The sequence below is a fragment of the Gambusia affinis genome, linkage group LG11, assembly GCF_019740435.1.
Source record: "Gambusia affinis linkage group LG11, SWU_Gaff_1.0, whole genome shotgun sequence".
Lineage (NCBI taxonomy): Eukaryota > Metazoa > Chordata > Actinopteri > Cyprinodontiformes > Poeciliidae > Gambusia > Gambusia affinis.
In genome coordinates this window covers 28,875,523-29,435,108 of record NC_057878.1, presented here as the reverse complement: position 1 = coordinate 29,435,108, position 559,586 = coordinate 28,875,523, and the positions used below count along the sequence as shown (strand labels likewise).

Here is a 559,586-nt window from a genome sequence, read left to right as displayed (position 1 = left end):
TGGTGGATCAGCTGATTAATAAAGAAGGACGATTAATCAATTACAATGAATTCTGCTGGATATATAATTTTCCAGTTAGTATCCAGGAATTCTCCATGGTGGTTGATGCTGTACCTTTGGGCACCTTAATGTTGTTTAAAAACACTAATTATACTCTGTCTGTTCCACCTTGTATCCCTGTTCTAACCGAATCATCTGTGGGAAAAAGCTGTTTTTCAATGGAATTCAGGAAAAACAATGAGAGAATACGCAGATTGTTCCAAGAACTTACTGTTTCTCGTCCAACCATAACACTTTATTGGAGCCGTTATATCCCAGATATTCACTGGAAAACTGTTTGGATGATCCCCCATAAATATTTAATTATAAACAAGGTGAAGGAAGTGTCATTTAAAATTCTCCATAAAATTTACCCTGCTAAACACTATATGATAAAATATAAAAGCGACATAAACACTAATTGCACTTTCTGTGAGGGCCATCCAGAAACTGTGACATCTTTTTTGGCTCTTCCCTGTTATACAAAGGTTTTGGTCTGAATTTAGCAGGTTTATTATTGACCATATTTTAAAGAATTTTTCTTTATGCTGGGAAAATGTTTTATTTTGTTTCTATAGATTTCATAGAAAGGTTGCTAATCATTTCTTTATAATAAACTTACTAATACTCTTTGCTAAATTTTATATTCATAAATGCAAATTTGCTAATAAAACACCTTGTTTTTATTTTTTCATTAAAGATATGGGTCTATATATCAAATCAATAACAGACTCTACAAATGAAAAGGCTCAAAGGACAATCTCGATATGTACGTCTTTGCTTGAATGTTGTATTGTTCATTATGCTGTTTTGATGTATACTAATTTCATTTAAATAAAGTTCATTGAAAAAAAAAAAAGTACACTTCGCTGCAGCAAACAGGAAGTGGCGGGACGGACCGCTGTCTGTCTCAGACCTGATTTGGAAATGAGACCATTGCACTCCGGAAGTGAAGGGGGCGCTGTTTCCTATATTATATTTTTATTTTCTTTAGAAATCTGTGATACTTTTTCACCTTTAGGTATGAGTTTGACTCTCAGCATGTATTTAAACTTCTCTCTTTTATTTGCTTCAGCTCAGCTCACAGTTTTTAACTAATTCTGTAGATTTCTGTGAACTTCTAAATCTTCTCCTTAGTTGCATCTTTTCAGCCATGCTACTGCCTCTAGTGGCTTGGGGGTGGTATCACAACTAATATAATTACGTCACTAAATCAGAATAACACAAAGTCTATTATTTACTATCAATTTCGGTATTACTGGCACCGTAAATATAAATTATCTTATGAAACACCATCATTTTTCATTTTCTTAAGGAAGTAGAGCTAATTAAATGACCTGAAAATGATTCCAGTTTCTCTCGATGACCAACCTGTTGAAACCGCAGCAAATATTAAATTCTTTGTGTCGTTCCTGGACAGTCAGCTCAACTTTGCTGAAAACACTGGCTATATCTTTAAGAACTGTTCTCTGAGACTCTATCTTTTAGAAGACCCAGAGATCTCAGCGTTACCCAACTAGAGTTCGTGTTCAAGACGATGCTGAGTGTTTAACTGTTCATCTCCTCGGCTGGTTTGCTCACATGAGCTGCAGACTAACAGATAATCTTTGAAGAAACCTTTCAATGGCAGGTATAACAGCTGGTAAATAGTGATGAAACCAAAAACAACTCTACCAACAAAAAGTCTCAATAATAATAATAATAATAATAATAATAATAATAATAATAATAATAATAATAATATACATGGCACTGTAAAAACAAAAATGTGAATTTTTGTTTGTATCTGTTTATCAACCAGATTTGTTTTTCTTCTGTGAATCAAATTCATTTGTTTGTTTTTGACTTTTGCTCAATTAAATTTATTATGGATACATTGCAAATGGTACTTTTATTATAGTTGATCATGTTGTTTTTTATGTTTCCTTATTTCTTTGTTCCTCCTATAATTGATGGAGATATAAATATATTATTTATAATGTATAAAAGTATTGGTAATTAAATTAGCTCTACTTCCTTAAGAAAATGAGAAAATATGTTGTTTAATAAGATAATTAATCTTTTACGGTTCCAGTAATGCTGAAATTAATAGTAAATAATAAAGACTTTGTGTTATTCTGATGTAATTATATTAGTTGTGTTTCCATCTCAATGAAGTGACGCCCAATTTCTTTGTGCAGCTCTACGTTTTACAGCTAGAACAGGTTTAAATTCATCACAGATCTGTAAAATCTCTCCCACGTTTTCTGGGCCATTTTTCTGATCTCTAAAGGGTCCAAATGTCCAAACTCAATTACTGTTTCAAAAATCACAATAAATCTGTTCAAATGTATTTTCTTTCCTGTTTGGCGTGATTTTCAAAGTCTTTTCTTCATCCTGTACACATTTATTTCTGTGAAGGAATGTGTCAGTGGTCAGTGATGCTGGGCAGCCTGCTCTTCATTCACACTGAGCCACTGGAGGTTTAAACACGTCAAAATGCATCAACACAACAACGATCCTGATTGTCCTTTCGACTGAATGCTGGCTGCGTTGTGCCTGAAGGTGTTGTATGTTTTTGTCTAATTTAGGCTCCAAGTTGCCAAATCACAGAGTGTCATTTATACCTAAAGTGTAAAATTAGCAGCCAATCCAGAGGTCAGTATTGGTGTTTTATTTGTGTTGTTTTTGTGTAGTGCACTGTTACTGGATGATTGTGTTAAATGGATTTTGACCCAACATTTATTGCATAAATCATTTGTGTGACCAATTAAAGAAGTGAATGTAATGAATTCAAAATAGAATATCTAGTATCTGGAGCATAAATATTAAATACAGGATCCTCTAGTGACTCTAGTGTATTTATTTATTAGCACAGTTTGATGCAATGGTGAAGAAAAATATTGGTCGAGTCAATTTAAATGGAATTTGACAGTTTTTGGGTCATAATTGCCAGAAAAATGAAAAGAAATTTAAAAACTTTGTTTCTAAACACCTTAAATAAATGGAAACTTATAAAACAAATGTTTAGCACATCATTGATAAAATACCTTATTTTAAGACAAATCACGGTCGCAACCAAATCATATTGATGGAAAACCTCTAAAAAGTCTCATTTTAATGTGAAGTTATGATTTCTGTGTGCACAACATTTCAAACGTTCTATGGATATGAGGACCGAGCAAATTTCTCTTTTATATGGGTGAACAATTTAATAATTGACGCTGTTCAAATTAGTTTGTCAAAATGTAACAAACCAATACTCATGCTTTATGAAACTATTTGATGATTGTTTTTAAAACAAGGTAAATAATTCGGTTTTTGTTATTAAAGATTTTAACGTGACAGCAGCAACAGTTCTCCACGGCAACGGGAAAATAAGCAGTAAAACACTTTAAACCAGGGGTCTCAAACTCCAGGCCTCGAGGGCCGCAGTCCTGCAACTTTTAGATGTGCCTCTGCTGCACCTGAACAGAATAATTAAGGTTCTGGAGAACTGATCTACACCAGGTGGAGGTAATTAAGACATTTCATTCCAGAGTTTTGTACCTGTGGCTCATCTAAAAACTGCAGGACTGTAGTTTGAGATCCCTGCTTTAAACCATTTATATTCCTGCTCTCTGTGTCAGCATGCAGAACGGTTGCCATGACAACCGACACAACATCTCCGTTAACCCGCAGAGAGTAATGTATTACCCAGAATGCCCTGCACTGTAGCTAACTTCCTGCTTGTGGAGCGGTCTCTGGTCCGTTTGCATTCTCACTGCCTGCCAACCGAATCAGACTTTCTAGACAAACAAATTAGAGTCTGATTAACGCGAACTAAAATCCATCCATAGTTCACAGTGATGAGAAAATCCTGACCCGCTTCCCCCTCCGTTCAGTCCAGTTCAGTTTATTAGAGTCATTTTGTCTGGAAAGGTTCATTCATTTTGATCTTAGTTATCAGTCAAGTTCAGTTCATGATTCTAATTAGTCCACAGTTTCAATCTGAGGAAACCCAGCAGAGCGTGGCAGCATCACTCCTCCTGACCAGCAGGGGGCGACAGTGGAGAGAAAAAACATTTAACAGGAAGAAACCTCCAGCAGAACCTGAAATCTGGTACCAATACGTTCTGTCAGTAACATCTCTCTCTGATTATAAACAAGATAATCTGAGATTATAATCTGGATTAGCAGGGAATCGATGAAGAGAAATCCAGTCAGGATCCAGACGGTAAATTGGGAGTTTTCCACCAGAACCAAGTCTAGTTGGTGGAGTACAGAGGTTCTGGAGTCAAACCAGGACATGAATGATGTCCTGTTCTCACCTTGGTGTGGCGTTGTCTCCAGAACCGGTCCAGACAGGAGAGCTTGATGGTTCTGTGACAGTCGACCCGGTTATCTCCATCAGAACCATCAGAACCGGTCTCTGCTCACATTCCTCCATGTTTTAGCAGCGAGGATGAAGGGCTCCATCTCTGGAGACATGAAAGCAGGAAGTTACCTCACAGTTTGAAAAGTTTGACAAAGTTCTGCCTGTCCGCCCCGCTGAGCATTCCGGGCTTTGTAGTCCAGAACAGTTGGTCCATTTGGGCCAAGTCAGTACGTTCCACTCTGGAGGGAACCAGAAGAAGGTCCAAATGTTCAACTTGAAGCCAACGCCTGGGATGAAGGTTTACCTGAGCCTGGCACCCAATCACAGTGGAGCGGTCCGGCGGGCCCGACTCCGGGACCAGAACCTGTCCTTATGGGCGGCCAGCAAAACTGAAAGTAGGAAGCGATGGCTCATTAAGGTAATTATGGAAAGAGGAAGTGGAAGTTTGCCGGAGGATCAACAGACATAAAGAAGGAAATGCTGAGCGGAGGATCTGACAAAGATGCCTGGCAGGCGGAGTGATCGTCTACCTGCATCCGCCGCCCGCTGGACCCTGCCCAATGCTAATTGGTCTCCATGGAAACGGTGATTATTCATCTCCGGAGTCTCTCTATCTGTGGCCAGAACCCCCGGACCATCAGGCAGACTGTTAGAAATGTGGAGGCAGAGAAACGGATATCTGCTCAACTTCAGCCTGAAACTGCTGACGGGTTCAAGGCCTGAAAGTTCTGGTTCTACCGGGCTTCCGCTCTGGTACTGCCGGTTAGACCGACTCAATAAATACGATTCATGATGGAGAACCGTTTCTCAACTCACAGTCACAATCAGGAACGGGATTAGCATGGCATGTGGAGAACTGCAGGATTCTGGTTTAGGTCCAGTTCTGTTTGGCTCATTCTAGAACAATGGATGGATGGATGGATGGATGGATGGATGGATGGATGGATGGATGGATGGACAAGTAAATCTTCAGGACTTGTGAAGGTATTTTTGTTCTGAAACAGATTGCGACTGTGTTGCTCAGACTGGATTACTGAAATCTCTTTACCTTCAGTGTTGCTCTGCTGGATAAAACCCAAAGACTGCTTCGTTCTGACTGATTCTGGATGTTGCTGATAGTTTCTGGATGTTGCTGATGGTTTCTGGGTGTTGCTGATGGTTTCTGGATGTTGTTGATGGTTTCTGGATGTTGTTGATGGTTTCTGGGTGTTGCTGATGGTTTCTGGATGTTGTCGATGGTTTCTGGGTGTTGCTGATGGTTTCTGGATGTTGTCGATGGTTTCTGGGTGTTGCTGATGGTTTCTGGATGTTGTTGATGGTTTCTGGATGTTGTTGATGGTTTCTGGATGTTGTTGATAGTTTCTGGGTGTTGCTGATGGTTTCTGGATGTTGTTGATGGTTTCTGGATGTTGTTGATGGTTTCTGGATGTTGTTGATAGTTTCTGGGTGTTGCTGATGGTTTCTGGATGTTGTTGATGGTTTCTGGATGTTGTTGATGGTTTCTGGATGTTGTTGATGGTTTCTGGGTGTTGCTGATGGTTTCTGGATGTTGCTGATAGTTTCTGGATGTTGTTGATGGTTTCTGGATGTTGCTGATGGTTTCTGGATGTTGTTGATGGTTTCTGGATGTTGCTGATGGTTTCTGGATGTTGTTGATGGTTTCTGGATGTTGCTGATGGTTTCTGGGTGTTGTTGATGGTTTCTGGATGGTGTCTGGATGTTTCTAGCAGCATTTCCTCACCCGAGTGTTTCTCTTTCCAGATTCTGAAGTCATCTACAGGAACAGCAACGGCCATGTCATCAAGTTCAACCTTCTCACCAATGAGACCGAGATCATCCTGCCAAACACAACATTTGTAAGTAATCCCCCTAGATGAAACTCATTTCTCTGTATTTTATGCTGTTATCTCTGGCCCTCTACATCAGGGGGGTGTGAGATCCCCCTGGAGTTCCTCAAAGCTCTGGTTGTTTTTGGTTGATTTGGTTGATGGACTCTCCAACATTGCGTGGACATCAGGGCAGTTCCCCTGGTTCAGAGCGGTGTTGTTGCTCCTATCTATCAATAGTTCAAGCTACGTCACAGTGCTCAGCCTCCCTGGTCTGGTCAGTCCAGCGGTTTTGGAGAGGAGAGACCATCAGATAGTCCATCCTGAGGTGTTTGAGCACTGTGGTTTTTCTCCTGGAAGACTCTGGGAGTTTGTCCAATCAGTGTGCATGCCCATTTTGTAGACCAGGGGAAGATGTTGGGCTGTGTAATTCAGGAAGGTACCGGGCCCTTTGATACAGGGTCCCTGACCGGTACCAATATTTGGTTCAGACTGCCAGCAGTAAGTCAGACTCGTTTTTGGTGAGAGTTGGACTCTGCCAATGCTGACCTTAGTCACTGATTCTGTTCATAACTTAAATATCGGTTTGTAGACCAGCCAAGGTGTGGAGGAGATCTGTTTTGGTTTCGTTAGGATTGCATCTCTGCTTTTTGCGGATGATGTGGTTCTACTGGTTTCATCAGGTCGTGATCGACAGCTTTCACTGGAGCAGTTCGCCACTGAGGCAGCCAGGATGAAGATCAGGGGGGATGTCCTGCCCCAAGGAGAGGAGTTTAAGCGTCTGCAGTGAAGCAGGCGCTGTACCGGTCCGTTGTGGTGAAAAAGAACCAAAAGAACGAGATCGTGGATACAAGCGGCCGAAATGGGTTTTCTCCGAAGGGTGTCTGGGCTCTCCCTTACAGATAGAAGCTCAGTCATCCAGGAGGGACTCAGAGTAGAGCCGCTGCTCCTTCACATTGAGAGGGGCCAGTTGAGGTCTGGTTAGGATGGACACCTCCCTGGTTAGGGGTTCATGTCCCACCATGAGGAGACCCAGAGGAAGACCAGGATCTGTTGGAGAGACGATGTTTCCATCCGGGTACGCCTTGGGATTTTTCCAGAGGATCTGGACTCGGATCAGAAATCTGGTTCCTCCTATAAATGATCTGCTAAAAATGTTTTGTTAAATATACTGTGATAATAAAAACTGTTAAACTGTTCTGCTCTCTGTGGTCTGGAAGGTTATTTGTGTTAAACAACAACACTCTCGCCTCTGCTAATGCCATTGACACTTCCATGCTAAGCTAAGTGCTAGTTTGGGCTATGGAGGGAGACGTGGAGAACCTGAATGAAATGCCCAGAAAACAACAGAAATGTGGAAACATTTGAAACTGAATTGAAAAGATGATAAGTCAGTGCAGCACTGCAGAGCAGAGCTAGCTTTCTACAGCAGCGCATCCTCCTGGGAACCGACCCTGCAGACCTCAAACTGTGTCGCCAACAGGAATTGTTCATTTTATTCACCTCCATCTGTGATGATCTGTAGCTAATGCTACATGCAGCAACTGTTCATAGTAGCTAGCTGGCAGAGTGTTAGCTAACTATGCAGTTCTTCACGCGCATGTGTAAAATGATCATAAAAAGTCAGCAATTAATAATTATTGTGAATTATTGTGTTTCTGCTGTTTCAGGTGAATTTCAATGTGGCAAAGTTTTCGTTGTCTCCAGATATGAAGTACGTTTTGTTCGCCTACGAAGTGAAACAGGTGAGTCCGGTAGAGACAACCACATGTTCTGCAGTCGCCATTTTGGTTTCTTCTCGTCTGCATCTCACCTTGAACAGGGTTAGCACACTTAGCTCATTAAATAGCATGTTAGCACATGCTGAACAGCATGTTGGTCTGGTGCTTTGGCGTTAGTGGAGTTAATTTTTATGGTTAGGGCTAGCTTGTAGTTAGTGCAGCTAGCTTGTAGTTAGTGCAGCTAGCTTGTAGTTAGTGCAGCTAGCTTGTAGTTAGTGCAGCTAGCTTGTAGTTAGTGCAGCTAGCTTGTAGTTAGTGCAGCTAGCTTGTAGTTAGTGCAGCTAGCTTGTAGTTAGTGCAGCTAGCTTGTAGTTAGCTGATTGTTCTGGTCAGAAGAGCCGGTGGTTCTGCAGAGAACGTTCCAGAATGTAGCAGCTGCTGCTTCAATGCTCTGAATGCCTGGCCACACTGTGGCCACTTTATTAGGTACAGCTACAACATTTCCAGAGATTTCCTGTGTTTCCTGGTAGCCAGCGCTCTTCCCTTGGGTTGTGTTTAGGTGTTTGGACTCGTCTGGCGTAAAGACATTTGTACTCCCTTCATCTCCACCCTGCAGACGCTCTCTGCCACGATGTGAAATGACACGTCTCGCCATCAGGTGTCAGGATGAAGATGAGATGTTCCAGCCCGAATCAGAAAGCGGCTGCTCCACCTGAGTATTTCCTGCTGATGTTGTCCTTCTCTGCTCTGTCTGCAGGTTTACAGACACTCCTTCATGGCGTCCTACAGCATCTACAACATCCACACACGGTGAGCAGCTGGACCACAAGCTGCAAGGAAATGTTGAAACGTTCCTGCTAACCTCAGTTCACTGGGTTTAGATGGATCCAGGATGTCTGTGGCAGCATGAGGAGTCTTGGAGTGGCTGAGCTACAGCAACAGTTGGCCTGCTGGCTAACCACAAGAACATTCAGGTCCGGTTCAAATGGCCGGACCAGAAACGGACCTAAAACGTTTCCTGGTCCGACTGGTTCCCCCTGCTGGTCACAGACAAAACTTCATTTCGATTTCTTTAACCAAATTAATGAAAACCCCCAAAATAAATGAATTTGTCACAAAGAAAACTGTATTTTAGCTCCAGAGATGATGGACAGCAGACATCGGCTGCAGTGACACAAACTGAGTTAAAAAAAAAAAACTTTCAAAGAATTCCAGAAAATGTTCCAGAACGCTTGGATCGGATTGTAACTTACTCCAGTCTGCCTGGAGGTTAGCCTCCAGCTGACCTCTGCCTGACCTCTGGCTGACCTCTGGCTATGTGTTTCAGGGAGGTGTGGGAACTGGACCCGCCGGAGGTGGTGAACTCCGTGCTGCAGTACGCTGCGTGGGGGGTTTCTGGACAGCAGCTGGTGAGGTCCAAACCCGGTTCTGTTTTATCCTGAGACATTAAAATAAACCTGAACCAGAATATCGGCTGATAAATGAAGGATTAGTGTTGAAGCTCTGCTGCTGTTTCCTTCCAGCCTTTATCATCAGATGTGATTGTAAATCATGGTTCGATGCTCCACAGATAAAGTGCTGATCTATTCTAGGATCTTATTGTTGCGCCCGTATGCTAAATGTGTGCAGATCTACATATTTGAAAACAACATCTACTACAGATCTCACGTCAAGAGCAACTCTCTGCGGCTCACGTCTTCGGGAAAGGAAGGAGTCATCTTCAACGGAATCGCCGACTGGCTCTATGAAGGTTCGGCCCGTTCCTACTCCGTCTAGAACCAGAACCGGACGTTTTCTTCGTCAGTTCCATGTTCTAGATCAGAAGTCTTCAATACGGGTATCACATTGATAAATTAAGGTGTGATACGGTGGCGAGGTTCAAAGCGGCACTATCCGCTCCATAAAGAAGCAGAAAATACGAAAATAGCTTTCGTTTTATTTTTGGAAACATTCTCTAAGTACATGGACGTGATTCCATGAAGTTTTGTTATTGTTATTTTGTGAACCAGCTTTATGTAGACTATGCTTTGAGAACGAAAATACTGTTCTGCGATGTTAGCTTTGTGGCTAGCATGCTAGTTGTCCCGCTAGCTTATCGGCTAGCTTGTTAGCTAGCCGATAAGCTAGCGGGACAACTAGCAGCTGTTTTTGGCATTACCAGACTGATATTATTCAAACGTGAAATATATAAATAAATATTTATATATAAACGTCGACCTCTATTCTAGGTTACAATGACTTGTGTTAAGTACAGCGAATGATTCAGCTGAAGGAGCTGTTGCTGGAATATTTCAGCATGAAAGAGAGTTATGAAATATTCATTGTTTTAGTGCAGATTTCTTCCCTCTGGCTGAGAGGAATTCATCTATGTGTTTTTACTTTAAACCTAAAAATGAGAGCGGCTGCTGTAACGGTTTCACTCTTAATTATTTTCTGAAGTATAATTAGATACCGATCAGTGATGCTGACTGAACTGCAGCCTTTTTCAATTAGCAGCTGTTTTTTTCAGTTTGTGGCAACACGAGAATATATTTAAATAATAAAAGGACACGGAATATTTCAACAGCATAAATGTTAATCATTTAAAAGTAAAGAAGAGAAAAAGGAAATAAATTAAACCTATAAGATTGGAAATAAAATGGGAAATTAAATAATAGTGACACAGTTAAAATAACACTTTAAAATGATAAACAATAATTCATATCCTACTGAGTAATCAAATAAGGATCCAGTATTTGCCACATTCATTTATTTATTTCTGCAGTTACTGCCAGTTTTGCCAGGATCAGTCTTCCATAGAGGCTGGGCCAAAGATAAATATTGTTAGCAAAAGCGCTGAGCTAAACGTAAACATGCTGTCCTGGTTGTGAATAATAACTGGCAGTTTGTGTGGGAACAGAGGAGATCCTGGAGAGCCATGTGGCCCACTGGTGGTCTCCAGACGGGGAGCGGCTGGCCTTCCTGGTGCTCAACGACTCTCTGGTCCCCAACATGGTTCTGCCGCGCTTCACCGGCGCCACATACCCCAAACAGAAGCAGTACCCCTACCCCAAGGTACCGCTTCCACACACACCGTCTGGGACAAATAAACACACCTGCTTCGGTTCTTTACGTCTCAAAATCTGATTTAAAACAAACAGATCATCACCAGCTTTTAAAATAAGGAACAAGAACTTATCATGTTACGCTGAGTCAGCATTTATTTAACAAAAACTGTCAGTAACGACCTGCTGCTGCCCGTCAACATAGGAAGGGTCAGAGGTCATCTGTAAACCATCTGGGGTTAAAGACACAGATGAAAGGTGGTGAACTTTTGTTCTATATGGTTTTTTATTCCTTTTAATTTTGTTACTTGACATTTAGATAAAAATGTTTTTCATTCATGATTCTTCTTCTGTTTTTTGGAGGTTTGTTGACGTATTGTGTTTGTGTGGGTTGTCCCCGGAGGGACTACACACCGTCTGATTTGAAATAAACAAGAAGGAAATCAGGGATGAAATTCAGTCTGAGTGAATGCTGCTGATCTGGACGTTTTTATGTCGTCAGCTTCCTGAAATGAAGGCATCAATCATTTTACCTGTTTTTATTAACAAAATATGACTTTGGCCAAAAATGATGCCATAAAAAGAGGGCGATGGTTGACTTATGCTCCGCTATTTCATGGAGGTGACGATGTGTTCTCCATCTGGAGCGGTTGGACTTCCTGTGTGTGATCAGCGGTGTTTCTGATTGGCTGTGCAGGCGGGCCAGCCCAACCCGGCCGTCAAGCTGTTCGTGGTCAACATCTACGGGCCGACCCACACGCTGGAGCTGATGCCTCCGGAGGCGCTCAGGCTGCGGTGAGCAGAGCTGCCGGAGCGCTGTTCCTGCCAGCTGTCGTCATGGTAACAGCTGCCAGCATCAACTGAGACAGACTCACCCTGAGGTCACAGAGTCAGCAGACTGAAACATAAACTGGATTAAAGAGAGTTTTAATGGCAGCGTCTCCATCTGGTCCACCGTGGTCCTCAGGGTGATGATGACTTCCTGTTCCTCTGCTGATCAGACCAATAGGGACAAATCATCAGCCGAGCGCAGTGCAAACACAAACTGAAAACACAAACTGCAAAACACACAAACACAAAATCCAACAGAAAAACGCTGTGACCTCTAAACCTCCAGACCACTAGGGGGAGCCAGTGGACCAGACTGGAAAGACTGGAGGTCCAGGAGAAAGAAGAGCTACGTTATGCTCCACGTCTTTTATAATACTATAGAGCAGACTCCATACTGCCCCTGCTGGTGTGGAGGACTTCCTTTTTGTCTTTACCATTAGTTGCATTTTTTCTGTTAATTTCTATTTCTGAGGCTGCAGCATTTTTCTGTTGTGTGCTTTTAGTCTGAGTTCGGTTTATTTACATATCAACAATTCACAACAAAAGCATTTTCAAAAATAATCACTTCATTCCAGTCACTCAGTCATTCGCCTGATGCTACTTAGCACAGTGAGCTAATGTCATTATTCACATCAGATCAAAATGTTTTTTAAGGAAACTCACTGCTCATGACCAGCAGGGGGCGGCAGCAGAAAATCACTGATTGTCCTCTGAGCAGAGACTTTAACTAGGCCGCTGAGCAGCAGCAGATGGTAATGGTGTTGTTCTCCTAGGGAGCATTATGTGAGCATGGTGAAGTGGATCAGTAAGACCCGGACGGCGGTGCGCTGGCTGAACCGGGCCCAGAACGTCTCCATCCTGACGGTGTGTGACACCACCACCGGAGCCTGCGTCATGGTGCGTCCCCTCCTCACGCCACACCACACGCTGTAGACAAACTCCAGAATCCGCTCGTATCTGATCAGAACCAGCGCTGACTGCTGCAGAGCTGATGAGTCTTGGTTTAACAATGTAGCACACCCCAGTACTCTGACACCTTCAAATAAAATGTGCTGAAGCCGTCAGAGGGCCCCTGATCAGAACCAGCGTCCAGATGTTCAGGTTTGTAGTTAGATGCTTTTGGACAAAGTCTTTCTAGTGTCTGAAAAGTTGCTGAATGTGGCAATAAAGTTAGCAACAGAGCTACGTAACTGGGCCAGGCGGTTCTGGTCCTAGAGAATGCCTTTGACTGCACTGATAAAACAAACCAATCGGAAAGGCTTTTATTGTGAAGGGGCTGACCTTGTGCTCTTTGTGTTGCAGAGACATGAGGAAAGCTCGGAGCTGTGGCTGTCCAAGCAGGTAAACCTTCATCATCATCATCATTAAAAAGCTGATTCAGTTTTCTATTATTTCTGAGAATCATTCATATTTACAGTAGAAACTGAAGCTTGAAGTTATAACCTCCTCTGTTAGCCTCTGTGGAGGAAATGACCTGCTGCAGGAACAGTGTCTAAAAACAGAAACCTGCCCCTGGTGGTAGCAATGAAAATTACAACCTACGGCGTCCAATAAGCTCACATTCAGAGAACCAACACTAGGGGGCACCACCAGCTAGAAAGCTAGCTGCGCTAACCCCAAGCACTAATCATAAACATTAGTCAGCTAATGCTGAAATACATGACTAAGAAAAAAATTAATTACATGCATAAAGTCATAATAATTGCAAAAAAAACAAAAACATGTTTGGGTGTGCTGTGGTGGCGTAGGGTACAGCGCAACCCACATTCGGAGTCCTTGACGCGGCCGTCGCGGGTTCGATTCCCAGACCGGCGACATTTGCCGCATGTCTTCCCCCCTCTCCCTCCCCCTTTCCCGTCAGCCTGCTGTCATATAAGGGACACTAGAGCCACAAAAAAACCCTGGAGGGGAAAAAAAAAACAACAACAAAAAAAATAACATGTTTTGTCGTATGACTTTTTGTCATATGACAAAAAAGTAATTTCGGGGGGGCGCTAGTGAGCAATGGAGAAGTAAGCAGCGTTTCCCTAGAGCTCCTGCAAATTTAGAAATATTTTTGGTACTAAATCGACATTTGGACAAATATACTATAGGTTGGGAGAGAGAAAAGTCTAGACTTCATTTAACTGCACCAGGACATGATGAAAGCAAATTTGAGGATGCATGCTTCCAACAAGGACAAGAAAGCGAAAGAACCGTGTTACAGATTAACTGGTGGCTAAATTAACTGGTTGAAACCTCTGTGCACTGCAGATGTTTCTAAATTGTAGGTGGCTGTGTTGATGCCTGTTGAAAAATGCTACTTGTGTGACAAAACTGTTTGCAAAACTTCACTAAAATTCCCATTTGAAGCAAATATGTTTAATGTTGCAGGTGAAAATTATGTTTCAAAACAAGTTTCTACAGAGCAGCGTTGAGTTCGCTTCAAAAACACCACATTGGGTCAGAACCAGAACAATGAGTAACAGGACAATCACATTCAGGTTCACCAGAATAAATTAATTTCATCTCATGAAATGAACATGAACAGCCTCAATGTAAACCTCAGTTTCTGCTTTTTGTAACCAGCTCTGATCAGTAAAACATTGAAATTGACTCTCTAGTTCCTGTAATGTGATTTATTAACCCTTCTAGCCCAGTGTGTGTTTCTGGATCAGATCCTGCAAGGAAACCGAACTGTTTCTGAACTTTCTTCTTTTTTTTTTAGCTACAAACAATGAGGTTGTTGTCATCATATTTAATAAAATTTAAATCACATACCTGATGGTGTTGCTTGTGGTGTTTAATATAAAGAGGAATATCAAGTAATGTCGATAAGTTATACTGCAATAAAATCTCATCTAAATGATATAAAGTTAACAGCCAATGTTGTATTTGGTGGTGATATCTAAATTGACGAGCCAAAATGCTAATAATAAACGTTCCTACATTACTGTCAGTTACCAACAGATTATGATCCATATCTACAGGATTAGTCTGTGTTCTCTACTGGGAACCAGTTTGCAGGCTGGTGACGAGGGGAAATAAACTTAAAAACAAAACGAGCCGCAGTAAGATTAACTAGTGACGGTCTTGTGTGAAATTCTGTCCCCCTGTGTCGGGAGCGCGCATTGCAGCCAGAAAGGCGGATCTGAACATTTTCATGGCGCTTCTGATCGATTTCTCGGTAAAACAATTCATATAATCATGTCAAGGTTGTAACATTCAGTTTAATCGGCAGGTCTTGTTTACAAAATTGTAAAGTAATTAAATAAACGAGGTCTTTTTACGCTGTTTTGTGTTATTTTAAACGCCAAGAGAATCGGTCTTTCTTCAACTTTTGTCACTTCAGCTTGACAGAAATAAAAGTCAGTCACCAAACACAATTTTCCAACACGTTGTGTGTATTTATAATTCTTCATTGCTGATATAAGAGGATGGTAACTGGCTGATAGCAAGACACAAAAATTAAGACTTCCTGAAAAGATGAGAGTTTAGACTTTCTGGTAAATCTTGTTCTAATGTAAAATATGACAGATTACTGGATTGAGGAAATTTCTAGTATACTACATTCTACCACACATAACAATTTTTGAGAATTTGGAAACAGTTGCTCTTTATTCCCCAAAGTTATGGGAGGAGGAGAGGAGAGATTGGATATTTCAGCTGCCTGAAATAATCTGTTCCCCCTCCATAAAATGGGAACAAATTAACTTACCAGAAAATATTTTATTGTGCTTATTCCTCTCATCATCAAAAACAAATCCTATGAATTTGGTAATACTTACTCTATTTGACAAAGTTATGAGGGGGGAACCAAATATTTTAGCCACCTGAAATAATCCGTTAATTTACAAGAAAGTGTTTGACTGTGCTTTGGAAAAATCTACTCTTCATTTCTCAAAGATAAGGGGCCTTTGGATTTAAACTCTTTCCATAGCAGCCTTATATCAAAGTCTTGTAAGTATAAATATCAAACAGTTTTCAAAATGTAATTTATTATTTATTTATGAGCAGGGCCGGATTTAGGAGGATGGGGGCCCCTGGGCTAGAGTCAAAAAATAAAAAATAAAAAAATTTCCCTTCTCACCCACCGCGGGTGGTGATTCTTCTTCCTCTTAGCTCGGGTCCTCTACCAGAGGCCTGGGAGCTTGAGGGTTCTGCGCAGTATCTTGGCTGTGCCTAGGACTGCACATTTCTGGACTGAGATGTCTGATGTTGTTCCTGGGATCTCTTGTAGCCACTGTTCCAGTTTGGGGGTGACTGCCCCGAGGGTCCCGATGACCACAGGCACCACTGTGGTCTTCACCTTCCAGGCCCTCTCCAGTTCCTCCCTTAGGCCCTGGTATTTTTCTAGTTTCTCATGCTCCTTTTTCCTGATGTTGCAGTCACTTGGTATTGCCACATCCACCACAACGGCTTTCCTCTGTTGTTTATCCACCACATATATATATATATATATATATATATATATATATATATATATATATATATATATATATAATTTTTTTTTTTGACTATATATATATATATATATATATATATATATATATATTGTATGTGTTTGTTTTGTTTTAGAGGATGAGCAGAAAATGACCAGACAGTAAGTTTTGACAACTTACAACTTTAATAAGCCAGTTGTCACAAACTACAAACAACTCTGAACTCTTTTCTAGAAAGACTAAACCACATGTTGGGGTTGAAACTAGAATATGATGCTAGCATCACAAAATAAAATCACTGAATAGTTATTGTTGCCTGGACTTCAACACAAACTATAAGACAGATTGAGTGCAAGAAATGCAATGCTCAAATATACTTTTACAAAGCAAAGCGAGTAAAACAATATTTATACAAATATCCCCAGCATTTACAAGTTCATATAAGTACAAGTGGAATATATCAAAACTCAAACTTTTTCTTTGGTTTTAAAGTTCTTGGTAAATAGTGGAGGAAATAAATGTCAAAAAAGTGCTTCTCTGCCAGTCAGACAGAACATGGATATAAACAATATCTTCTGGAAAAAAGAGATCAGGCATACTGTAGTTTTCAGAAAATATCCTGACCCAGGTAAGTCCAAAGTGCTGCCCTCTGAAGGATTTTTTAAAGTTTAGGCATTTGCGTTCAGTTGCGTGCTTCCAGTCACTGAAACCAGTTTCAAAGTTTGACTGAGTATTAGCATTGCTGAAAATGCGGCATGCAAAACAAAATGCAGCTCCGGTGGATGGAGAGTAGAGCAGCCACGGTCTTTCGATGTACTCACCATTTAACATCTTGCGTTTAAAGTGAGATTTGGAGATCCCGCTTCCACCGACTCTGACTCCACAGACGCCAGTCCAGCCACCGACTCAGTCACGGTTAAAGGTTCTGGCGGGATCTTAGTGCCGGTGTTAGCATAGCTAAGGGTTTGAGGAGCGGGGATAATGATGTTTCTGCTCCATCTCCGCTAACAGGTTTAAAAAAGCCTGTCAGTTTAGGCATTTTGATTGTCGCCTCTTTGGCGCGATGCTCTTTTTCTTTTCTCTTCCTTCTTTTCTGCGCTCCGCTGTCATATTTCCTGTTGTCCGCCATTGTAAAATAATATTCCCTTGACGCTCCTCCTCCCCAATGCGTAAGATGCGTCAAAAGTGGACCAATAACAAGCAAGCATTCAAGATGGACGTTTGCCAGAACAAACTGGAACATTTTTCCATCGGTGCTGTCAAAATCATGCAGTCATTGATTAAATTCTGACACTATCTATTCACAAAAATATAAAACATCCTTCGGGGCCCCCGAAATGCCGGGGCCCCGAGCTGCAGCCCCGGTAAGCCCCTGCTAAAATCCGGCCCAGTTTATGAGGGAGATGTGAAAAACAACAGTCAGTCGATATTTTTAAATATTTTATTTTTAATCCTATGGCTCTTCTGTGTAATTTATCTGTTTTTGTGATTTTGCAGATTAATGTAAAAAAAAAAAAAGCAACATAATTTAGCCACCAGTTAATTTAGTCACCATTTAATTTAGTCACCAGTTAATTTAGCCACCAGTTAATCTGTAACACCCGGCCCAGCCGCCCCGGACTCGCCTGAAGGTAGCTACCCGATGGCTAATGCTACCATTCTAGATGCTATAAATTCTCTCTTCACAGAGCTACAAGCCACCAAGTCCGAAATTTGTCAGACAATTGACACTCGCATCGAAGAGGTGTCGCCACTATTAGAGGAGAACTCCTCACCCTCAAGACCGAGACTCAAAATGCTATTCACGTCCTGAAACGACCAACGACCAACATGGCGCATCCATTGGTGAACTGGAACGAGCGGCCACACAGTCAGCAGACGCCATAACCAAGCTGGAGTCTGAGATAAAACGTCTACGCACAGAAACGAATCAGCTAACAGGAAAATATATGGATCTTAAACTTAAAAACAAAACGAGCCGAGATTAACTAGTGACAGTCAAACGGGTCCTCAACATTGCAATGTTAAGAGAAGGGGCAGAATTGAATGGATTCGCCTCACAGCTGCTGAAAGACGTGCTGACTGGATGACTTACCGCTGGTGGACCGCGGTCATAGAGCCCTACGAAAACGCCCAGACGACACGGAACCTCCTCGGGTGTTGGTGGTGAGACTCCATTATTACCGCGACGTTACAATGATCCTCCGGAAGGCCATGACTCAGAGACCTCGCCTACCGCGGACAGAAGATCCACATCTTTCCTGACTTCACCCCCGAGATCGCGAAACGCAGAGCTGCATTTAACGGGGTCAGAGCTCTTCTTCTGGGCCACCCGGGAGTTCGGTATGGACTTTTATATCCCGCAATGCTGAGAGTGACTTTCAGAGGAACAGAAACAATGTTCACAGACGCGAAGGAAGCCCAGAAGTTCGCGGAGCTCCACTTTGGTTCTGGTGGAGGCGATGCAGGCGACCCCGCGGCGGACACTTGATACAGATGTGGAGTGGCTGGATTCTGGTAGTGCTCAATGTTAGACTGTCCTAGGATGTTTATCCAGCTAACTTTATATAATGTTTAGAATCTTCATCTAGGTTACATAATTAGCTGCCTTAAGTTTCGTTAATAATTTGAAGTGGGCTGATATTTATAAATAGGAACCAACCTGAAACATTTCAAACCCTCCAGCTGGGCAGGACTCTCTCTGCTACATGCTAGCTAGCAACTTCTACTTCCTGTTTCTACAGCCATGCGTAGCATCAACGCGAACCTGGTTAGCATCTGACTTTACAAAACAATCAAGAAAATTAGCTCTTTAGAATCCATGTAAGCTAATGCGCTAAACATTTTCAAAGTTAGCTAAAGCGCTAAGCTAGAAGCCGGTTCCATCTCGTCTCTCCAGAACCAGCAGCCCGTGTTCTCCAGGGACGGGTCCCGGTTCTTTCTGACCGTCCCGGTGAAGCAGGGTGGAAGGGGCGAGTTCCACCACATCGCCATGTTCACCACGCAGGTCAGGCTCCGCCCACACATGCACTAACACGCCCACAGCCTCCGGTTGCCATGGTAACCCCAACCGCTGCTGTGTCGCTCCAGTTTAGGGCGGATCAGAACGAGGTCAGACACCTGACCTCTGGGAACTGGGAGGTGACCCAGATCCTGGCCTACGACGAGCCCAACCAGAACCTGTGAGTACCGCAAGGTTGGCTCTGACCTAGAACCTGTTAGAACCTCACTGGTTCTGGAACAGAGTAAACTGATTAAATCAGAACCGGACTGACTGCTTCCTGTCTCTTTACAGTTACTTCCTGAGTACTGAAGGGTCGCCACGGCAACGACAACTCTACAGGTCGGCCTCTCTAAACATTTCCAGAAAGCGGTTCTGTTTGACCCGGTAACCGGTTTGGACCGGCTGATTGTTTTATTGTCCTTACTCTGTTCAGCGTTAAAACAGTGGGTCTGTTTCCACGGCGATGCCTGACCTGTGACCTTCACAGAACCAACTGCCTTTACTTCAGCGCCGACCTCAGCCCATCCAACCAGAATCTGCTGCTGCACTGCCAAGGTAGGCCCACTTCAGGAGTGGTTCTGGTGGAGTGAGGTCCAGTTAGAGCAACAGACTGGGTTCTGATGGGTTGGTTTGGCCCAAACTGATAGAGTTGTGGTTCTGGTTCAGCTTCCAGTACACAAACAGAACAGACAGCTGGTCCTGCAGTAGATCCTCTCTGGGTCACTGTTCGACCCGGTCCATCACGGTTCCTCATCAGAACTGATCCGCTGTGATCTGGACAGACGGTGCCTCTCCGGTCCAAAGTTCTCCCTCATGTTGTTAAGAACTGGACCTGGTTCCGGTTCTGGTCAGACAGGCGGCTGCAGTGTAACTGTAATGTTAACCATGAACAGTATTTTGTTTGTTCTCCTGTCAGCCAATCAGCAGCCAGCGTTTCTCAACCTGCTGCTGTTTTCCTCCTGCAGGTCCTGAAGCTCCGACTGTGATCCTCCACAGCCTCAATAACTCCAGTAAGCTAACGCTCTGCTAGCTGCTGCAGCTCACTGCTGCAGCTCACTGCCTGTTGTTTTTGTCATGTGGTTTTACTTTTCTTCCTTTAACCGTTTAGCTAACATTGGCATGGGATTAATATGCACTGTCCCTTTCAGACAGGAGTAAATGCATGATTATACTTCATTTGGTTTCCGTTCTCCACCAGACAAACTGTTGCTCTGCTCCAGATTACCATCAATTTAATTTGTCTTATTCCTCCTCAGATTACTATATCCTGGAGAACAACTCAGTGCTCAAGGCGGTTTTGAAGTACAAACGGATCCAGAAGAAGGAGTACCAAACCGTCCGGGTCGAGCCTTTCGGTGAGGACAGAGTGCTTTGCTACTGCAGGTTGCTAGCAACAGGAAGCTAACTGCAGGTTGCTAGCTCCAGGTTGCTAACTGCAGGTTGCTAGCAACAGGAAGCTAGCTCCAGGTTGCTAGCTGCAAGTTGCTAGCAACGGGAAGCTAGCTCCAGGTTGCTAGCTGCAGGTTGCTAGCAACAGGAAGCTAGCTGCAGGTTGCTAGCAACAGGAAGCTAGCTCCAGGTTGCTAGCTGCAGGTTGCTAGCAACAGGAAGCTAGCTCCAGGTTGCTAGCTGCAGGTTGCTAGCAACAGGAAGCTAGCTCCAGGTTGCTAGCTGCAGGTTGCTAGCAACAGGAAGCTAGCTCCAGGTTGCTAGCTGCAGGTTGCTAGCAACAGGAAGCATTGCTCAAGGTTGCTAGCTGCAAGTTGCTAGCAACAGGAAGCTAGCTCCAGGTTGCTAGCTGCAGGTAGCTAGCAACAGGAAGCTAGCTCCAGGTTGCTAGCTGCAGGTTGCTAGCAACAGGAAGCTAGCTCCAGGTTGCTAACTGCAGGTTGCTAGCAACAGGAAGCTAGCTGCAGGTTGCTAACAACAGGAAGCTAGCTGCAGGTTGCTAACAACAGGAAGCTAGCTGCAGGTTGCTAGCAACAGGAAGCCAGCTGCAGGTTGCTAGCTGCAGGTTGCTAGCAACAGGAAGCTAGCTGCAGGTTGCTAGCAACAGGAAGCTAGCTCCTGGTTGCTAGCTGCAGGTAGCTAGCAACAGGAAGCTAGCTCCAGGTTGCTAGCTGCAGGTTGCTAGCAACGGGAAGCTAGCTCCAGGTTGCTAGCTGCAGGTTGCTAGCAACGGGAAGCTAGCTCCAGGTTGCTAACTGCAGGTTGCTAGCAACGGGAAGCTAGCTTCAGGTTGCTAACTGCAGGTTGCTAGAAACGGGAAGCTAGCTCCAGGTTGCTAACTGCAGGTTGCTAGCAACGGGAAGCTAGCTCCAGGTTGCTAGCTGCAGGTTGCTAGCAACAGGAAGCTAGCTCCAGGTTGCTAGCTGCAAGGTGCTAGCTGCTGTCCAGTCTGATGCCTCCTTTATGTTCCCAGATTTCCCGCTGCAGATCTGTTTCCCTCCAGACTTCTCTCCGTTGCGTCAGTACGGCCTGCTGCTGGTCATGTGAGTACCGACCAATCAGGACGCAGCACCACTGCTCTTCTCTGATGCTGAGTAATGAATTCGTCTTATAAACAATTGAGGTACTTCACAGTTTAAAGGTTTAATTCTGGAGCTCTTGTTGACCAATCAGATGATTAGTTCGGTTGACCCATGGTTGACCCTGACGTGCTGTGTGGCAGGAAGTTGACGTGCTGTGTGGTGTGTGCAGTGACAGCGCCCCTGGTGGCCAGGCGGTGAGCGAGCGTTTCTCCCTGGGCTGGGACTCGGTGCTGGTCAGCTCGGACGGCGTCATCGTGGCCCGGCTGGACGGCCGGGGCAGCGGCTTCCAGGGCCAGCGGATCCTGCATGAGGTGCACCAGAGGCTGGGCACGGTGGACGTCCAGGACCAGATCGCGGCGCTGGAGTGAGTGCTGCTGCTGCGCCGCTAAAACCCTGCAGGCTTTTATTAACCTTTACTGGTTAAAATCATCAGTTTGTCTTCTTACATGTCAGATTTTAATCATTTCAAATAGTTTTATTGTCTTCTTGAGTTTATTAAAACTGCTGGAAATTGAAACTTAAATGAAAGGAAAAATAAAAGTTCAGTGTCCTGCAGCTTGTAGTGAAAAATAAAGTTTGGACGTTCAGGATGTCGGCCATGTTTTCCTGCAGGTTCATGATGAAGTTCTCCTACATCGATCGCTCGCGCATCGCCGTGTTTGGACAGGTGAGCAGACAGGAAGCAGTAGATGCTGACATCACTTCCTCTCAGCTTGGACTCACCAGTTTGTCGTGTTCAGGGCTACGGCGGCTACTTGGCGCTGATGATGCTGAAGTCGACAGACAGCCTGGTGAAATGCGCCGCCGCCATGTCGCCCGTCACCGACTGGAGGCTCTATGGTGAGTCAGCAGCTCTCAGACGGGAACGTCACTCACAATATTTAAAATTTTTTAGCATGGTATGTTACAAAATATAAAACACAATGAATTGGGTTAAAATTTGGAGCTCAATAAAATCTATGTAATTTATTTTTTCTGTTTGTGTTTTGGAGTTTGCATAATTCTTATGTTAGCTGTGCGTTAGCAGCGTATTAGCTCAGTGTTAGCAGCGTATTAGCTCAGTGTTAGCAGCGTATTAGCTCAGTGTTAGCAGCGTATTAGCTCAGTGTTAGCAGCGTATTAGCTCAGTGTTAGCAGCGTATTAGCTCAGTGTTAGCAGCGTATTAGCTCAGTGTTAGCAGCGTATTAGCTCAGTGTTAGCAGCGTATTAGCTCAGTGTTGGCAGCGTATTAGCTCAGTGTTGGCAGCGTATTAGCTCAGTGTTAGCAGCTGTCGGACACTATAATACACAAAAAGTTGCTCCATATCAGGGGAGAATAATAAACACTGGACCTGAACTCGGACTCTCAGCTCAAGTTTTTCTGAAAACAGAAATGATTTGAAACAAGCTGAAGGTTTCAGCCTCAGATTCCGTTTCCTGTCCAGTTAGCAACCGCTAACCATCTGTGGTTCCTTCCACAGCGTCGGCGTTCTCAGAGCGCTACCTGGGCCTGCCGGTACGGGACGACAGCAGATACCAGGTGAGCTTCCCGACCTTTGACCTCAGCAGAGTTGCAGCGATCCTGATATTCATGGATCCTGTCTGTGCAGATAGGAGTGTTTTACAGGGCTTCTCTGCGTGTGTGTGTGTGTGTGTCTGCCCGTCTCCCTGCAGGTGTCCAGCCTGCTGCAGAGCGTCCAGGCGCTCCGAGAGCAGACGCTGCTGCTGCTGCACGCCACGGCAGACGGTGAGAGTCCTGGGAGGGAAGGGGTTAAAAAATCTGAACCGCTGATGCAGCGGTTCAGATGGATCCGTCCGGGTTCTGAGACCTGCTGACGTCCTTCCCTCCTTCCTTCCTTCCTTCCTTCCTTCCTTCCTTCCTTCCTTCCTTCCTTCCTTCCTTCCCTCCTTCCTTTCTTCCCTTCTTCCTTCCTTCCCTCCTTCCCTCCTTCCTTTCTTCCCTCCTTCCTTCCTTCCCTCCTTCCTTCCTTCCTTCCTTTCTTTCTTTCTTCCTTTCTTCCCTCCTTCCTTCTTTCCTTCCTTCCTTCCTTCCTTCCTTCCCTCCTTCCTTTCTTCCCTCCTTCCTTCCTTCCCTCCTTCCTTCCTTCCTTTCTTTCTTCCTTCCTTTCTTCCCTCCTTCCTTCCTTCCTTCCCTCCTTCCTTCCTTCCTTCCCTCCTTCCTTTCTTCCCTCCTTCCTTCCTTCCTTCCTTCCATCCTTCCTTTCTTCCCTCCTTCCTTCCTTCCTTCCTTCCTTCCATCCTTCCATACTTCCTTTTTTTCTTCCTTCCTTCCTTCCTTCCTTCCTTCCTTCCTTCCTTCCTTCCTTCCCTCCTTCCTTTCTTCCCTTCTTCCTTCCTTCCCTCCTTCCTTTCTTCCCTCCTTCCTTCCTTCCCTCCTTCCTTCCTTCCTTCCTTCCTTTCTTTCTTTCTTCCTTTCTTCCCTCCTTCCTTCTTTCCTTCCTTCCTTCCTTCCTTCCTTCCCTCCTTCCTTTCTTCCCTCCTTCCTTCCTTCCCTCCTTCCTTCCTTTCTTTCTTCCTTCCTTTCTTCCCTCCTTCATTCCTTCCTTCCCTCCTTCCTTCCTTCCTTCCTTCCCTCCTTCCTTTCTTCCCTCCTTCCTTCCTTCCTTCCTTCCCTCCTTCCTTTCTTCCCTCCTTCCTTCCTTCCTTCCTTCCTTCCCTCCTTCCTTACTTCCTTTCTTTCTTCCTTCCTTCCTTCCTTCCTTCCTTCCTTCCTTCCTTCCTTCCTTCCTTCCTTTCAGCAAACATTCACTTCCAGCATTCAGCTGAGCTGGTCAGGAGTCTGGTGAAGGCCGGAGCCAACTACTCTATGCAGGTACCCCCACATGCTAACAAGCTGCTGCTAGCAATGTTGAGCTAACAGGCTAAAGAGGAGCATTCTCCTCGTCTCCTCAGATCTACCCCGATGAAGGTCACTTCCTGTCGGCGGCGAGCCGCCAGCACCTCTTCGCGGCGCTGAGCGGTTTCTACAGGGAGTGTCTGAAGGAGGAGCTGCTGCCGCTGCCCGATGAAGATGAGGAAGAGGAGGAGTGACAGCTGCTGGAGCTGCTCCGGCCTGAACGAGCGCTTTGTTGTGTGAATGTATAAATATGTGGACATGAAGGACAGCGGGACGCCTCGGGGACAGCAGGGGGCGTCCTCGCCTCTAGCATCAACTTCTTCTTCTTCTGGATCGCTCACGGTCCCAGCTAAGCACACGGAGAACTTCCTACGTTTGTTCCAGGTTCTTCAGACTGCAGCCCTCCACACCAAACACGTGCACCACCGCCTCACTGGTCTCCATGGAGACGGCGACACCGCCATCACCGCACAACAAGATGGAGCTCCACCTGAAACCAACACCGTAAACCGATGGGAGCAACGCACTGACGAAGAAACAACGTCCTGTTAGCATCCAGTTAGCATCAGATTTCACATCTTGTTAGCCCCAGCTGTTAGCATTAGCTGTTAGTATCAACTATTAGCATTAGCTGTTAGCATCCAGTTAACCTCCTGCTAGCTTCAGCCCTTAAAGGGACAGTCCTCCTGACAAACTGGTTTCTGAACCAGTCTGAGCTGTGACCTTCTGCTGACCTTGGATGTCTGGGATGAAGAAGTGAAGCTTCATCTGCAGGTTCTGCTGCAGAACCCAAACCAGAACTTTCTCATTCTGGGCCCATCAGTTGATGACATCAGAACTTCAGCTTCGGCCGATCTGACCTTTAACCTTCATTATTCTATAATCATCCCACAGTCCGTTTCCTGCAGTGAATCTGAACTGAGTCAGCAGTTCCAGTCCAGTTCCAGAACCAAAGGTCCAGTTTGTTGTCCAGTTGTCAGAAAACAGTAGACTAAATATTAATAATAAGAAGAATAATAATAATTAGTGGCAGGCTCTGCTAGCTAAAAAGCTAGCTGCGCTAACTCTAACGCACAAATCATAGTCATTGTTTCTGCTAACGCTAAAGTGCTAACTTCAGTTGAAATTATATTATCCCTTAAAACACCAAAAGCTTCCAGTTTAATTTGGCCATAATTGAAATGTTCTGTTATAGATATTGTATTTGTTTATATTTTTGTCCATTTTATTTCGTTCCCGTATGTTTGTTTTTTTTTCTTAAAAAACATGACAGAAAGCGGAACTGACGTCATCTCTTTCAAAATAAGAGCATAAATGTAAATGTCTAAACTTGATAAATTATTATATATAATAATCAAAAATTCAACACAGATGTTGAACTTCTACTGAAATTTTCCTAAACAGCCAGATAAATTTATCTTAAAAAATAATTTATAAAAAGCTCAAAGTGCACAAATGCCAATTAGAACGTTAGCTCGACTGTTAGCCGATTAGCTCCATTTTGTCCTGTCTGAAATCATAACAAGCAATAGATAGTAAAATATAATTATCTACCAATATATTGGAATGAGACAGCAGAGAAAATGATAGAAAAAGAAAACTAAGATTTAGATTTTTTTAAAGTTTTAATGTAAGTTCCACCTTTTTCAGCTTTCTATCACGTTATAAAGACCTGGAGTGTTTCCTCGATCACAGGCTTGCTGCTCTAGAACTGGACCAGTTAAAGTAACGGATGATGTTGAAGGACAGCAGCGAGGTTTAAATTTGGTCTAATTAAACCTCCAGACTGACCCAGTTCCATCACAACCCAGCCAGCCGTCAGCTTCACTGAGCAAGCACACGGCGACAGTGGAGAGGAACAGCTCTGTTTGGACACCTTAGCAGACATGAACCAAGCTGCTGCCGCTGCAAGGTCAAAGGTCACTTCCAAACAAATCTGAAAGGAGCATCAGTATATCACTTCCACCAACAACTCTTTGTATATTTGTAATAAAAAATAAAAGGTCAAGTATGGGGCAACATTTGGACCAAAATTTAGATGACAGCCCACCCAGCTGTAGCTACTTCCTGTAAGCATTGGAGAAGGTAACGATTAGCATGTCTAGGCTAGTCACCTGCTGAGTTAAACATTTTTTTTGTTTCAGAGAAAACCATTAAAAAATGGGATGACATTTTTTAAATTTTGGCCCTGATGGCGCTCCCTATGCTGGAACACAGCAGGTCCAGCTGCTGGGTCAGAACCAGCAGCTGGACCCAAGAGCTGGGTCAGAACCGGCTTAATTTTTAGCTTAGCGCTTTAGCTAACTTTGAAAATGTTTAGCATACTTAGCTTCCACTAAATGTAATTTTTCTGGGTAAATTATAAGGCGCTAATTTACTTGGTGGTTTTTGTAATAAAGTTAAAGGTCCGGCTGCTGGTTCTGACCCGGCTGCTGGTTTTGGTCCAGCTCGCCGCCACAGCCCAGATTAATCGGATTTTCCTTTTAATCTGCACCAACTCAGGCTCTCCAGAGGTGGCGCTGCAGTCCGTGTTATTCCGATATGACTGGCAGGTACGGATGAATCTGGTGTGGAGCCGTTTGGGTTCTGGACGGTCCAGGCCGCCGGTAGAAGCAGGTTGTGGTGTTCTTCAAACTAATCTGGATCACTCCATGGACTTCCGGGAGCAGTTCCGGTGTTTGCATGTCCCTCGCGGGGAGCCGTAGTTTTGTACAGCGGAGTCCAGAGAACAGAAATCTATTTTCAGATTCCCAGAGATTCAGTCCGTGATTCTCCTGGATTCTTGTACATTTCTTATTGTTTCCTTTGGGTGGTTGGTTGATTTTCCTCCTAGGACGGATTTTGTAATTTTGCTTGTTCCGGTTCTTTTTGCTGTACTGGGGCGAGTCGGTTCGGTTCGGGTCGGGATTATTGTGATTGTCCTCTGGTGATGGTTATAAATGATTAAAAAATTAAAAACTTTGGACCTGGCATGTTCTGCTCTACTCCTGGATCAGAACCAGTTTCCACACTGTGATGGGAACACTGACCCAAACTGGGCAGACTGGGAGGATCCTCCGGTCCTAGTGGCCTAGTCAAAGTCCAGACCAAGAGTTAACTGAGATGCTGCGGTGGGTTCAGGCTTTATTCTGGTCTGTGTTTCACATTAAAGCTCCAGGACGTGACAACAGAATCCTGTCTGCCCAGGCGGCCATCTTGGAATCAACTTGAGAAAGTTTGACGGCAGGAAGAACTGGCTGAGATTCTCTAAATTAATCCACCAGTTATTAATGACTGGATGAGATTCATTAGCCCTTACTTATGATCAACATCTCTACCAAAATAATTTCACTTGTTTGTGATGATAGAAATCGGATCCTTTTAAGAAAATTCACTCTGGAAATAATTCAAATTAGTCAAATTTTCTCTACATTCATGACAAACTGACACTTCCTGTCGAAGCAGAAGGCCACAGCCTGGATTTAAAGCCAACTAAGGATTTGGAGTGGCCTAGTCAAAGACTGAATTTAGGATTTTGGGGATGTTGAAGGGATGGAAAAAAATGGATTGAAAATTTTCCTGATTAAATCATCGCCTGAGGTTCAGTTTCCTGTCCAGTGTGAATATTTTATTGATTATTGAACGACTCCCTGGGGTGTGAATACTTTTCCCAACTTGCCCAGAAACACATCCATGGATTTGAACCATCAACTTGCAGAAACCAACTGGGAAATAATTGGAGTCGGACGAAACCAGAAAGGTTTTCCAGTTTATTTCAGATTTTTATGGTTGCAACCTGACAAGAGCAAGTAAAGCCCAGGGTCAAAGGTCAGACAAACACTTCCTGTTCCTGTGTTCTGGTGCGATCAGCCGGAGCCTGATGGTGTCCATGACCGGCAGCCAAAGCAATAATCCAGATTAATTTCTCCGCAGCAGAAAGAACTGTTTGAACTGTTGAACGACACACTGAACTGTTTGAATCTTCGTAAAGTGTTTTAATTACATTAACATATTTATTTTCATACCAAATAAATCTAAAGCTTTGAACATAAATTCATATTCTATCACATCGAAGGTTTATATAATAGTGAATTAAGTCCAAAATAAGGCGGATCTTATTGTGTTTAGAGCGCCACTTTATAAATCCAGATTGAGTGTCAGGTTAAAATCAGGAATATTATTATTATTTCTGTTAGCTCAAATTGTAATCAATATTTAATATTGTTATCGTCCTTAAATGATCAAGACTTGAATCTTTTCCGGGTTTAGGAAGGAGCGTGACGATGTTCCTGAAACCACAAAGTTAAACATTTATTACATTTACTAACAGCTTTGAAAACCCCTGATGGCTCGTTCTTTTTCTTTTGTTCTTTATATTTTGTTCTTTATATTTTGTTCTTTTTCTTTTGTTCTGTTTATTTTGTTGTTTTTGTTCTTTTTGTTTACCTGACTCGGCTTTTTCACATTTGAGTACATCTGATACTGATACCATGTTTGTTGATGTTAATAAATACTTTTAATTTAAAAATGTGTTAAAAATAAATAAAAAATAGAATTTCTGCAGCAGGTCGCAGTTTGATGACATCATCAGAGTCCAGCTGCGCTCTCTGGAGACTTACGCTACCAGAATGTTCTGATGATCCAGCAATAAGAAATAATAAAACTGAATAACAATAATAATGAAAAGTAATAATAACTAATAATATTATTGTTAATTACAGTATTAACGAGCTAAAGTTCTGCTGCAGCTGTTAGGTGGTGGTTATTTTTCTTTTCTGGTGTTTTTTTCTTCTTCCCCTTTTAAATGTGACACAAAGACTGAAGTGACGTGAAAAGGTCGTGACCCTCCGAGGCGTCAGTCGTCCTCTTTAGACGTTTCCATGGCAACAGCCACCTCCTCCTCAAAACAGCGTCTGAAGAAGCTGAGCAGCGAGGCTAGCATGTAGCGCTGACTCTTTACTCCGACGAGATGGTGACCTTCATCTGGGAAGATCTGGACACACACACACACACACACACACGCACACACACACACGCACACACACACACAGATCGGAGGTTTATTAGTATTTGCTCTGCTGGGGGACAGAAACCAGACAAGTGGGTTTCTACCTGCAGGGTGTAGTTAAAGTTTCGGGCTGAAAGCAGCTGGACCAGCTCTGCTGAATGCTGGAAGTGGACAGAGGCTGAAACAGAGAACGTTGTTAATAATAATAATAATAATAATAATAATAATAATAATAATAATAATAATAATAACAACAACAACAAATAGTATTCAGCTCTTATAATAAATTAAGTATTATAAAGACTGAAATCCAGCTAGAAAGTGTAAACTATAGCTAAAGAGAGCGATTAAGTAAAAAGCATGAAAATAATTAGATAAAACAAATCCATCCATCCATTTTCTGTGCACCCTTGTCCCTAGTCGGGAGGGATGCTGGTGCCTCTCCAGCTACGTTCTGGGAGAGAGGCGGGGGATAAAATAAATAATAAAGAAATAAGAAATAAAGCTAAATAAATATGCAAATATGTGGCACTATGAAAGTTAAATGAATTAAAATAGTAGCCCTACATTTTATTTTTAGATCCAAGGTACTCACAGTGAGAAGCTATCATTAAAATCTATTATATTTAAAACGTATCCTGGGTTTCGCCAGCAGAGGGCGCCGAGGGCCACGTGCACCAGAGGATGACTCTCTGGCCGGAAGAAGAAGTTGGAGCAGTTTAGAGCAGGGGTTTTCAAAGTATGAAAGGGTGAGCCCCCCTTCAAGGAGCACAATGCCTGCTGCGCCCCCCCACCCCCCCGTGGAGGGGGGTGAATTTGTAAAAACTCCACCTTCAGCCCCGCTCTGGCCAAAACCAGTGATGGCATAGTTACTTTGAAAAAGTAACTTTAATCGGACTACTAATTACTCCTTGAAAAAGTAACTTAGTTAGATTAAAAGTAACTTTTTAGTTACTTTCACCAGCTGCTAACAACAACGCTCTGCCTCCTGTGAAAATCACATTGAGCTTTGCCAAAACTTAATTGTAAGTTATTTTATAATGGTAACATCAACAATGTGTCTCCACTGATAAGGTTGAACTGAAGAGGAGATTGTACAAAAAATAAAAAACATGAGTAATTTGTGTGGTCCACTGTTGTCTGGAAAACTCTAAGAAGGATTTTAAAGCCCCCCTCCCCCCAGCCTCCAGATTCTGCGTTACGCCCCTGAGTTTGATGTCGCAGCGCACAGAGCTTCTCCTGCAGCTCCACAGCTCAGATGGCTGCGACACTTACCTTAGACTCCCTTAATGACGGACAAATTATGGGATTTATTATGAGTCTCTGCTTATTTCCAAGCCCAAATGAGCAACTTCACGTTCAAAAACGAGCCCAAAAAGGCGCAACCCGCCACTCATTAAATTTGCAAGCGACTTTAAAAAAATGAAGCCCAAAGCCGCTTATAATAATCGGACTTGGCGACAGTAACTGAAAATAGTTCCTTTTTTTCCTACAACTAAATGCGCATCTACCTCCATTGTTTTCATTTCTGTTGAATAGAGATGTCGGTCACTTTCGACAAGGCAGAGAGGAAATACGATTAAATAACAAAAGAAGATAGTAACGCAAAAAATGATTTTGATAAGTAACTGTAGTCTGACTACTGGATTTGAAGCGTTAGATTACTCGTTACAGAAAAAGTGGTCCGCGTCAATGCGTTACTGACATCACTGGTCAAAACATCCTCGGAAACATTTCCACTGATCCCGCTCCACGCACACCCTCTACCAACTTTTTCCTAAATACACAGAGTTGATGTGGTAATGCGTAAGACGTTTCTCTCACATCAGTAGACAGCAAGCAGATAGCTTTTCCGGTTTACTTTTTCCCTCGCACCGCGCCTCCCCTAAAGTGCTCTGGCGCCCCCCTGGGGAGGCGCGCCTCACACTTTGAAAACCGCCGGTTTAGAGCAGACAAAACGAGCAGCTGCTATAATCCGCCGTGTATCTGTCTTACAAGTAAGTTGAGTAAAAAAAATAATATATGGATGTTAACGATAAGTGAGAAGTGCCTTGTGGGATAAAGAAGGGGTTTGTGTGGGACCGAACCGGAGTTAGCAGGAGGCTAAGCTAATGATTCGCGCTCTTGTGCGGCTCGGTTGGTCTGTGTTCTCGCAGCTATTTATGTGTTAAAATAGGATCATATTTTCTGTTCGAGTTCAGCTAATTAGATACATAGGAACATACAGACAGTAATGTCAGTGGTGATAATGAGAACTGTAAACTGTCGGGCTGTTCTGATATTGTCGTATTGGTAAGAAAAAATGGGTCTTTTCTGAGGAAGCGGCTTAGAGCAGGCTAGTGGGTTGAGAAACAGTCAAAAAAAAGACAAGACCAATTCTGATTCAAGAATAGGGGATGTATTAATTTTATTTATTTTTTTTATTGTTTCTCAACCCACTTCACTAATCCTATTAATACACCCCCTATTTTTGAATCAGAATTAGTCTTGTCTTTTGTCTTCGTTTTTTTCTTATGTATAGAGACGTGTTTGTTGTGTGCGTGTATCTTCTTGCCAGAGGGGGCGCTCTCTGTGGGTCTAAGGGAGAAGGAGTTTCTTGGCTCTGCGCATGCGCGGCTCAGAGTAAACGAGCTCTTGCCAGAGTAACATTGTATCAACTCGCTTCCTCTGAGATCCACCAGTTTAGGTTTGTAGTGTTTTGTATAACCTGTACAATCCTCTTTTTACCAGATCACACAGATAAGTTTGTCAAAATGACCAGAGGCACTGTTGTCAATTAGATACAGATTATTGAGTTCACAAATGCCTATGGGTAAAAATAGTTTATTTTATTGTATAAAAATGACCAGACTAAAAGTAGGAGTCTATGCTGGCCCTGGAAACCTTATAGCTGAAAAGCAAAGTTAAAACCCAATTAAATAAAGTTAGACTGAGTGGGGGAGGAATAATAATAAAGAAAACTCAAATATAACTAAATGGGCTAAAGTGTCCCCAACAAAAACACACTCACACAAAAATCCCTGGTGATGCAGCAAAGAAAAGAAGATGTAAATAAAACAGCTTGGGACCCAGAGATACAGAGGTCCTTCTTTAAAACAAGCCAGGGGCCAACCAATAGAAACTCTCCTTCCCTAAACTAAACAAACAGAAAGAAGAACATGCGTTTGATCAATAATAACTATCCAAAAATAAATTCTAACCTGAACCAGCAGCTGGCCAACCGTCTGTAAAGTGAAACATTTACATGATCTCTGGATCTCCTCAATGATCTTCCTGCTGCTCATTTCTCGTCAAACCAGCTGCGCTCTGTCGCAGCGTCTTCCATATATGGGCAAGAGGAAGAGTGCGCAGCACCACACTTCCTGGACAAGATGCCCCGACTACATATACCTGTAATCTGGACAGTTTTATATTAGCATTGATCTGTTGCCTTTCATTGTTGGAGCCTGGGGATGTTGGATTTATTGAAATAGCTGGATCTGTGTTTGTATTTGGGTTTGGGTAAAAAAGCGTTGTAGCATTTTTAACTTCTCATAAAAGTGTAATATTTTGTGGCAGTCTTGATCTCCGTTGTAACACAGTTTGTAACGCCAAACGTTGCTGTTTCCTCTTGTAGATTGAATGTTTTGTTAATTTAGGATTAAATTTTCTTATTTTATTTCTTTGTGGAAACTCTGGATGATAATTGAATTTGAATTTTATTTATTTGTTTTTCTTTAATTGAAAATGTGTGTCAGAATAAAGGAGCTCCTGCCAGAGTAAAACAGTTTCTACCTGATGACAATCATGGCACTAAATTCAAAGACATAAGAACTTCTGCTCTTGACATCAATGTTAAAAATGTAAACTCTGTTTTACTCTGTTCACCTCCAGCCTCTGCAACCATCTTCTGATGTCTGTTTATTTCTCGTTTTGTGTTGTTTGTTTCTTTATCTTTTTATGTTGTGAATGTTTATATAACCTGCATGTTGTAATCTGATGATGACAATGACTAATAAATCTTTTCTTATAACTTGCTTCCTCTGAGATCCTCAGATCTCGGTTGCACAGGTTTCATCTGAGCCAGTACCAGGTGGTTCTGGTTCTGGCTCAGATTCCTCCGGGTCCGGTGCCGTAAGAGAGCAGCTACAGCCTGCTGGCTGTGTGTTTTAGAGTTTATTCTAGATGAAAATGATACGGTGACCCATCACTGTCTGCTGTGCAACATGTACAATCAGAACATAAAACACAATAAATACATATCCAAATAAAGGAAATATAAATAACTAATAAATAATCTCAAAAGAAAATAATAATATTCCATAAAAATATTCCATACTGCTTATTAATAAGTAGTAATTAAAATATTTTAATCAGGTAGATAAAAACATTAATCACTGAATAATTGAGAAAAAATAAAAAGATTTTTAATTTCTGCCTCTGCATGAAATCCATAATAAGAGAAAACATCTGATGAAACGTTATTTCCACCCCATAATAAACAGGTTTCTATGGTTTCCTGCTGTCGTCTCCTAGCAACAGGAGATCCTGGAAACGATTCATGGATCTGATCCTGCAGCGCCAAACTGGGACTAAACCAGTAAACCCAGTTAAAACCATCCAGCTGCTCCAAAACCCAGAGAGCAAAAGTTCTGATGGAATTAGAATACTGAAAAGAACTGTTCATGTTCATGAGTCAGTTCCTGAACTGAACTGTTCAGAGAGGTGAACAGGACTGTGCTCTGCTCACCGTCGGCCGTGCCGTGAACAATCAGGAAGTCCCGGGGACCGGGCCCTGAGGAGTCCCTGACCAGACTGGAGAGCTGGCAGAGAGAAACAGTTAGCATGTTAGCATGTTAGCCTGCAGGAAGCACCGTGTCCCTCTAGCCTGCAGCTGGAGGACAAACAGAAGACGCCGTCTGCTGTTCCTACCTGGTAGCTCAAATCCGCCTTCACAGGAAAACCAAAGAATCGCTCAGAACCAGCAGATCCTGGGACGGTCCAACAGAACCAGATGAGCTCAGTTCATTATTTATTTTTGATTATTTTGGTTCTGTTACAGGGACTGATGGTTTCCTCACCGCAGAGTTTCCAGTTGGTAACTGGAGCCACAGCGACGCCGCATTTAATCACTGAGCTGAAGGTCAGGAGAAGGACGGACGACAGGAAGCCTCCATACGCCTGGAGACACAAAAATATCTCACTGAGATGGATAAACCCTAAAACAGTCAGTAGTTCTGGAGCAGCAGGTTGGTACCTTTCCGTAAACTCCCACTCGGCTGCGGTCGATGTAGGGAAGCTTCGTCAGACGCCTGACGGGTTAGAATGAGATCGGTTAGACAAACAACCCGATTCACACCGACTGCTTTGTTCTCTTGTCTTTCCAGTTTTGATGAGTGGCTGGAAGCAACGTTCCTCTGAGTTACACTGTCTTTATTCCCCAGGGAAACAGGATGTTAAGAGTTCCTAGTCACATTTATTTAATGGATCTTTAATGGAGCCATGAAGTTTCTCTCCTGCTCAGACTCATTTTCAGACTGATGATCTGAAAATGAGCACAAAATGAATTGATTTAAAATCTTTTCACACATTTTTATCCAAGTGTGACAGAAATGTTGCATTGTGTCTCTGAAACATCCAGCATGGTTTTACTTCCTGAATGTTATTTTTTAATTTATGTTTCATCAACCTCTTGTCTGGGCTGGTTTATGGAGAACCACAAATGACTGTTGATGCATATTCTACACAGACCAAGGATCATTCTCAAGCTCTTGGCTGCCATCTGGTGTTCAGACTTAGAACCAAATTTGATCATTTGAATCCTAAATACCAACATTTATGTTTTATTTGAGCTGTATTAAAAGGACCAAGCCTTGTTTGTTCAAATAAACATTTTATTTTCTAAATAATCATAAATTCAGGCAGGAAGGGCTTAAAGATCTTCCATCAATTTTTACAATAAAAACCAGAAAACAAACCAGTCATTTTATCATCAGGCTGAAAAACTCCAGATGCTTTCATCAAACTTTGACTTGTCCTCTATGGATGATAAATAATTAGCATTAGCATGCTATTTGTGTGTAGCAGAGCTCCGGCCCGTTCAGGCGGCAGAACCTACTGCAGCGCCGCGATCTGGTCCTGAATGTCCACCACCCCCAGGTTCTGGTAGATGGCCTGCAGGACGTCCTGACCCCGGCCGGCGCTGCCCCGCCCGTCCACACGGGCCACCACGACCCGATCAGAGCTGACCAGAACCGACTCCCAGCCCAGAGAAAAACGCTCGCTCACCACCCGGCCACCAGGGGCGCTGTCTCTACAGACAAACACATTCAACAGAAAAATTCAACAGCTAAAAACCCTGAACAAACTCTGGGGTCAGTGGTGGAAACCGCTAAAGGGACAGCTAGCTGCGCTAACCTTAAAGCGCTAGCTATTATCATTAGTTCTGCTAACTGCACATATAAGAAATGTTTCCATGAATCTGTTCACCAGGCTGGTTGTTGATGTTGGTGTCGTGTTCCTCCGTCTACCGCCTTCATTCATTCATTCATGTAAACAGAACTGCTGCTTTACCCACTTCAAAATAAAAGCATGAATAGAAATGAATAACTACCTGAAAAATTCCTGACCAAAAGGTCAACAGAGACGTTTAACTTTATTTCAACTGAAAGTTTACAAAGCAAACAAGATTAGAGATTCAGAAATGATCCAGAAACATTGCTTTAGAGAAAGCTAAGTGCGCTAAGCGTTGCAAATTAGCACTAAGCTAAAAATTAGCTCTGCTATTAGCGCATTAGCAGAGGTGAGCCCACCACTGCAGGAGGCAAATTCATAGTTATGTTTTAAACTTTTAAAAAGAGCTTCACTAGTTTTTATATGTAAATGTGTGAATGAAGTGACGGACGTACAGCAGGAGTAACAGCGGATGCTCCGTCGATTCGTCCAGGTCCGACGGAACCAGCAGCTCCAGAACCAATCCTGCACAAGGAGCAGAGAGACGACCTTTGACATTACAGCTAAACAAATTACACCTGAAGATGGTTTGGATGGTCCTGCTGGGTGCTGGACCTTGCAGTGACTTGGTCCGGGTTCTCACCAGAGTTATTTATCTGTATGGTTCGCCGGTCCGTCCTCGGTACCGTTCTGTTTGTCAGAACCCGTCTCAGCTCTGCATTTCTTTCCACAGTCGTAAATCCTGTCGAGGTTCAGAGAGTCGAGATCGATCAGCGGAAAAAACCTCCAGCAGCGCGGCGAGCGGCAGCTCTGATGCTTCCACACAGGAAGTTTGGCAATGAATTGAGAGCAGCGGCAGGAAGTGATGAGAGGTGGCAGGAAGTGATGAGAGCAGCAGCAGGAAGTGATGAGAGGTGGCAGGAAGTGATGAGAGCAGCGGCAGGAAGTGATGAGAGCAGCAGCAGGAAGTGATGAGAGGTGGCAGGAAGTGATGAGAGGTGGCAGGAAGTGATGAGAGGTGGCAGGAAGTGATGAGAGCAGCGGCAGGAAGTGATGAGAGGTGGCAGGAAGTGATGAGAGCAGCGGCAGGAAGTGATGAGAGGTGGCAGGAAGTGATATCAGACTGATTGCAGCTCCGATCTGTCCGCTCTCACAGGAAGCTGAACGCTGCAGATCTAAATTCTTCTCCTGTGAGGCGGGTCTGACCGGGACCAGAGAAACACCTGGTGCAGGTCAGTGACCTGAGGGGACTCACTGCTCAGGTCATCCAGCCGGTGGACGGACGTCTGAGGAATCCCCGGACCTGAAGGTGACACCCACAGGAAAGTTGATTATCTTTCATATCAGTCATCCTTCACATCACTGAGTTATGATCACATTAGTTCACAACTTTCCAGTTCTGAATTGTTGACCTGCAGTCCAGGATTATTAAAACTTTTCACATTAAAACACAAGTTTAAAATTTTAGGAATAATTAAACTCTCAAAATTTAGAGCTTTTTATGAAGCCGCCTTGTGTTTCCCCTCATTACTGTCTAAACAGATTTTCTATGGACAATGCTAATGCGCTAACAGCAGAGCTAGCTTTTTATTTAGCATTTCTGCTTGTTCAAAACGTTTAGCGTAAATAAAGAATAAACCATTTTAAGAGAAATAACCTTGGAAAACCAGAAAACCTTTATACATGAACAGCCCTGATGGCTTACAGTGAAGCAGAAGCAGGTTGCCAGGTTTTCAGGTTGCCAGGTTTTACCTGTGCAGCTGAGCAGAACATGTCGGTGGTCCGGAGCAACGGCGGCCTGGTAGAAGCTGCATTCGGGTCTGAACAGAGAGCAGCTCAGACATTCTTTATGGAAACCATTCAACACAGAGAGCCTGAGGGAGCCAAGCAATCAACCAATCAATCAATCAATCAAACTTTATTAGTATAGCACATTTCAGCATAAAGGCATTTCAAAGTGCTTTACATCAAATCAAACACAAAAACACAACATCAAGTCAGATTCTGTCAATAAATTTATAATTGATTACGTTTCAAATAAAACTCTAAAGAAGTGGGTTTTTAGTTGAGATTTAAAGACAGTCAGTGTTTCAGCTGTTTTACAGTTTTCTGGAAGTTTGTTCCAGATTTTTGGTGCATTGATGCTAAAAGCAAAAGTCAACATTAAGGTTAAACCCTGGCCCAGATCCTGTACCAACCTGTACAGGTGCTGCTGAGTATATCCTTCTTCTGAACTCAGGAAATATCTGAAAAACAGGAGAATTCATGTGGTTGAATAATTAAATAAGATATTTATTTCTGATATTACTAATAAGAGAAAAGCTGCAGCTGCAAATAAATCAGAACAATTCATCTTAAGTCATTTAAATTTGGACACGGCTCTGAAACCAGAACCTCACAATGATCTGGAGTTCTCATCGTAGGACAGGACCTCAGAGACGTCCCAGCTTCCAGAGGTCAGCTGCTGAACTTTGACCTCTTCCCCATCAGACTGAGAGCAGAGAGAGCAGTGTTAGCACACATAGCACAGCTAGCTACCACATGCTATCCCTGCAGAGCGCCTCCAGGCCAGCAGGGGGCTCTGCATCTACCTGGCTGGACATCATAACGATGTGACTGAAGACGCCATGGCCGCCGTCACGCTGGGCGGCGCTGATGAAGAACGTAGAGCAATCTCTGGAGAACAGCGGCTCCTGGTGCTGGGAGGTCAGAGAGACGGTCAGCCGTCAGCCTGGTTCTGGTTCTGGTTCTGGTCATAGTTCTAGTTCTGGTTCTGGTCCTAGTTCTGGTTCTGGTTCTGTTTTGGTTCCAGGTAAACTGTAAATCTCTGTTTTATTTGGTTTATTTCCATTGAATAAAGTCGGCCATTTTTGTTGAGGTTTTGGGATTCTGTGTAGATAGATGTTTGTGTTCATGCTCTTATTTTGAAATCTGTTTTTGCAGCATTTCCACTTCCTCTCCTCTCCTTTCCCCCCAATTAAGTACTTATAGTTAGCGCTCTAAAGCTAGCATAGCTAGCTTTTTGTTAGCGCTGTCCACCATTGAAGCCTGGTTTTACTGGTGTTCAGAAAGTTCTGGTCCTGGTTCAGTTCTGAAACCAGTTTGGTGATCCAGAAAATGTTCAGACGGGATCCTTTCTGAAGGAAGGATCCACATGCAGCTTCTGATTCACCAACATGCAGCATTAAAACCCAGCTAAGATGAGAAGAACCATTCAGAACCCTGACCTGCCGGTCCAGCCACGCCTCTGATGTCATCACGTGTTTCTGGGTAAAGGAGAAGAAGTTGGGTCACTGGAGCTCCAATCAATCAATCAATCAATCAATCAATCAATCAATCAATCAATCAATCAATCAATCAATCAATCAATCAATCAATCAATCAAATATTATTAGTGTAGCACATTTCAGCATCAAGGCATTTCAAAGTGCTTTACATTAAATCAAACACAGAAACACAACATAGAAATATACAATATAATACATAATATTATAATATAATATATATAATATAATATAGAATAATACAACATAGAATCAATAATCAAAACACAACATCAAGTCAGATTCCGTCAATAAATTTGCAACTGATTACGTTTTAAATAAAACTCTAAACAAGTGAGTTTTTAGTTGAGATTTAAAGGAAGTCAGTGTTTCAGCTGTTTTACAGTTTTCTGGAAGTTTGTTCCAGATTTTTGGTGCATAGATGCTGAATGCTGCTTCTCCTCGTTTGGTTCTGGTTCTGGGGATGCAGAGCAGAACCAGAACCAGAACCTGAGAGTTCTGGAAGGTTGATACAACAGCAGCAGATCTTTAATGTATTGTGGTGCTAAACCATTCAGTGATTTATAAACTAACAACAGTATTTTAAAGTCTATTCTTTGAGCTACAGGGAGCCAGTGGAGAGACTTTAAAACTGGTGTTATGTGCTCTATCTTCCTGGTTTTAGTCAGAACTCCAGCAGCAGCATTCTGGATCAGCTGCAGATGTTTGATTGATTTGTTGGACAGACCTGTGAAGACGCTGTTACAATAATCAATACGATAAATAAAGGTATGGATGAGTTTCTCTAGATCTCCATGTTTGTCCTTCCTGGGTGACTGATGAGCGTTAGGCTTCCTACCGTCACGCAGGCGCCTGACGACGCGTCACACAGAGAAAGAATCGACATGTTTTGAGCTCGATTGACCCAACGGACGCTCAGGTTCTGCCGGGTCACCCATTTCACCATGGTGATGTAGAAATCACTGCACAGAGTTGCACACAGAAGCAGACTGGATCCCAGGTTTGTAGACAGAGACACTCGGCTCTGGACACATCAAACTACATGTTAGTAATCTGGACCTTCACTGATCATGATGTAAATCACAAACTATGTTTTTAATATCCAGAATAATCTAGTTCATGTTTGAAGTTTGTCACAGACATGAATATGTAGATGCCTCATTGAGTGCCGAGTCCTGCGTTACGTCGCCGCCATCTTGTGTGTGGCAGCAGAGCGATCAGAGCTCTTAGTCCTGTTTTGTTTCAACCGTTTTACAAAACAAACTGGATTCCTTGGCATTACCTTTCACAGGTAAGGATGAAAGAGCAGAATTACTTCACTTTGCAGCCAGAAACTCGCTTCTAAACAATCGAGAAATATTTCCTATGTAGCTAAATTGGCCCAAAGTAACCACTGATTGTTAGCATAGCTAATATTTCATACAGTTTTCTAATGAGAGAGAGCTGATGATAAACCGCTGTTAGAGGGGAAGTTTATTAAAGACCAGAGGATTTAGAGATGAAAGGTCAGTCAGGATCGGAGCTGCTGTTCTTCTGTCTCACAGTTCAGCTTCACGATGTCGGTATTTAGCTATAAAGATGCTACGAGTCAGAGCCCAACATGATGACAATATAGCTTTAGAAAATGTGAAGGAAAAATAGATTTCTATTACAGTTTTGGATCATATATTAGCCTGAGTACCAGGACGTCTGAGAAGTCACTGGACTTCTCCCAGTTTGACCAGCAGACTGAAGCCCTGCCTGTGGCCAGTGTTCCCAGTATAATAAATAAATGTTTTTATTCTTTCACTTTTTGTGTATTTTAAAATATCTCAATCTGAATTATTAGTGGATTAATACAGCTTATGTAATGAAATAAGAATAATTTACTTTGTTAGAATTAATTTCACTCTTAATGTCAGTAGTAGAGTTGACATATTACACTGTAGTAAATATATTTTTTCCGGAAAAAAGTAAGAAAAATATGTAGTTTAATGTTTGACAATTACTGATTTATAAAGTCAAGTGACAATGACTTCATTTATAAATATATAAAAAAATAAATACAAGAAAAATTCTTTTTTTCTTGTCTTGAACTATTAAATGTACATTAAATTATGGAACCATGTAAATATGTTCTTCAATAAAACACTGTAAACGTGTGTCTGTTCATCAGAATCATTTCTATCAGATAAAAACTTTCTGCTCTTTATTCAGAAATCAAAACAAAACGATTAAATAATCTCATGAAAACTTAGAAACTCTGTCTTTAGTCATTTATGTGATTATCAGACATATTAGTCTGTGTGAGAAAATGTGCCAATTACTGGAAATAACTTAAAATACTTTGTAAAAGCACTTTCTGAAGTTTAGTCCATTTACTCGCATTAGCTTACTGACAGATGGGCCACATTCAACATGGCGGACGCTTTGAAGTATCGCAGCAACGGGCCGACCCGATCCATGAGGCGTCTTCGTATTCATGTCTATGGACGTTTGTAGACTAGAGCTAATAAAAGATGCTAAAGGTTGTGAAACATTCGCTAGAATCTCCCAATTTTCACTTCAGCTCCGTGATGAAGCTCGTTTATGCTTGGTTTCATGTACGATGTACGACGCTACGGATAATATAAAGTCTCAGGTAGCCTAAGAACAACAGCTGTTAGCCTATCTAATGCTGACGCTAGCCTAGCCAAGGCTAATAACAGCCTAGCTAGCGATAAAGCTAGCCAATCTGTGCTAGTAGACAGTAGAGTATGTAGACAACCCAGAAGATGGCCAGTATTGGTATGCTAGGTGTTAGCCTATCCATGCTAACACACTCATCTATCCACTGTTAATGCTATTAAAAGCTAACGCTAGCCTATCCATGCTATGTGATCCAGTGGGTGATCAGCCTCAGAAAGCCAGTCAGTAGCCTCTCCAAAGCCAACGCTAATCCAGCTAGCCCAGTAGCAGTTAGAGTGGTCCTGTGTGTCTGGATCAGGGGTTAAAGGTCAAACCTGTTCTCCAGGCTGTCGGGAGGCCTGATCTGGATGGAGGCAGAGCTGCCGTCTAAAGAGACGACGTGGAGGCTGACGCTGGGATTGATCTGCCCCATCTGCAGGAAACACAAACAGGAGCAGGATTGGCATCAGCAGCAGAGGACTTAATGAGATGATAGTAAAGGTAGGAGCAGGGTTTCCACGGCCGTCTGGGGAAGATGGGAGTTTATTTCTGTCCTAGGGTTCTGAGGAAACGCTTGTTTATCAAAAACATTAGAATCTGCTTTGTAAATATATGTTTTTATTTACCAGTGGAGAGCCGCTCAGCCTGCTAGCTTCTGCTCTTCTGGAGGTAAAGCTGATGCTAACTATGTAAATGAAGCAGTTTTATTGGTAGAAGGCAGAAGGGGCAATTAAACTGATGACTACCTGAGAGCCGCTCTGACCGTTTTCTCTGATCCTCATTCAGACAGGCTGAAATAAACACACTGCTCTGATGAAACGCCTCAGAAATTCAGACCTCAACCAAACTTCCAGACTCCGTCTGCAGACGTTTACAAAACTTTCCCAACTTCTGGAGATCTGCAGATCTTCTTCCTGGACTAGTTTCCACGACGTTAAATGTTGCTGCAGCCTGATGTAAGCTAACACATCAGCCAGGTCTGAGCCCACCTTGGGGTAAGGGTACTCCGTCCCTCGAGGGTAGAGCGAGCCGGTGAAGCGGGGCAGCATCATGCTGGGGACCAGTGAGTCGTTGATGGTGAGGTAGGCCAGCCTGGAGCCGTCAGGGGACCACCAGTGGGCCACTGGGGAGTCCAGCACCTCCTCTGGAGATGCAGGGTAGGGTTAGCATAGCATAGCATGGCCTAGAGTAGCATAACCTAGTGTAGCATAGCATAACCTAGAAAACCTAAATTAAAAACAGATAAATAATTTTATGGAAATTGATGCAAAAAAAGGAATTTGAAAATTAGAGGCCAACATAAATAAGTTGAGACAGACATCTTTGTATAAACTTTGATTTAATGCAATAAAGACAATCTTTCAAACTTTTTCTGAATTGATTTTTAAGTGATCTTTGTTGCATTTTCTGACAGGAACTCATTTAAAAATATTTCTATAGTTTCTTCTAATTTTGTCATCTTCAGCCCTCCGTAGAAGCTCAGGTAGCTGATTTCAGTGAATCTCAGCTTTTTCTGGAGTTACAATAATGACTGGAATCCCTCCTGTAAAAATGTTCATAACTTTAATAACGAACACATTTACCTTAATATGCATTAATAGAAACAGTTCTGGTGCTACTAGCTTCCCTGTTTCTGCTGCTAATGGTTCAGCCAATCAGGTGAGCTGGGTCGGCTGTAGTCTCAGCCAATCAGCTGCCGGTGAGTCCTACCCTCGTACAGCCAGTCTGCGATGCCGTTGAAAACGGCGGCTTCCTGTCCGGACGAGGTCAGCCTCCAGGAGAAACTCCGGCTGTTGGCCTGGTAGTAGATGTTGTTCTCAAAGACGTAGAGCTGGAGAAGCAGAGATGATCACATATCTATCAGCCATATATCTATCAGCCGATCAGACAGGAAGACACCGACTGACCAGCGTCCAACATGGCTTCCAGCGGCTGCAGTGACTATCAGACTCTTTCGTGTTTTAAAGTTTCTGTGGTTTCAGAAACTCGGAGGATTAATGCTGCAGACAGCTTCTGGTAAAGGTCAAAGGTTAAAGGTGATCAGAGAGGTTTCAGCCTCTCGTACCTGTTGCTATGAGACACCATCATTATCATCTTCTGGCAGGCAGATTAAAGTGATAAAAGCTGTTTACACTTCTGCTGAAACGTTTTAAACAGTTTTTAAGGATTTTAAACTAATTATAAATGTTTCATTTTCTGTGTGAGACCAGCAGACGGATTACAGAATCACTCTGACTTTGGAGAAATGATCTTTCCTTTGCTCACGTCTGAATCGTTTTCTGAAGCTCAGACTGTAAATATGAGCCATAAACAGCAGCTGGAACAGATTGATTTATGCTGCTTTCTGCTAATTGTTTTTATTATCTGCTCCTCTGATTGCTCTGCTGCTCACTCCGGAAAATAATGGAAAATACAGATTTTTGAAAACAGACAAAATAAGACAACATAAAAATGATCAAAAAACATTTAAAAATGTCTGAATATTCATCAGAAGTAGCCAAGATGCTTCCATTTGTTAATGGGATTAAATATATTTCCATTCATCATGTATAAAGTCTTTATTTTCATTAATGTCCCTGTTTGATTTTCCACTTTTTATATTATTTATAAGTAGAATTAATATCAGAATAAACTCATTATTGCATCAGATAACGAGGAGTTTCAGATTTGGTTTAAAGGAAAAACATAGACTGGTCATTATGTTTTAATAATCTATAACAGGGATGCCCCTGATCGATAACAACGCACCCTAACAACTGGTGCTGGCGGTTCCGGTTAGCGGCGGAAGTCGCGCCCATAAATCACGCAAAGCATCATGGGGGCTCGGAATAATGTGGATATATTGCAGCAAAAGGTTATATTATCTGACAGAAAAAACATTTTTTATTAAAACATAAAAAGTGTCAGACGGTCCTGAATGTCTCACCAGCTGCTGGCCCTGAACGCCCCACGACGCGAACTGCAGGACGGAGTCTGACACCTCCGGCGGGTTGAGCTCCCACACTTCCCTGGACAGTGAACGTACCGCATGAAGCATCCAGAGCGGCTGCAGTGCCAAACATGAGGGCAGCGGCTCACCTGGTGGACAGGTCGTAGATCAGGAAGGACGCCAGGAAGGAATGCTTGTAGACCTGGAACCCAAACACAACGTCGGCTGTCATCAACCTGTCATCAACCTGTCATCAACCCGCTTCCATCTCAGGTGAAGTGGTGTGTCGCTCTGACCGTCAGCCATCTTGGCAGCTAACTAGCTGAGTTTTTCCTCTGCAGACTATCGGCTGTTAAACAGAATCCATGAGATTTCTGCTTCTACGTTCTGACAAGTGAGAATAACTGAAGAAATGTTCTGTTACATTTTGATGGATAAAAAACATTTTCAAGATATTTGAAATGTCAGATTCAACATTTAGAGTCACACATCTCAAATGTAACTATGATGAGTTAAAATGACATTTTTATAAATATGTGAAATAAGAAATGACCCATAAGGCCCCTTATTGAGCTGTCCAAAATGATGCCTGCAGGATTATTTAGGGTTTCAGAAACAACTGAGCAGTTTGGGAGAAAACAGAACGAGAACTTCCCGAACTTTACAACTGATTGAGAAATATGAAAAGAATTTCCTTTTTGTTTTCTACCAAGACACAAACATTTTAAACAGCTTTAAAAAGAAAAGACGACACGTTAACAGTGGAGCAGTTTCAAAAACCTTTTCATTTTTTTATTGTAAGGGTCCATATGTGAAATCTGCAATGTTTTGACAGAGTAATTATTCCAGATATCAGTGACTGAATAGTCAGAATATTAATTCAAGATATGTGAAATATGAAAACCCTTTAGATTAAAAATGTTCCGGATATCTCTGATTGTTTTGGAGAAATCTTTAAAGGAATAATGAGTTAATTTATCTGAGTCTGCAGACATTTGCTGATTTATTTCTGATCCAAAAACATTTAAAGTATCTTTAATGTGAATTATGAGAATGTAATCATCATAAACAGCTGCAGAGATCTGCAGTCAGTGATGATGGATGTTTCCTGACAGTCAGGTTTTGTTTTAACTGTTAGAGAACTACAACAGGACAGAACATATGCAGAGCAGATATAGAAAACTAAAGCAAAAACAGGAGGCATGTAAATAATTAACAGCACTTTGGAAAAACAATAACCCACTTATACATAAACTTAAAGATATAAATCATTCAGGTTCACATTACTGGCCTTTTCGTTTGGAGACACTGAAAAACACGTTCCCATTTTTTAAAGAGCAAAAACGTTTCTATTCAGACAATTTCTCAACCTCTCTACACTGTTAGACTTTTTATTGTAATTCTACTGTATCTTTACTGTTATGATATTTCACAGTTCATTTTTTACACATAAGATTTTTTTAAATAAAATTGTATTTTATAGTAAAGCTGGTCTACTGTAAACTTGTTTCACAACATAATGTCAGTTTTACTGTAAATTAAAGTTTACATTTTTTAATACAAGAATATTTTACCATAAACCAAAAAATTTCATAAAAGAAATTTTAGTCCAAGTACTGTGAATAAAAACAGGTATTTATTTTCAGCAGATTTGTTGAAATAAAATCCATTTATATATTCACAATGTCATAAAGAACAATGTCACAATACAATATAATGTGCTATAAAACAACAAAACCATAGAACACACTACAGGTCATGTCAATATTTTTTATGGCACATGTATGTAGCAACATGAACATGTGCATCAAGTACCAGCCATAAACTATTAAAAGACTATAGAATATACTTAACTTCATTTGAATATGAACTGTATTTCATTCAATATGGACACTTGAATGCATCTGGATCCAATAACAGTAACAATCTTTACATAACCTTTTCTATTTGTTGCACACTGTACAACAAAAGAACAACTAAAAAAATTGGGCACTACAAATTTTATGTACCACATGAGGTATGCACCAACATGAACACGTATATCATTCAAATGGTGAACAGTCAAAAACCAGCAGAGGCTGCATTGTCAGAAAACAGTAGCTTAAATGTGCTCTGTTACACAATACATCACAAAAACAGTGCAAGTGTGATAATGTACTGTATGGTAGACATTCATATCAATAAATATTGTTATATCAGATGCATTTCCTACATCAGAAGAACTTTTATTCCATTCGTCAAACAAAATAAGTGAGATCCATCTTGTGGAAGCTGAACTGTAAAGAATAAGACAGACGATGTGGGAGGTCATGAGATGGTCAGGAAGTTATCTACATTTTCAAATCAACAGGAAGGCTGACAAATTAAGCTGAAGTGACAATGTCCAAATGCATAAAATCATTGGCATAAAGCAGCATTAAGGTGATAATTTGTTTAAAAAAAAATCTATTGCACTGAAGTGATAATAGAAGCTGCATAAAGAATGAGCAGGACTGGCTTCACTTCAGGTTTTTGGATTGTTTATGGCAAAAGCAGTCAGTCAGTCTTCACTAATTCAAACGATTGCGTACTGTATTGAGACCCTGCAAGTGTCCCCAAGGAGACGATGAAATACAACATGTCATAACAATCTTTTTAGTCATTTTGGTGGTGCTGACGGATTACTGCAAAGGTGTGCCTAATAAACTGAAAACTGCATAATATTAAAAAAAACACCTCAATTAAACGACTACACACTTATACATTTCTGTGATTTAGTAAGAGATGCAGCGACATCCACTTTTTACCACGGACACAGAAAAGATGCAGGCTACTCTAAAGGGCTATTGTGTTGGAATCACATGCCGTTTATAAATAATCATTAAAATCATATTAAAAAGCCTAAAGTAAAGTCAGAACATGCAAGATAGGAGGAAAAGACAATAAAATAATAAACATTTGGTAAAATGCTTACCTAGTTGGAAGTCCTCCATTCAAATTCAGCGAGTCGTTTGAGGAAGGTGTTGATCCGGGAGTTGACACTGACTACTTTCCTCTTGACTTCCCGTCTTGCAGCTTGTACTGACTTTGGCTGTGCATTTGGTATCAACATCTGGATTGATCCTCACAAAGAATCTTTTAACAGAAATAAAATATATTAATTGTATTTTTTTAAATGAAGACATACAATACAGCAATCAGCTATGGTTCTTCATCATCAGTCAAACTGTCATTAAATTTAATTCATAAATGGCTTGGTGTAGAGTACTTACCGTTGTATCATCTCCAGCGTGGTGGATGCTGACTCCTGATACTCCAGATTGAAGTCATAATATGACCCAAAAAAGACAGCAAGGACACTGGCAAAGTCATGTAGTTGCTCAGGTTCGAAAAATACCTTCTCCTCCATACTGACCATCCACCGGGTTGCAGACATCAAGCTATTTCCTAAAATAGACAAACCCTTGTCAGGCTAATGCTAGTGAGTAAAAGTACAGACTACCATAACTATTACATACATTGCTACAAAAAATTATAGTGATAGAAAATATTCCTCTTACCAAGCATGATTACCCTTGGTGTAGTAGGTAAGGTCATTTCCATCTCAACAGACATCTTGGTGGAAGATACCTTTGAAACATAAAAGGAAAACTCTTAAATATGAATTACTGGTAGTAATTTATATTTAAAGGGCCAGTTCACCCAGATTACAACAGGTTTTTGAGAACCTCACCCCGGAGACTAGACTAGACTTTACCCCTACATCCTGCTACCACTCTGAAACAGCGGATGTGAATGACAGTTTGTGAGGCTAAATGCATTTTTGAAAGCATTACATTCCACAAATACAGTATCTGAATGGCTAAGTACAATATGGGTTAATGAAATGAAATGTTTGTGATTTGGGTGAATTGATACCTTTAACAAATTAATTGAACAATTCTGATTTAAGATGTGTGTTTTTTTTTTCCAACATTATCTTTATTGATTTTTTCAACAGTATTTCCAACAATACACAAGGCACAAGTGTGCTCCCACATCAGAGGAAAGTCCAGGGTAGTTAAGTTAATGTCCAACATTCAGCTTCTTTCCTTGCATGCCAAGTTTTTATAGGATATTTTAGAGCAGCACTTATTACATACAAAATATATGAGAAAAAGAAAACAATATCCCTCACCCCAACCACCCTGAGAAGAAACAACAAATACAACAATAACGGTTTCTCTATTTTCCAGGAGTTAGCCCATATTATTTTAGTATTGTACATGGTTCAGAGAACACAAACTCAAATGTACAATTCAAAGTAAAGTAGTCAATTATACAAATAAAGAAGATTATTTTAGGACACTGCAGAAGACCAACCGCTACTATAACTCACCCGCCACCCTCATATCTATGTTTTCTATATATTCCATAAAAGGACCCCAAATATTTTGAAATAGCGATAGTTTCCCTTTTATAATGAAAGTGATCTTTTCCATTGGTAAGGTTGTGGATATTTCAGTAATCCATTTAATGAATTTTGGTTTACTGGTACTCTTCCATGAGAGCGCTATGACTCTTTTTGCAAGTAGTAAACATAAATCCATGGCAGTAATAATTTTTCTGGACATATGATGTTTGTCAGGATATAAACCTAGGATGAACAATTTGGGGTCAAGAACTAGCGTTATACCTAGTATCGTCTCTAGAGCTTGTTTTACCTCCCTCCAGAATTGTAAAACTTTCTTGCATTTCCAGATGCAATGGAAGAATGTTCCCTTCTCTTCTCCACATCTAATACACAAGTCTGGGATGGCACCATTGTATTTATTAAGCTTTTCTGGCGTCACATAAGTTCTCATTAGCCAATGATATTGCAGTACTTTGAGGCGTGTATTGATAGTTTGTGTTTGTGCTTCAGCACACGCCTTCTCCCAGTCTTCCAAAAGCAAGTTCTCCTGTAGATCCTCCCTCCAGGCATTGAGCTTCCATAGAGATGACTCAGAGGATCCCTCCACTAACATGCTATATAGTTTAGAAATAATTCCTTTTCTAAAGCAATCAGTCTTCATTTCAATTTCCAAGGTGGACATCAGAGGGATGGACTCACATTGATTTTGAGATGATCTAATAAAATTTCTCACTTGCAGATATTTAAAATAATGTTTGCTTGGGATATCATACCTGGCCTTTAACTCTTCAAATGACATCAAAACCCCGTCCTCCGATTCCACCAGATCTCCTATTGTCTTTAAACCTTTTTCAGCCCATTTCCTAAAGCCAGGATCTGCCCTACCTGGAGGGAAGGATTGGTTACCCCATATTGGACTGAAGCGTGATAGAGAGGAGGAATCACCTAAATACTTCTTGACCTGATACCAAACCAAGATCATATTTCTGACTACAGGGTTTTTTGTCTTTTTTTTCAGCATTTTGACGTTTGCTGAGAAAATGTACTGGGGTAGTGGGAGAGGAACAGAACAATTTTCAATATTCACCCATGGCAAGAGACATTTATCTGTAAAATAATACATCATAGTCCTCAATTGAGCTGCCCAGTAGTACCAAAGTGGATTGGGGCACCTGAGGCCTCCTCTATCATACGGTAGATACAAAAGTGTTAAACGAAGCCTTGGTCGTCTGTTATTCCACAGAAAGCGTATGAAAATGTTTTTTAGGGCCGAAAATAGATTGGCAGGAGCTGGCAATGGAATGTTCTGAAACAAATACAGAAGTTTGGGCATTATGTTGGATTTAAGGACATTGATTCGTGCTATAAGTGACAAAGGTAGGTGATTCCATCTATCCACAGAGGCAGCAATTGAGTCCATCATTGGGTTATAGTTAACTGCAACAATGTCATTTATATGTGGTACTATCCTAATCCCCAAATATGTAAAACAGTCTACCTTTTTGAATTGGAAAGGATTCCCAACACTGTTTCTTTCTTCTGAATTAAGTAACATTAATGAAGACTTATCTTTATTTACTTTATATCCTGATATTTTTCCAAATGTATTTATTAGATCTAACAAGGCTAGAATAGAGTCTTTCAGTTTTTCTAAAAAAAGAATGACGTCATCAGCAAATAAAGCAATTCTATGTTCCTGTTGGCCTATTGTCAAACCGGTTATGTTTTTATGGGACCGCACCGCAATGGCAAACGGTTCTATTGCTAGAATAAATAATAAAGGGGACAAGGGGCACCCTTGCCGACAACCCCTTTTAATTTTAAATGATTTAGATATAACTCCATTTGTTACTATTTCAGCATAAGGCTCATTGTATAAAAGTTTAACCCATCGACAGAAGTTGTCCCCGCAGCCAAATCTTTTCAGTATCTCGAATAAATAGGGCCATTCGACTCTATCAAAGGCCTTTTCGGCATCCAATGATAGCAAAGCAGTGTCTGTTTTTTCTTCCATATTATAAATGATATCCAACACTCGTCTCACATTGTGAAATCCCTGTCTTCCTACAATAAACCCATTTTGGTCACAACTAATTATTTCGGGCAATATTCTCTCCAGTCTTCGAGCCAGGACTTTACAAAGAATCTTTAAATCGACATTAAGAAGACTTATTGGTCTTAGATTTTCACATTTGTTGCAAGGTTTGCCAGGTTTAGGTAATAAAGTAATCAGGGCTCCTCTTAGTGAGGCAGGAAGAATTCCCTTTTCAAATGAGTCTAAATACATGTCAAAAAGGGGGGCTAGCAGTTTAGCTTTGAATTTCTTATAAAATTCTGTTGGCAGCCCATCTGGGCCTGGGGCTTTACCTGTTCTCAAGTGATCTATTGCTATAGATATTTCCTCTTTAGTTATAGCTGCACTGAGATCTGTACTCATTAATTCTGAAATATGGGTCATTTGGAGAGATCCTAAGAAAACATTTTGCTCTTGTTCCTTATGCGTCATGTCTGAGCTGTATAGTTTTTCAAAAAAGACCTTAAAAACTTCATTGATTTCTAACGGATCGGTAATAATCTCTCCCTGATTATTTTCAACTGAGGTAATATTTTTCTCATTTTGTAATTGTCGGAGTCGCCAGGCTAATAATTTTCCAGGTTTTTCCCCTTGATCATAGAACGACTGCTTAAGACGCAAAAGTTGTGAGGCGGCTTTTGAGGCAGAAAGTTCGTTATACTGTGTTCTTAATATCAGAAGTTTTTTATGGATGTTTGGACATAGTGTTTGATAATAATCTCTCTCAAGCCGCTCAATCTCTGCTGCCAACTCTTTTGTTTTTTGATAAGTTTGTTTTGCCTTATGACTCGTAAAGCTAATTATTTGACCCCTTATATAGGCCTTGAAGGCTTCCCACCTTGAAGAGGGTGGTGTTTCATCTCTATTGATTTCAAAATAGATGCTAATTTGATTATCTACAAAAAATATAAATTCTGGGTCCAAGAGCCATTTTTGTTTAAATCTCCACCTAGGAGGGTCTCTCCTTAGTCTTAAATCCTCATAGAGAAGATGATTTGGTGCATGGTCAGAAATTAAGATGCTATCGTATTGACAGTCTCTTATTTTATGTCTCAAAGAGGCAGAAATTAAAAAGTAATCGATACGTGAATATGACTTATGTGTATTTGAATAACATGAGAATTTTAAACTCTTTGGATTCATGTCTCTCCAAATATCCATCAAATTAAGTTCCTTCATAAAGTGTTGAATTGTTTGTCTACTTTTAGAGTGAGAGTTGTCAGTACCTGAACTTCTGTCCAGTTCTGGGTTCATTGTGCAGTTAAAATCTCCTGCTATAATATAGCTGCCAGACAAAGATGAAATTGTAAGAAAAAGATTTTGAAAAAACTTTGGGTCGTCAACATTTGGGGCATAAATATTTATCAGATTTATTTTTTCTGAGATAAGTGTGCCCTGCAGAACAATGTACCTCCCAGCCTTGTCTCTAATAACCCTTGTCACACGGAATGGTATGGATTTATGAATCAGAATCATAACCCCTCTTGCTTGGGAAGTAAAAGGTGCTGAATATATGCTGCCCTGCCACCTCCTGCCAATCCTTGCCTCCTGTCCAGACAGCAGGTGAGTTTCCTGAAATAACACAATATCAGAGTGCATAGATTTCACCCTAGTCATTATCTGCTTAACTTTTTTTAGTTTCTGTAATCCTCTGCAGTTCCAAGAAGACACTTTAATTCTTAATCCACCAGACATACTGTATAACACTCAATGGGCTTCCTATTATTTTCAAATTGTTCAAAAACAAAGAAACCAAGAACATTTGAATGTTAAAAGCTATACCCAGGGTAATGATGAACACTGAACAGTAAACCCCTTTCGAACTCTGTTGCCCACCCTCCTCCCCCCCTTTTAGTACTCTGGTACCCATCTAACAGCTGAAGGCTGGTCCACACGAAAGTGAGGATCAGCCGACTGTGCCTGAATATTTCCCTCTTACCCCACCCCACTACAATATGAAACTCGTTACTATTGCCTATTGCCAATGAGCCTCTGGGATAGCAAACAGGGAATATAATAAACAAATTTTTAATTCTTACTTATTTTACTTAACTTTAGGTATTGTAATTGTCCATCCCTTTTACTACTTTGCGATGTATTGATGTCATTGTCTCACCCAGGTCCACTTTCTGTTTTCAGAGTCCTTACAAAGTTCTCTGCTTCAGCTGGTTGGTTAAAGATCCGAGACTGACCGTTGTGTGTCACCAGCAGTCGAGCGGGAGGAATCATGCCGTATCGTATCCCCATGGCACGGAGTTGTTGTCTCACACCGTCAAACTCTTTCTGTTTTTTATGCACACCAGCTGCGAGGTCCTCATAAAATCTCACCGGATGGTTCTTGAATAGGATCTGTCCCTTCGTCCTGGCAGCTCTTATCACAGTTGCTTTATCCCTGTAGTTTAAGAACTTCATAATAAGAGTCCTTGGTGCAGCGGTGTTAGATGTGCTTTTCTGGCCAAGCCGGTGCGCTCTTTCCAGTGTCAGAGTGGTGCGTAGCGGTGCCAGGTTCAGAGCCTCCGGTAGCCAGTTTTCCAGAAAGGCGCAGGCGTCCTCTCCCTCCGCGCCCTCAGGAAGGTTAACCAGTCTCAGGTTAGATCGTCGCGATCTGGTCTCCAAGTCCAACACTTTTCCTTCGAGTTCTTTATTTTTATTTTCGAGGACCTGGACCTTAGCTTGTAGACTGGTGACGTTGTCCTCTGCCGCAGATATCCGCACTTCCGCCTCACCAACCCGCTCGGCGCATTCGTTAACATCTTTTTTAACATTCTCTATTGCTGATGGAATACCATCCAGTTTGGAGGAGAAATCTGATTTCAAGTTTGCAATTGCAGCCAGTATTGCCTCTGAACCAGTCTCAACCGTCTTATTTCCCTCATTCAACTCGCAATTTTCCTCCTCCATTGACTCGCACGTGGTGGTGTTAGCCTCGCTATTTTCACAGCTAGCTTCAGAGCTCACCTTAGAAGTGAAGTTAGATAACTTCGATTGAGTCGGTTTGCTGGAGTTTTTACTAGGCTTCCTTTGTGAGAGAGGCATCACAGCTGTTCCAAACGTCGTTCAGTTTCACTTGTAACGAGTATTTTCCAGGATTTTACATATAGGTAGTGGAGCCGAAGCGAACACGTCCTCTCAGCAAGCCGCCATTACCGGAACCCCAAGATGTGTGTTTTAAGTTAAGAGTCGATATAAAATTACATCAACCCAGATGAAGATTGAGTCTTTTTCTTCTAAATGTTTTCTTTTTCTCTGACGGAAGTAGGACATTGCTCTATTCCACAACGAAACTGATAATTAGCTGTGTGTTGATGTTTCTTCACATGAGTACAAAATTCTCTAAATTATGAAGTACAAATGCTGCAGAATTTACACCTGTACATAATTGCACCTGTTAGTACTGACTTAACTTTAAATTTGCAAGAGCATGGTTTAAACAGGTGAACAGTCCTTATATGGAACCAGGGTTGGAAATTAACTTTTTTGTCCACCTGCCACTGTGGCTGAACCAACTCAAAAAATAACAGAAACCACTTGAATGTTTTCCACCTTTGTCCTCATTTACAGACTCTTATACACTATGTTGGAGATGTAATGCTACTTTAGCAGGCTAACTAGCTGTGGCAAGCTCAAAGTTATAGATTAGGTTAACTGCTCCTCTACATTTCCAGACTATTTTGTGGCTTCAAATATGTTTGAAGAGCTGTCTTTTTACCTGTTGTCTTGTCTTTTGAAGAGTTGAAACTATGTTAGCACTCAGCAGGACAGAACTGCACAGCCACTTGGAGGGAAAAAGCTTGGGAGTTAAAAAAAAGTCATCTGACAAAAAGAAAAAAAAGAACAACGTTAGAATTCATCCTTGTTGACCTAGCTAATCTGCACTCTTAACATTTGCAAGGTCATGGTTTAAACAAATGAACAGTTATTAGATGTATTTAAAAAAGGGGGGGGATCAATTATCAGTTAACGTTATATTGTTTGACAAAGGATGTAACAACAATGCTAACAGACACTCAGCACTGAGCTTATCTCAACCCAAAGCTAGTCGTTCGAGGAAGATTTAGCGGCAAAAGCCAAGCTAAAACCTTCGGTAAAATTAGCACCTTAGCTAACGTTAATTCCGAACCAGCTCAAAAAATAACACCATCATATTTTTCTATCTTTCACCTCATGCTAAGTTATAGCATTACAGCATGATGCTATAAGTTACGTTAGCTCCATCTAAAATATACATTTCCAGATTAGGTTTTGGCTTCAAACAGTTTTCTAAGAAGTGTTTTTTTTACCTGTATTGCGAAGAGCTGAAGCAGTGTGAGCCCACAGCACGGCGACAGAGCTGCACTTGCACTTGGACGGAAAAAGCTTCGGAGTTTAAAACAAACGTCATCAGAAAAACGTTGGAAGCGAAGACACCCTTGATGACGTAGCTAGATAAACTGCATATTAATGTTAGCTAGGATGTGAAAAAAACAAAAGTACATGCTCTCTTTCTGCCTTAAAAATATGTTAACCACTAAAGGAGTAAAAATACAGAAACAGGGAACCACGATGAAACATCTATGATGACCGTTGGAAATCAAATAGAAAGCACTACTGCAATGTGTAAACAGTAAAATACTGCAACTTCAAAACATACAGTAAGTTACTGTAATACTATGTCCTTTACCCATAATGCAATGCAAATTACAGTAACTACTTGTAAAGATGTTTTATGTTAGTTTTACTGGGCATTTTGTGGTATTTATCTGTAGAAAATACAGCAAAGGCTAACAGTGTAATACAATAATTTCAGAAATGAAGTTTTTCCAGTTGGATCGAAGGCCGTCACGACCGAAACGTTTCATCCTCCTGACCCTCTGGCCAAAACCTGCAGGAACTGCACAGTGTGGAGTATGCAGGAAACCGGGTATGAGCCTGAGGAGACCCAGAGCTGGGCCGACGCTAGCTGTCAGCCGACGCTAGCTGTCAGCCGACGCTAGCTGTCAGCCGACGCTAGCTGTCAGACGACGCTAGCTGTCAGACGACGCTAGCTGTCAGACGACGCTAGCTGTCAGCCGACGCTAGCTGTCAGACGACGCTAGCTGTCAGCCGACGCTAGCTGTCAGCCGACGCTAGCTGTCAGACGACGCTAGCTGTCAGACGACGCTAGCTGACAGCCGACGCTAGCTGTCAGACGACGCTAGCTGTCAGCCGACGCTAGCTGTCAGACGACGCTAGCTGTCAGCCGACGCTAGCTGTCAGACGACGCTAGCTGTCAGCCGACGCTAGCTGTCAGACGACGCTAGCTGTCAGCCGACGCTAGCTGTCAGACGACGCTAGCTGTCAGACGACGCTAGCTGTCAGACGACACTATGGGTCTGTTGCCATAGCAAGCATATTGCTAGATACTTTAATCTTGCAGGATGGGAACAGCCTGTCGACTGCTGCTTCTCCCTGATCACAGGCCTGTTTATCATTTTTTATGTTAAACATAATATGTTATGTTATGCAGTATGGAGAGCGAAGAGTGCCAAGTCTAAATAAATAACCAATTAGTATGTGTCATTAATTGAATAAAATTTAAATACACAAATAAGAATAATTTGCCAAAATGCCCAGAGGCCCGCTAATGCAGACAAACTCAAACTAGAAATATTCCAAATAACCAGAATAAATCAGCAGCTGCTGTTTTGTTAGATTATTGTGTTTTTAGTAACAGTTTTATTTCTGAACTATAAACTATAATCACAGAATGTTTCCTCTCATTTCTCCTGAAGGAAAGTTAAATCTGCTGAATTCAGACGTTTTCCCTCCGTTGTTTCCGTTCAGTTTCTACCAGTGGAACGTTAATCAGCCGCGTTCTGAGGCTTACAGAACATCGGATCGGTTCTAAAGGAGCAGAACCCGGCCGCCATTTTTACCTCCCTGTGGAGGTTAAATGTTAAAACAAGACATTAATCAGCTGCGTTCAGAGGGCGGAGGATGATTATTGGTTATTGTTCCCAAACGGCTCCATCCAAACTTTCAATCTTGACCTCAGATTCACTGATTACCTGACCTTTGACCTTCCAAAGGGACACTGTTGAGTTCCTGCAAATTAAACACTAAATCATTTTTTTCCTGATTCTAAGAAGCCGATGTAGGATTCAGTCACATGATGTGAGGGAGCCAATCAGGGGCGTGAAGAGCCGTGACATCATCATCTGGGCTTCCTCAGATCATTTTAAATGGTTTAGTGATAAATAGCATCATAATAATTCCCTGATTATTCTATTTAGTTACTGAAACAGAAAATGTTTTACTATCTGATGTTGTCATAACATGTCTGAACTTTAACTGGTTCGGTGTTTGGACCAGAACCCGACCTGAGACTCACCGGCTGAACGTCGTATCCCAGCAGAACAAACTTCTTGTCTGGAGAAATTGCAAACTTAGTAGCCTTAAACGTTGCCTGTACAGAAAAAGAAATTAAATATTTTCTGCTGTGCATAAAAACATCAGCCTGAAATAAAACAGTAAATGAATTGTTTACTGGAAAGAGCTGGTTGGTGGAAGACAGGAAGTTTAACAGCAGGGTTAGAGCCAGCAGCCCTCCACAATAAGAGCTTACTGTTATTATTTTATCTGAATCTGTTAGTTTGACTCACAAACGTTGAGTTTTTCAGCAGCAGCTCGGTCTCGTTGCTGTAGACGTTGAGTTTGAAAACGTCTCCGTTCCAGCTGCGGTAGACGACTTCCCGCGCTGCAGCGACAGAAACACTAAACGTTCATTAAAAACAGTAATTAATATGATTTCCTGTCATGTTGGAGCAGAACCTCAGCGCTGCACCGAGTCCATCAAAATCAACTGCTTAATTGTATTATTGGTAAATGCTTATTTGTTTTTATTCTGCTGTTGGGTTTCTGCTGGTTCTGTTCAAAATTATTATTTCATAAAAATTTCAGTTGAAAAGTCCAGCCTCTGTGTATATCTTTAAGATTTCAGCTTCAAATCCCTCAGAAATGTGAACTGTGGACGCTAACATTAGCATTAGCTACCACTGTGGATGCTAACATTAGCATTAACTGCTACTGTGCATGCTAACATTAGCATTAGCTGCTACTCAGTGGTGGGCTGTCAGGCCCTTCTCTGCTACCCCTATAAAATTGAAAAGAAAAAGTGTAAAATGTTTCAGTCTATCTCTATTTGTATCTATAATTTAATATTTATTCTACAATGGTATGACTGACAGAATAATCAGCCAATCAGAGCTGACATGCAGAGAGCTTCCTGCTTTCCCATCGCTGTAGTGAACTTGGTGTTTACAAAATGGCTCCACTTCCGCTCCGGTTTACTAGTTGCTGATTTATCAAAATCGACTTTTTTTTTTTTATATATATATATTTATTAGGTTTTCAGAATATAACATACATAAATCATACATGAGAGTATAAGTAAATATATATGCACATATACACGCAGACTTACATATCCATGTATACAGTGATCCCTCGCCACTTCGTGGTTCACTTATCGCGGATTCGCTATTTCGCGGATTTTCATAATGCTTTTTTTTTTTTTTTGGTGCATTGTGCTCTGCATTCTGATTCGCTAAAAACTCACTCCCGCTTCTTGTATCAAAACATGCTACGAATTGTGCTATCATTTTGTCGTCTCGTGCAGTTATATGTACGTACATAAAACAGCTTGGCAAATTTACATTAAGTTGGCCAAATTATCTTGTAATTTCGAAGAAGAGAACACTGCAGAGTGCAGTCAGGATGCAGCGGCCCAGTCTGAAGAGCAGTGAAACGGCCTACACGTGAGTCACTGTATTTGTATACATGTAATAGTTGCTAATTGTAAAAAAAAAAAAAAGTTTTCTATTTCGCGGATTTCACTTATCGCGGGTCGTTTTTGGAACGTAACCCCCGCGATAAACGAGGGATTACTGTATACGGTATGTAACAAAATCCTGTATGAGAGCAGTATACTCTTATCAATCCAGTAACAAAAATATGAGAAAAAAAAAACAAAAGAAAAACAAAAAACAAAAAAACAAACAAAAAAAAATAATTATATTATAACAGCAAGTCAGGTTACACTGCATTGAGTACCATCTACAATTAAGGAATGGTATTACCTGTCTATAAGGGCAAAGGTGGCACATTAAGAAGCTGAGCGAGTGTCTGGGTCGACCCTGGATCGGGAAAGATGATCCAAAACTGGATGCCAGATACTACAAAACCTATCAGAGGAACCCACAACATCATATCGTAGCCTCTCCAAATGAAGAATCTCAGTGAAGTCGCTCAACCACATTTTAAACTGAGGAACCTTGTCAGTTTTCCAGAGTCTCAATATTACTTTTTTGGCTATTACCATTCCATACACCACTGTCGTTTGCATAGAAACGCTGCAGGTCCTTAAAGAAGGAGAATGTCCAAACAATGCAATCTGGGGGTCAGGAACCAACGTGCATCCATAAACCTTAGAAAACAAGTTGAAAATCTCACACCAATAATGAAAGAGCTTGGGGCATGTCCAGAACAAATGAGAAAGGGAGCCATCCGCAGACTTACATTTATCACATTTTGAAGATGTCGAAGGAAATATTCTGTGCAGTTTAACTTTAAAAATCGCCTTTTTAAAGACGCTCTTTCACGGATAAAAACTAAAAAACTAAAAAAGGAAAAGCCACACCAAGCCTGGATTCACTAACAGTCCAGTAAGAACTTTGTGACTGAAATATAGACTGTATCTATGAGCGCTACGAGTGGCTAACAGTTAGCACTGAGCACAACAACATTTGGATGTTATTTACAAGTAATGGGTGAGTGTTACCTTTCTGTTACATTCTCATACAAACTTTACTGAACAGTTATTTATTGTAATTGTTCACATGTGCTATGTAGCTGCTGTCAAGGCAACTGCATCTGGTTTGTTGTTTTTTGTTATTTGATTTAAGTAGCAATAATTAATATAAAACATTAAGTTTGAATGTGTAATGGTTTCCGGTGGATTTGTATTTATACTCATTAGGTTCAGTTTAGTGTACATTCCAGTGTGGGGGGACCTTTTATTTTGTTCCGCAGACCATGTGTTGCCCGGGAAAACTTTGGCTGGCGCACTTAGAGCCACATGGACTTAAAGCTGAAGAAGCTGATCGCTTGAGCTAAGTTTATTCCTCTGGAGTCAATGCGGCTAATGAGGTACGGTTTGTTTATTTGTATCTTTTATTTATGTAATTACGCCATTTATTGTGAATTAATTTGGGTTTGTGTTACCTTTGTTTTTAGTTCTGACGGCATTTTTGGGGACTTTGTAAAACGTGTCCACAATAAATGGCTGTTGACACCGAAGAACTGCGTTAAGCTTTTATTAACTCGAGAGGAGTAATATGCTACTTGAGCAGTTTAATTGATGTTGAGCTTCACTGGGGAACATGGAAACGTTTAGCTGGATGTTCAGTTGTGTGGGCTGCTTCCTGTGTATTTTGCTAAACATTGGTACTGTATATTGCTTGATATGCATTGTTGCTTTACTTGGCATATTTTTTTTTATTTGCATATTATTGGATGCCTGTTGCTTTGTGTGCTGCATAGTTTCTGCATTGTGCTGAACAACGTGTGTATTGTTCTGTTATCACTAGGGGTGGAAATTAAAAATGTTCTCCAACAGCCAATTTTTTACAGGTCACTCAGACATTTCACCAGCCACTGTTTTGTTTTCTTCTTTTGATTACGAACCCCACCAGAACAAGCAAATTATATAAAACATATGATTTAGTATTAACTCTAGGAAAACTGATTTCCTGACAAGACGTTTACTGTACCTCTTGTCAGGAAATAATAATATGTACATTCACATTATTTTATATGTACTTATACAGAATAATGTAACATAAAGCATGGACACCTTAACAGAGGCGTAGCGCAGTAATTACTAACAGCCAACTTTAACTACACACTGCTGCAGTCATTTCCTATGTTGAAAGTTTCCACATTTTGGCTACAACTGCCCAAGATAGTATTTGGTTACGATGTGTCTAGTTATTTTTTAAACATCTTAAAATGGTATCAATTGCTGTTTTCTAAGTCTTATATTTATTTTCCCTTACTTATTACGTTTTCTATTGAAATTCACAATTTTTCTTATTACTAAAAACATCTCAGAACGTTAATTATTAATTCCACGCGCCGTCATCATTCCTGTGTCATCCCAGTGTTTTTGTGACTTCCCGCTAGCTTAGTGTTGGCTTCCCCCTTCCGGACTCACACACACACACTCACACCCACACACACACACACACACACACACACACACACCTGCATGAAACGCTCCCTCTTCATGGGGAACATTTCCTCACCTTCTTCCCGGGCAGCAGCAGCTAATCTGAACTCTTCCTCAATCTGTCCTGGTCACGTTTCTCTCATCATCCTCCTCTGACGATAATAAATCCCCTGAATAATAATTAATTCTCCCTCCTTAGTCTGCTCCAGCGGTAAAAGTTTGTGTGGTAATTAACATATCGGTTACTTTGACACGTATTTCTGAATGTTGTAGTTTTTCTGACCCGCCCCGTTTCGAATCCGTTCACTTTTCTCGGACTTCGGTTAGCAGCTAACCATTAGCAGCTAACCATTAGCAGCTAACCATTAACAGCTAACCATTAGCAGCTAACCATTAGCAGCTAACCATTAGCAGCTAACCATTAGCAGCTAACCATTAGCAGCTAACCATTAACAGCTAACCATTAGCAGCTAACCATTAGCAGCTAACCATTAACAGCTAACCATTAGCAGCTAACCATTAGCAGCTAACCATTAGCTGAAATGGTGCAATTTCTAACCTCGAGGGGAGGGGCGGGCCATGGAGAATCGAGGAATTTCATTGGATAATCTCAATGTCCTTCAATAAAATCAACCAATGGGCTTTCGCGGTAGATGAAAAAAAATTATATTTAATATACTTTCTTTGCAAAAAGGGCCGTCCCCCACACAGTATGTAAATCAGTCTGCAGTCCGGACGGTCAGGCCTCCCCTGGACAGAAGCCAAAACTGATCAGTTTTTATTCTTTTCAACTTGTCAACCCGCCACCATTGCGGTGAGTTGCTCCAATTTACACGCTACTTCAGACTTTTACCCGCATTTGGCCAGTGGGGGGTGCTAATTCCCACCCCTGTGTATGACGTCTATTGAAGGCCCTGACTGAAACCCCGCAGCACAGTGTTAGCTGCTAATGTGGAAGCTAACATTAGCATACACTGCTATTCTGGATACTGACATTAACGTTAGCTCCTGCATGTTTATATTAAGATGATAATTAAGGCTAGCATAGCATCACTGATAGGCTAACACTTTTTAGCACAAGTTGAAGATGACCTCAGTGTTGCCCAGCATCCAATCAGATTGTTCAGAAGCATAAATTAACCAAGGGAAGTCGCTTTCATCGCTGCTGTTAGCTGACGTACATGTGCATCAGATTTATGGCCGTACTGGAAACACAATGCAAGGGTTCCAGTTGTGGAGCTCAGGATGTAAAAATAAAAGAGTAAAGCGATTAATTGCATTAAACTTTTAATTTGTTAATAAATAAAAATTTAAAGTTCCAAACTTGATGATAATTTTTGGAAAACATCTTTGCTGTTGTCTGATTTGCTGCTCCCCCCTTCATTGGCTGACTGATCGATTGACTGATTAAAACTTACCGCTGATCCATTTTGCCTCCGGATCATGGATCTGGAAGCTCCTCTGGAAAAGGTCATCCAGAGCCAGCGGCGCACCCAGCGGCTTACCTGACCCATCTGAGAGCAGAAAGGAGAAATGAGCGCTGAGCGGAGGAGAGAAGCGGCTGCTGCCATCGACTCACCTTGAGACAGCAGGACTATGGAGAGGCCGATGCAGGAGAGGACGGCCATGATGACCAGCAGCGAGATGCCGATCCCCTTCCAGTTCCTGTCGGGTCCGATCGGCCCAATGTCCTGATGAACAGGAAGGAAGAACTTCATTAACTACAGGAAAAATGAACAGCAGCAAGTTGGTTATTTAGCCAGTTAGCAGCTCCTGTTAGCAGCTCTTGTTAGCCGCTACTGTTAGCCACTCCTTTTAGCCGCTACTGTTAATCACTCCTGTTACCAGCTCCGTCTCCGGTTGCAATGTGAACAGTCCAGAGGATCAGTGGGAGGAAAAGTTGGGTCCAGGTTTAATGAATTAATCTGACGTTCTTCCCAAAGTGAGTTTCTGCCTCCAGACTCATTTGCAGAGGTGAGCGGTGCAGATTGAGGTCAGTAGATGCTATCGGCCTGCCGCCTCTTCAACCAGCTTTTTAATTAAAAACTGCTTTTCTCTTTCCCTGAAACTGAAAGTTAAATCAGTTTCCAGGACGGATATCATTTGATTAATCTGAAGCATTAATTGAGAAAAAAGATATTGGAAATCTAACAGACGTTCGAAGGAGGATTTCTGCAGAGAAAATTCATTCCAGGACAGAAATGGCTGAAAGGTTGGGACAAACAGCAGCAGATATTATTAGTTGGGATCAATAAAGTAATTCTAAATTTGAATTTTGAATGTGATCCATCTTTTCATCCGTTCATCATTCATTCATTTTGCTGAATATCTTGCATATTAAATCGAATTCATAACTCATCAAATGAATCCAGCTGCATCGTTCCCTCCAGTCCTGTTCAGCCCGCTTCAATCTGACTCCAGTCTGTCTGCCTAGTCAAAGTCCAGTTCACTTGGTGAGGTGTGAACACTAGCTGACCTCTGACCTCTGGTCCTCCAAACCTCCGTCTGGGTTCAGTTTGAGTGTGAACGCCCAGCGGACCAGAGACCGCTCCAAAAGCAGGAAGTGGACTACAGCGCAGGGCATTCTGGGTAAATCCAACCAAAGCTAACATGCTAGCCTAGCGCTAGCAGCAGAAATGTCTCCTGGTCTTCAGCCAAAGACTAAAGAGAAATCCTCCAACACTAAAATCTGACGCCTCCATCTTGTTTCCATCTGGTGAAGAAGGAAGTTGCTCTCAGTGTCTTCAGAGGTTTTTGTGTGGTTTCCTTCAGTGGTTGTTGGTGCAGCGCCCCCACAGGCCAGGAGGGGAACAGGTTGGTTTGACTCAGAACCACAGCAGATGCAGGTGGAGCAGATGATGGAGTTCTGGTTCCAGTAGAACCGGGTCCAACGGACCATCAGGAGGAAAACAGACTGAGTTATTATCACGATATTCTGAGTGGAAAGTTGAAAATGTCTCCATCTAGAGGTCAGTTGTGAACTGTAATTTGTTATGGTTTTTACAAGATGGACAGTATTTGGTTTACTTGCTGTCTGGTTGTTAGAAAGACTCATAATTTAATCATTTTCTGATTCGTTTGACACAAACACTCAGGGATCCGCCGCTCAATTCAGCAATCCAATTAAAGTCATCAGTTTCTATAAAACTTAATGTGGACATAATTATTCCTGCCGGATCCTTTGAGGCCGGCAGCGCTAAGCTAACGCTCAGCTAAGCTTCCAGGAAACATGTTATCTTCATTGTTCTCCTCTTCCTCCATCAGCGTGACTCTACTTCCTGTTTCCTTCATCTGCTCTGCGGTCTGAGGCCTCCGGGGAGCGCTCTGCTCACACGCTCCCACTGACAGAAACACGTTTGACTTGATTCCGTTCAGGATCATCACCGACTGAGGAAACCTGGAGAATTAAAGCTTCAGGCATCTGATGGAGCAGAGGAGACGTTCCTCCGTCCGGTGACCTCCAGCTGCTGAGGTCAGACGGGTCAGCAGGGCGCTGAACCCAGAGCTGCAGTGATAAGGAGGAGGAGATCTGAGCATTAGCGTAGCAGATGATGTAGCTCTGTTAGCATCTCCAAGAAAAATGACTTCACTGAGGTCAGAGTTATGATAATTAAATTATTTTCACAATAAAAGCCTTTATTTGCACGGATTTTAACAGTGGACTCTCACCTATTTATGGATTTGAACCTGAAATATTTTAATAAAAAGCAGATTTCTGTCCAATCTGCTCCGTCTCTTGAAAGTGAATCAGCAGAACCAAAAGCCGACTTTATGGAAACATAAAGATAAAAGTTTTACTGATGTTTTATGGGATGAAGCTGCAGCATAAAATAATATTTCTTCCATTTTGAAAGTTCCACTAAAATTTTTATTTTAAATATAATTCCTGAAGGTTTTAAAATGTACAACAGCTCATCTAAATCTGAGTTTCAGAGACATTCCTCGCTGCAGCGCCCCCATGTGGACAGCAGGAGAACAGTTACAAACTAACAGCCTTTATTTTATTTAGGCTTATGTTAAAAAAAACTAATTGAGATTCATTTTACAGTCATATTTTCACCTTTCATTTTGAAGCGTCTCAGCTCCAAACTAAATATTTAGTTGTGAGCTAAATATTTAGCACAGATACAGTTAGCTTGCACAAGCTAACTAACCCTGAGCTAGCGGGCCTTAGCTCAGAAATAGTAACTAAGTTATTGGCTAACTATAAATTTAGTGCAGCTTTATGCAATAATTAACAATTTCTGAGCTAAAAATCAGAATAATACTTCTTGGACAGATTTAGCTTGTAACTAAATATTTAGAAATAGTTCATAACCTAACTTCACTTTATTCACAGGAAAGATCATTAAAAATTATGTTTTGTTTTGACCACATATTTAGCTCAGAGTTCAACTAAATAGCTAGCATAATTATTTAGTTTAGTTTGAGCTATTCATTTAGCTTGACGCTAAAGCTAACATGCTAATTTAATATTTAATTTGAAGTTGTGACATTTATTTCTCTTCTGACTAAATAACCCAAATTATTGGTAATTTCCTTTCAGGTCTGAAATTCTTCCATCATTTATTATTTAGTCAGATTTTCATATCAATAACACCTTTAGTCTGAATTAATGTTAAGAATAATTCCTTTGCCAGCCGTTCTATTTATTTAAGCTTCTGTTTAAGCTCGGTGAGGCTGAGGTTTGTCTGCTAGCAGAACCCGGTACGGTCCGATTAACCGGACCACCGCAGCTTCTGAAGGCACATCTGAAATGATCCAGTAAATGATCTGGAACAGCAGACCATAAAGACGAGATTTTACCAAATTCTTAGTAAATTCACTTTTATCTATTCACTTTTATATGTGAATAAAAGTCCAAGCTGTGGTTCTGAAGGTTCTGTTGCATCATCATCAAGGCCGCTGATCTGCTGCTGCAACGGGAAGCGGGCTGGTTCCTCCCTGCAGAACCTGCTGCTGGACTGCAGCTCAGACATGAATAATAGATCCTCACATCAAACAGGAGGCCTCTCTCTCCCTGCTGTCGATCGCCCCGGGCAGAACCCGACCAGAATATTTCTGCCTTTCACACTCGGCTCTACTGCTCTTCCTGTCAGGCTGACCAGGAACGCAGCAGGGCAGCCATCTTTAAACCGCTTCTCAAACAAAAACGTGGCCCAGCGGCTCCCACTGTAGCAGCTAACTCTAATGTTAGCATCTACAGTAGCAGCTAACTCTAATGTTAGCATCTACAGTAGCAGCTAACTCTAATGTTAGCATCTACAGTAGCAGCTAACTCTAATGTTAGCATCTACAGTAGCAGCTAACTCTAATGTTAGCATCTACAGTAGCAGCTAACTAATGTTAGCATCTACAGTAGCTAACTCTAATGTTAGCATCTACAGTAGCAGCTAACTCTAATGTTAGCATCTACAGTAGCAGCTAACTCTAATGTTAGCATCTACAGTAGCAGCTAACTCTAATGTTAGCATCTACAGTAGCAGCTAACTCTAATGTTAGCATCTACAGTAGCAGCTAACTCTAATGTTAGCATCTACAGTAGCAGCTAACTGTAATGTTCAGCTGTTTTCAGTCTCACCACGTCTGGACTGTGGCCCGTCCAAAGCAGAACCTGACAGAACCAGAACTAGAACCTGACAGTGATGCTAACGCTCTGAAACGATGCAGCTCTGCTGCAGTTAAACAAGACTGAGCGCCTCATTGTGTTCCAGAATCTCTGGGCTTGGAGACGTCTGTTTCCCAGCTCATCTCCACAATGTCTGGGTTCAGATGCTCAGTTTATGCCCCATATGGTGAAGATATGTTTTATTTTGTCCTGAATGTGAATGAATCAGGGATTATTTTCTATTACACTGTTAGATCGTTTTTATCATTGGCTTTAATAATGTCTCAGAGGCCCAGTGACTGAACTGGTCCCAGTTTGACCAGCCCACTGAACCACTGCCAGTTCTCTGTGTTGCCAGTATAATAGAAATACATTTGTAATGTCCTGCACACTTTTTTTCTTTCACTTTTTGTGTATTTTAAGTGAAATATCTCAATTTGAAGTGTTAGGGTATTATGATGGTTTATGTAAAGAAATTAAAAATAATTTAGTCTGTTAGATTTCATTCACACTGCTGTCTATAGCACAGTTAACATATTACACTGTAATAAATATTTTTTTAAAGCAAAAATATGTAGCTAAAGTTTGACAATTATTATCAAAGTTTGTCTTTACAATAAAACGCCTAAAAATTTAAATGAAGTTTATTCAGATCTTGAAACGGCAAATGCACATTGAATTATGGAGTTGTGTTAATATGTTCATGAATACATCACTGTAAAGGTGTGTGTGTGTGTGTGTGTGTGTGTGTGTGTGTGTGTGTGTGTGTTCATCAATAAAAACGATTTATCAGAATCAGCTGTATCAAATGTAATTATTGCGCCCCAAAACAATTAAATAATCACATCAAATGTTCGAAAAGTTTTTTTACTGTTTAATTTGTATTTTTGATGTTGAAAGTGTTCTTGGGTGTTTTGAAAGGCGTTGTCAAATAAAATACGTTATTATTATTATTACCATTTATTATTAAACGGTTGGTACAGGAAATAGTGTCACTAGCGCCCCCTTCATTTCCGGAATGAAATAGTCCCATTTCCATATAAGGTATGACACTGACAGTGTTCTGTCCCCGCCCCTTTCTGTTTGCTGCAGCGAGGTGTACTTGGTCCAATCAGCAATCTCTCAGGTCTCCAACTGGAACAAATCCTTTCTGTTTGTTTTTGTAATTTGTAATTGTGTTAATGTTGAAGTGGTTTACACCTCTGGGCCACCGTAGAAACCTGATAGGAAGACTGATGAAGCTGCTGCTGTATGTTTCCATCTGATTCAAATTCAGATCTGGATTACCATAACAACATGAACATCTGGTCTAATATGAGCGTTTACAGCTGCTGATTATCCAATAAAACAGCATTATGTCATAAACAGTTCAGATTCTCGGCTGCATTCATCCAGGGTGACGCTTCCCCCTGCTGGTGGCGCCACGTCATTACCGCCTCCACACTGACCTACATCTGGCCAGATGCTGCAGGTCCACTGCATCAAACACTGCAGGGGGGAGAGACGGCAATCAGGACTGGTTCTGCTGGTTCTGCTTTGGTTCTGATGGTTCCACTTTGATTCATCAGCTTTGATAATATTAATTTTTTTTACTGTTTCTAATGTAGGGCTGCACAGTGGTGCAGTTGGTAGAGCTGCTGCCTTGCAGCAAGAAGGTCCTGGGTTCGATTCCCGGCCCGGGGTCTTTCTGCATGGAGTTTGCATGTTCTCCCTGTGCATGGTGGGTTCTCTCCGGGTTCTCCGGCTTCCTCCCACAGTCCAGAAACATGACTGTCAGGTTAATTGGTCTCTAAATTCTCCCTAGGTGTGAGTGTGTGTGTGAATGGTTGTGTGTCTCTGTGTTGCCCTGCGACAGACTGGTGACCTGTCCAGGGTGACCCCGTGACCCCGCCTCTCGCCAGAACGTAGCTGGAGGGGAACCAGCAACCCTCCTGACACCATTAGGGACCAGGGTGAACAGGAAATGGATGAATGTTTTCATTTAATTTTTATAATAAATATTCTTGATTAATTTAATTCCCAGTTGGTTTTTCTTGTTATTTTTGATTGAAGTGTAATTTTTCTGATTGGTTCTAATTAAATATTCAGAAATCTTCTGAATTTTTGTAATAAATTATAATTACAGTATTAATAGATGATAGTGTATATTATTCCATCAGTGTAGAATAATAAGATTGTATTAATAGTCTTGAACTCAGATTTTGCTCCTCTGAGTTTTCGTCCAGATTAGTTTGATTTCTGTTTCCGCTTCTTGGCCCATCAGCGTCTTCGCTTCACCAAAAGCTTTTCTGATGCGTTCCCTCAGGAGTAAACAGGAAGTAAGAGAGAGAAAAGCCTAAAGCTGCTCTTTTCTATCTCGCTTTCTTTCTCATCATTTGTTTTCTGGGATTTTGTTGTCTTCTTTTTTGTCATTTTCGGCGTCGCCATGGCAGCCATCCTGCTGCTTTCTGTTCACCAGCAGAGAAACTCATGAGCTCTGATCATGACTGGCAGAAAAACATCAGCGGCCATGTTGGATCTGCAACAGTTCACACTTCGCCGCCACAGAACATCAGAGACAAATGGCGCCTCAATGATCCCTGGAAATAATTCACAGAACAGAACCAAGGCTAACAGGAACCGACCGGACCCGCAGCTGCAGGCGAGGCGGGTTCAGGATTTTACACTGGAAAACAGCAACAATGGAGACAGATGGAGCGAAGACTCAAATTGACAACCCACCAATTACAGAAGAAACTCCTAGCTCTCAACGCTAACCCATGCTGATGCTGACCCATGAGTCACGCTAATGCTAACCCATGGGTCACACTAATGCTCACCCAGGGGTCATGCTAATGCTAACCCATAGGTCAAGCTAATGCTAACCCAGGGTCACGCTAATGCTAACCCAGGGGGTCATGCTAATGCTAACCCATGTGTCACGCTAATGCTAACCCAGGGGGTCATGCTAATGCTAGCCCATGGGTCACGCTAATGCTAACCCATGGGCCACGCTAATGCTAACTCAGGGGGTCATGCTAATGCTAACCCATGGGTCACGCTAATGCTAACCCAGGGGGTCATGCTAATGCTAACCCATGGGTCACGCTAATGCTAACCCAGGGGGTCATGCTAATGCTAACCCATGGGTCACGCTAATGCTAACCCAGGGGGTCATGCTAATGCTAGCCCATGGGTCACGCTAATGCTAACCCATGGGTCACGCTAATGCTAACTCAGGGGGTCATGCTAATGCTAACCCATGGGTCACGCTAATGCTAACCCAGGGGGTCATGCTAACTCTAATGCTGGGTTAGCTAATGCTAACCCAGGGCTCAGCTCTGGTTTCCTTTCTGCCGTCAAACTGTGTGAAACCTGATTATTGAAGTTTAATTTCTAGTTGGTGCAGGTTCTCCATTCCTGAATCCTCCCAGGTTGGCCCAAGTTCCTAGTTCAGCCCAGAACCCAACCTGGCCCAGTTCTGCTGATCAGAACCAACCAGCAGCTGGTCTGGATCAAAGCCTGTGCTGTGACAATTTCTTCCTTTATGAATATATTTGAGTTTTCTGAAGGTGGTAAAAATAACTGAGGTTTGCTAAATTAAACTTCCTGGAGAGAAACAATCGTTTCTTTGTTGTTTCTGCATTTGATTCAGGAAATAAAGAGTTTCTATTATTAGAGCAGCATGAAGAGCTGAGCTGTATGGAGAACTGCAGGAAGAGAACCATTAATATTATTACTTTTATTATCTCTAAGGTGTCAAATCCTCATCAGTTCTCTCAGGTTTATCCAGAATGTTTCCCAATTTGAGCCTGAAAACCTTCCTCTGATGACCGTCTGACTCTGGTTCCCCTGACCTGTCCTCACTTTATTCTCCTACTGCTCTGCTATTATTTCCTGCTGCTTCTGATCTGGAATCTGATTGGCTGTGATACCGGGCTGCTGGGACTGACCCGGTTCTGGATCTGGTTCAGGTTCAAGGCTTCTCCTGTTAAAGGGGAGGTTTTTCTCTCCACTGTCGCCCCCTGCTGGTCAGGAGGTCTGGTGTTGTGGATCAAGGGTTTCTATGGAAACTTTTAACTAATGTGAATAATAAACTGGAAGTTCTTTGAGACATTATTAAAAATAAACTGAATAAAATTACTGAGGCATTTTAATTAAAACACCCAAAGTTACTGAAAAATCCAACATTTCTCCTGAAGGTTTCATCCAAGTCAGGAATTATTGGTCGTCTCTTCAGTTAAACCGTTTTGGATGAAATCGGAAGAATTAAAATCAAAGATGCATTTAAAGTTGGGGAGCTTCTTAATTAGCTGAATCACTTTAATGAAGCAGCAACTCATAAATAATCGTCCACTAGAACCCTCTGCTGATTATTGATCATCAGCAGATTATTGATGACTTCAGCTGAAGGAACAGCGGCCCGAGGGTGGCTAATGCTGTTAGCCTGTCAATGATCCTTATTGAAATTTAACTCCATTTAAAGCGCTTAAAGTAAAATAACTTGTTCATTAAAGAGCATTTCTACCTTAAATGGTTTCATCTCATTATTTTATTGTAGTTGTTCAATTACAAATAAAATTTGAATACTTTGTTTATGAAGTTTCTATGAAATATTCTCTAAAGAAACTTTTTAACACACAAGTAAAAAGCTGTACTCTGATAAGGAGGATTAATTGATTTAACTGAAACAAAATAAGTTTTATCTGCTTAACAGAAAATCTCCTCTTTCATCATCTGAGTGGCGATTCAACCGCTGCTAAACACAGAAATACCAGACATTGTTATTCTGCCTTCGTTTTGGCGCCCCCTGCAGGTGGCATGAAGTGCATACCGACTTCCTGCTTCAGTAACTGCTGATCAGTGCGTAGTGTCGCTCTGGTTTGGACCTTTTTCTGTAGAACTGATTTGGTTTTTCCTCAGGTTCAGCAGAAAAACTTTACTGATCCAAATTATGTACAGAGAGACACTGAGAGGTCAAAGGTTAAAGATCCACTACTGCATATTGTAATAGAAGATCAGAGTTTATCTGCTTTATTCTGAAATTCACCGCCGCAGCATGGCCGCTGAATCTGACAGTCTAGATCAGAGAGAAATTTCCAGCTGAGGGAACGTCCTGACAGTGGAGATGCCATATGCATCATATATGCATCATATATGATGTAAGGCGGGACCGGCCCTTTAAAGGCTTTTCACTTTGTCTCCTTAAATTCACAAACCTCAGATTTTAACATTCTTCACCCAGAGCGCCAACAGGCCGGGGGCGGATCTGAACGCCGGAGACGGTCCGGAAAGGAACCCGAACAAACCTCAGGAACCGTCAGAATCAGAACCATCATAATCAGGACCATCAGAAACAGAACCTTTAGAACCATCAGAAACAGAACCTTCCGAAAGAGAACCTTTGGAATCATCAGAATCAGAACCTTTAGAACCATCAGAATCAGAACCATCAGAATCAGAACCTTTAGAACAATCAGAACCAGGACCATGAGAAACAGAACCATCAGAATCAAAACCTTTAGAACCATCAGAAACAGAACCATCAGAAACAGAACCTTTAGAACCATCAGAATCAGAACCATCAGAATCAGAACCTTTAGAACCATCAGAATCAGAACCATCAGAAACAGAACCATCAGAAACAGAACCATCAGAATCAGAACCTTTAGAACCATCAGAATCAGAACCATCAGAATCAGAACCATCAGAACCGGTCCAGTGTTTCTGTCTGTAGAAAAACCAGCAGCGACTTTTAGATGTTCGGTTTTAATCCATGAATCCTCAGAATTTCAGTCTCAAATGTTCTTCCACTCTAACGAACTTCCATCGGTTCGGTTCGGTTCCGTTCCGCTTGGTCTGGTCCGGTCCGGGTCAGAGCGGCAGCAGGTCAATATTAAATATTAAATCTAAATATGTGCAGAGCCATGAATTATTGATGCAGTCAGCAGGAGTTCTCCAAGTTCTCCTCTCAGCCCGACCCGGGCCAGCAGAACCCGAACCGAACCCAACGGACACATTCACCGCCTTCAGCCGAAGTTTAAGCAACTTTCTGGGACTTGAGGCAGCGGCCTGTTGCAGCAGCTCTCCTTAGGGTCAGAGGTCAGCTTACCTTCTCGTCCAGGGAGAACCTCCGGGTGTGCTGCGCGGCTCCGGCGCTCTGGTTCATGGTTCCGCCGCTGAGCTGCTCCGGATGCGGCTGCGGGGTTCGGGATGCAGCTCAGAATGGAGCCGCTGCTGGACGCTCCACCTCCGCCCACCTCCGCTCTCACGCAGCCAATGATGCGGAGCGGCGAGGCGGCGGGGCGGCGGGGCGGCGAGGCGGCGAGGCGGCGGGGCGGCGGGGCGGCGGGGCGGCGGGGCGGCGGGGCGGCGAGGCGGCGAGGCGGCGGGGCGGCGGGGCGGCGGGGCGGCGGGGCGGCGGGGCGGCGGGGCGGCCGTTGATCGCGCTGCGCCAGCTGTTCCCTCAGCTGTAGATGAAATCACACGGAAAGTTTTAAGGTCCATGAAGAGGTTTGTGTTTGTTTGTTGGATCAGAACCAGAACAACGAAAATCTGTTAAATCCGCAGAAAGAGATTACATAATCTGAAACAATAAATGACTTCAGCTCTGAAATCACCAGATCATAATAATAATAAGAAGAATGATGATGATGATGATGATGATGATAATAATAATAATAATAATAATAATAATAATAATAATAATAATAATAATAATAATAATAATAATAATAATAATAATAATAATAATAATAATAATAATAATAATAATCTTTCTAGGAAGTGAGGGAGCCAGAAATGAGCAGAAAATCCAATAAAACTGAGCCAATAAAAGGAGAAAAATGTTTTAATCAGGAGTAAAACAAATAGTTCATGTAAAGAACTTTCTATAAACGTTCAGTTCCTGAAGGAGGCTAACTGTTAGCTCACAGGAAAATGAACATTAAATATTGGTTTTATGACACTTTCAATAACAAAACAAATGTTAGGTTTACCGTTAGCTGTCGCTAATATGTTAAAGCAAAGATTTGTTTCCAACTTCATACAAATCATTAAACTTTTTAACGCATTTCTCAACTAAATCATTAAAAAATTTATCGGTTTATTGATTTTGTATTGATTAAATCCGATGTTTTAAACTGGTAATAGTCATATCCAGGAGTATTAAATTAATCTGGTTCTGATGAAGCAGCTATCCGACATTATTTTTATGAATCCCAGATCATGTTTTTTTATTATTCTGATCTTAAAAGTTGACTTTTTACTAACTGAAGGCAGAAATCCTCATGATTCAAAGAAAAAGAAGCTTTAAAATGAATAATCTAATAATATTTTTGTTTAGTTGCGGATCTGCTCTGAGAAACAGGAAGAACCCAGAATCACTTCCTGTTGACACAAATCAAAGGAAACTTCTGACAAATACAAATATAAAATATGATAATTAACAAACAAAGACATGAGAAATGATTGTTAGTGTGAAATAATTTGAGGTCAACTGTCAGGATTCTGTGAACTTTGACCTTTATGATGCCATTAATGGACCTGCGTCCAGATTGCGGCTCCTGCGGCAGAAACAGGCCGGCTAGCAGCTGCAGCTAACCTGGCTAAATGCATAATCCCTGTGGTAATCTGGGAGCAGAGAGCAGCTGCAGTGATGTAACAGATTATTTCTCCCTCTGAGCTCGCCGTCTCCTTTCGGTTTCATCTCTGGCTTCACGCTGCCATGACACAACCTGCTCCCTTCATCTGCCATCGGTTGCTGCGTTGCTGCAGAGTGTTGCCGTGTTGCATTGCTGCGTTGCCCTGACCTCACAATCAGCAGCAGGATCATTAATAAATTATTCTGTGCATCCTTCCCTTCCTGTTGCTGGGCAGATTACACCCTGCCCAGCTCAGCACTTAGCTTCTCTTCTATCTTCTGATTTCTTTATTTAAACAATAAACTTTTTAGATTATTATTTTGAATTTGTTTTGTCAGATGAATATTTCTGTTTGCTGCTAAACTGAAGTTTGTAGATTCTCTGATCTAAACATGAAGAAGTTTTTAAAAATGTTATTCTGTTCATTTTCTACCTGCAGCAGAATATTCATTTTCAGAAATATTTATTTCTTTTAATTGTTGAATTAAAACAAAGTGAACACATTTTAGCTTTATGTGTTTATATTTTTATTTTTCTGAACTCAAAATTGAATCATTTAAATTCAACTTCATGACTAAAAACTCTGATTTGATTTGATTAGTTTGTGGAGAAGTAAATAAAAATCTGCGTCGTGTCGTCAGATGAAACCAACCGGATCAAACCTTTGGATCAGAAACAGAATAAAAACAACATGTTAAAACATTTCTGTTTGTTAAAACAGAAAACATTGAAATATTTGGCTGTTTTTGCTCTTTTCACGAATCGTTTCTTCAACAGCAGGAAATCGATCAGATCTGGAGAACTGGGAGCGGATCAGACCTCAGACTGAAATATTCATCCATCCATCCATTTTCTTTACACCTTTGTCCTTAATTGGGTCAGGAGGGTTGCTGGTTCCTCTCCAGTTCAGGGCGAGAGGCGGGGTCACGGGGTCACCCTGGACAGGTCACCAGCCTGTCGCAGGGCAACACAAAGACATACAAGACAAACAACACACTCACACACACACCTAGGGAGAATTTAGAGACCAATTAACCTGACAGTCATGTTTCTGGACTGTGGGAGGAACCAGAGAACCCGGAGAGAACCCACCATGCACAGGGAGAACATGCAAACTCCATGCAGAAAGACCCCGGGCCGGGAATCGAACCCAGGACCTTCTTGCTGCAAGGCAACAGCTCTACCAACTGCACCACTGTGCAGCCCAGACTGAAATATGAAAACATGAAATATATGAAATGAGGATAAAAATCAAGGAAGTCCAGAAGCAGCAGCAGCTTTTAGAAAACATCGGTGCTCTGATAATAAATCATGATGAACTTATGAACTGAGAGAGCTTTGATGCATCAGCTCTCTGTGAAAACTAATAAAAATGAACCTGAGCTGAGTCAGATTATGGGATTATAGGCGTTAATCTGGCAGATTCCTCCTCAGGTTTGCAGCCTGTTTCACAGAAACAACTGTAAGAACATGTTGTTTGGTTCCAGTTTGTGTCAGATTAACTGAGAATCTTTTCACTCTGTCAGTTTCAACTCTTGATTGAAAAGGTTTATGTTAGAATAAAAACCTTCAGATTCATCAGATTAAATCTGGTTCTGTCGGTTCTGTAACCAGTGGTTTGTCTAATGGTGGCGAGGAAACAACTGAGGCCAGTGAACCAGATGTATAAGAGTTTTGTTCCATCAGTGACCAAATGGGTCGTTTCATTTTCTGCAGCCTTAAACCAGAAACAAAGTTTACAGACTTTAGCAGTAAAAGTGCATATAATTATTGATGGCCAGTTCTCCAAAATCTCCTTTCTGATACGAGGAATCTTCCTGTTCCAAATGTACATAGAGGTCATCTTCTCTAGCTTTTTAAAACATGATTTAGGATTAAATATGGGAATTGTCTGAAACAGGAGTAGCAGTTTAGGCATTACAACCATTTTGACTGAATTTATCCTTCCTGCCAGGAACAGAGGGAGGAACGACCACCGCTCCATATCCTGCTTAAACTGACTGAAGGCATTACTAATTTCTGGTTATGTTCACTCCTAAATATGCTAATTTTTCATAACTCACTGTAAATGAAAGAGAGTTTGGGGACAACTGGTTGGCTTTATCATAACAGAAAAAATAAGACATTTTTCTCTGTCCTACCAAATTCCTCACTGCATTCGAATAGATTTGCATGGGTCAGCCAGAAACAGAAGGAGGTGATCAGCAAACTCTGACAGTGTGGATTTGTCCGGATCGTTCCTGAGTGCAGCAGCAAGAGGATCTAAAGTTTGGTTAAACAGCAGCGGAGATACGGGACGGAAAAACAGGAACGTAATCCGACACGATATTATTGGTCTGAATTGAGATCTTTAAACTATTTCTATCCATGAACAGAAAGACGACCCAAACCCAAACTGGTCAAGAGTCTTCATCAAATAACTGTGTTCAATTCTATCAAATGCCATATGAGCATCTAGTGACCTGATGACCTCTGGCACAATATCTCTGCCCGGCAAATACGTTACTTTAAACAAACAATGAAAATCCACACGGCCTTCATGAACTGTTTGGTCCTGGTGAGTGATCCAGTCTGTCTGCCAGAATCCTACTGAGTATTTTAGAATCACAACAAAGTGGACTTCAGATTCACATTTAAGTGGATCTTCATCTTTTCTGAGCAATACAGATATGGTTGCCTGGTGTCATTGTAGGTGGAAGAGTTTTCACCTGAATGTTTCTGTGCAAAATTTCCAATGTGGACAGCAGCTCCAGCAGCTCCTGCACCTCCAGCAGCTCCTGCAGCTCCAGCAGCTCCTGCACCTCCAGCAGCTCCAGCAGCTCCTGCAGCTCCAGCAGCTCCTGCACCTCCTGCACCTCCAGCAGCTCCTGCACCTCCTTAACAACAGAGAGAAGCTGGAGCTGGAAGGAGGCAGAAACCACCTGGCACCAGTTGAGTCTGACTGCATGATCAGAGAAAAACCACCCAGACCAGCAGGGATGGTTCCACCTGCACTGGGAATGCTGGGTTTCTTATTATTGTACTGGGTTTATCATTTCTGAGTTAAATTATTAAATTTTTATGAGGATAGTCCCTAACAACATGCTGAGAAAAGGTCTAAACTAAAGAACTGTAAACCGATCTGACGATCCTTCATGAGCAGAAAGCAGAGATAAACCAACTAATCTGCATATTTACTGGAGAAAATAAACAACTTAAAATACTTCAACAACTAGAAATAGTTGAAAACTAGAAGCTAATATTTGACTGAGCTGCATGTGTTTTATTTCTCCTTTCTGTTACGTTTTATACACAAATTTAACAGAATTGTGCAACAGAGCAACATAAATTGGTCATGTCAGCCATTAAACAGGAGTCACTGAGTCCAAAGGTTTTCTTCTAGTTTATCAACCTCAGATAAAAAATAGATTTAATTCTGTGATTATGGATGGGAGATCTTTATTTCACATATGATTAATTTAAATAGTTAAACAATGTCTGAAAAAAAAAACAATGACTTGTTTTTGTTCTGAATATTACAGTAAATAGTTCTAACGTTGTAATTCCGGGGTGTTGTTTCCCCCCGTGCCGCCTGGAGGCGCTGTTGCAGCCAGTCACCGTCCAGATAATAACAGCAGGAAGAAGTCCGGCTGGGCAGCATCATGCCCGCTGCTGTGATCATGGAGGAGAACTTTGATCAGCTATTGGATCAGTGTGAAGCGCAGGAGCTGGAGGTGAGCTGGACGGGTTGAATTCCGCGGAAACGGTTCGGGTTTCAGTCGTTCCGGGTTTTACGGCTCGGTTTGAAGGTAGAACCGAACATAGTCCGTTTCTGAATGACTTGGCATCCACACACTGAAGGATGCTTAAACCAATCGAGTTAGCGCTGAAATGAGCTGAAAATTATTATAAATAAACGACCATCGTAGAGGCTCTGATTGAGACCTGACAGCCGAGCGGGTGAAGTTAGCTTCCGACTCGTCGCCTCAGTAAAGAGTTATTTCACAGATTTATGGAGCTGCTTCGAAAAACCTGAAGCTCTCAGCAGTCGGAGCTAAATTTATCTGCACTGTTTAAAACTCTGAAAAATACATAAAATAACTAGAAGCTAATTAGAGCAAACCGGAGCAAGATAACTGTAAAATAGTCCTGCGGTGTCACTTTGGACACCAGCTTCAGAATTTTGTTAGCTTCAGTTATCTTTAGCCGGCTGGTAATAAATGAGTTACATGGTTACTTTGGTTCTGGAGGCTGTTCTGACCTAGAGGTGTGTTCCGGTTAGCTCTAACACTAACAGGGCGGAATTAAGCCGAAAAAAGGACTGTGTGACGCTAACTGGACGGTGTGACGCTAACAGCACTGTGTTATGCTAACTAAACTTTGTAACGCTAACAGCACTGTGTGACGTTAACAGCAATGCGTTATGCTAACTGGACTGTGTGACGCCAACTGGACTATGTGAGCTAACTGGACGGTGTGACGCTAACAGCACTGTGATACGCTAACAGCACTGGGTTACGCTAACTGGACTGTGTGACACTAACTGGACTGTGTGACGCTAACTGGACTGTGTGACGCTAACTGGACTGTGTGACGCTAACTGGACTGTGTGACGCTAACTGGATTGTGTGACGCTAACTGGACTGTGTGACACTAACAGCACTGTGTGAGCTAACTGGACTATGTGACGCTAACTGGACTGTGTGACGCTAACAGCACTGTGTGAGCTAACTGGACTGTGTGACGCTAACTGGACTGTGTGATGCTAACTGGACTGTGTGACACTAACAGCACTGTGTGAGCTAACTGGACTATGTGACGCTAACTGGACTGTGTGACGCTAACAGCACTGTGTGAGCTAACTGGACTGTGTGACGCTAACTGGACTGTGTGACGCTAACTGGACAGTGTGATGCTAACTGGACTGTGTGACGCCAACTGGACTATGTGAGCTAACTGGACGGTGTGACGCTAACAGCACTGTGATACGCTAACAGCACTGGGTTACGCTAACTGGACTGTGTGACGCTAACTGGACTGTGTGACGCTAACTGGACTGTGTGACACTAACTGCACTGTGTGAGCTAACTGGACTATGTGACGCTAACTGGACGGTGTGACGCTAACAGCACTGTGATACGCTAACAGCACTGTGTGACGCTAACTAGACTGTGTGACGCTAACAGCACTGTGTGACGCTAACTAGACTGTGTGACGCTAACAGCACTGTGTTATGCTAACTAAACTTTGTAACACAAACAGCACTGTGTGACGCTAACAGCACTATGTGAGCTAACTGGACTGTGTGACGCTAACTGGACTGTGTGACGCTAACAGCACTGGGTTACGCTAACTGGACTGTGTGACACTAACTGGACTGTGTGACGCTAACTGGACTGTGTGACGCTAACTGGACTGTGTGACGCTAACTGGATTGTGTGACGCTAACTGGACTGTGTGACACTAACAGCACTGTGTGAGCTAACTGGACTATGTGACGCTAACTGGACTGTGTGACGCAAACAGCACTGTGTGAGCTAACTGGACTGTGTGACGCTAACTGGACTGTGTGATGCTAACTGGACTGTGTGACACTAACAGCACTGTGTGAGCTAACTGGACTATGTGACGCTAACTGGACTGTGTGACGCTAACAGCACTGTGTGAGCTAACTGGACTGTGTGACGCTAACTGGACTGTGTGACGCTAACTGGACAGTGTGATGCTAACTGGACTGTGTGACGCCAACTGGACTATGTGAGCTAACTGGACGGTGTGACGCTAACAGCACTGTGATACGCTAACAGCACTGGGTTACGCTAACTGGACTGTGTGACGCTAACTGGACTGTGTGACGCTAACTGGACTGTGTGACACTAACTGCACTGTGTGAGCTAACTGGACTATGTGACGCTAACTGGACGGTGTGACGCTAACAGCACTGTGATACGCTAACAGCACTGTGATACGCTAACAGCACTGTGTGACGCTAACTAGACTGTGTGACGCTAACTAGACTGTGTGACGCTAACAGCACTGTGTGACGCTAACTAGACTGTGTGACGCTAACAGCACTGTGTTATGCTAACTAAACTTTGTAACACAAACAGCACTGTGTGACGCTAACAGCACTATGTGAGCTAACTGGACTGTGTGACGCTAACTGGACTGTGTGACGCTAACTGGACTGTGTGACACTAACAGCACTGTGTTATTCTAATTGAACTGTGTTATGCTATCAGAAGCTAATTATGGGAAACCACAAACCTGTCAGCAGGTACATTATTACGGAGGCCTCTGAGGGTCAAAGTGATGCTTTTATTTCTTCCTTCCATCACAATACGTTTGCAAATCCTCTCTGATCTGATTTTTTACTCTGATAAGAAATGAATAACTAAATAAAAATTGCACATAATTTCTAAAAATCCTCTGTGAAAACGTCTTAATTTATTCTTTCTTAACTATTTCTGAAAACTGATTGAATTTAAGATTGTTAACTGGGTTATTAATGATTGTCTGGGTAAAACCTGTTGGTAGAATAATAACTAGCAGCAGGTCCTTTACTAACCAGTCAAACCATCAACATTAACTACAGCTGCCAGCAGATGGCGCTGCTGCTCCGAGAAAATGGATCAGAATAGTTCAAAATGTTTTTCTTTCAGAAGATTTCAGTCCTGATCTGTTTTTTCTTCACTATTTTTCAAATCTGTTTATATCTTAAAGAAAATGATATACAGCTTCACAAAACTTACTCATGAGATTCTAACATACAGGTGAAAGTCTAATAAAAACCTTATGAGGTGTAAGGTTTTCATTTCTGTTTAAAATAAAACATTCTAAATGAAATTATTTTCCCTTGTTTACGTGGAACCCAAAGTTTGGATCAAAAATGACAGAAAATGTTTTTATTTAATTAGCCAAAAAGTCAAACAGTTAATGATGTAACTTAATGCTATAAAGAACATTTGTCTTTGAACAGAAAGACATGCAGCTTAAATGATTCATTTTCAGATGAATCCTAGCCATAAAGGCAGAGATTTCCTAGTTTCCATGGAAACCTGATGAGCATATGAGCGTCTGATCTCATGTGAAACCACTTAAAGTGTTGATTCAGCTCATTTTATGTTGGGGAGACAATAATTTAATATTATTTGTTTGTCTCAGCTGGTATTCTGGAACCTGTAACGCATGAAAGCTGTTTTTAATGACGGTTCATACGTTGATGTGACCTGGACTCAGGAGTCAGGTTTTACTAGATCTTCCTTCAAGACTTTTTATTCAGGCAGGCACCAAATGCCTAAAACGTGTCACTTCCTGTCTTCTCCACCTTGTTTTAGACCTGTTTTCTTTTATATGTCGTTTTTAGGCCTGTCGTGATAAATGATGAATTAATTAATCTTACAATAAATTAAAACTATCAACATCATTTTAATTATCGTCTCTTCCAGCCTTTTTCTCTTTCTGTTGATGACACTGAATGAAAAAAGGTTCAACTCCGCTGCTCTCCACTGACCCTCCCTTCCTCATTTCCTCAGTGTAATGTCCAGTTCACACTACACCATCTTAGAGCTGTTGGCCGATTGTCGGCCCATTTTCAAAACCTGAGAGATCACACATTAGCCGACAGAAATCCTAGGTAGAACGGTTCCATCGGGTTCCATCGGGTTCCATCGGGTTCCATGTGGTGTGGTGTCCAACAATGGGCACAAAATAATGGCTACAAGTCCAGTGAAGTCATTTTAAAACCAGACATTAATCAATGCTTTACTACAATCTACCTGCAGTGCATGTGTCTCTAGTGTCAGCGTAACGTCCTGACTGAATGAAAACCATTAGAACCTTTTTATGTCACGTTAACAAAGAACAGCTGAAAAGTTACCGGGTTCATCAACTGGTACCAATTTGGCTCCAACTCCTCCCCTCATCATTTCTATATTCTTTACACCAAATGTTTTATAAACATTAATGTTGTTTCCACATATCATCTCCAATGTCCGCTGGACTTCGGGTTGCTCCGTGTCAGCTGTTTGGGATTCCCCTCTGTAATTTCCCCTCAGAAAGCAGGAGGAGAATCCGCTTGATTGGCTACCTGTCACATTCAACAGGCTGCGTTAAGCTCCCAGTGGGGAAAACCCTGATTTAGATCGGAGCGCCAGCGATCTACCGTAACACACCACACACTACAGGATGATCGGTTATGAAACCACAAGAGACAATCTGAGAACATCAACGTTCTCAGATTGTCTTAAGGGGAAAATGTAGGAGTGAACTAACGTGTAGTGTGAACTATTGCATCAGGTAGTCGATGTTCCATCTTCTCTATTTAAATCTAATGATTACTGAAGGACAATATGGTTTACAGACTTTATAATCTGAACTCTTTTGGTTGAATCCAGTATTTATTTACACTTTGGTGTTTTTATTCTAGTACATTTTTGTTAATGGAGACTGAGAATCCATTTTATTTTTGGTTGTTTTGTTTATTTTATCAGTTCCAGTGTTAAATGTTCTTTTGAAAATAAAGTGTATCTATCTTTGGTAGGAAATCATGAATTATTATGTCATTTCCATTAAATCAGTGTAAAAAGGTCTTCAAACAATATTATTGTCTATTGCAAATAGTTTTTGAGACAATTAATCGCTCAGCAAAATTTGTTATGGTGACAGGCTTAGTCATTTTTTGGGGGAACTTTGGTCACTAATATCCTTGATGAGTGAAGATCTACAGAAATAACCACCTGCACTACCTTCACCAGGCTCCAGGAGGCATCGCAACTCCCCAGGTCTACGCTCAGATGCTAGCGCTGTATCTGCTCAACAACGACATGTAAGTAAAGCAAAATGGCCGCTGTGCAAGCATCTCCTTTAGACTGGTGATGTTGGGATTTACCCCCGCTGGCTAATGGGCGTGTAAATCAACCCGTTTCCATGGCGATCAGGTCCAAATCAGAATATTCCTGATAACCAAACCTTTAAGCATCTGGGTTGCAGCGTTGCCCATCAACAAGTGGAGCTTCCTGTGTTTCCTGCTCCACTTCCTGTTGACTGAGTCCTGTTGTCTCTGGCCTCTAGGAACAACGCCCGCTATCTGTGGAAGAGGATTCCTCAAGCCATAAAATCAGTAAGTTTGCTCAGACGTCTGTTGGACCGGGTTCTGGTCAGAGTTCTGGTGGACCTGTCGCAATACTCAGGACACTGGTCCATTTCCAACTCCTGTTATACTAGTGCTAACTCCTGCTAACCAGTGCTACTGCAGCTGCAACAATCTGTCCTAAACAAACAGATTGACACATTAAAAACAATAGTGATAAAGTATGAATTGTTACAAATAAACAGTAAATCCTGAACCTTAAGCAGGAAAAATAAAATATAATTTTCTTGCTTAAAACATGCTTTTGAATATCTGCACAAAATTTAACTTGGTGCATAGATATTGAAATTTGTGGAAACAGCAGAAGGCTCGTGCTGTCCCCGGTGACGTGCCACCCTGGGCAGAGAGCCATATTAGGAAAAGCCACTGAACAGGATTACTGTAAAGGCTAGAAGAGTCGCTCACTATGAAATGGAGGAAATTAAAAACATGAATATTCAGCCCAAATCCTGGAAAGTAAGTTTCAAACTAAGCTAGCAGCTGTGTGGAAACTGCAGGTGTCTCAGCAGTGCTGATGTCTGTCCTCTGAGTCCCGTGAGGCTGAGCAGAGCAGCTGTCAGACACAGCAGTGAAAATCCTAAATACTCCCAGCTGCATGGAGACGTGTCTCTGGTTGCTGAAAGCTTCTGTCTTGTTTTCGGCTGCAGGCTAACCCTGAGCTAGCAGCTATCTGGACCGTCGGCCAACGCATTTGGCAGAGAGACTTCCCGGGGATCTACACGGCCATCGCTGCCCACCAGTGGTCCGAGAATATCCTTCCTGTCATGGAGGCCCTCAGAGGTAACTTCATGCAGGAAAACACTTGAGCGTGTCAGACGCATCACTGAGCAGCTGCTACTCAGCTAGCTGCAGGGCTAGCCTTCTGCCTTGCCGCTGTACTCTCAGGGTTTTCTCCTGCAGACGTCAGCAGTCCTGAGTGATTGTGACGCTGCTGTTGGTTGTGCAACAGTTTAAAATAACTTCTCTGGATGTTGATCTGATGTTTATGTCATAACAAAGTTTCATCAGACGGTTTGGTAACAGCTGGCAGCTCTAATAATACTGTTCAAGTAAACATTTGGATATGTTAATGTTACAGTTTCTGTTTAATTTATTCCACAGTTTGACTCGTTTCAGATGTTTAAGGATTTTACTTGTTGATCATTGTTGTGTTTCTGGGAGGATGAGCTTCCTCTAAACTGAAGCCTCTCAGGTTGTTGAGCAGCAACAGTTGCTCCTCCGAGATCGTTGCCGATGCCTTTCTGCCCTGGCGTTGTGCTAACTCACCTGTAGGCGCCACAGCAGCAGTGGACACGCGTCCGCTGATCTGCTAACAGTGGAGCTAATTTATGTTTAGCATTTTTGCTAACTTTGAAAACGCTTAGCGATCTTAGCTTCCTATCAATACATTTTTCTGGATAAATTCTAAAGCTCTAATTTACCTGGCTGCTTTTAAACTTTCACATGAATAAAGTTCAACATTTGTTTTGAAGTTTTCTTTCTTGACTGTTCAAAATCCTTCAGGACGTTTCTACTCATGCTCTTATTTTGAAGTGGATGAAGTCTGATTACGCAGAAGCTTTGTCTCCTTACATTCTCCAACCATGATGCGGCGCAGCAAATGACGTCTCTTCTGAACCCAGAATGCATTGCTGTAGTTCTGTTGTGAACACTTTAAAATGTCCTGATATTCTGTGTGGTTTCTAACTGTCATCTTGGTCAGTCAGGCTAAATCTGCAACAGTTAGCAAAACTCTACAACTATAACCTGAAATAGTTTATATTCAGAATCACTTCCTGAAAGACAAACCGTGCAGGAAGGAATGTAATGGCATTTGTGGGGGTAGTCGGTTTGTGGTCGGTAGTCGGTTTGTGGTCGGTAGTCGGTTTGTGGTCGGTCGTCGGTTTGTGGTCGGTAGTCGGTTTGTGGGGGTAGTCGGTTTGTGGTCGGTAGTCGGTTTGTGGTCGGTAGTCGGTTTGTGGTCGGTAGTCGGTAGTCGGTTTGTGGGGGTAGTCGGTTTGTGGTTGTCGGTCGGTTTGTGGTTTGTGGTCGTAGTCGGTTTGTGTGGTCGGTAGTCGTTTGTGGTCGGTAGTCGGTTTGTGGTCGGTAGTCGGTTTGTGGTCGGTAGTCGGTTTGTGGTCGGTAGTCGGTTTGTGGTCGGTAGTCGGTTTGTGGTCGGTAGTCGGTTTGTGGTCGGTAGTCGGTTTGTGGTCGGTAGTCGGTTTGTGGGGGTAGTCGGTTTGTGGTCGGTAGTCGGTTTGTGGTCGGTAGTCGGTTTGTGGTCGGTCGTCGGTTTGTGGTCGGTAGTCGGTTTGTGGTCGGTAGTCAGTTTGTGGTGGTCGGTTTGTGATTAAATGGTCGGTTTGTGGTCGGTAGTCGGTTTGTGGTCGGTAGTCGGTTTGTGGTCGGTAGTCGGTTTGTGGTCGGTAGTCGGTTTGTGGTCGGTAGTCGGTTTGTGGTCGGTAGTCGGTTTGTGGTCGGTAGTCGGTTTGTGGTCGGTTGTTGGTTGTTCAGTCTGTGGTTCAGCTTGTTTGTTGCTCAGAGTGAAAACATTTCCTGTAGCTGTTTTGTTTTGGAAAACATCATGTTGTGTTTATTGCTGAGCCTCTCTGGTCACATGCCGGCTGTTTGTCCCGGCCCCCCCCCCGCCCCCAGTTTGTCTCCACGGTGACACAGGGAGGGTTGAGGGGTTGTGAAATTGTCCAGGCAGGAATGCGCTCTGGTGGATCGGGTGTCTGTCTGGAGGCTCATATAAAGGCCGGCCGGCCGGCTGCCGGACCAGAATAGACCCAGAGCGCCGCAGGAGCAGCACAGCGACTCATCTTTCCCAGAATCAGAACAAGAACCAAGGATATGGACCTCCAGAGGACGGGCTCGGTGGTGCGGCCCCCCAGCCCCATGGACAGCCTGGAGAAGCAGCTGAGCTGCCCCATCTGCCTGGACATGTTCACCAAGCCGGTGGTCATCCTACCCTGCCAGCACAACCTGTGTCGCGGCTGCGCCAGCGACCTCTACGACTCCCGCAACCCCTACCGCTTCTCCGGCGGCGTCTTCCGTTGCCCCACCTGCCGCTTCGAGGTGGTGCTTGACCGCCATGGCGTACACGGCCTGCAGCGCAACCTGTTGGTGGAGAACATCATCGACATCTACAAGCAGCAGCAGGAGGGGAAAGGCGAGGGCGAGCCGCTGAAGGCGCAGGAGGCCAAGGAGCCGCGCTGCCCGGAGCACGAGGACGAGCGCATCAACATCTACTGCGTCAGCTGCCAGCGCCCCACCTGCTCCATGTGCAAGGTGTTCGGCCAGCACAAGGACTGCGAGGTGGCGCCGCTGGCCACCGTCTACCAGAGCCAGAAGGCCGAGCTCAGTAACGCCATCGACACGCTGGTGGCCAGCAACAGCCGGCTGCAGGCGCTGCTGAACCAGATGGAGGACGCCGGGCGTGCCGTGCAGGAGAACGCGCAGCGCGCCAAGCAGGGCTTGGCGGAGCGCTTCGACCTGCTGTACGCCGTGCTGGAGGAGCGCAAAGCGGTGCTGCTGGAAAAGCTGGGCCGCGAGCAGGATGACAAGGTGGCGGCGCTGCGGGCGCTGGCGCAGCGCTATGGCGAGCGGCTGCAGGCCAGCTCTGAGCTGACGGACACGGCCGTGCGCGCCCTGGAGCAGAACGGCGCTGCCGAGTTCCTGCTGGCCTCCAAGGGCCTGATCGGCCGGACCCGGGACGCCGCCAAGGCCTCGCTGGGCGAAGAGCGGCCAGAACCCGGCTTCGAGAAGATGGACCACTTCACCCTCAACACAGAGCCGGTGGAGGCCGTGCTGGCCAAGATGGACTTCGGAACCAGGGATGACGAGGAGTACGAGGACGCAGAGGACGCAGAGGAGGAAGAATAGGACGGAGGAGGATGGAGGTGGATGAAGGAGGATGGAGGTGGATGGAGGAGGATGGAGGAGGACGGAGGAGGATGGAGGAGGACGGCGGCGTCCCATCAGGACTGAGACACAAACTCTGATTTCTTTATGTCTTTTTATACTTTTGTATTGAACGTTAGAAATGTTTGTAGCTTCTGGTTGTTGATGCGCTGCTGGAGTCCCAGTCAGTTTGTACTGGAAATAAAGCTGTGTGAAGTTGATCCATGGCCCGGTTCTGGTTCTGGTTCTGTTGGGACCCAAAGCAGGTTATTAAAAGCCTGCAGCAGCGTTGCCTTTGCTGGAGAACAGTCTGAGCTATTTTAGGAAGAGTGTTTGTGATAAGTGTGTGTCTTTCTCTGAGTGTGTGTGTGCGCGCGCATGAGTAGCGTCCAGGAATAGCCGGGCCGGTCCGGTTCCTCTCATGGAGTTCTTCTTGCTCAGCAGCTCTGACCCGACTGACTCTGAGCTAAAATCGTCGTCCAGCTGGTCGCTGAGCTCAGACAGGAAGTGACACACAGAGTGACCTTCTGTTCTGAGCATGCTCAGTGCGGCTCCGGCCAGCTCTTATCGATCGTCCTGGTGGAAAACTTTCCGGCTGCCAGATCTCTGTTGGTACACAGAGAGCCGTTGCTAGGCAACAGAGGCTGAGAGGCCACGGCGGTGACGGCAGAACATGTCGGTGTGTCTGAGGAGCCTCAACGCTCACCTGATAAGGAGCTGAGGCTCCCGGTGACCCCGGTGACCCCGGTGACCCTGCTCCTGAGGTTCAAGTTCCGTTCCAAAATCTGATAAGTGCGGCATATGTTTATCCTTCTTTTCTCTGATAACCCTGAATAAAATCCACTGCTGCCTCCAGAGTCCCAACATGGGGGGCAGGGACCCTCTGGAGGCCCACCTGACTCCAACTGGGGGTCAAAAGATCATTTTCAGAATCATTATGATTAAGCCTGAAATGATTCATCTTTACCTGGAGTAAAGAGACACTGAAGACCATGTGCTGAGAGAACAGAAGTAATGAAGCCAAAACTGAACAATATCAACATCAGCATTTCTATCAGGTCTCCAGTTTTACCTCCAGCTGCTTCACATTCCTGAAATAATGTCTAAAAATGACCTTAAATGAAGAAACTTTGGCCTCGGGAGATTAAATAATGTGATCTGGCCCTTTAACTCTAAAGTTTGGTTAAAAACACAAACCGGTTTAGAAGTGGGAGGAGCTTCTTGGATGCTAACATATTAGCTAAAGCAAAACTGACCTGAGTTCAGTTTAAACTTCCTGTTTTCTTCTGATTCACTTTAGCAACTTTAGCGACAGGAAGCGGCCTGAATCTGTTTAAAGATGTGAAATGAACAATTTGAGCCGTTGTTGCTGCCGCTCGTTTAGCAGACATGATGAAGATGATGGCTGTCCTCCTCACCATGATGTTGTCCACAGAGAGCAGCAGGCAGCGGGCCTACAGCCTGGTGGCGCAGGCCTACACCTCCATCACAGCCGAAGACTTCGCTGCCTTCGTGGGCTACACGGTGGAGGAGGCGGTGAACGGTGAGGCTACTTCCTGTAGAGTCTGTCGGCTTTTCAGTGACTCATCCTGCTTTCCCTCGTCTCTCTCAGGTGTGGTGAGTCAAGGCTGGCAGGCCGACCCAGCAACCAGGATGGTAATGCCCAAGAAGCCAGGTAGGGGGCGTCGTTTCCCATTAAATCACACACACTTCTCTGGCTCCTTTTCACACATTTATATGTTTATTAGGATTCAGTGTCTAAAATAGCCACTAGAGGGCGAACATATCGTGCTGGATTTATCACAACCCTTCCTGCTCTGAGCAGTAACAGGTGGGGGTGGGGCTGCAGATAGAGCTCAGATAGATGGTGGAAATCCCCTGACTTGCTCGCCCCTCTCTCTCTCCAGACCCGCCCCCGGTGTCGCTGGTTCCTAACGAGCAGCAGCTGGCCCGGCTCACTGACTACGTGGCATTCCTAGAGAACTGAAGGCTCCCCTGGTTCCGCCGGAGGAGAGGTCGCTGCTCCTCCTATTGGACCGACACCTGGATTCATCCCATGACCCCGCCCCCGCTCAGACGACGACAATGATGATTGGCTGTTTGCAGCCACCTGATGTGTAAATAGCTCTGAGTATTGCTGTTTCAGGCAAAAATGGAGAGAACCTCGACTACTTTCCACCCGACTTCCTGTTTCCACCCGACTTCCACTTTCCACCCGACTTCCTGTTTCCACCCGACTTCCTGCTTCCACCCGACTTCCTGCTTCCACCCGACTTCCTGTTTCCACCCGACTTCCACTTTCCACCCGACTTCCTGCTTCCACCCGACTTCCTGTTTCCACCCGACTTCCTGTTTCCACCCGACTTCCTGTTTCCACCCGACTTCCTGTTTCCACCCGACTTCCACTTTCCACCCGACTTCCTGTTTCCACCCGACTTCCTGTTTCCACCCGACTTCCTGCTTCCACCCGACTTCCTGTTTCCACCCGACTTCCACTTTCCACCCGACTTCCTGTTTCCACCCGACTTCCTGCTTCCACCCGACTTCCTGTTTCCATCCGACTTCCTGTTTCCACCCGACTTCCTGTTTTGGCTGCTGAATAAACGTGTTTCTATTTCTACTAGTTGGCTGAGTTTGTGTTTCCAGCAGATGAGGGTAATCAGGTTCTGCGGGTTGAACCGGGTCTCCATTCACTCTGATCCATACAAGCTCTTAAATTTACATACAGGCTGTGAAGTGCACAATTCAAAGACTGAGATCTAGACAAAAGTCAAGGAGCAAAATCAATCTTTAGTACGTCTGCAGACGGCTAAAGTAGCCATTAACAGCTCGCGGTGCTGTTAATCTCAACTGGTTGGATCCTCAGTGGTTAGTTACATTCACCCATCCATCCATTTTCTGTTTTGGGAGAGGAGCTGCTGCCTCTCCAGCTAATGTTCCGGGCGACAGGCGGGGTCACCTGGACAGGTCACCAGTCCATCTCAGGGCAACACAGAGACCGACAGGACAACCAACCATGGACACACTGAGTCATGTTTCTGGACTGTGGGAGGAAGTTGGAGAACCGGAGAGAACCCAGCATGTTCAGGGAGAACATGTTGAAAGACTGGGCTGGTAATCGAACCCAGGACCTTTTGCTGCAAGGCAACAGTGCTACCCACTGCCCCACTGTGCAGCCTGTTGTACTTCTTGTATTTTGTATTATATTCATGAAGGTGATATTACCTGCTCCAGGCTCCCCCTAGTGGTCTGGAGGGATTCTCTGTTTGTTTCCTGTTGCTGCAACATATTTTATTCAGAGCGTTTTCCTTTTTTTATCTTAGTGTTTTTCTGTTTTGGCGTTTGCGTCATTTGTGTGTTTGCAGCTCATTTTGCTGTGTGTCCATATTGACTCGTCCAAATCTTCTCCAGAGGACGTTAGTCTCGTCCATGGGGCCACCCACACGTTCCAGTCCAGCCTGACGTGTTAACTTTGGACCGGGTCGGAACCCTCCCAGTTCAATCATGGTGTGTAGGAACCCAGTTGGGTCTCCAACAGAACTGTGATCCAAACACACCCAGCTGAACAGAAACCCAACCCATCAGAGGAGTGCAGACATGGATCAGTGGGTGTATGTATAATTATGACCCTGAGGATCTCCATTCAGATAACATGTGTTTAACAGAACTCGGTTCAGGTCCAGAAGCTCCCGGAGCAGTGGCTGAAGTTCTACTGTTAGTATTATATAAAGCTTCCTTCCCTACAAGGCCCGGTCCATCTTTAGAGGAACCGGTCAGCTGGTACCAGAAGAAAATGTGAATTCATCTGGTTGCCTTCTGCTGCCACTAAGGCATCTTTAATTTTAGCTTCATCCTGTTCTTAATTTAGATTTTATTGCGTTATTTTGTCTTTAAGCTGCAGATGTTTCTGAGACTCGGAGGGAAACCAGAACCAGAACTCTGGGTTTGCTCTCCTTCAGCCTTTGATTCAGAATATTTTCTTTAATATAAAGTACTTTCTTCTAGCAGCGTATTGAGGTAGTTCGGGTTCACGGTACGGAATAGCTGACCGGTCGGTTCGGGAGGAAAACGGGTCAGCTCGGTGCTGAAAACACACTAAATATAAACCTGCTGAGCCGAACAGAAGCCCAGTCAACTTCCAGTTGACCACGGGGAACTGCGCATGCTCACATTTAACTGCACGGCAGGCGCTTGATGTCGTCATCAGGCCGGTTAGCTCAGCTGGTTAGAGCGTGGTGCTAATAACGCCAAGGTCGCGGGTTCGATCCCCGTACGGGCCATTAACGTTTTATCTGGATATTACCCTCCGTCCTACGAGACACCGAACCGGACCGGGTCCTGTCCGAGTGGCCGGTCCCGGTCGGGGTTCTGGAATGTTTCTGTGGATAATTAAACTCCTAATAAAAATGTCCCGGATGATTCAACTCTGGATTTAATCTGATCTGATTCTGGACGAAACCACAAGGAGTGAGTAAATGAAACCGGCAGAGGAGGAATCTCAACCGGACGAACAGTGACCTTGAACCCCGGCCCAAATCTCAAAACGTTTCATGAACCATTTTGAAATGAGCAGCTTTCAAACCGGTTCACTAATAAACCATCTGATGACAGATTTTGATCAATCGCAGCGTTTCCACATTTGGACCGGACCAGAACCGCTGGCCCGAGAGGATTGGAGAAATATTTAATTTATTTTTATTTAATAAATAGTTTTTATTTTATTAATTTTGAGGAAAAATTTAATTATTTGATTTTAGAAAATCGTTTTAAAGTTAGAAATAGTTTCTGGAAACCTAACAGACAATTACCATAACAACCGACTGGCAGAACCAGCAGAATGGTCCAAACTATGGACCTGACCCAGATAAGAGGTCCTGGTTCCGGTTCGAGTTCCGGTCCTGGTTTCTGTTCTGGTGCCTCGCTGCGTTCACCCACCGATCTCTGAGGTTATAATCTGTGCCTGATGGCTGATTACAGCAGAGGGCGCTGTTCCCCTGCGGATGTTGGCATCATGGCCGCCGCTCAGGTCCACGGAGAGCCCGTTTCCATGGAGACGGATGAGTCATGAGGAAGACTCCAGCGGGATGAGGGAGGAAGGCCTTCCAAGATGGACGTCGAGGGAAGACAGACTGGTGTGTAAAACCATCATCATCTTCTTCCTCACCTCCAGATCCACAGGAGTCAAGCCTACAGGAAATTAAAGGCAACGATCCACAAAGTTTATATAACCCTGGTGGAAGACACCCTGTGGACTCTGGCTGTGTTTGTTGTGTGAAGGTGGGATGTGTTCCGTGCAGAAGAGGAATCGGACACAGGGCTCTTCCTTGTGGGGAGACTTTGGCACGTTTATTTCGTCCACCTTACAGGCATTAAACACACTGTCAGCATTCAACACTTTTCTTTTTACAAAGTAATCAAACATCACCAAACAAAATGTAATTTGTAGTTAACTGGCAAACTGAACAAACAGGAATAGATCGCTATATTAATGTAATGTATATTTTACACCGGGCTAGCAGAGCTGTGCTTCCCTTACAGGCAGTAAACACACCGTGAGGAGTACAGCAGCTCACGCGCTAAAATTCCCTCCACTACGGTGTCCCCGGCAGGACAAACATGTCACAATTGTGGTAGTGCCACCAATTACAGAAAACAACAGCACCCTCTTTTGGAACATGTATCCACTGCTTTACATTTACTTTAATTAGGACACAGAATCGCTCAGAAAAGTCTTCACGCCCTGGCAGGTTGTTTTAGTTTTTTTTCTCAGTTACACAACTGAGAAAATATACGAATTGATCAAATGAAAGACAGCAGATAAAAGAAAAAATCTCATAAAATCTTTCATCCCAAAAATATATTCAAACAAAAAACAAAACTAAATAAAAACATCAACTCAAAAAACTATTTGAACGGATTAAAGTTCTGGAGCAGCCTAGTCCAAGTCCTGACTCTGAATCTGTGACCGACTGTCTGCTGACGTCACGTTTTTATGAGGCGCCATTCTAAAATTGGTCACAAATGAACGGTAATAATCTGGATTATTTAACCTGAGGCATAAAAGGGACTTCGTTTCTTAGCCATGTTTTCATGTTATTGGGGCAGGAATTTATTCTTCTTCACCCAATAAGGCGTCTCTTTATTCTTGAGTTCTTCCGTCACCGTTAATGCAGCTCGTACCGCTGCGTGCACCCCTACAAAAGTGGTATCAAAACGTGCGGATTGATCCCGAGAAGGGTGCTATTATTTTTAGTGGGATTCTGAGTTAATATGGTGACAAAGAAAGCAAAAATCAACCCCCAGAACACTCAGGACCTCACCAGCTGCTCCATTGTTGTGTATGTGGCCAAATCCTAAAAATGCACTATTTTTGAAGATTTCCTGTGTCCTCATGAATTTGTGTAGAAAGGCCATTTAAATTTCATTTTGTAGATTCGTCCGTGATCTCTTGTAAAGTGAAGACAGCGCGTCAATACCATTTACGGTTTATCCATATCTTGTCTCTAAGCGACCCAAAGTTTTTGATTTTTGGAAAAATTAGAGTGGAATTGGCACACCTTAGAGCAGACCTGTGGCCCGTTGGGCATGCCTGTCCGGCGTCCCCCAGTCAAAACAAAACACCGTGTGCATGCGACACAGCTGTCTTTTATTTTGAAAGGGCTTGACGCACCGTTTATGAATGCACGTACGTAAATGCTAACGCACAGCAACAGGTGATGCTAGCAGCCGAATACACGATCCCCACAAAATGTCATCTCACGGTAAAAAAAGAAAAGTTGATTCCGAATTCTGCATTTTTAACAAGGCATGGACAGCGAAATATTTCTTTATTGAAGTCAAAGGCAAGGCCGTGTGTTTAGTTTGTGGTGCGCAGGTGGCTGTGTTAAAGGAATATAATATCCACCGTCACTATGTGACCAAACACGAGAAGAGATACAAGAACTTTTCAGAGAAAGAGCGTCACTGAGTCGTCTGTACTAGCCAAGTTGCAAGCTCAACAAACACTTTTACAAAACGCCTGGCATCTAGAGGAGCTGCAGTCAAGGCAAGTTTTGTCATATCCCACAAGATTGCTAGGAAGAGCAAACCTTTCTCTGACGGAGAGTATATTAAGCAGTGCTAATATGTCCTGAGAATAAAGACGCTTTTGAGAACATCTCCCTCTCCCGCCGCAAACGTAACGAGAAGGATTGAGGACATCGCGACGAACCTGGTGCTGCAACTGAAAGACAGCGTGAATGATTTTGAGAACCGGTATTTTTCCCTGGCTTTGGATGAGAGCTGTGACATACGGGACACTGCCCAGCTGCTCATCTTCGCGGATCAATGCAGAATTTAGCATCACGGAGGAGCTGGCAGGCATGCGGTCAATGAAAGGGACAACAACAGGGAGTGAGCTCTTAGTAGAGGTAAATGCGTGTCTGGAAAGCTTGGGTCTGAACTGGGACAAACTGGTGGGCGTGACAACAGATGGGTGTCCAAATCTCACAGGAAAAAAAGTTGGTTTATTAAAGAGAATCCAGGACAAAGATACTTGAAGCTGTCTATTCCTTGTAGTATTTCAGTTTTGGTTCTTACAAGTTTTCAAGTCATTACAGTTTCATTTTGTAATTACATTTTGTAATGAGTTATTTTAATGTTACCTAAAGTGATATTAGTCTTGTGTGTGTACCTCTTTAAGTTTCTGCTGCATTTAAAGTACTTTGTGGTACTTGTTTTCCCATTCATTTGCATCTGATTGGAGGTACTTTTGTGTTAGTCCTTCAAGTTGCAGCACTGCAGGTTCGTCAGGCTTTTTCCAACACTTAAAACCATTTATTGCTCATATATGCAGTTGATCAGTTGATTAATATAACACACACCATTTCAATTGTGGAGAGATTAAAAAGTTAAAAATAAATTCACATGTGATATTTTTTTAAACTATTAATTTGATAGTATTAATTCTCACTTCAGCCAAACCACAAATTAATTTTTATTAATATTTACTGAATATTCTTCTTAACAAAAGAATATGATTTAAATATTTTATTACAACAAGAGGTATGAGAAAATGAATAATGAGTCAAGATTAAATTTGAGTCATTGCTGGATCGGCCCTCCAACATATTTCAGATTTTTCATGCGGCCCCCTGAAGAAATTAATTGCCCACCCCTGCCTTAGAGTGAGGAAAATGAGTGCCATTTTTACCCCAAATCATTTTTTAGCTCGTCCTCACGGCCACAAATATCGCAAGATTGGTATAAAAGCCGGTCATGACATTGATACACATGTCTGCTCCGGTAAAATGTTTTTGAAATTTCTCTAGGGCTTTTCTGTCAATGTGCTTCAGAGTACAGTGATGCAACAGGATTTGCTGACTCTAACTCAAACAGACTGGATGACTCACTCACAGATGCCAGTTGATGGCAGACAATGAATTACCATAGCAATGGAACAAGGAACAGAAAGAGCTGCTTAGTACTACAAATACGCATCACTGTAGTTCTATGGTGAAAAACTCAGTTAAACCAGAGGAGGACTGAGCTGCCATTTACAACTACTTGTGTTTTGAACATTATAGAACTGATTTAACACAATGCCTGTTACACATGGGATTCGTTTGGCCCTTTGAATCGAAGCTTACTGAACATTTGCACTGCAAGGCAGTTCATTAGCATTAGCCTTTTAGCTTAAATAAACTATTAACTAATTTTCTGACTAATTAGCCATGTCTAGCTAGCATACTGACTGGAGTAAGTTAATCATGGACAACATCCTACTGATGCCCCACATGCTACTGACAGCATTCATGCTAACATTAGCATTTTGGTTAATTGTAGCTGATACACTTACTTTATCATACTGAATGGTGCAAGTCCATGTTAGTCAACATTCTTGTGATTCTCCTCAAGCTATTGATTATATTGCAGCTACTTTTAAGCACTGCTAATTTTTAGCATCAGAATGCTGGGTCCAAAACGACAGGAACACTTTGGCAGGCCCCAATTAAATTTCTTAAGGAATTTTCTAGTTCATTTATTAACATCTGAACTTCAAATTAATGTTCAACTGAGACCAAAAATATAAATACTCTCTTGAAGCAAAAATATCAAAAATATTTAGCATTTAGGTTTACTATAAAGTTAAATGTTTAGCTTCAAACTAAACATTTAACTTATTGATCTTACCCTTAGACGGGGTACTGGAGAGTGCTGACAACCCCCCCCCCCAAACCCCCTTATTATAAATCCTTATTAGAGTTTTCCACACAACAGTGGACCACACAAATTACTCACGGTTTTTTTTTCTACAATCTCCTCTTCAGTTCAACCTTATCAGTGGAGACACATTGTTGATGTTACCATTATAAAATAACTGACAATTAAATATTGACAAAGATCAATGTGATTTTCACAGGAGGTGGAGCGTTGTTGTCAGCAGCTGCAGAAAGTAACTAAAAAGTTACTTTTAATGTAACTTAGTTACTTTATAAATCAAGTAGTCAGTAATATAACTAAGTTACTTTTTCAAGGAGTAATCAGTAGTCCGATTAAAGTTACTTTTTCAAAGTAACTATGCCAACACTGCTGGTTGCTGACCAGCAGGTGAACTGGTTCCAGGTGGAGACTCTGGTTTGAAAAGCAGAAGCTGAAACATTCCCAGCAGGATGTGGACTGATCCTCGGTCAGTGATGATAAAAACAGTCAGAGGACATTCCTTCCCTCTGACTCAGAGCCACCAGGAGACCATCTGCACTTTAAAAAGTTTTATCAGCTGATTTATTTGGTGTCAGATCCCAGAGGATGGAAAGTTGGTCTCACATTGTTTATTGCTCTGAAGATGCTTTTAGTGTTTGAGCTCAGCAGCATCAGAACGATTTAATGTCTTCCAGCTGCAGCTTCATAACAGACACATTTACCAGATCAGCAATCAGAGCGATTAATTCACCAGTCACAGAAACGGCAAGAAAAACCCAGAGAAACACTTCTGCTGTGAGCTGCTGCATCTGCAGAACCAGCAGCAGAACCAGCAGCAGGAACATTTTTATTGAACATAAAATAAACAACATTCCAGAGTTCAGCTCTGCAGACAGACCATAATAGAGACATTTCTTGGAGATGAAAAATAAAAAGATGAGCAAGAGAAAAAAAACCTACTGGGATCTTTGACCTCTGACCTCCAGGATAAGAGATGACAGTCTGTTAGCTGTTGTGTCAACGGGTTGAAGCTACGCTCTGCTAGCTGCTGAGCCTGTTTGCTTTTGAAGTCACACCAACATGTTGCCCCCATGTTGCCCCCATGTTGCTCTCATGTTGCCCCCATGTTGCCCTCATGTTGCTCTCATGTTGCTCTCATGTTGCCCCCATGTTGCCTCCATGTTGCCCCCATGTTGCTCTCATGTTGCCCCCATGTTGCCCTCATGTTGCCTCCATGTTGCCCCCATGTTGCTCTCATGTTGCCCCCATGTTGCCCTCATGTTGCCCCCATGTTGCCCTCATGTTGCCTCCATGTTGCCCCCATGTTGCTCTCATGTTGCCCCCATGTTGCCCTCATGTTGCCCCCATGTTGCTCTCATGTTGCCCCATGTTGCTCTCATGTTGCCTCCATGTTGCTCTCATGTTGCCTCCATGTTGCCCCCATGTTGCTCTCATGTTGCCCCCATGTTGCCCTCATGTTGCCTCCATGTTGCTCTCATGTTGCTCTCATGTTGCCCCCATGTTGCCTCCATGTTGCCCCCATGTTGCTCTCATGTTGCCTCAATGTTGCCCTCATGTTGCCTCCATGTTGCCCCCATGTTGCTCTCATGTTGCCCCCATGTTGCCCTCATGTTGCCTCCATGTTGCCCCCATGTTGCTCTCATGTTGCCCCCATGTTGCCTCCATGTTGCCCCCATGTTGCTCTCATGTTGCCCCCATGTTGCCCTCATGTTGCCTCCATGTTGCCCCCATGTTGCCCCCATGTTGCCTCCATGTTGCCCCCATGTTGCTCTCATGTTGCCCCCATGTTGCCCTCATGTTGCCTCCATGTTGCTCTCATGTTGCTCTCATGTTGCCCCCATGTTGCCTCCATGTTGCCCCCATGTTGCTCTCATGTTGCCCCCATGTTGCCCTCATGTTGCCTCCATGTTGCCCCCATGTTGCTCTCATGTTGCCCCCATGTTGCCCTCATGTTGCCTCCATGTTGCCCCCATGTTGCTCTCATGTTGCCCCCATGTTGCCCTCATGTTGCCCCCATGTTGCTCTCATGTTGCCCCCATGTTGCCCTCATGTTGCCTCCATGTTGCCCCCATGTTGCTCTCATGTTGCCCCCATGTTGCCCTCATGTTGCTCTCATGTTGCCTCCATGTTGCTCTCATGTTGCCCCCATGTTGCTCTCATGTTGCCTCCATGTTGGTCTCATGTTGCCCCATGTTGCCTCCATGTTGCCCCCATGTTGCTCTCATGTTGCCCCCATGTTGCCCTCATGTTGCCTCCATGTTGCCCCCATGTTGCTCTCATGTTGCCCCCATGTTGCTCTCATGTTGCCCCCATGTTGCCCTCATGTTGCCTCCATGTTGCTCTCATGTTGCTCTCATGTTGCCCCCATGTTGCTCTCATGTTGCCCCCATGTTGCTCTCATGTTGCCCCCATGTTGCCTCCATGTTGCCCCCATGTTGCCTCCATGTTGCCCCCATGTTGCTCTCATGTTGCCCCCATGTTGCCCTCATGTTGTCCCCCTGTTGCCTCTGTGTTGGAGGGAACGGCGGCTTGCGTTGGCCTCCATGATGATGACATCACAGCGAGCTGCTCTCTGATCTCGGAGCAACAGACTCAACTTTCTGTTCTGGCGGCTGCAGCTGAAAGACTCTCAGCCTCTTGGAGCCTGAAGATCATCCAACGTTACATTAGATGGAGTTTCATAATCTGTGAACCTGGATGGATGAAAGCTCTAAGTGACGGCAGGCTGGTCCAGAAAGGCAGTGGAAGGAAAAACTGGCTGGTTGTGGTTCAGCTTAGCTTAGCCAGCGTTTTGCAGGGAAAACAGTGAACCTCAGCTAATGCTAATGCTAACGTCCTTTAACCCTTGGTTCTTATGGCGTTAGTCATTTAGAGAATCTGATTTTATAAAGTTCAAACTTTATCCAGAGGTGAATTCATTTTACAGATCCAGATTTTGTTTCCTCATGATGAGTAATTTGAATAATTTGAAGTTATTTTATTTTCCCATTTAAATGAATAAACTGAAGGCTTGGCGTCTCCATGGCGACCAGATCTCACACAGAGACGAATAACTTCATGTTCAGTTTCACCACCAACTGCTTTCAGTTTTAATGTTCAGCATAAAGAATTTGCTGCTTTAGATGTGGGAGGCTCTGAATTTGGTCTGTGACTTTAACTAGGCCGTGGCAGCGAAGCCAAACCAACAGGCAGAAAATCAGAGAAATTCTCTAATTATGCTGGAAACTGAAAACTGCTGGATTCACTTTCAGAACCGGGTTTCACTCGTCTCCCTCGCTCCGTCACAGCAGCGTTTGTTCGGTCCAAAGTTCAGCTGCTCGCCGCCAGAACATCAGACCCGCAGGTCGCGACCTCAGATTCCTCCAGACCTCTGTGGAAAACGGCTCCGCTCTGGAACCGGACCTCATGAAACCCACTTTAAATCAGAAGTAATAACTCAGCGCCGGTTTCCTCACAGCTTCTTCCAAACGTTTTCAGGAAGAGTTCAAGGTTTTCCTTTGACTTGTGAATGTTGGACAGTTTAACAGAAAAGTCAGACACTCGTGTTTATTACAAAGTCTACTTCATTTTATTTCCCCAGACAGACTGACGGACAAAACTCATGAAAACCAAAACCAGAGTGACGTTACATTCTGTTTAAGTAGCAGGAAACGGATCTGGAAGTGACTTTAACTGGACATCAGAGCGGCGAGTTTCTGGGGGACAAACATGGCCGTAAAGAGCCGTAAAGAGCCGTAAAGAGCCGCGCGACGCCGCAGTGAAGAGACTCACCGAGGCTCAAGTCCTGCTGGTGGATTCATTACAGATTCATCATAGAAACATCAAAACCTCTTTTACTTCATGGTTCAAGACAAACTGCTGCATTTATTCAACTCAGACGTTTAGCACCAATAGATTAAAGTTTTCACGCAGCGAACTGTCTTCCTTACATCTCGTGGTCAAACAGACTACTTCAGGAAGTCGGGGGTCAAAGTTCATGTGTGTTGAGTCCAGTGCTGCCACCATTGCTTCAGCAAGGCGTCCTTACAGTGCGGCCCTTCGCTTCTGCAGACGAGGTTGAGGCGCCACTCCTATGTTCTCACTGCGGCCAGGAGCCCCGGGTTCCCTGCTGGGAGGAAACCAGTCAGGTTAACTGGAAACGCAGCGCTGTAGGACGCTGCAGGTTGCTGCAGGATGCTGCAGGTTGCTGCAGGATGCTGCAGGTTGCTGCAGGATTCTGCAGGTTGCTGCAGGATTCTGCAGGTTGCTGCAGGATGCTGCAGGTTGCTGCAGGATGCTGCAGGTTGCTGCAGGATGCTGCAGGATACTGCAGGTTGCTGCAGGATGCTGCAGGTTGCTGCAGGATTCTGCAGGTTGCTGCAGGATGCTGCAGGTTGCTGCAGGATGCTGCAGGACACTGCAGGATGCTGCAGGATACTGCAGGTTGCTGCAGGATACTGCAGGACGCTGCAGGATGCTGCAGGATTCTGCAGGTTGCTGCAGGATGCTGCAGGTTGCTGCAGGATGCTGCAGGTTGCTGCAGGATGCTGCAGGATACTGCAGGATGCTGCAGGATACTGCAGGTTGCTGCAGGATGCTGCAGGATACTGCAGGTTGCTGCAGGATACTGCAGGTTGCTGCAGGATGCTGCAGGTTGCTGCAGGTTGCTGCAGGATGCTGCAGGACACTGCAGGATGCTGCAGGATACTGCAGGTTGCTGCAGGATGCTGCAGGTTGCTGCAGGATGCTGCAGGACACTGCAGGATGCTGCAGGATACTGCAGGTTGCTGCAGGATGCTGCAGGTTGCTGCAGGATGCTGCAGGATACTGCAGGATGCTGCAGGTTGCTGTGGGCCACAGCAGGTTGCAGCAGCTTCCTATTTATGTTTGACATTTTGCTAAACAGATCCTTCTGTTGAAGTTGTACCTCCTGACGTTTTAGTTGAAAACAGGTTTTTAAAAACTAATTCATGTTAAACTTTGTCGACATGCAGCAGAAACGGCGCCAGGTGTGTAAATGTTTCTTTGTGTGTTTCTGTATTTTGTTCGACTTTATTAAACATTAAAGGAGTGGATTTGTCAGATGTCGTCTAAGTAAACATGGTAGACACAAATCTGCATGTTTTCAACATGAGAACCAGCAGGGGGCAGTGTAGCGCAGAGCTAAGACCTGTCAGCCAATCAAAGGCAACAGATTCTAAAGTTATTAGAACAATGTTGCTGGTCAGGAATCGTGTCAACGCCACCATGTGGAAATATTGGCTTATTGTTTGTCACAGACATGAACTCATAAATATGGAGTTTTCTCACATCTCCAGTTTGGTTGCAGTTTTCATAAATATTTTTCTGTGATATAGAACAGTTTCTTGTGGATGAACGGTCAAAATAAATAAAAATATGTTTGTTTTCCCAGATATCCGGCTACAGTTTGACTAGGCCTCCATTATTGGCTAATTATTAGTTTGAGCGATATTAATAGAAGTTAACGTTATATTTGCAACACAGATCTTTTTAAAGGGCCACTAGCTGAATCCAGGTTTCTACGCATTACTGACAGAGAATGAATGAGGCTTCGTTCAGAGGATTTGACTACACCGAGCGACACGTACCTGCGGCTCCACACGCCTTCATGCACTGCTCATACGTGTCAAAGCGGTTCTGGTTCCCCTCGCAGCCGCCGTACCAGAACCGGCTGCAGCTCCTGCTGGCAGCATCAAAATGCCACTTCAGAACAAACTTTGCACATTTTCCTTCTTCTTTGGGAAGCTGGCAAATGTCCACAGACGTAATGGCAGCTGGAAGTGAAGAACAAAGGAGTAAAAAGGAAGCAGCTCCACCGCCTGCAGATGAATGGTTCTGATGTCTGATCATAAGAACAGAAACATGTTTGTAATTCAGCGTCGATGCTGAGAAGACGAGGTCTGAAACAAACCACGGTCTCATGTGGACTCTGGTTTTTTTACTCCTTTTGGTTGAATCACTCTAAAAATAATCCCGTTAATAAAAGTTCTCACCAGGCGCCGGGAGAATCTCCAGCTGTTCGGCTCGCTGCTCCTCTGGCTGCGGCGCTGCAGAGGCAGAAACTGGAAAACATCAGCAGGGAAACTCTGAATACAGCACAGGTAGTTTAAACATGTCACACAAAAAATAGTGTTTCTGAACACTGCATCTGTTAAAGGACTCTGAACCGCCAAGAAAATGTGTCTCCCCACCTTATGCACCAAATCCCAAACATTAATACGAGTTTCTTTGTTACTGCAAGTTCAACCCTGTAAGGGACATTTCTTTTATTTGGCTTAAAGTATACCTAAAAAAGTTTATATTAGAAATAACTTGCAGTTACTGGCTACTTTTATTTGTTTTATATTTCGTGAAAACTTAACGTTGCTTTTATATATATATATATATATGTGTGTGTGTGTTTATATCTATAATTGGATATTTCCCCTTATTGATTTGCTCATTGTATGAAAATCTTTCAGATAAACTTGAGACACAAAGTGAATTCACAGAAGGACTCAGAAACGTGGGAACTTCCTCCTGCGGTTCATTTCTGATTAAAATCAGGATCCGCTCCAGTTTCTTCCTGCAGCTTTTCAGGAAACAAATTCACAGCAGAACTTTTCTTTCTGTCAGAGTGAAAACTTTCGGTCTGCTCGCCGATCTGAGCTGATGGACGCTGCAGTGGGCGGAGCTATGAGGAGCCAGAAAAACTGTGTTGTTGTTCCTCATAGTTTGCATAAGAAACTTTTTTTCTTTGTTTTTCTGCAGAATATATTCAGCCTTTAACCTTTTCTGGTTAATTGTCATTAGCGTACCGTTAGCTTGTTCAGGCTACTCCTAGTTTCAAATTGTTTTACTTCTTATGATTTATAGATTTTTTTTCTCATTTGCATTTTCAAATATGTTCAGATATTCTGAAAACGCCCTAAAATCAATAACTCTATGCAAATGTGTTCATATTAATAGCCTCAAGCTAACTGAAGCTAATTTTAACGTTAGCATTTTGATTCACAGCGACAGATAAACATACTGATTGACTGATGTTATTCATCGAGTTTTATAAAGACTGTACAGGTAAATTGTTACAGTACGTAAAAAAATAATTTCACTCTAAAGTTTGGTCGGTTCCTCGAGGTTTGAACCAAAACAGCTGAGTTAGCATTTATCTGACAGACTGCCCGAAAGATGGGAAATATACAGTCTGATTTTATGCAATTCATAGTTTCAGGAACATTTTTGTTTTCTGATAACTTAAATACAATTTTTAAAATCCATAGATCCGTAATCCTATGCTGATATCTAACAAAGTGCTGTTAGCACTTTTAGCTTTCATTTCGAGATTAAAAGATTTTCAGTTAACTCCGTAAACTTCATTAAAATGCTTAATATTAATAGAAGACGAGATCTGAAACGCCACAGTAGCTAAAGTGCTGTTAGCTTGTGAAGTTGGCTATTATAGCAATATTTTATTCATTTATTAAATATTACATATTTCCTTTCAGACAATCTCTCAATAAAAAAAGATTTATAACTAAATGTTAGCTAGCTGCAAACTCAAATTTAAGATCAGAACGTTACTTTTTAATGGATTTAAAACTTTTAGTCTTAAATTTGCTTACAAACACAAAATATTTATAAATCTGAAAAAGACGTCAACATGCTGATATTAACCCTATGCTAGCTATGCTAAAGTTTCTTAGTGCTAACATTAGCTTGCAAGGCAAATTTTTAGATTGGCGTTACATTATTTGATGTGGTTCATTGGTTTTGTTCAGCATTCACACCATTAAAAACATGAGAAATAACTTCTGGAAAAACCTACAGAAGTTTGAACAAGAATTAATATTTAGTTTTCAAATATTGGACAAATGATTAAAGTTAAACTTAAATCGTCATATTTTTCCCCACTTTGTTTTGAACGCATTCCTCCGGCCGTAACTCACCTGACCTCATGCAGTTTTTCAAGCAAAGTTCTTCTGAGTCGAACCTATTCTCATTTCCTCCACAACCTCCAAACCAGAACTTTGCACAGAACCCATTCTGTCTGTCAAAGAACCACTTAGCCTCAAAGTCTTTGCACGGCATTCCCGGGTCAAAGTCAAGTGAGCAGCGGTCTGCCAGGCCACTGGCTACAACATGCAACATGGAGATAACGGAAACAGAAACACACATGTGCAGAAGGACAGACAGGGAGAGAAGGTGTTTGTGTTACGATTAAATTTAAAACATGAAAGATAATGTGTGTTAAAATCAACAGGTCACTTTACTATGCAAGCAGTTTTATAAACATTCAGAGGTTTTTCCTACAAAAACAAGAACCTGTGATCTCCACAGCAGCTCTGTTATCCAAAATGAAGTCAGGAGAATGAAAGTGGATTAATTTGGAGTTTTTACAAGTGAACTGAAAAGTTAGTTATGACTACATCATGTTAGTTTATTTAGTAATTTAGAGGCTTTTTGTGGTCCAGGTTGAGAACCTCAGCAGCTGCACACTGGTTCTTATTGGATGGTTTTCCTGTCGGGCAGAACAGCTTACCAAGCTCCGGTTTGTCCAGCGGTGTAGTTTTTACAGTGCTGCTGCCGAGGCTGGCTGCTTCTGTGAGGAGAAAGAGGCAACGATGAAGCTACAATAAGGGAACAAACTTTATGAAACAACATGTAATTCATATGAAACTTCAGGACAGACTCTTTCACAAACGGTTCTTTAGGTTTGAAGATGAGGAAAGTTTTAGTTTGATGACAGAAATATCATTCACTAAACTGAGCAGAAATATAAGTATAAACAGAGTTCAGTACGTTTTAATCCGAGTCCAGTCTGCCTAGTCAAAGTCCAGTTCACTTGGTGAGGTGTGAACACTAGCTGACCTCTGACCTCTGGTCCTCCAAACCTCGGTCTGGGTTCAGTTTGAATGTGAACATCAAGCGGACCAGAGCAGGGCATTCTGGGTAAATCCAACCAAAGCTAACGTGCTAGCCTAGCGCTAGCAGCAGAAATGTCTCCTGGTCTTCAGCCAAAGACTAAAGAGATAAAATCTGACGCCTCCATCTTGTTTCCATCTGGTGAAGAAGGAAGTTGCTCTCAGTGTCTTCAGAGGTTTTTGTGTGGTTTCCTTCAGTGGTTGTTGGTGCAGCGCCCCCACAGGCCAGGAGGGGAACAGGTTGGTTTGACTCAGAACCACAGCAGCTGCAGGTGGAGCAGATGTTCTGGTTCCAGTAGAACCGGGTCCAACGGACCATCAACTCATAATCTCTTTTTGCAGATGAGTTATAGAAAAATGTTTTTAATCTTTTATTTAGGTCATTCAAATGTTTCTTTGAAACAAAATGATCCCCAGTGGAACAAGAGAAGCAGCTTCATCTTTTGTTTGCGGATGTTGATTATGTGTGAGATTTATAAACATACCAGAAATTTGCTAATACAAAAGTTACACAAAAATAATATGCAAAATAAAAATTTGAATGCATTACATCTCTGTAGCTAACTAATCAAAATGAGTCCTGGCCCCAAAGTTAAAGAAATGTGAAGCAGTGTGTAGGTTGTGTGTTTGTTGAACGTACTGGTTGTGACGATGCCCTTGCGGATGGAGACGGCCCGGCCCTCTGCTGTGTACGCCGTGACCACAGCGTGATACGTCTGAGAGCTCTCCACGTTGAACACCGCCGTCTCAGAGCCTGAAACGTTGGTCTTCACCACCAGGCTGTGGTCCTGCAGTCGGGTCACCACCACCTCAAAGTAGACCAGCAGTTTGGGTTCGGGGTTGCTCCACCGCAACGTGAAGCTGCTGGCGGTGACGTTGGAGACGTGCAACTCGTCGGCGTCTGGAGGGTGGAAACAGAAAACGTCAGATAAAGGAAATCTACCAGCATTGTTTTTGATATCAGGGTACAAATATAAAAAGGTTTAATACGGATACGACCACTACTAGTGCAGCGTTTCACTGTAAAAATCTAGCTGTGGAAACAAGCTTCCACAAATGTTTTCATGTTTTCATCAGCTACTTGAATTTCATGATGGCCGCCTTTTAAACCAGTTATTGTCATAAAATGCCACCAATTTTCAAAACGCAGATGAACTTTAAGTCACATCAGGAGGGTTGAGCCTCACCTGCTCCCTTTGGTCAACATATTCATACAATAAGAAAACGCAGCAGATTCAGAAAGTTGCTCTGAATCTGCTGCTGTTAGCTGGAAGGACATGAGAAACGGACGTCTTAATGTTAGCATTAGCTTCTGCTCATGGTTTCATATGTTTAGCGGCTTAGCAGTAGCAGAGCTAATATTTAGTATATCAGTGTTGAGTGAAGCTAACTTTTTGCTGAGCTTCACTAACTGGCAACACTTACTGCCAATTTCAGTACAAACATAAATCCTCTGTTACAACCATGTCAGCCATTTTGAAAAATGTCCACCAGAAAAAGGAAACACAAAGTCAGGAAAATATGATATTTATGGTTCAAAATATGTTTAAAACACCTTCATCTAATTGGTGATTTTAGTGTAAATACTCATTTTCCATGACAACCACGGCGGCCATCTTGAATAATTAAAAGAAATATCAGTAAATATGAAGTTTGTGCATCTTACTACTGATCTTTCCTTCATGCACTGCTTGGTGGCCGTCATCATGCTTCTGGTGTTTCCTAGGGAGTAAACATTGGTGAGAACAGCGATTAAAGACGGGAAACGGTGGGAACTGATCCACAGGTTTTCAGGCTCACTGCTGCTGCTGTGAAGGGGGCAGAGGGCTCTTCAGCGGCTGGTCGCTCTGCGTCCACTGGCAGCTCTTAGATTGTTCAGGCCGGTTTTCGACTATAAAGCAGAGAAGATGTGATGAATTTCAGGCTGGAGAAGGATTGTGAGACAGGCTGCAGAGGGAAACGGCCTGGACTCACAGCTGATATACTTAGCAAACAGCTGGCCAAACGTCTGGATGTGTTTGTCATAAAAGTGGGAAATGAGGTCGAGGCGCTTGAAGAAGACATCAGAGGGTTCGCTCGCCATGCGTGACAGGACGTGAGCGTCCCTGGGCCCCACCGACTCGCCCACGCCGAAGATCACCAGGAAGTAGCCTCTGCATTTGACCTCGTTGGCGATGCGGACCAGCTGCTCCTCGTCCTCCTCCACGCTGCCGGTCACAAACAGCACGATCACCTTCCTGTCGCGCTGCAGCGGCGCCTTCTCAAACACCTGATCCACGGTGGCCTCGATGGCCGCCGGCAGGGCGCGGCCGCCCTCCAGCTGCTCCGTCTTGTCCAGCAGGAACCGGACGACGGCCTGAGCCGAGGCGTGGTCGGTCAGGCCCATGTCCACGCGGATGGGTGGGCCGGTCCGGTTGTGGATGAACTCGTAGGGAGCCTGCTGGACGACAGACACTCTGGCGTGATGGACGGAGGCGGTGGGATCCGAAGACACGTGAAGAGCCTCTACGATGTGAGCGATGTATCGTTTAATCTCGATGAAGAAGGACGGGAAGGTCGACTCGGAGCTGTCTATGACGAACGCCATGTCGATGTCCACGTCGGACGTCAGAGATCGCCGATCGCGGCTGGACGACGGAGGCAGATAGTCACAAAGCTGGTCTGGAGAGCAGGAATCTAGAAAAGACAAAGTATTATTACCATTACTAATGATGTAGTTACATCAAACTAAACAACTCTGTTGTTTCAGTCTGAATGTGTCAGCGGTTCAACGGGCTGCACAACGAATCTGATCGACATGCAGACGGATCAGGGATCAAACCAGATGAAACTTTAACTAGAAACTGGTTCACACGGCACCAGTCAAACTTCTGTTTCCAAAGCCTGACAGAGCGCTCACACGATAAAACCTCGCAGCTACAACCGGCCTGGTTTTACAGTGTGACATATTCAACGGAGAAAACGTTGATTTATCGTCAGTATTTTGGATCCTCTCCAGGTTTGCTTTCTGACTGGATCACTGCCTCGTGTCGGTCCGTGTGAACCTGGAGAACATTACGGTCAAACGTTTTTATCAGAGCTTTAGCAACACCTAACTGTTCTTTATTTCTACATTTAGCTTTTATTTCTACAATTTTCTGTCACTTTGACATTTTTTCCCAAAATGGTCTGTAAGAAATTAATGGATGAAATAAAAAGTTGATTTTCATGTCATTTCCTGCGACATGTTTTATGTAAATAATCAAATGCTTCAGTTTGTGTAGAAAGTTTGTTTTTCCCACACAAAATGCGGTGAACATGTACTTTGCGTCCCAGTTGAAGTCTTTATGAGCCGGACGCGTCTCACCGTAACAGACGTGGCAACTCAAGATCTTCTGGAAGACCAAGTTGTACTGGGAGCTTCCTGGGGAGGGAAGGACGATGACCTGGGCCAGCGCCGTGTTGTTGACCTGGTTGAAAGGAGAATGAATGAGATGAGCTGCTTCACAGGGCCTGTCCATCGTTTCGCTGGTCGGGTCGTACCTGAACCGCCCGGCTCAGCTCTCTGCTCTCGCTGTTCACCAACAGCAGCGTGGCGATTCCGGCATCGTGAAGGCGAAGGGCGGCGTTGGTGATTCTCTGCGTCTGCCTGACACGATGGCCAACAAAGAAGACGGCGACCTTCCTCATCAGGAAGCCGCTGCGTACTCTCTTGAAGGTGTTCTGGGCCACGAAGCTCATGGCCAAGTCCAGACTGGCCTCCTTACTGGACCGCGGTTTCTGCAGCCCCTCGATGTGATCCACCAGCGACCGCTTCTTCATGGAGTCGGCGAACCGGAACTCGGTGATCACCTCGTTGTTGTACAAGGTGAGAGCGACGCGAGCTCCTCTGGGACAGTTGCTCTCGGCGATGGTGATGTTCCTGACCAGGAGGGCGGCCGTGTCCCGCATGTTGGTGAAGACCTGGCGGTCCACGGCCGTGGACACGTCCAGCGCGAAGGCTAGCTCGGTGGGGTACAGCGGGCATTCCTGCTTACCTAAAAACAAAGACACCCGGTTCTCTGGGGAAACACGGCAACCTGAAACATTTCCTGGAAATCAACAATCGTCTATACTCACCATAACAGCAAGCTGGGAAAGGAAAGGAAACGAGAGGAAAGGAAACGAGATGAGAGGAGAGGAAAGTGTAAGAAACTGATTGTAAAGAACAAAAACACATCCAAAGGTAAAAACAGCTTGAAAACTCACGACAGTTATCTCTGATCTTCTTGACCAGGTCACATTGCTGAAACGAACAATAAATTATTAGAAAACTAAAAATGAACTAAATAGATGTAGAGGAAAGTTTGATTTATTAACTCAGTATAATTTATTTGATAAAATGGAGACGTACCACGACACCTGGTCCTCTGGGTCCTTTGGCTCCCTGTAAAGACAAAAACACGTCCATCAAATCTCAACTTCACTTTACAACAGGATCATCTTCATAAATGTTTTTATCATCTTCATAAATGTTTTTATCATCTTCATAAATGTTTTTATCATCTTCATAAATGTTTTTATCATCTTCATAAATGTTTTTATCATCTTCATAAATGTTTTTATCATCTTCATAAATGTTTTTATCATCTTCATAAATGTTTTTATCATCTTCATAAATGTTTTTATCATCTTCCCTCATTAGAGCAGCAGCTCCTGGTCCATTAACGAAGACTTTGAACTTTAGCTAGAAATGCTAAAAACCATCAACATTTTAATTATAGACAGAGTAAATTTAGGTTTTAGCAGTTTTTAAGTTTTTTTTTCATAGAATAACCACATTGCTTTTCCACAACACTGACACAAAAAGGTAGCAGTAATATATTTAAAGTCTATTTTTTCCCACCATTCACTGAATGTCCATCCTCTGGGAAAAACCCAAAACTATAAATGAAGTAGTGAGAACTTTTCTATGGAAGAAGTTTATAAGAAATTGAAAGGTCGTGTAGTTAAGATGGAGTATTAAAATAATTTTGAAGTTGTAATTTTGTTTGATGTTGTTTTTAATTTTATTTGATACAAATAAAATGAGTTGTTGTCAATATATTTATAATAGTACCATAATAAAGTCAACATAAAACCAGAATAAATTAATAATATCATAAATTATAGTAATTTTATGAGAACTCGTACACCAAAAAGCCTCATGTGTTAAAATGAAGAATGCTGATCATCTTTAAGCTTCACTGTAATAAATCAGCTTCTTATCTGCACGTCACCATGTTAGCCGTAGCTGTCAGGTGTCCCGTTTTCTACCCGTTTTCCCGCCATTCTCCCGTCTGATTGGCCCGTAAAACGTGAAATACGGATGTTTGGTCACCCTAATCACTCGGAATATAAATCAACGATGGGCATCAAGCAGTGTGAACGGGAAACGCCCTAAAGCGTCCAACTGGTCCCATGTGATGCAATGCTGGGAAAGTTGACATTTGGATGATGTGATTTGATTTTTGGGAAGTTTAGGGGTTTAAAATGCTCACATAAGGTCCAGGATATCCAACTTCTCCCTTCTGTCCAGGTGATCCAACATCCCCGGAGACACCCTGGAAAGAGTCGGCATGAAGTCAGGATGCATGCGAGGTGATTTCCTTCCACTGCTGCAAAGATTTATTAGTGCAGAACAGAACAAATGTGAACGTACTCTTTGTCCATGGTTCCCTCTGGGTCCGGGTCCTCCACGGGGTCCAGGGTCTCCGGCTGCACCCTGAAACCATCAAACTCATCAAACATCCTGCAGACGATGCAGAGTGTGACCTGGAAACGTGACCTCGCCTGACCTTGAGTCCAGGGAATCCTGGGAAACCATCATCACCCTTTAAAGAAGAGCAGATGGTATCAAATCATTCAATTCATGTGTAGCCAAACAGTAAACACATAAAATCAATTTATGAAAACGTCGACCTGAACCAGAACCATCAACCATGTTGTGTCCTGAACAATCACTTGCCTTCCGTCCTTTTTCTCCCGTCGAACCGATTCCATCTCTGCCATCTTGACCCTGAATAGAAAATAGGAACAAATGCTGTGACCTTGAAATGCTGTGGCCTTGAAATGCTGTGACCTTGAAATGCTGTGACCTTGAAATGCTGTGGCCTTGAAATGCTGTGACCTTGAAATGCTGTGACCTTGAAATGCTGTGACCTTGAAATGCTGTGGCTTTCTGGTTTCCTCATGAACTCGTTTGCTCAATTTCAACCATCTTCAGCTTTATGTAAATGAATATACCTTATATTTACCAGATATTTATAAAAAAAAGAAATTTCATAATTTAAAATGACAAAGGATGTAATTGAAAATATTTTTATCCTTAAAATGTTTTTCCTGCTTGATGCTTTTCAAACTGTCTCTGTTGACATTTAATAACAGATAACAGTTATTAAATTTAATAACTGTGTTTTTTAAACAGAGTTATGTAAACATACTGATCTGTCAAGAGTTCAATTCCTCTAAATATGATCTCTTAGTCAGTTTTAACATTTATGTAAACATTTCAAGATGAAAACAAATATGCATCATAATCATAGCTGTATGTCAGCCATATGGTTTTGTAACCATTGAGACCCTCATGTGACAAAAACTTTCACACATTCATTTTAATAAATTTCATAGATTTTAATGCATAAAAATTTTTTATGCAATTATTTGCATCTTTTAGTCATTCGTGTGTTTCTGATGCAAACGTTCTCAACGCCGAAGCAGCGTCTCGGTTCACCGGGGGTTAATTTCTGCTTCTAAACTGATCCAGCAGTTAGCCCATCAGCAAAGCTGTGCTAGCCTAAAATAGCATCTCAATGCTAACCATGTAGCAGCTATCGCTAACGCCACGTTTCCAAAGAAGCTCCATGATCCGGAGCTGGAAACGTGAATGACTGCCAGTTTCACGGCTGCGAGTTTTAAGAGGTCATGAAATAAAATGTTCTGAAGTTCTGAAAACATGAAAAGAGAAAATAATTCAAATGTGCTCGTAATGAATATGTTTCAGTGAAAGAAGTGGGACAGAGACGTTAAGAAGATTTTGTCCTCACAGGCTCTCCGTGGGGGCCAACCGGTCCGATCACGCCCTGGGATCCCGGTTCTCCCGGTTCTCCCTACAAAGAAAACATGAGAACCAGACACAGGGAATGAGGACAGGAGTATTTTGTGAGAAAATGCCAAAGTAATGAATCAGGAGGGGAGAGTTTCTGTGGGCTGTACGGTTCGGTTCCACAGATTTAATCAGGCTCAAGTGGCTGGAGCTCCGTCTCTCTGTGTGTCCAAACAGTCTCAAAATGAAACTTGAGACTCGTCACATTCGCTCCGTACCTTGCGACCTAGAGGTCCTCTTCTTCCATTTTCTCCATTTGGACCAGGATTACCTCCAGGACCCTGAACGGTGAAACGTCGGGACATTTTGGGTTAGGTGTCCAACACGACCGTAGACACAGAAGAGCTGAGTTTGGTTGGCTTACTCTGGGTCCTGGGTTGCCGTCTTCCCCTTTGGGTCCTCGTGTACCGACTGGTCCAGCTGTACCCTGGGAAAGGACCGGGCATGTCTTTACATCGTTCATTCATCTTATCAGCCAATGACTAATGAATGAAGTCAGTCACACAAAACTTTGTTTGGATTTGTTGGGATCCAATGAAAACAAGAAAATTCGGAGATATTTTGCATTCATGTGATGGAAGTAAAGCGACTAAACTCACTCTTGAGCCTGCGATACCGCGCTGTCCGGCCTGGCCTCGGTCTCCAGGAAGCCCACGTTCTCCCTTTAGACCAGCAGCACAGTGGTGTGTTACTGTGAGAGTTACTCACATATTGGGACGCAATTTTTCAGAGAGCAACTTACAGGTTGTCCTGGCTGACCTCTTCTGCCATCAAGTCCCTTTAAAAGCAAAGGATTCACTCAAGACTAGGTTCACAAGAAAGCTGAAAACTTCATAGGTGATTTAGTGAGTTATTTACCCGTCTACCGTTATCGCCAGGGGTTCCTTTCAACCCATCTTCACCAGGAACTCCCTGTCATTCGGGAACAGATATTCCTGTCACCATAATTACATCAAAATTAAACCAAAAGAGCAGAAAAAGATCGGGCTGTACCGGGGGTCCGATATCACCGCGCTCTCCTTTAGGTCCTGGACTGTTGTTATCTTGCCCCCTTGTCCCCTAATGAACAGAGACACAATTACTTTAGTTTTATCTCTACTTACTGTTAAGAAAACTAAGTATAGACCATGTTCATAAAGAAAATCAGTGGAATATGATTACTCTCTATTTTTAGTTTTAAAAGAAACCAAGAATAGAACCAGAGACGTTTTCCTTCCATCCTGTCCGGCGTTCAGTGAACATTAACTCCCATCACCAGTTGACACACAGAAGACAAACACCTAAACATCCACCAGCCATGTTCCCATAAAACTGATGGGGTAACTTTACTAATGAGGCGTGTTTCATCTACTGGTTGGGAGTCAATCAGCCAGGCTACACAGAACGCGATTTCATTGGGATGTTGACGTTACCAATGAATGTAATAAACAGGAAGTGGAGGCAGGAACTGCACATCACATGGAGAAATGGTTTTCAGGGATCCCTCGCTGTTGGACATGCAGTTGTTCTGTCATGTCAACTAGTGTTGGCAACGGTACGTGTTGTCTGGACATGTAGAGAAAGAAATGCAATTCTATCGAAGGCCAAAGCTAACATGTTAGCCTAGCGCTAGCAGCAGAAATGTCTCCTGGTCTTCAGCCAAAGACTAAAGAGAAATCCTCCAACACTAAAATCTGACGCCTCCATCTTGTTTCCATCTGGTGAAGAAGGAAGTTGCTCTCAGTGTCTTCAGAGGTTTTTGTGTGGTTTCCTTCAGTGGTTGTTGGTGCAGCGCCCCCACAGGCCAGGAGGGGAACAGGCTGGTTTGACTCAGAACCACAGCAGCTGGTGGAGTTCTGGTTCCAGTAGAACCGGGTCGTCCCGACTGAAGGAGGAAAACTGCCACATTCTGTAAAAGTGCTTTCATTTCTCTTTCAGATTTTTTTTTTTTGGGTTAAGCCAAAAACCACCTGAAACAAACCCAAAAACGTCTTCACAAGACTAATGAAGTTTTTCTGAGTTTTTCCGTCTCCAACCTTTTCTTATGTGAAAAATGTGGATAAAGAAAAGTTGATGGAAACATGGCTGTAGTTGGGGGGGTTAGAAGTGACAAATTGACATCTGTGTGTTTTGGACTGTGGGGGGATGCTAGAGTACCTTGCAGACACGGTGAGGACAAGAGAAGGTTTCAGCACCTTCTAGCTGTGAGGCTACAGGAAGTTATGCAAACAAAGCTCAGAGGATAAATGTTATAATACGCACAGGGTCTCCTCTGATTCCCATTTGTCCTATGTCGCCTGCTTGTCCTTTGGCTCCTTTAGCACCCTAAAAATAAACAAACACAATGTTGTTGTTTTTTCTTCCCTTTTTTAAATGCATCAGAGGAAATAAATAAAAGTGTGTGACGTTTCTTACTCTCCTGCCAGGGTTTCCTCTGTCACCTGGAGGCCCAGCAACTCCACTTTTCCCCTGTAAAGATGTTAAACACACAATTAAATCAAGCATTGGGAGAAAAACCACAGAGAACTGAAAACACAACATGATGCAACTGATTCATTATATCAGAAAAAAACTTACTTCTTCTCCATTGATGCCATCAAGTCCAAGTTCTCCTAATTCACCCTAAAGCAGAATTAGGTGCTTAGACAACTGTAGATATTGTATCACATGTTTTTTATTACTTAGGAATATTACACTCACCTTTTCTCCTGAGAACCCACGAGATCCCTGGAAAGAAAATATGTAGCTTTGAATCACTGTTGCTGTAATTTAATTAAAACTTATTGCTTTATTCAGCTGAAAGGTGAAAAATAATTCAGATTACCTTGACACCTCTCTGTCCAGGACATCCCTGGAAGCCCTGAGTGCCATTAACACCAGGAGGACCTCTTTCTCCCTGGGATCATAAGAAATAGCAGCTGAATACACAAACATTAAAGGTGTGAAAGGTGGCTGATGTAAAAAGACATTTGGACTCACTGGTCCGCCCTCGTCACCAGGATGTCCCTGGCTTCCTGGTAATCCCGGACTACCCTGCAGCAGAGCAATGAAAGTATTAGTTTTCCCTTAGGAAGCTAACCCCGGGTTACAGAAATATGCCGTTGTCCAGTTGAGGTACCTTAATCCCCGGCAGGCCCACGCCCCCTCGGTCTCCTCGGTTCCCAGTACATTTGCATGGAACGCCACAGCACTCCCTCTCTGCGATGTTGTCCTAAGGAGGAAAAGAAAAATATTTTTCAAGAACTTTCTAAGGAAATGTAACCTCCTGAAAAGACCTTGGTTGGGTTTTATCTGTACCCACCAGTTCCTCCATAAGTTCATAGTCCAGGTCCATGACGTTGAGTTTTAAGGGCCTTGTGTACCTAAAGCCGCGGCCAAATTCCAACAGCAGAGCCTCTTCAAAGTCCTCCACCCGCTCCAGCCCGACCAGAATGAAACTGTTGACTCCTGATTGAGGTTGTACAGAAACATCCTGTTAAAAAACAGCTGGACGGTAATCAGGCTTTCTCCTGTGAGATCTCCGTACCCGACCGACGTAGCTCCTCAACTCGTCTCTTCATTTCAGGGTATGGAGCATCGAGACCGTCCGTCAGATGAATGATGACCTTTAGGTTCAAAGTGGAAACAATGATCAGTTTATGATTTTCCAACAGCTCTGCAAGTCGTCTCCAAGTGCTGGAGGAACCAACCTTGATGGTGTCGGCTTGTCTGACTCGGAACCGGTTCATGTAGGCTTGGATGGTCTGAGCATTCAGGATGAAGGGGCCCTGACTCCGCAGGCCTCTGAAGACCTCAAACAGCTCATCAGGGTTGTCCTTGAAGTCGATTTGGACCGGCTTGGAGGCAGAGTCCAAGGCCAGCAGGCCCACCTGGATGGAGGGGTTCTGCCCTCCGGAGCAACTGATGGGGGCCATTTTGGAAATTCTCTGCAGAATGGCGTTCATCTTGCTCTGAAGGTTGGTTTGAGTGCTGAAGATGTTCTGGCCAGACACATCAAAGCCAACTAACACCTCGACATTGCAGGCTGTAAAACACCATTTTTGTATTTTAGATACTTTCTTATCAAAAACATTGAAATTCTAATCTGAAAAGCAAATTTTAGGTTTAGAAGCTCTGGAGTAGTTAGTTATGGAAGCCAAAAGAATTTCCTCTTACGTTTGGCTGCTTGTTGTGAATCAATGCAAGGTTTCCCCTTCACTTCATCGTCCAAAACCTCCAGGATTTGTTCATTGAGCTCTGACAGCTCCTGGGAGGTCAGTGCTCGGGCCACAGTAGACGATTGACTCGCAAGGTTTTCCAGCTCATCCTGAATGTCGCCCACTCCAACAGCAAAGATTCTTACGCCTTTGCTCTTCAGGCTCAGCGCGGCTGTCTTCCCGTCATCCTGTGAGCGACCTCCTGTGACAAGCATGAGGATCTGAGGAGTACCTTCGTCTATCCTACTGCCTCTCTGCTTGCTAAAATGGACGTCTTGCATGTGGCGAATGGCGTCGCCGGTCATGATTCTGCGTCCGCCTTTGTATTCAATCTTGCCGATTGCTTCGATGATGTCGTCCCTGTTACTGTAGGTGTTGAGGAAAAAGGCGTCGCTCACATCTGTGGCATACTGAGCCAGGCCGATCCGTAGGTTGTCTCTCTCGCTGTAGAACAGATCAACAAGGTTCATGATGAAGTCCCTGACGTTGTTGAAGTTGCTCTGGCCCAGGTTGATGGATCCATCCATTAGGAATACTATGTCGGCCTTTTTGGATTGAGGCAGATCTTCCGCTAAGAGGAAATAAACATGCAGCAAAGAGTCAGGATGGACATGAGGAAAAACAGGGAATGTTTCCAAGTCTTGTTTACATTTCTGTCAGTAGATATTCATACTTATGCTTTTGCTACACTTTAATATAAGTTCAGTTTTGTTTTTTAGTTGAATTTCACTTTTGACAACATAAAAACTAGAAATGCCCAGAATAACAAAAGATAAAAAAAACTACTCAGAAATGGTCAAATATTGAAATAATAAACTGTTTTATTAGCAAGACATAATGAAATATATTTTATTGTGCCAAATGTAATCATGTCTGTATTTTAGATGAACAAAGATTATTTAGTCAAAACAACTAAATGATACAGAAATCAGATGAATGCTGCCAGTAAACATCTTGACCAGAAATTAGGGTAATAATTCTGGAAGGAGATTCAAACATGATGGTCACGATGAAAAACGCTTTACCCAGAATGCATCACTGTAAAACATCTGAACGGTTCCTGTGCTGTGGCTACAGAGGTTCACATTTCACCCCTTAAATCTCCAGTGCCTGAAAAGATTTTTCCTTTATTGGATTAATGCTTTCCAGCCTTTTATTCTAATTGTTGGAAACTCAGAGACTTGATCCAGTCGGCTGGATTAATAACTTTTGACCAACTAGCTCTTAAATATCTTGTTTTGTGTTTAGGATCAAATTAAACTACGCCACTAAATTTATTTCTGTCTGATTATATTGGCTTAAATTCTGTGTGATAGGAAAGAATTGTTTGCTTTTTTGAGATGATATTTGTTGTGAATTAGAGCTATGTAAATAATCTGGATTACCTTCGGATCGTCTATAAAGAGACGGTGTAATAAAGAATCTATTTAGAATAATGTTAATTATTTAAAGACCGTCCTGTCAGCATCTGTGCAGAACAAAGTAATCTACATTTTTATGAATAAGTGCATTTGACTCACCTTACTTTTTTGAAGTTGTACTAGCTTCCAAAATACTTTGTACACTTGGCTATTATCTACTTTTGTTGAGGTATTTTTGTTTTTAGGCCATATTTGTGGTTCCATTTTTCCCTCTAATGAATCTACCCCATGGCCAGGTGCACACGTTAAGTTGTCTTACTTACTTGGATAAACATATGTGGGGAAAACAGTCCCTGTGGAGCCTCTCAGTCTGGAAATAACCTTGTCTTTTGCTGTTGGCAAGTTGGGGAACGTAGGCACTGTAACAACATCTTCTGACGAAGTGGCAATTTGACTTAGCTGAGATCTGTCAGCATTGCCAGTCCCAACACCAATGCAGTTCACCCGCTTGTTCTTCAGCAGCGGTCCAGAGATAGAAACCGATTGGGTGGACGGTCCTCCTGTGAGAACCACAAGATGCTGGGAGGCGTCAGACAGACGAACGCCAGCCAAAGGTTTGACCTCGTTCTCTAAGACATGATCGATGGCATTGGCCAGCTGAGAGGAGCGTCCGCCCATCTGACGAAGGCGTTTGACAGCAGACAGCACAGCCTGCTTGTTGTTGTGGGTGTTGAGTGAGAACTCGGTTTTAGCTCTGTCTGCGTACTGGACAACAGCAACACGAACTTTATCAGGCTGCACATCGAGCTGTTGGACAATGGTGACGATAAAGTCTCGAATATGGGCAATCCCATTGGGACCGGTGGTGTCTGAGCCATCAATGAGGAAGATGATGTCCTTTTTCCCAAGATCTAGAGTGGCTGCAAAGGAAATAAAAATGTGACAAAACATGAATTCCAGCAGATTACCACTAACAGTAAAGTAAAAATAACATTTCTTACCTATCTCCACTGTTGGAATATAACTGCGGATATCGTCAGCAGATATTGTTTGGATTGAACTAATGAGTTGTGGATCCACTCTTGGAAGTTGTTGAAAACTGTCAACGGAGTACACAAGCTCTGGCTTTAAGGAAATCTGTCTCAGCTCATTTAGATCTGCGTTTCTTGAACCAATGGCCAGGGGTGCAACCTGATTTCTCTTTAAATGGTCGGCTTGTGTGGACACATCATCTGAAGACCTGCCGCCCGTGACCAGAATGAGGAACTGAGGCACGCCTTCCTCGACGCGGCTTCCTGCAGATCTCTGGTAGATGTTCCTGGAGACCCATTCAAGAGCCCGGCCCGTGTTGAGGCGATTTCCACTGATGCTTCTGAGTTTCCCCACAGCCTGCTGGACTTCGGCTTTGGTGGAGTGTTCGTTGAGGAGGAATTCTGGCTTCGCGTCGTCGCTGTACTGTACCACTGAGACTCTGACCCTGTCCAGTTCTACATCCAGCTGCTCCACAACTCTTCTTATCATGTCACGGATGAATGGGAACTCACTACGTGTTGCAGTAGAGCCATCGATCAGAAAGACGACATCCCTCTTATCTCCTGTTGCTGCTGGTGGTGTGAATACTGTTAAGATACAAGCAAGATAAAACGCTACGATTAACGCTCCCTTACTGGGATGTGGGATTAAAACCATGCGGCATGTAGAAACCCTAATCTATGACAATCATATACAGAAGGAGACCAACAAGACCTTTAAAGTATTTGTCTTTGTGTTGACCAAATGACTGAAACACATTAAACTATTTTGTTTCCATCATTATAGGAACCAAAGTTGTTTCTATGTTTTCAGATTTATGTGCCTTAAAATCAGGATTTCCCCTCCAGGGGGCCACTGTGTTGTTAAACAATGTTAATAGGAAATTCGAACATTTGACTATGTGCTTTTGGAAGACATTATTGATAATACTTAAAAAACAACTTTAGAGAGTCTTAAAAAGGCAAACACAATAAAATAAAATACAATTCAAATATATAGCATCCGTTTTTGCACTTCAGTTTACATCCAGATTGAGTAGATTTTAAAGCAAGATATGTAATCTTAAATTATATCTTAATATATTTAATGCTGGTCAGATATAAGTGCAAAATAAATAAAAAATATTACTTAAAGCAAACAGTGATTATTAAGTATTTGTATGCTCCACTAAATATTCCTAGAGTAAGAAATTGAAGGATTGTATAAAGTTTTCTTGTGTTCTCTTAAATCCACCTGTTCTGCTTAATAATGACTGCAGCTTGGTGCTGCATTTTGATCTCCTGGTTGCGATTGGTTACTTGTCAAAGTGAATGCAGTATTTACTAGAAATACTCAGAATCAATAAAAAAAAACTGTTTGCATTTGACCCTTTCATTTACATACTTTTCTAAAAAGTTTAGTTCAGTTATTCTACTCAGATTCACAATCCTTTGGATCCATTTATTCATTTTAACAATTGCACAGTATTTCATGTTGTAATGTTGCTCTTTCTATGCAGTGTATTATTCTTGTTTTATGTATTTAATATTTTTATCTTTGTGTTACTTTACATGTTTTGATCATCAGTCGTTTTCTGCTGTTGCAATGCTTTAAACGTATCTTTAACTTGGAAGGTGCTCAAGCTACAGATATTTCCAGCACTCAATCTAAAGGGTGGAAAACTCTGTATTCACAAATTGTTATCAGCACTCCCCCTAAAGTAAACACCAAATCATCTGCAGCTGTTCTAGCTGTGGATGTGTTAGATGTTTCCTGGTTAAGAACAGGAAATGCTTTCAAATTACACGGGACCAGGAAGTTCACCTTCAGAAATGGCCTAGCAGTCTGAGGATGTTTCAGCACTTTTAGGAGAACTAAAGCTTGTTGTAATCCTGGTAAGTAAGATTTATCAATAAAGCATTCTTAAGAGCTAAAAAACTAGAGATTTAAAGAGAAAGGAAATAAAGAAAATTTACCTTCATATGTTGGGAATTGAGGTCTCAACTTTCTAATATCCTCGTCTGATAACTCTGTTATTGTGGTGATGAGATCTTCTTGGACTACGTACAAGCCGGGGAGGTCATCAACAGTAAAGGAGAAATTTGGGACATATGACACTACTTTTAGTTCTGTGGGATTGATCTCCCTTGTGCCAATGCTGAATGAGATGACTCCAGATTGCTTGAGGGAAGAGGCTGGACGAGTGATATCATCTGTTGAGGGCCTACTGGACACAACGATAGCAAACTGTGGCACACCTTCTCGTTTCCTGCTACCTCGTTCTGGAATCATAACGTTCTGACTGAGAAACTGCAATGCTTGGCCAAGGTTCCGCTGTCTTCCTCCAAGCTGTGTCATTTCCCTGATGCCGTTTAGGACTCCTTCTTTTGTTGTATAGGTATTGAGATGCATGTCAGCCTTGGCAGAGTCACCATACTGGACCACACCAATTCGGATCTTGTTTTCACCCACGTTGAGACTCTCGACTACTCTCTGGATGAACTGTTGGATGATAGCAAATTCTCGCCCAACACCATCCGATCCATCAATAAGGAAGACAATGTCTTTTCTTGGGCCTTGAGATTCCGCTGTAAGAAAAACAAAATGACAATGCATTAGTCTAAGTTCCAAGTGATCTTAAGCGAGTGATCAAAATAACTTGATTTCAGTGCTGTGGACCTCATTGAGATATCACTCAATAGACCTTTTTGCACTACAGGGCCTGATCTGCTTGAACCTCTGAAAAGATCTGGAAGATGACTTGTCACTGTATAAGGCAACTGAACCAATCAACGGCTGAATCAAACCTTCAAAGACATGAGACGTAATATTGTTATTGGTTGTTATGTTTCTAGATCATAATGAAGTTGGAGTGGTACCCTCAGTGATAAATAAAGTCTGAATCAGTCCTTAGGATGCAGCATAAGGGTGAGGGTGTGTCTGCAAGGGGTACAGAATATGGAAATGGACAGATAGATTTCTCAGCTCTTGGGGAAAAGCTGTTTTTAGCCGCGTGGTTATGGACTTTAGGTATCTGTACAGTTTCCTTGATGACAGTGGTACAAACAGTTTGTGTGCTGGGTGGGTTGGATGAGCAGCAATACAACTGGCCTTCCTTTGAAGTCTGCCAGTGTTAGATCTAGACTCGGTAATTCCTCATCAGAATTCCTCAGCGACCAGGTCAGAGGTGATGTGGATGCCCAGGATTTTGATACTGTCTATGCACCCCCTACCTTCGCTTGTATACTAAAAGGTGGGTGCGCTGTACTTCTGGACCTCCTGAACGCCATTATGACCTCCTTCGTCTTGCGGGTATTGAGCACCAGATTGTTTACTCAACATCACAGGCACAGGTTCTGAATTTCCTCTCTGTACAGGGTCTAATCATTGTTTGTTATCAGACCCACTGCGGTGGTGTCATCTGCAAACTTTAGAACCATGTTAGAGGAGTGGATGACTACACAGTCATGGGAGAACAGTGTAAAAAGAACTGGACTAAGTAAACAACCCTGTGGTGTGCTCAAATTAGGAGAATCACTAATTGGAAGTGCATATTTCAATTTTTGCAATAGGAATATTTTTTGCTTTGTTTTTGAGTAATTGACAGATTTTTTAAGCTTCAAAGATACATTGTATAGTTCATCAGGTGTTAATAAGGTGTTAGTTTTCATTGCTTTTAAAGTATAAATGACCACATTAGGAAAAATGATTCTCCCATGACAAAGGTTAATCTCTTACTGCCAGTGCATCTAATATTTCAATTTCCTTGAAAACCTACCGAGTACAGTTGGTGACTCAGGGGTGATGTCAACAACCACAGCCTCCACAGAGGCCTGAAGCTGCTGTTGGACACTGGGAAGGTCAGTGAATTCGGACACAGATAGAGCGTAACTGGGATCTGTAATTCTCTGCTGTCAGAGCCTCTACTTCCAATTGCAAAGATCAAGACACCCATCTGTTTGAGGGCAGCGGCTGGCGCGTCAACAACGTCGAATGATTTTCCGCCGCTTAGCAACACTAGGACTTGTGGAACTCCTTCCGGCCGCCTGCTTCCGGCAGAGGAAGTGAAAACGTTATCCCTCAAGTACTGGAGCGCTGCTCCCGTATTGAGGGGTCTTCCGCCTTTGTGCCTCAAACCCCTGACGGCATCAAGGATCTGGCCTTTTGTCGTGTACGTGTTCAAATAGAACTGGACAGCTGGATCCCTGCTGTACTGAACCACTGAGACACGGTCTTTGTTGTCATCTACACTGAGTGTCTCTACTACCCTTTGGACAAAGTCTCGCATTGCTGGGAAGCCAGTTCTGGTGCCGTCAGATCCATCCAGCAAGAACACCACATCCCTTCCTGCTGGCTGCTGTCTCACCACTAGGGGACATAAGACAATTTCAGGTTGAAGTAGCAAATTCTGCCTCTAGGTAAGTCAGATAATAAAAACTGACCTCCAAGCATTAAAGTTATTTTGTCAGTGCTAGTGAAACTCTCGGAATTCAGTTTGTGGATTTTTGACTTAGGCTGGGAAATTTGTACACGAACTGACTACAAACAACATCTTTCAAAACCTTGTGATGTTAAATGTATCACTTTCTTACCCGTCACTGTAGGTGGCAAAGGTGTAACCCTTGCCAGTGCTGTGCTCATGACAGAGGAGAGTTGTGCTTGGACACTAGGGAGGTCGGTGAATTCAGAGACTGATAGCGCATAAGTAGGCTCATATGATAACTTCTGCAGCTCTCTACTGTCAGAGTTCCTTGTTCCAATACCAATCACAAAGACGCCCTGCTGTTTGAGAGCAGAGGCTGGGGCGTCAACATTGTCAAAAGACCTTCCCCCAGTTAGCAGGATCAACATTTGTTTGACACCTTGCCGCTGTCTACTCCCCGAGGAGGTTGTTAAGACATTGTCCCTGACGTATTGGAGGGCTGCCCCGGTGTTTAGGGGTCTTCCTCCTCTGTGCCTAAGCCCTCTGATCGCATCCACAATATCCTCTTTGTATTGTACGTGTTTAGATCGAAATGGACTTCAGCCTCTCTGCTGAATTGGACCACAGAAACACGGTCTTTGTTTTCTCCCACATTGAGCTTTTCCACCACTTTTTCGACAAAATCCCGCATGGCCGGAAGCCATTCCTTGTGCCAGAACCATCGAGGAGGAATACAATATCCTTTTTGGCAGTGTCAACTGAGAAGAAAAGGGAAGGCAAAAGAGTCAAAACCTTTGATCAAAGATGCCTCCCGGGATCCCTGTCAACTAGAGGAATGTTTAGAAATGACAACATGTCCTAAGCTTGCTCGCTTCTTACAGATGCTAAACATGCTATAGATCATCACAACAGGCACAGTGGGAACTAAGCATGTATCCAACAATTTCTTATCCTACTTGTGTTTAGAATTAAGACAGGCAACTGCTTAGGTCACTTTCAGAGGAACATGCTTGAAAACCTACCGAGTACAGTTGGTGACTCAGGGGTGAGGTCAACAACCACAGCCTCCACAGAGGCCTGAAGCTGCTGTTGGACACTGGGAAGGTCAGTGAATTCGGACACAGACAGAGCGTAACTGGGATCGTGGGACACTTTCTGTAATTCTCTGCTGTCAGAGCCTCTACTTCCAATTGCAAAGATCAAGACACCCATCTGTTTGAGGGCAGCGGCTGGCGCGTCAACAACGTCGAATGATTTTCCGCCGCTTAGCAACACTAGGACTTGTGGAACTCCTTCCGGCCGCCTGCTTCCGGCAGAGGAAGTGAAAACGTTATCCCTCAAGTACTGGAGCGCTGCTCCCGTATTGAGGGGTCTTCCGCCTTTGTGCCTCAAACCCCTGACGGCATCAAGGATCTGGCCTTTTGTCGTGTACGTGTTCAAATAGAACTGGACAGCTGGATCCCTGCTGTACTGAACCACTGAGACACGGTCTTTGTTGTCATCTACACTGAGTGTCTCTACTACCCTTTGGACAAAGTCTCGCATTGCTGGGAAGCCAGTTCTGGTGCCGTCAGATCCATCCAGCAAGAACACCACATCCCTTCCTGCTGGCTGCTGTCTCACCACTAGGGGACATAAGACAATTTCAGGTTGAAGTAGCAAATTCTGCCTCTAGGTAAGTCAGATAATAAAAACTGACCTCCAAGCATTAAAGTTATTTTGTCAGTGCTAGTGAAACTCTCGGAATTCAGTTTGTGGATTTTGACTTAGGCTGGGAAATTTGTACACGAACTGACTACAAACAACATCTTTCAAAACCTTGTGATGTTAAATGTATCACTTTCTTACCTCTGTCACTGTAGGTGGCAAAGGTGTAACCTTTGCCAGCGCTTGTGCTCATGACAGAGGAGAGTTGTGCTTGGACACTAGGGAGGTCGGTGAATTCAGAGACTGATAGCTTATAAGTAGGCTCATATGATAACTTCTGCAGCTCTCTACTGTCAGAGTTCCTTGTTCCAATACCAATCACAAAGACGCCCTGCTGTTTGAGAGCAGAGGCTGGGGCGTCAACATTGTCAAAAGACCTTCCCCCAGTTAGCAGGATCAACATTTGTTTGACACCTTGCCGCTGTCTACTCCCCGAGGAGGTTGTTAAGACATTGTCCCTGACGTATTGGAGGGCTGCCCCGGTGTTTAGGGGTCTTCCTCCTCTGTGCCTAAGCCCTCTGATCGCATCCACAATATCCTCTTTTGTATTGTACGTGTTTAGATCGAAATGGACTTCAGCCTCTCTGCTGAATTGGACCACAGAAACACGGTCTTTGTTTTCTCCCACATTGAGCTTTTCCACCACTTTTTCGACAAAATCCCGCATGGCCGAAGCCATTCCTTGTGCCGTCAGAACCATCGAGGAGGAATACAATATCCTTTTTGGCAGTGTCAACTGAGAAGAAAAGGGAAGGCAAAAGAGTCAAAACCTTTGATCAAAGATGCCTCCCGGGATCCCTGTCAACTAGAGGAATGTTTAGAAATGACAACATGTCCTAAGCTTGCTCGCTTACAGATGCTAAACATGCTATAGATCATCACAACAGGCACAGTGGGAACTAAGCATGTATCCAACAATTTCTTATCCTACTTGTGTTTAGAATTAAGACAGGCAACTGCTTAGGTCACTTTCAGAGGAACATGCTTGAAAACCTACCGAGTACAGTTGGTGACTCAGGGGTGAGGTCAACAACCACAGCCTCCACAGAGGCCTGAAGCTGCTGTTGGACACTGGGAAGGTCAGTGAATTCGGACACAGACAGAGCGTAACTGGGATCGTGGGACACTTTCTGTAATTCTCTGCTGTCAGAGCCTCTACTTCCAATTGCAAAGATCAAGACACCCATCTGTTTGAGGGCAGCGGCTGGCGCGTCAACAACGTCCGAATGATTTTCCGCCGCTTAGCAACACTAGGACTTGTGGAACTCCTTCCGCCGCCTGCTTCCGGCAGAGGAAGTGAAAACGTTATCCTCAAGTACTGGAGCGCTGTTCTCATTGAGGGTCTTCCGCCTTTGTGCCTCAAACCCTGACGGCATCAAGGATCTGGCCTTTGTCGTGTACGTGTTCAAATAGAACTGGACAGCTGGATCCCTGCTGTACTGAACCACTGAGACACGGTCTTTGTTGTCATCTACACTGAGTGTCTCTACTACCCTTTGGACAAAGTCTCGCATTGCTGGGAAGCCAGTTCTGGTGCCAGATCCATCCAGCAAGAACACCACATCCCTTCCTGCTGGCTGCTGTCTCACCACTAGGGGACATAAGACAATTTCAGGTTGAAGTAGCAAATTCTGCCTCTAGGTAAGTCAGATAATAAAAACTGACCTCCAAGCATTAAAGTTATTTTGTCAGTGCTAGTGAAACTCTCGGAATTCAGTTTGTGGATTTTTGACTTAGGCTGGGAAATTTGTACCAACTGACTACAAACAACATCTTTCAAAACCTTGTGATGTTAAATGTATCACTTTCTTACCCGTCACTGTAGGTGGCAAAGGTGTAACCCTTGCCAGCGCTGTGCTCATGACAGAGGAGAGTTGTGCTTGGACACTAGGGAGGTCGGTGAATTCAGAGACTGATAGCGCATAAGTAGGCTCATATGATAACTTCTGCAGCTCTCTACTGTCAGAGTTCCTTGTTCCAATACCAATCACAAAGACGCCCTGCTGTTTGAGAGCAGAGGCTGGGGCGTCAACATTGTCAAAAGACCTTCCCCCAGTTAGCAGGATCAACATTTGTTTGACACCTTGCCGCTGTCTACTCCCCGAGGAGGTTGTTAAGACATTGTCCCTGACGTATTGGAGGGCTGCCCCGGTGTTTAGGGGTCTTCCTCCTCTGTGCCTAAGCCCTCTGATCGCATCCACAATATCCTCTTTTGTATTGTACGTGTTTAGATCGAAATGGACTTCAGCCTCTCTGCTGAATTGGACCACAGAAACACGGTCTTTGTTTTCTCCCACATTGAGCTTTTCCACCACTTTTTCGACAAAATCCCGCATGGCCGGGAAGCCATTCCTTGTGCCGTCAGAACCATCGAGGAGGAATACAATATCCTTTTTGGCAGTGTCAACTGAGAAGAAAAGGGAAGGCAAAAGAGTCAAAACCTTTGATCAAAGATGCCTCCCGGGATCCCTGTCAACTAGAGGAATGTTTAGAAATGACAACATGTCCTAAGGTTGCTCGCTTCTTACGGATGCTAAACATGCTATAGATCATCACAACAGGCACAGTGGGAACTAAGCATGTATCCAACAATTTCTTATCCTACTTGTGTTTAGAATTAAGACAGGCAACTGCTTAGGTCACTTTCAGAGGAACATGCTTGAAAACCTACCGAGTACAGTTGGTGACTCAGGGGTGAGGTCAACAACCACAGCCTCCACAGAGGCCTGAAGCTGCTGTTGGACACTGGGAAGGTCAGTGAATTCGGACACAGACAGAGCGTAACTGGGATCGTGGGACACTTTCTGTAATTCTCTGCTGTCAGAGCCTCTACTTCCAATTGCAAAGATCAAGACACCCATCTGTTTGAGGGCAACGGCTGGCGCGTCAACAACGTCGAATGATTTTCCGCCGCTTAGCAACACTAGGACTTGTGGAACTCCTTCCGCCGCCTGCTTCCGGCAGAGGAAGTGCGTTATCCTCAAGTACTGAGCGCTGCTCGTATTGAGGGGTCTTCCGCCTTTGTGCCTCAAACCCCTGACGGCATCAAGGATCTGGCCTTTTGTCGTGTAATGCGTTCAAATAGAACTGGACAGCTGGATCCCTGCTGTACTGAACCACTGAGACACGGTCTTTGTTGTCATCTACACTGAGTGTCTCTACTACCCTTTGGACAAAGTCTCGCATTGCTGGGAAGCCAGTTCTGGTGCCGTCAGATCCATCCAGCAAGAACACCACATCCCTTCCTGCTGGCTGCTGTCTCACCACTAGGGGACATAAGACAATTTCAGGTTGAAGTAGCAAATTCTGCCTCTAGGTAAGTCAGATAATAAAACTGACCTCCAAGCATTAAAGTTATTTTGTCAGTGCTAGCGAAACTCTCGAATTCAGTTTGTGGATTTTGACTTAGGCTGGGAAATTTGTACACGAACTGACTACAAACAACATCTTTCAAAACCTTGTGATGTTAAATGTATCACTTTCTTACCCGTCACTGTAGGTGGCAAAGGTGTAACCCTTGCCAGCGCTGTGCTCATGACAGAGGAGAGTTGTGCTTGGACACTAGGGAGGTCGGTGAATTCAGAGACTGATAGCGCATAAGTAGGCTCATATGATAACTTCTGCAGCTCTCTACTGTCAGAGTTCCTTGTTCCAATACCAATCACAAAGACGCCCTGCTGTTTGAGAGCAGAGGCTGGGCGTCAACATTGTCAAAAGACCTTCCCCAGTTAGCAGGATCAACATTTGTTTGACACCTTGCCGCTGTCTACTCCCGAGGAGGTTGTTAAGACATTGTCCCTGACGTATTGGAGGGCTGCCCGGTGTTTAGGGTCTTCCTCCTCTGTGCCTAAGCCCTCTGATCGCATCCACAATATCCTCTTTGTATTGTACGTGTTTAGATCGAAATGGACTTCAGCCTCTCTGCTGAATTGGACCACAGAAACACGGTCTTTGTTTTCTCCCACATTGAGCTTTTCCACCACTTTTTCGACAAAATCCCGCATGGCGGAAGCCATTCCTTGTGCCGTCAGAACCATCGAGGAGGAATACAATATCCTTTTGGCAGTGTCAACTGAGAAGAAAAGGGAAGGCAAAAGAGTCAAAACCTTTGATCAAAGATGCCTCCGGGATCCCTGTCAACTAGAGGAATGTTTAGAAATGACAACATGTCCTAAGCTTGCTCGCTTCTTACAGATGCTAAACATGCTATAGATCATCACAACAGGCACAGTGGGAACTAAGCATGTATCCAACAATTTCTTATCCTACTTGTGTTTAGAATTAAGACAGGCAACTGCTTAGGTCACTTTCAGAGGAACATGCTTGAAAACCTGAGTACAGTTGGTGACTCAGGGGTGAGGTCAACAACCACAGCCTCCACAGAGGCCTGAAGCTGCTGTTGGACACTGGGAAGGTCAGTGAATTCGGACACAGACAGAGCGTAACTGGGATCGTGGGACACTTTCTGTAATTCTCTGCTGTCAGAGCCTCTACTTCCAATTGCAAAGATCAAGACACCCATCTGTTTGAGGGCAGCGGCTGATGGCGTCAACAACGCCGAATGATTTTCCGCCGCTTAGCAACACTAGGACTTGTGGAACTCCTTCCGCCGCCTGCTTCCGGCAGAGGAAGTGAAAACGTTATCCTCAAGTACTGGAGCGCTGCTCCCGTATTGAGGGGTCTTCCGCCTTTGTGCCTCAAACCCCTGACGGCATCAAGGATCTGGCCTTTTGTCGTGTACGTGTTCAAATAGAACTGGACAGCTGGATCCCTGCTGTACTGAACCACTGAGACACGGTCTTTGTTGTCATCTACACTGAGTGTCTCTACTACCCTTTGGACAAAGTCTCGCATTGCTGGGAAGCCAGTTCTGGTGCCGTCAGATCCATCCAGCAAGAACACCACATCCCTTCCTGCTGGCTGCTGTCTCACCACTAGGGGACATAAGACAATTTCAGGTTGAAGTAGCAAATTCTGCCTCTAGGTAAGTCAGATAATAAAACTGACCTCCAAGCATTAAAGTTATTTTGTCAGTGCTAGTGAAACTCTCGGAATTCAGTTTGTGGATTTTTGACTTAGGCTGGGAAATTTGTACACGAACTGACTACAAACAACATCTTTCAAAACCTTGTGATGTTAAATGTATCACTTTCTTACCCGTCACTGTAGGTGGCAAAGGTGTAACCCTTGCCAGTGCTGTGCTCATGACAGAGGAGAGTTGTGCTTGGACACTAGGGAGGTCGGTGAATTCAGAGACTGATAGCGCATAAGTAGGCTCATATGATAACTTCTGCAGCTCTCTATGTCAGAGTTCCTTGTTCCAATACCAATCACAAAGACGCTGCTGTTTGAGAGCAGAGGCTGGGGCGTCAACATTGTCAAAAGACCTTCCCCAGTTAGCAGGATCAACATTTGTTTGACACCTTGCCGCTGTCTACTCCCCGAGGAGGTTGTTAAGACATTGTCCCTGACGTATTGGAGGGCTGCCCCGGTGTTTAGGGGTCTTCCTCCTCTGTGCCTAAGCCCTCTGATCGCATCCACAATATCCTCTTTTGTATTGTACGTGTTTAGATCGAAATGGACTTCAGCCTCTCTGCTGAATTGGACCACAGAAACACGGTCTTTGTTTTCTCCCACATTGAGCTTTTCCACCACTTTTTCGACAAAATCCCGCATGGGAAGCCATTCCTTGTGCCGTCAGAACCATCGAGGAGGAATACAATATCCTTTTGGCAGTGTCAACTGAGAAGAAAAGGGAAGGCAAAAGAGTCAAAACCTTTGATCAAAGATGCCTCCGGGATCCCTGTCAACTAGAGGAATGTTTAGATATGACAACATGTCCTAAGCTTGCTCGCTTCTTACAGATGCTAAACATGCTATAGATCATCACAACAGGCACAGTGGGAACTAAGCATGTATCCAACAATTTCTTATCCTACTTGTGTTTAGAATTAAGACAGGCAACTGCTTAGGTCACTTTCAGAGGAACATGCTTGAAAACCTACAGTACAGTTGGTGACTCAGGGTGGCGTCAACAACCACAGCCTCCACAGAGGCCTGAAGCTGCTGTTGGACACTGGGAAGGTCAGTGAATTCGGACACAGACAGAGCGTAACTGGGATCGTGGGACACTTTCTGTAATTCTCTGCTGTCAGAGCCTCTACTTCCAATTGCAAAGATCAAGACACCCATCTGTTTGAGGGCAGCGGCTGGCGCGCCAACAACGTCGAATGATTTTCCGCCGCTTAGCAACACTAGGACTTGTGGAACTCCTTCCGCCGCCTGCTTCCGGCAGAGGAAGTGAAAACGTTATCCTCAAGTACTGGAGCGCTGCTCCGTATTGAGGGTCTTCCGCCTTTGTGCCTCAAACCCCTGACGGCATCAAGGATCTGGCCTTTTGTCGGTAATGCGTGTTCAAATAGAACTGGACAGCTGGATCCCTGCTGTACTGAACCACTGAGACACGGTCTTTGTTGTCATCTACACTGAGTGTCTCTACTACCCTTTGGACAAAGTCTCGCATTGCTGGGAAGCCAGTTCTGGTGCCGTCAGATCCATCCAGCAAGAACACCACATCCCTTCCTGCTGGCTGCTGTCTCACCACTAGGGGACATAAGACAATTTCAGGTTGAAGTAGCAAATTCTGCCTCTAGGTAAGTCAGATAATAAAACTGACCTCCAAGCATTAAAGTTATTTTGTCAGTGCTAGTGAAACTCTCGGAATTCAGTTTGTGGATTTTTGACTTAGGCTGGGAAATTTGTACACGAACTGACTACAAACAACATCTTTCAAAACCTTGTGATGTTAAATGTATCACTTTCTTACCCGTCACTGTAGGTGGCAAAGGTGTAACCCTTGCCAGCGCTGTGCTCATGACAGAGGAGAGTTGTGCTTGGACACTAGGGAGGTCGGTGAATTCAGAGACTGATAGCGCATAAGTAGGCTCATATGATAACTTCTGCAGCTCTCTACTGTCAGAGTTCCTTGTTCCAATACCAATCACAAAGACGCCCTGCTGTTTGAGAGCAGAGGCTGGGCGTCAACATTGTCAAAAGACCTTCCCCAGTTAGCAGGATCAACATTTGTTTGACACCTTGCCGCTGTCTACTCCCCGAGGAGGTTGTTAAGACATTGTCCCTGACGTATTGGAGGGCTGCCCCGGTGTTTAGGGGTCTTCCTCCTCTGTGCCTAAGCCCTCTGATCGCATCCACAATATCCTCTTTTGTATTGTACGTGTTTAGATCGAAATGGACTTCAGCCTCTCTGCTGAATTGGACCACAGAAACACGGTCTTTGTTTTCTCCCACATTGAGCTTTTCCACCACTTTTTCGACAAAATCCCGCATGGCCGGGAAGCCATTCCTTGTGCCGTCAGAACCATCGAGGAGGAATACAATATCCTTTTTGGCAGTGTCAACTGAGAAGAAAAGGGAAGGCAAAAGAGTCAAAACCTTTGATCAAAGATGCCTCCCGGGATCCCTGTCAACTAGAGGAATGTTTAGAAATGACAACATGTCCTAAGCTTGCTCGCTTCTTACAGATGCTAAACATGCTATAGATCATCACAACAGGCACAGTGGGAACTAAGCATGTATCCAACAATTTCTTATCCTACTTGTGTTTAGAATTAAGACAGGCAACTGCTTAGGTCACTTTCAGAGGAACATGCTTGAAAACCTACCGAGTACAGTTGGTGACTCAGGGGTGAGGTCAACAACCACAGCCTCCACAGAGGCCTGAAGCTGCTGTTGGACACTGGGAAGGTCAGTGAATTCGGACACAGACAGAGCGTAACTGGGATCGTGGGACACTTTCTGTAATTCTCTGCTGTCAGAGCCTCTACTTCCAATTGCAAAGATCAAGACACCCATCTGTTTGAGGGCAGCGGCTGGCGTCAACAACGTCGAATGATTTTCCGCCGCTTAGCAACACTAGGACTTGTGGAACTCCTTCCGCCGCCTGCTTCCGGCAGAGGAAGTGAAACGTTATCCCTCAAGTACTGGAGCGCTGCTCCCGTATTGAGGGTCTTCCGCCTTTGTGCCTCAAACCCCTGACGGCATCAAGGATCTGGCCTTTGTCGTGGTAATGCGTGTTCAAATAGAACTGGACAGCTGGATCCCTGCTGTACTGAACCACTGAGACACGGTCTTTGTTGTCATCTACACTGAGTGTCTCTACTACCCTTTGGACAAAGTCTCGCATTGCTGGGAAGCCAGTTCGTCAGATCCATCCAGCAAGAACACCACATCCCTTCCTGCTGGCTGCTGTCTCACCACTAGGGGACATAAGACAATTTCAGGTTGAAGTAGCAAATTCTGCCTCTAGGTAAGTCAGATAATAAAACTGACCTCCAAGCATTAAAGTTATTTTGTCAGTGCTAGTGAAACTCTCGGAATTCAGTTTGTGGATTTTTGACTTAGGCTGGGAAATTTGTACACGAACTGACTACAAACAACATCTTTCAAAACCTTGTGATGTTAAATGTATCACTTTCTTACCCGTCACTGTAGGTGGCAAAGGTGTAACCCTTGCCAGCGCTGTGCTCATGACAGAGGAGAGTTGTGCTTGGACACTAGGGAGGTCGGTGAATTCAGAGACTGATAGCGCATAAGTAGGCTCATATGATAACTTCTGCAGCTCTCTACTGTCAGAGTTCCTTGTTCCAATACCAATCACAAAGACGCCCTGCTGTTTGAGAGCAGAGGCTGGGGCGTCAACATTGTCAAAAGACCTTCCCCCAGTTAGCAGGATCAACATTTGTTTGACACCTTGCCGCTGTCTACTCCCCGAGGAGGTTGTTAAGACATTGTCCCTGACGTATTGGAGGGCTGCCCCGGTGTTTAGGGGTCTTCCTCCTCTGTGCCTAAGCCCTCTGATCGCATCCACAATATCCTCTTTTGTATTGTACGTGTTTAGATCGAAATGGACTTCAGCCTCTCTGCTGAATTGGACCACAGAAACACGGTCTTTGTTTTCTCCCACATTGAGCTTTTCCACCACTTTTTCGACAAAATCCCGCATGGCCGGGAAGCCATTCCTTGTGCCGTCAGAACCATCGAGGAGGAATACAATATCCTTTTTGGCAGTGTCAACTGAGAAGAAAAGGGAAGGCAAAAGAGTCAAAACCTTTGATCAAAGATGCCTCCCGGGATCCCTGTCAACTAGAGGAATGTTTAGAAATGACAACATGTCCTAAGCTTGCTCGCTTCTTACAGATGCTAAACATGCTATAGATCATCACAACAGGCACAGTGGGAACTAAGCATGTATCCAACAATTTCTTATCCTACTTGTGTTTAGAATTAAGACAGGCAACTGCTTAGGTCACTTTCAGAGGAACATGCTTGAAAACCTACAGTACAGTTGGTGACTCAGGGGTGACGTCAACAACCACAGCCTCCACAGAGGCCTGAAGCTGCTGTTGGACACTGGGAAGGTCAGTGAATTCGGACACAGACAGAGCGTAACTGGGATCGTGGGACACTTTCTGTAATTCTCTGCTGTCAGAGCCTCTACTTCCAATTGCAAAGATCAAGACACCCATCTGTTTGAGGGCAGCGGCTGGCGCGTCAACAACGTCGAATGATTTTCCGCCGCTTAGCAACACTAGGACTTGTGGAACTCCTTCCGGCCGCCTGCTTCCGGCAGAGGAAGTGAAAACGTTATCCCTCAAGTACTGGAGCGCTGCTCCCGTATTGAGGGGTCTTCCGCCTTTGTGCCTCAAACCCCTGACGGCATCAAGGATCTGGCCTTTTGTCGTGTACGTGTTCAAATAGAACTGGACAGCTGGATCCCTGCTGTACTGAACCACTGAGACACGGTCTTTGTTGTCATCTACACTGAGTGTCTCTACTACCCTTTGGACAAAGTCTCGCATTGCTGGGAAGCCAGTTCTGGTGCCGTCAGATCCATCCAGCAAGAACACCACATCCCTTCCTGCTGGCTGCTGTCTCACCACTAGGGGACATAAGACAATTTCAGGTTGAAGTAGCAAATTCTGCCTCTAGGTAAGTCAGATAATAAAAACTGACCTCCAAGCATTAAAGTTATTTTGTCAGTGCTAGTGAAACTCTCGGAATTCAGTTTGTGGATTTTTGACTTAGGCTGGGAAATTTGTACACGAACTGACTACAAACAACATCTTTCAAAACCTTGTGATGTTAAATGTATCACTTTCTTACCCGTCACTGTAGGTGGCAAAGGTGTAACCCTTGCCAGCGCTGTGCTCATGACAGAGGAGAGTTGTGCTTGGACACTAGGGAGGTCGGTGAATTCAGAGACTGATAGCGCATAAGTAGGCTCATATGATAACTTCTGCAGCTCTCTACTGTCAGAGTTCCTTGTTCCAATACCAATCACAAAGACGCCCTGCTGTTTGAGAGCAGAGGCTGGGCGTCAACATTGTCAAAAGACCTTCCCCAGTTAGCAGGATCAACATTTGTTTGACACCTTGCCGCTGTCTACTCCCGAGGAGGTTGTTAAGACATTGTCCCTGACGTATTGGAGGGCTGCCCGGTGTTTAGGTGTCTTCCTCCTCTGTGCCTAAGCCCTCTGATCGCATCCACAATATCCTCTTTTGTATTGTACGTGTTTAGATCGAAATGGACTTCAGCCTCTCTGCTGAATTGGACCACAGAAACACGGTCTTTGTTTTCTCCCACATTGAGCTTTTCCACCACTTTTTCGACAAAATCCCGCATGGCGGAAGCCATTCCTTGTGCCGTCAGAACCATCGAGGAGGAATACAATATCCTTTTGGCAGTGTCAACTGAGAAGAAAAGGGAAGGCAAAAGAGTCAAAACCTTTGATCAAAGATGCCTCCGGGATCCCTGTCAACTAGAGGAATGTTTAGAAATGACAACATGTCCTAAGCTTGCTCGCTTCTTACAGATGCTAAACATGCTATAGATCATCACAACAGGCACAGTGGGAACTAAGCATGTATCCAACAATTTCTTATCCTACTTGTGTTTAGAATTAAGACAGGCAACTGCTTAGGTCACTTTCAGAGGAACATGCTTGAAAACCTACCGAGTACAGTTGGTGACTCAGGGGTGACGTCAACAACCACAGCCTCCACAGAGGCCTGAAGCTGCTGTTGGACACTGGGAAGGTCAGTGAATTCGGACACAGACAGAGCGTAACTGGGATCGTGGGACACTTTCTGTAATTCTCTGCTGTCAGAGCCTCTACTTCCAATTGCAAAGATCAAGACACCCATCTGTTTGAGGGCAGCGGCTGGCGCCAACAACGTCGAATGATTTTCCGCCGCTTAGCAACACTAGGACTTGTGGAACTCCTTCCGGCCGCCTGCTTCCGGCAGAGGAAGTGAAAACGTTATCCCTCAAGTACTGGGCGCTGCTCCCGTATTGAGGGTCTTCCGCCTTTGTGCCTCAAACCCCTGACGGCATCAAGGATCTGGCCTTTGTCGCGGTATGCGTGTTCAAATAGAACTGGACAGCTGGATCCCTGCTGTACTGAACCACTGAGACACGGTCTTTGTTGTCATCTACACTGAGTGTCTCTACTACCCTTTGGACAAAGTCTCGCATTGCTGGGAAGCCAGTTCTGGTGCCGTCAGATCCATCCAGCAAGAACACCACATCCCTTCCTGCTGGCTGCTGTCTCACCACTAGGGGACATAAGACAATTTCAGGTTGAAGTAGCAAATTCTGCCTCTAGGTAAGTCAGATAATAAAAACTGACCTCCAAGCATTAAAGTTATTTTGTCAGTGCTAGTGAAACTCTCGGAATTCAGTTTGTGGATTTTTGACTTAGGCTGGGAAATTTGTACACGAACTGACTACAAACAACATCTTTCAAAACCTTGTGATGTTAAATGTATCACTTTCTTACCCGTCACTGTAGGTGGCAAAGGTGTAACCCTTGCCAGCGCTGTGCTCATGACAGAGGAGAGTTGTGCTTGGACACTAGGGAGGTCGGTGAATTCAGAGACTGATAGCGCATAAGTAGGCTCATATGATAACTTCTGCAGCTCTCTACTGTCAGAGTTCCTTGTTCCAATACCAATCACAAAGACGCCCTGCTGTTTGAGAGCAGAGGCTGGGGCGTCAACATTGTCAAAAGACCTTCCCCCAGTTAGCAGGATCAACATTTGTTTGACACCTTGCCGCTGTCTACTCCCCGAGGAGGTTGTTAAGACATTGTCCCTGACGTATTGGAGGGCTGCCCCGGTGTTTAGGGGTCTTCCTCCTCTGTGCCTAAGCCCTCTGATCGCATCCACAATATCCTCTTTTGTATTGTACGTGTTTAGATCGAAATGGACTTCAGCCTCTCTGCTGAATTGGACCACAGAAACACGGTCTTTGTTTTCTCCCACATTGAGCTTTTCCACCACTTTTTCGACAAAATCCCGCATGGCCGGGAAGCCATTCCTTGTGCCGTCAGAACCATCGAGGAGGAATACAATATCCTTTTTGGCAGTGTCAACTGAGAAGAAAAGGGAAGGCAAAAGAGTCAAAACCTTTGATCAAAGATGCCTCCCGGGATCCCTGTCAACTAGAGGAATGTTTAGAAATGACAACATGTCCTAAGCTTGCTCGCTTCTTACAGATGCTAAACATGCTATAGATCATCACAACAGGCACAGTGGGAACTAAGCATGTATCCAACAATTTCTTATCCTACTTGTGTTTAGAATTAAGACAGGCAACTGCTTAGGTCACTTTCAGAGGAACATGCTTGAAAACCTACCGAGTACAGTTGGTGACTCAGGGGTGACGTCAACAACCACAGCCTCCACAGAGGCCTGAAGCTGCTGTTGGACACTGGGAAGGTCAGTGAATTCGGACACAGACAGAGCGTAACTGGGATCGTGGGACACTTTCTGTAATTCTCTGCTGTCAGAGCCTCTACTTCCAATTGCAAAGATCAAGACACCCATCTGTTTGAGGGCAGCGGCTGGCGCGTCAACAACGTCGAATGATTTTCCGCCGCTTAGCAACACTAGGACTTGTGGAACTCCTTCCGGCCGCCTGCTTCCGGCAGAGGAAGTGAAAACGTTATCCCTCAAGTACTGGAGCGCTGCTCCCGTATTGAGGGGTCTTCCGCCTTTGTGCCTCAAACCCCTGACGGCATCAAGGATCTGGCCTTTGTCGGTAATGTGTTCAAATAGAACTGGACAGCTGGATCCCTGCTGTACTGAACCACTGAGACACGGTCTTTGTTGTCATCTACACTGAGTGTCTCTACTACCCTTTGGACAAAGTCTCGCATTGCTGGGAAGCCAGTTCTGGTGCCGTCAGATCCATCCAGCAAGAACACCACATCCCTTCCTGCTGGCTGCTGTCTCACCACTAGGGGACATAAGACAATTTCAGGTTGAAGTAGCAAATTCTGCCTCTAGGTAAGTCAGATAATAAAAACTGACCTCCAAGCATTAAAGTTATTTTGTCAGTGCTAGTGAAACTCTCGGAATTCAGTTTGTGGATTTTTGACTTAGGCTGGGAAATTTGTACACGAACTGACTACAAACAACATCTTTCAAAACCTTGTGATGTTAAATGTATCACTTTCTTACCCGTCACTGTAGGTGGCAAAGGTGTAACCCTTGCCAGCGCTGTGCTCATGACAGAGGAGAGTTGTGCTTGGACACTAGGGAGGTCGGTGAATTCAGAGACTGATAGCGCATAAGTAGGCTCATATGATAACTTCTGCAGCTCTCTACTGTCAGAGTTCCTTGTTCCAATACCAATCACAAAGACGCCCTGCTGTTTGAGAGCAGAGGCTGGGGCGTCAACATTGTCAAAGACCTTCCCCCAGTTAGCAGGATCAACATTTGTTTGACACCTTGCCGCTGTCTACTCCCCGAGGAGGTTGTTAAGACATTGTCCCTGACGTATTGGAGGGCTGCCCCGGTGTTTAGGGGTCTTCCTCCTCTGTGCCTAAGCCCTCTGATCGCATCCACAATATCCTCTTTTGTATTGTACGTGTTTAGATCGAAATGGACTTCAGCCTCTCTGCTGAATTGGACCACAGAAACACGGTCTTTGTTTTCTCCCACATTGAGCTTTTCCACCACTTTTTCGACAAAATCCCGCATGGCCGGGAAGCCATTCCTTGTGCCGTCAGAACCATCGAGGAGGAATACAATATCCTTTTTGGCAGTGTCAACTGAGAAGAAAAGGGAAGGCAAAAGAGTCAAAACCTTTGATCAAAGATGCCTCCCGGGATCCCTGTCAACTAGAGGAATGTTTAGAAATGACAACATGTCCTAAGCTTGCTCGCTTCTTACAGATGCTAAACATGCTATAGATCATCACAACAGGCACAGTGGGAACTAAGCATGTATCCAACAATTTCTTATCCTACTTGTGTTTGGAATTAAGACAGGCAACTGCTTAGGTCACTTTCAGAGGAACATGCTTGAAAACCTACCGAGTACAGTTGGTGACTCAGGGGTGACGTCAACAACCACAGCCTCCACAGAGGCCTGAAGCTGCTGTTGGACACTGGGAAGGTCAGTGAATTCGGACACAGACAGAGCGTAACTGGGATCGTGGGACACTTTCTGTAATTCTCTGCTGTCAGAGCCTCTACTTCCAATTGCAAAGATCAAGACACCCATCTGTTTGAGGGCAGCGGCTGGCGCGTCAACAACGTCGAATGATTTTCCGCCGCTTAGCAACACTAGGACTTGTGGAACTCCTTCCGGCCGCCTGCTTCCGGCAGAGGAAGTGAAAACGTTATCCCTCAAGTACTGGAGCGCTGCTCCCGTATTGAGGGGTCTTCCGCCTTTGTGCCTCAAACCCCTGACGGCATCAAGGATCTGGCCTTTTGTCGTGTACGTGTTCAAATAGAACTGGACAGCTGGATCCCTGCTGTACTGAACCACTGAGACACGGTCTTTGTTGTCATCTACACTGAGTGTCTCTACTACCCTTTGGACAAAGTCTCGCATTGCTGGGAAGCCAGTTCTGGTGCCGTCAGATCCATCCAGCAAGAACACCACATCCCTTCCTGCTGGCTGCTGTCTCACCACTAGGGGACATAAGACAATTTCAGGTTGAAGTAGCAAATTCTGCCTCTAGGTAAGTCAGATAATAAAAACTGACCTCCAAGCATTAAAGTTATTTTGTCAGTGCTAGTGAAACTCTCGGAATTCAGTTTGTGGATTTTTGACTTAGGCTGGGAAATTTGTACACGAACTGACTACAAACAACATCTTTCAAAACCTTGTGATGTTAAATGTATCACTTTCTTACCCGTCACTGTAGGTGGCAAAGGTGTAACCCTTGCCAGCGCTGTGCTCATGACAGAGGAGAGTTGTGCTTGGACACTAGGGAGGTCGGTGAATTCAGAGACTGATAGCGCATAAGTAGGCTCATATGATAACTTCTGCAGCTCTCTACTGTCAGAGTTCCTTGTTCCAATACCAATCACAAAGACGCCCTGCTGTTTGAGAGCAGAGGCTGGGGCGTCAACATTGTCAAAAGACCTTCCCCCAGTTAGCAGGATCAACATTTGTTTGACACCTTGCCGCTGTCTACTCCCCGAGGAGGTTGTTAAGACATTGTCCCTGACGTATTGGAGGGCTGCCCCGGTGTTTAGGGGTCTTCCTCCTCTGTGCCTAAGCCCTCTGATCGCATCCACAATATCCTCTTTTGTATTGTACGTGTTTAGATCGAAATGGACTTCAGCCTCTCTGCTGAATTGGACCACAGAAACACGGTCTTTGTTTTCTCCCACATTGAGCTTTTCCACCACTTTTTCGACAAAATCCCGCATGGCCGGGAAGCCATTCCTTGTGCCGTCAGAACCATCGAGGAGGAATACAATATCCTTTTTGGCAGTGTCAACTGAGAAGAAAAGGGAAGGCAAAAGAGTCAAAACCTTTGATCAAAGATGCCTCCCGGGATCCCTGTCAACTAGAGGAATGTTTAGAAATGACAACATGTCCTAAGCTTGCTCGCTTCTTACAGATGCTAAACATGCTATAGATCATCACAACAGGCACAGTGGGAACTAAGCATGTATCCAACAATTTCTTATCCTACTTGTGTTTAGAATTAAGACAGGCAACTGCTTAGGTCACTTTCAGAGGAACATGCTTGAAAACCTACCGAGTACAGTTGGTGACTCAGGGGTGACGTCAACAACCACAGCCTCCACAGAGGCCTGAAGCTGCTGTTGGACACTGGGAAGGTCAGTGAATTCGGACACAGACAGAGCGTAACTGGGATCGTGGGACACTTTCTGTAATTCTCTGCTGTCAGAGCCTCTACTTCCAATTGCAAAGATCAAGACACCCATCTGTTTGAGGGCAGCGGCTGGCGCGCTCAACAACGCCGAATGATTTTCCGCCGCTTAGCAACACTAGGACTTGTGGAACTCCTTCCGCCGCCTGCTTCCGGCAGAGGAAGTGAAAACGTTATCCCTCAAGTACTGGAGCGCTGCTCCCGTATTGAGGGGTCTTCCGCCTTTGTGCCTCAAACCCCTGACGGCATCAAGGATCTGGCCTTTTGTCGTGTACGTGTTCAAATAGAACTGGACAGCTGGATCCCTGCTGTACTGAACCACTGAGACACGGTCTTTGTTGTCATCTACACTGAGTGTCTCTACTACCCTTTGGACAAAGTCTCGCATTGCTGGGAAGCCAGTTCTGGTGCCGTCAGATCCATCCAGCAAGAACACCACATCCCTTCCTGCTGGCTGCTGTCTCACCACTAGGGGACATAAGACAATTTCAGGTTGAAGTAGCAAATTCTGCCTCTAGGTAAGTCAGATAATAAAAACTGACCTCCAAGCATTAAAGTTATTTTGTCAGTGCTAGCGAAACTCTCGGAATTCAGTTTGTGGATTTTTGACTTAGGCTGGGAAATTTGTACACGAACTGACTACAAACAACATCTTTCAAAACCTTGTGATGTTAAATGTATCACTTTCTTACCCGTCACTGTAGGTGGCAAAGGTGTAACCCTTGCCAGCGCTGTGCTCATGACAGAGGAGAGTTGTGCTTGGACACTAGGGAGGTCGGTGAATTCAGAGACTGATAGCGCATAAGTAGGCTCATATGATAACTTCTGCAGCTCTCTACTGTCAGAGTTCCTTGTTCCAATACCAATCACAAAGACGCCCTGCTGTTTGAGAGCAGAGGCTGGGGCGTCAACATTGTCAAAAGACCTTCCCCCAGTTAGCAGGATCAACATTTGTTTGACACCTTGCCGCTGTCTACTCCCCGAGGAGGTTGTTAAGACATTGTCCCTGACGTATTGGAGGGCTGCCCCGGTGTTTAGGGGTCTTCCTCCTCTGTGCCTAAGCCCTCTGATCGCATCCACAATATCCTCTTTTGTATTGTACGTGTTTAGATCGAAATGGACTTCAGCCTCTCTGCTGAATTGGACCACAGAAACACGGTCTTTGTTTTCTCCCACATTGAGCTTTTCCACCACTTTTTCGACAAAATCCCGCATGGCCGGGAAGCCATTCCTTGTGCCGTCAGAACCATCGAGGAGGAATACAATATCCTTTTTGGCAGTGTCAACTGAGAAGAAAAGGGAAGGCAAAAGAGTCAAAACCTTTGATCAAAGATGCCTCCCGGGATCCCTGTCAACTAGAGGAATGTTTAGAAATGACAACATGTCCTAAGCTTGCTCGCTTCTTACAGATGCTAAACATGCTATAGATCATCACAACAGGCACAGTGGGAACTAAGCATGTATCCAACAATTTCTTATCCTACTTGTGTTTGGAATTAAGACAGGCAACTGCTTAGGTCACTTTCAGAGGAACATGCTTGAAAACCTACCGAGTACAGTTGGTGACTCAGGGGTGACGTCAACAACCACAGCCTCCACAGAGGCCTGAAGCTGCTGACACTGGGAAGGTCAGTGAATTCGGACACAGACAGAGCGTAACTGGGATCGTGGGACACTTTCTGTAATTCTCTGCTGTCAGAGCCTCTACTTCCAATTGCAAAGATCAAGACACCCATCTGTTTGAGGGCAGCGGCTGGCGCGTCAACAACGTCGAATGATTTTCCGCTTAGCAACACTAGGACTTGTGGAACTCCTTCCGGCCGCCTGCTTCCGGCAGAGGAAGTGTGAAAACGTTATCCCTCAAGTACTGGGCGCTGCTCCCGTATTGAGGGTCTTCCGCCTTTGTGCCTCAAACCCCTGACGGCATCAAGGATCTGGCCTTTTATCGTATGCGTGTTCAAATAGAACTGGACAGCTGGATCCCTGCTGTACTGAACCACTGAGACACGGTCTTTGTTGTCATCTACACTGAGTGTCTCTACTACCCTTTGGACAAAGTCTCGCATTGCTGGGAAGCCAGTTCTGGTGCCGTCAGATCCATCCAGCAAGAACACCACATCCCTTCCTGCTGGCTGCTGTCTCACCACTAGGGGACATAAGACAATTTCAGGTTGAAGTAGCAAATTCTGCCTCTAGGTAAGTCAGATAATAAAACTGACCTCCAAGCATTAAAGTTATTTTGTCAGTGCTAGTGAAACTCTCGGAATTCAGTTTGTGGATTTTTGACTTAGGCTGGGAAATTTGTACACGAACTGACTACAAACAACATCTTTCAAAACCTTGTGATGTTAAATGTATCACTTTCTTACCCGTCACTGTAGGTGGCAAAGGTGTAACCCTTGCCAGCGCTGTGCTCATGACAGAGGAGAGTTGTGCTTGGACACTAGGGAGGTCGGTGAATTCAGAGACTGATAGCGCATAAGTAGGCTCATATGATAACTTCTGCAGCTCTCTACTGTCAGAGTTCCTTGTTCCAATACCAATCACAAAGACGCCCTGCTGTTTGAGAGCAGAGGCTGGGCGTCAACATTGTCAAAAGACCTTCCCCAGTTAGCAGGATCAACATTTGTTTGACACCTTGCCGCTGTCTACTCCCCGAGGAGGTTGTTAAGACATTGTCCCTGACGTATTGGAGGGCTGCCCCGGTGTTTAGGGGTCTTCCTCCTCTGTGCCTAAGCCCTCTGATCGCATCCACAATATCCTCTTTTGTATTATGCGTGTTTAGATCGAAATGGACTTCAGCCTCTCTGCTGAATTGGACCACAGAAACACGGTCTTTGTTTTCTCCCACATTGAGCTTTTCCACCACTTTTTCGACAAAATCCCGCATGGCCGGAAGCCATTCCTTGTGCCGTCAGAACCATCGAGGAGGAATACAATATCCTTTTGGCAGTGTCAACTGAGAAGAAAAGGGAAGGCAAAGAGTCAAAACCTTTGATCAAAGATGCCTCCGGGATCCCTGTCAACTAGAGGAATGTTTAGAAATGACAACATGTCCTAAGCTTGCTCGCTTCTTACAGATGCTAAAGATCATCACAACAGGCACAGTGGGAACTAAGCATGTATCCAACAATTTCTTATCCTACTTGTGTTTAGAATTAAGACAGGCAACTGCTTAGGTCACTTTCAGAGGAACATGCTTGAAAACCTACCGAGTACAGTTGGTGACTCAGGGGTGACGTCAACAACCACAGCCTCCACAGAGGCCTGAAGCTGCTGTTGGACACTGGGAAGGTCAGTGAATTCGGACACAGACAGAGCGTAACTGGGATCGTGGGACACTTTCTGTAATTCTCTGCTGTCAGAGCCTCTACTTCCAATTGCAAAGATCAAGACACCCATCTGTTTGAGGGCAGCGGCTGGCGCGTCAACAACGTCGAATGATTTTCCGCCGCTTAGCAACACTAGGACTTGTGGAACTCCTTCCGGCCGCCTGCTTCCGGCAGAGGAAGTGAAAACGTTATCCCTCAAGTACTGGAGCGCTGCTCCCGTATTGAGGGGTCTTCCGCCTTTGTGCCTCAAACCCCTGACGGCATCAAGGATCTGGCCTTTTGTCGTGTACGTGTTCAAATAGAACTGGACAGCTGGATCCCTGCTGTACTGAACCACTGAGACACGGTCTTTGTTGTCATCTACACTGAGTGTCTCTACTACCCTTTGGACAAAGTCTCGCATTGCTGGGAAGCCAGTTCTGGTGCCGTCAGATCCATCCAGCAAGAACACCACATCCCTTCCTGCTGGCTGCTGTCTCACCACTAGGGGACATAAGACAATTTCAGGTTGAAGTAGCAAATTCTGCCTCTAGGTAAGTCAGATAATAAAAACTGACCTCCAAGCATTAAAGTTATTTTGTCAGTGCTAGTGAAACTCTCGGAATTCAGTTTGTGGATTTTTGACTTAGGCTGGGAAATTTGTCCACGAACTGACTACAAACAACATCTTTCAAAACCTTGTGATGTTAAATGTATCACTTTCTTACCCGTCACTGTAGGTGGCAAAGGTGTAACCCTTGCCAGCGCTGTGCTCATGACAGAGGAGAGTTGTGCTTGGACACTAGGGAGGTCGGTGAATTCAGAGACTGATAGCGCATAAGTAGGCTCATATGATAACTTCTGCAGCTCTCTACTGTCAGAGTTCCTTGTTCCAATACCAATCACAAAGACGCCCTGCTGTTTGAGAGCAGAGGCTGGGTCGTCAACATTGTCAAAAGACCTTCCCCCAGTTAGCAGGATCAACATTTGTTTGACACCTTGCCGCTGTCTACTCCCCGAGGAGGTTGTTAAGACATTGTCCCTGACGTATTGGAGGGCTGCCCCGGTGTTTAGGGGTCTTCCTCCTCTGTGCCTAAGCCCTCTGATCGCATCCACAATATCCTCTTTTGTATTGTACGTGTTTAGATCGAAATGGACTTCAGCCTCTCTGCTGAATTGGACCACAGAAACACGGTCTTTGTTTTCTCCCACATTGAGCTTTTCCACCACTGTTTCGACAAAATCCGCATGGCCGGGAAGCCATTCCTTGTGCCGTCAGAACCATCGAGGAGGAATACAATATCCTTTTGGCAGTGTCAACTGAGAAGAAAAGGGAAGGCAAAAGAGTCAAAACCTTTGATCAAAGATGCCTCCGGGATCCCTGTCAACTAGAGGAATGTTTAGAAATGACAACATGTCCTAAGCTTGCTCGCTTCTTACAGATGCTAAACATGCTATAGATCATCACAACAGGCACAGTGGGAACTAAGCATGTATCCAACAATTTCTTATCCTACTTGTGTTTGGAATTAAGACAGGCAACTGCTTAGGTCACTTTCAGAGGAACATGCTTGAAAACCTACCGAGTACAGTTGGTGACTCAGGGGTGACGTCAACAACCACAGCCTCCACAGAGGCCTGAAGCTGCTGTTGGACACTGGGAAGGTCAGTGAATTCGGACACAGACAGAGCGTAACTGGGATCGTGGGACACTTTCTGTAATTCTCTGCTGTCAGAGCCTCTACTTCCAATTGCAAAGATCAAGACACCCATCTGTTTGAGGGCAGCGGCTGGCGCGTCAACAACGTCGAATGATTTTCCGCCGCTTAGCAACACTAGGACTTGTGGAACTCCTTCCGGCCGCCTGCTTCCGGCAGAGGAAGTGGAAAACGTTATCCCTCAAGTACTGGGCGCTGCTCCCGTATTGAGGGTCTTCCGCCTTGTGCCTCAAACCCCTGACGGCATCAAGGATCTGGCCTTTTCGTATGCGTGTTCAAATAGAACTGGACAGCTGGATCCCTGCTGTACTGAACCACTGAGACACGGTCTTTGTTGTCATCTACACTGAGTGTCTCTACTACCCTTTGGACAAAGTCTCGCATTGCTGGGAAGCCAGTTCTGGTGCCGTCAGATCCATCCAGCAAGAACACCACATCCCTTCCTGCTGGCTGCTGTCTCACCACTAGGGGACATAAGACAATTTCAGGTTGAAGTAGCAAATTCTGCCTCTAGGTAAGTCAGATAATAAAAACTGACCTCCAAGCATTAAAGTTATTTTGTCAGTGCTAGCGAAACTCTCGGAATTCAGTTTGTGGATTTTTGACTTAGGCTGGGAAATTTGTACACGAACTGACTACAAACAACATCTTTCAAAACCTTGTGATGTTAAATGTATCACTTTCTTACCCGTCACTGTAGGTGGCAAAGGTGTAACCCTTGCCAGTGCTGTGCTCATGACAGAGGAGAGTTGTGCTTGGACACTAGGGAGGTCGGTGAATTCAGAGACTGATAGCGCATAAGTAGGCTCATATGATAACTTCTGCAGCTCTCTACTGTCAGAGTTCCTTGTTCCAATACCAATCACAAAGACGCCCTGCTGTTTGAGAGCAGAGGCTGGGGCGTCAACATTGTCAAAAGACCTTCCCCAGTTAGCAGGATCCAACATTTGTTTGACACCTTGCCGCTGTCTACTCCCCGAGGAGGTTGTTAAGACATTGTCCCTGACGTATTGGAGGGCTGCCCCGGTGTTTAGGGGTCTTCCTCCTCTGTGCCTAAGCCCTCTGATCGCATCCACAATATCCTCTTTTGTATTGTACGTGTTTAGATCGAAATGGACTTCAGCCTCTCTGCTGAATTGGACCACAGAAACACGGTCTTTGTTTTCTCCACATTGAGCTTTTCCACCACTTTTTCGACAAAATCCGCATGGCGGGAAGCCATTCCTTGTGCCGTCAGAACCATCGAGAGGAATACAATATCCTTTTGGCAGTGTCAACTGAGAAGAAAAGGGAAGGCAAAAGAGTCAAAACCTTTGATCAAAGATGCCTCCGGGATCCCTGTCAACTAGAGGAATGTTTAGAAATGACAACATGTCCTAAGCTTGCTCGCTTCTTACAGATGCTAAACATGCTATAGATCATCACAACAGGCACAGTGGGAACTAAGCATGTATCCAACAATTTCTTATCCTACTTGTGTTTAGAATTAAGACAGGCAACTGCTTAGGTCACTTTCAGAGGAACATGCTTGAAAACCTACAGTACAGTTGGTGACTCAGGGGTGACGTCAACAACCACAGCCTCCACAGAGGCCTGAAGCTGCTGTTGGACACTGGGAAGGTCAGTGAATTCGGACACAGACAGAGCGTAACTGGGATCGTGGGACACTTTCTGTAATTCTCTGCTGTCAGAGCCTCTACTTCCAATTGCAAAGATCAAGACACCCATCTGTTTGAGGGCAGCGGCTGGCGCGTCAACAACGTCGAATGATTTTCCGCTTAGCAACACTAGGACTTGTGGAACTCCTTCCGCCGCCTGCTTCCGGCAGAGGAAGTGAAAACGTTATCCCTCAAGTACTGGAGCGCTGCTCCCGTATTGAGGGTCTTCCGCCTTTGTGCCTCAAACCCTGACGGCATCAAGGATCTGGCCTTTTTGTCGTGTAATGCGTGTTCAAATAGAACTGGACAGCTGGATCCCTGCTGTACTGAACCACTGAGACACGGTCTTTGTTGTCATCTACACTGAGTGTCTCTACTACCCTTTGGACAAAGTCTCGCATTGCTGGGAAGCCAGTTCTGGTGCCGTCAGATCCATCCAGCAAGAACACCACATCCCTTCCTGCTGGCTGCTGTCTCACCACTAGGGGACATAAGACAATTTCAGGTTGAAGTAGCAAATTCTGCCTCTAGGTAAGTCAGATAATAAAACTGACCTCCAAGCATTAAAGTTATTTTGTCAGTGCTAGTGAAACTCTCGAATTCAGTTTGTGGATTTTTGACTTAGGCTGGGAAATTTGTCACAACTGACTACAAACAACATCTTTCAAAACCTTGTGATGTTAAATGTATCACTTTCTTACCCGTCACTGTAGGTGGCAAAGGTGTAACCCTTGCCAGCGCTGTGCTCATGACAGAGGAGAGTTGTGCTTGGACACTAGGGAGGTCGGTGAATTCAGAGACTGATAGCGCAGTAGGCTCATATGATAACTTCTGCAGCTCTCTACTGTCAGAGTTCCTTGTTCCAATACCAATCACAAAGACGCCCTGCTGTTTGAGAGCAGAGGCTGGGCGTCAACATTGTCAAAAGACCTTCCCCAGTTAGCAGGATCAACATTTGTTTGACACCTTGCCGCTGTCTACTCCCGAGGAGGTTGTTAAGACATTGTCCCTGTGACGTATTGGAGGGCTGCCCGGTGTTTAGGGGTCTTCCTCCTCTGTGCCTAAGCCCTCTGATCGCATCCACAATATCCTCTTTTGTATTGTATGCGTGTTTAGATCGAAATGGACTTCAGCCTCTCTGCTGAATTGGACCACAGAAACACGGTCTTTGTTTTCTCCCACATTGAGCTTTTCCACCACTTTTCGACAAAATCCCGCATGGCGGGAAGCCATTCCTTGTGCCGTCAGAACCATCGAGGAGGAATACAATATCCTTTTGGCAGTGTCAACTGAGAAGAAAAGGAAGGCAAAGAGTCAAAACCTTTGATCAAAGATGCCTCCGGGATCCCTGTCAACTAGAGGAATGTTTAGAAATGACAACATGTCCTAAGCTTGCTCGCTTCTTACAGATGCTAAACATGCTATAGATCATCACAACAGGCACAGTGGGAACTAAGCATGTATCCAACAATTTCTTATCCTACTTGTGTTTGGAATTAAGACAGGCAACTGCTTAGGTCACTTTCAGAGGAACATGCTTGAAAACCTACAGTACAGTTGGTGACTCAGGGTGACGTCAACAACCACAGCCTCCACAGAGGCCTGAAGCTGCTGTTGGACACTGGGAAGGTCAGTGAATTCGGACACAGACAGAGCGTAACTGGGATCGTGGGACACTTTCTGTAATTCTCTGCTGTCAGAGCCTCTACTTCCAATTGCAAAGATCAAGACACCCATCTGTTTGAGGGCAGCGGCTGGCGCGTCAACAACGTCGAATGATTTTCGCCGCTTAGCAACACTAGGACTTGTGGAACTCCTTCCGGCCTGCTTCCGGCAGAGGAAGTGAAAACGTTATCCTCAAGTACTGGAGCGCTGCTCCCGTATTGAGGGGTCTTCCGCCTTTGTGCCTCAAACCCCTGACGGCATCAAGGATCTGGCCTTTTGTCGTGTACGTGTTCAAATAGAACTGGACAGCTGGATCCCTGCTGTACTGAACCACTGAGACACGGTCTTTGTTGTCATCTACACTGAGTGTCTCTACTACCCTTTGGACAAAGTCTCGCATTGCTGGGAAGCCAGTTCTGGTGCCGTCAGATCCATCCAGCAAGAACACCACATCCCTTCCTGCTGGCTGCTGTCTCACCACTAGGGGACATAAGACAATTTCAGGTTGAAGTAGCAAATTCTGCCTCTAGGTAAGTCAGATAATAAAAACTGACCTCCAAGCATTAAAGTTATTTTGTCAGTGCTAGTGAAACTCTCGGAATTCAGTTTGTGGATTTTTGACTTAGGCTGGGAAATTTGTACACTGACTACAAACAACATCTTTCAAAACCTTGTGATGTTAAATGTATCACTTTCTTACCCGTCACTGTAGGTGGCAAAGGTGTAACCCTTGCCAGCGCTGTGCTCATGACAGAGGAGAGTTGTGCTTGGACACTAGGGAGGTCGGTGAATTCAGAGACTGATAGCGCATAAGTAGGCTCATATGATAACTTCTGCAGCTCTCTACTGTCAGAGTTCCTTGTTCCAATACCAATCACAAAGACGCCCTGCTGTTTGAGAGCAGAGGCTGGGCGTCAACATTGTCAAAAGACCTTCCCCAGTTAGCAGGATCAACATTTGTTTGACACCTTGCTGTCTACTCCCGAGGAGGTTGTTAAGACATTGTCCCTGACGTATTGGAGGGCTGCCCGGTGTTTAGGGTCTTCCTCCTCTGTGCCTAAGCCCTCTGATCGCATCCACAATATCCTCTTTTGTATTGCGTGTTTAGATCGAAATGGACTTCAGCCTCTCTGCTGAATTGGACCACAGAAACACGGTCTTTGTTTTCTCCCACATTGAGCTTTTCCACCACTTTTTCGACAAAATCCCGCATGGCCGGAAGCCATTCCTTGTGCCGTCAGAACCATCGAGGAGGAATACAATATCCTTTTGGCAGTGTCAACTGAGAAGAAAAGGGAAGGCAATAGAGTCAAAACCTTTGATCAAAGATGCCTCCCGGGATCCCTGTCAACTAGAGGAATGTTTAGAAATGACAACATGTCCTAAGCTTGCTCGCTTCTTACAGATGCTAAACATGCTATAGATCATCACAACAGGCACAGTGGGAACTAAGCATGTATCCAACAATTTCTTATCCTACTTGTGTTTGGAATTAAGACAGGCAACTGCTTAGGTCACTTTCAGAGGAACATGCTTGAAAACCTACCAGTACAGTTGGTGACTCAGGGGTGGCGTCACAACCACAGCCTCCACAGAGGCCTGAAGCTGCTGTTGGACACTGGGAAGGTCAGTGAATTCGGACACAGACAGAGCGTAACTGGGATCGTGGGACACTTTCTGTAATTCTCTGCTGTCAGAGCCTCTACTTCCAATTGCAAAGATCAAGACACCCATCTGTTTGAGGGCAGCGGCTGGCGCGTCAACAACGTCGAATGATTTTCCGCCGCTTAGCAACACTAGGACTTGTGGAACTCCTTCCGGCCGCCTGCTTCCGGCAGAGGAAGTGAAAACGTTATCCCTCAAGTACTGGAGCGCTGCTCCCGTATTGAGGGGTCTTCCGCCTTTGTGCCTCAAACCCCTGGACGGCATCAAGGATCTGGCCTTTTTATGTATGCGTGTTCAAATAGAACTGGACAGCTGGATCCCTGCTGTACTGAACCACTGAGACACGGTCTTTGTTGTCATCTACACTGAGTGTCTCTACTACCCTTTGGACAAAGTCTCGCATTGCTGGGAAGCCAGTTCTGGTGCCGTCAGATCCATCCAGCAAGAACACCACATCCCTTCCTGCTGGCTGCTGTCTCACCACTAGGGGACATAAGACAATTTCAGGTTGAAGTAGCAAATTCTGCCTCTAGGTAAGTCAGATAATAAAAACTGACCTCCAAGCATTAAAGTTATTTTGTCAGTGCTAGTGAAACTCTCGGAATTCAGTTTGTGGATTTTTGACTTAGGCTGGGAAATTTGTACACGACTGACTACAAACAACATCTTTCAAAACCTTGTGATGTTAAATGTATCACTTTCTTACCCGTCACTGTAGGTGGCAAAGGTGTAACCCTTGCCAGCGCTGTGCTCATGACAGAGGAGAGTTGTGCTAGGATACTAGGGAGGTCGGTGAATTCAGAGACTGATAAGTAGGCTCATATGATAACTTCTGCAGCTCTCTACTGTCAGAGTTCCTTGTTCCAATACCAATCACAAAGACGCCCTGCTGTTTGAGAGCAGAGGCTGGGTCGTCAACATTGTCAAAAGACCTTCCCCCAGTTAGCAGGATCAACATTTGTTTGACACCTTGCCGCTGTCTACTCCCCGAGGAGGTTGTTAAGACATTGTCCCTGACGTATTGGAGGGCTGCCCCGGTGTTTAGGGGTCTTCCTCCTCTGTGCCTAAGCCCTCTGATCGCATCCACAATATCCTCTTTGTATTGTACGTGTTTAGATCGAAATGGACTTCAGCCTCTCTGCTGAATTGGACCACAGAAACACGGTCTTTGTTTTCTCCCACATTGAGCTTTTCCACCACTTTTTCGACAAAATCCCGCATGGCCGGAAGCCATTCCTTGTGCCGTCAGAACCATCGAGGAGGAATACAATATCCTTTTGGCAGTGTCAACTGAGAAGAAAAGGGAAGGCAAAAGAGTCAAAACCTTTGATCAAAGATGCCTCCCGGGATCCCTGTCAACTAGAGGAATGTTTAGAAATGACAACATGTCCTAAGCTTGCTCGCTTCTTACAGATGCTAAACATGCTATAGATCATCACAACAGGCACAGTGGGAACTAAGCATGTATCCAACAATTTCTTATCCTACTTGTGTTTTGGAATTAAGACAGGCAACTGCTTAGGTCACTTTCAGAGGAACATGCTTGAAAACCTACAGTACAGTTGGTGACTCAGGGGTGGCGTCAACAACCACAGCCTCCACAGAGGCCTGAAGCTGCTGTTGGACACTGGGAAGGTCAGTGAATTCGGACACAGACAGAGCGTAACTGGGATCGTGGGACACTTTCTGTAATTCTCTGCTGTCAGAGCCTCTACTTCCAATTGCAAAGATCAAGACACCCATCTGTTTGAGGGCAGCGGCTGGTAGCGTCAACAACGTCGAATGATTTTCCGCCGCTTAGCAACACTAGGACTTGTGGAACTCCTTCCGCCGCCTGCTTCCGGCAGAGGAAGTGAAAACGTTATCCTCAAGTACTGGGCGCTGCTCCCGTATTGAGGGGTCTTCCGCCTTTGTGCCTCAAACCCCTGACGGCATCAAGGATCTGGCCTTTTGTCGTGTACGTGTTCAAATAGAACTGGACAGCTGGATCCCTGCTGTACTGAACCACTGAGACACGGTCTTTGTTGTCATCTACACTGAGTGTCTCTACTACCCTTTGGACAAAGTCTCGCATTGCTGGGAAGCCAGTTCTGGTGCCGTCAGATCCATCCAGCAAGAACACCACATCCCTTCCTGCTGGCTGCTGTCTCACCACTAGGGGACATAAGACAATTTCAGGTTGAAGTAGCAAATTCTGCCTCTAGGTAAGTCAGATAATAAAACTGACCTCCAAGCATTAAAGTTATTTTGTCAGTGCTAGTGAAACTCGAATTCAGTTTGTGGATTTTTGACTTAGGCTGGGAAATTTGTCCACGAACTGACTACAAACAACATCTTTCAAAACCTTGTGATGTTAAATGTATCACTTTCTTACCCGTCACTGTAGGTGGCAAAGGTGTAACCCTTGCCAGCGCTGTGCTCATGACAGAGGAGAGTTGTGCTTGGACACTAGGGAGGTCGGTGAATTCAGAGACTGATAGCATAAGTAGGCTCATATGATAACTTCTGCAGCTCTCTACTGTCAGAGTTCCTTGTTCCAATACCAATCACAAAGACGCCCTGCTGTTTGAGAGCAGAGGCTGGGCGTCAACATTGTCAAAAGACCTTCCCCAGTTAGCAGGATCAACATTTGTTTGACACCTTGCCGCTGTCTACTCCCGAGGAGGTTGTTAAGACATTGTCCCTGACGTATTGGAGGGCTGCCCGGTGTTTAGGGTCTTCCTCCTCTGTGCCTAAGCCCTCTGATCGCATCCACAATATCCTCTTTTGTATTGCGTGTTTAGATCGAAATGGACTTCAGCCTCTCTGCTGAATTGGACCACAGAAACACGGTCTTTGTTTTCTCCCACATTGAGCTTTTCCACCACTTTTTTCGACAAAATCCCGCATGGCGGGAAGCCATTCCTTGTGCCGTCAGAACCATCGAGGAGGAATACAATATCCTTTTTGGCAGTGTCAACTGAGAAGAAAAGGGAAGGCAAAAGAGTCAAAACCTTTGATCAAAGATGCCTCCCGGGATCCCTGTCAACTAGAGGAATGTTTAGAAATGACAACATGTCCTAAGCTTGCTCGCTTCTTACAGATGCTAAACATGCTATAGATCATCACAACAGGCACAGTGGGAACTAAGCATGTATCCAACAATTTCTTATCCTACTTGTGTTTAGAATTAAGACAGGCAACTGCTTAGGTCACTTTCAGAGGAACATGCTTGAAAACCTACCGAGTACAGTTGGTGACTCAGGGGTGACGTCAACAACCACAGCCTCCACAGAGGCCTGAAGCTGCTGTTGGACACTGGGAAGGTCAGTGAATTCGGACACAGACAGAGCGTAACTGGGATCGTGGGACACTTTCTGTAATTCTCTGCTGTCAGAGCCTCTACTTCCAATTGCAAAGATCAAGACACCCATCTGTTTGAGGGCAGCGGCTGGCGCGTCAACAACGTCGAATGATTTTCCGCCGCTTAGCAACACTAGGACTTGTGGAACTCCTTCCGGCCGCCTGCTTCCGGCAGAGGAAGTGAAAACGTTATCCCTCAAGTACTGGAGCGCTGCTCCCGTATTGAGGGGTCTTCCGCCTTTGTGCCTCAAACCCCTGACGGCATCAAGGATCTGGCCTTTTGTCGTGTACGTGTTCAAATAGAACTGGACAGCTGGATCCCTGCTGTACTGAACCACTGAGACACGGTCTTTGTTGTCATCTACACTGAGTGTCTCTACTACCCTTTGGACAAAGTCTCGCATTGCTGGGAAGCCAGTTCTGGTGCCGTCAGATCCATCCAGCAAGAACACCACATCCCTTCCTGCTGGCTGCTGTCTCACCACTAGGGACATAAGACAATTTCAGGTTGAAGTAGCAAATTCTGCCTCTAGGTAAGTCAGATAATAAAAACTGACCTCCAAGCATTAAAGTTATTTTGTCAGTGCTAGTGAAACTCTCGGAATTCAGTTTGTGGATTTTTGACTTAGGCTGGGAAATTTGTACACGAACTGACTACAAACAACATCTTTCAAAACCTTGTGATGTTAAATGTATCACTTTCTTACCCGTCACTGTAGGTGGCAAAGGTGTAACCCTTGCCAGCGCTGTGCTCATGACAGAGGAGAGTTGTGCTTGGACACTAGGGAGGTCGGTGAATTCAGAGACTGATAGCGCATAAGTAGGCTCATATGATAACTTCTGCAGCTCTCTACTGTCAGAGTTCCTTGTTCCAATACCAATCACAAAGACGCCCTGCTGTTTGAGAGCAGAGGCTGGGGCGTCAACATTGTCAAAAGACCTTCCCCCAGTTAGCAGGATCAACATTTGTTTGACACCTTGCCGCTGTCTACTCCCCGAGGAGGTTGTTAAGACATTGTCCCTGACGTATTGGAGGGCTGCCCCGGTGTTTAGGGGTCTTCCTCCTCTGTGCCTAAGCCCTCTGATCGCATCCACAATATCCTCTTTTGTATTGTACGTGTTTAGATCGAAATGGACTTCAGCCTCTCTGCTGAATTGGACCACAGAAACACGGTCTTTGTTTTCTCCCACATTGAGCTTTTCCACCACTTTTTCGACAAAATCCCGCATGGCCGGGAAGCCATTCCTTGTGCCGTCAGAACCATCGAGGAGGAATACAATATCCTTTTTGGCAGTGTCAACTGAGAAGAAAAGGGAAGGCAAAAGAGTCAAAACCTTTGATCAAAGATGCCTCCCGGGATCCCTGTCAACTAGAGGAATGTTTAGAAATGACAACATGTCCTAAGCTTGCTTCTTACAGATGCTAAACATGCTATAGATCATCACAACAGGCACAGTGGGAACTAAGCATGTATCCAACAATTTCTTATCCTACTTGTGTTTGGAATTAAGACAGGCAACTGCTTAGGTCACTTTCAGAGGAACATGCTTGAAAACCTACCGAGTACAGTTGGTGACTCAGGGGTGACGTCAACAACCACAGCCTCCACAGAGGCCTGAAGCTGCTGTTGGACACTGGGAAGGTCAGTGAATACGGACACAGCAATAGCGTAACTGGGATCGTGGGACACTTTCTGTAATTCTCTGCTGTCAGAGCCTCTACTTCCAATTGCAAAGATCAAGACACCCATCTGTTTGAGGGCAGCGGCTGGCGCGTCAACAACGTCGAATGATTTTCCGCCGCTTAGCAACACTAGGACTTGTGGAACTCCTTCCGGCCGCCTGCTTCCGGCAGAGGAAGTGAAAACGTTATCCCTCAAGTACTGGAGCGCTGCTCCCGTATTGAGGGGTCTTCCGCCTTTGTGCCTCAAACCCCTGACGGCATCAAGGATCTGGCCTTTTGTCGTGTACGTGTTCAAATAGAACTGGACAGCTGGATCCCTGCTGTACTGAACCACTGAGACACGGTCTTTGTTGTCATCTACACTGAGTGTCTCTACTACCCTTTGGACAAAGTCTCGCATTGCTGGGAAGCCAGTTCTGGTGCCGTCAGATCCATCCAGCAAGAACACCACATCCCTTCCTGCTGGCTGCTGTCTCACCACTAGGGGACATAAGACAATTTCAGGTTGAAGTAGCAAATTCTGCCTCTAGGTAAGTCAGATAATAAAAACTGACCTCCAAGCATTAAAGTTATTTTGTCAGTGCTAGCGAAACTCTCGGAATTCAGTTTGTGGATTTTTGACTTAGGCTGGGAAATTTGTACACGAACTGACTACAAACAACATCTTTCAAAACCTTGTGATGTTAAATGTATCACTTTCTTACCCGTCACTGTAGGTGGCAAAGGTGTAACCCTTGCCAGTGCTGTGCTCATGACAGAGGAGAGTTGTGCTTGGACACTAGGGAGGTCGGTGAATTCAGAGACTGATAGCGCATAAGTAGGCTCATATGATAACTTCTGCAGCTCTCTACTGTCAGAGTTCCTTGTTCCAATACCAATCACAAAGACGCCCTGCTGTTTGAGAGCAGAGGCTGGGCAACATTGTCAAAAGACCTTCCCCAGTTAGCAGGATCAACATTTGTTTGACACCTTGCCGCTGTCTACTCCCCGAGGAGGTTGTTAAGACATTGTCCCTGACGTATTGGAGGGCTGCCCCGGTGTTTAGGGGTCTTCCTCCTCTGTGCCTAAGCCCTCTGATCGCATCCACAATATCCTCTTTTGTATTGCGTGTTTAGATCGAAATGGACTTCAGCCTCTCTGCTGAATTGGACCACAGAAACACGGTCTTTGTTTTCTCCCACATTGAGCTTTTCCACCACTTTTTCGACAAAATCCCGCATGGCCGGGAAGCCATTCCTTGTGCCGTCAGAACCATCGAGGAGGAATACAATATCCTTTTTGGCAGTGTCAACTGAGAAGAAAAGGGAAGGCAAAAGAGTCAAAACCTTTGATCAAAGATGCCTCCCGGGATCCCTGTCAACTAGAGGAATGTTTAGAAATGACAACATGTCCTAAGCTTGCTCGCTTCTTACAGATGCTAAACATGCTATAGATCATCACAACAGGCACAGTGGGAACTAAGCATGTATCCAACAATTTCTTATCCTACTTGTGTTTGGAATTAAGACAGGCAACTGCTTAGGTCACTTTCAGAGGAACATGCTTGAAAACCTACCGAGTACAGTTGGTGACTCAGGGGTGACGTCAACAACCACAGCCTCCACAGAGGCCTGAAGCTGCTGTTGGACACTGGGAAGGTCAGTGAATTCGGACACAGACAGAGCGTAACTGGGATCGTGGGACACTTTCTGTAATTCTCTGCTGTCAGAGCCTCTACTTCCAATTGCAAAGATCAAGACACCCATCTGTTTGAGGGCAGCGGCTGGCGTCAACAACGTCGAATGATTTTCCGCCGCTTAGCAACACTAGGACTTGTGGAACTCCTTCCGGCCGCCTGCTTCCGGCAGAGGAAGTGAAAACGTTATCCCTCAAGTACTGGAGCGCTGCTCCCGTATTGAGGGGTCTTCCGCCTTTGTGCCTCAAACCCCTGACGGCATCAAGGATCTGGCCTTTTGTCGTGTACGTGTTCAAATAGAACTGGACAGCTGGATCCCTGCTGTACTGAACCACTGAGACACGGTCTTTGTTGTCATCTACACTGAGTGTCTCTACTACCCTTTGGACAAAGTCTCGCATTGCTGGGAAGCCAGTTCTGGTGCCGTCAGATCCATCCAGCAAGAACACCACATCCCTTCCTGCTGGCTGCTGTCTCACCACTAGGGGACATAAGACAATTTCAGGTTGAAGTAGCAAATTCTGCCTCTAGGTAAGTCAGATAATAAAAACTGACCTCCAAGCATTAAAGTTATTTTGTCAGTGCTAGCGAAACTCTCGGAATTCAGTTTGTGGATTTTTGACTTAGGCTGGGAAATTTGTACACCTAACTGACTACAAACAACATCTTTCAAAACCTTGTGATGTTAAATGTATCACTTTCTTACCCGTCACTGTAGGTGGCAAAGGTGTAACCCTTGCCAGTGCTGTGCTCATGACAGAGGAGAGTTGTGCTTGGACACTAGGGAGGTCGGTGAATTCAGAGACTGATAGCGCATAAGTAGGCTCATATGATAACTTCTGCAGCTCTCTACTGTCAGAGTTCCTTGTTCCAATACCAATCACAAAGACGCCCTGCTGTTTGAGAGCAGAGGCTGGGCGTCAACATTGTCAAAAGACCTTCCCCAGTTAGCAGGATCAACATTTGTTTGACACCTTGCCGCTGTCTACTCCCGAGGAGGTTGTTAAGACATTGTCCCTGACGTATTGGAGGGCTGCCCGGTGTTTAGGGTCTTCCTCCTCTGTGCCTAAGCCCTCTGATCGCATCCACAATATCCTCTTTTGTATTGTACGTGTTTAGATCGAAATGGACTTCAGCCTCTCTGCTGAATTGGACCACAGAAACACGGTCTTTGTTTTCTCCCACATTGAGCTTTTCCACCACTTTTTCGACAAAATCCGCATGGCCGGAAGCCATTCCTTGTGCCGTCAGAACCATCGAGGAGGAATACAATATCCTTTTGGCAGTGTCAACTGAGAAGAAAAGGGAAGGCAAAAGAGTCAAAACCTTTGATCAAAGATGCCTCCGGGATCCCTGTCAACTAGAGGAATGTTTAGAAATGACAACATGTCCTAAGCTTGCTCGCTTCTTACAGATGCTAAACATGCTATAGATCATCACAACAGGCACAGTGGGAACTAAGCATGTATCCAACAATTTCTTATCCTACTTGTGTTTAGAATTAAGACAGGCAACTGCTTAGGTCACTTTCAGAGGAACATGCTTGAAAACCTACCGAGTACAGTTGGTGACTCAGGGGTGAGGTCAACAACCACAGCCTCCACAGAGGCCTGAAGCTGCTGTTGGACACTGGGAAGGTCAGTGAATTCGGACACAGACAGAGCGTAACTGGGATCGTGGGACACTTTCTGTAATTCTCTGCTGTCAGAGCCTCTACTTCCAATTGCAAAGATCAAGACACCCATCTGTTTGAGGGCAGCGGCTGGCGCGTCAACAACGTCGAATGATTTTCCGCCGCTTAGCAACACTAGGACTTGTGGAACTCCTTCCGGCCGCCTGCTTCCGGCAGAGGAAGTGAAAACGTTATCCCTCAAGTACTGGAGCGCTGCTCCCGTATTGAGGGGTCTTCCGCCTTTGTGCCTCAAACCCCTGACGGCATCAAGGATCTGGCCTTTTGTCGTGTACGTGTTCAAATAGAACTGGACAGCTGGATCCCTGCTGTACTGAACCACTGAGACACGGTCTTTGTTGTCATCTACACTGAGTGTCTCTACTACCCTTTGGACAAAGTCTCGCATTGCTGGGAAGCCAGTTCTGGTGCCGTCAGATCCATCCAGCAAGAACACCACATCCCTTCCTGCTGGCTGCTGTCTCACCACTAGGGGACATAAGACAATTTCAGGTTGAAGTAGCAAATTCTGCCTCTAGGTAAGTCAGATAATAAAAACTGACCTCCAAGCATTAAAGTTATTTTGTCAGTGCTAGCGAAACTCTCGGAATTCAGTTTGTGGATTTTTGACTTAGGCTGGGAATAAAAAGTAAAATCTCACTTTAAGCTCTACCCTCTTTGTAGTATTGTGAAAGTGTTTATCTTTCTCTCCTTTTCATTTTTTTCCCACACATTTCTCTGATATCATTTCAGAACATCGAATCAATTTAAAATACTGGTCATAGAAAACAGAAATAAATACTATAAACATTGTTTAATCTGGGTCTTTTCTTTTTATGTGAGAAAAATTCAGCTTTATAATTTCTTGGTTGAAAAGATTATTGCGATTTAAACCTAATAAATGGAGGTCTGTTGTAGAACAATTAGCTGAGTCTACATGCTTTTCTGCTCATCAGTTGTCTTCATTTTTTTACTCTCCCATGCAGTGCATTTTTTCCCCAGTTTGTTAGTTATGGTTGAAGCATGACCTCTGACCCCATCTGTGGGGATTTCAGTCCTCTTGATTTTGTTGTAGAGTTTTTGTGATATCTTGGGTGAGTAAGTAATATTTTCCAGTCACTGCTTGAACGGTTCATTACTGTTCCCTCCATGTTTGGATCCCGGCTCTCACTGTGGTCTAAAGCTTTCCGGAGCTTTAGAAATGCTTTATTATTCCTTTCTTTCTGTTTTCCAAACTGATAGACATCAATTGCCCTCTCCCTCATTTGTGTCTGTGTTTATTTGGATCTCAACATGATGATCTCAACAGCCTTTGAGGATCTGTTGGTGTTTTTCATTTTGTCAGGCAAAATGCTTTAATGGGGCCATGCAGGTTTAAAAACACTATTTAAAAACTTCATGTCATGATATTTTTTGTCTTTGACTAATATTTAAATTGGTTTGATGTTCTGAAACACTGGATTTTGACAAACGTGCAAAAAATAGGAAATCAGTAACCTGCAAACACTTTTCACAGCACTATGTATATATGTGACTTTTAAACGTTCACCCTTACCTTCTGTCGTCTCCTGACTCTTCATTCCAGTAAGACGCCTCATCAGACGTTGTTGAATACGAGGCAGATTTACAAAGTCAGGGACAGAGTAGGTGTTGTCTGTGTCAGATGAAATGGCCTGCATTTCAGCTGAATTCGACTGCCTTGATCCAACTGCCAACATGACAACGCCGTTACGTTTTAGTGCTGTTGCCGGGCCCCGTGGTGAATCTCTTGACCTTCCCCCGGCCAGTACAACAAGTATCTGCTTGGCCCCTACATTTTTTCGTCCACCAGCGTTTGAGACAAAAACTTTGTCTTTTACAAACTGTAGAGCTGCCCCAATATACTGAGGCCGGCCGCCTTTTGGCTTAAGGCTCGCAATGTGCTGGAGAACGTCATCTTTTGTGGCATAGGAATCGAGACTGAAACCGATTTCAGCATTGTTGCTATATTGCACAACTGCAACTTTGTCCTGTTCATGGTCTAAATCAAAATTTTGAACCAGGTTTGCAATAAATTCACGAATGTTGCTGAACGTGTTCCTGACGTTATCGGATCCATCAATGAGAAATACAATATCTCTTTTCATTGTGGAACTTGAACCTAAGAATGTGAATCATCAGATACGTATTGATAGTGCTGCTGAACAACCAAGTATAGTCACCACCAAAATATAGTTGAATGTTCTGTCTTTTAAGTGAGAAAGTTTTTCACTTACCAATCCCTGGGCTGACAGAGCCTCTGATTGTGGCAGTGGCTGACAACAGCTGTTGTCTCACCAGCGGAAAATCAGACGACTCCCTGAGAAAATACCATGCCCCTGGGGCCAACTGCTCCATCTCAACCCTGTCTGCACCGTCCACTCCGACAGCAAGTAGAACAATTCCAGCGTTTTTTAACATTCCCACTGGCTGTAAGATATCATCCTCAGACTTTCTCCCACTTGCAAGAACCAGTACCTGTGGGACTCCCTGCTGGAGCCGGCTTCCAGATGAAGCAGTGAAGACTGTATTCTTCACAAAATCAATGGCTCTGCCGGTGTTTACTGAGCCACCTCCTCTCAGTTGCACATTACTCAGGTGTTTCAAGATGTCCTCCTTCATTGAGTATTTATTCAAGGTAAAGTCAGCAGTGGGTTCTGTGCTGTACTGGACCAAAGCAACCTGTGCTTTACTTGGCCCAATTTCTAACTTATTGACAAAGTCTGTCACAAACTCCAAAATTAGTCTTTCATTACGTTGCATGTTATCGGATCCGTCAACAAGGAAAACAATATCAGCTTTCTGATGTTCTGTTTCTACATCTGTAGGAGTGTCTGAAATGTATACAAGCACATAGACAAGTTCATAAATTTGAAAAGGACGTTAATTATCAGCCATCATGAGAACTCTTATATTTTGCTTCTTACCAGTTATGAACTCAGTGGTTTCTTGTGAGTCCCTCAGTTTGGTTTCCACAGATGTGTAAATTGTTTGCAGGTTTTCATAGTTTGGAACATAAAAATAATGTCCAGGTGTGTAAGCCACTGTCTGCATTTCCAGTGTATCAGCATTCTTTGTTCCAATACTCAAAGTCTTTATCCCCTTGGCTTTCTGTATCTGTGCTGGTCCTCTAACATCATCTCCAGACCTACCACCACTAAACAAATACAGATGCTGAGAAGCCATATCGGCTCCTCTGCCTCCCACTGAAGCAGCAAAGACATGGTCCATGACAAACTCCAGTGCTTTACCGATGTTCAGAGGCTGTCCCAGCTTATGCCTCATCGTTCTAATGGAACTGAGCACATCGCTCTTAGATGAATAGGAGTTCAAGTAAAAATTAGCTGTGGCGTCACGGCTGTATTGAACAACAGCTACTTGGTCTCCGTTATGACTCACGTTTAAATTTTCAACAATTCTTTGAATAAAGGCTCGAATTTCTTCAAAGCCATTTCTTGAGTCATATGAACCATCAATTAGAAACACTACATCTCTTTTCTTTGAATCTGCAACAAAAACAAGAAGCATAGATTAAAGGCAGTCAGGTTTTCTCGTGACTTTCCAGTCTGATTCTTTTAAACAAAATCAGAATCAGAGCAGATCTTACCAACAGCTACTGAATGCACCACATGTCGGGAAGGTTCTCTCAACAAAGACAACACATCCTGCTTGACAGTGGAAAGTTCTTCATAGTCAGTAACAGAGAGTGCATATCTGGGTTCATGAGATATTATCTGAAGCTCTAAGGTGTCTGCATCACTAGTCCCAATGGCAACTATAGAAACACCCATTTCCTTTAGCAACCTTACTGAGGTTCTAATGTCATCCCCAGATCGTCCTCCGCTCAGCAGGATTAGTATCTGAGGGACGCCCTGCTGGATCCTACTTCCTGACTCTGGGGTAAAGACATAGTCTCTCACATACTGGAGAGCAGCTCCAATGTTTTTAGGATAACCTCCTTTGTGAGTCAGACCATCAACCGCTTTGACAACATCATCCTCAGTCACATAGCGACTCAGGTTAAAATTAATCTCAGCGGTGCTGCTGTACTGGACCACAGCCACATGGTCGCTGTCGGGACCGACGCTCAAGTCTCTCACTATTCTCTGGACAAAATCTGTGATGTCTGGGAATCTTCGCTGAGAATCATCAGAGCCATCAATCAGAAACACAATGTCTCTGCTGCTGGGATCTGTAATCGGATGAACCAGACAAGTTGGCTGATTCAGTGAATGGCCACTGACTAAAACTAAGCATTCATCAAGCTGTGAGCAAAGTGTGAAGTCTAGATGTTAAAATCTTACCATATGACGCTGTTGTGGCAACATACTTCTCACCCGTCTGAATGGATGTGAGGATTTCTTGTTCAGTGTCTGACATGTCACTGGAATCTGCTGCAAGGAAAGCATGACTGGCTTCCTGGGAAATGGACTGCATCTCAAGGATGTCAGCATTCTTTATTCCCACCACAAACATCATCACACCAATTTCTTTTAGTTTTTCCGCAGCGTTCCTGACATCGTCATTTGACCGTCCGCTAGTCAGAAGAACCAGGATCTGAGGGATTCCTTGTTGGCGTCTACTTCCAGAGGAAGGTGTGAAAACATTTTCCTTGACATAATTCAGAGCTGCACCTGTGTTGCGCAACCTGCCTCCTTTGTGTCTGATGGTTTTTAAACTGTCGGCAGCGCTCTGCTGTGATTGGTGTGTGTTCAGGAGAAACTCAACAGAAGGTTCATTGCTGTATTGAACCACAGAGACTTGATCTTTCCTCTCACCCACAGTGAGTTTCTCCACCATGTGCTCAACAAAACCAAGCACTTGTGTGAAGTCACTCAACATTTCATCAGAGGAATCCATTAAAAACACAATGTCTCGTTGCATGAACTCTCTTTGTTGTGTGGAACCTTAACAGAAAACAAAATGTCGGGTTGGTGGATTTTTGTCATGAGCTGCAGCTTCATCCTCAGAGAAAGCTGCTGGTCCCTTGAAATACAAACTGTCTTGTAGATTAAACTTTAAAAACTCTTTAGCTGATTAGTTTGTTCCCCATTTTTAAGTCAATACAAATCTTTTAATAATCAATAATACGATTGAAGGACCTGCTCTTTCATCTCATATCAATCCAAACAGATAATAAATTTCTCTGTTATGAATCCCAAATTATTTGACTTGTGGCCAATTAGAATCAATGCATGTTGCATAACCACTTTACAAAGATGATGACAATAAAAAGTCTAATTTGTGACGACTGCTGTGAACGTCGTGATGAAGACCCTGCTGGGTTTGTGTTCCTCCGTCACGGTGGGAACTCTGACAACAGAAGCTGCTCCTGGATCAGAGCGCCGTTGTTTAGTGTGTCTTCTCCAACCCTGGGAGCAGACGGCTGTTCTCACCAGCAATGTTTCAACTCTCATGCCAACTGTAAGCAAACTTCAGAAATGTCGCAAAAGAGAAGACGGAAACAGTAGGCGTGTCTCCGTCTACTGGTTTATGGCCAATCAGTGAGGCTACGCCGAGCGCGAGTTCATCAGATGTCGACTCTACGCTTGGCTGGAATAAACAGGAAGTAGAGATCGCGCTGACCCGCCAGTGGATGGGAAAGACGCTACACCAGAACTTATTTGGCTAAAGTGTTTTCATCTCCTTTAGCGCAATAACTAAAGGTACTTCAGTACCTCTTACTTACCTTCAGTGTTATCTGTTAGTCACTGTTGTATATACTGTGTAGATCATCTACTCCTGTTTAGCCTGTATTTACATATATTTACAGTTTCAGGATATTTAAAATATCCTTTAATGTCCATATTTAATGTATAGTTTTATTCTTTTGCTAAGAACGTCTGGATGGATGCAAACATTTCATTGCTTTGAACGTGTGACGTGCAAAGACAATAAATTTTGTCTATAATATTCAAGTTTTTATGCTCAAGCGAGCGTAGTTGTGAAGTTGAAGAAATTATTTCTAATTTTGTTGTTTCCACCAAACGTTTCTAATGCAATGCTTCAAAATGGACATAAAAATGGCTTCTGATTCGCGTTCTGCTTCTGCTGGAGATTTGTTCCTGTTAAAGGAAACTTTTTCCTGTCCACTGTCGCCACCTGCTGGTTCAGGAGGACTGAATGCTGCCACTCAGCGACTCGATGCTCTGCTGGACAGAGCTGGACTGAACTTGCTGCTTTGTTTAACAATAGAAATAACATTTCTAATCACCGTTCTGGGAAAATATGTCTTTCTTTCTCCAACGGTAGATGACTGTGGAAGGTCGGAGTGTGAACTCGTAGCTGAGCTGGATTTGGTGGTTCTATCCTGTGATGTGGTGCTTTACTCTTAATAGGTTTATTTCAGACTTCCCCTCACAGTTGGTTATCTTGGCAGCAAACCTTTTCACCCAGAAATGCAAATTGTTTCTAGCTGAACAAAGTGAGATGCTAAACTTGTGTAAAAACTTTTCCACAAGTTATTTGTCTGAATCTACTCAGAAAATGTTTGCTCATCTGGCCAGAGCGCCAGTCAAAGCTGATACCGTTGGCGTTGTCCTGAGCTCTTGATCTCATTCCTTCCTGTCTTTATCTCATTACATTTCTGTTGTCAGACCCAGCAGACGACCTTGCAAGCATTTCCTTTTACATTTTCCAACCTTGGACAACATTTTCTGTACTTTTTGAAAATATATTTTTACTGACTTAAAAACAGACCAAAGTGCATTATTTTACTAAGAAGTGCCAGTTTTTGGAATCAGATTTGGGATGATTTAGTGCTTCATGGGATGGTTGGGTAAGATACTGCCTGCTAAGCTCAGATTCAGAAATGTACATGTTCTTACCTAAAGCGTGAAGTGCTTTTTCTCTGGGTTGTTGCCGTGGCACCCTTTGCACCAAAGACACAAGCTGCTGATGAATGCTTCCAATGTCATCAAATGTAAGAACAGAGAAGGCATAGGACGGGTTGTGAGCAATCGATTGGAGCTCTAAAATGTCAGCAGTTTTTGTTCCGATGCAGAAAGGAACAACTTTTTCCTTTTTCAGATCGGCAGCAGCTCTTGTGACGTCATCTCTGGATCTTCCCCCAGTCAACAGAATCAGTATCTGAGGGACGCCCTCCTTGTACCGACCCCCTGAGGATTCTGCGAAAGCGTTCCTCCTCACCTGCTCCAGGGCTGCAGCAGTATTTCGGGGTTGGCCCCCTCTGTGGTCCAGCTGTCGGACTGCAGTCAGAACAGCCTGTTTGTCTGTGTAGGTGTTCAGACTGAAATGTGTTTGTTGATCTTGGCTGTACTGAACCACAGAAACACGGTCTTTGTTTTCACCAACACTGAGGGTTTCTACTACTTGTTGGACAAACGTTTTCATCGCTGGGAAACCACTCAGCGTGTCATCGGAGCCGTCCAACAGAAACACAATGTCTCTTTCAGGAGACTCTAGCTCAACTAGAAGAGAATGCAAGTTTTCCAATTAGACAGAAAGTACAAAAGCTGTAGATGTGCTGCAAACAGTTTAGCAGAGCAAAACCAGTTGGGAGTGAAAGACTAAGCAGTTTTTGCAGTAAAAAAGTATTCAAAGCTCAAATACTTTGGGCAAATGTTTAGCCAAGAAGAATATTGTGAAACAAAGGGAATATTCCTCTTTCTTAAATTAAAGATGGACAGAAGCAACACATTTTGTATTTTTATAAACAGTACAAGGAAACTGTACTTGCATAGCACTTCAAGTCCAGCGGACCTGAAAGCGCTTCACACTACATCCAGTCATTCACCCATTCATGAATAATAATCAGTCAATGATGTGTTTATCATTGGCTCAAGGAAGAGCTGCAGAGGCAAGAGAAATCCTCTCCCAGGTCCGAGAAGAAAAATATTCAGAGCAAAACAAGAAACAATGCAACCTAGATGTTGCATCTTCCCAAAGGAACAAAAAGCATGAAACTGATCGACTGATGAAGAAGATGATGCAGTTTCATTGGCATTAAAGTCTGCAGAGTCTGTGGTAGCAGGACGCGAGCAGGGAGGCTGTAAATCTGTGATGCTTCTTACCCACGCCAGAAGGAGGCTGAGTTTGTACTTCAGTCTGGATGAATGCAGCCATCTCAGGCTGAATGGACAGAAGTTCACTGAAAACAGGAAAGTTGAAAAGAAACCTGGAGGAGGAGGCAATTTTCTCAAGTTCCTCCTGGTCAGCACTTTTCATTCCAATGACGAAAGAAAAAACTCCAACTTGCTTCAGGTCCAAAGCAGCGCTGGAGACATCGTCACTGGACGTACCACCGGTCAGCAGGACCAGGACCTGAGGGACTCCCTCCAGGCGCCTGCTGCCAGAGGACGCTGAAAAAACATGTTTTCGCACAAACTCCAGCGCAGCGCCGGTGTTATGAGTTCTTCCTCCTTTATGTCGAAGCGCCCTGATGGCATAGATAACTGCCTTTTTGGTTTTGTGGGTTGCCAGGTTAAAGTAAACCGTGGCATCATCACTGTACTGCACAACAGCTAACCGAACGCCATGTTTGCCAACGTCCAGATCTTCTGCCATTCTTCTGACAAACTCTCGGAAAGCTGGAAGTCCGTTTCTGGAGTGGTCTGATCCGTCAAGGAGAAACACTACGTCCCTCTTACTGCTGAACGCGTCAACTGGTTGATACATGGATAGAAAGGGTGGTTGGAAACGGACGACTTCTGGCTTTATGTTAGGAATTATGTTTTTTGTTATATATTAGAACTACATGAAGATTGATGAACAATTAAAAAGAAAGGAAAACAATCATTTGGATGTTTTAGTGGGAATAATCACTACCTGAACAGAAACATCAGAAATATTCCTGGTTTCATCCCAACCTTTGATTGACTTAATAAGGTTTCACTCATCAAAAGCTCTAAAGTAATAAAATATGGTATACATTTGGTGTTCTTACCTACTAAGTCAGAAATCCCATTCTTGGTTTCCTGATTGTCTTGGTGTATGTTCAGTGCAGAGAGAACTTGTGTTTGGATTGAGTTTAAACTGGAAAAGTCAGTGACCTTGAATGCAAAGCCAGGTTTAAATTCAATCATTTCCAATTCTGCAAGGTTGGCGTCTGCCACTCCAACCCCGACTGCCACAATTTCATGTTCTTTCAGGGCAAATGCTGGTCCTTTCACACTGTCTGCAGACGGTTTGCTAGTCAGGAGGATTAAAGTCTGAGGCACTCCTTCCAGCCTCCTGCTGCCTGTGGACGAGGTGAAGACCCTGTGTCTTACAAACTGAAGAGCCGCACCGACATTGAGTCGCCTCCCACCTTTGTGCGCTAAGTTATCAATGGCGTTCATGTTGTCGCTCTTTGTCTTGTGGGAATTTAGATGAAAGCCGACCGAGGGTCTGTCAGCAAACTGAACCACAGACACTCTGTCAAAGCCCTCGTCAACATAGAGGCGCCCCACTATGTTTTTAACAAAACTCTTTATGTCTGTGAATCCGTCTCTGGTGTTATCAGACCCATCCAGCAGGAACACAATATCTCTTTTTACAGCATCATTTTGCACTATGACACAGATAAAGTTCAGTTATTCTGGTCAAGCAGCAAAACATGAGAAAAAAAGCAGCGTTTCATACAGCAGCTTCGTCACACCAGGAAGAAAAGCTTGTCTGTCTTACCTTGCTGCAGGGCGGCGGCCAGCTGGTCCTTCGGCAGGGAAATAAAGGTGTTGATCCTCGGTGGTAAGGGTTCCAGTTCCCTGAATTCCTTCACATTGAAAGCAAACGAAGGGTTGTGCGCTATGGCCTCAATCTGCTTCTTGTCTGCATTCTTGACACCAACACCAAACGGTACAACTCCGTCCGTCTTCAGTTCCCCAGCAGGTTCCTTTACGCTGTCCATGGATCTGTCTGCAGCCAAAACAATCAGAAACTGAGGGACGTTTTGAGCAGCGCGGCTGCCATAGCTGTCAGACAGGATGGTGGTCTTCATGTATCTCAGAGCGGCTCCTGTGTTCAGGCTGCGTCCACCAGCTAGAGCCATCCCCTCAATAGCTCTTATCACCTCCTCTTTGGTTGTAAAAGAGTTGAGGTAGAAGACCGGGGTGGGTCTCTCACTGTGCTGAACCACAGAGACGCGTATTTTGTCCGACCCAATGTCAAGTGGTTCAATCACTTTGAGGATAAAATCCCGGATGTAGGGAAAGTCTCCTCGAACAGCGTCAGTCCCATCGATCAGGAAGGCAACATCTCTTTCACCTCTGGCAATCTCAACCTCTGCTGGAAGGCAAAGAAGCCAGTTAGCCAACAGGTCTTGCATTCATAAATATTCAACTTTTTCAATGTTAAAAGAACATTTGGGGACTAACCTATTTGATCAATTACACCAACCACAGTTATTAGATTCGTCATGATATCATCGGCCAAGGCTGGTAACTCAGAGAAGCTCTGTTTGTGATAGGCCAGTTCGGGACTAAAGGAAATTGTTCTCATTTCTTCTTCGTCAGCTTGCCCAGTACTCACTACATAAGTCAAAATGTCTTTATCGCCCAGGTTATCAGTCTCCTTTACAGTGTCTTCCTGCAGTGGGCTACCAGTGATCAGGACCAGCACTTGCACGGCGCCCTGGGCTTGGCGTGACCCAGCTGATGTCTGGAACATGTTGTTCAAAGCGTAATTCATGGCAGTTCCAGCATTCGCCATGGAGCCTCCAGTCAGCCTGAGTTGAGAGATTTTGTCCACAACGTCTTGATTGTTGTTGTAGGTGTTCAAGTAAAATTCGATCCTTGGCTGCTCCGCGAACTGCATGAGTCCAATCTGGACATCCTCAGGACCTATTTTCAGCTGATTGACGATGTTGATCATAAAGTCTCTCACATATGGCAGGTTGTCTCTCCCCACATAGTTTGATCCGTCCACAAGGAACACGATGTCTCGAAACACTCTCTCCACTGGAGGAAAGCACAAAAACACAAATGTCATTTCTGGGCAACTTAACTAGCTTTGGTATCAGCAACTTTTAAACCATTTATACCACAGATTGACTCATTCCTCATGGCCTTGTCTTTTCTTTAATACATTTGATGCAATGTGAATAAAAGTAGTTGAATTGAAATGCATATAGATTTGTTATTTTAAAGTGTAACTATAAATCCACCACAGTGGGCGGAGCCAAGTCACGTTGAGGGGCCAGCAGTGGGGTGAGAGATGGGGTTAGCACTGTTACCAACTTAGCAACTTTGTAGCTATGCTTGGCAACTATTTTCACAAAAAGAACTAGCGATGAATCTTTTCTGTTACTGGAGACGTTTATGGCAACAACCCGAGAAAGCACCAGAGACTCTGCAGCAGCCAGCGCTGCCCCAACCCCTCCACGGACCTGCAGCGCCGCAGTCGGTCCGTCGGAGCACAGCGGACCCGTTCCACTATATTGCTAATCAATCACACATGAAGCAGAGCAACCAGAGGGCACATCATGAATTATAATATTTTATTCCAGAGCATTTGAACGAGCTAGAATTTTTTTTTTAATGACACAATTTGCACTGAAAGATGAAGAAATAACCCTGAAGGCCCAATATAGTCAGCATATCTGCAAAGAAATGTGGATGTGGGGTTGAGTTTCTCTTTAAACAATTCAAATTAAGAGGGATTTGTTGAAACTGGAAAACAACCATCCAGATTCACCCAAGTGAATTTTGTTCAGTTGTAAATGTTTTAATGTGCCTTTTGTTTCATTTCTATTGGCTGGATGTTACAGTTTTTGCTAATTGACCAATTGTTGGAAGGCGGTTAGTAAAATGAGGAATTACCTGGATCAGTCTCGCCTCCGACCATCGTCCCAGAAAGCGTTGAGAGGGCATCGGTTATCTCTCTGGCGTTGCGAAACAGTTGTCTGAAGTCCTTTGCCATGAACACCATGCTTTCAGGAAAGGCGATCTGTTTCATCTCGTTCTCAGCGGCGGCCCTGGATCCCGCGGCCAGAACCAGAACCCCCAGACTCTGCAGAGCCTGAGCCGGCCCCTCCACGCTGTCGCTGGACCGCTTGCTGACAATCAGCAACAGGAGCTGAGGAACGCCGCGGCTCCTGCGGCTGCCCTTCTCCGGCCTCAGCATGTTCAGCCGCACGAAGTCCAAGGCGGCTCCGATGTTGATGGTCTGTCCCGGTCTGGGTTTGATAGTCCCCAAACCGTTGAGCAGCGATTCTTTGGTCGCATGGGTTTGGAGGTCCATGACCAGCCTGGTGTCAGTGGCGAACTGGGCGATGCCCACTTGGACCGCGTTCGGACCGATTTCCTTGGTGCTGACGAAGCGCCGGATGTATTCCCGCACAGTGTTGATGACCGCCGTTCCCATTGTGCTGTCGATCAGGAAAACGATGTCTCGTTCTCCAACCGTTACGACTGAAAACAGCAAAAAAGAATAAATGTTGACCTGCAGATGTGATGCAGAACTGTTACATCTGAACTTTTCTCATTAACCTCCAAACATGTGCAGTTTACAGGTATTATTGTATTTTACTATCTTTAACCTTCTTAAAATCAGGTTTAAACGCTGAAGCCATTCAAATGATATCTGCCATTAAAACTACAGTCTTTAAAAATGAATGTCATTTTGACAATATAAAGGTTTGATTATGCTTTTATTGTTGTTTATAAATTGTTCCCTTTTTATTCTCTTCCTGCATGTTTAATGTTTAAAATGGTTTTTGGGAGGAAACAGAATTACAGTCTTCAGCCATTTCAAATTAAGAGCATGAATATAAACAACAAGCTACTTGAATTCTTCATTTAATCAAAACTTTAATACTTTTGAACTTTATTCAGTCGAAAGTTTATAAAACAGCCCAGTAAATTAGTGCTTTTTAATTTATGTGTAAAATGATCTAAGGTGTGTTAAACATTTACACCAGCGGAGCCCAAAGTGTCCCTGAGGGATCCTACATGTTTTATTCTCTTCCTGGCTTTAGAAAGCACCTTTTCAGCAGGTTGATGTTCTTCTTCACCTCTAATGATCCATCATTGGATCCAGGTGAGTTAAAACAGAGACTAAAACATGCAGGAGGCCCTCAGGGGCCACTTTGGATTCCACTGCAGCTCTGCCTCTTTGTTGGCATTAATTTATCCCCGTAGATCACGAACTGGTGGCACATTGTGTCTGAATGTTTGTGTTTTAGTCTGTGAGCCCAGGATCTGTGGTGATTCATCCTCCTCTTCCTCACTGGTGAAGGTTGAACTGGTTTGGATTCATGTGTTCATGTTGAAGCTCATCAGTTGAATGCAGGCCTTTCTAAATACGTTGCTGCATCGGCGGTGCACAAAGTTTACATCCCTGCTGTATTTGTGGTTTCATTCATTTTAAATAAAATGTCAGTTTTTCTGTACTGTCGTTTTTCAGATATTGTAAATAATCTGACTTCTGAGTCCGCGAATGCAAATTTTCTACATCTAAATGAAGAGAAGTCATCCTTGTACCTTTAATTTGATTTATTTCTGTCCAGTATTTTTGCGTTTTAATCTTTTTAGTATACATCAATATTATTATTTGTTTTGTTTAAATATATTTTAAAACTTGGCTGAACCTACGTATCTTGATGAATTTTGCCAGTGTTTGACTGATAAAGGATATTTTTATTCTACCTGATCACATGAACAACAGATGCCATTAAACTTCTCAGCTGTCCTGTCTGCAGTTAGAAAACAGGAAGTGACATCATGCTGTCACCAGTTTCTCTGCTCATAGCTGGTGGTTATGTGAACTTAATGTGGAAATAAAAGTAGAGATGTTACCTTGAAATATTCTGCAGTCGTGAACGGATGTTAAAAAGCTTCAGCAGCAGAATTACTGAAATCCTGATAGTATTTATCTTAACCTACCTGAATCTGTCAAAACTTTATAAACCCCAACCCACCAACACCAGAAGAAGTTACATACCTTCAGTGAACTCATTCTGAAATATAATGGAGCGCGTCGCCAAGCCGTTAATGTAGCCATAGAGATAATCATCGGTGGAGGTCAGATCTCTGAAACTGGCAGCTTTCAGCACAAAGCTTTTATCTGTGGCCACCTCTTCCAGCTCTGCAGCAGCATCGGAACCGACCGCCACCCCTAAAGTGACCACACCGGCCCTGATGAGGGCCCGCTGGCCGGCGCCGGTGTCGTCACTGGACGCTCCGGCACTGATGACCACCAAAACCTGGGGCGCGCCCTCCTCTGCCCGGCCTCCGGCCGACTCGCCCAGCAGGCTGTCGGCCACCTCCTCCAGGGCCGCCCCCAGGTTGGACTCATCATCGCCCGAGAAGCTCAGGCCCTTCACCGCCTCCAGGACCGACGACTTCTCATAATAGCTATTCAGATAGAACTTTATTTGTGGGTCGGTGCTGTACTGGACCAAGGCCACCCTAATGCCGTCCCTGCCCACAGACAGGCGCTCAACGATTCTCGTAACCAAATCACGCACATAGGGGAAGTTAGCTGCTCCAACGTTCAGTGATCCATCAATTAAGAATATTAGGTCAGATGAATCTGGTGCTTTAAGGAGAGAAAGAGAAAAAACAGAACAAATGGAAATAGTGAAAGCAAATAATCTAGTGAGACAAAGACATCAACCGAGTTAGAAAATCACTGCATGTGTGACGAAACATTCAGAGTGAATGAATCAACAACAAAACATCATACTGCATGTAGGCTGAACCAAGGAGGATCCTAACGGGTTTCCTAAGGTGTTTGAGATCTGCAAGCCTGCTAATTTCTCAGTTTGTTTAGCCGTTTCCATGGCGATCAACATCCTTGTCCACGGATCAGAACTACATGATATAACATAGAAAGTATTTTAGAGGTTTCCTAACACAACGCTCTGAGGTGCACCTTCTGTGGAAACTCACACCTGAACTGTTCCCAAACACGATGCATCTTAGATAGATTATTGTTCAATAAAATATTATTATAAGATCTGCTGTTGGTGACAACATTAAATACCAGATATTTTTATTAATTTTAGCTTTCAGATGGCAGCTGCTAAAGGCTCTGAATATTCTGATGGTTATAACATCAACCTGTGTGAAACGTTCCCTTTGTCCTGGGTAACCTGTCACCAAGGTTACCTGTCACCGGGTAACCTGTCACCGGGTAACCTGTCACCGGGGTAACCTGTCACCGGGTAACCTGTCACCGGGTAACCTGTCACCGGGTAACCTGTCACTGGGTAACCTGTCACTGGGTAACCTGTCACTGGGGTAACCTGTCACTGTGGTAACCTGTCACCGGGTAACTTGTCACTGGGTAACTTGTCACTGGGTTACCTGTTACCGGGGTAACCTGTCACTGGGGTAACCTGTCACTGGGGTAACCTGTCACCGGGTAACCTGTCACCAGGATAACCTGTCATTAGGGTAACCTGTCACTGGGGTAACACTGTGGTAACTTGTCACCGGGTAACTTGTCACTGGGTAACTTGTCACTGGGTTACCTGTTACCGGGGTAACCTGTCACTGGGGTAACCTGTCACTGGGTTACCTGTCACCGGGTAACCTGTCACCGGGTAACTTGTCACTGGGTAACTTGTCACTGGGGTAACCTGTCACCGGGGTAACCTGTCACTGGGTTACCTGTCACCGGGGTAACCTGTCACTGGGGTAACCTGTCACTGGGTTACCTGTTACCGGGGTAACCTGTCACTAGGGTAACCTGTCACTGGGGTAACACTGTGGTAACTTGTCACCGGGTAACTTGTCACTGGGTAACTTGTCACTGGGGTAACCTGTCACTGGGTTACCTGTCACCGGGGTAACCTGTCACTGGGGTAACCTGTCACTGGGGTAACCTGTCACCGGGTAACCTGTCACCAGGGTAACCTGTCACCAGGATAACCTGTCACTAGGGTAACCTGTCACTGGGGTAACACTGTGGTAACTTGTCACCGGGTAACTTGTCACTGGGTAACTTGTCACTGGGTTACCTGTTACCGGGGTAACCTGTCACTGGGGTAACCTGTCACTGGGTAACCTGTCACCGGGTAACCTGTCACCGGGTAACTTGTCACTGGGTAACTTGTCACTGGGGTAACCTGTCACCGGGGTAACCTGTCACTGGGTTACCTGTCACCGGGGTAACCTGTCACTGGGGTAACCTGTCACTGGGGTAACCTGTCACCGGGTAACCTGTCACCAGGGTAACCTGTCACCAGGATAACCTGTCACTAGGGTAACCTGTCACCAGGATAACTTGTCACTGGGTAACTTGTCACTGGGTAACCTGTCACCAGGATAACTTGTCACTGGGTAACTTGTCACCGGGTAACTTGTCACTGGGGTAACCTGTCACCAGGATAACTTGTCACTGGGTTACCTGTTACCGGGTAACCTGTCACCGGGTAACTTGTCACTGGGTAACTTGTCACTGGGTAACTTGTCACTGGGTAACTTGTCACTGGGTAACTTGTCACTGGGTAACCTGTCACCAGGATAACTTGTCACTGGGTAACTTGTCACCGGGTAACTTGTCACTGGGGTAACCTGTCACCAGGATAACTTGTCACTGGGTTACCTGTTACCGGGGTAACCTGTCACTGGGGTAACCTGTCACTGGGTTACCTGTCACCGGGTAACCTGTCACCAGGATAACTTGTCACTGGGTAACTTGTCACCGGGTAACTTGTCACTGGGGTAACCTGTCACTGGGTTTCCTGTCACCGGGTAACCTGTCACCAGGATAACCTGTCACTAGGGTAACCTGTCACTGGGGTAACACTGTGGTAACTTGTCACCGGGTAACTTGTCACTGGGTTACCTGTTACCGGGGTAACCTGTCACTGGGGTAACCTGTCACTGGGTTACCTGTCACCGGGTAACCTGTCACCGGGTAACTTGTCACTGGGTAACTTGTCACTGGGGTAACCTGTCACCGGGTAACCTGTCACCAGGGTAACCTGTCACCAGGATAACTTGTCACTGGGTAACTTGTCACCGGGTAACTTGTCACTGGGTAACCTGTCACCGGGGTAACCTGTCACTGGGGTAACCTGTCACTGGGTTACCTGTCACCGGGTAACCTGTCACCAGGGTAACCTGTCACCAGGATAACTTGTCACTGGGTAACTTGTCACCGGGTAACTTGTCACTGGGGTAACCTGTCACTGGGTTTCCTGTCACCGGGTAACCTGTCACCAGGATAACCTGTCACTAGGGTAACCTGTCACTGGGGTAACACTGTGGTAACTTGTCACCGGGTAACTTGTCACTGGGTTACCTGTTACCGGGGTAACCTGTCACTGGGGTAACCTGTCACTGGGTTACCTGTCACCGGGTAACCTGTCACCGGGTAACTTGTCACTGGGTAACTTGTCACTGGGGTAACCTGTCACCGGGTAACCTGTCACCAGGGTAACCTGTCACCAGGATAACTTGTCACTGGGTAACTTGTCACCGGGTAACTTGTCACTGGGTAACCTGTCACCGGGGTAACCTGTCACTGGGGTAACCTGTCACTGGGTTACCTGTCACCGGGTAACCTGTCACCGGGGTAACACTGTGGTAACCTGTTGTGAGGTGATCTCCGTTGCGTTCAGCCTCTCATGCAGACTCTTGTTACAGACCTGAGGTGAGCTGACCAGTCATGAACCTGCGGTCGCCCTGCTTCCTGCTGCAGCACCTTACAGCTCATTCAGTCTTATTTCATTCAGACCTCATTGGTTCAGGCGATGATTTGTTCAGAATCCCCTTTCCTTTGAATAACTGTACATTTGAACTCCCCCCTCTACTGGCCAGGTCCAGTACTGCAGCAGGTTGGGGTCGGTTCCTGCCAGGTTCATAGCTGTTTCATTTCCTGAACATGTTTCACAGAGACATCGTGGCTGATAAAGACAGACAAACATGTGCAGGACACATAAGCAGTGGAGCGTGGTTAGCTTTGGTTAGGAGCTCCATGATTTCAGGTTGGGACGTTTTCAAAGTAAAAGCATCCAGGAAATCAGGCTTCCTTCTGCAGGTTGGTCAGATTAAATTGTGTTAATCTGAGGAGTTTAAAAAATCTTTTTGCTGCTTTTGATCTCCAAACTGAAACTTTATCAAAAAGCAGTCGACTTGTTTCTGGCGCACCACAAGGATTGGTCCTCTATAATCTCTAATAATTTCAGGTAAACTTTTTTATCTTTCATCTGATTATTTCTTCTAGATGCCAGTAAAACCCAGCAGATTTTCCTTCAAACTCACTTTTTTGCTAAAAATCCTGACTAGCCTAAAATTTCCTGAAGCTCAATGATGACGAATCAGATTTAATTCAGATTGACTCGACTTTTCCTTCAGTCATTCCTCAACCAAAATGACCAACAATTAGCTAACTAAATATTTCGTTTGTAGCCAAATATGTAGTTAGCTTGCTAATTAAATGTTTATGAATTCAGTTATAAACATTCAGAAACAAATTAAAATGTGACTTTCAAACCAAACTTCTTCCTGTTATGAAAATGTTGCTGTTAATGTTTGATGGTAATTTTGCAAACAGTTTTTTGTTAATAGTCCAGTATAAGTTACAAAGCACCAGCTGGTTCTGTTGGCTAAAGCGGTCCGTCTCGTTTTCACCTGGGAACTTCTCTGTCAGTTCCAGTACCGGAACCGGACTTCGTTCAGAGTCTTTTTGGGTTCTGGTAGCAGGATGACGTTATGGGGATTATTCTGTAAGTTTTGGAAAATGACCAAAACGTCTCATATAAACTCTGTAAAAGTAACTGTTAGTTGCAGAAAATAACCTGTTAGCACCAGGGAAGTATGAGTTGCACTCGGCATCAGGTTAATGTTGCAGGTGGAAAAGTTATGGTGCTAAAATGGAATTAAAAACTGGGTGGTGTTAATAGGAGGGTCCTGATCTCAGCAGCAGCTTCTTCCTGCACATGTGGGCAGGTTAGTGTGGTAGTTGAAGTGGGACCGTTGGTTACCTGTCCCTCGGCCAGCGGAGGGCCCCCCACCCGGCTCACTGCACCACACACACTCACTACCAAATCTTGAATTATATCCCACAACTTGAGGAAAGCGTCTACATTGAACATGTGAGCTCCCAGAGCTCCCAGAGCTCCCAGTCCACCGCGTCTTGAACGCCAACCGCTAACACCTCCACGCGCAGCACCTGGACCACCTCGGCCACGTCGTTCTGCGAGCGCCCGTCGGTCAGCACCGGCACCACCTGGGCCGCCCCGCCGCAGACGTCAGGTGCGTTCGGATCAGGAAGTCCAGGCCCAGGCCGGTCCGGGCGCCGCCGCCGAGGTGCGACGCGGCCTGGACGTCCGGCGCCGTTGGGTGGGTGTTGAGGTGGAACTCGGTTCGGGGCTGCTACTGTACTGCGTGAGGGCGAACTTAAACCTCCCTCCTCCAACCTGGTGCAGCGATTTTATCAGGCTGTACAGAAACGTTGTGATCAGGTCAAAGTTCTCCGGCCCCAGGCGCCACGACGAGTCCAGTAGAAAGTTCCCCTCCGCTGCCGAGCTAGAGCCAGTCTTCAGAGGACAGCAGGCCGAGAAACCACACTGGGTGTGTTTATTATGTGGCATTAAACTGATCTGTTCAGCTGCCCAGAACATTTCACTCTGCTCGTTTTGAGAGGGACACAATTATCCAATCATCTAATCAATCAGCCAATATGGATCATATTGGGAAACTTTACAAACAGCTTTACAAAAAAGTCCATTAAAATGTAAATAACATCAAGATAATTTAGCCAGGAATGTTTCTGAATGTTTGTGGATCTAGTGAGTTTTTGTCGACTTCAGTTTCATTTATTTCACATTCAGTTTCATAAAATCAGCACCTGCAAGTTTTTCTTAAAAGTTCTCATCATCAACTTTTTTGTAAGTTTGGCTGAAGGGAGGAAACGGGTTTGTTTGGAGAAAAGGTGAGCTGGTTCAGCTTACCGTCCTGAGCATGGAGTTCAGGGGGGAGTCCTGCGAACAGCGCCCCCAAGAGGACACACAGGGGCAACAAGCGCTGCCACCCCATCTTCAGGTGAGACCAGCACACACCTGAGAAACAGAAACAGACAAACTGAGCCGAGCATTTCATTCAGCAGATCAGGGCGACTCTGAGCTGCTCAGTGAAACAAACATCAAATTATGAACTTTTATTTTCTGCTTTCAGTTTGGAACTTGAGACGTTTCTGGTCTTTAATTATTTCTGTTTAGATTTACTGATATAATTCAACCCAAAAACCTGAAGCAAAGCATCTTCAATAGTCCAAACAAAAGAGAAAAAAACAAATTTTATGTTCCAGAAATTTTTCAAGCTCCATAAATGAAACTAAGTTCTCCTTTTGTTCCTGAAGGCAACACGCTACTGCCAGGAAGTAGCAGGTTATAGCAGAGCTAGCGCTAAAACTACACTGCAGGTTCTGGAAAGTACGTTATGAAGGGATTACAAGAAGTAATCTTGCACTTTTAGTCTCAGAGAAAGTGATCCGAGTTTCAGGAAAATAGATGTTTAACAAAATCCTCCTGCAGGTTTCAGAAAGTAACATTTTCCGTGTCACATGATAAGAAAACCTGATTGGAACATGTAATGTCTGGTATGAGCTTCTGGACAGGAAGAGCCACGTCTCTCCCGTTTCCCGCCACCAGGATTTTCCTGCCGTTCTTCCTGGCTGCCATGTTTCTCTGAGCAAACTGTTAAACATCGCAAAACATAAAAGAAGGTGAATTGAGTCTGCTGGTCTGGAGCGAATCACGCAGGCGGCAGAGCGGATCGTTACTGATGGCGCCGATAAACAGGAAGTGGAGGCTGGTTAGCATGAGGCTGTAATGGTTCTGTCTGAAAACCCCACAGGATGTTTGGAGACGTACAGAGAACAGGAAACAGCTGCTCAGTCATGTGACGTTAAGATTCGCTACATCAGATTTTATTCTGCAAGGTTTCAGTGAAATGTTTTCCAGAAAAGCCAAAAACAACCTCAAGCAAACATAAAACCGTTGTTGTGTAATTTAGTCAGTTTAGTTTCTCCATCTCCATGAAGCCTTTCTAATGCGATTTCTAAAACGCGCTTAAAGAAACGATGGAAACACGGCGTTGCACCGTCAGACCAACCGATTGGGTCAGAAACTCTAAGCTCCCTGTTGGTCCTCAGAAAGTATCTGGAGTTTATTCCTAGAGAACCTGTCAGTCTGAGGAACGCGCCTGCATGTTTAGAGAAATTTAGATATAATCAGGCATTGAGCCGGGAGTCTGTGGGTTCAGTAGTCAGAGGGCGATGATTGGAAGCAGCTGTTTGAGCTGCCAGATGGAGAAGTTTAGTAATCTGGTCTCCGGGGGAAACGCTGGACTTTCCTCTCACATTATTCTGTTCCCTAAGAGGACAGCAGGCTGCTGCTGCTTGCAGGAGACTCAGTTTTTCCTACAGAGGATGTGAAGTCATGTTCCAGGAAATAAAAGAGGTTCTTTCTGCTTCTTTTTCAGACAAAATTAAACCTTCACACGAGAGCCAAGGCCTGGCATTTCTAACGCGTTTTAAAATAAATTTATTCCTTTTACTTCCTAAATCAAACCAAAGTTCTGTTTGCAATCAGCAGACATGTGATTTTAGCCATTAGGAGGAGTTTTTATGAGGCAGTAAAACCAAATTGTTGGCTGCGGTTTGGGAGTAAAGATGCTTCATAGTAACGGCACAAAGTAAAAGTGATGCTGCGGGACGATCTCTGCTGAGATTTGGATCTTTATTGGTTTCTCAGCAGAGAAGTTTCCATTTGCTGCTCAGAAACAAGTGCTGACACCTAGTGGAGACTGAGGGAAACAGCAGCCTGATGGACGAGGTCGTCTTTATCCTACATACTGTGCAAAAGTTTTAAACCTGCTTTGTTCTTCTGGTTTTACTTTGAGCAGTTTGGCAGCTTTTCCTCATTTTACATCCAATGTTTAAGAAAAGTAGATCTGCTCTGGAAGATTCCTCTGAACGTCTTTAATTTACAGAAACACAGGAGCTGGTCATCAGTCTGGCGGTCTGGTCAGTTTGTCCCTGAAGACCGGTTCTGACCCGGCTGCTGCCAGTCCAAACGCAGGAACCACATCGTCTCAAGGAATCCAGGCTGCTTGTTTCTTCAGAGCTTCGGTTCTGATCCGGTTTTGAGTCAGAGTCTGAGCAAAATATCCACAAATTCATTCATTCACACCAGAACCATCAAAACCACCAGAACCAGAACCACCAGAATCATCAGAATCATCAGAACAATCAGAACCACCAGAACCAGAACCATCAGAACCAGAACCACCAGATTTTGGTCGTTGGTCCAGACCTGGATTGGGTCAGAACTTTCCTGAAACAACATCATCCTGGGAAGCTATAGCTAACGTTAGCATCACAGTACTTAGCGGAAGCTAATTCTAAAGTGCTAACTTCAGTTCAAATTATTTTTGCCCTTGAAAGATTACAAACTACAAAGACTGATCATTTATTTGATATCTTTTATAAAGCTAACGGGCCGAACAGAACCGCTGCATTAACAGTCCTCTCCCCTTCCAAATAAGAAGTTCATTGTTTATGTTTTTGATATTCTAACCCAAAACTTCAACACAGATGTTGAACTTTAAACTGAAACTTTACAAACTTTAGAATTTATAGAGGAAATGCAGTTTAGGGTAAGTTAAACGTTTTCAAGGTTAGCAAACACGCTAAGGTGCTAAGCTAAAAATTAGCTCGTCTTTTAGCGGGTTAGCAGGAGTTCTGGTGGTTGTTTCAGTTGTTGGTTCTAATCTGGTCAGATTAAAACTTTCAACTTCAAAGGTTTTTATTCATGAACAGCAGAAACCTCGACGTTTGTCACTTCAAGAAGATCCGATTCTGTCCTGCAAGGGAAGAGCTGGACGTCTGCTGTGTGTCTGAGTAAACACACACACACACACACACACACACACACACGCACACACACACACACACACACACACACACACACACACACACTCATCCATCAGGCCGGTCGGCTCCAGCAGCCGCTGCAAACACAGAGACTCATCAGAACTGGATGGTTCTGGTTCTGGTTCTGGTTCTGTTTCCAGAACCAAACTCTGGAACAAACTTCCAGAAAACAGAAAAACAGCTGAAACACAGAGCAGCTGGGCGGAGTTTATCTGATTATTGATAATAAATAAAAATTCATTTTGATCTAAATTTGACGAGATGTGAAATTTTTATTGTTTCATAACTGATGCAACGTTTTCATGGCGTAAAGATGTTGACCTACTGAACAGAACCAAACAGAACCTGAACAGAACCTGAACAGAACCAAACAGAACCTGAACAGAACCTGAACAGAACCAAACAGAACCTGAACAGAACCAGAACTCTGGATTGTCGCTGCCAGCAGCCAAACCGTCTTTATTCTTTTGAACGGATCCAGATCTGCTTCTCTCTGGTCCAGCAACAGTTTCAGTTTTTTCTCTAGTAAACGCCTGACCTTTGACCTGTGAGTCACTCATGAATAAAAAGCTCTGTGATTGGATGATTAAATGTGTGTGGGACAGAAACGCTGATAAATCGGAAGAAAGAAACTTTGTGTTCCAGTTTTCAGGAATGTAAAAGTCACAGCTCTGCCCTCTGATCCCATCAAGCACAAACTCAGCGGCTGCAGGGCCACATGTGTGCTGCAGATGCTGCAGGACGAAGGAGGAGGATGAGGAGGAGGCTGACATCTGGAGCGCGTTAGTCTGTCTGACACCTGACAGATGTGATTCAGAGCCAGCAGCCAATCAGAGCCGGGATCATAAATTATCAGCAGAGACACAAAACTATTTTTACTGCTCTGTTTTTAACCTGCAGCTGCATCAAAACATGGAAACCGTGGAAACCGTGGAAACCGCCGTCGCCATGAACACAAAACCTGAAAACCTGACGATTATTCATGACGCTGCAGCTGATTAACGTCTGAAAACAGAAACTGTTCAACTTTCAGCTTCTGTGACCATCAGCTGATTTCAATCAGACCAACCAGAGCCCATGACTCAAACCTGGCCCAGTAAAACCAGTAAAACCATCCCAGCAGTTTGGGAGAGTCTTCCTGCGCTGACTCAGGGTGTGGCTGCTGCTGCTGCTGCTGCTGCTGCTGCTGCTGCTGCTGCTGCTGCTGCTGCTGCTGCTGCTGCTGCTGCTGCTGCTGAAACTTGTTCCTGATCATCCTCAGAGTTTTTCCTGCTGCTCGTTACGGATCAGCGCCACAGCAGAACCATCTGCTGGTTTTACCGTCTGCAGCAGAACGTCCTCCTCTTCCTCCTCTTCCTCCTCTTCCTCCTCTTCCTCTTCACCTCTTGGCCTGACGCTCAACCCAAAGTGCAGCTTTCAGCGCTAAACGCTGCTGCGTCTTTTATGGACTATAAACCAGAAACGTCTCAGAGCTGTAATCATCACAGCCATCCTGAGTTCACACGGACTGAAGCTCTGCAGCAGGACTCACCCTGAGCCGAAGCACAGCCGCTCCACCGGACCGGACCGGACCAGGCCGCTTCGTGAAGAACAGAGACCAGAGCTATGAGAGACGGCAGCAGGCTGGACCTGTGATCATTCTCCTCCTGGTGAAATCCTGCTGGGACGGAGCTGAGCGCAGATGAAGATGCAGACAGACGGAGGCAGCGGCGTCCCGCTCTGCAGCCAGAGGAGGAGTGGGGCAGAGTCCGCGGCTGGGACGGGACAAACTTCAACGGCCTGGAGGTTTGCCATCCTGCTCCTCTCCTCCCACTTTCTCTGCAGAAACAGGAAAAATGTGGAGAGGAGGGAGAGCGGGGTAAATGAAACCAGACACATCTCCCTGTTTGGTGAAGATCTGAGCAGTGCAGGCTGAGGTCAGGGAGCCACAATCTACTCTTCATTCGTCTCAACCTCCAGGATTCTCATTTTAACACCAGGCCCAGTTATTGAAGCAGGAAGTTTGGTAAAGCAGAAGCAGAACCTGAAGAGCCGTTCCTGAGGGAGACGGAACCGAGAGGAAAAGTTACAGAGAAGCAAGCAGTTAAAAAGCTGCTGCAGCCTGAAAGCGTTCCAGAAATCACTTTTCACCCGACTTCAAAGAGTTTGTTTTATTTGAATCAGGATTTGATCAGGGTTGATTTGGAAAAGTCATAAAGAGATTAAAACATCCCAGGTAACAGTAGTGGGCAACGCTAACCAAACAGCTAGCTACGCTGACGCTAATGCTAATGCTAACACTGCAGTCATAAACTCTAGACCTGCTAATGCTAACGCGCTAACTTCAATCCAAACAAAACTTCAACACAGACATTGAACTTTATTCAATTGTTTCAGGGTATCGGAGTAAAGGGGTTGAATACAAATGCAGCATTTAGATTAGTTTGTGTAAAAGATCATTTGGGAATCATGAAACATTTCCTTCCCACAGCTGCACAGTTAGCCTACTGCCCTGCAGACAAAAGGTTGTGGGTTCAAATCCAGAGCAGAGATAAGTTGGTTTTCTTTCCACTTCTTTGCTCTGCAGGACTTTGTGTCAGTTTGTCACATAAAATATTAATAAAAGTGTCAAATTATCAAATATTTAAAGAGTAAAGCTACTTTGTATGTTTACAGTGAAGTAGAGCAGCAGGCGGATCTGAAGCCAATTTCTGACCAAAATGATTAATAACTGTTTACATCTGATTGCAGATGAAGAGGTCAGAGGTCAGAGGTTTCAGCAGCTTTTGGAAAACATGGAGATTTTCCCAGGAAACGTGACTTTGTGTTACAGTTTTCTGAAAAGAAGAAGTGAAGTATGTTTTTATAAATCTCACAAATAAACATTAAAGTCACAGGATAAAAACAGAATAAACCAGCCAGGCTCTTTAAAGACTCAACAGAATCAAGATGGAGGCAAAGAGCAAACTGCTAATGCTGCTAATCTGCTAACAGCAGAGCTAATTTTCTGCTTAGCGTTTATGTTTAAACATTTAGCACTTAGCATCTCTATTTAAACTACAAAGCACTAATTTACTTGGAATTTACTTATGATTTGCCTTTTAGCGTTAGCGCAGCTAGCTTTGCTGTTAGCAGTAGCCACCACTAATCATTGTCCAACCTGCTGCTCCACAAGCTTTGGCCCCTCTGGTCTTAAAGTGGGTTCAGAGCGAATGAAAGCAGCTGGTTCTGTTCAGAGGATCCAGAATCACGACGACCTGCTGACGTTAAATCATCTGGAGGTTTTAGTGAAACCAGCCGCTGATAAATCCCGTTTGGGCTTTTAGCTGAGCTGTGGAGGTTTTGCTCGTTTCATGTGTGAAAGTAAACACGACCATCTGTGTGACGCATTCACTGGACTGCAGCCGGTTCTGACCCAGAGGACGCCTCGCCGGCCCAAACGGACCGGGCGTCTCTCTGTGGCTCCCACAGGTCACCAGGCTGCGAGTTCACCTCCTAGGGAGCCTGAAACCTGAAAACGGGTCGGCCCATCGGGTCACATTAACCGACTGCAGCGCGTTCAGAACAGAGACCCGGTTCATCCGTGTTCTGCTGTCTGAGGCCCATTACTCACTGCGCCGCTTTCCTGCTCTGTTATGGTGTTGCTAGGCAACCAGCTATGAGGGGAAAACATGAACGATGATCAGCAGCTGAACCGACCCGCCAGAACCCTGAAGACAGAACCATGAGGGAAACTCCGAGTCTGATTTAATGATTTAAAGTTTAAAGAGTTAAAATGCTACTTAGAAACAAACAGCAGCAGTGGTGGTAGTACTAGTAATAGTACTATTACTAGTACTATTACTATTACTAGTACTAGTAATAGTAATATTACTGTTACTATTACTAGTACTAGTAATAGTACTAGTAATAGTGATATCACTATTACTAGTAATAGTACTAGTACTATTACTATTACTATTACTATTACTATTACTAGTACTAGTACTATTACCAGTACTAGTAATAGTACTAGTAATAGTGATGTCACTATTACTAGTACTGTTACTAGTACTAGTACTAGTAATAGCACTATTACTATTACTATTACTAGTACTAGTAATAGTGATATTACTATTACTAGTACTAGTAATAGTACTAGTAACAGTGCTATTACTAGTACTAGTACTAGTACTAGTAATAGTGATATCACTATTACTAGTACTATTACTAGTACTGGTAATAGTACTAGTACTAGTAATAGTAATAGCACTATTATTAGTACTAGTACTAGTAATAGTACTATTACTAGTACTAGTAATAGTACTAGTGGCATTAATAGTTTCTAGTTTCCTCTATTTCACTCGTTGCTGTTTTTCTGCAGGTTTTCTTTGTTTTTCTCAGTTTCAGGTTCAGAACTAAAACTGTTTCTGTTAACCCTCTGACCTTTGACCTGTGAATTAAAATGTTCCTAACCTGAAGCAGAAACATTTTTTATATCTTAGTGAAGCAACTTGTTGGAGTTAAACAGTTTTTTCTGTTTTTGTGACGAGCCGAATGTTCCTGATGCTCAAATCAGAACCAAACCAAAAGAGAAAAGCAGCAAAGAGTTTTCCTGAGGTCTCAGAGAGGAGCTGAAGTTCTGGATCGGGTTCTGGATCAGGTTCAGACTCAAACTCATGGAAACAGTTTCTACAATCCAGACCAGATGAGAGGAAGGAGAACCGTCTCAGTTTCTGCTCTGGATCCAACAGATTTCAGAATTGAAATATTTATTAGTTAAAGATAAAACGGTTCCGGATGAACCCAACAGAACCGACGCAGCAGAGTCACCGGCCAGCTTCCTGAGGTTTGGTTTGAACGAGGCGTTTCTGCTGTCTGGTTCTCAGGAGCAGAAATTTAAGTTTCATAATTAAGAAAATGTGACAGAATCAGAGAAGCTGAGATTTTCAGAAGGTTTGAAGGAAAAATGTAGTGAAGATCATCAACATAGAAAAGATAAAACATGTTAAAAATGTTTTATGATTTGTCCTCCAGGGACATTTTCAGAATAAATGCAATGAGTTCTGAGCTGAGGTTCTCTGCTGACATCACCAGGTTTACAGAAACACTTCATGTTACCCCAGAGAGACGGGAGATGACCTCCACCCCCAACCATGATGCTGCCACCGCCTGCTCTCTCTGCAGCTGCAGATCCTCCAACATTTCCCCCAGCAGCTCTGATTTTCAGTTTCAGCCTCAGAGCTCTGACCAAAGATTCAGTTAAACAGAACCGATATTTCAAGGCTGATGTTTGTCTGCAGATGTTAGTGTTGCACTGATAGTAGCTACAATCGATGATGTGATTGTTTTCTTGTCGTCCAACCAGGTAAAACGTTTCCTCAGCCACAGGTGGGGACGGTGGTTTGGGCCGGATGTGGAAAGAAACATCACACAGAGTCAGTGTTTATTCTGCTCCCAAATAAAAGCTTCCACATAACGAGGCGATTCATCCAGGCTGGAGGGACGTTAGCGCTGGAACAAACCGCTCAGCAGCTGCCCAGGAAAATCTGTGTGGTTCCACCGAAACATCAACAAATGAGATGAATGACTGGCCTCATTTGCACCAGATTTGATGAAGAAAGCATAGACAGTAATAAAATCCATATTAGAAGCTAAACTAACAGCTTTTCTTACACTTCTCATTGAAGTGTCAGATCAGTCCCAGCAGGCAGCGCGCCACCAATCATCTTCCTAAGCGAAACGCCGCGCGTTCTGACGACCGGCCATGCAAAACATTCCTAGTTAGTTAAAGGCTAATAGAATAAAAAAAAATTAAAGGCTAACAGAAAAATAAACCAGTTAAAGCTGAAACATCAAAGCAGTTCAATTCATTATTTCTGGATCTAAAACCAAACCAAAATTGTGTTTTGGTGAGTTTGTTTGTTAGAACAGCTGTAAGGAGTTTGTATAAAGTTTATCTATAAAGAATAAACGTACCGCACCATAAAAAATAAGTACACCCTACATACACACACAGCCTGAGCACAAATATCACATCCAGGTGGATCCAACATGCTAGCTCATGTTGGTTGTTAGCCTGATGCTAATGACTAGCATCTCCAAGCTAACAATCTGAGCTTCTTATCTGGACATTTGTATTTTCATGCTAATGATTAGCATAATCTGAGTGAGCATTTTGAAACAGCCTTAGTTTATTTATGTGGTGCACTTTAAAATGTCCCTTCATTATTTTGGTTGTTTTGTGACTTTCAAATATTATTATATACTTTTTATTCTATTTCCTAAGAAAAATGAACGATTTAAATTTTGTTTGCACTGAGGCGTATTAATGTACCTGCATTAATGCTTTTCTGAAGTTAATGAAGGAACAGGAGTGGCGAGGCGGAACCTTTGTTTGGGGAACGTTTATTCCGGGTCGGTTTTGGGCGCACTTCCTGTTTGACTCAGACGCAACATGGATGCTAAAGGCAGCGCTCGGTCGTCGTCGCTCTCCCGTTTCATTATTCCTCGGGTGAGTTCACGATAAAAACACACCAGAGCTTCTCTGTAAGATGTTTTCCTGTTGCCTTATCAGTAGGTGGCGCTGTGACGCGGTTTCTGTTCACATCCTTGCTAATAGCATTCATTTTTATCAGCCGAGTTTCAGCATTAACTCCAGTTTTAAAAGTTTTATTTTGTGTTTGTTTGAGTAATATTCAGTTTATATTATTAAGTGACTCATAAAGTAGCTTAGAGTAAAGTGAGGTAGAGAAACTATTCTTTGTTCATTAAGCGTGGGAATTCAGAGGTTAAAGTTGGAAGAATGTCATTTTAAATTCTATATTTGTCTTGTAATGTGATCATTAAGTCGAAGTCAGTCAGAACAGTAAAGCTTTAAAAACTGTTGATTAATTCTGGTTAACACAATTTACCTGCGTTTTCTTCATCTAAGTGAAGGATGGTAATAAGTTTAAGTTGATTATTACTTCTGAGAAAAGTAAAGAAGATTTATGGAAGAAAGTAGTATAAAGCATTGACATTGTGCACTGTAAAAAGTTGGTTGGTTAAATAAATGAGACGTTGGAGGCAGCGCGCCGGTCTCTCCTGTTTCATTATTCTTCATGTAAATCTGTCGCATGTAGAAACTATTAAAACCTGTTAATGCACAACCATATAATTCATACAGTCATTTTCCTCTGTTTTGGGTTTGTAAAGCTGAGCCAACGTAGAAATCAGCAGCTCTCTGACAGCGGCCATCTTGGCCAAACGGTCGTCATGGTTGCAGTATGTGGTGCAGACTGTCAGGCTCTGACCACTCAACCTTTGGCCTCCATTTTCCTCTTTCAGACACAAATAAGGAGAACTCTCAAATCTCTCTGGTCAACATTTTTATTCATTTTTATTTTTAGAAATATTAAACAGAGTTTATGTGGATTAAAAGCCAAAATGCATAAAAATCCATTTGGTTTCCCAGAAATCCTCTTATGTGTAGCTGAGGCTTCGTCAGCTACACAGACGCCAGGCTAACCACCAGGAATCAGTTGCCATGGCAACAGGACGTCCCGTTTCCTGAAGCCACATGAAAATGATTAAGAGATCAGTGGACTCAAACCGGGCCTCTGGACTTCACTGCCTGTCCTGTAAAAAGATTTACATCTAGAGTAGAAAATTCATCTGAGAATAATTGTCTGTTTTCCACTGAAGTCGGCGTGCGAATTGACCGGGAGGCGTGTGAGCGTCCAGCAGGGATGAATTATGGCGCTTCTGCAGAGAGGTCGGGTCCAGAAGTCCAGACGTCTGCAGAGGATCAAACTGTTTTCCTCTGGTCAACATGACGGCGGCCATGTTCCTCATCAGGATTAGCACTGAAATCCTTCCTGTGGATTTTATTTTCAGATTACGGGTCGGTTCTGCGGCTCCGGCGCCGGACAGGACTTCAGAACCGCTTCAGAGAAAGTTCAGGTTTCAATTCAACATTTCTAACATGGAACCATAGCTTTAAAACTAAATATCTTTATTAGCATTTTTAATTTTTAATGACTAAATAAAAAATAAAAACCAATTAGTATAAGCAGCTTCAAATATGAACAGGTCAAAGGTCAGATATGAGCCAGGAGCCTGTTGATTGGTGCAGAAAGTTTGTATTTGAGGTTCAGTTATAATAATCTAGAGATACAGATTCATTTACTGATTCTCTAATTAACATTTTAATATGAAATCTGACGCCAGTCATCAACTTCTGCACAGTTTTAGTCTTCAGCTAAATGAATGAAATGACTGTTTCAGATTAAAACAGAAACTTCAGTGTAAAATACATCTTAGAAGTGCCAACAGATCTTAGTACCGTATTTTCCAGATTATAAGCGCCTCACTGCAAGCCGCTGGTATCTCTGCCGCTCTGGGTTTTCCTCAAGGGCCCAGCAGAGGGCAGCATCCCAATAAATCTGCTGCTGAGGACGCCGGCCTCCGTCTCCAACACCGAACCATGGATTTGTTCACGCTGAGTTCACTGCAGCGGCTCCATTTCTTTCCTGTCCTGCCAGATCGAAACCTTCAAATTAAAAGCTGCATCATGTGAACGTCTTCCTGTCGTTTCCATGATGAGAGGAACGAGTTTGAAAACATTTCTCCGTCGTTCCTACTGCTAGCATGAGCTCGTTCTAAATTAAATTAGTACTTTTTTCTTTGATTTCCAATTTTGACTTCCAATGATTCACTTCCTGCTGCAGAGCCCCCTGGTGGTTGAAGAAGAATCCACAGAAAAGCTTCTCCAGGTTAAAAGCCGCCTGTGTCAAAACGTGGGGAAAACATAGTCTGGAAAATACGGTAATCTTTATTCTTCTTGTGAAGAAGTCCAGGTTTAAACTTCAAATAAAAAGTTAAAATCTTTAGAGAACAGTTTCTACTAGGGAAAAACAGCAAGCAAACATTTTTCAGTTTTTTTTTTGTCTAAAGTGATACTAATATATAGAAACGGGCAGCATCGTCAGAAAACAATTCATTAAAATGTCTCTTTTAGGTGAAAACTGAGATTTTAACGTCACATTTTCTCCTGATTATTATTTATTGTATGTACTGAGATAAACGGGATGAGATCGGTACATTAAATGTTGGTTGGGACGGAGTCGCTGCCGTTCTCGTTTTCCATCAAATGATTCCTCAGAAACCATTTAATCCTTCAGGAGCGTCTGTCACTAAATGTTTTTATTTTCACTAAAATCCCTGAGTGAATTTTCTTTTCCTCAGGATGAGTTCAGCAGATTTATGTTTCCATTTTTAATAATGTAAACAGGAAGAAGAACAAAGATTCATCATCTAAGATTTACTGATTCTGGATCGAGACGAATCGTCACCTCTGAGGTTTAACTTTCTGCCTAGTCAAAGTTCTGTGAAGCAGCCACAGATCCAGTGAGGAAGAGGAGGATGAAGGCTGCCTCTTCATTTCCTGCGGCGGTGAAACCATCTGGATGTTCAGATGCTGGAAGCTGCAACTGAAGCTCAGGAAACGCTGCCTGAGATTTTCTGTTTATGTTCTGAATAAAACATTTTCTAATATTTCTAATCTTTCTAAACTCGACTCAGATGGAAGGGAAAAGCAGATTGTAGCAAAACGTTTATTTTTTGGTGTTAATCTGGACACAAACCAGGGGAATAATAATAAATATCACACTTTAAATGTCCTCAAAAGGTCATAAATAGCTTCAATTTTCAGTTTAATTTGTCAAATTTCTGAAAAAATAAATGAACTTCCTAGAGAGTTTTTGTTGTCGGGAACCTGAGCGGCGACACGAAGCAGGACGACCAGATAGACGTGTCGTCCTGACCTGCTGCCCGTGTTGAGAATTTGTTTTGGGTTTAACCAGGATTTGTTTAGGACTTATTATTTGGGATATTATAATTTAATATCGGGTAACTATTTTAGTTGCAGTTAGTTCATAAATCTAGTTAGCATTTTATAGTTAGTATCTGGCTCAAAACTGACTATTTGTGGTCGTTTAACAGAATGGACTCAATATCCCATGATGCATTGCACAAGTTCAAGAAGAACTGGAGGTTAGACGAAGAGGTAGAATTGAGGAGGTTTTACCGAGAGAAAGAGCTGTTAGCCGATCATCTACACTCTGTCGTGTGTTGTAATGTATGATTCGTTCATCCCTTTTTTATTATTCACTAAAGTTCAGTTGAATTATCCACCCGACTCCTTTTCGTCTTTGAATCAGTCGAATATACAACAGCCCGGTTATTGGATTGTCAGGACTTCATCCTCCTCTTCCTCCTCCTTAAGGAGGAGGCTAATCACTAGCATTAGCATTGCCTTGGCTAATATTAGCTTTGGACAGGCTAACAGCTGGCATGTCTAGTTTGGCCGGTTGTAACTGACCTCAAAGCAGAATATTTTAACCTAGTTTGTGATTCGTGGAACATGCTAATGTAATTCTGTGTTGAATTTCACTGATCAAATAAAGGTTTCATCAATCACAAGCTAGGCTATAAATATTCTGCTTTCAGTGTAGAATAATAAAGTTCATGTTTGAGGAGTCTGAGGTTGAAGTTTGTAAACTGGAACAAGATAATTAGTTGTGATCATAATCAGAATAAAAGAGTAGAAATTAATTTTTCATAACTTAAGGTTGAGAAACATTATTGTCCCAATCAGACGCCAACTTCAGCTCCGTTTCATACATCATGTTTGTGCTTCGTGTCACGTTGGATTACAGCAAACTGTCATCAAGGCAGCTAATGTATGATGTTACAGATTCTGCATGTCAATGATAAATGTGTTTTGTTTCTAGCATTAGCATAACCAATGCTAGTGCTACCCTATCTGTGCTAATAGGAAATAGGCGATACATTGGTTTACCAACCAACGCATGCTAGCTTAGCCTACCCAAAGCTAATGCTAGCTAGTAGCGCTCTTCTAATTTTCCAGAGCTGGTTGGTCTCTCCAGTCAGATCAGTAGCTAGCTTCAGTGGATGTAACACCCTGGAGAAACGAAGTGGCCGACTGGACAGGAGTCTGAGTTTTGGTGCTGAAACTGTAAAATAACAGGAAATATTGACGTGATCAGAGAAAACCTGAGATTATGTCAGGAGACGGGAGATGAAAATAAAGTACTGAATCAGTGAAGGAGCTAAAGTCTCTGCTCAGGTGTTGCCCCTCCAGAGCAACAGCTGATGGGTTCCTCCGTTAGCGGTCCTGAAGGCGCCGAACCCCCAGATCCTCTCTGGGTTCATTGGGTCAGAACCGGCCAGACGTTTTCACCAGCTGGCTGCTTTCTGGAGGTTTTGGAGGTTGCTATGGGACGTCCCCTGAAACGAGAAGAAACTATTTTTACAGTCCTTTTCCTCTCCAGGGATGAACTCTGGAAGCTGTTTCTGTTTCTCCTTCATCGGCAGCTTGCAGGCAGATTGAGGTCCAAACGCCGATTTGTTTGTTCCTCCCTCGTCGTCCTGATCAAAGCCAGCGGTTCCACTTCTGAGGGTCTCTACAGATAAACACTGAAAATGTGATCATTACATGAGTAGGAGGCAGAGGAACAGACGGCTTTTATGTCGCCTTGGGAGGTTCCAGCAGAACCAGCAGAACCCAAACGGCTCCGGTTCCACCGGGATGATCCGACACATCCATCAGCTCAGCAGGAACCTGGCAGAGAGGGACATGGAGGCTCCGGGGTGTTGGCCAGGCCCAGCGGCATTGAGGGGCGATAGGGGCAATGCAGAGTCAGCCGTGGCCCCTGGACTGGAGGCTGTTTGCTGTTTGTACCTTTAAGTGACCAACTCTGTTCTTCTTCTATCGATCTGATACAGCAGAGGCTTCTGCACCTCCCATGTCTGTCTGTCACTGTTTCAGCAGCTAAAACGGTTTAATCCATTGTTGACACCTTTAAACGCAACAGGAGCACTGAGACGCTGAGTAAAGATTATTCCAAGAGGAAACATGTTGGACGTCTGATCAGCTTCAGCTCAGAGCTCCATCTCAGTCTCTACAGGTCAAAGGTCATGACCCTGAACCAGTATGGCTGAGAGTCCGTTCTGTCTAGAAACAAGATGGCTGCCAGGCTGAGGTTAGAGGTTATTGTGGGGTGTACTTAGTTTTCCTCTTTCTGTGAAAACATTCCAGAAATGAGGAGCAGATGATGGCAGCAGCAGGACGGAGAAACGTTGGCTTCTGAAATCTGTTTGCCAGCTGCGGATCGTCACAGCGATCCTCTGGTTTCCCTCCACAGTCCGGTTCCGACGGGCCGCTCCGTACCTGGACTTCCACCTGGACCCGGTTCCAGCCCGCCGGGCCCAGCGTGACGCTCCAACATCGACACGCTCAGTCATAAAGAGAAGAACCAAAATCTGCAGGAAACCTCAGAAATGCTGTTAAATGAAAACATCGAAGCTCAGAGGTTGTTTGTTCCTCCTGCGGTTCTGTTCGGCCCAACCCAAACTGAGTAATGTCATCAGCTTGTCAGAGACGTCAACCTGCAGATTTAACCCAAAGACAAGAACAAAGATCACAGTATTGAATGATTTGATTGATTATAGATCAGGATCATCGATCTGGACGGCTGCCATCTTTAAAATGGACACATTGTACTTTGAAATCCTTTTTCCCTCTAAATCAGGGGTGTCAAAGTCAAATGGACGGAGGGCCAAATAAAAAATTTAGCTACAAGCTGAGGGCCGGACTGATCAAATGTTCATTGAAATTTTTTTAAATGACGCATATAGTCTAGTGAACCTAATTGAACCTACTGAAAACCTAACAAATATATTCCAATATGATCAGATAAATAAAGCAATATTTTCTTATGGCTCTGTCAGTAATCTTTAATTTTCAACAGACACAACTGAAATATTTTTAAAATATAATTGGATTGAAATACAATAAAATAAAGTGCAAAACTCTATTAATCAAAAACAACACTTTCATCAAGGAGAAGTAACATGCAGTGAAAACAAATATTAAACTTTAACTTTTAAACTTGAACTGAGTAAAACTCTAAATATAAACTCTAAACCTTGTTTGAAACCCCGGTTCTCAGTGTCCACCTTCCTTTTGCCATTTTGATGGGTATCTGAAAGTTAATTTTACAGTTATGCTGACGACTGCTGTGCTAATAACCCTTCTAGACCGGACGTGTCGCCGGCGACACAACTAAATTTGCAGTACCGTAATTCCGCCACACGTAGCGCTAAGTGGAAAATTTCCAACGGTTTCTGAAAGGGGAGACGTTGCACTTTCCAGCAAGTATCGGGTTAATACGGTAATTTCGCAACTGCAGCTGCAGAGAGTATAATTAATCCGGGGGGCACTCGTTTAATAGACGGTATATTTCGGCAATAACTTGGTGGATATTGAAAGTTCCGGTTGTTATGGATACATGGGTAAGTACATCATCTCACAGAACATTTAAAGAACTACTTACAGTTCAAATAAGGAAGATATTTTTTTTCAGACGGGGTGCCGGCTTGCTGCGGTCTGCGGGCCGGTTCTAATAATAAATCAAGATCATCCCAGGGGCCGTAAAAAATCTTCTCGCGGGCCGGATGTGGCCCGCGGGCCTTGACTCTGACATATGTGCTCTAAATCCTCCAGTTGTGGTCTAGCCAAAGCTGACCTTCCATGTTTTGGTTGATCTCAGGCTCCCCTTTGACCTTTGACCTCAGCTGTATCTGAGAGCAACTCGTTTTGGTGCCGTGCCTTTAAATGTAAATGAGACGCTTCAGACTCCGCCCCCTCCAGGTCACAGTGCGTTTCACTTGAATCCCGGTCGGCCATTTTTGTAGTTTGTTAGCAGAGATATGATAATGTAGCGGTGCAGAAAGGTTTTACTGATTAAAACGTCGGTAACGGGAGCATCCGGGCGGACATGTTGGATCCAGAACACGACTCAACACGTCTGGTGAACGAAGCCAGTCAGAAGGCTGCAGCGTTCGTCAGGAAGCCCCACTGATGTCAGAACATTTACACCCAAATCTGGACTTTCACTACAGAAAGTCAATAAAAATGGTGGATTCAGCTGGAGGTCTGTGAGCTTGTTTAGCATTTCTGCAGCAACAACTTTAAGGCAACAGTTCAAAACTAGTATGGATACCTAACCGATTGGAAAGCATGAAAAAACTGAAAACAAAACTAGGTTTTAATTTTCTGCTCTGCCAGAGACTCCAGGTTCACAGACACATGGACTTTAGGGACGAAAATTCATTTTTCTGACTGGTCGCCTGTAAAAAAGTCAAGTTTGAACTTTTTACTCATTCGCAGGCGAACGCAGCAGGAGACGATGCACAGGAGAGCTGCATCCTGGCCGGGTCCAACCAGAACCAGAACAGGTGACAGACAGAGCAGGAGGAGACGCTGCCGGAACCGCGGCTCTGATTAATAAACCGGTGAGAGAACGTGATAAAAGCCCAAACCGTCTTCATTCACACTCGGTTCTGGATCAGGTTCTGAATGGATTCCAGTTGAAACAAGTCAGAGGAAGTTTCTGAGACTCTGGTGGACGTGAGGCGGTTCTGGGCTCGCAGAGGACATGTCCTGCTCAGGACGGACGGTTCTGGTCCAAACCGTCCAGACTGACCCGGAACCAGAGACAGTCTTTATCCAGCGAATCGGGCCTGAAAGGCCGCTCAGCGAAGAAGAAGCCAGTGGGACCGTTTGGACATAATGACCATGCATACATCTGGAAGAGGATTGGACCGTCCTAACTGAAGTGTGGTGGTGGCAGCATGATGCTGTGGGGTTGTTTTGCTGCAGGAGGAACCGGTGCGCTGCAGAATCCAGATGGAATCAGAGGAAAGAAGATTATGTGGAAATACTGAAGCAACATCTGAAGAAATCATGAGGAAGTTAAAACTCCAGAAGGACAATGAGCTTCACATCCAGAGGTTCTACAAACCCGACCCGGTTCTACCGGTTCTGTCCGGAGGAATGGACCAGAACTCCAGCAAACTACAGGGAGAAATGTCAGGCAGAAAACCCAGAACATCTGACCCGAATCAGACAGTTGAAGACAATCCTCCTGGATTCTGACCAAAGGTATGTAAACTTCTGAGCTCAGAGAAACTCAACTGAAAATGTTCTTCCTGATTTTCTGACTTTGAGTGAATAGAAATAATCTGAAGCCAGAGAAGTTTGGTTCTGATTGAACACAGAGAAAATGTGTTTTTCCAGGGTGTATGTAAACTTGTGGTTCCTCCGCTGTTTGTGGGCGGAGGATCGTGGGTCTGAGCCGGGCTCTTCTTAACGAGGCTCTTGGAGGGAATCGGCTCTGAGGCCCGTCACGTGGTGAACACATATTTCCAGAACCGCTCTGGTTTGGAAACCGGTCCGTTCCCTGGCTTGTTTTTTCCCATGGCCGGCCGACGAAGGCTGCTGCTCCTCTTCCTACATGGAAACAAGCGACCACACCTTCGCCTCGCCCACTGCGACTCACAGAAACGCTTCTCTGATTTAACAACAGTAAAGCGCTTTGTGACTGAAATACGGTTTGTTCCGGCGTTGGCCATGACGTCCGTCTGGCTCCTGTTCAGGTTCAGAGACTGGAAGTCTCTCCAGCTCCTGATGCATCACATCTCCCTCTGGTTCTGCCAGCTGCAGCCACAGAGCCCCCCCCCGCCCCCCCAACCTCCGCTCCTCGGCTTACTTTCTGACTCACCAAGGTTCCTGAACAATGGCCGCCTTTGAAGGCTCTTTGACGGACAGCCTGCATCTATTAGCCGGCTGCCATGGCAACGCCACAGGAACTCGGACATGCTGACGGTAGATTGAAGCCAACATGGCGCTGAGATGGAAACGATGGAGCACCGTGGTCCAAACATGAAGAAGAAGAACAGGATCAACACAAAAACAGGAAGTTTCAGAGTAAAACGCCGCTCAACATCAACTCAACGCTACTTGACCTCTGACCTCCAGAATGCCCTGGACTACAGCGCAGGGCATTCTGGGTAAATCCAACCAAAGCTAACGTGCTAGCCTAGCGCTAGCAGCAGAAATGTCTCCTGGTCTTCAGCCAAAGACTAAAGAGAAATCCTCCAACACTAAAATCTGACGCCTCCATCTTGTTTCCATCTGGTGAAGAAGGAAGTTGCTCTCAGTGTCTTCAGAGGTTTTTGTGTGGTTTCCTTCAGTGGTTGTTGGTGCAGCGCCCCCACAGGCCAGGAGGGGAACAGGTTGGTTTGACTCAGAACCACAGCAGATGCAGGTGGAGCAGATGGTGGAGTTCTGGTTCCAGTAGAACCGGGTCCAACGGACCATCAGGAGCAACAGGACTTCAGCTGGATCCTGGTGGGCCCCTAAGCCCCGCGGGGGGCCTCTGATCACAAATGAATCATCCGAAGTACAAAAACAGTTTACTACTGCGGCTTTCACTGTCTGAGTGGCAGCCATATTGGATTTTCAGCTTGTTGATGGTCAGATGTCAGTTCCTAAATCAGATTTCAGGAATCGCTCCAGCTCACTTTTCAAACATGCAAGTTGAAAATTTCACCTTTGAAATGATGAATAAAAGAACCAGACCTTCAAAATAAAACAGGAAGTGAGGCAGGAACAGAAAGTGGAGCTAAATGAAAACCCTGAAACAATAACCCCAAGCGGTGAAACATGAAGCTGTGAGTGCAGCGGTGGATGATTTAGAGGTGGGGAGGTTTGCTCTGCAGCCGCCTGGAAGATGTTTATGAGCTGACTCACCCAGAGCGTTGACTTTTCCATCCCGCTCTCAGAGCTGTGTTTACCTTGAGAACATATAATTTCCATGATTTGGGAGAAATGAGTAAGCGTGTTTCACATCTGCTAGTAATTTCTGCTCATCAGGCGAACAGTCCTGCTGCGTTCGTAGCCAGCGCGGCGTCACGCAGAGGAGGCAGGAAGTCAGATTACAGGACGGGGCGGCGAGCCCCGATCCTGGACATGTCAGCGCCCCGAGTCGCCGCTGATGCTTCATGAGCTGAGGAAGGTGACCTTTAACCTCCACTGGTCTGCAGCAGGGGGAGCCGAGGCGCAGCGGCAAAGGGGGACGTGCTGCCCCCAGAGGCCATGTCTGTCATTACGCTGTGATTAGCTTCAGAAGGAGACGAGTCGGTTTAGACAACAGCTCTGGTTTCTTAAAAAGATATTCCTGTCAAGCATGTCCATCCTTTAAATGCTTCCCTGCCAGTTACTGTTACATGGTTCCATTACGAGAAAATACACATTTATTCTGCATTTCTTTAAACTAGTGGAACTGCAATTAAACACAGATCAACAAAATCAGCAACATGTTCAAGTCAAAAGGCCCTTTGCTGCTAAATTACCGAATAAACAAATATTTGAGCTGAAAAACAAAATATTTCTAGTTTTTAATCTTTCAATCTGTAGTTTCTTAATCGGGATGCAGTGATTTTCTATCAATTCATCTTTCCATATTTTTACAAAACCCTGATTATTCATAGAGCTTCTCTAGAGAAGAGGACGCTAACATTAGCATTAGCAGCCACTGCAGATACTAACCTAAGAGTTAGCTGCTATTGTAGATGCAAATGTTAGCTGCTACTCTTCAGGTTGACGTTAGCATTACTTGCTACTGTAGATGCTGACATTAGCATTTGCTGCTACTGTGGGTGCTGACATTAGCATTAGCTGCTACTGTGGGTGTTGATGTTAGCATTAGCTGCTACTGTGGGTGCTGACATTAGCATTATCTGCTACTGTGGGTGCTGACATTAGCATTATCTGCTACTGTGGGTGCTGACATTAGCATTAGCTGCTACTGTGGGTGCTGACATTAGCATTATCTGCTACTGTGGGTGCTGACATGGATTTGGTGGTTCTGGTTTGGTGGCAGTGAAACCTGCATGTTGGTGGGAGTCTGATGTGTTTATAGAAAGAGTCTCATAATATGAAGAGATAGAATATAAAATGAAACTGAGACGTTTCCAGATGGTTTCTGTTTCACACTAAAACACAAAATCTTTGACAGAATCTATTTTTTCCTGCTCCGTGCAGAACGGCCTTCAGCTTTCCTCTATAAGCTCTTTGTCTTCTGCTCCAAACACATCTTACATTAAAAACTGCATTATGGCCAGATGTGTTTCACAGCCGTTGGGTTCCCAGTAAAACGGGGGATTCCCATTAAAGAGCTGCTGCTGCAGTAAAAACCAGAACCGGAGCAGAACGCCGTCCTGCAGGGGGGAGTCGGATCAGGACAGTAAAGATTTGCTTTGATTGGTGACGAAAAAATACTTTTATAGTCGCTTCCTGAGGATAAAAGCTCCTCGCAGTCAGAGCATTGAACTGCAGCGTGTGTTCATTCTACATGCTCTTTACATTTATGTTTGTTTTTGGAGAAATTCACGCTTGCACTGTAAAAAAAACTGCCTGAAGGTTGCTCAAATGACCTTTTTAATTGATATAAGGAGAATGAGAAAGTCATTAGACTTCCTGTTTCCTCGTTCTGCTTCTCATTTTTACCACTTTGGTTGTGAAGCTAGACGTGTTAGATTGGAGATTGGAGCTAAAGCTGAAACATTTGAAGACTTGAACAATCAAGTAGAAGTTTAATGTTGTGTAAGGTCATATGTTTTCATACGGCTGAGTAATCTGAACAGCAGAACGTTTCATGACTCATGAATCCTACTGTGAGTCGGTAGGAACTGAACGAACTGAACGAAGTCAAAAGTTTTGAAAGAATTAGATTCAGTTGAAGTGGATGTGGAATGTTGTTGGCTGGATTTAGGGTTTTGTTTTTGCAGCATCCCAGTTTGGCTCTGGGACTTTGAAACAATCCTGTTTAATGTAGAGGAGCAGTAAATAGTTCACAGATGAAGTAAACATTTAGTTCCTCTCATTAACATTTTGCATCTGTTCAGGCAGAAAACAGGGATGGGAAACGTTGCCGAGCCAACAGGCTGAGCAGATATTTTCAGGTGGAATAAACAAACCTCAACGCCGTCGTGAAGAAACAAAGTTTATTATAATAACTGACATCGAATCCAGTTTGTTTCTGCAGCGAACAGCAAACATGAGAGAGAAGGAAGATCAGTTCATTATTCAGATGAAAAGCTTTTGATCTCAGTGAACAAAGCAGAGGAAAAATCCAACATGCATCCAACATGCATCCAACATTCATCCAACATCCTCTCTCTGTTGTGGCAATAGATTTAAAGTGAGGAACGCAGCAGTTTATTGCAGGTTTATTACTGCTATTATCTAACTAGTAAAGGTTGTAGCAACATTAATATTCCTATTAACTAGCTTAAAATTATGTATTGGCTTGAATTAACTGATCATCAGTTAGCTAACCTGCAGAAAGATCATTAGCATACAGTTAGCTTTGTATGTGGTTAGCTTGGAGAGCCGTAGGTCTGTGCCTGTTCTCCCTGAGGGTTCTTTCTGGGTACTCCGGGTTCCTCACTCCATAAACATGACGGTTGCGTTAATTGATGTCCAGATTACCTTTGGTATGAGTGAATGTGTCATGGTTGTTCTTCCTGTGTGCCTCTGTAGCTGTGCTGACATCGACGATACAGATGTGTGAACTGGAACCACAAAAATAAATTTACTTAATGGAAAAAAAGTCAAATTGGAAACAAATGTTAGGATGAAGTGGTTTCTTCTGAGTGTATCAAAAATAGCGATTGAACACTTTTTTGTGTCACTCTGATCATCTGATCAACAGGAGAGTGAAGAAGAAGAGAGTGACAGGAAGTGGTCATGATGGCGCCATGTTCGTAATTTAGTCACATAAACAAAGTTATTCACATGTGAATTTAGAAGCTGCTGGGTGACATGTGGCCTGCTGTTTCCATGACGACCACATGAGGTTCCGTCGACATGGCAACGGACAGAAATCATCAGTAACCTGTTAGCTTGTTAGCACTAATTGGATTATTTTAACTTTGTCATGATTTCTGCCACTGTTACGCTTCACAAGCAGCTGTTAGGAGAAACACGGTTACTGCCAGCTGGTTCTGGTGTGGTACCGGGTTCTGATGTTCTGGTCTGGTACCAGCGGCCCGTTTTCAGCTCCCCTTCCTTTGTCAGCCTGATTCCTGGACCGTTTCTGGTTGTGGTTGTGGTTCTGGTTCTGGTCTTCTCATCTCCGGCCGTTTGAACCGGTTCTGTTTCTGTAGCTCTATAGACCCGTGCAGATGGAAGTAAGGCAGTTAAAAGGTTAAGGCCTGAAGTGTGTTTCTGTCCTGGTCACACGGCCGGAGCTCTGGGAAAACATGAAGCGGATTCAGGAGGAACTGGAGAGCTGCAGCTCTCTTCTATCTGGTTGGATGTTTCTGAGCCAGCGGAGAAAGTTTCTTGTTTTGCGTCATCTGGTGGTTTCGTAAGCGCGTCCTCAGCTGCTCTGTCGGCTTCAGACGGGAGTTTTCAGGTTGTAGGATTCAGAAACAGATTTCTGTTCCAATGACTTTCTTATAAAAGTGTAATTTAAAATTTAAAAAAACATTTTATGTGTTTGTGTTTTGTGGACATATTAATTAACAGATGATCAAACTTTTCTCTGCATTTGGGTTTCATAATCTGAACTTTTGTTACTGTCAGAACCAAAGTTCAGTCCTTCAGTGTTTCCATGGCAACAGCATGTCAGTGTGCTAAAGCTGCAGCCTCTAATGGTCTGAGCACGAAAACAAAAACTCATCACTTCATCCACATCTACAGGTCAGGGGTCAAAGGTCACAGTCAGGCAGGTCCACATCAGGACAGAGAGAAAGAAACCTAAAACATCTGCAGGTCAGAAGTGAACATGAGCCAAACATTCAGATCAACGGAGGGCCCGACCTCTGACCCATGACCTAATGGAAGGTCCTGTTCGTGACCTATTGACCCTGTCTGTGACATGATGACATCATCAGTGTTGCTCTCAACCTGGACGGACATCAGAGCTGGTTCTGAAGGTCCAGATGTTGTGGGATCGGATCTTCCCCAGTAAAGGTTTCAGAATCGACTTTTCTGCTCTGCAGTGAGAGGTTGGACTGACGGACCGGCCCACCGGGTCGGACTGACGGACCGGCCCACCGGGTCGGACTGACGGACCGGCCCACCGGGTCGGACTGACGGACCGGCCCACCGGGTCGGTCTGCAGCTAACCGCTAACAGTAGCTGCTCCATTGCTAACAAATCAGCAACTTTCTTGCTACATTTAGAAACATTGCAGACAAAATTATTGGTATCGATCAGAAATCTGCGATCGGTGCAGCTCCAGTTTTTATCCCGAGAATATTTCAAAGGTTCTGATCCAGTTTCCAGCTGAGTTTTGCAGCAAATCGTTTAATTTCCAGCAGAATCAGAACAGAAATCAGATGAAATGAATCCTCAGTTTGAAGTTTCTCTGAGCGGTTCTGATGAAGTGGGCCCCATCTGGGCCCAGTCAGCAGCAGCCAATCAGCAGCCAGCTCTGCCTGCTTGGGTCCAGTCATGTGACCCAGAGTTTAAATCCAGACTGACGGCGCCGAGCCGACAGAAACCTGCAGAGGACGGCTGACCTCACCTGGCAACACTTCCTGTCCTGCGAGAAGCTCCGCCTGACCTCCACTGACCTCCACCTGACCAGAGGAGTTTCTGTCAACGCGATCAGAGCTGCAGGAGGAAACCAGGTGAGTCTGCAATACAATGATCCTCTGTGTCTCCGTGTCTCCGTGTCTCTGTGTCTCCGTGTCTCCGTGTCTCCGTGTCTCCGTGTCTCCGTGTCTCCGTGTCTCCGTGTCTCCGTGTCTCCGTGTCTCTGTGTCTCCGTGTCTCTGTGTCTCCGTGTCTCTGTGTCTCCGTGTCTCCGTGTCTCCTCCGTCTCAGTCGGTTTACTTTAATCCGTCCCAGTCGGTGGAGCAGCAGCAGGTTTTCCATTAGTGAATCATGTGAGTTTCTCTGAGTTTCTCTGAGTTTCTCTGAGTTTCCTGCAGGATTTCAGCTCCACAGAAAGATCCTTTCATCAGTTTGAAACATGAAGTGTCTAATAAACTGTTTGCTCTGCTAACCAATCAGAAGCCAGGATGTTCCCACCTGTAAACACGCAGCAGTTCCACCTGAAATCAGTTGAAGTTTCTGTGCCTAGCAGGAGTATTATGGGATGCCTGCTGCTTTCTGCCTGCTGAGGAGGATGAGGAGGAGGAGAGCCTTCATCCTGTCAGATTAGAAGACCATGTGAGTCTGTTTCCCTCTGAGGCCAAAATAGCCCAGATTTGATTAGTCCTGCAAACTGGACATGGAGACGCCACAGGACAGTAAGAACACCCCGTCCACCAGGCGGCTCCAGTTCTAAATCTCTCAGCGTCTGTGGAACAGATCTGAGGCTACCTGCAGGAGCAGAGTGTGAAAAAGTAAGGACACCCTTAGTGGAGGAGCGCTGGTCCATTCAGGTTCTGCTCAGATTACCAGTCAGGCAGAGGCCTGGACTTTGACTAGGCCATTGCAGCACCTTGAATCTCTTTGTTTCAGTCATTCAGATCTGCTGCTGTTTGGACCCAGATCCCAAACCATCACACCTCCACCGCCGTGCTTCACAGCAGCTCTGCTGCGTGTGGTTTCCTCCATCTTGGTCTCCAGAGGAAATTATCCCAGAAGTCTTTGCTCTGCTGACCTCAGTCTGGCAGCCATCTTGTTCCTAGACAGAACCTTTCCAAGCAGCTGTGCTGGTTCATTGTCTTGACCTTTGACTTTTCAAAAGGTCAAATTTTTCAACTTGTTTAAATTTTCTGTTTTGTTTCTCAGATTTCCTCTCCTGTTCAGTTTTAGAATGAAGCTCTTCATGATTGGCTGGAAACATTTAAAATGTGTATCGAATGATAAATGAAACGAGTACAAACAGACTGACGTTATTGATTGATTGTGTTTAATTCACAGTCTGCTCAGATGCTGCTGTCCTGTGAAATAAAACAAACAAATGGATAATAGATTTATGTTTGAAATGAACTGAAAGACGTTTGCAGGCTTTGTGTACATCTGGCTTTACTCTGCCTTCCTCTGCTGGGTGTTCAGGCTAAAAGATCCCCCAGGGACCTGAGCACCTTTTAAAGGTTCCAGAAGAGACCATTATGGAGGGGATAAAACAATAAAAGTATGCACTTTAGAAGTTTGATGTTAGATCTAGATTTATACAAATGTGATTTTAGAGGGGCTCAGAAATTAACCGTATTTGCTAATATATATTATTTTGATGATATATACAAACGGCGACACCACGACACGTTGGACCGGGGGGGGAGAGACACCACGAAAAAACAGGACATTTCCTCACTTTCTAAAAATATCCCTTTCTAAAAATATTCTAAAAAATACAGACATGTCCCGGGAAATATGGGAAATACAGGCTGTTAGCTCTATGTTAGCCACATGCCGTTAGCTCCATGTTAACCACAGGCTGTTAGCTCTATGTTAGCCACATGCCGTTAGCTCTATGTTAGCCACATGCCGTTAGCTCCATGTTAACCACAGGCTGTTAGCTCTATGTTAGCCACATGCTGTTAGCTCCATGTTAGCCACATGCCGTTAGCTCCATGTTAACCACAGGCTGTTAGCTCTATGTTAGCCACATGCCGTTAGCTCCATGTTAGCCACATGCTGTTAGCTCCATGTTAGCCACATGCCATTAGCTCTATGTTAGCCACATGCCGTTAGCTCTATGTTAGCCACAGGCTGTTAGCTCCATGTTAACCACATGCTGTTAGCTCCACAGGCTGTTAGCTCCATGTTAGCCACATGCCGTTAGCTCCATGTTAACCACATGCTGTTAGCTCCATGTTAACCACAGGCTGTTAGCTCCATGTTAGCCACATGCCATTAGCTCCATGTTAACCGCATGCTGTTAGCTCCATGTTAGCCACATGCCATTAGCTCCACAGGCTGTTAGCTCTATGTTAGCCACATGCCGTTAGCTCCATGTTAACCACAGGCTGTTAGCTCTGTGTTAGCCACATGCCGTTAGCTCCATGTTAACCACAGGCTGTTAGCTCCATGTTAACCACATGCTGTTAGCTCCACAGGCTGTTAGCTCCATGTTAGCCACATGCCATTAGCTCCACGTTAACCACATGCTGTTAGCTCCATGTTAACCACAGGCTGTTAGCTCCATGTTAGCCACATGCCATTAGCTCCATGTTAACCGCATGCTGTTAGCTCTATGTTAGCCACATGCCATTAGCTCCACAGGCTGTTAGCTCCATGTTAGCCACATGCTGTTAGCTCCATGTTAACCACATGCTGTTAGCTCCATGTTAGCCACATGCCATTAGCTCCATGTTAACCACATGCTGTTAGCTCCATGTTAGCCACATGCCATTAGCTCCATGTTAACCACATGCTGTTAGCTCCATGTTAACCAGATTTAGTTGTTGCTGCTGAAACCTACGGCCTGGGAAGTAGGTTGTCTGTTTGTTAAATGTTGGTGAATGGACTCCCAGTGGCTCTGCTCTGTTTCTCTGCCTCAAGTCTGCTACTTAACCAGCTGCTAAGGGCTGTTTGGTGGATAAATTCAGATATTTGAGCCTTTAGGGGTTTAAATTCAGAGTTTTCATTCCTTCCACAGATTGGTAATAATAACTTAATCTTTGTTTACTTCACTGAATCTCAAAGAAACATTTTTGGCCTGCTGTCGTCTTTCAGGTGTTATCCGTCGGCCATCTTTGTTCTCTGCCACCATGCCGACCACCACTGTGGGGAGGAAGCTGGATTTGTCCAAACTGACAGACGAAGAGGCCAGACACGTGTGGGAAGTCGTTCAGAGAGACTTCGACCTGCGGAAGAAGGAGGAGGACCGGCTCGGGTAAATTCACAAATTAATTCTGATTATTAGTGACCAGTGGAGGAAACTACTAGCTAAGAAGCTAGCTGCGCTAATGCCAAAGCACTAATCATAAGCATTAGCTATGCTGACGCTAAACTGTTATGACAACATGGTATTTAGCTGAAGCTCATGCTAAAGCGCTAAATTCTTCCATAATCAAAGACACAACATAAATATAAACTTCTGAATAATTAAAAATTCTTAAGTCAATAATCAAAACTTCAAACAAACTTTATTCAACAAAACAGCCAAGAATATTATTGCTGGAAAACTTTACTTTAGTTGAAGCTAAGTGTGCTAAATGTCTTCAAAGTTACCAAAACTGCTTAATATAAAATGAGTTATGCTGTCAGCGGGTTGGTGGACGTGTTTCCATCATCACTAATTATTTTAGGTTAATTAGTTATTTAGTTTTCAGCAGCTGTTGACAGGAATACAGTCGATTAGCATCACATTATTTAACTGGTTCAACTCTTTGAGGAGAACACGACTTCTCTGACTGCATCGTGTGAAGTGGAAAGTTTGGTGGAGGGAGGATCTTGGGGCTCGGCTGTGGTTCAGGAGTTTAGCCTTTTACCAACCCAAGACGTGTTGAGTTGGTAAAAGGTGACGGCTCACTTCCTGTTCCAACATGTGCGAACATGTTTAGAATGATTTAGAACAGAAATCTGAACCAAGCCTTCCTGTCCAACATCAGTGTCTGACCTCATTAAAATGAAAATAAACAAATCCCCCTAATCAAACTCCTGACTGTCTGGAAGGTTGCTGAAGCTAAGAAATATTAAACCTTAAGAAGGAATAAATAGCCAGACGACTGAGGGCTTCGCTAATGTTATCATCTTCACTTCTGTGACCTCTGACCTCTGGAACCATTCTGGATCCAGGATTCACCTCCCAAAATAGACAGAGGGGCGGGGCCAGCAGAGGACCTCACTGTCAGCCATTTTGTTAGCGGTCCTGGCTAGCGCTCTGCTGCAGTTATTTGCTTCCATCTGAATGTTTGTTCCTGTGAAGCTGCTGCTGTTTCTTCCTCTGCGGTTCTGAACCGGTTCTGATCTTCATGTGGTTTCCACATAAAAGTGTCCAAACCTCAGCAATGAAAACCAAATATGTTGGTTCACAGTTTGAAATATTTTTGTTGTTCTTTGGTGAGAGAAATAAAAAGCAACAGGAGGCAAAACATTTCCTTATTTTTCTGTTTTGAACAGAACCAAACAGGTTCTGCTCGGCCCACAGTGACAGAAAGTACAGTGACAGTCTGATTCTGTCAGACTGAAACATCAGGAGGAATTATTGGAGTTTAATAAGATTCAAAATAACCACAGAAACATTTAACATGAACATTTCCTTCATCATCATCACTTTTATAATATTAATCAGTGATCTGACCCGATTCCTCCAAACGGACCCAGACCAATCAACCCCGGAGCTCTGTCAGCTGAAGGGTGTACTTACTTCTGTCATGACTTCATGCTCACAGAAAACGTTTCTTATTTTAATCACCTGTGGCCTGAAAGGCTCATAAAACATGGATCTTCAGAACCTCGATGATTTCTGGTTTCATAGCCATAATTTCCTCACGGCGTTGAAACTTTATTCATTTACTTTCATAAAACAGGAACTGCTCCGCCATGTTTACGAGGAACGCCATAAAAATGGTGAAGAACTATTTTTTATGGTGTTTGTCATAAAAATATAACAAACCGATTATACTGTAACAGCTTTATTTTTGTATGAAAACCTTCCATGAAATAAAACCCGTTTCAGTTCGTGGGACCAGAATCGGCTCTGATGGTGAAGATTAATCCTGTTTTTCTGGGAGAAACCATCAGTTCTGCCGTGATGCTGATAAGAGGAGAAGCTGCAGCGAAGCCAGCCGTTTCTGAGAGCCTGGGTTTGTTTGGAAGTTGGGATCGTAAAACTGTCAGTCAGGCAGAGTAAAGAAACCGTCTGGCTGCTGGTCCAGATTCCTCAGGTCTGTGAGGCAGAAACTGCAGTTAATCACAAACAGCAGAAACATGGAGGCTGGTCAGGGTTCAAACGTCTGAAAGCAGAAACTAGTTCACATACCATGAAGTTAAATCTTTATTTCACCAAAGAAAATTAGAAATGTAACTTTTTGGTACAATTTATCATCTAAAGAACCCAGTGGCCTCAGTTATCAGCCAGACTGGTTCCAGTTCTGGAGCTTCAAACTGAATTCAGCCGTTTTCACATTTATGAGTCGTATTTCACCAAGTTTTCATTCATTCATTAATGTCACAGTTTCAAACTAACTACTTAGTTTAAAGATAAATATTAAGTTAACCTTTAGCTTCGAGCTAAATGATTAGCCCAGAGCTACATATGTAGCTCAGGGTTAGCGAAGCTAGCTGTGTAGTTAGCGGTGGCTAAACCCATCGTTGCTCTTTTCACTCAGTGAGTTTATTTCATCGGTCAGTTAAACTCTCTAGAACAGATGAAATGAGCATCTAAACGGCGTTTTGTCGCGACCTCCAGAGCGGGAACCAGATCCCATCCTGAGCTCCTCCTGGTGGCTTCGTTGCTTTCTGCTCTGAAACCGTGGGAGGAAATCCTGCGCTCCAGATTTGTGGGATTTGGAGTTTAATAGTACTGAGAATTTTCAGCTAATTTTACTTTTAAATCATTCAGAGTTTAAACCAAAGCAGCTGTGTGTGTGATGGGTTGAGGGATCCTGAACCATGTCCCACTGATCCCAGTGATATGGGCTGTAATTTAACCAGTATGCTCCAAACAAAAGCCTTCAATAAGTAATAAAACTCCCCTGTTCCTTCAGGAATACTTTCTTATTCCCGTTTCTCAGCCGGGACATTTGGGGCTTGTTATCTGAATAGTTTCCTCTCCGCTGCAGCCAGCGTCTCTCTGAGGGAGGCTTTAACTTCTCCACCAATCAGGCGCTTTACTTTCAGCGCTGCAGCAGAAAACATTCGGCTGGAGGCGGTGAAGTCATCCAGCACCAGAACGGCTGCAGGACGGTGCAAAGATAAAGAGGCTTTTTTACACGTTTTCTGCTCTGCAGTTTCTCTGTAAACTTGATTGATTGTTGAAGGAGTGAAAACAACGTAATCCCACTTCTTCCCAGAAAAACTCTTCCTCTGCCTTTCATCAACTCTTATTTGTTAGAAAAATAAGTGAAAGGATAATCTGCAGTCGTCCAGTTTGTTTATTCAGCTGTAAAAGCTGCGATCAGGAAACTCACTCTGCCTTCATGTCTGCAGTTTGGAAGAATTCAACAGTTTGGAGGAAATGTTTGCTTTCCCTGGTTGAGTTGTGCTGGACACTGTTAGCGTAGCTTAGCATCATGCTAGGCTCAGCCCTGTGGAATAAACCCACTGAGATGAAGCTACTTTTCACTCCGGGGTTCCATGGGGCAGTTCTGAGCAGTCAGTATCTGAGATCGACCTCACTGCAGAGAATCATGGATCCAAACTAAACCCTGCACAAAGCAGAGACAATTTAAGAGAGTTTAAGTCAATCAAACCAACTAAAATTCTATTGTTACTTTTTTGGAGTTTAATGTTTTCATTGTTTACATAAAGTATTTCAAAGTTCAGATGAAAACTGAATTATGTAACGTTGATATTTCACTAATGGAAAAGGTTGGGATCATGATTGAGCCACTGCAGTATGGCTGTTGTCCAAACTGTGAGTTAGATACTGACTGCTCATGACTAATCCAATAACCCAACAAAAGCAAACTGAGTTTTGACTGAAAACATGGAGACATCAGGATTTGTTGTTGAAGCTTCTGGTTGTTTTCCAGCGAACTGAAGAGTAAAATAGAGAAAGACGACGCCAAGCGGGAGCTGCTGGGGAGCCGGAGCAGCCTGGCCGAGTCCTACTGCATCCGCTGCCTTCAGCCCTTCAGGTTCCTGCTCAACGTCAAGCGTCAGTGTTTGGACTGCCAGCTTCACGTCTGCCGCTCCTGCAGCCGCTTCAGCAGGAGGGAGCAGGGCTGGCTGTGTGAGTCCTGCCACCTGGCCAGGTAAAACGCTCCAGCTGGAACCTCCTGGTTCTGTTCCCCTCAGCTCAGCATTCAGATGTCATTGTTGAGCTTTCTGACTCTGATTTGTCAAAGTTTCTCAGAAATCACTGAGAACAAACTGAAGTTTCATATCAAGGCAGATTTCTGCAGCTCATTGAACATCCATGATTTACCGTCTCCCGACCCGTCTTTATGGTCCCGGCTGTTCTCTACGGGTCGATGCCTCTCGTCTCTGTTTGCTGCACAGCTGAGACTCTAACTGGGAAATTATCTGGAGCTTCATACCAGAGACGTTTGTTTTAATGTTTTAATGTTTTGACCTGAGGCTGAGCATCATGACGTACAATCAGTCAGTGACACCATGTTACAGCTTCACGTTTCCTGGATGACATCATCAGCTGTTGGCTAGCACTGTTGCCATGGTTACACATCATAATGATTAGCAATTGTCTACAAAGAGATAAACCAGAGCTAATGTAATAGAGCTACTAAAACATGTTTAAGCTAAAAAAAAAACTAATTTTCTAATCTAGGGAATAATTAAAGATTAAAAGTTAGCTTTGTTTGCAGAGTTCAGTTAGCTTAGCTATTTAGCACAACTTATGTAGCTTAGCTTTGATAAAGAGCTTAGCTGTCTTTGAACTTGAATTTATTGAATTTGAGGGTCAGTGAATATTAATAAATCTACAATATTTCTGCAAATACACCAGATTTAGCAAGATGCTAATTTCCATCTGTAGCTGCATTAAACAAACACAAAGTCACATTAACACAATACCATAACAATAACAACAAATAAAATCAACAATTACATCTGATTTAAAATACCAAAGGTTTAATCTTAGCATTTACATGATAGCAGTAATTTAGCTTATGGACTTAAGCTTCATGCTATCAGATTCTAGCTTAGCTTTTTGAGGAAATTTGTTTAGCTGCTAACAGTAGATGACCTGGTTTATGTGGTTAGCATTATGAGCTATTAGCTAGTTGCTATTAGCAATTAGCCTCTTTTCAATTTATTGAGTTTTAGCATACTAATATAATCTAAATTAGCTTTTCAGTTTAGCTAGCTATGAGTTAAACAGCTTAAGCTAGTGGAAGCTAAAGCCAGCTATGTGTTTGAGGTTTATTGTTGTATTAAATATTTTAGAAACACACTGGGATGTTTAAGAATACAAAAATATTCTTTACTATTTCTCTGTTTACAGTTTGTGCAGAATGTTGAAGGATATAACTGCCTAAATGTAACAAATTTGCATACATAGCGTTTTAACGACGTTTCTGTGTCGTTGTCCTGATGTCTGCAGCTGTGAGCAGATCCTGGTTTTTTTCAGGATGAATTAAAAGCACATGACTGACATCCTGGTTCCTCCTTACGTAACGCGTTCGGCTCACTCTGCAGTCATAAAAATGAATACATTTAGTTCCTTCCAGCTCCATCATGCTATTGTTTTCTGAAATGTTGCACCAGCAGTTCACGGCTCCATTTCTCCCCCAGAAACTTCCAGAAATGCTGGTTTTGTGTTTCTAATGCTGGTTTTTCCTCCAGGGTTCTGAAGATCGGTACGTTGGAGTGGTACCATCAGAACGTCCGGGCCCGATTCAAGCGCTTCGGCAGTGCCAAGGTGATGCGATCTCTGTTTAAGAGGCTGAGCGGGGAACACAGCCGCTCCCACGGCGACCCCACAGGTCAGAGCTCCACTAATCTGCTCTACAGGAAACTCAGCCAAAGACCGACTTAAAATCTTTGTTCCAAAATCTGCATGAAGTGAGTAAACATGTGACCACTTGACTCTAAAAACACTTAGCTAAAAGATTAAGCTCCCACTGATTCACTAAACCTGCTCAGAGGTTAAACAGTGTGGCTGCTGAATGGCTGCCAGGTCCAAGATGGCCGCATGAGGAGGGAAATAATCTAAAACCACAAGAGTGTTATAACGGCCTTCAGAGGAAACGTGAACAAATGACCATCTGTTTCACTTCTCCCTCTGGAAGCCCTGAGGAGTTGCTGCTGGTCAAAAGTTCAATCTGCCGCAGCCAGAGAGCTCGGACGTGGAGTCAGGGAAGTCTGTTTGAGCCGAGCAGGAGAAATCCCCAGAAAATGAACGGCTTCGCTGAGAGTCAGCAGCTGCAAACTGTCAGGAAGCTGCCAGGAAAAAATGTGAAGTGAACTCCCACTGAGCCCAGTCAACTGTATTATCAGTGGTGGGAACATTTCTGCTAATCTGCTCATAGCGTAGCTAACTGTTCATGTAGCGCTTTAGTATTATGCAAATGTTGAAAATGTTTTGCACATTTAGCTTCCCCTAAACTCTAAATCACTCATTTATTGGGCTGTTTAATAAACTGTCAGATGAACGAAGTTTGACATCCATGTTGGAGTTTTGGTTCTCAACTGTTCTTAAATGTTTCATTCATGCTCTTATTCTGAAAGGAGTGAAGCTTCATTTCCTCTCCTCACATTCTATTTTTTCTTCTAAGAAACTTTATTGAGCAAAAGGCAACGAACGAACAGCCAGGGCTGATCATTAAATAAGTATGAAAAGTTCAGATGTGTCTTGGTATCAACATGAACACAGCGCGTTAGCATCAGTGTTAGCGCGTTAGCATCAGTGTTAGCATCAGTGTTAGCGCATTAGCATCAGTGCATCAATGATGTTAAAGACTCTGAACCTCTCAGCTGCTGCAGCAACCAGTTATCAGATTTATGGAGAATTATTTCCCCCATTTCACTTGGTTGGGTTGGATAATTTTGTGTTGATGCTTTTTCACACATCTGTATTTCTTTAGCAAGAACAAAAAATAAAATACTTTTTTAGGTTGAATTAAGGTTGTTTTGTTATAAAATATTTGGTTGATGGAAGGATAAATGCATCGTTTCATGCCACCAAACCTCCTTCAGTCAAACTGGGCAAACTGGGAGGAATGATTTTCACACAACAGATTTTATCACTGTAGAAGTGAGTCAGTCTGTAATTAAACTACTTTGCTTTTAGCTTCATCCTTTAATTTGTCACACATCTGTTGGTTAAAACATTCGGTCTTCTAACAGTAACTCAGCAGGAAAAGCCAGATGTGACACAGGGATTTAATCTCCATTTTTCCTGTTTTTCTCATCCGTCTCACCACAGCTGCTCTTCAGCTCTCGGACTCTCAGGCTTTCTGCCCTCAACAACCAACAGGTGGCCTTCGCACTTCCTGTTTGCTCCTAAAAACACCAGAATCACAGATATTACTGTGGAAGAAATCTTCACTTCATGTTCATTTTAAAACTCAAAAGTTTGTATTCTGCTTTTTCTCGCTCTGTGTCAGCATTACTCTACACAGACCTGTTGCCATGGCAACTGACAGACAGCAGCTCAACCAGCAGATAAAGCAGAGATACGTTCAAACCTTTCAGGGGAATCAACACCAAACAACGAACGTTTCCCACACAAAACAGAACATCCAGTCTGTTAGATTAAGCTGTCAGGCTCGATGTTTTTATTGTCATTATTAATATATTTTCACATGTTTTCACCTGAACACAGCGGCGGTTGATTAGCTGATTTAACCTCCTGCTCTACTGATGACTTGCTGTGCAGGTTGTCCTGTTTTAGTGCTGAAGGAACCGAAACACACCGAACTGGGCAGCATGTCCGGTTTATCGGAGCCAATAGCAGCTAGCAACAGTTAGCCTAGCATAACTAACTCACTGATCACTTTTTCAATACATCAAAACTTTTTCCTCACCTGTTAAATATGAAACCTTTGAACCTTGTTGTCTGTGGCGTCGCAGGGTTGGATTAACGGGTCAGAGGAGGTCAGTCCTGGTCCTGGACGGCCGGAGTCCCGCAGCTCTAGAGTCTCCTGGTCCAACACGCCTGTAGACGAACTCTGTTACATCAGCCGCATTTATGCCTTTGTGGTGTTTATTGAGCAACAAATTCTGATAATTAGAGTGGATAAATGGAGTATTGTAAAGGTAATGAATGTTTCAGATCAGATGGGTTTTATTTGTATGGAGGTAATTTAGTTCCAGAACTTTGATAGAAATGGAGCTTCAGTGTCTCTTTATAGTGACAGATTTTCTCATTAAAATAAAATATATAAAATGTCGTAACAGTAGAAATAAAGTCTGAGGGAACTCTTTGTTTTGTTCAGAAGTGTTAATCTCAGAGGAATGATGTTTTTCATGAAGATGATAAACAGATTCAGAGACTCGAGTTTCATGAAGCTGCATTCAGAACATGCTAACCGGTTCTGGTGGGTCTGGGTTTATTACAGCTGAAAGCGTTTTGATCCACAGCAGAGAGAGACTCCTGCTGACGCTGAGTCACCGGCTGGCTCTCTGCGCCGAGCTGCAGCAGCAGGCCTTGTAATCTTCCTCACATGTCTCTGATTTGTGGGCCGGGCTCAGCGGAGCGAAGAGGAGCAGGCAGAAAGTTCTCATGTTCTCTGAGGAATGCAGCCTTATGATGATTATTATGAAACTATCATAAAAGCTAACAGAACCAGAACCGGCTCCGCATCACATGCTACGACTCATGTGACCATCTGGATTAAATTCAACACACACACACACACACACACACACACGCAGACACACACAGGGAGTGTTGCTCTGCGGTCCGCCGGGCCCTCAGAGCTCGGAGGGAGTCCTGCTGTTAGCCCTGCTGTTAGCGTAGCCTGCTAACAGCTTCATGTTGTCATCATGACTTCATGTAGAAATGACTCTTTAACCTGATGATCTGTCAGGATAATAAAACTTGATGTTACTCTTTATTACTGCAGGACTTGTCAGGTTATTAAGAAGTTTCTAATAATTTCTATTTGTGAGTTTAATCACAGCTAATATGGCTGTGACCTCACTTCCTGTTCCTGCCTGTTTCTTCCTGTTTCTGCTTCCAGAGCACCCAGAGTTTGACACCTGCAGCGAACCGGAGCACCACAGTGAGTCCATGTTCTCCTGTGGTTTTATTAAAACTCGTCTTTTCCAACCAGGTAGGAAGGATTTATGGTCATAGAGTTCATGTTTATTTGTTTATGCAGTTTGATTTTCTTTATGACTCAAAATTTATTCAAGTCCATCAAACGTTATGAAGCAACAGCAGAAAGATGGAATAAATATTTTCTGTTATTAAACGTTTGAGCTTCACATTTAATCTCCTGCAGAAACAGAAACAGAGAAAGTTTTATTCTCTAATATTTTCCATCGATAAGATGAGTTTTCCAGGCTGATCCAGTCCAACAGAACCGGGCCAGAGACAGGACATATTTATTTATGATGGAGCCGATCCTGTATCTGATTCTGGATCAGAACCTGGGTCAGAACATTTTTCTGCTCTCTCTGGTTCTGGCTGAGAGGAGCTGAAATAAACCGTCAGGTTTGTTCCGATGCTCAACGCAGAGAGGCTGCAGGACAAGCAGTCATGATCAGTTCTGGGTGAAAAGCTCTCCAGGCAGAGACGAAACATGAGTTTTATACCAAAACCTGGAGATGTTCTGGTTCTGGTTCTGGTTCTGGTTCTGCTGCAGAATCTTCTGCATGTTCTCCAAACAGCTTCTTTTGCTGAGAGTTCACAAGCATTTAATAAAACATAATCAGCAGAGAACCACAGAACCACCACAAAACTTTGTTATGTAACCATGGCAACCAGGTGTTTTTCCAACTTTGAGCTATCTGATTAGCATCTTGAACGCTAAAATAACCCCTGAACTCTGACCCCAGTTGAACAGGAGGCTTCATGGATGCAGAGCAGGATCGGTTCCCAGACTCCAACGTCTCTCTGATCAAACAGTTAAAGAGCAAAAGCAAAGGAGGTGGATTAGCAGAGCTAGCTAACAGCTGATGAGGTCATCCAGGATCTTCCTGTGGAATGTCTTCTCCACTGCCTTAATACTGATGTGTTAGCATGTTAGCATGAGACTGTTAAACAGCAGCAGTCTTCAGTCAGAGGCCTCTTCAGATTTGTTGAACACTGACTGCTACTGGAGAATCTCCTCCATGTTTGGATGAAAAGATGAGGAGTTATTGTTCATTAAGCTGTTAGCAGTTAGCCGCAGCTATCAGTCATTAGTTGTTAGCAGTTAGCTGTGTAGTAAAGTCCAGCTGAACCTTCAGGTCTAAATATTAAAGCGGTTCTGCTGCAGTCCAGCGGGTCGGGAACAGAACGGAATTAGTTAAGATGTCTGTCTGTCTGTCTGTCTCTCTCTCTCTCTCTCTCTCTGTCTGTCTCTCTCTCTCTCTCTCTGTCTCTCTCTGTCTGTCTGTCTGTCTCTCTCTCTGTCTCTCTCTGTCTCTCTCTCTGTCTGTCTGTCTGTCTGTCTGTCTGTCTGTCTGTCTGTCTGTCTGTCAGCAGGTGTCTATGAGGATCTCAGTCTGGATGTTTCTGACTCTCCGGTCCTGCAGGTATCGGCCGTTTCACCTGGTTGTTCTTGGTGCTGCTGATGTTTGATAATAATCACTAATGATGGAAGAACCACATTAATCTGAAACTGGATATTTTTCTGTTTCTCCATCCTGAATGATGATGATGATGATGATGATGAAGAAGGCCAAACGGCGGCTGACTGTTGATCCCGTGGATTTCGTCCTCGGCTTCGATTACTCTGCAGACTCCAGGCCTCGGGACGATCAGGTGGCGGATCAGACACCAGTACTCCCAGTACCAGCACCAGTGATGATGTCGCTGCTGATCCCAGTGACACATCATCACTGTGATCACAAACCTGAAATTTGTGATGATGAGAAAAAGTTTCTGTTCTCCATGTTGAAGGAGGAACGGCGGCCATTTTCCCCAGACTAACGTCTGAGTCTCAATGGTCTGCAGGTCTCCGGGGTTCTGGACGCCGGTGACCCGACGCTGGCTGGGGCCGACATGGAGGACGATTTCCACCAGAACCTCCAGCAGGACAACCGGAGTCTGGACCTGGAGATGCACAGTCAGCATGGTGAGGTCCCAGTTTGGTCCAGTTTAATCCAGTTTGACCCATTTGGACCCAGTTTGGTCCCAGTTTGAGAGCAGAGCTCCACTTCAGACTCTACAGGCTCAGCCAGCAGGTCAAAGGTCATGACAGGACTCCTCTGTGTGTCCAGATGAAATGGTTTTTGCGGAGACCCGGACCGTCCCGTCCCGCTCCGTGTCCCGGCTCAGCTACTCGTCTTGCGGCAGCGGCAGCATCATCCTGCGGGGCGGCAGCAGCTTCCTGCCCAGCCTGGACGACTCCGAGGCCGAGGACGACCTTTGCCCCCGGGTGCCGGCGTACCTGTCCCACCCGGACCCCGGCTGCCACACGTCTCAGGAGAGCCTGAGCTCAGCCGGCGCGGCGCCGCAGGTCCAGTATTCCTCCAGCAGATGGAGCCGATCAGTTTGATCACCAATAAATCCTGTTTGGTTTTACAGGCTGTTGTTCCTCATCATTGTGAGTTTTTCAGAGTTTAGGCTCCGTATATAATCACAGCCCACAGAGCGACGACACGCCTTCAACCTTAAAATCTGTTTCACAACCTTTGAACTCTTCATGTTTGCCACGTTTTTCCCATGAACCTCGACGATCTTATGTGACAAACCAAAAGAAACTGTGAAACTGAAGGGACATCAGACACGTTTATGTTCATTTACTGTTAAAAGTTTAATCCACAAATCTGCTGATAGCAGAGCTAATGTGTCATTTACTGTTTTTCTAACTTTAAAAATGTTTAGCACACTTAGCTTCCCTTAAGTTCATTTCCAGATAAACTCTAAAGTGATAATTTAGTTGGTTGTTTTGTAAACATTTAGTTAAATTAAGTTCAACATTTTTGTTGCGGTTTTAGCTTTTGATTGTTCAGTTTGTCAAATAATTAGATGTTTATATTCATGCTCTTATTTTGAAGATGTTTACGTTGCAGCTCCATTTCCTCTGATCATTTTCAACGTTCTGCTTCCAACACATGTTGGCTGTCAACATAGTTGGATTTAGCACTTTAGCGTTAGCTCCTGCTAAAGACCCGGTTGGGAAAGTGCTTTCCGCTCTAGCTGCGTTAGGGTTTCCAGTTATCTTGTGGAAATCTGATCAGAGGAAACCAGAGCTAAACTTTTATACCACCAAGCTTCATGTCTGGTTGAAGCTTTGACCCGGTTGGGTGATCGAACAGGATCCAGTCCGGTTCTGGAGCAGAAAAATCAGGAAAACATGAAGTTTCTGGAACGTTCTCCCCAAAACCCAACATTCACCTCAGTGACAATCTGTGGGTTTTCCTTATAGCCGCTAAAACAGAAACTGGATCAATTTCTTCATTTCTCAGTTTTGCTTAACCACCAACTGGTAACAGACCGAATACTCATTTAGAGTTCTGGTTCTGGTTTTGGTCGGAGGCGGAGGTGTCGGCTGTTTACTGAGCATCTAAAGGTGTTTGGATTCCTTGAAGACTTGCATCAGCAAACAGATTTCCCACATCGTGTTACAGTTAACAAGCTGGACCTGGATCACAGGCGGCCCGGCGCTCTGATGAAGACGAGGCAGCTGCTGCTGGAGTCGTGACATCAGCGTCTGTTTGTGGCTCACAGCGACCCGACCCGACCCGTCAGCGCTGCTCATGAGAAACAGATCAACGCCTGACATCACGACACCCTCAGGTTCATCCAAACACCCAATAATGCACACAGTGCTGTAACCATGGGAACCGAGCTGCACACGGGTCACAGATGGAGTCAACAGCAGCCTTAAAGGTCACCTGAAGGTCACCGACTCGGCTGATATATTCTGACATCGCGGAGACCCAAACAGGATGCTGGGAAACATCCAGACATGTGGCCGTCAGGCAGCAGCGTTGGGCCGCCGACGCCTCCAGGGTTTCCTCAGACGACCTTCAGGGGCCGCCGGCGGAGACGTTTCTGTTGAAACCTGAGATGTGAAACCAGAAAAACCCAAACAGACGAGGGCAACGCTAAACGAGAGAAACCATGAAAAACCAAACACTAAACACCAGGAGGCCGATTACAGGACGGTTAAATACTGACTCAGCAGGTCTAAACTAGTCAGGAGAACCTGGACCCGGTTGAACCTACAGTTCGACTGTCAGGTCTGAGGTTTCTGGGCCTGGAGGAATCGTTGGCTATTTCCCACCTATTGGTCCGGCAGACCCGGTTCTACTGGATTGACAACATGAAGCTGTTAGCGGTTCTTCCTTCTTCACCAGATGGAAACAAGATGGCGGCGTCAGATTTTAGTGTTGGAGGATTTCTCTTTAGTGTTTGGCTGAAGACCAGGAGACATTTCTGCTGCTAGCGCTAGGCTAACATGTTAGCTTTGGTTGGATTTACCCAGAATGCCCTGCACTGTAGTCACACATTCAAAATGAGCCAGAGTTGAATTCTGCTTCTCCATGTCTGGTTCTGGTTCTGGCTCTGGTTCTGGTTCTGGTTCTGGCTCTGGTTCTGGTTCTGGCTCTGGTTCTGGTTCTGGTTCTGGCTCTGGTTCTGGCTCTGGTTCTGGTTCTGGTTCTGGTTCTGGCTCTGGTTCTGGTTCTGGCTCTGGTTCTGGTTCTGGTTCTGGTTCTGGTTCTGGTTCTGGTTCTGGTCTGTCAGTTTGACCCAGTATTGTGTCGTGGTGCCAAAGCTTCAGTGATTATTTCCCACCAGCAGGATTTAAAGTCTCGTCTCTAAACGCCTGGATGCGTTTCTCTGATCAGAGACACTTTGAAACCGGCTTTATGTGGCTCTGGATGCTCAGGTCAGAGGTCAGAGGTCAGCCTGATGTCTACTTTACAGCTGGAACAGCTGAAGCTGTGTGTTGACTCTAGATCTAAAACTCTAGATCTAAAACTCTAGATCTATAACTCTAGATCTATAACTCTAGATCTAAAACTCTAGATCTATAACTCTAGATCTATAACTCTAGATCGTTCTTCTTTAGGTCCAAAATAATAACTTCGATTAACTTTTAGTTTGATGGGTTCAGGTCAGCCTGAAGGTTCTCCAGGGTTTCCCGGTCCGGTTCTGATGGGTTCTGTAAGCGTGTTTAAGCTGTACAGAAACGTCAGTATTCTCCTCATCCTGCATAACTTTAAGTTTCGTCCTGCTTTCCGCAGATCGGTGACCTGAACAAGCGAATGTCGGCCATTGAGACGCTGCTGAGCTGCTTGGAGCAGAAAGTGACGCCGGCTAACAGGAAGGTAAACGCTTGTTGCCTGGTAACCGGCTTTATATAATCAGTACGCAGCTATAAATGCCAGCACACTGCTGGTTCCTGTTTGGCTGTTAAATGTTAGAGGAGACAGTAATGAAACTTTCTCTAAATGAATGGAAAATGTTTTAAATTGTGATAGAAGTGGCTGCGCTGCCCCCTGGTGGCCGTTCACAGGAGCAGCACTCAGACCTCCGGACTGCTGCAGTTGTCTTGTTCTTGTTGTCCGGCTCTAATCAGGAGACATTTTCTAAAATTGAAGCTCTAACGATCTGAACTCGTCTGGTTTAACTTCAAACAGAACATCTAAAGGTTCTGCTCTGGTTCTCTGCTGCGGTTCTGATCCGATTCACATCCAGAAAACATCTGGATTTAAAACATCTCTGCAGATTAATAATCGTCTAGTTCTCGCCTCGTCTTAATGGAAATTACGAACAGTTAAATTCAGGTGTTTCAGTGTAAAAATAAAAACTTTATGTTTTATGAAATAGTGACTTCAGTTCTGCATCCAGCTGCTTCAACTTCATTTATTTACTTTACGTTATTTTAGTTTACATTATTTCTTTCTTTAAATTCATTTTTTTAATGTTATTTCATGTTTTATTTATTTAATTTACTTTTATTTTCCTTTATTGATTTATTTATTTTATTAATGTATTTAATTTATTTAATCCAAATTTATTTTTAATTTACATAATTCCAGGTTTTAAATTTCATTTTTATATAAATATGATTTAATTAAGTAGTTGTATTTTGTTTTATTTTGTTGCTGTTTGTGCAGATGTTGGCTGAATGTCACCGAAACACATTTTATAAATTATTTTTATGATGATTTATCATCAAATTCTGTATTTTTATTGATATAAAATCAGTTAAACCCAGAGTCTGGGTTCTGGGTTCTGTTCTGGTTCTGCAGGACATCAGAACCGCCCAGAGTCCGTCTCCTCCTCGTCTTCCTCAGTGGGATGAAGAGGAGCTGGAGGAGCAGCAGCTCCGGCTGAAGCTGCAGCAGCTGACCCACAACATCAGCGACCAGAGCCTGAGCTCTGAGGAGGACGAGGCGGGCGGAACCAGGACCAGGACCAGAACCGGGCTGGAGGAGGACCTGAAGGTTTGATCGGCTCCAGACGGAGAACATCCGTCGTCGTGACGTTTGTTTCCTCTCGTTTCTCTGACAGTAAAACAGAAAACAAAGCAGCAGTGAAATGTTCTGCTGGTCCACCAGTAAAACCAGTTCAGCCCAGTATCCAACCAGCTCCTGTCTCACCTTTAGTTTTTAGAAAAAATTACAGATTGAGACACTTAAAAAAGTTTTATGCCCAAAGTCATAAAACTTTGGGCATAAAGTTTTATGCCCAAGTTTATGCTCAGAAAAACTTTATTGATCCAAAAGGGAAATTAAAAAACTTTAAATACAAAATAAAATCCAGTTTATTAATGCTGGAACTGTTTAACTGTTTCCTGATGTGTTTCTGCTGTTTCTCCTGCAGGCCGGCCGTCTCACACTGAGCCCCGACACCAAGCAGCGCCCCCCGCTGGAGCCGCCCAGAACCGCCAGCAGAGGCTCCGCCTCCTTACTGCTGGAGCTGGAGGACAGAGTGGCTCAGGCGGCCGCCGAGGTGCAGAGCGCCCAGAGCCAGGTCCGAACGGGTCAAAACGGGTCAGAATGGGTCAGAACCAGGTCAGAACCAGATAAAAACTGGTCTGAACCAGTCAGAACCGGATCAGAACATGTCAGAATGGGTCAGAACCAGATAAAAACAGGTAAGAACCAGGTCAGAATGGGTCAGAACCAGTCAGGACCGGGTCAGAACGTGTCAGAATGGGTCAGAACCAGTCATAACCGGGTCAGAACGTGTCAGAATGGGTCAGAACCAGTCAAAACCGGGTCAGAACGTGTCAGAATGGGTCAGAATGGGTCAGAACCAGATAAAAACAGGTAAGAACCAGTCAGAACCAGTCAGGACCGGGTCAGAACCAGTTAGGACCGGGTCAGAACCAGTCAGGACCGGGTCAGAACGTGTCAGAATGGGTCAGAATTGGGACAGAACCAGGTCACAGCTCTGCTTAAACCCGGATCCACTAATGAAGCCGTTTCTCCTCAGGTTTCCTACATCGAGGACCGGATCGCTGCACTGAGCACCGCTGGAGGTCCAGTTGACCGCAGGAGGATGGTAAGGTCACTGAAGGTCACAAAGTCTTTGCTGCTAATCAGATTAGAAAAAGCAGAACGTTACTGATGTGTTTGAAATCAGTTGTACCTGTCCAGGTGACCTGTCCTGTGACCTGTCCTGTGACCTGTCCTGTGACCTGTCCATGTGACCTGTCCAAGTGACCTGTCCAGTGACCTGTCCTGTGACCTGTCCAAGTGACCTGTCCTGTGACCTGTCCTGTGACCTGTCCATGTGACCTGTCCATGTGACCTGTCCAAGTGACCTGTCCAGTGACCTGTCCTGTGACCTGTCCTGTGACCTGTCCATGTGACCTGTCCAAGTGACCTGTCCAGTGACCTGTCCTGTGACCTGTCCTGTGACCTGTCCATGTGACCTGTCCATGTGACCTGTCCATGTGACCTGTCCTGTGACCTGTCCATGTGACCTGTCCATGTGACCTGTCCATGTGACCTGTCTTGTGACCTGTCCTGTGACCTGTCCTATGACCTGTCCATGTGACCTGTCCTATGACCTGTCCATGTGACCTGTCCAGTGACCTGTCCTGTGACCTGTCCTGTGACCTGTCCATGTGACCTGTCCTGTGACCTGTCCAGTGACCTGTCCATGTGACCTGTCCATGTGACCTGTCCATGTGACCTGTCCTATGACCTGTCCATGTGACCTGTCCTATGACCTGTCCATGTGACCTGTCCTGTGACCTGTCCTGTGACCTGTCCATGTGACCTGTCCAAGTGACCTGTCCAGTGACCTGTCCTATGACCTGTCCATGTGACCTGTCCTGTGACCTGTCCTGTGACCTGTCCATGTGACCTGTCCTGTGACCTGTCCAAGTGACCTGTCCATGTGACCTGTCCATGTGACCTGTCCAAGTGACCTGTCCATGTGACCTGTCCATGTGACCTGTCCAAGTGACCTGTCTTGTGACCTGTCCTGTGACCTGTCCATGTGACCTGTCCTATGACCTGTCCAGTGACCTGTCCTATGACCTGTCCATGTGACCTGTCCTGTGACCTGTCCATGTGACCTGTCCTATGACCTGTCCATGTGACCTGTCCAAGTGACCTGTCCTGTGACCTGTCCAGTGATCTGTCCTATGACCTGTCAATGTGACCTGTCCAAGTGACCTGTCCATGTGACCTGTCCAAGTGACCTGTCTTGTGACCTGTCCTGTGACCTGTCCATGTGACCTGTCCTATGACCTGTCCATGTGACCTGTCCTATGACCTGTCCATGTGATCTGTCCATGTGACCTGTCCTATGACCTGTCCATGTGACCTGTCCAAGTGACCTGTCCTGTGACCTGTCCAGTGACCTGTCCTGTGACCTGTCCAGTGACCTGTCCTATGACCTGTCCATGTGACCTGTCCAAGTGACCTGTCCTGTGACCTGTCCAGTGACCTGTCCTATGACCTGTCCATGTGACCTGTCCAAGTGACCTGTCTTGTGACCTGTCCATGTGACCTGTCTTGTGACCTGTCCATGTGACCTGTCCTGTGACCTGTCCAAGTGACCTGTCCATGTGACCTGTCCAAGTGACCTGTCTTGTGACCTGTCCTGTGACCTGTCCATGTGACCTGTCCAAGTGACCTGTCTTGTGACCTGTCCAGTGACCTGTCCTATGACCTGTCCATGTGACCTGTCCTGTGACCTGTCCATGTGACCTGTCCAAGTGACCTGTCCTGTGACCTGTCCATGTGACCTGTCCTATGACCTGTCCATGTGACCTGTCCTATGACCTGTCCATGTGACCTGTCCTGTGACCTGTCCAGTGACCTGTCCTATGACCTGTCCATGTGACCTGTCCAAGTGACCTGTCTTGTGACCTGTCCAGTGACCTGTCCTATGACCTGTCCATGTGACCTGTCCAAGTGACCTGTCCAAGTGACCTGTCCATGTGACCTGTCCAAGTGACCTGTCTTGTGACCTGTCCATGTGACCTGTCCAAGTGACCTGTCCATGTGACCTGTCCTGTGACCTGTCCAAGTGACCTGTCCATGTGACCTGTCCAGTGACCTGTCCTATGACCTGTCCAGTGACCTGTCCTATGACCTGTCCATGTGACCTGTCCTGTGACCTGTCCATGTGACCTGTCCTATGACCTGTCCAGTGACCTGTCCTATGACCTGTCCATGTGACCTGTCCTATGACCTGTCCATGTGACCTGTCCTGTGACCTGTCCATGTGACCTGTCCAAGTGACCTGTCCTGTGACCTGTCCAGTGACCTGTCCTATGACCTGTCCAAGTGACCTGTCCATGTGACCTGTCCTGTGACCTGTCCAGTGACCTGTCCATGTGACCTGTCCAAGTGACCTGTCCATGTGACCTGTCCATGTGACCTGTCCAGTGACCTGTCCTATGACCTGTCCAAGTGACCTGTCCAAGTGACCTGTCCATGTGACCTGTCCTATGACCTGTCCATGTGACCTGTCCTGTGACCTGTCCAAGTGACCTGTCCATGTGACCTGTCCAGGTGACCTGTCCATGTGACCTGTCCATGTGACCTGTCCAAGTGACTTGTCCATGTGACCTGTCCTATGACCTGTCCATGTGACCTGTCCTATGACCTGTCCAAGTGACTTGTCCATGTGACCTGTCCTATGACCTGTCCATGTGACCTGTCCTGTGACCTGTCCTGTGACCTGTCCAAGTGACTTGTCCATGTGACCTGTCCTATGACCTGTCCTGTGACCTGTCCTGTGACCTGTCCAAGTGACTTGTCCATGTGACCTGTCCTATGACCTGTCCATGTGACCTGTCCTGTGACCTGTCCATGTGACTTGTCCAGGTGACCTGTCCATGTGACCTGTCCTATGACCTGTCCATGTGACCTGTCCTATGACCTGTCCAAGTGACTTGTCCATGTGACCTGTCCTATGACCTGTCCATGTGACCTGTCCTATGACCTGTCCAGGTGACCTGTCCATGTGACCTGTCCTATGACCTGTCCAGGTGACCTGTCCATGTGACCTGTCCTATGACCTGTCCAGGTGACCTGTCCATGTGACCTGTCCTATGACCTGTCCAGGTGACCTGTCCAGGTGACCTGTCCAAGTGACTTGTCCATGTGACCTGTCCTATGACCTGTCCATGTGACCTGTCCTGTGACCTGTCCTGTGACCTGTCCAAGTGACTTGTCCATGTGACCTGTCCTATGACCTGTCCATGTGACCTGTCCTATGACCTGTCCTGTGACCTGTCCTGTGACCTGTCCATGTGACTTGTCCAGGTGACCTGTCCAGGTGACCTGTCCAGGTGACCTGTCCATGTGACCTGTCCTATGACCTGTCCAGGTGACCTGTCCATGTGACCTGTCCTATGACCTGTCCAGGTGACCTGTCCATGTGACCTGTCCATGTGACCTGTCCTATGACCTGTCCAGGTGACCTGTCCATGTGACCTGTCCTGTGACCTGTCCTGTGACCTGTCCATGTGACTTGTCCATGTGACCTGTCCTATGACCTGTCCATGTGACCTGTCCTATGACCTGTCCAGGTGACCTGTCCAGGTGACCCCCCCTCTCACCCAGCAGCTCCTCCTGACCCCAGTGGGTACAAGGTGTTAGAAAATGGATGGATGGATGGATGGACTTTTCTTCATATAATTTGGAGTTCTTTCTTCCCCTCCAGCTGCAGCTCTGAACCTCGGACCATTCAGCCAGAGGCTCTGGGTGAACTCTGACCTTTGTTCTTTTTTTTGCAGTCGGCGATCCCGGTCCGGACTCGGAGACTCTCCCACAACCTTCCCAGCAGTAAGCGCCGCGACCCGCCGTGTTTGCTTCTAGTTTCCTCGTCTGGTGAACTGTGTTAAAAATAGGAAGTGATGTCATCAGCTCGGTAACAGTGACGTCTCTGCGCGTTGCAGGATCCGGTGCAGACAGCGGGTTGATGAAGAGGAGGCTGAGCATCATGTGACCTTCATCGCTTCGCCTGGAGACGGAGGCGGCAGAGATCAACTGTTCCAACCTGTAACCATGACTTTAAAAAAAAATCTTTGTGTTTATTTAGTTTGAAGGTTTAATCGTAACCAAGCGTGAATGAATTGGTAACCATAGCAACGTGACGTCGCTGCTGGTGGATTTTACAGTTTTTATTATTGTCGTCTTTATTTCCATCAGTAGAACCAGAACCTGCAGCAGGTCGGCGTCACGCTGCCGTTTACAGCGTCGACCAAAACGCCACTCACAAGATGGCGGCTGCGTCTCTGCATCACAGCTCACCGTTTCAATCTGGCCACTATTTTAGATTAGTATATTCTTAGTTTATGATGATGAGAATTTTTTATGATCTTTATTTCACCTCTCTGCCATTTGTTGATTTTTTTCTATGATGGTTTTTAACTGTACAGCAACCTGAAATAAAGTGTTTTATTATATTATTACTATTATCGTTAGTGTTATTGTTATTATTATTATTATTATTATTATTATTATTATTATTATTATTATTATTATTATTATTATTATTATTATTATTTCTGCCTCCTCTGGGTAAGACCCCACAGCACTACTCCTCTTTTATCAGTCGGTTCCACTGGGAGTGGGTTCTGATGGTACCGGTTCTTCTGAGCTCAGCTGAAGTTTCACTTTCCTCTCATTGTGGTGGAAGTAGTTTCCTTCTACTGATCTTCATTGAAAGGTAAAATATTGATCTTTTATTGATTCTACGTTTGTTCTCAGTAAAGTTCAGCTCAGTGGCTCCATCTAGTGGCCCAACAGGCCTGCAGCGCCCCCTGCTGCCGATGCTAATATTGCTTCCAGTGGATGATGAATGCTGACTTTCCTCCTCTGAGTTCTGGACGGAGAGTCTCCCTCCAGAACCGCTCCGACTGGAGAACATCAGAACCAGAACCAAAACCAGACCCTGGACCAGAACCAGAAACTGGACTTGGACCAGAACCAGAACCTGAACCAGAACCAGAACCTGCGCCGAGCTGTGTGTCTTTAAAGAGCGACTGGTTGAAGGTTTTACATTTTGATTTTAAATCAGATCAACCTTCATCTGCAAACTGTTTATAAATATTCAAATTAATTATTTTAATCTAATTTCACTCCAACGTCTTTAATGAGAACTCAACTCTTTCTCTCATGTCTGTGTTCACATGAACACATGAACACATGAACACATGAACACATGGAAGTGTTCATGTGTTCATAAATAAAAGTTAAAAACAATTCAAACTGAACTGATTCCCTTTGAATTGTTTATATTCAACATTTTATTAATTTATATTTCTATTGCTCAGAGAGTCGGTGGGAGGCGAGGATGAAGAGCTGAGGGGCAGTGATGAAGGTCACACTGGAGCAGCTGCTGACCGTCTGCAGAAAGGTTGGATTATTTCTTCCAATGTTAAATCTGGAGATTAAATGATGCATTTAGGAACATAGTATAGATCAAACACTAGATTTATAGAAAAATTTTAATATTAATTTTATTTTTCTAACTTTTCTCTCCATACTGAACATGTTAGAGTTTACTGGGATAAAATATTAACTCTTTAATGTTCTGTTTCACCTCCAACATAATTTAATCATATTCCTCGTTAAATGATTATTTGTTTGAATGTAAGAATTTAAATACAGTAAGAAAAATAAACCTTCAGTTTCCATTTCCCTCCAATGATGAGAACAAACTGTTATTTAGCATAAAATGAAGAACTTTTCACATAATGAACACATTTGTTTTTAATATCTGTTCAAAAATAAAATATTTTTATTTCTGCTGAAAATACATTATTAAAAACAAATCTGTTTATTATGTTAAAAGTTTTTTATTTTATGCTAAATAACAGTTCCTTCTTGTTATCAGTTTGTCACAAAGTGGCTTCATGTTAATATTTATTGTGAAGACATCAAATTAATCTGAAATCTCACGACCCCACTTCAGCACCTGTACGACCCCTGAGGGGGCCGCGCCCCCCGTGTTGAGAACCTCTGCTTCATGTTTCTCTGCTCTGAATCATTCAGCAGCTTTTTGTTGCAGGAAGAAACGTTTTAATTACAGACCAATAAAATCAACTCTCACCAGAATATTCATGTTCATTTTTATCCTGGATTAAATTCCTGTCAAACTTTAATCCGTCGTGAAGCTTTCAAACCTGCTGCTGCCTTCAGGTTTCAGTAGCTTAACGGTAAATTTCTGCTTTTCCCCATAAATCCTGATCCAGAACCTGAACCAGAACCCAGAGGCCTGAAATGATTTCTATTTCCTGTTTCAGCAGGCGACGTGTTCCTGAACCCATCCTTTAAAAATTAGAAATAAAAATGATGTCACTTCCTGCTGCAGGCTGCAGCTCCACCGGACCCAGAGGAACCAGAAGGTTCTGCACAAGGTTCTGCTCTGATTCTCCTCCACATGTTGGGAACCTGTGAGGTCCAGATGATCCGGAACCACCTGCTGCTACGCCGTGTGAACACCAGGGGGCAGCATTCGTCATGTTTAGAAACCCAGTGGAGAACTGGGCCAAAGTGACAATCAGGAAATAACTCCTTAATATTTATTTTACAAACAGTTCAAGTTCCACTGCCGGGTTTTTTCACTTCTAACAAAACGTTTCAAATGTTTAAAGTTAAAAACTCTGCCAGTGGAATCAAGACTTTGTTTTCTAATTACTAATTTTAGGGAACTACTGACTGAAAACAATCTCCTGTTTCTCCCTGAAAAGTTACTTCTAAATTAGTTTTGTCTGATTTCAGGTTTACTCAGATATTTGTACCTGAAACTGAACGAAAAACATTTGGTGAGATTTTGTACAGTTTGTTGCTACAAAACGTTCTCCTGGTTCAGGTCGTCTGTGATTCTCCTTTCTGACCGCTCAGCGAGGCAGACTGCTGCTCATTACTGCTTCTGGTTCTGGTTCTGGTTCTGGTTCTGGTTCTGGTGGCTCTTTTCTGTCCTCTCAGTGAACTGGAAACTTTTAAGTGTAACTAGCCCGCGGTGAAAGCTTAGCCCCTCCCCTGGCGATTTTCACTAAAGAGGGAGGGGCTTATAGCCAGTGAGGGGCGGGGCCTAGAGAGACCGAGGGGCGGGGCTAAACGTGGGAACGATTGGTGCTAAGCAGGGCTATGGTCAGGACCAGAGAAGCACTGCTACTAACTTAGCTTTGTTGCTATATTTAGTTCAGTCTCTGTTCAGAAACTCCAGACTTTTTTCAAAAAATAAACTAGCAATTATTTTTCTAAGGACTAGGAACAAATCAAACAACTTCTTTAAATAAAGCAATTAGAGACAAGTATGGCGACTTTTTTTCATTAAAGCAACTTTAAAAACATTTGTTTGCTTTTTCAAAAAAAAGCCACTAGAGACAAATCTTTAAAAAAAAAATTTAAGCAATTTAGTTCTTTAAGAAGCATCTAGTGGTAAATGTAGATAATTAATGATTAATCAATTATTAATCATTAATCAATTAATTATAATGAGGTTTTATGGATATTCAGAGCCATACGGTGAATTCAGCTCTGAACTGTTAGATGATGAAGTGACCGGTCCACGTGGTTCCGGTTCCGGTTCCGAACCGTGCGGCCGAACCGGCCGTGTTTGTCTTTAAGAATCTGCGTCCTGGTTTAGACCTCAGTGGTCATCATTAAAAATAGCTCAGAGGTCTGAAGGGGGCTGAGCTTTCCCACTGAAAATGAATCCCTGAACGCTTCTGGAGTCCAGCAGTCTATGATGCGTTCAGGTGAGGCTCGGAGAATTCAACACTCAGTTGAGGCGGTTGGTTTTAAATCTTATATTCTGAACACAAACTGGATTATTATGAAGATGAATCTGCTCCAATTGGACCCAGGTTCGGATCACTTGACATGAGTAAATATTAACGCAATGTTGCTTAATTCATTAATACGTACGAAGGTGTTAAAATTCTTCCTGTCATGATCGGACTTTGCATTAATATTTCCTCCTGAGTGTAACAACTTTAGAAAATGTGCTTTATTTTTTTATTATTATAATATTTGAAATTTCACCAAATCCTGATTAACAATGAAGAATCTTATTTCTTTGTCATATTTTAAGAATTTTATTATTTTACTTATTTAGATAAGCACTATTACCTGTACTGTCACTTTAAGAGAGCATCTTATGGCATCAGTACTGTACTACCTTCAGTTGGCGCTAGGCTGCCTGAGAAGAGGTAGGAAGTTTTCTTTGCTTTTGGTTATGCTAGAGTTTTATGAAGTATGTAAAATAATTGTAAATACATGCAGCTGTGATTTGTTTTAATACATACAAAGGAGTATTCTTTTTGACAAGTTAAGAAAATTGTTCTTAAATGTTAGAGAAGATATTGTTATTAGTTAGTCACAGGGTTTCTCCATGTGCTTGTCTGCTAGGGGAATTTGGACTCCTGTGAATGGAAGAGCTGCATGTTAAAGGGCATTTTTATTTCTATTTGTGCAGGTATGTGTATTTGGTTCTGTTCTGTTCTACAATGTTTAAGCTGGTTGTATTTAGGGCACAAAACATATGATTCAGAGTTTTTTATTTTTATTTTACAAGAAATCTACCTTTTTTTATTGTGGATTTATTTACAAGCAAAATAACACTGTGCTACTTGCAGTTGGCGCTAGGCTGCCTGAGAAGAGGGGAATTTGGACTCCTGTGAATGGAAGAGCTGCATGTTAAAGGGCATTTTTATTTCTATTTGTGCAGGCCTCTGCAATAAAGAACAACCAGCAACTCCTATGGCCTGACTCCCTTCTTCATCTGAACACAACGCAGAACACATCAAGGTTAACCGACTGTATAAGACTAGGTTATCGGTGAAGAACACTAGTAGTATACACCGGTTACAATGGTGCCGTGACCTTTCTTTTGGATCATATTTGAGAACGAACATCAGCTCGTTCGCCGAGGGAAGCTGTTTAAGCTTTGTTGTTATTTCCTTTTCACACCGTTGAAGTATTTGTGTAAAACTCGCTTTATTATTGCACAAGCATTGGTTTTGTTGTTGGAAGCCTGTTTTTTTTTTTTTCCCGCCACTTTTTCAGAGTTTATTTTAGATATCCGTTACCATTTGGTGGCAATTACTGTTTTTGGTTGGTTACCATTCTCTTTGCTTTTGTTTAACAATTCAATACTGTGTGTACAGTTTGAGTATCATGGCTGAGTCTAAAACCTATGTTGTTGAGGGTGGGGACTCAGATCTTGTGGCTCGCCCGTACAAATTTGGTGTGGGGAGGGGGTTTCTTAACCAGACATCAGAACCCAGAACACCAGGACGAGGAGATACTACTTTTGATACCCCACAACTTACTTCAACCCGGTTTTTGGGCCGGCCTGAATCCCATCAGGTTGAGCAGAATACAGATCTAGGCTCTCTTATTACTCAGTTGGCTGAGAAACTGGGTGATTCTATTAGAGCTCAGCTCCTTTCTGGTGAGAGCCCATGTAGTGCAGGGGCTTCAAATCTGTCAAGTGAGGAGGTTCCACCCAATGTGAGTTTTGTTATGCACTCTGACGCAAAAGAGCCACCGATGTTTAGAGGTGATGGCTCAGACAAATTCACAGTACATGAATGGGAGAGTCTCATGTCTTTGTACTTAAGAAAGAGAGCTGTACCAGTTCATGAACATTCCCAGGAGATATTAGCAAGGCTAATGGGCAAAGCTGGGGATGTGGTGAGGATCAAACTACGTAATGATAAGACTATTGACCATGTCAAAAACCCTCATTTAGTCTTTGACATCTTGAAACGGCACTTCAGTGAGCTAACTTACTCCAGTATGCACTGGCGGATTTCTACAACACATTGCCGATGCCTAGTGAGGATGCCATGGAGTACTGGATACGGTTGAACAAAATGATGGATGTGGCGGATGAATGCTTAAAGAGACAGGGTCGTGGGATCGATGACCCACAACATGAAGTGAGCATGATGTTTCTTAAGCACTGCCCTGACCTACCTCTTGCCAGTGTCTTCAAATTTAAGTCTGCAGAGAAGTGGTCGTGGCGAGATTCAAGAGAGGCTGGACTAACACATGATGGGGAAGAAATGCAGAATGCTCCACACACTCAGCAGCTCAGTGAGACCGCCACAGTGCACAAGGTACATTCCCAATGTCATGTGCATAAGACTGACAGTCCTGTTTCAGACATTGCTGGTCCAACTAGACAGCCTAGAATCCCTCCACCTGCTATGCCGCTAACTGCCGGCACTGATAGTGACTGTCTAAGAAGCCTAGTGAGCCTGTTGGACAGGTTAGTGCTACAACATGACCAGGTGTCTAGACCCCAGAGTGGCAGAGGTGCTGTGTCTCAGCCTTTACAGAGAGCTTGCAGGGCTTGTGGTTCTCAGGATCATTCTACATTGAGTCACTGTAGACGGGAAAACCGCTGCTTAAAGTGTCTGTCCCCAGGCCACTGGAAGAGAGATTGCCCTCAGCAGACTGCACAGCGAAGACTTCAACCTGAAAGCAGTTCTGCTGAGCCAAACCAACAGTTAAACTAAAATACCCATGCCTAGGGAGGGGCGGTATGGGTTTTGCACATGAATCCCTCTCCAACTCCTGTGACTTGGCTGACCTTTATGAAACTAGTTGTGCTGCTGCACCGAAGGGATCCAAAGTCATCATTCAAGCAGCACATAAGATTCAGGCGTTCAGCGAGCTGTTTTACACCCCTGTCATTGTCAGTCACTCTGTGCAGCTTAATGGCATGCTGGACACTGGCTCAATGGCATGCAGTATTAGTGAGCATGCAGTGGAGAAGCTGAGAGTTGCTGGAGTTTTGCCTGACAAACATCATCCCCAAGAAAGCATAATTCTTGTGGGCTGTGGGGGTATGCGGACTGAGCCTGAAGGATTTTATCACTTGAACATGCAGCTCTATGGGGTTTCCTGTAGTGTACCTACTTTGGTCATACCTGGGCAACAGGATGATCTCATTTTGGGCTCCAATGTTATTAAACACATCATTCATGTTCTGAAAGGGGGTGAGGACTATTGGGACATTGCATGTCGACATGAATTTGCCTCTAACCCAGAGATTGGGCAGTTTTTGTCGGTGTTCACGAATGTTGAAGGGTGGAGGGGTACTGAGGTTCCAGACAAAATTGGGACTGTGAAGTTGACTCAAGCTGTGACCCTCCTTCCCAGACATGAACATCTAGTTTGGGGCAAGCTTCCTGCCAATATCCCCATGTCCGCCGGAAGTACTGTCCTTGTAGAGCCCACCTGTTCGAAAGCTATACCACGGGGTGTTCTAGTGGGCCGACTCATCACACCACTTTGGGGTGATAGATGGGTGCCTATGACAATAGTAAACCCATCTGACAAAGCTTTAACTCTGAAACGGAACTGCAAGTTGGCTGATGTATCACCATGCTTAGCAGTTGAGGACTTCAATGTCTTCCAGGGACTGCACATGGCTGCAGAGAAACAGACAGGAAGCTCAGAGACGTTGCAAGATAATGATCTGGTTGCTACATGCAACAATGATGGCTCTCTTGAAAGCTTATGTGATGTGGGCTTGGAGGCTATTGATCTGGACCCGTGTCAGGTCAGTGACAATTGCAAGTCCCGTCTCGTTAGGCTGTTGATGGAGTATCAAGATATATTTTCCAGAGATTCTCTGGATTGTGGCAGGGTGCATGGATACTCCCATCGATTCGGGCTGATGGATGATCGGCCATTCCGGCTGCCATACCGGAGAGTTCCCCTGCTCATTATCAGAAGTTGAGGCTTGCTCTGACTGACATGGAGGAAAAAGGGATCATTAGGAAGTCTTCAAGTGAATATGCCGCCCCTCTGGTGATGGTATGGAAGAAAGATGGTGGGCTTCGCCTTTGCAATGACTTCAGGTGGCTGAATGCCCGCACAATAAAGGATGCCCACCCTTTACCTCACCAGTCTGACTGTCTGGCTGCGCTTGGAGGAAACTGCTTATTTAGTACGATGGACCTCACCTCAGGGTTTTTTAACATCCCCATGCATGACGATGACAAGAAGTACACGGCTTTTACGACTCCCCTTGGACTGTATGAATATAATCGCATGCCGCAAGGTCTTTGCAACAGTCCAGCATCATTCATGCGGATGATGATTGGAATATTTGGAGATATGAACTTCACTAAGCTCTTGTGCTATCTTGATGACTTGCTTGTATTCGCACCATCAGAGGATGAGGCTTTGTCAAGACTACAGGTGGTTTTCCAGAGGTTAAGAGAGAACAATCTTAAGCTGGCTCCCAAAAAGTGTCATCTGATGCGGAAACAAGTTAGTTTCCTTGGGCATGTCATTGATGGCAACGGTGTGTCTGTGGACCCAGGCAAAGTAGAGGTGATCACCAGGATGTCAACTTCAGACCTCATGGAAGAGGACGGTTGTACACCATCTGTTAAAAGAATCAAGTCTTTTCTTGGCATGGTGTTCTACTATCAACATTTTATCCCGAATTGCTCCTCCATAGCAAAACCTTTGTTTGCGCTTACTGCAGGTCAAAAAAGGAGAGGGCGGGCAGCTAAGGACAGGAGATTCAAAGGCACCTATCGTAAACTTATACCTGGTGACTGGACGGAGGAATGTGGACATGCGTTTCAGAAGTTGAAGACCATGCTATTGGAATGTGTCGTGCTTGCCCATCCAGACTTTGATGAACCATTTATCTTGTCTGTGGATGCGTCTTTGAATGGTCTTGGAGCAGTCCTATCTCAAGTTCCCCAAGGCGAATCCAAAGCACGACCTGTCGCCTTTTGAGCAAGACTCTCAGTGCGTCACAACAAAAATACCCAGCCCACAGGTTGGAGTTCATGGCTCTTAAATGGAGTGTCTGTGAAAAATTTAGTCATTGGCTGAAGGGGCGTAGTTTTACCATCTGGACGGATAATAACCCGCTTACCTACCTGCTGACGAAACCGAAGCTTGATGCTTGCGAGATCCGATGGGTGTCAAAACTTGCTTCATACTCCTTCGACTTAAAACATCTGCCTGGAAGGAGTAATGTGGTTGCTGATGCCTTGAGTCGGGACCCTTTTGCAAAACCAATCAGTCATAGACTGTTGGAGGAGTCATATTTGTCCCTGATACAAGAAGCTGACAAGGTCAGTGAGGGTTCTGTGCTGGACATCTTCAGATTCAGCTGTCAGCCCCAGTCTGATAGATCAGTGGCTCAGCCATCACTGAAGGGTCACTATGACACAGCTGAAGTCAGAGCTCTTTGTCAAGCCCACTCTGACTGGATTGAAGGTGCAGAATCCAGAGCTCTGTGTTTGACGCAACAAACTCAACAACTGCAAGGTGGGCATGATACACTACCTGTGTTTTCCATTCAGGAACTGCAGTGCAGCCAATCGCAGGACCCAATCATCTCTAAGGTGTTACCCTTTGTTGCTGCCAGAAAACGACCTTCTAGGCGAGAAAGACTTGGCGGGGATTTGATGGCCAACAGACTGCTGAAACAATGGGATAAGCTGGAAGTTCGTGATGGTGTGATGTATAGAGTGACAAAGGATCCTGTGAACAAACAGAAGAGGTTCCAGTTTGTACTACCCCACTGTCTACGAGACAAAGCTCTGTCTGGCATTCATGACCTAGCAGGTCATCAAGGACAAGACCGTACTCTGTCTCTTGCGAGGCAGCGTTTCTATTGGCCGGACATGGAGAAAGATGTGCGTTCATATGTCAAATGTTGCCAGAGATGTGTATTTGGGAAGACACCAGAACCAGCAGCTCGTGCACCTTTGGAAAGTATTAAGAGTTCTGCACCAATGGAGTTGGTTTGCCTGGATTTCTGGTCAGCCGAGGATAGCAAGCAACGGTCAGTAGATGTTTTAGTGATCACTGACCATTTCACCAAACTGGCTCATGCTTTCCCTTGTGCTAACCAGACGGCAAAACAGGTGGCCAAAAAGCTCTGGGATCATGTGTTTTGTGTTTATGGCTTCCCAGAACGCATACATTCTGACCAAGGCACCAATTTTGAAAGCAACTTGGTGGCAGAACTTCTTCGGCTGGCAGGCGTGGCAAAATCCCATACAACAGCTTACCATCCTATGGGAAATGGTGTAACTGAGCGATTTAACCGCACATTGGGTTCCATGCTCCGTACACTTCCTCTTAAAGAGAAGCAGCGATGGCCAGAACAAATCCAGACACTTACATTTGCTTACAATGCAACTATTCATGAAACAACTGGTTATGCGCCCTTTTATCTCATGTTTGGGCGGGTCCCAAGACTGCCAGTCGACATAATGTTCAACCATGTCCTGAATGATTCAGCAGTTGTGGATTATGACTCCTATGTCAAGTCTCTCTTTTCTTCTCTGAAAAGTGCTGTGGAAATTGCCCAGAAACATTCCTTGTCTGAACAGCAACGCCAGTCCCATCACTACAACAAGCGAGCCAAAGGCGCTCATCTGTCAGTTGGAGACAGGGTCCTTGTGGCAAATAAAGGAGAACGGGGAAAGAGAAAGCTGGCTGACAAGTGGGAGGATGTTGTGTACACAGTTGTTGAAGCGCATCCAGAGATCCATGTCTATAAAATACAAGATACCGAAGGACATGCAAAAGTTGTGCACAGAAACCTCCTGTTGGATGTGAGTTTCCTGCCAGTTCCTGGGTCAGATGGTGGGGTCATACCAGATGTCTCTATGGATAGTGAAGGATTTGGTGAGGAGACCAGTAACAGTGAGGAGGAAAGCACCTCATTGCCTGATAACTTGACCTTGGAGGCTGATGTGGGGGATTCAATGCACTCTGCAGGTTCTATAGTGCCAGTTGTGCCTGAGCTTGGGGCTCCATTAGAGTCTGGAACACCTGCATTCGATAGTGTAATGTCACGAGAACCTGTGGCTTCAGCTGATGCGGATTCTGATTCTTCAGCCGAAAGAACTAGGCATCATGCTGCCATTTCTGCTCCAAGCGCTTCACAGTCAAATATTGAGAGTGATGGCCAAATTAGAACCCGTGCTGGACGACTAGTTAAATCAGTGAACAGACTGATAGAATCTATGGTCCAGAGGCCTTTTTCAAAGAGTTCTAGCATTCTGCATGTTGGCCCATTCCACACTGTTAAGCAATGATTCCAGTTGTGTGGTGGATGTGTTATCTATGGCTTCTGTTTTTTTTTAGTGCTTCCTATACAGATTTTGATTAGGAAGTGTTTAGTTTCAGGTTGATGAGGATTATTTACATTGTAGGAGTCTTATGGGCCAGATGCTGTGTTACGTAACAGGCGTGACACTGAGCTAGGGAATTGAAGAGACCTGATCAATCTCTTTCTTTCCTGAACCTTCTGTAGAGGGTAACTTTTATGTTGACATGTGGACTAGGTCTCACTCTTCATTTGTGCCAGAATATATCGGTTGTAGACATATCCTCTTTGGTTACCTTTCTTTAGATCATGCTCAGGATTTTGGTGAATTTCACGGGGTGAATGTAACAACTTTAGAAAATGTGCTTTATTTTTTTATTATTATAATATTTGAAATTTCACCAAATCCTGATTAACAATGAAGAATCTTATTTCTTTGTCATATTTTAAGAATTTTATTATTTTACTTATTTAGATAAGCACTATTACCTGTACTGTCACTTTAAGAGAGCATCTTATGGCATCAGTACTGTACTACCTTCAGTTGGCGCTAGGCTGCCTGAGAAGAGGTAGGAAGTTTTCTTTGCTTTTGGTTATGCTAGAGTTTTATGAAGTATGTAAAATAATTGTAAATACATGCAGCTGTGATTTGTTTTAATACATACAAAGGAGTATTCTTTTTGACAAGTTAAGAAAATTGTTCTTAAATGTTAGAGAAGATATTGTTATTAGTTAGTCACAGGGTTTCTCCATGTGCTTGTCTGCTAGGGGAATTTGGACTCCTGTGAATGGAAGAGCTGCATGTTAAAGGGCATTTTTATTTCTATTTGTGCAGGCCTCTGCAATAAAGAACAACCAGCAACTCCTATGGCCTGACTCCCTTCTTCATCTGAACACAACGCAGAACACATCAAGGTTAACCGACTGTATAAGACTAGGTTATCGGTGAAGAACACTAGTAGTATACACCGGTTACATGAGCAACATGAAAAGAACCCGATTTAGGAAAAACCCAGCAGAACCAGAACCAGAACCAATTGGAGTTTTCATCGGTCCAACCAGCTGTGGGTCAGAAAACAGAATATTAAAAAGTGGGTTTAGTTCAACTGCTTTTAATGGGAATGTGAAAGTTTGACGTCTTATTTTTAGATGTCAAGGTAATATTGATATAATAACAAAAATATATTATTATATAAAGCTATATAATAATATAAAATAAAATAATCTCAAACCTCAAATCTCAATATAATATAAAATAATAATGCAGATTAGCATTGTTATTAAAATAACTATAAATTATTTCTAGAAAGTGTTATTATTGTATAGCCAACGAACAGAAGCTATAAATTTTTAAATAACGTTTAATTATTATTAGTAGTAATACACATAGTGACGTCACAGTGACGCATCTCTTGTCTCCAGGCCTCCAGTTGGTGAGTTTTGGCTGTGGTTAATATAATATATGAATATTCCGACGGTCCGTGAAGGCACCGCGCTGTGAAGTTTTAGTGCGGCAGGTTCGAGTCTTCCGCTGCGGCTGCGTCACGTTTCCAGACTGAGGAGATTCAGTTCAGCTCTCTAGAAAAGTTCTGGTTCTGCTTTTATTTCAGCCAGAGACCGAACCGGACCGGCAGGACTGGACCGTGAGGTTGGTGTGAGCGCAGCTTTGTGTCGCAGCGTTTCGGACTGAGCAGAACTTCGCTGCGGTTCGGAAACACAGGAAGGAGCGACTGAAAGAACGGATGTGTGACAATGAGCGGAGCCGCCGCGGATCGTCTCTTCGGTTCCTCTGACTTGACATTTTAGAGACACATGAGAGGCTCCAGCTGCTCCGGCCGACCCGGTTCGGATTAGTTACGACCCGAACCGAACCGAGCTGCTGAAGACAAACACTGAGACGGAGACATGGGGACCCAGGGGACGGGACGGAAACGGTCCACCAACAAGGAGAGGTCCACCGCGGAGGACGATGCCCTCAACCTGATCGCCAGAGAGGTGAGTGGACTTTGACTGGGCCACCAACTGCGCACAGCACCACGTGTTCCAGGTCCAAACCCGCCAGTTACCAGAGGCGGTTCTGACATGGCTGGGGCCCAGGGCCCCTCCTGGTGTTTACAGCAGAAAGTCATGTGACTAGTTAGCTCTGATTATAATTAATATATCTGATTAAAAATTATTTCACTAATCTGTATTGTCGTTATGAAAATCGGTAAAAATTTCAGTTGCAGCTCAAATATGTTTTGAAACGTTTATTGGTGAGTTAGGGCGCCCCCTGTCTGTTCCACGCAGAATTGGGTAAAAGTTAAAAGTTCTGCTTGACGTGTTCTGATGGTTCTGATGATCCAAAATGTCTCCATGTTTTCAACAGTTTCTCCAAAAAGAGAAACATCCCTTTAAATTTAGCACAGAGGCAGACAGTTGCCATGGGAACTAGCTTGTTACACCAATTCTGTGTGTTACCAACGGGGGGCGCCCCAACTAACAGGAACAAACACCCAGCTCAAACTGGAGAGCTGATGGCGCCCTGAGTGCGGAGCCTCAGTTACTCCATAAAGATGTTTTCAGAACCTTTTTAACAGCCTTGGTGGTTCCTAGAACCAGAACTGGACCGATTCTGCGGTTCTGGTTCTGAAGGTTGGTTCTGAGACCAGAAATAAAAAATTTACTCAGATTTTATCTGTTCAGCTTCACATGAGGGTAAAGTTCTGCTTCAGCGCTGCCGGACACGGCCGGTTCTGCTGGAATCGGGTCGGCCCAGACCTGCTGAATGCCTGCTGCCATTTAAAAGCAGCTGCTGTGACTCAGAACCGCTCAGGTTCTGACCCATCTGGGTTGTTGGGTCAGTGCCATGAAGGGAACCGGCAGCCGGGTCCAAGTCGTGTTCAGACAGGTTCTGTCTGTTGGGAAGTTTATGACCCGTTTGATGTCTGATGGTGGTTCTGGTTGTTCTGTTGGACCTTTGTTCTTCAGAACCTTCTGTCCTCAGTGGAGATTGGACCCGTTAAACAGAACCTGGTTTAACAGAACCGTTCAGAACTGACAGTCTGTCTGTAAACGGGTCGAACCTGCAGCTGATTGAGGTCCGGCTCTCTGGGTTCTGTTGGACTCTGGTTCTGCCGGGCGGCGCCGCATTTTGCTGCTTTGTTCTCCTGCAGGGTGGCTTGGTTCTGATCGGTTCTGAACCCGGATGGTACCATCAGGCTGAAGCATTTCCTCAGGTAAAGACCCAGAATGCTTCACTTCAGAACCAGGAAGAACCAGAGTTCTGATGAACGGACCCGTCAGAGATGCTTGAGATTCTTCTGGTTCCCAGAACCTTTCTTCTGTCTGGTTCTGTTGGGTTCTATTGGGTCTGCAGGGTCCTGTTGGTTCTGTTGGGTCTGCAGGGTCCTGTTGGTTCTGTTGGGTTCTCTGCTGAGAGCTTCATGGGTCTAAAGAACAGAACCTGTGGGATTAACCTCTGGAGGAAGAACCGGTTCCCTCTGAGGTTCTGACGGGTCAGAATGTCGGCGCTGATGACTCGGCCCGTTCTGCTGAAGAGCTTTAAAAATAGCCGGGCCCGACGGGTCAGCTGCCGCATTTGGACCTGAGGGGAACAGGTGGGAAACCAGCAGACTTTCAGAATAAAAGCCCAGCCGGCCGTGTCGGTACCGCTCCGACCTGTTCTGTTTGGGTCATGAAGAACTGAGCAGAACTTCTCCTGGGCCTCAGGTCTGAACGGCGAACGCAGAGGAAATGTTCGGCGCCGTATCTAAGAAAACGATTTTAGAGAATCAAAACGATGCTGTGGAGGCGGAGGGGACAGCGCGACCCACATCAAGGCCTCCAAACGTCACGGGTTCGATTCCCGGACCCGACTGACGTTTGCCGCATGTCATCCTCCTCTCTCTCTCCACCTTCCTGTCTGCCTGCTGTCATATAAGAAACACTAGAGCCACAAAAGACCCCCTGGTGGGAAAAACAAAAAGTCACTAAACCTTCAGAGCAGGAAGCATCAAACGGAGGATAATATTATAATATTAATATTTTATTAATATTTTTCAACCAGAGATAAACTCCAAACCACTGGAGTCAAACTGGATAAATTCTCCAGAACCTTGACGACCTGATGGTTCTGTCCAGCTGGACCGGGTCCAGGACCGTTGTTGGACCTCTGTGCTTTGAACTGAACAAGTTCCTCCTCAGACAATAATCCAACTCAAATGAAGGAAATAAAATCGTCTCCAGTGTAAATGATCTATTTGATCTGTTCATGGAATCCATAATGAGGTCGTTTCATTGAGGAGCCGCCATTAAAACTTTTATAATTATTATTATTATTATTATACTGTGCTGCTTCAGACAAGGCCGTTGCCATGGTTACGGCTTCACGTGGCAGCAGACTTTTGGGTATTTATGCTCATTTACATTCATATGTATTTATGACCAGCAGCTGCTCTGATGTCACAGTGACGTGAGCAGGTGAGAGCGAACGAGGCTTCATTCATCTGGTTGTTTTGTGTCACGTTTTCTGAATTTGTCCTAGTCCAAGTTTTAGTTTGAAAACTGCAGAACCTTCAAATTTCCCTTCAGGTTTTCCTGCTAAAACCAAGATGGCGGCCAGTTAGCAAAGCTGCATCTGGATGAAGGAGAATGTGATGATGAGACCTGCAGGTCCGGTCCAGTCCGGTCCGATCCGGTCCAGTCCGGTTAATCTTTAATGCTCAGGGCTGAACAAACAGCCGTTCTGCTAATCTTTAACCGGTCCAGTTCTTCCTGGAACCTCAGCGATTCCCACCAAACCTCCACGAAGCGTTTTGACTCCTGGCTGACAGAACCGCCCGTTACTTCCTGACCCGCTCAGGGTTCTGGCTGCGGCTCGGCTCGGCTCCTTAAAAGGAAGCGGCCTCTGACTGTTTCCTCTGGGTGACATCACCTCGGGCTCGGCCGCGCAGATTGCTATCGCTAACAACTTCCTGTTTGTTGAGCGTGGAGGAGTTTTCTCCTGAAGGAGGGTGGGGGGGACCGGCTTGTTCCTCCCAGCTGCAGCCGGGCCGGTTCTCAGAACCGGACCAGAACTGGTCATGTTGGTCTGTGTGCTCAGATTCCAGCAGAGCAAATATCACTGAAGATGCTAACTGGAGATTTCCTCTTAGAATCTCTGAAATGTAAAAAAATGGCTGACATCATCCGATATCTACGTTGGTTCAGGTTTAATGTCCATTTCTAGCTGGAACCAAATCTTGTTGGACCTGTGGACCCGATCTCACTCAGAACCTGCAGTCGGGTCTCTAACAGAAACCAGGAGACCAGAACCGGGTCGCCTGGCCTCCAGTCGGCTGACCACAAGAATATTTGTGAATCAATTTTTGTTCTTCAATGAAACATTTTAAAACATTTTAAACATTTTAAAACATTTAAAAAATTTTTAAACATTTTAAAACATTTTAAACATTTTATCAAAGGTTATTTTATTCTTTGCGTTTTTTTTCTCCGGGTTAGTTTTTCCTTCGCTGTTCGGACCGAAAGCTTTTCTGTCCGTCTTTGTGATGGCAGCAGAATCGCAGCCGGTTCTGAAATGACTCGTTTCTCTTTGTGTCGGCTGTCGGCGCCGGTCCGTTTTGGTCGGGCAGTGTGGCGGTCAGTCTGGGTCCAGATCCAGAAGAAGCTGCTCTGGAGTTTCTGTTGTTTCAGGACAAAAGCTGAATTTCTCAGAGCTGCTGGTTTCTCTCCGGAGGGCAGCCGTCCTGCTAAAGGAGAGCGGTTCTGATGAACGCGGTCCAATGTAGGTCGGTATAAATAGCGGCAGAACCGGCCCAGATAGCTTCATCTTTGTGATCAGAAACCGGTGAAACTAACTTCCTGGTTCAGGAGGAGAAAAGCTGGACGATCCGGTCCGACCACAGGCTTCCTGGTTCTGGTTTTCGTCCGTCCGTCCTGTTGGACCTCATGTCCTCTGTCTGTCCTGTCTCCTAATGGCTGCTGGAGGAGTTTCTGCAAATCTGGCAGGAGAAACTTTGTCTGGAGCTCTGAGCTGCAGGAAGCTCTTCATCCTCTGACGTCAGAAATCACCAAGAACACGATTCATTTCTGGAATTCAGTCAGAAACGTCAAAACTGAAACTAAACTGGAGGAAAAGTTGGCTGCAATCGGACCGGAACCGCGTTCTGAAGGATGGATGAGAATCGGATCGTTGTTCTGTTAAATCGGTGCGATAGAAACCGAAATATAAAGAAAAACACAAAGCTGCTTCTGTTCCTGCTCGTATCAGAGCATCCGAAGTTTAATGGGAGAAAATGAACATTTAAACCATAAATTCATAATAACTTCTGTGTATTTAGTTCTTCTGCTGGCTGCACCTTAAATTAGCAACAAACTGATTATTTCTGTCAGTTTGTTTGGGAAAGTTTATTTAGTTTTTTTTATTTAATTTAAATATTCTACGTTATCCATCGCTGTAATCTGATCCCTTCTAAACCCTTAAAACTTTCAATTTAAAGTTCCAAGGGAAGCAATGAAATAAAAGAGGTTTCTTCATGATAAAGATGAGTTCCTTTCTCTACAGTCGCCCCCTGGTGGTCAGGAGGACTGAGTGCTGCAAGTCAACGACTCCACGCTCAGCTGGGATTCCGTTCAAAACTTTTCAGACTAATTGAGTGATAAAATGAGCCTGGAAAGATGTGAGATTGAACTGAAAGGAGTTTTTGAGTAAAGTGCCTGGAGTCGACGTGTTACTGGTTCTATAGAAACAAACTGAATTGAAATAAATGTTCAAATGAGAGGAAAACGTTCTACTTCTTTTCTGCTGACGTTCTGCTGTTGCCTAATTTCTTCCACCATCGTTTGTTAAATAAGAGGAAGTCAAACATGAGTCAATAAACCGAATGTGTAAATTTCCTTTCTGAGCTGTGAAAGCTGGTCGTTTTATTCCTTTTTTTATTTTCTCTCTCACAGCTGTAACTGTTTTTAAGCAGCTGGATCCGACAGGTTGCTTCATGTCGGCTGCTTGGAGTTTAAATGAGAATCGTTTCCAGGTCTGATCAGATCAGGTTGATCCGCCTGACTCAGGTTTGAGATGATGAAATGATTTGTTAAAGTTTCCACTGCAGCTTTAATTCTCCCTCTTTGACCCGATGACCTTCATTAAGTTTGGATCTGTTCGGATTTCCAAACAGGCTGAAACACGATGAGCCAGACTTGAATATCATCAGAGTTTCTACAAGTTGCTGCAGGTTTCAGTTTGATCACCTTCATGTTCCCAGCCTGTTTGTTCTTTATATAAAAGAGTTAAAGCTGATGATGATGATGATGATGATGATGGTTGCATGTTTACTGCATTGTTCCTGCTGCCACTTCAGAAAATATTTGCCGAGCGTTTACTCCCCATTCCAGCAGCTGCAGTCGGCCTCAGGTTTCTATTTTTAGTCCAGCGTGTGACTGGAAGGAGGTCGGCCTGAATCGGGCCGCAGTGAAAGCTCTTCAACATGGACGCCATTAAAGGCAGCGCTAATTACCGGCCGCCTCGCGGCGACGAGGCCGGCTCTTCACCGCTGCTTCATTCTGCAGAATAAGACGTTAGCATGTTTTAGCAAACAGAAAACTGTCATAAAATGTTGTTCATTATGTAATACCAACATGTTTTAATGGGAATTTGGCTGTAAACTCAGGGTGAATAACTGGTGTTGGTCATGGCACGACTCCACCTGATTTCTTCTTCTGTGGTTCTTCAGACGTTGAAACTTCAATGATTCATGACTAGTTAACATGTTGGACTAAATATGTTACAGTTTTCTAATTAATCTAAAGGTTGTTGTTTGTGAGACGTAAAAACTAATAATTATATCAAAAACTGTCTTTATTATATTTTTCACATACAGAGGTTGCCATTTTATCACCTGCATGCAATGCATTCTGGGCCAATTTTGTGGACAGGCTACAGTCGACTGAGGCTGTTAGCTAAACGCTGGAAGGTTTAGAGGCTAACGAAGGAAACGAAACGTCTGGATGGAGACAAACTGCTCAAAGTGTTCAAGAGCCGCTAACGATTGCTGAAACAAGCTAGCATGATCGGCTAGTGGTCTGCTGTTCACTGTGTTAGCAGGAGCTAACTCCACTAGCTAGAGCTAAAGACTATTAAGTTCAAATCTGTTTATTTCTATAGCGCCACCAGGTCACATGTTTGTGATGCATTTTATAAAAAAAATGATTTAAATTCAATCATTTATTCTAATTTATACTAATTATCAATCAGAGCATCAAGTTCATTTTTTAAATTGGCATAAATGTTTGTTTTGAGGAAAACCAGCAGAGCATCACTCCTCCTGACCAGCAGGGGGCAACAGTGGAGAGGAAATCTCCCTGGTAACAGGAAGAAACCTCCAGCAGAACCAGAACCAGAACCAGAACCAGGCTCAAAACCAGCGGCTGACTGGAGGTTACAGAAGAACTGAACCAGGAGAAATTTCTGTTAATGAATATAAAAGAAACAGAAACACCAAAGTTAGGATGACTGAACCGGACGAAGTCGGGTTTTTATCTCTGTTCAGCTTCTGAGTGAGAAACGCCTCACTGGGCCGGCGGGGGCAGAACGGCGGGGGCATTAGTGGAGCCATTAGAGCCACCGCCTAGAGCCCAGCGGCTGAAACCACCGACCACACAGAGGAAGGAAATGCTCACACACACACACACACACACACACACTCTCTCTCTCTCTGAGACGTCCTTTTAAGGAAAAAGTCTCTCTGGGTTCTGAGTTCTGCAGAGGAGAAAAACAAAAACAAGTTTAAAACGTGAAGTAGAGCACTGACCTTTGACCCCCAGGCCAAGCCGATCGCTATCAGTCCCAATCGTCCTCAATGGGTCCCAGTTGGTCCCAGTTGGTCCCAGTTGGTCCCAGTTGGTCCCAGTCACCACCAGTTCTCACCAGTCTCTCTCTCTCTCCCCCCCCAGGCGGAGGCCAGGCTGGCGGCGAAGCGAGCCGCCCGGGCCGAAGCGCGGGAGATCCGGATGAAGGAGCTGGAGCGGCAGCAGAAAGAGGTAACCGGGTCGATCAGAACCAACAGAACGGGACAGGCCCCAGAACTTCCTGTTAGTTAAAGGGATGTATCAATAAAATGTTGTTAAAATGGCCGCTCTGTGTGATTAAAGCCACAGGATTCCAGGATTCTGATTGGTTCAGGATTTAATGTGGCAGGAAAACAAAAAGTTGCAACAATCTGAAAAGTGTGGCATGTATTTCTATTTAGCTCAGTCAGGCTGGATGGGAAACATCTGAGAACAGAAGTTTTCATGTCTTCCTACAGATTGTCAGTTACAGTCAGATCTGGACTTTGACTAGGCCATTTTAGCCCATCTAATCCATCCCATAGTATCTCTGGCTGGATGTTCAGGGTGGTTGAACCTCCATCCGCTCTCAGCTCTGATTCTGCCAGCGCCATGTTTCACCTCGATGTCGTCTTCTTCCACGTTCGCTGAGTCTCCAACACGGCAAACATGTCCGTCTGCTCCCACCTGAGCTGAGCAGCTCTGCTGCTCCTCCAGAGAGACCCTAGTCCTGAAATGTGACATCACAAAATCTTGATGAAAACAGGAAATTAAAAATAACTTCCACTAAACAAAACGTTTCTCCACAGCAAGTGTGTGAAAATGGACATAAAGTGACTGGAAAGAATTTTATTGGAAAGTAATCGATAGATATTCAGAACGACGTGGATCATTTCAAAACTTGATGAGGCTAAAATTAATTTTCTGGAGACGATGTTGGAGATCACACTGTAAAAAATGTTGAGGTGGTTTCTGCTTTTTCCTAAAAGTTTTAGATCCACATGTCTCTCTCTCTTCCTGTTTATCTCTCTCTCTCTCCATCCCTCTGGCCGGCGGCGCGCCCAGGTCAGCGCGTTGAGCCGCCGTCTGGTTTGTGTTTGAGATTACGACCAGCTAAGAATAGCTGAGGAAGAGGAGCAGCAGGATGAAGGCCAGCAGTCAGTCGAGTTTCTAACTGATATTTTTTACAGTGACCGTCGTTTCTCTGCTGCTTCATCAATAACTGCTATAATCTGATTAGGGCTGATTGATTAATCAGTTAAATAAAATCACAGAATGACAGAAACATTGAGATTAAAACCTTAATCTGTTGAATCTTCTGGTTCTCATTCAGGGAGATTAATCCTCTTTTCATCACATTTTGCATCAAGTTATCAATCAGCTAATCAATAACTTTCTGATAATGTTGGGGTTATTTAAAAAGCTGCTGTTGCCTTCCAGCCAGGAAAATGTTTTCATCCTTTAAAACAGGAATTTAATGATTTAAATCCGTCTTTTAATGTTTTTATAATATTATACAAAATAAATTTAAAAATTGCGGCAACTTTTAAAACCTGAAGCTAATGGATTACTAATCAGAATAATCGATTACTGATCAGTTTATTGGTCGAAGCGCTGAATCTGTTCTGCTCCATAAACACTTCAGGTCCAATTAGTTCTGTTGGTTAAGCCGGGCCGGGCCGGGTCGTGTGTGACCCGTAAACCTTTTAGCCGAGTTTTAAAGCAGATTAGCGGCGGCGCTTTAGCCCTGATTGTTGTTGCCGTGGCGATGCCTCCAGATCTCCCAGCGGCCTCTGGCTGTCGAGGCGTAGCGGCGAGTCCGGACCTCTCCGTCGTGTCGGGCCGGGGCGCTGACCTCTGACCCCTGCAGGACGGCCGGGCGGCGGCTGACGGGGCGGGGGCTGCAGGCGGCCCTGAGCGGGCGGACCCGGGTCCATCTGTTCTGGAAGGGAACCGCGGTGAGTGGAGCGCAGCAGGACCAGAAGAACCTCACGGCTGGTTCTGGTTCTGCTGAACCGGGTCGCTTTGGTTTACTTTAATCTGATGGAAACGGTGGGAATGGCTCAAGTTTCATCAGGAGGCCGGACCCGGTTCTGTAACCGGACCGGGTCCGACAGACCACAGGCTTTTTACTGGTTTACTAGTCGGTCCAGTCGGGTCCAGTCGGGTCCAGTCGGGTTCTGCAGCAGGTCGGCTCTAAATCTGGATTAAAGTCCTGGATGCTGCGACGGAAATCTTTGGTTCATGTTTCCATTTAAAGCGATTAGATATCTCTTATTTCACTGATCGATTAATTGATTGGCCAGATAAAAATAATGTTTTCTACGACATTACAAATACATTAAGATAAATCAATAATCAATAATTCATTTCTTTTATTGAACAAGAAAACAAACTTGTTGCTGTAACAGGAACATCAAAACAGATCAGAGCTGATTATTGATTATCTGCTGTTTATTCTCCTCTTCACTAAACCAGCTGCCATTTATTTTAATCATTTCAGCCCTTCATAAAAATTAACCTGGGGTCAAAGGTCATCTGACTGACCAGTGTGGCTGAGTAGAAGGAGGAAGTTTTCTCTCTCCAGAAACAAGATGGCCGCCGCTCTGAGGTCCGTTCGTCCAAACTGTACGGGCCGAAATCACTGATTCAAAACTTCTGACGCGTCCAGAAAATAAATGAAATAAAATCCAGAATCTGTTTTCCAGTTTTTCATCACAGATCCAAAACGTAGAAATGATTCATCATGTTTTCTGTTTTCCACCAAACCTGCTGCTGTAAATGAAAGAAACAATAATTTGACCCGATTAGGAACAAAGTTTAACGAACTAATTCGTCCAGTTCGGGGGACAACATCGTCCAGGGGCCACAAGCGGCCCCCGGGTCCAGAGATTTTGGACCAAGATGGAGGAACCCAGACACAGCAGATCAGCTGAAAATGTCCTAGTCAAAGTCCTGACCAAGCTGAGCAGAAACCATATCGAACTGATGCAGCAGATTACAGGATGGAAACTCACCAGGTTCTGGTTCTGTGGAGGTATGAACCCAACAGAACCCAACCGAGTCTCTTGGGCCGCTCCTCGTTGTTTCTTCACATTCCTGAGAAATCCAGGAGTGAATCCAGGATGTTTCCACAGGGGCCCAGAGACCCTCACTGTTCTCACTGATTCTCCCTGTTCCCTCCTCTCTTTTCCTTTCTTCCTGTCCCTGTTCCCTCCTGTCTGTTCCCTCCTCCTTGTTCCCTCCTTCCTGTTCCTGTTCCCTCCTTCCTGTTTCCTCCTCCTGGTTCCCTCCTTCCTGTTCCTGTTCCCTCCTCCTTGTTCCCTCCTTCCTGTTCCCTCCCCTCTTTTCCTTTCTTCCTATCCCTGTTCCCTCCTCTCTGTTCCCTCCTTCCTGTTCCCTCCTCCTTGTTCCCTCCTTCCTGTTTCTGTTCCCTCCTTTCTGTTCCTGTTCCCTCCTTCCTGTTCCTGTTCCCTCCTTTCTGTTCCTGCTCCCTCCTCCTTGTTCTCTCCTTCCTGTTCCTGTTCCCTCCTTTCTGTTCCTGTTCCCTCCTCCTTGTTCCCTCCTTCCTGTTCCTGTTCCCTCCTCCTTGTTCCCGCCTTCCTGTTCCCTCCTCTCTGTTCCCTCCTCCCTGTTTCCTCCTCCTTTCTGTTCCTGTTCCCTCCTTCCTGTCCCTGTTCCCTTCTCTCTGTTCCCTCCTTTTGGTTCCTGTTCCCTCCTCCATGTTCCCTCCCCTCTTTTCATTTCTTCCTATCCTTGTTCCCTCCTTCCTGTTCCCTCCTCTCTGTTCCCTCCTTCCTGTTCCCTCCTCTCTGTTCCCTCCTTCCTGTTTTCTCCTCTATGTTCCCTCCTTCCTGTTTCCTTCTCCCTGTTCCCTCCTTCCTGTTCCCTCCTCTCTGTTCCCTCCTTCCTGTTCCCTTCTCCCTGTTCCCTCCTCTCTGTTCCCTCCTTCCTGTTCCTGTTCCCTCCTTTCTGTTCCTGTTCCCTCCTCCTTGTTCCCTCCTTCCTGTTCCCTCCTCCTTGTTCCCTTCTTCCTGTTTCCTTCTCCCGTTTCCCTCCTTCTTGGTCTCTGTTGCTGTTGCAGATCTTCCAGGTGCAGAAGGTAGGACCCTCCAGATATCTGTGTTGCCGTGGAAACCAGGCTGCTCGTTAACCTTTGCCCTCGTTTCCCATCTTTTAGAAGTATTATGGTCTGAACCCCCGAGAGGAGCGGGCCGACAGTAAATGGGGAGACATTGAGCAGTGGATGGTAGATTCTGGATGATTCTAAAAGTTTGTGCACCCTGCTAACAGCTTGTGTGTGCCGAGTTCCTGATAATCCCCGTTAATCCCTTAAAAGGAAAAATATGGATTATATTGAATCAAAGTCAGAGTGTGGATGTAATCCAGTTATTTGAAGTAGTTGGGTGTCTGGCTGGCTTAGAGCCACCATGACCATCTGCTGCAGAGTGATCAGTTTAGCTAACACTAATGCTAACGTTGCTGCTGCCGGACAGACGGACACTTTTATTGGTCAGATTAGCAGATTTTCATCCTGCAGTTTATCAGCAACATGTCCAAATCAGCTCTTTATTCTGATTAGTTGAAAATAATCTGCATGGAGTCACTGACTTCAAACATTCACTTCTACTGAGCATGCACAGGGCGACAGTGGAGAGGAAAGCTCATCTTTAACAGGAAGTACAGACCTAAGATTGTTTTGTTTTTCCAAAGTGTCTAAAGGTATTTTAGACACTAAAATACCTTTAGCCACTTTAGCTAACTGTTGCTGATTTTACCTAAATTCTGCCTCGTAGCTCTAAAGCAATGCATTCTGGGTACAGAATATCTGATGCACCACATGAGATAACATGAGGACAGTTAAAAAATAGGACATTGGCTAAAAACCATGTTGGTATAGCATTTCAGTGTTAGCAGAGCTAATGTTTGCAGTTAGTACTTTTGTGTTAGCGTAGCTAGCTTTGTAGCCATGTTGTCCCATGTTTACCATATCAGTTCCTCTTTAATGAGAGGAAATGACCAGCAGGAGCAGAGCGGCGAGCAGTGATGATGTCAGAGCAGCATGGAGGTTGGAGCATGTTGGTTCATTTGGTCTGTGAACCTGAACCGGCTGGACAGATTTAAATGCACCAGATATTAACAAACCAAATTAATAATAATGTATTGATAATATGGTTCATTAATATTCACACTGCACTCTTCCTCTCTCCTCTCTCCTCTTTCCTCTCTCCTCTTCCTTGCTCCTCTTCCTCACTCCTCTTCCTCTCTCCTCTTCCTCTCTCCTCTTCCTCCTGCAGGAGGACAGTGAGAGGTTTTCTCGTTCTTCGCGGCTCCACACGGTTTGTTTCCTCTTCCTCTGTTTCCTGAACCGTTTCAAACTGAACCCAGTTCTTCCTGCTGTGTGTGGTTGCTCCGGGTCGGGTCCAGAGGGTTTCTCAGAACCGGCCCGTGGATCTGCCCGACCCGTTTCTGATGGTGTCGTTTTGCTCTCCACAGCTGTCTGATGACGATGAGCGGATGTCGGTGGGAAGCCGCGGCAGCGTCCGGGTCAGTACCGCTCTCTCTCTCTCTGACTTCTCAGCCGGTTCTGGTCCCCAGAACCAAACGGACCTTCTGTCTGATCGACTCGTTTTTCATCAACTTGTTTCTGTCTCTCCAGTCGGATCTGGACTCTGGGGGGGCATATGGTGGAGGGGTGAGACCCCGTTGAACTTTGACCTTCTCTAATTGTTTGTGGCTGACCCAGCATGTTTGACCCGGTTTGACCCGGTGGCTCTGATTCTGCTGTGGGTGTGTCGGTCTGTCAGTCGGGCCGAGCTGCTGATTCTGTCCGGTTGTTTCTAACATGGAAACTAGGGAACGTTGGTTAGGTCGGTTCTGGTTCTGACCGGTCCAGTTCTCATGTTTTCTTTAGAAAAAGTTTCATAATTTCTCGTCTGCACAAAGAAAACATAAAATTTTTCTCAGAGGAGGGACGGGGCAGAGCACCTGATGACATCACCTGGTCAGGTGATGTCATCACCTGGTCAGGTGATGTCATCAGAGTTTTCCAGTCTGGCTGAATGTGGGCCAGCAGGTGGCGCTGCATCTATTAAAAACTATTAAAAACGTTGATCAATTTGGATTTGTTAAAATATTGTTACAGTTTTATTCTCGCATTTATTCAACTTTTATTTTTGTAATATTTCAACATTCTTTATGTTTCATCCATTTTCTCTTCTTTTATGGTTTTATTTGATATTAAAAGAAAAATACTGACTTGATTAAAGTCCAGTTTATTTTTATGAAATGATCAACATCGTTTTGCAGCAGAGAGTGAAACCAGATCAACCTCTGGAGAAACAATTCATTCATTCACCACCAGGGGGCGGAAGCAGCGCCATCAGGTTAATCAGGCAGTAACAGGAGCGTCAGACGACCATCAGTTGGCAGTTTCCATCTGCATGGTGTCACTCTGTGGATGATGAATGAGTGAGTGAATGAATGTTTTCCTGTTTCTGGTTCTGCTGTTGAATAAACTGAGGTGAAGACGGATCCGTTTGGGTTCTGTTCAGTCAGACGGTTCTGTTAGAGAAACACTGACGACTCTGAACCCAGAAACAAGCTGGGGAGGGGCTCTGTCCTCATTTCCTGCTGCTTCCTGCATCCTGGATGTGATTCTTCTTCTTCTTCTTCTTCTTCTTCTTCTTCTTCACTGTTTTCTTCTTCTTCTCTCAGGGTTCCTCTTTGCACAGGAAGTCAAAGAAAAAGAAGAAGCATAAGCACAGAGACGTGAGTGAGGAAACGTCAGAGTGAGACGCAGAGCCATCTGCTCGTCTCATCAGATGTTTGTCGTTCACAGAAAAACGGTTGCCATGACGATTACAGCGCGCTCTCCACCAGGGTCAGAGGCTGTGTGAAAAACTAACGCATGACAGGAAAAAACGTGACGTAAAACACGCTAACCGCATGTAGACAAACCCACATCTGTTTTTGTGGTGGTACTTTAGAAACATGCAAGAAATTCTGACTTTTTTGGTCTTTAAACTTTTTATAAAATCTACATACAGAAGAAAAACCATGAGAACAAGTAACAGAAACATTCGGTACACAAACCTTTTCATTCTTTAAAATCTTAAAATGAGCTCAGTTTTTGTTTTTCTCCACGTCGATCACATCTAAAACAGCCGAGGCAGCGGTGGAGTAGAAACGCTGCCACCTACAGGCTGGAGTTGGAATCACAGACTCAACGTTTTCCACCATTTTTAATAACATTTGAAATAAACTCACAGTGATGCATTAGCATGAACAAATGCAGAGATCTGTTGATTTTTTTGTGAATCACCACAAACTGAAGGAACTGATTTATTAGTGATTGTTTCCAGAATCTGATGAAACCCTGAAGCCACAGAGCCGATAGCAGAGATAAATCACAGAATCATCAGCAGACAGTTTGACATCCTGCACCTTATTGGTGCAGAAATGAATGAAGGTGTAGAAAAGGCAGGAGATATGAACCAGATAGAAAACTGAGCTGCTTCCATGAATCATTTGAACTTTTCAGAAACATTTAAAACAGAATCAGGATTTTTTTCGACTCTTTTCCTTCCTCTCTGCTGTGACCTGTCGCTGCTCCATCCTCCTGTAAAGTCTGTTCATCACATGTATCCTCCAGGTTTAATCAGGTCTAACTGAAGTTAGTCAGATCCTTGGTCTCCATGGTGATTCAGGTGGTTGGGGAGCCCACAGCATCACTCTTTTCTCAGAACCTTCTGTGTTTCCCTGTTTGGCCTCAGAGCTCCAGGCTGAGCGACGACAGCAGGATGTCCCGATCGTCCAGACTGGACCTGCAGCCGGTGCGTGGTTCTGTCCTGGTTCTGTCCTGGTTCTGTCCTGGTGTCGTGTTTTGTCCTCTAACGGTGTCGCGTGGAGCTGATGACTGCAGCTCAAAGCATTTCACCTGAAATCAGTCTAACCAGCTTGCTGCATGCTGAGACGGTAGAGGACATATTATATGGTCTCTTGCATGAGTTCTGGTTCTGGTTCTGCTGTGGTTTGAGTACTGAAGCGCTGCGATATTCCTGACGGATCTCTGGTTACTTCACTTCCTCTCTCCAGTCCTCCTTCACTTCCTCAGACCTGTTGGATCTCAGCGGTCCGTCCAGAAACCCTGGCTTGTCTTTCAATGGCTACCAGGTCAGTAAGCTAATGGTAGCCTGTATGCTAACGGTAGCCACAAGGTCTGTATGCCAACGGTAGCTGCCAGGTAGGTAAGCTAATGGTAGCCTGTATGCTAACGGTAGCCACAAGGTCTGTATGCTAACGGTAGCTACCAGGTAGGTAAGCTAATGGTAGCCTGTATGCTAACGGTAGCCAAAAGGTCTGTATGCTAACGGTAGCTACCAGATAGGTAAGCTAATGGTAGCCTGTATGCTAACGGTAGCCACCAGGTCTGTATGCTAAGGGTAGTCACCAGGTCTGTATGCTAACAGTAGCAACAAGGTCTGTATGCTAACGGTAGCTACCAGGTAGGTAAGCTAATGGTAGCCTGTATGCTAACGGTAGCCACCAGGTCTGTATGCTAAGGGTAGTCACCAGGTATGTATGCTAACAGTAGCAACAAGGTCTGTATGCTAACGTAACCTGTATGCTAACGGTAGCCACCAGCTCTCTATGCTAAGGGTAGCCACCAGTATGCTATGTTAACACTCAGACAGAGTGAAGTTCTGATTGAACCCATCTCTGCAGTTTTAGGTTGGCTATAGCTCTGTTAGCCGTTAGCTAGCCAGCGTTTAGTGACCTTTCTAACACTCAGCACTGATAACATCGTGTGTGTGCGGTTCTGCCTGGCTGAGCTGCTGATCCGTCCCCCTGCAGAGCTCTCTGTATGACGACGGTCTGAGTCTGTGCAGCGGCTCCCGCAGAGTCTCCGCGTCTCACGTAAGCCAGCAGAACGGGTCCAAACGGGTCCAGTCTAACATCTGGGTAATGCAGGCAGACTGACAGAAGCGTATGTGGTGTGTTCTTCCTGCAGCCTGTGGAGTACAGTAGCTACCGCAGCTCCAGAGCTTCCAGCAGGGCCAGTTCGGCCCGGACCAGTCCAGTGGTGAGAGCCACCGGCTTCTCTAACCAACCGGCTCCGTTTGAGTTCATGCATGGGTCGGTCTGCTGCATGCTGGGTAGAAACAGTTTGGGCACTGCTAACTGAAAAGCTAGCTGTGCTAACCCTAAAGCACCAATCGGAAACATTAGTTCTGCTAACGATAAAATGCTAACCAGTATCGTGTTTAGCGAAAGCTAATTTAAAAATGCCAACTGCTACAAACGTAAAGCACCAATTGAACTTTGACATTATAATTTACAGGTTCCAGAAAGCCCTTAAATATTTAATTCAGGTTTATATCTGGTTCTCTGTTTGTCAACTAAATATTTAGTTTGAAGCTAAAAGTGTATTAGCAAGTTAAATGTTTAGCATGATGTTCAATATTTGGCTCACTAACTGGATATTTAGTTTGGAGCTAAATATTTAGCTCAATAATTAGCCTCATGTTTAGTTGGGAGTTAAATTTTTGGTTTCAAGCTAAATTTTTAGCTCCAAACTAATTGCTTAGTTTAAAGCTAAATTTAATTTCTGGCTAAATATTTTTGTCTGAACTAACTAGGGTGGGAGCTACATGAAGATTCGGTTTGAAGCTAAGTGTTTAGCATCGAAGCTGAATACATCGTTGGAAATCTAAATGTTTGGTTTCAAACTGACATTTGAATGAAAATAGGACCCTGCATTTTATTCTCCTACAGGCTAAATAACCCAAATTATTGCGGTTAATTTCTGACTGTTGGCTTCTCACAGAGTTACCACACCTGGCTCAGGTGATAGCAGGAACCTGCAGTTTGAGTACCGGCCCTTTAAGAAACGCCCGCAGGAGGAATGAAGGCTTCATGTCCTTTAGTTTCACTTTTATTTCTTTTAACTGTTTATTAGCATTTTTCACATTTGTTTACATACATAAAGCATATGAACTATTCACATTCAACATTAAATAACAGGAAACTTTCTGTGACTGGTCACAGAGCCAGTCCTCTGTGACCTTTGCCCCCTCCAGTTTGTCCAGTTCTTTCTTTATTTTTGGTCGCTGTCTTTTGTCTTGATTATTGTTCATTTCTTCCATTTTTCCTCCATTTGTTCTTTGTAGTCTCAAACCATGTGTCAGTTTCTCCATAATGTAGATTTATTCAGTGTTTCCGGTCCATTGTTTTTGCCCCATTTCCTCCTAAAAGCTGAGATATTAACATTATACCTATATTTTTCTCTTGATGCTGCTAAAGTCCATGCTACAGCTCCTCCAACGCCACGTGAAAAACCTTCATATCCATCTGATGCGTTTCCAACATATCGAACCAGTCTTCATCTGTAGTCGTCATGCTAAGCTCTGATTGCTGCTTTACTTTTATATTTTTAGTTGAATGTTTCCTCAACATCAGTTCTTGATATTGAGTAGAAATGATTTTCATTTTTGCTGCACTGAATGAATTTACAGACGGATCCCCCTGATTGATCTCTGTAACAGTCTGAGTTGAAGGTATCTGTGAAATTCACGATAATCTAAATCATTCTCGTCCTTTTTGAAAACGCTGCAGTCCGTCTTTCTGAAGGGCCCACCTTCCTGTGACAACTTGGTTATTAATTGAAAACCTTTTATCAAACGTTGATAAAAGTTATTATAAATAACATTATTTAAGTTATTTATTTTAACTTAAATAAGTCACTTTGTGCAACGTAACATCTGGAGTTTGCTTTAATATGTGAGGCTAAATAAACCTCAGCTATAGTTAACCAGTGAAGAAGCAGATGGTTAACAGTTTCCTCTGCTGAGTGGACCAGGTGTGGAACCGCTGCCCCCTGCTGGCAGCTTCCAGTAAATTCTTCAGTGAAAAACAAATACTGTATTTCATTTTTACTTTCAGTTCATATCAGACTGGTCTGTCCTGGTGAACCGGTGTGTGCGCCGTGTGTGTGTGTGTGTGTGTGTGTGTGTGTGTGTGTGTGTGTGTGTGTGTGTGTGTGTGTGTGTGTGTGTGCGCCCTGCATGCAGCACATTCCTGTGTTTTTCCCTCTGAAGATGGAAACAGCCAGTTTGTTAGTAACTCTGTCCGTTGGGTTTTTCGTTGTGTCGCCCCCTGGTGGCCGCTGCAGGAGAACTGCGGCTCTGTCGCCAGTTTTGTTAGGAGTGCGGTGAGCGGCAGCGCCCTCTCCAGGCACCTGGATGACATCACCATCCCTGACTTCCCTGAAGTGAGTGTGTTTGTGTGTGTGTGTGTGTGTGTGTGTGTGTGTGTGTGTGTGTGTGTGTGTGTGGGTGGGTGTGTTCACCACCCTGACCGGATGATGTTCAGGCATGTTGGAGTGTAACGATACCTGGGGTTTATCTGGGATCTGATTGGACGCTTTGAAGGTGGATTCTATAACTGGAACATTTTGAGTTTTTGGTGAATTTGCTGCTTGTCTGGTTGGACCTGAAGCCTCTTCATCGTCCATCTGTCCGTCTGTCCTGATGTCTGTCTGTCTGTCCTGATGTCTGTCCTCTGTCTCTGCAGGTGGAGGACAGAGACTTTGATAAGGTGAGAACCAGACCTGATTGGAAACTTGATCTTCATCTCTAGTTTTTCGTCTTTCCGTCTTTCTGCTCTGGTTTCTGAGGTTCTTCTCTGATCCGGTTGTTTCTGCTTCAGGGACCTCGAGCCACGGTGGGCGGGACTTCCTCCCGGCGAGGCAGCGGGGAGACGGTGCTGACGGTGGACGCCGACAGCTCCGTCCGGGAAATCAAGGTAACGCCTTCTGGGCCGGAGTCGGTTCCCAGACCCGGTTCCCAGACCCGGCTGGAGAACCCAGAAGTTCAAGAAACCGACTGCGGAGCGTTTCACTGCAGGAACCAGGAAGTGACCAGATTCAGTCAGAAATCAGACCGGTACCGATTCACCCAGAACCTTCAGGGATTCTGATCGGTTAAAGGTTTCAGGTTTGGTTTAATCTGAGCCAGAATAACTAAAGTTGTTTGGTTCTGATCCGATCCGAACTCATGAAAGTCTGACCAGATTTTCTTTTTCTCTCCATTTTCAGAGTTATGTGACAGTAAAAGTAAAATGTCGAGATTGAAATATTATCAAAATGTTTCTCTTGATAAATGTTTTTATCAAAGGGAAGAATGAAAAGAGTTTTTCTATGAAGTATTTCTATAAAATATTTCTTTCATTTCTCCAGCAAACAAACCAACAATAAAAATATTTTAAAGATTTTTTCTGATTCATGATGGAGAACAAAGTCATGGCTAAAAATAAATACTTTAATTTATGAGGAAAAAGTCACAATATTACCAGAATGCTGTGATATTAGCAGAAAAGTGGTGATTTTATGATCCTCCAGTAAAACACGTTGAGCAGCTTGTTAAATTTTACTTTGGTTTAATCAGTAAGGAAATATTTCATCTTTTAACACATCAGCATTAAATTCACAAACTTCTTCAAAAATCGCTCAGAAATAAGAAAGTAGATTTACAGAATCATCTGGTTGGACGTTCATGACGTTTGGCGGTTCTGGAGTAACTAGTTCAGGAAACGGAACAAAATCTGATCCGAACTTCAACCCAGAGGAAACGCTCCGTCAGGCTCGGTTCTGTCACGGACAGACGGACCCCGCTGGTTCTGCTCTGACCGTTTCCTCTCCACATCACTTCTGCCGCTGCTGCCGTCACCGTGCTTCACCTTCATCGCTCCTCTTCCTCTCTGCTGCCGCTCTGCCCACCAGGAGATCCATGAGCTGAAAGATCAGATTCAGGACGTGGAAACAAAGTACCAGCAGAACCTGAAGGAAGCGAAGGTACCATCCTGAAGCGTTGCTAACTAACTGAGCTAGCTTTAGCTAAACAGCACAAATTAGAAACTTCCTCTGTTTGTCTAGAAACCGCTGATCTTCCTGCTGAAGCTGCATCTTCATCTCTGCTCTGCGCTCGTCTGCTCAGGTTTTACTGTTTGATGTCACTTCCTGTTCCTTCCTTCTCCACCAGGAGGCGCTGGCGGAGGTGGAGGAGAAGTACCGTAAGGCCATGGTGTCCAACGCCCAGCTGGACAACGAGAAGAACAACCTGATGTACCAGGTGGACACGCTCAAAGACTCTCTGATGGAGCTGGAGGAGCTGCTGTCCGAGTCGCGGCGCCAGTACGACGACAAGCTCAAGGTGATCCGGATGTTTTTGTTCTCACCATGAAGACAAACTGGAACCCGGTGCCGCCGGGATTTCAGTCCAGCTTCAGAACCCGGAGCAAGGCGATGCTAACTCGCAAGTTAGCCAAAACCGCTAACCAGAAACATTACTTCCTGCTGTCACTGAAGTGCTATACCTACACTGTCATTAGCAGAAGCTAATGCTAAAGCTAACTTCAATTCAGATTATATCTGAAGCACCAATTTAATTTTGACATAATTCACATTTTCTACAAGGGTCTTAGATTGTAGGTTTATCGCTTATCTTTTTCTCTCCTGTCTGATTTGTGCGGTTGTTTTAAATAAGGTGGGTTAGCTCCAATGCTAGCTGCGGTTTCCTCACCAGCTCTGCTGCCCCCTGCAGGAGTTTGAGCGGCAGAAACACAACCACAGCGTTCTGCAGTTCCAGTTCGACGAGCTGAAGGAGACCTTGAAGCAAAGCGAAGAGCTGCTGAACGTGAGTGTTCCTTCTCTTCCTCCTCTTCCTCCTCTTCCTCCTCTTCCTCCTCAGGAATCCACACGGACAGAACCGCTTGTAAAGTTACACATAAGATTTAAATGAAAGGCTTTAATCTGGAAATTCCACATCAGATCAGGTTGAAATTTGGTGTCAAATGAGGGAGAGTTATTATTATTATTATTATTATTATTATTATTATTATTATTATTATTCTGAGATAGACTCAGAAAGATGAGATAGACTCTGAGTCAATTATCAACAAAAATATTAGTTATTACATATGTAACAATTTTCTCTTATAAATTAATAAACTGGAAGTCTTAAACTTTGGTTGATCTAATTTATAGAAATCCAACCTGAACCAGGAGCTAAATATTTAGTTGGTCAGAAGAGCCTGGCTTCGGTCATCCAGATGAATCTTCATCAGGATGTGAAGGAAACCTTTCAGATTTCAGCTGGAGATATGAAAATTACTATTATTAGTAGTTTTCAAACTAAATATTTAAAAGCTAATCTGAGGTAGCAGGCTAACTATAACTTAATACCTAAATATTTATTTAGCTTGGAACTATGAAATTTATACAGTAATCCCTCGTTTATCGCGGGGGTTACGTTCCGAAAATGACCCGCGATAAGTGAAATCCGCGAAATAGAAAACTTTTTTTTTTACAATTAGCAACTATTACATGTACTGTATACAAATACAGTGACTCACGTGTCGGCCGTTTCACTGCTCTTCAGACTGCTGCATCCTGACTGCGCTCTGCAGTGTTCTCTTCTTCGAAATTACAAGATAATTTGGCCAACATAATGTAAATTTGCCAAGCTGTTTTATGTACGTACATATAACTGCACGAGACGACAAAATGATAGCACAATTCGTAGCATGTTTTGATACAAGAAGCGGGAGTGAGTTTTTAGCGAATCAGAATGCAGAGCACAATGCACCAAAAAAAAAAAAAAAAGCATTATGAAAATCCGCGAAATAGCGAATCCGCGATAAGTGAACCGCGAAGTGGCGAGGGATCACTGTATATGTATTAATAACAAGGTGGAAGTTTGTCTTTAAACATGGAGTCCATTTTTTATTGTGCAACTTTACGAACAACTTCCTGTAGACAGACTGATGTCTGACAGAAACCAGCCGCTCGGCTCTAAGCAGGCGGCGAGTTCGACCGCGGCGGCGTGTTCGACCAAGGGCGCAGTTCGACGCAAGGCGGCGAAGTTCGACCAAGGGCGGCGAAGTTCGACTGGCGGCGCGTGATCACAAGGGCGCGTGTTCGACTGCATGTTCGACTGCATGTTCGACTGCATGATTGGCTGCTCTCACTTCCTCCTCAGTGCTCACTTTCCTTCTTCCTGTCGACTTCTCCTCCGTCTTCCTGCCGTTTAGGAGATCCGCCAGCTGCGGCTGAAGCAGGACGGTTACGTTAGAGAAATATCCGACCTCCAGGAGACGGTGGAGTGGAAGGATAAAAAGATCGGGGTATGACCTCTGACCCCATTCCTCCTTTTGCATGAAATGTTTCCGCTCTGCGTCTTCTCACTGCTCCTCTGCTTCCCGCTGCCGCTCAGGCGCTGGAGCGGCAGAAAGAATATTCAGACGCCATCCGCTTGGAGCGGGATGAGCTCAGGGAGGAGACGGTGAAGCTGAAGGATATTCTGAAGGTACCGAGCGGAACCCACTGCTGGTTTCCTCTGCGCCGCTCTCTGTTGCTAACATGCTAGCTGTTCTGTGCAGAAACACGGGATAGTGCTGGGACCGGACCTGAACGTCAATGGAGACGCCGGGCCGTCGGAGGTGGACGGGTCAGCTGGAGCGGAGCCGCGGCCGACCCAGGAGTCCCAGCCGACTCCCGCTGAAGGAAACGGCGTCCTCGGTAAAAACTGCTGCTGGGCTCAGACTGAACGCATGCAGCTCCTCCTGCTCCTCATCCCTGACTCATTTCACTGCTTCCACTTCGGTGATCCTCTGAGTTTTTCTAAAATTCTCTTTGTTTGAGATGTGATTTTACTGAACCTTCAAACCCAGAAGGATCTGATTAAAGATCATCAACATTTCTGTCATTGGTGACGAGTCGACCGTAAAAAGAGATTCACAAAAACGACATTTATTAGTAAAATATTATAATTGATTATCGGAAAACAAAGAGAATCGCCAGCGTTAATTCTTAAAGGGATAGTTTGATGTTTCAGGTTCAGTGGAGAGGTTATAAGCAGTCAGTAGCTGTAAATATTTAGTATTGATATCTGTAATATTCTCTGCTGTTTTCTGGATTATTTCCTGAAATAATAATAATAATAAAAATAGTTTCTGGAAAGCTGAAATGTGTCAGAGTTTCCAATCAGGATGAAGAATCTAGGAAAGCTGCTTTCTGAGTGCTTGGAGACTTAACAGCCTGGCACCCTCCCAGAGGTTTAAAAGCTCTGTGTGGTGATGCCCGTCTACCTGTAGCTCACTTGTCGTTTAGGCTCCAATTCTGACCAGCATTGTTCCTCTGATCCCTTGTTTATCAAACCAGTATAGCGTACACTAGGTTAGCAAACCTTGCAGTGACTCTGAGCCTCAGTAGTCTTTCTAAGGGTTTAGGTTCTGTCCTCCATTACTGCCTCTGCAAGAGTCCAAACTGGTAGGACAGTGACTGCTTAAACCTTTCCTCTGACAAACCAAACTGTTCCTTTAAGTAGGACACATGCATCTGACATCTAGCTGTTCCCTCGAAGCTAACGTCTGCTCTGCACACTTCCTCCTCCTCCACTGTGAGTGTTTCCTCCTGCTCTGGCTTTAATGGGGCGTCTCCTGATCTGATGGGAGTTGGGTCATGAGCGCAGAAGTGTTGAGCGGCTGCCTCCTGGTGCGATCCACGCCGTTTTCTCTTGATGATTGTCTCCAGGCTTCCCTCTCGTCCCCAGCTGGTGGGGAATGAAGGTGTTCTTCTTCTCCTCTTTGGCTTCTCCTGCTCTGTCAGACATCTTGGCTCTGAGCTTCACCGAATCGGTTCGTTGTTCCTCCTGTCCCTTACTGCTGCTGGTGCGCCTCCTGATGAACTTTGCAATGCAGAAAGCTGTTTGTTGGCCGTCTATCACCGTCTGCTCTCCATGATCTCCCAGGCAGCACAGAGGACTTGAGGGCTTGCAGAGAGGAAGACGTGGCTCCAGAGCAGAAAGACGAAACACTGGAGGACGTCAAAGAGAATCGCTTGAGCTGTGATGATCAGGCTCCAGAAGCCCAGACCTGCTTTCCCTTTGAGGAAAGTCACCTCGACGGTCAAAAAACCGTAGAGCCGATTGATTGTCCAGATCCTAAAGCGAAAGCCATAATCGTTGTCAGCCAAGATCTTCAGCAGATCCAGACATCTGGAGAAACAGAAACATCTGAGGTTGATTCCATCAGTCATCCAGGTTTAGCCAAAACCCAAAGTACCGGCACTGAAGCAGCTGGCGGCGACCTTTCAGGAGGTCAAGAAAGTAAACAGGAAGTTGTTACGACAGAATCTTTAGCCAAACAAGGTGTCCCAGTTGGACTGAACTCAGAATCTCAACAAGAGCCTGAGGAGGCAGAAAACAACGAGGCTGAGAAAACGGCAAGTAAGTCCCAGGCTCAGGTCTCTACCGCGTCAGGGAAGAAGAAGAAAAAGAAGAAGAAGGTAAAGAAAAAAGACCAACAAAAAGCTGGAACCGAGAAGCAAAACGAGAAGACCAGTAAGGTTTCAGTTGTACAGAATAACGGGCTCACAGCAGAACAGGATACCAGTGAGTCCATAGCTAAACCTCAAGACAACCAAGAACCTGAGAAAGTAAAACATCTGGAACCCTCTGAAAATCATCCTACCAAAGGAAATCTGCAAGAACCCAACACAGAAGGTTCAGAAGGTCACAACCAAGAGAAAACTACAGAAGGAGCTGATGTTCTGGGATCGACCCTGGTGCCTCATCTTGGAGTGGAGATCATTGACGATACGCAGAACCAGGAATGTGAAGATCCAAAAAAGCCAAATGAAGGTTCTGCTGTTGAATCCCTCAAGGAATCTGAAATAACTGGTCCTGATCAAGAAGGTAATCTCGTCACATGTAAGAGCAAAGATGATCCTGATTGGAGTGAAGATGCCCCTGCAAGAGAAAACACCTCAGATCTCCAATCAACCACAGATCACGTTTCTGGGGATGAAGGGAAAACCGGAAACACGGAGATGTTGGAACAAAGTGATACTGTGGGATCTTCTGAAACATCTTGTCACATCGTAACGAGAGCAGAGCTTTCCGAGGATGAACAGAACAAGGAAACATCTCCAACAGCCAAAGAAACCGCAGGACACCCTGAAGGATTCTTCCAAGATGAACCAGGGGAAGAATCTGTTCCAGAGTCCAAGACGGTCGAAGGTAATGCTAGAGAAACAAATCTGCCCTCAAACAAAGGCAATGAAGGTCCAAACAAACACCTTCCATCATGTGACGATACTGCTACCACCCCAGCCTTCCAGGAACCCAACAATGATCATGTTTCAGGAGATCAGGAAGAGGAAACTTTGACATTTGAGATGCTAGATGAAGCTGGTGCTGTGGAATCACTTGAAACTCCAGATGAGCAGCTTGTTGAGGTTCTGCAGAACCAGGAAGAAACTTCAGAACCAGAGAAACATGAATCAGTGCAGCAAACCACAGAAACTTCTCAAGCTGAAACAATGAAGGGGCCCAATGAGTCTGAAACATCTGAAGATGTTAAAGAGATGGAATCTGAAACTGGTTCTGATCGAGAAGCAAACCTTCTGACTTCTGGAAAGAGTGAAGATCCTGAAGAGGCGTTTCCTCCGGACAGTTCTTCACCAGAAGTCCAAAACGTCCGCACCGAGTCAGAATCAGTGGATGGAGACGAGAAGATGATTTACAACTCTGAAAGCATTGTTGAGTTGGCTGGTGAAGAACAGGATGGAGTTCCTGAGTCCAGAACCGGTTCTGAAATTAATGAGGAAACATCTGCATCATCAGCAAACGATGATGCCAGAGATCAACCCGAAACCTCGTCAACCTCAAAGAGCACCAAGCTTTCCATGAGGGAACCAGAGAAGGCAGCTGAGCCAGACGATGTAGAACCATCGGAGACCTCTGAAGAAATCTGCCAAGATGATGAAGAGTTGAATGGAGGAAGAGGAGAACCTGAAGAGCCACCGTTACACATGAAAGATGAGATGGAATTAGTTGATCTAACCAAAGCAGAAACTGGAGATACTGGTTCTCCTCCCAAAGAAGAGCAGAAGGAAGCATCTGCTGAACAACCAGAGCCTGAAGATCGTCCAAACACTGAGGAGGTAAAAACTTCTCAAGGTCCTCTGGCTGAGCAGGTGAAGGAATCCATGGAGGAACCTGAGGGGGATGATTCACCCCCATACGGTCAGCTGGACGAGGACGACGGAGAGGAAGACGAAGGACAGTCTTTTGATTTTGATGACTTGGATGTGGAAGCAGCTGTTGAATCTGCTCTGTCCAACAAACTGGAACAGGAAGACGTTAAGGAAGGAGCTGAAGTCAACAGGAAGAATCCAGAGCTTTGCCAAAGTAACGCGGAGACAAAGGCAGAAGATGGTGAGGTGAAGGTTTCCGAGGATGACAACAGCAAAGTTGATCAGCCTTCAACTCAAAACAACCTGCTGTGTGGAGATGACACACCTGAAAAGGTTGGAAATGTTCCAGAGAACATCGAGCAGAGAACGTCCTCAACAGTTGAGGAAGGGTTAGATGCCACCAAGGTGCCTTCAGACCCACAAAAGACTCCAGAACAAACCGATGGCGTACCGCAGGCAGGGAAAGACCCAAAGAAGAAGAAAGGCAAGACTAAAGAGGACTGTAAGATGTCTTAGTTGGTCTAAGCAGGACGGGTCTAAAATGGGCCACATGCACACCAGTGATGATTCAGTTTGCAAAGAGCTGGAACATCTAGAACCTGATCGGTACTGGCTACTGAAGCAACCAGAGGCGGTGCTAGCAGCACTTCATGGAGTTTGATGGGGTTTGATGTCACAGTGACCCGATGGTGGAACCAGAGAATCCACTCGTTGTTTCATTGGTACCGTGTTTCAGAACCAGGAAAATTCTGTCCGTTCAGGACGCTACGTACATCTCAGAAACACAAGAGCAGAACTTCCACCGCATTGCGGTGTAGCCGCGCCCACTTAGGATTTTGGAGCAGTTGCAAACTCCCAGATCAGATCTCCAAACAAACACCTTTGGAGAAAGAACAAATGTCCTGGAGTGTTTCCATCCCTTCAGGACGGCGGCTGACGGCGAAACACTCTAGGAAAACATGAATGAAACTCCGAAACACAAAAACAATAAAACGATGAAATGAAAAACACTCCAACCAGAGGAAGCAGAAGCAAAAGGAAAATGATGCTAATAGCAAAAACAGCAGGTAGTATAAAATACTGCAACCTGGTTCCACAAACAGAAGTCCTCCAGACCACTAGGGGGCGTCTGGAGCAGGTAATATTACCTACAGAAATATGATGCTGAAGCATAACTAACCTTTTCTGTCTTCCTCCAACTTTCTTCTGGACTTTACGGAGAATCCAGATGATTTGGTGACCGACTCCCCCTGGTGGTCTGGAGGACTAATGTTTCATGGAGCCAGTTTGCAGCATTTTGAACTTGCTGTTGTTTTTACCATTGGTGGTATTTTCCCTTTTGCGTTTATTTCCTGTGGTTGCAGCGTTTTCTGTTTGAGAGTTTGTCAGTCATGTGACAAACTCTCATGTGGGTTTGCACCATCAGACCTCCTGCCAACCCTCAGTCAAACTCCCTGAAGTTCTGCTGAGCTCTGGCTGATCCATCCCAGACCAACCAGCTGCTCAGTTCACGTCTCTGGTCTGCATGTGGCCCAAATCCCAGGAAAACTGTTGCCCAGCGATGTGGCGTAAAGCGCCCTCTGCTGGAGAGTTTATCTCTCTACAAGTTGTCAGAATATTTAAAGTCCTCTCAGCACTTTGACGTTTTCCTGAACGAACTGAATGCAAGAGATGTTGAGTGACCAGAACTGTTCATCTCTGGTTTATTGAACTGATATCATGTTTACCGTCTTCCTGCCTTCATGGTGTAACTGTAAACATTCAGGCCAAAGCAGCTTCTATGTGTTTTTCTCTGTTTTCCTGGAGAGCAGATCAGGCTCTTCGCTTCCCTCTGGAGTTCAGAATGACTTTGATTTTGTTTGCATCTTGTTGCACTAAACCGTTAAACCCTGCTGTTACCGTTGCTCTAAATAAACATCTACTGAAACTTTTTGATGAAGCGGCGGTGTGTGTAATTGACTGTGTGCATGCTAACACCATCACCCCTCCACCCCTGCTGGATGCTGCATGCCTCGGTTCTCCCTCCCATCCATCTCCCTGGCTGCTGCCACCCTGCGGTACGTTCACACACTCCTCTTTAAATAAATCTCTGCTGTACTCATTGATTTGATCTGCAATGCTGCAGGAAAGTCTTGATTCTTCTCCCATCTGTAAATTTTGAAAATAAGACTTTCCTTTTTCACTCAGTGATGTTAATTATTTATTTGTAGATGTTTTACATGATAATATGCAAAAAAGAAAAAAAGCATTTTGGGGAATTCCTGCTACCAGTTGGAGCATCCAGAGGTTCTAGATGGTTCTTCAGCTCCATCACATGATGCTGCGGTATTGGTGCCAAAATTCAGAGTATGGCTCATCTAGCAGTGGCTACATTCATGTCGCAGGAGAATATATTCATAAGCTAGCTACTGATCCGGTACCGCTAACTAAGTCTGCCGCTAAATGAGGAGGAGAGTTAGTTAGCATTAGCTTTGGAGATGATTAGCAGGCCCAGGACTGTCTGGATTGCCTTTGTCCTCTGCTGTCCAGAGGCCTAGCGTTAGCTTTGGATAAGCTAGAGTTAACATTGGACAGGCTAGCATCAGCTCGGGATGGGCGCTGGCGTTAGCCTTGGATAGTCTAACAACCAGTGTGCTGGAGCTGGTCCTCCAAGACTTTCAGTGTCTTTTATTTGCTCTAGTTTGAAACTTTCAATACATAAACACTTAAAACCTGGACTGGATTATTCACACTAAAAGCAGAATGTTTAAAACCATTGTGTGAACGTTGAATAAAAGAATGGCTGGTTTAAACTGGGTGTCAGAAAAACGTCTGCCATATTTAAACAGTATGTTTTCCTACGCTGCCAGTTTCGAAGAGCAGAAAAGAGCATCGTGAATCAAATGTTCTTAAGGAACATTAAAGATGCCAGGAATTGAGGTAGCAATGATTTTCTAATTTAACAAGAACATGAATTATTTATGAAGATCACTTCAACAGATAACAGGAAGCTCTGAAACTGAACTGATAAATTTCACCAAACTGATCATTTATTTCACTCATAAACAATGTTTTGTCTGTTTTCAGAGATTCGTTTGAGGAAACTAGTGGATGAGCGTGAAAAAATGATTGAACAGGTGAGTTTTAAAGGAAATGCAGGTGAGGTGATTTATGAAGCTGGAGGTTTTACATCAGGAGATCCTTTTGCAGATAAAGAAACTAAAATCCCAGCTAGACCAGAAGAACGGCGCAGACAGCGGTTCCAGTCCAGATGAGGAAGTCGCTGAAAACGGAAACGACCCGAACATCATGGAGTTACAGAGTGGGTGGAGCGGGCCGTGGAAAAAACTTCTGGGTTTTTCTTTAACGTCTCAAACAAACGAGCGATTTCCTGTGATTCTTCTCCAGGAGACTCCAGCAGGCAAATAAACGACCTGAAGTTCAAACTGGTGAAGGCGGAACAGGAAGTGACGGCTTTAGAGCAAAACGTGAGCAAGAGATCGTCTGTCTGCTCCACAGGCTGTATTGTAGAAAAGTATTCACACCCCAGCTTTGTTTTTAAAATTGGATCACATTCAAACCTCAAACTTAAATAGTTCTTGCTGGTTGGAACTTCAGAAATGACCTTGTCGCTTAGCTGATAAGCTAACTAGCAGCTAAGCTAGCGGGACAACTAGCATGCCATTTCACTCTCTAAATAGTCTAGATAAGAGTGACAAATGTTATAAGATAAAAACTTAATGGAAATTATTTTCATATGCTTAGTCACGTTAGTCAACCTAAAATTAAACAAAACTTTTTACTCCTAGTGTCATTTTTCCCGTGAGAAATAAAGCAGGAAAACAGTGCATCAAACCGTCACGTGGGGAGCACCGCCACCTTGTGGTGTAACTTGGTACAACACCTCGATTCAGTTTACAGTACTTAGCCGTTTAATTTTGTTAAATTATCAATAGAGCAAAACAATGTGATCGCACCAAATTTGATCAGTTTGTTACATGTTGGATCATGTTAAGGTATATTTGGAGATTGAACTTTTAAAAATTAAAAAAAGTCAAATTCTAGTTCTTTTGTTAAAGTTTGGTTTGAATGTGAAAACCTTGAACAGGTGTGAATGCTTTAGAGCGGTTCTGTGATCTCTTCGGGGTTCTGAGTGGTTTCTGTGGTGTGCAGGTGACCAGACTGGAGGGTCATGTGACGCGCTACAAATCTGCAGCGGAGAACGCAGAGAAGGTGGAGGACGAGCTGAAGGCGGAGAAACGCAAACTGCAGAGAGAGGCACGGTGTTTCTGGAAGCTGGACAGTTCAGGAAGCAGAGTTCAGGCTAACTGTGATTCTCCTTTGGTCCAACAGCTGCGGACGGCGCTGGATAAGATCGAGGAGCTGGAGTCGAGCAACAGCCACCTGAATAAAAGACTGGAGAAGATGAAGTCGAGCCGCGGCATGGCCCAGACGCCGTAACAGAACCCGTCAGGCTCCCTCCAAACTACCCAACTCCCAACGTGCCATTTTCTGTCTGCTCCCCGTGGAAAGGAATTCTGCTCGGCGTCGATCCTGGACCCAAACGGGTCGGTGTGGACGCTCTTCTTCAGCTCCAGCAGTTCAGGCTCTGTGTGACCGTCCGTCTCCACCTACAGACAAACTGTTTCCCAGTTTCTTGAACTCAACACATTTTACAGGATTGATACCTTCCTATCCCTTCTCTCCTTCACTGCTGGTTCTGCACCGCAGCAGTTCGACTGGACGCCGACGCAGCCGCGTCTCCAAGCTGCTTCCTGCTTCCTGTAGTCGGTCACTGGTTGGCTCGTAAAAACGCTGAGACTTGCTGAGGAAACACAGGAGTTACCAGACACACTGGGGAGATGCTGTTCACTGTTTACAAAGCTTTAAATGTTTGTAAGGACACATGAAGAACTGCAATCTGTGCAATAAAATATCTGAGATTCTCTTCATTTTTCCACTTTGTGTTGTTGGACTTACAGGCAGCAGGTGCTGCAGCACCTCATTAAATACTGTGTGGGTACGGGGCAAGATCACTGTCAATAAGAAATGTATACACAGGAGTCTACGTTTGTCAGTATATAAATTTAAGATTTGTATTTGTTTTGCGTTTTTAATTTTTGCAAACAAAACAGTTCACAAATTTATCAACAATGAAGCTGTCAAAATTACTGACATTATGAATGGAAGAACGTGTAAATTTGTGATTTACACAAATTTACACTTTCAATCAACTGCAAATTATTGTAACTTGATTCATAACTTTTAAACTTGTATTCTCAGAGATAAAACCAGAATTCATATGTACGAGTTGAAAAACACGGAACAAAAGATAAATTTAAGCAAATCTTAAATTTATCCACGTTTAGTGATAAATTTAGTTTCCAACACTTACATTTGTTATTGGCAGTAATCTTCTCCCATACATGAATGCTGAATGTGCAGCTGCTCTGCTGAAGGAGAAACTTTCATTTGGTCTGTTAAAATAAATTAAAATATTCAGAAATATGCTGAAGTGGGATTCAAACAAACTGAATGTCAGAAGGTTTATTACTGTAGAAATAAGTTTTAAATGTTGCCGAATCCCTTGGAAAGTTGACATTGATTAGCATACTAGCACTAGCTAACATTTTAGCTCTAGTTTGTGAGATTAGCTGTTATGATTTCTATGTTGGTAGCATTAGACAAAATGCATTTAAAATCTGAAAGAAGTTTCCATCAGAATAATTGGAACTCCATGTGTTTTTATTTAAAGGATCTCGCTTCATTTATATAAAAATTTATATTTTTACATTATATTTATATTCAGAGTTTATATTTACATAAACTCTGAATTATATTTTTATTTTTGTCTCTTTTACAGAAAAAATTGTTTATTTTGAATAAATTAAACGAAGAAGTGAAACTTTACCAACATTTATACAAAGAAATAACTGATATTCTCCGTTTCCGTTGTTTCATAGATCTTTATACACTCATCCAGGTTTGTGGGACAGATTTCTGGGTAATGTAGTTTCTGACTCTGGATTGTGGCAGTAAGTCCGGTTCTGGATGCGTTGGACCATCCGCCGGCCGTAGAAGTCCCGGTACTCCGCCGGAAGCTCATCCAGAGCGTGCAGCGCCCTCTCCAGAGTCTGCAGCGCTCGAGCAGCGGCCACCGGGTCTTTGTTGCCGTACGGGTCCTTCTTGTCGTACGCGTCTGCAGGTAGGTGGCGCCAGAAGACGTTAACGCCGACTCCAAAGTGCAGAGCGAGGGTGTTATGGAACCACAGTGCTGGGGAGGACGGGACGATGGGACGTTAGTTCGGGTTCATCCAGAGTTTCTGGGAGCTTTAAAAGTTGTGAAATCTGGATTTTCCTACCAGGGATGAAAAGCAGATCTCCAGGCTCCAGAACGCAGTCGTATCTCTTGGCTTTTATAAACTCAGGAAACCGTTTCAGATCAGGAGCATCGACGTCCAGAACCTCTGATTTGTCACCTGATGGGTTCAATCAGCAAAGCGACACTTTAACGCCTCACCAACCCGTTTACCTCAGAGTTTAAACATGGACGCATCAGGTTCTGGTTTTCATTGGACCTCACCATTGAGGTAGAGGTGCAATGCATCCTGGGGCCTGTAGAGGGCGACCCTCTTCCGTCCTGTGACCTGAGCCAGCAGGTTGTCCATCACCTGCAACAACAGAGCAATCTGAAAACAGCTGCCCAGACACTAAAGCTGCTGAGACCCGGTCCGACCAGAACTCACGTCATAGTGGGTCCACAGCTGCAGACCGCAGGAGCTGATCCGGAAAACACTGGAGAAGAACTGGTCCAGCTCAAAGAACCGCGGCGTGTGAAAGTCCTCAGCCAGGTCCGGGAATTGTCTGCTCAGGTCAGCGGGTTCCTGCAGAGACAGAACCAACCTGAGGAGAACCGGACCCACAGCCCATCAGAACCCAGAAACTCAACACCTGAAACCCAGAACTGACCCAGCTGAGTGAGACCGGAAGGAGGCGTCTGTTTTCAGAACCTAACAGGAACTACGCTGCCAGAATCAGAGAAATCATCTGGGACCAAGTCAGACTTGTCTGAGGATTTTGTTGCGTTGCGAACTCGGAGCTGGGTTCGATGTCAGACCTGGACCAGCAGAGATCAGGGTTCCAACATGGCGACGCCTGCAGCTGCTCCAAACATCGAATCACTTTTCCTTTCCATCAGCAAACACCAGCTTCAATCTGTTGAGTGTGGAGCTGCAGGCGCTGCATGAAGCATTGATTTTAGACTCATGTCTTATAAGATAAACATGTTTCCACCTCAGCTTCCTGCTGTCGATGTGAGGAGCGGCCATATTGAATCGCTAAATCGGCCTTACAAGTTGGTTCAGTGGGAGTTTCTCCCAGTTTCCCAGTGGGAAGTCCGACTTCGGCCAGCGTTCCATCTGATATTCAAACGCACCGTTTTACTTTGAGTTTCAACATGGCTGCTCCTCGCATCAACAGGAGGAAACATGAGGAAGAGTGCATCTAAAATCAATGCTACATGTAGCGCTTGTAGCGCTAACAGATTAAAACTGATGGAAAGTAAAGCTACAGACGATGTTCGATCAGCCGTCAGCGATAGTGAAGAATCGCTTCAGAAATAGTTCACAGAAACTGCAAAATTATAAATAAATTTATGTTTCATAAAGGACTTTTTTTTAAGTGGCTTTTAAAAAAAATCTTTAACATTCTAACAGGGAGATGGAAAACGGTTTGCAGAATATGTTCTGACGTAGAGAACATTTCTGTGCCTTACCAGAGCCACCAAATTGAGTCTTCCTCTATTGTTTAAGACTTTTGGTCCAAAGTAGTGAGCAGCTTCTACTTCCTGTTTACTGCAGCTGTGCGAAGCGACAACAGCTGATGGAAACAAACCTAATTCACATTTTCTTTTTTTATGACATTTTCCAATCAGGTGTGAAACTCCAACGAAGACAAGCTCGTCCAATCATTCATGCCTCATCATCCTCATCATCCTCATCATCCTCCCAAAGGCAGCCAGACTGGAAACTCCACTCTCAGGTTTTCTTTAGTTTCAGTCTTTTACCTTCCGGACGTCCTCTCCCAGTGAGCGGAGGTAGTAGCTCTCCTCCTGAAACCAAAGCCAGGAGTTTATCCCAGTGAAGGGAAACGATCCGCAGTAAATCCAGCTGATCCGATCTTACCTCAGCCAGGAAGAAGTCAGAGTGTTTGGTCTCAGCTGCTTTTTTGACAAACTCATCAAACGGCAGAGTCCTGGTGATAAAACGTCCAGAAGGTTAAAGGTCGGCTCCTCCATCTCAGCTGAAGCTCTGGATGTTGGAGCTCACCTGTAGATGAAGTTTTTATGAAGAAAATCCATCTGAGGTACGGAGGAGACGTGGATCTTCACCTCCCTCTGACCTCCTTTCATTGCCAGGTATTCAACCGTCCACCTGTCCACACACGGGCCCAGATGCACGCCCCGCAGGACCGCCGGGCTGCGCTGGAGGACAGGGACACGTCACACCAATAAGAGCCAACAAGAACCATCATGTTCATCCATATCCAGCCTTAAACCAACTCTCAAGCATGGTGGTGGAGGAATCATGATCTGGACTTGAATTAATGGCTAGTTTTAGTCAAGCAGCTGAAGATATCATCAAGAAGCATCACTACTCTTATATGAGTAGCTTCTGCTCACCGTGAGAAACTAAACGAAATGATGAACAATCAAAAATGCACCAGGCACGATTTGTTGAAGGAAGCCTTTTGAGCCATTTCTTCCGTTCTAACATGTTTTTACATTACCTACTTCATAAGTTTTATGTAAAAAATATTTTGTAGTTATTTATTATAATTTTGGTCTTTAAAGCATCCAATTTTTCTAATAACTTTATATTTTCTGTCAGCCATGTCTTTATTTCTTTAAATTAAATCAGATCAGTTAGTCAGTACTCCAGTAGCTGTTTCTGCTGTGACTAGTAAAACGCAGGTGTAGCACTGAAAACGGTCCTCGTGTTAGCTGGAGCCGCGAGGAGCGCCTGAACGGAGCCGCTCCTTCTTACCCCGGGATAAACCTCGCTCAGAAACACGTCCCGGTCCACTTCAGTGAAAATCGGAACCGCTACTCTTTCCTGGAGCTCCATTTGAAGTAATTTAGGACTCTATTTATCTATTCACGGAAGTTACGGGATCAAAGTTTCCGCTGGTGTTACTTTGTTATCGTTCCCCACATGGAGAAAGAATCAGATAAAGATATTTTTTTAAAAAAATTAAAAAACCATTAAATGTTATTTTAATAAATTGTAAAAATGTTTATTGTTTAGTGAACGTGAAGCTGGGTCACGGATATTATTTCTGCTGGGATTTTCTGTCTGAACAACTTGTTTCGGACCGGAACCAGCAGTAAAGCGGACGGTAAAGATGGTGTTCCTCCTGTTCAGATGTTATCCTCGGCTGCCTTCATCCTTCACTCTGGCTCGGTTCGTTTTAAACCAGAATCTGGTTAGGAGTCAGCGGTGCTGTCTGGTCCGGATGGGTAACCTCCCGGCCAGACGGACCTACAGCTCGGAGCGTGATCAGCACCACCCGAAGCCGAAGGTGGTGGTGGTCGGCATCCCGAACCCGTTCATCTGGTTCCGGACCCGGATCTACTACTTTCTGATCAGAACCTACTTTGACAAAGAGTTCAGCATTGAGGAGTTCACAGAGGGAGCGAAACAGGTTCGGTACAAACCCGGAGACCAGATCTGGGTTCTGGTCGGTTCACAACATCCATCCATCCATTCATCATTATTATTATTTTCATTTTTATTATTAATGTAACAGAAATAGTTTTTATGATATATTTTTTTTACCTAGCATTTGATATAAAACTCTTAAAATAGGTTGTTTATGTATTAGTTTTGTTTTTAATTTTATGAATGAAATTATATGAATGTTTGTATCTTGTATTTGTTTTACGGCTGGAAATGAGCACTTTGATAAATCTGGTATATTTACAACAATGTTATGCGGTCATTAATATGCACATTAATCTGTCACATCCATCCAACATCCATCCATCCAGCAGCGTCTCTGTCCTCCATCTTGGTTCTGTCCTCCAGTGAGTTGGACTCTGTCCTCTGTCCTCCAGGCGTTTTCCCACGTCTCCAGACTTTTGTCTCGGTGTCAGTTTGAGGCTCTGGAGGGCCTCGTCGCTAAAGATGTGAGTATGAAGAAGATGATGATGATCTGAGTGGGTCAGCAGCAGCATCTTCATCATGTCTTCCTCCTCGGTCCTGCAGCTGATCGGGAAACTGGAGCAGAAGTGCGTCTCTTTGCCGTGCAGCTACCAGAGAGCTCTGTGTGCCGAGCCGGAGGACGTGATGTACACGACGCCGGGAGACGTGGGAATCTTCTACGATGACGACGGTGAGCTCAGAGCCAGCGGCACAAAGAAAACACTGAAAACAGCAAGTCTGTTCCTAACAGGGCTTTTGATTCATTTATTAATTAAAGAGCACAAATGTATTTATTCAAAATAAGATATGCGTTCGTCTTATTTTCATTTATTTATAAAAAGCACAAATGATTTCTTACAAACTGTGAAAACGTACAAACTATTTTTATTTATTTATTTTGAGACGCACAAATTAATTAACAAATCTGTTTGTCTTTTTTAAGTGTTTAGATTATTTATTTTTAAAAATCTAGTTTATTGCGAATGGGATTTGTGTTTGTTCAAACTACTTCTTCCCCCGATGCTACAAAATGAAATACAATAGAGCTGCAAAAAAGGTTTTATAATTATATTGCTAAATTACTTATTTTATTTTTAAAGGGAACAAAATTAAACTAAAATAAATTTATATTTTTATGTTTTAGAACAAAGTAAACCAAATAACTTACAGGCTGAGTCACTTTTCTATAGATATTAAATAAAGAGTGAAAGCCCACATAAAGCACATTATCTGATGCTAAAAAACATAAAATAATTTCAGTTATTATTTTCAAAGCCTTGTATGATTGGTTGTCTTTCTATTATAAATCTGTAGAACTGTCATGCAGATAATAAAACCAGCCTTCCTTAAATAAAACCTCTTTTTGTTTGGTTTTCTTAAAGTGACAGTGCAGGAGAACAAATGCAGCTGGAAATAGAAGCTAACTGAGTGTTAGTCCTCCAGACCACCAGGGGGAGCAGATCACCAGACTATCTGGGACCAGACTGTTGGTAAAGACAGGATGACCAGGAAGAGTTGAAGGAAGAAAGTAAAGTTGCATTATACTTTACTTTTATTATACTTTACTTTAAATACTTTAAATACCCTAAATATCTTTTCCAATATTTAAGAGCTAATATTACCAACTCCAGACGCCCCCTGGTGGCCTGGAGGACTTCTGTTCTGTGGAGCATCGTTTCATTGTTGCTGTTGCAGTCTTTTTAAGTTGCTTTTGTTTTTGTGTTAAAATTTGGACATGAGGTCCACATGTGGCCCGGGAGCCGCAAGTTGGAAACCTCAGGTCTTCACCCGGATCTGTAAAAACAATATCCGATTCTTTGGTTCCTCCGTGAGAAAGAAAAATCCCGCTTTCGTTCTCCAGGCAGTAAGCCAATGACGTCAGAGCGTTCAGTTTATTTAATGATGTCAGAACCGTTTAATCGGACCTCTCTGGTTCTGGTTCTTCTGTGTCGGGCTGCAGGCAGGAAGTTCGTCAGCATCCTGATGCGGTTCTGGTACCTGACCAGCGTCGGTCTCCCTGACGACAGCATGGAGGGAACCCGGATGTTCACGGTGTCCATCGGCGACGGAGAGACGGAGGCCAAGCGGCTGCTCACCGCCATCTACGAGTCGGTACCAGAACCCGAGCAGAACCGTTCCTCACGCTGAGCGATCCGAACCCTAAGGTTCTGTTGTTGTTCTGGTTCAGGTTCCAGAGGGAGTTCACCAAAGGCGTCGCTCCAGACTGGACCATCACCCGGATAGAACACTCCAAGCTGCTGGACTAGACCGGGCCGGGCCGGTACCGAGGACCGATCCAGGCACTGCTCCTCACCAGGAGCCCAGAGGGACAGAACCAGAACCGCTTGGACTGGATGACATCATCACCTGCTGACTGGATTTAACGTGAAACTGAAAGCTGAACATGGAGTTCTGATCCAGACCTGCTGCTGACTGGTTCTGATTCTACGACCCGGTTCTGGTAGAATCAGGACCTCCATGTTGTTTCTACATTAAAATAATATTCCACCATATTTTTATTGTTATTTTGAAGAAACTTTCAGTAACAGAAGATTCAACCAATCAGAGAGCAGGAACCTGTGAGAATAGACCAATAGGAGAGCAGATGCTGAATGACGATTTCTGAGTTTTATTCGATGTATGAAGTAAGAATTTCCTGATTAAAAGTCCTTTAATGGGAGGAAGACGGATGTGTCTCCCAGTTCTCCTGATTCTTCCTAACTGGTTTAATTTGTTTAACTGGTTTAACTGGTCTCTCTGGCAGCGGAGCACCTGGCTGTTGGTCCTTGATGGACCCGCTTCTCAGATGACGGATACATGATTAGATGAGATTCTGATTCTATCTGCTGGACTCAACACGATGAACGTTCAGTTTGAACCATGAACAGCTTTAACCAACCTGTACATCTTTTAATTCCTAGTTAAAGTAAAACTGAGAAGATAAAATATTTAAATTGGTCCAAGGGAACAATTAGTGACAGTTTCTGTTTCATGATAAGAAACTGATTTAGTATTTATCTCAGTGAAACCAGTTCAACAGGGGCACTGGGCCCGGTGGTTCAACTGGTTTTATTCCAGTTCTTCCATCGGTTAGAGCAGAAGGCGTCTATCAATTAAAACCATCTTCCTCTCATTAAATTTATTTAATACCGTAAATAATGTTTTCAGTTGGAAATTATTGAATCAAACTGACCGTTTCACGTGCAGAAACAGTCACTCAGTAGCTGATCTGCCATTGGTCAATCGTCACACGTTCCCTTTCTCTGATTGGTTAAACACCCTGAGTGGGCGCATCCTCCGTAGTCAGCCGGCGGATAACTCGGGTACAAATAACAATGAGGCGGTGTGGGAGGAGTTATCCAAACAGCTGCTCAGAGAAAAGCGATTTTTTCCTTAACAAAATTGCCTTGTTTACGTCATTTAATGCCGAACACTTCCTGGGTTCCACACATCCCGTTATACCGATTTAATTACGTTACTCGTTTTATAAGAGGACAGTTTTATCTCCGAACAGCCCTGCTTATATCAGGTCACGTGGTCATCAGCTGGTCCCAAACCACGCCCACCTTTTGGCCCAGTTCCTCGCCGGCTGACCGTAAAGGAGTGCACTCTGTCAGTCTGAGTTGTGAACTGGTTCGACAGGACTGGCGGTGACACCCTCACCGAGCAGCCCTACAGATGAACCCCGGAACTCGGAGATGAGGCCGCTGTAGGTTCGGAGAGTCCGGTTCGACGGAAGCCATGAGGGCCGCCGCGGTGGCGTTTTACGGGGCGGCTCTGGGGCTGCTGCTGGTCGGCCTGCGGGAGCTGCTGACTGGCTTCGAGGAGAACCGATGCAGCATGACCTACATGTTTGAGTACCCGGAGTACCGGGTGAGTCCTGCCCGGTTCCTCTGAGGTTCTGCTGGGGTCCAGGGAGCTGCTCACGCTTCCTGACAGCTGTACCACGTGACCAGCTGAGGCAGCACTCTGTCAGGTGAAACCCTGACCTCACCTGTGGGGGGTCAGAAAAGCGGGGTTCTGGAAGTAGACATCCTTAAAACTCCTGAGCATGTCGGAGCAGAACAGAACCAGGTCAGAACCAGAACATGGCTGCGTGGAGCTGCTCTGAAACACAACCAGCTCTGGCTGTTCAGCCTGAGCAACATGCAGGTGCTGCCAAGTAGCGACGCACCTATTGCAGTGTTCTGGCCGATCACCGATCTTAAAATTGCCTGACCGGTTGATTACTTCGGTCTGAACTGTTGCTAAAGATGGCAACAAAGAAGATGGCAACAGCAGGGTGACTATTTTTAAACATCTGCTGGTGGGCGGGTCTGTCAGGCCGATTCCATCCAGCTGTCATGAGAAATGTGTAGCAAACTTTTGAAGATAAAAGAACGTGAACTAGGTGTGTTTACATCTATTGGTTTGGAGCAATCAATGATTTCATCAGATGTAGATCGGGCTGATTTATTGGTCATGCCTGGTGATAACCTCAGGTAACCAGGGTCAACAGTAGGATGCACCGATTCCACAACAATTCTGATTTTGACTGATGCCAATTTATTTAGTTTAAAAGTTGCAAATGTAGCAACACTATTGCTCAGTTGGCAACAGTAATGCTGTTAAAGGTGGGTTAGGGTTAATGTAGCTGATGTTCCATGTTTACATTCAGGAAGACGTTAAACGGCTGATCAGTTTCCTGACCTAAACATTCAGTGTGTTTCCATCGGTACTGCAACCTTTTCAGAAAAGCCAAGAACGACTTCATGCGAGCGCAGAAACTATGTTGAATTTTGCCGTTTCTAATTTTCCGCTCTCTGTGGTTTCTGTTGGCAGCGCGTGTCTCTGCCCAGACGCGTGGCCAGACTTTACCCGGCGTACGGCCTCTACCTGTACGGCGAGGGCCTGTATGCTCAGGAGACCCGGGCGCTCAAACTCACCGGCGTGCCCGTTCTCTTCCTGCCCGGAAACGCCGGCAGCTACAAGCAAGGTGAGGGAAACGGGAACCGTCGATTCCCACACAGGTTGAACGGTTTTTCATGGAACCATGTGAAGAGAGTGGATGGCTTCCTGCTCTCTGATTGGCTCTCCTCGTCATGTGACGCAGCTCGCTCTCTGGGTTCGGTGGCCCTGAGGAAGGCGGAGAACATGGAGGGCGGCGTCCATCTCAACGTCTTCACCGTGGACTTCAACGAGGAGCTGGTGGCGCTTTACGGCGGCAGTTTGCTCCGGCAGACCCACTTCCTGCACGAGAGCATCAAGGCCATCCTGCGGCTGTACAAGGTCAGAACCGGCTGGTACCGGTCCGGTCTGACCTCTGACCTCAGCGGGTTTTAGGTGACAAACTAACAGGAAGTACCCATGCTGCAGAGTGTTACACATTTAACTGGTAATGGAAGCATGGGAAAAAAAAAAAAAGAAATAAAGTATTGAAAATAAAACAAATTCACAAAGTAATATTAATAAAATATAAATACAAAATAATAAGAATAATATAAATAAAATAAAGTTCTGCTCAGCTGTTTGTCCCTTGAAGTCGTATTGAATCACCTGAAGGTCCGGTTTTCCCTGCAGCAGCTGAAGACGCCGCCCCAGAGCGTGGCGCTGGTCGGCCACTCCATGGGGGGCGTAGTGGCCCGGGCGCTGTTCACTCTTCCTCGCTTCAACCCTCACCTGGTCAGCCTCATCATCACTCAGGCCTCCCCCCACATGGCCCCGGTTCTGGCCCTGGACCCATACCTGCTGGGTGAGCCGAGCCGGTCGCCGTGATGCCGGTCGCCGTGATGCCGGTCGCCGTGGTAACTCAGTCTTAACCCTCTCCCTAGATTTCTACACGGCGGTGAGGCAGAAGTGGGTGAATCAGGCGGCCAAGCTCAGGAACATCACCGTGCTGTCGGTGGGAGGCGGTTACCGTGACTACCAGGTCCGGTCTGGGCTGACGTCCCTGCCCTGTCCCCCAGGAGACCCCAACAAGCTGTCTCTGGTGGTATGACGCTTTGTAGTGTTCAGTTTGTCCCGTCACGTCGCCGTCCTCTGCTGAGCCTTGTGATCTGTGTCAGGTGACGGCGGTTCCCCGGACCTGGGTCTCCACCGACCATCTCTCCATCGTCTGGTAAGTCGCCTGGAACTCGCCTGGAACTTGCCTGGAACTCGCGTCAGGCGTCTCAAACACCGTGTGCCTCTGTTGCAGGTGCAAAGAGCTGGTCCTCGCCACAGTCAGGGCGTTCTTTGACCTCATCGATGCCCAAACCAGACAGGTCTGAACACCTCAGCTGCTTGTTGTCATGGAGATCTGTCGTCAAGGTGTCCTCACAGCTGATCCGATGTCCCTACAGTTCACAGATGATCCAGAGAGGAGGCGGGGCGTCCTGAACCATCACTTCATCAGACACAATGTCAGGACGCTGAGAGAAGTTCAGGACACGTCCGTCCCCGTCCTGGGTGAGAGAACGGATCTTTAATCTGACGGAGACGCTGTCTAGCAGCAGGCGGCGCCCTCCTGAGGCTGGCGGCGAGTCGATTGGCAAGTTGTGGTTCTGGTTCTGACTGTGTTACTGTTCCGTTGTTGTCCAGATGTTCCTGAAGCCTGGAGTGAAGTGAACTCTCTACGTCTGTCCTACAGAACCCCAAAGGTACCAACAGAACCTCCTCCAGGCAGACAGAAGGTCCGCCAGGTGGTTCTGGAGTGACGCTCTGTTTTGTCTGGCAGGAAGGACAGCTGAAGTACTTCCTGTTTGCTCTGCCGAGTCGGCGGAACGCCTACAGTCATTTCTACTGCCGCAGCAACAACCTGGTGGGTTCTGCTCACAACCAGAACTTCTTCCTATGGTTCGGCCGACCCGCAGCGTCCAGATAGGTGGGCTTGTTCTGACATCGGCAGAGGGAATGGTTCTGGTCCTGGTTCTGCTTCCTCGTCACTTGCGGACCCGATTCGACTGACAGTCTGTCGCTCCACAGTCTACTGGCTGCTGCTCCTCCAGAACCAATCCCAGCTTCTGACCGGGTTTCTGATCTGGTTCTGATGTGATCACAGGCTCACATTTTTGGAGCTAAACTGGGGCCAAAAAGTTTGTCAAAAAACAAATTAAAATTGTAACTTCCTGTGGTGTTTGGGGGCGGAGTCTCAGAAGGTGGGCGGGGCAACTGGACCAGGTGGCTCCGCCTTTCTTCCTGCTTTATGATCCCAGTTTATCTCCAAGTTCGTCTCGATGGTTTTCCTGAACAGAGTTGTTGATCTTCTGCTGCTCTGGATTTTTCATATCTGATTTAAATCGATTCTGTTTTTCTCCCTTTATTTCCTTGATGACAGTTTTTGAAAACTTATTAATCTTTAATTTCAGTTTTCCTGTTTAAGCGAGCCTGAAATCAGAGCTCCGTCCTGCTTTAAAACAAGATGGCAGCCTGATTATTTTATGCTGATTAATGATCCAGTGGATTTCTGGCTCCGCCCACCAGAGCGTTTCCTCTCTCTCCATCATCCTGATGGAAACGCCTCCAGCTGCAGTTTTAATAGAAAATGCTGCTGCAGCTTTTCTGATCTGCTGATCATAAAACTTTTATTTTTACTTTTAAAATCCTGTGAACAACGTTTTCTCTGTGGATCAAGGTGGATTTTGTGTGGTTGTCGTCCAACAGGAGACGAGCAGCTGGGTTTTTGGCTGTCTCCATGGCAACGCCTCCTCCTGGTAAACGCCGCCATCTTGAATTGTTGAGACGTTTGAGTCGCTCTGGTTTCTGGGATGAGCAGCTTGTCTCTCTCTGTCCTCAGCGGACGCACCGTGGACCTGTCCATGGGAACCGAACTGCTGCCAGCTTATAAGGTGACCTGAGCAGAACCGGCGCGGTCTGGCCCGGTTCTGCTCAGGTTGTAATGAGAACCCGTCTCCTCCCTCAGGTTCTGCTTCTGCGTCTGGCCGACTTGTCTTCCTTCACTCATCTGGTCGTTTCTGCCTCCAACCTCAACAGCAAACAGGTCTGCTCGTCCTTCCTCGAACCGGGTCAAAACCGGGTCGCTGGTGGTTCTGACCCGGCCTGAGGTTCTTTTTCACAACAAGAGTTTGTTTCCTCCTTCAGTTCACGGTGGAGTGTGAGTGGCAGAGAGAAGAATCTCTGACCCGGTCCGTCTCTGTGCCTCATGTCTTGTCCTTCGGTGAGTCGGAAACTCAAATTAAAAGCAACAGTTGCTCAAAAACACATTTTAACAAAGTCAGCAGCAGCAATAATATCATCAACTTAAATAATAAAAGTGAGTGCTATTCCTGAAGTGCCTGATGTCGCTAATTAGCATCATAGACAAATTTACAGTAACAGTGGGGGAAATCTTTAAAATAACCTGATTGACAGCAAAACAAAATGTTTTTTGCTGTATAAAAAGAGCTAATAGCTGCTTCATAATAAAGTTCTGGTGGTTCTGGTTCTGCAGGTTTTCAAACCAGTGATGTCACAGTGAACTCCTCTGGACTTCTTCACAACATCCAGCTGTTTCACTTCCACCAGGTAGCCGTCTCCACAGCAGCATTGTTTTCTCCTACGCTGCCTCCAGGCCTCAAACGCACCTTTGTGTCCAGGTGTACCAGGCCTTCCGGATCAGCGTGGTGAGTCAGTGCAGAGGAACCAGAGGTAGGCACTTCCTGTTTGACTGGATCAACTTCCTGTGACGTGGAGCGATGATCCCAATGTGCGTGTGTGTGTGTGTGTGTGTGTGTGTGCGCAGATAGGCTGCCCGGTGTGTACCGGATGCGGGTCCCCTGGTTCCGGGAGGATTCCTTCACCACAGCCAGGTGACTCTTCCTCATTCCAGTTGCTCTCAGTTTCCTGCTGTTGGTTCTGACCCAGTTTGGTCCGTCTGCCAGCGCGCCGTCCGCTGCAGAGATCTCAGGGATGCTTCACACCAGTCGCCCTGACAACGGCTCCAGTGTGCTGCTGCAGCTCCACACCGCCCCCAACTGCCAGTACAAGGTACAGCACCGAGCTTCATTGCTAATCCCAAATTAGCAGCTTGCAGTCCTGACGGTTTTATAAGAGGTCAGAGGAGTCCCACATCAGAGTGTGATCGATCCAAATGCAGAATGCTTCCTCCCCTCCAGGTGTTGGTCAGAACCTCCTTCCCCAAGGTGCTGGGACAGGTAAGTCCAGCTTTTGCTCATCCAGACAGAAGTTGCTGGTTTCTCGTTGCTAGGCAACAGGAGTTGTCCTGCGGTTCCAGGTCTTGCGGTTCTGCGGGCCGCTGGTTCCGGTCTACACGGCCGTAGCACTGCTCCTGGCCTGCGGGGGGCAGCTGTCCTCCATCTTGGCGTCGGGCCGAGCAGCAGACATGAGCGAGGCGGTGGGCGGGGCGCTCCAGCTGCACAAGGTCAACCTTCCTGTTTACCTGCTGCACATCCTCCTCAGGTGAGCCGAGCCCCGCCCTCTAAGCCCCGCCCTCTGAACCATTCTGGGTCACGTCTCGGTTCTGTTGTTCTCCAGCTGCTGTCGGGACCTCCTCCCCCCGGAGGACGTCCTGCCCTCCACTCCGCCTGACGAGGCGCTTCCTGACTGGGTGGAGTCAGGGGAGGAGTGGCGCCACCTGCTGGCGCCGCTGTTGTACGTGTTGGGGGCCGCCGTGGCGTTCTGGGCCTGCGCTCTGCTGCGCCTGCTGGTCCGGCTCGCCTCACTGCTGTTGGCACCGCTGCACAGGTAACACGGGTCGGGTCAGAACCCGTCCCCTCTGAACACACCGCTGACGATGAGCCGTTCCTCCGCAGGCCGTCCGTCTCCAGGGGCGCCGGGACGCTGCGGCTCCGGACCCGCCTCCTCCTGGCCGTCTGCCTGGCGGCGGCCGGATCCACTTCCTGCGGCGCTCTGGCCATCGCCGCCGCCGGCCTGCTGCACCTGAACCGGGTGAAGCACACACACACACACACACACACTGCCTCACACACACACTGCCTCACTCTTTCCACGCCGTCATTAACCGGATTAGAACCTGTTGTTAAACTCGGTACCTCCTGGTCCATTTCGCTGTAGAACCTCCAGCAGCAGCGGTTCTGACCCAAATCATTATCTGTATATATCAGTCCGTGTTGCCTTCAGGTGCTTACTTTCAGTCCGTGTTGCCTTCAGGTGCTTACTTTCAGTCCGTGTTGCCTTCAGGTTCTCCGGCTGCAGATGACTGAGCGATCTCTGAGCCACATGTTGAACCTGGTAAGATCCAACAGAACAGGAAGGACTGGTTCTGTTGGAACCAGTCCTCCCTGAAACCAGAACCCGCTCTCCGTCCCTGCAGGCGCCACGGAAACAGAAACCGGCCGCCAACGGGGCGCCGGAGGCCGCGGCTGGCGAGCGCGGTGGCGCCCCCCTACTGTCAGAGAGCGCCCTGCAGGAAGTGAGGGACGACCTGCAGCTGCATCTCAGCCTGGCGGCGCTGCTGTTGCTGCCCGCTGTGCTCAGCGCGCCGTCGCTGCTCCACTGGAGCCGCAGCCTGAGGTAGCACCGCGCTGCGCCGTGCCGCAAGGAGCAGAGCACCGTCTGGCCCGGGTCTCACGGCCTTCTGGTTCTGAACAGGTTCTGCACCCGGCTGGACCCGGATCCCTGCTGGCTTCACTCCGTGCCTCTGATCTGCGTCTCCCTGCTGCTCATCAACTGCGACACGCTGCAGCTCAGCAACAGGTGAGACAGTCGACAGGATCTGGACCCGGCTGGCCTTCAAAAATTTGCTCCTAAATTATTTTCACACAGTAGCTCAGTAAATGTGACATTTGACCCAAAATTCCCAAGTAGATATGTAATTATTATTAGTGAGGACCGTCTGCTCCAAAACAAGCTGCAAACACATGAATGATGCTGACTCCAAGAAACACCAAAACGAAAAACGGGTGCAACAGAACAACGCTGCAAACTGGCTCCAGTAAACGTTGGTCCTCCAGGCCACCAGGGGGAGCCGAGCAGCAGATCATCTGGGACCGGAGTCGGTAGAGACAGGAAATCCAGAGGAAAAGTTTGAGGAAGGAAGAAAAGACCCATTATACTTTGTCTTTTACATTTTAATAGAACCGCAACATATTTACATAGCTAATATTAGCGAGTCCAGACTCCACCTAGTGGCCTGGAGGACTTCACAGGATTTTATTCTTGTTATTTATATTTCCTGTGGTTGCAGCATTTTTGTGTTGCATTTTTTTAAATGGTTTGTTTATTCAAAGATTAGATAAAATAAATATTCTGTAGATTTATTTTGTCTTCAGCAGATCTAAAACACTTCCTGGTTTTAAACCTCCTCCTTCCTGTCTTGCAGCCGACTGCTGCCTGTCGTCTCCTGCCTCCCGCTCCCATTGGCTGTTGCCATGGCAACCTTCTCTTCACTCCACCTCTACAGAATTGCCTACTTCCTGTCGGCGGTGCTGGTCCCCCTGGGCGTCTGCTGCCTCCTCTAACGGCCCGGGAACCGACCCGCCTGCCGTCCGGACGTCCTGCCGCCTCGTCTGCCTTATCGCTCTGCCTTCAGGGAGTCAGCGGGGGGCGCTGTTCTGATGAGACCGGGTTCTGATGGACCGCCTGCCCGCCGCCCGGAACCGGTCATGTTTACATTCATAGTCCTAGAAGCAGAGCAGCAGGGTGGCGTTGGAGAGGTCCGATTTGTTTCTGTGTTCTGGGTCAGAGGTCAGAGGTTAGGGTTCTGGGTCAGGGGTCAGAGGTTAGGGAGCCAAAAGTTCAAGTAAATTCTTCAGAACCTGATATGAAGCATATTCTCCTCTTCCGGGTCGGTGGCCTCGCAGACGGCCCCACCCCTTATTGGGCTTTAAAGAACCTCCAAAGGGTCAAAGGTCGAAGTCAGCCAGGTTCATCCGGAACCTCCTGGACCGGGTTCCCGCAGCATGAGGCTGCCACCACCATGTCGTCTCCTGACCCAAACAGCTCAGACCAGAGGACAGGGTCAAAGGTCAGGACCTCACCCTGCTGCCAGAACAACCACTGCTTCCTTCAGCCTGATGGTGACCTTTCAGAATAAAAGCCTTTTATTGTTCCGTTCACTCACCAGTTCCTTTTTCATCCCATCTTCATGGTTCTGTTCTGGTTCTGGTTCCTGGTTGTTATATTTCCCTCTTGGTGTTTCTGGTTGCCATGGAGACCATCAGAACCGACCCAACAGGTCAGACTCTGCTGCCTTATTGTGTCTAATGGTAAACCATCAGCATTGCTGATTTATTGACTGGCGATTATTTATTGGTGATTGAAATCAAGTTCAGAACCAGAACCTGGTCCATCAGAACCGCTCGCTCCGGTTCGCCGCTGGCTCGGTTCTGTTGACCCGTTTCTGCTGAAACCGAGCAGAGAGACGGAAATGATTTGTTTTTATGTTTCATTCATGCCTTTATTGTGAAGTACTTCCTGTATTTTAAGCTGAAAACAGGAAGTTGATGCTTTGTGAACTTTTTTTTTTTGTTGCCAAAAGTGATTTTATTTTTTTATATTCAAGCCGATAAAACAGAGAATGAGAATAAAATTCAAATTTAACATTTTCAACATTAAGATGCAAACATTAGAAAATGTTACCAAAAAAAATTCAAATAAAAACAAACGTTTGTATAACATTAATAAGTAAGTAAAGTACTCATTTTGAATTTAGAAAAATTTTGAAGCTTTTAAATTTTAAAATCTAATAGATTTTTAATATTTCAACACGGAAATTTTTAAAATATTGACTTTTTCAAAATGGAAAAATTTACAAATTTTTGAAAATATAGTAATGTGAAAATGCTGAAATTGAGAACCTGAATGTAAAACGTAACGGTTTGAAACGATGTAACGGTTTACCGTGGGGCTCTGTCGGCCATCTTTCCTCGGCTCGGCGCCGCTGTGCCTTCCTGCTTCACTCCTGCCTGTCGGTGGAAACTCCAGCAGCTGGAAGTGGACTTTACTGGTTCCAGTGTTTAAATGTGGCTCCCAGATGGAAGCCTCCTGCTGTTGTAATAAGTGGATGATTTGACTAGGACCAGCGAGCTGCCATGCCCTGTGGGTTAGTGATTGTGAACTGAATGTGTGGAAACTCGTGACTTCGGCTTTTCTTGTGCAGTTTTTGTGCCTCGTCGTAAACGTGCGCCGACCTCGTAGAAGAGATTAGTAAAATCAGAATTATGTTTTAGAGACTCGTGACTTGTACCCGTCTTCACTGTGACTTCGTCCTTCCAGCCGTTCGGATCAACGGAGGCAAATTGGAAAAGAAGTGGAAGATTTCTATTCTCTGGTTTGATGTTTTTGGATATTTTGAGCTTAAATCTACGGAGACGTTTTTACAGTGCGTTTTAAATGTGCCGGGTGTTTTCTAATCATAAAGCAGCCGTTTGTGACTGTAATGACCTGAGTTTAAAGGGACAGTTTGTAATATTTGGTGGTTGAATGTTTGGCAGCATCATGCCTGGACTCCAAATGTAAGTAAAAAGCTGAACTCAGACTGAGGCTCACGTTCTACAAAAGTTTCACCTTTTGGTTCTTTCTCTCCTGCCTCAGATACTGGTTCAGACTCGTCGTTTCCATGGCGACGGGTCTGAATCTGAACTGGTTGAAGCTTCAGCTGAAGGTGGCAGAACCTGCGACACCATGCAGCCTCTCTGTTACAGTTTAGGTTGGGGAATACGCTCTGTGCCCATATTCCTGTTGCCATGGCAACCGCTTCAGACCCGATACCGATCTGCCCTCTCTAAACTGATCAAGCGCTTTCCTTTTATTCCTGACATGAATAAAAGTGGTGGGCACACGTCCACTAATTTCGTAACAGCAGAGCTAATACTTAGCTTAGCATGTTTTGAAAAATGTTTAGTGTACTTAGTCTCCCCTGAATTTAATTTTCCAGTAAACTTCTGATGTAATAATTTAGTTGGCTGTTGTTAAAGCATCAAGAGCTTTGATTCTAGCAATTTAGTTTGCTTCAGCTAACTGTATTAATTGTAGCTAATAGCTATGCATATTCAGCTAATACTTTTAGCTAAATCCATGTTGGTATAGCGCTTTGGCGTCAGTGGAAGTAATGTTAGTGCTAACCTGGCTAAGCACGGCTAACCATTTAGCTCGCAGTGCGCTACTACCTGTAAAAACCTGTTTGCTCCGTGTGACATCGCTCCTCTTTGAGACGGCGTCACCTGCTGGATCTGACGCCTTAGCTTTGGGTGTGAATGTTCAGAAACATTGAGGCGGTTCCGAAGGCGGCCACCCACCATGGTTGCCATGGTAACTGTGGTTTGGACCGGGGTGCTGTCGTGGGCTCTCCAGCCTGATGCTGAAGCAGAAGTCCAGCTTAATTCCTGCTAAATGTGCTGATGTGCCACACAGCTGGCTGAGGAGGTCCAGATGTTCCGGTTGAATGTTCTCTGAAGAGTCTTTAATCCTCAGGTTTGGGTGGAAACTGCTTGATGTTTTTATATTTGTTATATTTTTAGCTGACTTATCTGTAAATGGGACTTTTGGAACAAATGTTTGATTAAAACTGAGAAAATAACTCCTGTTTCAGTTTTTCCTTTATTAAAAATTGTTTGGGTTTAGATTTAATACAGAGCCAGTTCACAACAAACACATCAGATTTGCAATCGTTTCATAGTATTTAAATCACATTAATCTGAACCAGAGTAAAATAATACCAAATATTTAAATGTTTGAATTTTTTAAAGATGCAGTACCGACCGACAGCCTGTTGGGGGCGGTATTTCCCTGAAGTACGTCAGCTGCCTGCTTTCTGATCCTGACTTATTTTAATTAGTTTAACCAACAATTTGTAAATATTTCAAGTTCAAACATCACTTCACCTCAAACCGATTATTTATCAGTCAGTTAGTTCCAGAAAGATCCAACAAACACCATCTTCTGCTTTACAAATACTTTTCTAAATATCCACCTGAATAGAGAGTTTTCTGCAGAACTTCACTAAGTTAATCAGTTGTGATCCAGTTGGGTTAGCAGGTTCTGTGATGGAGCAGAGGCTCAGAACATGTTGAGGTACCGGTTGCTATGGTACCGGTTGCTATGGTGATTGCGGAGTTGGACACATTTCCGCTCATTTGCGCTTGTTTGGCCACTTAGCTTCCTCTTAACTGTAAAACATTGAGAACAAGATATATAATATTTAAGATGTTATAGAAATGTCATTTATGTCAATACAAAATTTACATTATTGCAGTTTACAGTCTTTAAGTAGAATTTGAATTGAAGTTAGCATTTTAGCATTAGCCTCTCTAAATACTGTGTTGGAGAAGCTATTTAGCATTAGCATCTGCTAAATATATTTGTGTTTCTCTTTTGCATAAGCGGAACTGATGTTTATTGTGTTTTGAGATTAGCCTGCCCAGCTAACTCTTTAGCTAGCAGTGTTCACCGCTGAGGAGACATGGCGGTTCAGGAGAACTTCCTGTCCGCATGAACGAGTGAATGAGAGGATAAACTTACAGTTTCTACATTCTGGATGAAGTTTCTAGAAAACCGTCAGACCTGCTCTGACTCTGATTTATGATGTTTCTGCAGCCCGGCAGCTGCAGCTTTCAGACGTAATATTTAAGTTTTAATATGATGGGAGATTTAACCGGAAGGGTCCGTGTGGTTCTACAGGTTGGGTGAATCCCGCCCTCTCCGGGGTTTTTCCCCATCACCATGCGGTGTTCAGCGGGAACGAGCCGGACGCGTGACGCCATCCTCCGGTGAGCCGCATGCTCTGCAGCCGGACTGCAGCTGCGCAGAGAGGGAGAGAGAGCCGCAGAAACAGCAGCCTCCGGTGCACACACACACATACACACACGCACACACACACACACACACTGAGAGAGAGAGAGAGGAAGGTGAGGCTGAGCTTTCCCTGCGCACCTCTGGATCGGACCCGCAGAACCCGCAGGACCCGCAGGAGGGATCCCTCCTCCACCCGCAGCTCTGCGTCAAAGGTAAGCTGCGTGCGGTGATCGCCCCGCAGCGCGGGGACAGAGGTAACCATGATGATGATGATGATGATGATGATGCGTGTCAGTGAAACAGCCGCAGCGGTTCTCCGCACCGATGCGGGATGCCGTCCAGCTTCACGCGTGAAGCTCCGCATGCTACATGGGAGGCGATGACGTAGGGAATTCCCACAGTAACCCCGCACGTCCCGCACAGGCGAGCGGGACGGCGCTGTTATGTAAGGCGGATTCTGCTGACATGGTTCGGTTCGGTTCGGCCTCCAGCTGGGGGCGAGGAGGAGTGTGAAGGGGGCCCTGAGCTGGCCTGTGATTGGTTATCAATCAGCTTCTTATCGATCTGCAGTCAGATCAGTTTGCGGTAAAAGACACTGAGGATGATGATGATGATGATGATGGTGATGATGATGAGGCCTTCATCATGTTTCTTTGTTTTGTTTTAAAATCTTTGATCAAAGTTGAAGAAAACTAAAGATGCAAACGCAGCATTTCAGATCTGCAGCTTCCTCTGGATCAGACCTTCATCCTCATCCTCATCCTCACATCACACGTTCATAAAATGTTTTATTTCCACACAGATGAACAGATGAACATGGCTGGTCCAGAGGAGCTGCAGGCCGTTTCAAAACGGACAAAAGGATTTAAAGACAGAATATTAAATAAAAACTGTTCAGCAGAAATATTTCAAATGTTTAAAACCAGCAAAATGTGAAAATGTGTTGTTCTGGATCCAGATCTTCAGATCAATCAGGCCTTAGAGAAAAAATAGATATTTGATCAATTATCTACTAAATTAAATATTATTATAAAAGAACTAACATTTTTATTTTCTAGTTTATTTCAAACCTGAATAAAAGTTGAGCTGCATCAGATTTAACTGGTTTAAGTTCCTAAAACAGATTAATATAAAACTTACAGTGAAACTTGTAACAATAAAACTTTTATTTTGTAATCACTAATATCCAGATTACAGTTTAAGTTTTAAACATTAATTTAGTGAAAAATATTTTTTTCTTCTGTATGTTTTGATATTTGAGGAAATTTTGTCAAATTTTGAAACTAATAACAAAAATAATATACAAAATATGTTATTGGTTCTTTTTACGGAAAATACTGAACAGTTTAGTTATAAAACTGCAACATTTACAAAATGAGCATAAATAATGTCAGAAAACTATCAAATCAAACTTTGTAAACAGGAAATCTGCAGATTTCTGTTTTTTCTTCATGCAGTGAATGAATGAATGAATGAATGAATGATGTGCAGCCCGGTACGGAGAGACAGCAGAGCAATAATCAGTTTGGAATCTTCATTAAATCACCAAAATATGAGATAAAAACATCCTCTGATGAGGTCAAAGGTCAGCCAGCTGTACAAACGTTTTGATAAAATCCTTCAGTCAAAGGAGAAACAAAATGTATAAATATAGAAATATTGTTTAAAATTGTGTCTTTTTTATTGTATCTGCTCAGTAATAAAGTGAAAATGATTATTTTGTTGAGATAAAGGAAACGGATTTGTTTTGTAGAAAACGGGTCGGAAGAGTCCGGGTTCTGCCGGTTCTGATTCAGCAGGTCAGAGTTTGAGCTGCTCCACAATTCAGATGAAGAACCAAAACTTTATTTTCTGCACCTTGTACTTTTTTTAAAAAGGTTTTATTGGCTCTAGTGGCTTTTATTTGATAGTTAACTGACAGGAAAGTGGGTAATGAGAGAAGGGGAAGACATGCGGCAAAGGTCAGCAGGCCGGGAATCGAACCTGCGACGGCCGCGTCGAGGACCGAGGCCTCCTTATGTGGGTTGTGCTGAACAGCACATCCCTGCACCTTGTACTTTTTGAAGAAGATATTTTTCTGTAAGATAAATTGGTGAATCTGTTCTGGTAGCGGGTCGGATCCGCTCCGCTCCAGAACTCTGGTCGGAGCCAGAAATGGCCCCCGGACCGCGCTTTGGACCCCTCTGCAGCGTGTTTTGGATCCATAAAGCTCAGAACCACAGAAACCGGACCGGTTCCTCTGACGACCCCTCCCTGGGAGGCTGGAGGCGGTTTCCCTGGAAACGGGTCAGTAATCCGGTCAATCCGGACAGGAGGCGGGATTACAGCCCAGAACCTCTGCCGGACTGCTCTCCACCTGCGGGCCGGTCCGGTCCGCTCCCAGCATCTGTGGAGGTGCGGAGCCATTACGTAACCGTGGCAACGTCACAGCGGCTGGTTTCTGGGAGGAGACCCAGAATCAGACCGGGTCGGCCACGTGAGCCGGATTTACGGCACCGAGGTTTATTCTCCCGTAAATCCCTGTCTGAGGTTTCACTGTGTGTGTGTGTGTGTGTGTGTGATCTTGTCGAGTCAGGGATGTCGTGCTTTCCTTCTGATTCATCCCGGTGGAAACTCGGCGCTAAGCCGACCGGGTCGGCGGTTCTGTTCAGCCGCATCGATTCCAGATAAAACCCGCTGCCCCGCTTTTAATTTGAAAGGTTTTATGTGTCACGTGAGAGACAATAAGTGAAATCCTTCAGTTGTTGCCAGACAGCAGTGAGGAGTTTGGCCTCAGATCAACACTGTGGGATTCCGGTTCTGTTGGTGACCCGGTTTGGACCAAGCTCGAGCTGTAGGACTCACATTACAGTTTAGTGTCAAAATAAATGAAACTAATGAAAAGTTCTACATATTTTAGATTTGTTCTGGTTCCAAAGCAGCTCTATCTAGGTTAGCATTATTTAATGGAACTCAGGGTTTCAGCTGTTTTGCAGTTTTCTGGAAGTTTGTTCCAGATTTGAGCATAGAAGCTGAATGCTGCTTCTCCATGTTTGGTTCTATTTAGCTTTAGCTCACTATTTAGCACTGAGCTAAATATTTAGTTTAGCTTGAAACTAAACATTTAGCATCAAACACATATAGTTAGTTATCAAGCTAAATGTTTAGATTCCTACATACAAGTTGGAAACTAAAGATTTAGCTTGCTAGCTAAACATTAGCAGTATTCATATTAGTTGCAAGCTAAATATTTTTCCTTCCAACTAATATTTAGCTAGTTAAATATTAGCTTGAGGTTAAATATTTAGTGTCCAACTAATATTTAATACTGTTAAGCGAGTCGGCCATGTTGGAGACCAGCAGGTCTCGGTCAGCTCACTGGTCATTTAATTCTAACTCTGGTTTCCTCTCTGCTCCCCTGAGGTTCCTGAACCTGACCTGTGACCCTCCTGTGACCTTTGACCTGTGACCATGGCGGTCTGGGAAATTCTTCGGTTTGGGTCAGACTGTCACAGGGATCCAGATCCGGCAGCAGCAGCGCTTTAAGGTTCGGTCCAGACGCTCTTCTTCTTCTTCTCCTGCACGTCTGTTACTGAGCCGCCACCCAGAATGCGTCCGTCCCTCGCCACCGCGGTCCTCCCACCCAGGACCCGCTCCCACAACCCCCCCAACCTGTCGGTGGGAGGCCGCGAACACCTGTCGGCCCCCCGGCGGCGCAGCCCTCACTTGCGCCACACGCTGAGCCCGGAGAACCTGCGGACGCTGGCGGAGCGCGGCGGGGCGGCCGTGGACGCCGCCTCCGTCATCGGCGGCCCGGTCGGGCTCACGAGGGCCAACAGCGACACCGACCTGGTGACCTCGCAGAGCCGCTCCTCGCTCACGGCGTCCACGCTGGAGTACACGCTGAGCCGCGGCCAGAACCTGGTCATCACCTGGGACATCAAGGAGGAGGTGGACGCCACCGACTGGATCGGGCTGTACCACATCGGTGAGTCCAGAGCCGGGACGAGGCCTCTGATTCAGGGGTCCCTCTTCCTGTGGAAAACTTCGCCTCTACCAACGTTTGGGTCAGGGATTGGTGGATTCTGGGAGAGGGGGCGGAGCTTTTCAGCTGATCCAGGTGTTTCATTCCAGGAGCGCTGAGCGGATCCAGGTCCAGAGATCCACAGTGCGGGCTGAAACATTAGCTGCTGAAACATTAGCTGCTGAAACATTAGCTGCTGAAACATTAGCTGTTGAAACATTAGCTGCTGAAACATTAGCTGCTGATGCGTTAGCTCCTGAAACATTAGCTGCTGATGCGTTAGCTCCTGAAACATTAGCTCCTGATGCGTTAGCTGCTGAAGCGTTAGCTCCTGAAGTGTTAGCTCCTGATGCGTTAGCTGCTGAAGCGTTAGCTGCTGAAGTGTTAGCTCCTGATGCGTTAGCTCCTGATGCATTAGCTGCTGAAGTGTTAGCTCCTGATGCATTAGCTGCTGAAGTGTTAGCTCCTGATGCATTAGCTGCTGAAGTGTTAGCTCCTGATGCGTTAGCTCCTGAAACATTAACTGCTGATGCGTTAGCTCCTGAAACATTAGCTGCTGATGCGTTAGCTCCTGAAACATTAGCTGCTGATGCATTAGCTGCTGATGCGTTAGCTGCTGAAGTGTTAGCTCCTGATGCGTTAGCTCCTGATGTGTTAGCTCCTGATGTGTTAGCTCCTGATGTGTTAGCTCCTGATGCGTTAGCTCCTGATGCGCTAGCTGCTGGAGCCGATGCAGAAGGAGGCGATCCGACTCGGCGGTTCTGTCCGTGCTGCTGAAACCCGATCCAGCAATCAGCATCCAGAACCGGAACCAACTGAGCGTTCCCCCCTGAGGAAGAGCTGAGTGCGAATGTCCCCTCCTGGACACTTTATACTCCAAACGTCGGGTTGTCTCTGCAGTCAGCACAAGCATCGCTTTGCTTTACAGCTGCAGACGTATTCACACCCCTAACCCGGTAGAACCAGCAGAACCTGCCTGCTGTGGGTCCAGCCTGCAGACTGAGAGGAATTTAACCACCACTACGATTAGAACAGAGCTTCATAACCAGTCTGCTCATGTTATTATTGGACTACTAATCATTTGGTTTATATTTTAAACACACTTGGTCAGTCAGCAGCAGAACACCTTGAGCTCGACCACAGCAGGTTCTGACCTTCGCTTCATTCTTCATGTTTCTAAACGATTCGGCTTCTCAGTGAACAGTTTACGACCTGAAAGCTACATAGCTAAGAACATAGCTACGGAAGAGGAGCAGGTCGGATTTATCTGGAATGAAATATCAGAATTAGTCCAATCAGACTGCTGTGAAAAAAGTTGGATTAGCTGTAAACGTCCACACCACTGATCCCAGTATACACCCAGTGAGCACACACTGTCTGAACAGGAGCTCATCAGAAGTGACGCCCATTTATTATTTCCTTAGAGTTTGGTGTTTATTTATTTGCTGTTTCTTATTACAGTTTAGATTTATTACTTTGGTTTTATTATTTCCCCTGTTGTGTTTTGGCTCTTCTGGGTTTTAAATTAGTTTTCTTTCTATAACTTCATCAAGTTTCTCTTAGTTTAGTTATTTTTATTTAGTTATTCCCGTTGTGTCTGGATCTTGGTTTTTTGTTCTTCACCTGATAGTTAACAGTTCTTCATATTCTAATTTAATTTGCACCAGAAACAGTTTGATCTGGTTTAAGATGCCGCTCTGCTGTGTTTCTGATTCAAGTAGAAATGAAGCAGGAAGGACGGTCGTCCACTGGAGGCTCATTTTGGACGTTTTCTTTGTTCTGTTAAGTAGAAAATAAACCACAGAAGAAGAGTTTGTGCCAGGCGGGTCGTTAGGTGACTTCATTTTGATCAGGAACTGCCAGGAGTTGATAACCTGCAGCGGAGTCTCATAGCCGCCTCTTTCCTCGACTAAGCAGACATTCAATAACGACCCACACACACACACACACGCACACACACACACACACACACACACACACACACACACACAGCTCCAGGTTTGGCTCCTCATTAATCTGAGTATAAAAGTGCTACGTATAGCGGAATCCCCCATCCGTGTTTTTAACTCCAGGAAGTTCGTCCTTCTGCTCGGCGGTCACAGGAAGTTATTTCTGGAGCGAATTTCACTGATTAAAGGTAAACGTGAGCTTTGGGTTGCCGAGTCTGCAGAGAAAATGCGCTGAAAGCTGCAGCGCTGCAGGCTGCTGCAGCTGGGCGGCAGATGTCTGAGGGGTAAAAATAGCCGCTGTGTTTCCAGATGAGACCAGTCCGTCCAACGTGTGGGACTGCAAGAACCGAGGCGTCAACGGGACCCAGAGGGGCCAGATCGTCTGGAGGCTGGAGCCCGGACCCTACTTCATGGAGCGTGAGTTCGGACCCGGTCGGCGGGAAGCTGGGATGTCTGAACCGATGATGATGATGTTTGTCCTTCCTCACAGCGGAGACCAGGATCTGCTTCAAGTATTACCACGGAGTGAGTGGAGCCCTGAGGGCGACGACGCCCTGCATCACTGTGAAGAACCCGGCGGTTCTGGTGGGTTCCAACCCAGTTCTGATCAGGATGAGCCTCAGGTTTCACTGGTTACCAGTTCATGGAGCCAGCAGCTCTTACTGGAACATGTCTGAATTCACAACCATCCAGGACTGAGATGATGAAACCCATTTCTGTTTCAAATGATGTTACACAAACAACGTTTTATTTTAATCACATCAAAATTATCACTCAGTTAGCAGAGGTCAAAGGTCATCACTGACCCTTCTGAATGACCTTCATCCATCACCCTCCAGAGAGGAAGATTATTCCCAAAACATAGAGATATATGGGAAAAAGAACTTTAAAAAAATTAAAATGTAAATAATTAAAAAGAAAGAAAATGAAAACTAATTACATTTAAAAATAAACAAGTAAAGAAAACATCTAAAAAATAAATACTAAATAATAATAAAATAATAATAAAAACAACATTAAAATGAAATAAGAACATTACGTTTAAAAAATAATGAACTATAAAAGTAAAAATAAATTGAAACAAGAAGCAAAAGGTTATTCAGCAGCTCAGAGAAACCCCAGAGCTCCAGCAGGTCAAAGGTCACGACCCCGAAGCGAAGCTGCGTGTGTTTGCTCTGTCTGCAGGTGGAGGGTTTGGCGGAGCAGGTCGGCGTTGAACATCCACGGAAACTCATCAGCTTCACTCTGACCGGTGAGGAGAGACGGCGCCACAGTTTCAAACTAAATACGTCGGCAGCAAGCTAAACATTTAGCTTAGAGCCAAATATTCACAACCTCAAGCTAGCTAGCTTTAAGCTAACTGTTTAGCATCGAACTAAAGAAGCTACTAAATAGCTCCAGCAGAGTTAGCAACTTAAATGTTTAGCTTGGTAACTTATTCAGTTTGAATCTAAGTATTTTGTTTGGATACTAAACATTTAGTTTGAAACTGTGACATTTATGAGTGAATGAATAATATGGTGAAAATACGACTTAACCCAGATTATGGTTGACTGTAACTTCACAGACGTACATATTGATCTCTTTATCATTCATTTCCAGCAGGTTTCATTCTCCTCCAGCTCCACGCTTCTAGAAACCAGGATGTAGACTCTGGTTTATGATCTGGGGTCGTTTTGTTGCAGATCTTCGCTCCACCGGCTTGAAGAAAGGCATGTTCTTCAATCCGGACCCGTACCTGAAGATGTCCATCCATCCTGGGAAGAGAAACATCTTCCCGGTCTTCAGCCACCATGGACAGGAGCGCCGGTCGGCCATTATCGCCAACACCACCAACCCCGTCTGGCACGGCGAGGTGAGTCTCCTCCTCACGCCGCAGCGCCTCCCTCTGGCGCCTTCTCACACCTCATTCTTCCTCACAGAAATACACGTTTGTGGCGCTGATGACAGACATCCTGTACATCGAGGTGAAAGACAAGTTTGCTAAAAGTCGTCCAATCATCAAGCGTTTCCTGGGTCAGCTGGCCATTCCTGTGCAGCGGCTCATCGAGAAGATTCCAGGGTAGGACACGCAAACATGGCGGCTCCTTCAAACCCGAACTCTGAACACCTCAAATACACGCAGCTCAATATTTAAACAAATGGAGCTGAAGGTCATAGAGAGAGTTTAACTGATTAACTGGTTCCAGTTTGAACCATTACACTCATTTATTGGTCTAGAGGAAGTCACCGAGTTTCTAAACATCTCCAGATTCTAGTATCATCGGTTCAAACACTGACGGAAGCCCAGTGAAGCCAGTTTAAAGAGAAAAATTCACCATTTTCATGTTTTTATTTTTCCATTTTGGTCTCTGCTGCTTGAAAAACATCCAGAAATAAATTTATGTTTTTTGGTGTCTGGAAAACGATCTGCTTCAAAAACCTTTCGGTCATGACAGCAGAATCAGGTGGAACTGCTCCGTTGCCTAGCAACCCCGACAGAGCAGGTTTTAATCGTCAAAGCTTCTGCTTCTGGGTCGCAGACAGACAGTTGTACAGTAACATGGAGATGAGGGGGCGGAGCCAGCAGCAGCTTATTTGCATTAAAGAGACAGACACCAGAAAACAAATCCATCTGAAACCTGAAAACAGGCGAAACTTATGAGGATTAATCTGATGAAGGAGTGAGGAGTATGTATATATCTGAGCCTATGTGGATCGTGCTTCCTACTTCCTACTTCCTATTTCCTGTGCAGGGTCCAGCCGGTCAGCTTCCCGCTGTGCCGCCGCCTGCCCACCGAACACGTCAGCGGCCAGCTGCAGTTCCGGGTGGAGCTGACGTCCACGGGGCCCGATGGTGAGCCAGGCTCCGCCCCCGTGGCCCTATGACCCCACTCACCTGTCTCTGTCCTCACCGGCCTCCGTCCCGCTGCAGGTGCCTCGCCGGACTCCATCATTGGCCTGTCGCCGTTGAACGGCGCCCCGGGAACGCCGTCAGACGATGAAGACCTGCCCCACCCGTTGCCAGGCGTGGTGTCCGCCGGCCTCTCCGCCACCGGCCCTCAGGGGCCCCACGGCCTGTGGGAAGGCGGGGCCGCCGCCCTGCCAGAGAAGGAGCTGCCCGCCGTGCGTCCGGCGCGCTTTGTGGAGGCGGCGGTTTGTGAGCGCTCCATCCTCCAGCGGTCGCTGAGCGAGGGTCTGGATGCCATCGAGGCCCCGAAGGGGCCCGGTGAGAGGCCCCTGGGCGCCGCCTCACCCAGGCTGTGCTCCAGCTTCCCCACGCACACCCGGCTCAGCGACATCCTGCACATCGACTCCGACGAGGACGAGGAGCGCTCTGCCATCAACGAGCTGCTGCCCCTGCCGCCGTCGCCGTTGCTGCTGAACGGAGAGCCTGCTGATGGCGGCGGGCCTGATGATGACGACCTGTTTCTGGTGGAACCGGAGCTCCGGCTGCAGGGGGCAGAGGGAGGGCCTGGGGACGCCCTGGTTGCAGAGCCGGGTCTGGAGCTGGACAACAGTTTGGAGCCAGAGGTTTTCCTAGAGGTGGACGAGGAGCAGACTGTTACCCATGATGCTTTGCCAGAGGCTGTGGCGGCACTGGAACAGGAGGGGGCGCCAGGCGACGACCCTACGTCAGAGATGGATTCCTTCTCCATGGCAACGGCTCCTCAGACCGCCGGCTCCTCATCAGACAGCGGAGCGGTTACCATGGCTACCGCTGTGGTGAGTTTGGTTCTCCAACAGGAACTGGATCTTATGAATCAGTTCCTCTCAAAGAATCATTCAAATGTTGCAGCGACAAGCTGATGATGACATCAAAGGTGTCGTCCAATCAGGAGCCAGCATCCATTCTTAAGCTCCAACTGGTCAGACTGGTCCAACTGGTCCACATGTGAGCTGGTTCTGACCCAGGTGGTTCTGTGTGCAGGAAGCCGATGAAGGAGCAGCGACAGCCATCGATCCGGGGGGAGACGGGGAGCCCGGCCCGCCGCCGACCTCCCGACCTGGGGATGATGATGAGGAGGAGGAAGAGGAGGAGGTAGGAGGAAGAGCGGCGGCCTCCGAGGCCGAAGCTGATCCTCCGGCCGCCAGCAAGCCGCCGCAGGAGGAAGAGGAGGAGGAGGAAGAGGAGGTTGGTGTGAGGAGGCGGAGCCTGCAGGCCGCAGGCGGCGGTCATGACAGACAGGAAGTGGAGGAGACCAAGACATGGGAGGAGAGTGGGTCTGTGGAGCACGTTACCACGGAAACAGACAGAGAGGAAGGTACGGCGCCTCCTGCTGGTCTCAGACGGTCAAATCTCCCAGAAATAATCCAGTAAACCGGTTTTCCTCCAGACGCTCCCGTTAACGGCCATCCGGTCCGATCGCTCCCCTCGGTGCGCCACGACATCCACCGATACCAGAGGGTGGACGAGCCGCTGCCCCCCAGTGAGTGTGTGTGTCTGCATGCCACATCACACAGCATCACGATGCATCATGCAGCATCATGCAGCATCACACTATATGCTAACTGTCTTTGGGAGAAAGTCTTTTGCTTTCCTATCAAACAAACTAAACTCTGCTGTTACTTTAACTGGACCAATCATTATCTGCTGCTGGGTCCATTAACCCTTTCCTTCTCATTCTCTGCTCAGACTGGGAGGCTCGGATCGACAGCCACGGCCGGATCTTCTTCGTGGATCATGTGAACAGGACGACCACGTGGCAGCGGCCCACCGGACCGCCCGCCCCGCAGGGCCTGACCCGCTCCAACTCCATCCAGCAGATGGAGCAGCTCAACCGCAGGTAACCATGGCAACACAAAGCATCGTCCAGGTGGGATCCAGATAAAACTGGAGTCTGAAAGAAATTTCTTTCTTTTTAGTAATGAATATTTTAGAGAGGCAGGATTTGTTGTTTCCCAGCCACATAGAAAAACATAAAACATGATGGAAAGATTAAGAAGTTCATTTCCCATAATCCTTTGTTTCTCCTGCTGACAGATACCAGAGCATCAGAAGAACCATAACCAGCAGCGAGCGGTCAGAGGAATCCTCTGCTGAGCTGCCGGAGCCGGAGGGCGATCGCGTTCAATCGGTCGCCTCCAATCGATCACGTTCAATCGATCGCGTTCAATCGGTCGCGTCCAACCGGTCGCGTCCAACCGGTCGCCTCCAATCGATCGCGTTCTATCGGTCGCGTCTAATCGGTCGCGTCCAATCGGTCGCGTCTAACCGGTCGCCTCCAATCAGTCGCGTTCAATCGGTAACGTCCAATCGGTCGCGTCCAATCGGTCGCGTCCAATCGGTCGCGTCCAATCGGTCGCGTCCAATCGGTCGCGTCCAATCGGTCACCTCCAACCGGTCGCGTTCTATCGGTCGCGTCTAACCGGTCGCCTCCAATCGGTCGCGTTCAATCGGTAACGTCCAATCGGTTGCGTCCAATCGGTCGCGTCCAATCGGTCGCCTCCAACCGGTCGCGTTCTATGGGTCGCATCTAATCGGTTGCGTCCAATCGGTCGCGTCCAATCGGTCGCGTCAATCGCGTCGCCATCGCGTCAATCGATCGCGTCAATCGGTCACCTCCAACGATCGCGTTCTATCGGTCGCGTCTAACGGTCGCGCCTCAATCGATCGCCTCAATGTCGCCTCCAATCGGTCGCGTCAATGATCGCGTTCGCCGGTCGCGTCAACGGTCCCAACTGGTCGTCAACCGGTCGCGTTCCAACCGGTCGCCTCCAACCGGTCGCGTCCAACCGGTCGCGTTCCAACCGGTCGCGACCAACCGGTTGCCTCCAATCGGTCGCGTCCAATCGGTCGCGTCCAACCGGTCGCGTCCAATCGGTCGCGTCTAACCGGTCGCCTCCAATCGGTCGCCTCCAATCGGTTGCGTCCAATCGGTCGCGTTCTATCGGTCGCGTCCAACCGGTCGCGTTCCAACTGGTTGCGTCCAACCGGTCGCGTTCCAACCGGTCGCCTCCAACCGGTCGCGTCCAATCGGTCGCGTCCAACCGGTTGCCTCCAACCGGTTGCCTCCAATCGATCGCGTTCAATCGGTCGCGTCCAATCGGTCTCGTCCAATCGGTCGCGTCCAACCGGTCGCGTCCAACCGGTCGCGTCCAATGGGTCGCCTCCAATCGATCACGTTCAATCGGTCGTGTTCAATCGGTCGCGTCCAATCGGTCGCCTCCAATTGATCACGTTCAATCGGTCGTATTCAATCGGTCGCGTCTAACTGGTCGCGTTCAACGGTCGCGTCCAGCGTTCCAACCGTCGCGAATGGTCATCCAATCGGTCGGCGTTCAATCGTCGCCAACCGGTCGCGTCTAACGATCGCGTTCAATCGATGCGTTCAATGATCGCTCAATCGATCACGTTCAATCGATCGCGTCAATCGCGTCGCGATCGCGTCCAACGGTCGCGTCCAACCGGTCGCGTCCAACCGGTCGCGTCCAACCGGTCGCGTCTAATCGGTCGCCTCCAATCGCTCGCGTTCAATCGGTCGTGTTCAATCGGTCGCGTCCAATGGGTCGCCTCCAATCGATCACGTTCAATCGGTCGTATTCAATCGGTCGCGTCTAACTGGTCGCGTTCAATCGGTCGCGTCCAACCGGTCGCGTCCAATCGATCGCATTCAATCGGTCGCCTCCAATCGATCGCGTCCAATCGGTCGCGTCCAATCGGTCGCGTTCAATCGGTCGCCTCCAATCGATCGCGTTCAATCGGTCGCGTCCAATCGGTCGCGTCCAATCGGTCACCTCCAACCGGTCGCGTTCTATCGGTCGCGTCTAATCGGTCGTGTCCAATCGGTCGCGTCCAATCAGTCGCGTCTAACCGGTCGCCTCCAATCGGTCGCGTCCAATCGGTAACGTCCAATCGGTCGCGTCTAACCGGTCGCGTCTAATCGGTCGCCTCCAATCAGTCGCTCGCGGTCGTCAATCAGTCGCCTCAACGGTCGCCCTCCAATCAATCGCCTCCAATCGATCACGTTCAATCGATCGGGTTCCATCGGTCGCGTCCAACCGGTTGCGTCCAACCGGTCGCCTCCAACCGGTCGCGTTCCAACCGGTCGCCTCCAACCGGTCGGGTTCAACCGGTCGCGTTCAATCGTCAGCGTTCAATCAGTCGCGTCAACGGTCGCCTCAATCGATCGCCTCAATCGCGCCCAATCGTTCAATCGGTAACGTCCAATCGGTCACCTCCAACCGGTCGCGTTCTATCGGTCGCGTCTAATCGGTCGCGTCCAAACGGTCGCGTCCAATCGGTCGCGTCTAACCGGTCGCCTCCAATCAATCGCCTCCAATCGATCACGTTCAATCGATCGGGTTCAATCGGTCGCGTCCAACCGGTCGCCTCCAACGATCAGCGTTCAACGGTTATCGCCTCAACGGTCGGGTTCAGCAGTCGCGTTCAACCGGTCGCGTTCCAATCGGTCGCGTCCAACCGGTCGCCTCCAATCGATCGCGTTCAATCGGTCGCGTCCAATCGGTCGAGTCCCATCGGTCGCGTCCAACCGGTCGTGTTCCAATCGGTCGCGTCCAACCGGTTGCCTCCAATCGATCGCGTCCAACCGGTCGCCTCCAACCGGTCGGGTTCAACCGGTCGCGTTCAATCGGTCGCGTCCAATCGATCGCGTTCAATCGGTCGCGTCCAAACGGTCGCGTTCCATCCGGTTGCCTCCAACGATCGCGTCAAACTGTCGCTTCCAACCGGTCGCGCGTCAACGTCGCGCGTCAACCGGTCGCGTTCCAACCGGTCGCCTCCAACCGGTCGCCTCCAACCGGTCGGGTTCAACCGGTTGCGTCCAACTGGTCGCGTCCAAACGGTCGCGTTCCAACCGGTCGCCTCCAACCGGTCGCGTCCAACCGGTCGCGTCCAATCGGTCGCGTCCAACCGGTCGCCTCCAACCGGTCGCGTTCCAACCGGTCGCCTCCAACCGGTCGCCTTCAGTCGGTTGCGTCCAACCGGTCGCGTTCCAACCGGTCGCGTCCAACCGGTCGCGTTCCAACCGGTCGCGTCCAACCGGTCGCGTTCCAACCGGTCGGGTTCAACCGGTCGCGTCCAAACGGTCGCATTCAGTCGGTCGCGTTCAATCGGTCGCCTCCAACCGGTCGCCAGATGTTTTTCTGACTGTTCCCTGAATCTGTTGCAGAATATCGCAGAGAAAGCGCCGTGGCTCACTCCAGTGGCCGTTCACGCCTCTCCCTGCTGCTGCAGTCGCCCAGCGCCAAGTTCCTGTGCAGCCCAGACTTCTTCACCGTGCTGCATTCAAACCCCGTAAGCTCTGAGCTGCTCCCCCCAGTTCAACCAGTTTAACCGGTTCAACTAGTTCAATAAATTCAACTAGTTAACCAATTCAATTTGGTTTACCAGTGTTAACAGTTTACCTTGTTTAACCAGTTTAACCAGTTCAGCCAGTCCTGTTCCTGTGGGAACTATGGCTCCATGAAGTAAAGTGTGATCTGTTTGTAGCTCTGGTCTGATTGGTTGTTACTGAACCTGAGCTGTTTTCTGTTGATCACCACCCTGATGTGGGCCACCTGAGGTTACCTGAGGTTGCTGCTGTTGCGTTTCGTGCAGAGTGCCTACCGCATGTTTACGAGCAACACCTGCCTGAAGCACATGATCAGCAAGGTGCGGCGGGACGCTCACTACTTTGAGCGCTACCAGCACAACCGCGACCTCGTGACCTTCCTCAACATGTTCGCCAACAAGCAGCTGGAGCTCCCCCGCGGCTGGGAGATGAAGCACGACCACACTGGGAAGGTGGGTCAGCTTCCTGACTTTGACTAGGACGTTGGTAACTCAGCCTCTAAGGGTTTGTGGCTTTGACCCGCAGCCTTTCTTTGTGGATCACAACTGTCGGTCGACGACCTTCATCGACCCCCGGCTGCCGCTGCAGAGCTCACGGTCCACCGGGCTGCTGGCCCACCGCCAGCACCTGAGCCGTCAACGGAGCCACAGTGCCGGGGAGGTAAGAGGCCGCCGCAGGGGTCACAGAGAGGTCAGATCAGTCCTAGAGGGGCTGTTAGGTTAAAGGTCAAACCTTTATCCAGTGTGTTTCCCTGAAGGTCAGTCAACAGGTCCTACAGTCTTTGACCAAACCTTCTGAAGGACGTTTTGTTTTTATTTAGACTCTAGCCGAGTTTCTGACCATTTCCAATTATAAATCAGTTTGTGAACAACCAGGTACATTCTTGCCTGGTTCACACAGCAGGAGTTTAAACATTTTCAAACCCTGAGAGGTTCCACCTGCGGAGCAACAAACCTCACATTCAGACAGGAAATATCACAAAACGTGAGTTCAGAGGAAACAAACATGGCCGACGAGGAAGCAGCACCGGCGGCAGTTAATGGACGACATTTAACGGAGGAATGAACCAGATAGTCGTCGTTTTGTTTTCAGTTCTTAGGATTTCCCTCCATGTTTCCATAAGTTCGCTTTCTGATTGGCTGAACGTCACATTTAACATCGGAGATATCAGATCGGAGCGGACCAGAACCACTGTGGGTCAGAAAACCTTGTCAGAATAAAAACCAGAATAATAATCTAGTCGTCTGAGTTTACCAGCAAACTCTGCCGATCCGATTAGATCCAAACCTGATGGAAAAATCTGAGCACCAGTTAGATCCTGGTAACCAGAACCAGCCAGAACCAAGCAGTAGAACCCTGGTTGTTGGGTCGGGTCCTGAACCGCCGCTCTCCCTCAGGTGGTGGACGACTCCCGGCAGGGCGGCCTGCCCGCCATGCCCCGGCCCTCCAGCACCTTCAGCGGGTCCAGCCGCAGCCCGTACCACGATGCGGTTCCTGTGGGTGAGTCCGCCGGGCCGGGTCCAGTTCTGGACAGAACACACACCTGGACACACACCTGGACTCTCTGTCTCCTCTGCCTCCAGCCTACAACGACAAGATTGTGGCGTTTCTACGGCAACCCAACATCTTTGAGGTCCTGCAGGAGCGGCAGCCCGAGTTAGCCAGGAACCACTCCCTAAAGTAACCTGAACACGACCTTTGACCTTCTGACCCTGCTGGATCCCCGCCTGTTTAACCCCGTGTGTCCCTGCAGGGAGAAGGTCCAGTTCATCCGCAGCGAGGGCGTCAACGGACTCGCCCGTCTGTCCAGCGACGCCGACCTCGTCATGCTGCTCAGGTGAGACCCGATCTGTGAGCCAAACCGGTTCTGGAACCATTTACCGGGTCCAAAACTGAGACCTTACACTCTAGTTTGTGAGTTTTGTCATCACACAACAATTTTATCTTCTTTGTCGTTTATTTCTCGCGAGACAATCAAAGTTTGGGTCTTTCACCGACATCTTCATTTCCTTCTCTGGCTTGAGGCGGATGAAACTACCGCTAACTAGCTGCTAACATGCCCTTGCTAACTAGCTAACTTTTTGTGTCTATAATAGGCGATGGAGTCAACATAAGGGGAGCGATGATCAACAGCGACAGGCGTTGATCTGCTCAGGATGAAATCCAACAATAATTTACATTTCTCAGTTTCTGTCCAGGTTCATTAAAGTCCTGAATTTGATTTGATTTGATTTGTGCCAAAACTTCCTCCAGCTGAACAAAAACAAAACTGAAGTTATTATTTTTGGACCTAAAGAGGAACGATCTAGAGTTGTAGATCTAGAGTCAGTGCACAGCTTCAGTTATTACAACTAAAAACCAGCGATCAGCCTGAAACCTGGGAGTAGTGATGGACTCTGACCTGAACCTTCAGAGCCACGTAAAGACAGTTACAAAGACGGCCTTCTATCACCTGAAGAACATTTCCAGGATTAAAGGACTAATGTCTCAGCCAGATCTAGAGAAACTCATCCATGCGTTTATCTTCAGTCGTATTGATTATTGTAACAGCGTCTTCACAGGTCTGTCCAACAAATCAATCAAACAGCTGCAGCTGATCCAGAATGCTGCTGCTGGAGTTCTGACTAAAACCAGGAAGATAGAGCACATAACACCAGTTTTAAAGTCTCTCCACTGGCTCCCTGTAGCTCAAAGAATAGACTTTAAAATACTGTTGTTAGTTTATAAATCACTGAATGGTTTAGCACCACAATACATTAAAGATCTGCTGCTGTTGTATCAACCTTCTGGTTCTGCTCTGCATCTCCAGAACCAGAACCAAATGAGGAGAAGCAGCATTCAGCATCTATGCACCACAAATCTGGAACAAACTTCCAGAAAACTGTAAAACAGCTGAAACACTGACTTCCTTTAAATCTCAACTAAAAACCCACCTGTTTAGAGTTTTATTAGAAACGTAATCAATTATAAATTTATTGACTGAATCTGACTTAATGTTTTTATTGTTGATTCTGTGTTGCATTGTGTTTTTGTGTTTGATTTGATGTAAAGCTCTTTGAAATGCCTTGCTGCTGAAATGTGCCATACAAATAAAGTTTGATTGATTGATTGATTTGACAGCTGACATGCTGTTTCTGTGTTATTTCAGTTTGTTGAGCTGCCATGTCTTTCCCAGCAGGCTGTTTGCTAACGCTGCTAGCACAGCCCTGATTGAATTGTTCATTGAAATCTAAAATGTCAGGATGTTTCTGCAGTTTCATTCTGATTGAAACTTGTTAGTCCGCCATGTTTTCCTCAGTGTTTGGATTCGATCTGCCGTCAGTCTGCTCCGTTCTGCTGAGTGACTGATTTCTGACCTTTGACCTCTCATGCTCTGTCTGCAGCCTGTTTGAGGAGGAAGTGATGTCATACGTGCCGCCGTTGCTCCACCCAGGTTACAACCTGTCTTCTCCTCAGAGCTCTCCAGGTGAATCTCTCTGTTTGCTCACTTTATTGCATTCTCAGCTTTTATTAAACAACAGCAATAAAAAGTTTAGATTATCTGGATATGAATTGTTGTTTGTTCAGAAAGTAATATGAAGCCAGACGTCCCTTAAATACGCTGGAAACGTCCTGATCCGGACCTCACGTGTTCAGTAAATCTCTTAGTTTTGGTCAAACTGAGCAGAAATACAGAGTTAACAGAACAATGCTTGAATTTACCCAGGATCTGGATTATCTTCTAAAGAGAAATCCAACACCTTCCAGGCAGATTAATTCATTCTCAGATTAAATTGTGTGAAACAAACAGATTGTTTTGGTTTGTTGGGTGTTTGCTGCTGTTGGACTGAAGAGAACCTGATGAGTCTGGAGCTGCAAACCGATCCAGGATTAACCTGCATTCAGTGTTTCTGATTGGTTGTAATCTGATAACGGTCTCCTGCCTCTGCCCCACCTGGACTTTCATCCCGTCCGCTGCAGGAACGCCGCGCGCCAACGCGCGGGCGCCCGCTCCGTACAAGAGAGATTTTGAGGCGAAACTGAGGAACTTCTACCGGAAGCTGGAGACGAAGGGCTACGGTCAGGGCCCGGGGAAGGTCAAGTACGTCCGAAAATACACCATTAACCCTTCATTAAATATCAAGTAACCAGATGGATTTTCATTTCCTAAATAAAATATCAACAAAAGACAAAGAATATTTACATAAAGAATATCATGGAATGCAATTTCAGACCAATGATGAAATCTGGATCTCACATTTCTAGAGCCGATTGTTGCTGAATCTTTCACAATATTTGATCAATAAAGCATCTGAACTGGATATTGAACATCTAGACGTTCAGACAGTAATTAGAACAGGTTTTTCTGCTCATTGACATGAACTTTAACTAGACCACAGTGGTAATTTTACAAATATGATCGACTGATTCTGATAAAATTACAAACTTTATCTCTGCTCTTTTGATATTGAAGGAACTCTGCTGCTGAGATTTATTTTTTTGTGTTTGAAAATGTTAGAAAAGTCCAAACAGAATGTATTTTAGGTAAAAATGACACCAACAGAACTGACTTTATGTTTATCCTTCATTTTATTTTTTCTGTATTTCATTTTACTGATATTTTATTTTTTCTGTTTGTCTCCAGGCTCATCATCCGCAGAGATCACCTGCTGGAAGACGCCTTCAACCAGATCATGTGTTATTCCCGTAAAGACCTGCAGAGGAGTAAACTCTACGTCAGCTTCGTCGGCGAGGACGGGTGAGGAAGACGATGCCTGATGGTCCGAGGTTTGGTTCTCGAGCAGCGCGCCCTGAGGAACTCCAGGTTGCTGTGTGTTTCAGGCTGGACTACAGCGGACCGTCCAGAGAGTTCTTCTTCCTGGTGTCCAGAGAGCTCTTCAACCCGTACTACGGTTTATTCGAGTATTCGGCCAACGACACGTACACGGTCCAGATCAGCCCCATGTCCGCCTTCGTGGACAACCACCACGAATGGTGACTTCCTGTCAGCACTTCCTGTCTGCTGCGACCAGCAGCTTGATGCTTGTCCTGAGAATCGCTGTGAATCCTGGTGTTTGTTCTGGTTCTGTCTGAGTCCAGGTTTCGGTTCAGCGGGCGGATTCTGGGCCTGGCTCTGGTTCATCAGTACCTGCTGGATGCGTTCTTCACTCGCCCGTTCTATAAAGGCCTTCTGCGCATGTGAGTGGTTCCTCTGGCAGCGTCACCGGGTCGGAAAGGTCCAAAGTTTCACCAGAACCGTCCGGCTGATTGACACGTTTAGGGAAAATGATTAGTTCACGTACAGATTAATTCCTCTGTGATGAAGAGGGGCTAAAACGTTTAGGAATGTTTCACAGTGCAGTTTTTATTTTCCTTTAAAGCTGCAGTAGCTTTTATAAGAATACATGTATTTTCCATATTTGTTCAAAATGTTTATTATGAGACGGATAATCTGTGAACACATTGATCTCCCTGAGCTCCTGCTGTCTGAGGAAATGCACCAAATTCAACCAATCAGAGCCAGGAGGCGAGCCTTAGAGCTGTCAATCATCCTCGTGTACTCACTCCTAAATGTGCTAATGGTGGACCAACAGGAAAACCATTTATCCCCCGCTAATGGTGGCCATGCGAACTAGCTTAGCATTCATGGCAGGCTGTGCTAGCTGCAGTGTAGCAGATAGTAGGGGAGGGACAAGAAGCGCCACACAAGATTAATTGACAACGCTAAGACCCGCCTCCCGGCTCTGATTGGTGGCTTCCAGTTGGCGTTGGGAGAAGGAAGAGCAGATTTCCCGTCAGAGACCCGGTACCGTCCATAAACTGGTTCTGGTTCTGGTTGTGTGCCTGCAGCCCGTGTGACCTCAGCGACCTCGAGTTCCTGGATGAGGAGTTCCACCAGAGCCTGCAGTGGATGAAGGACAACGACATCGAGGACATGCTGGACCTCACCTTCACCGTCAACGAGGAAGTCTTCGGACAGGTCCGTCCCCTAAACGCGTCCCCTGAAACGGACCGGTATCCGTCCGAAGTTCCCACCGGCTGTTTGTGTGCAGATCACAGAGAGAGAGCTGAAGCCCGGCGGGGCGGGAATTCCCGTGTCCGAGAAGAACAAGAAGGAATACATCGAGCGGATGGTGAAGTGGCGCATCGAGCGCGGCGTGGCGCAGCAGACCGAGAGTCTGGTCCGAGGCTTTTATGAGGTACCGCGACGCAGCTCCGAGCTAAAGCTGTAGCTCTGAGCTGGCGAAATATTGAAGTAAAATCTGAGCTAGCTAAAAACAACCATGGCTAAACTAAACATTTAAGTTCAGACAAAATACTTGGTTAACGAGCCACATATCTGGCAGCAAACTAAAAGAAATGATCTATAAACTGAACATTTAGCTAACATGCTAATTCACCTGCCGATGAGCGGATGTTCCCTATCAAAATAAAAGCCGGGTCTTATAGAAACAAAAATATATAAGAAGTATAACACAATAATGTGTGTGTGTGTGTGTGTGTGTGCTTCTGTGTGTGTATGTGTATGTGTATGTGTGTGCTTCTGTGTGTGTGTGTGTATGTGTGTGCTTCTGTGTGTGTGTGTGTTGGGCTGCGTGTGTGTGTGTGTGCTTCTGTGTGTGTATGTGTGTGCTTCTGTGTGTGTGTGTGTGTGTGTTGGGCTGCGTGTGTGTGTGTGCCTCTGTGTGCGCGCTGTGGTTCGTCAGGTGGTGGACGTGCGGCTGGTGTCGGTGTTTGACGCCCGGGAGCTGGAGCTGGTCATCGCAGGAACAGCAGAGATCGACCTGACCGACTGGAGGAACAACACCGAGTATAGAGGAGGTATGAGGCAGAGGCCTTCCGCACCTTTCAGATCAACAACACTTACTTCCTCCTGCCTGATCGGATCACTTCCCATGCAGAGAAGAGCTGTGACTGAATGCAGGAGTTCAGAACACAACAAAGAGTTTAATAGCAATAAATATGAATCATCTGCTCCTTTTCAGGCCTTAAATGTGTTAAAATGTCAGATCTTCATCATGATGGTTGAATCTTCACCTCAAACCAGAAGGATGTGAAAGAGTCCAGCTTCCATCCAACTGTCCTGGGAATTCTGATCAAACTTTAAAATGTGGCAGAAATGAGAATATTAATGATGAGTTTCCATCGGCTGCTTTGGAGCGAATGGACCAGGCTGCGCTAAGCGTGATGTCATCACGGTGACGCTACGCATGACAGGAAACAGGAAGTAGCCCTCTACTTCCTGTTTCTAGACATCACAGAAAAATGGAGAGACTGTCAGAGTTTGGTTCCTCTGGTAAGGCAGAGGAAAACAAAAACCACCTCAAGCAAAACGGAAGAAGTTACTTTAAATTCTGCAGTTTTAAATAGATGCTTCAAAATGCGCATCATTTTTTATTTTCTTTAACTTCAATTTCTGATTTTTTTATTTTTAATTCATAATTTTTTTTATTACATTTCTTGCATTTATTTTTTTATTAATTTAAATGAAAACTATTTACTGTTATTGTTCTTATCTGGGATTAATCTTCCGCTGCAGGCTGATGGACTCCAGATGGTTTTTATTTTGTTTTCTGATTTTTTTGTTAAAACGTTTCACAGCAGAGCCACTCAGTCACAGCAGGAGGAGGAGGACGTCTCTCTGACGTCTCTCTCTCTCACCATCGTCTCTCTGCCCTCAGGTTACCATGACAACCACATAGTGATCCGCTGGTTCTGGGCGGCTGTGGAGCGGTTCAACAACGAGCAGAGGCTGCGGCTGCTGCAGGTAGGAGAGGTGCTGCCCCCTGGTGGAGGGACTGGCACACTGTTGTTATTATTGTTAAATATTATTGTTATGGGACTTTGAGAGGAATCTAATCTGGACTTTATCGCAGCTGAGGCTTTTATTAATAACAACAGATCAGCTGCTGCAGCATCAATTCATTTTTACAGTTTCTACCTTAAATTTCCAGCTGGATTAAGATGCAAACTACTAAAAGATATAAATGATAATATTTTAATCCCTGAAGTGGGTCAGTAGTTTCTCTCTACAATAAACCTGCAGAGCGTTTCCTTCCTCTGTAAGGTTTTGTTTCCAGCTGATAATCTGAGACTTGACTGGGGAACAAAACTGTCGTTTCATATTTGACATTCAGTTGATCGTGAAATCTTGATATTGAACTCCAATCATCCCTCCTGATGGTCCATTGGACCCGGTTCTACTGGAACCAGAACTCCATCATCTGCTCCACCTCCAGCTGCTGTGGTTCTGACCCAAACCAACCTGTTCCCCTCCTGGCCTGTGGGGGCGCTGCACCAACAACCACTGAAGGAAACCACACAAAAACCTCTGAAGACACTGAGAGCAACTTCCTTCTTCACCAGATGGAAACAAGATGGAGGCGTCAGATTTTAGTGTTGGAGGATTTCTCTTTAGTCTTTGGCTGAAGACCAGGAGACATTTCTGCTGCTAGCGCTAGGCTAGCATGTTAGCTTTGGTTGGATTTACCCAGAATGCCCTGCGCTGTAGTCCAGTTCCTGCTTTTGGAGCAGTTTCTGGTCCACTTGGTGTTCACATTCAAACTGAACCCAGACCGAGGTTTGGAGCACCAAAGGTCAGAGGTCAGCTAGTGTTCACACCTCACCAACCAGACTGGACTTTGACTAGGCAGTCAGTTTAACGTGGACTGATTGATCTGTGTGAATCCTCCTGTTTGTTCATCGGCTGACGGTTTTCCTGTTTCTGCTGCAGTTCGTGACGGGAACGTCGAGCGTTCCTTACGAAGGTTTCGCCTCGCTGCGAGGAAGCAACGGACCGCGCAGGTTCTGCGTGGAGAAGTGGGGGAAGATCACGTCTTTACCCAGGTGAGGCGAGGAGAGAGACGCTGCACAGGAAGCACTGTGAGCTCAGTTATTGGAGCGGTCTCAGGGAGGAGGACCGATTTGTTAGTTACGACTCAAATAAACGTCAAACATGAAAGTTTAAGAAAGTAGAAGTGGATTTAGACTCTTTAGGAGAATTTTCCTGAATTATTGGGTCACTGTTTAACATTTTCATCTTAAACAGTGGGAGTTATAATCAACCAACCACAGCCTCCCAGTTCAGACTGGTTTCCTGTTTAAGCCCCGCCCACCAGCTCTGATTGGTCCAGGTTTATCTCCTTTGGCTTTCTGTGATGTAAGAAGGTTCTGGAGGTGATTCTGACCAACCGGACCTCTGACCCGGTTCTGCTGCTCCGTCTGCTGGCTCTCACTCCGTCAGAGAAACTGTCTGCAGGTTTCTGGTCCAGCGTCCACTTCGGGTTTCCTTTGACCCTGTTGACCTTTAGCAACGAAACGTTTGCTGGTTCTGATTGGACCCGATGGTTCTGTGAGACTGTTGGTCAGTTTTCACTTTTAAGAGTTTCTGTTTCATTCAGCATCAGGAGAAACTGCCAATAATTAGCATCACCTGATGTTGAAGTTCATCCTCCCGTTTATCTGTTGGCTGATTCAGTTGGTTTCTCCGTCGGATGGTGTTGGATGGTGTTGGATGGTGTTGGATGCCGTCTCTCCGTCTCCCTCAGGGCTCATACCTGCTTCAACCGGCTGGACCTGCCTCCCTACCCGTCCTTCTCCATGCTGTATGAGAAGCTGGTGACGGCCGTGGAGGAGACCAGCACCTTCGGTTTGGAGTGACAGTGGAACCCCAAGTTCTCGTTGAGAATCAGAGAAGAAGAAACGGACGGTGTACCAACCTGCTGCTCCTCCGTCGCTCCGGTTCTCTGAGGAGACGGACGGAGAACCAGAACCGCTGGATGTTGTAAAGTTTCTCTTTTCATGTGAACCCGTTTCTGTCACTGAGCCACATGTGTGCTTTATCTCAGCAGCCGCTCCGGCCGACCTTCACACTGGGGTTACCTGCACTCACTCACCTGTTCGCACAAACCGGACCCGTTCCTGGAGGACGGGCCGGGTTCTGATGGGTTTGGTTCTGGAGAGCCCGGTACTTTCCACACCTTTCTGATGAGCAATACTTTCACTCCCTCCCAGTGGAAACTCCACTTCCTCCTAACAGATGACATCACTTCCCACGCGCTGGCGAATGTACCAAACCTGCGGCTGAATGTACGAGTCCAGAACACCAGAAGGTTCTGGACGGCTGGACGGGTCAGAGTCAGAACATAATGAATGCCATAATAAATATGACCTGGTTCTGTTCAGGCCTTGGAATGAGGTCAAAGGTTTTCAGCTTTGTGACCGGGTTCTGGTTCTGGTTCTGCTCAGTTCTGCTGGGTTTGGATCCAGGTTCTGCTGAAGACCCGGTTCAGACCCAGCTGCAGTGGTGGGTACGCTCCCTGTAATGCACTAAACACAGATCTGGTTTCTCTTTTAGTGCTTTTGCTAACTTTCAATATGTTTAGCACAGTTAGCTTTTGCTAAGCAAATTTTTTCAGATAAACTCCAAAACGATAGTTTACTGTGTTGTTTTAATAAAGTTATCGACTGTTTAGAATTGTTCAAGAAGTTTATTTTCTCATTTTGAGGTAGCAGCAGTTTGTTTCCTTTCTGTTTATGATTAGCACATCGGAATTAGCTTCTGCTAAATCACATGAAGGTATAGTGATTTTGTATTAACATGAACCTCTGTTCCTGTTGTTAGCTTCTGCTAAGCATAACATCATTAAAGCTCTGTAGCATTAGTGGAGTTAGCGTTGCCCACCACTGGACAGCTGCTAATCTAACGTCATTGCTGATGTTTTTGCATTTTGGTGTCGTGCTAACACACCCGGGCGTTCCAGAGCTGCAGCTAGCTGCGCTAACGCACCCGGGCGTTCCAGAGCTGCAGCTAGCTGCGCTAACGCACCCGGGCGTTCCAGAGCTGCAGCTAGCTGCGCTAACGCACTGGCGTTCAGAGCTGCAGCTAGCTGCGCTTAACGCACCGGCGTTCCAGAGCTGCAGCTAGCTGCGCTTAACGCACTGGCGTTCCAGAGCTGCAGCTAGCTGCGCTTAACGCACTGGCGTTCCAGAGCTGCAGCTAGCTGCGCTAACGCACCCGGGCGTTCCAGAGCTGCAGCTAGCTGCGCTAACGCACCCGGGCGTTCCAGAGCTGCAGCTAGCTGCGCTAACGCACCCGGGCGTTCCAGAGCTGCAGCTAGCTGCGCTAACGCACCCGGGCGTTCCAGAGCTGCAGCTAGCTGCGCTAACGCACCCGGGCGTTCCAGAGCTGCAGCTAGCTGCGCTAACGCACCCGGGCGTTCCAGAGCTGCAGCTAGCTGGTGTGTATGACCTGTTGATGAGGTTTGGTCAGATGTTGCCTGATTCTCGGTCCGCTGTCTTCAGCCCGGATGTTTCCGTGAAGCTCAGGTGAGTTTCTTAATGTGAGGTTTGTTTTTGTCCCAGTACCTCTGATGGTTTCCTGTTTCTAACTGGGACACATGGACGTTTCCGGGACATGTCCTCAGTAAATCGCTGCTCTTTGTCCAAAATGTAAGATAAAACATCCGTCTGTCCTCCCGCTGGAGACGCTGCATGTTAGATCTACGGAAGCCTGTTGGAGTCAGACCACAGGAGCCGCGGTGGTTTCACTTTCCTCCCAGTGCTCCCAGTCCAATTCTGCATGCAGGGTCTGTCCGGTGCGGCTCCGTGAGCTGCTCCTGGCAGAGACCACTAGGTGGCGCTGTGTTGTAGCTCCATATTTGCATGCTGAAATAGTGCCGCCTTTCTAGCTCCTGTGCATGAGGATTCCTGCTCTCCATTGACGGATGTGGGTCAGGTTCTGGTGAAGTCGGTTCGGGTCGGCCCGCCGGGCCAGCATGGTTCTGAGCCGTCTATCTTAGTAACTGGACCGGGGTTCGGAGAACCGTGTACAGAACCAGGAGTCTCTATGTGTAAATGTCTGTCTGTCTGTTGTGTGAAAATATCTCCGTTTTGCACCGATTGTACCAAAGGTTCGGGCCTGGCGGAGCGGACCGGGAGGCCAGTTCTGGTCCGGTCCGACTCATCTCACCTCTGGGTTCATGTCTGGGGAACTTTGTGCATGAGGAGCCTCAGGTTCCGGTCGGACCTGGAGGTTCCGGAACATTTCCACTTTTCAGAACTCCACTCTATGCAAGGCGCCTGTGTGTTTGTCTCCATTTCACTTCGATTGTAATAAAAGAAACCAGAGGAGCATTTGATACGACAGGCGGACTCTTCTTCTTCTTCTTATTATTATTATTATTATTATTCTGGTCAGAACCAAGCGACATTCATAACCTCTCACCTTTTCTTTGTCTTTTCTATATATATTTTTGAAGAATTACAATTTTGATCTAAACAAATACTGATTTAAAAAATAGTAAAAGCAACATTTCCAACTAGATATTCCTTAAAGCAAAACAAAAGGTTGACTGAAACCAAATATTAAAAACATAAATTAATACACAGAGGAGCCCAGACTAGACAAAACACAAGAGTAGAAATAATTCATAAATTTACTCAAGTCAGAGTAAAAAAGTATTTGGTAAAAAGTGATAACTGATCAAATTATCAATTGTTTAATATTTAATCATCAGATGGACCAAAATCTAAAGTTAAAATGTTGGTATTTTATGGATCAAAATGATAAAATCAGTCAGAAGAAAATATTTCGTTCAGTAAAGTGAAAGTTAAACAGAAGCTGCAGGTCTGAGTGTTTCTGCTTCAGGAAATCCACAAACTTCCTCGTTTACTTCAGCTGTGAAATCAATGAGGTGAAAGTAAAAATACTCCTAAAAGTATGTTTTTAAAGAAAGATTAAAAAAGTAAAAGTAACTAGTTACTCTGAAGATTTAAATATGTGGCTGGACCTCCAGAGCTGCATGCTCACAATGTTTCATCATGTTTCCAGTTCAACGGTTCAGCTGAATATGTCTGGACTTTGACTAGGCCTTCATTTAGTTTCTTTGAGCCTTTTGGATCTTTAGGATCCATCAGCATCACTCTGCCACCACCGTGCTTCACTGCAGCCTTCATCCTTCCAGAACATTCTCCCAGATGATCAGGATGTTGGATGTTTTCTGGTTCTGTTGGACCTGCCGGATGAGCCGCTGGTTCTGCTGGTTCTGCTCTGCAGATTAAGATCCTTGATTACATCTGGACTTAAATTTGAATAAAATGACTCATTTTATTCCAGCTGGAATAACTTCCAAAGTGACTAAAATAAAACATTTCTGGACAGAAGAGTGGCTCACAGTGACGTTAAAGATTCATTTTTGAATTTCCTCGGGTTGTTTTTTGTCTTATATCAAACATTTGTGATGCTCTGAAACATCTAAATGGGTCAGACAAAGGTTGTGTTTTATAAACCTTTATCAGATTATTAAAAAACTAAAAGCTAAATTCAGCCTTCTCGCTTTAACTGCAGCTGCTGCGAGAAAATCTACCAACTTCCTGCGGGCCAGGTGGAGAAATACAGGAAACAACAAGAACCTGAAAAGGTGCTGAGTTGCCACGGCAACGGCCCACAGCACCACTCCTCAAACAGTCCCAGTGTGTCAAACTGCTGGGTGCAACACCTTTACTCATCAGTCAGGTTACAGGAAGAGCTTTTACGCTTTTCAAAGGCCACCGCCTGCAGGTTGATATGGGCGGTTACCCAGGGCAGCATCAGAACCGGGGGAGGCACATAAGAACGGCTGTTTGGTTAAAACATTTACAGCCCTGTGAAAACCACTCAACCCCTTATAGACTTTAAACAGGCTGTTCATGCAGGAAAACCCTCCAGTGTGTCCAGAACAATTCAGCTGAGCAAAGTGGGTCAAAACTCCTTCACAGTGGCGCACAGACCCACAACCTGCTGCTGCTCAGGGTGTACTTACTTTCCTACATAGGAGTCATAATGAGAGCAGAAGCACTTTTAACAAAGTCAAGACTGAAAGGAACAGAAGTCCTGCTGAGATTTTAAATAAAGAGAGTAAACTGAAATGTTTCTTCATTAAATTTGGACTTTGATGATTTACATTTAAAAATGTTGAATTTTACTGTTTGTGCTGAATTATAAATGTGTTTAAAAGCAAAATAAAAACCATGATGTATGTATATATATTATAATTCAGCCAAGAGGTCAGATAATTCCTATATGACTTGGGAAAAGTTTTTATTTTTGACTTATTTTAAATCAGATGTCATGACCCATTTCTCAAGTAGCCTTTATACCAAATACTGTTACTTGAGTAGTTTCTTGGATGTAAGAATATATTGAAGTCGTACTACTTTTACTTGAGTTTATTTTTTTACTTTACCAACATCTACGTAAAGGTCAGCAGGAATGGAAATATATTTGCCAAATGATTCAGATCCCGGGAAGGAAACGGAATTCCCATGGCTGTTCGAAAGAAAACTTGAAACTTTTATCCAAACACGCCGTGCGCATGCGCCGCAGTGGAGTGACGTGTCTGAACAGTGTCAAACGGGATGTAAAAATGATCGAAAAGGCTCCGGATAAACCAACGAACCAGGTTTACAGGACCCAGAACCAGCCGTCCGGATCGCTTCACAGCCAGGTGGGTTCGGCCAGGAGGAGCCGAGAGGAACCGACCGCTCGAACTCACTTTTGGACCGGATGATTTAGAAGTAGTCGAGCTAACTTGGCGACAGTTGGCTAACCGGAGTTAACCCGTAACATGGTGACCAGTCTTAACTAGCCGTGCGGCTCGGTTCTGCTCTCTCGCAGTGCTGAACTCTCGGAACCGAACCGGAGGACCGGAGATGTCTCGGAGGCGGCTGGACAGCCGCAGCGGGCTGCCCGCCGGGCTGCTGGCGGAGACCCAGACCCCGATCAGCTCCGAGCCGCTGGAGATCGCCTATGAGGTGACCGGAGAGCTGGGCAGGTGAGCGGTTCGGTTCTGATCCGGTTCGGTTCTACTGATTGGCCTGAACCGAACTGGACCCCGACCTCATATTGATGATTTCGGTTCTTCAGTAATTTTAGAGTTTTTAATGAGTCTTTAGCTCCTGATCTGATCTGAAAGAAAAAAAAAAAGTAAAAAATTTAAATTGTTCGGATAGATGAGCGGAAATGATTTATTAAACTTTTATTACAGAAATAAGAATCGTTATAGAACATTTTAATTCATATTACAGCTTAAGTACAGCTGTATTTACCGATTTTAAGTACATTATGATCTGTTTTTAGTTTGTGATTGGTAAAACCTTTATTTGTTTAAACATAAAGATAAAAAATTGATGATATTTCTGGCAGGTTTCCTGTTAAGGTTCCAGTTTTTAGGATAATTTCTGTATTTATGAAGCGATTTGTCGTTTGGGTCTCTGGTTCTGGTCGGTCCGGTTTGAGCAGGTTTATATTGTGGTTTTCAATCTAATCTAAATATCATTAATATTTATATTTTAATGTTTCTATAAATCCAGTGTTTGTTCTTAAGGCTGTGCGGTCCGACCCGGTCCAGGTTGTCCTGGTTTATCCAACTGGACCCATCAGAAGGAATCGGATTCTTTTGGTTTGGTATTTTCAGAGGAATGTTTATTCTGTGATCAGGTTTTGATCAGCAGACAGAAACCAATCTGCCACCTGATTGACTGACTGATTGCTTTATGACCCGTCTGCTGCTCTGGCCGCCATGGACTCTGGACTTTAACCGGGAACCGCGGTAACCATGGTAACCACGGTTGCGGTCATGTGAGGACTGCTAGCGCTGTGCTGGGTGTGATAGGTGTGAGGAAGAACCGGAGCGCAGAAAGGAGAACTGGACTCCATGTTGGTCTGAAACAGGAAGTAGAGAAATCTTCCAGCTGATCTGAGATCAGGCGGTGTTTGCAATGTCCAAGTTGGAGGAACCAACAGGACCGGACTGAAGATTGGACCACTGACTGCCAGGCAGCACCAGCCGATCCCAGACTGGATCTGTTAGCACTGCATTTAGCCAGTTAGCATCAGAGTGAACTTTGACCTCTACCTGGAGGATTTAGTCTGGTTTTATGGGATTCTTGTCCTGAGATGATTCTAGAACCGCCTGGCCCAAACGGTTCTGATTGGTTCTGATTGGTCCAGAGGTGGAGACAGTAGATGTGGTCAGCGTCTGTGTGGAGAACATCTGGGATCTGATCTGAGCTTCAGCGTCTGGGTGGCCTAGATCTACCCGACCGACTGGACCGGACCGGACCGACAGGACCCGACCGACTGGTTCTGGGAGGAAGCTGAGTCCAGTTCTGCTGATCAGAACCTGATCTGGATCTACAGATCTACAAACTGTCTGAAGATCTTTGCTGCCATGGCGACGGCGTTCTCATCAATATTATCATCAATATGATTATTTGTTGTTTTTTTGTTCCACATAAAATTTGTTTTGTTCTGCCCAGAAAATCTATTTTTATTATTTTAATAAATCTAATATTTTCATATATTTCCTTTTCATAAATATATTTTCCTCCTGTTCAGTCGGATCAGAACCAGCAGCAGGTCCGACTGGTTTAAACTTTTTCCCAGAACCGTCTGATCCACTGAACGAGTGGTTCTGGGGAATCGGGTCTGATGTTCAGACCGGTCCGGGTCCTCAGTGGGTTCTCTCTGACCTCTGACCTTTGACCCAGGGGGAAGTTTGCGGTGGTGAAGCGCTGCGTGGAGAAAAGTTCAGGGAAAGAGTTTGCTGCCAAGTTCCTGAGGAAGAGGAGGCGGGGCCGGGACTGCCGGGCCGAGGCCGTCCATGAGATGGCGGTTCTGGAGCTGGCCCGGAACAGCCCGCGGGTCGTCAACCTGTACGCCGCCCACGAGACCGACCACGACCTGGTGCTGCTGCTCGAGTAGTGAGTGGACCTGGAGCCTGCCGGGTTACGGTTCTGACTTGGTTCTGACTCGGTTCTGACCCGGTTCTGTCTGCAGCGCCGCCGGCGGGGAGATCTTTGACCTGTGTGTGTCGGAGGAGCTGCTTCCTGAGGCCCAGGTGACCCGGCTGATCCGACAGACCCTGGAGGGGGTCCAACACCTGCACCAGAACCAGCTGGTCCATCTGGACCTCAAGGTCTCACACACACACAACCAGAACCAGAACATGAAGCGGGTCCAATTAAGCATTCAGAAAATCTCTGGGTTCTTTGGTGCAATTTTAATTTTCTGACTCCATGTTTAAAACATTAAACTAAATTTATTTACTTTATTTTAGTTATTACAGTTTATGAAACATTTATTCTGGTGAGGCAGCAAATGAACCAACAGCTACTGGACCGGTTACCGGACCAGAACCGCTTCACCACCCGACCAATAGAAACGCTCTTCCATCCCCGTGGCGACCAATAGAAACGCTCTTCCATCCCCGTGGCGACCAATAGAAACATTGTTCCATTCTCTGCAGATTTTTCCTCCATCTGATTCAAGGTTCTGCTGATCTGGGTCGGTCCAGTTAAAGCCTGGAGCAGAGGCTGAACCTGACCTGAACTTTGACCTGAACCGGGCTCACTGGGTCGGGTCAGACCAGATCGGACCTCTTTGTTTCTTTGCTGTCAGAATCCAGGTGGTTCTAAAAGCAAATATTAGTCAGAGTGGAGAGTCGGCCGGCTAATGATAAGGAACACTTAGTACAGTGTGTTGCCATGGCGATGGCTGTGTAAACACGCTGACCCGGTCCGGTCAACTCGTCCTCCATTTTCTCCTCCAGCCGCAGAACATCCTGCTGACCAGCCTGGCGCCACCAGGCGACATCAAGATCGTAGACTTCGGCCTCGCCCGCCGCCTGGGGACGGCCGGCGAGCTGCGGGAGATCCTGGGAACGCCCGAGTACGTAGGTAAGACTCGACCCGACCCGGTCCGGTCCGGTCCGGTGTGACCCGGTGATCAGACCTCCGTCTCCATTAGAAACGAACTGAAAGCAGATTCCAGGTTTTCTTTCTGCTGGTTTCAGACCTCAGGTGCACTCCACACTTTTCAGATCCGTATCCATAGAAACGTTTTAAATCTTGAACAGTTTCCTCTGGCTGATCCGGAAACAGGAAGTGATGAAACGCTGTGAATGACCTCAGACTTCCTGTGTGTTTCAGCTCCAGAGGTTCTGAACTACGAGCCGATCACCACGGCGACGGACCTGTGGTGAGTTATCGGGCTGGGGTTACCATGGCAACAGTATCATGACGTCCGGTTAGACTTAATTTACAGAGTTTGTCCACCTGAAACATGGTTCTGGTTCTGGTTCTGACCCGGCAGGAGCGTGGGCGTCATCGCCTACATGCTGGTGACGGGCGAGTCGCCGTTCCTCGGAGACGACAAGCAGGAGACGTACCTGAACGTGTCGCAGGTCAACGTGGACTACAGCCGCGACGCGTTGAGCCGCGTCTCCGAACTCGCCGTCGATTTCATCAGGAAGCTGCTGGTCAAGGCGCCAGAGTGAGTACGAAACCGGGACTGGACTGGACCGGACTGGCCTGGATCAGGACTGGACCGGGACCGGACTGGCCTGGATCAGGACTGGACCGGGACCGGGACCGGACTGGCCTGGATCAGGACTGGACCTACTGGGAAAGCCTGTTATTATTATCGCTGTTATTTTTGCTGACTTGGCGAGTCTCTTGCCAATTTAGCCGTTTTTCAGAACCTCTGGAGACGTTTTTTCTGGATAAACCTTTGAGTTGATGTGGATCTGGATCCACCCAACGTTCTGATGACCCGTTTCCCTCTGACCTCTGACCTGCAGGGACCGGCCCAGTGCCGCAGAGTGCCTCAGTCACCCGTGGTTGTGGCAGCAGCCGCCGTGCCTGAACCCGGAGCCGGTTCTGGTCCGGCCCGTCCGGGAGCGGAGCTGCGGCGCCAAGTGGGCGGTGCCACTGGAGGACAAGGAGAACTTCCTGGACTCGCCCCATTCCCACCCCAAGAGGTTCCGCCTGGAGGAGGACACGGCCGGAGACGGCGACTTCTGAAGACGCCCAAGGCGACGCGGCGCAGACGGCTTCTTCTTCTTCTTCTGTTTTAAATAGTTTTAAGCTTCCAGAAGCTCTAATCTGCTTCACTGATCCTCCAGTCCAACCAAAGATAGCAGCTTCCTGTTTCTGTTCAGCAGCGCTGCTGGACCCTCCTCCATGATGGCTGCACTGCAGCATCTATTTAGGGAAATCTATGCAGTTTGAATCTATGCCTTAAAGTAGGAAAACCCGTTGGGTCACCTGGAAGAGCCGCCTGCTGCCGTCACCAGCAGAACGGTTCCCATCGCCGGCCGGATCTCTGCACCCAAACGTAGCTCAGGGTTTAGTAATAGAGCAGCTGATGTTCGCACGTCGCACCGCACACTGTTTCCTGTCAGGACGTACGGCAGCTAACGGGTGCAGCTATCAACACTTGAACGATGAAACTCCAAAACTAAAAAGCAAAACTCTACGAAGGAAACAGGCAAAATGGAAAACAGCAAAAAACATCCGGTATGAAACGTAAACTCAGTCCTCCGCTCCACTAGGGGGAGCCTGGAGTCGGTAATATTACCTACAAAAACATGCTGCTGTTCTATTTTATAAAAAACTGTATTTGAAAAAGATGTGAAGTATTTCTTCCTTCCTCCAGATGGTTTGGTGGTCGGCGCCCCCTGGTGGCCTGGAGGGTTTCAGTGGAGGAGTTAGCAGAGTTTCTGTTTCCTGTAGTTGGTTGTTTGAGGTTTTCTGATTGTTAGTTTTTGTGTTTCAGTCAGTTAGCATCATGTTTTCATCGTGTTCGCGCCGCTTGGCCGCCGCTTGTCGCTTCCTCTGTAGCACTTACGGAGGAAGTGTGTCTGAAGCCATTCCAGTGATCATCTCAGGGCGCCGCTCCGCCTGCCACTGGCCTGCTATTGTTATTATTAATGTTATTTATGTGCTGGACTGATTCTGGATGTTTTATGAAACGATAAGCTCATGTCTTCATGTTGGCTGATTGTGGAGGGAAGCAGCTGATTGAGGAGGCTTTTATTCTGAAAGGAACTGAGGGAAGTAGAAACGTGTTGCAGGACGAATCTGAAAGATTTGAGTTGTTGGGCAGCTGAAGGAGAAACGAGGGAGCAGAGGAAGTGAGAGAGGCGGCTGACCTCATGACCTCACCGCGGGGCACAAAGGGCTCTGTGAGGTTCGCCCCGTCCCGGGACGCCCCGCGCCACCGCCGCTGTAGGGAGCCAGTCTGACATCAGCTGCTTCACTGGACCTCCATGTTTGTTCTGCTGATTCAGTCACAAGCACAGAGACCAACGGCTGAAAGGATGTAACTTTATTTTTATTTGTTTTTTAATGTTTGAGCGTAATTACATCTTCAACAGAAGAAATAATCTGTAATCTGATAACTGCTGGCTAATCTGTAGGCATCACACAGCAAACTGGAAAAGCTCATTAAAGTTGTAGAAAACAGCATCAGTGTGGTGTGTCTGTCCCAGTGGCGCCCCCTGCTGGCCACCAGCAGCACGACAGCAAGGAATGAATCAGAAGTTACATTCAGCAGAAACATCAGGAAAACGAGCCGCTAGCGTCACACTGCTAACTGAGGAGGAGGAGTAGGTGATGAAGAGGGAGGAGCTTCATCCATCATGGAGGCCAATCAGAGATTTTATTGATTATTGAACCTTTTTAATTTCAGAATGAACAAATTGATCGACATTCAGCTGCTGAAATCAGAACTGGATGGATGGATGTTTGGATGGTTGGATGTTTGGTTGGATGGATGGTTGGATGTTTGGTTGGATGGATGTTTAGATGGTTGGATGGATGTTTGGATGGATGTTTGGATGTTTAGATGGTTGGATGGATGTTTGGATGGATGTTTGGATGTTTGGTTGGATGGATGTTTGGTTGGATGGATGTTTAGATGGTTGGATGGATGGTTGGATGGATGTTTGGTTGGATGTTTGGTTGGATGGATGGATGGATGTTTGGTTGGATGTTGAGATGTTTGACTCCACAGTGGAGATAAACTGGGATGTTTTTGTTTTGGAGGCGGTGGTGGCAGCATCATGCTGTGGGCTGGTTTTCCTCCTCAAACCAGTGACTAACTGGGTCGGGTCGAGTTCTGGAGCTCAACAGCAGAACCAGAACCGCCATGTTTCAGTTCATCAAAGGAAGAAAAATAAACCCTGGATTCAGACTGAAGGAATGAGGCTGTTTACTTCTGGTACGGAGGGCCAGAAGAGACAAAATTACATTTTAGCTCATTAAAAAGATACATGTGCATTTATTTAAGACACTTTATTAAATATGAAAATTAATCATTTAGATGCAAACTTATAACAGCCGATGCACAAAATGAATCGTGTTTATTTATGGTTCCTGTTCCTGTGGTCAAAGTCACCAAACAGGAACCCTTTATTATGTTTATTACATCAAACATTTATTTATTTAACTCAATGAGGTTTAATTTAGTCATTTTTGGCCCTCCGTACTCTGAATGCTACATCAGATATAATTTGGTTAAATATAAAATTAACATGAATTCTTCATGTTTCATCAAATGTAAACATGTTTCCCGTCATGTTCGTAAAGTTCTAAGACCAAAACAAGAAGCAGAACTCAGAATTCCAGGATGACCCGGAAGTGGTTCTGGATGGACGGCGGCTCGTCCTGGAAGTGCAGCTTCCTGCTGGGGCAGGCGCCCAGCTCCTCCAGGGTCTGGATGAACACGCCGTACTCGCGGCCCACCCAGGCCCGCATGGGGTCGCGCACCTCGTAGGGGGTCACGTGCGCGTGCACGGACATGCCGCTGGCCGCCAGCTCCCGCAGCGCCTCGCGGTCCGTCACCCAGGTGCGGCTGCCGCCCGGGTGTCCCCCGTCCAGCCAGAACACGTCCGAGATCCGCCGCACGAAGGCGGCCATGTTGGGGTCGGCGCGCGCCCCGAGCAGCTCGTACACCAGCTGGTTGAGAACCACGCAGCCCTTACTGAAGCCCACCAGGGTCAGGGAGAACCCGGGCGGCAGACCGTCGGCGCCCCCTGCAGACGGCAGCTTGGCCCGCTCCATGGCGTTGGTCAGCAGCGACCTGACAAGAGAAGAAGAGTCTCATTATCATCATCATCACCTGGAGGACCATCAGCTGTGATTCTACTTCCTGAAGAGTTTAGAGGTTCAAACAGACAGAATCATATTTACATCCAAAGACCTGAAATGAAATCATCAGGATTCCTGCAGAACTCAGCAGGTTTTCTGTTCATTTCTGGACTTTATGCTAACGCTAACAACACAGCAACAAAGCTAATGACTGATCATCACAGCTTATTGATCAGCAATAAACTGTGTGATGCATATTGAGTTCTGATACGGTCCAGACAAGATTCAACGGGTCAGAACCAGGTTGGATGGACAGACGGTTGGATGGACAGACGGTTGGATGGACAGTGATTGGGTTTCTTGGTGAAGTGAAGATGATTACTAAAGCAGATCTTCATCATCTGGACAAACGGACAGAAGGAGTCTGGAAATAGGACTTAGTTCCCCAGATGTTCCTGCCTGAAGAACCTCCTGGGTCCAATCGGACCGACCGACGGCTGGCCGATGGAGAAGGGAACCAACCTGAGCTGGTGAAAAGCTCCTCCGTCGGCGTTGTAGGCGGTGTGCTCCGGCGCGCCGAACATGTTGCTCTCCACAAAGTTCTGGTAGCAGCTGAACTTGTTGAGGTACATGTGGGAGGCTTTGACCACCCAGATGTTCCTGTTGGGGAACCGCTGGCCCAGAACCAGGGCCACCTGCTCCAGACTCCAGGACAGCCACTGAGACGCCTCCGGCTGCAGGGCCATCTCCTCCTTGAAGTTCTGCCAATGGAAAAAAACAAGAGCTTTAATTCAACGTCCAGAGTGCAACCTCACAAAACAACCACTAGGTGTCGTACTAGAGTGCCAGACCAATCCTAATCCAAACGGTTCTGGAGGAAACTGCTCTTGACCAGATCTTCAGTTCTGGCTCAGGTCGGTGAGAACCAGCATCTCTGTCTACTGGATCACAGACAGCTTCTCCTGCACCAGCAGGACAGAATCTCTGGTTCTGTTCTGTCCAGACGGAACCAGAACAGGTGAACGACACCCAGAGGTGCCTAAAGTCCTTCACTCATCAGTAACTACTGCCCAAAGGTCTAAGGTTTCTCTGGTGGCCTCAGACATGGAGATGTTGATCTTCATACCAAGAACCCAGTGAAGGTTCCTGCTGGTTCCCATCAAGCAGGAACCTTCACTGGGTTCTTGGTCTCTGATAGAAACTCTAAAGCTTTCAAAGCCTCACACTTTAAATCACACAACAATCCGGCGTATCTGCCGCTGAGCCGCACTGACACTTGGCTAGGCATCCAGCTAGCTCATCAGACCTGCTAGCATCCTGTGGGATTGTGGGAAATGAAGGAATTTGTCACTGGAAATGAAGACAATGTCGGTTCTTTGATGAAATCTCAACGCCCGCGTCCAGTGAGTGAATAATGCTGACGGTTCACCGAAATACAGACGGTACCCCCGAGTATCCCCATGGGATCCTCTGAAGAGTTATTACATACTCAAAATTTCTTACTGGAGAAAGAAATGTGAGTATTTGGTTTTAAATCCATCCATCACTCTAATAACACTGATGTGGTTTTAAAACTACAGCTGAGAGACGAGCAGCTTCGCTGTTCAGCTGCAGGCTGCAGGCTAGTTAATTAACCAGCTAATTAATATTTGAAGCTTAGATATTTAAAAACTACATTTTATGGTTAGTTTACAAAATTACAGAAACATGATTTTAACTCTAACTGTAAACAGCACCAAACAAAAATGAAGTTCTGAGTGCAGTAAAGTTTTCACACCCCGTTGCGTCGCAGTTTGAGTCGGAACATTTCCTTAAAGTCGCTCTGAGGCTGAAAATGGATTTAAACGGCAGAAACACGGAGGTAGCATCATATCAGGCGACCTAAAGATTCAGAAGCCAGAACATAAAGGTTCTGAGTTCAGATCCATTAAAAAAATGTCTCTCATATTTCTCAGAGCCCAGTGACCCGGTGACCTTTGACCCGTTTCATCCCGAGCATCTCCTCAGGGCCGAGTGGGACTGAACACAACGACCTCATTCAGGTTGTTTACATGCTAACGTCACCGTCACAGCATCCCACAGGACAAAGGTCTCTGGGAAAACCGGGACGCCGCGGGAATGCTAACGCGCTAATGAGCGGCTAACAATGGATAAGCGGGTTGGAAGTCAGGAAAACTGAGGGAAAATGGAGCGCTGTGGGGTCACCAGAGGTCAAAGGAAAACGGTTTGATGTCAAAACGAAACGAGTCCAACAGCAATCAGTCGGTGCTGACACATGAAATCTGTTAAATTATAAATACGGGATTTACTGCAGATTAAACCAACTTTAACATATTCATGATCCTACTTCACACATTAAACAGTTTCATATTTTGAACTAAAACCCAAAGTTTTATTTCTTTATGTGAAAACATTCAGTGTCTGTCAGTAAACGATGGAGGGAGACAAGCGTTTAGTTTGTGCTGCTCAGGATGACGAGACGAGAGCCGGCGATCTGTTTATCTGTGCTACCCATAAATCTGTGCTACCTGTAAATCTGTGCTACCCATAAATCTGTGCTACCTGTAAATCCGTCCTACCTGTGGAAGTTTTGTTTCATGCGTTTTATTTCATCACAAATTACGGTAAGCTTTATTTATTTTATACCTGCTTTCATTAAGCTGCTGTTTTACTTTATGTTTATAGTTTACATGACAGGCAGCTTATGTTTAAAAATGTCTTTAGTTTGTCGTCTGTAATGTCGTTACTGTAAACAAGGTATTGTTTGGCGGAAATAGCCCAAAATACGTTGTTTTTTGGGCTATTTTGTCCCTATATTTTAAATTATTTTAGTTTAATTACACTCTTTTTTTATTATTAAACTTTGCTAAATAGATGTGAGATTGAAGCTGTAATAACTGTGTAATATTAGAGTATATGAATCATATCCTATCATTTCAGTGACCTGTGCAGTTTGGTGACACATTGTGGCTCATTTAATAAAGTTGGTCATACAGCAGATTAATGCACAAAAAGAGTTGCGCTGATCTGTATTAGTTTTTAATTTAATTTAAATAAAAACCTGTTTCTCCTGTCTGATACTCTTTTATTCTTACAAACCTCTGAATTTAAAATATTTTAACAGGTAGGATATTCTAGTAAAGGATTAGTGCAACATCTACAGCTTTTCATTTTAAACTGGTAGGATATTCAGATACAGGAAGTGATCTTGTTGTGGTTTCGTCATGGATAGAAATTGTTCCGATGCTAAGCTAACCATAACTGCTAAGCTTCCATTTCAGTCACTCAGATAATGTTATCCAATATATTTAACATTAACAAACGGTTATAGTTTTCTGATTGTAAACATGACGGTAGCAGCTTTGGACGGGTAGCACGGACAGACAGACTTAGCCATCTATCCGAGCTACAGTAGGATAATCTGACGAGGTAGCACAGATAGTCAGACCACAGGAACAAAGAGCTGCTCTGAAAATGTTACAGGAATCTGAATAAATTTAAAATATAGGTGAACGCCCCCTACTGGAAGATGAAGACACTACCAATTGATCACAGAACGGGTTTACTAGCCGATTTCTGATATACAGATCAGTTCCCTTGAATAAAATGACACAAATATAAATGCATTAAACATAACTTTGACATTTTTCTTACTGTGTTTACATGTTTAGGCTTATGTCAACTAATATTAATATTTACTATTAACTTTTTTTACTGTTAACTCTTGTAGTATAAATAATAGTCTTCCAACCTACCGAACCCGTCTAGAAGCAGCATCACATTGTGAGTTCCAACACATGCACTATTCAACACGACAGAGGATCAAAGTTCTTCATTTACTTACATCCAGAAAACAGCTGCAATAATTACTTTCATACTATCCAAATGTTTTTTATTTATTCAGTTTTTCTCATTTTCATTGTAGCAAGATTGTGAGTTGAGTGAAACTCATATTTTTATTAATTTAGATGAACATATGTTTTCCTTCCCTTTGTAGTGTTATTAATATTTGAAATATTAGCTTTTATTTTAAAATAATTTTCGTAACATAGTTTTATTTATTTTCTGGGCCCAGCCCCCTTCAATTGCGCGGCTTAGTAACGCCCCTGGTGGACCTCTAGCAGCGGGAAGGAGTAAAAACCCCTCGGGTAAAATCTGACCTGGATGTCTCCATGGAAGAAGACAACGTGTCTGTTGCTGCCCCTGTCCTTGGTTCCGGAGCAGCTCTCCTCGTCGGATTCGGGCCGCAGCAGCAGCAGGTCGTTGACCCGGTTCGGACCGCAACCGGAGACTCCGACCAGCCGCTGCAGCCGCCTCCCGTTCGGGCTGCCGGAGCCCTGCGGCCCCCGGAGCCCACAGTGAGCGGTTCCCGCCACGGAGCTCATGTGTTCGGCCACGGTGATGAGAGAGATGCCCGCTGCTACGGCTGCTAATGCTCTGGAACACAACATGGACTCCGAGCCAACATGAGTTGACAGTTTTCTGCTCCTCTGCGCAGGCAGTAAACACTGCTGCTAGCAGACAGCACAACAACGACTTCCTGTAACCTCGAACTAAAATAAATACTCTGTCAATTAGCAAAAATGACCCGCCTCACACTGTAGAACATTTTTAAAGAAATGTATTCAAATAGTGACAGTTAGAGACCGTTTGTAACCACAGAGAGGCGCTGTTGATCAAAACTACAACCTGTACTTCCTGTAACAAAGATACAACACAAGATGAGTCACGCCTCCTTCCGGTTACGGTGCTGGTCAACCAGAGAGCTCTTTAGCGACATTTTTCTGCGAACCAAATAAATACAGTAAGTACGGAACTAGAGCCTTTAAGAAATGCAGATGAAATAACTTTGGAAATTAACGGACGTGGGCAGAGTACCGACTTGGCTCAGTTCAGTTCAGTTTAGCGTAGCGAAATTAGATTAGTTTAACTTAGCTAAATTTATCTTAGCTGGTTGGATCAAACTGGATGTAAATGTTCTGTATTTCAAGTATTTTAACTCGTAAACAAACTGATTGGTTTAAATTGAGATCACAGGAACCAAATTCACCCAGCAGAGATACTGGAAACCCAAATAGTAACGGCTAAACAGTGAACTATCTTGATGTTTGAACTTCAGCTGAGCATGTTGTGGTGTTAAAGTTCTGCTCATGGAGCTGAGTTAATCAGGACTCACTGCACTAAATGTTTTTTCCTCTCATACACCGATAAATGAGTCCAGTTTGCTCCAGGCTGGACTTTGGACCTGTTTTCTAACTGCAGGTTCTGTTCACAGGTTTGGAGCAGATACCGTCCAGCTACACGGGATCCAGTTCCTCTGAAAGGTAACTTGCTCATGCGTTGCTCCATGAAGTCAGGATTGGATTTAGACTTTGGCTTTATGGGAGTTTTTCTTTATTTGGATGGATTTTAGTTTTACTGTTGCTTATGTAATTTTGCAACCAGTTTCTTTGAATAAATAAAATATTTAATCTTCATTAAAAAGTTAATTAAAATCATTTATAGGACCAAACATACAAGGTAAAGAATCTTTATGTGCAATAAAAGGAGTTATTGTTCATCAGTCATAGCATTTGGCTCATGGATTTGTTTGACGATGGTTTTGTTGGTTTCCTGATGGTTTTGTTGGTTTCCTGATGGTTTTGTTGGTTTCCTGATGGTTTTGTTGGTTTCCTGATGGTTTTGTTGGTTTCCTGATGGTTTTGTTGGTTTCCTGATGGTTTTGTTGGTTTCCTGATGGTTTTGTTGGTTGTTGCAGGAGCATGGCCTCTGGGACGCTGAGGTCACGTCTGGTTGCTTGTCTTCTGAACGTCTCTGAGGCTCGCAGGACGGACCTGGTGGAGAACGTGGCCAAGGCTGCTTTGTTCGACGCAGAGGGTCAGTTAGTCTCATTTATCAGTAACTTGATTAACACTTAATATGAACATATTTCATGATTCTCTGTATGTAAAGTCTAATAAATAAAAACAAGTATTTCAGTATAAATGAGAATTATGCATCTCTTAGAGTTGCTTTAACAAACTGTTTCTAACTTCAGAAACCTTATTCTCATAAACACAGATTCTCTTATATTGTCTGACATTGTTATTGCTTTTTGATCTTAATATTTCTTTAATTATCAAAGTTTTACTTGGGCCATTTAATTTAAAGCTATCACAAATGTATTAATTTAATTTAAATTAAATGGCTTATGTAAGCTAATTTAAATTAAGTTTATCTTAAATTAGTGTGGTCTAATTTATCTCAAATCAGCTAAATGCAACTTTAATTAAAGCTGAAGTTAAAGGAAATTTAAGATAAGGTTTAATTTGATTTAATGAGATAAATTAGTAAATTATTAGTAAAGTAGATAAATTATTAATTAGATAAATCTAACTTAAAGTTAAACTTATCCTGTTTATCACAAGGTCTTTATTTTTGTGTTTGTACTTGTTTTTTTAACAGGAAGGAGAAATCATCTTATTCAGAGAAATGCTGTCCAGTTATTATGCAGATCAGATTTTTATAAAAACACGTCGGATGTTACTGATGGATTTTAAATCGTTTGACAGAAACATTTCAAATCTTTGAACCAGTTTCTCCTCTGACTGCTAATATACTATCATGAAAAAGAAATTCTTCTAAATCACCAACTTCAAATTATTATTTGACAATTTTCAATGACAAGAGATCATCAGAGTCACAGCCCAAACCTCCTGGTGAAAAAATATCACAGATTTATTATTGTTATTTCCTGAGATGTTTGCAATATTGGATATTTATTAGGGACGAATATCAATTTGTGAACGTTGTCGTCGTTCATCAGGCGTGCAGCGGAAGGAAACCACGGTGCTGAACATCTTCAACGATCAGGACTATAACCGCTCCGTCATCACCATCGTGGCCTCCATCGACTCCATCAGTGAGTACCCCCGGGCCCCCGGCCCCCCGGCCCCGCTGGGATCCAGATAAAGATCTCGGCAGGAACGGCTCTCCAGCCTTAATAAGCTGTTCCTCAGATTCAGCAAACGATGTGATTTTTTCCGGACTGTTTTATCTCCCAGCCTGGCTCTAAACGCGGCGTTTCCTCCAGGAGACGCGGTGCTGTCTGCGTGCCAGGAGGCCTGCGCGCTCATCGACATGCGCGGACACGTGGGCGTGCACCCCTGCATGGGGTCGGTGGACCTGATCCCCATCTACCCGCTGGGGGAGGCGGTGGGGCAGCGGGAGTGCGTCCAGCAGGCCCAGGGTGAGTCTGGGAACCTTTCAAAGTAAAACAGGAAGTGAGACATGGCGGACAGTTTGTTACACTGTAAAAAATTAACAGGAATATTTAGGTTTATTTTGTCTGACATACAGAAAAAATATCGGTGTTTATTTTACAAGTCACCACGTTATTCATACATTTTTAAGTTTCACAGTTTTAAACTCAATATTTTGTTTTCATATTAAGAACTAAATGTTTAAATATTTAGTTTGGAACTGTGATATTTATAAATGTATGAATAACGTGATGAAAATATGACTTTTTTCCTACATTTTTCTCCCTCTCAGGTTAAATCAGTGTTTCTCAATTCCGGTCCTCATGACCCCGCCCTGCATGTTTTAGGTGTTTCCCTTCTGCTACACACCTGGATCGAATCTGTAGGTAATTAACAGGCTTCTGCAGCACAATAGAGGTACATCTAAAACATGCAGAGCAGGGGGGGCCTGAGGACTGGAATTGAGAAGCGCTGGGTTAAATAAAGCTAAACGTTGCTGTTAATTTTTTGCAGTGTAACTTTACATCCTGGCCCGGTGGGTTTGTTCCTCCCATGTGTTGATTAGTCTGTCGCTGCTGACGGAGCTGATAATGAGCCGCTGCAGCAGCAGCAGGTGCTGCAGCCTCTTGGTGTGATCACAGGTTATAATTAGCTTGTCGCGGCTAACTCTGCGGCTAACTCTGCTTCCTGTTTGGGTGGAGCAGCGGTGGCGCGCGGCCTCACGGAGACCGTCCACGGCGCCAGCGTCTTCCTGTTCGGCTGGGCGGACGCGGCGCTGCAGCGCGGCCTGGCCCGCAGGAGGAAGGAGATGGGCTGGTTCCGGAAGAATCCGGACCTGCGGGCGCTCACCGCCGACGTTGGGCCGCCGCCGCGGGAACGATACGGACTCACAGGTGACTGCAGGTCAACCGGGTCAACTCCTCAGAGCCGGTCCAGCTGAGCAGAAACCAGGTGTTGGTTTATATTTCAGTGTAGCTCAGAGGTCAAAGGGCTTCTGCATTTTAGTTTCATTTTCAGTTCATAATTAATGACCAACAGACTCATCACTCTAACATATTAAATTAGTTTGAGAGAAGATAAATGACAGATGAAAATGACTATTTGCAGAAGTGTTCCCACCACATACAGAGACGCTGCTTCTTTGACCTTTGACCTTCCTGCAGGTCAGTAACTGAATCAGCTGATGAGCTGAAACAGAAGCAGCTAAATATAGAAGAAAGTCCGAATTTATTTATTTAATCATCAGAAAATAATTGAGGAGGAAAAAGTTTCACCAAACTGTAACTTTCTGTTTATGGATGTTTTTCTCTTAACTTTTGTTTTTATATAATGGTAGGTTTATGAGCAAACACCAAAAACTCCCATCTGCTCTGTCGTCATGGCAACGAAATGGTCAATGAGGCTTTGTTTGGTTAAAATATATTTCTCTGTTCTTTCAGCTGTTCTCAAATACAGTTTATATGAATAAAGAGAGGAGAAAATAAAACAGATGAAATTCAGACTCATTTTAATAAACAGTTGAAACTGAATCAGGATCTTTATCTGGTGAACTATGAACATGAATCAGTTCATTTAATCAGCCTGAACTGATTCTAGAACAGGTTTTTAAGGATGGTCTGGTTCTGATCCGGTTCTGATCTGGTTCTGATCCCTGCAGGAGTTGGAGCCAGTCCCTACGTCATGAACTGTAACGTCTCCATCGACACGCAGGACGTCGCCGTCGGCCGGCGCATCGCCGCCGCCCTCAGGGAGTCGGCGCCCGGTGGGCTTCCTGGGGTCCAGGTGCTGGCTCTGCCACATGAGGGCGCCGTGGAGATCGCCTGCAACGTGGAGAGCGTGGCGGGAGCCGCGCCCAGCGGCCCGACTGATCCTCTGTGGCCTCGCTTCATTGTCGACGGACGGCCATACTGCCACGCCCCGGCCGCCCTCATCACGGCCCGAGTGGCGGAGCTGGCGGGGCAGCTGGGGGTCGGGGTGAAGGGCACCGCCCTGGTGGGGTTTACCCCCCAGGAGTGCAGGGGCTTAGCTGAGCTGGCTTTGTCTGAGGGGATCGGGGAGTTCTGGAGGGAGCAGCGAAGGATCCGCATGTGAAAACCGACCAGAAGAAAATGGCTGAACTGCAGATTCTCCGCCTTACCTCTGTCACTGTGAGGGGCCGTATCACATTAAATCAACTTCATTACATCATGTCATTCCCTCATCGAAACCAAACCTGGAGTGTTGCTTTGACTCTTTCATGTTTGAGACATCCTTTCATCTCCATGGCAACCATTCAGCTGAGCAAAATGCCTGGGTGGACCTAGCCCCGCCCACGAGACACAGATCCTCCTCTGAGCTGCAGTTTCCGAGCTTCCACCCCCTGGAGGCGGAGCTTCAGAAAGAGCAGGAGCTTTTAACTCTGCCCGTTTGATGGTTTATTAGATTAAAATTAGTTACAAGAACAAAGACGGCAGCCATACCAGAACAAGACAGAGAAACGTTTCATAGTCTTGTGGGGGACAGAAAATGGACTTTATGTGGTTCTGTTTTTAAATATAAACACTTGACAAGCTTCTTAAGTTTCTGTGTGTTTTTGTTTTCAGTATTTTACGGGAAAATGATCGACCCTTTTCATGCAGGAGAAAACAGGTTTTTAAGAAAATGGCCGCCTGTGGGCCGTATCCAATCAGAACGCGAGGTGACGGAAACACAGAGACCAAACAACTGGCAGCAGAAAGTCCGGTTTCTCTGAACTGAGAGATTTTCCTGCCTGACGGCAGCCTGTGAGGAGCAGCCGGTCCTCCCGTGGGAATATTTGTTGGGAAAATGGTTTTTAGAAGGTGAGGAATGCTAACACACACACACACACACACGCACACACACACATGCGCGCGCGTTGCGTCTCTTTAGGTAAGTAACAGTGTAGTGGAACAAAGCTGCTGCTAGCTGACGTCATGACCAGTTCAGGTTCATAACGTAAAAAGCAGCTTTGTTCAGTTTCCTTTAAGCTCCGCCCCTTCCCTCATTGTTGCCTCCGCTGTGTTGACGCTGCCAGAGATTGACCGATCTGATAAGTTTTACCTATCGGCAGATTAATCTGTGGGTGGCGTGTGGAGCGGAGATCAGTGGAAATGTTTCCCACCTTAGAGGATGTTTTGGCCAGTGATCGTTACTGACGTCGGACCACTTTTTTCAGTAACAAGTAATGTAACGCGTTGCTATTTCAAATCCAGTAGTCAGACTACAGTTACTTATCAAAATCATTTTTGTGTTACTGCGTTACTATCTTCTTTTGTTATTTAATCGTATTTCCTCTACGCGTCTTGTCGAGTGACCGACGTCTCTATGCAACAGAAATGTAAACAATGGAGGGAGATGCGCATTTTGTCGGTGGAAAAACTGGAACTATTTTTGAGTTTCTGTCGACAAGTCCGATTATTACAAGCGGCTTTGGGCTTCATTTTTTTAAAGTCGCTTGAAAATTGAATGAGTTGCTAGTTGCGCCTTTTTGGGCTCGTTTTTGAACGTGAAGTTGCTCATTTGGGCTTTGAAATAAGCAGAGACTCATAATAAATCCCAGAATTTGTCCGTCATTAAGGGAGTCTTACTCAGTCTCTCCTTGTTCATCATTTCCAGGATGATCCGTCCCGCTGTGTCTTTGTTAATGTCAACTTAATTTATTACCTCTGAATGACGTCGAGCTTCGCGTTGCGCTCCAGAAAACGGCAAACATCGAGACCAATATGAACAGCGCAATAAACGTGAAAACAACCACGAATGAACGTGTCCGTTGTTGACAATGATTATAATGGCAAGTTAGCACCGTTATAATAATTAATATTACGGTAAGTGTCACAAATCTGTGCAACCATCTGAGCTGTGGAGCTTCAGGAGGAGATCTGTACGCTGCGCTGACACCAAACGCAGGGCCGTAACAGAATCTGGAGGCTGGGGGGAGGGGGGCTTTAAAATCCTACTTAGAGTTTTCCGACAACAGTGGATCACACAAATTACTCACGTTTTTTGTTTTTTTGTACAATCTCCTCTTCAGTTCAACCTTATAAGTGGAGACACATTGTTGATGTTACCATTATAAAATAGCTGATAATTAAGTATTGGCAAAGCTCAGTGTGATTTTCACAGGAGGCGGAGCGTTGTTGTTAGCAGCTGCTGAAAGTAACTAAAAGGTTCCTTTTAATGTAACTTAGTTACTTGCAAGTCAAGTAGTCAGTAATCTAACTAAGTTACTTTTTCAAGAAGTAATCAGTAGTCCGATTAAAGTTACTTTTTCAAAGGGGGGGGGGGGGGGGGCGCGGCAGGCATTGTGCTCCTTGGAGGGGGGCTCACCCTTTCATACTTTGAAAACCCCTGGTGTAGTGGAACAAAGCTGCTGCTAGCTGACGTCATGACCAGTTCAGGTTCATAACGTAAAAAGCAGCTTTGTTCAGTTTCCTTTAAGCTCCGCCCCTTCCCTCATTGTTGCCTCCGCTGTGTTGACGCTGCCAGAGATTGACCGATCTGATAAGTTTTACCTATCGGCAGATTAATGCCAATATATCGTGGAGATCTGTGCAATGTGAAGCAAAGTCCATTTTCCTCAACATGCTACTGACTAGCTAACTTTAGCAATGTTTTTGTACAGAATGGAGTTTGTTACCGGAGGTTAGCATGCTACTGACAGCATGTTAGCTACTGACAGCATGTTAGCTAATGACATGCAACAATCACACAAACTGTTGAGGTTCTTTTAAATTACTTCAGGAATGTTCCAGTTATTTGTATTAAAGTAATTTTACTTGGTGACTTGTGAAAGGCAAACTGAAATTTATTTAATTGTTCTTTCTAACACAGAGAGAATAAACACTTTAAAAATGTTAAAATCAAATAATCTGTAAGTAAACAGAATGATGGTTTCATGGCTGGGTCATGTCTGCTGGAAATCTAAAGATGGCCGCCCTCATGTTTCTGCTCCAGCTATAAAGAATAGTTTTAAACTTTTAATTTAGTACATCTGGTTTTTATTATTTAGGATAAATCTTATCATTGAGTAATTTAGTAAAGAACTAAATAATCTGAATCGTTCACATTAAATTAAATCGTTTCGTGTCTTTTTCTTTTCAAACTGCTGGATGTTTTCCGTCTTCTTTAGCAGCTAAACTTTGAGTTATTTCATCATTTTCATGAGTGGATTTTCCCTCCCGACGCTTCATTTCCTGTTTTGGGACTGATGATGTTTCCTGGTGGGATTTTTTTCCGTCTCCGTGGAAAAGCCGCCATCTGAAAGGCGCCGCTATTTTTACCAGAACTCAGTCAGAACCTCACAGGAACTCCAGCAGAGTCACGAACCAGCTGAGGCGACATCATGAAGGTGGACGGACTTTGACTAGGCCACTCCAGAACCTGGATGGAGGTTCTGCTGGTTTGGGTTTCTTCCAGGCTGATGTGTTTCTGGTAACTCCGTCAGTTTATGGTTCTAAAACCGCAACAAAAATAAGTTAGAAATGAATAAAAATCAGCAAAACTGTTAAAAGTTCAGCATTTTACACAAAATAACAGTTTTATCACAGCATTATTAGCATTCAAACTTCTGTTTAAAATTACTTGGAATAAAGAAGCTGCACATTGTTTTGAACGTAAGACATTTTCACCACATGAATCTTTAAATATTTCGTTTTATGTAATACAATAAAATCGGGATGACCATGGCCACATTTTAGCTAAAACTGAGATTAAAATTAAAATCAGGTTGAGATTCAAATCAAATCAGAATATTAAAATAAAACCTGCAGGATTAATCTGAGGCTGAATGTGTTTATCGTTTGGTCGCGTTTCGGTCCAGATGTTTTCCTCTGGTTATGTAACCTCGTTATGGGATGAATCCAGTTTTCGGAGATTTATTTATTTATTTATTTTTTATTTATTGGAGACATTTTAAACTGCAGCTGCTACTAATCTGCTGATCCGGTCCCGCAATCCGGCGGGATTAACCTGCTCTGTTCCGGGCCGGTTGGACGTTCTGGGTTCTGAGGTGTGTGTGTGTGTGTGTGTGTGTGTTTCCTCCGCTGTTGTCTCTTCCTGCGGGCTGCAGAGCATCAAGGCCTAATCTAGGTCACCGCACGCGTCCCGAGGCTTCCACGCATCAACACGCATCACGATGTTTACATGGGAGTCACGTGACCAACATGTAAAGTAACGTTAGTTTGACTGAAATGTCCCAGTTTCCACGAGGCTCCGCTGTCTGATTCGGCAGAAATGTATGAAATTATTTCATTTCGTTTTGTAAATGGCCTGCATGATATTTCCATCTGATAATGAAATGAAATTAAATTAGGAATCATGTTTTAATCAAACTGCAGCGTTCAGGCTGCCTGTGAATTATTCCCGTAAAAACAGCAGCTTCTATAAATACCCCCCCTCCCTCTCCGGTTTGTCTGTTTTCCTACAATCACTCCCACTTCCTCTGTGCGGCTCTTCTCCCTGCACAGAACCAGAACAAGAACCGGCCCGGTTTGGTTCGGTTCTGCAGAATGAGCGCCGCTCAGTGACAACATGCTGGATTTTTAATAACAAATTTCTGAATTTTCTGAATTATCAGCTGATGCGGTTGAGGCAGTGAAGGATCAGATGTTGGTGTCAGGCTGACCTATCACAGCGCAGCGCGCCGCCGGCCAGCCCTCCCCCACCCGGACACATGCTCAGCCTCCCCGGGCAGGCAGGGCGCAGCGAGGCGCAGCGGACTGGAAGCATGGCGGCGCGGCGGGAGGAGGCTGCGGGAGACGCGTAGAGGCGGAGGGAGAGAGGGAGGGAGAGAGCCGCACATCCTGCCGTCAGACCCGATCAGTTCAGGTTCGGTTCTGATCCCCGAACAGCTGCAGCTGGATGATGCGGGATGTCTCTAAGAACCCCCCAGCCTGCTGACTCCGCTCCAGCCGTCTCCGTGGAAACGCGCAGGTAAGGATGCCCAGATGGGCCTTTTTCTGCCATGTTAGCCTCCTGCAGCGCTGCGTACAGATGCATCTAAATGCAGCAAGCAGCACCTGCAGCATCTTGCACGCAGGGAACCATCGGCAGCAACAAGTAACCGGGCTTTCTCCTCCGAACCCGAAAGTAGGTTAAGATGGCCCGGATGGAGCAGCTGGTGAATAATTAAAGGTTCCTGAAGCGTTTTTGTGAGGAACAGCCGGGATGAGTCCAAAGGTTCGGCCGGGTCGGGTTGGTTCAGATCGGGTCAGTGTTCAGGTTCGTCCTGCTGAACGTTCCTCCAGTGGGTTCATCAAAACCCGTTCGTGTTTGTTTTAGACTGTTTACTTCCTGGGTTTATCATTTCATCGCGATCAGATTCTGATTTATTTATGAACAAAACTCTAAAACCTTCCAAGCATCACCGCTTCTATTAATAACGCTCTATAAAGCAGAGATGCTCTGGAGGAAGGTAGATGTGCAAACCGGGTCAGAACCGGAGCCGGTTTGCACATCTACAAAGGTTCTGAATTTCTAGTATTTCTGAACTTTAGTATCTGCTGACATTGATGTTGTCTGATCCAGAAAATGTTTTCTAAACGTGTTTTTTATCAGCTAAGGTCAGCTCAAGTCTTCAGTTTAGATAAAATTCACAAAATGTAGAATTCCATAAGACGCCACAGAACAATGACAGTTTATGCTACAGAGCTGCTAAAGCACTGAACAGGAACATTGGCTCTGCTAAAGGCATTAGCAACACGCATTTAGCGCAAGCTAATGCTAAAGTGCTTCAGAAAGACTACAACCGTTTTTATTTTGTTCCTGAATGTTGCTTTTTTGACAGGAAGTTCTTGTTGGGGAAAAAAGAGCAAATGTCAGGAAAAGAAGGAACTGCTGTGTGAACAGACTTCAAAATAAGAGCCTGAATATAAACATCTAACTGCTTAATGTATTATTAAGTTAATATCCTAAACGTCAACATTAATATCTTCAAAGTTCACAAAAATGCTAAATAAAAATGTGTCTTTGCTTTGCGTTAGCAGGTTAGCGGAAATCAAAATTAAGATGGCAGAACTATTTAGTGTGGATGGCGGTAAAATAAACTTCCTCTGGTTTTAACCTGACCTCCGTGGATCCAGATGTTTACACAAAACATCATCGTCTGTCCCGCGGTTTCTTCCATCACCACCGGTCCTGTTCAGTCCGCTTTAACCCGACTCCGGTCCGTTTGCCTATGAAGTCCAGTTCGTTTTCTTTGGAGGTGTGAATGCTAATCGACCTCTGACCTCTGGCCCTCCGAACCGTGATCTGGGTTTGGTTTAAATGCGTATGTGAACGCCCCAAACGCAGGATGAGGGATGAGGACTACCGCGCTTCATTCACGTTACGCGCTTCATTTCTGCTGCTAGCGCTAAGCTAGCACGTTAGCTAGCTTAGCGCTAGCAGCAGAAATGGCTCCCAGTCTTCAGCCAAAGACTAAAGAGAAATCCTCCAACATTAAAATCTGTTTTTCAGACCAAAGCATCAAAGATCAGCTTTAAAGAGATCATAAATTTGTGTATATAGTTATATAGATACATATCTATAGATATATATCTACAGATCTATAGATATATAGATAAAGGATCTTTCCTTCTTAATCCCATCAGAAGTAACCAGGGTGTACTTAGTTTAGTTTCAGTTTAAACCTCTTCTGTTTTTCTTCCCTTCACATTTAATTTGAGAAACTATTTAAGAGTTAATTAAATGTTTGCTTCCTGTTTTATGGAGCAGAAGCTCCGCCCACTGCGTGTTAAACTCATAAAGTCGTTTCCTCTTCTGTCACAACAAACTTCAAGATTTTTACTGGGATTTTAAGAGGCAGACCAGCACAAACTGGAGCGTAAATACAGACTCCTGTTTCATGTTCATTCAGCCCCCTTTATACTGATGCCACTAATAAAATACCTACAGCCTTCATATGGTTCACGCTGGAAGAAGTGGGTGAACCGGGTCGACGTAATGCTGATCTCTGATTTTTGTCAGGGATGTTGCTCCGTACATGTTTCATTCCTGTTCTGGTTTATATGCATATTTTATTTATAATCTTCAGTCGGAGCGTTTTGTGTCCGTTTTGTTGCATCGGTCAGTTTATCACAGATCCGTCAGTTGTTACGCTTCAGGTCCAGTCAGAAAAACTGCTGAGTCAGTTAAAGGTTAAAGGTCACGAGGCTGAACCAATAAGGCTGTTTGGACACGTTGAAGAAGAAAAGCCTCCTCTCCCTAGAAACAAGATGGCCGCCAGACTGAGATCAGCATGGCTGCATCTGGATGAAGGACAGCTGAGGCACGGTGGTGGAGGGATGGTGATGAGGGCGTTTTTTAGGGTTTTCTGTCCAGGCTCCAGCTGAGTGTTTTGTGAAAACTGAATTTGTGTTTGTGGAGACGAGTTAGCCTGCATGCAGCTTGAGATGAGCCGAGTTTCACTTCATTCATCTGGAGCAGATCTGCTGCGCTGAATCATCCACTGAAACACAAAGCAGAGTCTGGAATAAATAGCTCTGCATCAAAGCTCTGCGCTGCCTGATTGGTGGGATCGTCACTGCTGGACCCTTTGCAGCATCAACCAGGCATAAAAAGCAGCTTTGAGCCAGAAATATCTCTGCTGAGGGTTATTTATAGGATGAAAGAGGAGATGGATGCATAAAATCTCCATGTTTACACCACAAATTAAAATTCTCCCAGAAAGCACTCTGTCTCAGATTCATCAGACGAGTTTTTAATGTTTGTCCCAGTTCATTTGATTCTTAGTTTAATACTTAATGTCTTAGTTTATAAAATGTACCATCCTTTGATTATGAAAGAAGAGAAAATCTTCCTGCAGTCTGCAGAGGATAATTCAGGTTATTTAGCCAGTTATTAGAAAAACATTTAATTTTGTTAAAAATTCACCTGTTTTCTCCTATAACAACCTCAATAACTGGAACCTTTGCTGCAGTTCTTTGGGTCGTGGTGGTTCTGAACCTGCATTGATTCATCTGAAGGAGCCGTTTTGGGTCAGATCACTGAGACCCGGCTGATTAAAATCTGAACCTGTGCATCAAACCCCACCAGCTGAAGTGAACCAGTTCTGCCAAGCAGAACCACTTTAACCTGACAGTACTGGGTGTATGTATATATCTGAGCCTTCATGTAGAACTTTGGATCTGAATTCTAGTAAATCCACCTTCAACTCAAACATCTGAAGATCATCAGTGACCATTTGGTTCATGGATAAGTGTGTGTGTGTGTGTGTGTGTGTGTGTGTGTGTGTGTGTGTGTGTGTGTGTGTGCTCAGCCTGGACTGCAGCTAGCGGCAGCTAGCTGTTAGCCGCGGCTAACAGCTAGCTGCGCTATCAGCAGGATGCGATCTGAGGCGGAGATATGTTTGGGTTAAACCCCAGAGGAACCGGCCTCTCTGTGGTTCTGCTCTCATGATTCTCCAACATGATTATTGCTAATTACCCTCCGCTCCCTCCCATCCATCCAAAGGAAGACGCTAATGACTCTGTTTACACTGCAGAGTTCCTTTAAGTAAAACGCTGCATGTTTTCCTCGGTGTCCCGCCAGTTTGACTGGAAACGGATGAAATGTGAAACAGCTGGGAGCAAACCGTCAATTCCACCTCGTTTCAGCAACAGGAAGGGGCGGGACGGACCTCTGTCAGTCTCAGACCTTATTTGGAAATGGAACCATTGCACTCCGGAAGTGAAGGGGGCGCTATTTCCTATATTATCTATGTTCTCCCGTTATTGTTTTCTTTTGAAATCTGTGATACATTTTCACTCTCAGCATCTATTTAAACTTCTCTCTCTTATTTACTTCAGCTCAGCTCACAGTTTTTAACTAATTCTGTAGGTTTCTGTGAACTTCTAAATCAGCTCCTTAGTCGCATCTTTCCACATACTGCCTCTAGTGGCATGGAGATGGTAACAAAACTATTATAATTACATTGCTGTATTAGAATAACATAAAGGTTTTATTATTTACTATTACTGGCATTACTGGACCAGTAAACAGGCAGCGTTTTAACTTACACCTTTACCACATTGTTTAAAAAATAACATCATACACACGGGATTATTATTATTATTATTATTATTATTATTATCATCATCTTAGTGTGGTATGGGGGCGGAGCTAAGACAATCAAATTGCTTCAAACCACCACTTCCTGTTTGGTAGTTCTCATGTGATGTCACACTTCCATGAACTTTGTGACCGGCAGCCATCTTGTTGGCAGTTGCTATGACAACAGTAAACAAGCTTACATCTAGCTCTCGCTTGGTTCCTGTGTAACTTATGAACAGTATCAGTTCATTGTAATTACTGCAGTACTTTATCCTCTGTTATTTAAATATATGTGAGATTTACTGTAGCATTTACTAGCTTAGCTAACCCTCCGGCTCATACGGGTCTATCCCGACAGCAGCCATTTTGTCAATACATATTTCTCTTGCACATCGGTGAAGAGTGTTTGTATATTTGTTCCTCTGGCAGCCATGGGTCAGCTGTGCTTTGCTTTGAGACTTATAGGAACTTTATATCAAAGTTAACAACATGTTAAGGTATAAAGTTATTAAAATGAGACGATGTTGATTGGAAATCAAGTCAAAGGAAAAACATTTGTGCATTATTTGTAATCTCTGTTGTCCATAAACAAACAAATAGCTTTCTAAAATCTCCAGTTTGATCTGAGTTTTTAAAAGAATTTCTAGTGACATTAAACAGTTTTTGTGTACTTTGACTAGGCCAGAGAGGAGAGTGTCTGCTGACAGGCTTTGCTCCATGTTGGTCGTTTACATCCAGCTGTTGTTTTAACCGGAAGCTTGAAAGTGAAACTGAATCATCAGATTTGCACTGAAACTCATTTTTTCTGTCTAATCTGTGATTTCATGTCACATGTTCAGGATTCTTTTTCATCTGTTAAATGATTTTATTTTTCTGCATCTTTCTGATCTGTGAAACTAAAAGTGTTTCTGTTCAGTGAAATGAGGATTAATGAATAATTATGCTCTGGTTCTGTTAGTTCAGCGGCTCTATAGAGCTGCAAAAAAGAACCATTCAGTCCAAACATCCCATAATAATCACCTACTGTAGCTGACTGTGTTAATCGAGGCTCTTTGTTTTTGTGAAACATAAACTGCTTTACAATCTTTTCACAATAAAAGCATTTTTAGATCAGCACCGCCCTGCGAGCTTTACAGCCATTTTTATTTTTATTTTTTTACTTTTATTTTTTTATTATTTTTTTTTAAATCTTTATTCATTTCATTCAAAGAAAAAAAAATTCAATACAAAGAAAAAAAAATTTATTTAAAAATGAAATGAAAGGTAGCAGAAAGAAGAAAATAATCTTATGATATCTGTCCCTTTTTCTCAACTATGGATCAAAACAACAAAAAACAAAAAAAAACTAAAAATTTTTTGATTTGTCTTATGTGACAAAAAAAAGAAAACAAAGGAAGAACAAAGAAACAAGGTCAATCATCAATCTCAACTGAACGATACTATACTTTGACTTTATACTATTTGATACTTCTTCAAAAAAACAATCTTTAACATTCTTTTAAACATGTATAATGACTTAACATTTTTAACATCGTTTTGCAGGTCGTTCCACAGTTTGACTCCTTGTATCGAAGTACATCGTTCTTTCAAACAAGTTCTGAATTTAGGTTTCTTAAAAATCTGTGTCCCCTTAAGGTTATAACTACTCTCTCTCTTTTAAATTTTTTTTTGGATGTTTAAGGGTAATGTTTTTAGGTGTGCCTTATACATAACCAACAAAATATTATAATCAACTAAATCATTGAATTTCAAAAACCTCAAATTACAAAATAATGTATTTGTTGGATATTTACCATGTTTTCGAGCAATAACTCTTATTGCCCTTTTTTGCAAAACAAAAACAGATTTTGTACTAATATAACATGCCTTTCCCCATACCTCAACACAATAAACCAAGTGTGGAACAATTAGTGCATTATACAACATAAACAGTGCATGATCATTTCACTTAGAAAATACAATTAAGACATTCAAATAATTGAGAATAATTTTTGTGAAGAATAAAAAAAACTAATGAATCAAAAAAGTGTGAAATATATTTAAAGCACTATATAAGCTGAAGTATTTATTTAAAAAATATTTTGCAATAACTTTCAGATATTTAACACTACTGTAATGTTATCATATTTAATTTTATAAATTAAAGTGAAAAATATGAACACATTATTAATAAATTAAATTTTGACATCCAATTTTAATTTGTTTAAATAAAATACAAATAATCTCATTACAATAAAAATATAAAAAATATTTTTTAAACTTTTGAAAAAAGTGCTTATAAAAATATCAACACGTTTTTATCTATTTATCGTTGAAGAAAAGTGAATTATTTTAATAACTTTGTTATGTTTGTGAGGATCAGGGTCAAAGGATCAAAATGGAACAGAAAGTAGAAAATATTTATTAAATGTATTTTAAAATATAAAGGCACGTAAACATTTTTTACTTTTTATAGTAGTTTACTTAATTTCCACAATTGTCTTTTTCTTCATTATTTGTGCTGAATGTCAAATAATAAAGACTTATTTGACTTTATCTATTTTTATCTACTTTGTCTATTTTTTTATAGATATTTTTTTATCTATAAAAAAATAAAAATAAAGCAACAAGATTTATACTAACAGGTTTGAAAATGAGAAGAGCGCCCTCTGCCGGCAGAAACGCGTTTATGCTGAGGGATTTTTATAATTCACTTTTCTGATTAAATTAACAAAGATAAACACATTGAGAATTATACAATCTTTATTATATCATTTTATATGTATGTAAAAAAATAAGAACATAACTTCACCAGATCTGCTTTGGTTTTTTGTTTTTTACCTTTCAGAGTCAAAATCCTCTGACGTTGTTCAGATATTATAAGGATTTTAAAGGAGGGAAGAAGTTTTAAAAATAAATAATGACGTTTGTTTAAACTAGATTATAGTAAAAATGTACCTTTAAATGAAAAACTGTAAAATGGAAACGCTGAACTGATTCTCCGTGTTGGCAGCCAGCAGCCAGCAGGGGGCGGTACTGATCTACAGGAGAAACGTTGGATTCCGTCTGATGTCTGATTCAAACATATAAAACATTTAATAAAACATCTGCATGTAAGTGTATATATACACCTTGTAGGCCTTCAGGCTGGTTACTGTTCATCAGAAGAAAGCAGCTGATCTTCAGGTTTTCCTTCCTTTGACTCGAAGCGTTGTGTCGACAACCAGATAAAGAACAAGTTTTACATTTACTCTGTCGGCAGCTCGTTACTAAATATGAATCACTGCTAAAGAAAACACGGCTTGACTGAAAATATTATTTTTATCTCCAGCAATTCGATTTTCAAACATTGACTTTTTATGAGCCAGATGGAAGAAATTTAATATTTCACATTGTTATGGTATCTTAGCTTATGCTAGTTTCTTGTTTAACTTGGCTAGTTTTTATTGTTCAGTCTGTATTTAGTCTTTAGTCTATATTATCTCATCCTAGCTTGGCATAGTTTATTTTAGCATGTTTTAGTTTGTTTCACCTTGTTGTGTTTTATCTTATCTCGGCTTGGTGTAGCTAAGTGTTTCTCAATTCCGGTCCTCATGACCCCCCGCCCTGCATGTTTTAGGTGTTTCCCTTCTGCCACACACCTGGATTGAATATGTGGGTGATCAACAGGTTTCTGCAGCACTTGATGGTGATGCAATCATTTGAATCAGCTGCTCTGGAATAGAGGTACATCTAAACCATGCAGAGCAGGGGGCCTGAGGACTGGAATTCAGAAGCACTGGTCACTGTAGCTTATTTGACCTTATTTTATTTTAGCTCAGCTTATTTTAACTTGGTTTGGCTTAGCCTATCCTAGCTTGAACTGAATGTAGCTTAGTTTAGTTTATCTTAGCATAAAGCTGGAAACACTGAATAGAAAACAGACTACTTTTCAAATATCTCTAAATGATTTTATGAAAACCACAGAAATGTTCAGTTAGCTTAAACTTTAGCACACAGCAGGTAATAAAACGGATAATCTGTCTCTTATCCTGTTTAAAGGAGATGTTTTTCATGGAACTTGATACCTTAAATTAATTATGACAGGAAAAACGTTTTGGGCATAAACAATGTGTTACCTTCACGTTATTTTCCCTCCAGATCAGTGAACAGATGTGCAGAATCTTTGAAATCCTTCCTGGGATTTAGTTTTGAAAGATGAACACAAACTGTTGGTTTGTTTGCCCTGCAGCGCCGCCGTCGAGTCGGATCCAGAATAAAACCCCGGCTGGTGAAACGTTGGAGAGCTGAGAAGAGAGGAGCTGACTGAGCGCGCTCAGCAGCAGATGGTGACACTGCAGCAGCACTTCTCCAGGTACTACAGCACAGCATGCTAACAGAATCCTTACACAGGATGATAGTGCACCATGCTAACACAGGACGCTAACACACCATGCTAACACAGGACGCTAACATATCATGCTAACACAGGACACTAACACATCATGCTAACACAGGACACTAACACAGGACGCTAACATATCATGCTAACACAGGACACTAACACATCATGCTAACACAGGACACTAACACAGGATGCTAACACATCATGCTAACACAGAACGCTAACACACCATGCTAAAACAGGACACTAACACACCATGCTAACACAGGATGCTAACATATCATGCTAACACAGGATGCTAACACCGGATGCTAACACAGGATGCTAACACATCATGCTAACACAAGACACTAACACACCATGCTAACACAGGACGCTAACATATCATGCTAACACAGGATGCTAACACATCATGCTAACACAGGACACTAACACAGGATGCTAACACATCATGCTAACACAGAACACTAACACAGGATGCTAACACACTATGCTAAAACAGGACACTAACACACCATGCTAACACAGGATGCTAACATATCATGCTAACACAGGATGCTAACACGGGACACTAACACAGGATGCTAACACATCATGCTAACACAGGACACTAACACATCATGCTAACACAGGATGCTAACAATAAAATCCTAAAATTTACATTAACTGAAGGATTTTTAAAGCATCTGATTATTAAAAGTTAAAAAGCATAAAGTAGCTAAAAAATTTGATCACATGTCAGAAATAAACTTATTTGGTAAATTAAAACCCAGTTATTAATTGAATAGTAATGGGCGCCGGCCTTGTTTTTGTTTCTGCTGCAGTAAGGAAATGGGTCAGAGCGCCACTTCATTCATTCATTCATTCATTCATTCATTCATTCATTCATTTCTGCTCCCAAAGAGTGAATCACACTGAGCAACGTCTGAAGCTAAATGCTAAAAGCTAAATGCAACAATGGAATTAGGCAGGTGGCGCTCTTCTGGTCTCCAAGCTGTCAGTTCTGTTCTACATTAACAATAAATAATTATACACACTGTAACTGACAGCAACATGTGGGGGAGGGGTGGCGTTTCATTACAGTTGACAGGTTTTAGAATCAAAACTAATTTTTAATTTTAATGGTTTTAAAACAAAGACTTTATTATTTAAATATTTCCACTGGAGGATAATTTGGCCTGTGTGGGCTCACTTATGCTAATTTGCTAAAATGCTAATAGCAAAGCTAATTTATATTGAGAGTTTTGCTCATTTGCTAACTGTGAAAACGTTTAGCGCAGTTAGCTTCCCTCTGATAAATTCAAACGTCTGTTTCGTAAACTTTCAGTTGAATAAAGTTTGAATTTCTGGTTGTCAACTGTTAAGAATCCTTCATGTAGTCAGATGTTTATGTTCATGCTCTTATTTTGAAGTCTGTTTTGCAGCAGTTCTGTTTTCTGTCCTGCTCTTTATCTCCCCCAATAAAGAAACAAACAGGAACAAAATGAAACAGACAGTAAAGAACACAATAAACATGAATACAATACCTAAAGGAATGATGGAAGATGTAAATTATGATGTCATAATCCAGTTGGTGCTCGAGGGTTTTAATCTTTCGAGGGCAGATAGAATTTGAATTGATGTTAGCGCTTTAGCATTAGCTGTTGTAGCGTTTTAGTGTTACCGTAGCTAATGTTATGGTACTAACTAGTTAGTTACTGTAGCTAACCGGTGCTTTGGGTCTGAGGTTTAGCCTCGTGTTTCTGCAGTTATGCTCATGTGGGAACTTCTTTACTGTTACATAAATCAACATGGGGACAAACACGTTTCTGGAAGAGTTCATTAAATAGTTCTCATGGTGTTTTCTCTCTGGAGTTTAGACTGTGTTGGTTGGAAACAAAATGCTGTGGCTCTCAGTGGGAATCGAACCTTCAGCTCCTGGCTGTTTGTGACCTTTGAGTGTCTCCTGCAGCGCTGCTGCCTGAACAGAGTTCAGCTTTTCCTTCTCCGCCGTTTGATGAGGTTTGTTTCCGGTCAGCGGTGCGTCTCAGTCTGGTTTAATTGCTGCTCCGCTCGCATCCAAACGTGGAGAAAAGCTGCTTCAAGCCGCAGAGTGAAATGTCAGTGGCCGTGACATTAAGAGGAAACGGTCAGCGCTGCTGATGCGAGCTGGAAACCCGAGGTGAGTCACGCAGCGGCTGGAGGAGAACACTGAGATCACCAGCAGGACTAAAAGCAGCAACGGTTTCTAATCACTCAGGAGTGAAATGAGAATTAAAGCAGTTAATGATTTTCAGATTTACAATAAAGTCCAAAATAAATGCTGCCTCAGTGGATCAGACTGCTTTTATCACCTAATAATTATCATGAGAAGCCGCCGTTTACGCCCAGATTTCCTGTCTGGCTTCTTCTGCTGCAGAATTACGACAGATCGGCCAACGAAAGGTTAAATCTTTCAGATGATTCGGTTCAGAGGCTCAGGTCGGATGTTTTTGGATCAGAATCAGATCACAAAAAGTCTGATTGTCTGGGAGCTTCCTGCTGGTGAGCGTCACGTTTATGTTAGTGCAGGGTGTCCAAACTTTCTGCCCATGGCACCAAAACCAGCAGATTTGAACTGCTGGAAGGGGGAAAATTAATGTTTTTAGATTTAAAAAGAGTTATGAAATCTGTGTATCGTTAAAGATGAGAAACATGGGCGTGCTGTGGAGGCAGAGGGGACAGCGCGACCACGTTCAGAGGCCTTGAGTCCTTGACGTGGCCGTCGCAGGTTCGATTCCCGGACCCGTCAACATTAACCGCGTGTCTTTCCCCTTTCCTGTCAGCCTGCTTTCATATAAGGGACACTAGAGCCACAAAAGACCCCCTGCAGGGGAAAAACATAAAACAGGCTGCTGGGTTATTTATAGGAAAACAGGAAATTTACACATTTTTGGGTCATGATTTTTTTTCTACCATTGTTGACTTGTGGTCAGGGGCCAAACAAAATCATTTCAAGGGCCACAAATGGCCCCCAGACCACAGTTTGGACACCCCTTATCTGTTTGTGTTGGTGTCTCTATGGGTTTCTGGTTCATTAAAAATATGCCTGTATAAACAAATCTCACCGCTGGTTTATTTACAGCTGCGTAGGTGTGAAGATGTTCTGAGGTTAATTTGTTGCCATGGCGATGTTTTGGATGTTATGATGAAGTCATGAGGTGTGAAGATGTTCTGCTAAAGGGGAGCAGCTTCCTGTTCTCTCCGGTCTGCTGTCTCTCTCTCTCTTCTAATTATCAGACAGATTTCTGCGTCTGGTGGCCGAAAACGTCAAACAGTTCTCAACGTCTGACTCAGAACAACGTCACGTTAATAAAGAGTTACATTAATAAACGTCACGTTAGTAAAGAGTTACATTAATAAACGTCACATTGATGGAAATCTTATTCAGTGTAGCTGCTGTATTTTCATCCGAATCGCGGAGCGGCAGACGAGTCGGATCAGGAGTTACTGAACTGTAGTTTCCACTTCCTGTAGATATGGTCAGAAAAAAGGTGGACGGATTCAGGAAGAAATGAATAAATGATGAATAAATAATGATTTCTGACCGTCTTTAGGATCTTTAAGATGTTTAGACACAAAAAACCTAAACTCTAACACTGAAACAGGCTCTGAGTTTACAAAACATTTGAGTTTATATTTGTTTGTCCTCAAGCTACACGGTGGAAAATCCTCACAATCATTAGCTTCATTAGCTTCATTAGCTTCTGTAGCATTTTCATCTAGCTATTCAGCTAATCTATTCACATCTTGTGGTATTTCTTTCTGCGTTTTGGCTAAACAAAACAGAAAAGCACACAAACTGTAACACAAATGCTCAAAACATTTTGTTTGAAAACAAAGAAAAGTTAAACTTTGATAACAAAATTGAGTTTTCACTGCAGAAACATTTGATTCTCTTGAACTATTTTCAGGTCTAATAACTTTAGCTGTAAAAATGTAAATCCAGTGATTAATTTCATCCACTTTAATTCATTAAATTGAATTTCCTGCCAACACAAAGTCAAGTTTTATTTTTTATGTTTACTGGTTTCAAACTGGAGAAGCTCAGATTAGCATTACATTCCTGGTGAACTTCCACTGGTTGGCCAGTAGGAGGCGGTGCACCGAGCACCACAGAGTGACTGTAGAGTCAAAAAGAATTAATAATTCGTCTGATGACGTTTACAATCACTGTGATAAATCCACTGTAGCCCTTGTGTGTGTGTGTGTGTGTGTGTGTGTGTGTGTGTGTGTGTGTGTGTGTGTGTGTGTGTTTCCGCAGCATGGAGCAAACTGTGCAGTCCCTGCTCCAGAACCAGGACTCTCTGGACGGACCCAAAGTGGATCCTCTGGACCTGATGAAGGCCTACAAGGTTCAGCTGTTGAATAACGATTTTATTTTTATTCTGGAACATTTTAATTATAAAGAGCGGAGAGAAAGATGAAAGCTGCTGATGAATCCAACCTGCCAGGCTTTGATGTTGCTCATTAGTAATGTGGGCGGGGCCAAGCTGTGCATATCTTTAAAACCAACAAACCAACAAGCCGCATCGTTAGTGTCTCCATCGTTCCTGTTTTCTGTGATAAACTGCCATTATTGTCAGAATGTCAGTAAGAAAACACAAACATTTCAGCAAAAAAGTCCTTAAAGGGACAGTTCAGCTCTTTACAGAAGGGGTGCTGTGGAGTAGTCATGAGCAGTTAGTGTCTTCCAGGCAGCAGTCAGAGAGGAAACTCTGTGGAGTTTTTATGCATGTAACAAAAGTTACCAGCAAGATATTTACAGTGAAATAAACAAGTTATTTTCTTGCAAACAGTTTGACAACCTAAAACATTAAAGTCTAAATGTTTACGCCAGGCCTGGAGGTGATGTCACACTGTGTGAGAGCTCAAACAGTTACACAGAATCTAACTGTTTCAAAATAAAGACAAACAGTTATTATCCATTAGCATGATTAGCATCGCTAGCTGTTAGCATCAGTCTCTGTGTGTTTCCTGTTGAGCGAGTGGCTCTTTTACGAACCATGAAATCTTCAAGAGGCTTGAAAAGTTTCCTAATCCAGCAGAAAGAATCGACTTCACTGTAAAAACTTTATTCGCTAAACTTTCACTGGATGGAGGAAGTTCCTGACTTAATTGAATGTTTTTAAAGAGTAACTAAGCACTATATGAAAGTTTAGGCTGGTTCCCAGATAGGTAAAAAAAAAAAACACTGATGTGGGCGGAGCCCAGAGACACTGAGGGGCGTGGCCTAGTGGGCAGAAAGGGTGGGGCTTTAGCTGTAGCAACTTTTCAAAACGTCAGCTGACAATTTTGAGAAAATCCGACTAGCGACAAATTAGCAACATTTTTCAAAAATACAACAAATCCTTTGCCTTTTCTCTGCTTCCTGCGCAGGACAAGCTGCTGGAGGAGATGTGGAAGCAGCAGGACAGTCTGGACGGCGGCCCCGCCGCCGAGGCGCCGCCGTCCCCGCAGGCCGCCGCCGCCGCCGACAATCCTCTGCTGGAACGCCTTCGAGTGCTGGAGGTAAGCAGGGTTTGGATGAGCTTTAGTGATGGGCAGCTCATTTCTGATCATGTTCTCTGGGTGTACTTAGTTCGAGGGTGTACTTTCTTTTGTCGTGGCATTAAAACAGGATAAAATGTGAATAATGAAGTAAGTGAGAGATGTAGGTTTGGATCAGACGATCTGCCTGAAGGTTTCCTCAGGATTAGCCGGTTTATTAATCTGAACGTTGGAGTAAAGCGGTTCTTCTTCTTCGTCTGTTTTATTTCCTGCTGCCTGCGGCCGCCTCCAGATTTATGGGGGTAATCATTCCTGGAGAAAAGTCGCCTCCAGACTCTTTGAAACGGTTTCTGCCCCAGTCGGGGAAATTGAATTTCACCTTCTGCCGGATCTTCACGGAGTTTGATCCCTGAAATTTACAGCATCACCAGTTAGGAGAAACATTTCTGCTGAGATGGATCCGGGAAACGCTGCTGCAGGCAAAGCTTGGCTCTCAGACCATCGGCTGATTTAGCTTTTATTTCCTCGCTCAGCGTCATTTTAGACCGGATGACCTGTATTTACTGGCTTAGGTTTTATTCCAGCAGGGAGCGTTGTGTGGACTGGATAATCTGGAGTTTTTTCTGCTAACGGTTCTGATTCCTCTCCGCAGGCGGAGAACTCGGCGCTGTCCGTGGAAAACGACAACCAGAGGAAGCAGTACGAACGCTGCTTGGACGAGGTCAGTGATTTGGTTTGGGGTCAGAGGTCACTATAAGAACCAGGCTGCTTCTGGTTTTTACAGTGTGAGATTATAAACCATGAAAACAGGAACAGTTAAATCCAACTCCAGTCTGCCTAGTCAAAGTCCGGTTCAGTTGGTGAGGTGTGAACGCTAATCGACCTCTGACCTCGGTCTGGGTTCAGTTTGAGTGTGAACGCCAAGCGGACCAGAGACCACTCCAAAAGACAGGAAGTGAACTACAGAGCAGGGCATTCTGGGTAAATCCAACCAAAGCTAGCATGCTAGCCTAGCGCTAACAGCAGAAATGTCTCCTGATCTTCAGCCAAAGACTAAAGAGAAATCCTCCAACACTAAAATCTGACGCCTCCATCTTGTTATCATCTGGTGAAGAAGGAAGTTGCTCTCAGTGTCTTCAGAGGTTTTTGTGTGGTTTCCTTCAGTGGTTGTTGGTGCAGCGCCCCCACAGGCCAGGAGGGGAACAGGCTGGTTTCAGGAAAATGTCCTGTTAGTTTTGTAAACATTTTTCTTACATTTTAAAAATATTCATGGTTGGTTCCAAGACAATAATCTGTTATTTATGAAGGATTCTGTGATTTACAGGAAAACTTCCTCAAGCTTCTGACAATAATAGTTATTAAATCTATCAAACATTTATAAATCATGATGTTAAAATAAGTGTTCATAAAGACCTTTTGGCAATAAGACCAAGAGCTCTGTTTATAATTATGAGAATAAAATCATAATTTACCTCAAGAAAGTCGTAAAATTAAGAGTAAATAGTTATTTCAATGAGATAAAAGCTTGGACAGAGTCAGTTGGAGGTGTCGCCGCCCTGCAGGCTGGTTGCTTTATGAAATGCTGCCTGTGTGAATTTTCCAAACTGAACAGAAATCTGAGATAATTTCTGAAGAATCAGACATGAGAGGAAATCCTGCTGGATCAGACGTTCTCTCTGCTTTCACTGTGGAAATATTAAGAAACTGATTTTAATTAGAGCGAGAGGAAAACATAACGCAGGCTTCAAAGAAAAGGTTTTTTAGACGTCGTGCTGAGGGTGAAGTTTGGAGTCACTGGAGGCAGCCGCTGGTTGTTTACCTCCAGGTCGACGCTGTGATGCAACATCCTGTCACTTTCAGCTCATCGCTCCTCATTATTTCTGTTTTCCAAACTGATCTGCAGCTCAGACCTGTGCTAACCTCCCTGTGCTCCCCAGGTGGCCAACCAGGTGGTGCAGGCGCTGCTCACGCAAAAGGTTGGTTCCTGCCGCACTCAGAAGAAAGAGCCCAAACGCTTTGAGTTCACTGGGCTGAAACTGATGGTAGAGACGCAGAAACCTCCACAAATAGAGCTGAAGCATTCAGCTTGAGGCAACAGAGCTTAGCTTAGCTTAGCATAGCTTAGCATAGCGTAACTTAGCTTAGTTTAGCGTAACACAGCTTAGCATAGCATAGCTTTTTACAGATGAAACATTTTAGAAGCTAGTCTTTGAATTTGTGTTTGTTGTGTCTTCAGGACCTGAAGGAGGAGTGTGTGAAGCTGCGGACCCGAGTGTTTGACCTGGAGCAGCAGAACCGGATCCTGAGTGTTCTGTTTCAGCAGCGGGTCAGAACCTCCACCGCTCCCGTCTCACAAGTAGGAAATTTACTCCCACAGTTCTCCAGGTTATGCTTGTTAAAACACATTTTTCAAATATAAACTAGAAAAATTTGTATTTTCCTGGGAAAATTCGGTGTGAATGAATTTGAATCTTTTTGCTGAAATTTGCTGAATTATTTGAAATGAACTATTCAGTCATACGTTGATGAATCTGAACAGAATCGTTTAGAGCCTGGAGAGCAGCGTTCAGACAATTAGCTAACATCTTTGGAGACATGCTGGTGTTTCTGTTTCATAACATTAAATCCTCCATCTAATGTAGGAGATCAAATCACATAAAAAGCTAACGTCGCCTGAAACTGTCAGTAGCAACGCTAATTTTAGCTAAAATGCTACTGCTAGCCCTCTTGCTATCACAAACATTTTGACTAACATTGATTCATCACTTTTAGGTCAAAATAAACTAAAAAGCTAATGATGCTGATTCAGCAATTCTCAATTTGAACAAGAGAGGAAGAAAGAGGGAGTGATGGAGGGATGGAAGGACGGAGTGAATGAGTGATGGAGGGATGAAGGAGGGAGAGTTTTCTCTCCATCTTTTCTCTCTCGGTCTTCCTGGTCGTTTGGACCCTCCTTCGCTCCGGGTCTGGATCAGCCTCTCCTGCCTCCATGTTGGATCGTCTCGCGTTAGAATGCAGACGATAACTGGGAGGGAATTATGGATGAACCAGTGAAATGGAAAATGTGTTTCTGACTGGAGATACGCTTGTTAGCTTCCCTAATCACTCTGACGGCGCTCCTGTTCCCAAAGGCTGGCCGACTGCGAGTGAGAGCGGAGCGACTCGCCGGGAAGGAAAGAGACTCCAGAGCTGCTCTCTTTGTTCGGCCTGCTTGTTTGCCGTCTTTGGCTTTTTGTTTAAAGAAGTCGAGGGAGACGGAGAGAACAAACACAGCTGCTCCGTCTGAGGAGCGGCTCTGCTCCGCTTCTCCTCCCAGCAGAAAGAGATCCGTAGAAATGTTGTTGTAGAAGCTGCACGCTGAGTTCTCTGCTGTGAAATCCTGGCAGTAAAACCCAGGCTGCTGGTGTCCCTGATGGTTCTGGATCTTTTTCTCAAATAGACCTTTTCCTTCCACTAAACTTTTCATTGGTAAGCTTTAGCTTTAGCACTGACCTTGTGGACTCACTGCTGGACATCCGTCAGGTCAGACCAGGGGTTCCCAAAGTGTGGGTCGGGGACCCGAGGTAGCCCCTCTGGAGTTGTTCTGCTAAATAATGACAACTAGCTGAACCGCTCTGCAGGGAGGGAATATTTATACAATTTGATGTTAGATATCTGTTTCATAGAAATCTGTTTTGCTCCAAGTTGATTAGTAAAAGCCGTCTGAGGGCGTGAATACTTTTTATAAGCATGGATGTTAAGGGGAAGAGCAGCTTTAGGAGCAAAACATCTCCTTCCTCCTTCTCTTAAAGACTCTGTGAAGTTGGTGTGAGCAGGGCCGGATCTAGAAGGATGTGGCCCTGGGCTGGTTTTGGTGCCGTATCCCTGGGTAACGCGACATCAGGTTTAAATGTCTGCTGGCCGATTCCTCCATGTTGACCCAGAAAATGCACCGTTACTTCAAAGTTTTCAAACACTAGAGAACTGTTTATATTTATATAAAACTCTGTGGTTCCCAGACACACAGAGACTTTTTATCACAATCAAGTAACTGTTACCTTTAATTGTTATAAAAATGCTACATATGTCAAATATGAATTAAAATTAACTTCCTGATGAAAAGCTGTAAAATTGGGTCTCTGTGTCTTTAAAAACTCCTGCTGTTTCTGAAGCTCCGCCTCCAGGAAGTCGTCCCAACATGGCTCTTCTATTAACCCTTTAACGGTTTTATCAGCATTGTTCTGAGCAGCAGCTCCTTTAATGAGCTCAGCTGTTTGCTAATTGCTGCTGGCTAGTCTGAAGGATCTGAGTGGGGGAGGAGCTGCGCCTGGAAGGCGGGGCTAGGTCCACACTGTAAAAAGTAATAAGTTCACTTTACTTAAAAAAAGTTAGGAAACCGATTGCCTCAAAATCTTCAAGTAAAGTAGCTAATTCATTTTAAGGTGTTATTGCTAAAAAATAACTATGTTTAGACCACTCAGATAAAGGCAGTAAACCTGAGTGCCGTTAACTCAAAATCATTAATTGGGTTAACTGTAAAATATTCATTCAGACAACTCATGCAATGGCAGTAAACTTGAGTGCCGTTAACTCAAAATCATTAGTAAAGTTTACTATAAAATGTCAATTATGACTACTTCAAATTGTGAGTTATGTCAATTAAGCAGTACTCATAAAAATAAGTTATACTTACACGTTTAAGAGTTCACATTACTTGCAAAATATCAGGAAACCGATTGCCTTGATATGTTCAAGTAAGATGAACCAAAAGTGTTAAGTTATTGGAACAAAGAGCCAACAGACAACAGTTTGAATGGAAAAAAATGTTCAATAATTAAACAAATTTACCTTAAATACAAGGTTCTCAAGTGTGGTTACATACACACTAACCTGGAAACAAAGTTTTCCACAGACTTTTTTAAGGAAAAAAAATGACAACTTTTTTTCTAGGGTAGCCTTCAATCTAATATTGAATCCTTCAAATGGCCCTCAGTCTTTAAAACTTTGAGAATCCCTGCTTAAATGTCTTTGTTGACTGGTGTGAAACAAAAACTCAATTCTCAATACTAGAGCCCAACATTTATCATAACATTGATAAAGTAAATAATGAAGTAGTGAAGTGAAGTAATGTTTCTCCTCATTAACATAAAACCATTTAGTAGTCTGCAAGTGCAATGATGCTCTCTCCAACAAAAAAAGAATCAAACAAGAAATAAAAATCACTTTTCCAATAAGGGTAAAGGTATCAACGTTGATCCATAATGTCACATCACATTCACTCATTGCATCAGAAGATTTTTGAGTGATTGTATTTTTGGTTTTAGGGATTTATGTCCAAGTGACAGAAGCACCCTTTGGATGAAGTCAAAGGTGTACTTCAGTTGTTGAGGGTACTCCAAATTCAGAGTATAAATAAGTCCAAAGAGCACATGGCATGTGGAAGATTCCCAAGATCATTCATGACAAGACTTCCTTCCAAAATGATGGCAGTACTTGAAGACTGGAGGTGCAGTGAGTCAGTGGAGGCCTGCCTGTCCTCAGGAATGATGGTCAGGATCCCAATGGGGGTGTGAGACACGTCTGGGTCTTCGCAGTCCTAACAACAATAGAAGCAACACCACAATTACATATCAACATAACACTTCTTTAGGGTGACCAGACGTCCTCTTTTTCCCGGACATGTCCTACTTTTCAGACCTAAAAAAATGTCCGGGGGGAATTTAAAAATCGTCCGGGATTTTGGTCAACTGCCTCAAAACACATTACATAGCTTACAGTGCATTGTGATTACATTGCCACTCCGTTCCACTACTCCATTCCACGTTTCTTTGTATGGCAAAGAAATCGGTAGCACATGTACACACATGTTCCCCCCCGCCCCCCGTCTCCCCCATCTCCACCCCCCGTTGGCGCCTGTGTGTCCGCCGATTCTACCCCCCCCGCCAACAAAAAAAGAAGTGTCCTCCTTTTCAGAAACCCAAATCTGGTGACCCTACACTTCTTCATCATGGCTGCTTCTCCTACAGTTTACAGCTGTCCCACCTATGGCAGTCTACTCATCATAAGCCTTCTATAACAGTACAGCGGCTTTTTAACCCGTCAACATCTTTATCCTTATCCCTTTTCCTTTTTTTGTTTTGCGCCCCGGACAGCTTTTTTGCACTGCCGCTCCATCTTGTTGCCACTAAATAAACATGATATTTTCGACTAACGTTAGTCCCAGGCATCGCTAAATCATTACACATAAAGTTAACCTCAAAACCTGGACTTACGGATGAATTATACGGCCGAGATAACGAATATAAGTTTGCTAAAAAACAGTGGGACTTACCGTGACAAAACTTAGCTGCAGCAACCGCCGTATTGTTGACAGTTTGGAGCTTCTTTCAAACACGTCGTCACTCGTCAGTGTCCAATGCGCATGTGCGTTCAACGAGAGCTGCCGAATGATGCCGAGTTTTTTGCTGGTTATGCAGATGCGTTTTGCTCACTCATAACTCCAAGTTCGGGTTACTTGCTGCTGATGAGTTTGATTACTTGCCTCAGTAGAAAGTTGTCTTTGCTAAGTTTAAGTTAGTATAGTCAACAGAATAAGCTGGAATGAGTTCAGGTCACTTTTCTTTTTGAGTACACTTTACTTTTACATTTTACAGTGCACCCCGAACTTTAGCATCTGAATGGTTACCATGGAGATTAAAGGATTTCTCAAACCTGAAAGAATCAAAGCAAAAGATTGAAAGTGGATTTAAAATGATGCTGGCCCTTTAATACTACTCAGCTGATGTGAGTTTATATGAAGTAAAATGTTTGCAATATTTTATTGAGTTTAATAAAAATATTTTCTTGTGAATAAATAAAAGAAGCCGAGTCTGCAGCTTATGCCCCAGTAAATATGGACTAAATGACGGCGGCCATTACCCAGCAGCCATCGTGTTTCTGAGTCCCAGGTAAACCATCAGGTGCTTAAATCTGCTCTTAATGCGCCTTAATGCTGCTCATTTACACATTAAGAGAAAAACACTGCGCTTCCTTCCTGGGGAATAGGCCTATTTCAAAAGCTTTTACTGAAAACTGGGAGATGAAGCAAAACCTCAAACGAGATTCGTTAAAAGCAGAATGAAACCCGGCGGTAATAACAGCCTGATGTTCCCTAATAAAAACAGTGACTAATAAAAACAACTGCAGCGGATCGAATGATGAAGATGATTCTCTGCTGCATCAAAAATATCTGAAAACATGAAATTAGCCGGTAAAACGGCTCAGCTGCTCTGACTTTCAGCTCCGACTGAAGGTTTCCTTAAACTGTTTGGCTTTTGTTAAATCTCCGATAGCGTCACCGTGCCGACGGTAATTAGCTCCCAGATTAATCTGCGGCGGCGCGGCATAAAGCCAAGTAGTCAAATAATAGGTGAATATCAGCGAAAGCTCTGAATGGCTGCAGTCCCCAGATCCCCCATGCAATTATTTTCTATTCACATTAATTACTGCTAACAGATGACTGTGATGACTTTGAGAGGAAGCTGACCATGACAGCTTTCCAAACGATCAATGCTGCTTCAAATAGGGTCGCAACACTCGACTTGGAAACGCTGCGTATTTAACAGATCTGTGGACGTGGTGCCAGCAGACACTGCGCTTCCTGCTCTACGCAAAAACACGCCTCAGAAAATCAAACGGTCCATTTAAATCCATAAAAATAACATTTTTCCTAATAATTTTACCTCTGCAGGCATGCAGCTCTGAACATTCACTGAGTCTGGAAACCTGTTGGATTTGAATCTGTTGCTATGGTGACTTAACTCAACCAGTGCTGCGCTCACTTCTGCTTCTCCGCTAACAGTTGAGCTAATTTGTCTTTTAGCAGTTTTGCTAGTTTTGAAAACGTTTAGCGCACTAAATAAATATTTCCAGATAAATTCCAAAGTGTTAATCTACTTAGTTATTTTGCTTTCAGATAAAGTTCAACATTTGTGTTGGCGTTTTGGTTAACACCTTTAAAAATCTTCAAGTAGTTAGATGTTTATTGTCATGCTCTTATTTTGAAGTTGGTAAAACTGTTTTCTCAGCGGTTCCATTTCCTCTCCTCATGTTCTCTCTTTTCTCCCAGTAACTAAAACAAAACCATGAATGAAACACGGACAGCAGAGAAACTGCTGCTGCTGATATAATTTCAATAATAGCGCTTTTGCATTAGCTTCTAATAAATGTATTGGTGTAGCGCTTTAGCGTTAGCAGGATTAATGTTTATAGTTATTGCTTTAGGATTAGTGCCGCTAACCTTTTACTTAGCCGTGCCACAAACATCGAGGGGGAACGGAGACAGACTCAGACAGGGTTGGACTTTTCCAAGTCACCTGAAAACATGGAGGCCGACCATCACACTCTGATGGAGAGAGAACAGCTGGTTGGTTCTGGATCAGTTTGTTGTTTTGGACCGGATCAACAATCTTCATCTCATGCTGTTGTGCAGAAAACCTCAGACTCAGTTCAGTTAGCGGCAGCTTCAATTGGACCAGAGAAATCTTTGCTATGAAATGTAGATTCCAGTGATGCGTCAGTTAATCAGATGTGTGTTTTACTGCGAGCGGTGCGTCACTTCTGTTTTTATTTTGGTTAGTTTGGATGGTCGACGGCAAACCAACCGTCGACTAGGCAACAGAGTCCTCCCTGTGATTCTCAGTGGTTGATAAGGTATAAAATCTTTTCCAGGAGGTCCAAAGAAACGGAAAAGCCAGAAGTATTGCTGCAGGAAGATGGCCCAGCCTGCTGAGCCTGACCTGCCCACGGAGCAGCGGCAGCGGCAGCGAGCTGTCTCTGTCCAGTGCTTGCAGTGAATACTCCAGTGGTTCCCATACCTGGGCAGACGGACGCGGCTTCTCCAAGCAGGTACGTTTCTGGTTTTGCTTTGTGCTGATCTTATTTTCTTTCTTTAACTTGCATTGTAAAGATCAATAAAAAGGTTGCTAATGTCTCCACAGTGTGCCTCCAGCCGGGACAAGCGTATGAGCACTGGCTCAGTATCCAGCAACCATTCAGTGTTCATTGAGCCAACGGACTTGGGATGGAAGGAGGGCCATATCCTGAAAGGCCTGAAGCATCTCCAGATGAACAAGTCCAAAGAGGCAACCTCAGCTGCAGCTGTTCCACACTGCAAAGACTGCATGACCTCAAACGAGGGTATTTACTCCTCTGGTGTCAAGTCGCGCCAACAAGGGACTGCTAAGAAAAGTTCAACGAGAAAACCTTTGACCGCTGAGCCGCAAGCGTCCATCCTGGACTCTGATGATCCAGATGAATCTGGCGAACAATCAACAAAAAAACGTCTTCATTTGGACTCACTGGAGGTTTCTGCAGATGGTGACAAAGTTTCTCATGAAGACTCGATTCTTCCAGCTAGCTCTGGTCTCTTCCCCTCACCAGACTCTGACAACTTCCTGTTTTTAGAGGCCCCCACCGTTAAACCTGGTGTGAGTCCAACAAATAGCCTCACAAAGTCTGAGGGACTCAACAGGAACTTATTAGACGAACACATATCAGGAGTGAAGCTCAGCGACAGGAATAATAACCAAGAACAGGCAACTGACCGTAAATCCAGACTGGACTGCAGCCAAAGGCAGCAAGGCAGACTTCCTATCAAGCAAACAGAAGCAGAGGAAAATGAGGTGAGCTCCTCAGCTCAGCATTCTGCAACCAGAGCTCTGAGCTGCATGGATGAAGCCAGACAGCGAAGTGCTTCAATGGAAGTGCCCCACTGCAGAGACCAGGGAAATCCAGCCGGTCGGGACAGCAGGTACTGGACCAGCTCAGAATCTCCACAGAGGAAACCAAAACCTCAGTTTTGTGACTCAGCAAGGAAAGCTTTCATTCTGAGAAGCAAGAGTGCAGATGGAGGCCAAGATCAGCTTAAACATACCCATTCTCCTCTACATCAGAAGCTCATCAAGGGTCAAAGACCCAAAGGACAGGTGACCTCTCCAGGACACAGTGTGCCCAGCAAACGGGCCAACCCTCATGGTTCTAGCAAGTGTACATTACCTAAAACTGACAAAGATCAAGATGTTTCAATGCCAGTCGGCTCCAAGTGTCTTGAGAGTATGCAACAGCTGTCTCCGCTTGCATCTCCTGTGAAACAGTCAAAGATTCTTAAGTCACCAGGCATCAAGGACAACCTGAAGAGTCCAACTAAACCATCAACTAGAGTCTCAAGCAATGACTGTCCTGAAGAGAGCATCTATGACAACCTGCCCTGTTCACCGAGGAAACAGAGACGCCAAGAAGACCAGGGAGATTTGTTCAGATCGGAGCGAAGGTCTCCGTCGCCACCGCTACCACCAGGCCGAACTACGTCTCTTCTTCTTAAAGCTGGCTCCGACAGCGCAGCCAAAGACAAAAAACTGGCAACTCAGCCTCAAAGCTCAACCACTGGCAAACCTTCAACAGCTACTGACTTCAGTTCTGTTTTAGAGACTCAGCAGTCCAACATCATAAAAGATAATCAACTTGCTGACCTGCAAATGAGAGACGTCTCCATCAAAACCTTCCTTACCGATGGGTCAAAGATTCCTCACCTCCCCGTTAAAGAATCACAATCCTCGGACTCAGTTCAGTCAGACAGAATCACCACATGCCGCAATGAGAATGGATCAACAAACCAGAACATCCTACAGAGATCCCAGCAGAGCATCAGTGAGCCAAAGCTTTCTGAAGTCCTGCCTACAGGTTTCTCTAATGTTTACTACCACGGGGTTCCCAGTAATCCCCGCACATCCTCCTCAAACGCTGTGAAAAGGACACTTCCAGTGAATGCTAAGTCTCACGAAGCAATCTCTGGTCAGAACACCAGTACCTTCTTGATCTTTGGTAGACAGAGTAATGACGACCCAAACAGTCTGCAGACTTTTCAAACATTTACATGTGATCCCCAAGTGATGCATGAATTTGGTTCACGGGAAAAGTCTTGCCGGAAGATTGAGACCCGCTGCAACTCCCTGGACTCTGAGCCTCTCCAGCCTGCAGCATCTGACGCCAGCGGGATGTTGGACTGGGGGTTTGATGAGCAAGGCTGGCTGTTTAAACGCTCTGTGTCTGTGTCAACCAGACCTCTTCTCAAACCAGTGATGGGCATGAATGGAGCTAAAGTGCGCAGTCAGAGCTTCGGTGCACGCTACATGGACAGACCGAGCTTCAACAGATCTGGAAAGGTCCGGACCCAAATCAAAACCCATTCAGGGAGCTCACTGAACTCTCTTGGGGATGTCCTTCCCGGTACCATGAGCTGCTCCAGTAGCTACCACTGTCCAATGAATCGATCCCTACTGAACAACTTTCTGATTGAGGAAGGACTGACAGTCCCGTCACATCTGGGTTCATCCAGTGAAAGACTTCAGAGTCTTAAGCTGCAAAGAGAGCAGGCTAGGCGCCTTCAGATCGAGCAGCAGTTTTCCAGCGCCTTTGGTGAGCCAGTCTCTGAGGAACCCGAGAGACAAAGCACCATAACCACCATCGAAGAGAAGGTGATGCTTGGCATTGAGGAGAACTTACACAAGTCACAGGAACATGAGAAAACAAACGAAGTGAAGCAAAAGTCTGGCTCTAGCATTGCAAGTTGGTTTGGTTTCCGTAAGAGTAAACTTCCGGCTCCAAGCAACAAAAAGACGGATCCACCAAAAGCAAAGGAAGAAAAGCGGGAACAAAAAATTACGTCTCTGCTGGGAGGAAAGAGTACAAAGTCAGACAAGAAGAAAGACAGACGAAAAAGTGATGGGAAAGAATGGTAAGACACACAGCATGTCCTTCCAGCATGTCCAGACGTGTCCCTTAGAGACACATTGTGATAGTTGAGTAAATCCTCAGCTCCCTGAGTCCATACGACAGGAAAAGGTTGATGAATCGTTTTTCTTTCAGCTCTGTGGGAATAAGAGAGCCCCATGATGCAGTTCGGTCCTGCATCTCAATGCCCTGTCCAGGAATGTCCCTCACTGAGATCCAAGGACATGCTAGCATCATAGCGGACGCCCAGGTAAGACTTTGAATGGTCCAACTAGACTCTTAAGGTTTTATTGGCTCTGGTGGCCTTTATTTGACAGTGAATTGACAGAAACGTGGGCAATGAGAGACGGGAGAAACGGACCGAGACCAGCTCAGAAACTGGGTCTGGTCCGGTTAAAGGGAACCAGGTTGGTTCCAATGACTTACGAGGTTGAAGATATCAGTGGAGAAACGACGAAGAACGTCTTGTGACAGATCATTTTGATTTCTCTGCAGATGATGAACCGAAGACCTGACAGTGAAAATGGATCCAGTGTGAGGAGCCAGGATGCAGTCACAGGTCAGCCTCCTCCTGCGCCTGCTGCCGGGCCGAGCATTCAGTCGTAGACAGTACCTAAATGTCCTGATTCCTTTAAAAGCATTGTGACGAGTTGGCTTGTGACCGATGGTGGAACGTCCAGGCATTAAGGTTTTGTCTGTGCTTGCCATTTTACAGTTTGCAGACAGAAGTGAAGACCAAATATGACAGACGTGTGTAAGTCATGAAACATGATGAAAACCCTAAAATCAGTCAAACAAACTGCAAAATGCTGAGTTCTGTCAGTTTGTGCTTCTCCATTCATCCACAGTTCATCTGATCAGTTCCTGCTCTGCATTCAAACCATCTCAGCCTCCAGCGTTCAGATTCTGCTCCAACATTTTCCACCTGGTTTAACCTCCAGCCCTGCAATATGCCGTTCGTAGCATTACATGGGTGTGGCGTTATGCGCCGTTAATGCGTTAAACGTGGCGTTAAACTAATGAACCATGCGTTCGCTAGCGTTCGTAAAGATTACGCTAACGTTACATGGCGTTCCGATCGCTAACGTTTACGCTAGCGTTGGCTACTTGCGATTCGCTAACGTTCACCGCGTTATGCGTTGGCTAACGCATTGCTTAGCGATTCACATGCGCGTTAAACTGCGTTACACTAACGTTCGCTAGCGTTCGCTAACGTTAGCTGACGTTCGCTAGCGTTTGCTAGCGTTCGCTAACGTTTGCTAGCGTTCGCTAACGTTCGCTAGCGTTCGCTAATAAAGGTTCATTACGTTACTCAGCCGGAGAACTACAGCGAGCTTTCAGTCACTTTCTGTTGGTTTAAAACCACCAGTCCGAGGTTTTGTTGAGGTTTATGTTGTTGACAGAATCAGTTGTTTGAAACGGTAAAATTCTAAATAACTTCCTTAAATTGGGTAAAAAAGTTTAACATATTTATCAAAAAGTTCAGATTTATCGATCTGCTGGCGGGTCTGTGCCTTACCAGAGGAACCAAACTCTGAGAAATGAAAAGGTCTGTAATTATTCCCACCTGAAAACCAGATTCTGACAAAATCAGCAACATTTTTAATTCAAAACTCTTTATTCCTAAACTATTGAATAAACAGCCATCAGAGCTGAATATTTCTAGTTTTTAATCTTCATCCATCAGATTGGATCACAGAACTTCAGGAAGCTCTGATCATTTATGGAGCTTCTTTAGAAATGTGGATGCTAACATTAGCATTAGCTACTCCATATTAACACTGAGATGCTATTTCAAGCTAGCATAACTTCAGGCTTCAGGCTAACTGCTTTTGGCATAATTTGCACATACAGCAGTATTTTCCAGCGTCCAATCAAAAATTTACTGAGTAGCAGCTTCATCGCTAATGTTAGCGGGTGTGTGTCAGATCTACGGTTGTACCAGAAACATGTGAATACAAAAGTTCCAGCCTGAACAGTTTTAACGCATTAAAATCTATTATTCAGTTGATCAAGATGAACATGTTAAAGATCCGTCACTCGTTTGAATGCAAATATAATCAACAGCTTTCAGATTTTCATTCATAACAGAGGAAGTTCTGAGTCATTTTCCTTTTTTTCTCCGTCTGTCACATAAAATCGCATCAGATGAAACGAAGTTTGTAGCTGGAACAAAATCAGCTGAATCAATTTCAGAGAAACTGTTTTCCAGCTGCTGGCTGCTCCTTTATGATTGGATGTTATTATGGGATGGTTCTGATAAAGTCTGGTTTTCTTCTAATGAAAGGTTCCTGCTGGCCCGTCGTCCATCATGTTGTGGTTCAGATCCGATTCCTGATCCAACCTGTCCCACTCGCTGCTGATGGCTGGAACAAAGAACCACGGAAAGTTCAGTTGTTGTGGTTTTAGTTTAGTTGTTCTGGTTGTAGTTTAGTTGTTTTAGTTTTAGTTTAGTTGTTCTGGTTTTAGTTTAGTTGCTGTGGTTTTAGTTTAGTTGTTGTGGTTTTAGTTTAGTTGTTGTGGTTTTAGTTTAGTTGTTGTGGTTTTAGTTTAGTTGTTGTGGTTTTAGTTTAGTTGTTTTGGTTTTAGTTTAGTTGTTGTGGTTTTAGTTTAGTTGTTTTAGTTTAGTTGTTTTGGTTTAGTTGTTGTGGTTTTAGTTTAGTTGTTGTGGTTTTAGTTTAGTTGTTGTGGTTTCAGTTTAGTTGTTGTGGTTTTAGTTTAGTTGTTCTGGTTTTAGTTTAGTTTTTGTGGTTTTAGTTTAGTTGTTCTGGTTTTAGTTTAGTTGTTCTGGTTTTAGTTTAGTTGTTCTGGTTTTAGTTTAGTTGTTCTGGTTTTAGTTTAGTTGTTCTGGTTTTAGTTTAGTTGTTGTGGTTTTAGTTTAGTTGTTCTGGTTTTAGTTTAGTTGTTCTGGTTTTAGTTTAGTTGTTCTGGTTTTAGTTTAGTTTTTGTGGTTTTAGTTTAGTTGTTCTGGTTTTAGTTTAGTTGTTGTGGTTTTAGTTTAGTTGTTCTGGTTTTAGTTTAGTTGTTCTGGTTTCAGTTTAGTTGTTGTGGTTTTAGTTTAGTTGTTGTGGTTTTAGTTTAGTTGTTGTAGTTTTAGTTTAGTTGTTCTGGTTTTAGTTTAGTTGTTCTGGTTTTAGTTTAGTTGTTGTGGTTTTAGTTTAGTTGTTCTGGTTTTAGTTTAGTTGTTGTGGTTTTAGTTTAGTTGTTCTGGTTTTAGTTTAGTTTTTGTGGTTTTAGTGTCTCTTTGTGCAGCAGCTTGTTGAAGTTTTGTGACCGGCGGTGCTGGAAGCTGATTGGCTGGTGGAGGAATCATCAGAGACCTCTGGGGTTAATCACCTCATTAAAACTTCAGCTCTGCTCCGTCGGCCGAGAGAATTAGCTTTCAGCTCCGGGATGATTTTAACTCCAGACCAGGAGAAAACATCACCTTCACTTAATTCAGTAAACCGAGAGAAAGTTCAAACTTTCTGTTATCCAATTACCTCCAGCCGCGTTTCTCACATAATAATTGAGGCTTTGACTGATTTATTTATTCAGGTTTCCCTTCAGGAGGGAATAGCAAACGGTTTAGGAACCAGAATTATACATACACCCCACTGGCATCTGGATAAATTTAGCGACTTTCCCTTGAAACCAAATTAAAAGACGTTTTCCTCACTTTGTGAAGTTAAATCTGACTAAACGCCTTTTGATCAGGTGGTAAGAACCAATATATAATTTATTTATGCTTAAAGCCTGTAAAACTTGGTGAAAACAATTCTTAGATATAAATTTTTTCTTTTAATTTCATTTGTTTTTATTTTACACTTTTTATTTTGTAATGTGTTCTATTTAATTTTTTACTTATTTTTAAATGTTTTAAGGAAATTTTCATTATTTTTCATTAATTTAACTTTTTCTAATCATTAAAAAAATATTTTTTATCTTGGGAAGAATCTTCCCCTCTGGATGGTCTTCAGATGGTTTGGGGTGACCTTTGACCTTTGTTTAAATGATGGGATGTGAATCTGATGAGTTTGGATGAAAACAGATAAATTGAGGCGAGGAGGGAAACAGAACCGGGTCAGTTTAGACGTTTTGGTTCCTAACAGAAGAAACGCTCTGGGATTCAGCGCTGCCTGAAGGATTAACACCTGCAGAGGAAAACACAAAGGAAACTCTGCAGGCTAACTGGATGCTAACTTGATGCTAACTTGATGCTAGCTTGTTTCTCTGGATTCCTGCCATGTGTTTATTCGTTTTGTTAGTGAAGTCGGTGTCTGAATGCCTTGAACCTGTAAAATGATCAATAGTTTGTTGAGCTAAAAGTGAAACATTTCGTTCACGCCACGCTGAACCATCGTGTGCATTTCATTTTGCAGTCAGAGCATGGTAACACTCATCCAGCATCGTTCAGCAGAGCGGCGGTTAAAGTGGGCTCATACCTGGATCTTACTCTCATTTTGTGATGAAGCACTAAATATTTTAGACTTTAACTCAAACTGAGGAAAACCAGGAGGCAGAGAGAAAAGTATCTGACCAACAGAAAATGTTTTTTATTCATCATAAAGAACCCAAAGAGTTGTTCTCGTCAATCTGCCTCATTCTCCATTTCTACTTTGAAATCAATCAGATTTAATTTGTAAGGTGATCGTATTGATTTTCCTCTCAGATAAAAATGGAGCAGCTAATTACCTCGTTCATAAACGCGTTTCAAAGCTTCACAGCTCCGCTTCAGCCATGCTTCCCTGCTCCTTCATCCTGCCAACTGTTAGCAGCTAGCTAATAGCTGGTAGCAGCATAAAGGCTAGCTGCTAGCGGCTAACGGCTAGCTCCCTGTGTGCGTCCTGAGCCACTGCAGCTGTCCTCCTTGTGCCGCAGGATCGCGCTGCGCCATGCGGACGCTGGACAGCGGAATCGGGACCATTCCCCTCCCAGAATCCTGCTCCTTCTTCTCCTCCATCCTCAGCTTCCTTCCCAAATCCTCGTCGACCCCTGAGCAGTCGCTCAGCCCTCCCAGTATTCCCGGTTGCTCCAGAGAAGACGTGTCCCCGTCCCCGTTGCCCCGGTGGAGAGTCCCGTCCAGCGGCAGGGACGGCAGCCGCTCAGGCCTCTCCGCCTCCCTGTCCGACTCCTCCATGATCCCGTCGGTGCCTTTCCCCACTGTGGCCTTCCTCCAGCCCTCGTCTCACCCCATTGTGACCCCAGCCAGTGTGTGTGACACCCAGAGCTGGCTGCCCAGACCGCCCAGAGGTAACGCAGCTAACGCAGAGACCTGATGGGCACCAGCTGCCGCTTCTTTTAGGCAGCAGCAGGTCACAATCGGGTTCAACCATGAGTCATAAAGCTACTGGTCACAACTAGCTTAGCGGCCTGGTTGACACTGTAGGATGTTGCTAGCTTAAGCTAAATCCTTTAGCTAAAGGATTGAGCTAATATGTTGTTTTAAGCAATTAAGCTAATATTTTATGAGGCTAAATCATTAACCTAAATATTTTACCTAGTACTAACTTGTGCTAAATGAATAAATTAATTTAGCACACGTATTTGTGCTATAATTACTTGTAGCTAACAAGTAATTGGTATTGGCACAACAATCCCTTTTTGTGGCAACAAGTAACAAGCGTCAAGCTAATGTTACCAGAAGCTAAATTATTAGACTGAATGTTTGAACTTATGTTAGCTTGTAGCTAACTTCAGCTAACATTACAAACCAAAAGTTAAAGAATGCCTTGCTAATGTGACCTGAAGCTAAAATATTTGACTGTTAGCTTAAGCTAAGTCCCTATGCTAAGTAATTAGGTTAATATTTTCAGTGGCTAAATTGTTGAGTTAATTATTTTAGCTAGTATTACCTCAGGCTAAATTAATAGGCTAAAGCTTTTGGTGAAATAGTTACCACATAACAAACGGAAACAGATTATAAAAGCTAAAGGTTCTTTGAAAATAAACCAGATCTTTCACAGCTGTGTTTCCAAACTGTTTAAAAATATCATAATCTATAAATATGAATTAAATCTGAAAAGTTTTGTAGTCGTAGCTCTTTGTTTAAAAGCTGACGTTGATTTATTTTCTGTTTCTCCAGGTGGGACGGAACCAAAGAAGTTGAGTCACATCAAACCCAAACCGCGACCCACAGCCAACCAACCGCAGGAGCAGAACCGACTGCAGCTGGCAAACTGTGAGGAGGCGAGCACAGCGCACTGGTTTCCATTTACTCACTGGTTTATTCTCTGGTTTATTCACTGGTTTATTCTCTGGTGTGATCACTAGATTCACTTATCCTAACCCAGGTTGTTATCAGGTTGTCATCAGAGTGACTTTGACCTGCAGCTCTTCAGTCTTGGGTTGTTGGAGCAGTTTGAGCCCGGAGAGATTTGCTCCAACTTTTATCTGCTGCTGGCGATAATCAAACTGTTTCCTCTCCAGAAACTCAGAGCTGCATGAAAACTGAACTGTGCTTAAAAAAGCCTTTCCATTAAATTTCCATCTTCACAGAGAGGAGAGCTTAATGGCCGCCGGCAGCTGAGCGCTTGACTAACGCTCCCTAACATCTCCCCTCCGACTGCAGCACAGTAGTACGGCAGGCCCATTTAACATAAAATCAGCTTCAGCACGCTTACATCTGAAACTAATTTATGATATCTTATTAAATGAATTTATCTCTAATTATATTCAGACTAATTGATGTCAAATTTATCATTAAGTTGTATTGAAGCTTTAATTCAAAATATCTACAATAAATTACTACCTGAAACATTTATTTCAGATATCAGAAATAAATTGTCTAGTCATAAAGTGAATTTAACATATTTCACTTTTTGTTCTGACCAGTTATAATTAATATCACATATATGTTAAATGTATTTTTAGACAGATATTTATGATTCAACTAGTGCAAAAAGCTAATGATGACTCGGCAAAACTGAGTACTGTAATTTTTATTTATATCTTTTGATTAAGAAATCTCCACATTTAATAAAACAGTTTTCCTATTTTATTATTAACATCCTGAAAGACATTACTGGTATTTTTAATAATTATTTTAAAAAAGATTTTTATTTTCAGCTTGTTAATTTTTTGACAGCAGAACCTTCATCTCTTAAAAATCTGTTTTTAATTGAATTGTTTGTGTCTTTTTAGAGAATAAATGGAAATTCTTTGCAGATTTCTGTAATTCTGACTCATCATAAGAACGTTGTGGAAATCTTTAGTTGTAATTTTGGTCTGTGGCCCTTCAGAAGATGAATTATGTTATTTGGATCTATGAAAAGCAGAAATCTTAACCTTTCAACAGGATGGTTAATGTTTTTGATTTTATTCAAAACTCATTTTTATATATTTGGAATGTAATTCTAGATAGTCGGACTGAGCTGATTTTATGTCAAACGGCTTGCCGTAGCGCGGTTGTAGCTAAATGTGAGTTTCTGAAGCCGTTTTTTTCAGGGCTGCTGTCTCTTTAAGAGGACTCTGCTCTGTTTACGGCGGGCGGCCATCTTTGTGTTTTCATTCTGATTGACTCGCTGCCTTCGACACTCTGGACTATTTTTGTTTGGTTATTTAAGGCTGGGATGAAAATGATGCAACATCTTTTCAATGCAAAGCAAAACATCCTGATGTAACTTCAGGATGATGAAATAAAAAATCACAAACTATCCTGCATCATTTCTGGAGCTGAACTGATCCGAGTCTTTTAGATACTTTTAATATGATCCGGTTCTTTTCCTACTGGATTCATGTTTACACACGTTGACCCGTCGTTTGTCCTCCATGTTTTACTGCAGAGATCCTGAAGCTGGAAGATCCGCTGCAGGAAACCCTCACCTTAAAGATGCAGCGTCGGCCAATCAGGATGCAGGACAACGCAGCGTCGGCCAATCAGGATGCAGGACAACGCAGCGTCGGCCAATCAGGATGCAGGACGACGCAGCGTCGGCCAATCAGGATGCAGGACGCTCTGTTTCCTGTTCTCAGCTCTGCATCTGGCTGTGAAGATGAATCCTAAAGCTCTCCTTCAAAGCGTTCTGGTCTAGTCAAATCCTCTTCATCACGCTGAGGACGAAGTGGCAGCTAGCGGCTTTCTAATGTAGCATTGTGTAAATAAACAGCAGAGGGTTCGTTCATATCATTAACTTCAGAATCAGATTTCAGCTGGTTTCCTTTTTCTTTCCAGCTAAAAACTGTTAATGTCGCAGCAGATGCTGCAGCTTCCTGCTCACCTGCCAGGTAGGAACTCACGTTTACGTCAAACTGAATGTTCTCCAGTTTCCTGTCCTAAAACCAGTAGCATTTCACTGCTTGTTCCCAGTGATCAGGCTAACTAGCATTAGCAATACAAGCGTCTCACTATTTTAGACCTTCAGGAACTGAAGGAGCCGCTTTCTAACGGATGCTACCTGATTTATTGTGATATAAACAATAATCAATTATTACGCTTCAAACTTATTTCTTGTCATCCTGGAATAATAAAACCTCATATTCTGCTGAAGAGAAAAATAAAGAAACAAATAAGTAAAATTCTGTGGGAAAATTAGCATTAGCATGCTAATGTTAGCATCAGCTAACTACTCTTTTCTGTGTTTATATTTTCTGTTTATATTTGATTGCAGATCATTTTTTGCACAATTTGAACTAATTTCATGGTTTCACCATGAAGGCCATGAATCCACTTTATTTTTTTGTTAAATAAAAAAGAAAAAGTTAGCATTGACGATAGCATGCTAACAATGGCACATCTTATTTATTTTGATAAAATGTTGCAACTGATCAATCAATAAAATCTATAAATGATTCATCTGACATGCCAGCTGATAATAACAAACTTCTCACTGGTTCAGACATCCAGGAACAAATTTAGCAATATTTCTACCAGATGCTATCATTACTGTTAGCGGCGCAGATAAATCATTTATTACTGGAATGTTTAAAACTTTAAAATTTCTTAGATGATTTCTGAACAATAATCTCTTAAATTCTGCAAAACAAACGGATAAAAATACAAACTGCTGAAATTATTCTGTTAATGCATCTTAAAAAATTAGCATACTAACGTTAGCATTAGCATGCTAACATTGAGGCTAATTTTTCTTTTCTGTGCTTGTCATGTTTCTGGTTACATTGTTTCATTTTTTGTACTGTTTGAACTTATTTCCTGGTTTGATTATCGATCAACTTTATTTAATATGAAAGAAGATTAGCTTGCTAACATTAGCATTAGCACACACACTTATTTATTTTGATAAAAACTTTAGACACATGTTCAAACAAATCAAACAGTAAAATCTATAAATTATTTATCTTGCATAAATTCAATTAAATTCACCTTAGCTGGAAAAATTAGCTTTAATATTTTGTGAAAGTTTACAGAAGATTTATATTTACATAAAAAGCTGCAGAATCGTCCAACAATAACATCCAAATGAAACTTTTACTGGATAAGAACTTTTATTATCAGAATGAGTTTTGAAATCAGAACTGAATCATTTCCTCTCATGAAGCTGAGTGATCAGGAAGCACAGGAAGTGGTTCTGCTACTTCCTGTACTCCTTTGTTTCTTCTTCTTGGGTTTTTAGCTCAAGGTTACGACGACCTTCAGCTGTCAGGGATGAAAAATATTCTGATGAAAATCTGGAGGATAAAAATTCAGATGTTTTCAAACACAGAGGCTAAACAGCAGAAATGGATCTGAGGGGATTATTGGTTATTGACTATTGATTATTGAAGTGATGTTCTGCTGAGGCTGATGAGTTGTCAGTATCCGACTGTTCAGATTCCTGCCATCTTAAAATAACTTTCATGTAAATATTGTTTAATGAACCATCTTCAGTTTTTATCCTTCATGTTTTAAAATCACTGCAGGTTTCAACAATAGAAGTTCTGAAATATTATCAGTTTAACGTTAACGATGCAATACCTGATCAAAAACTGTTTAAATCCCTAACAGAAAAATGTAATCATGTTATTTGGTCAAACGTTTATTGTATTTAACAACATTGCTGATTTAATTTCTTAATTCATATAAAAAAAAGAAAACATCATCAGTAAAAAGGTGTAAATATTATGTTTACAAAATTAAACATGAACAGAAATATGACTTAAACAAAATCCTGCAAATATTTAATCTTCATGCTACAGACATTTAGCAGCATCTGGTCTGAAACCTCCATGAGGAACCGGCCAATCGGAACCCGATCCCGACCCGGTTCTCCGGTTCTCCTCCGGGTCCTGAAACCTGGAATCGAGTTTTTACACAAACCGATTTCAGAGTTGTTTCAAGATGGCCGACGGGTAAGATACTGGCTCCTCAGACCCGCTCTGCAGACCTCTGAACTGTCCCTTTGAGACAGGACTTCAGGACTCATTTCCTGTTTCCGTGACGATATGAATCTAATTTGTGATGTAAATGCTGAATTCCTGGACGATGTGAATATTTTGCTGTTTAAACTTTTCCTCTCCTGCATGTTTCACCGACCCAAACCATCCAGCGGAGGAACCGTTTCCACGCTGCGCACGGCGATGATGTCATCACTACTCCACAGTGATGACATCATCGCTTCACAGTGATGACATCAGCAGGACGGTTGGTTAGGAGTCTTTTTGCTCAGGGAATTGAACCACTAACCTTCTGATAGATGCTGTGGATTCGCTCAGACATGGAAACAGATCCAGGATCTTCCGACTCCCTGGAACAACCAATCGATTTAATCGAATGGTTTTTAATGTTTGGGTGTTTCTTCTTCTTGGGTTTCTGGTTGCAGCTGAGCCACATATCAGAGCCATTTCCTGCTGGAACATTTAAAGTCACGGCGCTCCGTCACGTTGCCCGCTCTGGCCCGCTCCAGTTGATCACTCGCTGCATGTTTTAATGTTTCAGCTGATCCTCCCAGTTAAAAGTCCCGATCCGGTTCCCCTCTTTAAACTCTGGATGATTTTTTAAAAATCTTTTTTTTCCAGTCCAACATTAAGAATCATTCAGATGTGAAGAATGAATCAGTTTTATGGTGAAAAACACCAGATGACTCAGCAGATCACCGGCTTTAAATCGGCTGCCAGTAAATAATTTACTGTTATTTTGATTATTTTCTTAAACTCCTCAAATGAAGCAATTTGAAGGTAAACAACAAAAACTTTTGCTAAAAAAGTTAAAAAGAATCGATTTAAAAGTGTTTTGTTCAGAGGCCACATCAAAGGTGACCTACTGCTAATGCGCTAATAGCATATTGTTTTTGCTCTTTTGTTAGCTTTGAAAACATTTAGCGCACTTAGCTTCTCCTGAATGAACTTCTCCAGATAAATTCTGAACGATAATTATTCGACTGGTTGGTAAATTTCAGTTGGATAAAGTCGAATGTTGGAACAAAGTTAACAAGCGAAACTCAACAACTAGAAAACTGTAACCAGGAATGAAATGTCTTTCAAAGAATCACTTCCTGAAGCGCAAACCGTTCAGGAAGTGCCACAAAATGAACTAGCGCCCTCATGTTACTGTTGGCATTGTTGAAATGAGCATGTTAGCATTAGCTTCCACTGAATAATGTGTTGATGTTGATTCAGCGTTAGTGGAACCCATGTTTCCAATTATTGCTCTACGGTTAGCATAGCTAGCTCTTCAGCATAGCTAGCTCTTCAGCTAGCGGCCCCCACCACTGCATCTCAGTGTTATTTAGAATCACGTTTTATTTGGAATTGGAATTAAAGCATTTTTAATTGTGCTTTATGGTACCAGTTAATATTTATCTACTTTATGTAAAAAAACAACGTAAATATGAATCATCTTTCTGGAATAAAGTCCAGTAGATCTGATCTATAATCAGTTTTTGCTAGCTAGCCGTCTGGATTGAAACCGTTAATAAATGTTAAATTAATGATTTAAATCAGATCTTCAGGCAAAGCAAAGCTGACTTTTGTTCATGAAACGTAAAGAGACCAGAATCGGATCGGGACTTTTCAAAGTAAAATAAGTTCTGTGTAGAACCCGTAGCGTAGGCGTCGGGTCGGATCAGGCGCTGGTTCTGATCCGGGCGGATGCAGCATGATGAAAACAGCGCCTGTATTTTTCTAACATTTACTCAGACGTCTGTCAGTCAGCACTGAAGAGTGTTTGAACATTTATTGCACATACTGTCTCTCACAATATGCAGTGTTTGTTTTTCTGAATCCAATAATTGCAGTGATGTTTTCGTGTAACGGTCACCGTAGCAACCTCAGACTGGTAATCTTTGTTTTATGTCCAAAAAACAGAAATAAATTATTTCAGTACTTCTGCCTGACTGGTCGAATTGTTTGGACTGTAAAACAGAACCGGTTGATTCACAGATCTATGTTTCCAGAAGCTGCTCGCAGTTTACTCCCATTTCTTTCAATGAAAAATAAAAAATTTGGATGGATGGATGGATGAACAGATGGATGAACAGATGGATGGAATTGGACTGAACTGAATTGAAAAAGATGGATTAACCTTTTGCTGCCGCCCCTGTGTGTGATGCTGCCCCGGTGAAGAGCCGTCCTGTGAATCACTGAATTATCTTTTATTTAATTATTGATTTGATTTAATCAGTTCAATCATTTCTGAGAATTTTTTTAACTTTAAAATCCAGTAAAATTTATTATATTTTTGTTTCTTTTCCTTTTCAGGCCTGAATTTAAATAAACAGCAAAAATAAATATGTAAGTGCATTAAAATCTTATTAAGGAGCAACAGCCTCACGGTTGATTGGATCATGTGGTACATGAGGCAGGCGTGCACGCGCATTTTCGCGCACCAGCCGCGGGACTCGGAGCGGCGGCAGGAGGAGGAAGAGGAGGAAGAGGAGGAAGAGGAGGAAGAGGAGCGCAGCGTGTCTCCGAGTCTCCGGCTGGCAGGATGCGGCTCCGGACCGTCTCGGTTCTGCTGATGTCCCTCCTCGGCTCAGGTACGGAACCGCAGCTTTCACCGCAACATTCCCGGAATTCCCAAACTAACTTCCCAACGCGGCGGGATGCAGGTGGAGGAACCGATCTGGACGGTGATGGATGTTTCCTGTTAGGATCCGGTCTGGTTCTGACCCGGTCCGGTTCTACTCGAACCTTTATTTCTGGTTCTGATTGTTTGTGGCTCTGCGCGCAACAACCTGGTGAGTTTAATAAGAAAATCTGCTGCAAACGAAGGAGAAAAATCTGCAGATTCCTTTTAATTTCTGAAAACTGAACGATTTAAAACAATGATGATAATAATAATAATAATAATAATAATAATAATAATAATAATAATAATAATTAATTAATTAATAACTGAAACTTCTTATTTCAAATCTCGGCAATGATTTTGATTTCCAGCAGATGGAAAAAAATATATAAAAGTGACCCAGTTGATGAGGGTTATGGACAGAGCAGCTTCTCATTATTAATCACTTGTGGTGTTGAGAAAACCCAGAAGGACCAGAAACCCAAAGGAACCAGAATCTCAAAGGAACTCCTGGTTATTTTTTCTCTCAGCTCAAAGTGAACATCCTGATCTTCTCTCTTCTCAACCGGCCAATAAAACATCAGGTTTTATTTTCAGTCAGTTCTCAGCGGCTCAGAAAAACAGAATCAGATGTGAGTTAATTAGATGAAACAAAGATGGTGACATAAATGTGTCGCGATTCTCTTCACGTTCAAACTCCAGTTCTGGTTTTGAATGAAGTGAAAAACATTTCAGACATTTTTAAATGTAACTTTGATCGGTGTTGATGTTCTGAACCGTTTTAAATGCAGTTCAGCTGCTTTCGCTTCATTTGGATCTAAACAGGCAGCGGAACAGCCTGGAGAAAAGTTCTGTGTTCAGAACCAACAGAACCTCCAGAACCTTCCCAGACCTCTCTGACCAAACTGACAACCAGATAAGAAAATTTGCTTGGCTTTTTTTTTTTTTTTGCCAATTTTTTTTTTTTTACCGAAACATTTCGCGCACTTCTCTTCAATTAAATAACTTTTTCCAGATAAATTTGTCAATTTATTATTTTATTTTTTTGTAAACTTTTAGTTGAATAAAGTTTGACATCAGTGTTGAAGTTTTGGTTCTCCGCCATAAAAAGCTCTTTAATTATTCATGTTAGTGAAGATTGTTTTGTTTAGACAAGAAACTTTATTGAGCGAAATGCAACGAAACAAGAAACCAACAACCGAGGCGTCAATTAAACAAATACAAGAAAAAAATCCCTCATGAATTATTTAGAGTTCTGATTGTGACCCACAGTGGGAGTCACGGTTAAAGTTAGAGCTTTAGCATTAGCATTGACTAAACATACTGTTACTGTAGCGCGTTAGCATTAGCTTCTGCTAAACAGTATGCTGGTATAGCTCTTTAGCATTAGCAGAACTAATGTTTATGTTTAGTTCCTCAGGGTTAGCATAACTAGCTCTTTAGTTAGCATGATCACCACTGGCAGCCATGTTATTGATCAGAGATCTGTCTCTCCGCCGTCCTGCTGGGTTTTAGCTTTTAGCTACAGAAAGTTTTGGAGTTCTGTTTCCGTTGCTCTGCTCCTGCTTCCTCCTGGCGGTTGGGTCCTGGTTTCCTGACTGAAAAGGGACTGCAGTGTGTGTGTTTGTGTGTGTGCTGCAGGCCTGGCCCTCCAGATCCAGTGCTACCAGTGTGAGATGACGGATGACTGCGCCGCGCCCGAGTTCATCGTCAACTGCACCGTCAACGTTCAGGACATGTGCCAGAAGGAGGTGCTGGTGAATGAAGACGGTGAGTTAGAGCGAAGCGTGGTGGCTGGCGTTAGCTTAGAGCTAACTGCTTAGTTTGGTACCAAGATATTTAATTAGCAAGCTAACTATTTAGTTTACAACATTTTTAATTTGTTAAAGTGAATAGTTTGTACATCGTTAGTTGCTAACTATTTAGATAAATGGAGGCAAATACTTAGCTTGGTTACTAAATATTTAGATAGTATGCTAAAAACATATCATGCTAACTAAATGTTTAGTCTGTAGCTGAGCAGTTTAGGTCTAAGGACAACGGATCCTTAACCCGACCTGGTCGGGTTAAGGACGTTTCTGATCAGGAAGTTTCTGATATGGGCGCTTCCCCAGGGCGGCATTAGAGTGGGGACAGATGCCCCCAAAAATATTGTATCTCATCTGTCAGGAGGCACATTTGCTGGTTTTCTTCCATCTAAAAGCCAAGAAGAGTTTGTTTACAGAGAAATTTAATACCTGAAGTATATTTTCAGGATGTGTTGCTTCCATTCTGATCGGGATTCAAACGTTTTAGTTTATGAGACGCTGAAGAGATGCTTTAACCGCCGCATTGCTCAGGAGAGGAACACATGAGTTTCATAACATTCTGTAGAGAGAGGAACTAATCTGTGATTAGGATTGTGTGTAGTTGTGTTTTAACTCTTGTTTTTCAATAAAATAATTTGTGCAGGAGCTTAAAATCAGTGTATGGAAGGCCAAAATGGACAAAATTGTAAAATAAATATTCAAAATGAATTAAAAATTCATTAAATGTTTAGAGAATTTAATGCATCATTAATTTGTTACACATGTCATAAAATCCTCAAAATCTAACTTATTATAGCTGATAAATTCAATGTGTATTAATGATTTAATTGTTCCTCTTCCTGTAACGTTAGCATAAAGTTAGCTAAAGTCAGATGTTAAGATTTAAGCTAAATATTTAATTTAAAGCTGAGCATTTAGTTTTAAACTAAAAATTGGTTTGAAAACAATTTGTTGAGCTTATTTAGCTTACTAACTAACTAATTTAGAAACCTAACTATAACAAGATAAATAATTAGTTTGAAAGCTAAATATTTATCTCACATATATTTAGTTTGGATCTGTGACATTTATAAATGTATGAATAACCTGGTGAAAATGACTGAAAATCATTTTCTCCTCTTACAGGTTAAATAAACCAAATTATTGCCGTTATTTTTTTATTGTTTCCACACGGCGCCCCCTAGCGGCCCAGCCTGTAATTGTCTCTGTCTTCTCCAGGGATCCTGTACAGGAAGTCGTGCGCCTCCTCCTCCGCCTGCCTCATCTCCTCCTCCGGCTACCAGCAGTTCTGCACCGGGAAGCTCCACTCCGTCTGCATCAGCTGCTGCAGCACGCCGCTCTGCAACGGGCCCCGCCAGAAGAGGCGGCCCCTGCCGTCGTCCGGCGCGGCCCCCGTTGGGCCCCCGCTCCTCATGTTGGTCCTCCTCCTGCTGGACTCCATCCTCTGCTGACAGAGACTCTCTGGGTCTGGAGGATCTTGATTTCATCCTGATTGTCTGAAAACCAGAGCAGGAAACAGGAAACAGGAAACAGGAAGTTACTTTAGAGCACCATTTCCACTGTCAGGACAGAGTTAGCATGCTAACAGCTCGCTAGTAAACGGGTAGAAATAAACAGAATAGATCAGTTATCACAGTGAAACAACAGATTTTACACCAATTAAAGGAGCATTTCATATTTTATTAAATGTTTGTTTCTCTGAACGTTTTCCGGGTTCCATCACTTCACCAGAACCGACACGATGCCGAGCTGAACGGGCCGCAGGTTCTGGATCCGTTGGCTTCCAGCCAGAGGCCTCCCTACAAAATGTCTGAGTTTTTTCTGCATAATTAAGCCCTTTGTCTTTTCACTCCTTTTTATTTCAGGTTATTTGTTTTTCTGAGTCATTTTCTGTTGATGTGACCAGAAAACCCCAAAATAAAACTCAACTAAGAAGAGCAATAATTCAACGGACTTTTCTCAAGAATTAAAAAAAAAATCTGATTTTCCCAAACTAACTATAACTGAGTAAATGTGGACCTCAGGAAGAGTTTGTGAATTTCATTAGTTTTATCTATGTTTACTTCATTTATTAATCTGTACCTAATATTAGTTGACCGTTTATAAAATAGATTGTTTTTCTAGTTGTGGATAAATTTTAATGCTGATTCCTTATGAATTGTAACAACCAGGACAGAAAGCGGTGAAAGTGGAAAAATTTATCCATATTTATCTTCTGCTGTGGATTAAACTGATATTTGGAGGGATTCTTCTGCAGCAGCAGGTTCTCCGGTCGGGGCTGCAGCTCTAATGAAGCAGCAGACCCGCAGCTGGAACTTCGGCCGCCATGTTGGCGCCTCTGGGCCACACAGAACCACCGAGCTCCTCACTGAGGCTCCGCTTCTGGGATCAATGACTCTGACACAAAGCAAACAACCAGAGGAGAAGAAAACAGCTGTTTCTTCCAGCTGCACTTTGACTAATCCAGGTGAGACACACGGAGCTGAAGTTGGTTTCTGATTGGAGCTGAAGTTGGTTTCTGATTGGAGCTTCCGATTCAGGAAATGGCTAAAGGGCGATTCCACCTAATTATTCACTACATTCCGCATCTTTAATTAACCCTAGAATAAAAACTACAACACCTAGACTCTTCAAACCTGGACTGGATTATTCTGCTCCATAAGCAGAATATTTTGGAAGGACTGGAACTGGACCGGACCAGTCCAATCCGGTCCGGTCCAGTCCGGTCCGGTTCAGTCCTCTCTGTCCCTCGATCCCCCTTCAGATCGAGAAACTTTTAGGACGTTCTCTGCTAGCATCACGAAGGATTTGCTCAAAGTCTTCGTCTGATTCGTCGATTCCTTCTGTCACTGCAGAGCGCTAAGCTAACAGCTGGATCGTCAACAAACTTCCCTTTACACATGAATTATTGTTTGTTTGTTATTGTTCGTTGGCCTTTGTTTTGCTAGTAGCAGCAGCTTGCTCTGAGGGTGTCTCATTTCCATTTAAGGACACGGTACCAAAACAAATTGCACTCAGGTCAGAGGTCAAAGATGAGCCTGAAGAGCCAAACATCAGAAAACCAGACCGAAGTTCAGCTTTAAATAGGCCACAACTGGAGGATTCAGATGGGAAAAGAACCAGTTAAAAACATGACATGGTCCCTTTAAGGATAGTCACATATTTTATATTTAGATGAGGAGGAAATCTGAACAGCTGCTGCTGGGAAACAAGAAGGTTGAGTTTTCCAGTTTTCAGCTGAAACGGGTCGGTTCTGTTTCATCAGTAATTATTCTTATTATATCTGAATCAGAATTATGCATTAAATCAATTTTTAGAGTTTCTGAAGGCGTTGCTTGAAGCAGCAGCGTGTTGTCGCGTCAGGCCAACATGGCCGCCGTTCTCATCCGTGTTGGAGCTCGGTGGAGGATACTGATGACTCTCCAGTTGATCATTGATCCCCGCAGGAGCGGCAAATTACCGCCGAGTCAGCACAGATCGCTCTGCACCACATGTTACTGATAAATCCATATTATTAATCTGAGTTCAGCACCGTCGTCATGCCAACGGGAGCAAACAGAACCGCGGTTCCGCTGCTGGAGGAAAACCAGAACGTGGACTAATTAGACTGAGTTAAAGCTGAGAAATGAATATATAGAGAAACGAATGGAGATGAATTTTTCAAAGTCATGTTTTAACCATGTTATTTATTATTCATAAAAATCGCAGTTTCAAACTAAATATTTAGCTATATGCTAATTCAGTGGAAGTGGATTGTCAAAATAAAAGCTGGGTCTTCATAACTTTCTGCTCCTGTAGATCCATCGATAAATATTTAACCCTTAAAACTGATTTTACTTTATTTTATAATCTAAATAAATGTAAATGTTGGTCAAAAAAAGAGAAAAAGAAACAACAATAAGGAAGTTTACAAAGGCAGCTTTTATTTTGATAGTTCACTTCCAATTATTGAATTAGCATATTCATGAACTGAACCTCCTATAACAGCCAAATTAACTTAAATTATTCAGTTCCAGTTAAACTTTAAAAATATCTCCCAATAATCTTTGGTGTCAACTTCAGTTTGATTTAAAGTATTTATTAAAAATCAAAGTCATCTGTAAGCAGGTAAATATTTATTTATCTTTAAGCTAAAATAAGTTTAAAGCGTTGGTGAGATCTGGACAGGAAACAGAAGAGGGGAAGGAAATCGATGTGACGCCCCGCAGAGTAAATAATCCAGCAGCCATTGGATCGATGAAGAGAAAACACGATGAAGATGAACCTCCTCATCATCATCACGAGTCTCAGAGCCGAATCGGTTCTGTTTGTTTCTGGATGAAAAGCAAAACGAGTTCAGGATGTGGGATGATTAATCACAGGAAGTCTGATTTAATGACTTCCTGTCTGAGTTTGTCAGGATGAGCCATTAAAGCAGCATAAATCTCCTGTAAATCCCAGATGAAAATTATTCATGCTGGAAATAATCTCATCGGTTTAGTGGAGATTTTCTGGATGATAGATCCTGGTGTTGATGGAAGAAACACCAAACCGTCTTCTTCTTCTGTGGTTTTCCTCCTTCCTGGCGTTCCTTAAATCTCAAACCTGACAGATAAAACTAAAATTAAACTTTATAAGATTATTTCACTTCAACTGGGTCAAAGTTCTCCAAACTAATCAGATTTTATTAATAAATGAAAAACATTCAGTTTGTTTTTTAAATTTCTTTTTTTCTCAGTTATAAAAACAGATTTTATATCAACTCTCATCTGAAAATTCTTCCTGTTTTCAGTTTTAATCCAGCAGATTTAATTCATTCAGGTCTAATCCAGACTAAATCCTGGTTACCATGGCAACAAAAATATGGGATGTAACTGTGGTGAAGCTGATTTTATGACAGCAGCTTGCCATACAGACACAGGCAGGGGGCCCCCAGGGCCGGCCCTCAGAGACAGGCAGCCGGGGGCCGCGGGACCCTGCAGACTGCAGTGGAGAGGATTTAACTAGGCCAATCAGGAAGTCAGAAAGTCAAGGAGACAAATGAAAATAATTTAGGTGACAATTTAAGTTATTAAAGATGATTACTGTCATAATTTGGAAAATATGAACTATTAGAAAATATTTAACTGAAGTTTCTGTAAACTTGAGCTGCAGATTGTAGAAAAACTCAACAGATTCAAAGCGTCATTTTTTATTAAAACAAGAAAGCAAAGGCCTGCATGTGGAAAAGTAAGTACACCCACTGACCCAGCAGCAGTCTCTCTGCAGAGCCCAACATGCCTTTGACTAGGCCGTTCCTGAAGCCTGACTCTTCCAGCCGTTCTGCTGCAGATTTGGACCCGGCTGGACGCCCTCAGCATCACCACTGCGCCACCGTGTTGGAGGGTTTTCTGCTGAATTTGTCCAAACGTTCAGAAGTTTTGGAAATTATCTTTTTTTTTCAGGAACTCGTCAAAACATGAAACTGTCTTATCGCCGTGACGACGAGGCTTCATGATGCCGGGGCGGCGTTTCAGATTTCTGTCTCGGTTCCGGTTTCCGGTCTGGTCAGGCTGACGGCCACCGGGCAGCCGGACGGCGCCAAGTCTCTCTGGAAGGTGGCGAAGGTGGGCGGCGCCCTCTGCTGGTCGCTGCCGCTCCTCCGGCCGAAACGCAGCGACTTCCAGAGCAGCGGCTGCAGCGAGCGCGCGGAGGAGGCGCGAGGCGGCGGCGCGGCGCAGCGGTTAGCGTGCTGGACGGTCAGGCGGCAGCGCAGCACCTGCAGGAACACCTGGCGGAAGTGACGAGACGACAGGTTGTAGAGGAACGGGTTGAGCACGGAGCTGAGGTAGAAGCAGGCGTCGGCCACCAGGTGGAGCCACGCGTAGGTCCAAAAATACGACAGAGACCAGGAAGACTTCGGGACGGCCGCCGTCATCAGGCGCCGCAGCTGGTTGGGAAACCAGCAGAGAGTCAGGGAGCCGACGATCAGACCTGCAGGGGGAGGCAACACGACAACATGGCAACATGACAACATGGCAACATGACAACAAAACAGACAAAAGCAAATAAAAACAAATCAATCAACAATCAATAAACCAGAAATCTAAAATAAACCAAGAACAAATTTGAACAAAATTAAAGGTAATAATTTTGTTCCAATAAAGAATAAACAGCTCCAACAAACAAAAAATATTAATAATATTCTTAGAATATTATAGTATGGCTCCAAAGACAAGTAATCAGATTAGTTACCATGACGATTGTGATGTCATCAGGTGAACCGTCCAATCACTGATCAGATGAATCATCACTTTCTCCAATTAAACAGATCAAAACTATTTTTCCTAGAAAATTTCCAATTTTTCAAACTCAGAAATTTAATTATTTTCTCTTGAAAATTTTGGAGATTAATTTTAAAATTGTGAGTTTTATTCTTACAAATGTTTGACTTTTTAAACTCATAATTTTTTTTTTAAGATTAATCTCAAAATTTCAGAGTTTTTGTAGCAAATTTTTTAAGATTAATCTTTAAAGTTTTGGCTAAAATTTGATCAGGATTAATTTCTTCATTTAGTGGGATGCCGTAAATGTTCATAATAAAAAACCGACTCATATTTCCTCCATGAGAAACACATAATATGAGCCTTCATCAATATTTATGTGAGCATCAATATTCTAGTGTTGGTTATTGGAGTTGCTCTGGCGACCAGCAGCATCAGCAGCCAGGCGGTTTGATGAGCGACCCGGCGGCTCGGAGAATCCGCCAACAGAACTTCCTCTGCAACAGGAAGCAGCAGCTGGCGCTAGCCGCTGGATTAGCATCGCTGGAGGCTTCTAATAAACAGAGGAAACGGTAATAAAGTTTGAATCAGAGACTGGTGGATGCAGATTTTTGTTTGCAGTAAACACAACGGATCTGATGCTGCGGCGCCGGATTAGAGCAGCTGGTTTTCTACAAAATATGCAAAGAAGCGCTGAGAGGAAGAATGAGACTCTTAACTAATATTGAATCAGTTAGAAACAGAAAATGATCTCCACCATCATTTGAGGAGCTAATTTTTAACTTAATGATTGTGAATTCCTCCAGAAAAATGAATTTAGGGGAAGATAAGTGAGTTAAATGTTTTTAACACTAACATTAGCTCCACAATTATTACAGGAGAAAAGTTTCACAATTCACCCAGAAAACTCATTTAGGAGAAGCTACATGTGCTAAACGTTAGCCAGAACACTTAAATTAGCTGCAGGATAATTTAAGGTGCTAATATTTAGCTTGACGCTTTTGAATTTGTCCAGAAAACTTAAAGTGAAGGAAGAGTTGTGAACTAAATGTTTTCAAAGTTAGCAGAAACACAAAAATTAGCTCTACTATAACTGGAGAAGCTTAGTTTTAGCTTAACATTGTAGAATTTATCCAGAAATATTTGTCTAGGGGAAGCTAACCCTGCTAGCATTTCCAAAGATGGAAAGAATCCTGAAGCTTTAAGCTAAAGATTAGCTTTTTTTTAGTTATGAATTCGCAGAAGTTAGCCCACCACTATTAGCATCATTTTCCATAAAGTCCCTTCATGACATTCTCTGCTCTTTGCGAGTGTTTACATATGAATGTAATTAATATGACTGTAAATCTGAGGGGATTCATGTAATTGAAGGAATAATGATGATTATTTGTAACTCCAGGATATTTCAGATTTCTAGAAGCTGCCAGTTCAGTGACTCAGCTTCATCTGCTCGGTATTTACTCCATGTTTTCATTGTTGCTGTGAGCTCAGTGAAACCAGACGGCTGTTCGGCGCTTCGTTTCCTGTTTTCCTTTCAGCATCGGCTCACATCTCGTCTCGGAGCTGATCTGGCCGCTGCCCAGCCGACCGACACAAAGCTCCGCTCACAGGAGTCCCTGCGCTCGTCCACTTCGCTGCTCACAGCCTCTTTATCCTGCAGATTCTCTTATTAATATTTGATCTGACTTGACAAACCCTTGGAAGTCTCTGAACACCTGACTGCATCTGAAAAATATTCCGTCTTTGTCTGATCTTTTATCTTTCTGTTTAATCCTCAGAAGGATTCGTGGCTTAGTTTAAAACTTTGTCATGTCGCTGTTGGACTCATTCTGACCCAGAACGACTGGAGCGGTTTGGGCGAAACTCGATTAACAACGAGACCAATGACTGGATTTCTGATCAGCCACATCCAATCATCATCACTGATGTCAGACGGCAGATGAAGTGGCAACTCAAAGACAACCAATGAAGATCAGCAGACGACTCTTAACTCTGTTTCGACATCTGATGGAGTTTCATGAGGGTTACTTTCTGGATTATCTAGAAAATGTTGAGCACAGACGTTCCAGTGTCCTGTTGGAACTAAAGGAGCGCAGCCTCAGTCTGAACGCTCTACTTCCCCAAAATGGGCCCCATCAGTGCAGGAGCATCACGTTGTCCTCCAAACACGACGAGACTGCAAGACATGGATCAACCCAAACACTGAACCCTTAGGATTCACACCTGTCCAGTCCGTCTGCCTAGTCAAAGTCCGGTTCAGTTGGTGAGGTGTAGATGCTAATCGACCTCTGACCTCTGGTCTTCCAAACCTCCGTCTAGGTTCAGTTTAAATGTGAACGCCAAGCGGACCAGAAACCGCTCCAAAAGCAGGAAGTGGACTACAGCGCAGGGCATTCTGGGTAAATCCAACCAAAGCTAATGTGTTAGCCTAGCGCTAGCAGCAGAAATGTCTCCTGGTCTTCAGCCAAAGACTAAAGAGAAATCCTCCAACACTAAAATCTGACGCCTCCATCTTGTTTCCATCTGGTGAAGAAGGAAGTTGCTCTCAGTGTCTTCAGAGGTTTTTGTGTGGTTTCCTTCAGTGGTTGTTGGTGCAGCGCCCCCACAGGCCAGGAGGGGAACAGGTTGGTTTGGGTCAGATTTGGTTGGAGTTCTGGTTCCAGTAGAACCATCAGGAGTCTTTCTGTACTCAACCATTGGTACCAGCTGGACTTTGGGTTCCTGCTCCCCTGTGTAGGACTTTCTTCTCATCAGACACAGCTGAGGTTGGAGTCTGATGATGGAGTATGGATTTCTCCAGAGGTAACCATCCAATGAGATGAAGGAATGAGGCCAGCAGGTTTGAAGCCAGACCCGCTGATCCATCGGAGACTCTGACGCCCATAAGACACTAATATAATATTTCTCTCTTTAGTCACTTCTCCTTATGGCAGAAAGTGAACTTCCCACTTCTGAAGTCAAACAGTTGGGAAACCATAAACCGTAATGATTCATCTGACACTGTTGATGATCTGAATCTGAAATCAGTAACTTACCCAGAAAAATGATGGTTTGCTTCCGAGCCGCCTTGGTGGTTTCGCTCTCGTGTTTTTTGAGCCTTTCGGTCCCGTTGATGCCGTCGTCCATGGATCCCAGCGGCTTCTTCAGCACCAGGATCATCGCCCGGCACATGAAGGCCACGGAGATCAGCACGATCATGTAGAGGACAAACGCCCCGAAGATGCTAGCTCTGTACATCACCCAGTGCTCCTTCAGGTTGGTGCAGAAACTCAGTTCCTGTCGGTGCGGAATGTGTCCCTGCGTTCCCGTGGCGATCAACAACGGCAAGGCAATAAGAACGGACACAACCCAGGCAAAGGTGATCAGAACCGAGGTCCGTTTGGCGCTCAGCGCCTTGTAGCGGAACGGGTGGCAGATGGCGACGTAGCGCTCAAAGCTGAGCGTGGCCACGTTGAGGATGGTGGCGTAGCTGCACGCCTCAAACAGGAAGTTGTAGATCTTGCAGGACGTGTTGCCGGAAGTGGATCCGAAGGGGAACCAGATGGCGCTGTAGAGCTCCACCGGCATGCCGATGAGGAGCACCAGCAGGTCGGAGCTGGCCAGGCTCACCATGTGGTCCGTCACGTTCTTCTGCAGGTAGCCGTTTCGCCTCAGCACCTGCGTCACCCTGATGGTCACTGAATTACCCACAATGCCTGCAACCAGCATGAGCGTGTAGAGGACGGTCATGAAGATCTTGACGGAATAAGTGGGCTCCAGTTTGCTCCAGTCTATTCCCCCATCGGTGTTGTTGCTCTCGCTCATGATAGCGGAGTGGTGACGTAAGATTTGTTGCAGGTATTGATTAGCTTATCAGCTCTCCGGTCACAGTCCCTCTGGACGGAACCAACGGGTCAAAACCACTGAAACCGAAGACGGGTTCCCGCAAAATAATCCCAACTCGCCAAGAAGTTTATCAGTCAGTTTTAAACTCAGATCTCAAAAAGACCCTCGGTTTAAATAAATGAAAACTCTGCTGGACTTTCTGTGGTTCTGGTTCTGGTTCTGGTTCTGCGTTCCCGGTCCGGTTCGTCTGTGAATGGATGAATGAGTCCTGAATTCCCCTTAAAGCCGTGTCTTTGTTGTTTCTGGTTCCGGCTCGGTGTGAGACCAGCGTTTCCTCCCTCAGGCCGGTTAAACATTAAACACTTCCAGGCTTATCAGCGTTAATGGGTCTGTGTTTACATCAGCGCCGAATCTCAGCTTTTCTCAGACTTCCCAAATGAGAGAAAACATCTGCCGGAAGATTCACACTACCTCAAACTTTTAATAAGTAACTTCTAACATATTTAAACCTTATTTATTAACTCTTAGCAGCATTTCACTTCAGACTGGAATGAAATCTGCTGCTTTACACAAAAGATGAGCATATTGAATAAATAACATCAGGTCGCTTATAAAACACAGAGAAATGTCCATAAATAATGTCCCACCATCAGAACTCTGGTCCAGTTCAATCTGGAAAACATGCTGTAGCTGCATGCTAGCTGTCAATCAATCAATCAATCAATCAATTTTATTTATAAAGCACCCTCCATGCTAACAGCAGCTCGAAATGCTGTACAGATCAACATAACAAACAGACTGAGCAGAAATGATTCTGTTACAGTCGGGTCTGGATCCGACTCTTAAAGACAGAAACATTTCCTGCAGCCCTCAGGTTCTCTGGCACTCATGGTTTTACGCCTTTATATCATTTAGTTATGATGATTTTTCTGCTTACAGTTAATAAGAACACTAATATTCAAACACTAATAAACAAAGTTTGAACGTTCAGGTGAAGTTTGAGCCATAAAATCAGTTTTCCATAATAACTGAGACTGAAACAAACTGGCTCTAAGCCTCCATCGCTGGGGGGTATTACTCAAAGGTCAAAGGTGACTCTGCTTTCCTAGCAGTGAGCTATGACATATTTAGTTGATTTATCATCTTATTACGGTGCGGAAGTGTTTGAACATTGCTGATAATGAGATCCCAGAAAAGGGAAGACAAATATTAGAGTGGATGTCAGTTTGGTGATAAAGAACAGAGCAGGAACTGAAAGCAGAAAACCAGAGTTTATATTAAACCCTTCCAGCAGACTCGCATCTAGTGATGTGTCGGTCGTGAACGATCCGGCTCTAAGAGCCGGCTCTTTGAAGTGAACTATTGGAACCGGCTCCACATTGGGAGCCGTTTTAGGATCCTATTTGGGAGCCGGGTTTTTTTCTACAGTTTATCACTTTCTCTCCGCCTCCCTGTCGTTGTGTTTGTGCTCTGCAAGTGCCAGAACCGACAGTTTTTCCCAACATCGGTTTTTTTTTGTCCTGCGGTGCCTCGCTGCCCCCCCTGCCTCTTCTCCTCCCCTGTTTAGTCAGGAACTGTGTGACTGCGCCCCCTAGAGGCCGGGATGAAGAGACATCCGGGAAAACCAGGAAGTGACTTAAGAATCAGCCTTATTTCCAAAACAAAACACACCTCACTCTGAATTTTAGAAAGATCTGTTTTAATAGTGCACTGAAGTATGAAAACAGTTTTGAAAAATAAAATGAATTATTCACGAGTTGGTTGATAAAGGGGCGATTATTATTAATAATATAACGTTTTAAGCCTTTTTTATTTAGATTGTACAACATCTTCAAAACAAGACAGAGAACCTGAGAAAGAAAAATCCCACCCATGATTTCACAAGCACCATTATAAAAGATAAACATTAATGTTCTTTAAAATCTTCTCAGCTGAAATCACCACAGAAGAAAAAAAAAAAGAGAAAGTGCAACGAACAAAAACCAACCAAGAAGCAAAAACATTGCACATTTAACCGGACGAACCGAGAAGAATCGGCTTTTCTCCTGCTGAGGAAGAGTTCACAGGAAGGGACGATGAAGAAGAAGGAGAAGAAGAAGAAAGAGAAGAAGAAGAAGAAGAAGAAGTGCTTTGTTTGAGGACAGAAATCCCAGCAGACGGGAAGCAGCGGCTGGTTTTCAGCTTCACTCAGTAGAAATCTGTAGTGATTGATAAATAAACGTGTTTCTTCGCCTGAAACAGGTTTCTGCTCTTATCTCCATTAAACGGAGGTCAAAGGTGAATCCATCCAGGTGAAATTAGTGTTCTGGTCCAGAGTGACGCAGCGGTTCCCCGTCACGTTTAGTTCTTTAGTGGTTCTGAGCTGCAGTTTGTCCTCAGGTCCAAATCAGCTGTTCTGGTTTCATTCGCCTCAAACGAAGAAAATAAGTTGAATTTAACTGGATGTTTGATTTTAAACTGATTTTTGAAAACAGCAGCACTAAGTAGAGCTGACTCAGCAGAACGACGATCCAACCCTGAACCGGTTCGACAAAACCAGAACCAACAGTTAAAGATCAGGCTGGATGGATGACAGGCACAGGTTCAACACCCAGGAGGCTTCCAGCCTGTTGGCTCAGCGGCTCCACAGCTGCAAGAGAAGAAAAACTCATCATAGATCCGTTCATCATAGATCCGTTCATCAGGAACGTTTAACTCTCTAACTCAACATGTCACCTTATTCATCCTGAAATGGAAATATAAACTGCTGATGGTTGATAAACGTGAAGTTTAGGAATCAGAATCTCACCTTCAGGAGGACGATCACTCATCAACCGAGTGCAGAGGAATAAGGCTTTCAGTCTGTTCGTCTGACAGTCTGAGGAGGAAGAGGCACATCATCATCATCATCATGGCTAACAGTCTTAAGATCCTCACAAATATATCAATCACTGATTTCTCTCCATATTTGGTTTTTAACACATAAAAGCCTGCAGCTCCTTTAATGTGTTTTGATTAACTTTGAAGTGAATTGTTAATTTCTCCAACAATGGAGGCCGACTCTCCAGCCATTAGCGGCTTCAGCACTTCCAGCGGCCGCTGCGTCACATTACCATGGCAACGGCGTCTAACATCAAGGAGAGGAAACACGATTCATCCTTTCATCTGGAAAACGTCCAGAGGAATGTCTGAGCCAATCAGCTTCCATTATTACAGTGATGATGTCAGAACGTCATCACAGCGTCTGCTACTCAACCAGGAAATGACTCCTAAAAAAAGTTAAAGAACTGCTGTGACCAGAACCCGGTTTCGACCAGAACCTGCAGATGTTCTCGGCGTTCTGTCGGCTCTATAAAATGTATGAGTTGTGCCTCGACGGTGTTTGCACAGCTGAATGGTTGCCATGGATTTCTACAACATGATGGGAAGATCAAAAACGTAAATTTTAAATAGTACTGCTGCTTTAATGGGAGTTGGTCCTCTCTACTGGCGGCCCGGCTGGTCAGCAGGAGTTAGTCCCTCCATGATGCATTCTGAGTTCAGAATCTTCTCAATTTATTGTCTGTTTGTGTTTTTTCAGCTTTTCCAAAGAAATTATCGGCATATTGAAATATTTTGACAGTGCGGGGCTGCCGTACCTCTGCGCTCGGTGCTTCCTGATCATATTTTTGACCGTGTGGGGCTGCCGTACCTCTGCGCTCGGTGCTTCCTGATCATATTTTTGACCGTGTGGGGCTGCCGTACCTCTGTGCTCTGTGCTTCCTGATCATATTTTTGACCATGTGGGGCTGCCGTACCTCTGTGCTCGGTGCTTCCTGAACATAAAGGTGTAGAGGCGGCGCAGCGCCAGCAGCACTGGGTCCCAGTTGTTGTAGTGACAGAGCAGCGCGGCAATGAAGAAGGAGAGGAAGACGGGGACGGCTCCAGCAAAGAACAGCCAGGAGAAACGGACCTGCAGAGGAATCAGAGTTAGATCGGAGCATGGAGAAGAGTCAGGGGTCAGAGGTCAGGGGTCGACCTTCTGCAGGCAGATGTCTGCCAGGATGGAGAGCGGGATGGTGAGGCTGAGAGCCAGAGTCCCGATCAGAGACGACGTCAGGAAGCAGCCCCTGCAGAGGAAAACACGTCACTCATCCCGACTCGGTCCGAACGCACTCTGACCTCTGACCTCTCACCAGAGCCACAGGAACTCAGACAAGACGGTTCCGATCAGGCCGTTGATCAGGATATAGGTCCAGACCAGCTGGCTGGGGAGCTCAAAGGCCTCGAAGCCGGAGAAATGGAGCAGCAGGAAACCGGGCCAGAGCAGCAGCAGGTTGAAGAGGCCCACAAATCCTGAAACACGCACACACACAAATATATAAATATATATATTTATACATTTCAGGAAATTTTTTTTGTTCATCAGAACATACAAAAATTAATTCATTACTCAACCAAATCTATTTCCAGGTATTAAATGATATTATTATGCATTTTACAGGCACATAGTGAGATTTTATAGCACAATCAAGTAACTACCTGAAGTTGTTATGAAATTGCTACATATATCTAATATGAGTTAAGAGAAATTTGACTTTGTAATTTAAGGCTGTGAAATTGGGCCTCTGTCTCTTTAAGAGGCTTCTGCTCTTTCTTAAGCTCCGCCTTCAAGTTTCTGGCATTACATTTTTTATTAATTTTGCTAACTGGGTGCTTTACTTTTAATAAGGCAAGAGTGCAAACGCATTTCTCAGGTTTGGATTCACAATAATTGACATCCAATTCAAGTACTAAAAAAATTGACTTTGTTTAATTATTAAAATATTATGTCTTGATTATTGTTGAGTTAGTATAATTATTTTATTTTTTTTACTTAAATATTTAACTTTGGTCCCCAAGTCCTGAATCTGTTGCTGTTAATTTAATTTTAATTAGTAAAAGTAATTTGTAAGAGTTGGGCCCCAAACTGTCAGGAGCCCAGGGCCCAGCTCCTCCTATATCCGGTCCTGGATTTAAAAAAAACAACAAACTTTCAAGTTGGGGAGCCCAAAGTGTCCTGGAGGACTGGCTCTGGTACCAACAACCTTTTCAGCAGGTCAATGTTCTTGTTAGGCCTCCAAAGATCCATCACTGGGCGTTAAATCAGGGAGAGACCAAACCACTTTGGGCTGCCCTGCTTTAAAGGATTTTCTTTAGGCTTTGTTGTTTCTTTAAGCTAATTCCCAAAGAGCTGCTAACCTAGCGTACCATAGCCGTAGGGCTGGGTAATAAAACAATAACATTATACATCGCCATGGACACATGAGCAATATCAATAGATGATACATCTGATTTATTCAGTTCAATATATAGAATATTCACTGAGCTCCAATACAGAACCGCACAGCATTCTGGGAAATGTAGGCACACAAAAAACTTTAGCCACTAAGCTAGCTGGGTGGCATCAACTAACTCACTCGCTCTTTGGTTACCTAGCAACACCTGCTGGGTAACAAACAGTTTAAATTCCCCCCAACTTCAGTTGCCTAGCAACGATCTGTATATAAAAAACGAGTTGGAGAGAAAACAGGAAACCAGTGTGGCAGAATTGTATATATTTATAACAAAAAACTATGACATGATATGAAATATATCATATATCTTATACATTTTCAGCCATTTTGTCCAGTCCTAAGTAGCTGATGAGCTGAAGGAAGATGAGTGGATTTCATGTGTTAAAACCTGAAATCAGTGATAAAAGTTCAGTGGAAGAAAAAGGGTTAAATAAAGAAGCGGCGTACCAAAGAACATTGGGATGTCGAGCTTATCCTCGCGGTCCACTCTCCTCTTGATGAGGACGACGTAAACGGCGTACAGCATGGCCCCCGCCAGCGACCACAGAGAGCCTGCAGGACGCTAACGGTTAGCCACAACTAGCTAAACGCTTCCACCAACGGAGGAACAGTAGATCTGACGTTACCTACAACTCCTTTCTCATCAGGGCTGTCCATGCTGGACAGACTCACCAGAGCGACTCCTCCCATGCTGAAACACAGGAAAACCAACAGTAACAACATTTATCATTAAAACAACTCTTAGCTAGCACCTGGAAAGCTAAAGCACCAGCTCACCTGAGAGCCACGGCCAACAGTTTGGACAACGTGAACCGGTCGCTGCTGTTACTGGGGAAGATGGCTGCCAAGATGAGCGTAAAGAGGCCTGAAGAGGGAAATGACATCACAGAAGGTTTCAGTTAACGTAACTCAGCTAAACTTCAGTATCAGATGCAGAGGAAGAGAGAACGACCTGAGGTGGAGGACAGGATGTGGACGATGGCCACCTGCGTGTCCGACAGAGCTTCCTGGTAGGAAAGGTTAGCCAGGAACCACTGGAGGTCAGAGGAGGAAGGGACCAGTTAAAAATGAAACCTGTTCTAAATATGATCCAGTTTAGAAAATAACCTTTAAGCCAGTCAGTTAGTGTAGCTAACTAAAAAGCTAGCTGAGCTAAACATAAAGGACTTAACCTAAACATTAACACTGCTACATTGGTATTTAGCAGGAGCTAAAGCTAAATTGCTTAAATTCATCCATAATACCCAGTTTGTTTATTTTATTTGCTCAATAAAGTTTCTTGTGCCCTAAACGTTTTGAAGTTATCAGAACATTACAGTTCTGAACATTAAAGGCGAGCCGTTAGCTCCTCTGTGTGGAGGACCAGTTTTTCTCACCACAAAGCAGAAGAAGAAGCTGATTTTAGCCACATCGGTGATAGTTAGCTTCCCCACTGTGCGCAGCAGGGCCTCATGGTCCTTGGTGGCCGGGTAGGACATACGGGACAGCTTGGCCTCCAGAGCCTGGGTGGACGGCAGCTGACGCACCTCCATGATGTTGCTGAAACGAACTCGCTGCTTTTTGGAGGCTGGGGGGGGGCAAACAGGATTCACTTAAACACCTCCAAACAGGAAATACATCATCAAACTTAAACCAAAGACGTATGGGTCAGAACTAGGAGCTTCACTGATGCTAACAGGCTACACAGACCTGCAGGTGTTAACATCAGAGGCTGTGTTAGCATCAGCGGCTGTGTTAGCATCAGGAGCAATGTTAGCATCAGAGGCTTTGTTAGCATCAGGAGCTATGTTAGCATCAGGAGCAATGTTAGCATCAGGAGCTATGTTAGCATCAGGAGCTATGTTAGCATCAGGAGCTATGTTAGCATCAGAAGCTTTGTTAGCATCAGGAGCTATGTTAGAATCAGAGGCTGTGTTAGCATCAGGAGCTATGTTATAGCATCAGAGGCTGTTATTTTTAACTTTTTAATTTATTTTTTTTAAAGGTTTTATTGGCTCTAGTGGCCTGTATTTGATAGTTAATTGACAGGAAAGTGGGTAATGAGAGAAGGAGGAAGACATGTGGCAAAGGTCGCCAGGCCGGGAATCGAACCTGCAACGGCCGCGCCGAGGACTAAGGCCTCCTTATGCGGGTTGTGCTGAACCCCTGAGCCACCACAGTACATCCCAACTTTTTTATCTTTTAATTTAGTTTTTAAAATGTTATCATGATTTTACTTATTTATGCATTTTAATTCATTTTCAAAATATTATACATGTATAATTTTACATATCCTGTACTATATACTATATTATATATTTTATTTTTCTACATTAATTCCTAAAATTATTTTAAATTTTTTATCATCTTGCAAATGATCTTGATCTCTGGAGAATGAAGGATCCAGCTGACCTTTGACCCCTGCCAGGTTGATGGTCATTGCTGGTGTTTTTCCAGCCTGCTATTGGTTCACGTCTGAAATCAGTAATGAGGTTTGAGTTTCATTTAAAGCTGAAATCAGATTTAAACTCACCGGCTTCATGGTCTGCAGGTAAACAGTCGTACGGATCAGCAGCTGCATCCTGGAACTTCATCGGGACGTAGAGCGGCTCGCTCTGCATAAACCGAACAAAGAAGAAGCTCTTTACCAGCAACAGACAGACGGAGAGCAGCATCAGAGCACCCCCTGCAGGGGGTCAGGACGCACCAAGCAGTTGTTCACAGCGCTGTCAGTGGTGCAGGGAGCAAAGTAGGCTTCAGCATCAGCAAACTGCAGCAGAAATGACAGAAAATCATTTCCTGACTCAACAAAAAGGTTAAATAGATCAAAGAATTCAGGAGAAATAACAGAAAACATGACAGGAAGCAGGTTGCAGGATCACGTATCAATAAAATCCTAAATATTTGCAGCCTAACAGAGCAGAGCGACTTACGAAGGCAGACTGGTGGCGCTTCAGGGCGCCACTGCACTGCTGCCTCCAGGGGCGCCACAGCAGGAAGCCCAACAGATAGAGAACAAACATGGAGGTCTTGGTGAAGGTGCTGAAGAACGGTTTGTTGTAGTCCTGCCGCTTGAAGATGTACTGGAGAGAAGGTCAGCAGAGAAACGCTCAGGATGGTATGTACTGGTTTACTGGTACTGTAGTGGTTTCCAGTCTGTATTTAAATTAAAGCTGGTTACCGTGGTGAGCTCAGACGAGGCCACCCAGATGACGTCCACCAGCAACAGGATCACCACCCCCAGGGCCATGCGCCGCCGCTGGGCCGCCGCGCTGCCCTGAGAGCTCATCCGGTTCATGACGAACACCCAATCCATCAGGACGCTGAACACACCCAACCATCCGATCAGAACGCTGCGCACAAACAAGCAGCCAATCAGACAATTCATGCACCCAAACAGCCAATCAGAAAGCCTCTCACAATCTATTTTATTGAGATTTTTCCATTAAGTGGGTTGAAGTCAATTCCTTTATAATCCTTCAAATAAAATCTTATAAGTGTGGCAAGTCAGATCCGAGGAGTCCATCTCGTCTCCATGTCCAGGTGGTGGACTGATCAGAGCTTTGGTAGTTGTTGTAGACGCTAACCAGGTTCAAACGGAACCAGAACCTACCTGACCTGCTGCTGATGCTGGTTGGTTTTTAAAGAACCTCTTGTCCCAGTAACAGAACATCTTCAGTTGGACTCGGATTCATGTGAACCCAGCTGGACTCTGGTACTGACCGGGTTAGCTATGGAACTAGCTGGGTTGCAGTGGACTAAACGGGACTGAATAAAAATGCGTAGCACAGTTTTCATGTTTATTTGTAATAATGTTAAAAAACAATTCACCGTTCTTCTGTTATTCGAAATAAACAACATTAAGGTCGATAAGAGGCATAAATACTCATAAAACGTCAGATGTTCAGGTTTAGGTCACAGTTTAGCCAAATGTTTATCAAGCTAAGCGCTAACAAGCTCGATTAAAGTATCCGACTAAAAATGCGATAAAATCCATTTTTCTTACCTGAATGTTTAACCTCGTCATTTAATTTGACACATTATCTAACTGTCATTTCACTGCGTACAGCAAGATGACTTATATTACTGGTTTTACTGGGAAACTGGAGCCACTTCACTGGTTGTAAACATTAGCATTTCCTCCTCTCAGTAATTGACTAGCAGAGTCGCTGGCGGCGCAAAGTCTTCTGGGAAATGTATTCCTAAAATGTGACGTTACGAAAACTAGAAACTAGAACAGGTTTCTTATTAACATTAAGACTTTGCTTTATAGATAAAATTGTCTCAATATTTATATAGCATGTGTTGAAAGTTACATATTTCATTAAACTGCGATATTAAAGAAGCCAAATATTATCTTATTGTTAATTTTCTTCGCAATTTCATGTTTTGTTTTGTTTCAAGCTGTAATAATTATATGAGATCTTACGCCGACGTGTGAATTTATAAAGTGTGGAAAAACCCAGTAAATTTATATTTATAATTTATTGACCTGTTTGAATTACAGAACTCAAAATATGTCTCCTTATCACAGTGGATAATTTATTCAATTGAATTCATGACATAAATAAAATAAAATGTAGAAGATGTTTTGACAGGATGGATTTTGGAAATATTGGGAACTAAAGGATATAAGGATTACATTTATTTAATTAAGAAATATTGTTTACTTAACTTTATGACACAAAACTAAAAAACAGCATGTAGTGGATCAAAGATAATGACATCCTCATACAGTCATACATGATACCAATACATGCCGATCCGCCTTCTTTACACTAGGTGATGCTGCTGCACAAACGCGCTGATTCAGACCTAAAACCGGAAATAGAAGAAGAAGAAGAATGGCTTCTTACCTTCCGCGCTAACAGGTTTTTTAAAAATATATAAATAAATGAATTAAATGTTCTGGAAAGAAACTATTTTCCTGCCGGCCAGTTTTAAATACTTACTTTAACCAGAGGACAGAATTAAAACAGTATGTTGTTGTGTTTCAAATGTTCTAATTAAGTTTAAACGGAGCAGGTTAGCATCGTGGTTAGCATAGCGGCTAAGATAATTGTGGTACTTCCTAATTAAAATTTGTTTTTAACCTTTGTGATTATTTTATTTGTTCATATTCATAACGTAAATATCAGACTCTTTATATTAGTGACTTGGTTTGTGTTTCAGTGTGAAGAATTTGGACTCCAGACAGTTTTCTGGTTAACTTCCATTGAACCGGTTCCATGTTTTCCAGAATTTTCCAGGATTTTTCCAGACCATGCCGTCCTTACTGTGATCGACTAACAGCAGCATCATGGAGCGTCCTTCAAAGGACGGGGAGCCTCCTGCTGTCATCGACGTCACCACCAGCGAGAAGGTGATAATTATGAATAATTTTGGCTCGGATCAATAAAAGGATCCAGACTGAGAGAAACTGATCACCCAACTACTTCTATCTGTTTCAAAACTTCTGATCCCAAAGAAACATTAAATGTAAATTAAAGGCACTTCAGAGAGTTGTAGGTCTTACATGAAGGTCCTCCTGTAGCAGTCTGCGTTCCAGCGGTAATGAAGCGGATTCTCAGGGTTGGTTATCATTTTCCTGATTTTATGAAGAATTATTCTTTGCACCTGTCCACATTTAGATCAGGTAGTCAAGAAATATGGACTGTCACCATAGCAACCATCTCCTGTCATGGCGATAAGGTCAGAGCTCCATCATCTGCATGTAGCTTCTCTGCTTTGAGTAAAGGAGGCAGCTGAGTTGGTTGTTTTGATGCAGACGCTTCCTTTTAGAAACTCTCCTTGATCCTGGAGAGACGAGGGATTCGTTCTGCCCTGGAATATGCTGGAATATCCTGGATCTCAGGATTTATTCTGGGTTTCCTTCAGCGTTGAAGGAAAGAAGAAAGACATTAAATAGATATTTATGGAGCAGCAGTTTCTGCTGCAGAGATAATTTTGTGAAAAATGAAGCTGCTGCTGTTGTTTTAACTGAAACATTTCTCAGTTTTTTCCTTTAGAAACCAGAAAATGTTTTATTCTTCTTCAGGTGGTGGAGCTGCTTAACCAGGCGGCTCTGATCCCCACGGATGAAAAGCTCACTGTCCTCAAACAGGTTTGTTTGTTTTCTCTGCAGTAAAATCCATTATTCTGTGTGTTTTCGAGGGGGCGCCCCCTGCTGGCAGGTTGTGCTGCAGTAGCTCTGATTCTCGGTTTGTCTCCTTCAGGTTCAGGAACTCATCATCAACAAGGATCCGTCTCTTCTGGACAACTTCCTGGATGTAAGTAAAAAAAAAAAACATAGTTCTGGAAAAATGAATAAAAATAAAACTAAATGAAGACTTTTACACCTAGAATAAAAACATTGTTCTATCATTAACCTCACAATAAATAACTTGATTTTTCAGTTTTAATGATCTATTTACAGCAATTTACACATTTACTGCCCCCTGCTGGTCATAATTTGTAAAACAATAGAAAATAAATGAATAAATAAACCCTAACACTACGGATGGTTTGACAGTTTACATTTTAACTATTTAATGGCATATTTGATAAATGATCTCTGCATTTAGTTAAGCATTTATTGATCACACATTACATGAAATGATTTAATGATGTAAACGACTCTCCATTTAAAAAGATACAAATTCAGCTTTAGTTCTGTTTTTATTAGAGGGATTGTTGATGATTTTATTATATTTATTAATAAAGATTTGTGTTTTAAAGTCGAACTTGAAGAAGCTGCCTTTCAGTCAGAGTTTATTTTGATCAGCCTGGTTTGCTGATTCATCATATTTTAGTGTTTTAATCTGATTTGAAATGTTTCTGTTGCTCAGGAGATCATCGCCTTCCAGACGGACCGGTCCATGGAAGTCAGGAAGTTTGTGATCGGGTTCATTGAGGAAGCCTGGTGAGCTGCCAGAACTCTGCCGGGTCTGGTTCTGATTTCCCTCCAGAACCTCACTTCCTGTTGTTTCTGACCCGTTCAGCAAACGGGACAACGAGCTTCTGCTGCGGCTCATCGCCAACCTGAACCTGCTGCTGAAGGACGACAGCGTCAACGTGGTGAAGAAGGCCATCCTGTCCCTGACGCAGCTCTACAAGGTCGCCCTGCAGGTAGGAGGAGCGGGCCGACCAGAACCGACCGGACCCGACCGGAACTGACCGGACCGCAACCCAGCAGAGATAACTCGGCCTTTCACCTGATCCGGTTCCGGTTCTTTCCGCCAGTGGCTGGTCCGGGCCCGGTCGGTGTCGGAGATGCAGGAGGCCTGCTGGGACTTGGTGTCCCAGATGACCGGAGACGTTCTGAGCATGCTCGACTCGGAGAACGACGGCGTCCGGACACACGCCATCAAGTTCACCGAGTCGCTGATCGTCACGCTGTCGCCGCGGACGCCCGAGTCTGACGTCCCCAAGAGACAGGAAGGAGATATCAGCCTGGACAAGGTTCCCAGGGACCACCCCTATATCCGCTACGGTACGGCCCGGGGTCAGAAGTCAGGGAGGCGTGGCGGCGGTGACGGCGGCGCTAACCGTGTCTCTGGTCTGCAGACGCTCTGTGTGACGAGGGGAAGGCGGCGCTGGACAAGCTGCTGAAGTTCATGGTTCATCCGGCCATTTCCAGCATCAACCTGACAACCGCGCTTGGCTCCCTAGCAACCATCGCTAGGCAACGGCCCATGTTCATGTCCGAGGTGGTGCAGGCCTACGAGACGCTGCACGGTGAGGGTCAGAGGTCACACAGCCAGAAAATCTACTGATAGACAGATGGATGGATGAACAAATGGAGGGATGACAGTTTGATGAACAGACTAATTGATTAAACTGATTAATTGATAATTACCCCCCACAGCCAACCTGCCCCCCACCCTGGCCAAGTCCCAGGTGAGCAGCGTGAGGAAGAACCTGAAGCTGCACCTGGTGTCGGTTCTGAAGCATCCGTGCAGCCTGGAGTTCCAGGTCCAGATTGGCACGTTGCTACTGGACCTGGGAATGCCGCAGAGCGAGATCAGCCGCAACACGCCGCCACCGCGCGAGCAGAGGAAGCGCCCGCGCTACGAGCCCGCCGTCGAGGGCAAGAAGGTCAAGATGGGTGAGTTACCCCCTCGCCTGGCTCTGCCCACGCGCCTGCGGCCTAATCAAAGTCCTGTTGCCCTCAGAGCCGGCGCTCATCGAAGACGACGAGGACAAAGAGGAGCCGGTGCCGCTCGCCACCCCGAAGCCGGCGGCCGCCCCGACTCCGCAGTCGGCCATCGACCTGACGGCCGAGTTCCTGCGACCCCTGCTGACCCCAGAGAACGTCGCCAACCTGGTGAGGCGCCGCCCCTTCCTGTCTGTCTGCGTCGAACCGGACCCGTCCCGCTGACGCCCGTCTGTCTGCCAGGTGCTCATCAGCATGGTGTACCTGCCGGACGTCATGCCGGCGTCCTTCCAGGCCACCTACACACCCGTGGAGTCGGCCGGAACCGACGCCCAGATCAAACACCTGGCCCGGCTGATGGCGACCCAGATGACAGCGGCCGGGATCGGACCAGGTCAGCGCTGCTAACGGCCGCAGAGACAGCTTTGCTAGCTTGTGGCTAGCTGCATTAGCATGAGGAGCTGTACTAGCTTGTGGCTAGCTGCATTAGCATGAGGAGCTGTACTAGCTTGTGGCTAGCTGCATTAGCATGAGGAGCTGTACTAGCTTGTGGCTAGCTGCATTAGCATGAGGAGCTGTACTAGCTTGTGGCTAGCTGCATTAGCATGAGGAGCTGGAGGCTTGAGAGTTTCCGTGGATAATGAGTTTGAGCAGCTTCAGCAGCATGTTGACCAATCAGAAGCCCAGGCAGCTGTGACATCACAGTGATGCGGCCATGTTTCCTGTCAGGTCTGGAGCAGTGCAAGGCGCGGGAGGACGAGTCGGGGAAGGAGGAGCCGGCGGAGGACGAGTCGGGGGGGAAGGACGTCCTGATCAGGCGGTCGCTGTCCTCCATGGTGGGCCAGGCCATCTCTGTGGTGGGCGGCTACAGCGAGAAGCCGCCCACCCCCGAGGTGCCCGCCGTCAAGAGGCTTCCTGAGCCCATCCTGCCCTCTGTCCAGACCAAGTAAGCCCGCCGGAACCAAAACCGACCCGGTGGTCTGTAGGCCGCCCTGACGTTGTGCTCCTCTGCAGGATGGCGGGCGCCGGCGGCAGGAAGAAGGTGTTCCGCCTCGCGGACGTGGTCCAGCCGCTGTCCGACTCGCAGATCGGAGCGCTGTCCTCCAGAGCTGTGAAGCGCATCCTGCACTCGGAGAAGGCGGTCACCCAGAGCGGCATGTCCCACGTAAGAGCCGAGGGCAGTCAGGTCCGGTCCATCTGGAAAAATGGTTTTAGGACTGGATGATCAGAGATGAGCAGAAACAGGAAGTTTACTCTGAATTTCTAGATATTAATAACAATAATCTGTTGTTATCCAAGTGTTGAATATTTGATACTAAAATATTTTTGTTTTTCTTACTGCCTCTTGTTCCACATGTAGTTAGCAGAAGCTAATGCTAACCTGCTTGTTTTGAAGCTCCGCCCCTCTCCACCTACTCTGCATTGAAACGCTGTCAGTGATGTTGACAAAAGTACAAAAATACCTGAAATGGACAAAAAGTATTTTTATGACTGAATAAATGTTCTCTGGAGTTAAAGCATCTCCAGTATTAGATTTTCGTTGCTTGTGCAGTTTTCTGATTGGCTGGTTGCCTTGTGATTGAGGAATACTGGTCTGTGATTGGCTGCGTAAGTCCCATGTTTCCATGGATATGTTACGATGATGATGATGCTGCAGGTCAGGGTGAAGCTGCTGTCCCGGTTGGTGACCCAGTTCGAGGGCGTGATGAAGGAGGACGTCCTGGACTACGTCCTGGAGGACATGCGTTGCCGTAGCGACCTGGCCTTCTCTCTGCTGTACCAGGAGTACAACAGCTACCTGAGCCAGCTGCCGGCCGGCCTGCTGGACGGATACGACCACTGCCTCTACACGCTGCTGTCCGGGCTGCAGGAGAAACCCGAGCAGAGGGACGGGTCAGTGGGGCGGCCGCCATCATGTCCACTCTGCCCCTCCAATATGTCCTACTCCATACCCATGTCCTGCCTCATTTCCTTATTTGTGTCTATCCGGTTCCGGGTTTCTCCAGTCACCACTTTCTGTTGAAATATTGAACATAAATTCAAAGATAAATTATTTTTGGCTTAAGCTGAATTTCTGGAAAATTCTGGAGCCTGTTTCAGTCCCAGGTTTATCTGCTGACCTCTGTTTCAGTCCCAGGTTTATCTGACTGACCTCTGAGTCCTCTTTTATCCAGGTTTATCTGCTGACCTCTGTTTCAGTCCCAGGTTTATCTGCTGACCTCTGACCTCTGTTTCAGTCCCAGGTTTATCTGCTGACCTCTGACCTCTGTTTCAGTCCCAGGTTTATCTGCTGACCTCTGACCTCTGTTTCAGTCCCGGGTTTATCTGCTGACCTCTGACCTCTGTTTCAGTCCCAGGTTTATCTGCTGACCTCTGACCTCTGTTTCAGTCCCGGGTTTATCTGGGCATGACGACGCTGAAGGAGCTGATCGTCAAGAGGCCGTCCAGGCAGTTCCAGTACCTCCATGTTCTGCTGGACCTCAGCTCCCACGACAAAGAGAAGGTCTGGTTCTGCTGACTGGGCTGGGTCGGGCCGGACTGGTCCCACTGGTTTATACTGGTTTCATCAAATCCATCTGTTCTGATTTTATACATGAAAATGGACCAAATATTATCTGATGCTAAAGCTAAGCTCTGATAAACATAAATCTGATGCTAATGCTAAAGCTAATGCTAAGGCAGAGCTGTCGGCGGTCTGCAGGTCCGCAGCACAGCCCTGGCCTTCCTGAAGCGGATGTATGAGAAGGACCACCTGAGGGACTACATCGAGAAGTTTGCCCTGAACTACCTGCAGCTCCTGGTTCACCCGAACCCGCCCTCGCTGCTCTTCGGCGCCGATAAGGACACGGGTCAGCGTCCTTTACCGACCCGTCACAGCGCAGGAAGCGCTTCCAGAGTTTCCAGAGGAACTAATGTCTGATGTCCCTGCAGAGGTTGCTGCTCCGTGGACGGAGGAGACGGTGAGACAGTGTCTCTTCCTCTACCTGTCCCTCCTTCCTCTGAACCACCGGCTGGTCCATGAGCTGGCGTCCGTCTACACCGAGGCCATCGCCGACATCAAGCGCAGTGTGCTGCGCGCCATCGAGCAGCCGGTGAGTCCCTCCTCATGTTTGACCACACATTACAGGGTGTATGTATACTTATGACCCAGTCTGGATCGGCAGTCCGACCCAACAGTGAAAAGTTAACTGCACTTATGAAGCAATTTTCATAAACATCAGTTCTGTTGACGCTCCGCGCCTCACTGATGTGTTTGGCAGAAGCTAGTTATTCAGCTAATGCTAATGCTAATGCTAATTTCATCCATGTATCGCCCTCAACAGGACCAAATTTGTCATTATGCCTCTACTTGTACGCTTGTGATTTTAGTTTGTTACGTAACAGCTGAGGAAATTAGTGCTTTAGAATGAATTTAGGGGAAGCTAACATGGAGGTGTTCCTGCATAAATGCATCTGCTGGCAAAATGAGTTTTCTGTGTTTAATGAAGACAAGGAATGTTTGTATCATTCCTCTGACCTGTGAGCCTGCAGCACATGTTCTCTGTTCTGGATCTGAGACGTTAGTAGTTAGAATGACTCTGTAGATCTATAGATCTATAGCTCATCCTGACTGTTTGGGTTTTTGTCCTTGCAGATCCGTGGGATGGGGATGAACTCTCCAGAGCTTCTTCTTCTGGTTGAAAACTGTCCTAAAGGGGCGGAGACTCTGGTCACTCGCTGTCTGCACATTTTGACCGATAAAGGTAGAAAAGATCTGAACCCAGACAGAAACATGAAGGTCCAGATGGGACCGGTCCGGTTCTGATGCGTGTCGTTCCTCCGCCCAGTGCCTCCGTCGCCGGAGCTGGTGGAGCGGGTCCGGGACCTCTACCACAAGCGTGTTCCGGACGTCCGCTTCCTGATCCCGGTCATCAACGGCCTAGAGAAGGTGGAGTTGCTGAGGGAACGGGTCGGTCCGGCGCTGCTCGGCTGGCGTTTCACTGACGGTTCTGTTTCCTCCTCAGAATGAAGTCATCCAGGCTCTGCCGAAGCTCATCAAGCTCAACCCCATCGTCGTGAAGGAAGTCTTCAACCGGCTGCTGGGGACTCAGCACAGTACGGCTCTGATTCCCCACCGGGGGGCGCTGCTGCCCCCGCGTTACTGCTAGGCCTCAGATGTTCTGTAACAGCTGGGGGTGTAAAATACCCGGTTCTGGTGGTTCGGTACCAAACGAACACAGCAGGATGTTTGAGTGGGAACTGCGTAGCGTAGTGAGTGGTTCTGTAGGGAAACGTTTAGACGTGACGCCACAGAGCATCTGGTAACATTAGTTTAAGTCAAACCAGGAACAACGTTACTGGTTCTGGAGTCCAGATCCAGCGACCCGGAGTGTCCGATCAGCTGGATCACCAGGCGGCTTAAACATGTTTTACTATCAAACCGAAGCTAAAGGAAACACAAACACATTCGTCTTGATGACAGTGAAGCGGGTTAGCGGTTAGCGGTTAGCTAACAGGTTCTATTTCTGCCGGTGAATCTGGTTTCTGTTGGCAGGTGAGGGAAGCTCTTCGGTTTCTCCGCTGACTCCAGGAGATCTGCTCATCGCCTTGCACAACATCGACTCAACAAAGTGCGACATGAAATCCATCATCAAAGGTCAGAGTTCAGACAGCAAGCTGCTGCAGGGTTCCAGAGTTTCAGGAACACCCTGATGTGTCAGGAAGCGTGAGAACAAAGCAAGCAGCAGAAATATCCAGTTTAACTGAATCATTTACAGCTGTGATGTTTATATCTAAACGCCCAGAAATAAGAAAACGGCTCCTAAAGTGACAAAACTACGATTTATTTAGGAGGACAAACTTCATTGGGTATTAATTTAAATGAGCTGTCCAACATGGTATTTAGCACTGTGGCGCTACACCGACACAGTATTTAGTGAAAAGTAATGCTAAGGGTTAAATTCAACCAGGTCAATTAAGGCCTGTGATGTCGCTGACTCCTGTTATATCGCCCTCTAGAGGGCCACATCTGTAGCAGTCTTCATCCTCACCACTAGATGTCAGTATTCCGATAAAGTTTTTGTATTTTCAGGATGTTTTTGGTGATTAAATATGTCTGATGTGCTGTGTGGTTAATCCGTGTCCTTTGGACCGACAGCCACCAACCTGTGCTTCGGGGAGAAGAACGTTTACACGTCGGAGGTTCTGGCGGTGGTGATGCAGCAGCTGATGGAGCAGAACCCGCTGCCCATGCTGCTGATGCGCACCGTCATCCAGTCCCTCACTATGTACCCGCGCCTGGGCGGCTTCGTCATGAACATCCTGTCCCGCCTCATCGTCAAGCAGGTGAGCCGCCGCCGCCGCCGGGTCAGCCGGCTCCATCGGGTCAGCGCCTGACCTCCACCCGTCCTGCAGGTGTGGAAGTACCCCAAGGTGTGGGAGGGCTTCGTGAAGTGCTGCCAGCGGACCAAGCCGCAGTCCTACAGCGTTCTGCTGCAGCTGCCGCCGCTGCAGCTGGCCAGCGTGTTTGAGCGCTGCCCGGAGATGAGGGCGCCGCTGCTGCAGCACGTCTTGTCCTTCACGCCGCATCAGGTCAGAACTCTTCTCGCTTCCTGCCCTCTGCGCTGCGCCACGCTCCTGACCGTCCCCCTTCCTGCCCACAGCAAGCTCACATCCCGACCTCCGTCATGGCGGTGCTGGAGGCCCACAAGAAGCCCGACCCGGTGCCAGCGGAGCCGGTTCTGGAGGTCAGCGCCGATCCTCCCTTTGGGTCCGGCCGGGTTCAGGGTCTCACTGTCCTCTGATGCTGCAGGAGGAACCGGCGGAACCGACTGTCGCACATCAACCAGGACCCGGACCAGAACCAGGACCAGGACCGGCGGTACAGCAGGAAACCGTTCTGCTGAGGGACGAAGAGGAACCGATGGAACAGGAAGAGGCGGAGCCACTGACACCTGAGACGACCGACCCGATTCACCAGGTGAGCCGACTTCCTGTTCTGACGGGTCGCCACGACCCGGAGACTCGACCTGATTCAGGTCCGAAAAACCAAACGGATGGACTCCAATCTCACACAACCAGTCCCAGTGGTTCTGGTTCTGACCCAAAACAGGAACCTGGTCAATTAAAGTCTGGAGGAACTTTTCTGCAGGAGGAAGAGCCGAAAGCTGCAGAGGAACCAGAACCAGAACCGGGCCAGGAGCCATTGGAGGAACCGATGGAGGAGGCTGAGGCCGAGCCGTCGGATCAGCCAGAACCGCTCATGGCTCCAGAATCGGAGGCGACGCCACCTGCTGCTGGAAGCGGGTCGGAGGACGCAGAATAGATCGACGGTTCTGCTGCTGTTTACAGCGACTGGGTCAATAAATGTTAGTTTGTCAGAACTTGTTTCGTCCTTCCTGTCGGGTCAGAGGTCCAACATGAACGATTCTGGTCGGAGAAGACGACCAGAATTTATTTCATGAACGACCTCATGCGTCGGTCCAGAGTAGAAACATAATGTATTCAAGTAAAAGTACAGTTACTTTAATATTTTATCCTAGTAAATTATCAGGGTAAAACGGTTCTAAAATAAAAAACACGTCCCTAAAACTTTATTACAAATTATATTGATTACAGTAACGTGAGTAAATGCAACTAGTTCAAGTGTCAATACATGAAAACCTAGAGGCAAATTATTTTCATTTATAAATATTATGATCCAATCAGTTTAGCTGGTTCGGGTGGGTGTTCTGAACTCTGTGGTCAGCAGGTTCAACAAGGTTCTGCTGATTTCATTAGTTCCTCCAGCAGGGGGCGGTAGAGCGTTAAAAAGCTCCTTCCAAACCTCCAAAGAAGAATGAAACCTTTGCCTCAGTTCTGCCGGTCCTGGTACCAGAAACCCGACCCGGACTGGCCCAGACAAGACTTCTAGATGAAGGCCGTGATTCTCGCCGCGGGCTACGGAACCAGGCTGCAGCGGGACGTTTCCTCCGACCGCAGCGGCAGGTTCGCCCACCTGGTCGGGGTCCCGAAGCCGCTGCTGCCGGTGGGCCGGAGCCCGCTGATCAGCCGCTGGGTCCGGGCGCTGACCCGGTCCGGAACCGTGGACGGGATCTACGTGGTGGTAGGAACCCAAAATTCTCGAATCACGTTTCAGTAGAGATGATCAAACAGAACCGGTCCAGACAGCTGAACCGAAGGGAATGATCCGGATCCTAATTGGTACCGATTAATGAACTAGATGACCCAGAACTATTCTGTTCGGTTTATCAACTCTACGCAACCTTTGACCCCTTCCAGTTAAAAACCAACACAGTCCAACTTGAACTGGACCGTTTTTCTTTAAAGGTTCTATGTATTTGTGAAACTTTTATCCCACTGATTTTTATACCGTTTTTGGTTTTTTGGACAGGGCCGGTCTTGAGAATGAGAACGCTGTTGGATGTCATCCGATCGTTTCAGAACAGATACAATTATTTTAAACATCTAAAAGCAGCATTTTTCCCCCTCCAGGGGGTCTTTTGTGTGGCTCTAGTATGAAAGTAAAAAAATTTCATATAGGGAAATAAGGAAAAATTCAATCTTTTGTACTTTAACTGGGATTTGTTCACAAATCCACCTCAGCAGGAAATCTCTGTCCCAAGATTTAACCAGCAACTAGTTTCAACCCTCAAGCCAAACATTTACCTCCAGTGTGTAGTTGGTAAATGTTTAACTTACAACTACATGAACAAACTGGTGAAAATATGAATTTGAAAGATGGACCTCAGTTTTTTCCTGACAGGCTAAATAACCAAATTCATAGTTACATATTTGAATGTAACTATAGCAACGGGAGCCTGTAGCTTTAAGAGCTTTCCATCATTTATTTTTGGTTTATTCTGAATAAGAAATGAACCTGACATGCAGTTTGGAGTGAAACGGATCAGAATGAAACCAGATTTAAACGTCAGATGGTTTGCAACCAGAACTCTGGCGGGTTTTAAATCGGACCGCCTGGTTCCGGTTCTGCTCTTCCCCAGACCAACGCTCTCCACCAGGCTGCGTTCGCCGTTTGGGCCGCAGAGTTTCCAGAAGTGCAGATTCTCAGCGATGAGACGCGAAGCAACGAAGTAAACCAATAAGAACCCGTCAGAACCGGTCCGGTTCTGATCCGACCCACATTAACATAGTCTGTCCGTCCCAGGAGCGGCTCGGCGCCGTCGCCTGCCTGCAGCTGGCGGTGAAGCACTTCGGCATCCAGGACGGCGTGATCGTGATCGGAGGGTGAGGTTCTGGTCGGTCTGGACCCGTAACGGTTTCAGGGACTTGATGCCGGTTCTGATGTTTCTGCAGCGACACGCTGTTCAGGGAGGACTTCAGTCTGGGCCGGGTCGCACAGAAGGTTTCTGAGCTGCAGGCGAGGAGCGCCGACAGCTGCCTGCTGCTGTGCTACCGCTGCAGGGACGAAGGTGAGACCACCATCATCATCATCATCACTGCAGTTAGTGGAAGGACGAACGTTCTGCTGCTCTGCAGAAACCCAGAAGTACGGGATCCTGGAGGTGGACGAGGATCTCCGGGTTCTTCGGATGAAGGAAAAGCCGCGTCCTTCAGAGACCGAGTCCAGGAGAGCCGTGAGTCCATCTGGGCGCCCGATGCTACATGCTAGCTGCGCTAACTATGAACCATGCATCACAACAGTTATACCAACACTGGATTTAGCAGAAGCTAATTCTAAATCACAATTCCACTATGCTAATTAACAGAAGCTAATGCTAAAGCACTAAATCAACATGGTATTTAGTGGAAACTAATGCTAACATGCTATAAGAACAGCATTTAGCTGGTACTATTTCACTATGTTATATTCAGCAAAGTGTTCCCACCTGTCTCAGTTTTTGACCTGTGAATATTGTAAATATTTGCCAGTGTCCGTGTTTCTACGTCTTCTCCAAGGAGAGTCTTCCTCTGCTGGACGCCTTCCTGGAGGAGAAGAAGGTCAAATTTAACCTGAACGACGACTTTTAGCTTCTAGACGTTCAGGTTGTCACTGAGAAACTTTCTGTCATCAGGACGCTCCGATCGAAGAGCGCGACGCTCCGGGGAACTTTGTGTCGTGGCTCATCCCGAGGTAACAGGAAATGCCGAGTCCGTCCAGCAAGCAGAAAATTATTTAGAACTTTGAAACTGGTTTCTAACGTCATCAGGAAGCCGGTTTTCACCCAGGAGATCTCCGGACGCTTTGACGTGGGAAACCTGCCGTCTTACCTGGACTGTGACGTTTACTTCAGCGAGACGCTTCAAGACGACGAATCGTTCATGGTTTAAAGGAACCAACTTTTAATAGGAAATGATTTTACAATGATTCAAACAGGAAATCAGAGGCTGTCCGTCACCCGGTCAGCAGCCTCCTGCATTTATCGGACGCCTTCTCCCACCGGTCCTCCATCTTGGCCACACGCGAGCCGAACTGCATGGCCCGCTTGGGCAGGACGGCGGCTCGGCCGAGGCCCAGCTGCCGGGCCGCCGACCGCAGGAGGAGCTTCTCGCCGACGCCGCGCGGCAGAGAGAGGTCGGCCTTCAGCCAGACTGGCAGCGAGCTCAGGAAGCTGACCACGCCCTCGTCCAGGTACGGAAACCTGCAGGGACAAACGGGACGGAAACAACACAAACAAGGCAGCGGGTCGGATCAGAACCAGTCAGCCATTTCATTCTGAGCAGCAGAATAAATTCATCCAGGTTTAAGTTCTTATTACATTTAAAACATTTATTTCCTTTGGCTGCCTCAGTTTAACCTCCCAACGTTCGTCTGTCAGCAAATCGATGAAAATTTACCAATAAAAAATTTAAAAGTCTATTTTGTTTGTTTTTTTTTAATTATTTTCAGAAAAAGCTTCAATAAAAACCAAAATGTATTTTTATAAAAACCTTTTGCTGGTTTTTGTTCTGCATGATGGAATAAAAAAAACAAAAAACACTTTTTATAAATTTTTATAAGTTTATAAGGACAAAAACCTGAAAACTGAGAGCAATGTGTCATTAAAATGAGTTTGGAATCAAATTGTGTTCTAAAAATATTATTAATATTCAGTCTCACCTTTTGCCATATAATTTAATGGCTGCATATTTTAACGTGTTTCAGACAAAAAGGTTGTTAAATTAAAAATGTGCAGAATGACCATCTTTACCTGATTAGTCTTCAGACTAATCAATCAATCAATCATCAAAATAAGAGATTAATCAGTAATTTGATGATTAATTGTCAGATTAAGTGATTTCTAAAATAATCTCTAGCTGCTCAAAAACCTGATTTTTTATTTTTTTTTCCTCAAACTGAACTGATCTGGAAACTTCAACCTGCAGCGTCAGTTTTTATTTCCTGCAGAAACCTCAACATTTCAGCTTTATTTAGTAATAAAAAGAAAAGTCCATATTTTCCCTGTAAATCTGAATATTTCCACCAGATTCCTCTAAAGGTTCTTTGCGGTCTTGTGGCTCCGCCTACCTGGCCTCCTTCCCGTGGTCTCCCACCACTCGGTCGTCCCGGCCCAGGTTCCTGGAGGAGATCCGGCCCAGCTCCATGCTCAGCTCCTCCAGCAGGCCCCGGAGTCCCGCCGTCTGGAACCGGACTCTGTGGCGGGAGTAACCGGCCAGCTGCTCGTCCGCTCCGATCCCGGTCAGGACCACCTGCCGGGCGGCGCAGAAACAGCGAAGGATCAGCGGAATCACATTTGGATCTACAACTGGGCCTGAGAAATGCCCTGATTAAATGATCGATTTAATTAACTAACCAACAATAAACGTTTTAAGACCCAGAATATAAAATCTAGGTTCATTTAACACTTTATAGGTTTAATTTGAACAAAACAAAAACATTTAAAGGTTTCAGTCTGAAGACTTTAACAAAAACGCAAAACTTTCATCAGAAAATCATCGATTCTGAGTCTGAAATGATTAATCATGATTAATCAATTACTGAAATAATTGTCAATAGGGATGATTAACGCTGGCTCTGATTGGCTAGAATTTAGATGCTGAATCAGCAGAATTAACTCTTTACTCAACAATAAACCAATAAACAGAAACAGTCTAAAGTTTTTCTTCAATCTGAAGAATAAAGAACAAAAATCCGGATCTGCAGGTTGAGCCTTGAAAACAGGAAATCGTTTTGGGTTACAGAAGGTGAAAGGTCACCTTGGCTGAGGAGGTGAAGGGCCTGGGCCCGCCGTCCTCCATGACGGCCCCGGCGCCCCTGGCAGCGAACCAGACGGCGCAGCCGATGCTGTCGTCCAGCACCGAGTCCAGCGGAAGCACCAGGTGCCGGATCCGCTGCCGCCGCGCCTCCTGCAGCTCCTCCAGAGTCACGTTGATCTCTACAAAGTTCCAGCGCCGCTCAGGGTTCAGGCGGCGCAGTTCCTCCAGACCGGCTCTTCCCGTCAGTCGGTCCGGAACGTCAAAGGGGCTGAAGGTTCGGAGAGAAGCCGGGTCGCTGTTCGGAGAATCCTTGTTCCGCTTCTTGTCGTGGTTCTTTGGCTCCTGGAGTCTGAAGGCGACGTTCAGCAGGTCGATGGGATGCTGAGCGGGAACATGGCGGTCCGCCAGAGCGGCCAGGATCATGGAGTCGATTCCTCCGGAGAAAAGAACAGCGACGCTGGCAGAACCGGCCGGAGGAGGCGGAGCCTGGACTCGTCTCCGCACCGCCTCGCTCAGGACTCGGATCAGATGATTGGCCTCATCCGGGTGCGCGCTTCCCGCCAGCAGCTCCTCCAGCTCCCGGACCGACAGCCGGGACTCGGTTAGCGGGTCAGGGCCGGAGGCAGGAAGTGACTCGTTCAGAGGAGGAACTGGGGCGGACAGAGCGAGCCCGGCCGGGTTCATCACCACTCGGCAGTCGATGGGAATCGATTCCGGCCTGGTGGAGGGAATATGGGGATAATCCCAGGAAAAAATCTCCAAGGAAACAGAACCGGATCGAGCAAACTCCTTCAGGTTGACCCTGAACACGCCGGCGGCCGGGACTTCCTGCCAGCTCCGTGGGTCGGAGGTCGGACTGTGCACCGCCACTGAGGTCAGGGTCATCGTTCCCGCAGAGAAACTCCACAGCAAGCTCCGCCTGCCGAAGAAGTCCCGGCCGAACCAGAGGCACTCTGCCGCCCTCTGGTGGTAAATGAAGGCCCAGGGCCCGCGGACCGCCGACAGGACCGCCAGGATCTCAGCGGCGGTTCCGCAGGACTGCAGCCGCTGAGAGAGGACGGTGGTGTCGTTCTGGTCCGGATCCACCGGAAGGCCTTCGAAGATCTCCCCGTTCCACAGCAGGATGTTCCCGGCGGCGTCCCGCCACGGCTGCGGCGTGAGGAGGCCCCGCATGTGGAGAACATGGGCGGAGAACAGGCACCGATAACCGGAGTCCGTCCCTGTAACCGAGACGTCCCGGCTGGAGTCCGGTCCTCTCCTCTGCAGAGCTTCCAGGACCGCCTGGTCCCATTCCTCCGGAGCCGCGGACCGGCTCAGCAGGCAGAAGATTCCGCACATGGTGATGACCTCACAGGTCCTGCTGCTCCTTCTTCATGTAGTCCAACTCCTCTGCAGACAGAACGGACCGGGATCACGACTCCATCAGGGTCAGAAGACACGACCCGGAAAAGAACAACTTACTTTTACAGGAACTCAGAGTCTGACTTCTGTCGGCCAGGAAGAAAACGTTGCTGTTCCTCTGCTGGATGTAAACTTTCTGTAAGAAACAAACATGCATCAAAGTCACCAAGAAAACAGATTTTATCGTTTTATCCAGTCCAGACAAACTGAATGGCTAAAACAGCAGTTTGATGGTTTAGGAACCCAAATAACAGATTTAAAAACATTAATAATCTGTTGAGCTGATGTATGAGTTAGAAGCAAAAAGGATTTTGGAATTGAAAATGTTTGTTTTATTGAATTTTTTCTCTATTAATTATGATTAAGCAATAAGATTCTGCAATTAACTCGATCAAATATTTTAATCGAGACCTATCACTGTAATTTAAATCGAAAGCCAGGTTGTGATTGGTGGAACTACATTTCATGCGAATCCACGTGGATCGGTTTCACTCCACTTTTACCTGAATAATTAGAGAAATGTTGATGTCTGTAAGGTCATGGTGTGTTAGTAGAACATCCTGCTCACCCTGTTTTTCTTCAGGTTAGAAAGCTCGTCCACAATAATCTTCTGCTCCTTCACCTAAAGGATAAAAATTCAAATAATCAAACCAACCACACACAGCTGATAAAGACTTGTGTAAAAGTCACAATATCCATCTAAAACATCCAAACCTCAGAATTAAAACATGTGAAAGCTGCTTATCCTCCTCTTTTTTAGCGTGTTAGCCGATAGAAACTGTTTTAACGAACCTTTCTGTTCAGCTCCTCCTTCAGCGCTGAATATTCGCTCACATTATCGCTTCTGCCGGAGTTTGTTTGAGACATTTTGTCCAAAACTAAACTAAAACAAGCTATTTGACGGAGCTAGCAACCGGCTGGGAGAGACATGGCTAGCAGGTTCATCGCCGGGTTTAGGTTTTGCCCCGAAGAGACAGGTTCCGGGTCATGAACAATGAATCGTACGTCTACGTCGCGGCCATATTGCGAGAGGCAAAAAACAAGAACAATCATGCTGTGTAATTTATCCAGCCATCATATACTGTTAATTTATTTAAATCCCTTACATGTTTTAATAAATGTGTGCTATTTCCATGATCATATTTTTGATGTATTGCGCTGTAATAGCTTATGTTACATTTAGTAAATAATTTTTTTTAGAGTACTGTAATGAAAATTCAACAGAAGGATTACAATTCCAACAAAGACAATTTCCAAAAATAGGAAAAGACTCAAAATGTTCACATTATTTTCAAACATAAATGCGACATGTGAAGAGTTGATACATATCATGTGAGCTTCGGTAAAATTATACAGATTTAGTGCACTTTCAAATAAGACTTTTAAAAACAACATTTAAGAATAAACATTTTGTCAATATTATCGAATTCTTCTTTATTTTCAGAGTAAAAACCAAATCTAAAGTTTGAAAAGCTAGATTTGGGCAAATTACTTTTTTTCTAGGTTATGCAATTTTTTTTAGATATATTGCAAGAGTAAAATTGATGTTGAACTGTTTTGATTTACAAATTACATGAAGTGCATGTTTTCCAGTGTTGAAGAAAGTCTTTGGGTTTTAAACCTGCTTTACTACTTCTCAATGAATTTCTTTGGTTTTAAGAGAAACTGGACAAGTAATGTATTTCTATTGTTTTGTTATGGAGTATGGTTAAAAGAAATTAAGAAAATGGTAAACACGGAGTTTTTTTTCCCCACACCACCAGGGGGCGATAAAACCGCATGAAAATAACTGAAGTGAAGAAGCCGTAGGTGGAAAATGCGCATGTGCAGAAGAATGTTTACACGGTAGGAGAGTTTACAAGGACACAACGAGTATCTGTGTTTTAACTGAAACACTCTGAAAAAGCGGAGGAATAGAGAGATTTGTCTGCGGGCAGAGGTTCGGCAAAATGGCCTGTTTGAGTCCGGTTCTGTCCGGCAGAACCAGGCTGGTCCGGTACCTCTCCGGGATCAACGTGTTGGTCCACAGCATGGCTGCTAGCAGACCGATCTCAGTAGCTGCTACCTGCTCCGTAAAGAATTATGATCTGGTCCGAACCAGAATAGCTGGGTCCGACCAGAACCCAGCAGGTCTGGACCGTCACCTTTACCTGTGTGACCAAGCGGCCCTGCAGCGCCCCTTGGAGGGAGAAGGAGAGCACAGCAGGAGAAACGGGCTCTCGGGTTTCCAGGTAACTGATGAAGTTCTTCCGTCCGAACTTTCCGAACCACCCGGTTCTGACTCCAGGGTGGAGTGTGCCATCCTGTCCTGTCCGGAAGCATTAAGAAGAGACTTCCTGTCCATGTTCCCGGAGGCTTCGGTGTCCGACCTGACGGTCATCACGGTGACCCAGAAGACCCGGAGCGACATGACGTCATGGAGCGAGGCGGTGGAGCGCGAGCGGGAGGAGAAGCTGGAGACGTTCATCCACGGAGCGCGGGAGATCTGCGGGGCCCTGCGGGCCGACGGCTTCTGGGCTGACTTCATCGACCCGTCCTCCGGCCTGGCCTTCTTCGGCTCCTACACCAACAACACGCTGTTTGAGACGGATGAGCGCTACGCCCAGCTGGGCTTCCGCATCGAGGACCTGGGCTGCTGCCGGGCGGTCCGCCATTCCCTCTGGGGGACGCACGTCTTTGTCGGGACGATTTTCACCAGCGCCCCGGCCGGATCCTCTGTCCTGGAGAAGCTGCTCAGCATCTAAACACAGCAGACAGAAAAACTGATTCTTTCAACTTTTTCACTTCATGAACGTCCGAAATGTTGACAAAGTTAAATAAAATAGTTTCCATTAAGAAAAAAAAGTAAAGGAACAGTTAATTTTTGGAAAATATGGATGTCAAAAGGTGCCATAATTCAATGAATGAATAGTTGCCCAGTTGCGGCTCTAGGGGGTGCTATAGCTCTGCAAGAAAATGTCAGATCATTTTCTTTCTCATCCGACTTTATGTTATTTTCCTAGCAAAATGCTATTATATTATATTGAGTAAAAGAATCTCATGTTGCAATATAAAATTAACTTTTATGCCTATTTTCAATTCCACAATACAACTGGAGTGAAAATGTATTGTCTTCTATGACCCATACTAAGAGGAAACTGAATTAAACAGGAAAGGTTGCAATCACCAGTTTGAGAGTATTGCAAGTATTTACAGCAAAAAACTGATAAATACTTATATTGTGTTTCTCAGCCATATTGTTCCTCTCTATGTACTGGACTATACTTTTTAGAATAACTAAAACTGTTTCAAATAGTTACAAAAAAATACAGCACATTTCAACACCACCAACTCTGCATATCAAAATCTGTTCTTCAGTTTGTTTCCCCTCTTAGGTTAAAATAATCATAATAACACTGTTATGATGCTAATGAGCATTAGCTCAGGAATGATGAAGCATCTGGTGTTGACATGTTGGTATGGGGGCCCCCAGGATGAAAATCAGCTTAGGGCCCCAGAAAGATTTGGACCGGCCCTGGATGATTGTCCAGAAAGCTGTAATCTGGAACCAAACAAGTCTACTAGAAAAGGTTTGGTTCCAGAGGTTTGACCCGACCCAGCTGGCGCGCTCCCGGACCAGCTGCAGTGAGTATCGACCCGGACCGGCTGGTATCGATCCGGACCAGCTGTCAGGTGTTTGATGTCTGTCCCTGGAAGACTCTCCGTCATGTTGGGAGGACGGCCTCAGACTGTGACCTTTGATGTTTATTGTTGTGAAGCAGATCAAAGTCTTAGAGACCGCAGCGCAGCAGTTTCAGAACCATCAGAACCAGCACCGCTCCGAGGAAACAGCAGATTTATTTACCTGCTCTGATAAAACGCCGTTAGCATTAGCTGTTAAAAGCTCGGCTCTCTCGTGAAGAATAGGTGAAAATCCTCCAGCATCGCTGCTTTATCCTCGCCCCGGCAGCGCGAGGCCGCAGTGGGACAGTCACTCATATTTTTATCCATCCGGGATAAAATTAGCCCAGGTAAACACAGCTTGTTGTGCAGCAAAAGGAGGCAGACTTACCTGTGCTGAAAATAACAGAGCAGCCGTCTGACCGCTGATAACAGCCAGCTGAGCCCGGCGGGCTGACACACCGACCCACTAATCTGGTTCCGCTCCAGCGGCTCTCTGCTCTGTTTGGGCCCTGAATACATCACAAAGACTCACCTGAGCCCATTGTTACCGCTGTGCCCAAAATACCTGCTTATTCCAGTTCTGCTCCCTCACGGCGTGAGACAGCACCCAGAGAGGACAACCCCAGCTTTTATTCTGAAAATCCGAATTAAGCGACCAGAATCAGCTCGGTTCGGTCCAGTAGAAACAATAGAGCTAATCTGGCTTTCCAGATGTGAACTGGAGAGTTCCTGTAAAATCAGGCAGGTCGGAAAACATAAAGTTGCTTTTTCAATCCACTTTAATCTAAATTCTGTAGAAAGTACAGTTCAGTTGGTGAGCTGTGAATCCTAACTGACCTCTGACCTGTGGTCTTCCAAACCTCGGTCTGGGTTCAGTTGAAGTGAATTCTGGTTCGGTTTGAATGCATATGTGAACGCCAAGCGGTCCAGAGACCAAACCACGAAGTGGACTACGGCACAGGGCATTGTGGGTAATCACAACCAAAACAAATGTGCTAGCCTAGCGATAGCAGGAGAAAAGGCTCCTGGTCGTTAGCCAAAGACTAAATAGAAATCTTTCTACTGATCAGCGCTTTAGCTTTAGCATAAACAGTTAGCAATTTAGCATTAGCATAACTAATGCCAAAGTTCTTTAGAGTTAGCACAGCTATATTTTTAGTGATGTCCACTGTTGAATTGGACAACAGTGGACATCACTGATGAAACTGATTTCATCAGTTTCTTTTAGAAACTGATGAAATCTCTTTTCTCCTCCAAACAAATCAATACAACATCTGGAGTCGTATCGACCCATAAAAACATTTCAGCGTAGAACAAGTTATAGGTCGGACCTGTGAGTTCTATTCTGTATAGGCTTCAATAGTAAGGCTATCGCTAGTGGGTTTAGCCCTCCCGATAAACCCACTAGCGATAGCCTTACAGAAATAGAATATGGGGTTACCATAGTAACCAAGGTTTTCTACAGCAGCTGCTCAGTTGGTCTGTTTAACCTGAACCCGACAGAAGCTTCATGCTTCCTCTGATTGTCTGATGGAGATAAAATCCAGATTTATCTTTGGGACTTTAGTTCAGATTCAATGAAAGAAATGGAAAAAAGTCGGGAACAAAGAAAAATTTTGTTTTTCCAGGATTTTTGGAAGATATTCAGAAATCCTGGAGATTTACTGCCAGTGGCCACTTTATTAGGTACACAGTCCAGGTTTCAGGTGTTGCTCTGCAGATCCACCTTGTCTAAATATTGATCATCTCCGTCTCTGAACATCCTGAGAGGAGCCAGAAAATCACCTAAAGCGACGTGCATCCCGGTGAACCTCGGCCTGTTCACTCTGACTCTCTGCTGTAAGGTTTAGTTCTGAACTTTCTGCATGTTTTCTCGCTGAACCTGGAGCCTCTGACCCTCCCTCAGGCCCTTCAGGTCAGAACAGGTTCACCTGAAGCATGTAGACGCACTTTTCAGTTCTTCATTGTTTCTCCGGCAGCAAATAAAGAAGTTTACAAAATACAAGACATTAAAACTTAAATGTTTACTCTTTTGGATGCATGAAGTTAAACTGGACTCTTGTCCTGCAGATGCAAATGTGAGGCTCCGCCCCCTCCTTTGTTTGTGCCAGAGGGAGAAGTGAAAGAAGCCAGAGAGCATTTTTGTTTCTTTCACAACATGCCGGGTCGGCCCGCTGAATCTGGACGGATCATTCTGGAATCCTTCAGCTCTAAAACAACATCAGCTCAGAATCACAACGCTGCTGGGATTAGTGGCAAATATTCATCACTGCAGATCCAAAAACATCTCCATGAACAATAAAACCCAGAGAAACCAGAGAGGCCTCCAGCTGATCAGATCCGCCTCAGTGTTTGTTACCTGATGGAGCAGCAGCCTGTAATTACACCTCTGCTCCGCTCTGTTGACAAACCAGAGAAATGCAAGTCATCCATGGAAACCTTACCTGCAGCTGCTTCATGTTAGCAACGTTTAAAATATCCAAATGCTTCAACGGTTTCTGCAGCTTCCTGTGGAACAAAGCAGATCGATAAAAATATATCGATTAACTGGAATCTGTTCATGAAAGTGTACAGTGTAGGACAGTACACTGTATAAATATGCAGAAACTAGAACAACAGTTAAACTTCATCTGTAAGAAAACACAAAAAACTCTCTAAATAATTCACAGGAGAGAACTCAAAGTTTTATTAGGAGACAATAAAAATATTGACAGATGAAAGATGTAAAAATTCTTTCATGGGATCATTTGTATGTTACTTTTGGTAATATGAAACTATATTTTTAATTTATTGTAGTTATTAATTTTTAAAATGTTTTTATCCCAGTTTTTATTGCTTTTAATTCAATACATTTTTATGGTCCAAAAATCAAATGAAATAATTTTTTTGTCTTCTTTACAGAATAAGTCATTTGAAACATGAACAGCGTCACTTTCTCTAAAAGTCATGCAGTTTTCTAAACAAATACTTTTTCTAGAGAAACTTTCCAGAAATCGTCTGCAGAAACAGAACAAAAACAAAATGTAAATATTTCTCTAGTTCACAGAAAACTAAAGTTTCCTCTGAAGGGGCTTCAGATCTGGAAGCTCATGAATTATTGGCACATCGTCAGAGATGAAGATACTCTGATATGTAAGGAGTGTTGAGGTTTTGCTGCACGGCTTCCTGGAAGCGCAGACGTCCTGCTCCATGTTGTCCTGATGGCCTCGTGACCTTTGACCTGTCTGGAGAACATCTAGTAGATTGTATATTAATGCTAATCTGAGATGCACGTACATTTTGAACATTTGTATATTTTTAAATTTAGTTTTAAAACATGTTAAGAAAGTACTAAGATTTAATTTTTTGTTTGGTTTTTAGCTAAACATGGAAACTGTTTAATTAAATTTTTAAATCAAAACTCCAACTTGATCAGATTTCACAAGTTACCAAAACAGAAACCAGATAAAATGGATGAAGATATGTCATTTCTGCAGCTTGTTCCTACTGGATGCTGAGGTCCGAGTTTCCGACTGCAGAGATGTTTCAGATTATTTTTCTGTCCTGGAATACAGAAGTTATGACTGAATTATAAAAGGAAACACACAGTTCATTTTGGCCAAAATCTGTCCGGTCATTGTGTTGTTCTGTTTTTCCTGTTTCCAACGCTGCAGCAGCAGCAGCAGCAGCTGCTGCAGCACGGTCCTCCACGCTGACGCTGCTGTTCCAGAACTTCCCAGGAACCAGCAGGTTTGAGCCTGGCTTGTTCCTGAACATGACCAGGAATGTTGAGCTCACAAAGTTAGAATCTGATGCACTGACTTTAATCTTTGCTTTTGTTTGTTCACAACTCAGTGATCATAAGTTTAGCAGTTTGAACTTTAAGCCCTGTTCTCCCAGATTTAACCAAATTAATCAATTAAATTGCTGCTAAAGTTCTGAATAGGAAGAGGGCAACCCAATCAAATTCTGCTCCAGGCCCCATTCAACCTTCATCCGGCCCTGGTTACAAAATGCATTTTGGTAATATATTTCTGGATCCTCTTGGTGAAAGTCATTTATCTATTTGTTAACTGATTTCGACAGATTTTGTCCTTTTTAGATGTAAACATGTTGATAATGGAGCCACTTGAAGCAAAGAAAAGTCACCAAACATGAAAAGAAAATGAATAAATCCGGTTCTTATCGGAGCTCCAGTCCTCTAACAGTCTTTTGTGAAGGTGCGTTCCGCCATCTTTACCTCTCTGTCGTTCTGCCTTATGAGCGCGTGCGATGGGGAGTGCACCGCGTTTGTTTGTGCCCGAACGGTGACGTCACAGCGTGGGTATATGTAACGGCGGGGACGTAAACAGAGAGCAGCAGAGGAGAGAGGACGGAGCCACGGTCCGCAGCCGGACAGAGAAGCAGCCATTCCCCGTCTGTTCTGGGTCGAACCCATCCGTCAGAACATAAGAACATTTCTTTCCAACTTCAGCTACAGTGTTAGCTAAGTTCGGAAGGGAGAAAAGGGGAGAAACGTCGCGTTTTCTTTTGGTTTTTGGATTTTTCTGCTTCTTGCTGCCGACGGTTGGACACAGAGATAACAGAGGCTCCGCTCCTGTCCAGCACAAAAGAAGGAAAATCAGCCTGTTTGAAACAATTTAAAATGGAAACTGCTGCACCCAAGAAGGCAACATGGACCGGTGAGATATTATTTATACAGCGATATTTGTGTAATTACCCAGGAGAAATAATGATAATACTAATAATAAAATCTCTTCAGAATCCATCAGACATTTCTTCACTTCAGCCAAGTTTCTCATTTACATGGGCCATGCACTGTCAACATGGGTGAGTAGAGCTGAAATATTACCTGTAAATATTATTAGTTTATTATAATAAACCAAATATTTTGGCAGCATGGTTCAACTCAAAGAGGAATCTCTGCTCTCATTGTTTGTGTAGTTTCTAAAACATGTAGTATTCTTTATCATATTATCTAAAAGAAAAACGCTTGAAATGACTCAATAAATTGATTTCTATGCAGACTACATTTTCTTTTATTTGAAGTAAACTAGTTATTGAAGTTTTTGTCCTACTGGTTGTTTTGTTTTGTTATGAAAACAATTATTTTGCAGATATTTTTTGCTTTTAGAGAATCGTAGATCCGAACAAAACACAAAACTCCTGTTCTTCTGAATTTTATTAAAAAAATAAATACATCACTGAACAAAACTGATTATTGTAGAAGAACAGTTTATATTTGGAAAGTTCTTTATATATTTTCATATAACCTAATATTTCATATTAGGTTGCTCTAAAAATGATTTTGAATGTTGAGTTTCCAGATTTGCAGCTAATTACAGCCAGAAATGTAAAAGTGTTTTATGGATTTGCAAATAAATAAACAGTGAGATGGAAAGTAGAAATGTGAAATGTCTGGATGTTCGTCTGGCTGCAGGGTGACCGGATGTGGAACTTTGCGGTGGCCGTTTTTCTGGTGGAGCTGTATGGGAACAGCCTGCTGCTGACGGCCGTCTACGGCCTGGTGGTGGCCGGGTCCGTTCTGCTGCTGGGCGCCAACATCGGCAACTGGGTGGACAGGAACCCCCGGCTGAAAGGTGAGAGTCTGACCGCTCAACATGGGTCAGTCTGGGTTGGTTTGGTCAGGTGTGTTTGGTCAGGTGTGTTTGGTTTGGTCCGGTCTGATGTGGGCCCTGGTGTTTCCACAGTGGCCCAGACGTCGCTGCTGGTCCAGAACAGTTGCGTCATCACGTGCGGCGTTCTGCTGATGCTGGTTTTCCACTTCAAGGTCCAGCTGGTGGAGCTCTACAACGGCTGGATTCTGGTAAGATCCACTGAAAACAGTTTATCAATAAGCAATAAATCAATTCATGATTCTTGATAAATTCAAAACTCAATCGTTTCTATTTGCATGATTTACTGTTTTTCTCCTTCTTCCACAAACTGGATGATGAAAATCTTCAGTCTGGAGTTTTGGTCTCAGTTTTGTTTCCAGTGATTTCATAAATGATTAATTTGTCGTTTCTGTTGTTTTGTTTATTTATTAAAGTGTTTATTATTTGGAAATGGTCTCAAAACAACAACATGTTGACGGGCCTAGTTAATGACCACAAACTGCAAACCTAGAAACAAAACTGAGCTGAAAAGTGCGGTGGGTGGTCCAGTTGTTTGGTTTGGAGCTGCAGGCGTGCCGACTCGGCAGGCCGGCCCGGGTCAGGACAAAGGCTTTCTGTCTGCGGCGTGTGTGTGTGTGTGTGTGTGTGTGTGTGTTGGGGGAGTGAGTGAAGCTGCAGCGTCTAGTCGAAGGCCGCCCAGTCAGCAGGTTGCTCATGTGACTGAAAATGGAGGAAAATCCTTCTCTGATCTGCCTGCTGACAGATTCCTGTTGCCATGCCGACCGGAGCAGCTGAGCCCTAAAGTTGTTTTACAACATGTCAGTTTGAGTCGTTAAGACGCCTTTATGACGGCACAGCTGACCTGCAGCGTTCAGTTTCTGCTACCTGCTAATTATTTACAGACTATTATAGATTTTTCCCCCCAAAATAGAAATCGATTCTGGTCGGTTTGCGAAACCTGGCAGGAGAGCAGGACTCGACCTTTGAGTTTAGTTTCTTTTGTGAAAAGAATTTGCTTTAAGTCGCAGAATGTTCAGGGCCTGAATGAAAGTTTACTTCAAAATACACAATAAAGGAGTGAATGATAATATTATTCAGTTATTTTAACAATTTTTGTTTAAAAAGCTGCTCTAGTTCTTTCCTTTACAGCTAAAAATAACCATTTTTATTTATAAACATTTAAATATTTACTCATGTTCACAGTTAAAGTAAATCCCAGCAAAGTGGGCGGAGCCAAGAGAGACAGGGGCGTGGCCAAATGGGCCAAAAAATAAAAATAATGAAAGAAATAAAACTCTGTTACTTCTAAACGTTGTGGGAAAATGTAGTGACTTCTTATCAAAAACATTTTTCTCTCTTTAGGAAATTAAAACTGAAGTGGTTCACCATTCGACCAACAGAGGGCAGCACTGAGACACTTTCAGGCAAAACAACGCAGAACAAAAGTTTCACGCAAAAATGTTAAATTCTGCACAGAAACATGAATTTAGAGCCGTAATCAAATATCTGGCAATTATTTCACTATAAGTTTTATAAAATGTGTTTAAACTGGATTTTTACTTGATTTGCTTTTCTAAACAACAAATTGTTGATTTTGGTATTTAAAAAAGGAGTTAAACACATTTTAATGTGTTTCTAATATTATAGAAAAAGGTTTAAGAAGTGAAATAGAAAATGTGCAGAATGTGTTTTTTTTATCTTATTAATCGTCACAATAATCCATTAATAGATCAATAAACTAAATGATTAGTTGTCATAATTGATTAATCATTAGAATAATCTGATTAATGGTGTTTAAATACTGTTGGTTTACCGTCCACTTCATGTGATCACATCCTTCCTTTAAACATCCCACAATCCTTCACTGCATCATCATCACATCAGACGATAAGTTAATGCAGAAGTTTATAGTTTTGTTGCATTTAATGAATGTTGGAAAAATCAGCTTTGTCAGGATTGAACCTGCTGATGAGAAAGAAGCGCCGCCAGAGGAGTTCAGAGGTTAAACCTGCTGCGTTTCTCCTGCAGACCGTCTGCTACATCCTGGTCATCAGCATCGCCAACGTGGCCAACCTGGCCAGCACGGCCACCTCCATCACCATCCAGCGGGACTGGGTGGTGGTGGTGGCCGGCCAGGACAGCAGCAGCCTGGCCGGTGAGTTTCCGCTCGTATCTGTGAGCGTCAGACTTTGGACCGCCGCCTGCTGACTCGCTCTCATTGCTTTATGTCCTGATTGTTCTGAGCTGCTGAAGAGATTTGCTGCGGTGAACCCGTTGACCCCATGGCGTTTCTCCTCCCGCAGACATGAACGCCACGGTGCGGATCATCGACCAGCTCACCAACATCCTGGCGCCCATGCTGGTGGGGCAGATCATGGCGTTCGGCTCGCACTTCGTGGGCTGCGGCTTCATCTCCGGCTGGAACCTGGCCTCCATGAGCGTGGAGTACGGGCTGCTGTGGAAGGTTTACCAGAAGACGCCGGCGCTCGCCCTGAAGGCCGGCCACAAGGAGCAGCAGCACGAACTCAAGCAGCTCAGCCCCCACAAAGGTACCGGCGCCCTGACCTCTGACCCCAACACACACACTTCCTGCTCAACGACTTTGTCCCAATTCTGCAGTTTGCTGTGGAGTTCTACAACCAGAGAAATGATTTGATTATCGGGAAAAAGTGAAAATACAAGAAAAAATCTGAATATTAGAAAAAATTGTAAGACTATGAAAATATTTTAAAAAGTCATAATAATGAGAATAAAGTCATAATTCAAGAATGAAGTCAAAATAATGAGCAAATTGTTTGAGATTAGTTGTAATATTAAGAAAAGATTAAATGAGAATAAAATCTGAATATAAGAAAACAAACTGAAGTAGAATATTTTAAAACTCTTAGACAAAATATAATTAAAGATGAAACGGAAAAATACTGAGCATCTGGTGAAGTTATACTTTGATAGATTTCTATTTTTTTACTTAATAATAAAATATTTATTAGAATCAAATGATCAGCAGGAATCTGAGACGGATCAGATTCTGATTCTTATGGAAGATCTTTTTCTCATTTAACGACTTTTTTCTGTTAATTTTGTAACTTTTTCTTCTGGTAATAATATCACGACTTTATTCTCGTAATTTAAACTTCTGACTCTCCGTTTGAACTGTAACTTTCAACCTGCTGATCCAAAGCTTCCTGTTTCCCTGACAGACTGTGAGAACGGCCAGAGTCCTGAGGAATCCTCTCAGCCGCTGATGGACGCCTCGCCGCCCGGCGCCGTGGACCCCGGCCAGGCGGCGGGTTGCTGTGGCGCGGCCAGCCGGCCGCTGCGGACCTTCAGGGCCGGCTGGGTGGCCTATTACAAGCAGGACATCTTCCTGGCCGGCATGTCGCTGGCCTTCCTCTACATGACAGTGCTGGGCTTCGACTGCATCACCACGGGCTTCGCCTACACGCAGGGCCTCAACGGCTCCATCCTCAGCCTGCTGATGGGCGCCTCCGCCATCTCCGGCATCTGCGGCACCGTGGCCTTCACCTGGATCCGCAGGAAGTGCGGCCTGATCCGGACGGGCTTCATCTCCGGCACGGCGCAGCTCTGCTGCCTCCTGCTGTGCGTCTCCTCCGTCTTCGCCCCCGGCAGCCCCTTCGACCTGAGCGTGTCGCCCTTCCAGGACCTGTACGCCCACCTGATGGGGCAGCAGAGCCTGCCGGAGGCCGAGCACAGCCTGGGCGCCGCCTTCCACACCAACGCCACCACGCCGCCGCCGCCGGCCCACGAGCCGCCGCCCCTGCAGTCCTACATGTCCGTCAGCCTGCTGTTCGCTGGCGTCATCGCCGCCAGAGTCGGTGAGCAGATCCCTGTTCCCTAAACCGCCGTTCCCTAAACCCTCGTTCCCTGATCCTTTCTCTCCTTCTAAGCTGCCAGACTTTCTTTAATCTCTGCTAATCCCAGTCTCTCTGTGGAGTCCGGCCAACGACCTCTGACCTCTGACCCAGTACTCAGTGGGTTCTGGTGCAAAAAAAGCACCAAAAACAAAAAAACCTCTTTATTTTAAGACTAAATACTTTAATTACAAGATTAAAGTTGTGATATGAGAAAAGAATCATAATAATAAGAATGAAATCAGAATAAGAGAAAAGTCACGACTTTAAAGTTGTAATAATACAACAGTTATTTGATAATAGTCTAATAAACTTAGTGGTAATATTACCAGAATAAAGTTGTAATAATTCTAGATGTTGAGATTCTAAATCAAATCAATCACAGATTAATAATCCATCTGATTTTCCTGGTAATCTGGAGCTGATTGGATACAGTTTGCTGAGTTGCGTGTTTTCTTCCTCTCCTGATAAAGTGAGCAGCCGGCAGCGTGGGGTCAGCGTGGAGTCCGCGTGCCGAGTATCTCCTCCGGATGACGCAGTCATATTTGCAACCTTTGAAGCCAATAATATTCCAGATTGAGCCACTGGGAGTGAAGTGGCTTTTAAAGAGGCAGTAAATCAGGCTGCTGCTAACCGCTGCTTCCTCTGCTGCCCTGCAGGTCTGTGGTCCTTTGACCTCACCGTGACCCAGCTCATCCAGGAGAACGTGATCGAGTCGGAGCGCGGGGTGATCAACGGCGTCCAGAACTCCATGAACTACCTCCTCGACCTGCTGCACTTCATCATGGTGATCCTGGCGCCCAACCCCGAGGCCTTCGGCCTGCTCGTCATCATCTCCGTGTCCTTCGTGGCCATGGGTCACGCCATGTACTTCCGCTTCGCCTTCAAGAGCCTGGGCAGCCGCCTCTTCCTGTGCTGCTCGCCGGAGCAGAAGGCGGAGACAGACGCCTCGCCCCCCACCACCGTGTAGAGCCGCCATTACAGAGACTCTGTCCTATCCGGACCGCCCTGCCTCTCATTCACCCAACTAACACCAACGCTTGTAGCTGTTAGCATCCTGATTGTAGCTGTTAGCATCTTGATGCTGGATAGACGGGTTAGCGTCACAGAAAACTAGCTTGTAGCTTTAGCTAAGACGAGGTTTGCTTATTAACACATAGTTTAGTCGAGGCTCCTCCATTAGACCCGAGGTACGACGTCCTCCCGTCGGCCGGCCGTATGCGGCGGCGGAGTGGACGGTCAGGGAAGCGGGCATGGGGCGCGGGTTGAACGCCTCCCGCCGGTGCTGCGGAGACGCCTCCTACTTAACCAAACTCACTGGCCTCTTAAAGGGTCCGACTATATTTATTCACTAACTTTATCAGCAGTATTGTGTTTTTCTCGTACCAAACAAGAACTCGCGCACCGCAATAATAGCTCTTAGTTACCAAAGTCTGGTGAAAAAGGAATGAGGGAAGCCAGGTCTCTGCAGTACGTCTCTGCGCCTGCGGGTGGCAGCACCACCGCAGGCGGGCTGAGCTCTTTCTCCCATTAGAAGAGAAGAAAATGGTCTTTTCAGGTAGTTTGCGATGTTTCAGTTCTTCTGTGATTTCTGTTGTGATTGTCGTTACTCAGGCACTTTATGTGATTGACGTCTGTCATTCCACTCTGATCATCGGGCACTCGTTCAGTTTTTTAGTTTATTTTTGCACAAAGTTGAAGCCCCGCCCACTAACCGCGGTCCGCCCCCAGTCACGGGTCGTCTGCTTTATATATTACAAAGGCACATATTATAAACACTTAGCAGCGCGTTCGCCAGGAGAAACTGCCAGTTCCTCAAATTACAAACGTCTCCATCAGCCACTCTGACCAGCCGTCACTTTCAATTCTGTCGCTGAAGCTTCATGTGGAACAGATTCTTTGTTCTTTGTTCTCATGAACTTGGTTCTAAGAAATGCTCTTCAGAAAAGACTCAACAGTTTTCTTTGGACTTTGGTTGCTGATCATTTGTTGCAGTTCAGAGTGTTTTCCTTTAGCATGAAGCTAGCTACAGCTTCAGGCAGCGGCGGCAAAACACAACCAGCATCTGGCCTTAGTCCTTGACGCCGCCGCAGTCCCGCTCTGATGACCTTTGCCTCATGTCTTCCACCTTTTCTTTATTAGTCTCAAATAAAGGCCACTAGAGCCAACAACACCTTTAAAAAGACCCTCATGCAGAAGAACAGAAGAAAATTCAACCTGTACGATTCAACTTATAATCCTTCTGAGGTAAAATCAGCCAAAGTCCAAAAAAACCTGAAACCTTCAGAAAACCTGAAGAACTATTGATCAAGACCAAAATAAGCTGCTGATCAAGTCAAACTAAAATTATTTGGACCCAAAATTCTTTTCATTTTGCATCCAAACAGACTGACTAATGAAAAATTTAGATGGTCTTGAATAAAACTGCAGACCTTCTGGAGGTTTTTCTGTCTTTTCTTTGGACCTTGGCTGCTGTTTCAGTCGAGCATGAAGCCAATCTCAGCATTCTGGTTCCAACAGAGCCTGAAAAAATGTTTTTACTGGAACTTTATTTGAGTTCTGGGCTGAAAATAAGTAAAAACGCAAAGAAAGTCCAATGAAAACTCCAGAAAGTCTTTAGAACCGTCAGTGTAGACCGGTTTAAAAGATGACAGCTGAGGTAAAATATGAAGAATTTGTGGCAGAATCAGAACATTTTCTAGTTAAACTGGTCGGAATAATCCAGATTATTGTGGTTTTGGGTGATGCGAGTCGATAGAAGATACAGAGCAAATCAAGACGAATGAAAATTTAACCCCAACGTCTCAACAGTTCTCTTTACCTTATAATGAAACTTTATAGCTTTATCCGCTTCCTGTCTGTCTGAAAGCCTTTCTGGAAACCTGCCGACCGCCGCGTAACGCACACGGAACCGAACCGGGTCGTCAGAACCGGCCCGGAGCGGAGCAGAACCGAGGGAGTCTATTCAGGAATATCAGTCACTAACTCCGCGTTAACATCTGGTCTGAGTCGACTTTAGAGGAATAGACAAAATATGAACAGTTTGTTTTTTAACTGTTTTTATATCTTGTTGTTTCTGTGCTTTTATTGCATTTTATTTGAAAACACCTGCTCTAATCTCCTTTACTTTAATATATGTGTGTGTGTGTGTGTTGTATATAAACATACAGTATTGTAGTTTTCTAGCTAAGAGTGAAATCATAAAGGAATCAGGTTTGTTTGTGTAAAAATCACACTCCAGTAGATGAAGAGGTTCAGAAATAAAGAACTGGATGAAAACAAGGCTGTCGAGTCTTCACTGTGTGTGTGTGTGTGTGTGTGTGTGTGTGTGTGTGTGTGTGTGTGTGTGTGTGTGAGCTCTCTGAAGATATCCAGTGTCAAAGTGCTGAAGTTGGACTGTAACCAGAGCTGAGAGTCACAGACTGACGTGGATTCACTCGGTGATGGAGGAGGAGTCGAGTTCAGCAGGAACCACCTGCAGCTCTGAGCGTCTGAAACGACTCGACGTTCATGAACTCGACTCGTTACCGACGGAAACGCTGAGTCATGATGATACATTTAGCTGGACGATAAATTGTCCCAGAAGTTATTGTGATAAACGATAATGTTGTTTTGAGACCATTTTAAATGATAATGACACAAAAAGCAATAAAGTTGAAATTGTGATGAACATTTGATGGAAGTGGGAGAAATTTTAAATACCAAAGATAAGTAAACAAAACCCAAAATTGTCCTTGAAAAAGGAGCTGGTTGAAACCGAACTGAAAACTAACATCCAGATTTTGGTGGGAAGAGAGAAGAAAAAAACAAATCGATTTATAATAATCAAAATGATTGAGCTTGTTTTCATTTATCATGCGATTAATTGATTTATTGATTATTGTGACAGGCCCAGAGTCACTTGGTGCCAATGCTAACTAAAACAGTAGCGCTAACGCTGTCATCACTTTAGAAACATCTTGAAATGACAAACTAAATATGCAGTTTGCTGTTAAAATTATGCATATTATTGTTATGCTAACCAGTATTTATTTAACAAGCTAAACATTTAGATTGCTAATGTTATCAAACTGCATATTTAGCTTGATAAACTAAAGATCCTTGCTGATTAAATATTAAGTTTTAAACAGACATGTACAGATGAATGAATAACCACAGTCCTCACCTTTTTCCCATAATGCATCCTGCTGCCAGGTGTTGCTTACTGAAAAGGAGCAGATGGATACAAACATTCAAGGGGGCTCAAACACAAATGCATGCCACACTTTTCAGATATTATTTATAAAACTAAATGTTGAAACCAATCGATCTGTTACATCCTCTGAAGTTCGTCGCCTGTCAGATAAAAACTGGACGTGGTTTTTCACCCAATGCAGCTCCGCTAACAGTCCAGCCGCCATCTTGATTCTCCTCTGTCCTTCAGTGTTTTACTGATCAGTGATGACCTTTGACCTGCTAACCAAGGACTGTGGAGCTGCATCGTCATGCCGTTAGGTTCTGCAGAAACCAGCAAGAATGGATGTGAGAACTGGGATGAAATGATTTGATGGTGCTGACGGCGGTGAAAGTCCAGCAGCAGGAACTGGGACTGGAGAAGTTCCTGTTTATGAAAAATATGAGAGGTCAGCTCACTGACATCTGACATGTCATCAGGTGATGATGGTGTGGACCGAGCCAGAACCTCCAGCAGAACCAGGCTGCTGATAGCGAGGCCAGCCTGGAGCCTATACGTCCCCGGGTTCAAAGGTCAGCTATCAGACAGCGTAAAGACTAACGTTCAGCTGAAAACCCGAAGTAGAAGAAAGTCTGGAGGAAGAGCAGCAGAATGTGAAGCAAATCTACTTTTCTGTAACATTTTCAATAATTTTATAAAAAAAACTGATTGTTTTCTAAGTTTACGTTCAAACCGTTTGCTGCCGTAAACAGTAAAGATGGCCGCCGGATCAGAACCAGATGAAGGAGGCTGATAAAAACCATCTGGTTTCATCGGCTGCAGAATCATGACGCGTCACATCAATGTGAAAGTCTGATGAAATGTAAAATGGCCGTTCTGGCGCTCTGCCGTGATGTATGCAAGAAAAAAAACAAACATTACATTTCTAAATTGGTCTGACAAATTTTCAAGAAAAAATTCCTGAGCTGCAAAACTAAAAAATTCAACAAACTCAGAAATTTTAGAATAATCGAACATGCAGGTTGTCATGGTTACTGTTCTGTTGGTTTATGACAGCTGGGAGCAGCTTCACGATAAAGACCAAAGACCGGCGGGATCCTGCAGGCCGACCCGGTTTGATGACCAGCTGCAGAAAAGCCACCAGATAATAAACCGAACTAAAGGCAGGAAGTGAAAAAGCTGCTAAGATGAAACAAAACAAAAAAAACCCGGATCTGATGGGGAAAATGTCTGATCAGGATTTCTAAACCCAGCTGGGTCCGACCGAGTTCACGGTTCTGCAGAAAAACAAAATCATCAGGTGAGTTCAGCAGGAAGGAACGGCGGCCATTTGTAAAACTACGCTGTGAAAAATGAACAATCATCATCTTCTGTTGTTTTGGTCACATTTGGACGGTCACCAGTCACTGAGGTCACTGATGTAAACGTGACGGTCCGTCAGTCAGTCCGTTCTCACCAGAGAACAAAAGGACAGAAGTCGATTCTTAGACCCAGAAAAATCTGAAGATCTCCCAAAATGAAGGAAACTGGAACCAATAAATCGGTGCATCGATAAAGTTTGGTACTTAGTGGGAGGCTAAATATTTGTTTTTGGTAACTAAGCTGACAAACAAAAAAATGCATTTTTGCTAACTTACTGTCGACATGCTAATGTCAACTTACTGTTATAAAGTAATGTTATAAAGCTAACATTTATAACTAAATGTTAGCTTTATAACATTTAGTTATAAAGCTAAATATGCAAAATATCAGCAAGTCAGCAAACTAAATATTTATCTCACTTGCTAACCAAATAGTCAACTAAATATTTAACCAACTCAATAATTATTAAGCTGAATATTTAATTTAAAAAACAAGAATTTGAACTGAATATTAAACTAAATATTTAGCTCACTAAAGCGTTGTTGACCTGATTTCTGATGAGGAAGACGATGGAATCTTCATCATAATGTTATTTAACAGGAAGTGGGGAAAGCCAGACGATGAGTCAGCAAGTTTTAGAAAAACTCAGTTTTTATTTTACTGGAATAAATAAAAAAAATCATCCAAACTTTTCTGGAAACAAAACAATTAAAATCTTGTTTCTGTAAGAAAATTAAGGAAAAAACTAATTCAGTTCTTTGCAACTCAAGTTTAGTAAAAGCTGAGTCACAAGGACGAGGCAGAACATTATGACCACTGGAGACGCAGTGAGAGCGACTCTTAAAGGGACAGTCTGCAGAATATCAAGATGACAAAATCCATTAAAATAATTTCTACTAAAATGTTTTGGACATTTTGTCCTGCATGTTATTGGAAACATTGTTGAAAAACCAATAAAGATAAAAAATGTCTGGACTTGGCTCAGACTGAGGCTGGTCATAATGTTCTGCCTGATCGGCACAAACCATCGGTGAGGTTTTTTTATTTCAGAACTCATAACATCAGAACCAGATGGAACCGGCCCGATAGACCCAACAGGAAGAATTGGGTCAGAACCCGTCCAGGTCCAGAACCAGCTTCCTGTTGCTTCTCCTTCCTGGAAGGAAACCCAGAACTGCTCCCAGGTTCTGGTTCTGGTTCTCAGGAGTCCAGCAGGCTGGAGAACCAGCTGTGGTCCAGTTTCCTGACCCGCCTCAGCTCCCTGACCTGGGCTTTGCTCAGAACCGGGTCGGCGCTGTCCGTCTCCAGCGGCGCCCCCTCTGGCCGTGTGGCTCTGGTTTCCATTTCCTCGTCTGAATCTTCCTCCTCCTCCTCCTCTTCCTCCTGCGGGTCGCTGGGCGTTTCTCCCGCTGAGGTTTTCTTTTCCCTGAAGGAACGGTGGAAATGTTAGCATGACTCAGCAGAAAAACAACCCAGACTGCTGAGTCACAGCAGATCCTGTTGCAGCAGCTTTCTGTGCCGAGTCACAGAAACTGTCACTGAACTTTCTGTTGGCTGTTTGGATGTTTGGACCGGTTCTTCCAGGTTTCGGACCCAAACGCTTCGTCTCACCGTTTCAGATAAATGTAACAACCTGCTGTAAGTTTCCGTTTCTGTAACTGAATCTATGAAACGCTTCCTTAAGAGACAGTCGGGGCGAAGCGGCACTCGTACATTTTACTTTGAACTGCAGTAGAACCTAATTGAAAACAAATATTTAAGTGAAAAAGTTTTTAAATTGTTTTATTACAGAAAAAAAAAAAGAAAACTTGCAGCTGACACCAACATGCTGTGAGAAAATATTAATCCAAGTCACAGTTTTTACCATTTAATCATTTCTAAATGTTTAAATTGTAATCACTTCTGGTTCTGACCTGGTTTCCATGGCGACGCCAAGCAGAGCCTCCATGAAGGCGGAGCAGAGCGCGGCGGCGGCCGGCAGGACGTGAGCCGGACTCTGCAGCAGCTGCAACGACAACAAGCCTCTCAGTCAGTCAATCTGCTCCTACTTCCTGTTTTCTACTTCCTGTTTCCTGTTTCCTCCAGTGGAGGGACGTCGGACCTCTCTGACTGCAGCAGAACCTCCAGACGGTGCCGGGAGCTCGGTGGGGGGTCCGACCGCCGCTTGGTGGTGGGGTTGGCGTTTCCCCAGCAACAGCTGGAAGGGCGTCATGGCAACGCTGTCGTCAACCACGAGCTGTAAAGGAGGAGAAAAGAAGGGGAAGCAAATGCTGTGAGAACAGAACCGGGTCGGACATTCGGGTCGACACAAACGGCCTCATTACTCAGGACGGCTCCCATCAAACATGGAGACGGAGACGCTTTACAAACCAGTTTGTGGAGAAACAAACTGGCTTATTAGTTTTTACATTAAAATGTAATTGTTAAAATGTTTTATTGAGTTTTGACAAGAGAAATGTTCAAACAATCCCCAGAATTTAAGAATTATCTTAAAAGAATCGTCATTCTGTCGGCCTTCTGTCACCTGAAGAACATTTCCAGGATTAAAGGACTAATGTCTCAGCCAGATCTAGACAAACTCATCCATGTGTTTATCTTCAGTCGTATTGATTATTGTAACGGCGTCTTCACAGGTCTGTCCAACAAATCAATCAAACAGCTGCAGCTGATCCAGAATGCTGCTGCTGGAGTTCTAACTAAAACCAGGAAGATAGAGCACATAACACCAGTTTTAAAGTCTCTCCACTGGCTCCCTGTAGCTCAGAGAATACTGGATCTAAAACTGTAAAACAGCTGAAACACTGACTTCCTTTAAATCTCAACTAAAAACCTACTTGTTTAGAGTTTTATTTGAAACGTAATCAATTACTAATTTATTGACGGAATCTGACTTGATGTTGTGTTTTTGATGTTGATTCTATGTTGAATTGTGTTTTTGTGTTTGATTTGATGTAAAGCACTTTGAAATGCCTTGCTGCTGAAATGTGCTATACTAATAAAGTTTGGTTGATTGATTGATTGATTGATTGATGGACCTGCAGAATTCACTGGGAAAATTAACGTTTTCTTTTTCTGCGTCTGTTATTATTTTTGGCTCTTTTCCTAAAGTACGGTGGCTGACAGGTTCAAACGGCAGCAAACACATGAATGAATGTTAACTTTAAAAAACAGAAAAAGATGCAGCAGAAAAACATTGAAAAGACAGGAAATAACATCAAAATGCTAAAACAACAGAATGTACAAAACTCTGAAGTGGCTCCAGAAAACGTTGGTCCTCCAGGCCACCAGGGGGAGTCGACCAGCTGATCACCTGGGACCAGAACCTCAGGAAAGACGGGACGACCAGCAGAAAGAAAAGCTGCGCAATACGTCAAGTCGGTCCTAACCTTACAGAGCAGGTTAAAGGTCATGCTCTCTATTTAGAGCAGGTATCTACTCACCTGTTTGCTTGCAGCCATCAGCCGTTCCTCCTCTGCTCTGGTGCTGAAGGTCAGCAGGTCCTACACAGGAGAGACAGCATGATAAAACCAGCTGGAGTTCAGGATAAAACCAGCTGGAGTTTTTATGCCGGGCATCAGAGTGGGACTTCTCTCCCACAGCGTGAGCTGGCTGCTGATTGGCTGGTATTTGGCCCATCTGTTTACCATGAGCGGCGTCAGGAAGTAGAGCTGTGATCGGTTCAGCCACCGGCTGCTCTCCTCGCAGCTCTCCAGCGCCACCTCCCTGGGGGCGAAGACGGCGCGGCTCACCCGCCCCGAGCACACGGCCTTCTGGGAAAACAGCGGCCGTGGCTCGCTGGGCTTGAAGACAAAAACTGGAAAACATAGGAGAGGTGTAACCATGGTGATGAAACCGGCTCTCCTGCAGCCTCCTCCCTCGGAGTTGGAGCTAAAACTTAATATTTGATTTATTGTCTCTGCTCCTAAAGGTCCAAACCTCTCGGCTGCAGTGAGGCCCGACACAATAACAGACTTTACTGTTATTGTGTTATTGGATAGAAATTATTATGACAAACAATAATATTGTTGTTTGGAGACCATTTTCCAGTAATATAATGGTAATAAGATAATAATGCAACTCATAAACTTTCATTTTGTAAAGAACATTTCAAGCAGACCATTAAATATCTGGATCAGGGCTGCTCCAAGCCTTTCTGGGGCCCTCAGGAGGTTTTTATTTGGGGCCCCGTACCAACATGATGCTTCATCATTACTAAGCTAATTAGCATTAGCACAATTATCTTAGTATGGCTGTTTTCACATTACAGGAGTAACTAAAAACATGATTTAGATGATTTGGAATACAGAATAACATTTAAACATGTTGTATTATTTTAAAGTGACATCAACTGATAAAAACTAAATTTATAGTAAACAAGTTTGATTTCTTATATTTCCTAATTAACAGATAATTATTATTTGTGTAGCAACAAAAAATATATAGAAATTGTTTTTCTATGTGTAATAATATTTAGTTTGTATTAATCAATGTTATTGTGTGTATAAGTGTATATATTGTATATATTTACCGTAATTTCCGGACTATAAGCCGCGACTTTTGTCTCACGCTTTCGACCTGCGGCTTATACAACGATGCGGCTTATTTATGAATTTTTTCTAACGGCCAGTAGGGGCGCTGGAGCAGAAAAGGTAAGCGTGAGACAGCTGGAATATATCTGTAGAGGAAGACTAATGTAACATCGTGCTTTGTGCATGAATAAAAGTAGCTTGAACAGACCCTCATCATGGAGAATACAAGAAGAAATGCATATGATGCAGCTTTCAAGTTAAAAGCAATCGAGCCGATAAAGAAGGAAACAGAGACAGAGGAAGAAGACTTCCATGGTTTCAGTGCACAGGAGGAAGAGGATGACGGCTCTCCGTGACTTTTAACTGTATGTTATTTAAACCAGCCCTGTTAGTGTTGTTTTGTTATATTGCTGCTGTTCAGAAAGAAAAGCTACAGCATATTATTAAAACTTTAAAAACACTTTCTGTGTAAATATCTCATGTTTCAATGTAGGAACATGCGGCTTATGTATGTACAAAATGTGTTTCCTTTAAAAATGTAGGGGGTGTGGCTTATAATGAGGTGCCTCTGTAGTCCGGAAATTACGGTAAATATATATATTTATATATTCAGCTGGGTTCCAGGCAGCTGCTTAATTCACATATAATCCAAATTAAAACACAACAATCTAAAAACAAATAGAAATAAAACCTGAACACAACAGAAACCAGAAATTAAAGGGTTCCTCAACAAAATTTATCTTCAAAAAATATTGAGAACAATAAATATTGAACACAAATTGATTGATTGATTAATTGATGCTTAGCTGCTGTTAGCATAAAGTGAAGCAGCAGCCGTCAGTTCTCCTGGATCTCTGGATAAATAAAGCCGGGTGCCGTTTGGACCTACGGTCTGCGTTTCCGTCCTGGTGGCAGAAGGCGGCCATGTTGTCAGACAGCGGGTCTGCCAGCAGCAGGCTCACCTCCATGGACGTGCTCCACTCCACTGCAGGACAAACAGGAAGCAGGAAGCAGGTTCAGTTCAAACAGCTTGCTAACCTGATAGCTAACTAGCCAGTTGGCTAATGCTAGCATTCTGGACACTAGCATTAGCCAACCCTCTAAGATCAGCTTCTCTGTTACTGTAATAATGCAGTTTTCCTGCTGAAGCTGAATCTGATTAAATTCTTGTCTTTATCCTGAGTCGTGTGGAGACAGGAGACGTGTTAGCGTGTTGCCACATGGTGGCGCTATGGAGGCTTACAGGAGCAGGTGAGGAGGTTCCAGCAGCACAGCTGGTTGCTGCTGGTTGTTCCCAGGAGAAACTTGGAGCAGCTCAGCCGGCCGAAGCAGAGATCCCTGATGGAGGAAGAAACATCACTCACACATCGTCTGCTCTTTAAAAACAACAAAATCCACTTTTTAACTCATCTTACTGTGAACCTGGAGTTTATCTGCGTTTCTCCTGGTGCAGGTTTTTCAATCCCTTCAGTTTTCTCTATATTATGTGTTTTGAACTGTTACATCACAGTATTTGCAGCCGAACTGCTATCAAGGTCATGAACTTCCAGCTATTTTTTAGTCCAAGTTCAAGGACATCAAAGCTACGAGTCAAAATGTTTGGTTGTTTGTTGAATTAACCCACTCAAGTCACGACACTGTGGACGTCCTGGCTGCTGTTTTGCTAGCAGTAGCATTGTGCTAATGCTAGCCTGTTTTGAATATTATTAGCACATCAACAGTTTGTTGCTTCTGTCAGTTTTATCATGGGAACCTGTGATCTAAACGCATTCAGGGAGGTTTGCTAGTTAATCTTTGTGTTCATTCATGTTTCTGCAACACGCAGGTCTGATGAACTGGAGGGGGCGGGGCTTGACATACCTCATTTGCATTTAAAGTCAGGTCAGAGGTCAAAAAGGAGCCTGAGGAGCTACAATAACCAGGAATTCAGACCAAAACACCCAGCTCTGCTTTAACTAGACCACAACTGGAGGAATTAAACATGAAATGATTCAAAAATCCTTCAAGCCAAGAGACCACCCACTGTTACTGTTTATTATGGGCCGGTTCTGATCTCATTCTGAGGATTTGGGTTTCCTCGGTTTCCTCTGGTCCAGCAGCCGTCGACTAGATCAGCGTCTAGTTTCCAGAGGGTTAACCTCTATAGGCAGCCGTTATATAAGAGGCACCGCGCAGCTGCAACAACAACTGGAACTGAGCTTCTTCCTGCTTCAAACGTCTCATTTTAACTCTGAGGAGCTCCGGGAGTTTGACCCGACCCGCCTGGTTCTGACAACCCGACCCGCCTGGTTCCGACAACCCGACCCGCCTGGTTCCGACAACCCGACCCGCCTGGTTCCGACAACCCGACCCGCCTGGTTCCGACAACCCGACCCGCCTGGTTCCGACAACCTGACCCGCCTGGTTCTTACAAACCCGACCCGCCTGGTTCTGACAACCCGACCCGCCTGGTTCTTACAACCCGACCCGCCTGGTTCTGACAACCCGACCCGCCTGGTTCTGACAACCCGACCCGCCTGGTTCTTACAAACCCGACCCGCCTGGTTCTGACAACCCGACCCGCCTGGTTCTGACAACCCGACCCGCCTGGTTCTGACAACCCGACCCGCCTGGTTCTTACAACCCGACCCGCCTGGTTCTGACAAACCCGACCCGCCTGGTTCATACAAACCCGACCCGCCTGGTTCCGACAACCCGACCCGCCTGGTTCCGACAACCCGACCCGCCTGGTTCCGACAACCCGACCCGCCTGGTTCCGACAACCCGACCCGCCTGGTTCCGACAACCCGACCCGCCTGGTTCCGACAACCCGACCCGCCTGGTTCTTACAACCCGACCCGCCTGGTTCTTACAACCCGACCCGCCTGGTTCTGACAACCCGACCCGCCTGGTTCTGGCGCTGCAGTTCTCCGCTCCCTAAAGAAAAAGAGTCGCTCTGATTCTTCTGTGGCTGAATGTGGATTATTTCATAATGAGCCGAGCAGAACCGGGCAGCACGGTTCTGGTGTCCTCTGTGACCCGGAGCTCCATGTGAGCCCAGGAACAGCTGCCAACATTACAGCAGAAACTGCAGCCAGTTGCTGCTGGGTCACAATGAGGCCTGAAAAACATCCAGAAATAAAGGAAAACCTCCCAGTTCAGAGACTGCAGGTGATTTTCAGAACGGGGATTCAGAGAACAGAGCCTGGAGCTGGAAGGATGTTTACAAGGTTCTAAACTGTCATTATGAGCATGAGGGGAAATAAAAACAGCAGCAGGTATTTTGTTCCATATAACACAGTAGGAGTGAAACAGGTAAACCTTTTATGGATTCAAACTCGAACTTGCTGGGAGACCAAAGGAAGTCCTGAATTCTTCAGACAGTAAAGTGTGTCGTCCGTTTAGTTGACCTAAAACTGTTTTCAGCACGGATATAATTTAGTTTTATTCAAGATTTAACAGGAAATAATCATTTAAATTCTAAGCAAGTAGAAATGTTAAACATTTTGTTCCTGATTAATGAAAACCGTATGAAAATCTGGGCTATTTTACTGTATAAAATAATCCCTAAAGATAACAGTTTCAGACTAACAGCAAACTGTTAAAAATAGCAAAAAGTGATTAATTAATTGACAAACAAAACACTAAAAACATCAAAAAGGTTTGGCTTCATAAATAATCTTTAGTGGACACAGATTTTCTCCTTTATTGAGTAGAAATATATGTTTTGTCCTCTGGCGCCCCCTAGTGTTTAAAAGTGTTACAGCAACAAAAGGAATCGGCCATGAATGTGTGAATGACTAATAAACCATTTTAAGATGCTTCAAACTTTCCATCTCTTTTATTTGAACAATAAAAGAAGATTAAAAACTAAGTTTAAATCAGGGTTGCTCACAGTGTGGCTCGGGGGCCATTTACAGCCCTCTGGGTGATTTTGTTTGGCCCTTCTGACCAAGAATGGAGCGAATTTGTGATTAAATTGAGATAAAATCAGATAAAATCTTGTTAAACATTTATTTAGGCATTAAGGTTCCAGTTTTACCTGATGTTGCCCGGCGGCTGCGACAGCGTGAGCAGCAGCTCCCAGGAGGCGGGGCTCCAGACGGTGACCACTTCCTGGAAGCCGACGGCCAGCAGTGAGCCGTCGGCGGAGAAACAGCAGCGCTGCGGCGCCAGGCCGTGATAGGCCGACACGAAGTCACATGACCAGGAAGGACCGCCGTCTGGAGACAGGACGGTCCGACAAGTTACCAACTAGAGATTAACGATTCCAGATTAACAGCAACATTAAGAGATTAATTAATCTGTTATTTAACAAATTCATGTTTTTATCATTATTGTTGATTTGTCTTATTTGATTGTTTTGACATTTTTTATTTTAGAGGAAACAAAAGAAAAAAAGAAAAGAAATGAAGTTTCAGATTTTCGTCGACCCTCCAGTAAGTCGTGACGTTGGGGTCAAAGGTTAATCCCGGTATGGAGACCAGCAGGCCTCAGATTAAAGACAGATTACTGTCAGTCTGGACCCGGTCCAGCTGGGTTCTCACCGTCCGGGTGGGCCGGCGCCGCCAGCCTCCAGGCTTTGAAGAGTCCGTCTCGGCCGCAGGAGACCAGCAGGGAGGTCCGTCGGGCCGCCGGGTCAAAGGTCACTGCCGTAATCTGGGCCTCGTGGGGCGTCGAGACGGTGGTGTTCAGGACGAAGCTGGAGCGAAGAGAGAGACGTCAGAGGTTCTGGAGGTTCTGGACCGCCTCGGTGATGAAGACCTCGGTACCTCTGGCTCGGCTCATCGAACGCCCACAGCTTCAGATTAAGCTCTGGCTCCGCCGTTTCCTGCTTCCGCTCCTCCACCGTGGCCAACCAGGCGCCGGCGCCGTCCAGCGTCGCCATGACAACCTGGAACTGGTCCAGACCCTCCTGGTGAATGAACTCCTGCTGCACCACGTCCAGCTGGGGGGAATTATTGCATCACAGATTATAATCCACCAGATTATTACATCACAGATTATAATCCACCAGATTATTACATCACAGATTATAATCCACCAGATTATTACATCACAGATTATAATCCACCAGATTATTGCATCACAGATTATAATCCACCAGATTATTGCATCACAGATTATAATCCACCAGATTATTACATTACAAATTATAAACTACCAGATCAAACCCTCATATATCTAAATGATCAACTCAGATCTCCAGATTAAACCCAGATTAAGCGTTTGGCTCCAGTCTCACGTTGAACAGCAGTCTGTCTCTCTGGAGGGAGTAGAACTGCAGGTGACCCGGTTTCCCGTTCAGAACCAGAGCTTTGCTGCGCGGGTCGACCATCAGGTCCGTCTGGACGGCTTCGCCTGCAGAGACGCATAGGAACAATGGCGTTGCTACGGCAACCAGATCAGGAGACGAGGTGAATTAAAACATCTCCGCGTTATTCCAACCAATCAGGTCGAGCGTTTCAGACAAAGGAAACGTTTTTAAAATCAGAATAAAGTGATCCGATCAGAATCTGAGCTGACCTTTGACCAGACCCTGAATGATGGACGACACTTTCACACAACTCTGGATGACGACGATTTCTGGACAGGAAACAGAAAAATATCAACAACAGAGAAACGCTGCAGCTGGTCAATGAGGACACAGAGAAACTAAACCCGGCTTCACTTCCTGGGTTTCTGAAAGGAGAATAAAACTTCTGAGACAGAAGAGACAAATACAGACAACAGGATGTCCAACCCGGCCAGAACCGATCCGATCAGAACCAACCCGGCCAGAACCGATCCGATCAGAACCAACCCGGCCAGAACCGATCCGATCAGAACCAACCCGGCCAGAACTCCCCAACTCTTAACAGATATTGATCAAACTTATGAAAAACTCAGACTTAAAAATATATTAGCAAATGGAGGTTAAAATAGTTTTTCTGTTTTATTGATGAAATGATTTAATTTACTAACTGAGGAATTTTAATTAAAAACAAGAAGCTGCAGAGTTTAACTTCTATTAAAACTATTTTCAGAAGTTGTGACAGTTTGTTATAAGACAGCTGATCTATAAAAAAGTCCGTCTGCTCTCAGTGATAACCATAAACAACCAATCAGAGCAGGAGGCGGGGCTTAGCGCTGTCAATCACCTCATGTACTCTCTGCTAAATGTGTTGATAGTGGAGAAACTACTCACTGTTACAGAAAAAGCGTCATCAGTGGCTATGCTAACTAGCCTTAGCATTAACAAACGGAGGTTGATTGACAGCGCTAAGCCCCGCCTCCTGGCTCTGATTGGGTGTCAGGGCTGGGAGCTCAGGGAGGAAATTGATAATTTCACAGATTATCTGTCTCATAACAAAATGTGTCGACATGGTAACAGTTTTAAGAAAAATGGAAGAAACATTTTATAAAAGTTACTGCAGTTTTAAGTGCACCCACAGAGGGTGCACTTTCTTTTCCCTAAGAGCGTGTTCTGCTAGTTACTGTTGTCGCTGTGGGAGGTGCAGAACAGCGCCCCGTCTGGCGACACGGCGATGTGCGTGATGGCGGCGCCGAGGCGCGGCAGGAAGTCCTGCTGGCTCTCCTGCTGGTACCGCCACTGGACCAGAACCGACTCCACGCCGCCGCTCAACAGGTTGGAACCTGGTGGGAACAACGGCAACACAGAGGGTCAAAAACACCAGCGGGACGCGCTGCGGCGGTGGAGGAAGACGAAGAGGAGGAGGAAGAGGAGGAGGGACGCGCTGTGGCAGCGTTACCTTCAGGAGTGAAGCGCAGCGCGCGCACGGCGCCGTGGTGCCAGTGCAGGGTGCGGTAGGTGTACTCTCTCTTCTGGTTGAAGTTTCTCCTGAAAGGTCACAGAGGTCAGAGTTCACCAGGAGCAGGAAGTTCAACCCAGACCAGCGGGACTCACCAGAGCCGGATCTTTCCGTCTTCGTGTCCCGTGGCGACGCAGTCGTCCGTCGGGTGGCAGGCGACGCAGGTGAACGTGTTGCTGCGGCCGCTGCAGCTGTTCTCCTTCAGAGAGAATCTGGAAGCGCAGCAGCAAACAAACAATAATTTATTTTAAAAAATCATCAGCTATCGTCATCATTTATTCTTATTTGTTGTAAAAAAAAATGATAATTTATCATTATCACTTATGGAGAAAAGTTTCTTGTCATGATACAAATTTTGAATGTTATTCATATTGGATTCTCTGCCTGGCTTTTTCAAAAATAAAATATATCAAACAATTAATCAGACAGCTGAACCGACCTGAAGGACTTCTGCTTCTTGAAGAAGAAGATCTGCAGCTGGACGCCGTTAGTCGAGGCCACGTACTCGCCCTGTGGGGAGACGGCAGCCAATCAGAGAGCAGAACAGGGGCGAGAGAGAGAGAGAGAGAGGGAGGGAGAGAGAGGGACGCACTGCTCTGCCGAAGGCGACGGTCGCCGGGTTGGCGCTGACGTCAGAGAGGACGGCGGAGAGGTCAGAGGTCTCCACCAGCTGGCCGGCGGTCTGAGGCAGATGAACGGCCAGCAGCTGGAGAGAATCTGACACCAGAGAGAGAGAAGAGATTTTATTTACAAATTTAGATCATATAGAAACAATAACGCTGCGTTCATTTCTGCTTCTAAACAATCTGATTGGACGCTGAAAAAGACCATCGCTGAGTTCAATATGCGCTAAAACGAGTTAGCCTAGAAGCGAATGTTAGCTAATGTTAGCATCCACAGTCCACATTACTTAAGAAGCTTCATAAATGATCTGGTGCCTGAATAACAGATTAAAAGTTAGAAATGTCTTTGTTGTAAGATGTCTACCAAGGTTATAACTTTACATCTTAATGCAATAAAAAAAACAAGAAAAGCTGAAAAATATTCAGATGGAAGTGCAACAAAGAGAGTTTTAGACTAACACTTCTCGTTCAGCTGGAAGGAACTCAAACTGACCCAGAGTTTTGTATCCTTTTGTTGGCGTGGCGATGAAAACGACGCCATCATGGCTGGCCGAGGCGTAGATGGAGCAGATCGGATACCCAATGATGTACGTCTGGAACAGGAAACAGGAAGAGAAGCTTCACTGATTTCACTGTAAAGTTGCATTCAGTTAAGTTTTTGAGTTAATAGCACCACAGAAGCAGAAGTGCAGCATGTAGCATTAGCTGCTAACGCTCAGACATCCGCTGTCCCGTCAACACCAACTAAATATCTGACATTAGCTTTATAAACCGGAATAAGATAAGTCTCTAATCTGCCGTCGGCTCTGTTAGAAACAGCCTGGACAGGAAACTCAGACAGGAAGTTAAAACCTGATTATGGAGGAAAAGTTTTTACCTTAATGAGGATCCCATCGGTGAAGTCCCAGAGCCTCACAGTGCCATCTGCTGAGCAGGAGTAGGCCTGCAGGTTTAACCACAATTCATTTCTAATGAAGCATCAAACATTCATTCGGTTCACAAAGGTAAGCTAAGTTATTGAAATTAACTCATTTTTAATGAGATTCTAATGCACTGAGATGCATCTGGATTTCAATGCAAAAACACGTCTGACCTGCTGCTTTCACATCATCACACATTCACAGGTTAGAAAACAAGATTATAAATCAAATGTGATTTTATACGAGTCACTCAGAATACATTTTAATCATAATAATCAGAGATTTGTGGTTTTCTTGCTCTGGTTTATAGTTTGGAAACTGATTTTATTTTTACTTTGCACCAGAAAAACAACCCTCCATCCTTTTTATTTTACTTTTCTTCCTGAATGTTTTCATTCCTCTGCTGGATTACTGAGGGGCCCCATTGAAGTGAAGTCAGGTTATCTGCAGCTTTTCTCTCCTCTCAGCCGTGGCTAACACAACACAATGAGTTCAGCACATCTGGATGTTTACCTGCAGATGGTTGGAAGGTCTGAGCAGCACACCGGTCACCAGGTCCGTGTGGCCCCGCAGCTCCTGGACACACTCCTCGGTGACGGTACTGAACACCTTCACATTGTGACCCGAAGCGCAGAGGAGGAACCTGCGGACACAAAACATCATCTTTCGGCTTTAATGGCAGGTTTTGTAGTCATAATTGTGGTAACTCGGATTTTTTTTTTTGGTTTTATGGGTAAAGTTTCGTAGTAATGCAGATTTTATAGTCATAATTTTAGAGTAACGCATCATTCTGGCAGGTTTTATACACAGAATTTCACTGTAAAGTTGCATTCAGGTAAGTTTTTTAGTTAATAGCGTCAAAGAAGCAGAAGAGCAGCATGTAGCATTAGCTGCTAACGCTCAGACATCCGCTGTCCCGTCAACACCAACTAAATATCTGACATTAGCTTTATAAACCGGACTAAAATAAGTAACTAACCTGGAGTCGGAGCTTATAGCCGGCTCCCTGAAGGTTATATTACTGCCACCTTGGTGAACCACGCGGATTTCAGCCTGTTCAACCATGTTTTCATACCGGCTGACGTCATATCCGCCCGGTGTCTCTACGTAAAGCTTTCGGTTGGAACCTTACTGCCACCTGGCGAACGGAAATGGCACTGCAGATTAAATGTTTTGAACGTAATCGAGGTGGCCATGTTGGGACGGTCGTGTCGGGCGTGTTCTGGCATAATGGAATGAAAAGAAGCGAAATAATCATCATCTATTGGGTGAAGAAGACTCGGACTTCCTTTCATTCACTAACTGACTAATCGAGATTTCTTAATATAAGGCTGAGAGTCATTCTTAGTGGTTTATCTCAAACAGCTCAGTTTGTTATTTTTACTACAACTATCGACATGTTATTACTGTATTGTTTCACTCTGTATGAACTGTTGGAGCCACTCATGAGCTGCAAATGTAGTACTGATGTTTAATGATTTATTAATGCCGGTGAGATTACATAAAACTTACAACTGCATAAAGTTTAAAGAAGAAGAACTGGGAGCACAAGTTTGGATTTGTTGTGGATTTTCTTTGGGTCAAAATTTTAAAGTTTCTATTTGTTCATTTTTTCAGGTGATGAAATAGTTTAAGGAGTCACTGAAAGGATAGCAGACCAGATAGTCCTTATTATATCTGTCAGGCAATCAAACACTTTCTCCACTAGGTGTCAGTAGATCACAGTTTAAATTATTATCCGACTATTAAAATCAAGTATCTAAATCAACTAAATGTACTGTTTCCTTTCAAAACATTTTAAAGATGCCATCTCTGTTGAGCAATAAATTATGACACCCTCAAAGTTATTCCACTTAAAATGGCAACAATTACACACGGCGCTTTGAAGAAAGTGTTTCCTGTTTTAGCTCTAACGTTTAGTTTGTTCTGACTGTGGGTGACAGACAGAGAAAGTTATCAGCATTATAATTCATTATGACTGATATGAAACCAACACCTCAGGTCAACTCTCACTTTCAGTCACACATCATGTTGGTTTTATTCCCGATATTAATCTGTGACTCACTGTATGATGTCTAAAGTTAGACTCAATAATTTATTAAAATTCAGAGGAAACAGAGGCAGCAGCAGTCCCACAGCATGACTCCTCCAGGAAATATTTGCCTCATATTTGTTCAAGATATCTTTGTGTTAAAGTGGCTGTTACAGCTAGCCAGTTAAATATTTAGCTCCAAACCAAACATTTAGCTAACAAACTAAAATCAAAGTAAATATTTAGTTAGTGACCAAATTATTTAGCTTACAGCTAAATAGGTAAACATTTTTTTTACTTCAAACTAAATATTTAGCTCCAGACAAAATCTTTCGCTAGCCAAAAAGTTGGCTTTGATCTAAATATTTAGCTACTGAGCTAAGTTATTTGGGAGCTTAATATTTAACAGCAGGCTAAATATTAAGTTAGTCAGCTACTTAATCGGAACCTAAATATTTAGATAATAAGCCAAACATTTAGTGAGTAAGCTTATTATTTAGTTCACTAGCTAAATATTTAGATCTGAAACTTCATAGTTATCTAGCAAATGAGTTAGCACAAGTAAATATTTAGTTAATGGGCTACATATTTAGTTTGAAGATAACTATTTAATTAGCAAGTTGAATATGTAATTAGTAAGTAAATATTTAGTTAATGAATTAACTATTTAGTTTGGAGCTAAATGTAAACACAATGAAACAATAATTAATGGCACTTTGGGAGCTCCATATATTGTGATTTTCTGTGTTTTGGTTGAGGTTTCTGGTTTTATTGCTCTCCTGTGCTGTTTTTCTGCCGGAGTGGAACAGCGGGGGGTGAAACCTGCGAGCTGACGCGTGGCGGGGGATGGGCGGCTTCCTGCTGAGTAAATCTGCTCTCTTCCTGAACGCAGCGCACTGCAAAACTGAAACCTCTGACAGAAGCAGGAGCACATGCTGGCAGGGAGTGACGGGGAAACGGCGCTGTGACACCCAGGATCATCTGAAGAGCAGCACGGCCAGCTTTCTGAAGGAGCCCCCGGACCGTGACCTCTGACCCTGAGCCAGAAGCAGAATGAGCCAGTGGAAGCAGGTCCAGCAGCTGGAGATGCGGCTCCTGGAGCAGGTGGACTACCTGTACGATGACAACTTCCCCATGGACATCCGGCAGGGCCTGGCCGGCTGGATCGAGTCCCAGGACTGGTGAGTCCGACTCGGGTCGGTTCTGCTGCATCGACTGCAACCGTGGACCTGAACATGGCAGCATGTCTGCTTCAAACGTAAAGAAACGGATCAAATTAAATGGATAAAACGTCCCACAAGTTTGAGAACAATGTAACTTTTTACAGTAGATATAAAATTGTCAGGAGAGGATTTGGCTTTGAAGCACCAATTTGTTCTTTAATTTTGAGAATATTTCATTATCTTCCTCAGAGATGAAATTCCTGTAACCTGCGATTCCTGCTTCATGTAATCATGTCAATAACTGGAATTAAGCCGAGTTTTAATTCCTGCTGTTGGAACAGCTGGTCCTCCAGAAACACAGAAACATTTTACAGTAAAACGTTTCCTTCTGTTCTGATTTGACCTGACAGCAAAACCTGCGGTCACATTTAATAAAACATTCTGTAAAACATTCATGATCCTCCTTAATTAAAATACACTTCAGATTCAAACTGTTTATATCTGTTTGAATAGTTTGAAAACAACGTCGTCTTTAGTAAAATCTTCATTCTCTCTTTGTTACCGGCAGACTTTGACTAAAACAGATTCTTTCTGTTTCTTTGTTCAATATGAAGACAAAGATAGATAAAGTTATGGAAGATAAAACAATAAAAACAGAGATTCCCATTTTAAATATGAATCTTTTTCCTCAAACTGATTCATTCACAGTTTACTTTAATGGGGTCAGAAAATGATCAGATGTTGAACCAAAACAAGGGAAATTATTTAAAGTCTGAAGAAAACTTGATAAATAATAATGCTAATCTGTGTTTTATAAAAAGAAAAAAACAAAATAAGAAACAAAACCAACCAATTTGTTCCTGCAGCTTTTATTTGAACTTAACTAAATATTAGAAATAACTTTTACTTAATCTGAAACTAAATCAAACTTTCACTTTGATATATTAAGAGCTGTGGTTTCAGGTTTTGTGATAATTTAACAATAACAGTTACAGTTATATTTACAGTATCAGGTAGAAGCTCTGCTTTGTTGCTTCACCAGTTTCTCTTTTTACCTCGGGACTCGGAGGGATTTGGACCGTCAATGTTCTTAGTGTCTGTCGGTCAATAATGACATTCACTGCTGTTTTCTTTCCATTATGTATTGATTTGTATTTGATGTCCTTTTAGTATGTTTTATTTTTATTTTTTAAAACAGTAGGATTACTGGTTTATCAGAGTAATCAGATTACTTCCTGAAGCTTGTTTACAACCTCATCGACATCACTTCCTGTCTGTTCACCAGCTTGTTCAATGAGCCGCAGCTGCTGCAGCAGCTGGTTTAGTGGCAGCGTCTGCTAATACACAAATATGTATTCAGCAGGTTAGCAATAGTTTCTGCTAAATTTTCATGTGTTTATAGGTTTATAGGTATAGCGGTAGCGTAGCTACGATTCTTGTTTAATGCTAACGAATTTTACTTTTTGGCTAGCTGTGCCACCACTGGCAATGACTGCTGCTGATTTCAGTGTGAACATATATTCTCTGTTACAACATTGGCGGCCATTTTGAAAACACAATATCAAGAAAAAATATGCAATTTCTATGGTTAAAAATATGATTAGACACCAAACTCATTCACCTAATTGATGATTTTTGAGCAAATATCAATCTTCCATGACAAATACAGCGGCCATCTTGAATCATGATCAGTAAATATGATTTCGGTGTCAATTACTTGAAACCAAGAGCATTAATCTGAGATAAATCCTTACAGTTTTAGTGCAGGAAGGAATTTTCCTTGACATCCATCTTTAAAAATGGCCACCATCTTGAATATTTCACCAACTAACGTTTTTTTTGTTGTTTTTTTTAAACACAGCCACCGGAAAGCTCTGGTCTATAAAGGTTTTCTTTCTGCATTTGAAAGATTTTACTGAAATATTGAATTATCTGCTGCTATGTTCTGCTTTAATGGCCAATAAACCCGACAGTCGTCAGCATAGAAGTGGAATTTAGAGGAACAAACGCAGGGAAAGAATCAGTGGCTCCAACACTGAGCCCTGTGGGATCCCACCTGGCACAGAAACGCTTCCTCTGAGTAACCAGACATCGTGTTTAGACTGAAGGAAACATCCAGGACCAGATAAGATCTCTCAACGCCTTCTGGAGAATCTTTATGACCCGATGAAACCATCGGTTTCGGACATTCACAGTGATTATGACTTTGATCAGTTAGAAGTTGGATTTTTGCTGTTCTGGGGTCAAAGTGTTGCAACATGATTTAAATCATCAGATGAATCTCTGTCATGTCGCTGCAGCGTCTCGTGTGTAAATCTCGCTGCTCTTCTGGCCGTTTTCAGGGATTCTGCGGTCAACGACGAGTCGATGGCTTCGGTTCTGTTCACCAACCTGCAGACGCAGCTGGAGAAGGTCCGATTGCAGGAGCAGAACTTCCTGCAAAGACACAACATGAAAATCATTCAGCAGCAGCTGCAGGTAACAGCTTACAGCAACGTTTCTGGTTTTACAATCAAAAGATGAACTTTCACCTCAAACCTCAGGAATTCAGTTACCTGGTTTCCAGGAGCATCACGTTTATTTGTCCTTCCTGTTTCTGAGTTTTTCTTTTCCTCGTTGTTAAGATCGTCATGCACTACAGAAATGGTCTGATTTACTACAGCATGTTCTCTTATTCGTGACCAGGAAGTACTCCAAGCAGAATAAAAACAAGAATCTCATCCTGAAAGGAAGAAACAAAATTCAGCTTCAACTCCAGAGCAAACGTCATGCAGGTCATCAGATCATTTTATTCAAAAAGAGAAACAAAAAGCAACTAAATGAAAATTAGCATTTTTAAAATACATTTTCCATGAACCGGAGATTCTCATCATTGATGACGGATCCGTCAAAACGGACCAGAATCTCTGATCCTGAAGGCAAACAGAAGGCTAGCTGTTTATTAGCGCAGTAAGGTATAGAAAGATAACGGGGACAGATAAGGAGCCAGCAGCTAGCAACGCTAGCTAACAGGTTTGTTATCTAATCCTAAAACACCAATCATAAACATTAGTTCAGCTAATGCTAACGGACGATGTCAGCGAGGAAGCTAACACTAAAACATTAAACGAACATAGTAATTAGTGGAAGCTAATGCTAAAGCTCTAAATAAACATAATTAGGGGAGGCAACTGCTAAAACTTTAAAGCACTAATTTGTTTTCAAACTCAGCAAAAACTAAGTGAAAAATTAGCGCTGCTATTAGCAGATTAGCAGCAGTGTGTTCAGCACTGGAAGAAGCTCTAAAACGGATTAACTTTTAGTTTTTTACTGATATTTAGATGAGCTGCTGGAAGCCTTAAATCATTTTCCAGGCGGTTACAAACTCAGCCTGGATTTACGGTAAACTGTCTTCACTGATGGGAAAAAGTTTGCCGGTACTTTCTTGAGCATCACCATGAAACGTTTACTCATCCGTACAGAAACCAGTTTATTCCTCCTGAAAGGGTTCTGGCTTCAGAACCAGGTCAGTGGCCCGGAGCCGCAACACGGCGGCAGCAAGCAGAAGTAGCAGGATGGTGTTTGCTGCACAGCTTGTAGGAGAGAAAAGGAAGTAAAATCTAGTTCATGTTCGCTTGAAATGAGCTTTAAATGTGTGGCTGGGTTCTCCTCCAAACGATCTGGAAACGATCTGGAAACGTCCAGACATCCAGCCTTGAACATCCACCTGAAGGCCCAGTACTTCACGGTACTTCAGAGCACTTTGTGCAGGAAATGCTGTTTGTTTGGGGAGTTCTGCAGGATGTTTGGGTTGAGGAAACGTCAGAAACATGAGCGCATGTGTTTTGTTCTTGAAAAGTACTTCACCTCGCAGCACCGGGCCGCGGCGGCTTCCTGTCAGCTCGATGTTTGTGTCGGAGTGAACATGTCGCAGAGGAAGCAGAAACTCCTGAGCTCTGCTCTGCGGCGTTTGCGGTTTTCTGCTGCTGTTGTGTTTCTGTAGATTTAAAGCAACACAACAAGGACCAAAACAGACCTTGAGGCTCACTTCTGTTTTTAGTTTGATTGGTTTTGAAAGTATCTTTGAGGTTTTTGCTAAGAGTCGGATTCTGTAGCAGGAAACTGTGAGAGGTAAACTCCAGGGAAGTAAATGTTCGTTTGATGCTGGAAGCAGAAAAGCCGGCAGACGTTCTGCTCTGGGTGTAGGAGTGAATCGGATCTCTGACTTTCCGCTGGTGATGAAAGCTTCGTCACGCCTGTGGGTGAATTTTCCGCAGAGAAACGTTCTGGTTTTTCTGAATGGGCAGGCCAACGCCTCGCTCTGGGTGTAAATGTCAAGCAGAAGCTCATGGTGGTGAGAAATCGGCTGGGGGAAAGTTTGCGGTGGCTAAATTTGTAAATGTTTATGTAGCTGGAGAATCTAAAATGTTTGCAAGACTAAAAACCTTGTGAAAACTTCAGAGTTTTGATGAAATTAGTTTGTAACAGGAAGCACTTTTTCTTTTTTTTAAAGATATAATCTGACCCTGAGAGTTCAGCTCTGTAGTGACCGATCAGCCAATCACAAGCAGATGTTGGTGAAACTATGGCAACGGTTTAACAAGGAGGAAACACTTTATTACTAGATTTGTACTTCCTTTATGCTGCCTGAGAGTCAAAGTGTAGCTGAAACCTCAGGCCCAATAATAACCGAAACATCCAGTCAAGATGTTCCAGAAAAACTTCATTATGTAACGAATGGAAATATTTTGACCAATAATGGACAGAAAAACAACTGGGCTTCTTCAGATGGGACGCCAGAAGAATCAATATTCCAACAGGATAATTAGCAGAAGCTAATCCTGATGTATTGATAACATCAAATACAACAGACATCAGTATCAGATGTAATCCAACCTGGAAAAGTCGACTGGCTGCTTCCAGTCAAACAGAGGAGAGAAAACGACAAAACAAAAAGAACAGAAACATCCTCAGTGATTCCCAGCAGCTTCAGTTCTGGTTGTTTTATGGATGAGAAGAGGCAGAAAAAGCTCCTCCTGAAAAAAGGTTTTGCTTTAAGAAAGCAACATTTGTGAACGAAAACATTCAAATTTATTTTCTTCTCTCAGGATCCCAGAAATAATCTTTCTTAGAAAATTCAGGTAAGTTTGTATTTTTAGGGAAAAGCCAGGAGTTGAACATCATAACAGAAAGTTTTGCAATAAAACATTCATAGAAAAGATGTTTAGTCGCCTCAACGTCACAAAATTAACAAGTTTTATCAAAGTCTGGATTCTTCAGAGGGAAAAACACCTGGAAGGTTTTCAAATGGATTTAAATAGTTTGTTCTAATTTTAACTTTTTGGACCTTTGAGAAGAAATGATATAAAATTTGGATTTGATACAAAAGGAAACAAAGTAAAGTTATTAAAACGTTCCCTAATTTTTGAGTGATTTAGTTTATTATCGGTGATATTGGGTCATTAATCAGAAGTCCAGGTGGATCAGAGGTTCTGTCATCAGGATTCTCATTAAAACATTTAACTGTGATTAAAATATTGGGGAAAAGCTCTAATAATTTGTTAAAATTCACTTTAGATAAACCACATGATACGCAGTGGAAGCTAAATGTTACATGAACAGGTTTAGAGAAATAGACCAACATCATGAACTCGAGTTCATGATGTTGAGTTTTGCTAACTGTTGTTAATTTTGTATATCCATCCATCCATCCATCCATCCATCCATCCATCCATCCATCCATCCATCCATCCATCCATCCATCCATTTTCTGGTCACTCTTGTCCCTAATTGGGTCAGGAGGGTTGCTGGTTCCTCTCCAGCTGCGTCCCGGGTAGAGAGGCGGGGTCACGGGGTCACCCTGGACAGGTCGCCAGTCTGTCGCAGGGCAACACAGAAACACACAACCATTCACACCTAGGGAGAATTTAGAGACCAATTAACCTGACAGTCATGTTTTTGGACTGTGGGAGGAAGCCAGAGAACCCGGAGAGAACCCACCAAGCACAGGGAGAACATGCAAACTCCATGCAGAAAGACCCCGGGCCGGGAATCGAACCCAGGACCTTCTTGCTGCAAGGCAACAGCTCTACCAACTGCACCACTGTGCAGCCCCTAATTTTGTATAATTAACTCTAATTAGGACTTCAGGCAGGAATCCAGGGGACATCAGTTCACTGAACTATAGCAATGCATTGTGGGTAAAGAATGAAGTCATTCATCACGGATGGAGAGCGTGACGAGTTTCTGTTTTCTGATTGTTGTTGCATAACAATATTGTGAATAAGAGAGAAAACAGAACAAAACTGAACCGGTTTACGTGGAAATGATTAAATAACTTCCTCATCTGGATTTATTCAAAATGTTTTGCTCTAACCTGAAACACGTTGCTGTTTGTGGCTCCAGAGGAAATACACCACCAACCCGACAGGAATGGCCAGAGTCATCTCCACCTGCCTGCGGGAGGAGCGGCGGATCCTGGCCACCACCTGCACACAGGAACAGGTTGGTGACGGAGCCTGGGGGCCGGATGATGCTGCTGATGCTGCGGTTATCTCTGATGCTGCTGATGCTGCGGTTATCTCTGATGCTGCTGCTGGTTTCTGCAGGGCGCGCTGGAGCAGTCGCTGCAGAACTCTGTGGCCTTTGAGAGGCAGAAGAACATGGACAACCGAGTGAGCATCATCAGAAACAGCGTCCAGGTGAGCACAGCTGGAGCCAAACAGGCACCAAGCATCAGCTGTGATAAAAACAAAACGTTTGTCTGCAGCTGATGGACCAGGCGGTGAAAAACATCGAGGACATGCAGGACGATTTCGATTTCTGCTACAAGACGCTTCAGTCACGAGGTGAGCGCCGCGTCGAGGATCTGGACAGCTGGAAGGGAACGCTGAATATTCACGTGTTTGATTTTTCAGAATCGGCAGACAGAACGTCAGAGATGATCAAACAGGGAATAACTCGACTGCAGGAAATGCTCAACAGGCTGGACTTCAAACGGAAGGTGAGCAGAGACACGAAACCTCAGCAGCTCCAACATTTACGGCTGTTAACTCGTCCTTCTTCGTCTCTCCTCTGGTTGTCAGGAGATCCTGTCAAAAATGGACGTAGTGATCAAAGAGATCGACGACCTTATGACCTCTCAGCTGCAACCGGAGCTGCAGGACTGGAAACGCCGGCAGCAGATCGCCGCCATCGGAGGGCCGCTGCTGACGGGGCTGGAGCAGCTGCAGAGCTGGTGAGGAGCTGCAGCAACGCACAAGATCCTGATGAACACATTTATAACTGATTTAATAACCAGCTCCACACAAAGACGTTTACTGCTCAGCTTTAGCTAAATGAACGGAAAATATCAGCGATGACATCATCAGAGTCAGAGAAAAAGTGATGAGAGAATAAAGTCTTATAGTCATAATAATACAACAAGAATTGTACAACAAAAGAGTCTAAATAATACCTGAATAATGTGATATTAGTAAAATGTAGTGATTTTTTATCTGCTTCAAATAGTAAAAAAATAAATGAGTGATAAATTAGTTTTTAATATAACACTGTTTACATTATTTAGGAATCTCCTTAAGTTCACAGAAAATATTGTGAATATTAAATTAAACCCGTGACATTCTTTCTATGCTAAGCTAGGCTATGTTAGCATGCTAGCATCAAGTATTTTATTATTCATATAAACATTAAGTGATAAATTGAATCTCAAAACAAAATGACTTAAAAACTAAATGTTGTGAACGTCACTCAGATATTAGCAACCAGAAGATACATGTGGCTACGCTAGGTTAGCATTAGCTAGCATGACTAGCAGTTTTAGCTTCTATGTTTTTCATTCTATGTAAAGTAAAATAGCTGAGTCATGTTTCTATTGGTGAAACTGTAAAACGATAAATATCACATGAAGAGTTTGACCTCCTTCTGTCGGGGTCAAACGGCTCTGACCCTTTGACCTTTGACCCTCCTGCTCCCTCAGGTTCACTCTGACGGCCCAGAGCCTCTTCCAGATCAAACGGCAGCTGGACAAACTGGGAGAACTGGTGGTGAAGGTGACGTACGAGAGCGACCCCATCCCGCTGCAGAAGCCTCAGATGGAGGAGCGAGTCAAATACCTGATCTACCACCTGATCAAGAGGTGAGTCCAGGACCCGGCGGCTCCGGGGCCCGGCGGCCCGGCGGCCCGGCGGCTCATATTCGGTCCATGGCTGTGAGCGCGGTTTAATGGTCTGGTTGGGTTGCAGCTCCTTCGTGGTGGAGAAGCAGCCCTGCATGCCCACACACCCACAGAAACCTCTGATCATCAAGACCGGAGTCCAGTTCACCACCAAAGTCCGGTAACTGCAGCCGCTCGTCATTTCCGCTGCCGTCATTATGACAGATAAACCGTTAATCTCTTCTCCTCCTTTCAGACTTTTGGTCAAACTTCCTGAAGTGGATTATCAGCTGAAAGTGAAAACAACATTTGATAAGTATGAGTCGGTTCTGATCCAGTTCAGTATCAACTAGTCGTTAACCTGAGGAGTAACTCCTGTCTCGTCTCTGCAGGGATCTTCCGGCCGGCAGAGTGTGAGTCTGACCCCTCAGATAAACAAACACTGAACATGAAGCTACATTTTCATGTTTTTAGTTCTAAAGCAGCAGAACATTATGACCACCTTCACACAGCAGGTTTCAAATCTAATTCTTTTCCCCTGAAATCAGATTTTTTTCCTTTGCATCGTTCATGCTGCTCATTAAATGCAGTGTGAACTCTTCCAAACACAGAGGCCGGAAAGCAAAAGGACAAGGTGCTGCTGTGGCCTAGTCAAAGTCTTGACCTGGTTGAAATGCTGTGATGAGACGTTCAGATGCCTCAGCAGAAACTCATATCTGAAAACTTTATTAAACTGAAACAAATGAGGAAATAATCAATCCAGATTCCTCCCTACTGACGGAGAGAGTTCAAAAAGTTCTGATGGGATTCTGACGAGGTCCGTTACAAACGGAGAAAAAAACGCTGACATTTCTAAATTACTCAAAAAACTTCTAGAAAAAGTTTCAAACCCTGAAAATTTGCTAGAAAACAACATTTGGAGATGAATTTCATAAATCTGGAAGATTTCTGGAACATTCCAAGTTTTTTGTAGAACCTTTTCTGGGTGAAAAGTTTTCTGAGTCGGACTCCGTCCCGTTTGTCCTCAGAAGTCGACAGTTCTTCATCCTCACCAACAACACTAAAGTGATGGACATCGAGGATTACTCCAACGGCTGCCTCTCCGTCGAGTTCAGACACCTGGTAGGAAACTTTCACTGCTGAGCAACGCAGGTTGCTGCAACGCAGGTTGCTGCAACGCTGCCTGGACGTTGACAGACTTTGTGTTTTACAGCAGCTGAAAGAGAAGAAGTACAGCAACGGCACCAAGGGCAACGAGGTGACTGGACTTCAAACACACCGAAACATTCACAGGGCAAAACGGAGCAATCAGACATTAAAATCTTAAAGATTTTAAAGTGAAAGTTCTTATCTGCAGAATGTAACTTATGAAATTTATCTTTATATATATTTGTATATATAAATATATTATATATATAAATATCTGAAAGATTGAGCTCCTCTCCTGTCTCCCAGTGCTAACTAGAAACAACCAATCAGAGCCTGGGGGCGGGGCTTAGTGCTGTCTATTACTCTGCTACGCTGCATCTAGCATAGCATGTTATGAATGCTAAGACTAGTTAGCATGGTTACTAACTGGTTTTTCTGTAACAATATGTTGTTTCTCCAGCGTTAGCACATTTAGCAGCCAGTACACAAGGATGGCGGACAGCGTTAAGCCCCGCCTCCTGGCTCTGATTGGTTGCAGTTTGGACTCGGTTGGGTTCTGATGGCTGGTGTCTTTCAGGGCCTGCTCTCTGTGACAGAGGAGCTTCACTCGCTGAGCTTCGAGGCCTGCTTCACCGTGCAGGGCCTCGCCGTCGACCTGGAGGTCAGAGGTCGTTTCCATCGCCACGCGCCGGCTGCTGCTGTCGCTCATTTCTGCTGTCCTCTCCCCAGACGTGTTCGCTGCCGCTGGTGGTGATCTCCAACGTGAGCCAGCTGCCGGGCGGCTGGGCCTCCGTCATGTGGTACAACCTGCTGACCGACGAGCCACGGGTGAAACGATTAGCTGCTCAAAACTTTAGCCAGACGCACTAATCAGCTAGTCATTTACTGCAGACGGCTTAAACTGAAGCTAACTGATAAATCTGATGTTAAAATGTAGACAGAGATGTAAGAGTGGTGAATTTAATGCTAGACCAGCCTCCCGTAGCCGTCGGTTTGGTTTTGCTAACTCGTGTTTCCGTACAGAACCTGGGCTTTTTCGGGAACCCGCCCCGCGCCAGCTGGAGCCAGCTGTCTGAGGTTCTCAGCTGGCAGTTCTCCACCTTCGCCGGCCGCGGCCTCAACAAGGAGCAGCTGGACATGCTGGGGGAGAAGCTGCTGGGTACGCGCCTGGAGCCGCTAAAGCTACGACTAAACACATCTGAGAACAGAGCTGCTTTACCGACTGAGGAAACGCAACACAAACAACCAATCAGAGCCAGGAGGCGGGGCTTAGCGCTGCCAATCATCCTCATGCACTCGTTGCTAAATGTGCTAATGGTGGAGAAACAACTTACCGTTACAGGAAAACTGTTTATCCACCATCATCGGTCCCTATGCTAACTAGTCTTAGCATTCACTAACAGAGGATGATTGACAGCGCTAAGCCCCGCCTCCTGGCTCTGATTGGTTGTTTCTAGTTAATACTGTTTGACTTTTTCACAGATTATCTGTCTCATAACAAACTGTCACAACTTCAGCAAATATGTAAAAATATATATTTTATAAAAGTTACAGTTTAAAGATGGAGGATAACTCTCTCTGTCGCCCCAAACAGCTTCTGTCAGTTTCTCTGGTTTTATTTCACTCTATGCAGACGACACTCTGCTCATCCTAATAAATAAACTACTAAATATGGAAAACAGAAACACCGACAGATTTTAATCTAGTGACATTTCTGCAGGTCAGCACGCCTCATGTGGGGATTACCAAGTGTCCTGGTCCAAGTTTGCTAAGGTAACGACCTCACAGTGACCTCAGCCTGACCTCACAGTGACCTCAGCCTGACCTCAACCCGACCTCAGCCTGACCTCACAGTGACCTCAGCCTCAGCCTGACCTCAGCCTGACCTCAGCGTGACCTCTGTTCTTCCCTCTGTCACTCCTTCTGCTCTCTGTCCTCCACAGGAGAACATTCCTGGAAAGCCGTTCAGTTTCTGGATGTGGCTGGATTCCATCCTGGAGCTCATCAAGAAACACCTGCTGCCGGTCTGGAATGAGAAGTAAGACCCCAACGCTCCGTGGGCCCCTGACAGGATTTAACTTTACCCCGCCCGGCTTCCCACAGCATGATGCTGCCACTGCCAGGTTTCTTTCTGGTGTGTTCAGGAGAGTGAAAATCAGGAATCATTTCCTGGATTGTCTCCACTTTTTGCTGGTCGTTTACGTAAATAAAAACGTTGAGGTTTGTGGCTGGAAGAGTGAAAAACCTCAGTGGTGTAAAATCTTTATCAGATCATTTTATGAAACCAGCTGGCTTCAGATTTTTATTTCTGTTTTCCGTCTTCATCTTCCAGCAGCAGCTTCTAAAGGCAGTTTAATCTGAGCTGAGGAACTGCAGCTTCCTGTAATCTGCCCAGATTATTTCTGCTTTGCTTCATTGTTTGGGCCGTACGGAGAAGTGGCGCAGAGCAAAACGCGCTGCAGCTTCACAGCTGGAACAAGAGTTTCTACAGAAAAAGCCTGCAGGTGGCAGGAGAAGTGATGAAGGTGATTTTCTGCCTGCAGCTTCATCATGGGCTTCGTGAGCAAAGAGATGGAGCGCGCTCTGCTGAAGGACCGCGAGCCCGGCACCTTCCTGCTGCGCTTCAGCGAGAGTCACCTGGGAGGAATCACCTTCACCTGGGTGGAGCACAGCGACAGCGGTGGGCGGAGAGGCCAACACACACACACACACACACACACACACACACACACACACACACACATATATAAACACACAAAGTTACAGGATTTTACTGTCAGCATCCAGACCTTTAGTATTTAGTGGAAGCTAATTGTTTTAGCAGTATAGTACTTAATAGAAGCTAACTTTAATTAACATTAAAGCGCTAAGTTTGCTCAGAATAGCTGATTAGCTGCCAGCGTCCAATGAAACGCCTGAGAAACTGAAGACAGTTCTGTGATTTGTGGTTCCACTTCCTGATTATCTGCCAGTTTTCTTCTTCTCTTGTCTTCTTAACTGTCACTTTGTCCAACAGGGGACGTAAAGTTCAACTCCGTGGAGCCGTACACTAAGAACCGGCTGAGCGCGCTCCCGTTCGCTGACATCATTCGCGACTACAAGGTGATCTCAAACGGCGGCGTTCCGGAAAACCCGCTCAAGTTCCTGTATCCCGACATTCCCAAAGACGAGGCCTTCGGACGGCTCTACAACAGCCAGCCCAGCAAAGGCAAGACACTAACATTTGAGTTCATGCAGGCTTACTTTGATTGGGGTTAGGTGGAGTACCTCTGAGTAGTCAGTGTTTTAACACCACAATAGCTTGAGCAGTTTCACTTTGGAGGATTAGATTTCTGATAAATCAAGGAAACTGATTGTCAGAATTTATAAACAAACAACCAACTTCATGGAACAACGTTCCTACAACATAAACAACTTCATTAAATCAACCAGAATTAGCTTATGCTAAATGCCATGGTACAATAGCCCAATAGCATTGATGTTTTTATGTCGCCATGAATTTTCAGCTCTGACCTTTGACCTCTGTGTTCTCAGTTTATCCGTACATCCCGTCAACTCTGATCCCCATCTCCGAGCTGCGGTGAGTCCTCCAGAGAGATGGCCGCAACTCTCATTAGCTGCATGTTAGCGGCGAAGCTACAGGCTACATGGTTGTAGCTGAAGCTCTCGCTCCGTTTTACCTCTCGAAATGTGTCAAACTCAAGGCCTGTGGGCCAAATCTGGCCCGCTGTAACCGTTTATGTGGCCCTCTAGATTCTAGCTCAGGGCTGGAGCTAGAATCTACTTCAACAGGCCCTCCAGAGGTCCTGGAGGTCCTGGAGGGCCTGGAGGTCCTGGAGGTCCTGGAGGGCCTGGAGGGCCCGGAGGTCCTGGAGGGCCCGGAGGTCCTGGAGGGCCTGGAGGTTCTGGAGGTCCTGGAGGTCCTGGAGGGCCTGGAGGGCCCGGAGGTCCTGGAGGTCCCGGAGGTCCTGGAGGTCCTGGGGGTCCTGGGGGTCCTGGGGGTCCGGTCTCCTGCAACCTTTAGATGTTTCTCCACTTCAACACACCTGAGTCCAATCATGAGGTCGTCAGCAGGAGAACCCGACTGCACTGAGGAGGAGAACCAGCTGTTGGATTCAGGTTGTTGGACCAGAGAGACTCTAAGAGCTGCAGGACACCGGACCTCCAGAACCAGGACCGCCCAGCCCTGGTCTAGACTAAACACTAAGTGTGCTTAAATATTATGTTATCAATCAAATCAATGCAGTTTTTATCGGTTTACTGCCACATTATATAAACCAGTCCCTCCAGTTTCTCGAGAATTATTATGGAAATTCACAATAATTCATGAATGTTTGCGCTGAAACATAATTGGGAGTTTATTGCAGATTTTTCTCAAAAATTTGTCAAGAACTTTCTTACTTGTACTAAACAGCCTTAAATGATGTCAGATTATAGTCCATGATCTATTCAGCGAGTGATAAAAAGTCACATTTACGTCAAAAATAAGCGTCAATATTTCCAAATTAGTACCACAAACACTTTGATGTTCAGTAATAATATTTAATTTGAAGGATTCGTTGATATTTTAACAGTTTATCAGGTTTTATCAACACATTCTGGCACAACCGGCCCTTTAAGAGCATTCATGATCTGGACCTGGCCCAGAACCAAAATGAGTCTGAAACCCCGCTGGAAATGATCCGGTTTGAGGAGGAACCTGGTTTCTGATCCGGTTTGAGACCTTTGGAGTAAAACGTCTCCGGTTCTGTGATCCAGATCAGACGCCAGCTCCACGCCGCGCTCCTGCCCGTCTCCAGAGCCGCCCATGACGCCCGGAGAGTTCGACATGCTCAGTGAACACCTGTGCTTCGACATCGACACCGTGAGTTTCCACGCGCCGCGTTCTCCAGGGGTTTATCCAGAGCAGAGGGGGCCCAGGGCGACAGAGGCCACCACATCGCCCCCCCAGTGGCCACCTAGTCTTTTCTTTACGGCACCATTTTAAATTATTTTAATAGAGCTTCACTGGAGGATTTATTCATTTGATCATTTCTATTATTTATCCTTCCAATATGTCAGATTTAATATTTTTACTCTTTATGTCCTAAAAACTGAAATCATAAAAACTTTAAAGAAGCTGATTTATCAGTTAATAACTGATATCAATAAATAATAACCTCTGTGTTTCCTGTCAGGGTTTTAAACAAATTACAGCAAAGAAGCTGAGAAACTTTTAAAAACATTTATTTATGCAAGAATCTGTTTTTGTTTTTAATTGATTAATTTTTACTCATTTAAAACTCAGACATGGTGCATTACGGAAATTTAAAGTCTTAAAAGGGTGAAAAACCATCAGATGAATAGAAAATGAGGTATGACCTTCAGAATAAACACATAATTACTTTCATATTGATTCATAACCTAAATAAATTTAGTCAGAAGAAACAAATTCTTGAAAATAAAAGAAATGTCTATCCTGGATAAACATTATGAGTCTGTCTCCAAACTCAACATTAATATTATAAAAGGTTTATTCTGGATGTAGGACGTCAATGTGACATTAATATTTTTGTCATGAATATTTTGATGTCTCATTTTCTCCTATAAACTGTCCCGACAGGAACCTGATTCTTATTTATATTTTTTATTTTACATGTTCAGTGTTTCTGATGTGTTTTTATTTCTCTGACATTAAGTTTGTTTTCTTTCTGTTTCCAGATGAGCTCTTCGTACTCAGAGTGAATCCTCCATGTTTCTACACATCAAACATAAATATCAGATATATTTCATGTTGTTCTTTCATCTTTAAAGGAACCAAAAACATCTTTAATGTTTTTATTTAATGTTGTAATTTGAGCTCCAATATTCCTGAAGTTCTTTGTAAAAAGGTTTTCTAAATAAATTTCCTTCTTCATATCAGCCTGTCCTCTCCGCTCACCGGCGCCCCCTGCTGGCCAGAAAGAAATACTGCAGCCAGTGTTCCCGGGTGGGAGCTTTTATTTTGGAGAGGAGACCGGATGTTGTGACTCTCCGTGACTCTGTAAATTCTGTTCAGGGTTTCTGGAGAATCACGTGGTTCTCGGAGAGTCGTCCTGCTGGTTTGTTGTGGAAATGAGTCCCGACGGGCCGCAGTGATTACGACTTCCGGTGGGATCAGAAACAAAGATAAAGATCCGACCTGAGGATCTAAATCCACCTGCAGTCCGTTTAACCAATATTATTATTATTATTAGCTGAAATCCCAGAGGTCACAAAGTTTGACAAGGAAACAAAACCAGACTTTGAGTCCCTGATGATTTCCTGAGAGCCATGAGTTGGTGAAATACGACGAAACATCTGAGGAAAGAAATTCTGCTCTGCATTTGTTTGCTGTTGGTTTCCATAGAAACGTCTCCTCACTGAATGTCTTACTTTCTACAGCATGAAGCAAACCTGTCACTAAAATATCTGAAAACTGCTAAACTAATTAATTTTGTTCAAAACAATTAATGAAATTCACGGGATTTTCTTCCCACTAAATAAGTTTTATTTGATCTCATATGGTTGCTATAATCCCTGCTGTCTGTGCACATTTTTACCTTCCACTCAACTTTACAGTGATATACTTGGAAGCAGCACTTTGGAAAAGGGAGTTAACTTTGGGTTATCTACATTGACATAAAAGAAGGAAAATGTATTTTATTTTTTAAAGTTACATTTTCACCATTTCATTCATTCATTCATTCATTCATTCATTCATTCATTCATTCATTCATTCATTATAAATGACCCTGTTCCAAACTAAGTGTTACGACTCCGTCAAGCCAAAGGGCAATGAACAACCAGAATGAAGTTAATATTTATTGTTACACAAATGAAAAGGTTTCCTGTTAACTTTATCCATTTGTTGTCAGTCCAATAATGTTCAACCTGAATTTAAAAACCCTCATAAAACACAAACTTGAGATGCACTCGATTCACTGCAGCATGATCACATGAAATCCAACCTGGAGATCACACCAACAGGATCGGCTCTCAGATATTTAAGATTAACAGCAACATGAAATGTGAGCAATCAGGAAGTGACCCAAAGACAAAAGGAGGACAAAACAGAATAAATGGAAGGTTGTTATCCTGACCTCACAAACACTGAGAGGGAGGGGCACAACTACATATTTCTGAGGTGGATGTGAACCCCCCCCCATCCCAGGACATAAACTGGTACCAGTGACCCAAAGAGCCTGTTAGCCTGTCTAGAACCTCCTGTGAGCTGCAGGTCTGAGGCTTTTTGTTAGCATGTTTTCTATCTTTCTTATAGCTTGATAGGAAACCTGATCCAAACTGGCAACCCACATTAATAAATATTAATAAAAATTAATAAATATTAACAAAACACTATTTATAAAAGATATCAACATTTTTCTTACACAATCCTAACAAACGTTTTTAATGTTCTCTTCACAATATTTATTTATTTACTATTAATCTATTTGTATGATTTATTTTATAATTAGCATAATAAGAATATTTAATGTAAAGCTGTTTGCAGTTTTAATTGTTTTGAAGTTGAAAGTGTTTGTGGAGCGGCTCCTTTCTTTAGAAATAAAAACCTTTAATATGAAAAGCCGCTGAAGGCGGAAGTGTGACCGGATGAACGGATGAACTTGACGCCTGTGGCTGAGACGTTTCCCGAGAATCAGCCGGTCCGGAGGGAGTTTCCGCGGAATAAAAGCCGCCGCTGCCGCTCGGCCTCCGGCAGATCGGCTCTGATTCGCTTCCTGGAGAAACTCTGAAGATTCACGGTGAGAAACTCAACCTCACAGAGAGTTAGTTTGTTTTAGTCTTTATGCGTTTATTGCGTAAATATGTTAGTTTTCTGACTAACGTCAGCCGATTTCAGGCTGAATTTGATGAAAAGATTTGTAATAAAGTTTAACTTTAATAATTTAAAGTTAAAATATTAACTTGTGTTCGAAAATATAACAAGAAAATATGAATAAATGAATATCGATGCCGGTCTGTGTGAAAATCTGTTCCCCCTGTGTCGGGAGCGCGCATCGCAGCCAGAGAGGCGGGAGCGCGCATCGCAGCCAGAGAGACGGACCTGATCAGATCATTTTCACGGCGCTTCTGATCGATTTCTCAGTAAAAAGAACTCAGATAATCATGTCAAGGTTGTAACATTTAGTTTAAGCTTTTGTTTACAAAATTGTAAAGTAATTAAATAAAAAAGGTCTTTTTACGCTGTTTTGTGTTATTTTAAACGCCAAGAGAATCGGTCTTTCTTCAACTTTTGTCACTTCAGCTTGACAGAAATAAAAGTCAGTCACCAAACAGTTTTCCAACACGTAGTGTGTATTTATAATTTTTCATTGCTGATATAAGAGGATGGTAACTGGCTGAAAGCAAGACACAAAAATGAGAGTTTAGACTTTCTGGTAAATCTTGTTCTAATGTAAAATATGACAGATTACTGGATTAAAGACATTTCATACAATATTTGGTTCCCCCTCATAACTTTGTCAAATAAAGAGCAAATGTCACCAAATTCACAGGATTTGTTGTTGGTGATGAAAGGAATAAACACAGTTAAAGACTTGTTGGTAAGTTAATTAGTTCCCATTTTATGGAGGGGGAACGGATTATTTCAGGCAGCTGAAACATCCATTCTCTTCCCCCCATAACTTTGGGGAATAAAGAGCAACTGTTTCCAGATTCTCACAAATTGTTATGTGTGATAGAATGTAGTATACTAGAAATATCCTGATCACATCCGTCTCTCTGGCTGCAGAGCGCTCCCGACGCAGAGGGAACAGATTTTCCCACCGGTAGTGAAACTTCTTACCTCTGTCCTCCGGAGGGAGCATGAACCCCTCAGGCTTCCGTACTGCCGCTCCTCTGACCCCCTTTTCCTTCAGTTTAAGGTTCACTCTTTTTTTGCTTAATGACTCATAAAAACACGGAGCGCATCCGAGTCTTTAGTCTTTATTGAATCAGAATCAGAAGCTGGTTGAACGTTCCCGGATCAGAACCGAGGATGTTTGAACATCCGGAACGTTCTCAGATTCAAACTACAAACCACAACGTGATCTGAAACGTTCTGCTACATGTGAAGCTCTGGAGGTTTTTATGGATTTACTGTAACTCGCAGACATGTAAGGAAAGTTTAGTGGAAGGAAAACGTATCGGGGTTTGGGGGATGCAGAGATGATCCACAGAACCTGCAGCTGGATCCCACCTGAGACATGAGAACCGGGTCAGTGCCGGTTCCTCAGGCGGTTCTGTTGTGGTTCTGTGCAGATGGCCCAGTGGCAGGAGCTGCTGAAGATGGACTCGGCGCTGCAGAACCGGGTCCGGCAGCTGTACGAGGGCCGGTTCCCCACGGAGATCCGGAACCAGCTGAGCCACTGGATTGAGAGCCAGGACTGGTAAGAGGAGCTGGTTCTGCTGGGTTCTGTTGGTTCTGCTGGGTTCTGTTGGTTCTGCTGGGTTCAGAGGCCGGTTCTAGGCGGAGTCAGAATCCACCCTGCATTTCCTGGATGCGGTTGCTATGGAGATGCCGCTCCGGTCCAGCAGGGGGCGCAGCGCCTCAGACTGAACATGTTTTATTTATTGAGCCTGAAAAAGTTTCATAAAATGTTTAAATTTGACACAAAATGGAAATAAAATAATTATATTGTAAAAATCTGAAAAGTGTGGAGGACATTTGTAGTCATCCTGCCTGAGTCAGAACCCTGCACAGCCTCTTCTGGCTGCAGGTCTCCACCAGCTCTGAATATCTGGGCTTTGACTAGGCCATTCTATCCATGTTTATTTTTAAAATCTGTACAGATACATAAAATATTTAAAAACATTAGAAATATTGTTATGAAAATACTAAAACAGAAACAACCTTGAAGCCTAAACAGGAAGTGAGGCGGGTCAAAGTGTGACATCACTTCCTGCTGCAGGAGTTCTGCGGCTGTGAACGAGAACGCGGCGGCTGAATGTTTCTGCGCTCTGCTGCAGCAGCTGGAGGAGCAGTGGCGCCGCTCGGTCCAGGAGAACGCCATCCTGCAGGGGCCCGACTTCCCCAAGATGAGGGCCTACATGGTGGTACGGCGAAGCCGGTGCAGCGGTCAGTATGCTACGGCTACCAGGTCTGAAGCAGCTCTGTGTTTCCAGGAGAACTTCCAGGCTCAGCCGCTGAACCTGGCCGCCATTTTGTCTGAATGTCTGAAGGAGGAGAAGCAGATCCTGGAGTCAGTTACCATGACGATGGTGAGTCCCGATAAACGTCGCGGCGGCGCTCAGCATGGGAGCTAACTGACCCCGCTCTCCTCTCAGGACAACGGAGCCGGCGTCATGGCGCCGCAGCAGACGGAGCTGGACAACAAAGTGACGCAGCTGAAGCTGCAGGTTCTGGTAATCAGACGGATCCGATTCTTGACTGGACCGACAGAACCAGAACCAGAACCTTGATTTGTGAAATCTGCTGCAGGAACTGAAGAAGGAGGTAAAAATCCTGGAGGACCTGAGCGAGAAACTCGACTTCATCCAGAACTCGTGGCAAAGCAAAGGTCAGGTCAAAGGTCACTGCTGCAGGAACGCTGCAGTGTGACGCTAAAAGGCGTTCAACAGGAATGTTTGGGTCAAAGGTCATCACTGCTGCGTTCTAACAGGAACGTTTGTGTTTCCTTCACCAGTGGAGCAGAACGTGGAACTGGTCCGGTCCAAAGCTCTGGTGGAGCAGGAGTGTCTGAGGATGACCCGGTCCATCTCCCAAAGCAAACAGGTACCAGAGACCCACACAGTACAGAACCGACCAGAACCGATCAGAACCAGCTGATCAGAACCAGCTGCTCCCTCAATTTAAGGTTTGAAATTGGCTAGCAGCAAAACTAGCCACGATGCTAACTTCTTTTATTTTGAAGAGAAACCTGCTGGGACGTTTTTCTGGTTCCCCTGCTGCAGGTGCCTCTGGGTTTTCGGGTCGACCCGCCTCAGGCGTCTCATGATGGGTTTTCTGTCAGGTTGTGCTGCAGCGGCTGGTCAGGGTTCTGAACGAGGCGGCCGGTTCGGTCCAGACTCTGACCGGAGTGGAGCTTCCTGAGTGGCGGCGGCGGCAGCAGCGATCCTGCGTCGGCAGCCCAGAACACGCCGGACTGGACCTGCTGGAGAAATGGTGAGCCGCCGGCGCCGGCCTGCCACCCGACCCGGTCCGCCCCGCCTCCTGACCCGGCCTGTTTGTGTTGTGCAGGTTCACGGCAGTGGCCGAGGTTCTGTTTGGTGTGGATGAACAGCTGCAGCAGCTGCAGGTCCAGAACCAGAGGTTCCCGGCCCCGGACTTCCCGTGTCTCACCGACTCCTTGGCAGAAATGGAGAAGTTCTGCCGCAGTCTGATCCGGAACCTGCTGACCAGGTGAGGCCCCGCCCACCGGCTGCTGATTGGACCGGCGGGGGCGGGGCCTGCTGACCGGTTCTGTTTGGGTTCTGTGCAGCGCCCTGGTGGTGGAGAAGCAGCCCGTCATGCAGAACCTTCTTCACCGGCCGCTGATCCTGAAGACCGGCGTTCGCTTCAAGGTCACCGTGAGGTGAGGCGCAGCGGCGTCCCTCAGAGTACTGTGACCTTTGACCTACAACCTGGGCCCAGATGGCCGCCCACATCCAGACCTAGCAGAACTTTAAAACATTAATAAAAGTTTCCAGAGGTCAGACATTTATGAAATGTAATAAAATCAAAACAAACGCAGCACAAATTGATTTTTTGCAGCACAAACGTAGGAAAGTTTATTGACACCAATTTTTAATTTTGTAAACGTGGGGGCTGGTTGACCTTTGACCTCTGGACATTTTTTAAAATAATGCCTATGAAATGATGGCGGCACAAACAAACATCTTTGCAGCACAAACAAACGTCTGACAGCATTTCTTCTCCTCAGGTTTCTGGTGAACCTTCCAGCTTTTAAAACTCTCATCAAAGTCCAACCTGTTTTTGACAAGTAAGAAAAAATCTTCACTTCCGATCAAATATTTTATTCTCTGCGTCTGTTTTTCCATAAAACATTTTTCTGGCTCAAATCTTCAGAGACGTTGAAGAAGTAAAAACCATCAGCAGGTGAGAATAATTTAATAATTACATTGAAAAAAGTAACAATGTTTAAATCTTGTTTTACCATTTTTAGTAAATATGTATATATAATATTTTAGTAAAAAGAAAAAAATTATTTTGTTATTTTCTATATTTAAGTGAAATATTTCAATAACAATAAACAATAAAGTTTTTTTGTTTTATTTCTTTTAGTTTTCGTCAGTTCGATTTCTCGCGTGACGACTCCAAGGTTCTGGACGTCGATCTGTCCAGCGGCGCGCTGACGGTGGCGTTCGAACACATGGTGGGAAAACCTGATCACAGTATTGATCACAGTATTGATCACAGTATTGATCACAGTATTGATCACAGTATTGATCACAGTATTGATCACAGTATTGATCTTCATTAAATCATTTTTCTCTCTGTTTTTGTTTTCAGTCACTCAAAGAAAGAAAGTCCAGAGTTAAAGGTTCCTGTGAGGTGAAACGTTGTGAATTATTTAACCGTTTGTTAACCAGGAGCTTAAAGACGTGATTATTTTAAATCTTTGACCGTTTTGGGCCGATCAGAACCAGCTGACCGTCACAGAGGAGCTCCACATCATCCGCTTCGTCACGCAGCTGCAGCACAACGGGGAGACCTTCAACATCCAGGTAACCAGTAGAACCAGTTAAACCAGTGAACCGGTTCTGGACCAGCTGACGGCCCGGTTCTGGTTCTGTTTGCCCACCAGGCCAGCTCCCTGCCGTTGGTGGTCATCTCCAGCTCCAACCAGGTGCCCAGCGCCTGGGCCGCCATCATGTGGTCCAGCATGGCGTCCGGCGTCGACTCGGAGGTGAGTACAGAACCAGGACCGGGTCCTGTGCCGGATTGGACGGGCCTGAAGTTCTGCTCTGTGTGGCCAGAACCTGTCGCTGTTTCTGGACCCGCCGGGCCTGAAGTGGGAGCAGCTGGCGCCGCTCCTCAGCTGGCAGTTCCTGTCGGTCGGGCAGCGGCCACTGGACCAGGACCAGCTGTCCATGCTGCAGGCCAAGATCATGGGTGGGTCCAACAGAACCAGAACCTCCCACCGCCTCCATGTTTCTGCTCCCATACATGTAATGGATCAGTTAGCTTAGCCTCCATGCTAAGCTAACTGATTAGCTTAGCCTCCATGCTAAGCTAACTGATTGTTTCTGATTTTCTCCAGATGATCCTGACGGTCCGATTCACTGGAACAAGTTTTCCAAGGTGAGGTTCAGGACCTGTTGTAGTCCAGGGGCCCTCGGGGCCTCAGGGGCCGACATGGCGCAGCGTTGGTTTATTAATTCAGGATGTTGGTCCAGATTCAGGCCGTAATGAAAGATGCCCTTAAAAAGATTCTTGTAAAACCGTAAATAAAAAAGTTTTACATCTTTGTTGATTTTTTCGCTGGGTGTCTCTGACTTCCTGTTTCCCAGGATGAGAACGTCTGGATCTGGATCGATGGGATTCTGGATCTGATCAAGAAGTTTGTGTGGGAGCTGTGGCGGGACGGGTAAGTCGGGTCGTATCGGGTCGGGTTGGGTCGGGTTGGGTTAACTGGCCTCCAGCTTCTCTCCTCCTTCAACATGTCTGGATGTGTTTCTGCTCTCCAGATGCATCATGGGATTTGTTAGCAAGGAGCGAACGCGCGCCCTGCTGCGGGAGAAACCGGTCGGGACGTTTCTGATCCGATTCAGTGAGAGCATCCCGGATGGCGCCATCACCTTCAGCTGGGTGGAGCAGTCCGCCGGAGGTCAGTGTCACACAGACCCAAACGGGACCAACAGAACCCGAACAGACCCAGAGGACTGATCTGACCCGCTCTGCAGAGAAACACATCCACTTCGTGGAGCCGTACACCAAGAAGGAGCTGTCGGTTCTGCCTCTGCCCAACGCCATCCACAACTACACCCTGACCACGTCGGGGCGGAGCCACAACCCGCTGCTCTACCTCTACCCCGACACCCCCAAAGACGCCGCCTTCGCACGCTACAGAACAGCAGGTACCGAGCGGCGCCACCCGGCCGTGTTTACGTCTGGAGACGGTTCTGACGTTTTGTCTGCCTTAAGGGTGAAAATGGAGGTTAATTTTTCAATTATTCAAGGAAACTAAATATTTAGTTAACAAGCTAAATATTTAACTCTAAATGAATATTCACTTATTTAACTCCATATTTAGTTAGTGAGCTAAATATTTAGTTAGCCTGGTAGCTTGCTAATTAGTTAGCTCTGAGCCGTCAAGCTGAATTTTTAGTTTCAAACTGGAACATTTATGATGAAAATGTAACTTTTATTACTTTTTCTTTCTGACACCTTGGCAGAAACTATTCACACCCTTCAGTTTGACCAATGAAAACATATTTATCAATATTTACATAAATGTCTAAAAGCCAGTTTTCTTGTAGTCATTATAGGGAAATTAGTTTGAATTATAAATCTAAAATCAGTTTTAGAATCAGAGCTGTGTAACGTCTCACCCAGTTGGTGGCGCTGTTTCTGCTTTGCCCCCCTGCAGAGTCGTCTTCCCCCAGCAGAGACGGCTACGTCCCCAAGAAGATCGTTTTGGTCTCCGTGTAAGTTTCTGCTGAACTGAGACTCTTTGCCAGTTGTTCTTCAGGAAGTAAACAGGAAGTAAACGTGTCTGTCCCCCTCAGTGACCCCTCGCCGCCGCCGTCTCCGCCGCCGCTCACACACATGGACGTGGAGCCTGAGTACCTCCCGGTGGGTTGGACGCTGCTTCCTGTCTCATGACTTCTTTATGGCAGCTGATTTAAAATGAACGTTTTTGTTGCTCTGCAGGGGGAGCTGGATGAATTACTCAAGGATTTATTGCCTGACCTGTTGCCGTCGTCTCTGGAAAACGACAACAATCCTGGTTACTTCCTCCAAACCGACATCAATCAGTTCATCAATCAGTGATCAGAAAAGGTTCATGAACATCACCTGGATTTTTATTTACATAGTAAAAATAAAAAATGCAAGTTTGTCATAAGAGGGAAATCTTTCCTCCAGGGTTTCAGGCTGAAATATAAATACACTTTTCAGTTTTTACTCACTGCATTTTATTAAAAATGCTTTAATAAAACTGTAAATATCCAAACATAATAGAACAGAATTTATGTATCGTCACTATATAATGAGATTAAAGTTAACTCCAACACTGAATGTGATCAACACATGGTGATTGTGAAAACCTTGCATTTATTCACTGTTTTTATGGGCATAAGATTAAAGGAGACAATCTGTTTCCATAGAAACAAATTTATTACTTTATAAGACATGATTTATGCTGCAGAAATATCCGTCTGAAACTATAAACTATTAGTTTAATGCTTCTAAATACAGCAAAACAGAAGTACGAACACTATTGATATCCCTGTATTACTAAGGATGCGATTAGTTTACACCATCTAGTGGTTGGAGTGTGAACTGCACCTGATTTATTGAGTGAAGTTAGAATTTCACCAATAAAACCAGTAAATAATCTTAAACCTGAGCTGGAATATGAATCAAAAATATAATTATGCTTACTGAAGTCTTCCACATACAGTAGAAGACATTCATTTAATTTTTTGGGTTTTTTAGTAACACTAGGCAGCTAAGGAATGGAAACTGGCTATACTGGTATTGGTAACAAAAATTAAATTAAACATTAATGAAGCTGGAAGGAAAATAATTACAGTTAAATATTTTTTACAAACTGATGCATAAAAACTACGACAGCATAAAGATAAATTTCCACCAAAAAACCAAAAGGTTTGGAGTTTAATTCAAGAATTTTTTATTAAAAAAAAAAAATCAGGAAATTTTTTGATTAAGAAATGCAAACACTTTTTGAGTTTCAAAGGTTGAACATTTTTGACTTCTGAAATTCCAAGTTTTTATCTAGAAAATAGCTGAGATTAATTTAAAAACGTGTTTTTTCTTTTGGGGCCTGAAATTTTCTTGTTTTTTCTACAAAATTTAATTTTTTTTGGCAGAAATTTCCAGATTTTTGTTCTTTCTTTGTGTGCCTATGACAGCCCCTGGAAAGAGATTTTCTGACCTGTCATTCAAAATGACTAAACAAAAAAAAAAAAAAAGAACAGCGCCACCTTTGGTCTGGAGTCGAAATGCGACCAAAAACAAAAAAACTTTATTGTAAATTGAACAAATTACACAAACATGAGTCTCATAAAGTCTCTGTGCATCGACGACGCCGTCGTCATAAAATACATTCAGGATGCAATCATCTGACGTCAGAGGAGCCGCGCGACGTCTGCGGCCATCAGCCAATCAGAGAACAGATACCTGGAACAATTTACACCAAGATTTCACATAAACTCACATAAGCAGAACCTGGTTTCTATGACAACGCAATAGGGCCATGGTAGGTAGACAAAAGGAGTAAATGCCCACCAAAACAAATTTGACATTTATCTCAGAAACCTTTTAGAGAAAAAATTCTGAGTTTGAAAAGTCAAAGAATTTTCTAGAAAAACATTTTTATCTCAAATTTTCTAGAAAAAACAGAAAATTTTCTGAAAATGTTTCGAACTGAAAAATGTAGACTTCTCAAGTTCAGAAATTTTTGTTTTTCTGCATTCCTGAGATTTTATCGAACAAAATATATATATTTTTTTTTCTACAAAATTTCTGATTAATCTAAAATTTCCGGATTTTTTTCTAGCAATTTTCAGACTTTTCAAGCTCAGAAATCTTCCTGTTCTAGAAAATTTGAGATTAAAAATTTCTGAGATTTTTTGAATTTTTCAAACTCAGAAATGCCCATCTCTTTTTTTCTGATTAATCTCAAAGTGTTTTGGCTGATTTGTTCTCATCTTTTTGTTTTCCATCTGGCCCTGATACTGTCGTAGGTTTCTGATTCCCATCCCTGACTTGATATATTCGTATTTATATAAATATGTGTAAATATACTGTAAACACTGGGTCACAGACGCTGCATGAAGCTCACACACACACACTACATCAGGAAACAGGCGGAAACACAAAGCAAAGCCACTAGAGCGGGTTTTCTCCGGAGGATCCGGCGGTTCTACAGGAGGCTGTCCAGGTTCTTCTCGTTGCTCGTCTTGTCAGAACCGTCGGTCGGGTTGTAGTTCTCCTGGTACTGCTGCAGGACGGCGACCACGTCGTGATGGCCGAACTGCACGGCTTCGTCCAGCGGGGTGTTGCCCCACCTGGCAGGAGGACAGGCTGGACTCAGAACCAGGCCGGACCGGGTAATGGACCTGCTGGACGGGACTCACCTGTCTTTAGGGACCGGGTTAACCTTGCAGGCGTCCAGCAGGAAGCGGACCACCTCCAGGTGTCCTGAAAGCAGACAGAGACACTGAGTTCTGCTGGGTAACTGAACAACAATATGGCTGACAGATTTATCAGCTGATAAATTGATTTAGTTTTTGTTTCAAATATGTAAAAATCCTGCCAAACTAGTGGAGTGACCATCCCTGTGACTGTGGAGTGAAAACCCATGTCGTTTTTCATTTTTAAGCAATTTTGAGGCATGATGGAGAAATCTGAAACTGCGACTCAGCAGGTTGTTACTAGGCAACCAAAGAATGACCGAGTTGCTAAGTAACCAAAGAGCAGGTGAGTTGATGCCACCCAACTTAGCTTAGCTAGCCGTGAGAGGTTGCGCGGCTAAAGTCTTTCCTCTGCATGCATCTCCCAGAATACTGTGCGGTCCTGGCTCGAACTTAAATTAATGTACTTTCAGAGATGATATTTTAGATTTTTTAAAGGTTCCGGTTCCGGTTTACCTTCAGCTGAGGCGACATGGAGTGCCGTCCTGGAGTCGTAGTCCCTCTGCTCCATGTCCATGGAGGACAGGGCGAACCTGAAACACACAAACACGCGCAGCCGTCTTCAGCCGGGGTTCTGACCCGTCGGACAGAACCAGAACCCGTCACAGGTCCGGGTTCTGAACTGAACCGTGTCGGCCGGGTTTATGTAATCAGAACCAGTTTGGTTGGAGGTAATCGTCTAAGCTGCTAAATCTCCTATACTTTGTTGTTTGAGGTGAAATTGGGTCACGTAGACCAGCAGGAAAACGATCCCAGATCCAGAGAAAACTGGTTATTTAACTTCCGGAAAAAATATAATCTAAAATAAATCTTAGAAACTTTAATATAATTTTCATTCCTCTGAAAATTATATGTGAACTTCTGACTGGACCTGCAACTTATCGTCATATACTTAGCTAGCTCAGAGCTAAATAGCTATTATGCTAACGCACTTGCCGATAAACGGAAGTGGACTATCAAAATAAAAGCTGGGTCTTGAGAAACTGCTGCTGGTGAGACGCTGAGGCATCACTTTTACCAGTCATTGATAAAATCAGCATTGCAATTAAAACGGCTCACCCTTGTTCTAAACAAATGTAAATGTTGGAGAGGAACAGAAGAGTAGAAGAGACAATAAAGAGGTGACATGAAACGATCCTAAGCAGGAGATTATGAAGCGGTCCCCAAAACCCACCTTTTATTGTAAATAAAAGGTGGGTTTACCAACTTCTGCTTGTTGGCAAGTGAATTTGCATATTACCTAAATATTTATCTCTGAACTACCTAAATATTTAGCTTGCTAACTATTTTGACCTAATTTGAACTAATATTTAGCTAGTTAAATAGCGCCTTAGTGTTAGTAGCTCGCAGCATCAATGGCTCCAAACTAAATATTTAGCTTGCAGATTAAATAGTTATTTGATTTGTACAAATTAATAAATAACATGGAAATTAAACTTTAGTCCCTTCCATCATCCCCTTTAGACAAGCTAATATTAAGGACGTTATTACTGCCAATGGATCATACATACAGTCATAAAGTAGCCTCCGGTAACATCCATCAAAAACAGTAGACATGCGCATTGTGTGGCCACTAGGGGGCGGTATAGCGCAGAGCTTCTTGGTTGATGAAGTGAGTAAAAGCTTGATGTTGGATTCAGCGGGAGGAATGCTCACCTCCTCAGGGCGGAGACGTCTCCTGTGAAGGCAGCGAACAGCAGGTTGATGACAGACTTCACCTGAGGACACAACCACAGACATCAGCTCCACAAACTGATGGCTTCCGGGTGGTGGACAGACCGCTGCAACATGGCGGAGACGGGATGATCCGAGATGATCCGCCTCAACATTAATACAGTAAACTGTTTGTAAATATAAAAATCCGCATGAAAACCAACAAGATCAGTTTTGTTCACCTCTAAATTTTACCTTCTTTGAAGCTTTGAAATTAAAACAATAGAAATTAATCCGCAGGATGAACATAAATACTGTATGAAGATGGAAAAATCACTCTTTGTGCTATTAAGAAAAACCTCAGTGCGTGAAATTACTGAAACATCCAACAGGCTGTAAAATCTGACCGTATACATTTAAAATGGTCATGATGACGTTCTGGATTCCCAGGAGAAACTTAAAACTGGTTTATGACATTTCTGCTGGTTTTAGTGGAGTTTAGCCTCGTTATAAAACCCAGCTGTCATAATCATGGAGTCAGGATCCCCAAAGCTAGTTTTAATCAATCTAAAGTGAAATAAGAAATCCATATTTTGTTTCAATTTTCAGATTATTTTCATTTTCTGTCTAGAATGAAAATATTTGGATCATTGTCAGTATTTGACTTCTAAGAAAAACTCAGATTTAAATGTAAATAAAGGAATCAATTCATCCAACTGTCTGTTCATCCAGCAGCTCTGCTCTCAACTCCTCCCTGATGGCTAATCAAAGATCAACTAAAAGAAATGGGCCCAATAGCAAACCCTGCGGAACCCCTTAGTGATGTAATCCCTGAAGCTCCGCCCCATCCATGATGACCAACACAGCTTCAAACACCCAGTAGGAACTGAACTCTCTTTATCCCTGGTGGGTTAAGTTAGAGTTGTGGAACAAAACAGGAAGCTGATAGATAAGAGCTTTATTTTATTTAATACACAAGACAAAAATGGCAAAACAAGAAAAATCAAATGAAAACATAGACATCATGTCTGCTCCAATCAGCTGACAGGACAGATCATGGATTCATGGAGACTTTATACACAATCACAAACATAAAGACTTGGAAATGTAAGGTTTCATTTCTACATTTAATATTTATTTTCACAATTAAAACATAAAATCTTTGGTTTGAGTCCAGAAACCTCACAGTTCCAAGTCAGACAGAAGCAGAAATGATCTTTATTCATCCAAGTTGCATCTGTAGCGACCATTTCATAAAGAAATAAAAGGTTCAGCATGAGAATCAACATAAGAATGGAGAAAATAAAAACATCTAACAGTCTGTACAAAACTCAGCATGCAAGATGAGAATAAAAAAACCCCAAAAAACAAAATGACATGAGCAGAAAACAAAACCGATGATTTTCATGAGAACAATCAGTAACAGATTCAAAAGCTCCGCCGGCGTTAAGCTCACACGGTGAGACGGTTCATGAATCAGATTGGAGGGAAAAGTCCATTTCAGAAAAACAAACAGGTTTAAAGTTACAAATTTAACTTTTTATGACCCCAAAGGATTTTAATGGAGCACATCATGCAGAGTAGAAAAGCAGAAAGTCAGCAGAATTTAATTGATTCCTTTAAAAACAAATAAACTGAGTCAACAGATGATTTCCTGAGTTCCTCAGGGATCCATCCTCAGACCAGTTCCTTCCTTCCTAAAGAGATTTAAAATTCAATCTACACCGATGATACTGTGAGTTACAATTCTGCAATTTAACTTTGGGCTTCATTTTGGTTAAAGTTTTGCCTTTTACAGTGAAATCCTGCTGTAACCTGATTTAGCTTCAAATCGTCTCCAAGGCGCCTTAAAGCAGTCGAGGCTTTTGAGTCTTTATCTACAGAGAAATAAAAGACAAAAATAAAACAAAAGGGACAAAATAATAAATGTTTTCACATATCAGATTTTTTTGCTCCAGCAGCATCTCTGTCTGAGCTCAACTCCATCCTGAAACCAGTTGAACGGCTCCAGCACCAACTGGTGCAGCAGGCCTTTCACCTGCAACACCTTTAGGTTCCTGCAGGGGGCGACAGCAACCAGCCAACTTTCCATCCAACAACAAAAGAAGCCAGAAAGCAAAATACAGCTGCTGCTCAGAGCAACAGAACGGATCAGTAATACTGAAAGCACACTGCAGAACCGGGACAGAACCAGAACCGAGACAGAACCAGAACATGGAATAAAACGCTGCTGCCATTAAAACACCAACAGCCATCAAGAAGAATCAAATCTTCTGATAATTTACAGAAAAGTGAAACAATGAACAGATTTCAGCTTGTTGTCCTTTCTGATCATTTAGTTGACCTCTGACCCTAGTGGAGGATCATGGGACATGAAGAGAACAGCATTGTGCAGAACTCTTCATCCAGACCAGGTTTAGTCAGACTTTCCGAGGATCTTCATGTTCAAACAGGTTTTGATTCTCAATTATAATTTTTTAATAAAATATGATTTTTGGTTCATGCTGCTTTTTAAATGAGACTTTTGTGTGAATGATTTACGACGCCAAAGCAACCTGCATGAAGAAGACCCGGGTCTGGAAAAACTCTGAAAGACTGGAAGGAAATCAAACAAACCCGAACCGGATCAGACTGGACCGGGACTTTGTCGCAGAGTTTCCTGTGAAACTTTAAAGCCTCGTTTCTGCCATTATTTATAAAGCGGAAAAACTTCTGTAGATTTTCTGTAAACTTGTGGGATTCAGAAAGCAGCCAAGAAAAACACAGAGTTAACCTGGAGCGAAAAGGAAAACCTGGAGCGAAAAGGAAAACCCGGAGCGAAAAGGAAAACCCGGAGCGAAAAACCTGGAGCGAAAAGGAAAACCTGGAGCGAAAAGGAAAACCCGGAGCGAAAAGGAAAACCTGGAGCGAAAAGGAAAACCTGGAGCGAAAAGGAAAACCCGGAGCGATCAGAGTTTCAGCACCGACTCAATGACAACGGAACATTTTTGATCAACTGCACCTGCATGATTATTATTGTTTTACCTTTCTGGAAAGTGTGGCAGGCATCTATCTGCATTCAGCCCAATTTACTCTGATGTCACCAAATAAAATTCAGTGCAAACCACAAAAATGTTTTTGTTTCTCTGCAGCGTTGGTTTTTAAAAGTAACGACTCAAAATAAAACTAAATGCCTGCAGCAGTTAAAGAGGCTGTGCACTGCTGCTCAGTTGGCTTAAAGAGACCAAATTAAGCTCTTTGAAAATATTTTGCTCACTAAAATGATGGTCAGCCACGGTGTGGATCCAACTCATCCAAATCTCACAATAAAATGTTCATGATTAAAACTAAGATCATTTAGTTTTAAAGATCTTTTAAACTAAGAGTTTAAATGAAAATAAAAGCAGAGAAATCGACTGGAGGTTCAGGATCTACTGCAGGAGGAAAATATTAACAGCAGCTGATCATTAATACTTCAAAGTTTTATGGATAATTTACTTAAATATCATAACTAAATAAATTTCATAGCTTTAAAATGACTTTTCTGTAAAATCCAGCAATTTTCTAACTTTCTAAACAAGATCAGAGCCTTATTTTCCTAAATCTTCATCCAAACTGTCAGTTTCCAGAGATTAAAACTTTTTCCAACAATAACTGAGCCTCCATGCAGAACGCATCACCAAATAACACTTAGATTTTTGTGCAAATATCATCTAAAACTAAAATGTTTCTGCATAACTGCATAACTGTCCTCATTGGCTGCTGCTTCTTTGCCCCGCCCATTGGAGGCGGAGCCTCTTGTTGACAGAGAAACCCAGAAAACCCGGCCTGTTCTGCAGAATGTGGAGTGAGATGAAGCTGATAGTCGGATCTCAGATTCAGAGCAAATATGAACCAAATGAAACAGTAAAAAGAGCTTCCAGCTCGTCCCCATAGCAACCGCTTCACAAGCAATAAATAGTGGTCTACATGGTTTATAAATATAATATGGGGTGGAGCAGGCGGTGGAGGTCAGGGGTCACTCGGCGACTTTGTCCATCCTATAGACTACAGTGGTGGAGCTGTCCTGGTCCGTCTCCGTGGGAGACACTTTTTTCCAGAGCGGCGCTTTCAGAGCCAGCTCCTGCTGCAGGCTCTCGTAATCCATCGATCCGAAGCTGTGCTGCTGTTCAATCGACACGGATAATCAATTAGTCTCATTACCGATCGCTTGATCAGCAACAACAAAACACCTGCAGGAGTTTTTCATCAACAGTTCGGATTAGAGCCACGCGGCTCCGCTGGAGCCCTTTCAACACAAACAGCCGAGGTCAGAGGTCACCATGAACACAGCCAGGAGCTACACATACAGGCTCACACACACACACACACACACACACACACACCCTCTGGTTCTAGGGCCTCATCTAAATATTTAACAAACTAACTAACTAGTTTGCTCCAAACTAAATATTTAGTTTGAAACTGGCATTGAAAATTAATGAACAGGTAGAAATTTGAAAACTGACCCCATTTTCTCTCATGAAAGCCAAAATAATCCAAATTAATTTTTTGATTAACTGCACAAACGACCAGCGGATCTACCTGACGGTCTGACCGCCTGCAGGATGTAAAGCCTCTTCATGAGGGAACCCAGAGGGAACCCAGAGGGAACGCCGTCCAGTAAACCTGACCCGGTACCAGAGGGTGTGTGGATACTTTTGAACCTGTATGTATAGTTATGACCCTTTGCTGATCCCTCCATGATGAATGGATGGAAATGTTCGACCAGAGAGGCTTGTTTGCTTTGGGGCGGATCACAGAAACACACACTGCGGGTTGCCGTGACGACTGACGCGGCGGTAACGCGCGGCGTCCTGCAGGTCCTTACCCTCTGGTCGCCTCCCTCTCTGCGCGGGTCGTGCTTCTTGGTGAAGTGCCTCAGGTTGTCGTAGTTGTGGAAGTTGAAAAGTTCAACCAGATCCTGAAACGACAGGAAGCCGTTAGCTTAGCTTCATGCGGGACGCTAACCATTAACCGGGACGCCATCCTGACTAAACAGCTGCAGTCCATCGCCGTCTGGAAAGTTTCCATTCAATACGGAGGATTTTTAAGGGTTTGAGGTTGAAAGATACAAGATTCTACAGACTATGAATCCAAATAATTTGCTTAACGTCAGAAATCTGGCCTGGTTAAACGAAACTAAAATATAGAAGCAAAACCATTTAATGTCATCAACTATTATCCTAGAGTCTGATGAGAGTCTAGAAGCTGAAGTTCTGGTCATCATCGTGGTTAGATATGTTTCCTTTCAGGAAATGTTACTAAACTTTTTGCTAGTTGCTTTCTTGGAAAAGAAAAGCATCTAAATCTGTTGTTAAAAACAAAAAGTCACATTTTTTGCTCGTTTGTTGACCTGAAAAGCTGCTAAAAGTAGCAATAGAGTCTATAAGTTAGCATCAGTGGTTCTGTTGTCTTGACCACACCCCCTCTGCTCCGCCCACGGGGTGGCCACGCCCCTCACTTCTCTTGGCTCCGCCCACTTTTGGTGGACTGTTTCAGACGGCGTCGGGGGCGGGGCTAAGCTTTCTGATCAGGTCAGTTAGTAATCGTCCTGCAGGGATACGACCGGCGGGCGGGTTCTGTCCGTACCGTGCAGAACTGAATTCCTCGGACCGAGTTTCCCAGTTTGTCCAGCGGCGGCGACCAGCACATGATTCCCATCACGTTGGGAACGACCAGCAGGATTCCTCCAGCCACCCCGGACTTGGACGGCAGTCCGACCTGCGGCGGAGAGCAGCAGAGCGGTTAGAGAAACGAAACCACCTGGAGCGGATCGGGTCAGACCGGGTCGGGCCTCACGTGGAAGGCGAACTGTCCCGAGAAGTCGTACATCCCGCAGGAGTGCATCAGGCTCAGCGTGTTCCTCACCGCCTCCGGGCTCAGCACGCGCTCGCCCGTGATGGGACAGATGCCGCCGTTGGCCAGCGTGGCGGCCATGACGCTGCCGCTCTCAGAGGTCACCTCGATGGCGCACAGCTGGAGGCAAAGAGAAGAACAGTCAGCAAACAACACGGAGGACAAACATGAGCTGAAGAAACTGGTCTGACCTTCAGGGAGGAGAATAATAACAATATTCATATTTTACAGTTTTAACTGAAAACTCACCTGGAAGTAAAGGTCCAGCACAGACGTCATGTCGGTTCCTTCAGGGAAACACTGCAGACAAATGTTAGACAGTTTATCACCAGAAAAACTAACAACACAATGAAATATTCATCAAACAGCTTCATAAAGAAACCGATTCAGTGAAATATTACGCTCCGAAACTGGAACAAAGTTTCTAAAAGCCTCCGTGAAACTTTGTGATGTTTGTTTGGAAACAGGAAGACGACGGATCTCTGAGTCACAAAATATTAGCAAATGTTCAAATGTGACAAAATGTTGGTGTAGAAATTTACCTTGCATTTACTTCAATGACGAGAATAAAATAAAAACCATGAAGCTAATCTTGAGTCTAATCTCTGGATCCTCAACTCGCTGTGAGAAACTTTAATAAATGAAAAACAAACTTGATTTGATCAGAAATGCTTCAGTTACAGCCTGGTTATGTCAAAGTGAGACCTCCTGTTTATAAACCAGCTTTATTTCATAATGTATGCATGATTTTGGAAAGGTGTTGAATTTGTTATTTTGTGAATATAACATTTATTTCTTCATTTTAATCTTTAAAATTGAAAAATTTGGTCAATTTTGTCTGATACATTGTTTTAAAATATTAAATCAAAGTATCCAGCTGCCAGTTTGATTTTTGATTTAATTACTGGTGAGGATTAAAACGTTCCTCCTGATCAGACAATCTGTTACGTTCACCAAGCGTGGATTAAAACTGCGTCGCCACAAGGATCAACTGTAACATATTGTGCAGTTTTTCAGTGTTTCCACAGTTTAGTGAAACTCCCTGATGTTAGCAGATGGCCGACCTTCTTCTCCTTCAGGTAATATCCGATGGCGAAGTTTCTGTCTCCAGTCTCGCGCTCCGACTGGAATCTGTCAGAGGGCAGAGAGCCGCGTTACAGGGAGCATGGTGGCGACGGGCAGCGCTGCCAAGCGGCCGCTAGCGTGTGACACTGTGTTGAACTTTCAGAAACACGGCTGTAAATTTGACTAAAAGGACAAATTTATTCCTGTAAATGAAATGTTGAAGTGTGATTTCTCCCTCTGCAGAGATAGTTTAGAAAACCATCCAGGACTTTCACTCAGATAATCTGGGATTAGCAATCTGGTTTTGGCTTCCTGATAATTTTCAACATTTCAGATCTCTATCCAGATTTTCATCCCTGCTGATAATAAATATTATTGTGTTGGTGAAACACAGAGACTCACGTGGCGTTGCTGAACCCAACATACTCTTTTCCTGCCATCTTTTTCAGAAAGGTCATGACCTGGAAGAGAAACAGAGCTGCTGACAGGCTGCTGACCGGATGCCGGGAACATTTGGGATCCGATTACTCACATAGTCAAATTTCTCTGCGGTGCTGGCAGTTTGCTGCAGAGAGAACAGAAGAAGAAGACAGTGAGAGGAGGTCCTCCAGCAGGGGGCAGCAGAGGACACTAACTGCTGACAGGTTAAAGCTACAGAATTAGAAATTATTTTATAAAATAAAAACCTAAACGCTGCAGTTTTGCCTCTATAAAGTGACGCTTTTATTATGATTGTTTCTGAATTTAAGGAGAGAAAAATCTGCCTGCAGCTGGAGGAGATTTTAGTAGATTAGCTAATCTAGAACAACAAGATTGGCAGGGTGTGTGTGTGTGCGGCAGTGTGTGTGTGTGGCAATGTGTGTGTGTGGCAGTGTGTGTGTGTGGCAGTGTGTGTGTGTGTGTGTGCAGGTGACAGCTGGGTTTCTGCATTATTTGTTACGATAATGCAGGTGTGGATGCGCTGAAGAGGTTATCAGCCCAAACAGATGGGGAGGAGGATGGAAAGAGGGAGGAATGGCCCTCACTGCCTCAGGAAAACACAGCAACAACAATCTGCACACATGCACATGTGAAGAGTTAAAACTGAGCGAGCTGCACTCAGTGGACTGATGTGATCAGTCTGTCTGCACGCTGTCACAGATGGAGGTGTTAACAGTCACTACATGGCTCTAACAGCTGATTGGAGGAGAGGACAGAGAGAAAGGAGGGAGAGTGGGGGGTTCAGAGGATAGATATGGAAAAGGAAGAAAAAATTACCAACGTCATTTGACCTGCAGCAGCAGTCATTATTTCCCACAGTTCCTACGTCTGGAAAATATGCAACATACACACAAACAACAACATGTAGCCTTGAAGCAGCAGAAACACAGTGAGGGGCCGAGGCGGGCGGCGGCCCGCCGTCACCCACCGGCGGAAATCCAACCAGCTACAGGCTAAACATCAGCTTCACTTCAAAACTTAGAAACAAAGCAAACAAACATTTTAATCAAACATTACTGGCTGGTTTTACTTTGCCGCAGATTCAGAAATACTTTTAGAAACAGGTGGGGGAGGGCCCGGTTCAGGGGCTGCACAAGTTCAGGGGTCAATTCAGCTGCAGTGCTTATGCTTCAGAAGCAGTACTGGGCACCCATGTGCTAACATGCTAATAGCAGAGCTAATTTTTAGCATTTTAGTGAACCTAGCTTCCTCTACATTCATTTTTCCAAATAAATTTACTTGGTTGTTTTATAAACATCCAGTTGAATCAAGTTTTATCATTAATCATGCTCTTATTTTGAAGAGGATGAAGATCATTTGCACTGCAGCTTCCTCTGTTTTTATTCACTAGTAATTTTATTTAAAGCAAGAAAAAGATAAAATACAGAAAAATATAATATTTAAGACCATTACAGTTATAATATCAAAATCAAATTGGTGCTCAGGGTTGTAGAAGTTAGCGCCTTAGCATTAGCTTTCGCTACATGTTGTGTTATAATGCTCTAGCATTAGCTCCTGTTAAATACTGTGTTGCTGTAGCGTTAGTGGAACTAATTTTTATGAATAGCTCTTTAAGGTTAGCACAACTAGCTTCTCGGTTAGCAGTGCCCACCACTGTTCAGAAGCTTAAACACCAAACACAGCAGCATTAAAGCCGTAAGATATGATCTAATTTATTTGATTAAAAACAGAAGAGAAACAATCAGACCATCTGCTGCTCAAATAAACTATTGATTATTGCAGGTATATTATTATTAATTAAATATGAGTTTATACAGGAATTCCTGTGCAGAATTCAATACAAAGAGTGTGGCTAGCTAGCCTGCAGCCTGCTGCTTTACGTGTTGCTGCTATTAGCATTATCGTGTTAATAAAAAGGACTGGGCTCATTTTGTTTTCACCAGTGTGACCTAAGAACCATCTAGATGCCCAGAAGAATCCATTTGTCTGATTGGTTGGTTCTGAAATGCAGCCTGAGTCGGGATTTGACCTTCTCAGGGAAACCAGGTCCCTGTTTCCAGCAGCCAGGTGTGGAGCGCAGCGAGAAAACCTGGCGCCTCATAAATCACTGGAACCTTTCCGACCCGATAAGCACAGGAGGAGCTGCTTAAACGCTTCCTGCTTCTATGAGTAGCTTCAAGATTATTTCAGGAATTTAACGTCCTGTTTGTTTTTTTTAGCAGCTACATGTTTGTCTTTTTATTGCACTTATTGCAGGTTTGTGTCTCCTTCAGGGATACCAATAGTCTGCTGCAGAGACTTTGGTTATTTTCAGATGCCAACAGTAGCTGAGGCCTCTAAAAGCCCAGAGGAGCATCCGAGAGTCGGTTTTATTTATATCCAGGAAGGCTGAGAAACGCTGCGAGTCAGAAATATCCAAACTCAGCAGGAGAAAAGCAGCAGAAATCATCTAAAGTGGTTAAATCAGGAGATTTTCTCAGGGTTTTTTTTTTTTTAAACCTGAACAGTCAGCAACAAACATTTCTGCTATTCATCATCATTTTTAATCTGGAGTAGCGGCTCAGAGATCCCACCCTTCACAGATCCATTCTGCTTTTACCTGAATGAGCGACGTGCAAACGATGGCTCCGGCGTTCACCATGGGGTTGTGGGGCTTATCTGCCAAAACAACAGGAGTTCAGTTAGCCGCTGTCACAACAGGAGCTCACAGGAAAATCAGCAACGAGAGCAGACCCAACACACCCAACAGAACCAACAGAACCAACACACCCAACAGACCCAACAGAGCCAACAGAGCCAACAGACTCAACAGACCCAACAGAGCCAAGAGACCCAACAGAACCAACAGACCCAACACACCCAACAGACTCAACACACCCAACAGACCCAACAGAGCCAACAGAGCCAACAGACTCAACAGACCCAACAGAGCCAAGAGACCCAACAGAACCAACAGACCCAACACACCCAACAGAACCAACAGAACCAACACACCCAACAGACCCAACAGACTCAACACACCCAACAGACTCAACACACCCAACAGACCCAACAGACCCAACAGACCCAACACACCCAACAGACTCAACACACCCAACAGACCCAACAGACCCAACAGACCCAACACACCCAACAGACTCAACACACCCAACACACCCAACAGACCCAACAGACCCAACAGACTCAACACACCCAACAGACCCAACACACCCAACAGACCCAACACACCCAACAGACTCAACAGACCCAACAGAGCCAACAGACTCAACAGACCCAACAGAGCCAACAGACTCAACAGACCCAACACACCCAACAGACTCAACAGACCCAACAGAGCCAACAGACTCAACAGACCCAACAGAGCCAACAGACTCAACAGACCCAACACACCCAACAGACCCAACAGACCCAACACACCCAACAGACCCAACACACCCAACAGAGCCAAGAGACCCAACACACCCAACAGACCCAACAGAGCCAACAGACTCAACAGACCCAACAGACTCAACACACCCAACAGACCCAACAGACCCAACAGACTCAACACACCCAACAGACCCAACACACCCAACAGACCCAACACACCCAACAGACCCAACACACCCAACACACCCAACAGACCCAACAGACCCAACAGACCCAACACACCCAACAGACCCAACACACCCAACAGACCCAACACACCCAACAGACCCAACAGAGCCAAGAGACCCAACAGACCCAACAGACTCAACAGACCCAACAGACCCAACAGACTCAACAGACCCAACAGACCCAACACACCCAACAGACTCAACACACCCAACAGACCCAACAGACTCAACACACCCAACAGACTCAACACACCCAACAGACCCAACAGACCCAACAGACCCAACAGAGCCAAGAGACCCAACAGAGCCAAGAGACCCAACAGACCCAACAGACTCAACAGACCCAACAGAGCCAACAGACCCAACAGAGCCAACAGACCCAACACGGCACAAACACAGTAAAGGAATTAAGGGATTCATTTCAAACAGAAACTCCACAATCAAAACTTTTCTACAGGTTTTAGAAGCCAAATAAACCAGGTTAAATTAATACACTTAATTATGTATTTATTTTTAATTATGTCCTAATTTATTAGTAGTTTTAAATTTTCATTATCGTTATTCACATTACATATTTTATTTGTACCATCATCCTTTTATTATTTTGATTTGTATCACTAATATTATATTTAGATATACTATGATCTTAATTTTTACAATTTAATTATTCTCATTCTCATATGTATTACTACATGTTCATTTTTTTCCATTATATTTTATTTGCAATGCTATTTTTTAAATCGTATTGTCACTTTATTTTTATATTTTTGTATCATTCTTACATTTTTATCTTTACTCTTAACCAGATGTTAAAACACCTGGAAAACCAAGCAGAACTGCGGGATCTGGAAATCCAAGCTCTACTTTCTGTCAAACTAATTCTAGATGCATCTCTCCGCTTCCGACAAGCAATCAACACAGGAAGTGTTTACTGCCAGTTAAACCCCGTCCGGGGGGAAAACAGCGACATTCCTGTCTCTGCGCAGCAGCAGGGAGCGGATCCGGTTCTGACCCGGTAAAGTCTCACCGTCTTCGTTCAGGAAGAGTTTGTTGAAGCGCAGGCCGCTGGGCTCCTTCCCAATGAAGCTGTGAACATACTCGGTGCCGTGGTCATGAACCGCCACGGCGTACTTCAGAGGCTTCACACAGGACTGCAGGCAGAAAGGGACCTTAGTGTCGCCCACAGTGTGCCTGCGCAAAAAACAAAACCACTCGTTAAAGGTCAACATGCAGCAGTAGGTTAAATAATCATCCTTTAAATAGACCAATAAAACAGGTCACAACTTCATAACAAAACAGTTTTATCTTTATGGAGTAGTTTATCCACAGTCACACGCTGAGCCAATCAGAAAGCAGCTTCGGCTACACACCGCCATTAATCATTGATCAGTACTGCTGCGAATTACCTTCCTGTACAAGTTTCCCAATTTCAGAGAAATAAACGCCTTTACACATGAAGTCTGATGTCTCCACGTGAGAACATGTCCTGAGGACAGTAGAGTCTGGAAATGGGAGAACTGGACCAGGAACAACGTAATATATTAACATTTGTTCTTGGACAGTAAACTAAGCTTAGTAAAACATAAAATATGTTTTACGAAGGTCACTTAAAAGTGTTAATTTGTATAAAATACTTAATTTTTAACATAATGGATATATTTTGCTCACATACTGTGTTCATTTCTGACTGAAATACTTTATTTCATGCTTCTATACCAAGTATCGTTCCGGTACAATTACCGCTGCTAAGCCAGCGCAGCAACTAGCATGCTAACGCCGAAATGCTAACAAACTAAGAACTGTTATTTCGCTCTGAAGACACAGTCTACATTAGACTAGTTAGTACAATAACAAAATATATGATAAACACTTGATGGAAATCATATCCATGAGGTTAGTGATCGTCATTAACCTGTAATTAACGTAAAACTAAAACGGAAACTCTTTACGGCTTCTTGAAAGCAGAGCAAGATGCATCACCGCCACCGTGTGGTGTAACTGGGTACAACACCTCATTAAATTCTTCAAGTTATCAATACAAAAAATACAAAAACAATGTGGTGCCCTTTTATTTTATGATTTTGTTGTTGCTGGATCATGCTAATGTGTAACCCCTGTTGATCCTCACGGTCAGGTAACATGGCGTTTCAGTGGAAAACATTGGGCTGATGCTGGAAGTCTCACCTCTGTCCATCGACGGTGCACAGTGAGACGGCCCACAGGTCCGGGCTAAACTTGGCAAGCTGAGGAATGTAATCTGCTACCTGGAAAAAGAGGCGAGGCCAGAGTGAGAAAGGAAGGCATCGCCTTTCAGCGCTGAGGTTCAGGGTTCAGTGCAGCGCCTCCGACAACAACAACCAGTCCAATCTGCTTCTGCAGAGGAGAAACGGACAAATCCGCCCAGAGACGACCAAAACCAGCCGCTGACCTGAAAAACTAGGTACACCCCATGAGCCCCATGAATCTCCTGTTTCCAATGTTTCCTGAACGTTCCACCACAGCTTTTCAATCAGGACGAGTCTGGACTTTGACTAGGCCATCATTCCTCCATCGCAGTGGTGATGTGCTGTGTCTGGTTTCCTCCGTCTTGGTCCAACGTCTCCGGTCTCCTCTGTCCAGTGGACATTGTCCCAGAAGTCTTTCATTCAAACGCAGCTGCTGACCTCAGTTCAGTTGTTTTAATTAAATTATTTTATATTTGATCATTTACTTAATTTAGATTCTTTATTTTTTATCAACTTCCTAAAATAAAAGCCTGTGTCATTTTTTGCTAAACATTTTCTTCTTTGCCTTAAAGGTAATTATTTTAGGAAGCAGATTATTTTTAACTTTACAAATAGATAAATAAATAAACTTTAATTTAGTTGTAATTTTTTCACTGGTTTTACTTTTTTATTTTAGTTGTTTTATTTTCTTGCATTATTTTTATTAATTGTATTATTTATCTTTGTATTTTTTTTCACCAATTTTTTACATTTTTACTTTATTGTTTTTGAAGATTTGACTTTATTATATTTTTAACCTTCTAATTTATTTTTATTTTTGAATTAATTAATTTAAAAAAATAATTTTTATCTTGGGAATTATTTTTCTCTGTGGGGAGTTCGGATGGTCTTGCGATGACCTTTGACCCTTCCCCAGCTTCTCCTCCGGGGTCAGTGTGACCTGCTGATGGAGCTGTGAACGCTCTGCTGATGTCTTGTGGCAGCATCAGGGGTGTACTTAGTTTTTCCTCGGGCGGCGCTGCCATTGTGGCTCCATCTGAGTGCAACGTGTGAATTTTCCATGTTTTTGTTCTCAGGCTGCAGCAGCAGAACATCCTGCAGCGCTTTGTGAAAGTAGCAGCTCTCTGACACGCCTGAAGGGCAAATTTCTCCTGTTTCAATCCCAGCAGAGAGCAGCAAACCCAGACCAGGCCGACGATTATGAATTCGAATGCAGAAAAGAAACGATAAACATGAAAAAGCAAAAACACCCCAAAACCTGACGGCCGTAGGGACACACCTGCCCTCCAGAGAGGTTTTTGGCTTTCTCATAAAGCTGGTCAATATGGGAGGTGAAGGACTGGAAGTCGGGGATGACGAACTTCTTGCGGAAGGCCTGAGTGAGCAGGACAATGTTGCTCTGGACACACCTGATGAACAGAACCAGACAGCATGCTGAGACAGCGCGGCGGCGGCGGCACCATGCAGCTGCAGTTTGCCGACCAGTTCAGCCACTCTGAAGTCTGACAAACTGGGTGAGAGTAAAAACTGATGCAGAGTGGAGAGGCACAGCCAGAAAGTCGTCATTTCTGCTGTTTCCACGGGAACCGGGTCTGAGTGGAACAACCCGCGGTTCCGGTGAGTCCGGCGGGCCTTACTTCTTGAACAGGTGGCGGTCCAGCGTCACGCCGTCCGGAGTCTTCTTCAGCGTCTCCTTCAGCATCTCCATGCACTCCTTCAGGCGGGGGTCTCCGGTCCACAGCCCAGTGGTCTTCAGCGCCTGGCTCACAGGGTCAAAGGTCGGTTACAAGGCTCTGCTAACAGGAACTTCAGGAAGGAAGTTTTGATTCAGGAACTCACTGCGAGGAACTTGTGAGCTGGAATCTTCTCTTGACCTTCAGCGACCGTGTAGAAGAGCAGGTCCTCCAAACTGGGCAGGATTCCTGGATTCCTCCTCCTGATAGCAACAAAACAGAAAAACTCATCCGCTTAATGACTGGCTAGCACCGCTAACTGAGCAACACGCACAGGCTAATAACAGGGAGTATACTAGCTAACATTAGCTTTGGATAGGCTAACAACTAGCATGATGGATAGCCTTCTTCCTCAGCTGGCCAATAGCAAAGACAGGCTAGTGTTATCCTTGGATAGGCTAATGTCAGCACTAGAGAGGCAAATGTTAGCCTAATGCTAATACTAGCACTAGATAACCCAATGCTAGCATTAAGCAAACCAACGTGGTCAGAATCAGATTCCTCCGCCTGACCCCGGTCATGTCCAAAGGACTGTCCGTCCGCTACAAATGGCTGAACCACGATGTCATCGATGCTGATATGAAGCTCAGTAATTACTGAAAATACATTTTGAGTTTCTCTGTAAACTGCGTAACGCAAATGTTCATGTTTATATTTTTGTTCAGTGTAGTTTCTAAATGTTCTGCTTTTGGCGTAGAAACGCGTTGACATTTATAAACTGGACGCTGCAGGTAGTGAAGTAACTAGTGATGGTCCTTCAGAGGAGGAAAGTTTTCATCCTCAGTTTTAAACCAAAACAGAGGAAACACTGAGAAACACTGACAGGAAATAAAACAATGAGCAGCTCAAAACTTTCCAACTTCCTTTTACTCTGTCAAAAATCTGCAGGCATGAATCAGCTCAGCCTAAAACACTTAAATTAAATTAAATTAAATTAAATTAAATGAAAGAAGCAACCATCCACTCTTCTGGGTGACTCAGTTTTCTCTGGGATTTTTTCCACATGAGGAAATAATTAACAGGCTGCAGCTTTTGGGACGAAGCGAAGAGTTTAGCAGCAAACAGAACAAAACTTCTGATATCAGAACTGGAACTACAACATTTTGGATGATAAACTATAATATTAGCATTTATTGAGATAAATGTCAATATTGTTGCTTTGACACCATTTTCAACTGGTAATGGAAAACTTTAAAACTTTAATTGTCACTGAAACTGCTGTAAACCGAAATGAAGTGAAACAGTAGAAATGGAAAACATTTAAAATAGAAAAGCTCAAACGACTGAAACATCCATGAACAGATGGATGAACGGATGGATGAACGGATGGATGGATGAACGGATGGATGGATGAACAGATGGATGGATGAACGGATGGATGAACAGATGGATGGATGAACAGATGGATGGATGAACAGATGGATGGATGAACAGATGGATGCTCTGTCCTCCATCTTCCTTCCAGCTCTGGTCAAACCTTCCTGGTTTCCTAAACTCAGCAGGTTTGACCTTTTGACCTCCAGACTGACCAACTCGTCGCTGCAGTAACCGACCACGGATTGGCCGGCCGCCAGTTTGTGGGAGGAGTCAGAGGATGTTTGGGTCGGGTTAAAACAGAACCGGTTCATCTGAGGTCCTGTCTGAGCGCGCTCAGTGAAATATTTATGACATCACAAACGACTCACAGGCTGAAAATGCAAAACACAACAATGACCAACGGTTCCCCCAACGACCTTCACGGTTTCCCCAACGACCTTCACGGTTTCCCCATCGACCTTCACGGTTCCCCGTCGACCTTCACGGTTCCTGGCAGCCCGTTCAGATGGTATTTGGTAACTTTTGTCTGCAGCGTTTGGTTCTGCGTTCCAGAGATTCCTGGTTGCTGCAGGCGGATTAATAAAGTCAACATGGCTGCTGATCCATTCATGCGTTCATCCAGCTCTCATCTGCACACATTAATATTCTAAGTTATTGATTTTGGAGCAAATTTCAAACCAGAGCTGAAACTCAATGATTCTGATGATTAATTGAATTTTTCATTTAACCACTTTTTCTTTTCTAAAGTAAAAAATACTTTAGAAAAGCAAATACACAAATAATTCATTCCTACTGGAAGAAAAACATGTTGCCTTAAAACGGCTCATTTTTATTTAAAGTCGGCAGGTGAACATTTAATCAAAAAAGACATTTGATTAATTTTCTTTTCCAGCAAATGGTCATTTCTGAGTCTGATTCTCCAGATAACGATTAATCGATTACTAAATACCATTTCGTTTTTTATTTACTATTATTTTTCTGATATAAATCAGATTTATTATTATAAATTAGTTTACTTGCATTTCAACTAATCCAATTAATCACTTCAGTCCTGCATAAAACCACAATAAAATGGTCAGAATGAGATCAGTCGTGTTAAACGGCCTAGTCAAAGCAACCTGATTTTCTCAGGTTGAAATGAGTAAAAACTACTGAGGTGTAATTAATCATATTTATCATCCACTTCCAATTTCAGCTCCGAATTATCTTAAAAACGACACAATAATAAAAAGTGTTTTGTAAATCTGAGCTTATCGAGGGAACCTGTTTGCATTGTGCTCTTATTTTGAAGAGTCAGAGTAGGAAGGCGGAGCAGCCAAGCTTTGTTTTGGCCTCTGTTTCCAAAACAAAGAGGCCCATCAGTTTGTTTACAGGGGATCAAACCAACGGAGCGGATCAAGAATTACATTTCCTACTCTGTGAAAACGACAAATCTGAAACTGAAACAGAAGAACGTGCCGATAAATCGATTGGAGATCAGGAATAAACCGACAAGAAACCGATTTTATCTGACTGAAATATCACCACACTGCTGCAAATCAGGACATTCTGCACTTTAACAAAAATAATCAGCAGATTAATCGACTACTGAAGTATCAATACTTCGCTAATCGATTAGTCAGTAACTGGAGTACACAAACTGTAAACAATTATACGCTGAATGAACAAAACATTCAGAGGAGAAATCAAACAAAACTGAACAGAAATATGAACAGTCTGAAAACCTGTTCTACCGAATTCATCTGGTTCAGTTTCAGACTCACTTTCTGGAAATAATCTCCAGTTAATCACATTTTCTGTGCAGTTATTAATCAGGTAATCAATGATTATCTCTGTATTGATGCTCAGTTTTAGTTTCTCATGTTGGTGTCAGAAGCTGCAGATTGATTCTTTGATCTATTATTGACTTTTAGAAAACAAAATGTTTATCATTTAATAAAGGAATCAGATTATTTATTTGCATTTTAATATTACATAAGAAATGCTTCAGTGGTTAGATGAAAATTCAGCAGAATAATTGACTTTTTAAAAATCAGATTAATTGATTAATCAATAGTCCATTGTGTATTTACTGATTTGGTTTTATTAGTTTCTGTTAATCGATCATCTGATATGAGGAAACTTTCCCGTTTTATCAGAATCCTCTCATGTTTTCCACCATGCAGCAGCAGCAGTTTGCCACGCTTTGCACATTTCCCAGAATGCAATGCTGTTCTGCTAATTCTCTCCACTCCCAGCAGAGTAAACACTCCACGCGTTGCCACGGTAACCAGCTGTCCAGATCGTGTCCGAACAGATCGGACGGAGCCCAGGAACCCGGCAGAGGAAGGGAGGGGCAGCCGGTCTTCTACCAGATCCTGAACGCCGTCAGATCAGCCTACATGCAGCGACTCCTGCCTGCGCATTAAGACGTCCGACCGTCAGAGGAGCCGTCAGTTCAGCATACGCAACAAGTTATGACAAAAATAAGTATTAAATTGTTTTCAATGATAACTATAGATATACATGCACTGTCGTGGTTTCAAAGTGTATTTAAAGGAGGGACTCGCTAAAGCTGCAGTCAACTACAAAACACGCCAGTGTAAAACTCGTTAACCTACTTAACCGCCAAGTCAAATGTTATACAGCTGTTAACAGTGTTATGGTCTGGCTCTGAAACCATAACAAATTAAAGGGAAGCAGCACATGGGTAAACTTAAAATTAAATTTATTTAACAAAACATAACTGGCTGGAGAGGAAAGGGAGAAAGGGGAGAAGGTGGCAAAGAGACGGAGAGAATGAAGGGTAGGTAGGAGAGGAGAGGTGGGGCTTGTCGGAAAGGATGGTGCCTCTTAAGCTGAAGACACTGGCCAGCTGCCTCTCATCCCAATCAGCACCAATTGTCAGGATGTTAAAGACCCAGAGGAAGGGCCTTGGGCCGTAACACCCCCCCTCTTCAAAACAGGGTCCGCACTGGAACCCTGGACAACCTGTACGTGAACATCAGAAAAGAAAATTACATGCACTTGCAATATCTCAGGCCAGCTGAGACCCAGCAAAACTTAGATCCCTTCCGGTCCCATCCATAAGTCACAACTGGTACCTTGAAGTGACTCTTAGACAGGTAAGGAAAGAGAAATAAAGTTACTGACTTTATGCTCTTGACAAAGCATCGGCCATAACATTATTCTTACCCTTGATATGCTGAATATCTAAGGAAAAAGACTGCAGAAACAGTGACCATCTAACAAGTCTCTGATTTGGACAGCGAAAAGAGTTCAAGAAGGTCAAAGGATTATGATCTGTGAAAACAGCCAAAGGTCCTGAACCTACATAAACTTCAAAATGTCGTAAAGACCAAATGAGAGCAAGGGTCTCCTTTTCGATGACTGAATAATTCAGCTGATGCCTATTAAATTTCTTAGAAAAAAAACTCACAGGCCTTTCAACTGAAAAGTTATCCATTTGCAAAAGGACTCCCCCTGCACCAACATGACTGGCATCAACCTGAAGCTTAAAAGGTTTATTCATATCAGGAGCCAATAAGACAGGAGAATTGCACAGCATCTTCTTCACATCTTCAAAAGCCTGCTGACAAACAGAGGACCAAATGTATTTCACATTCTTTTTCAAAAGATCCGTTAGAGGTGCAACCACCGTTGAAAAATTTCTGCAGAAAGCCCTATAGTATCCAACAAACCCAAGAATCTCATGAGTTCCTTTTTAGTTGTTGGTGGTGGATACTTTTCAATTGCTTCTACCTTTGCACTTACTGGACATACGCGACCTTGACCCACTTGATGGCCAAGATAAGTGACCGTTGCTCGAGCAAATTCACATTTGGCTAGATTCACTGTGAGACGAGCGTCTAACAAACGGTCAAACAAAGTTGTGAGTTGTTTTATGTGAGAAGGCCAACTATGAGAATAAACGGCAACGTCATCCAAATACACAGAGCAACCTTCTAAACACCCAACAACTTTATTCATCAAGCGCTGAAAAGTTGCCGGCGCATTCCTCAAACCAAAAGGCATAACCTTATATGAATATAAACCACTAGGTGTAATAAAGGCAGATATTTCTTGGGCCCTTTTAGTTAAAGGGACCTGCCAATAACCTTTTAGTAGGTCTATCTTAGTAATGAATTTAGCATTACCAATCTGATCAATGCAATCATCCATACGAGGTAGAGGATATGAATCAGGTTTAGTTACGTTATTAACCTTTCTGAAATCGGAACAAAACCGATAGGTTTTGTCTGATTTTAGAACTAACAAGCAAGGCGAAGACCAGCTTGAACCTGATGCTTGAGCAATGCCATTTCTTAACATGTAGTCAACCTCAGCATCCAGATGTTTCCGTTTTTCTGGGTTAACCCTATAAAACTGCTGTTTTATAGGTCGTGCATCACCCACCTCAATATCATGTTCGATCAGGTGTGTGCAGGATGGAACATCTGCAAATAAATCAGAATGAGATTTTATCAACTGAATCAACTCAAAACATTGAGCCTCTGGCAAATAGCTCAGCACAGTGTCCAAGTTTTCCAGTACTTCAGAGTTCTTAAGACGACCAGTTAGCATGGCTGAATCTGGAACAGGCAACCCATCGCCATTCCATTCACTTCCAACAGATGTCGCCGTTTCACAAATACACACAGGGTGACTTTCATCCACCAATACAGACTCAGACGAGCATGGAAGGTTTTAAAGGTTGACATGAACCGTTTGCTGTTTCTTCCACCTGTTTGGCGTCGCAATGCGATAGTTTTGGTCAGACAGCTGTTCCAAAACTGTAAAAGGGCCAGAAAACTTGGCCTGAAATGGCGAAGTCACAACTGGAAGTAAAGCCAATACTTGGTCACCTGGAAGAAAAACACGATGTTCAGCTTTCTTATCATATAAACGCTTCATTTTATCCTGTGTAGATGATAATTTCTCTTTCGCTAACCGTGTAGCAGTAAAGAGTCTCTGCTTAAACCCATTAACATAATGCAACAGGTCTTGTGGTTGTTCAGCATCCTTAAGCTCATCTCGCAAAACTGTTAATGGACCACGCACAGTATGGCCAAACACTAATTCATTAGGGCTAAAGCCCGTACTCTCTTGTATTACTTCTCTTGCTGCAAGTAATAACCAAGGCAAACCATCCTCCCAATCAGCATTCCTCTGAACACAATAAGCACGGAGTAAAGATTTTAAAGTTTGATGAAATCGCTCCAGTGCTCCTTGGCTTTGTGCATGGTATGCTGTAGATTGATTATGCTTAATGTGTAACTGCTTCAAAACCTGTGCAAACAAACGAGAGGAGAAATTAGATCCCTGGTCACTCTGAATGACTTTAGGTATTCCAAAAATACCAATAAACTGCATAAGAGCTCGGATCACAGACTTTGCAGTAAGTGTGTGCAATGGATATGCTGCTGGATATCTGGCACTTTGGCACATAACAGTCAAAAGATATTTAGCACCTGAACGTGAAGGGGGAAGAGGACCAACACAATCAATTATTAAGTGCTCAAATGGTTTACCAATAATTGGAATAGGATACAGTGGTGCCCGATTTATAATTTGGTTGGGTTTACCAGTCAGCAGACAGGTGTGGCAGGTTTTAATATAAGAAGAAACATCTTTTTTCAGCCGTGGCCAAAAAAAATTTCTCAAAATGCGGTCATAGGTCTTCCTAACACCCATGTGTCCAGACTCATCATGGGAGACCTGCAAAACCAAATCACGCCATTTCAAAGGCACCACAACCTGATAAACTGGCTCCCCAACAGCATTATCACCACATGGCATCCACTTCCTTAACAGTACCTTGTTTTCAACAAAGTATCCATGCGCATGGCTCTGCATCTCCTTAGCAGGTAATGCAGACTGAAACAAATGTTGAATTGTGTGGTCAGATCTTTGCTCCTGCTCCAAATCACTCTGTGAAATAGACAAAGGTACATCAGACAAACAAAAAGAGGACATCTGTTTATCTTTTTCAAAGTCTTCATCCTGATGTGCATCACTGGATGCTTTCATTGCGCGTGTTATAGCACATGCTTGAAAAACTTCAGGGTGTGATTTTTCATTCTCGTCAGGACCACTGCTGATCAGAGGTACTGAAACAACAACTGGAGACTCTGGTTGATCAGGCCAGACTTTACCTCCAGCTATATTGTTCCCCAGTATAACTGTAACACCAACCACAGGCAGTGCAGGTCGAACACCCATCATTACTTCACCGTCAAACAACTCTGAATGGAGCATGAGCTTATGTACTGGAACACAAAACACAGACATACCCAACACAGGTATAGACAATCCAGTGTCAGACTCATCTGAAAAAGGCAAAACTGATGCCAGAATGAATGAATCATATGCACCAGTATCTCTTAAAATGGTAACTGGCACTCTGATATCGCTGCCAACTAAAGAAACTTGTCCTTCCATAAGAAATGGTTTGTAAGAACTCAAGTCAGATTTTTCAGCAAATGGCACCTCAACCATTTTGTTAGAAGCAGTTAAAGAAACTGATGCAGCAAGTGCTGCTGGTTTAACCTGAGTTCCATTTTTATTTCTGGCTTTCAGCAAACCACAGTCTTTCTTCCAATGACCTTTTTTTGTGACAATAATTACAAATTTTGTCCAGATCACGGTTACTGCGGTCTGAAAAAGAATGTGTTGAACGCCAATTTGGAGTGCTCATCCAATCTGAGTGTTCTCCACCAGTATCTTTATGTGTTAAAACAAAATCATCAGCTAACACTGCAGCTTCTGACACAGTTTTCACTTTCTGTTCATTAATGTACACTGCAATGCACGGAGAAATAGAGTTCTTAAATTGTTCAAGAACCATCAAATTACAGAGGTCACCAAGCGTTTTGACATCAGAAGAAGTGCACCATCGATTAAACTGAATCTCCAAATCCCTTGCGAACTCCACATAAGTTTTAACACCTTTTTTCCAGTTTCTAAACTTCTGTCTGTATGCTTCAGGGACTAATTCATATGCTTTCAGTATTGCAGCTTTAACCTTGGCATAATCCTGGCTATCAATTAAGCTTAACATGGAGAAAGCTTCTTGAGCACGACCAACCAAAACACACTGAAGCAAAACGATGCGGTCTGAATCAGACCAACCTCTTGTTTCTGCAACCCTCAAACTCAAACTCAACTCAAACAAACTCAAAATATCAAAAGTTTTACTTTTTGAGTCCACAACACAAGAGTCCACAGACAACTTGCCTTCTTTCATCAAATTTAATTTCTCACTTTCCAATCTTATTTTTGCCAATTCAGTTTCCTGTCTTAATTTTTCCAAAGCAAGAGCCTTATCCAAATCTGCTTGCTGCTGTAAATTCGCCAAAGCCAACTCTTTTTCTTTCTCCAGTTGTATTCTTAATCTTAACATCTCTTTTTGCTGTTCAAAGTCTAAAAATTTAGGCTTTACAACCTGAGAACCCAAATCTTCAGGTCCTGAAGGCAAAGAAAAAATCCCCATTTCAATTAAGTTCTCCCTTAAAATTGCTTTAACATTTTCTTTCAATCGTTTGTCACCAACACATACATTATAGTGCTCAGCAATTTTTACTAATTGTTCTCTAGAACACTGCTCCAGAAATTCCACTGATGGAGATTTAATAAAATCTTCAACAGACATGACCAAATTCTTACAAGACAGTGTTTCAAGATGTGAAATAAATTGCTGACAATCCGTGCAATACAAAAACCAATCTGAACCCCCCTCTAACTGCCCATCAGAAACTAACTAGCTCAACCCTAGTCTTCAGAGATCAGGGACGGTGGGTACTTATGCACTAAATACCAATAGAGTGGAAAAAGCGACCAGAAAACTGGCAACTCCCCCAACACTATGGCTGTTCCCCCGAGACAAATGCTCCAACCATATGACCTCACACTACTGTTTTTGAGCACATGAATCCCAAAGGGGAGACACGCTAAGTCCTAAAGGGGAATCAGATCAGCCAGACCTAATTGCACAAACCAGTCAACAATTAAACACTTACCACTGGAGTCATCAGATGAAATGAAAGCAAACAACTTACCCCAAGCCAGAGAAAAAGGAGGAAAAATGAAAACCATTTATCCAAAACTAACTCAAAATTCCCACACTAGCTTCCCAGTTAAACTAACAAACAATGCTTACTAATTAACAAAGAAAGACTGTCACTCAAAACTATAACCTAAAATTTGAACGAGCCCCCAATTTGTTATGGTCTGGCTCTGAAACCATAACAAATTAAAGGGAAGCAACACATGGGTAAACTTAAAATTAAATTTATTTAACAAAACATAACTGGCTGGAGAGGAAAGGGAGAAAGGGGAGAAGGTGGCAAAGAGACGGAGAGAATGAAGGGTAGGTAGGAGAGGAGAGGTGGGGCTTGTCGGAAAGGATGGTGCCTCTTAAGCTGGAGACACTGGCCAGCTGCCTCTCATCCCAATCAGCACCAATTGTCAGGATGTTAAAGACCCAGAGGAAGGGCCTTGGGCCGTAACAACAGCAACGTGTCTGATGATCTACGTTATGATTCTGTTGCTGATTAAATAAAATCATATGGTGATGACAGTGAATACTAGTCTGACAGATACAGCATTCACTTCGTGCCAAATATGATGACCTGAGCTGAGAGGGGGAGGAGCTGCGCCTGGGAGGCGGAGCTAGGTCCACCCAGGTGTTCAGCAGCTGAATGGTTGCCATGGAGATTAAACTATTTCTCCAACATGAAGGAATCAAAGCAAAACTCCAGGGAAAAACATAAAACATGATGAAAAGCTAAAGAACAAAGAGTGGATTTTACATGACACTGCCTCTTTAAATATTCTGCAATTAGAGGAGATTAAAGGTTTGGATCAAATTTTACAGTAAAATCCAATAAAAATAAAAAAAAAAAACAACTTAAAAATATTTATAGATTTTCTTGCCATCTTTTAAAACAACTCTTCCTTTATTTTCTAAAGCTCTTTTCTATATTTTAGCTACTTTTCATAACTTGAACTCTGACCTTTAAATTATTCAGCCATTGAAATGATCTAAAAATAAATAAATATGAAAAAAAAGTTCATTTTAGTTTGTCAGTGTGTAAAATCAGAACAAAAGGAAAAGTAAAATCCTCTGATACACCCAGGAACAGAATAAATACTGACTCACATACTTTTCATTTTTCTCACCATGCAACACACACACACACACACACACACACGCACACACACACACACACACACACACAGCTGCTCCACCTGCAGACATGAAGTCGGTGTCTGATTCAGAGCAAATCTGGACCGTAGATATAAAACACTCAGATTAGACTTTTAAATATGCAAAATAAATAACAGGAATAACAAAATTAATTATGAAATCTATGCAAACAAAAACTTGTCCAGTTTCTTGGTAGAAAGAGGAAAACAATAAATCAAGAAAATTACAGCGAGTATGTTTTAATCTATCGTGTGATTGATTTATTGATTATTTCAACAGGTCTCTTTGAGAATGCTGCTGTGTTATCCTTTACACAGAAAGAGAAAATTAGTTTGTAGCTTATAAACATTCCTGTATGTTTCCAGTGTTTTTCAGAGGCTTTAACACACCTGCAGACGCCGGCCAATCAGGCGTCAGTCTGACTCAGGTGAGCTGAAGCAGGAAATACCTGAAGAGGATCAGGGCTGGGAAACATTTTTTAAATCAACTGGTCTGGGTGGAGCTGCTGGTCCAAGAAAATTCACTTTTATTTCAAGGAATTCAGGTAAAACCCATTATTAGGCCTGTCGTGATAAACGATAAATCAATTGATCGTACGATAAATTAAAACGATTGACGTCATTTTAATTATGACTCACCAATTATATTGACAAAGACGCAAAATTATGTACAGCTGTTTAGCTCAGTTGGTCAGAGTAGAGCACTGATAATGCCAAGGTCATGGGTTCAATCCCCACAACTGAAATATAAAGTCTTCAGGAAATCAATTATTCAAAAAAACAGTATAGTAATATATTTAACCATTATGCACATTGATTTTGAAAAACAACAGAATATGAGCTCTTTACTCAAATCCTCATTGTGGTAAGATCATGTAAGTTTTTTAAATCCATGGAAACTCGACATTATCAGTTACCATGTATGTAGGAAAACTTTGTCCAGCTGGACGAGGTGTGGTGCTAATAATGCTAAGGTTGGTGGTTCAATTCCCTTACTGGTCAATGGTAATATAAAGTCTTTCAGACAAACAATACTTCAAAATAAAAAAGGTTGGACAATAAAATCAACACTTCAAAATAAAATATTGCTGGAAAATGCACCTTTAAGCATGTTTATTTTAACAAACAACAGCATTTCTTCAAATCTTCATTGTAGTAAGATCATGTAAATTTCTCTTATATTGACGAAGACGCAAAATTATGTGTGACTGGTTAGCTCAGTTGGTCAGAGTAGCGCACTTATAATGCCAAGGTCATGGGTTCAATCCCCACACTGACCAACTGAAACAGAAAGTCTTTCAGTAAATCAACTCTTCAAAATAGCAGGAGGTTTCAAATTAAACCATAATTCATGTTCATTTTGAAACACTTTAGAATTTCCCTGCTTTTGTCAAGATCATGTAAGTTTTTCTTACATTGATGAAAACTCAAAATTATGTGTGACTGTTTAGCTCAGCTGGTCAGAGTAGAGCACTTATAATGCCAAGGTCATGGGTTCAATCCCCAACTGAAATATAAAGTCTTTAGGAAATCAATTCTTCATAATAGCAGGAGGCTGTATATTATGCATATGCCTGTTGTGATGTACGATAAATTAAAACGATTGACGTCATTTTAATTATCGTCTCTTCCAGCCTTTTTCTCTTTCTGTTGATGACACTGAATGAAAAAAGGTTCAACTCCGCTGCTCTCCACTGACCCTCCCTTCCTCATTTCCTCAGTGTAATGTCCAGTTCACACTACACCATCTTACAGCTGTCGGCCCATTTTCAAAACCTGAGAGATCACACATTAGCCGACAGAAATCCTAGGTACAACGGTTCCATCGGGCCGTGTGGTGTCCAACAATGGGCACAAAATAATGGCTACAAGTCCAGTGAAGTCATTTTAAAACCAGGCATTAATCAATGCTTTACTACAATCTACCTGCAGTGCATGTGGCTCTAGTATCAGCGTAACGTCCTGACTGAATGAAAATCATTAGAACCTTTTTATGTCACGTTAACGAAGAACAGCTGAAAAGTTACCGGGTTCATCAACTGGTACCAATTTGGCTCCAACTCCTCCCCTCATCATTTCTATATTCTTTACACCAAATGTTTTATAAACATTAATGTTGTTTCCACATATCATCTCCAATGTCCCCTGGACTTCGGGTTGCTCCGAATTCATCTAAGCCTGTGAGGGTAAGCGTCTCTTTCTTTTAGCGCTAAAAGAATAAAATAAGTAAAGTCTGATTATTTGTGTCGGCTGATTTTCTGCACGTGTGGTCATATGGTTCCGATTCATCGATAATTTAAATAGATATAATACCTGTCAAAATAATCAATAAATCATGAGAAATAAAAAACTGAATCATTTCCAATTGCATAACTTGTTTTTCTCTTTCTACTAAATACTGGATGATAAAGGTTTCGGTCTGGACCTTTGCTCTCAGTTTGTTTGCAGACATTTCATAATTCATTTTATTGTTTCTGTTGTTCTTTTTATTTATTTTGGATATTTAAATGTTAAATGTTCAATAGAATTCAAAGTTATTGATTTTGAAAATGTGTTCTTGCATTATTTTGACATTAATATTATATTACTTAAACTGTCTCAGTATTGTCCAGTAAAGCGTATGCCAGGCCAACCGTTATCCTCCTAACTGCCTGAACTAATTAAAGTTTTGTTGTTTTAAGAGTTTGACCTTGATTGTGAAGCTATTGGTGCAAGTTGTCAAATTTATTTTTTAATTCAGCACATTTATGTCTGTGTTTACAAAAAGAAACGTTTTAAGTCATTTGAGCAGTTTTTCCTGTATCGGCTGGAGCTAAAACCTCAGATATCGGTACAAGAAGTGAAAACAGTGGATTGGTGCATTTGGATGCCAAATATGACAAATAATATGCATTTAGATGTGAAACTCCTAAAATGCTGTGCAATAGCCCTTTATCCCAGCTCCAAATCGCAGGCTAACTTCAGAGCGGCGTGCTGGTATCAGAGCAGGAACACGCTGGGGGGTAATAAGCGCTCTGATTGGCCAGATGGAGCCATAATGGGGTTAATTTAACATGTTGTGGTTTTAAATGAAGCTCCAGACAGAAATGAACAGTTACATGGTGCGGTGGCCGCCGCCGCTGCTACCCGGGACAGGCCGTTACACTGCCTCCAGTCCGCTACACTGCCTCCAGTCCGCGTTACCACCGCCTACACTGGTTCTGATGCTTTCACGTTATCGGACGCCACCATATGTTCATATTCTAACTGGGAGGAGGCAGCTTTATGGGATATTCATGACATTTTTATTCAGGCGGTGAAAAGACCCCGCATCCGCTCATGTGCGTCATGACTCACCGTGACCCCCAACATAACCCCCTCTCCCGGGAGAGAAACCCCAGCAAACGTACTTGTCTCCTTCGGCTCCATCCTTCTTCAGGTGTTCGTCCAGCTCCACGGTGGCTTCGCCTTCTGTTTTCACGCAGTAGGAGCGGCGCGGTGCGGAGCAGGGCGCGGTGCGGTGCGGCGCGGCGGCGGCAGCAGCATCACTGGGGACAGAACCGAGACAGCGGTGGTGCCGGGGCGCCGGGTACCAGCTCTCCTGGGTGCAGCAGGGGAAGGGACGCTTCACGGTGGCTTGAAAACACTCCTTCAGGACTGTGGAGAACCTAAAATGTAACATCTCAATCTTGTCCGGCTGTGGGGGAGAAACGTGGGTCCTAACGAGTCGGTCTGGATGAGCTGCTTCTCGGAATGAAGAGAATCTGGTCGGCGATGAGTCACCCGACACCGCGTTCCGTAAATAAATACCTCCGTCTGGCCCCGCCCACCTCTGTTCTGATTGGTGGAAACAATTCCGCTTCTTCCATTTTCTTCTTATGAAACACGTGTTACATTGGCGCACTGCTTCCCTCTTTTGGCAGATATTAAAACTACATCTGACCGCTGCACAGTTTTCAATATATGATTTGTCAAATAAATATTTAATTATTATCAATTAAATAAAACAACTACAAATATGTTAGATAAATACTTTAAAAATGTGTACATTTTTATATAAAAATTTCATAAATTTACAAAATTTTTAAATATGACATCCATTAATTATAATTTGAAATAATTTCACATTATAGAAATAAATGTAACACATACACATTCCCTGTGGTACAGTTGTTATAAAATTTTATGTATGGCAGATTAAATAATTCACAACATGCTACAACACAAGATTCTAAAATAATTAGAAATTAAAATAAATGCATGTGATTTTTACACCAATTAAATTCCACATTAATTATTTTTGTATATTAAAGACTAAATTAAGTATGAATGCATTATTTGATTTATTTTGAAGTATCTAATTCCCGTTTTATTTGAAATCGGCACATAAATAAGCAATTGTTTCACAATTTTATGAATATAGATGTCAGAGTCCACAATCCACCTGGATTCCACGGTAATGTTTCTAAACAGAACTGTAGAAAATAAGCTGAATATAAGTATGTGTTATATAATGTTTTTAACACTTTAAGAACATTTTTCTTTGCGGGATAATAAATATTTCTATTCTGTTGTAATAAATACAAAAATAATTATATATGACTTGAACATAAAACTAAGTTTTAACTTCAACAATGCTATTGAATTGAGAATAATACTAACAATAATTTGATGATATTAATGACACATCTATATTAATACTAAAAAGTTTTCTAATTTATTTGCCACGTTTTTTGGATTGATGTTATGTACGATAACTCTTTTAAGAATTTCAAATAATATGAGTTACAGCAACATTTAATTTAAATGAAGTATTTCTGAGTCTGAATTTGAATAGGTGGATATAAGAATCAACTCCAGTTCATCCCAGTTGTATGATGGTTAAATGTGCAAAAAGTCAAAACTTTTAATCTAAACGTCTGTCAGATTTTTATCTCAAGACATAAACATAGAAATGACAGCCTCAGTTTGTCAATAAAACACGGCATGTGGAAAGGTGAGAGAATGTCGGAGCTCCTGACAGACTAGACGCAGGGCTGAGAAGCCCACGAGCATCACAGCGTCGTTGTGACGTCATCCAGGCGTCAGCGTCAGATTCAGAAGTTGCCACGAATGCAAAGCCGGATGATGTGGAGGCTGGTGAGCTGCGCTGTGTGCGTGTTTCTGGGCTGGCAGCTCGGTTCCGTCTGGGCCGGAGCAGCCGAACCGGAGGACCAGGTCCAGATCCAGGTTCTGTTCAGGCCCGAAGAGTGCAGCAGGAAGAGCAAGAAGGGAGACCTGATCAATGCTCACTACGATGGCTTCCTGGAAAAAGATGGTTCCCAGTTCTACTGCAGGTCGGTACTACAGGAGACTGGTCCAGTTTACTCTCAAAAGGTTCTGGTTCTGGTTCTGAGACTCACTGGTAACAGCGAGCTGAATAATATGGGTGTGTAAAGTTACAGTCATAATTTAACAGCATTAATTTAGGTGAAAAAGGAAAAATGAGGATGAATTTTTCTATTTTCATTCATTCATTTATAAAAGTTTCAAACTAAATATTTGTTCAGCAATATTTAGCTAACCAACTAAATAGCTCCAAACTAAATATGTTTTGTCTTAAATATTAAAGATAAATATTTAGCTTACCAACTAAATTTTTAGTTAGAATCTAATAATTTTGCTTTCAGGCTAAATAATGATCTCTGGACTAAATATTTAGTTTAAGTACATATTTTGCTTCAAATTAAAATATACATTTGAATCTAGTAGCCTAGCTTGCAAACCAAATAATTAGCTTCAAAATAAACTAAATGCTATTTAGGGAGTGGTCCTTACTAAATATTTTATTTTAAAACTGACATTTATAAATTAAAAAATGAAGACTCATTTTCTTTTTTACCTCAGACTGAGTAAACCACATTATTGCTGTTAATTTTTGAGTAACTTTATAAACGGCACCCAAAATCAAACTCAGATCAAAAACTGTAAAAACAACCAGAGTTGATCAAAGTGTTGAGATGACAGGCGGAAACGTTTCTCCTCTCTTCCTGTTTCCTGGCTGGTTTTTAATCCAGATGGAAATTCTGCAAACCTCCTGAAATCTGAGCTGAAAAACTCAAAGAATTGTAGCTGGAGTCTGGTTCTGGTTCTGGTTCTGGTTCTGGTTCGTCTGGACTCGGTAACATGTTGACTGTTTCTGTGCCAGCCGGTCGGACAAGCAGGGACACCCGCAGTGGTTCGTCCTGGGCGTTGGACAGGTCATCAGAGGCCTGGACATCGGCATGATGGACATGTGCGCCGGGGAGAAGAGGAAGGTGACGGTTCCGTCCGCGCTGGCGTTCGGTCAGACAGGAAAAGGTTGGTCTACCGAACAGGAAGTGGAGGTCCTGTGGGACCGGGACGTCCTCCGTGTCTTCATGCTGTCTTGTCCTCTCTTGCAGCAGCGCCCTCTGTAGGCTGAGCATGCTCAGAGGGTTTTTCTTTGCATGCTCTGGAGCTGGCTGAGATAACTAACGCTGTATCTGTGCCACCTGAAGGGGGCGCTGCACTGGTTCCTACACTCCAGGTTCGAACTTCCTGCTGAAGTCTTTTCTCCTCATGAATAAACTGCATGTTCCTTCCAGTAGAAGCTCATTTCCTGGGATTATTTAAGTTTTTTACAGAGTGATTTAAAACGTTAAAGGTTAAAGCGGTTCTGGTTTGTGTCTCTGGCTGACGAAGGTCCGGTTCCTCCCAACGCCACGGTGGTGTTCGAGGTGGAGGTGCTGTCCGTGTCCAGAGGCCCCCGCAGCATGGAGGCCTTTGGACAGATGGACCTGGACCAGGACAAGAGCCTCACCAAGGCGGAGGTAACGCAGAGCCTTCCTCCATTTTGTGACCGTTGGTAGGATCTGAAAAGTTGCTAAGATGAACAACAACGTTGCCAAGTTTGCTGCTGTGCTTCTTTCATGTTGACCTCAGCTTAAATCCTTTTACTGAAGCAGTAGAGGAAACGCCTGCGTTTATTTCAGGAGCAGCATTGAGCAGTGGTTCTGCCCCTCCCACACTTGTTGCTCAACACTTCCAATGATTTCTCACTTTCTGATAAATTAGTGAGTTCATGTTTTGCAGTTTGGTGTTAATATGTTTACTGTTCGTTAGAGCTTCCTGAAGTTGTGCTCCATTTTATCCAGGTGAAGGAATACCTGAAGCTGGAATACGAAAAGGGTGGGAAGCCACGGGACGAACCTTTCTACGAGAAAATCCTGACCGACATCTTCTGGAAGAGCGACAAGGACAGAGATGGGCAGATCAGCGCCAAGGAGTATAATATATATGAACGGGATGAGCTTTAGCGGCTGTGATTTCTTTAGAAGAGAAGAAACAGGAAGAAGTGAAACCGAATCAGTTGGTTTGTTTTCATGAGTTAAACCACTTCTGCTCCCAGATTACATCCACGCTTCTTCTTCTGGTGGTTTTAAAGTTAATTTAGTGGCACACATTCTAAGTAACTGTGATTTTTATTGGTTTGGATCACTTCCAGAATCGATGTCTTTAGATTGGGAAAGTAGGAACCAATTTAAGCCTGCAGTAGTACCCGGACTAACCACGAGGCTGCACAGGTCACATTACTGCCAGGCGGACGAGCCACAGGCTGAACTTTTTATTTGAAACCACTCCTGAGGCTGGATTTATTAAATAAAAACGTGGAACAAATTATACGCGTGTTTCGATTTTGATTAGAATAAAATTCGCATTAATTTCTGTGTCATTTTTATGAGTAAAAACAAAAAATGTTTTTCTATTTTAGCTCAGTTAAGATAGATCAGATTAGTAGCTGGATATCGGAATGGGGCAAACTTTACTTTAAATTTAGAATTTCACAGAAAATTTAGCTTTGATACTCAATTTCGCTAGCTGATCACCGGAAGTGCACTAGCAAAATAAAAGCTGGATCATGCGGACTCCTGCTGGTTAGCTGGCTAACACTACCGCTGTAGATCCATCGGTAAAACTTTAATATCAAAACGACTCACTCCGTTTGCAGCTGAAATGTTTACACGCTGAGAAAAAACAAACAAACAAAAGACGCAACAGTCGCGCCAGCAGGAGCTCAGAGCTTCCCAAGACCCAGCTTTTATTTTGGTAGTCCACTTCCGGTTATCGACTGATGAAACTGAATACTAGCTTGAAATATTTAGTTTTCTTAAATTTGTTTACGATTTAATAAAACTAAATATTTTTATTATAGTTATAACTAGCTATAATATAACCAGTTATTATGCTAAATTTTTAGTTTGAAGCTGTGACGTTTATAAAATGATAGTGAAAATATCACTGAAAAATTGAGCGCCTTTTTTCTTATAAATAACTGAAATAATTACTGTTAATTTTGATTATGTAACCTTACAAACGCCACCTCACAGCTCGTCAAGTTGTTTTATTAGCACAAAACGCATTAAATGTTGGTGATCCTGAAGCTTCACACCCCGTGGTTATTCCTTTCTGATCAGATTCCTTTAAATACGACACAAAACTTCATATTAAAATACTTTATTAATAAATAAACATCTCAAATCTGCACAGTTTGGATAGAGGGAGCTCTGCCGGTCACTCGGGGATCTTGATCCGGATGGGCGGCGGCCTGATGGCGGCGGCCCTCACCTCGGCTGTGATATCCACGCCCAGCGGAGCTCTGCGGCAGAACCAGTAGAACGGGTCAGAACCTGCAGTCATGTCAGTCTGAGGGTTTGATCCACTAACAGCAGGAACCGGGTCAGTACAGAATGTACTGGTTATTTTATTTTACTGTAAACGTTTTTTTCTTTAAAATATTCATGAGAGGAAGTGAAGCCCTGACCAGAACGTGAACTGGTTCTGACTGACCTGGGCTCGTAGGTGACCTCCACCTCCGGCGCCAGGATCCCGGTTCCTTCCCTCAGACGCTCCACTCCGTTCCTGTGGGGAGGAAACCAAACGCCTCAGGTGAACTGGACCCGTTTCCAACCGCAGCCGGGGCACCAGAACTCACCAGGCGACCATCGCTCCGTTGTCGGTGCAGAACCGGGCCGGAGGGCACAGCAGCCGCAACCCGGTTGCCTCGGCGACGACCGCCAGAGCTTTACGGATGTACTGGTTGCTGGCAACGCCTCCAGACAACACCTGGAAAAAACTCTGGGTCAAATCTAAAAGTATGGATATGCTGGGTTGCTATGGAAACACTGTAGCTTTCTTTTTTAAATTTTTAAATAACTGATACTGATTCTGGAGATAAAGTTTTTTTGCCCAGCAGATAAAATATTTGCCTGCAGAAAATTTCAAGACTGAGATCAAAGGTTTGTTCACACAATGAATCATTAAAATCCTCATCCCACTTCCTGTCGTCTTCTTCGTCATTTCTGCCAGCAGTAACATCCTGTTATTGATCATGTGACCTGTGTGATGTGAAAAATGTTCCTATAGTAGTTTTGTGAATGTTGGTATAGCTGAAAACCATCTCATCTATGTTGAAAAAACTATATTGAAAAATGAGTTTTTCTGAAATTATCTTGTTTCAATTAAACTCACTTTTAATTTTTTTTATTCCAATCTGCATAATTTTACGGTGAATGGAAACACAGGTATTAATGGCTGCTGGCCTGAGCCGGTTGTGGTTCTGGTTTTGCTGGAGGTTTCTTCCTGTTAAAGGGAAGTTTCTCTCTCTGCTGTCGCCCCCTGCTGGTCAGGAGGAGCGATCGCTGCGTGTCAAAGACTCAAAGCCCAGCTGGTTTCCTCAGAAACTTTTGATGATCTTGATGTTCTGGTTGGCAGCTAACTGAACTAAATGTGATGAAATAGAAACAATCGATCGGATCCAGTGGACGGTTTCTCACCAGCGTCGGGTTTTGTGACGGCAGCAGCCGGTTGGCTCTGCAGAACAGGATGGCCCGGTGCGTTCTCTTCGCCAGGTGTGAGGCCACGGTGTGCTGCGTGGCGGCGGCAATGTCGTTCACACACGACAGCACCGTTCCTTCCTCTACGCCTGCAAACGGATCGCTGTGGTCAGGAAGGCTAAAGCTGCACAGGAAGTCCAGAAACCGTCCTACCTTCCTCGACTTCCTGCTTCTGGATCAGCAAGGTGACCTGGTTCCGCAGTCCGGCGAAGGAGAAGCAGCAGTCGGGCGTTTGTCCCATCGGCGTCCTGAAGCTGAACCTCTTCCTGTCGCCGTCCTGCGCCAGCAGTTCGATGGCCTGGCCGCCGCTCAGCGCGGCGCAGCGCGGCAGTTTCCTGAGGGACAGACGGCGCGCCACCTGTGGAGCCAAACGGTCGGTTCAGAACCACAACAGAACCATGACACCTCGTCTGCCCACTGCATGTTAATGAACGTACAGTATTGACGGATTTAGATAAACGCTCATTTCCAAAAACAAACACTAAAGACAAACATTTTCATAATCTCAACATTTCTGATTGTGTCTAGTAAATGTTTTAGCATTCTGAACTCTGAAATCTGTGACAGACTGGTGACCTGTCCAGGTGACCCCGCCTCTCGCCCGGAACGTAGCTGGAGAGGAACCAGCAACCCTCCTGACCCCATTAGGGTGAACAGAAAATGGATGGATGGATGGATGGATGGAACTCTGAAATTTCCTTTTTTTCGAGACGTTTTATGAGATTATTTTTTGGAGGGTACTGACTCTGATTCACCGTCGTTCTTTGTAAGTAAATTAGTTTCCCAGGAAACAGCCGTCTGCACCTTGTCCAGCGTGTCTCCTGGAGCTTCGTCCAGCGTTCGGCCCAGCAGCAGGAAGTCGTCGACGCCCTGCGCCACGGCCAGCAGGGCGTGGCCTCCGGACACCAGCAGCACCAGGAAGGGGAAGTGGAGCGGCTGCAGCATCCTGACGGTCAGGGCGTGGGCCTCCATGTGGTGGATGGGGATGAACGGCTTGTTGTGGCGCCTCACGAAGCCCAGGCTGAAGCTCAGGCCCACGGCCAGACTCAGAGCCAGGCCGGGCTTCACGGTGGCAGCCACGGCGCCCAGCTGGGCCGGCGCCACGCCGCTCCGGTCCAGAGCCTCCTGCACCACGCGCTCGATGTTTCCTCTGTGCAGAGCCTGAGCTACAGTCGGGATGATGCCGCCAGTCCTGCAGGGAGGAACCAAACACAGGGTCCACTGTCTCTGCTCAGAGCTGCACTTTGACTAGGCCACTGCAGCACATGGATTCTTTTCTTAACTCAAATCCTGGAAATAAACTTAATCCTTAAGAATTTACAGACTTCTAATAAAAATGTTTCTAAATAATTTACACATTATTTTCCTACAAAGAGAAAATGTGACTGCATTATTTGTCTAATTAACATATTGCATATTTAGTTTTTTATTGAGCAGGTTAATTTAAAAAATACTTTGTGGTTTTATTTTCTGGCCCACCTCTGCCTTACAGTGAGTTACGAGAGGCAGAGAACTGGAGAATGAAGGACTTCAGGAGGTTTGGAGATGACCTTTGACCCTCTCCAGTTTAACGGACAGCTGCCTCTCTGGGGTCATCGCTGATGTCTTTCCGCTTTGACAAACAAACCTGAGCTGCAGGTCAGCAGACTGACACACATGCATAGGACCGGATTGTTTTACACCATAAGAATTTAATCATGAACGAACTGACCATGAAACAGAACCTCTGATATCTGACCCTCACCTCAGATGAACCTCCTTCTGGGAATGCAGGGATTCTCCCAGTATGGCTCCAGTTTCGTCCATCACAGCGGCTCCAGTCTCATCGCAGCTCGTCTCGATGCCTAAAACCAGCCTGGAGCGGAATGCCTTGCTTCCTGCCGTGTGTTTGCACCGCAGCAACCTCTGCAGGATTCTAACCTTCGTCTGGAACATGGTTGGAAACGCCATGCTTCCCTCTGTTAGCTGGAAAGGTTTAGAATCCTACCGCTTCGCCATTAAACTATTAAAACAACGCGAGAAAATGCGGAGTAGCCCTGTCGGAAATGTATCTACCAGCGTTTCCCGCCGGACACTTTATGTGGTTACACACAGATGGAGAGCACCAGTTCGGCTCTTCGGATATAAACTGTATTTTTATCGAGAACTGTGCAGGTTAGTCCAACTTTTCTCTTTATTCGTGGTTTTAAATGTATAAATAGTAATCAAATATGGATGTAGATGTTGTATTAATACTACTACCGGTTAAAAACGTGTAAAAACGATTCGTTTCTGTTTGGGAAATATGTGTTACATTTATAAAAGTCGTCAGGTCTTTTAAAAATAGTTTTCTGAGGATTTATGAGTATATCGGGATTATATTTACTGAACTTGAATTTAAACCCTTTACAGTGAAATCAGTGAAATGTAAAAACTCACTCTGCGTAAGGATCAGTGACGTATGACGTAAAGGTTTCCAAAGGCATGATTTAAAATAAAAAGCTCAAAAAAGTGACCAATGTGCGTGTTAACTAGCTACAAATTTCTTTATTTTTATTGCATTTTGTAGAAGTGATAGGAAGGGTCAAAGGTTAAACTTCATATATGTTGGTTCAACATAACACTGATTGGTGGGATTCAGGACCATCAGTCTTATTGATCTATCTTAGAAACCAAGCCATACCACACCATTCCTGCTTTCCCTTCAGAGGTTCACCAACAGGGTTATTAAAAAGGTCACTCATAGGGTCATTAAAGTTATTGAACAGGGCATGAAGGTCGGTACTGTGGTATTTAGTACATTTGGACCCTTCTGCCAGCTCAGTGGATGGTTTGTTGACGATCCATCATGTCCATAATGATGTCATCAGTTGTTTTGGTCACTTGTCGAGAGAAACTGAAATGAAAATGAGACAAAAAGGGAGATTTGTTTGAAGACAACAACCTGCACATGTTGGATGATGAAGACATGATTAGGTTTGAGTGAGGAGTGAATGAAGGCTTCCATGTTTACCCTGAAAACCCAACGCGTTAAAACCCGACGCGTTAAAACCCGACGCGTTAAAACCCAACGCGTTAAAACCCAACGCGTTAAAACCCAACGCGTTAAACCCAACGCGTTAAAACCCAACGCGTTAAAACCCAACACGTTAAAACCCAACGCGTTAAAACCAACGCGTTAAAACCCAACGCGTTAAAACCCAACGCGTTAAACCCAACGCGTTAAAACCCAACGCATTAAAACCCAACACGTTAAACCCAACACGTTTAAACCCGACACGTTAAAACACGACACGTTAAAACCCAACACGTTAAACCCAACACGTTAAAACCCAACACGTTAAACCAACACATTAAAACCCAACACGTTAAACCCAACACGTTAAAGCCAACACGTTAAACCAACACATTAAAACCCAACACGTTAAAACCCGACGCGTTAAAACCCCACACGTTTAAACCCAACACGTTAAAACCCGACGCGTTAAAACCCCACACGTTTAAACCCAACACGTTAAACCCAACACATTGAAACCCAACGTGTTTAAACCCAACACGTTAAACCCAACACGTTAAAACCCCACACGTTTAAACCCAACACGTTAAACCCAACACGTTAAAACCCCACACGTTTAAACCCAACACGTTAAACCCAACACGTTAAACCCAACACGTTAAAACCCCACACGTTTAAACCCAACACGTTTAAACCCAACACGTTAAACCCAACACGTTAAACCCAACACGTTAAACCCAACACGTTAAAACCCCACACGTTTAAACCCAACACGTTAAAACCCCACACGTTTAAACCCAACACGTTTAAACCCAACACGTTAAACCCAACACGTTAAACCCAACACGTTAAACCCAACACGTTAAACCCAACACGTTAAACCCAACACCTTAAAACCCAACACGTTTAAACCCGACACGTTAAAACACGACACGTTAAAACCCAACACGTTTAAACCCAACGTGTTTAAACCCAACACGTTAAAACCCAACACGTTAAAACCCAACACTTTGGCCGACTCGTCTCTAATTACCAGTCAGTTCATTAATTTAATACTTTGGTTCCACTCGTTCTGAACGTGTTTTAATTAGGATTTCATGTGAACTTCTCTTAAGGAGACATGGAGCGGCCATCTTGTATTGTGGAAGATTTGAAGCAGTTCGTTGTCAGTGAAGCTCCACAAACTGCGTTTTACATCCCAGATTTCATATCAGAGGATGAGGAGTCCTTCCTCCTGCAGCAGGTGTACAAGTCCCCCAAAACCAAATGGACCCAGCTGTCCGGCCGCCGGCTCCAGAACTGGGGCGGCCTGCCGCACCCCAAAGGCATGCTGGCCGAGACGCTTCCCGACTGGCTCCAGAGCTGCTGTGAGAAAGTCTCGTCTCTGGGAGTGTTCGGCGGGAAAACGGCCAACCACGTGTTGGTGAACGAGTACAAGCCGGGCGAAGGCATCATGGCCCACGAGGACGGCCCGCTGTACCACCCCACGGTCGGCACCATCAGCCTGGGCTCGCACACCATGCTGGACTTCTACCGGCCCGTCCTGGCTGCAGACGGGCCGCAGACCCAGCAGAACCGCTACCTGCTGTCCCTCCTGCTGAGGCCGCGCAGCCTGCTGGTCCTGCAGGATGACATGTACCGTCAGCTGCTGCACGGCATCCAGAACCGGGACCGGGACCCGCTGACGGACCGGGTGGCCAACCTGTCTGGCGCCGGGGCGCGGCCCGGGGAGACGCTGAGCAGGGGAACCAGGGTGTCGCTCACCATCAGACACGTTCCCAAAGTGATCAGGACCAGGATGGTTCTCGGAAGGAAATGACCCGACCGAATCAGAACCAAACCAGAACCACAGCTGGATGTGTCTGTGACGCATGAAGACGATAAAACAGACTCATGATGAATGCTTTGGTCTGAATTATTATTATTATTATTATTATTACTGCAGGAACAACATTCCTATGACATTTATGAAATTATCTATTCAAACATTAATAAAACTCAGTGATGGGCGTCGCTAACTGAAATGTTTGTTCCTCTAAGCCTAAAGCGCTAATCATAAACATTAGTGACGCTAACACAGCTACATACCAACATGGTACTTAGCAGAAACTAACGCTAAGATACTGTTTATTCCAACACGGTGTTTAATGGAAGCTAATGCTAAAGTGCAATACTGACAGTATTTAGCAGGAGCTAACACTCAGTTTCATGGTAGTTGAGTATCGCTAACTTTGTTGATGGTTTCGGCTAAATAAATATGGTCAGAAAGTGATGCATTCAGGGTATTAAGGATAAATATATTTTCCTGCACTTGGTGCTTCAGAATTTATTCAGAAAATTAATTTAGAGGAAGCTAAGTGCACTGAATGTTTTCAAAGGTAGGGAAATAGCTAACGCTAACTGAAAAACTTAACTCAGTGGAAGCTGCTCATCACTGATGATCATGGTGATAAATTTCTGGGACAAATTATTTGTATCATCTGAAAATGTCAACATTTAAATGTTACATCTTTGCTGTCATAAATGCAACAGCTTTAGGAACTGATTTAAGTCTTATTTTGCTGAACCTTTTTTCTCTTTTTGTAATAACCAAAATAAATAACTAATTTTCTAAACTCTACACATTGAGATTTATTACAACTGGATCATGTTGAGTTTGATCAGGTAAAATGTTTCTTATCCATGAAGAAGGTGGAGGTGGAAGGTTCAGGGTGAACCTTCAACCCTTCAAGGGTTTCAGTAAATATGAGCTACACATATTAAGCAAGTTACAAACTACCTGGAGGTACCAGATGTTCAGATCTTGGAGGGACATTCAAGGTAAGGAGGGTTGAAACCTGACCACCACTGAGCAACTGAAGCATCCAAACTGGGCTGAGAAACACCCAAAGAGACTCTTCAAAGGTTTTATGGATAAAATGAGTCTGGTCTTGATGGACCAGGTGACGATCCCGTTGGATAAATGATGGTTTAGCTGCTGATCATCATGTTCTCTCTGGGTCCTGGCAGGGCAGCAATGGAGCCTGAGACGAAGCGGTGGAAAGGGTCAAAGTGCGACGTGAAGGGGTCAAAGTGCGACGTGAAGGGGTCAAAGTGCGACGTGAAGGGGTCAAAGTGCGATGACTATTCCTGGGTGGCCTTCCCCGTCCTGTCAGACGAGCAGTCAGCAGACGTGGAGCTGGTGGAGGCCTACGCCGCGCCCATCGTCGACAGGAAGGCGACGTCTCGGCTCGTCAGGGAGCTGAACGGCGTCTACCCGCTGCCCGGCCTGCAGCACGTGAAGCGGGTCCGGGCCTGCCGGGCCGAGGACAGTCCCCACCCTCTGGAGGTCCTGCTGTGTCTGCTGAGAGACGCGCCGAACCCGACGGACGCCAGCGTCCCGTCTCTGCTGCCCGCAGGCAGCTGGGAGGGGCTGGGCGAGCCGTTTGTGGTGAAGGTCCCAGCGCGACCCCCGCTGACCCGGCCGCAGTTCGAGCTGGCGAGCCGCCGCTGGCCCACGACTTTCCATGAAGACAAGCAGGTGACGGTGGCGCTGCGAGGGGAACTGTTCGGCCCCCAACAGAGAGCCCTGATGCACACCTTCATGGCGTCCGCCGTGGCCGCCGCCAGAGCTGCGGCGCAGCTGGGGATGGAGGCTGTGGGGGCGGCGGTGGTCGACCCCGAGACGCAGCGGGTCGTCGCCGTCGGTCACGACCGGCGAGGCGAGCACCCGCTGCAGCACGCAGTCATGGTCTGCATCGACCTGGTGGCGCGGAGCCAGGGAGGCGGCTGCTACCGCCATGACAGGTACGACGCCTGCCGCTTCGCCCCTATAGACCCCCAGCCAGAGAAGGGCGCTGTGCCGTACATCTGCAGTGGATACGACCTGTACGTCACCAGGGAGCCCTGCGTCATGTGCGCCATGGCGCTGGTGCACTCGCGCATCGGCCGGGTTTTCTACGGCGCCGCCGCCGCTGATGGAGCTCTGGGGACGAGATTCAAGATCCACACGCAGAAAGACCTGAACCACCGCTTCCAGGTGTACAGGGGGGTCATGAGGACGCAGTGTGAGGATCTGACCAGCAGGGGGGGCAAAACACCTGAACCACCGCTACTTGGTTAGCATACCGAGGACGCAGTCAGGACCTGACCACCAGGGGGCGTGTCTGACTGACCACTGCATGCGGACGTTTCAATGCTGAAACTAGAGGAAGGTATTTTATTTTCCAACAAAATGTTTTTTTTTATTTTGAATAAAGTTTTAATCTTTTGATTGTGTGTAGGTCCAGTCTGGACGCTGTTTTGATTTCAGAATATTTAAGGATTTATCATATAAAAAGCTACAGCAGTCAAGTGTAAAGACCAAACACAAATATGGCCAAATATTTTAAAAAGTACTTTTTTATTATTTTGGTTGGACTTTATGAAGTTCTAAAACATCTTAAACATAACTTTGAAAACACAAGAATTAACAAATATTAACTGAAAAAAAATTAAGTACACCTTGCTGCCTCCAAATTATTATTTTTTTTCCATTTTTTTCTCTGAAGAGTTTTTGCGGCGCTAGTGGCTCGTATTTTTGTGACAGTAGGCAGACAGGAAGGCAAGCAAGGGGAGGGGGAAGACATGCGGCAAGGGTCATCGGGACCAGGAGTCGAACCCGCGACGTCCGTGTCGAGGACTGGGGCCTCCAGACGTGGGACGTGCTAACCCGCTGCGCCACCGCAGCACGGCCCTGCCTCTAAATGATTTAAATAGGAAAGTAGCAGGAAGGTTCTGATGATAAATTCACATGACTATCAATGACTCTTTAGAAAAACACCAGAGTGGAAAGACGTCAGCAATGAAACAACCTGGGGCGGGTTGAAGGGTCATCTCCAGACAAGATTATTAGATAAAAGACAAAAAGATCATTTAAAAAATGATTGAACAAAAAAAGTCAACTGGTTCTGATCCGAACCTTGTAATAAAAACCTTAAAACGGCGTTGTTGATCACAAACTGAGGCGAGGAGCTCAGGGCACAAACATTTTATTAAAGATTAGGAACAGGAAAAATCACGTCCAGCTCTGGAGGAACCGATCAGAACCGGCGGCCCGGGTCTCCAGATAGCAGCTGGGTGAACGTAGTGTTTCCCACAGACAGTAAACAGCTAACCAATCATAACTTTACACAGGACACAGGTCCACAACACTGTAAAACGAGACGAGCCGCTCCGGTCCGATTAGGGGAGCCATGCAGATGGAGAGCGGTTCTGCTACTCGATGAAATGAAACCATGATGGTACCGACAATCGGAGGGCGACAGCCTCCAAAGGTAAACAAAAAGAAATACTTCAGAGCATCTGAGTGGCTTCGACACTCAACACGAGTCATTGTGTGACCGACGGGGCGGAGAAAAGCAAATTAAAGTCAACCTAGAACCCGACCGCGGCCTGGGCCAGCCCAGGTCCATGCAGGCCCAAATACACAATTAAATACATAAGTTACTGATACACATCATGTCCGATGATCTGGTTCCTGTTAGGGCTAACCCGACACACTGACTGGATGATTTAGTACACGAACCGGCAGTACACACAAGGAGGCGGAGCTTCTCCTGTTATTAATACTTGTTTATGCCTAAAATCCGGACGCCGTGCAGCTGAGGCAGCTTGGGGATCAGGACGCTCAGCAGGGACGCCGTGTTGATCACAAAGTGCGTCGTGTCGTACTTTGAGTAGAAACTGGCTAGGAAATATCTGGAACAGAAGAGACACAAATATGAGCGTCATTACACCTGCTGCTAGCATCACATTAGCAGCTAGCCACTGCATCTGTACTCACAGGATGATGGGGGAAATGGTGAAGAACTTTCTGGAGGAGGTGAACTGCACGCCGTAGTCCAGCTGCTCCCAGTGGGTCAGAAGCCGGGCTTTTCCTTGGTCGGGCGTCTCGAAGGGCGTTCCTTTCACCGCATGCATGAACACGTACATGCCCTGCACAGCAACACAAACATGAGGAGGACTGGCTGAGGAAGCATTTTCCTGCTGAACATTTCAGATCATTTTTGTATCAAAGTTGAACTGAATTAAAAACAACAAAAAAAGAAACATTTTTAATTCAGGAGCAAAAACAGCATGAAAATGATATTCTCCTTCAGGATCCATAAAGCAGCAAAGCCACCCCAGATCATCATACTGCCACCACCAACTAACTCAGTTAGTGTCAACATGCCTGCTGGCATTTGTAGTTTTTCTCTTTTCATACAAAATCCCTTCTATTTATACAGCAGATTCACTTATTGTAAATAGAATGTTGCTTTTTAGGTCTGAAATGATTCATCTGCTGAATCGGCTATTGAAGTTACCAGCTAATTTAGGCATTGATTAATTCTTATCTGGAGTATAGAGACTCCAGAAAATCATTTTCTGAAAGAACAACACAGTCAGAGCAGGAATGAAGCAAAACTACAAAAATTGTAAATATTTTGCATTAAAGATTAAAATCTTGTTTTGGGCGGCGCTCACCAGGTTGTGTATGACGTTGGTGAGCGTCCAGACCACCGGGACGCTGAAGAAGGGGATGCTGAGCAGCACGATGTGCAGAATGCCGACCCCTAGGGCGTAGGTCAGCCAGATGCCCCGGCTGTTCATCACGCGGGTGTTTGGGTTCACCTCACTGTGTGCCACACCCACGTTCATCCTGACAGAAACAAACTCCGTTAGGAACCATCCAGTCTCCTCTAAATGCCTGAAACAGCCTCTAGTAACTCTGGAAACAAACACTCAGTGAGTTGATTACGTTTCAGAAGTTTTAAATAAGGCATGTCAGTTCTGGTCATTTTGTAGAAATAGAATTATGGTTCTTTAAAATTAGAAAAATGTAAAGATTGTAAAAAATATTTTATGCTACAGTGTAAAATATTTAAAGCTGAGGATGACGGAACGAGTCGCACATGAACACATGTGACAGTTACAGAAGGAAGTGATGATTTGTTTACATGTGCAGAAGGAAGGAAGAGGAGACAAGTCAGTCTGGGAAAACACCGAGCAGCAAGTAAAAGAAAATAAAAAACAATGCAGAGAAAACAGCCATGTTGGAAAATCATCTGCTGGTTGTTTTCCTGAATGAAAATTAGAACAAACTTTCAGTTTTATTTGTTGTACTTTTTATTTACTCAGACATCATGCAGCTTAGTCTTGTTGAACCAAATATACTATCGATGAATCGGAAGCATGTGATCACACGTGCAGAAAATCAGTCAAACACAAATAATCAGACTTTACTTATTTTATTCTTTTTAGCGCTAAAAAGAAAGAGACGCTTACCCTCACAGGCTAATTGGTTGTGACGTGAATACACCGGGACTAAACAGCATCTGATCAAAAACGGACGATCCATTCTTTATATCTAAGACACGCCTTATTGGTCGTCTGATGAACTACGTCAGCTAAGGAATGCCATGATATCATGGTGTCAGCTTAAGTTTCACTTCTACTGAAAGCCTTTTGTTTGAAAGTGAAACATGCAAGGTCAAGTTCCATTCCTCCAAAAGCTCTCTGTGCATAAATGAAACATACTATGTGTGAAATACAGCTGTATGTGCATGAGTACACGTGCAACCCTGGATAAGCGTCTCAACAACTCCCCCTTTTGGTCTCTAAGAGACCACAAATAGAACATCAAACAGCTTGGGGAGCATCACACATCCTGAGGAAACACTGCCCACTGTTCGGAAAACTCCCCGGGCCCATTACGATGTTTGTTGTTGTCATTTCATTTCATTCTTATGGGGTAAAATCGAACAGAGCGCCCCTGGCCCCTGGGCGGGTAGAAACCACAGTGTTCCTCTTACAGGCTAACAAAGAACATTCAGCTAATAAATAAAAAAATAAATAAATATATATATATATATTTTTCAAAATAATGTGAATGTCATCAATTGTCAAAATTTTCATGGATAAATAGTAACTGAAATGTAAAATGAATAAAATGTTATTTAATACCTGAAAAGAAATGCAAAATGAAGAAAATAATAAAACATTAGATTTCATTTAAAAATAAATTTAAAATGAGAAATGAATAAACATTAGTGAAAATTTTGATTTTTTAAACCAAAAGTCAAGAAGATAAACCTTAAAATGAATATTTGTTAGATGATGCTTGAAAATTTTAAACGTAAACAAAGAAATTTTCAGATCCCTTTTTTAGATGAAAACCATGTGTAATCAACAGAATAAGAAACAAACACCATCGAAAAAATGCAAATCAGTGTTATTGGCAAAAATTCAGTAGAAGTACAATGTAATTATTCTAGAAAATTCATTAGACTTCAGTAGTATTGAGTTGTGTCGATCTACAAAGTTTAATCAAGGCAATGTCTTCTAGCAAACCCTATCAATGTGGAACCGGTTTGAATTGCACAATAAAATGAAATTAATGAGTTAAAGGAGTAAATTTAAAAATAAATATTAGAAATTGAAGCCGGCATTTGAAATCTGTTTCTTATATTATTATTTTTTTTTTTTTAATTAGTGAAACGTGAACAAACAATAAAATGTAAATAGAATACAATGTGAGGTTAATACTGTGAATGCCGGTAAACTATAAATTGAATAATGCAAGATGAATAAAATGTTAGTCAATATGAAAGCTTGGATGAGCCAAAACTTAATGAGAATAAGATAAATGATTAAATGTTAGATATAACACTGACAAATAAAATCCTAAACAAAGTATTGTTAAGATCCCTTTTAGTACTCGAGAGGTGAAATCTTTAAGTTCAAAATATAAAAGTAGTTAGTGGTCATAAAGGGATACAAACTTACCAACTGAAAAGAAATATGTTTAGTGAACAAAATGAAAACACATTTTAAACTTGGCAATCAATGTTTTAGATAAAAATTCAGTCTTAACACAATGCAATGATACTGGCCAAATCTTAAGAAGTCAACAGGATTAATTTGTTTTAATGAGATCTGCAAACTTAATTCAAAATTGTGTCGTCTAGTATCTGTTAATGTCAACCAGTTTCTACGTGTGTCCAGAGGCCTCATTTTCATCCAGGCACACCGAGAAAGGATTGGACTTTTTACATTTAAAATCTGGAAAGTTGCAGCTCCACAGTTTCGCTGCACTTGACCTGTGAAAAGATGCTGTGATTCAGAGGTTGTTGTTCACCTACCATGATGACACAGGCTCTAAGTCTCACCATAGCACAGACACCTGTCACACCAGTCTATGTTCTCTCAATTAGTTTATTACCCCTGCATAGATAAAATATCCCATCTCTAGCCTATTAAGTGCTGTGGGAATGTGATGTTACACCAACTTTCAGGGATCCGGCCCACACGGTTACCTGTTGTAAAATTGAAATAGACATAGTTATCTTTAACTGGAATAGCGGCACCATCCGGGCTCCGCTGTTGATTACTGGAAATAAAGCTGTTAAAGTGTCACATCCGGAGGGCTGTTTAAACTTAGTCATATTAAGCATGCAGTTAAAACCCCAAATGTCAGATGGAATCAAAGAAGCAGGTTCAGTATAGATTCTGGGTCGTCCAGCTGTGCAGGCCACACAGTTAGACATTTGATATTATCGTGCTGTTGCAGTTAATCAGTCTAACCACAAGTTGGTTCCTGTGTAATGTATCAACCCAATTTAATTTTGTTTGTGCACAAACCTTAGCCAATTTTGTTTTAAATTTTGATTCATTCATTCTGCTTTGCCTTGGGAGGTAATGATTGATTAGACATTTTATGATGATTTTACTATCTTCTGCTGTTGCTGGCCAGGCTTCAGGCCATCCTGTGAAAGCATCAACACAAATCAGCAAATATTTTTGTCTTGCAACGTGTTTATTATGTCAGTAGAATCCAACACAATTTCTTTCCCTGGACATGTGACTGAAGGAAACTGTCCCTGATGTGGATTCAAAGTTTTCTTAGGATTCAGCTGTCCACAATTTTGAACAATTTTTCACAAAATGTTTCACCATGTGGATCATTTGGGGTGCCACCACTCTTTAAGATTGTGCATCATCTGCTTCGTCCCAACATATCCAACCCTGTGAGCTTCTTGGAGCAGCTCTTGTATTTTCCCAGGAGGCAGAATTAACCTGCCATCTGGGCCCCTCCAACACCCATTTGTTTCACGTTTTCTCTTCAGGTGGCGCCCCTTTTGGCATCTTACCACCTCTTCCAGGCTCTTAACCCTTGTGTGTTGTTTCTGAAACAACAACCATCTGTAAAGAACTGTCTCACCTCTGGTCCCAGCAGAGGAGCTGCTGAAGTCCTGGTGTTACCTTGTCTGTCTTTGCCACCAGGTCTGCACACACGTGTGGTTCTCCTTCTGAAAAACAGTCTGCCATATTTATGTCTTGGTGTGTGAATGAAATGTTTGGAGCTTTCAGGACTTTGGAAAGTGTTTGTTGCCTCAACGCTGTCATGGTGAAACTCAGTGAATGTCCCATGACTATGTGTTCAGTTTTGTATCAGGCAGCAGGTATCCCAGCTGCCTGTTGTGTACAAGGGTGATGCCCTTTTCCTCCCCCTTTTTCTGAAACAAAACAGTCAGTTTTGTTCCAGAAATATCCTCAAAGAACTGTAAAATGTATTCAGGGATGGAGAGCTCTGCAGCCGAAGCCATGTGTTGTTGGAGAGAGACAAAAGCTTGTTCCATGGGGACATGCCAGTCGTTCCTGCTGAAATTATTCTACCCAGAAACTTAGCCTGTTTTCGAGCAATCTGCTTTTACTGACCTTAAAATCTGTTTGACGCAGGCACTGCAAAACCAGAGAGGTGGCTTTAACGCAGGTCTCTGTTACTGGTGCAGCAAGCAAAAGGTCTAGTGGGCAGTCCTGCAAAATATCTTGCAAAACCTGGTTAAACTAAAATCGATTCCATTATGAGGGAACATTCAACGTTAAAATATTTTTATGCATTGCATATTAAATGTTAATTTATTTTAGTAAATCAGTTCAAAAAGTGAAACACATAACTAAAGTCTTTAAGTCTAGTAATGACAATAATTTTATGCTTACAGTTAATGGAAATATGACAGATTAAATCGGAATATCTTACCAAACAATATAAAGAAAACCATTTAATTAAGAAATGTAGATATGCTGACAAATATGTTTGAAGATTGTTACTTTTACAAACCAAGGAGCCTCATCAGAATGTCTAAGGTCACTGATTTATGGAAAATTGCAGTACATTTTCCTTTAAGACTTATTATGTGATCAGACCCTGAATGACAGATATTACATGTGTAAAGAGTATGGGAGGAAAACAAACCTAGTGCTGCTGTGGCAATCGAATCTGTGGCTGCCAGGGAACGTTTCATCATCACGCCCAATTTTTTCACTTGGTGCTCAGGGTGCAAACAGAGAGAAATGTGAGACATTTAATACCATTCTGATTGTTTTTTTTTGCGAAAGAGACAGCAGCAGCTACACCAACAGGAGCTACATAAATGTCCGAGACTTTTACCTGCCAGGTTGTTTCCTTCAAAGTGGAAAGGAAAGGTTCCTGGTACCATTCAGAGGCGTCTCTGTCGCAGAACAGGGTCACGTGTGGTGGACCCGGAGGAACACAGAAGCGCAGACACAGGAGCCAGGGCTTCCAGGCCAAGAACGTTGACATTAGGCTGCTGTAGGGTAAATTTGTTAAAAGTCCCCAATAGATGTCAGCAAACTCAGACACCACTGGCTGGATCAGATACTGTCCTTCTGTTTGGAAATTTCCACAAAGAAGGGAGGTGCCATCAGGAAAAGCAACAATTATTCCATCAGCCGAGCACATGATTGTTGCTGCCATCTTTATCAGCAAAGCTCGCTCAAGTAAATTCATGGGAGTCGTAGGAAAACTTACAAAAGAATGTTTCATATTCTGATTACCCAAGGTGAAGGTCAGAGGCATCGTGAATAGCAGACTCTGTTCAGTCCATGAGAACCCTGTTAAAGACACAGTTCTTGATGTCAGAGAAAAAGGAGGAGCAGAGTTCAGAGTGGAATGTGTGGCTCCGGTGTCAACCAGGAAGTCTGTGTGTTTTCCTTCCACTGTTGCAGACAACATGGGGTCTGCTGTACCCACATTGTCTCTGGGGTCCTCAGCAGTGTTTCAGTAGATGTTCTGTGTGGCCTCAGTATTCCCCTGAAAGCAATGTCCAGGAATCACATAAGGATTGTTGGGGATCAAACCTGGCAGTCTTTGGTATGTTCACACAGTGTTTGGCCCAGTGTCCAAAATGTCTGCACTGGTAGCACGTCAAGTTCCTTTGGTCCTTGGCCTCGTGCTCCGTGACCTTGCCCCATGGCCCCCATCCACATCCAGCCAAACGCCATCCCCGTCCACGAGGAAACGCTCTGTATCTGTTTGAGGATATAAAAAAGAAACACCAGGAGGAGGAACCAGTTCCCCCCCCAGTATGATTAGAGTTTTGCCAGTAATTTGGAATTTTACCCTGTGTAGATTTATTTTGAGAAGATGCTGCTGCAACCATCACATGTTCTTGTTTTTTTTTTTTTTTTTTTTTTTTATTTAATTAATTTAATTTTGTTTTGCTTCCTGCAATTGGAGTTTCAGCGTCTGAGTGCCTAAGCCCTCAAGACTGTTTTTTATTTTTATTCGTCCTGCGCCTTTAAGAGGTGATGAAGCAGGTGTCTTTTCCATCTCACATGTTCACACCCTGCGAGATCATTGATTGTGTTTTATAGACTGCATAACATATTCAGGGACGCCTTTTAAAACTGCTTCTTTAAACATTTCAATTAAGTTTGTGCATGGACCTTTAAGATTAACTGTAGATTTTCTGAGCCAGGTTTCTAGATATAATGTCATTTAGTTGGGACCAAACATGGGATTTGGTGATGATGGGGTTTGATCTAATACAGTCCAAGTCGGGGTTCTATTCCCAGTGTGGACTCCTGAAGTTTTGTGGGGTAGCAGTTCCCCCTTGACTGTCAAAGTTCCTTCTGTGATATTAATTATTACGGGATATATCCCCTTAGAGCACGTGTCAAACTGAAGGCCCGTGGGCCAAATCCGGGCCACTGTGGGTTTGTGCGGCCCTCCAGATTCTAAACTAAACACTAAGTGTGCTTAAATATTATGCTATCAATCAAATTAATGCAGTTCTATCCGTTTACTGCCAAATTATATCAATAAGTCGCTCCAGTTTCTTTTAGAATTATCAGGGAAATTCACCAAAATCAACAAATCCCTGCACTTTTCTGAGCAAATAATTGGGAGTTTTTGCAGTTTTAATAAAAAAAATGTGAAACTTCCTTACTTGAACTAAACAGCTGCCTCAAACCTAATTGATTTCCCATTATATGACCTGTACAGCGAGTAATAAAAAGTCAAATTTACCGTCATAAATAAGTGCAAATATTTCCAAATTGCTACCACAAACACTTTTTATTGCAAAAAATCACAAAAATTCAATGATATTTAAGAAATGCGTGATATTTTAACAATTTGTGAATGGCTTTTATCAATACATTCTGGTACAACTGGCCCTTTAAGAGCATTCATGTTCTTGATTTTGCCCAAAACGAAAATAGTCAAGTCTGTATTTTTATGCTAGTGTGTTCAGAGCTGGTGGCAATGACCCTTTTTTTAAAAAAAATTATTTTATGTTATTGTCCCTGTCAGGAACCCAATAGTTTTCATTTTGCCTGAGTTCTGTCTCTGCAGTCTGCCTGTTTTGTCTTCAGCCTCTTTTAGTGAAAACTCCTGCCTCTTTCTGTTTTTTTTTTAATTGAAAAATTTTATTATCATTCAGTGTTGCCCTTTTAATTATTCTCATTTGTGATCTTGCTATTGGAGCATTTGCCTGCATGTCAGCTAGAACAATTTTATCTATTGTTTGCTCTTTTTTATCTTAATTTAAGAGGATTCCAGTTCTATGTTATCCTGTTGCTGCTTTTGTTATTTTAACATTTGATCAGCTGACCTATTTCCCTTATAGAGCTTCATCCTGTCCTGTGGTGTGCATGGCACGCTTAAAAATTATTAGTTTTACCTGGTAGTGACATTGTTTGTAGGAGACTTGTTAGCAAAGAGGCAATTAATCAGAAATCTTACATGTAGATGTTGTCAAATTCATCAAGGTGGAACACTTCTGTCTGATTCTGACAGATGACACAACCCAAAGTTCGCTCCTCTGCAGAACATTGTTTTTTCTTGGGTTTTACACTTTTTAAACAAAATTACCGTCCTAAAATTAAACCAAATCTAAAATCCTCTAATTCAATATGTCTTTATGAATTTAATAATCATCAATCAATCAGTCAAACCTAGTTTAAACTTTAGTCTAGAAAATGTTATTTATATTCACAATCATCAGTTTGAAGTAACCAGTTATTTAAATCAAAGTTTCCTTTAATCTTTTATTTTATAGCAGTAGACATCTTTTATAATTATTATTTATTAAATAATTAATAACTTCATCAGTTACTCAGTGCTTGAGTACAGTTTGTTTGTTCTCATAATCACACTAATTTTCATCAACCAAAGCGGCACAAACAGAAACATAAATATTTATCTGATTTTCAGTTAGTCACAAATTTTCAGTCTGCTTTTCTTGTTGTCCTATGCTCAAATTATCAATTTTATTGAAGCTTCATGAAATTTCCAATATTAGTTAACATATTTAATATGTTAATATTATCTTTTAGTTGTCAGGTTCCTGTTTTTAGGTAATGCGCACATTTTTATTTATTATTTATTCATTCATGTATTTATTTATTGTTATTAAAACTATGTCAGACATATGTTAGAATCCAGCAGTAACTGAACTACCTGCTGCTAGAGCACTTCACCCATTTTAATAAAATGTAAATTCATTTATAGAATGAAATTCTAAATTAACTGTTCAGTTTAAATGCAACAAATACTTTATGGTATATAAACACTTCAGTCTCAATTATTTTCAGCCCTTAAAACTGTTCAATTTAATTTCAAACTAGCATGTATTACCGGAATATTCCTTCTTTTCTTTTTTAATAAAGGAGAAAGTTTTACAAATCATTATTAGCTTAGACTCTGATAATTTTAAGTTGGTGAAATTTAGTAGCATAAATTTTGTTAGATCTTTTGCTGAAATTTTAGTGATTGTAGATTTTCTTCTAGTTATGCTAGTTATTCCCTCTATTTGCTCACCAACCATAAACAAAGGTCCTATACCCCCTTTTAAATCAAATTTCTTCCTGTCGACCTCGTCTGCCATGCCTGGAGCAAGAATCACCTCTTCTCTCCTCCCTGCCTTTTTTTTTTTTTTTGTTATAATTTATTACTCACACACACGGCGGAGGTCTCTGTTTTTATTTTTTATTTTTGTTCTTCCCCTTTATTTTGAAATTCATCTTGCTCCGCCAGATAAGTTATTAGTCCGTCTATTTGTTCCCCGAGAGTCACCCAAGGGCCTGTGCCCCACTTTGAGTCGTAACCCTCATCCCTGGAGTCACTCTCCATTTTGCAAATTCAGAAATCACCTTATGTTTTGTTTAGTGGGCACGGCGGCACCTGCTCGTACGGCGACGAGACAACACCACAGACAAAGTCAAACCTCTTTAACTGTCCGCACGGCGGGACGACACACACTTGATAACTTAAACACGGTTTGTTTTGTCGTGTTTAACCGTGTTTAAATTACAGTTCACCAGCACCAGAACACATGAGAGCAAAAACGTCTGCAGCTCTCACACACCCACAGCTGACACACACGCACTCCGCTCGGCGGCGGAGCTGACAAACAGACAGAGAACACTTAAAAGGATCCCCGCTTTGAGCCCTGGACGTTCTCTTTTATTCTAACTCATATTCGTCTTCCCACAAAGAAAACGTCTTTATTTTCTTCCCACACAGAAGAAATCTCTTATTCTCTTTTCAGTTATACTTCGTCCCAGGCTCAGATCGCGATCAGCTTTGTCGCAATCAACTTTTCGTCCCAGGCACAGGTCGCGATCAACTTTATCGCAATCAACTTTTTGTCCCAGGCACAGGTCGCGATCAACTTTATCGCAATCAACTTTTTGTCCCAGGCACAGGTCGCGATCAACTTTATCGCAATCAACTTTTTGTCCCAGGCACAGGTCGCGATCAACTTTATCGCAATCAACTTTTTGTCCCAGGCACAGGTCGCGATCAACTTTATCGCAATCAACTTTTTTGTCCCAGGCCGTCCCAGGCACAGATCGCGATCAATTCTATCGCAATCAACTTTTGTCCCAGGCCGTCCCAGGCACAGATCGCGATCAATTCTATCGCAATCAACTTTTGTCCCAGGCTGTCCTAGGCACAGATCACGATCAACTCTATCGTAATCAACTTTTGTCCCAGGCTGTCCTAGGCACAGATCACGATCAACTCTATCGTAATCAACTTTTTCTTTTACTCTGCGGTCAGCTCTCTTGAGCTGGCTCGGATTGGCTACGCGTTTATTTTTGGAGCTTAGTCACTTCTCCGGGATCTAAAAACCGACAAAAACCCAGCCAAAACCTTGGTCGCGTCCGACGCACTCACACACCTGTGTGAGTGGCACAAGGGGGAGACGGCCACCTCTCACTAATAAGCCAATCCAGCAAACATCTCTTTTTATTTCTATTTCATCTCTTTTTATTTCTATTTCATCTCTTTTTATTTCTATTTCATTACTTTGCACGCACACACATGAACGTACACACAGCTGACAATTCAAATCAGCTTGCTCTATTGACTCTTCCTAAACTATTACGGCTGATATTTTAACTTTTAGGCAGCCCCACAACAGACAGTGCAAATGCGTTCAAGGAAAAAACTTCCTTACTAGATTTTTTGGGCCCAACGCTGTTACACTGTCCGGCCAGGCCGCAGCAGCCCAAACGGCTGGCCAAATCTGCACAACTCTGCACGTGTGTCAACATGTAACCATCCTCTGCGCTACCAAGTTGTTGAACCAAATATACTATCGATGAATCGGAAGCATGTGATCACACGTGCAGAAAATCAGTCAAACACAAATAATCAGACTTTACTTATTTTATTCTTTTTAGCGCTAAAAAGAAAGAGACGCTTACCCTCACAGGCTAATTGGTTGTGACGTGAATACACCGGGACTAAACAGCATCTGATCAAAAACGGACGATCCATTCTTTATATCTAAGACACGCCTTATTGGTCGTCTGATGAACTACGTCAGCTAAGGAATGCCATGATATCATGGTGTCAGCTTAAGTTTCACTTCTACTGAAAGCCTTTTGTTTGAAAGTGAAACATGCAAGGTCAAGTTCCATTCCTCCAAAAGCTCTCTGTGCATAAATGAAACATACTATGTGTGAAATACAGCTGTATGTGCATGAGTACACGTGCAACCCTGGATAAGCGTCTCAACAGTCTCAACATGTTTTACTTTTATCTGGTGATTTTTATTATATTTATTTTTGCACTTCAACTTAGTTGATGCAAATGGAAGAAAGTTTTCCAGGTTCTGGACCTTTGGGAAAACTTCAATTTTACATTTTTCCTTCTAAACTAAAACAATTGTTCTGTAGTATTTACATTCAAAATGCAATTTTATCATCATTTTTAAATCCTGTTATTTTATAGCCTTCCAGAAGTTTAAAGGATTGTGTTCTCTAAATCTACCAACTTGGCTAGAAGAACTGTGATAATAATAATTAACCCAGTGAGTTGCTACAGCTGTACTTTACTCTTCATCTCTGCAGAAAAGCTAAAAACATCTTGTGTAATGTAGCTGAACTTTGACACACTTTCAGCTGCCAGTACGGATTAAAGACAAAAAACAAAACAGTTGAAGCTGCATATTTAAATTATTCTAATTTTAAAAGAACAACAGTTGCCTAAAAATTTTACCATTATAACTTTGGTTTATAATATTTGTTTCTGCATAAGAAAACATGAACTATTCATTAGCCAATGCAGCGAGTTTCACTAGCCGCTGCTGATCAGCAAAGGTTTTCCTGCGTCTCTGGTCAGAAAATTTAAATTAAACTGTGTAAATAAGCTTATGATTCTGCAAAGATTTTCCTGGGTCCCTGAACAGAACATAATTTAAATTAAACTGTGTAAACAAGCTTATGATTCTGGATAAGTCTATTTGTTGGACAGATTCGTGGCTGTATGTCACTGCATCGCTGTTTAAAATACAAAATTAAAACCTACGCAATTTCGAGCTTATTAAATACCATATTCATCCCATGTCAGGTTATATAACCTGTCTTATTATTTTTCCCTTTGTCCCTTAAGCCTTTCATTTCTTTTGTTTTCACTACATAGCCAGGCCCATTATTCCCCATTGTTTCCAAAACAAGTTGGTTCCGACATAAATACAGAAATTAGTATCTACAAAATGTAACAAACATAAAGATTTATCTGTCAACTTACATGTAGCAGCGAGCAGTAGATGGTTTTGTTATAACAAAAATTCACTATGGCGAGAATTGGTGTATCCTCCTTGTTGTTATGGCTAGACTGCACCGACCGGAAGTAGGTGTCGCGGTGAAACGAGTCCAAATATAAACCACTTCGGTTCGGTCCGCCCATAGCAATTACACAACGAACATCAGTTTGATTTTATTTAAATAGAATTTATTTAAACCATACGTCTGAAAATAATCTTATTCAATTTACATATTTAAAGATTGAGAATATATTCTTGGATAGTAAAACTAAAATCTAGCCTTTAGGTTGAACTCAGGGTAGAATATTCTCCTACATTCTATTTGAGCCCGCCCTCTCATTGACGCTGACCAATCAGCAGACAGCTTCGGGGGCGGGAACCAGGTTGTTTCTGTTCTTGTAGCTCGTGCCTGTTGTGGGAGATTATGGTGGAAGCGGCTCGGACGGCACAGTCGGTGAGTTTTGGAGTTGTTTGGTTAGTTAACGAGTTCAGTGGGTTTGTCGTTAAGCTAGTTTACCGACAGAACGAGCTAGCGATGGTGTAGCACGTCTCATAGAGAACGCGGATTTTTACGATGAAAGACAGTGTAGCTTAAATCCTTAGTATTAAATAAGATTCCTGAAGTAATTTCTCAATATTTTTCTATGAATTAACTAGAATTTCGGTTTTGTGCGCTTTTTATTCGTTTTCAGCTCAGCTAATCCAACAGTGTTGTAATAAGTAGTTTTTTGTTGCACTCAAATGCAATCAGGTAATCAACTAAATAATGATATTAGACAAACAACCAGATTAAATACAGAAGCAATTCAAATGACCACATGCAGGTTCACAGAAAAGATGAAAAAGTGTTAAAAGTAAATAAAAAAGATTAAGAGTAAATCTGATCCATCTGAGACGAAAGCACTTTCTTTTTAAATTAACAAAATAGTGTATTTGTGCGTTAAACAGGAACTACTTGCAGTAAATGAAAAATAAAAACTGAAATGTTATTTGAAACTGGAAAACCAGGAGGGATGTGAAGACTGAGTTTGTTGGGATTAGTGATGGCTGCTGTGAGGAAGGATCTGCATTAACGCTGCTTTGTGCGCCGTGGATGCAGCAGTCTGACTCTGTTTTCCTACCAACACAGCGATGAAGCAGCTTCCCCATTAACGCTGCTTTGTGCGCCGTGGATGCAGCAGTCTGACTCTGTTTTCCTACCAACACAGCGATGAAGCAGCTTCCTGCAGACACGGTGCGGCTGCTGTCCAGCTCGCAGGTCGTCACGTCTGTGGTGAGCGTGGTGAAGGAGCTGATGGAGAACTCCCTGGACGCTGGCGCCTCCAGCGTCGATGTGAAGCTGGTACGTTTACAGACCATTCGTCTCACTTCTTCTTGGGTTTTCCCATCAGCTTCACTTGCTGTGTTGCTCATTTGAAGGAGAACTTCGGCCTGGATCGGACCGAAGTTCGAGACAACGGCTGTGGGATCAAAGCGGCGGATGCTCCGGTGATGGCCGTCCGACATTTCACCTCCAAGATCAGCAGCCATGAAGACCTGGAGCGCCTGGAGACGTACGGCTTCAGGGGCGAGGCGCTGGGCTCCATCTGCGCCGTGGCCGAGGTGACTCTCCTTCCACACTAAAGTTAGAGGTTCAGAAAACTTTTCTGGATGTTTTCTGGTCATTTCAAAGCTTCAGATGCAAAAAGGAAAATCTGTTGGTTTTGAATGGCATCTATTGTGGAAAATTCTCTTTCCACACAGTTTTGTTCTTCCATTTGAGTCTCTGTTGCTTCTGGAAACAGTCTGAACTCTTTAAAACCATCCAGACGTTTTTTGACAATAAGTTAATATTTTTTAGTGTCTGGAAAAGGAAAAAAACCTCCCAATTATCAAAGAGGAAGCATTATGTGTCACACAAAATCATTTTATAGCACAATAAAGTAACTATGTTACCTTCAGTTATTAAAATGCTACACATGTCAAATATGACCTAAAAGGAATCAGAATTAATAATTTAAAGCTGTGAAATTGGGTGTCTGTCTCTTTAAATCCTTCCATTTCTGAGTGGGGGAGGAGCTGCACCTTGAAGGCGGGGCTAGGCCCACCAGGCGTTTTGCAGCTGACTGGTTGCCATGTCTACACTCGCACATAAAAATGTTCCGTTTGTTGCAGATTAAATATGATTTAATAGCTCATCTGTTGGCAGCCATTTTTAAGTGTAAACATTGATGCGAGGGGCGTGGCCAGCAGCTGCTAATTTGCATAACTGAGGTGTAGCCGCATAACTTCTTATTCTGAAAGGAGATAAAACTGAGAAGGTAAAATCTGATCCTCTAAGAAAGATTTAGTGTGAAAAATGTGATGAACATCGACTAGAGCGTAACAGATCACCTCTAATTGGCTGAGTTGAAATGTTATTTTAGTTTTTCTGAGTTAAATCTGTAACTGGAACATTAAAAGCCGACTCTGTTGCTCACAGTTCAGTCTGTTTCCTGTCCAGGTCACCGTTACCACTAAAACAGAGGAGGACGACGTCAGCACGCAGTACACCCTGGACTCCAGCGGGGGCATCGTCTCTCAGAGGCCGTCCCACCTGGGTGCAGGCAGGTTGCCGGCGGTTACGGGGGTGGGCGGGGCGTCCTGATGGCGGTTTGAGCTGCGGTGTTCCTGCAGGAACGTCGGTGAGCGTGGCGAAGCTGTTCGGGAAGCTGCCGGTGCGACGGCAGTTCTTCTCCTCCGTCAGGAAGCGTAAGGAGGAAGTGAGGAAGGTCCAGGACCTGCTGATGGCCTTCGCCGTCATAAAGCCGGAGCTGCGGCTCACGCTGGCGCACAACAAGGTCAGAACCTGCTGGTCTGACCCGTTAACATTTCATCTGTTCCTAAAAAACGTTTGTTTCTGGTCTCCTCTCATCCTCCTCTAATCTAGTTTTTTAGGTTTATTTTATCCCAAAACTGGTTTCCAGTTCTGGTTTAATTCAGTGGTTTATTTAATGTAGATCCTCCACCACTAGGTGTCCTCGTTGCATTTCCAGCAGCTGAAACTTTTCCTCTGGTTCTGAAATGACATGTTGGACCCTCAGGTCCAAACTGTTCACCCCAAAAATCAAAAATGATCAAATAAAGCCCTACTGGTGACCCCTTGTTTTTTTCACTCTATATTTTATTATTTAATGACGTAGTTTGTTTTGTTTTCCTATTTTAACCATCCAAATCACAATGAATCTGAAGATCAGATTTTGACCCCCTGCCTGGTGTCTCATGACCTCCTGGGACCCCGACCCCCACATTCAGAACCCCTGCTTCAGACTGCAGGTAGAGAGATTACAAACAAGTCAAATCTAAAATTATATGTTACAAATATGAAACATGAACAGCTTCAAAATGATTCCCAAATGTAAAAAATGAGATCAAATTCAAACTGTATTGTGAGAAACAAAAACTGTCAGAATTGATCTGAAGTTTCTCCTGATAATAATATTTATAACGGGTTTATATTTATTGTCCAGTTAAATCATTTCATCCGGTTGCCTAGTTTAGCGTCTGTATGTTAACGATTAATTGATTACTAAGTTAGTTGAAGATGACCTCAGTAAACGATTAATCATGATTCGGTTCCAACAAACTTCTTCCAGAGGATCTGAATCATTTTGCGTGTTTCTAAGAGATTTTAACCAGTAAAGTTTGATTTTTCTTCTGGTTTTATGTTCTGGTGCAGATTAAAGAGCTGATTTTAAATCTGAAGGATCAGAGCTGCAGACGTTGCTGTTACCAGGAAACATCTCAACATTTCAGTTGAATCTGATTTTAGGAAACTGAATTTTTTCCTGCATGTTTTAGCCTAAATATCCAAACAAAAAGAATGAACCTTTAAAACAAGAAGCCAGTTTAGCTGATTAAATTGTGTATTTTGAGGTTTTTCTGTGATTTCCTGAACTTTTTAAGCATATCCGTCTCCTAATCTGAGCGGTTTAAGCCCAGATTAAAGCCTCGTGGAGCTCTGGGCTCGGCCTCAGGTGCAGCAGCGTGTCTTGGTGAGGTCAGGGAGTTTGTATGCAGCAGCCATGCAGCTCTCGTGGAAAGCAGCTTGAGATTGCAGCGGAGCACAGTCTGTCCAGTCATGCCGCTGCCGCTGCTATCGGTTCTCTCCAGCTCTACTTGTGTTTCACTTCACGGCCTTTTCAGGAACTGTTTACTGCAGGATCCGTTTCATGAGCCAAACTGTAAAATATTAGACATGTCCTGTAACTTTTTACCAGGACATCTGCTAGCTGCTGCTGCTGAGGGGACAGGGACTCATGGAGGCGTTTTGTTCTGCAGGTGGTGGTTTGGCAGAAGGCCAAAGTGGCGGACCACAGGAGCGCCCTGGTTGCTACGCTAGGAGCTAGTACGGTCGCTAACCTGCTGCCCGTCCACCAAGAACAGCAAGAGGTTGGTTAAGGAGAGGTTTAACGATTTTACTTAGTAGTCAGTATCTTACCCAAAGTAGGTGGCACCTCAAATAATATCAATATGAAAAGGATATTGGAGGATTCAGCTGGGGATCAGGTCCAAACCCGTTTTTATCTTCTGTTTGGAGCTGATTCCAACTCAGTCGGGTTCAGGTCTGGGGCGTTTCAGGCCTTCAGGGTCTGACCTCTGAACCCTCGCTGTGTGACTCAGGGCTCCATTTTCATAGAAAACCCTCAAAACACCAGAAGGCCACGACTGCCTGTTAGAGGTAAAACTCACTCCAGTTGTGGGCTAAGGAGTTAGCTGCACTATCATAAACATTAATTATGCTAACACTGAATGTTAGAACAACTGGGGATTTAAGGTAAGCTAATGATAAAACGCTAAATGCTACATCATCATGGTATTTAAGGTAAGCTAATGCTAAAACGCTTCATCAACATTGTATTTAGTGGAGGGTAACAACACCATGGTACTTAGCAAAAGCTAACTCTGTATCACTTCACAATGATTGTATTTAAGGGGAGCTATGGCGCTGCTAGCATAACCCCATATATCATTGACACTTGCTAAAACTTAGCATAGCGCCCTCCACTGGGTCAGATTTGTCAGTCTGTGTTTCAGGAAGTGATTTTTTTTTAGAACAGATCTGCCACTCATGAACTTGGTTTTATAATTGTTGAGTTTTGCTAAACATGTTGCTGATTTAGCCTCAGTTAGCACAATAGGACTTAAAATCTGTAGATTTTAAACAGTTTAAAATCTACAGATATAGGAACTAAATGGGCTGTTGGCAATGCATTCTGGGTAGAGAATAAACATCATTTGCTGCTTCATCACAGGTGGAGATGTAGAAGAATATTCTGAAAAAATATAACATTTTTTTCAATAAAAAATACCTGAAATTACTTTAACCAGTGAGGCTGCTTAAAGTTAAGACTATTTTAGTCAGACTAAAATAAATAAGCTTAGAAAGATTTAAGTTATGTTTTGTACCATTTTGGGTAGACGTGGACCTTTACTCAGCTGAAACAAATTATTGCTTTAGAAATAGTTACAATGAGTTCAGGGAAGTTAAGTGACCTGAATGTTTTCAAACAGCAGTTTGTGTGGCGGTGTGTAAATCAGCAGCGGCGCCTGAGCAGCTGATCTGCGGTGTGCCCGGTTGGCGGCGGCTCAGTGCGCTCTGCCCTTTTCTCTGCAGCTCTTCCTGATGAAAGCTGAGTGCTTCCTGACGCTAATCGAGTCGCCGTGGCGATGCCGGCCTCTGCGCGGTCGCAGCAGCTCGTCACGAGGCTCCTACCTGCTGACAGATGTGGAGCAGCCGCTTTCGGCCCCCCTCTCCCTCTGTTGTTGTTGTTTTGCTGCGGTTATGAGAGCGACCTTTGACCTTTGTGGCCGCTGATCAGGAGGAACTAAATGTGACGCTGGCAGCTCCGCTGAGGAGCTCCGGGGGTCCAGAGGTCCGGTTTGTGCGTAATGAGCAGGAACAGCGGCTCGGTTCTGGATGCCACCACCGGGTTCTGCTGCTCATAATGAGGCCGTGTGGAAAAATGCAGCCACTAATAGCCCTCCGTAGGAACCAGGCTGACCTTTACATGCAGCTGCTGAGTCATCAGATCCAGTGGTTCTGGCTGGAAGATCGGATCTGGAGCCTGCACAGAAGAAGAAACGATGACTATTCAGACTTCAGAAATGTAACGCTTAGTAAAAGTGTTTTACGGCGGCTGAAACAGCAGAATGATCTGCAAACACACAAATGGAAGAAAAAACCTACAATACAAAAACAATCAGACAAAATGCTGCAAAACATGACACATGGCAAAAGTAACTGCAGACTTGCTCCTCTAAACAGAGGCCCTCCAGGCCACTAGGGGGAGTCTAGAGTTATTGATTCATTTGGGATCAATAAAGTATTTTTGAATTGGATAAATATTACCTAAATAAATATGCTGCTGTTCTATAATGTTGTAAAACACATGAAGCATAAATGCACCTTTCCTTCTTCTGGACATCCCATCTTTCCGGAGGGTCTGCTCCCATATGACGCCCCTTAGTGGCCTGGAGGACTTCTGTTTTCTGCAGCGAGTTTGTGGCATTCTGCAGTCAACCTGTCTGAGATAACCGACTATGTAGTTACGTTTTTATTTTAAACATGGGTAAACACAAATTGATTCCCTACTTATGCCACTCTCATGAACACATTTTGCATAAAATACAGGATTTATAATATGACTCGCACATTTTTGTTCATGAGCTGTTTTTCTTTCGGTCTGAAATGGATAACTGTATGCCTCTGATGCAGGTATCAGGCCGCTAACAGCAGCTAGCTACTAAACCTAGCGGGACAGCTAACCTGCTAGCACCGGAATGCTAACATAATAGAAGAGTTATTTCACTAACAAAACATCTACATAAGACTGCCGAGTGCAAAAACAAATGTTTCTAAGATAAAAACTAAGTGAGAATCATCTTTTCGGGCGTTAACAACCTGAAATTAAACAAAATTAAAACTGATTGCGCTGCTGTGGTGGCGCGGCCGTTTGGAGGCCTTGAGTCCTCGACGCGGCCGTCATGGGTTCGATTCCCGGACCCGTCGACGTTAACCACATGTCTTCCCACTTTCAAATAAGGGACACTAGAGCCCACAAAAGACCCCCTGGAGGGGAGGGAAAAAAACTAAACTGATTGTGCACTTCTTCAGGTGAGGTCGGCAAAAAAGGGGGAACAGCTGCACCAAACCGTCTTACACCGCCTCCCTGTGGTGAAACCTGATATGGCACCGCAATTCAATACTTAAACGCCCTTTTAATTCTGTTAAATATAAAAAACTGTTGCCACACATTTATGTGTCTCAACTCACTTTATGAATTTGTTCCAAGTCGGATTCATGATAATGTTTCTATAAAGACATAATTCTAAATAAAAAACCCTAAAAAAGATAAGGGGCCGTTTGAACAAAATGTGGATAAAATTATGGTAGTATTATTGATTTTCCAAGTTATTATTAATACTTTTGGGTTGTTGCACTTTTTTATGGAGATTTCTGCTCAGTTTTCTGTCCTTTATGTCTGTGATTGTTGCTGTTTTTCCTTCAGATGGTTCTGGACGGTTTTCTTCCCAAACCCGGAGCTGATTTGTCCTTAACGAGCTCCTCTACCTCTGATAAAACCTTCATATTTATTAATAAGCGTCCTGTCCAGCAGAAGGACATCCTGAAGGTGAAACGGATTCAGATTGTGTGTTTTCTGTTTCTTTCTGTTATTTATCACGTTTCTTCTCCTCAGCTGTTGCGTCGGCACCACTCTTCTCAGTATCCTGACGATGCGGCTCGGCATCGGTTCCCCGTCCTCCTGCTGAACATCACAGTTTGTCCTTCATCGCTGGATGTAAATGTGACGCCTGATAAAACCCAGGTTCTGCTTCATAACAAGGTACCAGAGGTTCCAGCCCAGCTCATCGGGTTCAGGTTTCTTGGCTCTGACTTCCTGTTTCTCCGTGTTTAGGAGGCGGTTCTGGCCGCCGTCGAGGCTCTGCTGGTTTCTCTTTACGGTTTTCGTCCTGAAAAGCAGCCGGATCCTGAAAAGCAGCCGGATCCTGAAACTCTTCCTCCTGCTGCTGGTTGTGTGGAGACGGGTCAGAAAACGGAGAGCAGGAAGGTGAGCGATGACGATGCCGGCCAATCAGCCGCCCTGCAGCGCCAGGCCTCCAGCTGCAGCTCCTCTTCCTCCATGGCGGACGACTGGATCGTCAACCAATCCGGTTTCTCCCTCTGCGACGACGAGGCGACCCGCAGTCGACCCCAGAGCGCCGAGCCCGGCCCAGAGGAGCCGCGGCAGCCACAGGTGTCCGCCGAGGCCTGGAGCCGCGGCACGGCGCTGACCGACCCGGCATCGGGAGAACCGCTGCGGCCCGTCTCCATCCACCGGCCAGACCCAGAGGTCAAGAGGTCAGGTAACGCCATAACGGAGAAACGGGCCGCGGTGACGCCGTACAACATGATCAGCAGCCGCGCCCTGAAGGCGCCGCCGTCCGCCGCCTCACTGTTCGAGAAGGAGATCCGGTCCGAAGTTCTGATGGAGCGACCGGCCGCCAGCCTGCAGGAGGTCAGCGCCGCCGTCCAGAACCGCTGGGAAAACCTGGGAGACGAAGGCAGGAAGAGGTGAGAGCAGCTGAGGCCTGTCACAATAATCAATCAATCAATCAATCAGCTGATCAGTTAAAATGATCCATTTCCATGATTTATCATTCTTCTTCTTCTGTTGTTGCAGGTTTGAGGAAAAGGCGAGGAAGAGTCAGGACCTCCATGACCAGAGGACCAGGCTGGCGGCCGCTGCGGCCCCCGGGGCCCCGGCCGATCGGCCCCTGGGGGCCGCTAAGCTCCAGGCTCAGAAGCGTAAAGCTCCTCTGTCCAACCAGCAGCTGCTGGACGAGCTTTTCTCCGCCCAGCCCCAGAAGAAGAAGAAGGCTCCGCCCCCAAAGCCGTGGCAGCCGCTGCCCTGCAGCATGGCGGTGCTGCGCCAGCGGCTGCGGCGCCTGTCGGCCCAGAGCGGTGCAACGGGGCCCCGGGGCCTCCACCCGGTGGGCCGGCTGGCCTCTCAGAACGCCTGGCTGATTTTGTGCGGCGGGCGGCGCCTGATGCTGCTCAACCCGTTCCGGGCAGAAGAAGCCTTGCTGTTCCAGCGGCTCCAGCAGGATCACATCCTTCCTGCTGCCCGCCTGCAGAACCCGCTGCTGCTCACCGACAGGTAGCTCTGGTTCCCACGGCACCGGGGAAACCACACTCTTGAGGCAGACGGTAAACTCCTGCTGTTTTCCAGGAACCTGGGCGCCGCGGAGTTTGAGACGTTGTGCAGTATGGAGAAAGGCGCGGCGGAGCCAGACGGCAGCGTCTTCTTCTCCGACCCCCGACTCGTCGCCAACGGCTTCAGAATCAAACTCAGTCCAGGTACGCCACCAAAATCCTTCCCCTTTCCAACTTCCTGTCCGCTGCCATGGCAACAACCACACTTCACTCCCTGCGCTGGGTTAAAGTCTGGATCTTATTCCTGGGTGTTCTGTCGTTCTCACTCGTGTTTCTGTCCAATAAATGATGTTTTCACAGAAATATTTCATAAAAACTGAAATATTTCTCACCAGTTAAAGTAACAGGGTCTCATTTTAACTTTATTCTGCTACATTTTCCACAGTTAAAACAATGAATTTGAGAGCATAAATGAGTAGAGAGAACAGAAATGGAGGATAAAATCTGTATGTCTGGATTATTGGTCCTGATTCCTAAACGTTTTATTTCATCCATTTTTCATTCTTTTCTTCTTCTGCCGAAATCCTTTATAAACCGACAGCATCTGGTTTGGATCAGCTCCTGTTTTATTTTTAATAATAAATATTTATAAATTCTGCAGAAGTATCTGTCATCACTACACCTTTTATACAATCTTTTATTTTTAAAGGATTTCTCCTTGTATTTCCTGTCTGGAGCTGCTCTTCCTCACCAGTTGCGTTGCTCGTTGCTCGTTGCTTGTTGTTGTTGCTGGAGCGGTTCACCTGGGCTGACCTTGGCCCCGGGCCCGGCAGCGGGCCTCCCGGTGGGACCGGAGCCCGGTGTGCAGGCGGTGAGGGAGAATTTGGCCTTTAAGGAATTCCTGGAATGCTTCATCCGGCTGCAGGCGCCTTCGGCCCAGTTTCAGCCCGGCTTCATTTACGGGATTAAAACCAGAATCTAGTCGGAACCGCAGCGACGGTTTGATCTGTGGAGTTTTATCCTCAGCTCCCTTCTCACCTGTTTGAGCTGAGGAACGTTCACCAACTGATCCCAGACTTCCTGGAACAAAAAGACGATGCAGCACTGATGGGAACTATTTAACATTTTACCATTAGCTTGATGTTAGTGTAGCGCTTTAGCTATTAGCTAATACCATGTCAGTGCCGTGCGTTAGCGTTAGCAGAGCTAACCATAATGTGTATAGTTAATGCTTTAGAGTTAGCGCAGCTAGCTGTTCAGTTAGCGTAGCGCAGCGGCTAACAGAGCTTCATGTAGGATCGTTGCAGGAAACATTCGGTTCATTGCTGGTTCTGCTTCAGCTCTCTGCAGGTTCCACCACAGGACTGGACTTTGACTAGGCCAGTGCAGCACCTTGGGAAATTGAATTATTAGTGTATTGTTATCTTTGAATGTATTTCTAATGTTGTCTATAATATTAGGGTGAATGAAAAATCAGTAAATTTGTTAATTAGACTAATGATCAGAATCATGGATTTCTAAAATAATTATTAATTGTAATATTTCCTGCGTTTCATTGTCCTTCAGTATTTATCTTTATCTTCTGGAGAATATTTAAATTATTGCCTAACATGAATATAAAATGTTTTCTGTTTCCAGATTAATTCTTAGTTTTAACTTCTGCTCACAGTTCATGTTTTCAAATCTGCATAAATTCTCAAAACAAGTTTTAAAAAATAAAAAACAAGATTTTTTGCATAAGTGAAAAAAAAATCAGCAGATCAGGAATTACTAACTTAAAAGAATCTCCTGTATGTGTCTGAAGAGTTACTGTTGAGTTAGTTTAACCTTATTTCTTGTCTACTGATACATTTAGATAATAAATTAATAATAAACTTTACTGATTGTCTTTTGCTGCGTTTCCTCTGGCAGCCAACCAGCTGAGGCATTTCGTTGGTGCCTCTGAATCTGCAGGTTATTAAATCAGAATCAATGATTTACAGTATTTCCTCATAAACTGCGGCCCATCATTCTTCCAGGCTACTCGACAGCTTCCTTCCAGTCTGCTGGGGCTTCTATTAGTCATTTAACACTCCATTTGGCCCGCGGTCTGTTGCCCTTGGGCCGCGGCTCGGCCGTAAAGCTCCGTGTTTATTTATTATTCCTTCCTGGAGATAGTAGCAGCGTCTGGAGTGTATTAATCCTTGTTTTGTGTTTGCTTTGGCCGGCCGCCTGTCAGCAGAGCGCCATCTGGAAGCGACGGCCGTGGCGGACTGCGTGCCTTTCCTGGGCCTGGAGGACCTGAAGGAGGTTCTGACCGCCGTCCTCCGGAGGAAGGCCGCCACGGTGCCGCAGAGCCGGCCGCTTAAAGTCACCAACTACCTGAAGGTAAAGGCGCCGGTCACAACTCATCACACGACACATGAAGATGAGGAGAATCATTTCCAACACGTTCAGCAGCAGGAAGTTGTTTTGTCTGCACTTCCTTTTGTCTGCGTGGTTACAGAGAATTCACCATCCATTTTAACTACTGCTTTGTTTTATTCTGGATATTTACAATGTTTCCTGATTCCAGTGTTAAATGTTCTTTAGGGAGTTATTTTATTATTATGGGCTGGATGTATTTGCATCATTATACCTTTACTGTTATATTACCAAAGGTTTGTGTTTAAAATGAATAACAGATGATTAACATGAGAGCAGGCTGCTGTAAAGAAAATACATCAGAGGAAAGAAAATCAGTGATATTTACTGGTTTTACTGCTGAACTGGCTACATTAGCTGAACGAGCTACATTAGCTGAACGAGCTACATTAGCTGAACGAGCTACATTAGCTGAACGAGCTACATTAGCTGAACTGGCTACATTAGCTTAGCTTTTATCTGGCAGCTGGTGCAGACATGCAGCCTACGTGTTTGTTGCTTCATGCTCTCACTCTGCCGTCACCAGAACCTGGTCGTTCTCATGAAAAGTTCACGTCTTTTATAAAGCCGTTTACCCGTTGATGTTCAGTCCAGGAAGCTCTTCCTGCTCACCGAGAACTGGACCTGAGATCAGAGGCAGCTTGTCTCGTCTGACACGTTTCCATTCTCCGTCTCAACAGCAGCAGCCATCTTTCATGGGTCGTCTATGCTATCCGCTGTTTGCCTACCAACATGGCGCTGATCACTTCTGGTTCAGACTTGTAGGATGTATTGATGTCATTCATCAGCGATTTGGACCTTAAGACTGGATCTGTGTTTTATTTATTGTCTTTTCCTCCTTATGAAGCTCTGAGCGTCAGCAGCGCTGATCTAGGTGAACTAGATCTGGATGTTTTGTGTTCAGGCCGAGGCGGTCCGGCTCGCCCGCCAGCTGCCTTCAGATTTATGTGGTGAAGAGGTGGAGGAGCTGCTGCAGCGGACGGAGCGGCGGCTGGGCGGAACCGACCGGACCTGCATCCACGGGCGGCTCTTCCTGCAGCACCTGGCCGACGTCCCGTCCACACAGCAGGAGGCCGGGGCTGGACTCACAGCGCCGAGTAACACACACAGCGCCGAGTAACACACACTGCTGAGTAACACACACTGCTGAGTAACACACACTGCTGAGTAACACACAGCGCCGAGTAACACACACTGCTGAGTAACACACAGCGCCGAGTAACACACACTGCTGAGTAACACACACTGCTGAGTAACACACACTGCGGTTCGCTGGCGTTCGTCTAACGAAGCTGAACTCTGGAGACGAAGTGGTTCAGCGGTTAGCTGGTCCAAACGGACCAGCTGGTTTGTTCTCAGAACGACTCTGGTTTTAACCGGAGGGATTAATAACAAACATTTTCCACTGAAAAAAAACATTTTGTTATTAAATTATGGAATCAACAGACATACGAGCTCAACAATTATTCATTTGGTTTAATTTATTTGGTAACTCAGTCGGTTTACAGAATATTTCAACAATAAAACAGTTCAGAGTTTTTTACTTGATACAAATAGAACTTAAACTAAAAATATTAAATTACAGGCAGGATAAGAAAAAGTTGAAATGCAGAATAAACGTAACGATGTTCCAGTTATTATGAATCAAATCTTCCTGGTTCTGTTCTGGATCTGAAGCTCTCGGTGTTTTCTGGACTCCAGATCTGTGCTGCCTAGAAGCTGAAGCTGCTTCTCCATGTTTGCTTCTGGTTTTTCTGGTTTGTTTGTTTTTCATTCGGTGAAATTTCTCACAATGGATATAAAATCCACAAATTTAACTCGAGTAAAAGTAGCAACACTTCCTGATGAAATTAACTTGGTAAAAATATTCCTGACAGTAAATTTTTCCTTAAATTAACTGAAGTGAAGCCAACCAGTTGCTACATGAGGCAGCAGAAAGTTTGGGCTCCCTGCTGTGATCTGATGTGACTTTGTTTCCCTCCAGTCTGGTTTTTATTTGACATGTTTGGTTTTCTTCAGACTGAGGGTGTACTCAGTTCGGTTTGGAGCTGTAATCTGTAAACCAACCTGCAGGATGAGGATTGACAGGCTGAATCCCTCCTGGACAATCGGGAAGCAATGAAAAGCAATAAAATCAACCAGTCGGGGCCCGAGGGCCAGATGGCGGCTGCTGAGCGCTGCCTGTCTTCACCTGGCCTGTGATTTATCCTTTCCGTCTGCGCTGCGCTTGCTTTTCCACTTACGGATGAGGAATCTCCACGCTGACCCCTCAGCTGACAGCCACATCTGGGAGCCGTGATGTGATTGATGGCCGGTCACTGGGAGCTGCTGGACCGGGCCGAGCCGCCGGCCCCCCAGGTCTGTTTACAGAACGCTGCAGCGTTTGTTTGTGACGGGGCATCAGAAAAAACCGTCCGGCTCGGCGCCGCTCCTCTGGGACGCAGGGATGACAGTGATGAAGAGGAGGGCCTCCTCCGAGGAGACCCCCTGACGAAAAGCGGGGCGCCTGACACGGACGGATGTCGAGCGGCGTCAGGTATGTGTCAGGCCCTGTCAGGCCCTGTCAGCTCAGGAGTAACGGGTATGGTACAGTTTTACAGAGTCGTTTTACAAGACGTTGAAGCAGCAAGCTGTACTTTCCACCGTTAATCCTCAGCAGATAAATCCAGCCTCGCTGGCCGACGGGAAACAGCCTGATGTGTTTACAGCCCAGATTCAGAAAAAATACAGGCAGCGATGAAAACTTTGAGTCCCAGTCAGAAATTAACAGCAATAATTTCAGTAATTAGCCGGAAACAAGAAGGAAAAGTCAAAGTTTCACCATGGAATTCATTCATTCACAAATGTCAGTTTCAAACTAAATATTTAGCTTCAAACTACATATTTTGATCACTAACAATATTTAGATTAGAGGTAAATATTTAGTTGTGAACTAGTTAGCTTGCTAACTAAACATTTAGCTCTAGTTGTTAACCACGCTAAATATTTAGCTTATTAACAAAATATTTGGTTTGACATTAAATATTTAGCTTGTCTAATTAACCCCAAACTAGTTAGCAAGATCTTTAGTTTTAAACTATGAGCTTTGCTTGAACCTAAATGTTCAACTCACTAAACTAAAACATCAGTTTGAAGCTAAACATTTTAGCTTCTTAGTATTTAGTTTGACATTAAACATTTAGTTTGCTATGGAAATGATCTGACTAACACTGTAAATATTTACTTCAACATCAAACAAAATAAACTAAATCTTCAGTTACCAATGAACTAAACCAATATATGCAGTCCGCTGTTAATCAAGTCCGGTTTGTGCCACCTAAACAGGAAGGAACAGGATCAGGAAATGGAGACAAATCGGGAGGAAGTGATGGAAGCGTCGCCGTGGAAACGGTTTAGCATCATTTGACCTCCACAGTGCTGGTGCTGAACTCTGTCTTCTGATTGGTTCCTTCCTGCAGGATGATGCTCCAACTGGGTTCTGGAACAATGAGTTTGCTGACCCAACGGTCCTCCAGAACCTCTGGGATGTTTCTGACTCCTGGTTGAATCGGTTTGGATTAAAGGAGGACCTGAAGGGAAAAGTGGGTCTAACCTGGAGAGTCTATGTTTAGCTAACTCAGGTGTCTTTATCTACTCCCCAATCTGGTTCTGTTCGTCGAGTTTCATGTTTCTAAACAGAAGCAGGTGGTCCGAGCCCTCGGTACCCCGTACGACCGCTTCTTCCAACAGATCCAAAAATAGAGCGGGAAAGGCCTTAAATATAGTTCATGTGATTTTATTTCAAATTTGATGAGTCTGTTAAAGTCTATGGTTACTCCTGGGTTCTGAGACGGCTGTATAAGTGGCCCAGCTGCTGACGGGGACCTGTGGCTCTGCACATTAAGGTAGTAACAGGAGAGCAGAAACCTGTCTCGATGACGTGTGTGAAATGAAGAAGTGAAACATTTTGCGTGCTTTCCAGAACTGCTCCTTTCCTACCATCCCTCCTGTGGGAGAAATCATGAGCAAATCCCTCATTCCGACGGCAGAAACTGCATTAAAACAGGTGTTTTCAGGAGACAGCTGGCAAAACGAACCGCTGCTGACCTTTCAAACAGCCTGGTCACATGGTAAAAAGATGATCATCACCTAATCCTCCATAATTACTCTGATACGTCCCTTGGAGGCCCAAGGCAAACAGTGCAGATTTTTGCTGCTGCACGCATTTCTGAGCAGTGAGGATCCGCCGGCGACGAGCCTCAAACGAGCGCAGAGAGAAACGGGTCAGACTAGAGGCACAGGTCCTCACCGTGTTCATGTTTTTCCCTGAAGCATTGCAGAGCGAGGTCCTGCAATGCTGAGGCCATCTGGGAGTTCTCTCAGCATAAAGCCTGACATGTGCTGCGGTTTGACCTTTCACAGCACCAACTATAATATTATCATAAGCTGAGGCGATCCGATTGCACTTCTCCCTGCGGTGGGATTCAGTATCCATATGTAGTGATGATAAGTGAAAACCTTCCCTGGCTGTTTGTATCCGTCTCATCCAAGTGACTCTCAACATTTTAGTTCTGCACAAACGTTTGTGTTAAAGGGTTTCAGATCATCTAACGACGAAAACGAGTCGAAACCAACCTGGAGAGGAAACGAGGCCGGATCCCTGCCCAACCACTAGACCCAACAAATCACTCGACTCAGGGCCGGAGCTTCAGGGGGGCCGGGAGGGCGGTGGGCCCCCGGCCCGGGCCCGGATGGGAGGCAGAATAGGACTTCAACCATCCAAGCCTCTGTACGCTGCGCCGCTGCGTATCCGCTCCAACGCTCTGCTGCTGCACACCTGGTTCAACACGTCAACCATGAACGGAGCTTCAGCTGCTAGCTGCTCCAGGCTCTGAGTTGAAATTCATAAAATGATCCGAACCCATCTGTGGTGCTGAACTGAGGTGAATTTGTGAGGTTTCATCATTAGCCTGATGTTTCTGTTGTTTCCTTGGTTTGTTGTCCTTCATGTCTGTCTGATGGATTTCAGAATGACCGTCTCTCTCTGTGGTGGTGAAGCTCGTAACCCCTGCTGGTGCAGGAGTGTCCATGTTGTAAAGTTATATTCAGTTGAGCTTTATTATTGGGGTATAAGGAGTCCGGTCGTTAGCCCCGCCCCCCGGCCCAACGTGACCTGATCTGATAGTGAGTCAGCCATAACCTGTCTGACAGCAGGAAGTAACACGTCAAGACCTGATCTAAAATAAATACAAGAATAAGAGGGAACATCATCCACAACAGAGACAACCTGCAGAAACCAGGTCCAGAAGAACGTTTCCTCTGAGCTTTGGGTTTGGTTTGTTATTTTGTCTGTTCACCTTGTAAAAGTTGAATCCGTACCGTAGCTCTCTTCAGGGTCAAGCACAGTTAGGTGGAGCTACTGGTGTAGCAACACCATCCAGTGATCAGGAGGCAGAAAAACGTAGCTAGTTTGTGGTCGTATTTGTAGGTGTTTGGGTTTAACCCGTCCGGTCCAGTTAGAATCAAACAGTGTCCTGAATACGCTGGACTATAAATCAACATCCTGAACCGCACCGAAAACGAGGCACTGAGCTCTGCAGGCGTCACGGCAACAGTCAAGATCATGAGTCGGCAACAAAGATGAGAAAGACTCGGTAAAAACGGCGTCGCTGTAAGAGTTCCAACACCAGAACCACTGATGATCCAAACGACTCGTCTCACATTTACCAAAAACATCCCAACGATTCCCTCGAAGGTGACGGTTTTCTTTGCTGCTTTAGGACATGATGACTGTTTGATTCAGAACCAGAAAGTTTCTAAAGGTGAAGTGGGTCAAACATCCGGTGAGCTGAAGACTCCAGCCACACATGAATGACCTTCACAGTTTGGATTGCATCAAAGTCCAGATGAAGCCACCAGTGTTGGTAAGTTCTTGTGTAGCTGGAGTCTTCAACAGCCCAACTGATGGAACCAGAAACCATTTCATAGCTTAAGATTCAAACTCACTTTGGTTACACAGCAGGAAACTGACCCAAACTGTCCAGTCGGTCCACCACTGATCGCTGCCGACCCAGAGTGATTCATCGAAGCAGCACGGACTCTGTACCAGTTACTACACATGGTTCAGTTTAGGGGTGATTTACTCTTCATGGATTGCGTTGACTCTACGTCCTTTTAAAGAAAGATGAAATGCCACCTTTTGTTTTTCAAACATTTCTGAAAACCTCAAGCAGTGCTGGAAAACATGGTTGACAATGACAGACTGATGTCTTCAGGAAGCAGCACGGCCATAAATTAGCACGCTGTTAGGGATTTGCTTAACTTTGTGGTTGAAATTACAGCACAAATCTGTGAAGCACGTATTGCAGCCAGGAATAATGTAACAACTATATCTGTCAAAACCCGAGGGCCGGGCAGCTGGCACTAATCGGAGGAAGAGAGTTATGAGTGCGAGCTGGCGCGGTGTGCCACTCGCAGCTCTGGAGCATGCCTGCTCTCATTCCAGAGGTGCCATAATGAGTTCTGGCCTGATCAAGATACTCTGGCTTTTGGACAGAAACTAACCTCAAGAGGCAGATGGCACTCTGTGGTTTGCTGTTGTTAATCCTGGAAAATGCAAGACAGGAAGGAAATGACAAAGAAAACCTTGGTGATCCTACAAAAGAAAGAGGAAAAACACATTTTCTATCATTGGGGACATGTGACCTGAATGGGCCGTGTTCAGGAGCGGTGGGCCGGCACAGTGGCAACCAGCGGATCCTCTGGTAGCCACTCGGTGGCTTCACAGCCTCATAAAGACGGCATTGAGCGGCCAGAAGGTCTGCAGCTTTTGTGGTTCCAGAACCAAAAATTCTGGTGAGAGAGAAATCCTGAAGGAAGTTCTGGAAAACGGAGGGGAGTCCACTCTGGATCTACTTTGTGAAGATTTGGTGGGGATCATGTTGTCCTTCAGAGAACGAACAGAGTGAGAGGAAAGTGAATCTGTTGCCATGGAGGCGGTTGCTGAGGTAGGGTCAGGAGATGCTGAAGACTAGGATGTTATGAGGTTCAGGGTCATGTGGAGGATTGGGGCAACGCATCCGGAGTGACGAGCAAACTAAATATTTAGTTCAGGGCTAGATAAACATTTAAGTTGAAGCAAAATAATTGGGTTCTAAAGCTAATATAGCTGGACTGTGTGACCCTGCAAAAGCAAAAAGGGCAAAACAGAGAATCTGAGGAAGCCATCTTGTCTTCATCAGCCCTTCATGCTTTTCAAAGTTAATCTTTAGATAATCCAGACATTGTTTGTTGGTGAATGAATTTCTGTTTCTGGTACTTTGGATCAATAAACCCAAAGTACCGTCTCTATCCCATCATCAAATTCAAGCGAAGGTTCCCTGATCATCGTACATCATCATGGTACCATGATGTTAATTTATCAGAGAACTTAAAAAAACAATGCCTGCTCCATAGTTTAAATTTCTATTAACTTTACACAACAGGAATCCGGTCCAATAACGGGGTCTCCAGCTGCCTTGGAATACTCCCTCACCCCTAACATCCTTCTTCTCATTCGGACTTCCTCACCTGTCAGAGGTGGAATGTTGCTGGCGGAGACGGTCCTCCAGGGTCCAACTCATGACAGATGTAACGACGCTCAGTGAAAATGTTTACCAGCAGCTGCTGTCTGCTGCAGACAACAAGCTGCTGCAGCTCAGGAGCAACCAGAAGCTTCACCAGCCGGCGATTCACTGGGCCGGAAACGCAGCGCCATCACCCTAATCTGAAGATTAGGGTGATGGCAAAGAGGATCCGCAATCTCACACTCTCAGACATTAGAAGAAGTAGAAATGGGCCATAAAGATTTCTAAGTTTAAACCCAATATTTTCTGCTTCTTATAAGGATAAAACATATTTGGAGTCATTTAACAGCAGATTGAATGAGGCTTCATCATCCTGCAGTAATGTCCTCAGAACACAAAATAAGCAAAAATCATAAAAGAACGGAGGCTGCATTAGGTTGCATCAGCAGCTGACAATAAGCAGGAAGCTACAAAGTGAGAAAATGAACAGCAATAACTCTGGTTATTTAGCCTGTCCTGCTAGAAGACGTGAAGATTTTTTTGTCATACTTTCACCAAAATTCATAAATATTTAATTAGCAGCCTAAATATTTAGATTGAAACCAAATACCTGGCTAGCAAGATAAATATTTAGTTTGCAAATTAAATATTAAGCTAACTCAGATATGCTAATTCACGTGCCGATGACCGGAAGTGGACTATTAAAATAAAAGCTTGATCTTCCGAACCCTTTCCGAGCTGTTGCTAGTCTAAATGTCTATTAAAATGTCTCATCGCTTGTTTTAAGCTGAACTGTTAGTATATGATGAAGAGAAGAGTAAACGATGACGTCATGAACAACAACTGAAGCGAATCAACCGAGCAAGCTTTTATTTTGGTAGTCCACTTCCGGTTATCGGGACGTGAACTAGCATATTTGCTAAATATCTAGCTTGAATCTGACATTCATAAATGAATAAATAACATGGTTAAAATCTGATTTTGAAAATGTTTTAAACAGGATAAATAATCCAAATCTTTGCTGTTAATTTCTAACGACGTTCCTGTAATCACATTTTAATAAATATTATTGCCTTCTGTTTTTGTCTTGGAAAGGCTTCATTATTTGTAATTATTGATGGAGGCTTTGAAACGTCGTCATGCCAGCTGTATCAATATTATTTTTTCTGCAGAGACAAAAAAGACAATAAATGTTGAAAATGGAGAATCTTTGATTGAAAAACTGTTTTCCACCAAACTTCTTCACATCGTTGCTTCAGCTTCCTGAAGGTCCTACTGCTGCATTTCAATAAACTGGAGCTCCAGACTTTGACTAGGCCGTTGCAGAACTTTGACTCTGTCCATTTTCTGTCGGGCAAGCAGCCTCCGTGGATCCGCTCTCCGTGGATCCGCTCTCCGTTTCAGCCTGTATCCAAGCCAGAGGAACTGGGACCAACTGGACCGGACTCACCGGTTTAGGAAACATGATCCTAAATTCAAATTGGCTCCTCAGAGTGAAGTTAATCGTATCAACGCATCTTTGGCTAAACAGACTTTTAAAACGATATTTTCTGGTTCTAACTGGTTTTGCTTTTGTCCAGTTTTTACTGTTCAATAAAAAACCAGGTTTATGGTTTTCACTTTACAGTATTTTTGTGGTTTTTAGACATTTTACATATTTTTAAATGTAAAAATCTAA

General features: G+C 44.2%; 37 protein-coding genes, 9 long non-coding RNA genes and 2 pseudogenes across 112 annotated transcripts in view; 23 read left to right on the top strand and 25 right to left on the bottom strand.

Moving 5' to 3' along the window:
• Nucleotides 1-28,174, top strand: part of LOC122840296 (inactive dipeptidyl peptidase 10-like) — an 85,699-nt gene extending 57,525 nt beyond the window's left edge. For both annotated transcript variants that reach the window (XM_044132568.1, XM_044132569.1), the window contains exons 4-26: nt 6,137-6,231; nt 7,872-7,946; nt 8,680-8,732; nt 9,250-9,331; nt 9,552-9,672; nt 10,822-10,976; nt 11,664-11,761; nt 12,571-12,694; nt 13,100-13,138; nt 19,118-19,225; nt 19,309-19,400; nt 19,514-19,561; nt 19,656-19,777; nt 20,188-20,232; nt 20,479-20,577; nt 21,645-21,714; nt 21,923-22,117; nt 22,366-22,420; nt 22,494-22,593; nt 23,215-23,273; nt 23,408-23,480; nt 24,493-24,566; nt 24,647-28,174. In XM_044132568.1, coding sequence (XP_043988503.1) covers nt 6,137-6,231; nt 7,872-7,946; nt 8,680-8,732; nt 9,250-9,331; nt 9,552-9,672; nt 10,822-10,976; nt 11,664-11,761; nt 12,571-12,694; nt 13,100-13,138; nt 19,118-19,225; nt 19,309-19,400; nt 19,514-19,561; nt 19,656-19,777; nt 20,188-20,232; nt 20,479-20,577; nt 21,645-21,714; nt 21,923-22,117; nt 22,366-22,420; nt 22,494-22,593; nt 23,215-23,273; nt 23,408-23,480; nt 24,493-24,566; nt 24,647-24,784 — 2,120 coding nt within the window. In that variant the 3' untranslated portion in view covers nt 24,785-28,174. The remainder of the gene's footprint in view (nt 1-6,136; nt 6,232-7,871; nt 7,947-8,679; nt 8,733-9,249; nt 9,332-9,551; nt 9,673-10,821; nt 10,977-11,663; nt 11,762-12,570; nt 12,695-13,099; nt 13,139-19,117; nt 19,226-19,308; nt 19,401-19,513; nt 19,562-19,655; nt 19,778-20,187; nt 20,233-20,478; nt 20,578-21,644; nt 21,715-21,922; nt 22,118-22,365; nt 22,421-22,493; nt 22,594-23,214; nt 23,274-23,407; nt 23,481-24,492; nt 24,567-24,646) is intronic.
• Nucleotides 28,175-29,125: 951 nt separating this feature from the next.
• LOC122840297 (inactive dipeptidyl peptidase 10-like) lies at nt 29,126-73,353 on the bottom strand. 2 transcript variants are annotated; one of them, XM_044132570.1, is made up of 26 exons: nt 73,260-73,353; nt 63,140-63,251; nt 62,979-63,074; nt 57,935-58,029; nt 57,664-57,738; nt 45,018-45,070; nt 44,866-44,947; nt 43,650-43,770; nt 42,929-43,083; nt 42,275-42,372; nt 40,132-40,255; nt 39,237-39,275; nt 38,601-38,708; nt 38,409-38,500; nt 38,208-38,255; nt 37,762-37,883; nt 37,265-37,312; nt 36,653-36,751; nt 36,465-36,534; nt 35,675-35,869; nt 34,814-34,868; nt 34,638-34,737; nt 34,489-34,547; nt 34,307-34,379; nt 29,682-29,755; nt 29,126-29,562 (listed from the first exon to the last, which is right to left on the bottom strand). In XM_044132570.1, exons 1-26 carry the CDS (start codon nt 73,314-73,316, stop codon nt 29,425-29,427), a joined length of 2,388 nt encoding a protein of 795 aa, XP_043988505.1. In that variant the 5' UTR covers nt 73,317-73,353; the 3' UTR covers nt 29,126-29,424. The 2 variants fall into 2 exon arrangements, with proteins under 2 accessions (XP_043988505.1, XP_043988506.1); XM_044132571.1 differs by having other exon boundaries at nt 29,430-29,562; nt 34,489-34,506.
• On the top strand, nt 31,529-37,188 carry LOC122840298. The gene is made up of 3 exons (XR_006372210.1): nt 31,529-31,574; nt 34,619-34,805; nt 36,743-37,188. It is a non-coding gene; the product is annotated as an uncharacterized LOC122840298 (long non-coding RNA).
• Nucleotides 73,354-78,362: 5,009 nt separating the features above from the next.
• cops8 (COP9 signalosome subunit 8) lies at nt 78,363-90,422 on the top strand. Its single transcript, XM_044132567.1, has 7 exons — nt 78,363-78,503; nt 83,526-83,596; nt 83,842-83,890; nt 84,568-84,700; nt 89,238-89,345; nt 89,415-89,477; nt 89,710-90,422. The coding sequence occupies exons 1-7, from the start codon at nt 78,432-78,434 to the stop codon at nt 89,787-89,789; spliced, it is 576 nt and encodes a 191-aa protein (XP_043988502.1). The 5' UTR covers nt 78,363-78,431; the 3' UTR covers nt 89,790-90,422.
• On the top strand, nt 86,636-88,023 carry trim63b (tripartite motif containing 63b). The gene is made up of 2 exons (XM_044132566.1): nt 86,636-87,801; nt 87,852-88,023. The coding sequence occupies exon 1, from the start codon at nt 86,753-86,755 to the stop codon at nt 87,782-87,784; it is 1,032 nt and encodes a 343-aa protein (XP_043988501.1). The 5' UTR covers nt 86,636-86,752; the 3' UTR covers nt 87,785-87,801; nt 87,852-88,023.
• A 10,126-nt stretch (nt 90,423-100,548) lies between the features above and the next one.
• On the bottom strand, nt 100,549-128,568 carry col6a3 (collagen, type VI, alpha 3). The gene is made up of 42 exons (XM_044132553.1): nt 128,354-128,568; nt 127,496-128,089; nt 124,998-125,600; nt 121,529-122,140; nt 119,543-120,160; nt 118,865-119,461; nt 117,140-117,751; nt 116,674-117,008; nt 116,511-116,589; nt 116,286-116,431; nt 116,103-116,195; nt 115,964-116,017; nt 115,809-115,880; nt 115,685-115,711; nt 115,562-115,606; nt 115,400-115,453; nt 115,247-115,309; nt 113,999-114,064; nt 113,864-113,917; nt 113,748-113,783; nt 113,605-113,667; nt 113,370-113,432; nt 113,224-113,286; nt 112,947-113,009; nt 111,869-111,919; nt 111,699-111,734; nt 111,563-111,625; nt 111,402-111,464; nt 110,276-110,308; nt 110,131-110,167; nt 110,002-110,013; nt 109,426-109,919; nt 109,250-109,352; nt 107,878-108,579; nt 107,704-107,794; nt 107,570-107,625; nt 106,544-106,804; nt 105,522-105,581; nt 104,929-105,114; nt 102,997-103,065; nt 102,592-102,777; nt 100,549-101,111 (listed from the first exon to the last, which is right to left on the bottom strand). Exons 1-42 carry the CDS (start codon nt 128,541-128,543, stop codon nt 101,074-101,076), a joined length of 7,743 nt encoding a protein of 2,580 aa, XP_043988488.1. The 5' UTR covers nt 128,544-128,568; the 3' UTR covers nt 100,549-101,073.
• Nucleotides 128,569-128,812: 244 nt separating this feature from the next.
• Nucleotides 128,813-129,375, bottom strand: LOC122840290. Its single transcript, XR_006372206.1, has 2 exons — nt 129,170-129,375; nt 128,813-128,948 (listed from the first exon to the last, which is right to left on the bottom strand). It is a non-coding gene; the product is annotated as an uncharacterized LOC122840290 (long non-coding RNA).
• Nucleotides 129,376-130,230: 855 nt separating this feature from the next.
• Nucleotides 130,231-130,979, bottom strand: LOC122839368 (collagen alpha-3(VI) chain-like). The gene is made up of 2 exons (XM_044130870.1): nt 130,840-130,979; nt 130,231-130,616 (listed from the first exon to the last, which is right to left on the bottom strand). Exons 1-2 carry the CDS (start codon nt 130,886-130,888, stop codon nt 130,231-130,233), a joined length of 435 nt encoding a protein of 144 aa, XP_043986805.1. The 5' UTR covers nt 130,889-130,979.
• A 1,170-nt stretch (nt 130,980-132,149) lies between these two features.
• Nucleotides 132,150-132,714, bottom strand: LOC122840291. The gene is made up of 2 exons (XR_006372207.1): nt 132,509-132,714; nt 132,150-132,285 (listed from the first exon to the last, which is right to left on the bottom strand). It is a non-coding gene; the product is annotated as an uncharacterized LOC122840291 (long non-coding RNA).
• LOC122839366 lies at nt 132,715-138,790 on the bottom strand (annotated as a pseudogene).
• A 73-nt stretch (nt 138,791-138,863) lies between these two features.
• Nucleotides 138,864-139,446, bottom strand: LOC122840288. The gene is made up of 2 exons (XR_006372204.1): nt 139,224-139,446; nt 138,864-138,999 (listed from the first exon to the last, which is right to left on the bottom strand). It is a non-coding gene; the product is annotated as an uncharacterized LOC122840288 (long non-coding RNA).
• A 2,572-nt stretch (nt 139,447-142,018) lies between these two features.
• On the bottom strand, nt 142,019-146,433 carry LOC122839365 (collagen alpha-3(VI) chain). The gene is made up of 4 exons (XM_044130869.1): nt 145,940-146,433; nt 145,113-145,715; nt 142,593-143,186; nt 142,019-142,368 (listed from the first exon to the last, which is right to left on the bottom strand). Exons 1-4 carry the CDS (start codon nt 146,196-146,198, stop codon nt 142,019-142,021), a joined length of 1,806 nt encoding a protein of 601 aa, XP_043986804.1. The 5' UTR covers nt 146,199-146,433.
• On the bottom strand, nt 143,911-144,475 carry LOC122840289. Its single transcript, XR_006372205.1, has 2 exons — nt 144,270-144,475; nt 143,911-144,046 (listed from the first exon to the last, which is right to left on the bottom strand). It is a non-coding gene; the product is annotated as an uncharacterized LOC122840289 (long non-coding RNA).
• An 824-nt stretch (nt 146,434-147,257) lies between the features above and the next one.
• Nucleotides 147,258-147,851, bottom strand: LOC122840292. The gene is made up of 2 exons (XR_006372208.1): nt 147,618-147,851; nt 147,258-147,393 (listed from the first exon to the last, which is right to left on the bottom strand). It is a non-coding gene; the product is annotated as an uncharacterized LOC122840292 (long non-coding RNA).
• A 614-nt stretch (nt 147,852-148,465) lies between these two features.
• On the bottom strand, nt 148,466-156,906 carry LOC122840380 (annotated as a pseudogene).
• LOC122840293 lies at nt 152,265-152,702 on the bottom strand. Its single transcript, XR_006372209.1, has 2 exons — nt 152,624-152,702; nt 152,265-152,400 (listed from the first exon to the last, which is right to left on the bottom strand). It is a non-coding gene; the product is annotated as an uncharacterized LOC122840293 (long non-coding RNA).
• Nucleotides 156,907-156,914: 8 nt separating the features above from the next.
• LOC122840379 (collagen alpha-3(VI) chain-like) lies at nt 156,915-157,853 on the bottom strand (the record flags this gene model as incomplete). Its single annotated transcript, XM_044132733.1, has 2 exons — nt 157,648-157,853; nt 156,915-157,423 (listed from the first exon to the last, which is right to left on the bottom strand). Coding segments are annotated over exons 1-2 (558 nt in total), but the record flags the coding sequence as incomplete, so codon positions are not given.
• Nucleotides 157,854-158,007: 154 nt separating this feature from the next.
• On the bottom strand, nt 158,008-169,890 carry LOC122840378 (collagen alpha-3(VI) chain-like). The gene is made up of 9 exons (XM_044132732.1): nt 169,211-169,890; nt 167,133-167,735; nt 164,610-165,212; nt 163,913-164,497; nt 163,233-163,811; nt 162,543-163,139; nt 161,843-162,427; nt 160,174-160,776; nt 158,008-158,234 (listed from the first exon to the last, which is right to left on the bottom strand). Exons 1-9 carry the CDS (start codon nt 169,602-169,604, stop codon nt 158,008-158,010), a joined length of 4,776 nt encoding a protein of 1,591 aa, XP_043988667.1. The 5' UTR covers nt 169,605-169,890.
• Nucleotides 169,891-184,798: 14,908 nt separating this feature from the next.
• On the top strand, nt 184,799-228,532 carry mlphb (melanophilin b). Of its 11 annotated transcripts, XM_044132554.1 has the most exons (18): nt 184,799-184,917; nt 188,459-189,604; nt 197,327-198,100; nt 204,488-204,642; nt 207,644-207,803; nt 211,609-211,830; nt 213,380-213,519; nt 216,721-216,813; nt 218,169-218,221; nt 218,364-218,477; nt 218,643-218,763; nt 218,909-219,147; nt 221,885-221,968; nt 222,896-223,090; nt 223,470-223,619; nt 224,085-224,153; nt 227,854-227,902; nt 228,016-228,532. In XM_044132554.1, exons 5-18 carry the CDS (start codon nt 207,679-207,681, stop codon nt 228,063-228,065), a joined length of 1,704 nt encoding a protein of 567 aa, XP_043988489.1. In that variant the 5' UTR covers nt 184,799-184,917; nt 188,459-189,604; nt 197,327-198,100; nt 204,488-204,642; nt 207,644-207,678; the 3' UTR covers nt 228,066-228,532. The 11 variants fall into 11 exon arrangements, 10 of the variants coding, with proteins under 10 accessions (XP_043988489.1, XP_043988490.1, XP_043988497.1 ...); XM_044132555.1 differs by lacking the exons at nt 184,799-184,917; nt 188,459-189,604; nt 197,327-198,100 and adding an exon at nt 205,101-205,186 and having other exon boundaries at nt 200,714-204,642; XR_006372203.1 differs by lacking the exons at nt 184,799-184,917; nt 188,459-189,604; nt 197,327-198,100 and having other exon boundaries at nt 200,714-204,642; nt 223,470-223,660.
• Nucleotides 228,533-240,630: 12,098 nt separating this feature from the next.
• On the top strand, nt 240,631-271,946 carry lrrfip1a (leucine rich repeat (in FLII) interacting protein 1a). Of its 22 annotated transcripts, XM_044132948.1 has the most exons (27): nt 240,641-241,172; nt 248,106-248,192; nt 252,064-252,081; nt 252,160-252,228; nt 253,277-253,318; nt 253,476-253,526; nt 253,639-253,674; nt 254,697-254,750; nt 254,821-254,862; nt 255,755-255,814; nt 256,077-256,154; nt 256,836-256,898; nt 256,993-257,064; nt 259,153-259,251; nt 259,554-259,577; nt 259,689-259,784; nt 260,761-260,832; nt 261,020-261,190; nt 261,581-261,673; nt 263,070-263,162; nt 263,252-263,344; nt 263,418-263,556; nt 270,082-270,131; nt 270,205-270,316; nt 270,403-270,482; nt 271,168-271,272; nt 271,348-271,946. In XM_044132948.1, the coding sequence occupies exons 1-27, from the start codon at nt 241,083-241,085 to the stop codon at nt 271,453-271,455; spliced, it is 2,097 nt and encodes a 698-aa protein (XP_043988883.1). In that variant the 5' UTR covers nt 240,641-241,082; the 3' UTR covers nt 271,456-271,946. The 22 variants fall into 22 exon arrangements, with proteins under 22 accessions (XP_043988884.1, XP_043988871.1, XP_043988862.1 ...); XM_044132949.1 differs by lacking the exons at nt 263,070-263,162; nt 263,252-263,344 and having other exon boundaries at nt 240,631-241,172; XM_044132927.1 differs by lacking the exons at nt 270,082-270,131; nt 270,205-270,316; nt 270,403-270,482; nt 271,168-271,272; nt 271,348-271,946 and adding an exon at nt 264,788-268,954 and having other exon boundaries at nt 240,640-241,172.
• A 994-nt stretch (nt 271,947-272,940) lies between these two features.
• On the bottom strand, nt 272,941-276,202 carry tyw5 (tRNA-yW synthesizing protein 5). The gene is made up of 8 exons (XM_044132953.1): nt 276,039-276,202; nt 275,322-275,476; nt 275,178-275,247; nt 275,060-275,104; nt 273,741-273,878; nt 273,578-273,665; nt 273,357-273,473; nt 272,941-273,268 (listed from the first exon to the last, which is right to left on the bottom strand). Exons 1-8 carry the CDS (start codon nt 276,117-276,119, stop codon nt 272,970-272,972), a joined length of 993 nt encoding a protein of 330 aa, XP_043988888.1. The 5' UTR covers nt 276,120-276,202; the 3' UTR covers nt 272,941-272,969.
• A 97-nt stretch (nt 276,203-276,299) lies between these two features.
• Nucleotides 276,300-279,747, top strand: maip1 (matrix AAA peptidase interacting protein 1). 5 transcript variants are annotated; one of them, XM_044132954.1, is made up of 5 exons: nt 276,300-276,696; nt 277,043-277,180; nt 277,260-277,386; nt 278,656-278,807; nt 278,884-279,747. In XM_044132954.1, the coding sequence occupies exons 1-5, from the start codon at nt 276,397-276,399 to the stop codon at nt 279,067-279,069; spliced, it is 903 nt and encodes a 300-aa protein (XP_043988889.1). In that variant the 5' UTR covers nt 276,300-276,396; the 3' UTR covers nt 279,070-279,747. The 5 variants fall into 5 exon arrangements, with proteins under 5 accessions (XP_043988889.1, XP_043988890.1, XP_043988891.1 ...); XM_044132955.1 differs by having other exon boundaries at nt 277,109-277,180; nt 278,884-279,736; XM_044132956.1 differs by having other exon boundaries at nt 278,656-278,803; nt 278,884-279,729.
• Nucleotides 279,748-280,301: 554 nt separating this feature from the next.
• pgap1 (post-GPI attachment to proteins inositol deacylase 1) lies at nt 280,302-291,150 on the top strand. 3 transcript variants are annotated; one of them, XM_044132951.1, is made up of 26 exons: nt 280,302-280,568; nt 281,517-281,670; nt 281,788-281,963; nt 282,258-282,426; nt 282,506-282,666; nt 282,740-282,792; nt 282,871-282,937; nt 283,016-283,121; nt 283,254-283,312; nt 283,390-283,473; nt 284,316-284,365; nt 284,449-284,500; nt 284,575-284,652; nt 284,754-284,829; nt 285,103-285,176; nt 285,248-285,299; nt 285,394-285,460; nt 285,533-285,638; nt 285,767-285,805; nt 285,886-286,070; nt 286,146-286,355; nt 286,424-286,559; nt 286,812-286,862; nt 286,945-287,144; nt 287,223-287,327; nt 287,953-291,150. In XM_044132951.1, exons 1-26 carry the CDS (start codon nt 280,437-280,439, stop codon nt 288,089-288,091), a joined length of 2,781 nt encoding a protein of 926 aa, XP_043988886.1. In that variant the 5' UTR covers nt 280,302-280,436; the 3' UTR covers nt 288,092-291,150. The 3 variants fall into 3 exon arrangements, with proteins under 3 accessions (XP_043988886.1, XP_043988885.1, XP_043988887.1); XM_044132950.1 differs by having other exon boundaries at nt 282,255-282,426; XM_044132952.1 differs by lacking the exons at nt 280,302-280,568; nt 281,517-281,670 and having other exon boundaries at nt 281,877-282,017; nt 282,255-282,426.
• Nucleotides 291,151-292,428: 1,278 nt separating this feature from the next.
• Nucleotides 292,429-318,713, top strand: hecw2a (HECT, C2 and WW domain containing E3 ubiquitin protein ligase 2a). Its single transcript, XM_044132709.1, is given in 30 exon segments — nt 292,429-292,576; nt 295,767-296,331; nt 298,626-298,733; nt 298,807-298,901; nt 299,502-299,568; nt 300,002-300,171; nt 300,239-300,378; nt 301,052-301,152; nt 301,231-302,021; nt 302,227-302,560; nt 302,633-302,725; nt 302,932-303,082; nt 303,280-303,364; nt 306,394-306,552; nt 306,856-307,041; nt 307,115-307,249; nt 307,987-308,089; nt 308,173-308,269; nt 308,343-308,426; nt 309,973-310,055; nt 310,550-310,670; nt 311,214-311,327; nt 311,411-311,563; nt 311,669-311,767; nt 312,419-312,548; nt 312,622-312,768; nt 313,276-313,390; nt 314,251-314,336; nt 315,303-315,415; nt 316,117-318,713. Coding segments are annotated over 29 exon segments (4,551 nt in total). The 5' UTR covers nt 292,429-292,576; nt 295,767-295,952; the 3' UTR covers nt 316,229-318,713.
• A 2,186-nt stretch (nt 318,714-320,899) lies between these two features.
• Nucleotides 320,900-326,855, top strand: stk17b (serine/threonine kinase 17b (apoptosis-inducing)). Its single transcript, XM_044132702.1, has 8 exons — nt 320,900-321,054; nt 321,225-321,381; nt 323,099-323,311; nt 323,388-323,526; nt 324,160-324,286; nt 324,539-324,587; nt 324,702-324,881; nt 325,189-326,855. The coding sequence occupies exons 2-8, from the start codon at nt 321,260-321,262 to the stop codon at nt 325,409-325,411; spliced, it is 1,053 nt and encodes a 350-aa protein (XP_043988637.1). The 5' UTR covers nt 320,900-321,054; nt 321,225-321,259; the 3' UTR covers nt 325,412-326,855.
• lg11h2orf69 (linkage group 11 C2orf69 homolog) lies at nt 326,703-333,158 on the bottom strand. Its single transcript, XM_044132703.1, has 3 exons — nt 332,641-333,158; nt 329,003-329,241; nt 326,703-328,472 (listed from the first exon to the last, which is right to left on the bottom strand). Exons 1-3 carry the CDS (start codon nt 332,929-332,931, stop codon nt 328,007-328,009), a joined length of 996 nt encoding a protein of 331 aa, XP_043988638.1. The 5' UTR covers nt 332,932-333,158; the 3' UTR covers nt 326,703-328,006.
• Nucleotides 333,155-338,274, top strand: ftcdnl1 (formiminotransferase cyclodeaminase N-terminal like 1). 2 transcript variants are annotated; one of them, XM_044132704.1, is made up of 7 exons: nt 333,155-333,284; nt 333,756-333,804; nt 334,239-334,357; nt 335,286-335,381; nt 335,553-335,708; nt 336,426-336,614; nt 337,379-338,274. In XM_044132704.1, exons 3-7 carry the CDS (start codon nt 334,243-334,245, stop codon nt 337,810-337,812), a joined length of 990 nt encoding a protein of 329 aa, XP_043988639.1. In that variant the 5' UTR covers nt 333,155-333,284; nt 333,756-333,804; nt 334,239-334,242; the 3' UTR covers nt 337,813-338,274. The 2 variants fall into 2 exon arrangements, with proteins under 2 accessions (XP_043988639.1, XP_043988640.1); XM_044132705.1 differs by lacking the exon at nt 333,155-333,284 and having other exon boundaries at nt 333,377-333,804; nt 337,432-338,274.
• Nucleotides 338,275-340,113: 1,839 nt separating this feature from the next.
• On the top strand, nt 340,114-380,609 carry LOC122840362 (nck-associated protein 5-like). 11 transcript variants are annotated; one of them, XR_006372218.1, is made up of 15 exons: nt 340,120-342,651; nt 350,960-351,082; nt 355,395-355,485; nt 356,510-356,641; nt 357,273-357,341; nt 358,558-358,596; nt 358,857-358,976; nt 365,309-365,485; nt 365,578-368,372; nt 368,504-368,618; nt 368,864-368,927; nt 373,229-373,600; nt 374,433-374,536; nt 376,132-376,198; nt 376,261-380,609. XR_006372218.1 is itself a non-coding variant. In XM_044132692.1 (14 exons), the coding sequence occupies exons 2-14, from the start codon at nt 351,054-351,056 to the stop codon at nt 376,138-376,140; spliced, it is 4,116 nt and encodes a 1,371-aa protein (XP_043988627.1). In that variant the 5' UTR covers nt 340,120-342,651; nt 350,960-351,053; the 3' UTR covers nt 376,141-380,609. The 11 variants fall into 11 exon arrangements, 9 of the variants coding, with proteins under 9 accessions (XP_043988633.1, XP_043988634.1, XP_043988635.1 ...); XR_006372219.1 differs by having other exon boundaries at nt 340,121-342,651; nt 374,433-374,528; XM_044132692.1 differs by having other exon boundaries at nt 376,132-380,609.
• Nucleotides 380,610-380,702: 93 nt separating this feature from the next.
• LOC122840367 (ly6/PLAUR domain-containing protein 1-like) lies at nt 380,703-385,564 on the top strand. Of its 2 annotated transcripts, XM_044132706.1 has the most exons (5): nt 380,703-380,839; nt 380,981-381,258; nt 381,331-381,459; nt 382,932-383,060; nt 384,317-385,564. In XM_044132706.1, exons 2-5 carry the CDS (start codon nt 381,210-381,212, stop codon nt 384,547-384,549), a joined length of 540 nt encoding a protein of 179 aa, XP_043988641.1. In that variant the 5' UTR covers nt 380,703-380,839; nt 380,981-381,209; the 3' UTR covers nt 384,550-385,564. The 2 variants fall into 2 exon arrangements, with proteins under 2 accessions (XP_043988641.1, XP_043988642.1); XM_044132707.1 differs by lacking the exon at nt 381,331-381,459.
• Nucleotides 385,565-387,211: 1,647 nt separating this feature from the next.
• gpr39 (G protein-coupled receptor 39) lies at nt 387,212-393,491 on the bottom strand. The gene is made up of 2 exons (XM_044132258.1): nt 392,376-393,491; nt 387,212-389,050 (listed from the first exon to the last, which is right to left on the bottom strand). The coding sequence occupies exons 1-2, from the start codon at nt 393,142-393,144 to the stop codon at nt 388,590-388,592; spliced, it is 1,230 nt and encodes a 409-aa protein (XP_043988193.1). The 5' UTR covers nt 393,145-393,491; the 3' UTR covers nt 387,212-388,589.
• A 1,465-nt stretch (nt 393,492-394,956) lies between these two features.
• Nucleotides 394,957-402,678, bottom strand: LOC122840083 (solute carrier family 35 member F5-like). 2 transcript variants are annotated; one of them, XM_044132219.1, is made up of 15 exons: nt 402,445-402,678; nt 401,620-401,791; nt 401,372-401,521; nt 401,146-401,208; nt 400,972-401,053; nt 399,836-400,026; nt 399,412-399,493; nt 399,237-399,324; nt 399,086-399,150; nt 398,907-399,011; nt 397,320-397,479; nt 397,163-397,253; nt 396,942-397,096; nt 395,954-396,022; nt 394,957-395,794 (listed from the first exon to the last, which is right to left on the bottom strand). In XM_044132219.1, exons 2-14 carry the CDS (start codon nt 401,752-401,754, stop codon nt 395,968-395,970), a joined length of 1,422 nt encoding a protein of 473 aa, XP_043988154.1. In that variant the 5' UTR covers nt 401,755-401,791; nt 402,445-402,678; the 3' UTR covers nt 394,957-395,794; nt 395,954-395,967. The 2 variants fall into 2 exon arrangements, with proteins under 2 accessions (XP_043988154.1, XP_043988153.1); XM_044132218.1 differs by having other exon boundaries at nt 401,620-401,761; nt 402,445-402,626.
• Nucleotides 402,679-403,210: 532 nt separating this feature from the next.
• sympk (symplekin) lies at nt 403,211-412,939 on the top strand. The gene is made up of 26 exons (XM_044130743.1): nt 403,211-403,309; nt 403,678-403,800; nt 404,476-404,541; nt 404,654-404,707; nt 405,266-405,339; nt 405,419-405,545; nt 405,660-405,909; nt 405,984-406,154; nt 406,285-406,524; nt 406,592-406,743; nt 406,816-406,966; nt 407,302-407,518; nt 407,587-407,737; nt 408,230-408,577; nt 408,962-409,075; nt 409,274-409,421; nt 409,504-409,664; nt 410,207-410,315; nt 410,400-410,500; nt 410,577-410,667; nt 411,107-411,208; nt 411,710-411,897; nt 411,967-412,143; nt 412,215-412,298; nt 412,364-412,531; nt 412,703-412,939. The coding sequence occupies exons 2-26, from the start codon at nt 403,738-403,740 to the stop codon at nt 412,874-412,876; spliced, it is 3,681 nt and encodes a 1,226-aa protein (XP_043986678.1). The 5' UTR covers nt 403,211-403,309; nt 403,678-403,737; the 3' UTR covers nt 412,877-412,939.
• A 405-nt stretch (nt 412,940-413,344) lies between these two features.
• Nucleotides 413,345-416,371, top strand: zgc:136439 (uncharacterized protein LOC678627 homolog). Of its 3 annotated transcripts, none has more exons than XM_044130739.1 (8): nt 413,345-413,656; nt 414,555-414,644; nt 414,719-414,798; nt 414,868-414,983; nt 415,051-415,148; nt 415,471-415,512; nt 415,587-415,645; nt 415,722-416,371. In XM_044130739.1, exons 1-8 carry the CDS (start codon nt 413,465-413,467, stop codon nt 415,840-415,842), a joined length of 798 nt encoding a protein of 265 aa, XP_043986674.1. In that variant the 5' UTR covers nt 413,345-413,464; the 3' UTR covers nt 415,843-416,371. The 3 variants fall into 3 exon arrangements, with proteins under 3 accessions (XP_043986674.1, XP_043986675.1, XP_043986673.1); XM_044130738.1 differs by having other exon boundaries at nt 413,357-413,656; nt 415,444-415,512; XM_044130740.1 differs by lacking the exon at nt 414,555-414,644 and having other exon boundaries at nt 413,355-413,656; nt 415,444-415,512.
• On the bottom strand, nt 415,831-419,248 carry asnsd1 (asparagine synthetase domain containing 1). The gene is made up of 4 exons (XM_044130737.1): nt 419,170-419,248; nt 417,709-419,097; nt 417,020-417,201; nt 415,831-416,153 (listed from the first exon to the last, which is right to left on the bottom strand). Exons 2-4 carry the CDS (start codon nt 419,044-419,046, stop codon nt 415,907-415,909), a joined length of 1,767 nt encoding a protein of 588 aa, XP_043986672.1. The 5' UTR covers nt 419,047-419,097; nt 419,170-419,248; the 3' UTR covers nt 415,831-415,906.
• Nucleotides 419,249-420,900: 1,652 nt separating this feature from the next.
• LOC122839296 (cobalamin trafficking protein CblD-like) lies at nt 420,901-422,274 on the top strand. The gene has a single exon (XM_044130741.1). It carries the CDS (start codon nt 421,059-421,061, stop codon nt 421,851-421,853), a length of 795 nt encoding a protein of 264 aa, XP_043986676.1. The 5' UTR covers nt 420,901-421,058; the 3' UTR covers nt 421,854-422,274.
• Nucleotides 422,275-427,098: 4,824 nt separating this feature from the next.
• Nucleotides 427,099-435,520, top strand: slc40a1 (solute carrier family 40 member 1). The gene is made up of 8 exons (XM_044131271.1): nt 427,099-427,433; nt 427,514-427,581; nt 428,192-428,351; nt 428,463-428,578; nt 430,398-430,524; nt 430,673-430,918; nt 431,570-432,205; nt 432,901-435,520. The coding sequence occupies exons 1-8, from the start codon at nt 427,397-427,399 to the stop codon at nt 433,209-433,211; spliced, it is 1,701 nt and encodes a 566-aa protein (XP_043987206.1). The 5' UTR covers nt 427,099-427,396; the 3' UTR covers nt 433,212-435,520.
• Nucleotides 435,521-438,410: 2,890 nt separating this feature from the next.
• Nucleotides 438,411-451,743, bottom strand: wdr75 (WD repeat domain 75). The gene is made up of 21 exons (XM_044132398.1): nt 451,620-451,743; nt 451,154-451,283; nt 450,598-450,663; nt 450,214-450,313; nt 449,690-449,814; nt 449,537-449,607; nt 449,193-449,309; nt 449,038-449,126; nt 448,763-448,921; nt 447,812-447,871; nt 447,531-447,646; nt 447,058-447,233; nt 446,833-446,987; nt 446,328-446,508; nt 443,550-443,644; nt 443,196-443,291; nt 441,422-441,591; nt 441,218-441,277; nt 439,879-440,013; nt 439,691-439,782; nt 438,411-439,203 (listed from the first exon to the last, which is right to left on the bottom strand). The coding sequence occupies exons 1-21, from the start codon at nt 451,703-451,705 to the stop codon at nt 438,978-438,980; spliced, it is 2,505 nt and encodes an 834-aa protein (XP_043988333.1). The 5' UTR covers nt 451,706-451,743; the 3' UTR covers nt 438,411-438,977.
• Nucleotides 451,744-453,532: 1,789 nt separating this feature from the next.
• Nucleotides 453,533-469,016, top strand: LOC122840007 (signal transducer and activator of transcription 4-like). 6 transcript variants are annotated; one of them, XM_044132091.1, is made up of 23 exons: nt 453,534-453,853; nt 456,178-456,313; nt 460,220-460,318; nt 460,423-460,515; nt 460,584-460,662; nt 460,732-460,817; nt 460,900-461,051; nt 461,793-461,951; nt 462,058-462,150; nt 462,226-462,285; nt 462,362-462,382; nt 463,001-463,091; nt 463,183-463,227; nt 463,696-463,779; nt 463,848-463,946; nt 464,142-464,277; nt 464,839-464,891; nt 465,062-465,156; nt 465,662-465,798; nt 466,135-466,326; nt 466,653-466,698; nt 467,877-467,982; nt 468,819-469,016. In XM_044132091.1, exons 1-23 carry the CDS (start codon nt 453,726-453,728, stop codon nt 468,840-468,842), a joined length of 2,214 nt encoding a protein of 737 aa, XP_043988026.1. In that variant the 5' UTR covers nt 453,534-453,725; the 3' UTR covers nt 468,843-469,016. The 6 variants fall into 6 exon arrangements, with proteins under 6 accessions (XP_043988027.1, XP_043988026.1, XP_043988025.1 ...); XM_044132090.1 differs by having other exon boundaries at nt 453,540-453,853; nt 462,998-463,091; XM_044132092.1 differs by lacking the exons at nt 467,877-467,982; nt 468,819-469,016 and adding an exon at nt 466,872-466,902 and having other exon boundaries at nt 453,533-453,853; nt 462,998-463,091.
• LOC122840010 lies at nt 454,138-458,078 on the bottom strand. Its single transcript, XR_006372157.1, has 3 exons — nt 457,295-458,078; nt 456,391-456,557; nt 454,138-456,271 (listed from the first exon to the last, which is right to left on the bottom strand). It is a non-coding gene; the product is annotated as an uncharacterized LOC122840010 (long non-coding RNA).
• Nucleotides 469,017-470,743: 1,727 nt separating the features above from the next.
• On the top strand, nt 470,744-478,334 carry LOC122840006 (signal transducer and activator of transcription 1-like). Its single transcript, XM_044132088.1, has 24 exons — nt 470,744-470,881; nt 472,380-472,507; nt 473,030-473,174; nt 473,244-473,339; nt 473,406-473,483; nt 473,560-473,638; nt 473,765-473,853; nt 474,092-474,243; nt 474,319-474,480; nt 474,560-474,652; nt 475,001-475,060; nt 475,147-475,176; nt 475,363-475,453; nt 475,591-475,632; nt 475,722-475,805; nt 475,886-475,987; nt 476,058-476,193; nt 476,342-476,382; nt 476,592-476,668; nt 476,769-476,908; nt 476,985-477,158; nt 477,671-477,728; nt 477,810-477,876; nt 477,955-478,334. Exons 2-24 carry the CDS (start codon nt 472,380-472,382, stop codon nt 478,072-478,074), a joined length of 2,244 nt encoding a protein of 747 aa, XP_043988023.1. The 5' UTR covers nt 470,744-470,881; the 3' UTR covers nt 478,075-478,334.
• Nucleotides 478,335-479,268: 934 nt separating this feature from the next.
• Nucleotides 479,269-511,340, bottom strand: glsb (glutaminase b). Of its 6 annotated transcripts, XM_044132096.1 has the most exons (18): nt 510,944-511,339; nt 497,158-497,254; nt 496,956-497,077; nt 496,598-496,727; nt 495,278-495,357; nt 494,121-494,284; nt 492,097-492,155; nt 489,589-489,621; nt 489,459-489,517; nt 489,056-489,122; nt 488,241-488,291; nt 487,935-488,111; nt 487,725-487,856; nt 486,964-487,056; nt 482,118-482,179; nt 480,918-480,994; nt 480,405-480,468; nt 479,269-480,335 (listed from the first exon to the last, which is right to left on the bottom strand). In XM_044132096.1, exons 1-18 carry the CDS (start codon nt 511,213-511,215, stop codon nt 480,191-480,193), a joined length of 1,884 nt encoding a protein of 627 aa, XP_043988031.1. In that variant the 5' UTR covers nt 511,216-511,339; the 3' UTR covers nt 479,269-480,190. The 6 variants fall into 6 exon arrangements, 5 of the variants coding, with proteins under 5 accessions (XP_043988031.1, XP_043988035.1, XP_043988034.1 ...); XM_044132100.1 differs by lacking the exons at nt 496,598-496,727; nt 510,944-511,339 and having other exon boundaries at nt 497,158-497,174; XR_006372156.1 differs by lacking the exons at nt 479,269-480,335; nt 480,405-480,468; nt 480,918-480,994; nt 482,118-482,179 and adding exons at nt 483,058-484,887; nt 484,959-486,258 and having other exon boundaries at nt 510,944-511,338.
• Nucleotides 511,341-512,366: 1,026 nt separating this feature from the next.
• On the top strand, nt 512,367-515,880 carry LOC122840002 (peptidyl-prolyl cis-trans isomerase FKBP7-like). Its single transcript, XM_044132086.1, has 4 exons — nt 512,367-512,869; nt 513,721-513,872; nt 514,236-514,363; nt 514,688-515,880. Exons 1-4 carry the CDS (start codon nt 512,646-512,648, stop codon nt 514,847-514,849), a joined length of 666 nt encoding a protein of 221 aa, XP_043988021.1. The 5' UTR covers nt 512,367-512,645; the 3' UTR covers nt 514,850-515,880.
• A 151-nt stretch (nt 515,881-516,031) lies between these two features.
• On the bottom strand, nt 516,032-519,863 carry osgepl1 (O-sialoglycoprotein endopeptidase-like 1). Its single transcript, XM_044132083.1, has 7 exons — nt 519,171-519,863; nt 518,231-518,618; nt 517,580-517,784; nt 517,367-517,515; nt 516,526-516,656; nt 516,381-516,452; nt 516,032-516,189 (listed from the first exon to the last, which is right to left on the bottom strand). The coding sequence occupies exons 1-7, from the start codon at nt 519,374-519,376 to the stop codon at nt 516,105-516,107; spliced, it is 1,236 nt and encodes a 411-aa protein (XP_043988018.1). The 5' UTR covers nt 519,377-519,863; the 3' UTR covers nt 516,032-516,104.
• On the top strand, nt 519,472-522,322 carry alkbh6 (alkB homolog 6). The gene is made up of 2 exons (XM_044132085.1): nt 519,472-519,580; nt 521,537-522,322. Exons 1-2 carry the CDS (start codon nt 519,472-519,474, stop codon nt 522,238-522,240), a joined length of 813 nt encoding a protein of 270 aa, XP_043988020.1. The 3' UTR covers nt 522,241-522,322.
• An 882-nt stretch (nt 522,323-523,204) lies between these two features.
• Nucleotides 523,205-524,668, top strand: adat3 (adenosine deaminase tRNA specific 3). Its single transcript, XM_044132084.1, has one exon. The coding sequence runs from the start codon at nt 523,408-523,410 to the stop codon at nt 524,521-524,523; it is 1,116 nt and encodes a 371-aa protein (XP_043988019.1). The 5' UTR covers nt 523,205-523,407; the 3' UTR covers nt 524,524-524,668.
• A 746-nt stretch (nt 524,669-525,414) lies between these two features.
• On the bottom strand, nt 525,415-538,901 carry ormdl1 (ORMDL sphingolipid biosynthesis regulator 1). The gene is made up of 4 exons (XM_044132087.1): nt 538,771-538,901; nt 526,908-527,082; nt 526,225-526,376; nt 525,415-526,139 (listed from the first exon to the last, which is right to left on the bottom strand). Coding segments are annotated over exons 1-4 (465 nt in total). The 5' UTR covers nt 538,773-538,901; the 3' UTR covers nt 525,415-526,003.
• Nucleotides 530,168-537,527, bottom strand: LOC122840005. The gene is made up of 2 exons (XR_006372155.1): nt 537,444-537,527; nt 530,168-532,754 (listed from the first exon to the last, which is right to left on the bottom strand). It is a non-coding gene; the product is annotated as an uncharacterized LOC122840005 (long non-coding RNA).
• Nucleotides 538,902-539,158: 257 nt separating the features above from the next.
• pms1 (PMS1 homolog 1, mismatch repair system component) lies at nt 539,159-551,811 on the top strand. Of its 3 annotated transcripts, XM_044132076.1 has the most exons (14): nt 539,159-539,240; nt 539,995-540,128; nt 540,206-540,388; nt 541,269-541,371; nt 541,442-541,605; nt 543,086-543,196; nt 546,316-546,438; nt 546,505-546,651; nt 546,724-547,379; nt 547,489-547,545; nt 547,588-547,965; nt 548,038-548,165; nt 550,180-550,328; nt 551,269-551,811. In XM_044132076.1, exons 2-14 carry the CDS (start codon nt 539,997-539,999, stop codon nt 551,482-551,484), a joined length of 2,547 nt encoding a protein of 848 aa, XP_043988011.1. In that variant the 5' UTR covers nt 539,159-539,240; nt 539,995-539,996; the 3' UTR covers nt 551,485-551,811. The 3 variants fall into 3 exon arrangements, with proteins under 3 accessions (XP_043988011.1, XP_043988010.1, XP_043988009.1); XM_044132075.1 differs by having other exon boundaries at nt 547,489-547,965; nt 550,183-550,328; XM_044132074.1 differs by having other exon boundaries at nt 547,489-547,965.
• Nucleotides 551,812-559,586: the final 7,775 nt, after the last annotated feature.

Coding starts and splice junctions, on each gene's coding strand:
- LOC122839296 (XM_044130741.1), top strand. CDS start 421,059: ATGGCCTGTTTGAGTCCGGTTCTGTCCGGCAGAACCAGGCTGGTCCGG.
- lg11h2orf69 (XM_044132703.1), bottom strand. CDS start 332,931: ATGTTGTGTTCCAGAGCATTAGCAGCCGTAGCAGCGGGCATCTCTCTC. Junction 329,242..332,640: donor TCTTCCATGGAGACATCCAG/GTCAGATTTTAC, acceptor TTCCATTGGCAG/AACTTCAAGGAGGAGATGGC. Junction 328,473..329,002: donor GGAGCTTTTCACCAGCTCAG/GTTGGTTCCCTT, acceptor TTCTCTTGTCAG/GTCGCTGCTGACCAACGCCA.
- sympk (XM_044130743.1), top strand. CDS start 403,738: ATGGAGCGTCCTTCAAAGGACGGGGAGCCTCCTGCTGTCATCGACGTC. Junction 403,801..404,475: donor ACGTCACCACCAGCGAGAAG/GTGATAATTATG, acceptor ATTCTTCTTCAG/GTGGTGGAGCTGCTTAACCA. Junction 412,299..412,363: donor CAGCGGAGCCGGTTCTGGAG/GTCAGCGCCGAT, acceptor CTGATGCTGCAG/GAGGAACCGGCGGAACCGAC.
- glsb (XM_044132096.1), bottom strand. CDS start 511,215: ATGTTACATTTTAGGTTCTCCACAGTCCTGAAGGAGTGTTTTCAAGCC. Junction 487,857..487,934: donor CGGGACAGTTCGCCTTCCAC/GTGAGGCCCGAC, acceptor TCTCCGCCGCAG/GTCGGACTGCCGTCCAAGTC. Junction 482,180..486,963: donor GAGAGGGAGGCGACCAGAGG/GTAAGGACCTGC, acceptor TTGTGTCCTCAG/GTGAAGTCTGTCATCAACCT.
- pgap1 (XM_044132950.1), top strand. CDS start 280,437: ATGAGGGCCGCCGCGGTGGCGTTTTACGGGGCGGCTCTGGGGCTGCTG. Junction 282,793..282,870: donor GACCATCTCTCCATCGTCTG/GTAAGTCGCCTG, acceptor CCTCTGTTGCAG/GTGCAAAGAGCTGGTCCTCG. Junction 285,461..285,532: donor GATTCCTTCACCACAGCCAG/GTGACTCTTCCT, acceptor TCCGTCTGCCAG/CGCGCCGTCCGCTGCAGAGA.
- trim63b (XM_044132566.1), top strand. CDS start 86,753: ATGGACCTCCAGAGGACGGGCTCGGTGGTGCGGCCCCCCAGCCCCATG.
- LOC122840006 (XM_044132088.1), top strand. CDS start 472,380: ATGGCCCAGTGGCAGGAGCTGCTGAAGATGGACTCGGCGCTGCAGAAC. Junction 473,175..473,243: donor AGATGAGGGCCTACATGGTG/GTACGGCGAAGC, acceptor CTGTGTTTCCAG/GAGAACTTCCAGGCTCAGCC. Junction 477,159..477,670: donor CGCACGCTACAGAACAGCAG/GTACCGAGCGGC, acceptor GCCCCCCTGCAG/AGTCGTCTTCCCCCAGCAGA.
- pms1 (XM_044132074.1), top strand. CDS start 539,997: ATGAAGCAGCTTCCTGCAGACACGGTGCGGCTGCTGTCCAGCTCGCAG. Junction 540,389..541,268: donor CCATCTGCGCCGTGGCCGAG/GTGACTCTCCTT, acceptor TTTCCTGTCCAG/GTCACCGTTACCACTAAAAC. Junction 547,380..547,488: donor GGAGACGAAGGCAGGAAGAG/GTGAGAGCAGCT, acceptor CTGTTGTTGCAG/GTTTGAGGAAAAGGCGAGGA.
- zgc:136439 (XM_044130738.1), top strand. CDS start 413,465: ATGAAGGCCGTGATTCTCGCCGCGGGCTACGGAACCAGGCTGCAGCGG. Junction 415,149..415,443: donor AGACCGAGTCCAGGAGAGCC/GTGAGTCCATCT, acceptor AATATTTGCCAG/TGTCCGTGTTTCTACGTCTT. Junction 415,513..415,586: donor CCTTCCTGGAGGAGAAGAAG/GTCAAATTTAAC, acceptor TTCTGTCATCAG/GACGCTCCGATCGAAGAGCG.
- tyw5 (XM_044132953.1), bottom strand. CDS start 276,119: ATGGAGCTCCAGGAAAGAGTAGCGGTTCCGATTTTCACTGAAGTGGAC. Junction 275,248..275,321: donor CATAAAAACTTCATCTACAG/GTGAGCTCCAAC, acceptor TTTTATCACCAG/GACTCTGCCGTTTGATGAGT. Junction 273,474..273,577: donor ATTGCACCTCTACCTCAATG/GTGAGGTCCAAT, acceptor TGAACCCATCAG/GTGACAAATCAGAGGTTCTG.
- osgepl1 (XM_044132083.1), bottom strand. CDS start 519,376: ATGGCGTTTCCAACCATGTTCCAGACGAAGGTTAGAATCCTGCAGAGG. Junction 518,619..519,170: donor CAGAAGGAGGTTCATCTGAG/GTGAGGGTCAGA, acceptor TCCTCCCTGCAG/GACTGGCGGCATCATCCCGA. Junction 516,453..516,525: donor AACGGAGCGATGGTCGCCTG/GTGAGTTCTGGT, acceptor TCCTCCCCACAG/GAACGGAGTGGAGCGTCTGA.
- LOC122840007 (XM_044132090.1), top strand. CDS start 453,726: ATGAGCCAGTGGAAGCAGGTCCAGCAGCTGGAGATGCGGCTCCTGGAG. Junction 460,516..460,583: donor TCATCAGAAACAGCGTCCAG/GTGAGCACAGCT, acceptor GTTTGTCTGCAG/CTGATGGACCAGGCGGTGAA. Junction 463,947..464,141: donor TGCTGACCGACGAGCCACGG/GTGAAACGATTA, acceptor GTTTCCGTACAG/AACCTGGGCTTTTTCGGGAA.
- gpr39 (XM_044132258.1), bottom strand. CDS start 393,144: ATGAGCGAGAGCAACAACACCGATGGGGGAATAGACTGGAGCAAACTG. Junction 389,051..392,375: donor GCAAACCATCATTTTTCTGG/GTAAGTTACTGA, acceptor CTCCCCCTGCAG/GTCTGATCGTCGGCTCCCTG.
- col6a3 (XM_044132553.1), bottom strand. CDS start 128,543: ATGGGTGTCTTGATCTTTGCAATTGGAAGTAGAGGCTCTGACAGCAGA. Junction 125,601..127,495: donor TTTGCCACCTACAGTGACGG/GTAAGAAAGTGA, acceptor TATGTCCCCTAG/TGGTGAGACAGCAGCCAGCA. Junction 113,668..113,747: donor GAGGTCAGCCAGGACAACCT/GTAAGTTGCTCT, acceptor GCTGGTCTAAAG/GGAGAACGTGGGCTTCCTGG.
- ftcdnl1 (XM_044132704.1), top strand. CDS start 334,243: ATGGCCTCTGGGACGCTGAGGTCACGTCTGGTTGCTTGTCTTCTGAAC. Junction 335,709..336,425: donor GTGCGTCCAGCAGGCCCAGG/GTGAGTCTGGGA, acceptor TGGGTGGAGCAG/CGGTGGCGCGCGGCCTCACG. Junction 336,615..337,378: donor GGAACGATACGGACTCACAG/GTGACTGCAGGT, acceptor TGATCCCTGCAG/GAGTTGGAGCCAGTCCCTAC.
- maip1 (XM_044132954.1), top strand. CDS start 276,397: ATGGTGTTCCTCCTGTTCAGATGTTATCCTCGGCTGCCTTCATCCTTC. Junction 277,181..277,259: donor AGGGCCTCGTCGCTAAAGAT/GTGAGTATGAAG, acceptor TCGGTCCTGCAG/CTGATCGGGAAACTGGAGCA. Junction 278,808..278,883: donor TCACCGCCATCTACGAGTCG/GTACCAGAACCC, acceptor GTTCTGGTTCAG/GTTCCAGAGGGAGTTCACCA.
- adat3 (XM_044132084.1), top strand. CDS start 523,408: ATGTTCTCTCTGGGTCCTGGCAGGGCAGCAATGGAGCCTGAGACGAAG.
- LOC122839368 (XM_044130870.1), bottom strand. CDS start 130,888: ATGAGCACAGCACTGGCAAGGGTTACACCTTTGCCACCTACAGTGACG. Junction 130,617..130,839: donor TTTGCCACCTACAGTGACGG/GTAAGAAAGTGA, acceptor TATGTCCCCTAG/TGGTGAGACAGCAGCCAGCA.
- mlphb (XM_044132554.1), top strand. CDS start 207,679: ATGCCGACCACCACTGTGGGGAGGAAGCTGGATTTGTCCAAACTGACA. Junction 213,520..216,720: donor CTCCCACGGCGACCCCACAG/GTCAGAGCTCCA, acceptor TTCTGCTTCCAG/AGCACCCAGAGTTTGACACC. Junction 218,222..218,363: donor CTGACTCTCCGGTCCTGCAG/GTATCGGCCGTT, acceptor ATGATGATGAAG/AAGGCCAAACGGCGGCTGAC.
- LOC122840083 (XM_044132219.1), bottom strand. CDS start 401,754: ATGGATTGGGTGTTCGTCATGAACCGGATGAGCTCTCAGGGCAGCGCG. Junction 399,325..399,411: donor CATCCTGTCCTCCACCTCAG/GTCGTTCTCTCT, acceptor TTCCCTCTTCAG/GCCTCTTTACGCTCATCTTG. Junction 396,023..396,941: donor AGGAAGCACCGAGCACAGAG/GTACGGCAGCCC, acceptor CTTCCTCCTCAG/ACTGTCAGACGAACAGACTG.
- asnsd1 (XM_044130737.1), bottom strand. CDS start 419,046: ATGTGCGGAATCTTCTGCCTGCTGAGCCGGTCCGCGGCTCCGGAGGAA. Junction 417,202..417,708: donor CCTTCACCTCCTCAGCCAAG/GTGACCTTTCAC, acceptor GCCGCCCGGCAG/GTGGTCCTGACCGGGATCGG. Junction 416,154..417,019: donor GACCACGGGAAGGAGGCCAG/GTAGGCGGAGCC, acceptor TTGTCCCTGCAG/GTTTCCGTACCTGGACGAGG.
- slc40a1 (XM_044131271.1), top strand. CDS start 427,397: ATGGAAACTGCTGCACCCAAGAAGGCAACATGGACCG. Junction 430,525..430,672: donor GGACAGCAGCAGCCTGGCCG/GTGAGTTTCCGC, acceptor CTCCTCCCGCAG/ACATGAACGCCACGGTGCGG. Junction 432,206..432,900: donor CGTCATCGCCGCCAGAGTCG/GTGAGCAGATCC, acceptor GCTGCCCTGCAG/GTCTGTGGTCCTTTGACCTC.
- LOC122840378 (XM_044132732.1), bottom strand. CDS start 169,604: ATGAACGCCATTGATAACTTAGCGCACAAAGGTGGGAGGCGACTCAAT. Junction 164,498..164,609: donor TGCCACAACAGCGTCATATG/GTAAGATTTTAA, acceptor ATCCGATTACAG/ATCCCAGCAGCAGAGACATT. Junction 158,235..160,173: donor TGAGTCACCAACTGTACTCG/GTAGGTTTTCAA, acceptor TTTTCTTCTCAG/TTGACACTGCCAAAAAGGAT.
- lrrfip1a (XM_044132927.1), top strand. CDS start 241,083: ATGGGGACCCAGGGGACGGGACGGAAACGGTCCACCAACAAGGAGAGG. Junction 254,751..254,820: donor AGAAGCATAAGCACAGAGAC/GTGAGTGAGGAA, acceptor TGTCGTTCACAG/AAAAACGGTTGCCATGACGA. Junction 259,785..260,760: donor GCTCCGTCCGGGAAATCAAG/GTAACGCCTTCT, acceptor TCTGCCCACCAG/GAGATCCATGAGCTGAAAGA.
- ormdl1 (XM_044132087.1), bottom strand. Junction 526,377..526,907: donor CCAACGTCATACACAACCTG/GTGAGCGCCGCC, acceptor GTTGCTGTGCAG/GGCATGTACGTGTTCATGCA. Junction 526,140..526,224: donor ACCATTTCCCCCATCATCCT/GTGAGTACAGAT, acceptor CTTCTGTTCCAG/ATATTTCCTAGCCAGTTTCT.
- stk17b (XM_044132702.1), top strand. CDS start 321,260: ATGTCTCGGAGGCGGCTGGACAGCCGCAGCGGGCTGCCCGCCGGGCTG. Junction 321,382..323,098: donor GTGACCGGAGAGCTGGGCAG/GTGAGCGGTTCG, acceptor CCTTTGACCCAG/GGGGAAGTTTGCGGTGGTGA. Junction 324,287..324,538: donor GGGAACGCCCGAGTACGTAG/GTAAGACTCGAC, acceptor TGTGTGTTTCAG/CTCCAGAGGTTCTGAACTAC.
- LOC122840362 (XM_044132692.1), top strand. CDS start 351,054: ATGGTGACACTGCAGCAGCACTTCTCCAG. Junction 351,083..355,394: donor CTGCAGCAGCACTTCTCCAG/GTACTACAGCAC, acceptor GTGTTTCCGCAG/CATGGAGCAAACTGTGCAGT. Junction 368,373..368,503: donor AAAAGTGATGGGAAAGAATG/GTAAGACACACA, acceptor TTTTTCTTTCAG/CTCTGTGGGAATAAGAGAGC.
- LOC122840002 (XM_044132086.1), top strand. CDS start 512,646: ATGCAAAGCCGGATGATGTGGAGGCTGGTGAGCTGCGCTGTGTGCGTG. Junction 512,870..513,720: donor GGTTCCCAGTTCTACTGCAG/GTCGGTACTACA, acceptor TTTCTGTGCCAG/CCGGTCGGACAAGCAGGGAC. Junction 513,873..514,235: donor GTTCGGTCAGACAGGAAAAG/GTTGGTCTACCG, acceptor TGGCTGACGAAG/GTCCGGTTCCTCCCAACGCC.
- wdr75 (XM_044132398.1), bottom strand. CDS start 451,705: ATGGTTGAACAGGCTGAAATCCGCGTGGTTCACCAAGGTGGCAGTAAT. Junction 447,647..447,811: donor CATTCAGGGTCTGGTCAAAG/GTCAGCTCAGAT, acceptor GCGTCTCTGCAG/GCGAAGCCGTCCAGACGGAC. Junction 443,645..446,327: donor CAGCCGCCGGGCAACATCAG/GTAAAACTGGAA, acceptor TTCCTCCATCAG/GGATCTCTGCTTCGGCCGGC.
- alkbh6 (XM_044132085.1), top strand. CDS start 519,472: ATGTATCTACCAGCGTTTCCCGCCGGACACTTTATGTGGTTACACACA. Junction 519,581..521,536: donor TTTTATCGAGAACTGTGCAG/GTTAGTCCAACT, acceptor ACTTCTCTTAAG/GAGACATGGAGCGGCCATCT.
- LOC122840297 (XM_044132570.1), bottom strand. CDS start 73,316: ATGAACCAGAGCGCCGGAGCCGCGCAGCACACCCGGAGGTTCTCCCTG. Junction 43,771..44,865: donor GCGTTCAGGGCCAGCAGCTG/GTGAGACATTCA, acceptor CTGCTTCTCCAG/CTCTACGTCTTTGAGAACAA. Junction 34,380..34,488: donor AGGCGGATTTGAGCTACCAG/GTAGGAACAGCA, acceptor TCTCTCTGCCAG/CTCTCCAGTCTGGTCAGGGA.
- cops8 (XM_044132567.1), top strand. CDS start 78,432: ATGCCCGCTGCTGTGATCATGGAGGAGAACTTTGATCAGCTATTGGAT. Junction 84,701..89,237: donor TGTCATGGAGGCCCTCAGAG/GTAACTTCATGC, acceptor TGTTGTCCACAG/AGAGCAGCAGGCAGCGGGCC. Junction 89,478..89,709: donor GGTAATGCCCAAGAAGCCAG/GTAGGGGGCGTC, acceptor CTCTCTCTCCAG/ACCCGCCCCCGGTGTCGCTG.
- LOC122840367 (XM_044132706.1), top strand. CDS start 381,210: ATGCGGCTCCGGACCGTCTCGGTTCTGCTGATGTCCCTCCTCGGCTCA. Junction 381,259..381,330: donor GATGTCCCTCCTCGGCTCAG/GTACGGAACCGC, acceptor GGCGGGATGCAG/GTGGAGGAACCGATCTGGAC. Junction 383,061..384,316: donor GGTGCTGGTGAATGAAGACG/GTGAGTTAGAGC, acceptor TGTCTTCTCCAG/GGATCCTGTACAGGAAGTCG.
- LOC122839365 (XM_044130869.1), bottom strand. CDS start 146,198: ATGTTGATCCTGCTAACTGGGGGAAGGTCTTTTGACAATGTTGACGAC. Junction 145,716..145,939: donor TTTGCCACCTACAGTGACGG/GTAAGAAAGTGA, acceptor TATGTCCCCTAG/TGGTGAGACAGCAGCCAGCA. Junction 143,187..145,112: donor TGAGTCACCAACTGTACTCG/GTAGGTTTTCAA, acceptor TTTTCTTCTCAG/TTGACACTGCCAAAAAGGAT.